At 38.1% G+C, this 500,143-nt stretch overlaps 3 protein-coding genes and 1 long non-coding RNA gene across 5 annotated transcripts; 2 read left to right on the top strand and 2 right to left on the bottom strand.

Moving 5' to 3' along the window:
• Nucleotides 1–14,299: 14,299 nt before the first annotated feature.
• On the bottom strand, nt 14,300–169,961 carry soga1 (suppressor of glucose, autophagy associated 1). 2 transcript variants are annotated; one of them, XM_022207665.2, is made up of 24 exons: nt 168,685–169,961; nt 160,841–160,942; nt 158,847–158,969; nt 133,228–133,377; nt 66,573–66,635; nt 59,456–59,623; nt 57,873–58,026; nt 56,724–57,291; nt 54,235–54,529; nt 52,383–52,610; nt 49,017–49,151; nt 44,672–44,779; nt 43,809–44,039; nt 42,507–42,623; nt 42,251–42,418; nt 30,754–30,912; nt 30,264–30,377; nt 27,128–27,192; nt 25,450–25,597; nt 24,746–25,348; nt 23,815–24,082; nt 23,515–23,730; nt 21,225–21,649; nt 14,300–20,307 (listed from the first exon to the last, which is right to left on the bottom strand). In XM_022207665.2, exons 1-24 carry the CDS (start codon nt 169,618–169,620, stop codon nt 20,173–20,175), a joined length of 5,679 nt encoding a protein of 1,892 aa, XP_022063357.2. In that variant the 5' UTR covers nt 169,621–169,961; the 3' UTR covers nt 14,300–20,172. The 2 variants fall into 2 exon arrangements, with proteins under 2 accessions (XP_022063357.2, XP_022063356.2); XM_022207664.2 differs by having other exon boundaries at nt 49,017–49,154.
• LOC127534354 (uncharacterized) lies at nt 69,455–75,660 on the top strand. Its single transcript, XR_007942460.1, has 3 exons — nt 69,455–69,579; nt 69,682–69,773; nt 74,045–75,660. It is a non-coding gene; the product is annotated as an uncharacterized LOC127534354 (long non-coding RNA).
• Nucleotides 169,962–188,738: 18,777 nt separating the features above from the next.
• Nucleotides 188,739–224,259, top strand: LOC110960428 (oxysterol-binding protein-related protein 2-like). Its single transcript, XM_022207666.2, has 14 exons — nt 188,739–188,853; nt 205,780–206,142; nt 210,129–210,255; nt 211,480–211,555; nt 212,050–212,184; nt 213,407–213,504; nt 213,595–213,777; nt 213,905–214,012; nt 215,002–215,091; nt 215,454–215,574; nt 217,200–217,325; nt 217,823–217,946; nt 218,349–218,439; nt 220,256–224,259. Exons 2-14 carry the CDS (start codon nt 206,106–206,108, stop codon nt 220,356–220,358), a joined length of 1,419 nt encoding a protein of 472 aa, XP_022063358.2. The 5' UTR covers nt 188,739–188,853; nt 205,780–206,105; the 3' UTR covers nt 220,359–224,259.
• A 6,064-nt stretch (nt 224,260–230,323) lies between these two features.
• On the bottom strand, nt 230,324–473,283 carry bsna (bassoon presynaptic cytomatrix protein a). The gene is given in 19 exon segments (XM_051949918.1): nt 230,324–237,482; nt 248,762–248,851; nt 250,739–250,885; nt 252,310–252,365; nt 254,743–254,874; nt 257,116–257,209; nt 261,250–261,590; nt 263,903–264,400; nt 265,288–267,775; nt 272,211–273,144; nt 275,161–275,417; nt 276,763–276,933; nt 277,509–277,550; nt 278,359–280,146; nt 280,149–283,727; nt 288,032–288,478; nt 361,895–363,283; nt 422,512–423,196; nt 472,835–473,283. Coding segments are annotated over 16 exon segments (13,077 nt in total). The 5' UTR covers nt 473,026–473,283; the 3' UTR covers nt 230,324–237,482; nt 248,762–248,851; nt 250,739–250,885; nt 252,310–252,324.
• Nucleotides 473,284–500,143: the final 26,860 nt, after the last annotated feature.

The following is a 500,143-nucleotide window of genomic DNA, read 5'->3' on the forward strand; positions in this document are numbered from 1 at the left end:
TGATTAAATTGTGGGGGGGTTTCTGAGTCCCATCAATTCCCGCTGCCTGCTACATATTCAGTCACATGATTGGGTAGCCGTACATAACTTTTTTTTCCCCACAATATCTTTATTTAGCTTTTACAGCAGCATAAAATGATGACAATACTGACAATCATGACATATATGGCCTAGCCATGGCTGCATGTCATTTCTCATAGATTAGCTGCCAGTTATAGCTAAAAAGAAAAAAGAAAAAAAAACAATCACAATAAAAACATATAATGAACAACATGCTTCCCTTGTTACAAAACGGATTATAAACCCAATGTAATCATAAAGGTAATAATAATGATAAGCTACAGGCCAAACATAACTTTTAAACTTTACTTTCAAATGTACACATGCATAGCACATGCCTCTACTCAGCACAATGTCAGGGAATGAACAGTCTTGGTGGAGCACTGTACTCTCTGAGTGCTTGTCTTGTTACAGTTTTTTTCAGTTGCTAACAAGCATTGGTCCAAGCTGAAGTCACATGTTCAAAACTCTTAACACAGCCTGCATTTCCATCATGCATCTCAGCTAAACAGTGAGTCTCATCCCCAAAACTGTTTCTCACCAACAAAACACTTCATACATGTTTCAAAATAAGCTCATTCAACCACAACACTAGAAAATAGTCTCACTTTGGAAACAAGCGCTGTCAGTCTTAGCACACTGAACCACAAAATACCAACAGCAGAGAGCATTACATGAAATTAATTGAGATCTTTCAAGTTTGAATGATTTCTTTTTAGATAAATCAGTATTTTATTATAAAATAAGATCTTTGCATTTTGAATGTTCTAAATTACTGTAATATATTGCAACAAGAATGAATCGGGAATGCAGCAGTTTACTTCAAGAACACTAACATATTTTCTCTGTGCCTTTGCATCGGTACTTTGGGACCTGACAAAAAATAAAAAGTTTACTGTAAACAAAAATAAAATGTAGAATCTCAGAATTCAGGGGACAGAACAGAAATCAAGAGATAAAATTCAAAAACCAACAACATGTACATGTATACTGTAACATTCACACCCTGTCGTCTGCATTTGGCCTCATGTTTCCATCCGTTACATCTGATGTCTTCTCTGGAGATGCACTGTGGCTAGAACCTTTATGAATGTCTCCTTTTTATGGTTTCCGATGAGGCCAAACACAGATCACCTGAATCGGTTTTCAGCTGACAACTGCACTCAGCTGTGTGTAATTACCTAATCTTTTCATTTATTTTAATTTTCAATATTTTGAAATGATTTTCAATAGATTTCAATGTGGCTGCAGCAGAAATTCCCTGTGTTTTTTTCCCCATCATTCTGTTCTGATAGTGGTTTTAACTGTTTTGAACACAGTGTGTTAGCATTTGAAAAATGTGCTGTAAAGGTCTAGTGTTTTGCAGGTGATGAACTAGAAACTTAGAAAAGAGTTCAGGAATTTTGGTGACTGTGGTCACTGAATGCATTTTGTGTGAAAGCAATGGAAAATGATTTACAGTTCAGTCCACATGGGCTTCTGTTTTGCAGACCGTGCTAAGAGTTTTGAACATGTGACTTCTTCGACCAATGCATGTTAGCAATCGAACAAAACTGTAACTGACATGACAACCCGTGACTGTGTGTGTGAATACCAGTGTGCTACGATATGAAATTGCCACTGACGGATATGTCCGAATGTGATTCATTCAATAGTAAATTATCATTTTGTGCCTTAAATCTACCAACCACGTCATGATAAACCAGTATCTGGCTGCTTTTAATTTCCCACCATTGTATTCCAGCTTTTGTGTAAATGTGTTGGAGCGTCTTAAAGAATTAGTTTTAGCATAAATATTGTCGCCCTGCAACAGACTGGCGACCTGTCCAGGGTGTCCCCTGCCTTCGCCCGATTCAGCTGAGTAGGCTCCAGCACCCCCCGTGACCCTAGTGAGGATAAAGCGGTGTACAGAGAATGGATGGATGGATAAATATCGTCAATTAAAATGTTGAAACGTTCTAAAAGCTGAAACCTGAAAATACATCTTTTCAGCAATTGTCACTGTCTCCTGCAATTTCATCGCAACAAATACACATAAAACATCACAACTCACATCGCAAGTTTTTAGAAAAGCTGCTGTGAATTCAGGCATTTTAGACCGAAACAATCTCCAAAAACGCCTTCAAAATCCTGGAGGGACTGAATAGAGGTGTATATCCCAGATTTGGACACACGGTTATTTTAAGGATCATTGACTGATTGTTGTTAGTTTGTCTCTCTCTCCACAGTAGATCTGGTAATAAGAAAAGTCTAGCAAACTTATTTCCAACCATCAGGGTCACCAGATGTGATACAGTTAGACGTGTAATGCATCATTGACTACTGGAGACTTTCCTGCAGCTTTTTCTTTTCTTGCACTATTGTTGCTGCTGTAACACTGAAAATTTCACCTCTGCGGGATCAATAAAGGATCTATCTATCTATCTATCTATCTATCTATCTATCTATCTATCTATCTATCTATCTATCTATCTATCTATCTATCTATCTATCTATCCATCTATCGAAGAGAAGCTGCTACAGAAAAGCACAGGACAAACAAATTTACATTAGCAAGTTAAAAATTTAATGTACTCTGAATATTATATCTATTGAATAAATTATGGAATGTGTCTTTTCTTTGCTTATCTTGAAAACCATTTCTGTCAATGCACTTGGTGGATCATCGAAAAATAATAATGTATATAACTGTAACATCCTTTAAAAAAAAGGACAACAGAAGGCCAGTTATACCAAGAAAGACTGACAAAATAAACAATTAAAAGCACCAAAAATGCCATATCAATTTAGGGAATAAGAACAAGTGAAATGAAAGAAAATAGAGGTTAAAATCATACCAACACAAGGGGAAAAATAATAATGGTAATAGTAAATAAGTAAAATAAATAAGTAATGAAAATAAGATAAATACATAAAAATCATGTTGTGTTGAAGGAGACCTGAACTCACAATTCAGACCGTGAATTAACTTACAAAATGTTTATTGTGGAAACAGGTCAGGTGAGAAATGGGGTGATTTTCAAATAAACTTCCATAAAACTAGGCTTCTTTTTGCAATCAGAAGAGTCGCCCCCTTCTGACTATTAGGCAGAATGCAGGTTTGAGGCTTCACTTCATGGAACCACAGGATATGTTCATTTTTTATATGTAGTTTTTGAGTTCCATCCATCACTGTCATAGGAACATAATGAGTGTAGTGCATCAAGATAAACATCAGGTGGTGCTAATTCTCCAACTGATACCAATAAACCACTCTGCAGAAGAAGACCGCACAGTGACATGATGCAGTTAAAGCAACATCAGTCAAATAATGGAAAACAGAAAAGAATTATAGCATTTATGGTCATTTTGCATATTAATTTGAGGAAGATTTCAGTCTTATGTGCAATATTTTTGTTTACATCACAGTATGTTGCATATAACTTGAATTTATGCACCATTTCCCACTAGCAGAGGAGTGTCTTTGGTGTTTTCCTCTCAAGAGAATGATTGAAAATGAAAATACGCTTAGGTTAACTTAATAGTTTCTACGCAACAATAAAAATCTCAACAGGCATGGTAACAGTAACTAAAGTAGGAGCTTATCATTTGATCAAGTTTGTCTTTTCCTGACTCTGCAATGCCTTCTTGTACTCGCTGACCCCCTCTGTATTGATTCTATATCATCAATACAGCCTTTAATGTCTCCCTTGTGTATTTCCCGGACCCATGGTTTGATTATCTGGGTCACAAAAATAGAGCACATCCTTGCAATAAAGAGAGGAAATGTCAAGTGGGAGTGGTAGCTTTCTCTTCTTGCTGCTCTTATTTTGATGTGTTTTCATTTATGGTTGCAGACATCCATGGTAACTGGGGCCGTCTCTGTTATGAGGTCAGGCTGGTGTTTTCATTTTAAGTAATAACGACTTGACGATGTTCGGTGAGCGTTTCATGAAAGGGAAGTCCCTCCCTTCCTCTCAGAGCTGATCTGGCCGTCACCACATTTCTTGGCAGACCTTCAACTCCGTGTTTCAGAGACATAGTGTGTTGACGTGTGTGTTTTCTGCATTCAGGCAAGAGAAGAGCTTGAGTTCCTGTCTGCGCATTCATTTTTAATTAGTGGAGCCCTGTTGACTGCATCCTGCATTTGTACCTGTGTTCCTGTGTGTGTGTTCACTTATATGAGGTTAACAGATAAGACCAGGAAGTGAAAACTCATCCTCAAACCATTACTCACACAAACAGTGTCATTGTTTCAGTTGCTGTAAAATCTAGATACCAAGTAGAGTTTGAAATAGAACAAGTTAAAGTTCTCCATTGTAAGTACCAGCAACTGTAGACAAACAGTTTTGGCATGTTTTATCAGCAAAAGTGTGTTAGAAAACAAACAAAAGTCAAGAATGAAATCTGCATAGTAAACAGTGACTTACTGTCTTGCTTGTGATCTGGAATTGACATTTATTCTTTCACTGCACCATTTGCAAATTCCTCTCAATACAAGAGACTAAATGTTGTCACTTTAAATGTATACGAAAGACAAATTACTATTTCGGACTCCTTCACCCTGTTCATCTTTCATACCTCTTCTTTAAATACCCCTATAACATGAATGAATTAATACACTCGACACCTAGATTTAACTAAGCAAATAGGTAAGACCCTTCCGTTGGATAATTACTGCAGTGATGAATATGTTTTAGCTGCAACAATTTATTTAACCCTAGCTGATGCAGTGAGGAGCTTCTCATTTCTTAAACATGGATATTAATCTGTCTCAGAAGGGTCAAATTATTGGACTGCATCAAGCAATGAAAAAAAATAAGATTTCTGAAACTACTAAAATCAGGATAAGAACCATCCAACACATTATTAAAACCTGAAGGATAGCGGTGAACCATCATCTTCGAGGAACAAATGTGGTTGGTCATGTGGTCTGATGAGTTCATATTTACCCTGTTCTAAAGTGATGGACGCATCACAGTAAGAAGAGAGGTGGATCAAGTTATGCACTCATCATGGCTAGTGCTTACAAGCCTGTGGGGGTTAGGGTTATGATCTGGGGTTGGTCAAGTTTAGCAACGTTATGTTCCCAAAGAATGAGGTCAACTGACTACCTGAATATACTGAATGACCAATGAGCTTTTCTTCCCTGATGACGATGCCAGGATTCATGGGGCTCACATTGTGAATGAGTGATTCAGGCAGCATGAGACATCATTTTCACACATGGATTGACCTCCACAGAGTCCAGACCTCAGCCCCACTGAAAATCTTTGGGATGTTCTGGAGAAGACTTAGTGCAGCGGTCCGGCTCTCCCATCATCAACATAAGATCTTGGTTAAAAATTAATTCTTCTCTGGACAGAAATAACTACTATGACATTGCAGAAGCTTATTGAAACAATGCCACGGTGAATGAGTGCCATACTCAAAGCTAAAGGCGGTCCAACAAAATATTAGTGTGCAACTTTTTTTTGGCCGGGCAGTGGGTATAACAGAATTCAGTGTCAGATATTGCCAGTCATGGGTATCACTAAAAAGATGCATCATTCCTTCGGTAGTTTAATCAAATTAAAACAAGTGAAGTCAGATGCGTCTCTACGTAATGGGTAATAACTGATGTAATAAGACTGCAGATACAATCAGCTTAGAGGGTTTCTTCTGTAGAGTTGCTGGTCTTGGCCTCAGAGATAAGGGTGAAGATCTTGGACACTGAGAAGGAAGTCAGACTAGAGTCACTGTGCATTTGCATTGAGAGGAACCAGGTGAGGTGGTTTGGAAATTTAATTAGGATACTTACTGGGTGACTGCCTTTGAAGTCCATACGGTCAATTTGCAAGAGACTCTGGGGTAGACTCAGAACTCATGGGAGTGATTACATATCTCATCTGGCCTGGGAACACTAGAAAATGCTACTGGAGAGAGGAACATCTAGAATGACCATCCTAACTTGCTGCCACCACAATCTGACCCCAAGTAAGTGGAAAAAAAATGGATGGATAGACAGTTAATGCAAATCTATCTGTAATAAAAGAAACAGACTCATGTTTACTCCTGTGATGGATGTCTCCTACATTTAGTCGTTTCTCCTGTGATGAAGCTTCACCACCACCACCACCATCCCATTTCCGTTGATAACTGCTGTGTTTTAAGTGGCTGCTTTCAGATAAGATCCTCTCAAGCTTCCTTTAATAATGACCTATTTTTGCTGGGTTTAGACTGCACATGCACACACATATACAGATCTATATCTTTAACCTCAATGCCTTTTGAATCTGATCCTTCAGTTCCCATGGGGTTCTGTGCTCCCGGGCTTTAGTTAAATCATTAATTTGACTGAAATTCCACTGCTTGGTTTTAAAGTGGGGTTAGATTTCAGGCCATGAATCAGAAAAAGATAAAAACAAGTAAAAGCTAAGAAAAATTTAGAGATATCTTTTGGAAACAAGTTTTTTTGTACACATCTTCCCATAAATGCAGCTGAAACAGGTCTTACAATACAAGGCTAGTTAGGAAAATTTGAGGTGTGTTTGCATCATGTACACCTCTTGTAATCCCACAGCTTGAATTGGCTGAATTAACAGGGAACCAAACAACCCTGGAGTTAAAGCTACACCTCGGTTTGACTCCTGCAGAGGGATTTGAGATCAGCTAAATTGCCCAGTGAAGAAAATCCATGGAATTAACCGAAGTGGTAAGTAGAGGAACAAGTAAATCCATAATAAAGTGCCCTGATTGTTTTTTCTTTGTCCAATTTGATTACTAAACGCAAGAAATGTGGTTCAGAATTTGAAATTGATTTGTTCAAAAAAGATCTCTGATACTCAGATAACCTTCACATGTAAAGAAGTCAGTGCAGAGAAAAGAAACCACAGTTTGAACTGGTGAAATTGATTTTAAAGCTTGATATTGCAAATTGCAATGAACAACACTGTGATCAAAGGTACTGAAAACATCCACGTGTTTTTTTTTTCCAAAAATAACATATCACTCATTCGTGGATGTAGGTGTATGTTTAAAGGAAATTAAAATAAAAACTGTGCAACATTACAATTCAAAAATAACTGAATAATGTGTTTAATGAGGATTTGGGGGCTGCAGTTCTAGTTAAGGAGTGTAAAATCTGTCTGTACCAAAACTCACACCCAGACAATAAACACATACGTCTGACTAATTCATTATAACTGCTGAGTGCGAACATATGTAATTGATGCAAAGGTAAATCAGTTCAGTACAACTATACCAAATATATGAGCTAAATGCACAGAGGTAAAAAAAAAAAAACACTGATTCACTGTGTTTAGTCGTGAGACAGACTAAAGTATTTTTGGAAAAAGTTACATGTGAGAAGTTCATATTAAATGATATAATCATAAGTTATTTCTACTCCTTATGTATCCAAAAGGACATAATTAAAAAAGAAATGAGCTTTCTAAATGCCAAAAAGTTGTTTTTTTTTTGTTTTGTTTTGTTAGAAAAACCCATAGAGCAACTATTAAACACTGGAACAGACAAATTATGTCAAACTATCAGTTTAAAAGAATAAGTTATATCCTGAAAGATAAACAAAGGGATATGAGAATGTTTGTAAAAGACTTGGACTTAACAGGAAATTACTTGAAAGAAAAACTGTTTGTAGTAAACCATGCAGGCTAAGTAAAGAATAAGTCTAAAAGACTTACTTAGTCTAACAAATGAAGGGTTTGGAAGCAGAGTGGTCTAACCCTTTTTATTTTATTTTTTTTTTTGAAAAATAAATTCATAGTTTTGTGTTTTCAAGAATGGTCTAACATTCGAAGTGCCACTGCCACTATATTTGGGTTGTGGGTTACACCACTAAAATCTAGACCATAAAATATTACAGAAATGACATAAAACTCAGTTTGAATCTTTTGTGCATTAGACCACTCTGCTTCTAACCTCCTCAAATATGGTTTATCGTTTGTTAAATTAAGAAAAACAGTTCATTGTTAATTTCAGCATTTTTATGCATTTTTATGTATGTAGGGTGATATCAGGTAAATTGGGCCATCAGGTAAAATGGGCCATTTAAGCTTTGGATGTCCTTGCCCCTCTGATTTTTAGAGCCAATGACAGCAAAATGGTCTCAAATGTTTGCCACAACTGTACTTAACATGAAACAACAGATTTTATTGGTCTGTGGTTGTTTTTGTGGGCGGAAATAAGATTCAAATTCACACTGCACCGGAAAACTGCGTGGTGAGTGGACTGGCATAAGAATTTCCGATAAAAATTATAAGGATGATAAGTCAATTAAAGAAATGTGTATATATAAAATTGTTGATGTATAATATCTGTCTTGATGACGCCTATCAGAAATAATGCTTAAAGTTTGGTATTTGGACATTTTTTTTTCAAAGATTGACGTTTTTGTTAGTGGCCCAATTTAGCTGAACCTATTCAGGTAAGTTGGGCCCCCTGGTTTCAGCTAAAATGGGCCACCCTTTTTGTCAGTCACACATGCACACGTGTACACATTTGAAGGGAATGCAGAACGCATTTATGTGAAAAGGATGCATCTGCCTAAAAATAATGATGATCAGTGATTTTAGTAACAATCCACTGACTTTATCTGCAGTGAGTATGGCATCTATGATGATGACGGCTTCACCTGTCAGGACTGTATTTAAATTTGTGCTTTAAGTAGCCACATACCGGGCTTTGCAAAAGTTATGTTACACGGTTTCATGATCTTTAGAGACGTTTACATGTCGGAGTGAAAAATTCCATTAAACAAACTGAAAGTTCTACCTTATAGGCAGGTGTCATTAACACAAATTTGTTCTCCGGTGAAGTTGTATCAAGATGGAAGTCAAAAGAGTTGAGATATCTGCTCTCCTTCATGCTGGCCACAACAAGTCTGACAGAGCCAAGCAGCTGAACATCAGCCGGATGACCGTCCACAGAGTAGCGGAGAGGCTCAAGAATGGTGAAGATCTTTCAGTGATCTTTCAAGAATGGTGAAGACCTGAAAGATCTTCACCATTCTTTAGCCTCTCCGCAACTCTGTGGACGGTCATCCGGCTGATGTTCAGCACAAAGGAGAGCAGATATCTCAACTCTTTTGACTTCCATCTTGATACCACTTCACCGGAGAAAAAAATTTGTATTAAGGACACCTGCCTATAAGGTAGACCTTTCAGTTTATTTAATGGAATTTTTCACTCCGACATGTAAACGTCTCTAAAGATCACGAAACACCGTGTAACAGAACTTTTGCAAAGCCCGGTATGTACCTACCCAAGCACACACACACATTTTAAAATTTTGACTATTTATATATTATTGAGGTTCAGTGTTTGCATTCATCCCATTTGTAGGCCTAGTAGGTTGCAGTTGTTTTTTTTAATCATTATTTATGTGTTTTATACCCAAGTTCACAGTGCCATGTGGATTCAATACATTTGCCATGAGCAGATCAGTTAATCATTTACAATGTAATGAATTGTCCTGATATTATTAAATTGTTCTTACACAGTATGTTGCCATATTAACAGTTTTTTTTTTTTTTTTTAACAATAAAAATTGATGACTATCCCTTTGGAGTTGGACTGGCCCAACTTACCTGATAAGCGTCCCATTTTACCTGATCAGCTGGCCCATTTTACCTGAACTTTGCTTGTGTAAAAAAATTGGCACAGCTGACGTATCAAGACCTGTAGGAACTAAACAATCCTATTTACTAGATAATTTCAATGCAAAATTAAAAGAAAACAACCATTACTAGCCATAAAACCACATTTTAATAGAATACATTGTTTTTTGTTAGTGCTACAAGCGATTTACCAAAAAGTGGCCCATATTAGCTGATATCACCCTATATGTTTGATGTTATTAAAACTAACAATATTGTAAAAAAATAAAGTTTAATAGAAGAAAACTGACAATGTAAGAAAATTTAAATAGCCAGCACTACTATTTCTACTTTTATGTGTTCAGTCAAAACAGGAAGAGGTTCCTTTGTTTTCAAATGTCGCTATAGTGAGAACATGTCCGGCCGAGATCCTTTAACAGCCTGTTTTACCGCAGTGAAACATGAGATGGAGAATGAAGTAGAATTACAAAGATCAAACAGATCAAGTAATGAAGTGCAGGAACAGCAATAATACGAAATATTAATGGATGTATTAAGAACTGGATAGTGGACTACAATGTAGCACCTGGCTGATTCCAATAAAACATGTTCAATGGTCAAAACAGAATGACTGGCTGACCTTCTGGAGGAAAGTTCTGTGGTCAGATGAAACACAAATTGAGCTATTGGGCCACAATGACCAGAAATATGCTTGGAGAACAGAAGGTGAGGACTTAACTCCAAGAATACCAAACCTACCATCAAGCATGGTGGTGGCAGTATTATACTCTGTAGAACTGAGCATAGGATTACCTTCATATTCTTCGGGAAAACCTAAAATCATCAGCCAGAAGGTTGAAGTCTTGGACACAGTTGGATGTTTCATCAAGAGAATGACCCCAAACACACATCAAAAGTGGTAAAGAAATGGTTAAATCAGTCTAGAATCGAGGCTTTAGACTGGTCTCCCCAAAGTCCAAAGACTTAAACCCTATTAAACACATGAAGATGACAACATAATAGAATCATACTACTGTTTATACTGATCATATCACTATTTTTCCCTACCTGTACATTTAGATCATCAATTTCCTATTGTCTTCACATCTATAATCATATATTAGTATGTTCAGAGTACTCCACTCATTCTCTTTATACTGTAACAGACTGCATAATGCACTTCACTGCTGCTTTTGCACTTCTGGTTTTAGTACTTGCACTTTATTGCAATGACAATAAAGCTGAATGTAACACTGTCTAATCTAATCTAATCTAATCTAATATTGTCGGACTACATGGACCGAATTATGATCATAAAAAGAGTCACATCATTGAGTTTGTTACATTGCTTTAAGAACATTGTTCGATCATTGCAAAGCTAAAGAGTCTTTTATCACTATATTCTGTATTTGTAGTATAAACAACACATACATATGACATTTTAGGATTAGTTTGCTTTTACACATTGTTGATGATTGTTCATTCTGTCTTTTAATCTATTCTGTCTTGGAACTATTTCTTCGTCCTGTTTTTCTGTCCTTCTCATCCAATTCAACTTTCACTTTCTCTCTTGTTTGCTTTCTATCCTGCAATTGAAAAACATCCCAGTGTTATTGCCACCTGGAGCCATATGGGGATTCAAGACAAACGAAGGGATGAAGTGAATGTAGCCTCACAGACAGCGATAATCAAATGCTGAGTTGCTTAGTCTGCAGTTTTGGCTGCTTTACAGGGAACAGAAAGTCAACTGCTGCCTAATTACTTTCTTTGTACAATTCAAGCATTCATATTGTGAGTGTTTTCTAAAAGCTGAGTCTAAACAAAACACCATCTGTCCACTCCACCTAATCGGATGGGACACTTCATAAGCTCTCCTGTGTTCCCAGAGATGATTAACACTTTCACAGCTTAAACATGTGAGTAACTTCATTTTAATTTATCTGTGGGGCCACATTTATGACACCAGCAGCTTTTTTGAGTAGTCCACGGCATAATTCTCATTTGTGGTGCAAGAGGTGTCGGGTTGAGATCCTGGATAAGCCCCAGATTCATGTTATGACCAAAGTCAAGGGGAAAAATGGACATAACATGGGCTGTGCCTACCCACTCTTCACACTTCTAAGAAAGGCCTTCTACACAGTACAAATCCCTGTTCAGTAAAAAGCAAAAGACATTTCTCTAACCTCGACTCCTCAAACAGTAAAAACATGAGAAAATCGATGCAAACAAAAAGGGTGTTTCACTCCTCTTTCGCTGAAGTCCTCATATTTTCCAATGATTCCTAACTTTTGATCATCTATGATGGAATCACTGAAACACATGCTTCTTTGACCCAAAAAACAATCATGCATTTTGGTTCTTTCATAGATTTGTTGCAGGTTTTCTGGGACTAGGACAAAATCTGCTGGGTCAAAAGTATACATACAGTAACTTAAGTTATCAATTTAGAGAGCTGTGTCAATACAAAGTTCTTGTGGCATGGCCTCTTCATGAGTGATCACGATTGCCTCCAGCTACTGACTTCTCTGAGCCAGTATAAGTAGGACCCATTTGATACACTCATTAGACCTAAGAAACCTAAGTTTCTTCTGCTGATCACATGGACAAAGAAAAGACCTTCTGATACTTTGCTGCAACGGGTAGCCTATCTGCTGATGTGTCACCCAATTTACAAACTTTTTATCCTCATCCTGTTACTACACGTTGTTTTGTTGTGCTAATATGTAGCTGTAAACTCATTTGTGTCTGTAGGAGATGCAACCCTGCACACATATCAGGACACTTTTCGAGAACAGCTTGAAATCGTCTTCAAAAGTGCCTTTTTCACTGATCATCTCCTCTGAAAGTAGCATCATGTATGTCAGACTCTCAGCTGAGGGACTAGATAGGCTATATGAACCGCAGCGTTTAATGATGCGACCGGACGAAGCCGTGCAGTTAGGGTAGCGCTCTCTGTATATGTTGCCAAGGGAACCAGTAGCCTGTCAGTGATCAGAATTTAACACAGAGGCGCCTTCGTGACGATTTCAAGCTGAAACTCTGAACAGAATGTGCTCCAGACCAGGTTTGGTCTGCAGCATAAGTTGCAGACCAAACCTGGTGATTTAGCCAGGTTAAAACAGAGACACCTTCGTGACACAGAAAACTCCAGTTTTATGCTCAACATACCTCACTTGGTAGTATGCCTACAACCCTCAGCTGTTCTTGAAAATTGTCCTGATATGTGTGCAGGGTTGCAGCTCCTACAGGCACAAATGAGTTTACGGCTACATATTAGCACAACAAAACAATGTGTAGTAACAGGATGAGGATAAAAAGTTTGTAAATTGGGTGACACATCAGCAGACAGGCTACCCGTTGCAACAAAATATCAAAAACATAGGCCTAAATAAATAACTTCCTAAATGCGGGATAACAAGATATGGACTAGAACAGCTACAAAAAGACACTCATTTTAGGAACATCACGTAAGTACGGCCCGTACACATATTATTGCAGGTTGTAGAGAGGGTGCGCTCAATTTGGTTACCCAGCTGTCCAGGAATGATATTAATAGTATTAGTTAGTATTTCGTGTGCACATTATACCTATTTCATGGCCACAAATTAGTATTTAGTGCGCAAGTTGTACCTACTTCGTGGGAACAAAGTAGTATTTTGTGCGAACGAATTAGTATTTCATGCCCACGTTATAGCTATGTCGTGGCCACAGTTTATTTATTTTATTTATTTTTTGTCATCAGAGGGGCTCCGTAATAAAAAGTATCTGCTCCATTGGCAGCAAAACATCCCAGAGCATAATACTGCCACCACCATGCTTGATGGTAGGTTTGGTGTTCTTGGGGATAAAGGCCTCAGTTTCACTCCTCCAAACATATTTGTGGTCATTGTGTCCAAATAGCAATTTTTTTTGTTTCATCTGATCACAGAACTTTTACCCTGAAGACTTTTCTTTGGTCTTGTGATCAGCAGCAAACTTCAGTTGAACTTTAAGCTGCTGTCTCTGGAGGAAAGGCATTTGTGGTTGACTCTAATGAGTTTATGTAATGGTTCCCATTTGCATTGGCTTGGAGTCATCTAAGGAGTGTCTTCAGTCGCAATCACTCACAAGAAGGTAAGATGTTATGCCACTGAGACTCTGTATTTAAATCATCAAAATTGATCATTTAATTGGCTGTAAGTATATTTTTGACCGATCAGATTTTCTTATACTTCCAGAAGCTCCATAATACATTCTTAATAAAGCCAAAATGCATGATTGTTTTTTGTGAGAAATACACGTGTTTCAAGGATTCCATCATAGAAAATTAAAAGTTCTAGGAATTATTGGAAACTCAAGACTGCCATGATACATACATGATCTTTACAAGTGTATGTAAACTAGAAATTGGGAGTGGAGGAGGCGAGGAAGTGGAAGAAGGATGTCAAAAAAGCTGTTGTCATGGACTGGTCCAATCCTGGTGATGCAATTCCCTCATGTGGAAATCTGGAACATGAAACCAGCGACTCAGGGTCACAACAAGGGTGTGGCGGAAAGTCAAGATGACTGTAGTTAACTCACAGGTGGAGCATCTCCAGCATTAAATGAAAAAAAAATAAACATCAATAATGCAGTATAATCAGATGGCAATAATACAAACACGTACACAATCACAGTAAACCAAAAGACTTTAAAGTCCATCAAACATTTATTTGTGAATTCTATGACAAACAGGAGGCAGTTATAATATCTTGGTTTACAAGCTACATTGCTCGGAAAAAAGAAACCCCCCAACCCCTTTTAAAAATCCACATGGATCAAATTTTTTTCATTTGATTTTGTTTGCTGTCATTCGTTTGTTTTTCCATCAGCTTCAAAATGCACCTATGTACAGAAGAAATGCTCAAGTGTGGTGTATAAAGGGAGAGAGCTACATACTTCCACAGCGGCCCGGTTCAGATCCGCTGTTGACATTCAGCTTTTCTCAGATAAACAGAAGGACACAGAGTACAGACCTTTTCCTTTTCTTTTCCAATACATGGGGGACACATTTCTTTACCGTGTACTCACTTTATTTTGCTTTCATTGCATTCTCCTTTTATTCGAGAATCAAGCCGTTATTAAAAAAAAGACAAGACTAAGGTTATAAAGCGAATATACAGGCAGTCTCTAGTTCGGCTAACATTATGAACAGCTAAGAATTCAATTCATGTACACGTTTTTTTTCCCAGCATGTAATAATCATATGAATGGTATGGAAACACGTTTAAAAAAAGTCGACATGTCGCTTTGACAGGCTTGCAGACGCACAGGGAACAGTAAGACTCATGGTTTTGTGCCATGCAACCTGTAAAATCTGTCATCGGCTGGTGAACAAACGGTTCTGTTATCGGCTGAAATGCCTCGTGCTTGTAACCTGAGGGGGAGGAGCTAATGTGACACCTGGCGGGCAGGTGGAAAGGCTGGAGAGGCGGAGACGACTGACCAGTGACATCCGAGAGAAATCTTTTAGTTATTTTTAGAAAATAGAACATAGAAAATATGTCCACGTTGCAGTAAATGACAGCAGATGTGAGATGGATTTCCAGCTCTGATTTGCCACATGTTGTTGTTTGTTATATTAAAAATCAAATATATTTTCAAAAATAGGACAGTAAAGTCGCTAGTACTGTAAATAAACACAGCAGTTGCTTCAAGTGTGCAAGTCGGTGAAAAAAAATCAGGATCTGGATTTTTCTTCCAAGTCAAAAAATACAGGCAGCTGCTTGAGTTAGCGTAAAAAACATTTAGCCAAAATGTACAACTGGTCCAAATTTTCACCCATTTGGAGGTCTGGTCACAAAAACACTAATTTCTAAGGCTGTACGCTCGACCTTGACACTGAGATCCCTTACTGGTTTGCAACCTTTGTAGCAGAGCGACTTCTGAAAATCTAATGCAAGATGACAAAATAAGACATTTAATCTGAATTCCAGACACTTTTAATCTGAAATTTTGCATGTATGTACTGAGTTAAAACCAGATATTTGCAGGAAAATAAAAGTCTTGATCAAACGGAGACATCTTTGTAGAGAAAAAGGCACTAAAGTGACCTTCTCGTGAGACTAAATGGCAGAGAGGCTTTATTATGTCAAAGATACATGACTAGTGTTCTGTGTTATCTGATGCCAGATCTCAGAGTGTAGTAAAAAGTGTAAGAGGTAGAAAAGAATCTGGTAAACTTTCTTGCACGTCAGCAGGAACTTTGTAAGAAAAAACTCAGTGTTTAAATACTTTCTGCACAGTAATCGTGAATATTTTAACTGAATGATGTCAAAATCTTCTCAAAACTGGGGATTTTGTCATTTTTAAAGTTGATTTCTTTTACGTTTGTGCCTTATTTTATTAAGAATTTTCCAATTTTAAAACAAGTATAGCAGTTGCAAATTAAGATTAATGGATTTTGTGACAGATCTTGGAGCTCTGCAGTTCATGTGAAAAGAAGAAATGGTGCCAAACCTATTATTAGTGCATGATAAAGGTTTCTTTGTGGTTTCAGAGTATTTATCTTCGTACGTAACAGGACAGACTGTGGGAGTCATTATTGGACTGTGGTCACTGTAGACATGACATCAGCCTCCCTGTGTTACTGTCTGCTGCTTCTCAGAGTCTTTTCACTGCTGACTGTGATTCTTGACAAAGGCTTCTGCAGCCATAATGACAAAAAAATATTCATTTTACCATTTGTCTGAACTATCATCAGTATAGATATTTATGAAATGTTGCTGTCAAAAAACTTACAGAGTTATATTTTGGCAAATCTAGAACTTCTGGAAACAAATGGAGAGACAGCAAAAGAGTAGATTATGCTGCTGGAGTTTCATTTGACTGTTGTTTCTGCTGTGAAATTGCTGTAAATTCAAGCAAACAACAGCTGTGTAGAAGAAACTACAGTGATATGCATGGATGATGTTTAAGTCCTGCATTTTCAGTGGAGTTTTTCTTGAAAATGTTATATTTTTCTAAGTAGTAAGTTAAGACATACAGGGCACTAAATGAACCTGTATCACTTGTTAAAAAAGCAAACTTTTCATTTAGTTAAACTGGTGTGAATCTTAAGCTCAAGAGTAAACGTTTATGTTCCTAAACCTTCTACCGACAGAACTGAAATAGTCTATTTTAGCTGTTCACCTCCTTTTTTTCTTCTTAAATTCATATTGGATACAGTTAATTCGCCAGATGTGGTTAATAGATGCAGCTACAAAACTTTAAACGATAGAAATGTCACTGAATACGAAAAGAAATGGGTGTGAACTGGGTTTCTGTGGTTTAACTCATCGGATCTTCAGGCTAAAACTACCTGTTGCGGTTCAAAAATCAGACAGCCAGTAAAAATCAAACCGGTCGCTTTAGAAGCTGGTTTCATGCAGTTGGTTTGGGGCAGAGTGGAGACAGACAGCAGCATTTTAGTCTGTGGGTTTTCCTCAGCGTGTTATTTAAACACACGCACTGTTACTGTAATGCCCTATTTTAAACTGCTGAGTCATTAAATGGAGTGCAGAGACCGAGAAACGCTGCTCGAACAGCGGCGGAGATGAAATAGATGGACGGACGCCTGGCTAAAGGGTTAGAAAAACCCACAGCAGACTTTGCACAAAAGTAGCACCATGACAACTAAATAGAAAGAATAGAAACAGGCTAATTTATCAGCAAAACATCCATAAAAATAAACCAAACTAAACAAAAATAATTTAATTTCCAGAAATACAATATAACCCTCAATATAAAAAATGTGAATATAATATATCCTCCTATACCTGGTAACCATGTTGTCCCTCCTTCAGTACATTATTCTAGCTTTAGTACTGCCTGATTGTAATTATGTGCATAAAAACAACCTTAATTATTAAAAAAAAAAGGCCTGCCGGGTTTATACGTGTTTTATATGGAGTCCAGTTTTGGTGTGAGCTGACTAACAGGCGAACTAACAGGCACTTTGATTGATTAGAAAGAGAATGACGTGGCAAACATATAGATAGGAGAATTAGAGTGCGATAAAAACCCTTCCGAATATGATTGTTTTCAATTTACAGTTTTCAAATAAGACTCTTTGTGTCTTTGCATTTGTATCAGTCCCACATTTTTCCTTTACGTGTGCACAAACACATTTTAAACGACTGGAACTGACTGTAGAAAAAAAACAGCAAGGACATACGCTTTTAATTTAGAAAGTCAATGTTACTAAAGTCTGACGTAAATCAATAATTGCATGAAATTATCTCTTGAAATAAGTAAAGACCTTTAGTGCTTTAACAGCTTTTAGCTTCAAAAACGTTACCATTATAATGCTACATCTTCAAAATAGGGATCACACAGCAGAAATGTGGTCGAAGTGTAACAGAGGAAATGAAGGCGAGGTTTTTAAACTCTCCCCTTCATCGGACCAGGAAATGATGCATCGATACACCAGAAAGCTGACAAGTGAACAATCAAATGTACGTACAAACCAAACACACATCTGGCAAACTCTGAATCTTATCTCTTGTTAAAGGAATGCAACGACTACCTTTAACACATTTTGTAGAGTTTTTGGTCGATGGGACTACTTTCTCCAGAGATCCCCTGCAGTGACTCATTGATTTTTTTGACCTACTGCTCATATCTGAGGCAGTAAGTGCAGGTATGCACCAATGAGCCAACATCAAAAGTTATCAATGACATGTCAGAACCATGTAAATCAGATTCCAAAAGCCACATGTGATGTGAAAATGAAGAACAATGGAATGAATTTTGCTGTGTTGCTTTTGCTTCTGTCACATGATCCCAACTAGTGGCTGAGGAAGCCTTAAAAACTCGTAAAAACAAAAAAGATTACTAGTGCAGCTCTATTCAATGCCACATAAACGCTGTAGAGCGGCTTTAAGGTTGCAATCAGACATTTCTGACTGCAGTCAGTGTAACTAGGTCCAATATTTCAGGCGTTTTCTGCTGCAGGAGCTTTTTAGGTGTTCTGACTGCAAAAACTTGTTGCACAACCTAGGGCTGTTTTTTTTTTTGGGGGGGGGGGGGAGAAACAAGGGTAGATACTTCTGGGGAACCTTTAAAAATGTGTATGAGGGTGGGACTGGAAGCTAATTGGTTAAATTTGGAGATGACGCCATTGATTGGTTAAACTTGGAGAGGACTCCTCGTCCATCACTGTCAAAAACCTAAAATTCAGCACATGGGTTAACATATGCTTCAATTATACGATGGAGTTACATTCAATAATCAAATTTTTGCACTCGAACATAAAGTTGTGGTCAAAACTGTTGAATTCTACACCTTAATGGAAGCAGAAAGGCTAAAAGGTTGATTACGGGTCCGTTCCTGTAAACATTCGCACCATCTTCTGCTCCTGCAGTGGAAACATCACCTCATGTCTTCATCCGATCATCACTCAAACGTGTAATATTTCAAAAACAGGTACATTCTGCCTGTTGGAACTGATTCAAACTGAAATTTCTCAATCAGACTCTGCAGGGTAACTTCTTCAAAGGAGGTTCTTCTTACATCTACAAGTTGCAGCTACAATGCCACAAAAAATGTCCCAGTCCGTGTGAACAAAGTCCCTCCGAGAACACAGTGGACTGTTAGCATCTAAACAAGCTTCAACAGCTTTTTGTTGTTCGCTAATAAATAAGAAGAGATCAGATTTTGTGGTCTCATCTGTAGAACTGTGAAGTCCAAACATCCGTCAGTCCTTGAGTTGCTCCTTTTGCGAGACGCTGTAAACTAGTCCACGACTGAGGAAGTTGTGTAATCGAGAGTTTCAGGATCCACGTCGGACACAGTCGCTGGAATGTGATTGTGCTAAATCAATCTAAGTAATTTCCCAGCGCAGCATGTGTGGGGATGACAAAGTTCAGAGAGGAAAAAACATCTATGGAGAAAGCATCTCTGGATAGATCGTCAAATTACATCTCAGATTTGGATGGTTTTGGAGTTGCAAACACGACATAAAAGGTCTTTCCAGCTGTCCCAAATGTCTCCTCTGGGGTTTTATAGCAACACATGCACTTTTAATGCACTTCCTTATCTGGAAATCCAACATGGCTGCTTGTTGAACAGCTCAGTGGTAAGTTAGATGACCATCTGAAGCTGTAGTACCTGTTACTGTGTAAGTTGGAGGGGTTTTGAGTTGATCCAGTCCTGACATCTTCGTTTTAGTTGTTAGACTTTCTGCAGTTTAAAGTTATTCTTGTTTAATCAAGTGTGTAAGAATGTGTGTGTGTCGGCGTTTTCTCTCCTGCTGGTAGTTTTGTGATGGTTGAATCCGGGTTGTGAGTCCTCCCTGTCCTTGGCATCAGAGTGGTACAGCGTAGTATTGCCTGGGTTGTGTGTTTGGTGTGTTTCATGGTTGTGTGCATGTGGCAGTAGTTTTGTGGTGTGCCATCAGTTTTGTGTGTGTGTTATATTTGGCAGTGTGCCTGTGTGGCAGGTTGTGGGTGCGTATGTACATTTGGTGTGTGTTTACATGGCAGTGGTGTTTGTGGAGAATCAGTATTGCTTTGTGTGTTTGTGTGGCAGTGGAAGTGTGGTCACTCGCTGCAGGCGTCCACCTTCTCCTCTGCTGCTGCCGGAGACTCTAGTGGACGATGTTTGCAGTGGCGAGTTGTTGCTCTCGATGGTCGGGCGAAGCAGGCGGACTGGGCAGTGCAGTCACAAGGTGCATCCTGGGAAATAAAAACATGTCTTATTTAGCCAAACATGCAGGAATGAATGTTTTACCCACCTACTTCACCCCAAAATCTGCTGGTGTATCAGAGTAACAAAAAAACTGTAGAACAGGAAGAATCATTAGAATCAAAATTTTCCAATTGTCCATAAATCATAAGATTTCATCAACATTACTTTGAATCATGTAGAAACGTGACTCATTTGTAAATTTGCAAAAAATAAACACTTTCCTCTAACCAGATTCTGTAAAAAGCAAAAGATTCTGTGCTCCTTGGCCCAAATGTGAAGCTACTAATGAATGATCTGTAACCAACAGTCATGCAACAAAAACTCAGTGTTTTTGCTGAACTGGGCTGAACTGCAGCCTGTGTTTGCACAAAGCGAATATTAGCATGGAAACACATTATACATGTAAGTAGTAAAATATCTATAGAATAGAGACAGCTTTTTTCACAATATTGGTAACACATGTGGGCACTTGAAAAAATACTGGACATGTAATGCAATGCAATGTATGTTTTAGGCGTAATTCCAGGCAGGAATTTGACCTTTTTTAGGAACTGTTTAAAACTCGCTCAGGTCAGGTGCTTTTAGGATTTTAAATTAGATTTTCTTTGCCCAAAAGTCCATTCTGAGCCAGAAAAGCCCTGGCAGTGCAGACTTTCTAATCCAATTAGCAATTAAACAGCAATTCAAGTGAAGATAATGTACTAGTAAAAGAAATATGACTTCATTTGTCATCTGGAACACGAGGAAGCATGTTAAGAATCTAAAAGTGCTTCTGTGAAACCACTGAGGGCCAGAAAGAGTTCAAAACTACTTTTGAAACCCAGAACATAGGTTTGTAAATGCTTAGCTATGATGAAAACCACTGGTATGGTTTAGAATTAAAGTGCATTTTCATGGAACTCACCTCCACCCCAGATCCTGCAGCGGTGGCATTGCTCGTCGTTTCTTTCCCTCCTCCCATGATGCTGACCATCTCCTCTCCAGCTGTTTGCCTCATGAACCTTTTATTAACAATCCTGGTCACGTTGTCGTTGCCTCCGCCCAACCCAGCCAGAGCGCCGAGTCCTCCGACTGACACGCACTCTGGTTTGGGCTCATCGACGGCACCAAAACTGCCCAAGACGGTCAAACCACCGAGGGAGTCTCTCTGCGCTCTCTCTCCAGGCAGGGCGACTCCTCCTGGGCTCCGGTTGCTGCAGACGTTCCTGAAGAACTCCTGGACCAGGCCTCCGTACCGCTGAGAGCTGGAGTCTGATGTACAAACCACCGCCCCCGAGGGTTTTCCTGCAGCAGGAGGCTGCCGAGCCGGGCTGGCAGTCTGGCTGGTTCCTAATGCAACACAAGGATCACAGATGTGGTTATTATTCAGGAATGGACACTTTCTTTGAGTGGTGTTGGAGAAAATTTAAGAATCAGTTACTTATGGTAGAAGTTTGCATTCTCCTTCTTCCTTCTGGTACTAATTAAATTTACCAGTTTAGCACCCTGATAGCTACAGTATGTTACTTAACTTCCACTGATGACCAACCAGGACACCAGCATATTCAAAACTTTACATTTTACTCTGAGGTCCTGTTGAAACCACAGCTGTCCTGCTGTGACACATCAAACTGCAGGTTGAAGCAACTGAACAACCAGCTGCCCCAAGTAGTTTATTCATTTGGTTCTGACACAAAACAAAAGTTGTGAACAGTTACTATGCTATCGTCCTGTTGTTGGACTGCATATTGATTTGCATTTTGTAATTGTTGTAGACATTTCATAGAGTCAGAGTCAATACATTCTCAAACAAATTAATGGATCAACTCTCCTTTCTTGAAATACAGTCACAGAGAGACAAAAGTGCTACTCTTTAATAACATGAAAAATGTTTATTTTCTGTTATATTCTCAAGTTTTTTTAGTTAATTCCCATTTTATTTCCAAAAAAATACTTGTTCTTGTATTTCTCTTGTTATGTTACTTCCTTCCCTTTGACTGTTCCGTCCTCTTTTGATCGCATGTGTCTTGTCTCCCTAATCAGTTGCTTATGCTAGAAAAGTTGAGTTTCTTTCTTCTTCCTTCTGGTAATGATTTAATCTGCAATTATTCCAAACAAAACCTCAACACATGCGACCTCACAGTTGTAATGTGTTACCTGAACTCCACTGCTGAACAACCAAGATGGAAGAATGTTCAAAACTTCAGATTTTACAGAAATTACAGCTGGTGGATGTTAACTTGGTTGCTTGTTTGATTAGCAAAGGTGTTTGACAAAAAAAACCAACTCTCCCCTTGTGTGCCTCTTGTTGTTTTACTTCCTCCCTTTGTCTGTTTCACTCTTCTTTTGATCGCATTAATCACTTTCACTGATGTGTTGTCTTCTGTCTTGGCCTGCTGATTACCTGCCTCACCATTTGTTTATTCATTTATTTTTTTACCTCATGAAAGCTTTCACCTTGTGAAATGAAAATTATTTTTTATTGTAAGTTTTTTGTGCTCCAGATTAGTTTTAGGTATCACATGGACTTTTAATTAGATTTTTTCTGTAGCATGGCCAGTTTTTGTTTACTCGTCTGTCCATGCTTCGGTTAGCAAATTTTTTGCCTCGACCTGCCTTCAGCCTTCATTTATGTCCACATCTGATCATCTTCTAGCATTTTTCATTTCAGACTTGAGTAAATATGCCTGTTCTGTTCTGGAGTGTGCATTGATTTTCGTTTAAAATATTTTTAGATATTTCAGAGTTGATACATTCTCAAACAAATTAATGGATTGATACATCTTTCTTATAATGTGCAAAGAGAGAAAAAAATGTTCCACTAATCACATGAAAAAGATCTACCTTCTGTCTGGTCTTGAGTTTTGTTCAGTTACGTCCTGCTTTATTTTGTAAAAACACCTTTCCTCATGTGTCTCTTGCTTCCTCCCTTTGTCTGTTTCTCTCCTCTTTTGATTACCTTCATCTCATGAATCAGTTCTGTGTACATAAATCCATGTCTAAGTGTGTCTCTTATTGTGTTTCTCTTGCCTCCTCTTTTGACAGCTCTAACTATTTAAAAAAAAAATATCATTTCAACTTTTGTTTCTCCACCTGTCAACCTTTTGCTTAGTAAGCTTTTTGCATCAACCTGCCTGCACTGACTTTCTGCGTTTGGGTCCCTACCTGGTCAACCTACAACAACTTTGACCTCTGACAAACATGCAGCATCTCACCTGCCTCACCCCTCCACAGTGACTCAGTGCTTCCAGAGTGCTCCACCACGCTGAAGAGGCTGGACAGGCCATCGGTGAGGCCGCTCAGGACTGGACTGTCCCTAGTGGTGGTGGATCGAGCCCAGGCCGAACCTCCTCCTCCGCTCATGGGTCTCTGCTGGAGACTCCACAGGCTGCGATCCCTGGAGGAACTCCCATCCAGTCTGGAGGTGGAGCCTGAAAACACAACAGCAAAGCAAAGTCTAGAGTCGGAGCAACACACATTTGGCTACCAAGAAATGCAGAGAAGAAATAAGTTACCAGAAGACACTCTGCGCTGTAGCTTCGGTGATCCATACTTGGGCGAACAGCACGGCCTCTCGATGCGGCTGTGGACTTTATCCAGTGACGTCGATATCTGCCGGGTTCGGGCCGACGCCAGCGAGGAGGTGGTGGCAGATGAAGGACGAGGTGACCAGGATTTAGAGTGTAACCCCGACCCCCTGCTGCTGGGAAGGTTCTCCGTCTGAAGCCCGATGCTGACGTACTGAGCTGCAGTCTGAGTGGATCTGGTGGAGACGCCGACCATCTGGGTGGAGAAAACAATGTGATGCTGAATGTTTTAGTGTATTTAGAGAAGAATAACATGGAATAAAAAGTGACTGTGAGAGCCACAGGAGAGATTTAAAGGAGAATATGAAAATTTCTGTTAAATTTGCACTATGGAGAATTTGGTGTGACATCAACACATTCAAAGCTGTGAATTATGAATATTTTGAGCATTTAAACATTCTGTACATTAGAAATACATTAGAAATTTTGTGCAAATACAAAAACCTGTGCATCACCAGTATTTTTCTAATTAAGGACCAATCTGTGCAATATTAAAACTTCTCTATCAGTAACTTGTGCTGTATTGCTATTTCCGTATCGAGAGGAATGTGGACAATCTGAGCTTGTACTTCTATATATTTTTACTTTATTTTTAAAAATTCTTTACTGATATTTCTTAAATGTTTGCACTGTCCTCTTTGCTGCTGCAACAATACAAATTTCCCCACTGTGGAATTAATAAAGACTTTGAAACCAGCAGCGGAGTCACAACATTTTACATGGCTTTCGGTGCAAATCAGCTTCGTTAAGGAATTTTCCTGAAAATTCTTGACACTACTTGAATAAGTTTAAGCCTTTTAGGATTCAAAACTACTCAGAAATCAATCAGTCGTAGAATCATAAGAGAAAATTGGATTACTTGACTCCCAGGTTCCTTGCTGGATTTCCTCTCCAGCGATGAAGAGCGGATGGCCTGGCGGACACAGTTGGTCATCTCCTTCATGTCGTCGCTCAGATTGGCTGAAATCTCGCCGATCTCCAGGCCATGGAAGGCGGAGGAGGACGACATCCCATCGACCAGGCTGCTGGCCGAGCCGCCGACGCCGTTGTTGATGATGCTCGGCATGGAAGTGGCCACACAGCCGGTTCTGCTCTCCAGAAGCTCCCGGTGCTGCGTGGACAAAGAGCTCAGCCACTGTTCGTAGGAAGAAGAGAAGCAGGACGAAGGCTGTTGGTGCTGAACGTCTAGAGATCCCACCGAAGCAACGCCTGCACTGGAGCCGTCCAGTCCCAGGGAGGAGCTGCCGTTCTGGGTGTGCTGCAACTCTTTGGCCTCCTGGTTCCTCCTCCGGTGTTCCATTCGCCGCACAGCAGGAGGGCTGTAGTAGATCCGGATGCCGGTTCTGTCCGGAGCAGTGAAGCTTCTCTGCACAGACTCCAGATTGAGGTGAGATTCTGCCGAGCTGCTGCAGGTACCGCTGGGACCGTCCCAGGTCTTACAAGTATCTGTGATCTCTGGAGTCTGCAACAAGAAACAACAGTTGAACAAACAGTTTTCTAAAAGGTCAAGTCAAGACACATTTGCAAACACATTTTAAACCACTAATTTTAAAAATGATCCACCTCATCGGTCAGGTCGGTCCAGTTCTTCCTCGTGATGTGACCCGGCTCTGGGCGCATAAAAAGAGGTGGGACAGCAAACTGGGTCTTCTCCTCCTGATTGGCTGCTCCGTTGACCTCTGGACCTTCCAGCTCCAGTGGGGACTTGATCCTTTTCACAAGAAAGAAAGAAGTAAATCTCTGCAGTCAAGACAACACGTTCACATTACATGCAGTGTGACTTTGCACATTAATTTATGATTTATTTGCACAATTGTGCACACTGAAAGAATTTTTCGTATCCATTTTTTTTTTACACGTGCTTCTTATTTGTCTTGCATTTGTCTTGTTTCTTTATCTACATAACTGTTTCATACATTAAAACATCAAGTCAATTATTTGTATGTGAAAACCTTTCTGATTCTGATTTACAGTCACTTTTGAGTTCTGGAAGCTCAGATATTGACTATGTACTTTATTAGTTAGCCTGTGAACTCTAACACCATCAAATATAAAAGCTCTGCAGTAAATTCTATGTTTTTAAAGCTTCCATATTTACAAAAAGACACGGATTTTACTGTTTGTTAATTCTTGATGGGTGCTAGTGGCTGCATTGCATTAAATGTACATAATGGATGCACGATATTAGGAATAAAATAAATTGTATTGTTGATGATATCAAGAAAAGCTCAACATGAAGAAACTTCGTAAAAGCAGAATGTATGACCGAGATGCTGCGTTTGATTACACTAGACTTCACAGATATACTTAATAAAGTGGCAGTGAGTGTATATTTATATAGATTTTAGATCTTTTTTGCATATTGGACTGAAGAGGGCATTATTATTGTTGTTTTTTCTATTTTTACACCAAATTTAGACTTTTTAATACTGTTTTTTACTGTAAATACCAGCAATTTTTCACTTTTATCGTAAATCAAAAAGTTTTGCACCTTATTTCTTTGACCAGCAGGATTTGCATGTTATTTGCATGTTTTTTGTACATTCATTTCATCTATCTATCTATCTATCTATCTATCTATCTATCTATCTATCTATCTATCTATCTATCTATCTATCTATCTATCTATCTATCTATCTATCTGTAATGTTATCAACCACAACTGTGTGTTTTTTGGAAATGTTTTAACTGCAGGTTCATCTACATACTGCTTTTCTATTTTTTATGCATCACATTTCTGATATCTATCTAAGAACTAAGACCATTTGTGTACCAGTTCCTTCTGGATTCATAAAATGTTATCTTAACCTGTAAGTTTGGAACTTTTTGAGACTGCATCAGGCTTTAAGTGTTCTTATAACAGGATTTTACCGATACTGTGTTTATGTTGTCGCAAATTTTACTGCGAACTGTCATTTGGGGGAATGTTTATGGTTCTTTCTTGTTTATGAGTCCTGTTATAGTATGTGGACTATGTTTGTTGGTGGAAGAGGTACAGTTGCTTCCCATTTAGGATGTTTTTCTTTCTTTTTATGAAACTATTTGCCTGATGAAGGTCTAGAAATGAGATGTCGCGCTCATAAATGAATCCTTGCAAGTTAGACAATATGCAGGAATCTGACTGAATTTTTCTCTCCTGCACGCCTGCTTCATGAAATAGATGTGCAAAGAGTTCCTTTAAGTTGAATCTGTTTCCTCTACTATTAAATCTAATGTGAATAGCAGTGTTTTTCAGAGTTACCTTGGTGATCCTGTTCCATTAGTGACTCCAGTGTCTGCAGAGGATTCGCCGCCCGACGGCTTCGACTGCGAGGACAGAAAAGAACGTCAGTGAAAAAGGAAATCAGTGGATTTTTACAGCTTATTAGCATGTAAATGACCTGCATCATCTGCACATATTGCACATGCAGCAACTCTTGACTTTGTTTTTGTCACATCCTAGAAGACATCCACACATTCCTCTCTGTGCCACAGTCTTCCCCTGCAGCGGGTTTGATTGAGGAAGTGGCGAGTTTCTGGTGGAGTTTGTGTGCAAACACACACACACAGATGGTGGCTGCTGAGTCAGTGAGTTTCACACTCGAGGGCTGATCTCACACTCATTTCCCCTCAGAGGAAAGACACAGAATGAGGGGGGAAAAGGACATCTGCAGATAATGTGCTCAGCTGTACAGATGCACTGATGGATTTTCACTTTCACCTGCAACTCTGCAGACCAGACTCCAAGCTGGATGTTCACAGTGTACTGATAGAACATAGCTTTTTTCTTTTTTTAATGACACATACGATATCTTAGAAAGAAAAAAATGTGACTTTTTAGCTCCAACTCTGATATAACAGGCTGCTAACTTTACACTAACTGGCCTGAAGGGGGCACTGTAGTCAAATGTCAGAACACAGAGGTTTAACTGCCTAACATGACTGTTGTGAAAAATACAAGAGATTTGTGGCTGACGGAGCAGAACGTAGGCTCAGACAAAGACAGAGTGAATTGGAAAACATGAAGAGCTATTTCTAAACCTCAAAACATGCTGTTTACTTTTTATTAAAAAATTGCCTAAATTACACAGCTTATCAGAGCCAGAAACCATAAAAACAGACCGAATTGTTTTTGTGATTGTAACAGCTGCAAGAGGATGATTTCTGTTGAATCTACGCAATAGAGAACTGGTGAATCCTGGATTTCTGGTTTGGTTGTCTTAAACATGTAGGTCCATCATTTCAGCTCATTTTCACTGCAAATCTGCTTTGTTTAGGAATTTTTCAGACCTCCAGAAAATCCCTGAAACTATTTTATCGTCTCTGATGTGCTGTTAAGTTGGGATATTATTCAAATGTAACTTTAAAATGGTGATTATGTTACTTTACATGTCTCACTGAAATACAGAAAGAATCATCAGATTTGGAGTTTTTTCAGAATCCAATAAAAACCATTGGAAAACGCAACCAAACCTAAGCTGCAAATGGTGATATGTCATCCAAATTTACTTTATTTTGCACAGTTTACAATAACTAGATTCTGTAAAAGTCAAAACATTCTGCACTTTCTGTTGCAACCATGAAGACATTAATAATTCAGTTGCAGCCATCAGTGATGTGACAGAAATTCAAGAACTTTTGGCTGAACTGAAGACCCTGTGTAGACCTTAAAGACTGGAGACTAATCTGAAATCTGAAGTCAAAAATGGAAAGAGTGTTTTGTTTTTATTAAGTATAGATAACAATTGTGTGTACTTGAAAAAAAACTTTACACATGACTCCATGTTTCTTCAATTTTTGTAATAAAAATTATTTAAAAAATGAACATTAATTAAATATTTTCTTAGGATTTCTGACACTATAACTTTGTTAAGCTGCACAAAAGAACTTTCTGAGTTCTCCCAATTTCTAATCATGGTTGTTCTGTTTCTATAGAGGTTCAGGACTTTATATTGCATTGAAAAATGAGTCTACAGTGAGTTAAAATGTCACAGAAGTGAAAAAAACCCCACCCTGCTTCAGGTTCAGATGGTTTCTAAAAGAAGTCAGACGGGATCACTCATCATAGAGGAGGGAGACAACAAACGAAAAGGAAGAGGAAAGGAAAGATTGAAAAGGGGAAAGTGTGAGAAGGGAAGGACAACACACCCTCAGACTGACAACCTCAAACAAAGCAAGCCAACGGAGACCTTTAACTTCATTCTGACGTGTTGCAGCAGAGTTGCAGTGACTCTGCTGGAGCGGAATCAGCAGACAGGACTGACCATGTTTTCCAGACCAGCTCAGCGTCGACCACAGTGAGGTAATAATAACACCAGCGAGGGCTCTCCTTACTCACATCATAGCATTAACAGCTGCGTGGTTACTGTCAGCATCAACAGAACTGTCCTGAGATTAAAGCACTGCCTCACCACAGCAGTTTTAGACCTCAGCATTAAATGACCTGCGCAGAATCAAAGAGTTGCTGTTTTGCACCATCAACAACCATCCATTAAGTGAAGGACTCTGAAAAAGCTTTCAGAACTGGAAAGACGTTGCTGTGTTCAGACTGTGTTAACCACCAGTGGGCGTTTGTTGCTCCTGTTTCATTTTTACTCACTGTGAGCTCATTTTCACTGCAATATAAAGTCCTGCAGCTCTATGGAGACAGAACAACCAGGACTAGGAGATGGGAGAACTCAAACATTATGAGAAAGCTATGACACCAAAAAATCATGACAAAAAGGCAAAAGCTGAATTTCCTTGTTTTTTTTTTATTTTACAAAATTCGCAAAAACCTCAACAAACCTGAAATAAAAACAGCATATTCCTACTTTCCTACAAATTTACTAATAACAGAGTAAATACATACTATAGATATTTTACTATCAAGATTTGTAATGTGTTTCCAGACTTGTCTCCTCTCTGCTCTGTGTAAACACATTAAAAATCTCGATAGCAAAATATCTATAGTATGTATTTTCTCCAGTATTAGTAAATTTGTAGGAAAGTAGAAATATGCTGTGAATTTTGTTGAATATTTAAATAAGGCATGTAGAAATAAGTGATTCCAATTAAATATCACCAATCTCACACTAACATTTGGCGGATTTTTCCCACTGAACTGCATGTCACAGATAAGCAGTTCAAAGACTGTTTGAAAGTTGAAAATCCAAAGATTTTTTTCTATTTTGTACAGTTTCTTGCTATGTTAAATAGTATCTATTTGGTGATTTTTTAAGAGAAAAACACGCCTTTCCAACCACTTTTAGGGTCCAGATGGTTAAAAAACAGACTAAACGCACTCACACACACATTGGACTGAAGGACTCGATATACTTTCATGTCCTCCTTATCTCAGACACACATCCTCATCTTCCTCCATCCCATAATAATCTGACATTTCCAGTGCGTCCTACCTTCGGCTGAGCTGTGGCCTCCCTCAGTCTCTGCTCCCACTGAGCTCTTTCCTGGCTGAACCTCTCCAGCAGCTCCAGCTTCTCTCTGCCCCAGTTTCTCTCCCCGATCTGAAGCTAATCGGAGCAGAGAAGGCGACAAGATTCAAATATGAAACACAAAAAAAACAGTCTCATGTTTTTAGCATTTTAAAGTGGACTTGTTTCTGATTCACAACTTACAAAATCTATATCTAAGAACTTAAACCAGTCATTTTATATCTAGATTTCTGTTGACTGTTACTAGTTGAACCTAATTTTGGAAATATATTTACAGGAATTAAACATGAATTTACAGTCACTTTGTGTCTCGTGATCATCTTTGCTGTTGTTTCATGTCTATTTATGGTCATGTTGCTTCTTTTCCCGGTTATATTGTGTCTTCATGTCTGTTCTTTGTGATCGTTGTGTCTCTTTCTGTTGGTTTCTTTCTGCTTAATACCTCCACATCTACCTGTTTGGTCAGGTCCATCACAGCGGCGTAGGATTCGGCCAGGAGGTGCTGATGTTCCTCACGCTCCCTCTTTAGCGCCACCTTCAGGTCCGGAGGGTCCAGCGCATCAGTGGAGGACAGAGAAGCTGCTGCTGCTGCTTTTCCTGCTTTGGTCTCGAGCTGGAAGGAGAAACACAAAGATCATAGTAAAGTCAAAGTTCAAATTCTATTTTTCTCAATAAACTAACAGCTTTCAAAACTTAATGTTGGAGAAATTAATACAGTTTGAAAAGGCAGCGGCAAAATGAACAATATTTGATGAGAAAATTCCACAGTTGGACTCGTTTCTTGTTTAAATAAAATAACATTAAAAATGGAAATATTTTAGTGTTGCTAATTGGTATTATGTATTATACTTTGTCTTTTTCGCCAAGTTTTGGACTATTTCTGAGTCAGTTTTGGACAAATTAGGAGTAATTTTGAACTATTTTGGACTCCTCAGTTTAGACAATTTTTTTCTAACTTGGGTAATTTTTTGAGTCATTTTAATAAAATTTTTAGTCACTTTGGATGAATTATGAATTTGTGAACAGTTTTTCAGGCATTCTGAATAATGTTTTAGTCATTCTGGACAAATTCTAAATTACTTTCAGACAATTTTTGAGTCAGGTTGGACAGATTAGGAGTGACTGCGGTCATTTTTGAGTCATATTGATCAATTCTTCAGCCATTTCGAACCATTTTTGAGTCATTTTGTATAATTTTTGATTCATTTTGATCAATTTTTTAAGCAAATTTGGACCGCTTATTTGATTCTGAACCATTTTGAAGGCATTTGGAACCACTTTCAATCATTTCTGTACAAGGCAAAGGTTTTGTGGTAATTTGTAAACATGGGGCTCACAAAACCTACAGCAGTCTTATTCTGGAAGAAACAAACATCCTGGATTGTTTTTCACATCTTTGGTATTTAGTTTATTTCCACACCAGCAGTTGCAGAGTTGAACAAACACGCTGTTATTAGAATTTATCCTGAATCCAGCTATGACTCATTTGGGAGCTTTGGAAAGGGAAGTCCCAGCTCTCTTTTACTTCCAGTTTCTATATTTCCTCTCCTAAATCCTCCCAGTTGTTCCTCCTCTCTGCTTTCAGGCTTATAACCCTTCATCACCCTTTTTTCCCTGCTTCCTCACCCTCTATTTTGAGCTCTCTCACCCCATTTTTCACTCTCCATGAATTTGGCCTGCTGTCACCGAACCCGTAGGTGGGATTGCTTGAAATTTTTATGAGCAGTTCTGCCTTTTTTCTGTTTTCCTCCGAGGCGAAACACTTCACACGATCGGCACCGGCGGGTCCATCGGTTTGACAAACAGGCGAAAGCAGCTGCACATCCCAGACCCATCAATCCTCTTCCAGACTACTGACCAAATATGGCCCAAATGGAAATGTTGGGCGGCCAATCACAGCATAACACATTCAGGCTCCCGTCACCAACGGCAACGCATATTTTCTCGTTCATGATGAACGCGGCCAAACGAGCTCTGCGTCTTAACGAGGTTCTGTGCTGAGGCAGTTTTACTGGATGACTGGCATTTACTGCTGGATCACAGTTGTCTCGCTTACGACTCGATGCTCACAGTTAGGAGGGTTAATTACTGCTATTTATTCGACTGAAACATCAAAAAGGAAAGCCAGCTGTAGATTTATTAATTCAGTTAGACCACAATAACCCCGTCACACCCAATGGCTGCTTTAAGAGGAAAAATCTTTGTAATAAATAACAGGAAATTGAAGTATTTGTAAATTCATGATGTATTTTTTCCACTTGTTTTCTTCAAGTTTCTAGAGAGAAGCAACTAAAGAACATATTAATAACAATACAACGCTATGAGCTATTAAGAAAATGTGGCAACAAACACCAAATAACCCCAAAGGAGGTTCATTAACCGCTGTGTTGTCCTGCGGGTCAAAATTGACGCGCTTAAAAGTTTGAAAATGTGGGCAAAAAAATATTTTCACAGTGAAATTTCTGATATCCACATTCTCAACATTTTTGAGAAAACTTTGAACATTTTTTTTTGGGGAAAAAAGAAGTGTTAAAATTGTGTCTTAAGAACATTCCACAACAAAATCAACCAAAATCCAGTGAAATTAAAAGTTTTACTGATATATATGTAATCATTTTAGATATTTTTAGGATTTTTTTGTAAGATTTTTACTCATTTTTGAAGATATTTACAAGAATTTTCTTGCCACATTTGGGTTTTTAAAAAAAACTTTTAAGGGAATTTTTTAAGGAATTATCGAAATTTTCTTTCTAAAGATTTTGCAAATTTTCAGAAATTTGGGGAATTTTTTTGCTTAATTTTTGGATTTTTTTCAGACAAGGAAGCGATATTTTTCAGTGCCCATAAATGAGGATAACAGGAGGGTTAAATCAGCTGTTTTGTTATCACACCAATGAGGAGATGTGTTAAAAATCACTATTCATTATTTAAACCACTGTCTCTAGTGTAAAAAGTTTCATTAAAACACATATTACCAACATTGTAAGTCTGACTTGCTGTTTTATTGGCTTTAGAAGTTCTGACCAGAAGCCACCATACAGTAAATATAACAAATATCTAAGCTGGGGAATCATTTTCAACATAGAACCTATACTTTTTATAGTATAGTCATTCTGATTTTTTTTTAGTCATTTGGACAAGAGATGTCATCCTGAACCAGTTTTGAGTCAGTCTGGACAAATTTGGTCATTTTTAATTCATATCGATCAATTCTTCAGTAATTTTGGAAGAATTATGAATAATTTTGGACCATTTTTGAGTGATTTTAGACCATTTATGATTCTGTTTGGGCAAATCATGAATGATTCTGGTCAGCTTTTTATTCATTTGATGCCTTTTTCAGTCATTTTGGACCATTTTTTTGTTAGTTAAAACAGATTCTGAGTATTTTCGGACCATCTGTGTGTGATTTTAGACCATTTTTCAGTCAGGTTAGAAAAACAGTGAGTAATTTTGAATTATTTTCCAGTAATTTTGAACAATTTTAAAGTCATTTTCATGTATATTTTAGTCATTTTGGACTATTTGTGAAGTAAGTTTTGACCATTTGTGAGTAATCTTGAACCATTTTTGAGTCTGTTGGAGAAATCCTGAATAATTCTGGAGAACTTTTGAGCCATTTGATGCCTTTCTGAGTCATTTTGGGCATTTCACCTGTGTGTAATTTTGGACCATTTTTGAGTAATGTTGTAATTTTACAGTCAGTTTGGACAAATTAGAAGTATTGTTTTTTTGGAATTTCTGAGGACTATTTTCAAGGTTTTCTGAACCGATTTTAGACCGATTTTGTAATTTTGAATCATTTCAAAGGAATTCTGAACCATTTTTGAACTATTTTGGACTCAGTTTGGACAAATTATGAATCATTTTGGTTATTTTTTTGAGTCATTTTAATCAAATTTTCTGTGATTGTGGATAAAGCATGATTTTTAAAAACAGTTTTTCAGGCATTCTGAATCATTTTTAGTCATTCTGGACAAATTATAAATTATTTTTGGACCATTTCTAAGTAATTCTGGATCAGTTCTTAGTCATTTTGGACCGATTATGTGATTTTAAACAATTTTAAGGCATTCTGAACCATTTTTGGAATCATTTTGAACTATTTAGGAGTCAGTTTGGACAAATTATGAATAATTTGTATCATTTTTGAGTCATTTAATTCAATTTTTTGTGATGTTGGATGAATTATTAATTTGTGAAAGGCATTCTAAGTCATTGTTAGTCATCCTGGACAAATTATGAATTGTTTTTGGACTATGGAGGAAAGTTCTGTCATCATATAAAACAAAAACTATTTATTTGGCAACAGAAAGAGAGAACCTGAAGCCTTTAGCCCCAAGAACACCAAACCTACCATCAAGCATGGAGGTGGCAGTGCTTTACAAAAGTAAATAAAATAATGATCCACATTCTTCAAGAAAACCTAGAATATTTAATCAGATGATCAGAACAGCAAGTAAAACATAGGCCTATGGTACATATTGTGCTATTTAGGACAGCATTTTATTAGCCAGCAGCAGTTTTCCCTCTTTAATAAAAGACAAAATGGATGTTTTCTGTTAAGGTTATCTGTACCAGCTGTTATTCTAGGCCAAGCAGCTACCACAACACTCCTGGGAGACCAGACATGAGCCACGGTTATAAATAAAAACAGCCCAGATTATATAATACATACGGATGACACAGATGTAAATATAGTATGTAAAGCGTTGTAGTCGCTGTTTCATATTTGTTCACTTGTCTAACATCAGAAAGAGAAACATATGTAAAGATGAGCTTTATTGGGGAATTGGTTGTAATAAAATGCAGTATGTTAATTTTGGACCTTTTTTTTTAGCTGTTTTGGACCTTTTGACAGTCAATTTGGCCATAATTTTGACAATTTTAATCAGTTTTAAGTTAATATTTAATGAACTGTGTAACTTTTAACCATTTTCTCAAGCAGTCTGAACCATTTGTCGGTAATTTTTGGACAACTTATGATTAATTTAGGACCATTTTTTAGTCGGTTTAGACAGATTCTAAGTAATTTTTGGCCATCTGTGTGTCATTTTGGATCATTCTTGAGTCATTTTGGACAAATTATGAACAATTATGAAGTATCTTTGAGTAATTTTAGATTATTTATGAGTAAGTTTTAGACAAATTATGAGGAAGTTTCAACCATTTGTGAGTAATCTTGGACCCTGTTTGAGTCATTTTAAGCAATTTTTAATATGTTTGGACAAATCATGAATAATTCTGGTCAACTTTTGAGTCCCTTGATGCTTTTTTCAGTCATTTCGGACCATTCCTGAGTCATTTTTGGACAATTTTTTAGTTAGACAGATTCTGTGTAATTTCGGATCGCCTTTGCGTCATTCTGAACCATTTTTGAGTCCTTTTCATGGATTTTTCAGTCATTTTGGACAAATTGTGAATCATTTTGGACCATGTTTGAGTAATTTTAGACCATTTATGAGTTAAGTTTACACAAAGTATAAGTAATCTTGGACAATTTTTGAGTCATTTCAGACCCCTTCTGAGTCTGTTTGGACAAATTCTGAATAATTGTGCTCAACTTTTGTGCAATTTGATGCATTTTCGAGTCATTTTGGAACCTTTCTGAGTCATTTTAGATCATTTTTAAGTTCATTTAGACATATTCTGTGTAATTTCCGACTATTTGTGTGTAATTTTGGACCATTTTTGAGTCTCCGTGGACAAATTCTAAGCAATTTGGCCAATTTCTGAGTCATTTTGATGCATTTTTCAGTCATTTTGGACAACTTATGTTTCATATTTCAGGCATTCTGAGCCATCTTATAATACTTTTTGAAGTCTGTTTTATTTTGTAAAGGTTTTGAAGCAATTTGTAACCATAGAGCTCTGAAGAATTACAGGAGTCATTTTCTGGTCATTTCAATGTCCTATTTTGTATGAAAGAAACAACCTAGTTTGTCTTTCACATATGAGAACAATGTTGACAATGTTGCACATGAATGCATCAGCTGTCATCATCCTGATGTGGTTCAAACAGATGTGATGAACGAAGGATCAGAGCTTCCAGCTGCTCAGTCTGTTATGGTGGAGGCGGCAGGTGTTCGTAACACGTCCAGCAGTCACCATGGATGACTGATGAAGACAGAAAATAAAGCAGCAGTGTTGTCGCTGCTTTCAGGGCTCTGGATCTCCCTCCTGCTTCACTGACGGTGTTTGTTATCAGAACGGCAAAGATAATTTCCTGTCGAGCTGTTTGACGAGTGGGACGGCGTTTGAAATTGAGTTGACCGGTTCATCGAAGCAACAGCTGGAGGAGCGCAACACCACACACACACACACACACACACACACACACACAACACACAAACCGTGTGTGTTTTATGAATGCATGAAGCTTTGTATAAAACACAAGACTATAAAAAAAACCTCCTTTGTTGAAATGGATGTTTTTGAAGGAGAATATTCCTAAACTTGTATTGCACTTTGTCTTTTAGCTTGCAGTAGTGAAGGACTTTAGGGGGCTGAATACACTAGGCAACTCATTTTATATGTAATAAATAGAAAAAATAAGCGTTAATGAGTCATTTTGACCATTTATGAGTAAGTTTAGACAAACTATGAGTAATTTTGCATCATTTCTGAGTAATTTTGGATCATTTCTGAGTAAGTTTAGACAAACTATGGGTAATGTTTCACCATTTGTGAGTAATCTTGGACCTTTTATTTTTAGTGATTTTAGACAATTTTTGCATATTGACTGGATGTTATCAAGTTCAAAAGTATATTATACATTTTGCAGTGACCACACAAGTCATGGGAAAATGTTATTTTGGACCAAATTTTGCATCATTTTGGTAAATTTTTGATGTGATTTTGATTTTTTAGTCATTTTGGACAAATTACAAAAAATTTTGGACCATTTATGAGTACGTTTAGACAAACAACGTGCAATTTTGGATGATTTTTGGTTGATTTTAAATAATTTTTGTACAAAATAAAACAAAAACTGTTGATTGGATGTTTTCAAGTTCAAAAGCATGTTTTACATTTTGGAGGAACCACACAAGCCATGGGAAAATGTGATTTTAGACCAAATTTTGCATCATTGTAGTAAATTCATTTCTGAGTAAGTTTAGACAAACTATGAGTAAATTTGGACCATTTGTGAGTAATTTTGGACCATTGTTGAATGAATTTTTTGTGGAATATTACAAAAAAGCTTTAATTGGATGCTTTCAAGTTGTAAAATATGTTATGCATTTTGTAGCAACCACACAAGCCATGGGAAAATGGGATTATATATCAAATTTTGCATCATTTTGGTCAATTTTTGAACAACTTTAATGGATTTTTCAGTCACTTTGGAATTTTGGATGAATTATGAATAATTTTCAACCATTTTTGAGTCATTTTGGACCATTTTTGCATATAATAACACAGAGAGTGTTGATTTGCTGTTTTCAAGTTCAAAAATATGTTAGGCATTTTGGAGTGACCACACAAGTCATGGGAAAATGTTTTTGGAGATGAAACCATTTTGGCCAATTTCTGAACCACATTTGACACATATCAGACAAATTATGTCATTTTAAATAATATTTTGGACAAATTTTGAATAATTTGTTCAATTTCTGAGCTATTTTTGAAACAAATTATGTCAATGTTAACCATTTTTAGACCAATTATGAGTTCATTTGGATCAATTTTGAATAATATTTTCATTTTGAGCTATTTCGAGAAAAATTATGTCATTTTGAACCATCTTCAAATACTGTTTTTTACTTTTTCCTTTTCATTTTCTAAAGGTTTTGATGTGTATATATAAAATACAATAACACAGTATAACAGTATTCACTAAGGGACCAGAGATGAGAACACAGTAAAAGGCTTTTTTTAAATTGCCAAACGTTAACAGGCCTCTCAGGCTTCTCTTTTTTATCTCCGTTTTTTTCTTTCCCTCTCAATTACTGGGCGGCAGCACACAGGCAGAGCTCCATCTCTGAGGCTGTTAATTAACACTATTACCGCCTCGGCTACGGTTATGAGACAGACACAGAGACAATGAGGAGGAGGAAACATTAAAACCATTAATCACCGTCTGGAAGATGAAACAGAAAGACAAGAGAGGTTCAGGGTTGGACAAATAAACCACTCGACGGATGGAAAGGTAGGAATTGACCCCATCGGATGTCAGAAACACCCCAAACGATTCACTTTTTATGTGAAACGTAAACTGACCGGATGCATGTAATAAAGTGTCCTGCAGCAAAGAGTAGCTTGTTCTAGCTACACTAATTTATTAAGAATTTAGACAACATTCCCACCACATTCATTTTTCTTCTGCTCCTGAGTTCACTTAGACTGTATTCCAATTTTCATTTTTCTTTAGGTCAATGTTTGAGTCATTTTGACAAAATTTTCAGGCATTCTGAACCATTTTAAAGTCATTTTGAACAAACTGAGTAATTTAGAAAAATATTGAGTCTTTTGTACTGTCATTTTGGACAGGTGTCTTCTTGAACCATTTTTCAGTCATTTTGGATACAGTTTGGAGTCTTTTTAATCAATTGGTTAGTAACTTTGGACAAATTATATGATTTTGAACCACTTTTCAGGTATTTTGATCCATTTTTGAGTCATTTTGAACACATTATGAGCCATTTTGATCCCTTTTTTTAAATCATTTTGGACAAATTGAGTCAGAGCCATTTTTTTGTCAATTTGAATACGTTTTGGAGTGCTGTTGATCAAACTGTTCGTAACTTTGGACAAATTATGTCATTTTGAACTATTTTCAGACATTCTTCACCACTTTTGTGTTGGTTTGGACATATAAATGATTTAGGTCTGTTTTTGAGTTAGTTTGATCCGTTTTAAAATCATTTTGTACCAATTATGTCAGTTTGAACTATTTTTGAATCAACTTGGATAAATACTGTAGTCTTTTTAATCCATTTTGGAGTCCTTTCGCTCAATTTGTCACTTTGGACAAATTATATCATTTTGAGCCATTTTTCAGGCATTTTGAACCATTTCTGTATGAGGTTGGACATATTATAATTGATTTAGGACCATTTTTTAGTCATTTTGAACAAATCATGAGTCATTTTCAACAACTTGTGAGTCATTTCAATCCAGTTTTTGACTCATTTTGGATCCATTTTGAAGTCTTTTTGATCCATTTAGAAGTCTTTTTTTAATCAATTTGTTGGTAACTTTGGACAGATTATGTCATTCTGAACCATTGTTCAGGCATTTTGAACCTTTTTTGTTTCAGCTTGGACAAATTATGTCTTTCTGGCGCCACATGTGTGGCAGTCTTCTGCAGCAGTTGTGGGGTGGCATGACTCAGTGGGTAGAGTGGCTGTCTTGTAACTGGAAGGTTGCCGGTTCGATCCTTGGCCCATCGAGCTCATATCGAGGTGTCCCTGAGTAAGACACTGAACCCCTAATGGGAATGGCTAGTGTGACGTCACGGACCACTTCTGTGTCCTACGCTGCGGCGCACCGAATGAAAACACAGTGGCAGTAGCGAAAGAACCAGTCACTGTGACATCTTATTTTGCGGATTTTCCGAAGTCGGTAAAGCGAGGTCTTAACTCTTACAACTCAAACAGAGTTGTAAATGTTAGTGTGCTGGCAGGTGGTTTTAAAGGGAAAGTGCAGGCGTCAATGAAAAAGAAAATGTACAGTGTTGAGGTGAGTGGCTAAGTAGCGTAAGCTAACAAACACAGGATGTCAGAAATAAAGCTAGCTTTATCATCTGTGTGAGGTTAAATGTCGTTTACTTGGCTTTGTTAGAGTTGTTATGTTAGATTAGAAAATTTTGAGTTAACTCAAGAAATGTCTATCATGCTCAGTTTGACAGCTCACATGGCAGCACACTCTAGCGCTAACTTGTGCGGGGAGCACATGGCTAATTTGCATATGTAAATAACTACGCATCTCTTTACACTAATCATGAATCCATAACAGTTAAAATAATCTTAGCCAAACATTTTTAGCAAGTCAGTCCAAGTATTGGACTCAGTTAAATCCAAGTCACATAGACCCATATCCTAGTCAAGTCGAGTATTTTGGGCAGATTGGTCAAGCAAGTCCAAGTCCCCAAAACTGGGACAAAAGTCTCCCTGGGCAGACTTTATTCTTATAAATTAAAAGTATAAACTTATTACCTCAGAGACTTTAATCTCGACCACTTTTAGTTTCTTTTGTAATGTGGCCCAAACACTCCTCGTAACACTAAAAGATAACATGATTCAAGCGGCTAATACTAGCTAACGCACGTTAGCTCCCGGTGCTAAATGTATTTTCTAAGATTAGAAATCCGATTTACCTTATCAGTGTCACCCATCTTCTCTTCTCCTTTTCGTGGAGAGGAAAGCGGCAGAAAGATATCGTTTTATTTACATAATTTCTATTGTTGCAACACGGGACACAACACAGCACCATTATATCGTTGGTTTGGTAGGACACGGAAGTGACGTTTTTGGACACGATGACGTAGTTACTAACCATCCCCATTACTCCTGGTGGGTTGTGGTCATAGATATATACAAACACTAGATGGCTCATGAGCGCTGTCAGCCTATGGGGAGCAACGTCGCCACATGGCGGCCATCTTGGGACAGGGCTGCTCGATCACTCATAATATTAAAGTCAATGGAGCATGGATTTTAAAATCACTGTAGATTGCTCAATCTTCAACCGATTTTACAACAGCTTGGTTTGTTATAAACGTCAGAGATGTACTTGTTTTACTGCTTACATAAGAATAATTAAAACCATTGAATTCATATAATAATGAACACAGATATCAGCTTTTTTCAGCATAAATGGATGTAAATGTAATTTTAATATTTAACATTGCACTTTTTTTTTATTACTATCAGCTTTCTAATGCACAGATAAAAACAAAGCTCAACCAAAATCAATGCACAACAAACAGAGATGTCTTTTCTTTTCATGAACCCGGTGCCTACATTACCCACAATGCATTTCGGCTGCAGGCTAACTAATCCAGGCATAGATGTATACAAACAATAAGTCTAAGGTCTCAATCAAAGTCTCTTAACAAGCAAATAAATACAACCACAACCACAAAGAATGTAATTTCGCCTAAAGTTTCGGTTCTCAAAAAACTTTGGTCTCAGGAAAACCTAATAATTGAAAATCAGATTGTGAGTAACACCATCTTCAATGTGAGTAGCCAGGCAGAAAAGACACACAACTATGCCGCATTTTTCAAAACGAAAAGCTGCGATTTCGGAATTGAGCCTGAATCATAGCCACGTTAATAAGGTTTGTAATAAACTAAACCGTTTGTAAATCAATCAAGAATTGAGCGAGTTATGAGTGTTAAAGTGAGGAAATTATCCACCTTACCATTGACTACAGTACAGTGCGCCAGAGCAGTCCCCTGTCCTAAGATGGCCGCCAAGTGACGACGTCGCCGACTCCGTCTCGAGACATCTAGCGTTTGTATATATCTATGGGTTGTGGTTAGCGCCTTGCATGGCAGCTTCCGCCATCAGTGTGTGAATGGGTGAATGTGATGTATCAAGTAAACCGCTTTGGATAAAAGCGCTATATAAATACAACCATTTACCATTTTAGCAGTTCTCATTCACCGCTGAGCATTTCTTTTTCCCTATTTAACCAACATTCTTTTTTTAAAAAGTACTTTCTGTGGTATTACGGTTGTTGGCATAGCAGTGCACCATAAACACCAAATTTTCAGAGCTTGCAAAATATTGCTATTTCCAGATCCAGACTAAGTTGGATGCTCTGAACTATTATGTATGCTTTTGTGTATTTTTATCTTTGTCCTAATATTGTTTGAACCCTCCCCTTTGCTGCTGTACAAATACACTGTCTAATTAAGACATATTGTATCGTAATAAGAATACAAAGATTATGATAACTGTGTTCATAAGATGTTTCCAGCAGTCTTTTCTCCTCCTTACCTGAGTGATGAGGCTCTTCAGTTCGGTCCGCTCCACCTCCCATGATGCTTTGGCCTTTGCAAACTGCTGAGTGAGCTCCTGGGAGCCTTGTCTCTCCTGTCGCAGCTCCCCGCTCAGGTCCTGCAGCGCCACCTTCAGGTCTGCCAGAGTGCTGCTCACAGCGCTCGACTGTAGGTAAACACAGGTAATCCCTGTCAGAGTGTGTGTGATTGTGTGTCTGTGCTAAAGTGTGTGTTTACGTGTGAGCCTCCCCTACCTCTATTCTGGGACTGAGCGGCTGCTCGTCTGCAGAGCTCCTCTTGTCAGTCTGGTGGGTTGGACTCGGCAGGTTTTCCTCCTCCAGCAGCAGGTAAAGATCTTTCAGGCTGTTCATCTAAAGAATCAAACAATATATCTTTAATAATGTACATCCATGTACAACATTTACACTTTGGAAGTCACTCCTTTTCCCCAGTTGTAGTGATTTATGTTTCCTGTGTTGTGATTTAGCTGACTTACCCTGTGAATTTTTTTTGGTTTTTTGCTCTTGTCACATTTTTGCTCATCGTGGGCTCTTTTTTTTCTAACTGCAATATAAAGTCCTGCACCTCTATGAAAACAGAACAACCATAGCTGGAAGTAGAGAGTTATAATGCCATAAATCATCAAAAAGTTGATTTTTTAAAATATTTTATTTTACAAGAATAGAAATAATCTCAAATCAACATGAGCAACATTTATTCACATGTCCATAGGTGGTAAAAATACTAGAGAGACTCTACGCATTACATTTAAATGTTAACATTTTTAATTTGTTTCCTTATTTGTGTCCGTCTGCTCCGTGTCAACGCAGCCTTTCCACTGAAAATCCCTTCATGTTTGACGCAGGACTATTGATCACAGCTGAGTCGCTAATAGCTTCTTTGTGCAGAGGAGTGCAGAATTATTTGTTTTTTTACAGAACTTGCCCAATGCAGTTTCTTCATTTTTGTTGAGTTTTTAAATACAACATAATAGTAATTTCCAAAAACGATTTTGATGAAAAAGCCCATTTGGTTACACTTTCTGAACCATGTTTGAGTAATTTTGGACAAATTATGAGTCATTTTTGAACCATTTTAAAATAATTTGCACATTTTCTTTTCATTTTGTAGAGGTTTCAAGGCAATTTGTTACTACAGAGCTCACAAAACATACAGGAATAGTATAAAATGATTTTAATGAAATATCTCAGGTTTAAGCTTAGTTTTGGTTACATTTTCTAACGTAACACCCTGTCCCTAATGAATAGTTCAAGGACTGTGTTTAAAAATGTAAGGATTCATTTTGTTGGTACAGTTTTTGGCTCTGATAAATGGTGTCATTTTGGCAGTTATTTAGAAGAAAACAAACCTTTCAACCCCACCAATGGGGTATAGAAGATTAAAAAAATCGGATGTCACATTTCAACACAAATGAAGTTGACCTTTGCTGCTTGGAAATCATCATTCACACCAAAAACAGAGTATTGACCTCTGATTTTAGTCTCGTTGCATCAAAAACAAATCAATATTTCTGGTCAAAATTAGGGCCCTCGTACCTCCAGGACGTCCTTCCACTCGGTGTCCTTCTTGCAGCCGAGCCGCCACTGTTTGAGGAAGCAGCGCAGTTTGAGGCTGAGCAGTAAAAGAGCCTGTTTGAGGTGCTGCGACTCCTGGACCAGCAGAGTTCTCTCCTGACTCCACAACTTCTGCTGAAGACGAGCCTGCAGGCTGAAACTCTGGAGCTGGAAGTCTCGCCGGAGCAGAGCCTTCTGGTGTTCCTCCTGGAGCTGAGAGAACCAGACCAACAGGACGTTAGGAGAAGAGTTAACGCAAAAACAGATCAAATGCTATATGTCTTATTTTGAAAACAAGAAAATCAGTCAAAGAGGAGTCTGTTTCCTCTTAAATATCCACATTTGAGGAAGGATTCTTTGTCGTAGAGTGGAACTAATAGTCACATCTTGAGTTGACACCCAATGAAATGCAATAACTAAATATCTGTCTTTGTGTTCTTAGTGCAATGCACTTTTTTTTTTTTTTATAATTTATAGTTTTCTACGTATGTTTACCTAATTTTTTCTTCTACTGCATACACTGGAGCAGCTGTAATGCAAGCAATGCCCCCTGGGAATCAGAAAAGTATTTCTGATTCCAAAGAAAGTGAAAAAACAATTAATCAGGATTCCATTATTTCTCTAATAAATGGAAAAATCTTACTTAGGGTTCAGTTATTCAGCATTATCCAAGCCATGTATTTAACAGCACAATATTCGAAGTAAAAGAGCATGGTTTCTACAAAAAGTATTCATCAGCATCAAATATATCACATTATCTTGACTGCAAACATCTCATCTGTACATTGTGTTGTTTCAGTGCATCTGTGAGTTTAGTGTTTTTTTAGTCAATTCTGCAAACCGACCTGTGTGAGTTTGAGAGCAGCTTCTTTTTGAGCCTCCTTCTCTTTCCCCAGCTCCTCTTGAGTCCCTGTTTCGGACAGCCGGACCTCAAGGTCATTGGACTGGACGGGCTGGAGAGAAGAACAAAAGGTAATTAATGAGTAGGGCTGGAAAATAAAGAGAGGGGGATGAAGAGAAAGGAGTAAAACAAGGGCTGTTGGAGAGGAAATGAAACCTTTGCAGGTAGAAGGCAAAGAAAGGAGGATGAATTCGTAATGAGAATGGAAGCAGTAATAGGCAGGAGAGAGTTAAAAAGGCAGAAAAAAGCTAAGTGTAAGAGGCACATAACATGGCAGTTTTGCGCTACGACACCCTTTAAATCACACTTCAGCTGTGGCACGCCACTGTAAGTCCACACACTTCATCTCATGCACCACTCACGCCTCATTTGGCTGCTGAGTGAGTGCGACCCATCGACCCACCACTGTACCACTAATGTCCTCTTTCACCCTCCACTGGGCCCAGCCTCTGCCCTCCATCAGCCTCCACCAGCAGCCACCGCAGCCTCTACTGTCGGCCAGAAAAACTACCCCGACCTCTGGTCCAAAGTGACTTCACTGCAGTGAAAAAGCAGCAAAATGTGCAGCAACGTCAGAAACTGAAAGTATATATGTAAAGAACTCCTCCCTAAGAAACCTCAACAAGAGTTCAAGAGGTTAGGGTCATTTTAAGAGGATGCAAAAAGGTTTGGAAATTTTCCGTGTTTTCTGTTTGCCAACATTGAATCATGGTCATATAATTTGGCTTTTTGGACAAGATCTTTGTAATATAGACTCTTTCATGTCCAAGTGGCAATAGATTTCTACCAAATAATGTCAATTATTAAAAATGTAAAACAATTCATTACATAACTAGTTAGCCGGTTTGTGTGGCTCACATAATTCAAAACAGGTGCTGCCAGTTAGTGCAAGAATGACATAATTAGCGAAATTTACAACATCTAAGAGCAGTGAAAGTGTCTCAAGTGACTATAGTGTAAAGACTCTTGTATCTGGAAGGTCCAGTCACAGGTAATGCATCACTCCTCGCTGTAACTACACTGTAAAAACAAAAGAACACCACAAGCAACTTTGTGAAAAGGATATTGAAAAGCTGAAGTTCAAGGATAGCAGCAAGAAAATTCTGGTTAGTTAAATCCATCATTAGTAAAAAGAAGACACTAGAAACGTATAAAATCTGCCTAGAGCAGGTCCACCTCAACAACAGACCAAGCAAGACTAGCGAGGGAAGTCACCAAGACACCTATGACTCCGCTGAAGGATTTACAAGTTTCAGCAGTTGAGTTACTCTGGTTCTTTACCAGTCAAAGCCTTGAGAGAAAGTTGCAAAAAGAAAGCCACTTTTGAAAAAAAATCTCTCCACTAGAGTTCATCACAAGGCCTGTGCGAGACTCTCAAGTCAACAGGAAGAAAGTTTTTGGCCTGATGAGACAAAAATTTTGCTTGTTGTCCGTGGTGGTGGTAGCATCATGAAGTGAAGCACGGTGGTGTTAGCATCATGATGTGAAGCATTGGTGGTGGTAGCATCATGAAGTGAAGCACGGTGGTGGTAGCATCATGAAGTGAAGCACGGTGGTGTTAGCATCATGATGAGAGTTAAATGAAAACAGAAAAGTGTAGAAAAATCCTGGAAGTGAACCTGAAGCAGTCTGCAAGAGAACTAGGACTTGGGAGAAGATGTCTAGAAAAAATAAAGGCTGAAAGCACGCTGTCAAAACTACGGAGAAATTATTTAAAGACAATGAGCTAAATGTTCTGGAGTCAATCCAACATAGAACTCGTGGTTGGACTTGAAAAGGGGTAATCATTCCTGTGCAACCTGTAAGTTTTGCAAAGAAAAATGAGGTGAAATCGCAGCTTCCAGATGTGCAAGAATGATTAAGACCTATCCACACAGGATCAATGCTTCAAACGTAGCCAAAGGTGCATGTACTGAGTACTGGTTTCAAGGAGGTGAATACTTGTGCAATCGCTTATGTCTTTTCAACAGTCATTGATATTACTTTCTAGAAATCTGTCCATCTCCAACCTCTACTGAATGAAAAGACTGTTGTTTATGCAGAAATATTAATGACAGCATGCGCTACATAACAAACTATATGATGAAGTACTCCTGCGTATGATTGACAGATTATACTGAATACTGGATTCTGACTGTATATAAACAGTGAGTGAATGTGGTACTGTGTCTCTATCTCTAATATCTGATGCTCACTTATCATTCATTCTATTTCCGTCTCTCTCTGCCATTCACCCTCTCAGGTTCCGATAAAGATGCAGACACGCACACACAGCCATGGTTACCACGGAGACACGGCAGCAAAAGGTCAGCCAAACAATGCTCTGTTTTTCCTGTCAGTCGCCGCGGCTGATGGTGAAGTCAGCGTTTGTTTGTGTTTGTTTACAGCACCGTGTTGCTAGCATGGGTTCGCCACAGCAGGAACTTCAAGCTGCAGCACACGCAACTCATCCACAGATAAATGAGAGCCTCTAAAAGATTTCTACAGGAAGCTCAGGAAAAAGCGATGTGTTAGAGGGTTGACATATTAAAAGAAAAACCTAAACCCTTAACACTACAGATGAGGCCTCTGTTAGGCTTTTGGCGCCATTTTGCTGGCTTGGTTTGGATCCAGTCGTCACCTTGAAGCAGAGGCATCAAACATACAGACAACTTTGTAAAGTGTAAAAATTATGGAGAGGACATTAGCTGCAATCTTTCAATGAAAGTTGTTGAAATTCTCCAATGCCTTACCACAACTTTTATGTATTTTTATGTATAAATTTTATAATTTTTTAAAGCAGGGGTCAACTTAGCCTTCTTCCTTAATAGTTCAGCTTGTTTGGTGCATCAGTTCAGGTGGTCAGGATTACTACACAGTTGTGGAAATGAATGTAAATTAAAAATAATCTCGAGACAAGTTGTTTTGATCATAAAGTCAATTGCTATATCGCTCAGTTCCAGATACACTGTGATCTGTAAGTTGTAATGTGTAAATGATAAACGGAAGCATACGGTAATATTGGTGAAATTTCACTCATTTTTCTTAAGAAATTTCAGGTTGTTCATAATGTTTTGTAAAAAGATAGTTCATTAAATGTGAACACTTTCAGAATTGTACTTTTTTGCACTAAAACAAAGAGAAGAATTAGTCATTTACAGGTTATTATGCTGTGATTGTACAGGTCATGTGACATCAAATTGGGCTGCATGTGACCCCAAAGTAATATGAGTGTTAAAGGAAGGAGTCATGGTGTAGTTTGACGAAAATAATGTGAATAATATGCTGTCACCAGATCTCAATCCAGCTGAACACCAAAGGGAGATTTTGTGTGTCATCATGCCATTGTCAAAATACCAAATGAGACAACAGGAATATGAGTATTTGGAATAATGGTATTCATCGACTCTAGTAGAGTTCCAGAGACTTGGAGAATCAATATCAAGGATTGGATTGGAGCTGTTCCACTGGTACAACGCCTTCCTTGGACACTTTTGTTGGGTTTTCCTTTAATTTGTCACCTGTCAGTAGATTACAGGCCTATTTTCAAGGCTGTAATTAGACTCAGTGTTAACACTTAAAGGTGAAAGTCACTAGTCGCCACAGCAGTAAGATGTTAAAATAAAATCCACTGTTACTGATTGTTAACAATAAACCTGATGCCATAAATGAATGAAGGAATGAATCTGTATCATCACTGTTTGACTTTCCACTCAACTAACGACTAAAAACATTTAAAAATACACACAATAGACCAATAAGACATCTAAAACTTTAAAAGGGTAAGAGCAGCAGCATCAGTGGCAAAATGGGAAAGCAAATGGTGAAAATAGATAAATAGCAGGAGCACTGAAGTTCTAGCAGCACTGTAGAAATGCATGTAATGCAACACTACTTGATTTCCACAGCACTGGAAAAATCTGTTTTTCACTCAATTTATTGATTAATTTATTAAATATATATTAAAGGACCCTTTACAAATGCATTTGCTCAAATAATCCCCCAAAATATCAGTTTCAGTCCTTCTAGTGTCGACTGTTCAGGCTCTAAAGGAATAAAGGAATATCGGATTTTTCTCTCTGTTCCTTGAAGGTGTTTCTAGACGAGCCAGACATTTACCTGTTGTCTGTCTGTGTTTACAAGAGCTGGGTGAGAAATTTGATATTAAAACTTTGGCTTCGGGCTGAAATCAGTTGAGAAATTGCGTTCGCTGTCATCTGTGAGACGGATCCAGGCTTAAGTTTCATCTCCGGCAGGTCTGTTTGTGTTTGTGTCACGACGTTAATGATTGTGCTTTTTGTGCGACTCACCGCTGCATCATCCATCTCCTTCTCTTCCTGTTCCGCTCGGTCGATTTCCTGCTTTTTCGTCTCGCTGCCGTCTGATTGGCTGTTCAGCTGGGTTTCATCTTTCACCTCTGCCTCTGATTGGTCCCTACAATCAGGCTGCTGCATGCATGCATGGGCAAGTTAATGAGGAAAAAAAATCAAACACATAAAAAAATAAAAAGAGAGAATCATAGAGGAGAGAGATGTGGGGAAAGAAGTTGTGGGACAAAAATGGAAGGAAATGATAGAAAACAGGACAAGAATAAGAAAAAACAACCAAAATGGCGTCCGTCCGACATCAATAATAAAAAAAAATAATGATTTATAGACCTCACAAGACAAAGAAGAGGATGTAGAGGAAGAAGAGCTTGGTCAGAGAGGAAAATGACAGGGTGGAGAAAAGAAAGAAAAGGAGGATGGAGGGTAGAATGAACGGCTGATGGAGGAGGGGGAGGATGTAGAAGAAGTGCAGAGGATGGAGAGAAGGAGGGAAAAACAGCAACGGGAGGCAGAGGAGGGAAGAAAAAGACGAATGGAAAGGGGGGAAGAGAAGGAGTAAGGCGGTTAGGATGAAAGGTCAGAGAGAAATGGAGCAACAAGGCGAGGAAGAGGAGTGAGAAACGGGTGACACGAAGGAGGAAGAGTGGCAGCCAGGGAAGGAAAAAGGATGTGAGGTGTGGAAGGATGGGAGAGGAGGAGGAAGGAAGTCGAGTGCAGAAATCGATTGATTATGGTGCCCGTGCAGAGAAAGAAGGGATGAAGGGAAGGAGAGAGGAGGAGGTGTTGGGACTCAGAATTGGCCTCTAATGGAGTCTTAATATTGTAGTTTAACAGCGTCACTTCAAATTATGTCGATTTCATCACAACTTGCTCCAAAACAGATCAGATCAGAATAGAAAACAGGTGTTTTGAGATGTTCCTCTTGTCGTAAAGGCAGTAAATCTGTTATTAAAACCCTCTAAATCTGGAAAACCTTTTGAAAGGTGAGTTGTCATTTGAAAAATCTGCAAAATTACACCAAAAACGCATTAAAAAACATCCAGAAACTGCTTTGAATTTAGAGGGTTAAGTCTTGAAAGGCTACTTTTTTAAACAAATAAATGCAAAAGAATTCATTTCCCCCCCTCAAACACTACTAAAGGAAGAAAGAAATCTCCCCAGGTTACATTTTTTAAAAGGTATTTCCCACAATTGAAAGCGAGAAAAGTATTTTTCACAAAGCCAGTCTGCTGATTCTAATGTGCTTTTATAATGTTCTGATTCTTATATCGAGTTTTTCTATCATATAGTTGAAGTGAGTCATAAGTCACCGACTGTCACCCAAGAATTTCCCAGCGGAGCTTTTCAAATGGAAAATGTGATTCATGAAGCGTGATTGGAAATCTGTTTAGAGATGCTCTCTGTCTCATCTGCCTCTGAAGGAAACCTGTTTGGACACCTCTCTCAGTCTTATATTCACAGATGATTGTATCGCTTAACATTAGATTTTGTGTTTTATTTGCAGAACCTGCAATAGAAAATCTGGAGTAACTGAAGAGCAGCTAAAATACATAGACAACAGCAACATTTTTCACTGTGAGCACTACTTTCGGTAGTTTTTATGTAAAATGGTCAATATGTATTAATTTATTTTACCACCATTTAACTGTCGAGATTTATTTCTAATGCCAAACTCAGTTCTGTAAATAAATATAAAGGTAAGGCGTGGAATTGGAACATATAAATAAATGGAAATTTGTGTTCATGCAACAAACAGGCTCCATTTGAGGCCTCAAAGCAGCATCTAAACACAGGTTAGAAGGCAGTTAAACACCATGCAGAAGATGTGGAAGTGTGGGGAAGGTTTGCACCGGTGGCTCAAATCTGGCAGGATTTTATCTCAGATTTTCATATTTATATGTATTTCTGTCCTTCACAAACAGGACTGAAATCCTGTGGAATTTTATCTTTCATTTCTCATTTACATATTTCCTAAAAGCACACTGTTTGCAGTAAAATTCTGCTCTCTATGTTGCAACCAGGAAACAATTAGTGACTCAGCTGTGGGAAAAAGTCAAGTGACAATAATTCAGGATTTTTTTTTGCTGAACTGCATGCTGTGTTTACACTGAGCAGATAGAACATCATCCGTAGGGGGAAAAAATACATTTAAAAAGATTTTACTCAGCATTACAAAATAACTTTGTGCAAAAAAATCTATGTAAAAATGCATCTTAAAAAAAGCATTTCCTATTTTAGGGACAGAAGGATTGCGCAAATATTGGCCAAATTGTCAAAAATGAATACTGTTGAAGGCGTTTATCCCTCACATTGTGATTCAATAGGCAACCCAGATTATTCCTGGGATAGGAGGTAAGTATGGAAAGAGATTAAATTCTATATAAAATATGCGTTGTATGTGCAACTTTTCCCCAGTAGTTGTACACATGTGGGTATTTGAAAAAATGTTGTAAATATTAATTCTATTTTTTTGCAATTCCTGTAAAATAAATAATAGCAATAAAAAAAATTCAACTTTTGTTTTTTCTTTTTGGTTTATGGCATTATAACTTTGTCGTATTCCACACTTCTCTCTCCTCCTAGTGTACCTAGATAAATATCTATGGTATATAGAGCCATTATTTCATTTTTTCCAGTATTGGTAACACATATGTGCTCTTGAAAAAATGTTTTAAATGCTAATTCCCTTTTTTTCCCCATTTTAAAAAAAATAAATAAATAAAAAAAAATCAACTTTTGTTAAAATAAAAATGTAAATCGTTAAATCTGTATAGTAGATAGAGCCACTAATTATTTTTTCCAGTTTTGGTAACACAGCTGGGCTCTTGGAAAAATGTACAAGTTGATTAAAGGATTTTCCAGTATTTGAAAAATAAATTAAATGCTAATTCTACTCCAAAAAAATTTTTGTAAAATAAATAATAATTATAAAAAATATTTTTGCTTTTTCTTTTTGAAGATTTATAGCATTATAACTTTCTCTTATTTTTGCACATTTCTCTCTCCTAGTCATGGTTGTGCTGTTTTCATACAGGTGCAAATAGGAAGCATTTCAGATTAAACTAGAATAATAACAGGACAGATAAAAAGGATGTTGTTGGGTATTTTTGTGGTGTTTCGTCAGATTTGTGCCAGCTGTGTAAATTCCATCCTCACTGCATGTTGAAATGGGTTCTGGAGTGTTAGTCGGCCAAAATAACGGAAACAAAACTGGAAACAACAGAGAAATAAACTCGTGACAGCAGGAAAGAAAAACTTAATAATCGCAAAAGCGTTAAAAAAAGAGACTAAATGAAAGAGAGGGAGTGACGAGGAGTGAAAAGGCGTGTGATTCTTGTTTTCTTTTACCTTCTCCGCCGCCCTGTTCTGCCCGTCTGGACTTGTGTTCTCAGAGCAGCTGATGGAGGTGCAGGCTGAAGCAGGAGGCTCCACCTGAGCTTCCCTCCCTGCTGCCGGGAGTTTATTCAGGCCGTCTACCTGCTCGACGAAGGCCTGCAGCTGTGTGTGCAGAGCCTGAAGCCTGCTGGTCAGAGCGCCGACCAGAGGACGGTCCGACAGGTCCGACAGTTCGGAGATCTGGAAGGAACAGAAACAACAGGATTTATCCCAAAGTCAGGCAGAGTGAAGCTGCAGCTGATAAATTACAGCTGCAGGGCTGCTGTTGACAAAACATCCGTCATTAAGGCCGACATGTTTCTTCCTCTTGTAGTTTCTACTGCTCGATGAATGAATAAGGTCAATTGCTGCAGTTAAATGAAGCATTTTGGACTGATAGTCGCACAAAACAAATCATTTGAAAACATAACCTCTCGAAAATCACCCAAACCCTGCTGCCAGGACTAAAATGCATTTGTATTTTTTTAATAAAATGCCCAAATTACACCATTTATCAGACAATAAGAGCTCATTCATTAGACTAATTATTAGAACTGACCTTGCCTTGTGGCAAAGGGACATTGTCTTGTTGGAAAATCCAGTCATTGGAGGCTGAAAAGAGTTTTTCAGCTGATGGAAGAAGATTGTTTTCAAGAGTAGGCATGACCTGTACATGGCTCTGTTCATTCGCCCTTCACATAACTGCATTTGTCCTATTCCACCCACACTGAAACAACCCCAGATCGTCACTGATCCACCCCCATGTTTTACTGTAGGGGCAATACAGTCTGGTTTGTTGGCTTCTCCTGGCTTAAACCTAACCAGTAAATTGGCTGGAGTGGGCATCAACTGAAAGTTGGATTCATCACTGAAGAGAGCCTTATCCCAATCATCAACAGTCCAATCCTTGTGATCCACAGCAAAAAGTAACCAGGCTTTCCTCTGCCTTTCATTGATGAAGGGCTTCTTCCTGTCCTGTGTGACTTTAGACCAGCTTCAAGAAGACAGTTTCCAACTGTCCTTGCCAAACAAGTCACATTTCTCTACAGTGCCCATTCATTTTTAAAGTCCCTGGAGGTCTGGCAAGGATTCCTGACACAGGAATGGATGAGTGCACGGTCCTCTCATGGGGTAGAAAGACATTTCCCTCCACAACCAGCTAGCAGTTTGGTAGTACCATGTTCAGCTTGTTTTTTCCTGGTGTAACGAATGGCTGTGTTGGAGATGTTCAGTTTTTTTGCTACCTGTCTCTCACTCATGCCAATTTCCAACAGTGCCAAGATGGCTGCCTTTGTGGCTTCACATAATTCTTTTGTTTCAGCATTATGTGAGACCTGACAACTTCTGAGTTGTGCTACAGCTTGAACGGAAGCAGGAAATCATTCTAGGCCTTTACATGTGCAGTGCTGCTGATGACATGAAATGGCCTCTTATATATCCGAGGAATACAATTTAGCGCAAACATGTCAAGTATAAATAATCAGCTTCATTTTCTGTCGTGTTGATTGTATTCTTCAGGTAATATACTTTTAGTGGTACCAGGCATTGAAATGAACAAGAAATTGAAGAAAACAAGCATGTTCTAACAGTTTTTTCCATGACTGTATATACAGTGCAACACATATTTGCATATTTATTATCATGTGAAGGATAAATTCCTATTACCAACACTGTTTAGTAAACTTGTTCATCCACAGGAACCTCACACACAAAACTTCATACAGTATTTATGCAAATTTAAGGCTTAAAAGGTGCTAAATATTCTTTAAGTTTGTAAAAGTGAAGGTCTGACCTGACAGAAAACGGACCAATAAGAGGTGGTTACCTGGCCGTGAGGCTGAGGCTTCTCCAGGTCACACGGCTCTGCCGCCTCGTTGCTGCACACCTTGTGATAGATGGAGGGCGAGGACGAGAGGCAGTTGGACTCTGGGGAGGTCAGGAGCTGTATCGCCGTGGAAACCAAGCGAGCCTGGTCCCTCATGGCCAGCAAGGCATCATGGTCCTTCTGCCCCAAGCGCCCGGTAAGCAAAGCGTCAGCGTTGTCCTCCACCTTCCTTCTTTGGTCCTTCATCTCGAGGGTGTCGTTCTCGCCTCCAACCGGCTCTTTACGGTGTGGCGGGCTGACACAAAAACACATAGAACTTTTTTTTAACTATTTATCATCCACAATGGCTGTAATAGGTGAGGTTTGGATGCTATGAAAACGACAAATGTGTGTAAAACTCCACTTGCAAAGGATGACGGAGTGATTATTGTTTCTCAAGTCTGTATCATTGAGTCGAGATATAAGATGCAGATAGAAGCACTAAAATCTTTCACAGCCACAAGTTCTGTTAAATATCTAAACTATTAAATTGTTAGGAAACTCAGTTCAGACATGTATCTCTTTTACATCAACGCTTCAGTTTCTTTTTTGCAGGTTTATTCCATCTCCAAACATAAAAGGTCTGTCTGCTGCACCACCGTTTTAATCATAAACTATGAATATTTGAAATGGCAACTGTAAAATTGTAGTATTATTTATTAAAAAAAACTCTCTGAGACAAAAAAAAAGCTTGTTTTGTTGCACACTGAAATTTGAGGCTGTTTAAACAACTGTAATTCAGGAAGTATTTCAGATAAAAGCCTGAAATTTTCACTGATATTCCTCATCATGTCATTCATTCAGAATCTGCAATCCTGGACAAGCAGATCAAATCATCTGAAAGCTGTCCTGAAAAGTCCCACCTTTGAGCTCACATTTAGTCAACTCGTGATATTTTCTGAAGCATATGCAGCTGCAGGTCACTATAGGGTCAATAATACAACAGAGAGAATACTTTTAATATGAAGTATTTGGTTGCAAAAGGGAAAAAGAAAAAAGTTATTTATGACGAGCTGGGCCCCCAAAAACCAGCTAATAAGTCTGATCTAAGTTCTGAAGTGTCAAAATGTTTCTCCAAAAATAAATATAAAGCAATTTATTTAATATTCTATTCTATTCTATTCTATTCTATTCCAACCCGGTCTCACGGGGATTCGTGAAACTGTCACGTAAGTTTTAGTTTCGGTTTCGTGCGCACCAACACGATTTCGTCATGTTTTTCGTGCCGCTCACCACGAAATGTTTTTCGCTGTGGTAATCACATCTGAATGTGGTTTATACCGGCGGATTCATGACGATCTAAGCTGTCCATCGGCGTATACTGCTTGTGTGATCGCGTTTGCGGCCGCCGGCCGCCGGACATTCTTGAAATTCCTATGCAAATTGGTAAGTGTACCACCGGCTTATGGTTAGGTTATGGTTAGGGTTATGGTTAGGGTTATGTTTAGGGACGATGTCATGCAAAATATAGCGTTGGATTCGCCACGGTTTTACATTAAAAATATAATATACACATTCTTTTGAAATACGTTCTGAGTGGCACGAAAAGTCCGCCGTTTAAAATACATTGGTGCGCATTTCGTGGTGAGCGGCACGAAAAACATGACGAAATCGTGTTGGTGCACACGAAACCGAAACTAAAACTTACGTGACAGTTTCACGAATCCCCGTGAGATCGGGCTGTCTATTCTATTCTATTCCACAGCTGTTTGTTTTTTTTAAACCAAATGAGGGCAAATATTAGACTGACATCAGTAAAATACCACGTCAGGTATTGATTTCATGGGATTAATCAACAACAATCATGGCTCTATATTGTATTCATAACACCATTAGCAATAATTCAGACATTTTTTACAATATCTGACAGTTCTCTTTACCTCTAACCATTTTTTTTTTTAATTTTTTGCTGTTTTGCATAGAAACAAAAATCATATTGCATTGAAAAATGAGCCGAAACACGACTGGAGCAAAATAAAATGTCCTGAAAGTGCTGGAAGCTCAGAGGAGGAAGTCTTGAAAGGTGTATTTTTTCAAAATAAATAAAAACAAATTTCTAGCACTAGAATCAAATATATTTCCCTAAACATTACTAAAGGAAAAAATATTTCAATGATTTTTTTTGTAAGCATATTCCTAACAGTTGAAGGTGAGGAAAAGATTTAAAGCACATTTTTTTAAAAAAAAGCCTCTCTGGTTCCAACGTGGTTTTATAATTGTTTTTTTGGGGGGGGATTTTATGCAACAACCCTGGGGGATGAGTCACGTCTTTTAATTCTCTCCATTAGAAATCAACAGTTTGGGCTTCACTTCATGTTTTCATTTGTGAACTATTATTGAATTATTGTTGATTTATTATTAAATCCACTTTTACTGAAGAGTCATCAGTAGAGAAACATCCACAGTTTCACCCAAAGAAGTTGCAGAAGGAAAAGAAAGCCTAAGCTGACCTGGTTGGGAGGCACTCTGCTGAGTCTCCGGCCTCGGCGTCCGTCTCCAGAGCCAGTCTGAGTGAGGATGAGGAGGAGGATGAAGGTGTGTGGTAGGAGGCCAGGTCGCAGCGCTGCAGGTTGGACAGGAGCACTCGGTTCTCGTACTGTAGCTTCTTCACCTTCCCGCTCAGCTCTCCGATCTGGAGCCTGGCCAGTCGCAGCTCCTCCTCAGGGGCCGGCGTGTCGGTGCTGATGAGCACCGCCGCTTCCTGGATGGAGTGGACCGGGCTGTCGTTCAGCAGCCCGTCCGTCAGCGACATCAGCGAGTTGGAAGTCAGAGCGGAGGCCGGTGGTGGCAGCTCGGACTTGTAGCGGTTGATCTCGTTCATCAGCAGCTTGTTCTGCTCCTCCATCTCGATCAGGGACCTCCTCAGCAGCTCCGCCTCCTCCTCCACAAACTGCAGGTGTCTCTGGAGCTCCATGACGTTTTCAGATGAGGCTCCTCCCCCGAGGACCATGGCCCCGCCTGTCAGGCCAAGCCCCACCCCTAGAGCCCCGCCCACACCGGCCAGCTCCTGAGGACCGTCTGGAGGTGAAAACACAGCAAAAGAGGATAAAGTTAGAGAGAATAACTTTTGAAATAAGAATTGATACTATATAATGAAAAATAAGAAATAAAGAAAAAGTAAGAAAATAAGTAAATATCCAGAACATGTCTGAAAAATTAGAAACCACACAAACTACACTCCAATAGTTTGAAAGCAACTTCAATTTTCTGTTCACAATGCTTTCTTAAAAACCACTATGAATTCTATGGATTTGCATTTACTCTGTGATCAGGCTTTGCTTTCATTGATATGCATCATTTACCTCAATTTACCATCAGGTATACACTGAGGATACCAGACAATTGCTGAATAAATGTCAACAAAAGGAAAGCCTGGCTCAGTTTTAGAGGTGAGAATCACTTCTTCAGTTCAAAATTATAAAAGGAGCCCACAGAGAAGTTAAAAATGTGACTGTAACCGCTCAGGGGTTTTTAGGAGGGTTAACCTCATATTTGCTGATGGTCCATTTGCTGAGGTGACCTGCTGATTCCCACCTGCACAAGACTTCATGTTTCGGAGAAATGAATCCCAGTAACAACTGATGGAGATAATAACCTACCTTGTGGCCCCTTCATGTCGTCCATCTCGGCTCGGAGTCCTCGGTTCTCCACCTCCAGCTCCACGATACGCCGACTCAGCAGGTTGGCCTCCTCCTCCACCAGCTTCAGGTGGACTCGGATCTCCGCCTCCCGGGTGTGGGGGGAGTCGGCAACCTGGGTGAGGTGAGGAAAGATGATATTTAAATGCACATTATTAAACTTTTAAATGCTCCTTGAACTTATGTGCAAGTACATCTGGAAAAAAAAAAGTTATTTTACACAGAACAGACAGAAAAAAGCATGCAAACAAATCAAAGATAGTAAGTAAGTAGTAAAATATCTAAAGTATGCAGAGTCACAGTAGTTTTTTTCCACCTGTGATGATATGAAAAACTGTTGAATGTGTTGGTTTCCTGATTTTTTTCAATTGTGGTACGATAAATAATGAAATAAATGTGACTTTTGTCTTTTATTTGTTCATGATTTTGGCACACTACTTTTTTGCTATTATTATTAGACTTCTTGGCTGAGCTGCAGGCCGTGTATGCACAGAGCAGATAGAGGCAAGAAAGCAAACAAGTTCAAATAAAAGTAGCAAATTATCTGCAGTATGTACTATCAGTCTTTTACTCAGTGTTTGTGTAACCTGTGAGGACTTGACAAAAGGTTTTAGCAATTTATATACAATAAATTATGCAACAAATTCAACTGCCATTTTTCTATTTGTAAGATTTATGGCAATGCAATTTTGTCATGCTGCATTAAATGTTAAAAATGTGCAAATTATCAGATAGAAACAGAAAGAATTGTCTGACATTCAGCTCTCTGTGTCTGATGTGCAGTTCCATTTGGAAAATTAAATCTAAACCTGAAACTGTAATAATTCATCAAAATAACTAAAATCTGAAAAAATCTAAAAATCTAAAATCTAAAATCTCATGTAAAATTCACCAAAAATAAACCGTTTCTACAAAATAATTTCTGTTAAAAAAAAAAACTTCTTAGACAAATACCAAGGCAAAATTGACTTATATATGATTAACAGTGAAGTGACAAAAATCAGGAACTGAACTGAATGTGGAAGTACTAAAATATCACATTAATGACTGTAAAACCAAAACTGTAACAACTGATTATAAGAGAAGAAATCACTGACTGCATTTTGCTTAGTTAAACGTTAGTTTTCTGCATCAGCAAAATGGCTTAAACAGTGTTTTCTCAGGTTTTTTCTTCTTATTCCCAGAGAAAACATGCGCCTTTGAGGGTTTTTTATATGGGAACAACCATTTTACAGCCCTCAGCATTAAATAATTAAAATTTAAATGGTAAGAAAACAAAGGAAAATCTGTGTTTTCCTTCTGCAGAAACTGGGCATTGTTTTGGTGTGGTGGTTAGTGATGCCAAACTGCAACTCTTGCACAATTTCAGGCCTCTAAAAGGGTAAAAGTGGCTGCACGGACTGGATGTACCAGAGCTTTAATGAAGTGAAATCAAAATGTTAGGAGTTCAGAGCTTTTAAATCTCTCATGTTCTTGTTCAGTCGTCTCTATATTGTCACATGAATCAATGTGTGACAGAGACAAAGCAAATCTGCTAAACTCACCTCCTCCACGGTGAGCGAGGCGTTGACGTCCCCGTAAAGCGAGCGGTACTTGGTCAGCTCCTCCTTCATGGCCTCGCTGTCCTTCACCAGCTTGGTCAGCTTCTTGCACATCAGCGCTGATTCCTCTTTGGCAAAGTGGAGCTGACACTTCAGGTCCGAACTGTCCTCCTGCAGAATGAAAAAAGAGTGATGAGGCGACAGCGATGCAAAAAACTCCAAAAAACACAAACTGCTGCATCACAGGAAGGCCAACCCTTTAAAAGGCATCACACAAAGCCCAAAAGGCAACGACATCACCTGAGTGTCAAATCAGCCACAGATGAATCAATTACCTGAAAAACAATCAACTATCTGAGCAACTAGATGAATGCCACTGAGGCTGTAATAAACCTGCTCCTCTGTGAATAATGCAGACCTCCAGGATTCATAATATCAACACTTTTAACCAGAAATTAAAGTACTTTTCTCTTCAAACTTGTGCACAAAATAAATCTATTCAGTTTCTCCTCTGAGCCCGCAAAACTCACCAGAGAACAGGTTTAAACGGTGTCTTATTTTAATAAAAAGACCCCAAAATGACAAACATTTTTCATAGATACAAGAATCTGTAAAAACAAGATGGATCACTGAATTTCAAACATTTCATCCATCCATCCTCTATACACCGCTTTATCCTCACTAGGGTCACAGGGGGTGCTGGAGCCTATCCCAGCTGACTCGGGTGAAGGCAGGGGACACCCTGGACAGGTCACCAGTCTGTCACAGGGCTACATATACAGACAAACAATCATACTCACATTCACACCTACGGACAATTTAGAGTAACCAATTAACCTCAGCATATTTTTGGACTGTGGGAGGAAGCCGGAGTGCCCGGAGAAAACCCACGCATGTACAGGGAGAACATGCAAACTCCATGCAGAAAGATCCCAGGCCCAGGCCGGGATTTGAACCAGGGATCTTCTTGCTGCAAGGCGAAAGTGCTAACCACTACTCCACTGAGCAGCCTAAAATATTTCAACATTTTGATTTTTAGTTTCGTTTCATTTGGAAAAATAAGAAAATCCGAGAATAAAATTTGTACATTTCATCACTTTATTGCACATTTTGTCAATTTTTTTTTGCCTGTAACTAGACAAAAAACACAAAAAACAAGCTGATCAGCTATTAGTGACTCAACTAAACCTGTAAAAAATTCAGAGATTTCTCGGCTGAACTGCAGGTAGTGTAGGATCGAGACACCACACAAACAAATTAAAAATATAAGCCGTAAAATATCTATAGTATGTAGAGCTGCACAAAATATTCCACAGTTACACCATTTATCAGGTAGAAACAGAAAGAATCGTATGATTTTGTGCAAAGAGCTACTTTAGCTTTTCTACTTTTGCAAAACAAATAAACAGGAAATTCAACCTTTTTTGATTTATGGCATAGTAGCTTTGACATTCTAAAGGTAATGTACTTTTATTTTATAGACAGATAGACAGACAGACAGACAGACAGACAGACAGACAGACAGATAGACAGATAGACAGATAGATAGATAGATAGATAGATAGATAGATAGATAGATAGATACTTTAGTAAGCCAGAGGGTAATTCAAATGTTCAGCAGCTTACATACAGCAACAAAAAACCAAAAAGACAAAACAGGCAGGTCAATTTTGACATAATGCCAGAAAAATAAAGATTCCCCTCAGGCTTTTGAGGGTAAATATGCCACGACAATACATCAAACATATAAATGTATTAAAATATGATCATCTGTGGTTGACAGAAAAGTTTAAAAAAAAAACAGGAAAAATATGTCTTAATTGTGTGATCTGAGAACATTTAAACAGAATAAGGAAGGAAAATGAAAATGCACAAATGATGAGAGACAAAGAGACATGGGCCTATTCCCTAATCATAAGAAGAGAAGCATCTGAACTGTTGTTTTCTGGTAAAACACAAACAGATGAGTTCAGTCTGTCCTGGTCCAGAGGTCATACAGAGACAGACAGACAACCTGACAGGACAGATTCACTCAGAGTTGGTCAAAGCTGCCGACACGAGGATAAATGCAGGAGAACACAGACAACAGCTGCCCGATCCCGTCTCCTCATGCAGAGATGCTCAAGTTAAACTCTGATGATGTTAGAGGTCACGGGTGAAGCATGTGATACAGTTCCAGTGTTTTCACATCATTCCTGGTCACTAAAACCACCAGCTGGTCAAAAGCCTCACTCAATCCACGACAGTACAGCGACTCAACTGGGATGAACCAGGTTTTGTATTCTATTTAAAATAATGATACAGGTCTGTTTGACTAACCAGATGGTGAGGTCGAGTCACTCTGTGGTTGTTCCTTGTTAGGTTTTTCCAAAAAGCAGAAAAAAGAAGCACAAAAAGAAACAGAGAACGGCCAGTGAACACTCATTAGTGGTTTTTCCTCAGATGTCGTCATCCCAAAAGATTATTTAAGAACTTACTGGAATAAAGAATAAATAAAGAGCTGGAAGACTAAAGTAGCTTACCAAGCACTACTGCAGTTACTGAAGGAGCAAATACAGGTACCTGCTGAAGAGTAAAGGTAAAGTATGTTTAAATATTACCAACTAAACCATCATATCTGACCAGAAAAGGCTGCAGAGGAAAATTGGTGAGTGTAGACAGTTAAAAAAAAAAGGATAATATTATCGTTTAAGTCCAGCATCCAACAGTAGAGGAATATTTAACAGAAACAAATGCTAAGTTTGTTGGACGTGGAAGAAGGTGAAAATTTTCTAGCATGTTAGCCAAAACAACAACGTGATGATGTATAATGAAGTAAAATAAACCACAGACTCTACATGTGTCATTCCACAATTGGAGGACATTTTACGTTCCACCCATCAAATTTCAAATAATCCATATAAAAAGTACCAAAACATGCAGTTGTTGTGTAAATGTACAAATCCTGAGACCAAATCTAAAGAAAACTAGGAGAAAAGAATGTTTGAAAGTATTTTTAATACCAAATAAGTCTGGGGTTCCTCCTAAAATGTCATTTTTCTCTTGTCCAACCCCCGATGACCAAATCAAATCTCAAATAAAACAGCTAAAATGAAATTCAAATGTCCTTTTTTGGTTTCATTTTCATCATTGATGTCTCTTGTAATTGTTGGAATATTTCTTTATCAACATAATATTTTAAATTATAATTATTATACATGGAACGTGTGTCCCACAACAACCCTGTTAGCATAACCTTTATAGCTGGTAGAAAAAGAAAACAGTGAATCACATGAAACGCTTCACTTGATATCATCAAACAGTTTTCCAAAAGAATGGGTCGAACAAAGCTATGTCCTCTCTTCTGTTTTTCATACTTTCAGAACATTGTCAGCCTTGATTGAATCTCTCACTCTACCTCATGCAACCCTGGCATATTATCAGGATAGGACAAATTATTTTACTTTTTCTTCCAACAGTGAGTTTGTTCTCTTGGTCAGCAGTAACAGCTAGCTAAATATCTAGCTTCTATTGATGAGAAAAAGATAACATTAGCACAGATTAGCAATCCTGTTACTGTGATTAGAACAGGATTAGCAAACAACAAATACAACATGGAATAAAAAGGGTACCATTGATGTGCAATCAAGAATTTGATAGTTTGTTACCTATTATTGATGAATATGGAGCAGAAAATTGTAAGAGAAGGTTAATTTTAAAAAATGTTGAAGCCCAAATGTCCTCTAATTTGGATGATTTTCATTGTAATATGTAACATTTCAATGTCCTTTGCAGTATTTCATTATCCTGTGTGATACTTTACAACCTAGCAGCAATATTTGATCTATTCTAGTCTTATTTCAGTTTACTGATTTTTGTTTCCAGTTGTGTATTGGGTCAGTATTTCTCATGGTATGTAATTTTCTTTTCTGGGCAACATCTGGCAAAACAATTTTGTAATTAATAAAGGTTTATCTTATCTTATTCCAGCAATTTTGCAGCCCTACAATGGGCATTTCATTTGTGCAATTGCACTTTCTCTCCTGTTTCTTGTTCATTTTGCTGTACGTGTGAAAGCAGCGTGTCAACAAACTGTATCTTGTAAATAAAAGAAAAAAAACATGAAATAAGAGTAAATTAGGTTCTGTTATACAAACGTCTCTCATAGATTACTCATTCAAAATGACACAAAATGAGAAACATGCAAGTTTTCTTTTTCATATTAAGCAGTAAAGAAAGCTGTAGCATGAGGTGTTTTCTTCCTATGCATGTGCAATTCAAAACAACTGAGGCTAAAGCACACCCTATCATCTATTCTACTATAAATGGGACTAGAATTTTTAAAAAGGAACACCATGGCTACTTTTTGGAGCCAGTGGAGTCGCCCACTAGTGGGCACTTTCTGTGATGTTTTTCTTCCCTCTAGTGGCCAAAAAACAATCAATGCAGCTTTAAACTTGAAACGCCGACTAACTGAATCTATGTATAATAATGTAAGTTCAAGTTTTCTTGGTGGGTAACTCTTCTATTTATTCCTAAACCCAGTGGTATCTGCTGCTGCCCTGAGCTGACCCAGTCGTTCCTCAGCAGCGGCTCTGTTTGTTTTACGGCCCGTGGAGCATTTCCAGCCACATTAACCAAGGCGAGGGCCGACGAATTTACAGCCATTTATGGTGTGTGGTTTGGAAGGACAGACTGAGCTCCTGTTAGCAGCCGGAGAGAGCGAAGCTTCTCGTCTTCTGACAGCTTTTTCTTCTGTATCTGTGTTCTTTGTTGTTGTACAAACACTTCTGACTCCCAGCGACTTTCTCACACAAGCCGAAAGAGCTTTTACTGCAGCGATTGAACTTTTTAGGAGCTTTGGACGACTAATGAGGAGAGTTTGGTCAGAAAAAAGCTGGAAAAAATGCTCACATGAGAGTTAAAAATGAAAAGGAGGTGGAGACTTCAAGTGTAATGTTGAGGCCGATCTGTAATCCTAAAGTAAAGAAAAACTTGGTATGCAGAGATTACAGTAAGTAGAAACACCTGCAGAAGCAGATGGAATAAAGAAGAGTAAAGATAAGAGGGAATAACCCAGTTTATGTTCAAAGCAGAAAGAATGCAACAGCTGGAAAAAGTTAGAACTAACCTTGTATGTACAGAAACAGGGTTGCCCTAGTTTTAGCTGATAAACTGATCATGTTAATGCTTTCTAATGATTGTTTTTTTGCTCTATATTTAGATTTTTTGCTGTTTTTTATTACTTTCAATTGGTTTTGATCTCCATTCTATCTCTCGATTAAACTGCTAACAAAAAAGACAGACCAAGATTTGCATTTTTGCGGTACTTTCTTATTAAACAGGCTAAATATTCTCTGAGACATCAGGATAGGAGCAGAACAATGCTCTCCTCACATGCCATAATGTATGAAATGAATCAAATACTTTTTGTTTCATCATAAAACTATTTATAAAAAAATTGTAAAACTTCCAGTTTTTTTTAATGAATTCCCTGAACAGTTTCTGCATTTATTTTTTTTTTGCTTCTGTAACATTTTTAATCTCAAATCTCACTGAAGACACTCATTCAAGCCCAAAGTGTTGACTTCTAACTGGTATAAATATAAGACATGAGTTCTCTTTCAGAGTAAATGTATATAGTTGTATTTTTATAGCTCTCTGTAGACATTTCACTTCATTAACCCTCTAAACCCCCTCGATCATCTGCATGTTTTCATGCTCCTGTCACAATTTTACTCACTTTAGGCTAATTGTTTTAACTGCAAAATAAATATATAAATTAAAAAAAAAACTGATTAGATTTCTTTCTTTCTGTCAAGAAGTGCAGAAGTTTTTGTTTTTAGCTGAAATTGGTTAATATGAATGGTTTCATTTAGGTGAATTTTTAAAAACTAGACACGCAGAATGAACTGATTTTGATGAAACGTCACAATTTTAGGGTAAGATTTGGTTCTTTTCCAACAGTAGATCACACATAAGTAGTTGAATGATCTTCAGAAAGCTAAAAATCCAACAATTATTTTGTTTTTTTGCATGATCAACCCGATAAATGGTGAACATTTTTGAGATTTTTAAAAAATGAAATTATGCATTTCAAACCTGCTGGTGGGTTTTGTGAGGGTTAACCTCTATAGTGGAATATATTTTGTAAGAGGAAGGAAATTGTAAAATCATACAAGAAGTAAATAGAAAGCTCTGGGCTGCAGATTGCTGAAAATCACAGAAGCAGAGTGGATGGAAACAAGCAAAAGCAACACATGAAACCTCCATGTGTTTATAATAGAGATGTAGCTTCACTGCTAACACCTGGGCTGCAGAAATGTTCCTCTGGCTCCATTTATTGTTAATAATATGAACCGTAGACTAAGCTCCTAAACACTATACAGCATATTTATATAAGTGTGACAATGTTCACGGGGGCTGAAATCAAAGAACATGTTTGTTATAAAAACTTAAATGTCACCCGAACGTAACAGTCCTCAACCTTTATTCTTGAAAATATGTTCCTTTTTTAGGAGGATTAAATGTGTTTGTGTGAGTTTTCTGGTTGTTGCACTGCAGATGGAGATTCTGTCTGCACATAGATGCAAACATGCACAGGTCTGTGTTCACTGGTGTCAAAATCAATAAAGATATTGCGGGTTCAAACTGAATTCTGCTCTGTTTTACCCACTGACTCCAGGGGGGAGGAAAGTCACAGTTCACCTAAATGTAACATGAGATTACATTTCCGGAGAGGTGACAACCGCCTGAGGCCAGACTGAAACTGGAAGTTACAGCAGAAATATGGTGACATCTATCATCTATATTTCATATTTTTAGCCGTTACTGTCAGCTGGATAGGAACATAGAAACACTGACAAGTCTAAATAATCCAGATGTGAGAGCTTCTGACTTGTAATAATGAGGATAATAATCAAGAAACTGTTAATATTTAGTAAACTCTTTGAAAAAAATAAGAATCTAATTTCTGCAGGTGTTTCAGCTCGACACACTATTTGCTAACATGCTGCTTTGATCTCTGCAGGTTTAAGAGTCTCTGGTTGCTGAAGCAGCATTTTGTTTCGCTTATTGATTAACTGATGCGTCTATTGGAACAAACAGCAGCACTGTGAGATTGTGTGTGTTTGTGTTTTACCTGCGGGCCGAGCTTCTTGTCAGGTTTGTTGTTGGGTCGCGCTCCTCGTTTCTTCTGGGAGTTCTGCAGCAAAAGACACAAAAAGTCTTGTTAGTTGGACGTCGACCGCGAGCAGCTTTGATGAAACAAACAATGTATTCAGTCAGAAGGAGCGAAAGATGAGCTGAGATGCAATTTAAAGTTGTGTAATGACAAATACACACGCAGGAGTGGACTCTGTTCAACAAAATGGTTTTCCAAGACATCGTTTTTCATCTTTGTCGATTTATTTAAGCCCCCAAATGGTCTTGGATTTTCATTTTTCATTATTTTCCTCATTTTACAACCTTAAATCTTGAGGAATCATCGTAAACATGCATAATTTAAATCATAGAGAAAGACAATTTGAAATGGAAAAAGCAGCTCTATTTCATAAAAAAATACTCCATTTTTTGTCTTGGTCTGTAAATCAGTGCATCAGTATAAGCTTAAATGTAATTTTTCATCCAAAAAGACACCCAAATGAGAATTTTTAGCTGCTTTTCTCTGACTCCACGGACTTCTATTACAAGTTGTTCAGAAAGCTACAACTGGCCACGCTGTGATTTCACCTTTACCTCTGAGCAGAGACACAATCTCAACCTCCAACACTAGAAAATAATAAATCGTTTCACACTTTTCCATCTAGCAAGACATCACTGCACTCAAAAAAAACAAACCAAAAAAGGCAATTTCTCTGTTTCCACGATCTCAAAGGCAACACTAAAGAAATGCAGGTTTTCCTCGATGCTTTGGATTCTTGACATTTCTCACCCATTTATACTCTTTAAGGAAAAGTTTGACACTTTGGGAGAGGTGCTGATTCACTTTCTTGATGTGGCATGAAGACTGACACCACTTTAAAGTCAGAATTTAAAGCTAGAGCTGGCAGAGAAGTTCCTAGTTTAGCTTACAGACAGGAAACAGCTGCTGCCTGTCTGTCTGAAGCTCAAAATTACCTCGCAAGATTTCCTCAGACACCGATTAAGCTGAGCATTGGACTAAAGCAGACTTCTATATAAAGATTCTCCATTAAAATTCAGTTTAACATTTTTCACCCTCTAAAGACTTGAAACGCTTGTTGTCTTTGCAAAATCTGCAAAATTATACCATTTATTAGGAAAGAACTGAGAGAACTGCTGGATTTTGATGGTCCTTGAACTACTCATCTATGCTTAAATAATCAAAACCACTTTATTGTATATGTCTCATTTAAAAATTTGCCCCAAAAATTTACAGCTTGCTTTAATCAGATTCTGTAAAAAATAAAAAAAATCTGCATTATTCAACTCAACCGTGGAGCCATTAATGACTCAGCTGCAACCAACAGTCACATTATCAAAAAATTCAGGAACTTTTTGGCTAAACTGTAGGCTGTCTTTACACTGAATAAAGAGGAGACAAATATGGAAACAAATGAAATGTATAAATAGCTACATGTGTATTTTTCTTCCAGTACTGAAAACACCTGTGAGCATTTTTTCTTTTTTTGTAAAATAAATAATCAACAATTACATGAATTTTTGTTGGAACTAGGTTGAACAGCAGGCAGTGTTTACACCGAACAGATAGGAGACTAGTATGTAAACAAATAAGAAAATGTAAATTGTAAAATGTCTATACAGTATGTCGGTGTTTTCCCACTATTGGTACTACCTAGGGGCAAAAAATGTTCCATTTTTTTCTTCATTTTTTGAAAATATATAATGAAATTCAACTTTAGTTTCTTTCTTTGTCATGTTATTTGTTATGCCATTATAACTTTGTTGCAATGCACAACATATATTTCTGAGGTTCCTCTACTTCTAGCCATGATTGTTGTTTCTATAGAGGTGCAGGACTTTATATTGTAGTGAAAAATGGGTCCACAGTGGGTTAGAAAAAAAAATAGCCAAAACTGAGAGTGTAACAAATGACAACTTGTGGTGAGGGTATGGCAATATTTATTCCTAAAGTCACTCTATGAGCTCCGATAACGTCTCTGTAATGTACGATCATAATCAACTACATGAGATTCGATTATGTTGATTCATCTCAGTCATTTAGAGGAGAGCAGATATCTCAGAAAGTCAAAATGCACCCGTGAGCACGACTCGCTCATTCGCATCCACAAATATCAAAACTACCTGACATTGTCATGATAATCACCATTTAGCAAATTTACTCCATTAATGCTAATGTTTTCCACATTTATTATCAGTAATAAGCAGAATCATGAACCGGTTCTCCTGTTCTTGTGTGTTTGATGTGCGTTTGTGGGTAATTTCACAGGAAAATTTGCCTTTTTTGCCAAAGGAGCTGCAAATTTGAGTTTCCTAATTATATTTGTGCTACCATCAATTCTAAAGACTTAAATCGCAATGAAAACAAGGAAATTCAACCTTATTTAACACACACACACACACACACACACTTACACACACACATTTAGTATTTGATATCTACACACTTCCTCTCCCTGGATGTCATCGCCATGGCGATGTTGATCATTCCCATGGTGATTCTAATCGCCACAGCGACACTGATAAGAGCGTGGAAGTACAACGGTGAGGTGGAAGTACAAGTGTAAGAGCAGACACACACACACAAAAAACACACACACACAGACACACACACACAGACAGACAGACAGACAGACACACACACACACACACACACACCATCCTCGACTCCTCCAAGTAGCTGCCCAGTGCGGTAGACTCTCATAAATCATCATCATGCTTCTTTCTCGTTACAGCTACAACCAACACACACACACACACACACACACACACACACACACACACACACACACACACACACACACACACACACACACACACACACACACACACACACACACACACACACACACACACACACACACACACACTGCAGTGCGAGTAGCTAAGCTCATTTGGCTCAGTCCGTTTCCATGGAAACAAGCCACTCTCTCCGCAACGCGACCGCTGACAACAAAGGAAACGGAGGGGACGGATGCAAGAAAAAGGTGAGAGAGGCAGATAGGAAAATTATCAATAAAAAATGATAGTTTGGTCATTTTTTATTAATATTTAAAATGTGAAAACTGTCTCTTTTTTACCCCCTAAAGTAAACAGTTAAAATGCTGCAGCATGAAGAAGCACCGCTGAATGTTCTGAATAATCCTCCTCATGTCCAGGTGTTGCAGCATCAGCATGACGGGTATTTGCTTATTTGTCAGATTTCATTCTCCTCTTTCTGTCACTTTCCCCTCCGATAACCTCCCTCCACTCTTTCCATCCCATCATCCTCTCTGCCCTCCATCACCGCTCTTTGGGACTATTTTCACCGACATTTTACTTTACATCTCCCTCCTCTAACCCACTTTAAGACCAGTTTATCGGGATGCAAACGGTCCATTAATGGCTCTAAACTCACCGATCAATAACCTGACTGATAATGGAACTATCGATTCCAGCTGGAGGCTGAACAAATGTCGGAACTGTTGGGTTTCAGCTGAACAGCACTTAGTTTCCGTGGAAAGAAAAGATGAATATAATGCATTGTTTAATTTAGGTGAGGACTTTCTGACAGCAAGAGGAAACATGCAGGAGGCAGCACTTAGAGTTGAAAATAGTGAATTTAGGTTGAAGTTTGAGTGAAATTCTGATGTTAAGAGACTTTCAAGACAAAGAAGACAAAGAAGACGTCAATTTGTCTCAATTTAAATGTTATAAGAGTCCGAATAATAAGTATTTTTCGCAGCAGACGTGGATGCATGATGCAGGAATTGAAAAAATGATGAATATCTTTAATAATATTGTTCATATATCAGTCTGGAGGTGCAAAACTTGATGCTTGCTTCAACAAAGCCATAAAAAAATTGTGAGACATTCACATTTTTTGGGACTTGTAACCCTCACAACCTTGAAAGGTTTTACAGGTAACATTTGCACAGGTCCAGTTTAGCCCAAAATGTAATATTTTCCCTAAAACTAACTGAGAAGTTTCGTAGTGCAACCAAAAGCAAGCAGCAACTGAAAAAGGCGATTCATAAAGTGGATTTGGTTGCAGTTTTAGTTTGCAAAGAAAAAGAAAATAGCAAGTCATGTGACATAAAAGCAAGCCAACAAAATGCAAAAAATCTTACAATTATACTGCTTTTAACACATTTTAAGTACCAGGATACTAAAACCGATGTAGCTAAATAGAATTCAGTCTTTTTCCGGTCTAGTCTGTTGGTGAAAAACTTGATATTTTCTCAAAAAAGCCATAAAAATTATGAGATAACTCTTTTTTGGGACTTGTAAACCTCTCAACCTTGAAAACAACCATAGTTTTTATAATTAATGTTTTTATTATTTATACCTTTAATTCTCCTCTTGTCTTTGCGTCTGCATACTTGTGACTTTATTATTTAAAACTGATGCATTTGCACCTGCTTTACTTGATTTTTTGACAGGTATCATGAAGCAGGACATGAAACAAAAAATTAGCCAACAGTTGCTCCAGCAGACGAGACTGAGCCTGAACCTCCACCGACTCGCTCCAAACTGCAAATAAAACTGCTATAATAACTGGTAATTAGATACCTGCCCGTCCTGAACCACAAAACGCTGACGCTCTTTGTCAAACGCCTGCCTAAACTCATATTCGTCAGGCTGAAACGTGTGGGAGTCGCTTCGTGTTACGAGCCGTCTGAGCTGTCTGTTTAACTGCTGAAGAGGGGAGCTGGCACCGGAAAGTGCAAAATGAAGTTTGAAGGAGGACATTTCTAGCAAAAACCCTTTAATTAGAATCAGTAAATTTCTGTGCAGATCGATGGTTGCATTGTCTTTTTCCAGTAAATTCCCTGGAAACAACCATTTTGATAGACCTGCTTTTCTATACTTCATGTGGTTCTGTTTAATTCCTATAAAACTTGATTATTTTCACACACTTTATTCTTGCTTTTGCAAAACTACGCTTGGAAATTTTCATTATTTACGCTGTGAACCGGAGCTCTGTTCTCATGTTTCTGTCCCTGCAGGTCTCCAGTTACATAGCAGATAAAATAACAGGTTGACTTTCATGTTATCTGATGACATCTTTAACAGCTCCTTACCATCTCCTCTGGCTTTCCAGCAACAGCAACGGTTCTATCAGGATTTATTTCACTGTTTGTCACCTTAACCACATTGTTAATGCAGAAAAAATGCTCATGGATGAGGATTTAGTAGAAATGACGATGAAAAGGGGATTTTCAAGGCTAAAAATGGCCGAAGCGATGGATGCAGGACGGAGAGGGAAAGTGGAAAAGATGGTCGGCAACAAAGGGAAAGATGAAAACAATGATGGCAGAGTGAGGGGGAGAATAAAAGGAGAGTGAAAGAGAGATTTGTTGTCATTCCTCTGTCACGCACGAAGAGTCAGCGGTATGAAATCTCCTCCTTCCAAAACAATCTGATCTGCAGCTCAACCAGCTGTGACGCATCGACAGACCTGATGAAAACCCCGATGGAAAGTCAGGAGAGCCCAGAGGAGGACAGAGGAAAATGCTGACGAGGTGGACAGAACAGGAAAGTCCAGGACACGTGATGAAACTGCAGAAAATTGACAATAGATGACTAAATACAGTGAAAATACTGATGAAACTTGGACTAAAAATGGGATAGTGGCAATTATTTTTGAGCAAAATGCACACAAGGAAGAAAAAACTGCTGCCTGTCAAACACCTAAAATAAAGACAACAGAAACAAATCCACTGATGGAAATCTTCCTGAGCTCCTAAGCGTGCGACAGCTTTTCTTTTTCCGATGTGCCAACACGGTTTCCAGATAGAAAGGGTTTTAACAGCCTGCTCAGGTTACAGCTCATCACACAGGTTAACTGACAATACATGAGATTGTTCCCTGAAAATGGGAGCCAGGAAAGCGAGGAAGCGGCTCGGAAATCAGATTTGCTTTCGCTGTTCAGACTCACCTGAACTGACCAACCGTGAAATCCTGAAATTGGAGGAGACCTTGAAATGGGCTCTTAAGATATGTGATGAAGCTCAGATTTAACCTTTACAAGCTGAAGTCTATTTATAGCCACAAATGTATATGTTAATGTGCTTCAAAAGCTTTCATTCATTAATCATGATTTAGGAGTTTAAACTGACTTTTCTGCAACCAGTTTGGATATTTTAGCAGGACATGTGGTTGAAAACTTGAACTAAAGACAAATAAGGAACATGGCTAGCATCATGTAACTCCTATATACATTTGTTTAATTATGTCCATCTATCATCCTGTTACCCCATTCAGCACTCGTTTTTCTTCACCCTCAGTCATTGTACAGGCACCAGTGGGACCAGATTGCCAAGATGTCCATGTAACTTTCACTAAAAGCAAATGTTGTTACATTTTTTTTCAAACTGTAAAACAGTAGTCCACAAACCAATGAGTGATGCCATTTTGAACCATTCTTATATTCACTGCAAAAAGTGCATTTGAGCTGTAGTTAAAGTACTGTTTCGATTAGAATCTCACTTATCTTTCTGCTTTGGGCATCACAGCTTATTTAAGTGGATTCTATCAACTTAAAATGACATTTTGTCTCTTTAAGCAGGTTTTGGAATTTCACAGAAAGTGATAAAATTAGGTTTACTACTTCTTTAGCACTGAGTGTCACACTTTTTTTTTCAAAATTTTCCTCTGCAACTCAATTTTGATATTCTTAGTAGCATTACAGAGTAAAGTAAACAGAAAATAAAAGAACTCTAACATGTTACATTTGATTAACCTCTTATTGTTTAAGACTTTAGTGACTCCTATAGGCAGTCGCTTGAATGATTTCTATGATGGGGTACAAAGAGGATTGTGGGCGTTTAGCTAGTAAAGTGCATCCATAAGAAAGTGTCTCATGAAGCTAAATAGCTAGCGGCAATAGCAAACATGATTTTAGCTCGCTAAAGTGTGCTGTTTCAGCTGATAGCTAATAATCTGTAGCAACTGATATCACAAGATATATGCAAATAAAATATAGTATGTCACATGACTGCAGTCAGGATGTTAAATAATGGTTTCATTTCATGCGACTAACTAATCCGTTATTGATTGATAAGGCTGCATTTGGGATAAATCAAATGATTTTAGCACATCAAACTCAAAGTAGAGTCAATGGTAGAACTTGCTAATTGAATTAGGAAAAAATGTATTCAATTGCATGTTATGAAATGAGGCCTCCAGCATAGCCTACTCACTTGCTTTGCTTTGTCTTTCCAAGACACTGCAATGTAAATAGTATCACTTTTATAAATATTAGAGTCTGCAGAAAACGCCTTGTAGTCCCTGAAACACTACAGCAAACAATATCCACAGAGGGCAGAAATTAGATCCGACTGTCAGAATACCGAGTCAGACAGTGTGTTAGTGTGTGTGCACGGGGAGAGCGTGCACATTTCTGGAGAGAAAATTGATTTATTTGAAGTGCACGATGCCGCAGACTCACACTTTCTCTCCCTTTTGCAGGCGAAGGGCCAGTCTGAGCATGAAAGAACAGGACAGTCATCATCACACAAGAGTCGCCACAATGCAGCACACAATGGGTTGCATAACCAGTGTGTGTGTAGATAATTAGACGGCACTATTCCTCCTATAGCTGCAAACAAAACACAACAAATCAGTACAGCAGAGCTTCCACGAATTCTTAAATTAGCTCATTAAGAAGACGGGAAACTAATCAATTTTGCATTTGTCTGTTTTGTTTTTTTCAATAAGCAAACTGAATTAAAACAAAGAGATTTCTCCGCTCCAATCTTGACATTTGCTCAATAAAACAATGTAAATGTGCGCTTGTAAAGTTCCACCTCATTTCGTCTTAGTCACACTTGACAACCAGCTACGTTCTGATAACCGGGATGCAGCAGCAGTTTTCAGAGTAAAGCGTCTTGAGGCAGATAAGACGAGAGCAACACCAGTGTTTTCCCAAATCCCTCGTCTGCTCAGCTCATTACGACACACTCACGCTGCTTCCACACTCGCTCACACTTTAACACATATTTTGAGAAAACATCATAAGACCCCGCCAGCAACGAATTAGGAAATAATCAGCCGGTTCGCTGTCAACACTTCCAGCGTAAAGCTCCTTTGTCTGCTGCGGCCTCACCCAAAAGCCTGGATTTAGGAACAGACATCGAATAAATCTGAGTGTTGTTCTTCCAGTTGCTTATAATTTAAACCATGCTGCTGCTGGTTTTCGTGCATTTTCATAATCGAGTATATTTTAACTTCTCTGCAAACAATGCTGCTGTGTTTCAGATATTTGACTTTCAAATGAGCCTTTGTTTGTACCAGAAATGCAGACGCTGATGGAAAACAATCGCTGCCTAAAACAGAAAGCTGCAGGTGTTTGAAAAAGCTGCACAAAGTTAAAGCAAACATGACTTGTCATTAAATAGATAAAACCTTTCACTATGGCTACCTCTCTGGCCTCAGGCAGCAATTTCAAGAAAATGGGAAGTAAAATTTGATTTTAGTCAGTTGACGTTGGAAACATCATCATTAGGAAACAAATCTGAGAGTGAAGGGGAATAGGAGCACAAGCAGAAAACCAAAACATCTCCACGTCAAGATGGATGCTTTAGTTTCAGGCTTTTACTTTTGCTTTTGACTTTTTAAAACCACTGAATGCTAAAATGAAGTGTAGCAGTCACACAAGTAGGGAAGTCATGAAGTTAACAAACGGATTCTGCAATGTTGGCTATGAAGTACTATTAGTTTAAGGTTTGTTAATTAGAATTGACTAATCAAAAAGTTATCAACTATTAAGTTATTTGTCAACTATTTAGATAACAATCAATTTGAGTATTTTTTTTATGGGAAGAAAGTTTTTACTCTCTGATTTCAGTTTAAAAAAACCTCCGAACCTCCAAACCTGCTGACAGGTTTAAAACACAGGCAAGAATCAACAAAATGATGACAAGAGGGATTGTCCTTTTGAGGTCAACAAGCTGTTCATTAAAGGCGTACAGATGACTTAAACTGTCATTTTTGCTGCATTATGTCACAATGCTTGAATCAGAAATGGCACCTTGGGAGAAATCATTAAAAGAACATCTGCAGCACTGAATCACTGCAGCTCTTGACTTTAGCAATTAGATGACGTCAGTTTGGACTTTCTGGTCAAACGTAAGACAAAAGCCTCCTTTCTTCTGCTTCCAGAGATGCACTGACTGTATATCCTCTCATCTTTTTAGACACAGTTATCTGCTGTGTTCACATTAACGTAACGACGGCGTTGTTAGATGGCGAGAAGATGGAAATGACGATGAAGAGGATGTGAACAAACGGCATCAAGGTGAAAAACTGAAAGACTGAGGTGGAAAAAGAGCAGATCTGCTGAGTGAAATATATTAATCTGAGTGTTTCTTTGTGGCACCTCAGGTCGTCTGATAAGGTCTGGATAGATGGAGAGAAACAGTGAGATACAAATCAGGAGTTTCTTTTCCCCGCTGGTGTCGACTAAATATGCAGCAGAGGAATAACAACTATATCACATAGCAACGCTCAGATTCTATGACAAGAGAAAACTCACATAGTTTGTATTGATTATATTCAGATCAATACAGTCTTGTACACAGTTATAGAATTTCTAGTTTCATTTTATATTGCTTCTTGGAGGCATGTTGGTGAAATCAAGCTAAACGTTTGGATGTACATGCAATTTGTCTTCTGTGGCCTGAAACATCCAGAGAATACAAGATTGTTGGTATTGTAGGCGGAAAGTCAGACACGTTTCTGGTGAGTGTTGGACTCCTTGCAGTCTAATCCCTCACCACACTTTTTGTTGTTTTTTTCTATGAGTTTGAGACACTGGGAATCATGATGTTTCCATGAACTGTAAATAATTTATCAAGTCTTGATGATCCTGTCCTGTACCTTCAAACTTTTTCTTAGCGAAGTACTACCATGATCCACATCAACCTATATGAAAGTAACACCATACAAGTTACCATGTAGGCTAAATTCAGAAGAAATAAAACCAGCCATGGTCTGCAGCCAAAGGTTTTGCAGCTACAGCATCCATAGATTTTATTTAACTATTTGAGTTGCGTTTCTGGTTCAGGAATCTCAGAGTTCTGTCTCTGCTTTATGTAAACACTGTATCTCTGTTGGCTTCATCAGACTTTGATCTTCAGCTCACTTGTGTTTTTTGCGAAATCTAAAGTGACCAGAGTAAGAATCAGCACCTCCAAGGCTGAGGCCATAGTTATCATGGACTGGTCCCTTCAATTGCTTGCTTCCCCAAGTGAGAGTGTTCAAGTATCTTGAGCTCTTATTCATGAATGATCGGATGATTGAACAGGAGGTGGACAGATGGTTTGGTGCAGGTTTAATGACAGTTCTGCACTGCAAAATATCAATGATGCAAGCCAGCTGTGATCAAACACGCATCGCACTCCTCCCACGTGGAGACAGTCCTGCTAAATCGATGTCGTATTTACTCCTAATAATAACATCTTTAACTGTTCCTAACCTGTCTTTTGTTGTGTTTTTTTCCGCTGTGCAAATTCATGCTGCTGTGACACAACACAACAGTGATGCAGCTCACATCGGCGCAGCCACAGCCAATGGAGTGAATGGTCAATTAGCATCACATTACCATAGCATTAGCACGACAACAAAGAGCCGCAAGACTGATGGAGGATGGATATGATGCTCCATGTACAGCTCGGGCCTTATTGATAAAAGACTAGACTCCTTCAGGTCTGTTTACTTTGGCTTCACACACAAACTGAAAATGTGCAAAGGAAGGATGAAGAATAAAGGAGGACAAGGATACAAGAAGGAGGAGAGGAGAATAAATTAACAAGGGAGAGGAGGGGCAGAGGAAGGAGGATTTGCAGCTCTTTGTTACCAGAATCACTGCTCACTTCCAGCCTCTTCCATTAGAGAGAAGCTTTATTCCTGCCAATGTTCATGTGAGCGTCTCCAGACACTCCGCTTATTAAGGCAGTGTGTTAGTAGGTGACTTCACGCAAATGAACGCTCTTCAGGAGAACCCTGCTGATCGATCTGAATTATTCATATATATATATATATATATATATATATATATATGTATGTATATATGTGTGTATGTGCATGTGTGGTGTATATATATATGTGCGCAGCTGCAACAAAGGTGTTTGTAGTGCATTTCTAGTGTGTTTTGGAGGATTTCTGTGTTTTTATGAGCATGCCCAGCAGAGTTGGAAGCTGAACAGTGTGGACTAAGAAAACGATGGGCATGTGTGTGTGTTTGTGTGTGTTATTGTGTTTGTGTGCATGCAACAGACATTAAATTTCAATGCCAAAAGCCTCCCTCACCTCCGTCCTGCCATGTTTCCATTTGTCCTCAGGGTCTTAATGCCCCAAAGTTCACAATTATCTCAAAATGAGCAAAACTACGAAACAATTTAAGAAAATTTACCCCAAAAAATGCATGAAAATATAGTATTGTGGAACAGTCAAGGGGTTATTGGGGTTTCTCAAGAGGCATATACAGTTTAAAGCAAGCAGGAAACAGGAAGACATGTTTAAAAAGTTAAACTTCATCCTACTTGTTTTCAGACATTATTTTAGATTGTAGTTGTGGTTTGTATTTTTTAGTTGTTGTTGTTGTGGTTGTGTGGTTTTATTTTCTCTTCTTTTGCATTCATGAGACTTGACATAAATCAAATAAATGAAAAAAAAAATTTCTGTCATTGAATTTTTAAAAATACTTGCTTGGTCGTCTCTGATTCGTCTGTAAATTATACAGCATTAAATATGAATATTTATAAAGATATTTGTCGAGATTTATTGATGTTGATGGAGCTCGCAGTAACAATTTCTTTTAAATAATCTCACCGTTTTCCATTTCCTTCTATGTAGGTGTGTTAGTATAACTTCCCTTCCCTTTGGAAAACTGGGATTTATTTCCACAGTGTTCTGAATTATATTTGATGAGGAAATACCTCAATGTGAAGAAAGTGCTGCATCAACAGAAAATATGAAGCAACCAGTGTTGGAAAAAACAAAAGGATGTAAGATGGAATAAATCAGGTCACAGTGACGCTTTCGTCCGCCAACAAATGACAGCAATAGGAAATATTAGATTTATTTTAATGTAGTGACACCAAACTTTATTTTTTCTGATTTCTTCCCACTGTTTATGTAAACTGTCCACAAAAATGTAAAGATAAAAAGACAGCATATGGTGATGGACACACAATGATTTTACTTTAATGCACCAAAATATAACTGCCATGAATGTCAAAAATTCAAAGTTTAGTTGCATAGACAAACCCAAGCGTGCTCCCTCTCTAAAGAACATAAATATAATTATGATAAAAAATGATGTTAATATAAAAATAAAACCGATAGAAAACATGAAAATAGAACCAATAGACCTCCATCCACATCCACATGTGCAGGTTTCCTGGGTCTGTTGCTGTCAGAAACCTGTCATACTTGTTTTTTTGTTGTTGGTTTTTTAACGTGTATTGAGGTGAAATCCTTCCTTGTTCTTCTTGAATTCTTTCGACTTTTTATGGAAACCATCCACAAAAACATAAAGACAAAAAGACAGCATATGTTCTGGTGATGGGCGCTTTTTTCATCGGCAATAAGAAAATTGTTTGTTTGATCACTTTAATGCATCAAATTGAAAGCGCCATGATGAAAATGTAAAGTTTGGTTGCATTTAAAAAAAACTTTTTCTGGCTCATAAACAAATAACTCCAATAGAAAACATGAAAATGGAGCCCCATCAGCCACCATCAACCTCCACATGTGCAGGTTTCCCAAGGCATGCTAGTCTGCAGCTGCCTGTTGTTGCCAGAAACTCGTCCTATTTGTTTTCTTTATTTAATGTGTATCAAGGTGAGATCATTCCTTTATCGTTGCTTATTTTTAATTTTAAAGAATCTGCACAATTCCATTGATATGTGCAGTATTGTCATTTCCACATGCATCGGAATCTCGACAATCTTCAGAGATATCCAGAGACCTCTTTTTGGTACAATAGCAACACATTCAGTGCTGTGAATTGTGGATATTTTGTGCACACTGCAAAATCAGTTTTCCTACATATAGAACAATCTGTGTAATATGACTGTTTTTTCTACTTACATACAAATCTGTGCAATTTTAATGTTTCTCCAGTAGTGTAATATTGTTATTTCCACATCCAGAGGATGAAGACAATCTGAACTAGTAGTTGTGTGTATTTGTTTGTTTGTTTTTATGTTTGTACTGATATTTCTTCAATGTTTGCTATACCATCTCCTTTGCTGGCTTGACAATGCAAATGTCTCCACTGTGACATGAATTAAGGCTTATCGTATCACATTTATGGTTGTAAATGTATTGGTACGTGTTTTTCATTGTTATGTTAACATTAAAATGTTACCTAAAGTGGCTAAATTCAGAGCAAAGTGGTTAAATTTAAAATGAAACCTTCTCTCACCTGATCTAAACTAATCAGTAGTTTTCGATAGTGAGTGAAATGAAACATTCAGTCATGATAAATTTACAGCTTTATAGCTTAGTCCATAGAGTGCAGTAACAGTAAAACCCATACAGATGCATCAGACTTTAATATTTGATTGTCTGACCTCCGCTACATCAGGGAGCCAGTAAAGGATGCAGCATCCATTTACACCCCCCCAACCTCCCGACAGAATGCCTCGGCAACCACAGACCATAATGTGTCGCCATGGTGACGGCTTTTGCAGCCTGTCGCCAAGGCACCCCGTTGGCAGCGCATTAATGAAAAGATAGGAGGAGGAAGAGAAGGAAGGAAAAGGGGGGCAGACCCAAATGAGAGGAGGGAAGGATGAATGATAAGAGGGTCAGAGGTGGAGGAGGAGAAAAGATGGATGAAGAAGAGGAGGAGGAGGAGGAGGAAGAGGATGAAGAGGAGGAGAGGAAGGAAGGTGTTTTCACACAAACAAAAAACAAAGACATTACAGGAGGTACAGATCCTCAAATTGCTCTCAACCTGAGGCAGCAAAACCTCTTTAAACACAAATTAGAACGAATGACTGAAGCTCAAACAGCTGCTGTTCCTCTAGTTTAGTTGTTTGTTCATACTTTTTTAATGGACAATGAAAAGCATCACGAGATTACATCATCATCATTATTATTATTATTAGTAGTAGTAGTAGTATTGAAGCTTAACTGAAATCAATATCAAATTACAGAACCAGGAACAGTTTAATCTATTTATTTATTGTATAAAAAAATAAAAATGATTTTAATGATGAATATTTATATGTGTGAAAATGATGAAAATACCTAGAAATAATAACAACAATATGCATAATAAGTTAGTGAAATACATACAGTGAAATACATACAGTTTCATCTATTTATATTGTGAAATTACAATAAATTTGTAAATTATTAGAACTATTTTAACGGCTAGTTCATGTAAACAAAAGACTGTTTTCTGTCATTTAAAAAAAGAAATTTAAATTTAATGGTTATTTAGAGTAATAGGTCAATGTTGGTACTATACACTAAAGGTGTAAAGCATAATTTTGTATTTTTTAGTAATTTTAAAAAATTGGGTATTTTGGTTGCTCAATGCAAAATAAAAAAAAAATGAAATTTTATGGTTATTTAAAGTAGCAGGTAATACTCCTGTTTTATCTTTAAGTAGTAATATATATTTAGTATTTAACCATTTGGGAATAAAAGGTAAAAACAACATCTGTAATTTTCTGAAACTTTTATGCAGTTACAGTGCCACAGTAGTTTTATCAACATATTTGGGCATTTAAAAATTTGGGGGAAAAATTTTCCTCCTCACTTCTCATTCACTTTTTTAAATACCCAAATGTAGTGATGAAATTACAAAAAATAGATACAATTTTTATTTGTGGATAATATAAACAGCATTGTTAACCTGTTACTGTGATTAACCATAACATGTTTCTTTTCTTTCTTTTACTTACAGAATACTGGCATTTTTTGACATATACTAACTGTTAAAATACATTTACAAATTTATTTTAATTTTAAAAAATTCTAAACAGATAAAACTGTATTTGTCTCTGTAATTTTATCTGTTTGTTAAATGTGACATAACTAGTGTAATTCCAGAAGTCTACACAACAAAAATATTGATTAAATGTGTTTTCAGCAGTGTCTAACATACAACCTTCTGTCAAAAATACTGAATCTATCTGTCTAGAAGCCTTTTGTTAACGAGACCAGAGAACAAAATTATTTTAATGCCTCCTCTGAGTACAATCAGCTGAACCTGGTCTATATAAATGCCTTCACCGGCTAACGGTAAGTCATCTCTGTATATAAACTTGGAGTAAAACCGTTCTGACATGATGATGGAGTGTAAACTGTAGCCCTGAGAGAAGCACAGACTTTGGGGAAATTAATAAATTGTTGCCACAGAGCGTTTTGGTGCATCCTCGTACAGAATTTAGAGGTTTAATAACAATAACATGATAGCGTTTGACATTTCTCACTAAAGTGTAGCTGTGGAGCTGCGGAGGTGGCATAAGGGAAATAACACACAGTGAAATAGTTCCCTGCAACACTTGTGTTTCTCATTTTTCTTCCTCTCTGCAGACAGAAATAAACAATATTCCTCTGCACATATTTGGATATAATTACATAGTTGTATTTCCAGTGCAAGGCAAAGTAACATAAACATGATGTATTGTTTAATATTTCTGCATCTTTGTCCCCTCTGGTGCTCCATGTTGTTGTTTTTGTAAATATGAGCTCAGCCGATAGTCTGTAAATGGGATTCATGAGGGTTTTTGACTCATGAATCTGGTCTATATGATTAACAAGAAAAATTGCAAATGGGGCTTTGCTAAAGTGTTAAAAATGTTTACAAAGTGAAAACTTTGAGTTGATTGTAAATAAATGATTGAAAGTTAAACAACAGAGGACAGAAACTGTAAATCACATCATCACAATACAATATTATATGCATTTTTTTGGAGAGCAACTACAGAAAATATTTTATTATTATTATTATTGTTTAAAAGCTTAACCCTTCTGAAAAAAATCACCCCATTCTTTTCAACATAAAGAAAAAATAGACCTTTTCATTATAAAGCACCACATCGAAGTGCAAACATTGTTCCACAGTGGACATGATGATATAAAATCGATGTTTTCACTTTGCATTGATCAAATCGATCGTTAACTCAATATTTTCACTCCAGACTGATGGACGATTAATCGCTTTATTACAAGTGCAGAAAGGCAGATATCCCATAATCCTGTTGACTTTGTCACCGCAGTAGATTCTCACTAAATCACAATTACACTGCCATCAGATCTGAACTTCTCATTGTGAGTCTACAACATCGACACCTGGTGATTTCCACAAACATCATCGATCCAAACTAAACCCTGACGACACAAATGAGACCTCAGTCAGTCAGATCTGTTACTTCCTTTTGATAAATGATTTGAGCTACCGTGGTTCTCGTTTCTTCTTCAAATCCAGTTTATTTCCTTCTTCAAACTTCCATATTTTATTTATTCTTCACTGCATTTCATGACCAGAGAAGCCAGAGAATAACAAGGGACTGACTGAAATTTAACACACTAATTAATTTTTAGTGCAATTAAGGTTCCATTTTAGACGTTTTTTGGTGACTTTTATAGATAAGACAACAGCAACATTTCATCTTGCTTTACTATGCAGCAACTGATTATATATTAATTATAGATTAGGGAGATTATTCTGGAGGACTATTCCAAGTAAAGATTGCAGCTACACACCCCACTGCTTCAGTAAAGAGATAATTTAAACTTTAAAAAGAAACTGTCCATTGTCAACAACATCAAACGCCTGAAGAAAGACAGCTTTAAAAAAATGTTTCCAGTAGAACTTAAAATAAACACACTATAAATCTGTAATTTTATGTAATTTCTTGCTTTTTATTTTTCAGATTTTTTATGTATTTTTGACACATCCAAATATACCAATCAAATTAAAATAGTAAAACAAAATTAATGTAAATATTTAATGTAAAATTGCATTAAAAACCTGAATAACTATAATATTTTAATTTTATAAGGGAAACTGGCCATTTAAAAAACATGAATAGTCTGTGAAAATATATTTACAAACATGTTATTTCACAAATTTCTTTTTGAATTAAATAGATGAAATCATTCAAGTTATTTTTTTGTTGACAACAACAACAACAACAACAATAATAATAAAAATCATAATAATCATAATAACAATTTTAGCCTTAATTTTACAGAAAATTAAGGCTAGAAAATTTCAGAGTATTTTTATGTTTAACATAGGATAATTTCTTGTGTAAAAACAATAAAAAAATACCTGCAGTAACATTAACCATATTATGATTATTATTAATGTTAAATAATAGCAATATTAAATAATAATATTAAATAATAATAACAATAATGTAGGTATTTTCATAGGTGTTTCATTGCACACATTAAAATATGCTATATTAAACATAAAAATTAAGGAGAAAATATGTATTTTAATACAGAAAATTCTATTTTATTTGTTTTTCATATTTGTTTTTTTTTTTACTATATTTTTTTCTCCAGTTGCCAGAATATTACATTTCCTTTTCTTTATTTTTTCACAGTGTGTGTAACAGCGACATGTATGTAATGTGTAAGAAAAAAAACTGTATTTGGAATTAATATGCCTGAAACTAACATTTCAATAACGGATCCATATAATTCTTGTTTAAAGTTGCTCTGGATATCAATCAGTTCTGAATTAATTTATTTGCCATCTCTGCCGGTTAAACAAGGGTTAAACATCTCACCGCCTCCCCCCTCGTTTTCTCACTTGGAGCCACCTGAGCTGCCAGCGAATGTTATCTGAGAGTCACGGAGAGAAACCATATGTGGACGCGAACACAAAAACACACAGATACGGGAGCTTTGACACCAACACAGAGCACCTCCATCTGCTGTGTTTGACAGAGGATGTCCCAGCAAACCGCAGAACGGCACCCTGTTAGATCCTATAAATAGAGAACATCATTTGCAGTTAACACCTCCCTGCTCTCCTGCAGCCGGCCTTCTGCCTCAACACACCGCTGATGTTCAGACACAAAGCAGCTTCTTAATGAGGTTAAAAACCCAAAATGAATCTTCTGTTTCTGAGCGCAGACAGTCAGAAATGTGTGAATACAGATTTTTCTGTCTTATCTTTCCTTAAACACCATTTTTCACAGTAAATACCATAAAATTTAACAGAATCAGTGCTGATGGACAGAGATGTTGAAGCCATTTTTATGCATTAATAAGCTTCAGTTTGTACATATGAGGGTAATCATCCAGACTCAAGTGGTGTAACTTCCATTTTCAGGACAAAAATGGAAACTATAAAGCTGTATATCAGCATATCACAAAGCAACAAATGGAAGCACATCGGTTCTCCAGTCACTAAAAAGTTCAAACAATTGGCACTTGTTGGGAAAGTGATGGCTTCTGTAGTTTGGGACAGTAGGGTATTGTTCATGATTGACCTCTTGCAAAAGGGTCAAATCATCATTGTGGACTATTAAGCATCAAAATGGCCATAGCTGAAAAAAGCAATCAAAGAAAAGTGGAGTGTTGTTGCTCCAGAAGTAGCCAGATGTGGTTCTGAACTGTTGCCCCATGAACCTTACGTATCCGCAAAGAGACAACGAAGCCCTGAAACATCAGTAGACCAAAAGCATTCAAGTTCAAGGAGACTATGTTGAAAAATAATGCATGAACAATCTTTCTCTTTTTGTGTTTTTTTTGTGAAGCCGAGATCTTTTTGATAGAGCGCAGATTCACGACATACACCATCTCAAAGGTCTTCACATAGTAAGGTACAGACCTTACCAATTACAAATAGAGAAAACCCAACAATTTAAAGTTGCCTTTGGATTCCCTATGAGCAACGGTGGGAAGAAACGAAAAAACCTCTGGGATAGGGAGGGGAAAATGAAAACCTTTGACAGAACCAGGCTCACGAAAGGCGGCCATCTGCCTTGACTGATTGGGTGATAGTAGGGATGGGGGTGAAATGATCGCTTTGGGTTCGGGAAGAGTTGCTGCTTCAAGCCAAGGATTGTGTGGACATGGAAAATGGAGCAAATGATGGACAGAAGAGCTAGTGCAGCTTCATTAGCAATGCAAATGTTGTACTGGACTTGGAAATTCATAAGTTGACAAAAACCCGGACCTCTCACAGAGCTCTGTATAGTGACTAATAAAATGAGATTGAGGATTTTGCTGTGTAAATCTGTATGTGCCGTAGTAAAAGCAGTTAAGACGCTTAAATCCTACCCCCCTAAACCCAAAAACATCCAGATTCCATCCCGCACAGCTTGTAGGCACCAAGGTTTTACGATCACACTTGAACTTGTTTTATGGCTATTATCAAGGTTGTTTCTTGCTTGTGTTGTATCTACTCTCAGACACACGTCGTTTTGGATAAGAGCGCCTGCTAAATGAAAATGTGGAAATGTAGAACAGTATTTGCTGTCACTAAAGCAATAAATTACATGACTGAACCAAAAACACGTGTTTTTTGTTTGCTTCCTAGCTGACCTTAGGGGTTGGAAGACTAAGCAAAAGAAAACGGATGGAGAAATCGTATATAATAATTGTTCTAGAGGGCTTTAAGGTGATCAAACTCCAACAAACTCATTCTTAAACAAACAAAAAGAAAAGGAAGGTCATTTTCCATCACCGAATTAAGCTGGACATTTTCAGCCTCCTTGACCAGGAGGTAACACACACAAACACAACCATATGACCGCCATATGGCTGGTGGCTTCTTTATCAGCGTGCTTTACATCTTTAATTAGCCAGGACGTCTTGTCATGTGCAGTTTCACACCTGACACACACATGCATGTCAGTGTTGGCAGCAGCATATCATAGCAAACTGTGTGTGTGTGTGTGTGTGTGTGTGTGTGTGTGTGTGTGTGTGTGTGTGTGTGTGTGTGTGTGTGTGTGTGTGTGTGTGACAGAGTGAAGTGGAGCGTGTATGACAGGTTGACTCGGTTGTCCAGTAATTGGCAACGTGACCTGCACCAATGCTGTATAAGTGCATGTGTTCTTACATGTGTGTATGTTTGTATTTAGTGGTGAAATAAAGTGCTCCGGACAGATTAAAGCTGCAAATATTACATTATAACTACAACAGTAACATAATAATAATTTAATAATGGCTGATATGTTCAGTGCAGTGGTGGGCCATCAGGGCCAGCACGGCCTTTCTGCTGGCCTACCCTCCATCAGAATCAATGACTTACATTTCAATATTTTCACATTAACCGTACCTTTACATTGTTCCCAATAGTCTATTCTCTTCATTTCATAGCATGTCCTAGGGTTGCAGTGCTTCCAGCAATGTCTGTTTACATTAGAGCTTTTATCCAATCATATTTCAGTCGTCATGTGTTGCCAAAGTCACAGAAACCTGCCCGTGAGAATCAAAAGTACAGGCGCATGTAGCTTAAACTACATCGTAATGAAAGATTTCGAGTTAGTGACCTCATGGCCGTCTAGCAGATGTAAGATGATGTCAGCAGTTTCACGTCCTCTGATTGGATGGCCAGAGAGCTTAGCCAAAGCTAGCGATTCCTATCTGTAGCGACCTCCACAGGCTAAAACTTGATTGTAAAAATAATACTCAGCACAAGCTAAAACTTTACCATAAAAGCATTACTGAGCACAAGCTAAATCTTTATTCTAAAAGTATTACTTAGCACAAGATAAATGTTGCTTTAGTAATGGCATTCGTTCTCACTGCATGAGATACCTGTCTGCGAAGCACCGTCCTGTTATACTGCCTTTCTGTATAATATCGATAGTTTCTATAGCTGTGGCGTCACAATGATGGTATTGAGTGGTAGTTTGATTCTGGTAGGACGCAACTGAAGGCCTAGGTGTTAAATGTACGGCTCAGCACTGGTGTCATAAGTGTCATAGTATTAAACACTGGCTGGCAGTATGTATGGTATATGTGTGACAGTCTGAATTGTATATAAAAAAATTGAATTGAATTGAACTGAACGTGTTTGAGAGAAAAATGTTAAATAATAATCCTACGAGGGGCTATTTAACTGTTGGACACTTCGTATATTATTCCACACCCCCGCAGTAGAAGCCCACAGGAAGCCATTGTGTGTTTCATAAAGGCAGACTAAGTGAAGCCCTTTGTGCTGCGAATAATAACAGGCCGTTTGATCTCTGTGAAGGCGGAACAAAGCTCGGCTCTGGTGACCTTTAGGTTTGTCTGACAGTTCAAACACCAAGACAAAAACCAAACACGGCAACCACACGCAGACTTACAGGTGATATTAGTGCGATTGGCACAAAAGACACTGCTGAGCTTACTGACAACCTTTGGTGGCCTCGGATTTTCAATGAAACAGAGCAGTTCAGATGTAGAGTTATATGAGAAGCTTGACATACAGCATACAGACATGACACTAGAAAGAAATACAGTGCAATTTAAATGTGTTTTTGAAATTGAACGATATATTCTTGGCCTTAAATGGATAGTATTTCTTGGAGACAAACCGTTAATGCTGTAACAACTTGCAACCAGCACAACAAATTAGTTCACACTTTTTCAACAAGCTTTCATAGCAGCTGAGACACATCTTTCCCAAAGTGTCAGAGAGTTCCTGTTCCTCGGCAGACATTAAACACACCACTCATCTCTCAGCATCACTGTTTATTCCCTCCATCTTCCCTCCTATCCCTCCTTCCATCTGAGTCCTGTAATCCCTGCAATCAGTCGCCGTGACAGGAAATCAAACAGGATATGACAGGCTGATAGGGGCCTTAACCTCGCTCTCCGAGGAGGAAGAGATGCTGTGACCTTGGTTGGATCTCCAGGAGGAAGTCTGCTTGTGAGGAAAACACTCAAGCACATGTGCAGCACTGTGTGATGTGAATCAGTGCATATTTTGATTTCAGTAAATCAATTTTAAAAAAAAACTATCTGACCCTGTAACAAGTCATACATTGGATATACACCCATCGGCCGCAACATTATGAAGTGAATAACAACCTTCTCGTATCAATACAACCTTGCAATCCTCGGGTCCTGGGATTTATATTAATAAATCATCAGAACGCTGCTGCAGACTACATACACCTCCGGTACTAACGACACTCCCCAGAGGACAATGAAACTCACAACACCTATAAAAAACTGCTCAGGAACTGCTCGAGGAAAATGACCAAGAGCCTTCAGGCATGGCCCAAATTCCCCAGATCCCAGTCTGATCAAACACCTGAACAATATTATTTGCCTTTTTTTCAACAAAACTGCCCACCTTTATTACTTCTGCGACTACAGTCAAGTCTTTTTGAAATGCATGCTTCTTCCTTTTTGTTGTAGCTTTGCTTTTTATTGATCCTCCAAAGTTTTTGGGCGTATTCTGCTCCTGTCACATTTTTACTCACTGTGGATTCATTTTCACTGCAACATAAAATCCTGCATCTCTATGGAAACAAAACAATCAACAATCAATGAAAAAGAAGGAGAGAGAACAGAAAAATGTCTTTTGTGTGGTATGACAGTTATTATGCCATAAATGATATAAATTAAAAGATAAAATGAAAGTTGAATTTCTTTGATTACTTTTTTCGCAAAAATTGGAAAAAAAAACTTGAAAAAACCATGTACACATTCAGAATGCACACCGATCTTGACATTTTGTTCCTTTTTTCTAAGCTTTTGTCACTCTGCTCACTCACTTAACTCATCTCCTCCCATGGTCCTGACAGAGTAACTCAGGAGTAAAATCCTAAATCATAGCCCGGAAGCCTCAATTAATCCCTGTGTGAATTATTAATTCTGCATAACATGACATTTAAAACTAAACCACAAGCAGGAGTGGCAAGCGAGGAAAACAAATGTTCTCCACATGGCACAGGTTTGACCTAATTCGACCCAGCTACAGGCTGCTGTGGCCTGATTGTTGTGGTTTAAGTCAGTCACGCAGATGCAAACACACTGCAACATACAAACCAATGCAGGCATTCAAATATCAGCTTTGAGTTGGAGATAAAGGATGAGCTTAATGTGCTTTTAACAGGCCTGCTTATCGACCCGCTGCCCGGCTGAAGCTATTACAAGGCAGTAGTGGGAGATGCTGAGAATGAACAACACTCCCAGTAGCGGATAAGCAACTCTACTGAACAAAAAAATCGGCATGTGGCGCTGATGGTTTTTATTGCTGGGCTGTTAACGTCTGCAAAGCACATTCTACTCAAGGGGCGATAAAATTTAAAGCTGCAAATAAATTACAAGCAGAGGATGTAAAGAAAGTGATGGGAAGGTAAACAGGAAGAGAAAGGATAGGCAAACAGTGTAGGGTGTGGTTTAAAATGAGACAAAATTCAAAAACGGAAGTAAACAAACTGGCAAAACAAACCGGTTGAGTGGAAAATCAGGAATCTATCAATTTCTTAAGTGAAGTCTGGGTTCTAATTTGGAATTTTGGCAAACAGCAGTGCATATTGGGTCGTTTAGTTTTTCCAATACCAATTATTCAAAATCAAGAAAGATTGATCTGTGGCTGCCTCCTTACTTAGCTGCTAGCCGTTAGCATAGCATTAGCCACTGTGAAAGTAGCTAATTTCCTGATTTGAGGCAACAGCTTGTGTTTCTGTTCAGATTTTACAGTACTCCAGGCGTAGCAAACCTCTTAGCGATAGAGTTAGCCTAGCACTGTTAGCAACATAAGCTCCAGATACCAATTATTCATAATCAGAAAAGACTGATCTGTGGCTGCCACCTTGCTTAGCTGCTAGCTGCTAGCATGGCTTTAGCTACTGTGAAAGTAGAAAATTTCCTGATTTGAGGCAACAATTTGTGTTTCAGTTTAGCTTTGTAGGTTGTGTCTCTGCTAGAGAAACATATCTGTTAGAACAGATTAGTAAGGTTAATCTCACTTTAGGAAGATGTTACAGTACTCCAGGCAAAGAAAAGCTCTTAGCGATAGCCTTAGCATAGCACGGTTAGCAACATAAGCTCCAGCTGCACTGACACAAACAAGGAAACCTTTTGGGCAACAGTGAAAATGGGGATGTTTGTGGAAGATTGTGATGTTTAGTATAATTTCAGCAACATCAAAATGTGTTCATCTGTCTCTGTGTAAATAATCGCTTTCAGTGTTGATTGGCTGTTGCTTGTGATGTGTAACCAATCAGAGAGAGCTGTGGGGGGGACATTACTGAGACCACAGAGGTGCCTGCATTAGACTGCAAGACAGCACATTTAATTCATCTATAGTGGTTAATAAATAGAACAGGACCAGTGATGACTAAAATGCCAAATATCGGCTGTGATAATCGGCATGGTCGATAATCAGTCTACCCTACCTCCATGTCTAATCTTGAAACTTAACAAGAGCCGATGAAGACGTGAAAGATCATTGTACCTTTAAATGAACAAGAAAAACACATTTAGTCTTGTACCACTAAAGGTCTCCTAACACCAGGATCTTCTGCTCACTTGTTAAATTGAAAGGCCAGTGTGTGTCTCTGTCTCTGTTACAGTAAATTACTCCGGTGAAGCCTCTCAGAGATTCAAACCCTGGAAATGAAACACACACACTCATATTCACACCGACACTAAACCACTCTGTTCTGCTCCACTGCTCCGATCAAACTGTGCAGGGAACAACCAGGAGGCAGCCATTATTTTTCTGACCTCAGTTTGACAGAATAACATGAACGTGCCTTACTGAACCATCTGAGGTCTGCAGAGGGAATCACCAGAGCTCCCAAAGATAACTCAGGGAGGGAAATTACCACCAAATGCTTGTAAATCCCAACACCAGCTGGTCTGTTCACACAAAACAGCCAATTTAACAGGCAGCCAGCTATCAGTCTGACTTCCTATTTTCTTCAATAAACCTCTAAACCCCCCAAATGACTAATAAAAATATGAATGTATGAAACGTAAATCCAGTAAAGTAAGATCTTTTACACTCACGGTGGAGAAATATACTTTGGCAACAGGTCACTAGCTCAGTCACACAAGAAAACACAGCAAAATCCATCCTGTGTGTCACTGAAATAATTGGTTTTACAGTTTTGGTTCATGTTAGCACTTGCCAGTCTTGGTAGAGGTAAGGATTTATAAAAACAGGTGTGAACAGACTTTTAAAAAAAAAAGTTTTGTTGTGATTTTTTGACTTCCTTTGTGCTATTAAAGTCCAGATAATAACTATTACAATCTCTGAAAAAAGATATGAATGTACTAATTAACTATTCAAAAAAATGGGCTAAAACTGTAAATTTGGTAATATGTTTTTCCCCTAGGGTTTGACTGCAAAATTGCACTATTTTTTACTGCATTTAAAAAAAAAAAGATTTTACAGACATTTGATGACGTTTAATAGAAAAAAATTACATGGTTAAAAAAAATAAAAAATTACTGGTTATCTGTTTCACTAAATTACAGAAATCAATTAAATTCACAGAAAAAAAGTAATACTTTATCACCATAATGTTCACATCTAAAGTCTGTATTTTTACACATGGTAATTCATTATTTTACAATGTTTGTCCATGAAATTACAAAATTTTGTACTATATTTAAATAAGCAAAACTGAACTATTTAACAGACAGTTACTGTTATTTGAAAGAAATATTGTGTATATTCAGGACTGAAAGTGGTAAATAATTTGTAACTGTTATTTGGTTAAATCCCAGATAATATCTAGCAAAATGCACAAAAACATATTTTTTTTATTCATTTACATGTTGATTGCAAAAAACTAAAAATAATTATTTTTTGTTGTTGTTTCTTTAGTGCTGCATTTTTACAGATGGTTTGCAAATGGCTTAAACTTAAAGGTCAAACAATACACAAGTAAATAAATGCATAATGCAAGCCAATCTGCAGGTTTTGAGTAGGACTGATTTCACTGCAGAAATTGAACTTTTGAAAAGGAGGACATTTACGTTTGATTTTCCTCCTTTATATTGTTAAAAAAAAAAGACTTTCCTTTAGCAAAATACATCATGAGTAGCTACTCCAAGTCACTGTTTTCATTCAGTTTGCATTTAATTTGATCTCAGGGAATACTGGGATACACTGATAACACAAAAAATTAATACTGCAAGATATATTTTAAACGATGCATCCATTTCAGTTTCAGTTATTTCAGCCTGATACACTCGCTTACTTTGACATACATTTAGATTTTCTATGTTGGATCGAGTGAATTCCCCACAGAAACGTCTCTCCCTGAGGAATCTACAGCGGCGGACCGTTAATAGTAGAGCTTTTATCTAATTATGACCACATATGGTTTAAGTCCAGGCTCGTAGTGCTGCTGTGGGCGACAGTGCAGCTAATTATTGCATGAGCGAGCCTATTTACAGGAACATCCAGGGCTTATTTTGGAAGTAGGCCATCAGGACATTTATAATCAGTCTGCGATAATTAATACGTGGGTGACTCATCAGTTTTCCAACAGGTTTTCTGCATTTTGACATCAGCATTTCATACAATAAATCCAGCAGCAGAAGTGTTTCTCTGCAGAGTGAATATTGGCCATTTAACCTGTGATGCTCCGGCCTTGTGCACATCAATGCTAACTGCTAACCCTGACATGGCAGAACATTTGGTGAAACCCCGGCTGAATCCCGGCGTCCATGAGGGACATACAGTGTGTTCTGTTCTGCAGTCGGAGAGGACAAACCTTCAGCAAACTGACCCTGACAATAGGACACTTTCAAAGGATTTTTCTTCTTCTTTTTTTTTTTTTTTTTAACATTCAAAGCTGCAGAAGAGAGTTTTCATTTACTGGCAGACTGTACAGCTTCAAGAGGAAAGTGTTTGACATGTTTTTTTTGAAGTCCAGCCCACAAATCTTACATGATGGTATCAGCAAAGTGCATCCAATGAGCTCCTGCCAACCCAAGACAACCCAGTCTCACATCAAATTGTGACATAGTCACGTTTGTCCACGATGCAAAACGTTACAATCTCACAATTTGGCCCTGAAAATTGTGAGATGCTCACGTTTTTTCCCCCAATTCTTTTGTATTGGTCTGACGAAGGGTCACGTGACTGCTTGCTGCAGGCTTCTCAAAATGAAAACATGGCGGCTATTCCTTTTATTTTCCGTGGAAAATGCATTATTTTAAGATAGTTTGGACAGAAAAAAACATTTTGATGACATTTTTAGTGAGAAATATATATAACACTTTCACATTATCCATTCAGTTATTGGAAATGATCTGTGGTTTGGTTTGTTTTTACGCTGAATTTCATTTCACGGCATTAAATTGTGACAGTGTCACATTTTGTACGTTATGCTGGTTGATTAGGACGCTGCCAAAAACGAAAACAAGCGGTGTGTTTATTTTTGTATTGTTGCATTGTGTAATTTTTTGAGTTGTTAAATCATTTATGTAACTCTTGGTGATTACTGCTAGTTACTGAGATGTCTTCCCCGGCCTTTCATCAGTTGACGCGCTTCGCTCCCTTGTTAACAAGTTGCATTTCAATGATCCACAAGTCTCTCGTTGTCAATGCAAACAACCGTATTTATTTCCATGAACGTGCTTTTACCGCAATCATTTGTTGAGCTCATCCATACACCAGTCAGCGCACAGCGATCTAAAACTTTATTCCTGCCCACAACAAGATTCCCCCTGTCTTTCTTTAGCCCGTGGAAGCGTCCATAGCAACCACCATAGCAACGGTGGGAAACGTAACAGTTCCACTCCAAGACGTGAAAGATTCATCGTAATAACAAACCAAAGATCACACACAAGAACTGAACGAATATTGTGAAATTAAAATGTATATTTTTTTGGTGTCGGTGTAATGCCTGAGGCTTTGCTGCTGTCCGCTTCCTGACCGTGGTCGGCAAAACACAGGGGAGAACGACTTGCAGAACCTGTTGCACCTTTCTTCTTCGGTGGTGTCTGTGTAAAACAATGTCCAACATGCAAACAGCACACCTAGCGCCATGAAGCACAAAATGCAGGTGTAAATCAATGACATCTTACAATTACAATGTCCTGTCTTTTAACTAATAAAGACACATATATAAAGAACTTTACATCAGTTTGTTTGTTTTATTAAGATCCCCTATTAGCTTTTACAAAGCAGCAGCTATTCTTCCTGGGGTCTTCATAATTTCATTTGTGACAACACCAAAAAGCAACATGTACACAAAATACATACAAATCAAATTACAAAATACATAAACAATGCATACAAAATACACATATACAATACAAATAACATACATATACAAAACCTGTCCTAACCAAAAGCATACAACACATAATACTCCCACCTTGAATTATAAAAATAAACTTTTCTTCTTCAAAGATACCATGACCTAACAGTAATAATTAAAGAATAATCTACCTCAGAAACCAACCATAACATGAATCACATAAACAGTGACATTACAGTCACTACATTTAAGTTTAAGATTTAATTTAATGAATTATTGTATTTTACAAATTTCTATTCCCAAGCAACCCACTAAACTAATAACTAAAATGTTGTGCTACGTAATGCTCTTTTAGTTTTATTTTAAAGTTTTCAATATTCCCCGTTTTTGAGAAAATCCGGATGTTATCGCTCGCTCCCGACAAAAGCATCAGTTTTTTAAAATATTTTGGATTTCGATTAATTAGACAATGAACAAATTGGCGTAATTTCCTGGTGGGTGTGTTTATGCAGCCTATTAAATACTTTTTTCCCTATGAAATAAAGTACAATCCATACATCATGGTTCGGTGTTCATTGTTTGTTTTGTTCACTGACATAGTGCAATAAAGTTTTGTTTTTTAAACCATCCAGTACCGTGATGAATATTGAATGAATATGGTATCTCGTTTACATCTCTAATTAAGGAGCAAGAAATTTACTGACATTGATTTATGATTCAAGACAAGCAGAGGACACACTGTGTGCCCCTTTAATGTCCAAAAGGCCAGTTAAGGTCAAAATCTCACAGATTCTTTGACCAATTTGGACCAACCTGCACAGGTTTGATATTGGGTCCTAAAGCAATACTGGTGTACGTTTTCAGACCACCAGGACCTACAACGCCAAAATAGGAGCAAAAAAGACAATGGAACAGGGGCCTTTGTTAAAATGAATGAGAAACAGTGTGAGAACATCAATCAAAGTGCACCAAAGTGCATAAAGTCATAGAACAGGGTGTGCTAATTGCTCTGGGAGCAAGTCTGCAGTGAAAACACCTTTTATGGGGTCAAGGGTCACTAAATCTGAAGACTTCAAATGAAGGAGACATTTTGTGCAACATATCAAGTATCATAAAAGTCATTCCCAGTGGAATTCAAGTCTGATATTGTGTGGGCCTGTTCAGAGCAGTCACATGAAGCACTGTATCTGTTTACAAGGGTCTAGCCCAACGGGAACCTGCTTTTTTCAGCAGTGAGGCCTGCTAGTAGTGATGAAGCCTGAGGCCTTCAAACATGTAAAATACATTCCTGCTCGGTCATTTTTGGGTCTAGTGACACCAAATCGGACACACTCCTACTAGACCACCTCCTGACCTTGCATATTTTTTTTCAGAGAGTTAGCTCAAAAGGGGCCCGAGCACGGCCCTGTTTCTGACTCTATGGTTAACCCTTTAATGTCCAAATGCTTCAAAAGGGGCTAAAAAGGTCCAAATCTCACACATTCCTTCACCAATTTGGACCAAACTGCACAGGTTCTAGATATAGAGGCTAATGTGAACGCTCATGCACGTTTCAGACCTCCAGGGGCCCTGAAGAAGGAATGAGGGCCAAAAAAACCAAAGTGCATTTTTTCAGTTCTCTATACTTCTATCCATGGTTGTGCTGTTTTCATAGAGGCACACAACTTTATATTGCAGTAAACACAATGAGCCCAGGGGGATTTAAAATACGACTGGAGCAACTAGAAACTACTTCAGGGAGTTAATGACACACCAGCATAGCAACACAACTACAGCAACAACAAATACCACAACATCTACAGAGAAAAATATCATTATTCCTCTCCTCATTATTACAAAATATACAGACTCTTTATATATAAGGAACCATAAACACGCTAAAGACACAATAAAGTAGCCAAAAAAAGGTAATGAATAAATTTTCACACAAACAGACCTAAGTTTTGTGTGTGGGGGCAAAGTGTTCTTTTCAGAGTCAGTCAGCGCAGCACAGTGAGGTGCACCAAAGAAAATGAATGATAAAATGATGACTAAATGCTGAGATGTTATGATGAATAAAACAAAGATTTTTCAGTGATGGAATATTCTTTTCCACTTGTACAATGACTGCAAGGAAATTGTGCTGCAACCAAACAGCAAACTCTTTGAATGAACAATAAAGGCAACATGGAAATGCAGAAAATTACAGTTTGTCAAACGTCTGCTTGAAGCTGCTTCAAAAACGAGTTAATCTCTATGGATCCCTGCTTTAAAATGTCCAAGTTTACAGCAGTCTTTTTTGCTCCTATTTTGCCGTTATAGGTCCTGGTGGTCTGAAACCGTACACCAGTATTTCTTTAGGACCCAATATCAAGCATGTGCAGGTTGGTCCAAATCGGTCAAAGAATCTGTGAGATTTTGACCTTAATTGGCTTTTTGGACATTAAAGGGACACATTTCCAAACTTCAACATGGTACCATCTGGCCCCCTGTTGACCTAGGAGGCTGATATTGTATATACCGACTCACAAGGGGCCCTAGTACTTGTGGTTAAGATTTCGTCCCATTTGGGTAAAAAATGAGGGTGAGGGTCTAATTCCACTGGCAGAAGGCTCTCAGGGTCAATGAGTCTAACAAGACCTGATTTTCGTAACATGAACATTTGGTCACATTTTTCTACTGGGACCCTGGGGCTGATCTTTTAGTATGTTATACTAGGCTATATTTGGAGCTGAACTGTGCTGGTTTGGTGTCTCTATGACCTTCCTGTGACCCCTGGCGCAGGGTCAAAATGTCACATTTTTGGACATTGAAGCCCCATAAATTAGTAATTTTTGCATCAAATGAGCTGAAACTTTTAGGGGTGATTTAGGTGACCTTGGTGAACAATTGATCTGAAGCACAAGTCTCTATGTCGTTCCTGGAGCTACTTCCGGTTTGGGAGGGGCTAGCAAAACAGTTCCAGTGGATTTAGATTTTAGATGTTTCAGAGGTACCAGATCCCAGGTTTCAGCTCTCTGAGTGTAACAGAAGTGAAATGAGAGCAAAAGAGGGACAACTATTGAAAAACGTGTTTTTTTGGCCCTCATTCCTTCTTCAGGGCCCCTGGAGGTCTGAAAAGGTGCATGAGCGTTCACATTAGCCTCTATATCTAGAACCTGTGCAGTTTGGTCCAAATTGGTGAAGGAATGTGTGAGATTTGGACCTTTTTAGCCCCTTTTGAAGCATTTGGACATTAAAGGGTTAACCATAGAGTCAGAAACAGGGCCGTGCTCGGGCCCCTTTTGAGCTAACTCTCTGAAAAAAAATATGCAAGGTCAGGAGGTGGTCTAGTAGGAGTGTGTCCGATTTGGTGTCACTAGACCCAAAAATGACCGAGCAGGAATGTTTTTTACATGTTTGAAGGCCTCAGGCTTCATCACTACTAGCAGGCCTCACTGCTGAAAAAAGCAGGTTCCCGTGGGCCTAGACCCTTGTAAACAGATACAGTGCTTCATGTGACTGCTCTGAATAGTCCCACACAATATCAGACTTGAATTCCACTGGGAATGACTTTTATGATACTTGATATGTTGCACAAAATGTCTCCTTCATTTGAAGTCTTCAGATTTAGTGACCCTTGACCCCATAAAAGGTGTTTTCACTGCAGACTTGCTCCCAGAGCAATTAGCACACCCTGTTCTATGACTTTATGCACTTTGGTGCACTTTGATTGATGTTCTCACACTGTTTCTCATTCATTTTAACAAAGGCCCCTGTTCCAGTGTCTTTTTTGCTCCTATTTTGGCGTTGTAGGTCCTGGTGGTCTGAAAACGTACACCAGTATTGCTTTAGGACCCAATATCAAGCATGTGCAGGTTGGTCCAAATTGGTCAAAGAATTTGTGAGATTTTGACCTTAATTGGCCTTTTGGACATTAAAGGGGCACACAGTGTGTCCTCTGCTTGTCTTGAATCATAAATCAACGTCAGTAAATTTCTTGCTCCTTAATAAGAGATGTAAACGAGATGCCATATTCATTCAATATTCATCACGGTACTGGATGGTTTAAAAAACAAAACTTTATTGCACTATGTCAGTGAACAAAACAAACAATGAACACCGAACCATGATGTATGGATTGTACTTTATTTCATAGGGAAAAAAGTATTTAATAGGCTGCATAAACACACCCACCAGGAAATTACGCCAATTTGTTCATTGTCTAATTAATCGAAATCCAAAATATTTTAAAAAACTGATGCTTTTGTCGGGAGCGAGCGATAACATCCGGATTTTCTCAAAAACGGGGAATATTGAAAACTTTAAAATAAAACTAAAAGAGCATTACGTAGCACAACATTTTAGTTATTAGTTTAGTGGGTTGCTTGGGAATAGAAATTTGTAAAATACAATAATTCATTAAATTAAATCTTAAACTTAAATGTAGTGACTGTAATGTCACTGTTTATGTGATTTATGTTATGGTTGGTTTCTGAGGTAGATTATTCTTTAATTATTACTGTTAGGTCATGGTATCTTTGAAGAAGAAAAGTTTATTTTTATAATTCAAGGTGGGAGTATTATGTGTTGTATGCTTTTGGTTAGGACAGGTTTTGTATATGTATGTTATTTGTATTGTATATGTGTATTTTTGTATGCATTGTTTATGTATTTTGTAATTTGATTTGTATGCATTTTGTGTACATGTTGCTTTTTGGTGTTGTCACAAATGAAATTATGAAGACCCCAGGAAGAATAGCTGCTGCTTTGCAAAAGCTAATAGGGGATCTTAATAAAACAAACAAACAAACAAACAAACAAACTGATGTAAAGTTCTTTATATATGTGTCTTTATTAGTTAAAGACAGGACATTGTAATTGTAAGATGTCATTGATTTACACCTGCATTTTGTGCTTCATGGCGCTAGGTGTGCTGTTTGCATGTTGGACATTGTTTTACACAGACACCACCGAAGAAGAAAGGTGCAACAGGTTCTGCAAGTCGTTCTCCCCTGTGTTTTGCCGACCACGGTCAGGAAGCGGACAGCAGCAAAGCCTCAGGCATTACAGCGACACCAAAAAATATACATTTTAATTTCACAATATTCGTTCAGTTCTTGTGTGTGATCTTTGGTTTGTTATTACGATGAATCTTTCACGTCTTGGAGTGGAACTGTTACGTTTCCCACCGTTGCTATGGTGGTTGCTATGGACGCTTCCACGGGCTAAAGAAAGACAGGGGGATCGTGTTGTGGGCAGGAATAAAGTTTTAGATCGCTGTGCGCTGACTGGTGCATGGATGAGCTCAACAAATGATTGCGGTAAAAGCACGTTCATGGAAATAAATACGGTTGTTTGCATTGACAACGAGAGACTTGTGGATCATTGAAATGCAACTTGTTAACAAGGGAGCGAAGCGCGTCAACTGATGAAAGGCCGGGGAAGACATCTCAGTAACTAGCAGTAATCACCAAGAGTTACATAAATGATTTAACAACTCAAAAAATTACACAATGCAACAATACAAAATAAACACACCGCTTGTTTTCGTTTTTGGCAGCGTCCTAATCAACCAGCATAACGTACAAAATGTGACACTGTCACAATTTAATGCCGTGAAGTGAAATTCAGCGTAAAAACAAACCAAACCACAGATCATTTCCAATAACTGAATGGATAATGTGAAAGTGTTATATATATTTCTCACTAAAAATGTCATCAAAATGTTTTTTTCTGTCCAAACTATCTTAAAATAATGCATTTTCCACGGAAAATAAAAGGAATAGCCGCCATGTTTTCATTTTGAGAAGCCTGCAGCAAGCAGTCACGTGACCCTTCGTCAGACCAATACAAAAGAATTGGGGGGAAAAAACGTGAGCATCTCACAATTTTCAGGGCCAAATTGTGAGATTGTAACGTTTTGCATCGTGGACAAACGTGACTATGTCACAATTTGATGTGAGACTGGGTTGCCCAAGACACTCCATAATTCTTTCTTCTTTACTTAAAAGAGGCAGACGGTAGAATATTGGTCCAGGTTTTTCCGCTTATGTTTCAAAAAGTCTTTATTTTACCCCTAAGAACTGGTCTATTAGTATTGGTTCTTGCAGTCTATTTTGCATTTTACTAAGATTATCTATGTTTCAGCATAACTTTCAACGGCACATATCTTTAGATATTATAATGAGTGTGTCAGCATTCACCTCTAAACTCAACATTCAGTTGCTCTGTTTTCAAGAAAAAAACTAATTCTGCATCATCAGTCTTTTGTTAAAACACACAGTAGCTAACAATCCATTAATTTTTTGTCCAAATATTTCAAATGCTTCATGGACATATTCTGAGCAAAGCATAAACTGCACCAATGATTCCTGTTCAGAGCTACAGAGGGTTGGTGGCAAATTGAAGGAAAAAGTTGACATTTTGCTGGCAAGACCAATGAGACAGATTGTGTCTTATGTTTGCATATCTTTTTTCAGCAACCACTAATATATAAATATGCTACTTTCTCAGAGGAGTTGCTCTCAAAGTGTTGCTAATGCCTTTGAGTCACCAGAGAACAACCATCCCACTTTACAGTTTTACATTTTCAGGTCACTGTTTTTGCACTGTGGCATCAAAACTTACAAAATAACATGAAAACTGCAGTGATAAATGTATTGTACAAGTAGATGACAAATTAAAGGAAAAAAATGAACTCCTCTCTACATTAAGAGAGGATTTGGGGGCATTTTGCTGGCATGGGTTGGGGTCTACTTGTCTTAAAAGTCACTGCAAATCAAATAAGAGTTGTCCTGAGGGATCACTTTCATCATATAATGAGGGTGAAAGTAAAAATCAATCATGACCTCTTAGATTATCATTTATTATTTATGTGTCCATTGTACACGCATCCTTCCTGTGGAACTATTTTTGTTAGTAATCTTCTGGTGGGTCAGCATAGCTGTTGAAGAAGTGGGTCAAAAGGTGAACAACAGAAGATATTTTTACACTTCTAACAAGGATTTGGAAGGAAGGACTCTGGTTCTTATACATTGTGGAATTAATACCAGAGGTACATTCACATCCATGTATGCTAGCCAATGAAAATGAATTTCTGAAATAAAATTTAACACTGAGGACCTATTTTTAAAAAAATCCTTATTCTCAAAGCATCTGAAGTCGAGGTGTGGAATTTTGCAAGATTGACTTAGGCTGAAGTTTTTGTCTGATTTATTTCAAGAGCTTCAGCTGGGAGGCCCTAGATGAGTTCACATGGAATGACCCTATTAAGACAGTCTGCATTGGCTTTAATTTGTCACCTTTCTAGATCTGCGCCTCTTAAATTTGTCACCTGAACACTCAGTATGTGTTCGCTAATGTGCACCTACTTTGTACTTGAGTAAGAATCCAAATCACACCGTTCACATGTTATTAATTGCTTTACATTTAAGTCCCGATATTATAAAACACCACAGCGTCTTTACCCAGATTCTTCTACCAGCTACAGTGTGCTGGTCTCCTGATGAAACGGAGCTCTGTAGCGGTCCAGCGGTGTCCTCTACCATCACACAAAAGGACAAAGATAAATCTCTCTTACTGTAGGATCACAGAGTCATCCAGTCCACTGAGCATGTCCGTCCTCCACACCTCAAGCACACCTCCCTGCTTTCTCACAGTCCGTCATCTACGATTCTATCACCACATTTCTGACCTTCAGCCTCCAGAATCCACAGATTTTTCTTTACATCCTCGTCCCATCTTCTCCTCACCTTTTGTTCTAATACTGTTTTTTTCACTTCTTTCCTTTATTCACTCACTTTTTTCTTCCTATATCACCATTCTGCTTCTTCCAGCAGCCTCTCATTGTGTTTTAATTCAGCTTGAATATTGACAAAAGTAGCAAGAAATCAATTCTGTACAAGCACTAGAATATGCTACATTAACTGGAGTTGATTAATTCTCTTAATGGGTAGTAACAGGAACAAATTAAGGATACTGCTTGTTGCATTATTGCTAAAGTGTGATAACAGCTGATGTTTGATGTTTCACCGTAAAAGCAAAAAATCATGAAAAATCTGTTTCATCTAATAAACTGCTTCTTTGGACCCTGAGCTACATAATTAACATGTTGAAACTACGTTTTTGCACTTATTTTCCACTTTAATGAAGCTCTGAGTGATTTTTGAAGACGACCAGCTTCTCTTTTTCATTAAAAACAGCCTAAAGGTTGCTCAAAATTTCCCCGTTTCTGGGTCAAACACAGATAGTAACCCAAATTTCTACTACGAAATGGATGTCACATGTCTCAGTGCACACAAAGAAGCCCCTGTATGTTTTTTACTATCACATCTTTACGGTGGAATTTCACAAAGCCACAGATGTTTGTAATGATGCTGCTGAATGTCAGAGTTGTTCACAACCTCAGATTTCTTTTTTAACATGAAAAGTTTCTATTGTATATGTGACGTTACAGTCTATAATACTCTCTCTTTCACTCTGCTAATATGTAAAATGTTTGACAAATAAAGTAAAACCATGAATTGAGGGAACCACGACAATAAAGAACCTGGCCAACCCAAAGCATTTCTTCAAAGTTGATACAGTGACTGTGAATAGCTTGAGAACTACAGTGCAGCATTTAAACTGAATTCCAGCAGTTTATGGATGTTTTTTGTTGTCACATTTTGGGCTCATTTTTCACTGCAAAAAATCCTACCTCTCTATGGAAACAACCCTGGCTAGAAGTAGAGAGTCTTTTGTGCATGATATCAAACTTATATAATAATTAGAATGTGATAAATCATAAAAAACAAAAACAAAAGTTGAGTTTTCTTGATTTTTCTTTTCTGCAAAAATCTTGAAAACTGGAATCAACGTGTTGAGCATTTTTCGAAGTAGTAACACGTTACCAATAATGGGAAAAGAGATGGTGAGTCTACATAGTTTATATATTTTACTATTTGCATTTTTAATTTGTTTCTATATGTGTCTTCTATTTACTCTGTGTAAATACATCCTGCAGTTCAGCAGAAAAAGCTCAGATTTTTTGCCACCTGACTGTTGGTTACAGATGAGTCATTCATAACTTAATGATTCTCTAGAAGAATGCAGAATTTTTAGTTTTTTACATAATCTGGTTATTGCAAACAGTCTATTTTTTTGCAAATTTTTTAAATTGAGACATGTGGAATAAATCGATTTTGATGAAACGTCACAATTTTGAGCTTAGATTTAGTGAAGTTTTCCAACAGATGAGATGTTCAAGGATCGTCAGAAAGTTCAAAATCTGATAATTCTTTTTTGTTTTTACAGCTTCTAGCTCTGATAAATGGTTTAACTTTGAAAATCCGCCTGCAAGTCTTGGGGTTCAGAGGGTTTAACCGGACCTATGTGACCCTGGCTCTGCTTCTGTACAACCAATGCAGCAGTTTGGGTTTTTAAAATTCTGCCTGTAGCACCTCATACCACTGATAAATCTAACTATCAATAGTGTGCTGCTAACTCTGCCAGGCCGGGTCACACGGGAACACATGGAGTCATGTCTTCTTTGTTTTCCTCGTCCCTCTTTCTGACCTCTCCTCCACAGTCGTCTTAACACTGGGGTCCCACTTTTCTGTCCAAGCAGTTACACAATCAGTCCCTCCGCCGCCACCCAGCCTGTCACATAATAATCCCTCTATTTCTGTCTCTTTCAGCCACTCACTCAGTGATGTGATTACATTAGAGTTGTTGCTCTCTGCTCAGGCGACTCCAGATACCCACAGCTCCATTCTGCCCCATTAACCAACCAGCGCTTGTTTCTGCTCTGGCTAACTGGGTGAAGATCCCTACCAGGCTGTCAGTGAATCATCTCAACCTCTCACTGTGAAATAAACACATGAAGACCCCTATCATGACACAGTGACACCAGCTTTTAGACAAATATGACACTAATTCTAATATTGGAACATCTATGATACACTAACTTACATTTTATAGGTTTATAAGTTTTGAATGAACATTTAAATCGGTCAAGAACAAGTCATTCTGAATGAATAGTGTGTATACTCTATATCACACAAAGTTTGGGTTTAAAATTTCATCCCAGAAATGCTTCTGTCTACTTAATCACACCATCATCAACCTAGCTCATGTATATAAGGTGTCATAAAGTTTCTATTTATTGCCTATTTACTGTATTTTAGGGCTGCAACTAACGACGTGTCGACGAGTCGGCTGAGCACGGTCGGAAGGGAATTTCTGTTGCATTGCGCGCTCACTTCCGCTTTTGATGACGTATCGTGCTCAGACGACTCGTCGACGCGTCGTTAGGTGCAGCCCTACTGTATTTGCACAAAATGTTGATTCGCTATAATTTTGTACTAAAACTCTGGTTCTGTTTTAACACATATTTGTAATTTTATAGAGTACTTTAATCCTCATTTCACTTCCATAACCTGCTGCCATTGTTTAAATACATCTACATGCTACATAGCATGGATCACAACAGTAAATGTAAATTAAAAAAAGCTTTCAATAAACATGTCCAATCACTTTGCATGTTAAAAACACACATTTCATGATATCAGGCTGAAAAAAATGTTACATCTGTGAGACAGAGCTCCTTCATATTTAATAAAGACCCAACATAAATGAGAAGTTTTAAATAAAATGTGCCATTGATGAACTAAAACAGCAACTGATCCGTCTCCATGACAACCGGGCAAACTGTTTGCTGATAAACGTCATGTGATATGACTGGAGAAGATCATGAATGAGCACAATGCTCCACTTTCATTTGATTTTTCAGAAAAATTACTGCCCTAAGGATGAAAAAATAACTTTCATATTTGATGTCACTTAATGTCTCTGTTGTCTCCAGGCACAAATTCTCATTTTTCAGTAAATGCGGTGTATTGTTTCACATTTACTAGCAGCTTTATCATTAAAAAAGGATTTGACAACAACAAACAAAGGTTAAATATACATGTTTTGCAGAGCTGAATGCTGCTAGGGGATTTTACACTACACTAAAGCACTAATATACAGAGGAACTGATGACAAAAACCTATTTCAGGCTTCGTAACTGCCTGGAGGGATCACTTTTCTATAGTCCATTGAGTCCATTTAATAACTAAAATCTATCAGTGTTTTGCTTTAACTTGTGTTGAGTGAAATGTCACAATAAGTATCAAAAAATACTTTTCTATTTCTTCACAAAACAATTGCAGCCACAGTCAGTCTGGAGGTTTTAGATGGTGGTAAATGTGTCTGAATGTAATCAGTATCGATCCTGGAAAAGCACCAAGGGACATACAAACAAATAAACAAACCCATCAGGATCAGAGCTAAACTCGTTTTTTAGGATTGAACAAAAAAAATGCTGAAATCTCTTCCTCCTGATCTGAACAGAAAAGACCGTTGCTGCATCTCAGCTTCTTTTATGTAACCTGGACGTCAGATACAGACGTCAGCAAAAGAAAAAGACAAGTTTCCACTCACATGACGAGGCTGGATTCATTGAATGCTAAACATAAGAGCATCTTCTGTATTTTATGTAGCGAGAAAGGCAAGAAAATTACTTGCGCTCATCAAATTTCAAATAATCTAGGTATAAAATACTAAAACATGCAGTTGTTGTGAAAATGTATTTGTCCTGAGACCAAATCTAAAAAAAAAGAAAATGTTTAAAATATTTTCAAAAATACCAAACAAGTCTGCAGTTCCCTCTAAAATACCATTTTCCTCTTGTTTCACCTCCTTGATGGCCAAATTAAATTGCATCTCAAGTAAAACACTTAAAATTAAATGTACATCTCTTTTTTGTTTTTTTTCATCGTCTCTTGGAATTATGGGAGCATTTTTTTTTTAAAACAGCATAATAATAAATATTATTAGTATGCATGGAACGTGTGTCCCACAACAACCCTGTTAGCATAAGCTTTTTAGCTGGTAGAAGAAGAAGAAACAGCGAATCTCAAGATATGCTGGAGTTAACATCATCAAACAGTTTTCCAAAAGAATGGGTAGAGCAAAGCTCTGTCCTCTCTTCTGTTTTTCATATTTTCTTAACATTGTCAGCCTTGATTGAATGTCTCACTCTACCTCATGCAACCCTGGCATATTATCAGGAAAAGACAAATTCTTTTTACTGTTTTTCATCAGTAAGGTTGTCCTTTGATCAGCAGTAACAGCTAGCTAAATATCTAGCTTCTACTCCTGAGAAAAGCTAACATTAGCATGGATAGCAACTCTGTTGTGATTAGAGTAGGGTTAGCAAACAACCAATAAAATATGGAATAAAAATGGTACTATTGATGTGTAAGCTGAGCCAATCATGCCTTTGATAGTTTATTACTTATTATTGATGAATATGTAGCAGAAAATTGTAAAGGAGAAGGCTACTTTTTCTAAAATTTTGAAGCCCAAATGTCCTCTAATTCTGAAATGACTCATAACATGATGCAGCTTCATAACAAAGAATTCACAGATCAATAACAGCAGTGATACGGACCATTCTGGACAGAATTCAAACTTTTAAGTTTACTCTGCACGACACGAAACTTGTTAGTTAAAAAGTTGTTTTGCGATCATCAGTATGTATCTGAATGCAATCCAAGCCTGTGATTATGAAGCAAAACGTTTAAAAATAGCTGAGACATTTTTAAGGCACAGTAACTTGTTTGAAAATGGCAGCATGCCTGGAATTCTTAATGTTTTCTGAATTAGATTTTGAGGTCAGCAGCAGTTAGTTATAAACAGATGTCTCCATGCATTTTAATGTGTTGGTAGCAAGAGTAAAAAGCCAATTTATGCTCAATTAAAGATCTTTTTTAAATCACAAATCAGATGAAAACCTTTAGACACAGAAAAATAACAAATAAAAACCTGTGAACATAACCTCAATATTATGTCTGAGGCTGTAGCGTAGGTGTTTGAGAGTGTAAATCATTTTTACTATAACATGATTTTCTCCTGCCAAATCCTTGCAGTGTAGCAGAACACAAATATCCAGCTCATCCAGTCCAAACTAAACATGGAGGCATTTAGTTATTGTGCTCCACAGAGCAGGAACAAACTTCCAGATCATTAAATGATTCCAATCCAACTGAATCTCAAGCACATGACATCTTTAAAATGTCTTATTTCTTTATGTTTGTGATTTAAAAAGTGATGTGAAACCAGGAAAAATGAGCAAAAGTGGCAAAGAAAGAGCTGTAGAAAGAGATAAGGAGTAAAAAAGTGAAATAGGAAACAGAAGAGAAACTGAGCTGTCAAAACAAGACAGAGCAGCACTGATCCAAACTAATGAGCCAACCACAATGGAAGACTGTGAATTATGCCACACAGACTCAGGGACAGTGAGATACAACATGAGGAGATGTTGGGAGTTCGTCTTTATCGTCATGTAATTCTTCCTTTTACAACAGGCACAAAGCAGCAGAGAACGTTTCTGTATTGAGAAGTTACTGCAGTGAATCTGTAATAAAGTGGAGAGAAGGAAGAGGAAGTTTAGAGCCTGAATGATGCCAGTTTTAGGGGTTGAAAAAGAATTCTGGTAATGATTTGTGGGCGAATACTCATATACTGGGACTAATGGTTGCTTTCTTGGTCAATTAATGTATTGATTACTTTCTTAATTAATCTATTAGTTATTTGGTCTATAAAATGTAAGAAAATGGTTTAAAAAAAGTAAATTTCCCAAAGCCCAAGATGACAAATGTTGTCCACAACCCAAAGATGTTCAGTTTACTATCATAGAGGTGCAAAGAAAGCAGAAAATATATTCTCCTTAAAAAAACGGCTCAAATTGAATAATAAATATCAAAATAGCTGCAGTGAAAATTAATAGTTGACAGCTACTTGATAAATCTATTCTTTGTAGATGAATATATATATATATATATATATATATATATATATATATATATATATATATAGGAAATTACAGAGTGAACTGTTTTTCATTTTCCAGGAATTTATTTCACAAACTAGTAACCATGAAAACACTGCTTGACTTCGCACTATCATCTGCTCTGCTCCGACCCATACTCTGCTACATGCGCTGCAGACTGTGGTGATAGAGTTGGTAACAATAGAGCTGAGGGGTACATTACAAAGCAAGTTTGACATAGCAGGGCTTTCTTTGTTTAGGTCAGCTCGACAAAAACTAAAACCCCAGAGTTAAGGGATATCATGGAAGTGTTTGTCAATTTTCTTTGTTAATTCAGATTTTCTGCTCCAAATTCTGCATGTTCATATACAACGGGCCATTTACATACCTGCTAACCTGCTAATCTCACTTCGTAGTTCAACCTTCTGGAGCTGTTCTGCTGGACAAACTACGAGGAAATATCATTTCGAAAATGATCCAAAGCATCTTTTTCTGGATTATATCCTGGAAAAGATCATTTTCGCACTGATGTGTATCAGCCAGTACACATGGTGATAGTGATCTATCTGTAATAGTAATAATGTAATAATAATAATATATCTGTAATTGTGCAGTATTGGTCATTTATATCAATCAATCCAGCTCTAGTTGGGTTGTATCAATAAGATTAAATACATACTAGTTTTAAACACAAAATGACAATAAAAACAGACTGAATAACATGAAAAAGAAGAACATATAAACCAGTGTTTCTTGTTCTGTTTCCTACACTATTGATCATCTCCTACTGCTGTCTTCAGCCAATCAAATGGCTGAAAGCTCCAGAGGAAGCCAATAGAATCAATGAAGCTAAGGCCAAGCTAAACTACAGTAAGATTACATAAAATAAGATCATCCCACAGTGGAAACATTGTGGCGTTATGGCAGCAAAAGAGGATAGTGCGAAATGTATATTAAACAAAGAAATATACATAAATACTGATTATTCTATGTGCTCATATTGCACGCAGAAAACATGTCTTGCTGTGTAAAATAACAATATTGCACAGTTTTGTTCCCAAGGTCAAGATAAAACTCTATGGTTAAACTAAAATGCAAAATATCGCAACCCTGCTTGTTGTATTTCATGTACTTGAGTCACATTTATCAGCCTCAAATCTTTTTCTTCATCCACTGAGTGATTCTGCAGGAAAATAAACCTGATCTGATTTCAAAACAACGCACTTTTGCCGCATTTACGACAATAAACCATCTCATTTTACAGCAGACATCTCTCCCCGCCAGGCCTACAGCTGCTATGGGACATCACGGTAGCCGCGTAACCATAGCAACACACATGACACCGGCAGCGTAGCCATGGCAACCACGCTGCAGCCAGACCAGCATCAGCAGGAGGTGCCAGCTACTCTTTCTCCACGTCTCCACTTTCCACATCACAACAAGAGTCGGCAGCGCAGTGATGATGTCATATCAGAAACCAGGAAGAAGGGAATGTAAAGAACGGAGGCAGACGGGGAGGATTTATTTATTTATTTTGAGAATAATAAAGACAGCTGGCAACCCAGCTATGAACGCGTGTCTTACAAATGACCTGCCGCATTGTTAATCTTGCCACCGTGCACCGTGCACGTCGATACCCGGCAGAGCTCACATATATCACACATCAACAATAAACTTTCACATTCATCATCCATGATTTGCATACAAAGCCCTCAGCTGCAGGCCATAAACGGCAGAGCAAGTGGAATCGCCTTCAGTCGAAGCGGCTGCCGTCAGTTCAGAAATCTGATGCTGATTTTATTCAGGTTTATTAGACATTTGTTTTGTTTCTGTCAGAGTAGAGCAGTATAATGCAGACACAACTTGCTACAACTTCTTTTTGGTGCTTGATGCAAAAAAGAAAAGTAATGATAAGTCTGTCTGACATGAGAAAATTTACTCTGATTTAAGGGTTCTTTCATGCACTAAGTTTGCGATATTAAGTTTATTGACATGCAGGCATCACATGTGCACAAAGAAACACTGAAAAGGAGGATTTGGTAGCAAACCAAAATCCTGCATCAGTTGCAAAGAAGCATTTTAGCTACAGAAAAGATAATTTTCTCTGTTTGTGTTGTCTTGCAGTTGTTTGACTATTCAAATCAGCCAGTATTAGACAATGTGAGAAAGGTTCTAAATGGCTTTTATCGAGTATTTTTTTTTGTATTGATTTTCTGTGCAGAAATACAATCATTCTTTCCAAATACAGTTATTCAAGTCATCTGGTGCAAATTCCTGTGTGTTTTCATATTGCAAAGGCATTTTTTTCCTAATACCGTGCAGATCAGGGAAGTTTTGTTCCGTGGATTTCAGAAGCAAAAGTCTGAACTTCTGTAGTTGTCCGCTAACACCAATCAAATTGAAAAGAAGATGGCAGAAGGGTAAACATGGTTTTTCGTGAGCGTAGATGGTTATTATTGAGTCCAGACATAGTAGTTTGACAACACAGTGATAGGTATGTACATGGTTCACATCCAAATTAAAAAGCAACATCTTTACACAGAAACTAGGAGACCAGCTTTACCCAATATGCGAGAAGCTGTTATTTTTACAGTAATGAGATGAAGTCCGATATATCAGCCAAAATTAGCTTATTGTACATACATCAGTTTAGATTTAGAGTTAGATGACTTTCTTTATCCACAGAGGGAAATTAAATTGTTACAGCAGCATGGATATGCAATAAAGGGGTAAACAATCAGAGACAGAGACAACAGAGAATATTGGTGTGTAAAGTGAAAGTAAAATAAAATGAAAATAAACTGAAATAAGACAAAAAATATATAAAATACAACATTAAAAATAAACTGAATATATGAGTGACAGTTTTTTTTTAAAGCGTATACAGTAATGTGCAAATGACATAAGGTGAAGGTGCAGATAAGTTTACGAAGTTTAAGAAGTTTAGAATCAGTTTATCAGTTGATGCTCAACAATTACACATTAGAAAGGCTAATTTCCTCCACTGTGTTAGGAGCTGCATAATTATAGCCAAAATAATAATCAGGATTATTTTTTGCGCAAAGTTTAAGTTGCATGACTGCTGGTTTGTTTGGTGTTATGGTCAAACACTGTCTTGTCAAGCTAGGAAGCTAACTAGTTAGGAAACATATTCAAATCTCAACAGATTTGACTTGAAACCTGCAAGTTTATAACAAAGAGCACAGTAAAATAGTTCCTTACCATATACAATATAGTCCTTTTTTAGCTGAATTCAGTGTATCCTCTAGCTAATTATGCAACTGTGCACAGAGAAGCCTCTAGTCTCCATTCAGTAACTACAAGAATATAACAGGTATGGGATCACAAATTACTCAGAAAAAGTGTGAAAAATGTGTTTTAATGTCAGATTGACAAAGTTAAAACCAAACAATTATATTTAAAGGGGCTGTTTTCAGTGTGAATAGCACAAATAAACAATAATATCACAGTCCATCTCATTTATTTAATTGCAGGAATCCAAAATTGTGATTAAAGTTTGATTATGAGTGCAGCATCGTATCATGCTCGCACTCAAAACTCCTGCAAAGAGTGCAACCATGAGCAGAAAAAGACATATTTAAAAAGTTTCTGCCACACAAACAACCAGACTGGATATCGACAAACTGTGATCTGAGCCTTTGTAGAATGCTTGGCCTGCAGCTACGATCATCTTGCAGTTTAATCAAAAGACAAATCTGCTTTATATTTAATGTGTTCTGCAGTTCACAGTTTTTCCAGCGGCTTCGTTCTCCTCATCTGAAATTAAACCATGAAACTCCTTGGTGGTATCAGAGTGGACAAAGAGGAGACATTGAGATTCAGTGCGTCGCTCGTGTACACAGCTTAATACCTCTCACCTGTAATGTAGTTAGAGCCGGCGGAGCGGTGAGGGAATACCAATGAACAAGAACGTCCAAGCAGCACCATCTATCATCCACTAAAGTCTCCGCATCACAAATCACTTCGGTATCTGTCGTTTGTCTCGTCTAATTGCGAAGACAAAGTCTACCGCGAAGCTTTTCAACGAGGGAACAGAAGTTAGACCACAAAAAAACACCACCTGCTGCACCCCTTTCCTTAAATATGAAGAGTTTCCTCTCACATTCAGTGACACTTGTTAAATAACGTAAAAATCAAACTTTGGCAGCACACTGAGGATTTAAATGAATAAAACAAAACAGCAGCTCAAGAAAGTCGCATTACGAAACAGGACAGGAAGTTATTCTGAAGCCACAGATGTTCAGAGTCTGCTGTAAACCAGAGGTGCTCATTGGAAAACACGTCCTTTTCATTTAGCAAGTGTGAAGCCATTAAATTCAAAGCCACTCTGTCCTTTTAAAACATTTAAATGCCTTTATTGATTCGGCAGTGGGCGAGCCCGGCTGCCTCGAGCTGCTTTATCTGCTGGAAAACCAGCAGCGAAAAACCACAGATGGGCTGAAGCTGAAGCTCAGTCTGGGAAAACCACACTGAAACTGGGTTTGTGCAATAATCTGGACAAATGCTCTACTTAGGATGCAGCATTTGTGGAACATTTCAATGCTCAAATATGAATAAAAACTGTCAAACTCCCAAAAGAAGCAGGTTTCTGGTTCAGTGGCAGTCTGGTAAAGCAGCTCTTGCTAACCTTTAAGCATTAGTTTCTCTTTCTCTAACTTGCTGTTTTTTAAGCACTTTCTGTGGTATTATTGCTAATTTTACCATCCATCCATCCATCCATCCTCTATACACCGCTTTATCCTCATTAGGGTCATGGGGGGTGCTGGAGCCAATCCCAGCTGACTCGGGTGAAGGCAGGGGACACCCTGGACAGGTCGCCAGTCTGTCGCAGGGCTACATATACAGACAAACAATCACACTCGCATTCACACCTACGGGAAATTTAGAGTAACCAATTAACCTCAGCATATTTTTGGACTGTGAGAGGAAGCCGGAGTACCCGGAGGAAACCCACGCATGCTCAGGGAGAACATGCAAACTCCATGCAGAAAGATCCCAGGCCCAGCCCGGGATTTGAACCAGGAATCTTCTTGCTGCAAGGCAAAAGTGCTAACCACTACTCCACTGAGCAGCCCCTAATTTTACCACTGTAGGTTTAATAAAGGTTTATCTCATCTTTTGTTATCTTAAAGCTTACACTGATTATGTTTCATATATAGCCTCAGAGTGTAGTTTTTTATTGCATCCTATCCCAAATGAATCAAAATGGGGACTTTGGCGTATATATCGAGTCACTTCTACACAAATTTGTCTTTAGATTTGTCCAAATATACAACACTAGTCAAAAAAGCTTATTTTTCACAATATTTCCAATATTGTAGTCAAAAAACTCTGACCTAAAATAATTTCTAAGCATAGTGAAGAAAGAACTCCCCATTTGTTATATATTGGACTGAAATGAAGCAATAAAACACTGTCAGCCTTGTTTTATGTATTGTCAAGATTTCTACATGCGCACAACATACAGAGAATTTAAATGCTATTTCTCCCACAACTCTATAATATTCATGATACTGCCGTCAAAAAAACTATCACCTAAAATAATTTACTAGTATGCTTTTTAACTGTTAGTTGGCGGTTTTAGTCATTTTTGTCTGAAGAACTTTCAAATGTGCTGACTGTATATAGAGGCAAAACACAGCAACAAAAATTGTGTCTTAATAAAAAGCAGGACCTTCATTAGTGGATTATTGGTAGCAAAATAACCCAGTATTCAACATTTCTTATGTATTTTTATGGAGCCAGTGAATTTTAAGTGTTTAATGATTTTTTTTAAAGCATTTCTTTAGTATTTGGGCTGTGATTGTACTAAAAGAAACTGCACTTGAAGACCTAAGAGTGATTCTTAATGCAATATTTCACAAATGCATGGGGTGTCTGAGAACATTTTTCCACCACTGTTTATCAAGATGGCGGCGCGTTTACAGCATTTTTCAAGTTTTGGCACCTTTTTAGTGCTTTACGTCAATGTTTTCGATGGAGTCGCATTCTATTACATTCTAAATAAAATAAAAATAAAATAAAGTGTAAATGTAGGAGTAAAGTGGCAGTTTGGCCTACATACAACTCCATAAAAACATTTTTTTGAGTTATTAGGGGTTCCTCCTGCAACTTACTTTTTTAACTGAGCTGCTAAAGGTTCCTCCAAGAACCTAACAACTACATAAGGTTCCCTATAGTTCCCTTGAGACTCCATTAATTCTAATAGAGCAGCTAACAGACACAAACACGAGTATACTTCCATATAAATTAAAGACTGTGGTTGAAAACACACAAAGGACATAATGTGATCTCCAGAGGAGAAGTTGGATCCATACGGTCCTAAATAATGAGATGATCAATACATCATCACACATACAGTAGAATGCAAACCCACCACCCGCTCTTTGTGTTCATGTGTTTTATCTGCAGACATCCTGGTTCCCCACAGAGACCAGAGTGGAACTTTCAGTCCATCCCACAGGTGAGATAATCTGCACTCGAGGCGGCTTTTAAAGGCTGTAAAACCCTTTTAGAAGCATCCGTCCATCACCCATCTGCTCGTTTGTTTACAGTGTGACCTTCACCAACCGTTTCTAAACTGTTCGTCTCAACATTATCCTCCCTCCACCCAGTGAAATTTTACCTCTACTGTGCAAACATACAGATGCATCAATTGCTTACATTGCGTTTTCTTAAATATCTGCATGAAATATTAAATCAAATCCATAAAAATTTTGATGCAAGATTTATTTTTAACTTTTGGGGAATTCAGGTTTTTAATTCTATCCTATTTAACATCCAGTTGCTCTTGTTGTAGTTGATTTATTATGCGTTTTTTTCAACGTAAATGCACAAATTAATCTTTTTATTTTACCAACTTTTCATATTGTACTGTTATCCAGGTGTATTTATGTGCAAACATCTTTTATTTTGCTACTCAGCTACATTATAACTGAGTTTTCCATACCTGGATGTACTCTAAGATTGAATAAATGTTGAATTAATTTAAAAAAATAAATAAAAAATTTAAGATGCCATCCTGAACTGTAGAGTGATTGTTTGTCTGTATATGTAACCCTGCGACAGACTGGTGACCTATCCAGGGTGTCCCCTGCCTTCGCCCGAGTCAGCTGGGATAGACTCCAGCTCCCCCGTGACCCTAGTGAGGATAAAGCGGTGTATAGAGAATGGATGGATGGATCCTGAACTGTTTTGCACAACCAAGCTAGTCTAAAAAGGCCAAATTCTCCTATATCAATAAAGAAACATGAAAATGTAGCTATTTTAACAGACTGTACACCTATATTTGTTTCATTAGCAAAATAAATACATTTACAGTGTTTTTTTAGCAACATATCATTGGCTAAGCACAATTAGCCTTGACCAAAGTACGTATATAATAAAACAGTATACTGATTTGTAGTCAGCTTTCTATGTATTTCTGTAGACATCAGTGATAATTCTTTGAAGCTGATTTTCACATTTTCATATTTAAAGGGCTTTTGCCTCATTTCTACGAAGTGATGGTCAAGAATCCACCTGCTTCCAGAGAAAATGTAGAGACAATTATTTCTGACATTTTCTAACATTTGCAGGGATTTGCAGGTGATAATTAAGCTTGCATACGTAGATTCTTCACTGGCAGAAATGTCAACTGTTCATCTTTTGCTTCTCAGGTGGAGAAAAGCTTCAAGTTCTACAACACAGCTTCAAAAGAAATTTAAGAAAACTTGTGATCTACAAGCGCTCTTCTTAGCGAGGCAACATTTCAGAGAGATGCGCAGTTAACAAGGTCGATGCAGCACCTCTTAGCAGTTGGGTGATACATTAGCGCTGCAATGAGGCGTCTTGGAGTCAGAGGTGAGCTTTTATCGGCTATTTGCAACAGCTTCTAACGGCGCTCGGCTGATCAGAAGCACAGGTCAGAAAATGGCTTTTTGTGACTTTGAATGCATCAGTTTTGCCTCTTTCTGAATTTCTGTCTTCAAACTATCAGCACATCCTTCCATTGATCCAACCTCAATTTCATCAATCAGAAAGCAATTTATTTTAATTTAGGTGACTTACAGACCAAATATTACACAAAGAAATCAGATTCCAGCTTCTCAGATGTAAAGATTTGCTCGTTTTCTACATTTTCAATCAGTGTAAACTAGGAGTACACCAATTATCGCGGTCGATATGTGGCATATTTCCAGTTATCTGTATTTTTAATGACCGATTATTGAATCAGAAAAAGTTTTATTGCCAAGTGAGCTCGCACACACAAGAAATTTGTGTTGGTAGCTGAAATTTAAAGTCTTCACGAAAAGTTAGATAACAGCAACATGGTAAGTAAGTAAGAAATCCATCAATCCATTCTCTATACACTGCTTTATCCTCACTAGGGTTGTGGGGGGTGCTGGAGCCTATCCCAGCTGACTCGGACGAAGGCAGGGGACACCCTGGACAGGTCGCCAGTCTGTCGCAGGGCAAGTAAGTAAGAACTATGAAATCTATGAAATGGACAGGTTTGAACATTGCATAATTATTGATAAATTAAATCTGATGCAGCCTCTTTTCTTTGTTTGTTGTCACTCTGTGGTCTCAGAAATGTCTGAACAAGAAACACAAACCACAAAATTAGCTTCTCTCACAGTGGCTAATGCAACGCTAACAGCTAGCAGCTAAGTTAGGAGGCAGCTCCAGATCAACCAGACAGAGTCTGGAAAACAATAATTAATTTAAGATGTAGACCTTAGTGGAAAATAAAAGTGATAAAATAATGAAGAACAGCAGCCACGAGGTTGATATTTGTAGTTTTAAGAAGAGATTGCTTTTTTTCTTTTTTCATAATTACTGGCTAAGCCCAGGCTAAGACTATCGCTAACAAGTTTCCTGTTCCTCTTAGCCTGTCTGGACCATCGCAACATCTTCCTAAAGTAAGATCAACTTCAACAGTCTGCTCTAACTGACAGACACGTCTCTTTAGCAGAGCCACAACCTGGAAAAACTGATCAAGAAACACAAATCAGGAAATTAGCCTTTCTTACAGTGGTAATGCTACGCTAACAGCTAGCAGCTAAGTTAGAAGACAGCCACACAGATTACCGTGAAACACTGTCTGGAAAACAATAATTATTATGCTGTAAGATATGGACCAATAAAACTGGCAAAACAGTGAAATATTAAGAAAATAGAGAAGAACAACGGGCATAAACAGAGGAAAGTGTCCTAATTGAGTCACTCCAATTTCTACTGACACATGTATACTAACTATTATAAACGAAGAATCCCCATTATGAATGACAGGTTAAACATGACATTTAATGAATATCTGCTTCAAATATCGCATATTATCTTTCTTAATCACCAAAAATCAGGATCAGTATCGACCCGGAACACCCATATCAGTCGATCTCTAGTGTACACTGAATATTTTGGGTCTGTGAACTGCATTCTTGCCAAAACTAGCTTTATGTTGGTTGCTACACCTATGTAAATCCAATTAAAGCATCAGACACAGTGACTGGACACACTGTGGTGTTTTCCTCCAACTGGATCTCCATGCAGGGTTTCCATCACTATCATCTGTCCTGCCCTCCCTTCTTGTTTCTTGCCCTCCAGGTCTCCCCTCTTTAATGGTCACAGTGTTATCGCTCCCCAGTCGTCTCCATCAGCATCTCCATCGGTTCCCTCCCCTTCAGTGGGGTCCCAGACAGACTCATGTTACAGCTACCGAGGCATGAAATTACCGCTGAATCCCCCCCCCCGGGTCCCTCAAAGAAGCTCCACTGGTGAAATACGTTACACAAATATTGGTGGAGAGGAGCAGGAACACAAATGCTAACCATCTCTTTAAAGAAATATTAGCCAACAGCAAAGGGAAGTTGTGCTAGGTCTGGGTTTTCTCTATGTTGGATAGAAATTGTTAAAAAATGATATCCAGCGACGGCTTTTCCAAACAGGCGTGTTTCATTTACGTGTATCTTTGGTTGCACATGACAGCAAGAAGTTTCTGATTTTGAAATTTTGGACTTACGCATTGTCTTTCTTCAGTCTAACAACATGCATTGCAGGTTAAATATTTATTCTATACTGGCTATTGCACGTCTGTAGATTCATTCAGACTGTCAGAAAGACTCTCTACGATGTTGTAGAATATGCTTGAAATATGTTGAAGTCAAAATCAGTAATAATAAGTTAAATGCACTAAAATTTTTAATAATGTTTACAGATCTGCAAAGAAAACATGAACAGTTTATACATATTTAGATGTTGAAGTTAATGCAACTAGCAACTGATCTGAAGTGTTCTATGCAGAGGTTTTTCTAGAACACGCCGGACTCCACATCGCAACGCATCTCAACTTTGGATAAAAACACCTAACCTGAAACAGGTATTGCGACAACATCTGTATTACCTGTTTACCAGTGGCTTAAATGTAACTAAAATGGTTTTAAATAATAATGAAAAAAAATCTGTCTTTCAGTCAGTGTGCAGGAAACAGCTGGAAAGTCTGTGGGAGTCTTTGTTTGATATAAAGGGAGTAGCTGTGATATATTGTTCATCGGTTTGTCCTTGTAGTGTGTGTGTGTGTGTGTGTGTGTGTGTGTGTGTGTGTGTGTGTGTGTGTGTGTGTGTGTGTGTGTGTGTGCATCTATAGGGTCTTTGAGGTTCCCACAGGACTCCCTGCTCTTCTACATTACAGCATTTCTGAATGTGTGCATCCCATAATGTGTGTGTATAACCATTGTAAGAACAAGAACGAGTGTGCAACTTCCTCACCCTGCACGTGTGTGTGTGTGTGTGTATGTGTGTTTTTGTGTGTGTTCATGACTTGTGTCTGTCCCAGTGGTAGCAGTGAAGCTCCCATCGACCTAGAAACCCTTCTGGCAAGTTTTCCCTCATCTTCCACTGACTTCCCTCCTCCTCTTTTTCCCCTTACCATCCATTTTGTCATATATATTGTGCTGCATTTCCTTTACCCTCTATTTTCACTGCCTCCTTTGTCTATTCATTTGGGTTTTTTTTTTTCGTTTCCAACCCCATTTCCGTTGAGGTGTCCCCCTCTTTTCATGTTTGATTTCTCCTCCGTTTCTTTACGTTTTCTTTCACTTCATCATCCTCCTTTTCCATCCATCTCTAACTTTTTCTTTTAGTTATACCATTTTGCTGCATCCTCCACTTCTGCATTGCCGTAGTTAATTTGGACGGTTTAGAAGAACTGATAACTGGACCCTAGCATGGTCTCTGAAATAAAAGTTCTTCTTCCACTGATTTTTTCACTACCACAGTTAGGTTCCAAAAGGTAAAATTTAAGATATAAGATGCAGAAATTCTCTCTATTTGAAGCAAAGATATCATGTTACAATTACTTGTTTTATCTTTTCTAATCCCCATTTTCCCTTTAGGTGTTTCTTTCATGTGTGACTTCTTCTCTTAATCCCATGTTGAAAATCAGCTTCTTTACCTTTTCTTTCAGTCTCCTCATCTCCTTTTCCATCCATCTTTACCTTCTTCTCTCAGCACTTTTAATCAGAATCAGAAATATTTTTTTGATTCCCATTATAGTTGCTCCCCTTCAAAAGTGTTCGTAGAAAATGATAAACATTAGTAAAATTACGTACATCCTAAAAATATAAACATAAGTAGAAAAGTACAAGTATAAAGTGTAAAAATGTACATTGTACTGGGAAAATAATAATAGAAGTATACAGTGTAATAAATATTAATAGAGGAATAATAGAGGAAGCAGCATTCCAACACATGGTACTCAGATTCTTTCACTGGCTAATAATTTCTTCTTCCCGTTCCATCATTCTCTTCTTGGCTCTGTTTCCCTTCAAACCACAAAAAAAAAAACTTTTTCTTTATCTGATTGTCTTCTGCCTATACATCACTCTGTGTCTGTTTTGAAGTTCTTCCACTTCTTCCAAGACTATCTCCCCTTTAATCAATCACCCTGACCCAGATAACCGGACCACTTTGATGCTCTGACCCATTTAACGGCACTTGTGTCCCTGCAGACAACACATGGCTTCCATTGTGTTCCATTGGTCCAAGCTGGAGCGTCATGGCCTGTCTGTGGCACAAAAGTAAATATGGAGGAGGAAAATAAAGAAGTAGCCAATGAAAGATGGGCACTGTACTTTTGGTTGAAGTAGATAAGTTGTGATAAGCCATGTACGAGGAGGTGAAAGTGTTTTTCTTGCTCTATTTTTAGGTTTTAACCTCAAAAAAGTTGTCAGTTTATGTCAGTATGTGCTTGAGGTTAGATTTCAAAAAGTATAATTTGAGGCACCTCAACTCTCTGCATCTTTTTCTTTGTTTACTTCAGGTCTGATTGTTGCTTTTTGAACCATACCATGTTGCTGCATCCTCCACTTCTGCATTTCCGTAATGAATTTGGATGGGTTAAAAGAACTGATAATCAAACCCGAATGTGACATTATATTCATGTTTTTTTTTCCTTCTCCTGGTTTGTCATTACCCCAATACCTGTACAGGTGAAGTTTCAAAATGTAAAATTTAGAATATTTGCGCAGATACTCTCTCTTTCTGTAGTCAAGATGTTGAACAGGAAGCATAAGAAATAAAGGGCATCAAGAGTTAATTTACACAAGTGTTAATCTCAGTTCTACACGAGTTAAAAACAACAACGATGCTGTGAATTTGGCAGAATATCCATGTAAAAATACCGTTTAGACAGAAATTTAGAAGCATAGCAAAATTCCTGGTCTCTTAGGGTGCTTTCACACCTGTTAGTCCGTTAGAGTGGTCCGTTTGGACCCAAAAGTTGTTACAATGTTGCTAATTTCAACTGGTTCGGTTCGCATTCACACCAGTGTTTTCGCAATTGAACCAACTACGATGAATGTTATATCTCCCCCCCAGTCGTTTGGCGGCGCTGTTCAGAAAAATAAGGTGTTTTAGATGACGTAGGTGAACGCTGATTGGCGCAGCATGTGAAGAGGGAAAAATCCCGGAAGAAAACATTCCATGGATCGAGGTTTATTCGTAAACAACGAACTATGCTCTCCTGTTCGTTCTTGTTGCCATATATTCGTATCACTGCACAAATAGCACAAATAATGCTGTTGTTCCAGCATGAAGCTCGCATTCGGTACGAGAACATTACACAGTCGTTTTTGGCTACGGAAGCTCCCGTAGACCAAAACGTCTGCTGCGCCATCAAGCCGGTCCGAATGGAGACAGGTTTGTGTTCTCACCAGGAGCGAACCGAACTGGAGTTCACATAGAAGTGGACCGAGACCTCCTCTCGAAGGTGGTCTCGGTCCGGTTCTTTAGTCCGCACCAAAAACATCTGGTCTGCTTTCACACCAGCCCAAACGAACCGTACTTGCTGGTGTTGCGGACTCCAGTCCGCTTTAAGCGGACCAAAAGGCGTATGTGTGAAAGCACCCTTAGGGTGCTTTCACACCTGTTAGTCCGTTAGAGTGGTTCGTTTGGACCCAAAAGTTGTTACAATGTTGCTATTTTCAACTGGTTCAGTTCGCATTCACAACAGTGTTTTCGCAGTTGAACCAACTACGATGAATGTGATATCTCCCCCCAGTCGTTTGGCGGCGCTGTTCACAAAATAAGGTGTTTTAGATGACGTAGGTGAATGCTGATTGGCGCAGCATGTGAAGAGGGAAAAATCCCGGAAGAAAACAACAGGCTGTGTTTATTCCATGGATCGAGGTTTATTCATAAACAATGAACTATGCTCTCCTGTTCGTTCTTGTTGCCATATATTCGTATCATTGCTTTATGCAGCAAGCACAAATACTGCTGTTGTTCCAGCATGAAGCTCGCATTTGGTACGAGAACATTACACAATCGTTTTTGGCACGGAGAAGATGCATTGCAAGACATTATCGGAGAAAGCGGGCGATGCTCCACAACCTGTGCAGGTTGCTACGGAAGCTCCCGTAGACCAAAACGTCTGCTGCACCATCAAGCCGGTCCGAATGGAGACAGGTTTGTGTTCTCACCAGGAGCGAACTGAACTGGAGTTCACATAGAAGCGGACCGAGACCACCTCTCGAAGGTGGTCTCGGTCCGGTTCTTTAGTCCGCACCAAAAAAATCTGGTCTGCTTTCACACCAGCCCAAACGAACCGTACTTGCAGGTGTTGCGGACTCCAGTCCGCTTTAAGCGGACCAAAAGGCGTATGTGTGAAAGCACCCTTAAACTCATTTACACCTGTGTCAACTGCCACAAGATCAACTGCAGAGATAATTTTCTTCCTGAAAGGGGCGAGGACAGCAGCTCAGCTTCATTTAAAGCTCCAGATACTAAAACAGACCCTTTAGAACAGCATTAAAACCAGAAGTAATACAGTTATGGTGAAATTAGCCATCTATGCAGTGTTTTGAGCTGAAAAACTTTCAGACACTTTGTAGGGACATGTGAAACTTTCATCAATTTGTTAAAAAGAGGCAAAATATAAGACCTTCAATGGGATAAAGTCCAGAAGACAGCAGGCAGAGAGTTTTACTGGACTGAAGTGTCACAAAGAAGCTGCATCTACCCATTTTGAGTCGGTACTTCAGTAGTTCAACCTCTAAAACATGATGTACACAAAGTTTGTAAATGAAAATCATTGGAACCGAGCAAAGACAGCAGCAGACAAGACGACTTAAATGCAATTTTAATATAAAAACACTGATTTCACCCTTAAATCATCACACCAGCTTTACAACTGAACTGATTTTCTATGAAACCTGAATCATTTTTGCTCTTTGCTTCTCTACTATACTCTCTATAACATATAAACGCTGTAAACACATACATGACTGCTGGAATAAACTCACTACACCCCACTACCAAGCACACAAAGAGTCACATACAGTCAAACATACAAAACTACCCCTACCCCACATCCCTCAACTCACTACAAACAATAGACAGTACTTCCTGAGAGTCAGAAATAACAGGGAACAGTTTCCTTCAGCAGTAAATGAGGAATAACAAAGCGAGAGAGAGAGAGAGAGAGAGAGAGAGAGAGAGAGAGAGAGAGAGAGAGAGAGAGAGAGAGGGAGAGAGAGAGGGAGGGAGGGAGAGAGAGAGAGAGAGAGAGAGAGAGAGAGAGAGAGAGAGAGAGAGAGAGAGATCGGGGCATTTAAAAGGACCCGACAGGGAAGAAACAATCAGAAAGGGAATCACAGAAACTGAGGTTTGTGTCTGAAATTGGTCCCACGTGTGCGATTCCCTAAATATTAAAAAGTTTTGTTGTGTTTTCTTATCTATCAAATGTGAAGCAACGTATCGTGGATTGCTGGGCTGCTTCCATTAAGTAATTTCGTGTTCTTTTTTCAATTAAAAGGCTGATTGGAAGTGGCAAAACAAAATGCAATTGAAGCAGATTTAAATTAATTTGAAGAGACGAATAAACATCAGGTATGTATAAACAGAAATGGCAAATTTCTCTTATTGTTGCATTTTATTTCTTTGTTTACTTCAGGTTTGACTGGTTCTCTTTTCATTAAATGACCTTGTTGCATCCTCCTCCTTTTCTAATTAATTTATTTGGACTCTTTAGAAGAACTGATAATTGAACATCCATGTTGTGCCAATTTATTTAGAGTTGTCCACAGAAACAAAAGGTTATTCTTTTCCTCAATGAATCCTTTTAAAATCACAAGTCTCCTAAATGTTTATAAAGATCAGAGCAACAACACTGGCTTGTTCAATAGGCTTCACAATGAGATTAAATTAGTCTTTGCCAACTTTAAAATGAAGTATTTCTTGTCTAACAACACTGTGCCCTAACCAGTTAACTAGCCACAACCTCTTAACCATATTTCACTGTGTGCACAGATTCATATATAACAAGGCCACGGAGTTGGGCGTGATCTTGACAGCGGCACCGTGGGAAGAGACAGAAAGCATAAAAATGTCAATTTTATATACGTATATGTGCCCAAGCAGACAGAGTGACCTTATCATCCTCAATAGACTAATTCTAAATCACCATGTTCACTTGCACACAGAGAAAGAGACTAAGAAACCTCTTCAATGACCTTCAGGGGGGAAACGTGGGATTTAAACACATGCACAGGGCTGCAGGGAGAGGCCATATATATAATCTACCTGGGAGAGAAACAAAGAGCAGAGACTGAAAAACTACTACTGGAGGAGGAAGCTGAAGGAAATGCACAGTGAAAGAAAAGGGGAGGCAGAGAATCGGTGAATTACATGCTGCATTTTTCTCCCCACCCTGCAGTCACTGAGGATTTTTTTCCAATTAAGGCTGTTATCTCCTCCTCTGCCAGCCCTCCTACCAAGACCCCACATGGTACAGTCCCCCTTCTACATTATCTCTCTTTTATCCTCTTTCAGTCTGTCTTCCACTCCATAATTTCCTTCTTTTAGTCTCTTCTCTCTTTGTTTTTCCTTTGCTTAATTTCACTCTTTCTTTCTTTTCTGTCTCAGTGGAATTGTTCAAGTTCGACCAACCAATCGCGTTGCATTGTTTCCCTCCATTTTCCCTCCCTTCATCTGTCTACCTCTCCTTCTTTTAACCTCTATAGCTCTCAGTTACTCCTTTGTGTTTAGTCACCTTGGGGCACTGTGGCCACTGCTGGAGAAAAAAAAAAAGGCTTTTTTTGGTCAACTTCCACTGCACTCCAGGAACAAAGAACCACCAGGATTCAAGCTGGGGGCACAACAGGAATGAAAAAATGGATGCTTTGCTTGCTACAATGTGGACACCTAAAATAGAGGGTGTAATGCTTTTATTGTCTGACCAAAGCACAATAGGTGAAAACTAGGCTGCATGCCATGTAATATTATACCGGATGTCAAAATATAAAATACTAATATTTCCGAGTATATCTTACAGGTACAAACCAGAGAAGATACATTGTTTTTCTGCAAAAGACTTTTTGATAAACATTTGACAGCATAAGACCAGAATTAAATATGAAGGTCCACTATGGTCCATAGAATGTAAATTATGTAATTTCCCCAAGAGTCTGTGCTTTCATTTTGCCATAAGGACAATAGTGTGCGTGATAAGTAGTAGCATGTATGCGTAGAATATGCAGATACAACCTTATCCACACATATGCGCATGAAAGTCATACCAGCAGACTTCAAGGAGACGAGAATGTCCTGAATTTAATCTGTGCCAATCTCAAGCCTTTGAAACTGATCAAAATCCTCACAAACCTATGCCCGACTTGTTGTTTACATCTGTTCTCATGCAGGTGCGGGGAAAAGTACAGATGTAACAGCCATCGGATGGTCTACTGAGACAAAGGATCACTGGTTTACTTAATCCAAACATTATTTCACATGTTTTTACTGACCTGATGTCAGTAAGTTTCATGCAAGTCTTTGTCACGATGCTCCTTTACTAGCTTTCATACCCTCTGCTTGCCAGCAGGGAACTGCCCACCTCCTCTGGTTGCTACAGTATTAAACAGTAAGAATCACATACTACAGCTAATTGATAATATTTGAAGCATGCTTTGTTTATAAAACAAAAAAATAAACTGTATCGGCAGATACTAAATATTAAATGATTTTGATTTGATCCGATACAATTGGATGGTGGACAAATACAACCTTGACTGGAACATCCTTACTAGAAAGTAGTATAAAAGCAAAGACAAAGCTTAATCAAGATAACTGTTTCATTTGATCATTTTTCAATTACTTATTTTTTATTAAAGAGCAGAAGAATGAAGGTTTATTGTTAATTTCAGCACTTTTGCTAATTTATCAAGGCACACAGGTAATGATTTTAATATTAACAACATTAAAATACACACTACCGTTCAAAAGTTTGGGGTCACTTAGCAATGTCCTTATTTTTGAAAGAAAAGCATTTTTTTTCAGTGAAAATAACATTAAATTAATCAGAAATCCAGTCTAGACATGGCTAATGTGATAAATGACTATTCTAGCTGGAAACAACTGATTTTTAATGGAATATTTACATAGTTGTACAGAGGCCCAGCACCCATCACTCCTGTGTTCTAATGCTACATTGTGTTAGCTAATGGTGTTGAAAGGCTAATGGATAAACAGAAAACCCTTGTGCAAGTGTGAGTTTTCATGGAAACCATGAAATTGTCTGGGTGACTCCAAACTTTTGAACGGCTGTGTATATTCACACATATACACTGAATAAAGTGAGTTGCATGGAGTGTATCCATGCAGGGTGAAGGTCAAGATTTAAAGTGGAGTGGACAGCCTGGGCCCTGAACAAGCCTCTGCAAACGCTCCAACATCATTTATCACCTAGACAGTGGGCAACATGGGATTGTTCGAGTTTTTAGATTGCAAAGTCGATTTTGTTACCACCAGCTGCAGCGTTCACCATAACAGATTTGTGGATATGGACAGGGGTGACAGACTAGCACACCTTGGGAGACCTGCACAGCAGTGAGTGGAAAGCGAATGGGCTGTACCGTTGAGAGCTATAATAAGTTGATATTATGGATTTTGCATTTCTGCATGCTAGTGATGAAGCATCTCTGTTGTTTTATTACCCAGGTGTAAGGATCCATCCATCAGTTGTGTCAGCGGCTGTCCATATATGCAAGAGAGTATAATCAAGGCAGAAGAACTCAATCTCTCCATCTTTCTATTCTTACAAGGTCAAAATCAGTCATCTTATCTAATGCTAATGATCACCTAATGAGCACCAGTGTCGCCAGAGCTTCATCATTGTTCTTTCCCCTTTATGAAATGAAACAGAAACACACTTAAACTTTGGGGCACAATCTGCAGTTATTATTCTCATTCTCTGACAGGGGGGAAGTGAAACAAAGACAGACTCGAAGCCAGCTTACATGTCTAAGCGCTGAAAAGAAGATGTAAACAAAGACGTCTGGTGCACTTCAGCTTTGTTTGAGTGCGAATGTTTCTGTTGTTTCTTGACTTACTGCTGACATCCTCAAGCCTCGACTCTCTGACCATCACTTTTTCCTTCCATCCCTTCAATCAAACCTTCCTCACTGTCGAGCATCTTCACCTTCAGCTGACAAAACACCTGGAAGAGACACACCCTATCCATCCTCCCTTCTGTTTCTCATAAACCACCAGCAAGATTCAGTCGCTCCCTCCTTCCCTCCATCTGTAACTCTAACCCATTCCCCTCTTTTCATCAAATCCGACCTTGCCTCCTCCAAAGGTCAAACAGCTGGAGTGGATCGATGGCTTTGAAGAGGGATGGGAAGATAGCAGCAGAAAGTGGAAAGAAGAGGAGGGAAAAGGAGACAATAACAGAAAAGTATGAGGGAGTGATGGTTATGGTATGACGGAGGAGGAGTGGGGGGGACGGAATGGAGGATGGAGGAGGAGACAGACAGAAGGGGGATTTTGAAAAAGAAATCCCAGCATCAGCATTCCTGTGCGTCTCTATGGGAGCAGCAGGAGAGGAGGGAGCAGGAATGGAAGGTGATAATAAATGGGAGTGATGGAGGAGGGGAGGTGAGCCATAAGGGAGGGACGATGGAAAAGGAGAATCAGGACGGAGGACATTACCAGGAGACAAAACATCTCCATTCTCCTTGTTCCACTTAATTGCATTGATTGTCCACAATCATGTGTGTTGGGTGTTGGCGCAAAATAGGATAAACAGCTAGTCTAGCAGGAAATGTGCAGATAATAGTGTAAAAAATACATCATAATCCACCTCCTGACCACTACAAGCAGTCAGTTTACATTTAAGGTCTTCCTTGGATGGTTTTAAATGAAAGTTAAATCCCTTTCCTGGTTTGAAGAAACCAAAAGACGCAGTTTTGACATATTTTCATGTCATATTTTGACAGAATAAAATTTTGTTTATGTTTTTTTAATAGGAATACACATATCTGCAATTTTCCTAATTATTTATATGACAGTCATATTTAAGGTTATGCATTATTGAAAAGAAAAATAAATAAATAAATAAGTTCACATTATGTGATGTGTCAGAGTAGAACCTTTGAGAGAAAATGCCCCCAATGTATATAAGCAATTTTCAATAATCTAGTCTAGATTTCTGCTAAATTATATACATCATCATCTAATACATAGCATAATAACTGTCCAGCATTAGAAAATGTATTATTTTCCCACTAAAAGACTAGCTAGCTGGTTTTATGTTAAGCTAATAATGCTACGCCGTATTAGCTTGCTGTGGCGCCATCGAGCTAGCTTGAATGCCTCGCTACTGCAGGCTAAATGTTGTTCCTAATCGGTGATTTCACAATATTTTTCTTTCTATTTTTGCAATAATCAAATCATCTAAAAAATCAAAAATGTTTTCTATAAAGGTTTAAGTCTGAGCAACATGAAATCAGAGAGAAATATGTTAGAGTAAACTATCGCTTAGCTAACTCGCAATTCATTCATAACAGTTATTTTTTACTTTTACTTTCATAAAATGTGAAGTTCTTTTCCATTGGTGTATCTTTACTATAACACATAATTTAAAATCAAGGAATTTCAGGCTAATATAAGTTAAATTATAACCTGCATTTCAGCTTGACCTTTGAGGGAGTAAAAAATGGAGGAAGCTATTATATTAGTATTGTTAGCAACTAACCTCGACGTTTTTAAGGTTTAAAATACTTCAGATAAATGACAACTGGTAGTGAAAAAGCAGAAAATGGCAGCTATAAGTGTGATTAGAACTAAAATCTGCAACTAGCTTGTAAACAATGTAGTAAACTGCCACTATGGTTAGTATAAAGATAGTAGCATATAAAAGGAAGCTGCTATTTAAAAGCTAACTGCTACTACAAGTGCATTTTATTATCTACAATACAACTGAGGTGACAATGTATGGGTAGAGAGCAGCCTATGAATCATAGTCATAGTAAATGAATATGTTATATTTTATACAGCAATTTGCAACATACAGACTCTAACAAACCCAGTGTATAAAAGCAGCTAACACAGAGCTAATAATATCATATCATAATAAGGGCTCCAGTTCATAGATGCAGCCATTTATAGTAGTAGTATTATTAGCTGCAGCTGAAAGGATGGTGTGATTACATAAAAGCTGCTTTTCAAAAAGCAAGAGCTTAAAACGTCCATTTTAGAGTGATAATGCACAAAATACACAATGTTAACAATTAGCTATCATATGGAGACAGCTAACAAAATTTTTCTCCCATGAATTGTGTAGATACAGGGTGACACTTGTACACAAAATATACTTATTTATGTTCGTTTCTTTTCATTGGGATTTTTTTTTATGGTTTCTCTTTCTGTTTCTGCAGCTAAAGCTTTAAGACTGTCGGTTTTGCAGAAACTAATCTCTCTCCAGCTCCCAGTATAATACTGAGGTCCAGCCACTACTTCGCATAAGTCTGCTTTTTAAAGAATATCAATATCAGTGCAGACTGTAGGCTGCAGCCAGCACGAAATCAATAATTCACAAGCCTCCTCTTCACCTGTGAATTATCAAAGCCTTCATTGTCTGCCCGTAGTTCTGTCTATGTGGTTAAATACCCTCTGTCCAGTCTGTTTATCTTTATTACACAGATTTTTCTATGATATTTGTGTGTGACTCTTTGTTGCTTGTCATCTCTTTATATAAAAGGCAGCTCTTCTTATCTGTCCTTCAGTTTTTCACTGTCTGGGACGTACTCAAAGCGTCGTGTTTGCACTGTATAATCAAAAGTGAGACATTCCTGTGTGGATGAGCAACAACACAGCCCTCTGAATCAAATCAGCTATGTGAAGAACTCCGTTCACCGAAGGGTTCGCATAGCTCCGCACAACAAACACAGCTTATGAAACCATGTTAGCCAGTCAGTGAGCAAACACTCAGAGAACCCCTCAGCACAGCAGTGACCTCATCAGTCAACACACTGGTATTCAAGATGGAAAATAGCTGTAGTACATTTATTTTCCTCACTTGCTAAGACTTTGTGCTTCAATGGCTGTATTTATTATACTTTCTAGTTTTGTAGCATCTAAAACCCTGCAGACTGATTTCTTGCTGTACTGAGGAAAAAAAACTTGCAAAAGGCGCCTTTGAATGTCTTGATTTTGCAGGTCTACGCAAAACAAATATAATAAACTAGTTGATGACATTTTGAGCAAGAACAATGAAAATATAATCACTCTTTTCTATTCAAATCACAGTAAAGTTGCACATAGTCAGCAGTAGCATGTATACATAGAATGTGAAGTTCTGTAGAACGTGAAGTTTTAGATTAAGATATGAGTTAAAACAACCAAAAACGAAATTGAGAATTTCACGCTTTTATAGATTTTGACATTTCTTGTGATGCTGTCTTCCAAATAATAGCCTCAAATTTCCATGTATGAAAAATAAGCTGAAGGATAGCCAACGGGTCGTTTGAAAAATAAAATCTTGAAAAATAAATATGTTAATCTAAAGCTTCACAGATGCCAATTTAATATCCATAGTTTGTATTAAAACAACGTGCTGGACATACGTGGAGCCAAATCTTGCCAGCGGACTGCAAGCAGACTACAAGGTTGGCATGTCCCAGACTTGAACTTAAGACTTTCAAAGTGATCAAAAATCTCCAAAACCTATGCCCAACATATTGTTCACGTCCTCTCTCGTGCAGGAACACAACAAAGTCTTTAATCACAGCTTTATTTTAAATTTATTTGTTGGCCTGGTGTCAGTAAGTCCATGCAAGTCTCTGTCACAGTGTGCCTTTACTAGCTAAACTCCAGTGTTTACAACAACATGCTGTAAACACTTAGCAGCATAAGCCCAGTGTTACACATGAGGGTTCACTATGGTCCACCAAACATAAATTTTGTAAATTTCTTCACAAGAGTTCATGCAGCAACTAAGCTACAAGAACAATAGTGTGCATGGTCGGCAGTAGCATGTATGCTTAGAATACACAGTAATGGCATACTGCACACATATTGAAAACAATCCTCTCAGGGACTCCAAGGAGAACAGAAGATAGGGTAGTCCTCAAACTGACCAATCGCAGCAGTCAGTTTCAGTCAGTCCAATTTTTTGTTTACATGATAAAGTACCACCACAGCAGTCTGAAGATGTTACACTGAGACGTGCTCAATACTGACCATTATCCCAGTTTTATCTCAAACTTGTTTGCTGGCCTGGTATCAGTAAGCCCATACAAGTCTCTGTCACAGTGCACCTTTACGAGCTAAACTCCCATAGCCACTGAGGGGTGACTACGGCTATTTAGAGTTTCTGTTGGCGGCTGCTAATTCAGTGAGGAGCTACATGTTTTAGTGAAGACTGTGGCTCCTGGTAGCACTCTGCCAACTTCGGTGAGAAGCTATTTGTAACTTGAGTCTTTGCATGTTGTGTGTTAAATGTGTGTGTTTAGAAGCACCTGCTATGTTTAATTAGTTCTGTGCACTCTTCACTCATTTGTATTAGTTTCTGTTACTTGTCGTGGGTGTTGCTACTGTGTTTATGTTTGGCTAGGGAGTTAGTTGCTTTGGATTTCTTAAGCTAGTTTGGGATCTCTGTTAGCCTTCGTTTGGCTATATTTGTATCTTTGACGTAGCATCGTCCATCATCCCTCTTTTCTTTGTAATGTCACTGCTCTTTTGTGTTAATTTGCCACTGAGCAATACATTGTTTTTCCTGAACCAATAACATCTGATGATTTTTGTTACACCCAGCTGACCCTTGAAGTTGGATTGTAACAGTCGTAAACAGGTGAAGGGACCCAAAATTAGTGGTAGTTTGCATGTCTGGCATTAAAACCCATGCACATAATACTGTATGTAGATGCTAATTTATTACACATATATGAGACTGAGTCCTCCAAGTGGATTAGAAAAGTATAACAACTAATTAATAATCTACAAGGGACTATAATCAAGATTTTACATTAATTAGGCAAAGAGAAAAGCTGAAAGACATCAACACACAGCAAACCAGCCATTCAATTAACACAGAGTCCAGTCAGACCGGAGCAGACAGACCTACATCTCCTGCCAGCAGCCCAACCATCCGTCAAACCCTGACCCACATCAGCAGCCTGGTCCTGGGCCAAGCCCACGACTATCACACCAATGAGGAGAAGCAAGAGGAAGTAAAAAGGTTGGAAAGACAGAGGCCACATTTTCTTCTTTTTACTTGAATTAGACTCAAAACAACAAAGAAGTCAGTAGTGCTTCTCACTGGGAAAACTCTGGATGCAACCAATTTATTTATACTTTCACAAAGAGCACAACTCGAACTCTGTTTTGTTGATTTCCACCTCCGCTGGCCCTGACAGCAATTTTCTTTTCTTTCTTTTTATTGCACGGTTTTTACCGGCTACACTTAGTAGAACAGTAAAGTCCCTGGAGTGGCAGCAGAGTGGCAGGAATGAAGTCAGTACTCGATGAGAACAAATTCTCCTGAGGCTTCGAGACAAACTCAGTGTGGTAAACACTGTTTTCTTTAAACAACCAAAAAGGCTAAATAAAGGATCTGCAGGAACCTCAGTGTTTAGATGAAAGTTCTAGGCTGGTCAAAACACCAGTAATCTCCTTCAACAGGGAGGATTTACCAAATAACACCGCAGTATTTTGGGAACAGTGCAGCTCAGCTCATCTTATTTACATAAAGACACAAAGAAAACCTTCACAAAACTGTACCAACGTTCAGATCCTGATGGATTTAAGCAGCTCTTCAACAAATAAGCTCCTCACTTAACCATTTTGCAGCCATCTAGCTCAGTTTATTTTGCTCCACAGTTTGGATATTCTCGTCTTACCTTGTCGATCTCCTGCTGCAGAACCTGTTTGGCGACTTCCAGGTCCTGCAGTCGGACCCTCAGCTCCTCGTTTTCCTGCTCAAGGTGACTCCTTTTCTTTTCCACACTGTCCAATTGGCTGTGGAGACGGATGGAGACGTCCTTCGCCACCTGAAAAGGCAAAGAAAAAGGGACAGAAGAAGAGGAAATTAGCTCAATGCATCTGTGTCAAAATGCAACATGCTTTGTGTCCTTGCATACATGTTAAACAATACTTATAACACCTTTTCTCCAAATAAGAGAACGCTTTAAAGTCCTAAAACATTCTTTATTTCAAACATTTAAGGGTTGAGGTCCAAGTAATGTGCGTGCACAAATCATATTTTTCTCTAAAACAGAGTACTAACTGTAGATTTGATCTGAGTTTGCTACTTTGACTATAATAACCTTTTAGCATCATTAGATAGCGCTGCTCTATTTTTTACATTACCAATCTGTGTTCAAGACATTAAAAGAGTGAATCTTAATGTTCACGCAGCACAAATATTCCACGAATGCTGTCAGTGTAAACAGACCTAGTAAAACTCTTGTTTTCAGTGAACTATGTTAAGTATATTATCTATCAGCACGAGCTTTTTTCATATATGAATTGATGTGCACGAAGAAGAGTGGGGCGGCAACATTTGTTTTTTTATTTAATAAAGCCAAAAAGATAATTAATTCCCGCCTGGCAGGAACTGATCTTTTATACATAATGTGATCTTATGAAAGTCTGATTGTTTCCCCCCCAAGGGCAGCTACTCATTAAAAGTTTCTAATGTCAACGAGTCAAAGTCAACTGATTCATATCTGCAGCATCAGGAGACAAAAAGCAGCAAAGGAAAAAAGTCTGATCCGATAACTGCAATGTGGTTTAATGGAACTTATCCTATTTTGATGCTCTTATAATAATAAATGACTTCATCATTGGGAAACTTTTGTACAAAATGTTTGTTATGAATTGACCCCAAAACTCACTGGCGAGTTTGAAAAGCATGTTAATATTTTAAAAATCACAAAAACAACACTATATATCAGAGGCAGAAAGTGAAAAAACTTAATAAATTGTCACATTTTCAGTCATTTGTTGAACCTCTAATTAATCATGTGTGACATGCCATTTATCAAAACAAAAAACAAAAAAAAACAAATTTAAGCTTAAAGTGGTGATATTTCACCTAAATTATTTTATTCTGTTTGCTTTAACTAGATTCTGTAAAAAACACAAAATTGTTTGTTTCTCACCTTCAATTTCTTTGGAAAAATTACCCGAATCTAAACCAAAAATAGCTACATTTCATCTAAATTACTTTATTTTACATGCCTAGTTAAAAAATAAATAAAAAAGCACCAAAAATAAAATGTTTCATCAAACCAGATTCTGTAAAAAGATTTTAAAAAATGATCTGTTCCTGCACACAACTTGAAGCCATGAATAATATAAAAGCAGTCTTGAGAAAAATTCAGGGACTTTATGGCTGAATTGGATTGAACCTCTGACTCACAGCAGATGGGAGACAAGTATGGAAATAAATTAAAAATGAGTAGTAAAATATCTTTTCCATGTAGAGCCACAGTTATTCCAGCATTTTTAACGTCAGTGGGTGCTTGGATAGTTGTGCAAGCAGATGTCATTTTTTAGAAATGTAACTAACTAAATAATCAAAGAAATCCAACTTTTTTCTTCTTTTTTTATATAATATATGACATTCTAGCTTTGTTATTCTACACAGAAGACACTTCTGAGTTCTCTCTACTTCTAGTCATGGTTATTCTGTTTCCATAGAGGTGCAGGAAAGAAAAATGAGCCCACAGTGAAATATGACAGGAGCAAAAAATACAGAGAAGCTAGGATAAGACACATGAGGAAGGCAAGTACTGTACAGAAACACATCCTGATATCAAAACGTTCACCACAGCTGCAGTCAAACCGGTTCTCTTTTGAGGAAGCAAAAAAAACACAAAGACAGTTTACAACCAAAGTGTTCATGTGGTTCTTTTACATCTTTATGTGATTTTTAGCAACAGGAAAAATAAATTCTTTAAGGTAACAGGCACCAAAAACCTGAATAAAACCTCGAAATGATGGATAATACAAACTCATGTTGATGATTTTTGCTTGAAAAACAAATATAATAATAATTTACCTAAAATAGTCAAATTATGAATTAATCAACATTTAAGCTGTACTGGAAATATTCAGAAACCCGCCACAGTTCACCACCCAAAAAGAAGAAAACACAATTCAAAAATTGTCACATCATTCAGATCGCTGTGGTTACTTCAACAGATCAAAATGTAAATTAAAAAATGAGAAGGTGAAGATAAAAGACGCCATTCATTCCAATAAATGTCCTTTTAACTTGATGACTTCAACTCAATTGAAACTAAATATGAGGGCTTTTATTTTAAAAGGCCGATGAAATGAAACTTTAATGATTCCCATTGGAAGCGGAGCAAAAGAATTTATCCAGTGTTGAAAGAAAAACGTCGGTTCAATCAATCACTCAGCAGCTCATAAACGCACTTAAACTCCATTAACCTCAATACTGATTTAATCTCTTTCTATGTGAAGATTTAAGAATCTATATTGACAGATTGTACTTTTATTACAACAATTACCCAGTGACTGATTAAATATCACAGCAGGGCTGCTGCTAAAGATTATTTTCAGCATTTTTGATGAGTTGTTTGGTCTATAAAATGGTGATAACAGTCAAAGATGATGCTCTGTTTCACCACAATCCAAACACAGTCAGGTTTTTTTGCTTTGTGTATCCGGTTACCCAGATATTAATTTATTATCACAGGGATGCAACTTGATCTTTGATTAGTTGATTGGTCCATAAAATGATAGAAATAAAATGTCCAAGATGATGTTCTGTTTTGACCACAATCCAAAGATATTCAGCTTATCATGACAAAGGAGGAAAGAAATGAAAATATTTTGATGTAAGAAACTGAAATGAGAGATTTTGGGTTTTATTTTCTTAAAAAATGACTCTAGCCTGTCACTGAACTATTTAGGTGGTGGAGAATTAATGTAAAAACTGACAAATATTTAATTAATTGCTGCAGAAACTACAATTCTCACAATGTCAGTCTACTAAATGTACCAAACCAGATAATTTTCCTATTTGACAAAGTGCTGTTTTTAAAATATATATATAGTATATTTTGTTTGCAGTATATCATGACTGTAATCAATTACAAAAAAAGTCTGTCTGTTTCATGTTTGTTTTGTCTTTTCTGTATCTGATAACCCACATATTAATTTATCACAGTAATTTGTTTTATGATTAGTTCATTGCTCTATAAAATGTTAGAAAGTTGTGATAGAAGTCCAGGAATGTATCCTCAAATGCTTTATTTTGTCGACAACCCCAAAAAAAAAATCACTTTACTGTCATAGAGGAGGAAAAAACGAAAATATTCTGATGAAATTTCCCCAAAAATATTGAAACTGCTTAAATCAATTACTGAAATAGCTGACTAATATTTAATCTAATTATTGTCAGTTTGCATGTGTTGTCTGGTTACCCAGACATTTATTTATTTATCTATCTATTGGTTTGTTTGTTTGTTTGTTTAGTGGGTCTGAGACTTGCTTTTTGATCAGCGATTTGGTCTATAAAACATCATAAAATGGTAAAAAAAAAGTTCCAGAATGTGACCTCGAATGTGTACTGTCATAAAAGATGAATAAAAAACTTTTTTTAAAAAAAAGATAACTTCGAGGCACTAATTGATTATCAGAATAGTTGGTGATCAGTTTTAAAATTGACAATCAATTGATTAATCGTTGCAGGAAAGACATATCGGGCTTTGCAAAAGTTCTGTTACACTTGCAAAATGCAAGCAAAATGAACACAAAATTTTTTTGGTGCAATAAGATAATTTTTTATTTTCCAAATATTTCAATATATGTGTTAATGATGATATTAATCAGAAATTTGGCCACCCAAAAGTTTTATCTTATTGCACCAAAAAATCTTTGTGTTCATTTTCGTGAATGTCTCAACAAGTGCAACAGAACTTTTGCAACGCCCGGTAATCACACAATCTCAGCATAATTAAGCTCATTTTAAAAGTGTCTGTCTGCATTTTGTTGTTGTGCATCTGGTGTCTGTATGATTCACACGTGTACAATTTGTGCTTCACTGCTCATCTGCAACATCCCTTTTGAACACAATTTGCAATTGTGTGTATTCACTGTGTGTTAAAGTGTGTTTGTGTGTCTGCTTGTATTTTTGAACCAGTGCCAGTGTGCAGCTGAGACCCACAATGCCCCTCTGTGCTGCCCACTCCCACTCTGACCAGCAGCTCCCTGAGCTCCACCACGCTCCAATTCATGCTCTAATGTGTTTGTAGACGGCCTCGCATTCTCTTTTATTTCTGATTGTGCTCGGATAATTTTTCCTACAAAGCCTCGTCTCTCTTCTTACTCCCAGTTGCCACACTTTGCTTCCTTCCATGTAATTCTTAACTTTGTTCAGCTACAAATGATCGTCTGATGAGTGAAGCTGCAGATTCCACTGATGATTCTCTGTAGTCTGTGAAAATACTGATTGCATCCAATTGACCCTCTGAACCCCAAAACCTGCAGAGGGTTTGAAAAGCACAAAAAAGTCACCAGTGTTATGCCATTTTTCAAAGTCAGAATTGGTAAAAGCGGAAAGAATCAGCAGATTTCCTTCTCACCTTTCCTTCTACTACTGATCTGGTGTGCTGTTCGTTCTAAATCTAAGCCTCTTCAAAATAACTTCATTCTACATGTCTCATTTGGAAAAATATACCAAAATAATCAATTTGATGCAACCAGATTCTTAAAAAAAAAAAAAGAAATTCTGCACTCCTCAGTGCAAACATGACTCCGTTGTGACCAACAGTCTTGCGGCAAAAATTCAGGGGGTTTTAGGCTGAACTACAGGCTGCATGTGTGACAGAAATTAGCCAGACTTAAACTTTAGCATCAGGATGTTATTTTATTGTACATGATGTGCAGTTTTGACTGTAGCCACATATGAAAAAGAAAACAGCCTTTCTTAATGGAATGCTTCCACCAAGTTTATAGTTTCTCCATTTTCCTCCTCTTCTGACTTTCATAATGTCCTTCTCTTTAATGCTCTTTTGTCAGGCCTTGACTCGTGATAAATGCCACATTGTTCTTCAGTGTTAAAGGGAAACGTGTTGGAATTTAAGGCCATTGAAGTCGCAGCAGCAGAGCTATAGGATGTAATTAGTATTCAGCCGAAAACACGGTGAAAAAACGTGTGAGTACATGCGTTGAAGAGAGGAAAGAAAAGTAGGAAGACAAGCATTAAATCCACAAACAGAAAAAAAAAAATCGAGGGTTTCTAGACTGTTTACTCACACGCTATAAAATACACAACACAACACACACACAGGCCACAGGGCAAACAGCTATATCGCTCTACAAGTGGCCGTTAGTCATCAGAAGGATCTTTTATATGCACACTGTGTGTGTGTTTGATTGTGTTCAACAACAACCAGAGTCTTGTTCCTTCACAAACACACACACACACACACACACACACACACACACACACACACACACACACACACACACACACACACACACACACACACACACACACACACACACACAGCTATTTGTTTCCATAATGGTCATCTCTTTAATGACTTTCCTCCCTGTAGATTTTATCAGAGGAGTTTTACATGGAGTCACTTGTGTGTGTGTGTGTGTGTGTGTGTGTGTGTGTGTGTGTGTGTGTGTGTGTGTGTGTGTGTGTGTGTGTGTGTGTGTGTGTATGTGTGTACTTGTTTCTGCTATACCGGTGGGGACTTTGACCTGACTATTTGCTATAAAGGTGGGGACTTGTCTTACGGTGGGGACCTAAAATGAGGTCCCCACGGGTGGCAACACCGTTTTCTTGGCCATATTGTTGTTAATAAAAAATGTAAAAGTGCAAAAACGTTTGTTTAGGGTTAGGCATTGATTTGGTGACGGTTAAGGTTAGGGTTAGGGTAAGGGTTAGGAGTTAGATATGAATGGGAGTCAATGGTAAGTCCCCACCGGTATAGAAAAACAAACATGTGTCTGTGTGTGTGTGTGTGTGTGTGTGTGTGTACACTTGTAATTGAAAATAAGGTGTAACATACTTCTAAAGTTAGAAACTAAAGTGGTTATGGGCTTGACCAGGCATTAGGTCAATGAAGACATCAATATAAATGATTTAATTCTAAAAATCGACAGATATTCATATTTTTTCTGATTATCATTATTATTATTAACCGATTATCGCTAAATGAAATGGTCTACCTTGACTCATTCTTTGTTGTTAGTCTTTGGCTTCAGCAATATCCCACCCATAGCTCTATCTGATTGGTTACAGATCAAAAGTAACAGCCTGTCAACACTTGTTTATACAGAGAGACAGATGAGCACATTTCCAGACTGTAGCAGCTGCAGTGAACCATCAGATAATGATAAACACCACAATCTTCCACAAGCATGCCAAGTTTCCTCGTTACAGTGAAAATACTCACAAATAATTCACTTGTTTGCGTCAGTACAGCTGGAACTTAAACTGCTAACAGTGCTAGGCTAAGGCTATCACTCAGTGGGTTTACATGGGACCTGTTATTCCTCTTCCATTAGGAATTAAAGTTAATTCCACTTTAAAATCAGATTGTAAACACTTAATTCCGAATTAAAAAGTTAATTTCGAATAAACTTCATTCTGAATGAACTACCTGGTTTATTCCGATGTTAATTCCGAATAAACTCATTCCTGTGTACGTTCTATTCATGTATACAGTTAATTCCGCTTCAGTTAATTCCGGTCATTCTGCCCATGCTTGGCTCAAGTAGCGATGACATAGCGACGTACACGTTCAGCGACCTTTGTCGAGTTGCTGTTTCAAAACAACAATAAAAAGCGAAGTCAAGAGAGCCTGTATAGCTCAATCAGTTAAGAAGGTGAGCCATGTACAGGGGCTGGTCCTTGAAGCAACAGCCCGGATTCGATTCCCCCTCGTGGCCTTTTGCTGCATGTCTTCCCCCTACTTTTCAGTCTCTTGCTTCACCTATCAAATAAAGCCAAAAAAATAAAGCGTGCTTATTAGTTGCTCCTCCGTGTTGTTGGGGAAAAGAAATACCGTGGCAAATGGAGTTTGTTTTCTTTTGGTAAACAGGGATACTCACATCCACTCTCTGTTTAATCAGAATCCTTTCAAACGCCCAAGCGTTAAAGCGGAATTAAGGAAGGGGAAAAAACGTGCGGTCCATGTAAACCGTAATTCGGAATTAATATTTCCATGTATACTCGAAGAGCAAAACTTTAATTCCGAATGAGTTGATTCCGAATGAGTTGATTCCGAATGAAAAACTCCATGTAACAATGGCAACTAAGAGCCTGTGGCTAACGCTACCTGAAGTCCTATAACATCTTTCTAAAGTAAAAATAACCAAGAATCTGTTTTAACTGACTGACATGCGTCTGTAGCAGAGACAGAACTCATAAAAAAGACCAAGAAACACAAACCGTCAGCAGAAATAGGGAAATTAGCTACTTCCACAGTGGCTACGGCTATGCTAATAGATAAATTAGAAGGCAACCACATGAACCGCAAAACACGTATCGTATGTTGCTCCAAACACTGGTTTATGTCTTTCCGGATAAACAACAACATGTAACAGTGTCATTCATCCCTAATAAAATTCTATGAAAAATAGAGTTAGAGAGTATCTGGTGGGGTCCTATGTTGTCTGCACTGCAAGAACTGTATTTGAGCTCTAGTTGAGGTAAGTAAATAAGTTTCAAAAGAATGTCACTTATCTTTCTGCTTTGGATTCTATCATCTTGAAATTATACCTTGTCCTTTTAGACTGGTATTTCAAACAAAAGGAGGAAGATTCCGTTCAATACCAAGGCATTGTGCATTTGACATCCATGTTTCTGCTGAACTTAACCAATGTTTTCTTCAGGTCTGATAACACAGGAGGGATTTGCTTGGTTAGCAACAATGTTTAGATGGGTTGTGTGTGCCGAGGTAACATCTACATGAATGCAACCATCAAGGCGTCCCAGCAGAACATTGCATTGTAAAGAGATGATCAAGAAACCTGAAGAAACCTGGTAATTCCTTTATTTTCCTTAATATTATAGAGTTTTCTTACTGTATAAATAGGGCTTTTCCAGATGCTGCTGTTGGGGTGATTTGAGGAGCGTGAATTTAAGATGTGCGTGGCCCCTAATTTCCCCAAATCTCAATCTGATCAAGCATCTATGCACTGTGCTACAACAACTTTTATGTGCAGTGGTTCTACTTCGCAGACTGCTGAACTGAAAGGAGAATCATGCTAACATGTTGGTGCTAGATACCACAGGTCAACTTCAGAGGTCTTAGAAAGTTCAATCCTGGGGCAAATGGTCGTAGGGTTTTGGTTAGATTTGAGCAGATTGGAACAGTGGGTGGCAACAGTACAGAGCTTGAGGATAGTTAATGTCACCCAGAGCCATGACAGAAGAACTTTAACATCTACTGAAACATGCATATCTTCTGGTGTGGGAGGAAACAGGAAAACCTGGGAAAGACCTCAGTCAGCTCTGCTACTTCAAATAAATGTACTGCAACAGTTTAGCTTTAACCTTTTCAAAAACAAGCTAAAGATCTTTTATATTTTAAAGTGTACTCTTGTGGCTAAAAGTATTCCAAGTGGTTCGCCATAATGCTGTTTCTTCAAAGTTCCCACTTTTCCTGCTAAACACATGTCAGAACCGCACGTTTTTATGAACGCCCTTTCACTTTGCTTTTTCCTTTTTTTGTGTGCATCTTGGAGAGTTCCAGTGCTTTAGTCGAGCCATTGTCAGACAACACAAGAACATAACCATTTATCCTGATGCAAAAATCTGACAGAAACAATAATTCAGTCTGTGGTTTTATTTACCTCAGCATTCTACAGCAGTTCAGCCTGTTGTTTAGCAGGTCACAAATCATCGTGGCTGGGGACCGATGACTCTACCGAAACTGAAAAAGCCTCTCATGTTCAGCCCTGGAGGTGAGTGTATTGTTTTTTTAATGAGCTATGAAATATGCTTACGGAGTGTGGCTCTCTGTAGAATTATTGACTGCCTGCTGTTCAGCTGAATCCATCAGTTCATCTGGGAGGAGAGTATTGCAGAATCAGCTCAGACAGATAAGGAGTGATCTTGAAAAAACATCTTTCACAATCACACCCATGGATCCTAAATGGCTCAATGTATATATCAGACACTTCATGTTGCAATGCATTTTATCATGAACTGACTAAAAATTAACAGTCATATTTTACTTCAGTTTCAAGACCATTATTGAATTAATCCATGTCAGACGGGGCTGCGTAAGGAAGGGTGATGAGAAGTAAAACAGAATAACTCAAACACATTTGCTAAAAGTTCTTTGTTGTTTGATATAACAAACCTTGCACAGTTTTCATTGGTCTGCTAGAACATCATTTACTCCAATTTAAGGATTGTTGAATACAGTGTTAGACTTTACAACCAGCTCTGCTCACGGAAAAGTTGTCTGGACTTTTAAAATATTCTGTGCAATATGCTCATTTCTTATACATTTCAAGAACATGTGTTACATGGGTATTTTTCAAATTTACAAAAAAAATTTGTGCAATATAGATAACCTGTGCAATACTACACTTTCCATTTATGTAAGAATCCGTGCAATACCACTGGCATGTCAAAGATTGTTATTCCTATGTAGTACTTATGTATATCTGGGTTTATTTTGGATATTTTACTTACTGCTGGTATTGTAAATTTCCCCATTGTGGGATTAAGAAAGGCTTATCTTATGCTATCTTATCTTATAGATTTTTTCTTGTTGACCTGCAGGTTCCATGTGCATAGCAACATGAAGAAGGAACAGGAGAAAACATTCGAAAAGGATTTGGTCTCTGAATGCTCATTTCTTATACATGTCAAGGAACAAAATGTTTTAGAAGGGGTCCTTCCACATTCAGAAATGTGATGGATATCAATGAGCAAACTGGTCAGAGGGGATAAAAGTTCAACCGCTATCATATAAAAAACATGACATGTGACATGTTTGTAACATTTCACTTAAAGGAAGTGTGATGTTGCACAAAAACAGATACTGTATCTGCTGTCTCTTATTAGCACTACACAAGGCAACATGATTATTTGTTTAACCATGTAAATCAGCATCATCGAGCTTCATGTGGCAAGTCTGTTGGCAAGAGCTGAAGGCTATCTGATGACAAACGCAAGAGAAATCACTGATGCTGTGGCAAAAGACACGATCTGGTCACTTGACAAGTTGTATGTAATATATATATATATATATATATATATATGAGGAGTTCCAACTTAATATAGTCCCTGTTTGTGAAACAATTGCAGTAGATATAAACCATCAGTTATTTTTTAAATCAAGCAAAAAGCTTCACAAAAAAACCCTCAAATTTCTAGAGAACAGTTTACTATCCATCGTTGCTCCAAAGATCCTCCTTAGATCTAAATCAAAGGATCCTAACACTCCAGAAAGCACTAGCATCTGGTTTTGCAGGTAAAAAGATATTTTTGTTAGTTCTTTTAAACTGAGTATAAAGCAACCTCAGCATGGAACACATCTGTGGTTCTCTGACAATCTAAAAAGACACTGCTGTTTATATTTTTACTTGTCTCTCAGTGTGTGCTTGTGTGTTTCATGCAGAAGCCTCATATTGCATCAGTTCATCACTGCTCGTTTTATATCGGAGCACTGGAAACCAGCCATCATAACTCATCACAATGTGTCAAAAGCATCCCAGAATTTCCACACGCCAATAACTCATGACTTTAAATGCAACAAAGGGCAAAACACGAGGACATATTTTAAGTCTGCACAGATATAGGATAGGACTGTGGAGGAGTGTGACAGCAAGTTCACCTGGTGTTGATGTTTAGTGTTGCTGCTGTTGACCTTTCTCACGTCCATCCAAAAGTGTGGCCTCTGAAAACCCACTTAGAGGTTGTTACATCACGAGTAATCTGCTTCATGTCTATATATAAAACCATTATGTGTGAAAGGGAGGCAGAGCCGGTGGCGTGGCAGCTGTTCCTGTACAGGCTGTGATCCATCTATCTTTGGAGGGAGAATCAGGGAGATGACAGCGGCTGATGGAATGTGATGAATTCCCACAATCCTCGGCACGTCGTTTGGCAGCTGGAAAAGTGTGATCTCACCTCCACTATCATCAACTATCAGTTCATCTGTCTATCTATGCATTTAGCTGTGCAGGAGTGCAGATACAGTCCCTCATATTATAGTAGTACTGAGGAGGCAGTAATACTTCAAAGAACTACAAATAATTTGTATTTTCACTCTAATTTCAACTCTTGGTTATCTTTTCATGGCTTTATATTGCTGGTGTTGACCAACAGAAAACCAAAAGATATTCAACTCTCAATGGATGACCAGTGAATGTTTTGCCTTTCTGACTTGATTGATTGACTGATTGACTGATTGACTGATTGATTGATTGATTGATTGATTGATTGACTGATTGACTGATTGACTGACTGACTGACTGACTGACTGATTGCCAATCGTTGATTAGTTTGCTGCAGACAGACCAATCAATCAATCAATCAATCAATCAATCAACTAAACCTCTTCACCACAAATAATTGCTTCCTCTGAACAGAAAATCTCCAGTAATAGCTCAGAAACCATAACTGAGCATGGCAGGTCTGTTGTGCTGTTCTAATAAGAGCAATTTGACCTCAAGAGCTCACTGCCACACATAAAAACAAACAAAAAAACAACAGTAAAACTGCAAGGGAACGACTATATGGGGTGACTGTGGCTCACGCAATAGAGCTAGTTATCTTTGTAGGGTCACTTGGTGCCCTTGGGACAGACACCTAGGATGCCAAGATGCCACTATCAAGGAGTTCAGAATTCTGCCCTCTCATTGGTTTCGGATAGTTCTTGCTAGTTCTCTAGTGTTATATCTCGTGTCCAAATGTACTACTTGAAAACATGTCCATGAAAATATCAATGTAGCCACTGATGCTGAAGTATCTTTTGCTACTGTTAGCTTTAAAGCTACCAACCAACTAATAAAACTGAGCCATTTATTTCTAATACTGTACTAGAGATACAGTGCAGGGGCCAACTGGTGGACTGACTGCAGCAGGAATTATAGTCGTTCAAAATGATTAGGGATCAGAGCTGATCAAGGCATTTTGTAACTGATCAGTATAAGCCTGATCCTTTGTTTACGTTTGTGGTCACACAGATTTTGCGAAAGGAGAGCACAATTTTTGGCTGAACCTTATAGATGCAAATTTTAAATATTTTGAAGTCCATACCCAGCAGCATTATCAATCAACATTGGATTATTTACTAACAGAAACTTACCACAGTGGACATTTGTCCTGTTATACTGTCGCTGTTTTATAGATTTTTACATTTGCCACATGTATGAGGGAACACTGTCCTAATTGGTCAAGGTTTGTCGTAATTGCATGAGCTCTGAAGGTCACTAAGCATCCCAGAAGCAGCTGTCATGGTGCCCGTTGGCAGCTATATCCCCACAATGCTCTCTGTTCGCCAACACAGAACTGCTACAGTAAAAAGGTACTACAGCTACTCCATAACACATTTTCTGATATGAACTTAGAGAATACAGGTTTTTCACCAGAGTACACCCTAATCTTACAACACGACATTTCACACAGTACTCTACCGGAGCCTTACAACAAGATTCATGACCACTTACAGAACATTAAAAACAGCTTGGAAGCAGCAATGCATATTTTTTTCTTAATGCATTGCAGAATATATACACTGGATTGATTTTAATAACTTTAATCAACTTTAAGTGTGTATAATCTTCAAAAATGGTGTCGGATTGGAACTCGGTATCAGCAGATGCTAAATATTAAAGGACAGAGAGTGGAACCTTGCAGAAATAATCAATACATCTAGCAAAATCAGCCTTATTACTGCAGTAGCTGACAGATCAGTTCCCTTTGAGCTCACATAGTAAAAGCATCGACAGCATGATCCACACATACTGTCAGCATGGATGTAAAGTGTGATACTGGCATGGAAACACTACTTCCTACAGTGAGTATGACACATGGTGGACAGCGGGGGGTTGGGAGCTGAGTGTGAAAGAGGAAGAGACTTCACTGAATCCAGTTTTAGCTCCTTCTCTTTATCTATCACACACACACACCGAACATAACATATGGAGATGAGGCCGAGAGCTGAGGCTGTCCAGATAAATGCACCGGATACCGCAGCTTTCTGCCTCTAACCTAATGACTGAGGGCTTCTATCTCTCTGAGGACCAGACCCTGGACATTTTTCTCCAGCCTCATGTCTTCAAAATGCCTTTGCCCTATTTAAATGTTAAAACTCGGGGTTGTAAATTGTGCAGACATTCATGAATTTAATCTTCAGTGCAGTATAATGAAGCGAGAAAGCCTCATTTACAGTGTGGCTTAGTAAGAATATAACACACGAAAGAACCCAAATAGGAAACTTTGATAACAATGAAATAATAACAGGCAAAGTTAGTTAAATGATCCTAGCATTAATTAGAATTTGAACTGTAAAACATATAAATCAATTAAAACAAGCAAAATAATATTAAATTAAAAACTTGATGTTTTAATTATTTATTTATTTATTCATTTATTTGATCAGGGACCATGCAATTATCATAGAACACATAGAATTGATGCATTACATGTAGAGTGTATGGCTAATTTTCAACTCCCGTGCTTGGTTGGGCTTTTAAGTATTGAAGAAAAACACTTTAAAATGTTCTGCAGACTATTTATAAAGCATTCACAATGAAAAAGAAGAAATGAAGGAAAAATAAGCTTTTTAAAACCCTGTTTAAATTCTTTTTTTTTTTTTTTTTTTACTATTTACTATAACTTTACTGATTTTTTGTTTGGTTAAACTACAGATAACAAAAAGGTTTATTTACATATATTTACATATTCATTGTAAACAAAAAAACTATTTTAAATTGTAAATAATGGTCACATCACAAAAATCTATATTTTTATTCTATTTTTATATAAATAAATGAATGGTAACTTGTTCTTTTGCAATGTTTCATTGTAAAATTGGGTAAAAAAAATCTGTATTTTACAGATATTTGACAAATATTTGCTGGTATGGTTATTTCACAGATATGCCCGGTTGTGTTAATTACAGTTAATAAAAGCCATCTATTTAATGCTAACTATAAAAAAGCCAAGTACATTCTGCAAATAATGTCCACAACAAAAATATGTATTTTTAAAATAAATCCTAACTTCTACAGTTTGATCGCAAAATTACACTTTTTAATGTAATTACATCAGATAAAAAACATCATATTTTACAGACATTTGCCATTATTTGAAAGAAAAAAATATATTCAAGATTGAAAAATGGTAAATAATTGTTTGACTCTTTTTAAAGATTTTACCTTTTTGATAAATTACAGATAATATCTATTAAAATCACTGAAAAAAGTAATAATTTATCTGTTAACTGTACAACATTTGACCTGCTAAAGTATATTTTACAGATATTTGCTGTTATTTATCAGTTTCTGAATGTCATAGTGTTCCACTATTTTCTAACATATTATTTTCTGCCTCCCTTGCTGCCAGGTTTCACCACTTTTTACAGATTTAAAGTGTATAAATAAAGCATATAAATGGTAAATGTCAAACCATTTGATTTACTGTATATGCAATGTTGACATTACCAAGAGCACAGACTGGACACAGGTGCCATATATAGCATAAATATTACACATAAGCCCATAAAGCTGTCCTGGTTTACAGTTGCTGCTGTAGAGGTCTGTGGTTGCTCCTTATTTGGAGCTAGAATGAAGAGATCAAGGTCCTCGCTGTTACCAGGCACCGTGACAAACACCACCCAAATCCCTCTCAATACTGACGGCACAAGGGATGAGATTATTTCAACATCTAATACCTCATGTAAAGGTGAAAAGCATATTTTCCAAAATATTTGAGCTTGGATCAGTAGTTTCAGTTTTGTGTCCCAGTATAATGACAAATCCTCTGCTGGGAATCCTGCCAACTCAAAATTATAATAAATGTAGAAAGGATTTTGTTCAGAAACCGAAGTTTTCTTTTGAATAGCATGCTTGTTTTAATTTTCCTGTGAGATCTACAGTGGCTAAAAAATGCCCACCCTCCTTGGAAGTTTTACCTTTTGATCTCTTTTCAACATTCAATCTTGGTCATAAATCTGGCTTACTGACAATAATTTACAAAAAAAGAGTCCTGTCATGTCAAAGTGAAAACAGATTTCAACAAGCAAATGTCAATTAATTAGAAATTTAAAAAAAATGTTAAATAAGCGATTACACCAGTATGCAAACTTTTCAAGTCGGTGGATGCACCTTTGGTATCGAGTCTGTGCAAATTGAAGCATCCCCATGTCGTGATGCTGCCACCACCATGTTTCACATCATGATGCTGCCACCACCATGCTTCACATCATGATGCTGCCATTTTTTTTTTTTATTCATTTATTTGATCAGGGACCATGTAATTATCATAGAACACATAGAACTGATGCATTGCATGTAGAGTGTATAGCTAATTTTCAACTCCCGTGCTTGGTTGGGCTTTCAAGTAAAAGTAGTCAAAGGACCAAAACCACTAATAAAAACAGCCCAGACAGCATTAAAACCATGCTTTACACCATGAAGCTGTCACCACCATGCTTCCAATTGTGATACTGCCACCACCATGCTTCACGGTAGGGATGGTTTCTTTGTGAAGATGTGCGGTTTTGTTTTGTTTTTCAACATGACTGCTTCAGGCAAAATTATGAATGTGCAACATTTTTTTCCATTTCTTAATGATGCCTCTAACTGGACTCAAAGCGGTGACCTGGAAATGTTCTTGTATCCATCCTCTGACTTATGTTTTTCAATAACTCTATCAGTGAGCTTCTGTTTGTTTTTATGGTGCATGTCTGGGTAGATTCTCAGTTATCCAGGTCATGGCAATCCTAGGAACTTCAATAGAAGGCAACTGGACTTCTCTTTTAGGTTCTTGAAGATGTGTCCCCACTCATCCAAGAGACTGTAAACTATAAACATTTGAAACTTCCCATCAGTTGGTTAGAACTGAAGAAGACTCTTGAATGAGAGGTGAAATGTCTTCAAGAACTTAAAAGAGAGCTCTAGCTGCATACTACCAAAGGTCCTAGGAGATTCATGGTGGAGATAAAACCAGGAATACTGATTCACCATCAACTGGACCCTCCAGATACAGATTAGGGATCGACTGATATGGGATCTTTAGGGCCCATGCCAATGCTGATTAATGGCCAAAGACAGTAAATGGTGGTATTTATATAGCGGTTTTATCCAAAGCGCTTTACATGATATGTCACATTTACCCATTCACACACACATCCACACACTGATGGCGGAAGCTGCCATGCAAGGCACTAACCACAACCCACCAGGAGCAATTAGGGGTTCGGTGTCTTGCTCAGGGACACCTCGACATCAGCACGACGGGCCGAGGATCGAACCGGCAACCTTCCAGTTACAAGACGGCCACTCTACCCACTGAGCCATGTCGCCCCAGTGGCTGATAGTCAATATTTGGCTCCGAACTGAACACGTAAAATAGATAAAGTGTCACTGAAATTGGTCTTGCAGTTACATCTGCTGTTTTTCTCTGTTTTCTTGTTCTTTTTCTGTTTCACTTATTGTCCACTAAGGTCCAGACATCAAAGCACTGTTAATTATAGTTTTATAGTTTTTCAGGTCAATTTAGGCCTGCCTTCTACGTTAGCTGTTAGCCGTTAGCATAGCCTTTGTCACTGTGAGAGAAACCTGGTTTGTGGCAGCGGTTTGTGTTCAGCTTTTGCTGCTTGAATAACATTTCTGAGACTATATTAGTGAAAGAGACAGAGAGAAGAGGCAGCATTATCGATTTAATTTATCAATAATCGGTCAATACTTTACCCAAAATGCCAAATATCCACCATGAAAACTCGTCAGGAGTCACATTCACCACACTCAGATGATCGCTCTTGAAGTGACTCACTTTCAGAGGGGATGAATATTTGCACAATCACATTTTTTACATTTTAGATTTTTAAATAACTGACATTATTTTCTTTAAATCTGTTTTCACTTTGACAAAATAGAGTCCATTTTCGTAAATTTTTTGTCAAAGCAGCTAGTTCAAACTGGCAATGATTCAATGTTTAAAAGCAATAAAAGGGGACACTTTTTATAGACACTGTATGTACAGTCAGTCCCTTGAGGCAAGTGAAGAACTGATTCTCAGTGGAAATATGCTGCCATGTTGACATCATGAGAATCCTAACAACTATTTCCTCTGTATATGTGTGTGTGTGTGTGTGTGTGTGTGTGTGTGTGTGTGTGTGTGTGTGTGTGTGTGTGTGTGTGTGTGTGTGTGTGTGTGTGTGTGTGTGTGTGTGTGTGTGTGTGTGTGTCCAGATGTCTGCAGCTGGTGGGAATCAGATCAGTGTGTGAGTAGGACAGGAAATGATGTCAGAAAAACTCTCATGGAGAGTCTGATGCTGTTACACCCCCATTCAAACACACAGTCACATGCAAGAACAAGATTACTAAATTGACACAAACAGGAGCATGTGATGCACAGAGTTAAAATTCACGTGGCAAACACAAAAACACAACCTTTATATTTCACAACGTCTCAGCTAAAGGCCACAACAACAGTGAAGAAGCAAGATGACGATAAACAAAGTCGGAGTGGAAGATCAAAATAGGAAAAGAGTGTGCAGAGGAGATCATGTATTTCCATTTGCATGTGAGTGACTCATCAAATCTGCAACCTTAAGCATCAACAGTAGTTAAGCCAATTAGTTTTGTAAAGCAGCTCAGGGTAGAACAGCTCAGCAATCAAGGTCAAGTAGCACCATGAAACGCAACACACTGGGCGTGTCCGACAACAACGCTGTAGCTCCAGCAAGCACTACATTTTGTTATCACCCAGAAAACATCCATATATGAAGGGCATTTGTTAGATTTTCTCTCTCAGCAATCAGCATAATCACAGACTCATTTGCATTTTCTCCCCATTTCCAACCAGACTTTGATGATTTTCTGATTTTGGATCATTTCAAAAGGAGCTGATTTATTACAAAAGTCTGCAATCATCGTTCTCGTGCATAACAAACAACAACTTCAAGGTAATGGAGGAAATTAAGTTCAAGGCAAAGTCTGTGCAAGCAAATCTGATCCTGGTATTTTCAACAAATAGCAGATGTATGTGTATTTTAACAAAACACCACTGAAAACAACAAGCATCGTATGGGTTATAAACATCCTGATTTCATGATGCATTCAGCTTTTCTGTAGCCATCATAGAAGAAGAAGAAGAAAAAGGAGATGAAGAAGAAAAAGGAGAAGAAGAAGAAGAAAGAGGAGGAAGCGGAGAAGAAGTAGAAGAAAATGTGAGAAAAAGAAGAAGACGAAAAATAAGGAGAGAAAGGAGAAGTAGGAGGAGGATAAAGAAATGAAGAAGAAAGAAAGAAAGAAAGAAAGAAAGAAAGAAAGAAAGAAAGAAAGAAAGAAAGAAAGAAAGAAAGACACAATACAGAAGGAAAAGAAGAAGAAAGAAGGACAAGAGGAGGGAGAAGGAGAAGAAGAAAAAGGAGGACAAAAGCAGGAGAAGAAAAAGAAGATGAACAAAGAGAAGAACAAGAAAAACGATAAAAAGAAGAAGAAAAAGAAGAAAGATGGGAGAAGGAGAAGATGAACACTTTACAGTCACAAATACACAGTGACATTTTCTGTTCAGACAGGGTTGATGAAGGACCATAAAGCGGCATCTTCGCAGTTCCAAAATCTCAAAGTAGACCCACTACAATAGCAACCTGACAGCTAACATTTTTTGTCTTGTGTTACCTAAAGGCAAAGAAGTATTTACTCGTAACCTCATATTACAGGATGCATGTGTATCCATAGGCTGGAAGCAGGAACATCAAGGTGTGGTATTTTTGCCTTTGATTAACTTTAAGGGTATACTTTTCCATCTAATAGTTATCTTTATGGCCATCTTGCAAAGCCCTAAAGGGGAGGTTGTAGACAACCAGCTTAGGAAGGACCGTCCAACAAACACTCCCCTTAATCTGCACTGGTGTAAATGAAACAGAAGGTCCTTGAATTAATGTTTACATTCAATTCAAACTGATAGGTTTATGTTAAATTATACTTAACAGCCTGACATCATAACTCATGACACTGTCTGCACTACTTAGAGTGTTTGTGCTGTGTAAAAGTCAATACACGGAGCTTTGAAGGTGCAATTTTGTTGCCCTTTTAAACAAATTCATGAAAGTCTCCAATATTTTTTAGAATATGTCTTTCAAATTTTAACGGTCTTCTCATTATGACTGTGTAACTAGTCCTGTTCTTAATGCCGTATTTCCGTGTCTGTAGCTTTAAATGCAGCTGAGCTAATGTGGTCCACGCCTCCTTCAGGAAGAAAACTCTCTCTGCATCTGTTATTGACAGCATGGCAGCTGAAGTCAACTTTATGTGCCAATCCAGGACTTAAAAATACTAATTTTTCTTTCTGAGGAACTATTTTACACAGAAATAACAATTTATTAGTAAAGTTGTTGTTTTGATCTCACATTTTTTGCTGAGTTTGTCAGATGAAGTTTTGACTATAAAATCAGAAGCTTAGCTACAGTTTAGAAATGCCTAAAGTTATTATCAGTTAACATGTAGCGTTAATAGTCTGCATTTCAGTCACTATTTCATATTTGTTTCATTATCTGACAACAGAAACAGAAAAAACACAGATGAAAACAGTTCTACTGGGAATTCAACTGTAGTAAAAAGCCTATATGTACACAACCATTCAAAAGTTTGGGGTCACCCAGACAATTTCATGTTTTCCATGAAAACTCGCACTTTTATTCATGTGCTAACATAATTGCACAAGACTTTTCTAATCATCAGTTAGCCTTTCAACACCATTAGCTAACACAATGTAGCATTAGAACACAGGAGTGATGGTTGCTGGAAATAGGTCTCTATACCTCTTTGTAGATATTCCATTAAAAATCTGCTGTTTCCAGCTAGAATAGTCATTTACCATGTATGTGAGCACAGAGAGCAGGAGAGAAGCAAACTTGGATAAATTTATGTTTACGTTTCATTATGTTTAGGAGAAATGGCAATAGTTAACATTTTCATATTTTCACATCTTGTATTTTACACCTTCAAAACACTGTAAAAATCATGCATACCCATGTTGTATGCTAACACTTGAACATACATCGTAATGCACTATCCAACGTGAAGGGACAAGTATTTCAGCAAGAAACTACAGAGTTTTATGTGGCCTAATCTGTTGTGCAGAATCGTAAGAAAAAATACATTATTATATTGTGTTTTGGGCGTAAATTTTTAATCATATTTTTTAATCAAGCCTACCAGAAATTATCCTTTTTGGGTCATGCTACTTACATACGTGACTTTCAGATGTGCTACAGTTCTAGCATTTAGCATCCCACCATGATGAATGATTTTTTTCAAATCAATGTTTATTGTAGTTTCACATTGTGAAAAATAGATCTCTTTGAAGTAAGAAAAATTTTATTTTATATAAGAAAATCTACATGAAACTAAATTGTAAAAATCCACTGGTGTTGTCCATTTAACACTGCCATAAAGTATGCTTTTCAATTTCTATGACAAAGACTTGAAGTAGAAATAGCTTGAATTACTGGATAAGGTATCTAACTATAGCCACACACATCATGGTAAAATGCTGCTCTTTCATCATGTTCCTCACTTTTGTTTGTTCAGATGTAAGCCGACGTAATAAAGCAATTTTTTAAAATCACTTAATAGCGAAGTTGGAGAGCCACATAAACACCTGATTTAATCTTTTAATGCAGCTTTTTTTGTTCACAAATCAAAATGTTTTATGGGTGCTACACGGTCTAGCATGACTCATCTGTTTATAGTGGCCATCTCCTTTGTTTTTACTGCTATTAAAGAGATTTTCCAGTGAGGCTGAATCACGGTGGAGTCATCGAGGCAGCGTCTACTGATGCAGCTAGCAGAACAAACAGAGGAGTGACTGTGAGGAGCTAGAGAAGAGCTTAAAGCTGCTCACTCTGAACAGGACGGTGTAACCTGACCTGAGGCTGCCGGCAGCGACACACAATCAGCCATGTGTTGTGTTGGAGAAACAGCGAGGGCAGGTTCGTCTCCCAGCATGGTGGTGTTTCAGTTCCCCAGATTCATGACATGTCTTTTTTAATGCAGACAACAGATGCTGACTTCATTCATTTTTCCTCAAGCTGTGTTTTTCTATTTCTCCATCATTCTTGACCTCACTTTCCCTCTCCTTATATCCACACAGCAACAAAATTCAAATGAGGCCTCCATAAACCCTTGGTCCTGTTGCATTTTTACTCACTGTTGGCTCATTTTTCACTGTAATGTAAAGTCTTGCACCTCGATGGAAACAGCACAACCACGACTAGGAGGGAGAACTCCATGTAGTATGACACAGTTCTAATAGGTTGTAATCTTATTAGGAAAAAAATTACTGAGTTATATATATATATATATATATATATATATATATATATATATAGACATAAGAAAGACAAAAACAAATGGAAAAACACCTAAAATCAACATGAAGATTGTTTTAAAAAGCCGTTTCTAGAGGAAAAAATTGTGAATCTACATACCATACGTACCATCATTTTGGTCCCTTTTTTATTTGCTTCCATAGTTACTCAGCCTGCAATTCAGCCCAGTAAAGCTGAAAAATGAGTCACTCAAGCTATGATGGTCGCCCAGTTGCCCAGAGTACAGAATATTTAGTGTTTTACAGAATCTGGTTGGTATAAACATTTTATTGTGACACTGTATACTGTGGATATTTTACTTCTACTCTGTGGAAACAAAGCTTGCAGTTCAGCCGAAAAGTCACAGAATTTTTGTCACATAGTTGTTGGTCAGACCTAAGTCACTAATGTCTTCTTGAGTTTGCAGAGGAAGGTAGAATTTTTTGTATTTTACAGAATCTGATTAGAGCAAATGGTTCATTTGTGGCAAATTCTTGAATGGCGCATGTAAAATAAAGTGATCATGATTTTAAGCTTAGATTTAGTTGATTTTCTCAAAAACATCAAATGTCAACAAGCTGAAAATCTGACAGTTCTTCCTGTTTTGACAGTTTCTAACTGATAAATAGCATAATTTTGGCAATTTCTTTGAAAGATAATACACCTTTCAAATCTGCCAGTGAGTTTTGGAATTCATGAGGTTAAAACACAACAACTAAGGATGAAGATACATACATCTGTGTTCGTTTACACACGAACACAGATGCACAAGTCAAATACCAACACTAAGATCAGTAGAAAATACTGCAGAGGTCACAGATAGAAAGTTTTGGCTTCATGGCTGCACCAAGGAGAACAGACTTTCTTGCTTTGGGAGGAATGTGGCTCAGAATTATAGTTTATTATCGGTGATTATTCAAATGCTGAAATTTGTATGTTCATTTTCTCAAAGAAAACAAACATACAGAGAATCACTTCATCGGACAGCTGGAAATCTGTCAATTCTTCCTGTTTAACAGGTAATTTTCTTGTTTTTATTTAAAAAAGTAGTTTATATTTATTGTTTAGTTTTTGGTGAATTTTTAAATGAGACACGAAATACTAAAATATCAAAATATAAAATTAAAATTAGTTAATTTTCCTGATGGACCCTGACTTCATAGATCAGTAGTCTGATATTTTTTCTGTTTTTACAGGTTCTGGCTGATAAATGGCGTCATTTTGGCACTTTCTGGTTTCTTCTTTGTTAATTATCATATGGCTTATGAAATAGTACGATTTTAATCTCAGATCTGGTTATTTTTCCAAATGGAAAAAAAACATCACATATGAGTAGTCTGGTCAGTTTACACTTATAAAGGATCAACAAAATTGCACCATTTAAGAGAAAAGTTGCCTTTCTAATATGGGGCTTCCCTCCATTCTCTAATTTTCTTTTTTCCATTTCTCTCTCCCAGTCCTCCCTGCTTCATCCTCCTTGTCTGATTGGCTGATTTGAATTTTCAAACAGTGACCAAACCCCCTTTTTTTCCCTCTTTCAGTCTCAGCACACAGGTTTTTCTTTTTTTTGGAGACACAGGATGTACGCTCATCCGGTCGCCTTCCTTCCCTCCTTCCTTCCTTCCAATACAACCAGATGGTGAGACAGCAGCTGAGAGACAGACAGCAGCAGCAGGACTAAAGCCTCATCGTCGTCTCACTCTCTGAGGGCATAAAGGCCTCATTGTGTTCCGCTTCACATGGAAAATGTCGGAGGAACGCTGCAAATTTGACAGGCAGCAGCTACAGTCCAGGGTCAGCCCGACAGAACAGAAGCTTTATCCTGAACTGTTTGCATTTAACTGACTGCTTTTTATCTGAGATTCCTGATGTTAGTGTCTATAAGAGATTCCGTACATTTACTGCATCTGTGTGAATGTAATCTTTTGTCATGAATGAGGCGTTCAGTGTCTCTAAATATAGTGTGACCATCAGTCCACACACATTTATAACAGGGAAATTCCTCCGGTAAATTAAACAAAGGCTGACTTCACTGCAGTCTGGTGACTTTAACAGTGTGAAGAAAATAGGTCATAAGAACCGCCTGTAAATGCAGAAACAGCATCTGAAACTAAACACAGCACAGATATATGTAGCACATCTTGAATCAGCTGCAAATTGACTTAGATACCAATAATTAGTTCTTTCTCTGACATTTTTTATTTTTCATGTCATCACCAATACATGAGATTGATTTTCTGGTTTCAATTATCTGCACTAGCTAGCTTACTAACTTGGAAAAATGCTTACTGCCTTTGTGTACAGTGGAAAATAGCATCATTAAGCTAAAAACAAGATGAGACAAACTTTATTGATCCCAATCGGGGAGGTTTACAAAAGGCTTTTACACAAGCAGGTCTTCATCTACGCTACCATTCAAAAGTTTGGGGTCACTTAGAAATATCCTTATTTTTGAAAGGAAAGCAGTTTTTTTTCCAATGAAGATAACATTGAATTAATCAGAAATAGAGTCTAGACATTGTTAATGTGGTAAATGACTGCTCTAGCTGGAAAAGGCTGATTTGTAATGGAATATCTCCATAGGGGTACAGAGGAACATTTCCAGCAACCATCACTCCGGTGTTCTGATGCTACATTGTGTTAGCTAATGGTGTTTAAACGCTAATTGATGATTTAAAAAATTATTGTGCAGTTATCTTAGCACATGAATGGAAGTGTGAGTTTTCATGGAAAACATGAAATTGTCTGGGTGACCCCAAACTTGTACATCCAACTAAACTGAAAAGAAAAAGGATGACTTCAGATTTCTAGGACAAACACTTGTAGACGCAGTTGGAGTAGCTTTTCAGCTATTTAAGTAGCTGATGGATTATTGTTGGAGTTGCTGTTTAACCATTGAAGACAAGATATCTGACTGTAGCTACACAAATCCTGCTATAATGCTGCTAAGAAGAATTATTTAGACTGAACCAAACAAGCCAGCGCTCTAGAATCAGAGACATGACAAGTAACACAACAGCACCCAGTGCAATGCAATCTTCCATGCCCATTATCACTTTCACACACATTGATTCAGTCGTTTTAAAGCCGCAACAGCAGCACCCTTGTTTCATCTTTGAATCGCGCACACAAAAAAGTGAGGCAGAATAAAGCTGGAGGACTTAAAAAGCCTGTGTGGAAACTAAAGTACTACACGGATTACGTATTCAAACATCAATAAATTAGCTTAGAGTCGCACTATAACGTGTTGTTACACATGTTGCCTCACTGCTAATTCTGCTGTGTAGTCGAGCTGCAAAATATTGTTTCAGTATCAGCACTGATGCCATCATTGTGAAGTAAAGCCAGTTAACTCACATCTACAACCTTTTATACTCCTTGCTACAAAAAGAACAAATTCATTTTAATTAATCCACAAAAGACGTCTGACAGAACATCACTTAATCTGAGTTTAGTGTTCTTGGACACACTGACCTTTATAAAAAACATAATAATTTAAAGAAACACTCCCTGCTCCCAAGCCGTCATTCGCAGTAAACAAATTAACATGACTAATTTGTTTAACCATTTAAATCAGCACCACAAAGTTCTGTATGACTGAGTGCAAAGACAGAACCGAATGGAAAAAACTATTTTGAAAAGCCTTCCTTCCAATGTTACATAATATAGAGATATAGAGGTTCCTTTTTTTTGAAAGACTGTTTTCTATTATTATATTTGATGCAGATGCCCTAACCTAAGAAATCACCCAATCTATATAGAATGATTAATTCTTTCCAAACAAAGTTACTCGAGTAATCTGGCGAAAATTCCTGTATTTTTCCACATCACAGCATACATCACGGAAAACCAAAATATCTCAGTGTAATCTTAGAAATATGCTGCATCCCTCCCGTGCATGTACAGTATTTTATCTTGCACATGCTCTCAGCTAATCTCCAGCTCACAACACTTACTTTTACGTCTTGTTCTAGCGTTCGGATCAGTTCTCCGTCCACCTGCCCCGTCTGGGCCACTCGGAGAGAGCGCCGCTCTGCCTTCCTCAGCCGGTACTGCAGGATGCGGCAGGTCTTGTTTGCCTGAAGAACAGAAATGGTGTCAGCAGATGATATGATGAGTCATCTTTGTTATTTCCTTTCACTTTATCCAGCCTGGCAGCGGCTATTAACGCGCAGCAGAAGACATGGAACACGCAAACACATAAAACAGCAGGGAGGGCACTTGTTGACGTCTTAAATGTAACGCAATGCAAGAGTCATTTCTCAGGTCTGCAATGTGGTTTTACGCAGCACCTCTTTATCACAGATGACATTCAGATGTTTGATTACCTAATGTCCTACTTGACTGTTTGAGAACATTTTGCAGCCGGTGCCTGTTTTATATGTTTAACCCTCTGAACCCAACACCTGCCACAGATTTTAAAAGCACGTTATCTTTTTTTTAATTAAAAAAAATTAACAAAATTATACCATTTATCAAAACTAGAAAGTATACAAGCAGAAATAATATTCAGATTTCTTTATTTATTATTTGGAACGGTCTTTCAAATATTCATCAGCCGTTCTTTCAGAAAAATGAACCAAACCTAAGCTGAAAATTGTGGTATTTCATCAAAATTACTTTATTCTGAATATTTTATTTTTTAAATCACAAAAAATACAACATTTGCACCAAACAGACTCTCTAAAAACTAATAATTCTGTGCTCTGCAGTGTAACTGTGAAGCCTTGACTCACTCAGGGGTGATCAACAGTCATGTCCTTAAAATTCAAGAACTTTTGAGCTGAATATTTGTATGAATCAGATTCTGTACAAGAAAACTGGGAAAAAAAGACTGAAAATTCCATTGGAGACCCAAGTACATCTCGCTTGACTTAGCTAGGCTGAACTGCAGGCTGTGTAAATAGGAAAACAGACTAAAAAGGTAAATAAATATCAGCTGGTGGTGTTAAAAGTAAACATTAGTACCAATCAGATTCTGTCAAAAACTAAAAACTATGAAACTACAAAATGCATTGGTGAGATAACTGCGACCAACTGGGTTAAACTGCAGGCTGTGTAAATATGGAAACTAAAAATGTGACTCAAATATCTATAGTATGTAGGGTCAAAATAAAATATTTGTATTAACCAGATTCTGTAGAAGAAAATGTAAAAGAAATCTGAAAATTCCATTAGTGACCCAACTACATGTAGCTGAGCTGAACTAGGCTGAACAGCAGGCTGTGCAAATATGGAAACAGACCAGAAATGTAAGTAAAATATCAGTTGGTGGTTACAAAATTAAACGTTTGGACAAACCAGACTCTGTAGAAACTAAAAATTCTGAAAAAAAAAAAAAACGCATTTGTGAGATAACTATGACCGATTGGGCTGAACTGCAGGTTGTGTAAATACGGAAACAAATTAAAGAGGTGACTAAAACATCTATAGTATGTAGGGTAAAAAAAAAAATGTTTGTATTAACCAGAATCTATACAATCTCAAAAAACCATTAGCGACTCAGCTACGACTAGCAGGGTTGAACTGGGCTGAACTGCAGGCTGTGCAAATATAGAAACAAGCAAATTCAAAAAAATGCATTGGTGAAATAATTTCGACCAACTGGGCTGAATTGCAGGCTGTGTAAATATGGAAAAGATTTAAAACATAAGTAGCAAATACAGCTATACTATGTAGTCTCCATTTTTTTTCCAGTATTGGTAACACCTGTGGTCACTTATTGTATGTGTTAGCTCCAGGTTTTTAGGTTTTTTGATCTTTCTGATTTATCACATTATTACTTTGTCAGACTGCACAGAAGTCATTGTTGAGTTCTTTGTATTTCTGCTCATGGTTGTGCCGTTTCCATAGAGGTGCAGGACTTTTTATGGCAGTCAAAAATGGAGGCTGCTTGAAGTTCAGAAATTTAAATTTCCAAATGCTGGATGTATCAGAAGATGAAACGTACCTGCTCCAGCTGTTGCCGTAGCTCCTGCAGCTGGTAAACATCCTCCTCCATGTACATGTCCCTCATCTCCAGCATCTCAGACCTCAGCTCCTCCATCTCATCCTGAAAATGGTGAAGAGCAGACAGTTAACAAGTGCGGCTGTCATTTAAACATGAAATATTACGAGCCGAGCGTTCCTCCATTAAAAACCTGAGGAGAAAGAGCCGTTACACCTCCCATTCAGTGACTGTAGAGAGCCGACAGCATTAAATGCACATAAAGGGAATCCTTTAAGGTATAATAGGAGCCATTACACCTTCTAGCGTATTTGTCATAAATGAAATGCAGTCATCGTTGTCATCAGAAAATCATCCCATTAACCTTGTTCTGATCTTAATCTAATCCTTCGCTCACTGTCATCAGTCTTCATCATCATCCTCATAATTGCATAATAATTAGTGTCTTCTTCCTGAAATGGACTGTTGGGAGATATTATCTGGTGCAGAGAGTAAGATAATATGAGAATGTCTTGCGTCTCTGTCTTCAGACTGCAGTGTTGTACCAGTGAGGATCTACAGTTGTGAACAAAAGTTTGCATCCACTTGTAAAGACCATGTATGTCATCACAGTCTTGAGTTTCCAGTGACTCATACAATTCTGAATTTCCTCTGATGGAGTCATTGAAACACATGCATCTATGTCACAAAAAAATAATGCATTTTGGATTCATTAGAAGTCTTATATACATACAGCAAAGCTAATATTTGGATAAATGTCCTTTGACCATTTCGTAGTAAGGTCTTTTTGTTTTCCGTCCATAAGTTTCGAGTCCATCTTTGACTCCTCTTGACAAATTTGGTGCAGTTCAAATAAATTTGCTGGTTTTCTAACACAGATTTGTTGCTTCATTAGTCCACAGGTTCTTGATGAGGTTTAAGCCAGGACTTTGGGGAAACCAGTTTAAAACCTTCATTCTAGCCTGATATAACAATTCATTTACCACTTTTGGTGTTTGTTGGGGGTCAATGTCTTGTTGAAACACACAAATGTGCCCAATATCAAACTTCTGCTGATGATTTTAAGTTTCCTGAAGAATGTGGAGGTAATCCTCCTCCTTCCTTACTCTTTTAACTTTGCATAAAATGCCAGTTCCACTGTTAGTACAACAGCCCCAGAGCATGATACTGCCACCACCATGATAGGTTTTGGTGTTTTTAGGGTTGAAGACCTCAACGTCTCTCAAAATGCTCCTTTTTTTCTTTCATCTGACAACAGAACTTTCCTCCAGAAGGTCTTTTCTTTGTCCATGTGATCAGCAGCAAACTTCAGTGGAGCTTTAAGGTTCTACTTCTAGAGGAAGAACTTCCTTCTTCATGGAGCCTCTCAGCTCATGTTGATGTAAAACACTGTGGACACTGACAGCTGTGTTCCAGCAGCTTCTAATTCATTCATATCTGCTTTTTGGTGATTCTTGGTTGACTCTTGACCATTCTGACCAGTTGTCTCTCAGCAGCAGATTATAGTTTGTGTTTTCTTGCTGATCATGGCAGCAACACAACTGCACCATGAACTTTATATTTACAAACAGCTGTTTGCACAGATGAGTTTGGGATCTATGGCTGCTTTGAAGTGGCTCCAAGTGACTTTCTTGACTTGGTGAAATCATTTATTTGCTTTTTCAGATCTTTGCTGAGCTTCTCAGACTTCCCCACTGTAGTGTTTGTGGCTGAGTATAATGAGTGGATCAAATGGGAATTATTTAAACTGGCTCAGAGGAGTCAGAAACTGTAGTCAATCATAAACATTAACTGGAAACTATGAGGTCACGCCACTAAGAAAATTTGATGAACACAGCTTTCGACATCACCAAAACTAATAATTCAATTGCTGTATAAATTCTTTGACCCAGCAACTTTGCCATATTTCCAGAATGAATCTGTGAAAGAACCAAAATGCATGATTGTTTTTCTATCAAAGAATCCTGAGTTTCAAAGATTCCACCACAGGGCAAAAAGAGTTGAAGGAGTCAGTGGAAGTTCAAGACTGCCATGATATACAAGGTTTCTACAAGTGGATGTAAACTTTTGTTCACAACTGTCTATCTGCTCTGCTGGTGACCCAGACTCGTGCTCTATGTACGTGTTATGTGTAATGTCATGGGATATGTGCAGTACTGTTATGTAACTGTTGTTGAGATGGCACTGTTTTTTGTCATTTATGGCACAGTTGTTGAGACCAAGACAAATTTCCCCAAGTGGGAGAATAAAGCATACTGTGTATTGTATCTTAGGAAAAACTCTAAACAGGGTCTCTGCGGCAGCAAACATTAACAGCAAATGAGAGAAAATTCCTGCAATCTACAAAATGTGAGGTACAAAATCATTACAAATGACTCGCTCAAAAAGAATCCAGTACAGATGATTAATTTACAGCGCTGTTGTTATCTGCCTCTCTTTTAGACATATAGACATGAATTATTCATTTCAGCCTAACAGCACGAATTGCATCATCCTTCTGAAGGATATTTAAGGTGCAGCTCTTGTGCAGGCGTTGATATCCGCGATGAAATCAACCCCATCAACCACACCCCTCTACAACAAGCCTGGCTCTCTCTGCTTTATGTGATGGACACACAATGCAGTTCTCCAAAAACTCAGTTAAAAAATCTCTGCATAAGGAAGCAGCTGAAGTGCGAGCGACTGTAGTAGTAGTAGTAGCTGCGCTGTCATGATTTACTACAGAGGAGAATGTGGGTCAGCTTCTGCAGAACTCCAGCAACAACAAGCTCAGGGGATGTGTGGGCTCGTGAGTGTGCGTGGAATACGAAAGCGAGACGAGGAACAGTCGTGGGCAGGGTGTGTCGGCGACAGAATAAAGCTGCATGATCATAAACACTTTCAGAATTAAGGAAAGCTGTGAGGCTTTAACATGCCGCAGCGTGTTTCTCTGCGAACAATCCTGGTGAAAAGATTTGTTGATGGGGCTAAAATCGACTGCAGCAAGAAGCAGCTAGAACGTCACTGACCACTGCTGCACATCTGCAACAGACCAGAGAGAGAAGAAGAATGGTAATGTAAGAAAAAAGAGGAAAAATGGAAAGGAAAGAAGAGAAGAGAGAGGAAAAGGAAGCAGAAACGGCCAAAGGAAAGGACCTAAAATGAAATCATAAGAAAGGAAAGAGGTGGAAAATTCAGGGATGGGAAAAACAGGGCATGAAAGGAGACATAGATGTACGGGGAGATAAAAACACGACAGCACAAAGTGAGGAAGTGAGGACACGAAACCAGGGAATCACAAGTTAATGTGGCGAGAGACTGAGGAGAAAGAAAGCTGGTCTACTGACCTGCTTTTTACAGCTAACTAAAGACGAACCGGGAACATTGTCTCTGTCATGTGAGCAAGAAGCCAGTCAGGAGAATGAAATCAGCCAATCAGCTGTCATGATACTGAGCCAGACGATGTTAACGCTGGAAATTAGAGTGCATCTGCTGAGATAACAGTCCTCCCTGCCTCAGGACGTTTCTGCATCTTTATCTTGTGTTTTTGAAGCTCTGAACCCTGCGATGTATGATTTTTGGGGGGGGGAATTCTGCAGCTGTGGACATTATGAATGTGTCCTTTGATCAATTAAAGGGAGAAGCAATGAGCAAACCGACAAATGACTCTGAGGAAGCAGAGAAACTTTCCAGATGTGGTCATTTGAATCAGCACTTTGCACTACAATAAGTTTCGATATGCAGCTTTTTTTCCAAAAAAAATCCACAACCTCATTAGCTCAACTCTGTTCACAAATTAACAATTTCTGTCTTGTTTGTTTAACCCTCTAACCCCATAATCCACCAGCTGATTCAAAAGTCATGTTATCTTTTTCAAAAACAGCCAAAATTACACAGGCGTTTACCATAAATACCAAAAGAATCAGCCGTTGAATTACTCAGCTATCACTTTAGTCTACATGTGTCATTTAAAAATTTGCAAAAAAAATAAGCATTTGTACGAAAAGTTTCTGTTAAAAAACTAAAAATTATCTTCTCATTTTCACAACCGTGAAGACATTAATGACTCTGCTACAATAAAGAGTCACCTAAGGAAAATTTGGAGACTGTTCAGCTAAACTTGGCTGAATTGCAGGCTGTGTAAGTATGTAAACAAAGAAAACAGAAAGTAGAAACCTACTTAGCATGTTTTTTTCTGTACTGGTAACTGCTTCTGTGCACACTTAGAACTGATATTGTACGTTTGATTGCAGTTTCATTTTTTTGTAAAATAAATGATCAACTTTAGTTTCTTTTTTCTTTCTTAATCATCTGTGGAATTACAACTTTGTTCTACAGCACAAAACACACTTTACAGTTCCTCTATTCTAGTCATGGTTTTTCTGTTTGCATAAAGGTGCAGTGAAAAATTAGCCCACCATGACTAAAAATGTGACTAAAAGCTGTTTCGCATTCAGCAGGTTAAAGCCAGCCACTTTAATTGTACTGCTAATGTAATTCTGCAGCACAAAATACTAGTAGTGTGTAAACTGAAACAGAAGCTCATTTATTAGCTTAACCTTCTACTAACCAGACAGACAGACATTCCTAATAATTACACCCAGAAAGTCAGATGTTTGTGTCATTTTCAGCCGTAACATGAGGCCAGCAGTCAGTGTTTACTTGTTGGTTATCATATTCAAATGTGGCATGGGGATTAGAGTGATGATTTAATTACCTGTTGAACTTTATAATGAGCGAAAGCCGTCTTAACAAGGTGTGTGGGTTCAACGATAACAACACTGTGGTGCATGTACAGTGGTGGCAGCTCTGATTGTGTCCATATATTCTGCAGCAGCCTGAACAGCTTTAACAGCAACACACGGAGGTATAAAGTCATAATTAATGAGATTCCAGCAGCTGCTCGCCGTCTTGATCTTCCACAGTAATTACCAAGTGAATGGGAAGCTGCAGCAGAAGTAGAATATTATTAACATGCAGAACGTGAAGCCGCAGTGGAAGACAGACAGACAGACAGACAGACAGACAGACAGGCAGGAGGCATTAAGGATGAAGAAGAGTGAGGGTTTCTGGGAATAAAAAAAACCAAGAGAAGGAAGCGCTGGGTGAGAATTAGACACCTCGTGTTATTTCGATCTTCCGACAGCTAACCAGGTGTTCGTCATAACCGCAACAATACCGACAGACAGACAGAGAACTCCCAGGAGGATAGTGGTCCAGAGGGAAGAGCTCTGTAGCATCGCATCCTGTATTGCGTCACATTGATGCAAATTGAGTCGATTACGCTAAAAAAGAAAAAAGGAGAGGGGCGTCTTGTAATCAGATTCAGGGCTGCAGCTATGAGTATTTCCTCTGTTGTCTGTCACCTGACAGAAACAGACTCAGGATTCCAACAGTATGTGTTGCTAATTGCCCTCGTGCAAAATTAGAAAAATTCTAAATATATAAAAATTGCAGTGATGTGAAACAGAGAAAGTCATAGCTTCACTTAAAAAAATTTGGAAACAGCAGATATTTGCCTGACAAATTCAATAAGAAGATAGATTTTCAATGAATCAGCTATTTTTCAACACTTATCAGGGTTACGTAACAATATAACTGAACTAGCCCAACAACGATTCATTGATTAATCAGTTAGCAGCCATCAATTACGTTAATCGCCGGCTATTTATGATCATTGATTCATCCTTTTGATTAACACACAAGACAAAAAACTCAAAATTTACTGATTCCAACTTCAAAAACGTGAATATTTTCTGGTTTTCTTCCTCTTTTATGACAGTAAACTGAATATCTTTGGACAAAACAAGACATTTGGGACATTTTTAACGTTAAACAACTTATCACTAACCGAGAAAATAATTAACAGTTTAACAGGCAATGAGAAAAATCACTAGTTGCAGCCTTCAAAGCAAGAATCTAAACCAAAATCCCCTCAGAAAAATAGACTAGAAGAGACAGGGTGGCTGCCCTGCTTAGCCAGGTGCTGCTGATCAATCACCATCCCTAATCGATGCCTGACAATTATTGGCTTGTCTGGTCGCTGCCGGTTAGTGCTCAGAGACGTGCTCCCTAATTGATCCTCGCCTCTAATCAATCAATCTCTCTCAGGGTAGGATGGATGTGATTGACCTGGAGGATATTACGTTTCGGCGCCTGCAGACATGTTGTGGAAGCTGAGGGGTGCCTTCAGTGAGGTCAGTGAATTGAATGTAGATGTTGTCAATGCAGGAACTTGGGATTCGGATTCAATATTTCAGGTTAAATACCTCCATAAAACTAGCCTAGCCGCGCTAGACAACCCACGGCAACAAATTTAATTCTCTGCCAGGGTGGGTCTAGTTACCCTCGGTAAGCCTCGAGGTTGGATGCTCCTAAAACTGGCCGACGAATCACCATGAAGTGTAGAGTCAGAAGGCGGGCGTAACTCAGTGACGACAGAGGCGTGACGATTCTGACAGAAACAACCGGAAACAACTAGCCTAGCCGCGCTAGACAACCCACGGCAACGAATTTAATTCTCTGCCAGGGTCGACAACAAAAACGAAAACAGTCGTTGAGCTCCATTAGCACCGACTCTGAATAATCTTTCTGTTAACATGTCTGTAATATACTTGAGCTTCACCCATTGACTGTATAAATAAGGCTTCACCGAAATACCGCATCCTCTGATTTCCGGCACTCTAGGAACTACGTCAGCCTATTCGTTGCACTGATTGGTTGTATACCTACCCAATTGCTGCAGAGTGATTTGAAAGACAACCTTTTAGCCCGCCTCCCTCCCTGTCAAGAGTTCCTAGACCCTTGTGTCGTCAGACCTGGGTCTAGCGCGGCTAGGCTACCATAAAGCCAGAATAAGGTTGATTTTACTGCAAAATCTAACATCCAACTGGCCATTTGCAGCAGTTCTCACTTTATTATTCCATATTTTCCTTCTGAAATTCTGTTCCTGCAAGGCGCAATGTTTTGCTGATGTCCTGGTGTGAGTGCTAGATTCTCTATTTATAACATCATCATCCTTGTAGTGAGCAGCCTTGGAAGGCATCCAAAGGAATCTCTGCATGCTGGGAGTGGACCGGTGAACAAGGAAAAACAGACTTTAGAGTAAAACTGCAAAACTCTGACAGATCAGAAAGAAGATGTGTGTGGGGGGGTCTTGCATCTTGAATGAAATGCAATGGAAAAGATTGCTAAATTGGCAATATTTCTGCAGAAAATCCGGCAATCAATGACTTGGTGATCACAGAAGCTTCACTAAAAAGCAACTAAAAGAGAAATTTGGTTGCTGTTTTTTGAAGCTCCAATGATTAAATTGCAAAATATGCAATACATTAGTGGATTTCATCCAGGTCCTAGTGATCCTGGAGCTTCAGTAAAAATAAACGGTTTTACCTAAAAGTGAAGAAAAGTTGCCTTTTAAAAATGAAAAATCAATTTGGAAACTTACTGTTAATGTTTGGTGGGTTAGTTAGCCAGACCATAAGAACATGTAAAAAAGACAAACCTTGCAGAAAAATGGTAAAAAAAAAAAAAAAAAAAAAAAAAATCTGGCAGTAAAGGTAGCTGAATATATATATGTATGTGTGTGTGTGTGTGTGTGTGTATATATATATATATATATATATAACAGAAGAATACTGTGACAAAAACAGTGTAAATAGCAGCAAATATCTGCAAAATAGTCTTTTGTTGTGGATTCAAATACAGCAAGACAAGTGTATTTTTTAATATTGTGTAAATTTTTAAAGATTATCATAGGAAATATGTGTTTTTTTGTGTGTTTTCCGACAACCATCAGTCCTGGGATGCAGAATCTGCTCACTGCCACATCCAAGAAAATGAAATCCACACATTTAAGCTGCACTTACTTTGAGGTAATCATTCTCGGATCTCAGCTCTTCTATTTCCCTGACAAACTCCTCCTGCATGCCGTCCATAAACTCCTCCGTGAGGTCCGAGAAAGCCAGAGATGTGCTAGCGGGCACCCTGCTGTCAAAGGAGGTAACCGAGCGCTCGTCCCCGGGGGAGATGCTCCCTTCCCCGGTCTCCATGCCCAGGGAGAGCCTCTCCTTCTCTGCGCTCCTGGAGGTGGCTGGTTGGCTCGCTCTGTCAGCTCCGTCCCTGATCGGCGGCTTCTCCACGTCCAACCCGCCGCCTCTGCTGCTTCTGGACTCGGCGTCGCTGCTCGCTGCGTCCGCGGAGAGTTTGTTCTCCTCGGAGGCGCAGTCGGACAGCTCGGAGCTGCTGTCGGTGGGGGAGAGCTTCCCCGGGGCGCATCCGGAGTCTTTGGATAAATCATCGGATCCGATGCTGGCGTCCGACACCTTCCTCCTTCCCCCAGTGCTCTTGGCCGCCTTGGAGGTTTTGGACAACAAACCACTGGAGATGGAGGATTTCCCCGCCGGTTTGCCGCCTCCACATTTCTCCGCTTTGCCGTCCTTCCCTGCCAGACTCCCCACGGGGCTGCGCCTGGAGATGCGGCTGCCCAGATGGATGGAACCCGGCTTAACGCTCAGGGTCGGGGTCCCGATCCCTCCGCGGATCTTGGTGAGCGACCACCCGGGCACATCTTTGGGTCTGGCCGGGGACGGAGCCCGGTTTATCTTCTTCTTCTCCCCGGGTGGCTGAGCGCACAGCACCGCAGGGAGCTCCGGATCGGGTCGGGAGTTCTGCTGCGGCTCCGGGCTCTCCGTCCCGCCTCCGCTTTCCATCTTGTGCCGGAGATGGAGTCTCCGTTCCTTGGGCGAGGCGAAGCAGAGGTGAGTCGGAGAGTTGTGGACATCAACCTCCTTTGTTTTTGTCATTCATTCCGTTTGGACCGCAACGAGGAAAACAGAAACCGAACCTCCTGTTTGTGTGAAACAAGGAGGCAAGAAGTTGAAGCGTGAAAGCTCAACTGCAGACAAAAGGAGGAGACGAGTCCGGATACAATGAGGGCTGGTGGCGCAACAGGACGAAGCAGGAGTCCGAGAACTGCAAATAAAAAAGATGAACAGAATCTAATTCTCCACCGAGCGGTGCGTAAATACTCAAATTAGTCCGTTTTGTTGTGCAGACCCTCTATTGCCTCGTTGAAACAAACGAGCCGGTTCCTGCTCAGATGGATTGTGGGTGAAACAGGGAGGCGATGTGCTGGTCACTCTCTCTCTCTCTCTCTCTCCGCCCAGATATCGAGATGTTTGGAGGAAACGGATCCTCGATCCTGAAGCTCTCTGTCGCCTCCACTGCAAGAAACCAGAACCACACCGAAAACAAGCAGAAGACATAAATGTGCAGAAACAGAAAGACCTGGAGGGACTGAAAATATACTGATAGTGCATCTAAAAAAAGAGAAAACCTTGAAGAAGGTTTTTTTTTAAAGACAAATGGAATTCAAAAATAGGTAAATTTTCATATATTATGTAATCATTGCACATAAACTGAAATATTGCAAACCTTTTTGTTATAATAATAAATGTATTTATTCATTTGTTTTTTGTTTTATGAAAGATTTAAATAAATAAATACCAATAAAATAACCATGCAGAAAATAAATGTCAATAATAATATGCCGCTAATAGACAATAGGGTCATTCCAGGTGAAATGACCAGATATTCCGTGGGGGTGTTGCCGCACCATTTTCAAATTAGTCCTAAATTTGCATGCCATTAGACAGTCACAAAAGTACTTTCTATGCAAAATTGTAGGCCTGTAGCTCAAATAGTTTCTGAGCTGTGGGGGTCTGAAATTTTCAGAGTTTGGGCTGTAAAAAGCCTCGCCAGCGTTTTTGCATCTTTAAGTGGTTATTTCTCAGCCTCTAGACATACCAGAGAGCTGTGAGTTGGTAAACAAGGCCTCTGCATGTAGCTAGTGCCCCACAAACATCCCCAGGTGTTTCCCTACACTCTGCAGGCCGTGGGGGCTTGCTAAAAATGCTAAAAAAAAAAATTAAGAGATACCTACTCAAGAGTGGGGTTTGGGACCTTAAAAGTACTAGAAATACTGCACAGAAGTGTTCTAACACCCCTGGGTTCCATTCTACACAAACTTGTGTGATAACTTAGCAAACTGGAGCTTTCTAGGTACCTCAGTTTGGAAAATATGAGCTCCAAAGTTGGATGAGATTTTTAATTGGCTATTTTTGGGGGGCAAAAATCTCAGTGTGGGACAGGTACCAGAGACCCCAAATTTTTCTACAAGACAGTTCCATCTGTCTTCTATCACTGTACAAAAAAGCAGCAGGGTTATATTTGTAGTTACTGAGATATTCTTACTCAAAATACTTAAAACCTGGATGACTTTTAACTTCCTACTGCTAAATTCAGACAAAACTGAAGTCATTGTATTTGGCCCCAAACATCTTAGAAACTCGCTTTCAAAGCAAATAGTTACTCTGGATGGCATCACATTGGCCTCCAGTACTACTGTGAGGAATCTTGGAGTTATTTTTGACCAGGACATGTCCTTTAACTCACACATAAAGCAAGTCTGTAGGACTTCCTTTTTTCACCTGCGTAATATTGTAAAAATCAGGAACATTCTGTCTCAGAGTGATGCAGAAAAATTAGTTCATGCTTTTGTTACTTCCAGGCTTGACTATTGCAATTCCTTATTATCGGGTTGTCCAAATAGTTCTCTCAAACATCTACAGTTGATCCAAAACGCTGCTGCGAGAGTACTGACAGGAGTTAGCAAAAGAGATCATATTTCCCCTATACTTGCCTCTCTTCACTGGCTTCCTGTTAAATCCAGAATAGAATTTAAAATCCTTCTTCTGACATATAAAGCTCTTAATAACCAATCTCCATCATATCTTAAAGATCTGATAGTACCTTATTATCCTAGTAGAACTCTTCGCTCTCAAGCTGCAGGCTTACTTGTTGTTCCTAGAATTTCTAAAAGTAGAATGGGAGGCAGAGCCTTCAGTTATCAGGCGCCTCTCCTGTGGAACCTGCTCCCAGTTTGGGTTCGGGAGGCAGACACCCTCTCTATTTTTAAGACCAGGCTTAAAACGTTCCTTTTTGACAAATCTTATAGTTGGGGCTGACTGGGTGACCCACAGGGGTTCGGCTTGTGTCTTCATTTGCACAGCTGACTCCCTCTTGGACGTCCCTTCGTTCTGCCTCTAGTCATGCTGCTATAGGCCTAGGCTGCTGGGGGACTTTTCTTGACGCACTGAGCCCTTCTCCATCTACCTTTACATTTAATATGTATACCGTTATTGCAGTACATTCACTCTGTTTCCCCCTGTGCTATTTCTCCGAGTGTCCCTGGTCCCAGAGCTGGATGCTTCAGATCTGCGGTTGATGTTCCACCAGCTGGTCCAGTCTCCACCATGTCCACTGTGGGATGCTGCTGCTGACCTTCCTCCAGCCCTCTGCTTCCAACTCCCTTTTTCCACCAGTCAACTCTGCATTGCCTTCACTATACTGTTATGCTAACTTACATACTGTTTGAATTTTTACTGCTAGCTATATATGGAGTATGTTTAATGTCAGAGCCGTACATCATAAGAGTAAATTATGAGTCAGTTTTCAATGTTAGCTTATACTTTGTCTGTGTCACATATCCTGTCATGCATGTATCCAAATGTGTGTTGTGTTTTCCTTGCTTTCCCACCCCTCCCTCTTCTCCCATCCCTCCCCCTTGCCCTCCTCTGTCCTTCTCAACCCGCCCGGCCAGCAGGCAGATGGGTCCCCCCTATATAGAGCCGGGTTCTGCTCGAGGTTTCTTCCCTGTTAAAAGGGTGTTTTTCCTTGCCACTGTCGCCTTTGGGCTTGCTCTGGGGGTCAGGCATTTGGGTTCTGTAAAGCGTCTTGAGACGAGTTGACTGTAATTGACGCTATATAAATAAAATTGAATTGAATTGAATTGAAAATGGCATGGGTAATGTCAAAATCGTTTTTTGCTTTTCAGTACTTTAAATTGGGATACAAGTATTAGTAGTCATTCCAATGGTAGTATTATGTATGTTTTGTTCTTTTTGAAATGTTAGTTGTTGAAGGTGATTACCTTCAAAAAGTGTACAGCATCATGCTGTAGTCTCACCGACTCCGTCTTCCTCTTCTCATCCCGGAACCCTTCATCTGCTGGACACCTCTCCTCCGCCTGCTACCGTTCGGCCTGCCTCAGCCCTTGCCACATCCCCACCACTGGCTCCCTCAGCTCTGCCCCCCACCTCGTCTCCTATACCCCGGACATTAAGTGAGTCACCACTCCCCGTTTGAGTTTAGTTATTCTCCACCCCTGCCCTGCGCCGTCGCCTTCAGTTAGTTTAGTTTACCTCGCTTGTTTATTCCCCGTGCCTCCCTTATGGAGTGCCTACTGTTTTGTTTAATGATGAATAAATTCCATATTCAATCACCCGCCTGCCTGTCGCCTGCTGCTTGGGTTCACACTACCTAGTTTATGACAGAGGGTGACTATTTGTCTCTCTGTGTGGCCCTGTGATAGACTGGCGACTTGTCCAGAGCGTCCCCTGCCAGCTGGGTCAGACTCTAGCCCCCCTCAACCCAAATGAGAATTAAGCGAGTGATAGATTTTATATATATAATGAATGGATGGGAAAACAGCATGTGGAATTAAAGAAAATAGAGGAAAACAGAGAATAAAACCATCCCACTGGGGAACAGAACCAACCTGCTTGATCTCTGCCTGACCACCACCTTTTTCAAATAAAACGAAGGATTCTACAAAAAGAAGCACGGCTGTACCATGGGCTCTACCATTGTGGCCGGGCTCTAAGTGGAGGAAGTGGAAAATAGAGCTCTGAGCATGTTTAAGGAAACAGTTCCTAGCCACTGGTTCAGATATGTGGACGACACCCGGGTCAAAATCAAAGCTCAAGAAATAGAAGCCTTCACATGAACTCAGTGGACAGTAACAGCAAGGGAAGACAGAACGATGGCCAGCTGCCTTTTTTGGAATGCATGGTGCATGGAGAATGGAGGCCTCAACATCTACAGAAGTCTACAGAAAACCTACACATGCAAACCAATATCTGCTGTTTGATGCCCACCATCCACTGGAATATAAACTAGGGGTCATCACAACCTTAAAGCACTGCTGAGAAGCATTCTCCCATCAGGAAAGCACTAAGGAACTGTTGCTACTCCAACTGGGCCTCCATCAAATCAACAGAAAGCTCTTGGAAACACACCACCACAACAAACAGCAAAGAAAACAGGAGGAACAACGTCATTGTACCGTTTGTAGCTGCACACTGGCTTGGTGGTTAGCACTTTTGCCGTACAGTGAGAAGATCGTCCGTTCACGTGTTGGCCTTCCCTGGATCTTTCTGCATGGATTTTGAATGTTCTCCCTGTACATGTGTCCGTTTTCTCCAGATTCTCTGCCTTCCTCCCACAAAAACAATAGCATAGCTGACGTTAATTGGTAACTCCAATTTGTCTGTAGTGTGATTGTTTGTCTCTATGGCCACGGTTACATGAAATTTTTTAATTTGGAATTGTTAATTCAGAATTAACTCATTGTCGTTTTGAAACAGCAACTCGATTATGGCATACTACTTCTGTAGCGCCATTTGATGTGCTCACGCCAGTAAGGTCGCAGAACATGTATGTCGCTACGTCATCACTATGTGAGGAGCCAAGCATGCGCAGAATGACCGGAATAAACTAAAGCAGAATTAACTGTATACATGAATAGAACGTACACAGGCATTAGTTTATTTGGAATTAACATCAGAATAAACCAGGTAGTTTATTCGGAATTAACTTTTTAATTCGGAATTAAGCTCTGCAATAGACTGATGACCTGTCCAGGATGTCCCCTGATGGCACCCTCAATCAGCTGGGGTAGACTCCAGCCCCCTGCAACCCTAATGAGGATTAAGCAGTGTATAGATAATAGATGGACCCAGCAACACTCTAAGACAAAGACTGGTTCACCCAAGGATCAAACACCAACACACAAGTGGAGCAACGTTGTATATGCAGTCCAATGCAGTGAAGAGTGCACACACTTGTACATAGGAGAGACTAAACAACAGCTTCACAAGGCTCAACACAGGAGAGCACCTCATCAGGACAAGACCCAGCAGTCCTCCTGCATCTGAAGGATGAAGGGCATTCCTTTGAGGACATCAGTGTCCACATTTTAGACAGAAGAGAGGACACGTGGTTTGAGAGAGAAGTGAGGGAAGCCATCTATGTCAGATTGGAACAGTCCTCTCTAAACAGAGGAGGGGGTTTGCGATGCCACCTATCAAACACATACACTACCATTCAAAAGTTGGGGGTCACTCAGAAATGTCCGTATTTTTGAAAGAAAAGCGTTTTTTTCTTCAAAGAAGATAACATCAAATTGATCAGAAATACAGTCTAGACATTGTTAACGTGGTTAATATGTAAATGAATAAAATGGAATTAAATCAAATTGTAAAAGAGAATAAAATTAACAATAAAATGAAATATGCAGGGATCCACAACATGTTATTAGAGTTTTAAGCAGTTCTTTGCATAAAGTTCTAATCAATAGACAGACATGGATGAAACCATCTCTACTCTGATCAATGATTAATTCTGCTCCACTGTGGGAGGTCAAAGCATCATCTGATCCATGAAGGACCTCATGTGTTCACAGCAACTCTGCACAGGAAGACTCCGGTTACCAGCTTCTCTTTAAGCCTCCTGATCAGATATCAGCTGAGGAAAAAAAACAGGATTCCTCAAAGCAACAGCACACTTTACACAAATTACATTCAACCTTGAACCCTGATGGAGCCACCTGGAGATCTGGACTGTGCCGAAAAAACTGTTGCTGTTGTTTGTTGTTGTTGTTGTTGTTGTTAAAAATAGCTTTATTTATCTCTTTATTTATTCAACAAAAGATTTCCTAAAACAGATCAATACAATAACACCAGATTCCACATCCAAGAAAGAAGAGCAAGGACATGTGGAACGACAGAAAATATAAGAAAAGAAAATTAAAAGAAAACAGCTGCAAAAGTAGATCAAATAAATATATGAATAAGTCAAGAATGACATTAATAATAAAAATAAATTATTTAAAAATCTATTTGACAGTAAAAACAATAATGATAATAAAAATACAAATATGAGTAGCAATATAATATCAGAATATACTATCATTATTAGTTTAAAAAATAAATAATAATAATAATAATAATAATAATAATACAGGACAAAAAAGAACAAAATGAACAACAAAATAAATAAAGTTAAAAATTAATTACAAAATATGAATAGATAAGACAATAGTGATAATAAAATAAAAACACAAATAATGATATAATACATTTATATTATTATTATTCATATTATAAATCAAATAAATACATAAATAGATGAAGAAAATAAAAGTATAAGATAATCAAATGAACACAATAAATAAAGTCTAAAAATGAAACAGATGATGAACAATAATTATAATGAAAAATACATTGATGAGAATGTCAGTAATAACAATAATAATACATTTTATCATCTCATATTCCTAATATCTGTAGACGTTGCTTGTTTTTTTAGATCTCTACTTCCATTTGTTCATGTTTATTTCTCTGATTGTGTTAGTTTATCTACTTATTCAGGCTGTTGCCTGCAGCTTTGCATTATTTAACTTTATGCCCTTTTTCTAATGCACATTTGTCTATCAGTAAATAATCATTTAGACTCACATCGCTATTACTATTCTTTAGTGATCACTTACATTAAAACATAATGTAAATATACAGTAATACTGAGTCTTTTATCATAAAGTCCAACTTCTTCAATGATAAAATACAATCACTTTATTAAAATGTTATATAATCACATCAAATCCTGTCATGCAGCTCGTTCCTTACAGAGCAGGGAGTTGATGGCAGAAATACGTTCCTGTTTTCCATAAATGACACTGATGTTATGTCATCTGCAGCCATTAACAGATGATTCGTTTCATTATTAAAGCTCCTCCGCTGCTCCCACATAATCTCCAATAATAACCGTCTTCTCCCTCGGCGCTGCTCTGTTTCCTCAACACACTATTACACGACATTATTTCCCCAGATTAAGCTGCAGCGTCTCTGTTTACGTCTCTCTTTTTGTCTCTCCTGTGGCTGTTTTTTGTCTGATTGATGCCTCCAAAAGAAATGATGTCGATCGAGTGTGTCAGAATCATAGTGAGTGAATAATTCACGAGCAGAAAATCCACAAAGACAGCATACAGACCGAATACGAAACACACTAGAAATAATGCAGGACTCATAAATATAAAGATGATTATGTTCTTAGTCCATGATAAGAGGTTGTTTTTTGTTTGGTTCAACATGGGAGATAAATTCAGGGTTCTACATCCATATTTATACTGTTTACATATTTAGAATAAGTTGAATAAATTAAAAATCTCATGTAAACAAGATATCAATGTGTTTTTCAAATTTCAAGCACACTGAGATGATACATCATACTTTAAAGACAAAATCAAATGTATCTAAATTGAATATATTAAAAAGTGTAATTAATATAAATAATAGACTATATGTTGATGTATTAGGTCAGAAAATCATCTTATGTTCACTTCATCTAAAGACTCCTTCCTAAATCCAGTTAGCACTGAACAAGTAAAAAAAACTAATTCTACACTGTAAAAATTATTAATTTACTTTACAAATTTACTAACTATAATCTAAAAAAAATAAATTAATGCTAAAAACTAAAAAAAATTACTGAATTTTTAAAGCTGATTTTTAAAAGAAAAATGACATCACGGAGTAACCTGCGATGCAATTAAAGGTTTGATTGTAAAAATCACACATTTGTTACTCTATTAAATCAGCAAAAAGTATTCTTACTTCACAGATATTTCCAGGCATTTAAAATAATACCTTTAAGAATTGTTATTTTACAGATGTTCCAAGTTTTGCTATTTTTTTAAATTACAGCTAACAACTAGTAAACATGCAGAAAGATTATACAAAATAATGTAAAATAAATAGAAACTATTTAGTTTCAAGATTTGACTGTAAAATTATAGATTTATACTCTATTAAATGAGAAAAAATATTATATTGTGTTATTTGAAAGAAGAAAAATATATATTGGTGATTTAGAAATAGTAATATAATATTTTTTTTAAATTCTTACTTCACACATTTTTACCTGTTTTGTGAAATTACAGATAATATGTAGTAAAACTGTAAAAAAAAAAAAAAGTAGTATTTACATGTTAACTGCATTTTACAAGTAATGTGAGATCATAAAATTACAGTTACAGCATGTTTAAATCAGTTAATAATCTTATTATTTTACATATATTTGCTCTTTGTCTCACTGTTTTAAGAACAGTTTTTGATTTTTACTGCATCATACTGTTATTTTGAATAATTTTCTTTGCCTTTTCTAAACTGATTTCTTTTACTTTTTTTGCGCTGAACCCAAATCAACATGAAGATGCAGTTAAGAGCAGTGAGGTGAAATCATGCAGGATTTAAATCCGTTATCATATCTAATAGACTTTACATCTTCACTCATAACAGCACTGAATTTATATCAGACATTATGACTTTTACAGCAGGAAACGTGTTTGCCAAGATGAATCAGTTCCATTAAATGTCTACAACAGTGAAACCAACATGTAAAGCCTCCCTCAGTGGAACTCAATGAAACATCTCAACATGTCTGCAAAATGTCTGTGTGTTGGCATGTAAATCATACAAGTATTAAGTAATAGTCCACACCCTGATCTTCTTTCATAATCCTGCTTTTTAAACAATGATTCACTGCACAAACATGACCCGTTACCAAAGTTATCTGGAAGCTCTTACCTGAGGAAAATCCTGCCAATAAGATGCATTTGTGAGGTGATTACCACACAAGTAGTAGCAGAATCCAACTGAAAAGACAGGAAATAGGAGTAAGAACCAAGAGAGACTCAGTGAAAGAAAGAAATAACAGCTGCTGTTTGACCTTTTGGCTTGGAACTAAGTATGTAAAGTTTATTTATTTTTTGGTACTTCTTACAGATTAAAGTCATAACGTGCTTTAAAAATGAACATAAGACCATAAAAACAAACAAAAAAGTCAAAACATTGAGACAAAATGACAAGAAATGAGAAGTGAAAATCAAAATAGCCAAAGCAAAATAAATAAATATTAGCTATTATTTGACATTTTGACTTTTAACTAAGGAAATAAAGGTTATATATTTGGAACTTTAAACAGTATAAAATAGCAAAATAGTTTTAAACAAGCAACACAAGACCAACAGAGAAAATGTTAAAACAAAATAACAGGTAATACACTACTGGTCAAAAGTTTTGAGACACTATCTCATTCAAATAAATGAGAACCTGTCTCAAAACTTTTGAGTGGTAGTGTAAAAGCAAAAATTAAGACGTACACCATAATAAAAAAAGAAATAACAGCTATTATTTGACATTTGACTTCTCAGTAAGTCATTAAAGTTATTTATTTGACACTTTTTCAGAATAAAGTGCTAAAATAAGTCAACATAAGACCATAAAAACGACAAAAAGAATGAAAACATGACGGCAAAGCAACAGTAGCTGACATCAATAAAAGCAAAACAGGTGGAATTTATGACATTAAAGGTGACTCAGTAGATACAAAGGGAGAACTTCCTCTAACAGAAACACAGACATCATTAGTTTCATTCACTCGGTTCTGGTCTGTATGCTGTAATTCTGCATATATCTGATTCAACAATGAAATTTGGAGCAGCAGACTGGATCTTTGAATCATTAATGAGCAAACGTTCGTTCATTCATTCATTCTTTCACTGAATATTTAAACTGCACACAAACACCAGGGTATTTAAAAAGTCGGTGGCCTCCTGCCCCACTTCCCCTGAACGCCTCATAGTAAACCCACTAAATCCACTTCTTTCTGCTATACTGCTACTAAAACCGTCCCTGCTGTAGTCATGCAGCCATAAAATGCCAAGTGACAATAATTAGCTCCGCTGTCTCTGCACATTACGAGGAAACACACATTAGGACCTGAATGTTTCACTTTAATGTCAGCAGCAGTAGAAGGTTTTAAATGTATATTCATAACACTCATTTAAATGATTGGACAGTGCAGTATGTTAGCATTTCCATGAGCTCAGCTACAATTTGTTAACCAGTAAAATAATTTCTGGTTAGTTTTTGGATGTTTGTGCAGAGATAATTCATAAAACAACAAAGAAAAAGTGCATATTTGATTCTAAATTGGAATCTTCGTCACGCCCCCTCCCTCTCCTGTGCTCTGGCTCGCCTGATTGCGAGCGGCTGTGCTCCTCCGCAGCCGCTCGTAATCAGTGATCAACGGCGGATAAAGCCTGGCGCTGCCAACAGCTCGGCGCTGGGCCATTACCTGCGATTCCCCGAAATATGCACACCTCCACCCGAGCTCCGTCTCGTTCCCCCGGCCATTGGACTTCCTCACCTGTTCTGCCTTCCTCTCATCATCCCGGAGCCCTCGTCTGCTCGTCTCGCCTCATCCGCTCCGCATTCCCCGCGTCTGCCTGGATTAGGCCTGCACAGCCATCCCCTGCCACAGCCAGGCGTAAACTAACCGTGACGTCACCCGTTGGTTTCAACGCTGAGAAAATGAAGCCCGGATTTTGCCACTTCCTGGTTGCTGTTTTGGATTTTTTGGAGCCAGTGACATAAAAAGCGTCATCAAACAGGCTGGACTGGAGAGCAACTAGGGGCAGGATTGGCTGAGGACTCTCTTATCCCGCCCACATTTTACCGCAGAGGCTTCTGTTGCTGTCTATCAAGTATAGCCACGCCCCCTGGCTCCGCCAACTTTAACAATTTATTTAAAATTCAGAATTGATTTATTTTAAGATTGGCCACCTGATCTCTCATTTTGACCATGAAAACTAACGGGAAAAAAATCCTGAGCTGTAGAAAATCAGTCTATCAAATTTTATTTTTTCCAAAAAATGAATTGGGGTCTATGGAGAAAAAGCTTTTTGGAGCCAACCCTAGCGGACGGCGTGATATTGCAAGTTTTTGACACTTCCGGGTTGGCTTCAATTCTGGAGCCAGATGCTACGTCCACTATATATACAGTCTATGGCCACAGCTCAGTCACTCGATCTCCCCGGCACTGTCCCTGCCTCGTCTCCCGATCAGATTTAAATGCAGTAAAATTGTATTTTTAAAGTCATGCATTGTACAAGAACAAAAAATACATGATTTTTATGTCAACATTGTTTACTGTTTTAGTTTTTTTTTTTTTTAATTTATTTGTTGATTTTTACAGACAATGTTTAAATTCAGTGATTTTCCCGGACATTAGGAAACATTTTTGCTAAAACAGCAAAAAAATAAAAACCAAAAAACAACAACATAAGACCACTAAAATGACCAAAACAGAGAGAAAAAGACAAAGCATTGAGACAAAAAGACAGGGCATTAAAAAAATCAAAATCAAGATAAACAAAAATAAATATCAGCTATTATTTGACATTTTGACTTTTAAGTAAACAAGGTTTATATATTTGGAACTTTTGCTTAAAAAGTCTACAGAAGACCATAAAAATAACCAAAAGAGAGAAAACATTAAGACAAAAAGACAGAAAATAGAAGTAAGAATCACGATAAACACAGTGAAACAAATAAATAACAGCTATTATTTGATATTTTCACTTTCTTCAACATAAGACCATTAAAATAACAAGAAGAAAGAAAACATTCAGACGAAATGATAGTAAATACAAGTGAAAATCAAGATAAATAAAGTGAAATAAATAAATAAAATAAACTGTTTGACATTTTGACTTGTTAGTTAGTAAATTAGGATTATTTATTTGGTGTTTTTTTTCAGCATAAAGTCACAAAGGGCTTTAATAAATCAACATTAGATCATAAAAACAACAAAAAGAGACCAAATATTGAGACGAAATGACAGGAAATAGAAGCAAGAATCAAGATAAACAAAGCAAAAATCAATAAATAGCAGCTATTATTTGACATTTTGACCTTTAATTAAGTAAAGTAAAAATATTTTAGTGCTTTTTACAGCCTGTCTCCCTCTGATCGCTTTACACAGCACCGGCCATCGGGTGGCAGCAGAAGCGAGCGGTTTGTTCATCCGCTTGCCTTTAATTAAAACTTGCATACAAAAAATAACACAGATGTAGAGGTGCTGGCTTTAATCTCTAAAATGTGAGGATTTACTTTTTTGTCATTTAATAATGTAAATAGAAATGTTAGTTGACACAAGTGGCACTTTAGACTGAAAGCCTGTTGATTTTCATATGTTCTGAGGAATTCCTTTCTTTCTTTATTTTCATTGTAAATATTTAATGTTAGTTGACAGAAGCACTTTGGGCTCAAAGCCTAAGATAAGATGTGCACATGCACAGTTATACATAGTACAATGCCTAATGGTTTCACTATTTTTTTGCAGACAAAGTGACACATTTTTATTGCTTTGATCTTAAATATGCAGATTTGCTGTTTTCTCATTGTCATGTAAGGTTGTTAATGTAAAAGTTAGCTCACAGAAGCACTGTCTGCTTTAAGCCTTATAGTTAGGTTTTTTTTAAAACAAAATGTCCAATGTTTGTTGGTTTCACAGGTATGGATTTGTTTTTGTTTATTTGAGTATGTAAATATAAACATGTTGTTCCAAAGATTTTGCTGGACAGAAGAAGCACTTGGCACTCTTTGAAGCTGGAAAAATGAGTTGTTTCTTTTTTTTTTACTTTTGAAGTAAAAAATAGATTTGCGTATTTATACATTCTTAATTTGTTTAATTATAGAAAAGGAGATTTTAAGGGTTTGTGTACCAATTACACCTTATCTGGAGCAAATCATATCAAACACTGGGGAGATCAATTCAAATTCACTAGCTGGAAACATTTACGTTCATTTAATTGTCTATTTGACTGAGCAGTAGTGCTTAGGTGTACCCTCGTAGCACATCAAATGGCTGTGAACCAACTCTGCTATTTGGTTTGGTAAATTAAGTGCGCCCCCTCAAGAGAAAAATTCACCAGCCGCCACTGAATTTAAACACCTATTTGAAATATATTTTCAAGTTCATGGAATTTAGAAAAGTAAACCAAAATCACCAAAATAGAAAAATAAATGAGATTCAGTTCAAACTTACACCGTTTTTACATCATGTTTTCTTGGTGACACCTTTAAATGAGATCATGAACACTGAAGAAGCCCAATCAGAAACACACACTGTCATCCAGATCTGAAATGAAAAGATCACAATCTGCTTTTCCAGCCACCAAACCAATAAATTCTGCTTAACAAAGAGAATATTTCACTAACTGAACCTCTCACTGGAGTCCATGATTTCAATTCTGCTTTACTGGGAGGAGAGAAAAAAAGCAGATAATAAGCAAACTTGCTGTCCTTGCAGGTTATCCTCAGTCCAGTAATTGGAAATCAGTCAGTGCATGTTGGTGACAACGAGCTGCATCAGCAAACCACCGGGATCTTCTGCTGCTGACACAATAATTCCTGTTATATATATCTGCTCTGCTTTTAGTTTCTTAAGCCCTGCATTGTTTGTGTAGTTCTTTAATTAAATACTTATCTTAGCTGCGTTGTTTTTTTGTTTTGGTTTTTTTACTTCAGCATGTTTTTGTCACATGTACTAAAGACTGAAGCCACTGTTTCTGCAGCAGAATTGTTGCATTCACTGGATTTTTTAAAAATGAGCCTATAAGAGTTAAAAGCAGAATTTGTAAAATGAGTCTCATGTGGCCTGTTTAATCTGGAAAACAGGAGTAAAGTAACAAGTAAATATTTCAAATAAGGTAAAAGTTGATGAGTTAACGATAATAAAAAGAGGAATAAACACCCCTAAACACCCATAAATAGCATCAGATCAGCTGTTCCAGGATTCAGCAGACGGTCTAAATATGATAACAAATCACAGATGCTGGTAGAAAAGCTTGAATATTATCATAAATGTTGTACTTAGAGGTGAACTAAAATCTGTTTTGTGTTGAAATTTTGTTGAGAAAAATGCTCCAACACCAGGGGGCGCTGTTTCATAAATGATGTTTTTGTTTTGATCAGAATGAGAGGAGTTTTTTGCAGCTGTGCATCACAATCACAATCACAATATATATATGAGAATAGATATGTCAGAAAAACTATAATAACAAAGTCCATAGTGAGCTAACAAAAATAAAACAGCAATTCTGCAGCTCCAGACTGTTTTGGGTCATCAGTGTTTAAGTTACACAGGAGAAAAGTTAAACTGTTTTCTAGCTCCATCTGGTGGTGAACAGGGGAACTTTAAAGTAAAGCAAAGTAAAGAGTAAAGAGGAAAGTTAGTTCTGATTTTATTTCTATTTCGGAATATTTTCAAATGATTTAAAACAATTAAAATGTTTTTCATTGTTCATTTTATTCTGTTTTACCCTTTGCTTACTTATTTTATTTATTTTTTTAGTGTTACTACTATTAATATCAATTTTAGCCTTTATTTTTCTTTTATTCCATTTGTTTTCTCCCTGACTTGGATGTGGCTTTTTATTGTTTTGTCTGATGTTGTTGTACTAATTTATTCTGAGACTCTTTTATTATGTTTGGACTCATCAAACTTGGTCTTCCTTTGCCTTTTTGTCCTGTCTGTATAGCATTTAGAGGGGTGGCATGGCTCAGTGGGTAGAGTGGCTGTTTCGTAACTGGAAGGTTGCCGGTTCAATCCTTGGCCTGTCATGCTCATGTCAAGGTGTCCCTGAGCAAGACACCTAACCCCTAATTGCTCCTGATGGGTCATGGTTAGCACCTTGCATGGCACCTCCTGCCATCAGTGTGTGAATGGGTAAATATGACATATCATGCAAAGCGCTATATAAATACTACCGTTTGTAAAGTATGTTTTTAAAAGTTCTTATTATCATCACTGAAGGTACTGTAGTGGAATGGAGGCTAACAACAACAGATGGCAAAGAAAATGGATGGATGGAATTTTCGAGATTTAAATCCAGTGAAACTGGAATTTTATAAGATAAGATAAGAGATAAGATAATCCTTTATTACTCCCCTTGTCCGGGGAAATTTCCCATGTTACAGCAGCATGTATCATACAGTAGAGTGACAATAAGCAACAATAAACAACAATACAATGATAATCATAACAACAATCAAAATATTTTCAGGAGTGTAGGATGGAAAAAAGTGACTTATGGAATGATGAGAAGTACAAGAGACTCAAATAGTGCATAGCATATGTAATGTGGACATTATTTGCTGTCGTTTTGATCTGTTTGTTTTTTGCTTGTCATAAAAAATGCAGTATGAATGGAGTTCAAATTTTAAAAAGTATAGTTTTACTGTGAAAATATTGATTTTCGTTGCAGACATTAGTTACAGTTTTGGCCTTTTTTTTTTGGTTGTTTTATTTGTTTTCAACATGTAAATTCATATCATTCTTTTTTGTGATTTAACCAGATATTTTCTGTAACTTCACAAAACAGGTAAAATCCATCAAATAAATATAATTTAAAAACTATAACATTTGTCAATCCTTAATAAACTTTTTTTTCTTTCAAATAACGGCATACACCGGTAAAATTACAATTCTTTTTGCTGAATTACTGCGGTGGGGTATAAACAGTACGATTTTAACAGTCCTGACCTGTCTTTATAGTGTTAAAGAACAACTTATTACTCTCTTTCTGTGCTTTTTTCTCTGTTATTGTAATAAATGTCATTTAGCAAAACAAGAACAATCTGTAAAGAGCTTTTCAGATGATCTAGCATTTGTCATCCTTAAAATAAAAAAAAACTGTAAATACCTCTTTTTGCTGAATTAGCTCAGTAAAAAATAAAAAGCAACAATTTTAACAGTTATAGTCTTTTTTTGGGGGGGGATTAATGAGTAAATAAAAATAACAACAGCAATATTTTCTGTGGTTTAATTATTGTTGGGAAAACAGGGAAAATCTGTAAAATAATAGTAAACGGTGTAAAAAAAAATCATTCAGTTAAAAGCTTTTTCTTGTCCAGCACAGACTTGATGTAGAGCCTAATGGATGAAGTGAACATGAGGTGATTTTCTGATCTAATAAATGCCCACATATATGCTATTAATGCCAGTTTTCCTAATATGAAGAAGAAAAAGACCCATGTGGGTTAATGTGATAAAGATCAAAGCATTTGAAGTGAATTCCATCTAAGAGTTAATTTGGCAGAACAAACATGATCACACATCTGTTACCAGACTACAGTAGTCTCTTTTCCTCAGTTATCACAACTTGACTCTCATTTAAAGCTGAAGTGTAATAATCATGTTGATTATCTGTTGCAGTGCTAGAATATTCTATGAATCTGCAGCAGTGACGTTCCTACTGTGTGTTTCTGTGTTACGTCTGTGGTGTGAGCATCTGTATGTACAGTGCATGACTGTGTCTTTGTGCACAAACAGGACTCTGTGTCCCGCTGAGAGCCTGAATAGAAAGTATTTTCTCCTCTGTTTCCACTGTTCCTCCTCCTCCTCCTCCTCCTCCTCCTCTGTGATCCTAGTCTCTGTTCTCCTTTTATTTTCTCCTCATCACACCATCAGAATTGTTATGTAAGTCACTGCTTTGTGTCTGTTTGACACTGCGACCAACATAGCAAATTATTATTGAGGGTTGAACTGTTAAGCATCCAAGTTGAGTTTTAATAGTAGAAATATTTTCTTTGTTAGTCTCTAAGTTGTTGTTGCACTCTGAGATCAACTGTGAAATAATTCGGGTTGTTGTGTAACATCTTTAACTGACATGGGTTTTATGGGGTTTATGGGATACACTACCATTAAAAGGCTTGGAGTCAGTTAGAAATGTCCTTATTTTTGAAAGAAAAGCTTTTTTTCAATAAAGTTAACATCAATTTAATCAGAAATACAGTATAGACATTTGAAGGGAATATCTCCACAGGGGTACAGAGGGACATTTTTAGCAACCATCACTCCTGTGTTCTAATGCTACATTGTGTTAGCTAATGGTGCTGAAAGGCTAACTGATGATTAGAAAACACTTGTGCAGTTATGTTACCGCATGAATAAAAATGTGAGTTTTCATGAAAACATGAAATTGTCTGGGTGACCTCAAACTTTTGAATGGTAGTGTAATGTTTAAACAGCATGTGATAGCAGAGAACCTGTCATTCATAACTGGGTTTCTTCATAAAAAAAGAGTGACTAAAATTGAAGGTATAAAATAGAAATAGGGATGACAAAAATAGGATGCTCTCCTCTGTTGAGAATGGTTAAACAATCGTCCAAAACGTCTAGAAATGTGACAAAATGACTCAAACACTTCTAAAATGATTAAACATTTTCCAGAATGACAGACTTTATCAAAATGACGCAAAAAACCTTCATAATTGTTAAAAGTCATCTAAAATCACTCAAAATGTTTCCAAAATGACTTAAAAGTAGATTAAATTGACTCAAAATTTTCCCAAAGTGATTAAAAAAAGTCCTCAAAATTGTTAAAAAGCTGTCCAAAATTACTCAAAATGTTTCCAAAGTGACTCAGAATTATGCAAAATCTGTACAATAGAAAAAAGTGATTAAATTAGTTACTCTTACAGGATAATCTGTGATTGCTTTCTTCTATTCTTTGCTTTTTGCACTATATTCTCAGTTTAGCAATTGTCGTTTTACACGACTGTGTGTGTATATATATATATATATATATATATATATATATATATTCTTTTCTGTATGTTTAAATATCTATCTATGTTTTCTTTTTCTAAAGTTCATTTATTATTCTCTCTTCTTTATTCTTAGAGTTTATTCCTAGAATGACACCAACAGTTGAAACCAACTTCCTTGTGTGTTGTGTACGTACTTCAAGCTGATTCTAGCTTAGCCGCTAGCATTAAACTTAGATATGGTGAGAGAAGCTAATTTCCTGATTTGTGTTGAGTTTTTGCTGCTTGAGAAACATTTCTGAGACCACAGAGTGATGACAGACAGACAGACGAGGCTGCTTCAAACCTGAAGTAGCGCTTTTAATTTATTGATAGCTTCATAAAAATGCAGATACCGATAATCGGAAAAATACCAAATATCGGTCATAATAATCATCCAGGTTGTTAATTGGTCTATCCCTATCTTTAACATTTGTAACTTTTGGTTCTCTGCAGATTGTGTTTTTGTCTTTGCACTGTTCAGTTTAACTGTTTGCTATAAACAAACCAGAAAAATACTGCCTCCTGTCTGGAAAAGTGTTATTAAACATACATTTAAATCTTCTCTGTGACTGGGAACACGATCAGTGTGCATCATGTGTTCAGTTCGTTCTCTGTGTTCTCTTTCTGAGCAGGCTGACGTGTTTATCAAACATATCAGTAGCTGACAAACTCCATAATTGATGAGGGAGATACAGCCTCTGGCTGAGCTGACTTCTCATAAGCAGGCTGGAATTGAACGCCAGGTATCCGAAGCTGTGATCTTATACCACCAGAGCTGAAACCCACAGCGACATAAATTCCAGTCATTCTCATCTTGTATCTTGAAAAGATAATGAGGGCCTGTCTGAAAGTTTTCAAGGTCTGGTGTTCAGCTGCAATTCACAATCAGCCTGATTTTATTTTGGCCCACGAAGATGTTTAAAATGTGTTAGAACAATTATAAAATAAAGTACATGAGATGAGTGTGTGTAATATGAATCAATGCATTATAATTCTTAATGTAATAAATATTCCATGAATAAAATGATAAATAAGAATCATGCAATTATATTAATACTGTCATCAATGACAATGATACTACTACTATTAATAATAATAATAATAATAAAAAATCATATTAAAACTGCTGATTTAAGATTAATTAAGATTAAGATAATTGTTAAGATGCATAACATAATAATAAAGAGGAAAGTTACATGTTGTTTATACTACACTATTCAATCCGCCAACCAATCTTTAATGCTATTGGCTAACAGCTTTATAGCTTACATCTGATTGGTTGCAGCTGAGGCCAGTCATTCTCTAATCACGCCCCCTTTGCCAGCGACTTCCGCTTCTGTGTACAGCCCAAGCTACACACTAAATTCTTACTCATCTCTCTGGACTTGCCAAAACATTCACTCTGAACACACCGCCGAGGTAAGACGACAGATTTTTAGTTTCATTTCCTACTGTTTTCTGCTTTGTTTTCCGACGCCACAAATCTCGCTTTTCCTTTTAATGTCCAAAAAAAGAAGGCTAACTAGCATAGTTAGCCTCCTTTTCTCCCCCTTTAGCTCTCTCGCTAACGTCAATGCTAGCTGTCAAAAAGCTCCCAGACCTGCTGTCAGAGTTGTGACTCCCAGCTTGAGGTGTGTTGTTAGGGACAAAAAGCAACTCGTATACCTATTTAAAATCCCTTTTCTCGTTAAACTAGTTTTGGTATATTTAATTTGTAAAGCTATATCAAATGCTAGACTGTGTGCGCTAATGTAGCAAGCAAACAGTTGACGGTAGCATATTTGGGATGGGTCAGCGAAGGTTTAATTGGGAATATGTTGCTTCACAGTTGGGTGATTTGTTCATTTCTAACTATTCATTTGGGTCTTTTTAATGTGTTGCTAGTGCAAGTAGAACCTGACAGCCTGTAAAAATCTGCCCAAGGTGAAATGAGAGGGGAAAGCCCAAAAAAAAAGACATGCAAATCGAAAAGGAGACTTAAGTTGCCTCCAGGGAGCAATTATCTTAACGTCATCACGTTTTAAGTGGCCCAGTAAACGGTGGGAATGTCCTCCTGCCTGTTTGACTTCTCTCTGCCTCCATCAGCATCTACATCTTACTCACCGGGAGACCAAACAAAGCTCTTGTCTTTAGAGGCTGGTGTACTGCAGGTCGTTGACACCAGGGTTCACAGTAGTGTGTTTATCTGCTCTCCATGATTCACTCATCCCTCAGAGGCAGTGTTAGTTCTGCCCTATGCTGGCATGTGGAAAATATTTTGACCACCGCTCAGGAACTTAAATTAACGAATTTACAAAAATACAGACAGCTTTTGTGTATATTTATATATAAGGAAGTGATACTGAGATATTGAGACATTTCTGTTTAACGTTATTGTGACATCTGAGGATAACAAATCAACTACTGAAGGATCCATCATTAGTATACTTTCATATATACTGCCCACCTACATTTGGTCCTTAACTGCTCAGAAAAGCACTGATCTTTACTCTCTCCATTCGCAAGACCATTTGTTGCTTTCAGTTCCATATGTATGTATTGAATTAAATAAAAAGGCTTTTGTTTACTCTGGAACTTTTGCATGAAATATGTTGCAGAAAGACTGACTGAGTTAATCTCATCGAGCGCTTTTAAATCCAAAATGCGAGTTCTTGAGGCCACAACATGCACTTCGTTTTTCCAGAATTTACTTGTAAATTTGATTTTTTTTAAATTATTTTTTTGCTCATGTTTTAACTGTGTAATTTTGTAACTGTGTTTTGTAGTTGTTGCTTTTCCACCACAAAATAAATAAATAAATAAATAAATAAATAAATAACAAAAAAAAAGTGTTATCCAAGCAGAAGATGAACTAAAACCTATTTTACAGTCTCCTGTTTCTGTAGTTATTTTGAAAGCAAAGGCGTAGTTGTTTATTGATTTCATTGCAAAAATATGAAAAACATGATCGCATGACGAGATAACATCCATGAAGTTTCACTGGAAGCGAGTTGTTCTGGAATAATAAGATGTCATAAGGCATCCACAGGATTCTGAAGTCAGACATCAACTGGTTTTATTGTTACATGAGACACCAGACTGCTCTCTCAGGGATTCCAGTTGTTGTCATTATGTTCTGTGTCTTCCTCCCTAAAGTCCCCTAATTACCCCCATCGTTAGTCGCTATGGCGATGGTCTCATTTGAAAAGCTAGCATCACTCTGCACTCTTGAACCGCCGTCCTCGCACCAGAATGGCAGCGTCGAGGCGATTATGCACAGACGAGAGACTGTGTTTGTTGACGTGGTGTTTGCCGAGTTAAGTGATTTTTGTCCAAGCACCTTGGGGGATATGTCGCTTGTGCAATACGTATTTTTGAGTTGTGTGGTTTTTAAATTTAAGGGAACAGGAAGAAGATGGTGCAAGGTTTGCACTAAAAGCCAGGTTTCAACACTGGTGAGAGGAATGTTGCAGCAGGGGCAGGACTAATACAGTCACATGAACTACTTTGTCACACAAGTTAATGGATGTGTCCGGATCTGAAATTTACTTGTTGGTTTGTTTATCTTGTTCAGGCATACATGCAAAAAATACAAGATTTTAAGGAGTACTCAGATGTGAAAAGCTATTTCTTCTGCTTCTTGAATTTAAATGTGTTCTGCTCCTTTTTTCATTTCTGTTCTGCCTGCTACTGTTTAATAAAAAGACACTACAGGTTTGCTGCTCACTTCTGCAAACACACAAATGGTCTTTTCTTTGAGTGCGTCTTATATCTGCTGTTTGTTGCCACATGGGAGATGAGACAAAGTTTGAGCTAATGTTAGTCCAGGCAACCATCCAGGCAGTACTGTATGTATATTTTATGAAAGAGCAAAGCAACCAATCAGGAGCCTCTCTCATACGCATCCATTGTATTGTTTTGCTCCTCTGTGACTGTCTCATGGTCATTATTGTCAGCATGGCCACTATAGATGCACTATTATATTAGCATACGATCACTACTTGCTGGTATTATTATAATAAGTAATTAAATATTGATTGTGATTGTGTTTTTTTCCAAGCATTTGTCAGATTGCCAGAGCAGCCTTGTTTTATTGTCTTTATTTCAACCTGTATTTTAATGTGGGTCTTAAATTATCCTCTGCAAAGGAGTACTGTGTTAATAACACAACTGATTGATGTTGGTTTTTGGACATGAACCTATACCAGTTACACAAACAGTTCATAGTTCTCGTTCCTGTCTTCACCTGTTCCCCACTAGAGGCAGATTCTGTTAGGATTATTCTACAAATAGTTTGTGCATAAGCTGTGTAGTTGAGCCACACTTGTTGCTGAACATTGATGTTTTTTTTTCTTTAACTAGATTATTTGGGCTAAGAGGGAATCATGTGACATCTGTTTTCATTTTTGTGTTTCCTATCCTTGTTTACTGATAACGAAGACAACACTGTCATAAACAGCAGTCATTTTGGCAGTATCTCTCTTTTTTTGTAACACCAGACCAGTATGTTGTCTGGCAAAGCTGCACACACTGACTGAACGAAGGTTAACACAGTTTTTTTTAATATTAGGGAATAGTGCTGTGCCATATTGGAAAAAAAGTGATGTTATGATATTTTGTTCTTCTGCGATAACAATGCAGAAATTTTCATCAGGTGACTTCAGTACCTCTATTTGTAAAGAATTAATCATTCTAGAAATGGCTGAGTAAGGAGAGCAACTGCATAGAATATAACAAAATCATGATAATAATAATATAATTGTTTTATTGCTTTGGATGCCATTTAGATCGTAGAGGGTTGTTGTGCAGTCAAACAAATTCGTTGTGTTGCCTCATGTGGTGGTACCAGCTGCAAGACAGACTACCTGTTTTTGGTCAGCAGCGTCCTTTCTGTAGCTGAAATGCTTTCATATAACAGACAAAGTCTAGACAGTCATGGCTAAAATGCTAATCAAAAATATTTTGATCAATACTGAGATCACAATTATATTTTCACAGTTAATCTTTCATATTGTGCTACATTTCTGCAACTACACAAATCTGCACTAAAAATAAAAAGATTCAAAATAAGGATCTTCTTTATCTGAGTACAGTGCATTTTATAGAGGTAAAATATAAATGAAATTGTACCTCAAATGCCTCAGTGACTGAATATCGGCTCATTAATAGACACTACATTTTAATGAGGTTCCTTAAATGCTTCACTTGCAGGTGACAGTAGATTTTAGTAGAGCGACCCTCTCGTGTTTCTGAAAAAAAAACAACTTAAAAATATGTACCCAAATTGACACCAAATAATCGTAATCTAATGTGCTGTTTTCTACAAGCAGAGCACACTTTAAATAAATCAATATTGCAGTTGATCATGATTATTGAATTGTGGGAAGCCAAAATCATCTTAATAATTATTATTATGTTAATTGTGCAGCTTCGCAACAGACCTTGTGTTTGTGTTTTTCCAACCAGATCTTCCTTTTCAGTCGTTCTCTCCTGGTCTCAAATCATTTCATATCTGAAGCCTGTATGATGACAAACTCTGCATCACCTAAAAAGAGAAAGCACAAAAAAAAAACTGTTTCCAAGAACCTTTAAACAGGACTAAATTATATTCTGTCCTCTCTTGTAGTTTAGCTGCTGTATCACGAAACAAAAACAGAGTTGTACCATGATGTGTTCTAGTTAGTTGCGCACATCTCAGAATTCAATGCTAAACGGTGTGTATATATAATGTGGCTTTAGTAGATACTACGTAAAATGATGTCCGGGTTATATGTAAGTTAAGCGTCATTCAGGTTTTCTGAGGTGAATCAGACACACACCTGCACAGTTGGGTACAATGACAATTGCAAAACTTGCTTTTCTGCATTAATTTCACCTGATCTCAGGTGTGTCGCTGTGTTTACATTGAAGGGTGGACATGTCTAAGAAAAATGCTGAGCATTTGTCTGTCAAATTTAAACTCATCCCGGCAGGTTTTATGACTGAGCAGGTATCGGTGGAACGTGCTGACTCATGCTGAGCTGAATGGCGGTTTGTGAGAGTATTAGACTTTAAGCTCAGCATCCTGCTCACAATTAGACGGTGTTTTGTTCTCATGGGGTGCACAAGGAGTTCCAGTAGGAGGAACATGAAGAAGAAGAAGCACCAAGTCGCTTTCAGTGAGCTTTACGATCTTCCTACAGTTTAAGCTAAGGTTGGATATAGAGCAAAAATAATTGGAGTTATGCGATGTCATGGGATTAGCTTTAGTCTTGAGAAAAACAGATCTTGAGCAATTTGTTTCATATATTGACAATGAGCTTGATTCGCCGTCTGTCCTGCTGTAGTTGTTTTCAGGTGATTACTGTAATTGTAAAACTTTCTTTTTGTGACGTACAGAGTCATTTCTTCTCATCGTAGTGCTGATCATTTCAGTTTTCCAGCTGTGTTTGTATGGAAAGCGATAAGTTGTCTTTCATGGCTAAGGAACTTTATGTTTAGTTCTTATGCCAGAACCCACACTAGCAGGTGTAGTATCTTTCAAAAAAATTGCCAAAATGATACTATTTATCAGAAGCAAAACCTGTAAAAAGAGGAAAAATTGGCAGGTTTTCAATTTTTCTATAACATGCTGTAGACGTCTTCTTGAGTTTTTGTCTTTTCAATTATTATAGTGAAATAATCAAAGAAAAGCAACTTTGTTTTTTATGATTTATGGCGTTATAGTTATTACACAAGACATTTTTTTAGTTCTCTGTACTTCTAGTCATTGTTGTTGTTGTGGAGGACTTTAAGTGAAAAATTAGTCCACAATTAGTAAAAATGTGACAAAAGCCTGAAATTGTTTGGGGTTCACAGGGTTAATATAATTATTAGTGAGCTTGTCAGGGTGCAGTGGCTCAAGTCCTTGAATTTATTTGTTTTTTAACCTTTGTGAACCTTGTTATTATTTTAGTTGCTCTGGTTACAAATGCCAGCTGAGGAGCTAAAATGTTATTATCTTTTTATATGTGTGTGAATTTGTCCTTAGGCGGGACACTGTTTGTCTGTTTTGTGGTTCACTTCCTCAGTTAATGTCCTCATTCAAGGCCCAGTGACTGATGTAATCTAGAGGCTGTCTCTGGTGGGACAAGCAACTACATAGCGATTGTTAGCTTTATTAATTCTCTGTCCATGTCATCATTTCATACCTGCATTTGTTTTTGCTTCAGTGAAAAGGAGAACAAAAGCTCTGATGGAAACAGACAAGAAGAGACTTTCACTTTCTTCTCATGAGGAGAGTTTTGCAGTTTTGTCATTCAGCTGCACCAGTGTGAGGTTTAAGCTGATTAGGTGGCTGTATTTTGCTGTTGCACCTTTTTTTTTTCGTCTTTGTTCTGCTGAGCAGTTGGTGCCCAGTGGTGTGAGATGTTGTTGACGTTAGCACTTACGTTTTCTGAATCGCTCCAGTCAGTGCATTGACTCGATGAGGTTGGTCTTGTGATTGAAGTCGAGTATATTTTGTACTCGCGGTCACACTCTAATAAAAAGTCGTTTGTGGGCTATTGACATTTAAACTGTCTATTGGTCTTGTGATATACACTTCCATTTATCTGCCCACTGGCAGCACTAATGTGTCCAATTATGGGCGATATACAGTAAGTGAAGGTCTACATGAGCTGCCAGATAGCGCTGGTATTTACTTTATATATTAATGTCACACATTACAAACAGTGTTATTTCGTATTCTCAAGATATTTTTCTGGGTTAGGATGAAAATAGGAAGTCTAAGCCAGAAAGTGACTTTTGAAATTTTGGTTGATTTTTAATGTTAAATTGTTTTTGTTTTTCTTTCCCCTGCAGCAGTATTTGTCTCATTATGAAACAGCGTCATCACAGCTGGTGGCACTTTTGCTCATATCATAACTCAGCCTGGAATAAAGACAGTTTCACATTTACAGACAGTAGAAGTCTGTACCAGTGTGAAATGTAAAATCTCAAGGCGATCACTGGCCAGACCGTATACAATCTTTTCTGTATACAGCCCAGTGTTAGGAACAAAAGCAGAATTTATGTTGGGTTTATTTACTTGCGCAAGCTGTTTTCAGTCACACTATTTCCTAGATAGCAGGACACTTGAAGAACAAGCCTCCAGTTGATTGGGTCACATTTGGCTTCAGTTTATCTATGGCTGTGTCTACAGTGGTGCAGAAACCCTTTAACACTCAAATCTCCATAGCAATTTTGCTCTCTAACGTAAGCCCCCTGTCCCCTTTTTACTTTCTGCAGCACAAATGAGTGCACAAGAGAGCAGTCGCGGCAGAATCCTGCTCTGTATTGAACTCTCTCTGACACAGTGGCCTGTCTGTGCTTCTTGTTCCCACCATTACCTCTAAGGCTGCATTCACATCCTGCCTCCTTCTCTCAGACTGCCAGAGCAAACGTATTCCCTTCATCCTGACCTTAATCTCTGAGCTATAACCTGAAGCCTTGTAGATTTTATCCAAATGACACAGTCTCTGCTGTTGAGATGTGAAACTAAGTGCCACTGATAATTGGTAAACAAAATGCAGTTCGGTGTTCAGAAAAAGTTGACACTTATGTAAAGTGTAGGAGGTTTTAGAAATGCAGTTTCATTGGAAAGTCTGTGCCTGTATGTGTGTTGGTATGCTCAGGAAGTCAACTGAGCTAAATCAGTAAAAATTGTGCTGCTAATTTACTGTTGTGTGAGTAGTGTTGTTACAGTAATAAAAATATGACTTTAATATGATACCATAGCCAAAACCTAAAATATGACAGAACAAGCTTTTTAAATGGATTGAAAAATCCCTGGGTGGGCGGAGGCATGCGCAGATATTCAAATCTCAAAATTAATATTCAGATACCAACGTCACGACAGAAAAGTCGGATATTTGGATATTCGGGTCCAGTTCTAGTAATCGGAGGGTGTGAAAAACCTTGTTTTTACCCAACGACTTTACAAAAGACAATGAGCTTGTTTAGGTTAGGGATGGGTATCGTTAGGTTTTTCATGAATCCGATTACGATTCTGGTTCTGCTTAACGATTCCGGTGCCAAATGATTCCTTAATACGATAATCGTATTAAGGAATCGTTTGGCTTAAAATCGTTTATCGATTATCGTATTAAGGAATCGTTTGGCACCGGAATCGATAAGCAGAACCAGAATCGTAATCGGATTCGTGAAAAACCTAACGATACCCATCCCTAGTTTAGGTCTGAGTGAACGTTGTGTGTAGCTGTTGCAGTCTTAAGGCTTGTGTTTGAAATGTCAGTGATGAACGGATCTGAAACGTAGAAGTCGACAGGATCAGTTGTCCGTTCTGAGAAACCACTGGTCTGGACAGGCAGGATTCTGTTGAGATGAGACACAAACTAGTCACCCAGCAGCACCAGTCCTTCATTTGTTTCATCCAACTTTGATTAAATAATTTTCACATTATTCTTTCCCACGCAACTCTAATTTCATTGTTGGTTCTATAAAAGATCAGTACAGTTTGTTTTATAGTTTCTTGATCGCATTGTTCATCTTATTGTGTACCTCGGTGTTTGTGTGTGTGATATTACACACGTGGACAAAATTGTTGGTACCCCTCAGTTAAAGAAGGAAAAACCCACAATTCTCACTGAAATCACTTGAAACTCACAAAAGTAACAATAAATAAAAAAATTTTGAAAATTAAATAATCAAAAACAGCCATTACTTTTGAATTGTTGATTAACATAATTATTTAAAAAAACAAACTAATGAAACAGGCCTGGACAAAAATGATGGTACCTCTATAAAAGATTGAAAACTATTTGACCAGAGTGACATGATTAACTCAGGTGTGTCATTTAATTGACATCACAGGTGTTTCCAAACTCATAATCAGTCAGTCTGCCTATTTAAAGGGAGACAAGTAGTCACCCTGCTGTTTGGTGAAAAGGTGTGTACCACACTGAACATGGACAACAGAAAGCGAAGGAGAGAATTGTCCCAGGACATCCGAAAAAAAATTATAGACAAACATCTTAAAGGTAAATGCTATAAGACCATCTCTGAACAGCTTGAAGTTCCTGTGACAACAGTGGCTCATATTATTCAGAAGTTCAAGACCCACGGGACAGTAGCCAACCTCCCTGGACGTGGCCGCAAGAGGAAAATTGATGACAAATTGAAGAGACGGATCGTTCGAATTGTATCCAAAGAGCCCAGAGCAACCTCCAAAGAAATTAAAGGTGAACTCCAAGGCCAAGGTACATCAGTGTCAGATCGCACCATTCGTCGTTGTTTGAGCCAAAGTGGACTTCATGGGAGACGACCAAGGAGGACACCACTGCTGAAAAAAACTCATAAAAAAGCCAGACTGGAATTTGCAAAAATGCATGTTGACAAGCCACAAAGCTTCTGGGAGAATGTCCTTTGGACAGATGAGACCAAACTGGAGCTTTTTGGTAAGGCACATCAACTCTATGTTCATAGACTCAAAAACCAAGCATACGAAGAAAAGAACACTGTCCCTACGGTGAAACATGGAGGAGGCTCAGTAATGTTTTTGGGGCTGCTTTGCTGCATCTGGCACAGGGTGTCTTGAAAGTGTGCAAGGTACGATGAAATCTGAAGACTATCAAGGCATTCTGGAGAGAAATGTGCTGCCTAGTGTCAGAAAGCTTGGTCTCAGTCGCAGGTCATGGGTCTTCCAACAGGACAACGATCCAAAACACACAGCCAAAAACACCCAAGAATGGCTGAGAGAAAAGCGTTGGACTATTCTAAAGTGGCCTTCTATGAGCCCAGATCTGAATCCCATTGAACATATGTGGAAGGAGCTGAAACATGCCATTTGGAGAAGACACCCATCAAACCTGAGACAACTGGAGCTGTTTGCTCATGAGGAGTGGGCCAAAATACCTGTTGACAGCTGCAGAACGCTCATTGACAAATACAGAAATCGTTTAATTGCAGTGATTGCCTCAAAAGGTTGTGCAACAAAATATTAAGTTATGGGTACCATCATTTTTGTCCAGCCCTATTTCATTAGTTTGTTTTTTTAAATAATTATGTTAATCAACAATTCAAAAGTGATGGCTGATTTTGATTATTTAATTTTCAATAAATTTTTATTTATTGTTACTTTTGTGAGTTTCAAGTGATTTCAGTGAGAATTGTGGGTTTTTCCTTCTTTAACTGAGGGGTACCAACAATTTTGTCCACGTGTGTAACTTGTGGTATGTGTTTCACAGTGTGCAGAGGTGTGTCACCTATTGAGGCAGGTGTGTGTAGAGAGGTGTGTGTGTGTGTGTGTGCGTTTGCTGTATCAGTACTGGGCTCTGTCTCGCTGGCAACAGTCATCGTCGCTTTATTTCCTTTCGCCCCAGCTCTCCCTCTTCGTCTTTTCTTGTCCCTGCGGATTTGAATGTTTTTGTCGGCCCTCGGAGGACAGACATCGGTAGGCTTATGAATGGAACATTGGTAGGTTTCTCTTAAAGCTGCAGGTTATGAAGAAAGAGGTTTGCCACTGGAAACAAGTACAGTGCAACATATTGTTAGCAAAAACTAAACGGCAGCACAACGCTCTTGTAGTATTTACTTCAGTTTGTGACCTTTCTTGTTGTCAGCTGTTTGGCATAAACTGCTCTTATATCAGTAGTTTTCCATTAAAAATAAAGTTTGGTTTATTCAGTTCATTATTATTATTATTATTATTATTATTATTATTGTTATTATATTAAAAAAAATGAATATTTCTTGATATTTTGTGTTACTGGACTGAGCTAAAGCTGTGATACTGGCTTCATTATTTGTAACAGCACTAGCGTTGAAATTCTTCTGCTCCTTTTAAGATAAGATGAACTTTATTTAGCCCTCATTTACAAAATTGACTTTATGTAAGGCAAGCAGTATGATTTTAAGCAATTTTGGAATCTTTATTTCATTCTTGGCAAGAAATCGGTTTTATAACGGCTGTTTCAGATGATGAGGCATTTTCTATATTTGCATTTCATATTTCTGACAAAGAAAAAATGTTAATAGTAGATGAGCTTAAATAACAAGGATTGTAGTTTTACATTGTACTTTACATAAATAATGTGCAGGACTCCTGAACTTAAAAGAAAAGTTAATATCATCAAAGAGAGGTTGTCATCCCTGGTCTAAAACATGCCTTCTAATCTGTGTACGTCACCTACAGTGTTTCTTTGTGTTCTGTGTAACTACTGGAATCATGTGGCCTCAGATTGGGGTTATTTGTGATAAGCTGTTTTTATCAATGCCATAATTAATCTCATTATTCAATTAGAAAATTTTGGACGGAACACTAGCTATGATACTGGTTCTATTACTTCTAACAGCAGTGATGTGAAACAAATGTGGAAAATCTTCTGCTCTTTTTAACTTTTTGTGGAACTAGCAACATGAATTTATGTAATTTTAAAGCCTTTCTTTCACTCTTGGCAAGAAAATCTGTTTTATAAATGTTTCAAATGATGAGGTATATTATGTATTTGCACTTCATATTTCTGACGTAGAAAAAAAGGTTAAAGTAATAGTGGATGGACTTCAGTAACAATCTATGGTTGTAGTTTTAGATTTTGCGGTAAATAATGATGTCTAGGACTGTCCCAGTTTAAATAAAAGTTAATATTATCAAGATGAAGCTGTCATAGCTGGTCTAAAACCTGTTTTCTACATTTGACATGTTAAATATATGGGTTTCTCTGTGTTTTGTGTAACTATTGGAATAATATGGCTTCAGGTTGGGGTTACTGGTGATAAGCTGTTGTCCAAGTATGGAGCAGAGAGGTGGTGGTGCTCATGTGGTGCCATGTCTGTCACAGTTACGTAACAGCTTACAGGCGTCGAGGATACAGCGTCTGATATGATCTGAGAGCCTCTTTCAGCCAATCAGAAAGCTGATCTCCTGTCTCTCTGTCCGTGGGTGTGTTTGGATCTACTTTCTGCACAGTTATGGAATACAGAAGTGAGTTCCTGAACAGCACAAGGTGACCAACAGAACATTTGAATATAGATCAAAACCTGCAATTATAGAAGCAAAACTGCTTTTAGCCTGTACCAATAAATATCAGTAAAACATTTACGGATTTTATTTCACTTTTATGCTTCGTTGTCGACGTAATATGCGATGCAAATAAACATTTGTCCTGTCAATCATCAACAAATTAACTCAACAATAAAAGATCCAGGCATTCATCAGAGTAATTTAGATTTAGCCAGGATTAATTCCCAGATAAATCACTCATACTCAGTTCCTGTTTCTTTTCAAGCATACAAATGTAACTACTGAAGCCTTCATGTAGAATTCCAAACTGCTCCGGGAAATCTTAAAGTAACGGAATCTGTTCAGCATCTCAGAAGGCCAACTACAGCCCGAGGGTTCAGCTGTGGCTGTCACGCTTTTTGTCAAATGTCATTGCGTAATCAGATAGAATTTTTCTTGTGAACCGGATCGCTACTTTATGCTCTTTTGCACACCAACCTTGGAAATCTGTCTACTTTTAAAGGAGTGTGACAAAGGGTGACCTAAGATGTGAGTCTGCAGTTGTCTGAGTGTCCTGACTGCAAGGACTTAGTGTTATTACAAAGTAAGAAATGTCTAGTAGCGCCCAGGCTTTGTTTTGGCTCATAGCTTGAAGCATTTTATTACAAAATTAACATTCAACTAGATTTAATGCAGTCAGATCAATTGCTGACTGAATGAAGAGGGCCTAATTGTTGAACTGTAGACTGTAAACAGAGCCTTACCATAACACCAGACTGCCATACCAGGAAATGTTAGGCAAACTCTTGTTTCAAGCAAGCAGTTGATCTGATTTTCAACATTAGGCTATAGTAATTAACTGTGATGTGTCCTGGGCAAAGTGCATCATAAATTATAGTTATGATATTGAAATGCTGATATACTCTGCCCTTCCTTTTATGACAACCTGTTAGCACTTTACAGTCAGAACTATGTCAGGTTATTGCATAAAATCAATAATGCAGTTTTATTATTGATGCCACTCTCTGTTATATTCATATCTCTCTCAATGTGTTGTTTTTACCAACCTCACCTTTATACCCTGTTTGTGACCAGCAGTGCATCTGGACAGATGTTCATGCTGCATACTTAAAATTAATATTTAAAATGAAGAAGAAGTTTCAGTCAAGCAGAATTATTCTTGGTATAAATGGATCCTGTAGTAGCAACAGTGGGGCTGCAGAAGTGATGAGAAAAATGAGTAATCTATAACAAATCATGCAAATGAAAGGCTTCGGCCGTGTTTGCTCTGTTCATAGATATGCAGGTAGGCGAGCCTTGTGTCATATCTTCAGGGCTGTTGCTATGTAGCAGGTTTCCAAGGTTCCATTTTGAAGGTCGAGTTACATTTAGTGATGAGGAGTCGGTATACTTTGACCTGCAATTTTGATTTGGAAGATGTAGTTTGAGCCACTAAAAGGAATTCCAACATTTTCAGTAATGACCTGTTGCAAATAAAATGACGTTGAGTTGACCTTTCAACATTTTATACCTTATCTTGATATGACATAACTGTTTAATTGTGAAATTATCTGCAGAACAGTAGAGTATCACTACAAAGTGAAGAAAAATGGGGCACTTCTGTTACTTTTTTTTACTCTAGAAGTGACATAAATAAACATTTCTTGCCTTGTCCTCTGGTCTGGTGTGATGCTCATAGATCATGGGTAGAACACAGAGTACTGTAGCAGTGATGCACAGAAATATGTGTGATAAGAGTTATCACAACTGTGGACCTGGCTACCAGCTCACCCTTTTGAAGCAGGTTGGGATAGCTGAGTGTCTTTTTGCACATTTTTGACACTTGGACGAGTTGTACAAGTTTAACAATCTAGTTTATTCCGACTGGGATTCAAAAATGTACTGCTGAAGTATTTGTCCTAGTTTATGTGATAAACAGGAAACTTCCTTCTGTAGTGTAGATCTCTTGGTGGATAAAATCTACTAAAAAGCAGTCAACTCCCTTTTTAAATGGAATTAGTTTTTTTGTGTAAATTTGTTCGGAATTAATGCTTGTAATGCAGGAAACAGGTTTATCTTCTGTTTCATCTAGACTTAGTAGTAATCAACATACCTTGACCTAAAAAAAGCAGGGTTGGAAATTGAATGAGCTGCTGAAACAACGGACTACCAGATTGTCATCTAATTCTGTTCAGCTTATCCGTAATGCAGAGGCCAAAGTTCATTTGTGTGCTGAAGGCGTCAGCTATCTCTGGCAAAGGTGAAATTTGTCCACTGTGGACGAAAAAAGGCAGAGTTAGACGAGAAGAAGTAGCTTCAGCAGTTAGTCAGAACTGAACAACTGTTTGAAATCAGGTGTAATTTTTCTGCTGGTATGTAAAGATTTTGTGCTGGTGTGTCGTTCAGTAAGTAAGTATTTGCAGTAAGACTACATTGCTGCATAACTCAAATTTAATTTTGTATCACGCAGTCTCATGAAATGCCTGCCTTTCCTCTAGGAATAAAGATATTTTGAAGAGAATAGCAGATGATGTTCAGCCACTAAATGATAATCACCACAGTAAATACAGCAGGAAATATTTGATGAATAACTGGTGTTGGAAATCTCCTGTAAATGATTCTGTACCGCACTGAACTGTAGGTGAACTGTAGACGAAAAGATGCTCAGCAACATTTCTTTCAAGATATAAACTTCTGTCTTGGTTTTGTCTCTGTCTTTCTGAGCTTGCAGAAATATGCACGCAAACTATGCAATGTATGTAAACAGTGGAGCAGCTGTGATGAGAACAGAATCAGTGGAAACTTCTGTTTATGCAGCAACAAACTACGTATTACAGGTTTTGTTATTTTGCGTTCATATGGTCAGAGCACTCTTTTATCAGTATGAAATTGAATCAGAAGGAAGCAATATCTATAGTTGTCATTGTTTGTTGCTTGAAAAGAATTTAAAATTAATCTAAGAATAAATAATTTCCCCCTGCTCGTGGCTGCTATTCTTAAAACAATTTTTTGGCAATACAATACCCTGTAGTTTATGGCTTGTGAGTTTGGTACTGATATATATGTTATAATCTGGATAATATTATATAAAATAATATCTGAAGCTTTCTATCAGTGAACAGAATGAGCCTAGCCACTCAATGCAACTCGGAGTATAATACAGAACTGCAGAAATGAATTAAATAATTGGCAACTATCTCCACAACATTTTTTGTTTTGCTTTTTAAAGAAAAAATGTAATATTTTCTGTGTCCAACTGCTTATTACTGCTTTTCTTTGTAACGGATGTTATTAAACTGAATATATTTGAAATGTGGTATTAACACGGTTTGGTTACATGGTAAAAGTATGTTTATCCCAATAGAAATAGTTGACTTTTGTTGACATAAGATGTGAACAGTGGTCAGGTTGATGTCAGAGACTTCTGGACAAATCATGCAAAATACAAAATTATTTTTGCTAAAACGAGCAAAATTAGTGCTTTTTCACAGAATAATGTTACATTTTATTGATATTTTTCTTGACTAAAGGAGTGAAAACCTATTATTTTCCTTGTGCTGTAGTTCAAGCATATCACCTATTTTTGCTGGCACTGTTTCAAAGATGATCACATTTTTGCTTGTTTAGATATGTCAAAAAAAATCAACATACATTTTCATAACTGTATTTGGCATCCATGATGATGTATCTTGATATTTAGAGGCCATGTGTTAAGATCAAGCATATTGTTGTGTAGCATGTAGTTGTTTTGTGTGTTAGAGAAGAGACTGCTGCTGTGTGAAGGTGTCTAACGAACTGCTGAGTTCCTGCTACAAACAGTGACTCAGCTTGCAAGTCAACATTTGTCATATTTGCCATGTGGGCCGTGTCAGGGCAATGGAAATGTTTTACAGCAGTTTGGTCTTCTGGTAGTTGTGCTAAAATCTTACATGTGATTTCTAGTCAAAGAGTACATGACAGGAATTTGATATTGACTTTATACACAACAGAAAAATGTAGTACAGTGGCAGCACAGTGAAGCAGTTTGAGTTTTATTGGTGACTAATTCACATGTATTGATCTGTTTGCATGTACTGCATAATGTGAGGGATTGAACTATAGTTACTGTCTGTTGGTTGGTTGGCTGCTTCTACCTTCACTGGGTGAGGTTTGAAAGCAGTACGACATGCATCATTTGGCCCAATCGAAGCATACATTTTTAATTTTTTATGGTTGTTTTGTTCAGTTTGTTAACTATCTCAGTTGTTAATTAAACTAAATGTTTTATTATGTGTTACTCAGTGACAGTTTCCATCTCCTAGTTCCCAGTCTGTTAAAAATTTCAGCTTGCCATGTTTGAATTTTGGGAGTTCAGACTCTATTGAGCTAATGCACCAAACAGAGGGTAACAAAGCTCCAGAATGCCTGTGACAGTGGTGTCCCGATTATGTAACTACTGGACTAGAAAATTCTCTGTTTGCACTCATTGGGCCATGATAGACAACACTGTTGCTCCTACAGACTAAGCAGATTTTCAGCTGGTAGCCTCGATAGCGGAGAACAACACTCAGCATTCTGTGTCATCTGAAATCTATGAACTGTTGGCTGTGGAGGTTCACTGTAAAGAGCATCTCTGTAGTCCATTATGCACAATGTTCTTTGCATTGTGGAAATGGAAAATGTTAAACTAAGGATTATGTAGTTGTATCTCTCAGGGCAAGGTCTCTGAATCCAAGAAACTCTGTAGAGAATAATGCAGAAAGTAGGAATTTTAGTCTCTAATTAAATATAATTTACAGTTATTGTTCATGCAAACTTAACTTACTTAACTTATGAATGGTGAGCCCAATACTAAAGAGTTCATTTAGAGAACAAGGATTAAATCGCTGCTTGGACAGTCCATTGTTTTCTGTTATTTTGATGTTGTCTCCAAGTCCTAGTCTTGACTTAACTTGATTTAACTTGACACTTCAAATATTGTAGATTACCTGTGGTTGCAACCAGATGGAGCCTCCTACAGTTTAATACAGTTGCAACCAAAGGAGACTGGCATGTCTGTCTTGACAGAAAGAGAGCATTGCAGGAGTTTTAGCTAGTAAATGGGCTCTATGATGAAGTATTCTGTGATGCTTAATGACATCTGGCCAACACAAATGTATTGAATCAAGTTGGGATCAATTAAAGCAATGTTAATATATTCCAGTAGGTTGTGTAATGGCTGCTTCTGTCTGATAGAAAGTGTGCTACATTTATATTATTGATGAATACATTTTTGATTGATTTTGTTTTGCATTTTAGAAATTATTATTGCCTTGAACAAGACATTAAGTCTTCTCATCTGTGCTGAAAAAAACCTGACCTTTTCAAGAACTTTTCATTTACATTCATTGTTTGTAAGGATGTTTTGTTTGTTTTTCTTGTCTCTACAGATTACTATTTCACGTTGTCTTAACAACGCCAAAGGTACTGAACTCTGAAGTTACATCAGCTCGCTGCCTATAAACAACAGATTTGTTCTGATTGACATCTTCCATTGTCATTCTTCTGGAATTGAACAATCTGCCAAACACTCAACGTGAACTTGAGTTTTTGACATTATCTTCATATTGAACGAACACCGTGGTGGCGATACTCCAGAGGGACTTTCACCAACAGGCCTCCCTCCAGAGGAACTCTGAGGAACCACTGCCAAAAGGAACATGTGCTAGAAGTTGAACATCTGTCCTGAACGACTGGTCAGCTTTGACTCTAGAAGATGAGCAATGAGGATGAGTTCTTCGACGCCGTCACAGGTGAGTGCTCTGGCTATTTAACTGTTGCTTTCTTACTTCTAGTAGATGAAGATGTGTAGATGGTCTCAAAAAAGGTAACCGAATGTTGTGTCGTGTCGTGTATTGTGTTATTGCAGTGCTCCATATTGCGGCACGTCACCACAAAATTTGTCACCTTTTATTTTTTCAATTTTAACAAAATAAAATGATGATTCTTTTGATGCACTGACTGATTATTTGACTCTGAAGTCAGTACAACCAGTATATTTAGTGTCCGTCTGGTTTATTAAAGCTGAACTCTCAACGCATTGTTGTCATTTCACAGACCAGCAGACTACAAGAGGCTATCAGTCCTCTTGAGATGGCCTGTTTTTGTCTGTCATAGAGGCATAATAGCATCTAATGGAATCTAATCTACGTTCGTCTGATAATTGCTTCAATAATTCAGAGGTCGGCTGTCTTGTAGTCATGAGCAGCGCTGCCACCAACACTCTGGGGAGTGTGTGGTTCATGCCTGCATGTGTGTTCTTTTGAAAAATTAAGAATTGGAAGGAAAAATCTGTTAAATTTCAATGTTTTTAAAGTAAGTACTTAATTATAATTTAAGACTTTTATTTTACTTTAGAGACAAAGAAGGGATGGAGTGTGTTAGTTGGGCTATTACAACCCAAAATCAGCTCCTATCGCTTTTTATTCCCCATCTTGAGGGAGGACGCCTTTTAAATTTTACTCATGATTTATTTTGAGGCGTGTCAGAGTTCTGCGTCTGTGGAGAGATCAGACAATAATCCTCCAAGTCAACACCCATGCGATGCCATGCTTCCTTATGTTACAGTCACCATGATATTAATGCATTAGCTAATTACTTAAATGCACTTGTCACAAGGGTTGGTTTGATTTATTATTTTGTGGAGAGCTGAACTCGTAAAGGTTTCTCATGTGGCAGAGAACATTGTGGAGGTTTTAACTAGTGAAGGGGCACCATGACAAAGTTTTCTGTGGGGCTTAATGTGCTCAGACCAGCGCACATGTATTGAATAATGTTAGGATTAATCAGGGCATTGCTACTATATTCCAGTGACCCGTGTAAGGGCTGCTTCTGTCCGATAAATCCGAACTTTGATGCGCTGAAGTTGAATTAGTGTCTCATGCCAAGGAATGCCAAATTGAGATGTAAAGTCAGGCACTGGTGTGAACAGCAGTACATGCTAGGATGTGATTCCAACAATTAAAGGAGTATAGAGACTATTGTAAACCTTTTCCTGTGGTATACAAATGTGTGTCCCTGGCCTCTTACTGTGTGTTTGTTTACCAACTTCAGCGTTCACGTTTGGTTGACAGGCAGGGTGTTGTTTTCTGTCAGTGATTATTAGCGTCATCGTTTTGCACTTTTATTACCAGTTACACACGTGGACAAAATTGTTGGTACCCCTCAGTTAAAGAAGGAAAAACCCACAATTCTCACTGAAATCACTTGAAACTCACAAAAGTAACAATAAATAAAAATTTATTGAAAATTAAATAATCAAAAACAGCCATCACTTTTGAATTGTTGATTAACATAATTATTTAAAAAAACAAACTAATGAAACAGGCCTGGACAAAAATGATGGTACCTCTATAGAAGATTGAAAACTATTTGACCAGAGTGACATGATTAACTCAGGTGTGTCATTTAATTGACATCACAGGTGTTTCCAAACTCATAATCAGTCAGTCTGCCTATTTAAAGGGAGACAAGTAGTCACCCTGCTGTTTGGTGAAAAGGTGTGTACCACACTGAACATGGACAACAGAAAGCGAAGGAGAGAATTGTCCCAGGACATCCGAAAAAAAATTATAGACAAACATCTTAAAGGTAAAGGCTATAAGACCATCTCTAAACAGTTTGAAGTTCCTGTGACAACAGTGGCTCATATTATTCAGAAGTTCAAGACCCACGGGACAGTAGCCAACCTCCCTGGACGTGGCCGCAAGAGGAAAATTGATGACAAATTGAAGAGACGGATCGTTCGAATTGTATCCAAAGAGCCCAGAGCAACCTCCAAAGAAATTAAAGGTGAACTCCAAGGCCAAGGTACATCAGTGTCAGATCGCACCATTCGTCGTTGTTTGAGCCAAAGTGGACTTCATGGGAGACGACCAAGGAGGACACCACTGCTGAAAAAACTCATAAAAAAGCCATGCAAAAATGCATGTTGACAAGCCACAAAGCTTCTGGGAGAAAGTCCTTTGGACAGATGAGACCAAACTGGAGCTTTTTGGTAAGGCACATCAACTCTATGTTCATAGATTCAAAAACCAAGCATACGAAGAAAAGAACACTGTCCCTACGGTGAAACATGGAGGAGGCTCAGTAATGTTTTGGGGCTGCTTTGCTGCATCTGGCACAGGGTGTCTTGAAAGTGTGCAAGGTACGATGAAATCTGAAGACTATCAAGGCATTCTGGAGAGAAATGTGCTGCCTAGTGTCAGAAAGCTTGGTCTCAGTCGCAGGTCATGGGTCTTCCAACAGGACAACGATCCAAAACACACAGCCAAAAACACCCAAGAATGGCTGAGAGAAAAGCGTTGGACTATTCTAAAGTGGCCTTCTATGAGCCCAGATCTGAATCCCATTGAACATATGTGGAAGGAGCTGAAACATGCCATTTGGAGAAGACACCCATCAAACCTGAGACAACTGGAGCTGTTTGCTCATGAGGAGTGGGCCAAAATACCTGTTGACAGCTGCAGAACGCTCATTGACAAATACAGAAATCGTTTAATTGCAGTGATTGCCTCAAAAGGTTGTGCAACAAAATATTAAGTTATGGGTACCATCATTTTTGTCCAGCCCTATTTCATTAGTTTGTTTTTTTTAAATAATTATGTTAATCAACAATTCAAAAGTGATGGCTGATTTTGATTATTTAATTTTCAATAAATTTTTATTTATTGTTACTTTTGTGAGTTTCAAGTGATTTCAGTGAGAATTGTGGGTTTTTCCTTCTTTAACTGAGGGGTACCAACAATTTTGTCCACGTGTGTATGTTGACGTACAGTCATTGTGGTGTCATCGTTTTGTCTTTTGGAAGTTGCTTTTTCCATGCTGATAGAAGACAAAAGATGTGTGTGCGTCTTGACCTGTCTGTGTGTCATTATTATGATCATCTTACTAATCTGAGACAGACGCAGAGCAGGACTGATGAATTATACATTAGTACGCGTGCATTAACTGTGACGGCATCAGGTGGCTTCCAGCTCAGCCTTAGCGTTAATGTTTCTTTCTTAGACTTCAACTTTTAGATAATAGGTGTTAACTACACTTTGTTAAACAGTATGAAGACTTTGCCAGGTGATATTTTTTCCTTAAATTATTATTGATCCTTAAACTGTATCAAAAATGTTGACCTTTTTTTACACAAGGATAAATTTGCATTTTTATCCCAGCTGTTCTTAGGTTGCACTGATGACCTTGTCCAAACTACTGAGTATATTATGAGTATGTGGGGTTTTTTAAACGCGTTTTTCCAGTTTCACAGAAGTCACAACAGAGTGTCAAGTTCCACCTTCAACATGAGGCTTTGACATTGTGAATAGATTATAGTCTGTTGGTATATTTTGTCCTGCTTTCTATGTTTCTCAATGAATTTGTAAAGTTTTCAAGCTACATTAAAATCAAATGTAATGAGATTTCTGTGCTGTGGAAAGAACACACAGCTAATGACTCTGACACCTGGGTAGGTGTGTTTGTTGAATGACACTTTAGTCTATTTTAAGCTGCTGTTAAAGCCCCACCTGGAGTTCTCCGTGACTCTACCCTGAAGCATTTACTCGCCGTGGGAGCAAGTAAGGTGTAGATTCACAGTAATAACATATGAATGATTAACCCAAAGTCAGCTGCCATTGCAATCATAGTGACCCATTTATGCCTTTTTAGTAGCTTCATTTTCTTCGTCTGTACTGAACATTGACCATGCGACATAATTAAATGTTTATGATGTCACATTTTTTCCTTCTCACAGGCCTGGATTCGGACGAGTCGTGTGAGGGCGTGTCAGAGGCCAGTTTCAAAGATGCACAAGTGTTTGATGGCAGCAGTCAGAAGAACAATGGATCAGTACCACAAGAGAACGGCATCAAGAAACACAGGTACTGCTGCATTCCTGCACCACATTCCACCTGCAGTGTGGGTATTCAGATAAGTGGAGATGCATTGTCACTTGTTCTCCTCTTTGAACGAGTGCAGGCACGGTCACAACTTTTACTGACTGAGGTTGAAAGTCACCCTTTTTTCCATTTACAGATTTTTATATTTTCTTTTGTTGGCATTTAGTTGAATAGTTTCATGTCGTTTTTCATTTTCTTTCATTTACTAAAAACAATATGAACTGACACTAATGCTGAAATACTTTGAGAAAAAAATAATCCAGATAAATTTCTTTTTTACTTACAGTATTAGAACGGATTTGGTATATGATTATGTTTAAAAGTCAGCCTTAACGCTCTGAAACCAGCGTTGAAAAGCATATTATCCTTTAAAAAATCACCCAAATTACACCATTCATCAGGCAGAATCATCATTGCCATTGGTCATTGAGCAAATAATGTGCTGCGTTTGGTTGGAAAATTAACCAAATTGAAGATTGATCACATTAAAATTGTGATGTTTGATCAAAATTACTTTATTCTACCAATCTTATTTAAAAACTTTTCAAAACTAAATCACATAGCCAACTAGATTCTGTAAAAAAAAATCTGCACTCCTCAAGAAACCAAGAAGTCATAAGTGACTAAAAGTTTCCAGCTAAATTTCAGGTTGTTCTTCCAGAGCAGGTGATAAAAGGAAATAAAATGTCAATCTTAAAATATCTATAATATGTAGAGCCACCCTGTTTGTCCAGATACCAGATTTCCAAAACTTGTAGCCACAAAAATGTTGATGCGTATTGACATTTTAATTTATTATGGTTTATGGCAATATAATTTTGTCATTCTGCACAGAAGACATTTTACAAGCTCACTCTACTTCTAGTCATAGTTTTGCTGTTTACAATGAGGTACAGGACTTTATACTGTAATGAAGAATGAGCCCATAGTTTGGGTTTGCTTTGGGTTCAGAGGATTAAAGAAACAGGTGAAAAAGAGGCGTCTGCTGCCAGTTTTTCTTTCATATATTTCAAGGAAGTCATGCAGAGCAAAAATCGACTGCTTTAAATCAGCATGGTCAAATATGGGGAGAGCCAATTGTTTATTTCTATTTCTTTGTCGCATTTGCCATTTCTTATCTACAAATAGCATTTCTATTCTCTGCTGCTCTGCTAACAGACTCGACAGACCAAATCATCCTCTTATCTTTTCTTCTTTTTTCCTCAGGACATCTTTACCTGCACCCATGTTTTCCAGAAACACTATTAGTGTCTGGAGTATCCTGAAGAGATGTATTGGACTGGTAGGGACACACAATTAACCTGCTGCTTTTCTGTACACACAACGAATGACAGCATCAATAAGTTCATGTCAAACACAGTGTACGGATTAATGTTGCCGTCTTAATAAAATACTATATATTAAAAAATTATATACCATAATCAGACTAGTATATCATTTTTGTCCATGTAGTGCTTTCTGGCTTTGGTTGGTACGGTTGTTCTTTTTTTTCTTAAAAGAACATTGAAAGAAGCTGCATGGTTGTTTTACTGGGTCCTATTTAGACGGTATTTTGAATTATGCCACACGTGTATGAACATAAATGTACTTTTAAACTAATACCAAATAAAATTATTTGGTTTAAACAATATTTTAAGCATTTAGTAACATTTGCCAGCAGTTGTGTCAACAATAGTCTGTAGATCAGTCTCTTTACATTTACAGTTTTTTTTCATTCATTTGTTTGACTGAAATTCAGATGATTTCACACAACATATTCGGTTTGCTTTTTCACAGGAGCTGTCCAAGATCACGATGCCCATCGTGTTCAACGAGCCTCTGAGCTTCCTGCAGAGAATCACCGAGTACATGGAACACACTTACCTCATCAACAGAGCCTGCTCACTGTCCGACTCCATAGAACGCATGCAGGTCGGACACACAAAGCACACATTTCTGTTGTCTTCACCTACATGACACGTCTTCAAGTTAGTGTATGAAATTTAAAAAAAACATCTTGTCTATTATTTTAACTTCAGAACATCCTGTTTATACTTGTCTTTTTTATTGTGCGAGCCACTGATCAATACGATTTAAATCTAATCATACAGCACATTAAAAAAAAAACAGGGCTCCAGACTTATCCCATTTCCCCTGGCAGCACACACTTGTAGTCCGAAAATACACTATTTTGTCACCAGTCTTTTCCCTGATGTCCTGTTATATCACTAATACAAACTCAGCACAGCTTAAGGTCCTCACGTGCTTCAACTTTAACTTGTGCTTGTCCATAGACACTACAATTTACTGATGTTCCTTAAATGCCTCACAGGCAGACTATGGTACATGCAGCCTTGCAGCCACAGTGTAGCAGCTCAAAGTGACTAGAAATGAGTCTGAAAATAGTGAAATTAAGCATTTTACTGTCAGACTTGCCCAAGATGAAACCAGGGGATTAGATTACCCGGTGACTTAAAGTAGTACGATACTTTTTCTTCGTCAGGTGACTCAGTTATAATCGTCTTGCTTCATCAGGTGTGTTGGACCTCTCCCTCTCCACCAGCAATTTCCTATTGTTTTTAGGGAGAGACTGATTGGCCATTTAATAAGAAAAAGTAGTACTTTTATCATCAATGTCTCACACAGTAGCTATCTGTGCCACTCAGAGTGACTCTAAATCAGGCTAATGATCAAATACGCTCATACAAATGTGACCATATAAATCTTAACTAACACATGGTTAAAGAATGGTTGTAAGCTGGAGCCCTAAATAATTTAAATAAACGTAGCCCTACAGATAAACCCCAGAAGTGTTTAGAGAAGAAATTTGCTAAATAGTGGAACAACCAGTATTTGGTAAAGAGACCTGAAATTGTTTGTCTGAATTGCATTTTGGCTGTGACATTTTGAGATAAGTGGTGAATGTAAACAGTTGCACTGGTTGGAATGAACTCAGATCAAACTGCTGAAATTAAAACAAATAGACACAAACATGCTTGTAGTTCATCGATGAACTTCATCAAGTTAATGAGAACCTCGAACACATATCAGAAATAGAACTAATAGATGTTGATGCTCACATGCGCTAAATTAATAAAGACCACTTGTTGCAGGTAAACGCATACTAACCTGGACTGTGTTTCTTTGTCTTCAGGCAGTAGCTGCTTTTGCTGTGTCAGCGGTTGCATCTCAGTGGGACCGAACTGGAAAACCCTTTAACCCTCTGCTGGGGGAGACCTACGAACTCACCAGGTACTAACGCACAAATACGTGTCATTTAGTTTAAACTCATTCTGTCTTAACAGTTAATTCATTCTTTTTGTTTGCTCCTGCTGTCTACAGAGAGGATCAGGGTTTCCGGCTGGTGTCGGAACAGGTTTCCCATCATCCTCCAATCAGTGCCTTCCACGCTGAGAGCCTGATCGGGGACTTTGTCTTCCACGGCTCCATCTACCCCAAACTCAGGTTCTGGGGCAAAAGTGTTGAGGCAGAGCCGAAAGGGACCATCACACTAGAGCTTCTCAAGTAAGCCACTAAAAATATAATTGTATAGTCCCAATTTTTCTGGATTACATATTATTTCCTCATCACATTATTTTTCTTCTACCTTCCCTCCTAACCCTGACTTTTTCCTTTCTGTTCTTTTCTCCAGGCACAGCGAGGTGTACACATGGAGTAACCCTTTCTGCTGTGTGCACAACATCATCCTGGGCAAACTGTGGATAGAGCAGTATGGCACAGTGGAAATCATCAACCACAGGTACATAAATGATGCGTGCATGGGAGATACTGTCACTAACAAACATGGTAAACCAGTACTAACACTGATCATTGATTTATAAGTAATGTTAGAACTATTAATGTATGAGAGACCCCAATAGTACAACAGGGCTACAGCGATCAGTTATTTTTATTATCAGTGAATCTATGACCTACTTAATATTTAATTATGTTGTAGCTCTGAAATGGAAAAAAAATCGAAAATCACTCATTAAACTTTACCAGAGCCTAAAGTAATCCCTGTTAAAAGCTTGTTTTGTCTGTCAATAAAGAGAGTCAATTTATGATGGTGTAATTCTGTTAACAGAAACAATTATCAAAATTCTACAGTTTTGGATTAATGTTGTTTTTGTAACTCAAGTTTCATCCAAGGGTGAGTTCGGTCCTTTATAAAGCTGTTGATTAAATTATTAGTGAATTACAACATCAGAGAATCTTGCATTAAAAACTCAATTGGCACCAATTAGTATCCAGAATTTGTGCTGTGAACCCCTGTCAAGATCAAATGTACCACCGTGACATTAACAAATGTGATGTCTGTTTCTGATAGCTGCTCGTTCTCCTGCCGTGTGCTGCTTTTATTGCCTCAGTATTTACTCTGATACTTTACAACTTGTTTACTTACTTTGTGGCTTGTTAGGCAAACAACCACTTATTTAACATTTGTATTTATCCAGTGAAGCCCTGCAAAGCTCACATTAAGCTCGCATATCCCTTATTTCTGGCACGCTCTGTTGTATTCACGCGGTTGAAGCATCTTAGTTCATTGTTGCACTGATTGAATAAGTGCCTTGCCTGGAAATGCACAGACTAGCAACACAAGGGTTTGAATATAAAACCTTTCTGTGAACTTAGGGAAGCAAACTGATGCATGTAAAATGAAAATCTTGCGGTTTCACTGCAACTGTCTAATCTCACATCTCTCACAGATATATCTGGTATAAAGGTGGTTTTTCTTCCCTCTTGCAGCACTGGAGACAAGTGTGTGTTGACCTTCAAGCCATGTGGGATGTTTGGCAAAGAGCTTCACAAAGTGGAGGGATACATCCAAGACAAGAGGTTAGAAGTTATATTCACATACAGTATGAATTTTCATTTTAAAATAACATTTTAGCTTTTAAAATCAGTCCTACTTCTGTTTTTTCTTTTCGTGCTCAATCTGCTAATACTTCAAACAATTCTCGCATTGTTCTTCTTCCTTCTCCCCACTGTTTCTCTCTTTTTCTCCTCCTTTTTGTCTATTCATTCTTTCTTCCTTTCTTCTCTTTCTTGTTTTCCCTTTTTGTCATTTTTCTTCTCCATATTGCTTCCTCTCCCTCTCTACTTTTTGTCTTGTCCTGCCTTTCTTCTCTCTCATCGCCTCATCTTTCTCCCATTTTTATCCCTCTGCTAATATTTGTTCTGTTTTTATGTCCGTCCAGTAAAAAGAAGCTCTGTGTAATTTACGGGAAGTGGACCGAGTGCATGTGGAGCGTCGACCCTCAGGCTTATGAGGCCCACAAGAAGTCGGAGAAGAAAGGAGATAACAAAAAACAAAAAAATGTAAGAGCCTGAATTTCAGTGTCTGCTGTTTTTCAAGGCAGCTTAACTGTGGCTACACTGAACAGCTGACCTATGTGGACTAATCTGAGTGGATTGTTGCATAATGTTGTTACTGGCTTTTCTGAGCACAGCACATTGTGTCCAACTGCAGTTTTTCAAGAAGTTTAAGTAATATTGGCAAGTTAACATCTCCAGACGTCAGAAAACTTGGTAAAGAATTTACAATAACTAAACAAACCATACTGGCGAATAAATGAAGACAAGCTGATCAAGACTGATGTAGAAGTCTTGTTACAAGGCTGTAATTTTATGTACGCTACCCTACAAAAGTTTGAAGTCGCACAGACAATTTCATGTTTTCCATGAAAACTCACACTTTATTCATGTGCTAACATAATTACACAAGGGTTTTCTCATCACGATTAGCTAACACAGTGTACCGTTAGAACACTAGTGATGGTTGCTGGAAATGTTCCTCTGTACCCCTATGGAGATATTCCACTAAAAATCAGCTGTTTCTAGCTGGAATAGTCATTTAGCACATTAACAATATCTAGACTGTATTTCTGATTAATTTAATGTTATCGTCAATGAAAAAAATGCTTTTCTTTTAAAAATAAGGACATTTCTAAGTGAAGACAAACCTTTTGCATGGTAGTGTATATTGGTAGTTTTAGACTCATTTCTGTGTAAAAGGACTGCACGCTATGTGTTGTAGATAATATATACACAGAAGATGGGTCTATTTTTACGTTTGCAGGGCTGCTCACATGCTTGGTGTAGCCTCTTTCATTGATTTCATTCATTCTGCGTGTTTAGTGCAGCCACATGCAAGTTTTTAATGCACTTAAAAATGCTCTAAAAACAGCATCATAATTCCTATATTTCACTCAGATTCTAAATATTGTTTTACAGTTTGGGCCAACTAGGCTTACACTCGGTAGGTAGGATTTCGTTAAGTCAACCACCAAACCTGTGCTTTCAAATTTATTTCTTTTTCGATAAATTGCCTGGTGTGAAGGTGGGGGAGTGTTAAAGGCTCCTTGCCTCTATGTGTTCACCTGCTTGACATTTTCAAACTTCCAATGCTGCTTTAGTGTCCACTTTCATTGCTCTTAATTTCATTTGTTTGCTCTTGCTCAGAGTCCCCTGTAACATTTTTTTTTTAAAAAAAGTATCAAAACCAATATTGGAAGAAATAGCTTAACATTTCCAAAATCTGAATAAGACCTATAGAATACTGGTTTGGATACATTGGATCTAAATGGTGAAACAAATAGTGAAACAACTGTAAGTTTACTTTTGGCCCACTCTGTATTTGATCTTCTATAGTCACTGTTGAATCATTTTGGGGTTAGGTTCATTTATTATTTTTTTCTCTTTCTGTTTTGATTTTTTGTTGGTGTCCACAGCACTCTGTCTTATCCAGGTAAACCGAGAGATTTGTGTAGATTGGTACTGAAGTTTTTAGGTATTCTGCTTTAGTCTGCTCATTTATTTGTAGTGACGTGCAATAGCTGCAAAATGCATGTAGATAAACTGTGAAGGTAATTGTATGTAAATAAAGTATACATGAGGTCATTTGTGCTGTAAAGTTGCCCCTGAACGAGGCGTTTGTTTTCCAGGAGGAGCCTAACGGAGCCGAGAATGATGACGCCGACGACATGCCTGAAGTCCAGGAGACGGTGTCTGTCGTACCAGGAAGCACTCTGCTGTGGAGGATAGACTCCAGACCGGCACACTCTGCTGCGGTACTAAAACTACACAAGCACACCCACAGCCTTGAACAAACACCACTGTGCAAATCACACAACCCAAACAGAGGCATAAAATCAGAGATTAGTTTGTTTTATATCAGCTCTTGACATTGACACATCTTGACCAGCCTGGGTGGTGTTGCAGGTGTTAGCAGTGGCTTTAAAACTGCTGGTCAGCTGGAGCCTTTCTGTGTTGGTTTTCTCCAGCTTTGGCCATGGATGTGATTTGTGTTTGTCTGTCCAATGTAAGCTTGATTAGGCTCCACAAAGGGTGAAATGGGTGTAGCTAATTTATAAACTGATGGATATCAAGTGCTTTCAGGTACAAAAATGCAGCCTAGCAAACAAAGCAGTCATTAAGCATCCATTGTTCTCGACAGATTTACCTCAGATAATGTTAATACTTGGTTTTAGTCAGTTATAAAGCATTAAGAAGACACTGATTTCCAAACACACACTCAGTGACCTTGTTCTTTCTCTTTCTCCTCCAGATGTACAACTTCACAAACTTTGCAATGTCTCTCAATGAGCTGGAGCCTGGGATGGAGGCCTTCTTGGCCCCCACCGACTGTCGATTCAGGCCTGATATCAGAGCCATGGAGAATGGCAACATGGGTAATTTGATTTAAGCGTTATCAGCATTTAATGAGTCTCTGTTTGCCTGTAAAGTACCTTGTTTGCCAGCAGTGACCTTTAGAATATTGTGTCAGTGATGGGGAAAAAATGCTGTACAGTGATACTACATGTCAGCTGGTGAATGAAACACCTGACAGTGACATTTTCAGTGATTTCTGATTTGATGCCAAGATTGAGCAATAATATGAAAATGCTGCCACCTGCTGGAAGCCTGTATTATTGTCTTGTGTGATCTTGAGTGCAAAATCTTTATTAAAACAATATTAACCTGTAATAAAAAATGTATTTAAGCAGAAATTACTTTTATTTGATCTTTGAACAGTGCAATTTCCAGATCATGTGAATGTTTTTTTTGTTGTTGTTGTTTGTTTTTTTGTGCAGATGAGGCCAGTAAAGAAAAAGAAAGATTGGAGGAGAAGCAGAGAGCAGCCAGAAAGGAGCGAGCCAAGAATGATGAGGAGTGGTCTACTCGGTAACGATCCTGCAGTTACACAATACAAAATATAAGATATGACAAATACCAGTACAAAACTGTAGCGCTCCCCAGCAGTGACTTACTTTCAATTATGCACAAGGATAGTTCTACAATACAATTGCTTACAGTTTTGGCAGCTTTTGCAACGAAACAATCAGCCTGATAAAAATGATAAAACATGAGGTGAAACACCTGTTATATCTCCACGTCTTTGTAATTTCGTTTTGTTTGGTCAAATCGATCGTTGAACAAATGGGACTTCTTTAAATGAAAGGTTTTTTTGGTAACATATCAACGTTGCCATCAGCACTCTATAGCAACGCTCACATGATGCTTTTCACAGTTGTGGAAACGGATAATGAAGGGGTAAAATGAAAATTGATATAAATGATAAAGCTTCGATTTATAGCCGTTTGTTGGATGTGTAGGTATAAGCAAGGAAACAAATCTACATAGAGAATTCTTATATTTATTTCTAAATGCACTTATTTGCCTTCTTTTGCAGAGAACCTCTAAAACTCACTAATTAACTCATTATATCTGGCCTGTTTACGGTGTAAAAAGAAAGTTTTTTTTAGTTTTTTTTGTGGGTTTTGTCCAAATGCATAGATGTAATGGTGGCATTAATCTCCTTATCTAAGTTTCTGCTACACTTCCAATCAGCACATTTCTCATTAAGTCCTTGAACAGTTACACAGAAAAATAATGAAAACAAGAACAAAGTCATAAACAGAAGTGAATTATACTTGTAGATCAGAGGCGAGCTGCAGGATTAATTAAAGTAGATGCTGGCAAGTAGAGGACAAAAATGGTTTTGAAGTCATAGAAAGTTTTGTGTTAGATGGTATTGCAGGGCTTTCTTTAAGACTGCTGCCCTGACAATGAAAAGAGGCAGTGAAAGCCTCCAAGAATACTTCTTTTTCTGTGCCATTATTGAAATCTTGGAAATTTTAATGAATAATATTAACACCAACATTTCCTGTGTCTACCAACTTGCTGGATACTGTAACATAAGACAATTAATAAAAATGGATATCAGCCAGGATTCACGATATAGTTTAACCCTCTGAACTGCAAGTGGTTTCTGGGAAGATTTTTGCTCCTTTCACATTTTCCTCTCTGTGGGCTGATTTTGCCACTGCAATATGAAGTCCTGCACCTCTATGGAAAAAAAACCACCATGACTATAAGTAGAGAACTTCAGACATGTCATCTCTGCAGCATAACAATTGTAAATCATGAAAAAGAAAAAAGGGAAGCTTCCATACAGCCTTCAGTTCAGTCAAAAAATCCCAAAATGTTTTGTCACATGACTGTTGGTTGCAGCTTAGCTACTTGTGGCTTCATGGATGTGTTGAGGAGCGCAGGAGTTTTCTGTTTTTTAAGGGATCTGATGAGAGCTAACTATTAGGTTTTGGTGATTTTTTTTTTTTAAAATGAGATATGTAGAATAAAAGGATTTTGATGAAATGTCATGATTTTAAGCTGAGATTTGAAGTTTTCTGATGGAACGGCAAATCACAAATGGTCATAGCAAGGACGGTTGTATAACTGTTTATTTCCCTTCTGCTTTGTTGCTTTTGCAAATTGTGACTGTTGTGTGTTGTTGCTGGTGTAGTAAATGGTAGTATGACTCCAAACTCGTTGGTGGGTTTCAGGGTTTGCCTTTTAAATTGTACAAATCACAACCAATAACAGGCTGGTGGTGGTGGTGGGGGGAAGCAATTATTAACAAAATTTAAAGAGAATAAATAACAAAAAAAACTAGAGTCATGGCAAATCCCTGCTGACATTTATTCTGTTTGTCTGTCAGGTGGTTTCAGATGGGCACTAACCCCTACACGGGCTCACAGGAGTGGATCTACAGCGGTGGCTACTTCAATAGGAACTACCAAGACCTGCCTGATATCTACTGATAGCCTGCTAGCCTTCATCCTCCTCCTCCTGAATAAAAATAAGAATCCACATACCCATGTTTACTCCCATCCCCATCTCACTGCCTTCACCCAGCGCAGATCGGAAAGACTTAAAAAGGAGCCAAATGCCCGTCACTTGGTGCCTACTGAGTCTACAGTAGAAGTGTTTCTCGTGTTTCACTTGGAAATGACAAACCATCTCCATGTCAGACTCAACATGTTGTGAAGTTTCTTCACCTGTTGACCAGCAAACGTCTCCCATCTCTCTGCCCCGACATCGTTTAGAGCACAATAACCATTTTATCCCCGACCAATCCCAGCGGCAGAGAGTTGGTAACTTTTAACAGCTGCGGTCTGAATGTGTAACATCTTTCCAGTCAAACTCTTTTCTCTGAGGAACTGCTGGTTAAGCCTGTGGAAGGGCACCATTTAAAAATGTATGAGTAAAAGCAGCATTCACTAAGCTATAATAATCACAGTGATGGATTTATGGACTTGGAGAGACACCCAGTCAGCGGGGAAATCAGGGACGTGAATGCTCCTTTGACTGAAGATGGATCATGAGGATGCTTTTATTTTGTATGTTTGGAAACTTTTAAAGTCTTAAATACTCAAAAATAAATATAGGTAACATATAAAAGAACAAAATGGGCTTACTGTTGGTTAAATTGGTCAAGACAAATCAATTTGAAGCATGAACTCAGTACTGTCCATGCGTCATATCCCTTTAAAACATTTAGTATTCGCTCTTGCTCTCCTGTTAGCCTTCTAGTCGAGGTTTATTTCTCAAAATGAATCAAGAAAACTAAAAAAAACCTGATGATTCCTTGACAGTGGAGCCAAATTTGATGCTTGAGTAGGATCAGACCTATGAAACTACTTGCAAACTAGCATGTTCTTCCTTCTTGAAAACACATGAATGACCACAGGAAACACCTGAGCCCCACAAAAGGTCACTCTGCTGTCTTTACACTCCACCTTGAGCTCCAGTTTGTGTGCAAGAACAGTTTTCGGTTTAACACACCAGGAGCAAATGTACGATGAACAATCCCTACTGCGTGCTTCTAATGTGAATTAGTTTTTGTGTGGGCTTCTAGAAGAAAAAAAATGGAGATGTCAGAGTTCTGAGAATTTGAAAACATTTCAGCTGAATGTTTGTTAGGCATGGATCACTGGCTACTAAGTCTTAGCTGAGGTTTACTGAATCCTTAAATAGGCTTCAGACGAGTGCAGAAAATCAGATTTTTTTCCACTTTCTAGTTTATTGTCTTGACAAGGAAGCAAAGTCTCTTCGTGTCCAGTGCCGATTTTAATGCACATCTGTTGTTACACCTCCACAGGCCATCAGATTTAAGTAGGAGTCACCTGTACGTACTTGCAACACGACCCGAAAAACCAGAAATACGTGAAGCCTGATGTTCTGCTCCTACTTGTGCATGTAAATCTGATCCGGTATGACTAAATTCACTCCTGAAGAGTTCTTTATCAGTCATTTTATAACAGATATTTATCCCCACCGCCATCAGTGGTAGAGTGAATAGCAGTAAATTAAAAATCATGGAATATATGAAGTACCAGTAACCATACATGCATACATTCATTTTGTCAATCAGTGTATGAATATGTACAAACACTTAAAGCCATATTACTTACAGGAGAGCGTATGAGAATGAGAAAATATGAAAGTTTGACATTATTATTAATCTCACTATCATTAGCGCATGATTAAACATTTTTTCATGTCAGTGTAATATAATGTCACAATAGATATTCTACTCTTTGATTGGATAGATGGATGATGGTTTTGTCTAAAAATGTCACTGAAACAAAAAAAAAAAACGAGAGAGAAGCAGACCTCAGAGGAAAGTAAAACAGGCCTGTTGTCTCATCCATGTGTTTAGCCATTGCTTTCAGTCATCTTCCAACACAGTGTACTAAATATAGGAGAAAAAAAAACACCTTCCTAGTGAATGCTGGCACAAGAACAGATGAAAATGACTGTTAAAAGTTCTGCAGCTGGATGCACAAGAGTATTTTTAAACTTTATGTACAGAAACCGGTAATTTGATGAGACAAACGGTGCGTTTTTTTTTCTTCACGTATAAATCTACGCCCAAATGAGCTACAACATTAGGACTCCACTCATCAAATATTCATTTATTTACATTCCAACTGAGCAGGACTCAAATCGTCATTCAGTTTTGGGGATAAAGGCGGTAGAGGAAAAAGATTTTACTTTCAGTTTATGGGATGTTTGTGCTGATGAACGCTGAATTTACATGTAAAAAAATAAAGATCCACTACTTAAAGAACAAAAAGCAAACCAGAATTACTAATCTTCTCATCCATTGCTTTGCGAGTGTCTAAGCAGATACAGCTGAAGGTTTGAATGTGGCTGGTTTAAATTAATGGCTACATGTAGATTAAAAAGGTTACAACTCTGCAGACTATCTTCACTCCATAGTACACACATTTCATACCTTCAGACCTGCTTGTGCGTGTGAAAACTGGACTTTCTGACAGCAAACCTTTATTGAAAATGTTCCTCTGGGGTAAATAAAACCATGGATAAACAGTGTAACATCTGCTGAGGTTGAATCCGATTTTCTGAAATTTTCCACAATGCTCACAATTTTACCACAATTCCTTTGTTGCCGTATAAAATCACGTTTTCACCAGTGCATTTAGGAGTTTCTAAAACCCAACTCTATGCAATGTCTGCACCTCAAAATGAAGAGCACTTGATCTGATCTGTTATTGTACAGTAGCTTTATGTTCCTCTCACCCCCGCAGCACAAACACCTTCAACTCCTCAGCTTCACTAGTCGGATGTATCTCGAAATATTTGCCTTCTTAGTTTATTTTTAATATATTCCAGATGATTGAACTTGTTAAACTACTTGGCACTACAACTAGCCATGCTGTCACATCTTCACCTAACTTACTTTTCTATTATGTCCGTTTTAAAAATTGTATTTCCGTGTCATGCTTAGTGCCTGGATTTGTCAGCTTTTCATTCCTTTTTTTAATTCATGTGTAGTATTTATGATGTTTCAGGTTTTATGAATGATTTCTGTGCTCATTTTTCTTGTTTCTTGCTAAAATGTCTCTTAATTTCTTTATTTTACCTAAACACAATTCCCAGCAGTTTAGAAGAGTAGAGTGTCTAATCAGGCCTTGAAGCAAACATCATTCAGCAGTTTGAACACTTGTACGTTTGACTGTGGTTGTTAATCTGTTTTACTAGCCAGTACAGTATGTAGGGTGGCAGACTGGGTGTTGAGTTTGCTTATTATAAATATGTTTGGCTGCACAAATAAAACTCAATCTATTTAATTTCATCCCAAAAAGAAAATCCCTATTTTGATTGGGTGTGATTAAAAAGCTGTTCTAGAAACACTACTCACGGTGAAATCAAACACTTGTCAAATGCTACAGCTGTACATTTCTGTCATTTTTTTACCGTAAAGCCATTTTAACTATAGGTAAAATGGTTAATGCGGCTTGTAAACGTAGAAAGCGGTCACTTTCATCAGTGCAGATTCAGGCTCTACCAGCTACATGACTAACTTTAACTAGTTTCTGCTTTCATGTTGCTTCGAGTGTCGACTCTTTCTGTTAAAAACGTCTTCTGTTGAATTTTTATTTCTCTTGGACTTTCACGTGGTTGACGATGTTATGTATGCGTACAAGTGTTGCACAGAGGTAATCACAAGCAAAATGGCATATTATTTTGTGCAATTGATTTATTTTTATAGTATTTAAACAGTTTTTTGGTGAGTACGTTGTACCAGATGTCTTATTTTGAGGTGGGGGACTATAAGGGGGTCGTATCCATATTGCAGACAGCTTGTTAGATTAATGAATGGGGGAAATGTCTACTAATAAAATCCTAATTTCAGTTTTCGGCCATGTGTCCATCTTTTTGAAATACTAAGGATTGACTCTGTACCTGCACTGTTCTGGGAGACACGGATTCAAGCTGATCTAAAACATAGTAGATTAATATCTGAAAAAGTAATGCTTTGAAGATTTCACTGAATGTAATTCAACATTTTGCAGTAACAAGAGGACATCAGGAGGTGCTTACCTCCTAATGTCCTCCTATTATGCACAGCTGATTTGACAAATTGAACTTCACGAAACACCTGCAGCATCACACAGTGGCAGAAACGATAAGTGGCTCTTTAAATTGAGAGTGATGTGCACATTTAGCAACTTCATTAAGATCTAACGATAAATAATACTGTGTTCCTCTACACATCCTGCTGTAGCACACAGGTTGCTAGTTTACACGGTGGAATTATTTGTATTAAAGCGTCTCTAGATAAATCCTGACCTCCATTAGAGCTGTCAGGATGGTTTTATTAGCGTAAGCTGCCACTGCACACAAAATCCTACTTCACTGTTTTGTGTTATGGAACTGACTACAAAAAGAATGATTTAGCAAGTAAATCTGCCCCACCTGTGTACATATACATTTGAATGTTCTTCACATTTATGAGCAGAGTTGCAATTTAGCAAAAGGGGGTTACAAACAATTCTGCAGCATTAATCATTATAGCTTATTCATTATATTTCCTACAAATTACTTCACAACTGAAAGATATTTCTGAGAGACGTTTTGGCATCAAATTTTGTCTAGAGACTTCCAACGTCAACACAAGTTTAATTTGCTTGACATGCATTTGCACTTAGTGATACAAGGATGAACTGACTTTATCCAATCAGAAATAAATTCCCACCTTCTTCAGAGTTTTGGAATGTTTTTATTCATTTATTTATTCATTTATTGTATTCAACCTTTTACACACGTGGACAAAATTGTTGGTACCCCTCAGTTAAAGAAGGAAAAACCCACAATTCTCACTGAAATCACTTGAAACTCACAAAAGTAACAATAAATAAAAATTTATTGAAAATTAAATAATCAAAATCAGCCATCACTTTTGAATTGTTGATTAACATAATTATTTAAAAAAACAAACTAATGAAATAGGGCTGGACAAAAATGATGGTACCCATAACTTAATATTTTGTTGCACAACCTTTTGAGGCAATTACTGCAATTAAACGATTTCTGTATTTGTCAATGAGCGTTCTGCAGCTGTCAACAGGTATTTTGGCCCACTCCTCATGAGCAAACAGCTCCAGTTGTCTCAGGTTTGATGGGTGTCTTCTCCAAATGGCATGTTTCAGCTCCTTCCACATATGTTCAATGGGATTCAGATCTGGGCTCATAGAAGGCCACTTTAGAATAGTCCAACGCTTTTCTCTCAGCCATTCTTGGGTGTTTTTGGCTGTGTGTTTTGGATCGTTGTCCTGTTGGAAGACCCATGACCTGCGACTGAGACCAAGCTTTCTGACACTAGGCAGCACATTTCTCTCCAGAATGCCTTGATAGTCTTCAGATTTCATCGTACCTTGCACACTTTCAAGACACCCTGTGCCAGATGCAGCAAAGCAGCCCCAAAACATTACTGAGCCTCCTCCATGTTTCACCGTAGGGACAGTGTTCTTTTCTTCGTATGCTTGGTTTTTGAGTCTATGAACATAGAGTTGATGTGCCTTACCAAAAAGCTCCAGTTTGGTCTCATCTGTCCAAAGGACATTCTCCCAGAAGCTTTGTGGCTTGTCAACATGCATTTTTGCAAATTCCAGTCTGGCTTTTTTATGAGTTTTTTTCAGCAGTGGTGTCCTCCTTGGTCATCTCCCATGAAGTCCACTTTGGCTCAAACAACGACGAATGGTGCGATCTGACACTGATGTACCTTGGCCTTGGAGTTCACCTTTAATTTCTTTGGAGGTTGCTCTGGGCTCTTTGGATACAATTCGAACGATCCGTCTCTTCAATTTGTCATCAATTTTCCTCTTGCGGCCACGTCCAGGGAGGTTGGCTACTGTCCCGTGGGTCTTGAACTTCTGAATAATATGAGCCACTGTTGTCACAGGAACTTCAAGCTGTTTAGAGATGGTCTTATAGCCTTTACCTTTAAGATGTTTGTCTATAATTTTTTTTCGGATGTCCTGGGACAATTCTCTCCTTCGCTTTCTGTTGTCCATGTTCAGTGTGGTACACACCTTTTCACCAAACAGCAGGGTGACTACTTGTCTCCCTTTAAATAGGCAGACTGACTGATTATGAGTTTGGAAACACCTGTGATGTCAATTAAATGACACACCTGAGTTAATCATGTCACTCTGGTCAAATAGTTTTCAATCTTTTATAGAGGTACCATCATTTTTGTCCAGGCCTGTTTCATTAGTTTGTTTTTTTAAATAATTATGTTAATCAACAATTCAAAAGTAATGGCTGTTTTTGATTATTTAATTTTCAATAAATTTTTATTTATTGTTACTTTTGTGAGTTTCAAGTGATTTCCGTGAGAATTGTGGGTTTTTCCTTCTTTAACTGAGGGGTACCAACAATTTTGTCCACGTGTGTACATATTAGAATTATAGTATGTGGATATTTTTAATAATAGTATATTTTAGTGGGAATATTTTTAATCCTCCCACTAAGGGCTTCTTGTCAAAATTAAACAGACTGAATGGAGCAAAATTCAGAGAGACATTTACTCTTACTTTATCTCCCACTGAACCCACTTCACTACTGAAGAAAAGATTCTAAGCTAGATTCTCTCTAAATGACTAACTGATCAGAATTGTAATTTGACTTTGAATATGTACTGTTAGATAATGAGCTTATGATGATACATTTTGTAAATGCATCATATATTTATGTCAGACAAATCTATGAACCTTTCAGTGGTCTGAATAACTGCTGTATATACTTTATATTAGCTGTATAAAACATACAACGGTGACTGCACTCCACTATGTACCTTTTTCTGTGTGCCACCAAAATGGTATTAACAGAGTTGATTTTCTTTTAGCATGCTATTTTTTTCCCTCTGTTTGACCTGACTGATTTATTGTTAATCATTAGTCTTTCTGAGTATCCTAATTGTATAGCTCTGTCTTTTAAAAACTCGTTAAAACTCTAAAAACTTTAAAAACTTTGTTATTATGAGGTTCTATATAAATAAATGTAGCTACTCTGGTCTGACATGAAGAAGGCCACTACCCCCCAATTTCAACTGCAAACAACACAGATCTCACCAACACTCAGAAAAGTGGAAGATCAAATAAATAACTAGAAAAGCACTCGGAGAGCGCAGACCTCCGCCAGGCCAACTGTTTGTCTGTCTGTCTGTCTGTCTGTCTGTCTGTCTGTTAACAGCATAACTCAAAAAGTTTCAAACTGGATGTTTGAAAAAAAAACAGATCTCTCTCTCTCTCTCTCTCTCTCTCTCTCACACACACACACACACACACACACACACACACACACACACACACACACACACACACACACACACACACACACACTTCTGCATTGTCAGAATTATGAGGACACCGACCCTGTCCTTATAATTCAAAATGTCCTCATAGTGTGGCGTGTATTCATGCAAAAAGTGTCCTAATAATACACAATGGCACACACACACACACACACACACACACACACACACACACACACACACACACACACACACACACACACACACACACACACACACACACACTGTGTATTCCTATCCTTGTGGGGACCTACCATTGACTCCCATTCATATCTAACCCCTAACCCTTACCCTGACCTTAACCCAGACCAAAAGAATGGCTAACCCTAAAAAAAAGTTTTTGCACTTTTACTTTTTTCAGTAACAACAACATGGCCAAGAAAACACTGTGACATTTCTTTTGGTTTTCCTATGGTTGTGAGGACATTAGGTCCCCACAACCCCTATAATTACCCGCCCACACGCACACATCTTTCTCCCATTATTAATGTTGGGGGCGGCATGGCTCAGTGGGTAGAGTGGCCGTCTTGCAACTGAAGAGTTGCCGGTTCGATCCTCGGCCGGTCGTGCTCATGTTGAGGTGTCCCTGAGCAAGACACATAACCCCTAATTGCTCCTGATGGGTCGTGGTTAGCGCCTTGCATGGCAGCTTCCGCCATCAGTGTGTGAATGTGTGTGTGAATGGGTGAATGTGACGTATCATGTAAAGCGCTTTGGGTACCTTGCTAGTAAAAGCGCTATATAAATACAGAGCATTTACCATGTTCTCCTTTCAGTTTACAAATGATCAACTTGTTCTTTTTAGTTCAAACAGTCAGCCTCAGCAGGAGTTGCCTACAACCATCAGTATGCTAGGTCACAGTCCACCATTTTCAGTGCTAGTTTGCATCTTGTCATGATCACAAAAAAACTTGTTTAATCAGCTACTATCTCTCCCCTGCTCTTTTTAGTGTCTACACTCTCAGATCAATAAAGCCCACCTCCAGTGATATCATCATCAGCAGGAGCAGCCTCCTCACCAACCCCCTCAACAGAACGTGTTCTATGTACCCCATCAGGTCAAACATAGACCGTGCCCTAACTAAGATATGAGGTGTGGACAATGATGTGCTACGTTGTGATTCCATGTTGCATTCTTTATGAATATGGGTCACTACAAGTCAACCAGTTATATTCTAAGGTATGTTTTTGTATGGAGTTTCAAATTCGTGCTCTATATGCCCCCTTTCAACCCCTTGATGCCTATTGTCGCAAATTTACAACATACCACTTTCTTTCAGCCGAGATAGCGTATCCATTCCCCCAATGCCGGTTTAAGCATTTTCAGTACGTACCTTGGAACCTTTTGCAAGCACTGGTTTCTAATAGGACCAGGTGGAGTGCAACCTAATTATTATATATCTGTTATTATGATGATATATCTGTTCTATGTATGATAGATAAATTAACAATTTCCATTTATTTTAGCATTAGCTAGAAAGCAAAAACATGCAAAAGTTTTTTCTAAATTAATTGTAAATAAATTCAGACAACAAGGGGTTAACTTTGAGCACCTGCCCCTCCAAAGGTCTCTGCATGGCCTTGCCAAGAAATTATAAATTCTTATTTCTCTGCATTATTTTACCTCTCTTGAAATCTCTGGAGGTGTCGTGGGCCTATCAGCGAAACACCGATGAAGAAGGTCACCTACTTGATAACCCAGAGAATGCCCTCACTCACTTGACCATCCCACAGGGTCTTCAGTGTCTCATGTATGCAAGAAGGGATAACAGCATCTAGTCCTATGCAACATGTCCTGCTCTGTGCCTTAAATTACAGCCAATCCATCTGTTTTTATCGTTTCAGATACCTTTAAAGGACCAGTTCAACTTATAAAATACAGCTTCCCACTTGCCAAAAGGGACTGTAGACACAGCATTGAGGAAAAATATAAATCATTCATCAAAATGACTTCATTTCATTCATGAGGGTAATATTTTAAAAGTCATAGCCTATAGTATAATTTAAAAAAAAGTTTTTTCCCCTAATTTTATATATTAAACCCATACATAAATCATGTTTGTTACAGTCTAAATAATAATAAAAAAATCAATCAGAGGATAAACATCAGAAACAATATTGTTATATTGCCTGTAATGATTTTAAATGGCATGCCTGATTATGCTACAGATGTAAAGCTCTCTTTATTTCTGTGCTGTGTTATAAAACTATTGATCTGACTGTTTAAACACTGGGTCAGACACACTGAGATGTGGTATTGCATTGTTTTAAATGGCGATCTTGATTTGAAATCTATTATCATAGTCTGAGCAAGTGTTTCGGATTCATCCTGTGTGGACTAAAACTTTAACCACTTAATTGAGTTTAATTTTTAACTCTCTACAGAAGAAATAATTCCTGTTAAAAATGCTGTTTGCCTTCTGCAGTTTGCACTAACAGAGATGCTGTATGTGGAAAATTACTTGTATCAGTAGAAAAACATAAAACATTCTGCATTTTCAGATTCTTGAGCTATGGGAAGCACAAAATGTTCTGATTAGCAAAACGTGTTTCCAACAAAAATCTATCTAAATCTAATTATCAAAATAAGGGCACACACAGTTGTTTTTTGCTTTTATTTATTTGTCTTTTATTTATTTTTCCTGATTGAAATGTATTGTAAGGTCATAATTTGTCATTCATCACATTACATGGCATGATGCACCAGGTCTACTACACCCATTTACAGGAGGATACACGGAAACATACACAAGGTTTTACAATGGGGAAACAGGAAGTTTAGCTCATTGCACTTACAACAGTGAATGGAACACTTTGTAGTCATTTTTAGGCTCTCGACCTTTTTCTGTGTTTTATTTTCACCCTTTTACTTCATTCAATTTGGGTTGTAATTTTTTTCCTTAAAAACACATCTCCATTGTCCGATTCGCCTTCTCTCTCTCTCCATCTCCCACAAAAATAAAAATAAATCACCCCCCGAAAAATTACATGGAAGCCAGAATATTTTTCCCTTTTTTTTTTAGTAGTTTTTGATGTCATCTCGTTTTACAAACACAACATGTATAGAAACTCTACACAGACCAATATGTTTTTTATGATGTTTTTTCATATCCGAATACAACTTTTTTTTATTTTTTGAATGAACAGTCCGCACGAGCCAGCCACATACGTACACAATGTCATTTATTATTCAAATTAACAACTGCTCTGGTTTGTTTGTGTGGTTTTTGTTGTGTTTTTTTTAATTATTATTATACACAAAAAGCACAAGTTTTCAGGGGCAGGGAGTTGTGGGCTTGCATACACTCCAGCTCGTGTCACCGTCTGGTGTGCAAAGGCCTTTTCTCGTGCCTCTTGTGCATGTGTGTCGTGTTTCTGTTGGCATGTTTGAGATTTACATGTTGTACAGGACCTTCATGGCATTTACATGTTTGTTTGTTCGACTCTGGTTGGTCTGGTATTTACACTGGAAAAAACATGGCAGCCCGTGAGGTGGGAGGTCGAGGAGGGTTTGGGGGAGTCGGGTCGGGGTCCAGCTCATGCACTTTTACTTTTTGATGATTCATTACAGGTGAAAGATGACTAAAGGCTCCCTGATGGTGAAACATGGACTCAGTAGCTTTTCTCTTATGGTTTTCTTCTTTTACAACCTCTCACCCATGAAAACATTGACTTCCTATATATTTATATTTATATATTTATATACTTTTGTGTTTGAAAACCTTTCTTTTTTTCTCTCGGGTCCTGCTATACATCAACTGTCTTTATTTATGACCAACAGCAAGAGCAGTGGTGACACTTTTACTACACTACGCTCTGTACAAGCACTGCATGCTACCTTTTTGATTAAGAACACACACAGACAAACACTCACGCACACACACAGTCTGGATTTCCCAAAAGCATTTTTAAGCTGCATTTAAATACAGGAGGAGCTGTTTGTCTTTACTCTTTATGGAGTGTTCTACTTCTTAATTTCATGGCTAATTCTGACCCAGTTGGTGTGACTGTGCATGAATGCAGCCTTATTGCTGATGTCAGATTCACAGACGAGTCAAACCTTCTTAAAATTTGCTTCTTTTAAAAATCTCTTGGAAGCAACCTCTTCTGGTTCTCGTCTGTGAATCCATCAGTTTTCTATTGCAAGAGTTTGTACCAAAGCATCCAAATGTTGAGAAAAATGTTGATTTTTCTGATATTAATCTCAATTTGGAACACAACTTTTGTCTGTTTTATTTGTCTACATTTTGTGCTTCAAACACCTCTGAAAAACGCAGGCTGTGAGCTGATTCTGGTGATTTTTGCCCCACTGGTAATTGCTGTGGTCTTAACAGAAGTCATCCGTTGCATTTCCAGGAAATAGACAGACATCATGCAGAGTATAGACAGAGACCACGACTGGCTGGAGGGCAGTAACAGGATGGCTTTCTTCACTGACCAGTATTGTGGTATTAAAGCCCTTGCTGCTATGCATATTTTAGTCACCTTCAGTGGCTGGATTCACGCAGGAGCAAAAAAAAAAAGAAGTTTCAGATGCAGTTCTTGTTCTTAATCTCTAGAATAATTGAAATATTTCGGACTCCCTTCCTTTTCAATATGATTTCATGCGCCTGCATAAACACACCCATCACTATTCTCTGTTGTCTTTTGAACACATCCGCTGCGATGCTGCTTTTAGTGTGTGCTTTCCTGAGGCAAAAAGTGGTTGAGGATTATTTTATTGAACATTTTATGTTTTTTACAAACTCCCAAAAACATACGAGACACAACAGAGTGGTCAGCATTAATTGTGGGCGACTTTAAACTCTCTCCCGTGTTGTTTGTTCTGGTTTGACGCCTCATTTTTAAGCTTTTCGTGTTGACACTCTGGTGGAAGTGAAGTGATGTCTGTTTGGGCCACGGCGGAATTAATAGACTGAACTCGGATCCACACAGAACCAGAATAATCAGACCCTTAATCCTGCAGCTAAATTTAATTGTGAAGAGGCCAAAAAAGGAAAAAAAACAACTGAAAAACCACTCTGACTTCAAGTTTAAAATAAGCCCAGGGGAAATAGTTTGCTGCCAATCAATTCAACGTACATTTCTTATTTAACTATACTATTCAAAAATGTTTTTCTGTTTACTTTTATTCAGTTTTTTAACAATCTGATTATTACGGTTGTGCATAAGCCCAGCAAAAGATAACTTCTGTATAATTTCTTATTCTCTGTCTATAAAAATTAAAAACGTAAATCTCTTTCTTAATGCCAGCTAACTTTCTATCCTTTCTCAGTATGATAAAAATAAATTATTACATAGATGATCTGATAAACATTTCACAAAATATATATATATCTACTAACTTCTTTTACACAGATTTAGTGACTTGGGAGGAATTATACGTTCAGGGATATTTTCCTACTTCATAAACCACTTTTTAAAATCTGAATTTCCATAAATAGCATTTTTTAATTGCTTAGCTATATAGTGTGCTGCTACCAGACTGCAAACACAAGAAAGACTGATGGTAAATTTGCAGATAATTTGCTTCTGAGGTACAGAAATTTGACGTGACACAGTGTATTTAGCTTATACATCTTGATGTTTAGCGTGCCATGGCAGTGCACCTGTAAACGCTCTCACACACATTCACACACACAAGCGTTCAAACTCTCTCTTATACCACAAATTCAATTTAGGAATGCCTTGGATAGTGCTTCACTCGTAGCAGTTTCCTTCGTCGTATATAGTCTGTAATTTTCTTGAGTATATAATAAGTATGTATTTGTATTTTAACCGTCTTCAACATTCTTGGAGCTTTGTTCAGTGCATAAACAACAACAACTGCACAATCAAGTTTCTCTAAATTAAGACACCAATTATTAGTATTGACATCTGTCTCTTATATGTGCATGTATATATATATAAATTTTTTATTTCAGTATTTTTCTATATATAAATCTCTGGACAACATTTCTGTGTCTGCTCTTAATCCCTGCTTCAAGCAAAAGAAATCAAGATGGAGCTGCTTGGGTGCGTCCATGACAACTGGGATTGTTTGCCGTCGCTGAAAATGTTTTTTTCTTCAAAATATCTCTCATATATTAACAGCAGCAATGCCAATTATTCTCAGTGGGAATTACTGCCCAGGAATCAGGGAACATTCCCACAACATTTGCTAACATTGTCTATAAGTTCTAATGATGTTTTAAAGAAAACAGGAGGATATTTATCTGTTCAAAAAAATGTTCCTAGAATGTTAAAAGTAAACTAATGTTTGGAGGATGTTGTCAGAGTAAGTTCCAAAACTAAGATGCAAAATGTGTTTTACAGATCTTATTGTTATTTTATATAAAACGTTCCCGGAATGTCACAAATTCACAAAGCTGGAACATTTTGCCTGCGATATTCTAAGGATGTTTTGGGATTGAGGTAATACATCACAGAATGTTCTTCCATAAAAAAAGGGGGAAGCTCATTCTCAGTGTACATTTTAAGAAGAACGGTTTTAGAATGACTTCAGACTTCACAATGCTTTTCAGAAGAGCATTCTGGGAATCTAAAAAAACAACAACTTCTTGCTGAAAACATTACTAGAACTTTTCAGAACCTTCTCAGAGTGTTTTTAGAACCAAAGAATTCCATCTGGTTTTCTCCTGCTCTGGAAATATAGAAGATTTTTGCAGCTTTTTTGTGTTTTAAATCTTTTCTGCTACATGAAACATCTGAGAACATAAATGCAAAGTGCAGTTTCCCAGCTGTCATGACGCATGCTTGGCTGCAGAAACTCCCTGTTTCAGTGGAGAAGGGACCCCGAACATGCAAGGTTAACACAAGTGAATCTTTCTTAGTGTTTCCTCACTTAGATTTAACCTATTTTATACACAAACAAATTCACAGAATCTCCTTATTATCATCTACGACAAATGCCGAAACAAAGCAAACATGGTACTGGAGTAACTCAGGTGTGAGAAACAATGACTGTGTGACTTTTACCCATTTGTGTGTTTCTTTTTCCTTATTTCCTCCACATATTTCTGGTTTTCCCAAATATGATTCATTGCATAGAACGACTGGAGATGAGAGGTCGCCTCTTCTGCCCACCATATTTGTTCATGGTTGAACTCGTGTTTGTCTTGTTTTTCTTTTTCCACATTGGATGATGGTTGTTTCAAATACACGCATACAGAACCCCCACACACATACAAACATTAGGAACAGAACAATATAGAGGTGACTTTGAGGTTTTTCTGCGCCGGGCGGCATGCGAAGGTTCCCAGCGAGCGTTCACACAGACAATATACAGCAGAAGTTGGTTGGTTGGTTCGTTTTCGCTGAAGGCCTTGCAACGCTCGGCCTAACAGAGTACATTTTTGAGTACTGAACCGCAGATCCCACAATGCACTGCAGGAGCAACAGCAGGGAGAACACTGACCTGAGAAGTTTCCATGACAATTGACAGTCTGAGAGAGAGAGAGAGGTTTCTTCATGGGGGGGTTGGGTTGCAGGTCTGGACGCCACCATGATAGAAAACTCAAAGTAAAAAAAAAAGGCGAGTGACTTTGTGACACAACCAAGTGTGTTATTTTTGGTTCCTCAGTCACATGTTGTTGTTTTTTTTCTCTTTTTGACACCGTTTCGAGTGTGCTTTCATGTGCACCGTGCACATTTGACATTTGAGTGAAGACACATGCTGACACACACTCGTGTAAGGAACTCCGCACAGCTTTTTTTTTTGTTGTTGTTGTTTTTAGCAGTACCCCCTCCCCCCATAAACGTCCATCTTGGAGGGTCAGAAGAATCACATTGAAACCCAAACCCCCCGCAGGTGATGAGTCCAGTTCTGCCGTGAAGTGTGACTGGTCTGCGTTTTCAGTGCCTCTCTGCTGCCCTGCAGTGCTTTCAGATCAGACTCCAACTGGCTAATGTAAAGCAGTGCATCACTCCCATCCACTTATTGGCTGATTGACGACACCAATGTCTCACGATTGGTTGGAGGAAGAGATCTGGGTGGTACCTTGTGGTTTTGTAGGTGAACTCCTGCTGTCCGGTGTATTAGCGCAGCAGCAGCAGCAGCAACACAACACTGGAGCTCATTTTTGTAGAACATTTAGGTCAGACTTGAGCGGTAGTCAGTTAGACAGACGGAGGCAACACATTTCTGTTCCACCAGCTTTGAAAATGACACAAGATTGTGCTCTTTACTTTCTTATCGCTATTGCTTTTATAATTATTGATAATAAGTAAGATGTCAGAAACTCGACAGGGGAGGCTTTGATGGAGATAACAAAACATTACAAAATAAATAAATGAAAAATAATATCACAATTGTTTTAAAAAAACATAAAAAATATAAATTAATCTCTCTGTGGCCAGTGTTCCAGCTGATACATAAAAAAGGGAGTGATGGAAAAAATATGCCACTTTTACCTCGAAAATAAAACATTTAAAAATGATTAAGGCAACCTGCAACATAAAAACCAGGCAAATAACAAAAGTAAGTTAGAAGGTAAACAAAGAGAACACAAAAAAAAATAAAATAATGACACCCACTTGTGACAACATGAGAAATATCTGAGAGCCCAATTTTGTGGAGCAGTTGGAGATACCCCATTGCCACAAGCACTGCAGGTAAATGTTGTCTTAATGGCTTGGTAATGGCTGAAAAACATCCCAACCATGTTCATTCTGCATACCATTCAAAGATTTACTCAAAAAACAAAACAAAACAAAACAGAAAAGCAAAGAAAAACCAAAAGGCTCCTTATTCCCAGATCCCTGTGTTGCTTCAGTAATCTCTCTTCTTTGTTATTATTGACGTCGTCTAGCTAAGATGTGTTTCCCAGTGTCTTTATGGCCTCTGTATAGCAATAATGAACAGTGTAAGGTCTTGGATATAAAGTTCCATGCATTCCAAATTCCTACTTTTTTTTTTTTTTTAAATCCACTATACACTTCTTTAAAGACATGGCAAGTTGTGGATTGTTGGGCGAGGGATTAGAAAGACGGAAGAATCAGCATTCAAGAAAAACGCAGAGAGGTGAGGAAGAAGGGAACAGTTCCGATCTGGAATGTAGATAGAAACAAACCGTGGAAAGAACGCCGACGTTCTGTGTCGGCTACATCGTTGTTTTATTCATTCAGTAGGACGCTTCCATTACATCCTCCTCAGTGGATGGTAACAAGAGGTCTGTAGTACCAGAAAAACCTGCTGCAGCGAGTTTTATAACATTTTCCCCACTTTGTCTTTACTTTGAGAAGAGATAGAAAAAATGAGAGAGGCTGGTTTTGTTGCTGTTATTCTCAGTTTGAGCACAGGACTGTGGAACCAAGGATTCCTTCATGCCACCACCTGTAACAGAGCTACCATTCCCTGTTAACAGAAAATAGCAGCTCTCATATAAAGGGTGGAGTCGTCGATGTATGGGAGTAGAACTGCATCTCCCCTTTATTTCCTTCCATTGAAACTGAAGTGTTTAATCCACAGCAATGGCAAATTTGGCCTCCAGGGTTTCTACTTGTCTTCACCAGCTGTGTAGATCTCTGGTATGAGTAGTGCTCCCCCTTCCGGCCTGGAAATACAGCAGCAAAAACAAAACTGTTTCTTCTGAAGCCATTTTCATCCCCCAAATGCTCTTTTGTAAAGAAGAGATGTGTCAAACTGCTGCAGACTGCTTCTTTCGGCTTTGCAATATTTTGGTTGATTGTGATTCTTTGGCTGGGGGATGACTGAGGAGAGTCCTCCTGACGATGGATGTTGGCTTGGACTTGGAATGATCTAAAAGAAAGGCAAACAAAGAAAGGAACTCAGTTGAAATTATGGAACACAGTCCAATTCTGTCTGATGTCTGGAAGTTTATAATGTGTTCATAAAGGTCTCAATAGATTACAGCACCAAACAATGAAAGTGCTACCAAAATAGCCCCCAGTGTCTATCGTTCACCTTGTTTACAATCACCAGAAATACGACTAATATTTGTCATATATGAAATACACATAAACACCATAACAAAACTTGTTTGGCACATAGCGACTGCATTTCTTCAGACATGGACAAACAACAGTTTATAGTTTGTGTGCAAAAAAAGCCTTTTATGTGATCTAAGTTAAATGCATCATCCTGGCTGTGGCTCATTTGTATTGGCTACCAGCGGAATATAGGATTTAATTTAAAATGTTATAATTTATTTTAAAAGCACTGAACAGTTTTCATAGCGCCACAATATGTTATCAATTTGGTAACTCCATGTTAACCCTTTTGGCCTTTGGTTTTCAATTTTCTTTCCACTAAGAATCCATAGATGAGGGACCCTCTCATCTATGGTGCTTGGGATTATTTGATTAAGCCTATTATTTTATGCTTTTATAGCTTTGGTAATGTGAAAAAAGACCCTAAGAGAAATGTATTTGAGGGATATTGTCACTGGCCTGGCCTAGCCCCACCCCCTTCAGGCCATCCTGCCGGTGTGTGGCCGGTCTGTGAGGCTCTCTGCAGCTGCTGATTAGTGGATTAGGTGCAGCTGCGAAAGACTCACACCTGCAGCTCATTCCATCTGCTGCCATAAAGACCAGGTTCACTGGGCAGGGGATGTTTGATTGAACTGCCTCAATGCTGGACAGACACGAGATGGACGAGTTCATTGAAGCCCTACAGCTGCTGGAGCAGCCTATGTTTTTCCCCTGCCGTCCTTAAGTGAAGGATGTGGACCCCTGTCACAACAGTCAAGAGAGGGCGTGGATCCCCCACCCCCCCGGACATGCCGTTGTGAGCCTCCAGGACAGAAGCTCCCCTGAGCCTGACCCTGTTCCATGTTTCAGCGAGTGAGTGCTGGCCTTTGTTAAGTAGCGATATTATTCTGCACAATAAAGTGTATTTTGATCTGCTTTCTGGCTCCCTTTGTGTGATCCCACTGGGGTTCCCAAAATTCGACTTATACGGCGACAGATATTCAACATATATTGAAAATATTTGCATCATCTCAACTCAGAATAATCATATAACACCTGAAATCTATTAATTTAGCTGCACATAGCACTGAACCATCGAGGCATGGCTTAGGCTACGTTCAGACTGCAGGGCTTAATGCTCAATTCCGATTTTTTTTTTTTTTTTTGCGAGTTCATTCACATTTCCAATTAAATGCAACTTGTATGTGATCTCCTGTGTGAACCTCACACGACCCAAAAGGTTCCCGCATGAAGAGGACACAACAACGAGACGCAGAGAGCGTGTTCAGTGTTTACGGAAGTAAACATGGACGCTAACAGTAGAGCATGTCTGGCCATTTTAAAGTTGCTGTCCAGCCGGAGCTAGCAAATTTATAACTTAACCCTTTAAGCTTCAGTGTACCGCCGGCGGTACACCTACTAATTTGCATAGGAATTTCAGGAATGTCCGACGGGTGCAAACGCGATTATACAAACACTATACACCGATGGAAAGCTTAGATTCTCATGAATCCGCCGGTATAAACCACTTTCAGATGCGATTACCACAGCGGGTGAGAAAAACACATTTGTCCGACAAAAACAAATATTCATCCATCCGTTCTCTATACACGGCTTCAAAGCACACAGCGCGACTCACATTTCCGGGTTTATTATTACACACAAAAAAAAGATTCCACAAAAAACGGCTATAATCCAACCTTTTACATCAGATGACACAAGCCAGGAAACTATTTTGTCCAAAACATGTCCTGAAGTCGGTATAAAATCCCCGAATCGGTCGTTTTCAAGGAAATGCACCTCCCGATGCGCGTCCAATATTCCCCGTATTTTTCGTAATTTTTTTTATTTAAAAATAGAATATTAGCGATTTTTTTGTACTGAAAACGGCTGGAATTGACTGAAGCTTAAAGGGTTAATCATTTTAAGGAGAAGGTCAAGAAGGACGAGAGCCAGGATTTTGGTCCTGGCGTTTTGTGGGGCAGTGGCAGCAATGTCTGTCCAGAGAACTGTGTGGGTGCGGAGTCGCAGCCAGGAGTGGTGGGATAGTGATGTGAGAGGCTTCACAGATGCAGAATTTATTCAGAATTTTCGAATGACAAGGGCGACCTTTACCTACATATGTGAGCGTCTCTTTTTAACACTGTCACGGCAAGACACACGTCTTCAGCAGCCCGAAGACGTGTTTTGCTTGAAAGAACGTTTGTCGTGTACCAATGACGTATAGGTCAGATAAATGTGACCTGGCCGTTCAGACTGAAATCACATGGCAAAAGATCCGATACGTATCGGAAGTAGGACCACATATCCAAGTGGCCTGGGTCGCATTTGAAAAAATCGGATCTGTGTCGTTTAGACTGTCATGAAGAGATCAGATACAGGTCGCATAGGGGCAAAAAAATCGGATTTGGGTCACTTGAGCCTGCAGTGTGAACGTAGCCTTAGTTGTGTCTCTTTGTTTGGTGCAGCATAGTATTACCTAATATTGCATGTTGATGATTAGTTGTTTTAATTTGAATACCATAGTTTACATAGATGCAAAGATTGACAATGACTTGATATATACGAAATATTTAAATTAGAACATTTACTATTGTCCCACCAATCCTTTCCTTGAGGTTGTCTGATGTCATTCCTTTAAACTGAGCACAGGCTAAACATTGTACTTCCTAAACATCTGTGTATCAATAGACAACTGTAATTTACCGCTGTTCCCCAAACACCTCACATGTAGGCTGCAGTAGATGCTGTTAGGTGGCTGTACTTCACTCAGACAGATGTGTTTCTCCAAAAATAGTGAAATACGGTGTTCTAATTTTGGATATACCTCAAATTAAATCAAGTGGTTTTATCTCCGTGGACTGTTTCTATGTGTGGAGCTCAGACCCACATTTAAGAGTCACTCTAGATCTGAAACAGACTCCTGTATCACATTAAATCCTGTCCTGTTTCTGGAATATTCAGTTAAAAATGAAAGTTCATCATTTCCCTCTTGCTTTTAGTTCTTCATGGCTGTTTCACTCTTTTATTAATCGGTTCCCTGTTTAACTTTACTCTTTCATTTGTTTGTATATCAAACCAAAATGCTTCACCGTGGCCATCCTGTTCATAGGTCTTCATCTGAATCATTGAGTTTTCTGTATAAATGTTGTACGATCTTAATTTTAATTTACAAATTAGTCAGGTAAATCTCTGTAATTAATAACAACGATGTAGGTCTTGTTTGGTTAATTTGCTTCTTGAAAACATTTTGGCTCAATGGCTGTAAATGTGCTCCATAAATAACAGTAACTTCACTTGACAATACCTAATTGTTAAAGATGCTTGTAGGCGATATACAGCAAATTAATATTGGAATCCTTTATTTCCTGAATGCCAAAGATGCACGAGGAGCCTCTACTCATATGAAAGTGGTTGATTTGCAGAGTTGTAATGATTTACAAATAAAACTGTCCACTAGATGGTGTGTAAGCCTAAGAAATGCATTATGGATCATATGTACCGTATGAAGATTAGAAACTCCTATTTAAGTGAAAAGCAAGACTTTTTCATGTATTTAACTATGTAATAAACCATTATATTTGGGTTTTCATGAAACATTGAGATGTATAATGAGTTAAAAAGAGGGATTCTAATACCTACTATCTACATTTATCTGTTGTAATCCAGTTTATTTAAGTGAAGGGTTCTAGCTGAACAAAGTCAGATATCCTGTTGCCAGAATTTATTGTAATAGATCATAAAAGTTTATGCATGCAGGTATCTTTTTTTCTTGGAAGATGAACCTTCAAATCTTCTTGACATTTGTTAACAGCAATAATCATAATAATAGAAGCAGTGGTAAGAGTTTACAGTGAAGAAAAGGGTGAAAATCCCAGTGCAGCAAACAATAAAATGGGCCAAAAAGTAAACAGAACTTGATTAAAATGAGTTTTCTTTTCCCTCGTGGCTCCCATGCTTAAGTATTTCTCGTATGAAGCAGCTGTAGTAGGCAGCAGGAGAACGAGGCCACTGATATTTTCCTAACTCAGCTTGTCAGTCGGTGCTGACGCAGCACCTGGAGGAACATAATGGGAAGGACGCACGTTACGCTGCAGCCTGAAATAACGCAGGAGTAAAGCCACTTGTGCGATGTGGCACTTCAGATTTGGCTCACAGCCTCGAGGCAGAAACCTTCATCATAAAAATCTAACAGAGCCGAGTCCTCCTTAATTGCCTTAGTATTCGCTCATCAGTCATTTATTTGTATTTGGGACCTGCACAAAGACTTTTCCTTCAGTCACACACCTCCTCTCTTCTTCTGAATCAACAGAATGACAGGCCACATCAGATAATAAAATAATTAACTTGTGCCAATTTACATTTAAAGATTCCATATTGTGCCCTTTTTTTTAGTAAAGAAAATAATACAAATCTTCATTGTTTGTGCTCAGAATACCACAGAGATGGTTAATTTCACCATGACTGTATGACCCCTGGTTTTAGTCCTGTTTGAAAAGGCCTGTTTTACTCTGAGAACCAATAAACTGCTGCTATCCACGCCTTCTTCAGGAACAAGACTCTTTCTGCATCTATGATTGACATTGCATGAATGAAATGTCAGTCTGGAACTCTATGTTGCTTTTCATTTTCTCTCTGATTTTTTTTTCCAAGGAAATTTTTTAGAAAGCATTGTTTATGTCTCGTTTCTGATATCTCCGTTCCAAAATCAGTATTTTAGATTGTATGTGGATCTGAAATGACACCGGTTAGCAAGTAGTCTTAGTGGGCTGTGTTTTAGTTGCTATTTCATACTTACACTGTTGTTTAACAACAGAAAAAATATGTAAATGAGAACGGCTTTATTGCGAATTCTGCTGTGTTAAAATGCAGTTTATGTGAGCACAGAGAACAGGAGAGAAGCTAACAGATGTAAATACTGAGCTTAAGTTGCACTGAAGCACAGCAAGCAACATGAAAACACATTAATTTGAACAATCATTGTGTACTGGTTTCAAATCTATCCCTGAAGTCTCATAGATTTACAGTTTCTATAGAAATCTGACCAGTGGATATATCATCAAAGTTAATGGTAACATTAGCCACATTAGTCGCACAACATGCTAACAGGATTTTTCTATTGTTGTGGTGACATTTCCATAAATAATAAAAAGAATCTACAAAGGGCTCGGCTCCTCAGGTGCTGGGGGTGCATGAAGACCTTTGTGTTCATTCTTGCAGCACAACATCTGGTGAGTTTAAATCTTAGGAGAGGCATCTTAGAGTTCAGCAGAAGCAGCTCCAGAAAGTAAATAAACCTGATGGACTGAGAGGCAGCTGCTCATTCTTCAAGTACAGCCCGGAAGCAATGAGGAGGCAGGAAGGTTTAAGCTCAATGACTATTGGTTAGTTAGCACTGGCTTGTAAAGGCTAACTAGTTGTGGCATGGTTTGGGGAATAGCAGAAACTTGTCTTCATATCATATCGTTTATACCAACCGCAGAACATCATAAAGACGAATTTTCACCATATAGGGACCTTAAATGAAACAAAACTCAACATTCTGCATTTGCAATAAAAAAATCAGCATGAATTGCCAATACAGGTAGACAAACCTTAAATAGTGTCAGTTACAAACAAATCCATCTTTTTTATGATGGATAGTTCCATGTGCATAAGGACTTTTCCTAAATTATCGTTTAAAAAATCTTTTTGGTACAATACCATGTGAATTATGAATATTTTGCACTTGACAAAAACTGCAATGTCTATTTTACTACACAAGAATACATACTATATCCTTTCTACTAATAGACAATCTGTGCAATAAATGTAATCTATTTATATTTTCTATTTATCAAAATATCTATGTAGAACCATTGATATGTGCAATAATGGTCATTTTTACAATTAGTATTTATGCATATTATTGTTATAATTATTGTATATTTTGTTATTTTTATTTTTATGCTACCTTCCTTAAATCTTTACTGCTGTAATAATGGAAATTTGCCCACTGTAGGATTAATAAAGTCTTATCCTGTCTTATCGTGACTTATCTTATAAAAAAATTAAATATATAGACATAGTATTCATTTATATTTTAGCCAAACAACTATTCAGGCTTTTAAGTCAGTAATGAGATTTCCTGTTTTCTCTGCACCCTTCATGAACTTTCCTGGTTGGACCAGCAGCAACATGTTTCCCAAAATGGACACAAGCGCCTTTTTTTCTTTCTTTTTCTTTTTTAGAATCACTGCCTTCCAGTTTGTGCTCCCACTGTGCCTGACCCAGATTAACTGCTCCAAACATGCTGTATATTCATATGTTGCCCAGCACCAGACTTAATCTGTTCCAGTGAGCACAGGCCCCCGAAGGGCTGCTACACAACGCAGCACACAAACACACACACACAGCGACAGTGACACATGCAAAGATGTATGAATGTGAACACACACATTAACTGACTCACTGGACACAGAAAAGAGATGGAAGGAAGGAAAAATATGGGTCCAAAAGTAAACGGATGCATCATTTTTGTGTATTTTGGTGCATTTCATCCCAAATGAAGAAAAATTTTAAAAGCTAATTGGGGTAAAATGGTCCAACATTGTGCACAAAATGAGCTCCACAAAGACTAGATTTACTATTTGCCAGGAAAGACTTGATTCTCAAACCCCATAAAATAGCTTCGGGCTGAACTGGAAGGTGAACAGTGAGTCAGGGAACTTCAGCGGCTGAGTGGGAGAAAATCCCTGAAGCTGGCTTCCTTTAGGAAAACCTCTCAGAGCAGAAGATGCTGTTGGAGCATCACATGAGGACACATGGAGAGAGATTGTGTGTCCACATAATAATTGGCGGAAAAAGAGAAGAGATTTTTCGCTCTATGTGGGGCGTGGTTGGATGAAAGCAAGAGCAGCAGAGGTGGAACAAAAAGGGGTAATCGAAGGAACAAGACATGCAGAAAGAAAACGCAAATGAGAATCTCCACGGAGCAAAAGCAAAACGTTTGACAGCAGGAGTAGAGTGTAGAAGGTGTGGGTCTATCGCTGCAGCAGTCACATGAGGCGGTTAGTCGTTGCATGGCTGCACACAGAAACACTCCCTACGTGATTCTTCATGTCACATATGCAATGCCGTGCACGCCCTGAAATAATACAGAGACATCATGGTCGGCACGTTCTCCCAGTCCTCCAGAACTCGCTGCAGAACACTGTAGTTTAAATGAAAAAATAAAGAAGCAAGGGACAGATTCTCTGGCTGCTGCGGCTCCTATTTTTACAGCCATCATCATCATATCTGTGAAATGAGCCGACACTCAAACTTGACTCCTAAAATACAAATACATGTCATATTTCCTAATGGATGTTTCATGTTAAACATGTATTTGCAAAACATTCATGGCAACAGCAATTTGCGACTACGTTGTGATGATTTGGGGAAAGTTTGTGGCTAAATAGTGAGAATGCCAGCATTGATTTGAAAGATAAAACAACCTGTGCCACCTTTTCTTTTGGCATATAAAGGGATAGTTCAGTTTCTTTGAAGTCTGAGAGGCTTTTTTGAGACTGTCAGTTTGTAACTTACAGTAGAGGACAGTTTGAAAATGCAGACAGGAGGACCTCCACAGGAGCCAAATTAAGGTTTTACCCACCTAAAAATATCAATGTCCCTTTAAACATGTGCTACATTTAGGAAATTTTCACAGCTGCAGCTTATTGTTAGTCTTCACAGGATTTTCTAAAAAGGAAACTGAAGCAGTTGAAGTCACCAAGCTTCATAGGCAAAAGCAAGAATTTTACTTCTCAGAATAAAGTTGGAATGCTGCTGTGTGACTTTGGTGTTTCAATCCTCAGAACACTACACTGTAAAAAACAAACCTGCTATTTTTGCAGTAAAATTCTGCCAGCTGTGGTTGCCAGAAAGCTACCATAAAATTACGATAAAGCATTTTCTGGATTTAAGGGAAAGAAATGCATTGATACTCTTGATTTTATGGTTAAAATGTGCTTCATCCCATATTTTACTGTTAAAAAAACAGTTTTAACCTTGAAAGATTTTTTTAACTTGAAAACTTACATAAAAATACGTAGAAAATAAAGTTTGTGTGACCTGTTATAAATACTACAGCATTTTTTCCATTATCAGCACAACAGTTAGTGTATTTAACATTTAATATGTGTATTATTAGCATGGCATATGCAAAAATTGCTTTCATATCTGTCAAAAATATTAAAGCATTATCTCCATTATTAGCACATCATAAGTACATCAATCTGACAGGTACAAACTGCAGTTTTTACATGAAGTAAATGCAAAAAATCACCATTTTACTTGTTATAAATATTATGGCATGTTTTTGTTATCAGCACAACTGTGAAAAATTGCATTCTTTTAAAAATTAAAGTAAAGAATTATAGCATTATATTATATTTGTTTGAAATATTACAGCATTTTTCCATAAAATAACTGTGTAAGAGTAGGGAAATGCATTTTTTGAAGAGAATTTTAAAAATTCTCCTGATTAACTTATTTTTTTACAGTGTACAACTTTCTTTAAATAAAACAAACAAGCAAAAAAAAAAAAAAAAACGCTTGCTGTCCTGCACCTTTACGGAAACGGCACGGTCATAGCTAGAGCTCAAAAATACATTGTTTGTTTGTTTTTCTGCATCAGCCATTAATATAACTTAGAATGCCATAAATCATAAAAACACGAAGATTAAAGTTGAATTTCTTTCATTATTTGTCTTACAAAAGTTGCAAAAAACCACGAATCAAAATGCACAGCTTTTTTCTGAGTCCACAATTTTACCAATGCCAGGAAAAAAATGGAGCCTCTGCATACTAATGATATTCTACTGCTTACAACCTCGACAAAAGATGAATATTTGACACTACTATGTCCATCTTCAGAAAGATGTATCACCATGCTGAATGTATCTTCCAGCAACTTGTAAACAACTTGCTCCTCTGTATGCCATGTTTGAGCCAGGCCACATTTACTTTATTGTTAAAATACGTTTGACTTTGCTTTCAAACCTTTCTAATTTGTCTCCATACTTGCGACATGCAACACATGAACTCTTCTTAATGCCGAGTCCATAGCAGAAGAAACTAGAAAAGCACTCAGAGAGGGCAGTAGTCAGCCAAGGCTGTTCAGTCGTATCATTTCCAACAGATGAAATATTTAATCAAAAATGACCTTGCGCTGAGCACAGACGTGTGTTATGTATGGATACCAAATCATGTGATCTAAATATGGAGTCGGCGGTGGGAATTGACGGGACTCAGAAACACCCCCACAGTTAAATCAGTTGTTCCTTGTATCATTTACGACAGATAAGTCCCAATAAGTCCGCAGCGGTTGATTTAAGGTAGGATGGCAATCATGTGATCGTCAGCAGGCAGCTGACGTAGTGTTTACTTGTTGTCATGGTGACAGTGACGCCGTGCCGCTATCTTGCAATGACAAAGAAATCTTTAATGAATCCGTAGATCCAGACTATAAGCTGCATCACTGAAAAAATCTAATCACTTGGTCCTTGTGTCTTTTCTGACCTTCCTGAAAATGTCATCCAAATCTGTTTATCCATTTCTGAGTAATGTTGCTAACAGACAGACAGACAAACAGACAAATGTATGCCGGTCGTCACATAACTCGGCCGTTCCATGGCGGAGTAATAACTGGAGCATGTTTAACATCTTTATTATTATTATTATTATTATTAACAGTACAATGGCCAATTTTCCAAAGTTAATTCACTTAAAACTACTAAAATTAAGTAAAATAAAGCAGAAATATGTTCACAATCATGACTGCAATAGTTAACTGCAATCATACAGAGATATCACATCTTTTTTATCAGTGCGATATATTGAACCTCTAAATACTGACTCCTTATGCAACTAACATCTTTAAAGAGCTGAAGCTAATTCTTGTGAGCTTTTGGTGTGAATCAAACTTTAGAAATAGTTTTTTTTTGCCTTTCAGACACGTTTCTCTTCCTTAGGTATCTTCATTCCTCTGTTACATAATAGAAAGAAAAACTTTTCCACATCTTCCTTCTAAATAGTTCATCTCACTGGTTTATATTTAGGCCTCCAGCTGCTCCTCACACCTCCAGAATAATTCTGCCTCCTGTGATGTTGTCGTCAATAAACCCCAAAATACACCTTTAACATTTTTAGACTGTAAAAAGGTCTCAAAGTACATAAAAGGCATCAGAACAAAATGAACCAATCAGGTGCTCTGAGAAAGACAAACATTAACAGCAGTTTAGTCTTTCTGGGGTTTTTTATTTTAGTTCACAAAATGAGCTTCACTATCCAAACATCACCAGACTGACTTTTGCTGCTTTGTTTGAGATCGATTTGAGTTTAGTCTTTTAAACTCACAGAACTGAGCTACCAGATTTTCAAGTGCAGGAAATGACACAGCAGCTGCAAAAACACAGAATGAGCAACAGCACGAGTGAATTCAGGCTGAGCAGACAGCAGGAAGCTTTTCTCCACATGAGAAAGGATGAGATATGGAAACGGACACCTGCAAACGCACCAAAAAAGTTAAGATAGTTAAATAAAACTGCATTATCATCATTGTTATTATCATTTGGATTTTTATGGAAATTTATCTAAAGTGTTTTTTTCTACAAAATCCAAGCTACGAAACAACTGTGTTTACACTAAAGCTAAAGGTCAGTGGCCTTTTCATGTCTACTTTTTAATTTGAAATTTAATTCTGCTTTTAAAACTAGACAGCACATTGAACTTTCAGTTTTGTGTGGAGTCATCTTGCTAAATATCACAATCCAAATAACACACAGCACCGTGGGTTTCAGTGGTGAGCTGAGTCTGCAGCCAGACAAAATTAGTGGAATTTATTATCAGCCTTAAAAGCTCAGGTTGAATTAAAAAAAAATAATGGAATCACATACATTATTGGGCTAACCCACTCCTTTGTGTCGCAAAAATCTCTTCTAAAGTTTGTTTTTGGAGAATTCAAGCATCTCTGTCACAAATGACCGGTAAAATCCTTCCTACTTGGACAGACAGTTGACAGTTTGGAAGACAGGATCTGTAGTAATGTTCTCCTCAGTGTGATCAGTTCTGCAGCTGAAGATAACTTACTGTCTGTCCTCCCAGAGAGCAGCCTGGTCTCTCTGCTGGTGAGTTCAGGTCCGAGACATGAAGCTTCCAGAGGATTCCAGTCCGTGTTGGCTGCAAGAGGAAACAGCAGCATTTTAGGAAACATGCTGGCATTTAACGGAAACTTCTTCTCTCTGAGACCTGCTGGGGCATCATCAGTCTGTGACAGTGACTGAACAATCCAAAGAGTTTGAAGGCCTCAGTGTCACATCATCCTTTGTACTCCATTTACTTGTTTAATCCCAAAATGGATCTGAAATACGATTATTTATTTATTTGAAATCACCCATGTGGCATGACTGATCAAAGCCAGAAACTGTAAAAACAGAACGACTCATCAGATTTGTAACTTTCCAATGATTCTAGAAGTACTCATCTGTGACATGTTGTTCCGTTTATAAAAACATCCAAATCTAAATTTAGAATCATTAAATTTCATTTAAAATTCACCCAAAAAATCACCAAGGTTTTTGCTTTAACCAGATTCTGAAAAAAAAAACAAATTGGTGTTCCTTGTGTGACTGTGAAGCCATGAGCCATGACACAGCTGTAACCAGCAGCCAAGGAACAAAAACTCTTTTGGCTGAACTGCAGGCTGTGTCTACACGGAGCAGATAGCAGACATGTATGGAAACTCATTTTTAATAATAATTAATGTTAATATTAATAATAACAATTTGCCTTTTTTGTCACAAATACATTACAGCACTGTGAAATGTTGCTTTTTGCATTTCCCAATCGGGGTCAGAGCTAAGGGTCAGCCGTAGCACAGCGCCCCTGGAGTAGGAAGGGTTAAGGGCCTGACAGGGGCCACAGAAGGGTTTTAGCCATATTTGTGCTGTTTCCATAGAGATGCAGGACTTTAAATTGTGGTGAAAAATGAGCCCACTGTGAGTAAAAATGAGACAGAAACATTTTCTTTTTTTAAAAAAAAAAAGCAGAGAAAAATGTTTGAGGTTCAGAGGGTTAACGGAGCATTTCCACATCAACAATATGTATATAATATACATAAATAATAATGATACACGCATAAACTCTACTATTCTTCCTTGACATGTTAATGGCCAGATAACACTGCATTTATATGTAGTACAGATATATTGATTTTAGTTGATTGTTTGCAGACTGCAGTAGTTGGTGGTTGGTGTCCCGGCTTTCCTGGGATCTTCCTGCATGGAGTTTGCATGTTCTCCTTGTGCATGTGTGGGTTTTCTCCGGGTACTCCAGTTGCCTCCCACAGTCCAAAAATATGCTGAGGTTAATTGATTTTTGTAAATTGTCCGTAGGTGTGAACACGTGTGTGATTGTGTGTCTGTATATGTAGCCCTGTGACAGACTGGCGACCTGTCCAGGGTGTCCCCTGCCTTCGCCCGAGTCAGCTGGGATAGAGTCCAGCACCCCTGCGACCCTAATGAGGATTAAGTGATGTACAGATAATGAATGCTGGATGTTTGCAAACTATCCATCATGTGTTGATGTTCAAAATTAACTTGTGCTGCACTCTTCAAGTTTCCCATTTAGTTCACTGAACATGATTTTATTATTGGTGGGAAAGTTTAAGATGATCTTTTAAACATGTTTGTGCACGTTACCAGAACACACCGTGTGATGGTTATACAGTGTGATGTTAAAGTTACAGTCTTTTTGACAAAATCCAAACTGGAAATTAGGAAAATTTGTTTTTCTGAAAAGTCTGACAAAGTAGATTTGAAGCAAAAGATAAGCAAAATATGTACTAAGATCAGTTAATGCTCATTGTTTAAGGTAAGTAAACCAAAACTGAAGGCATGTACGTTTACATAGTTCATGTGTGAAATGCTCATTCTTTAAAAGCACAAATTTTATAACAAATCAGTAAAAACAACCTGCAGACTGTTGGACTTTCAGATGTGAAACTGTGATAGAAGATAAAGCTAAGAACTAAAATGTAGGAGTTTAAACGTTAATTCAGTTACTCACCAGTGTGCTCAGCTCTCCTCTCTGCTCCGTCCTCTCTCACTGTTCTCTCTCATTCTCTTCTAGTAAAATTAAAGCAAGGGGAACTTCACAGATTTTTCTGGTACAAGGCCTCATGACTTCTTTTTTTTTTTTGACATTTTCATAGTCCTGCAAACACAAGGACGTTCGTTTTAATTTCATGTTCAAACCAACAGCACCTGAAAACTCAGCAGTGCATTAATTCACAATAAAACATAGAATAAAACAAATGAAGCCCTACTGCCTGCCATGCATTAACAGAACATCAGGCTTGAATGTTTAAAGCTGCACTAATTCAGATTCAGTGCCACAGAGATGAAATATTCAAAGGCCCCATCATGGTCTTATTTATTTTTCATTGTTCTGGGACTTTAAAATGTCAACACTTAAGACCTGTGTTTGCTTTTATGTCTGAAACCTTTACGATGTCTCGTCTCGAGTAAATAAAATCCCACAGCAAGTCTAAATCAATAATGTCAAGTCTGCAGCTCAGTGTACAGTTTACACACCTTCAACACATCCGCTGTGATGTCGTACTGAGAATAAGTTGTTGTTTTCGGTGTTAAATTCTCACCCTGCTCATGCACAGCAGCCAGAAGACCCAAAAATAATGAAAAATAATAATAAGAAAACACACAAACACACTCTCTGCTTTAGGAACACACCCGCTGTTCTGAGTAAACCCCTTTAAGCCGCCCACTCTGCAGCCTACAAGAGTCAACACACAACACGCTGTAGCGATCTGTCGACATCCCAGCAGACTTTGAACCGGCAGCATCTCACAGATTTATTTTTATACCTAATGTTTGAGATGCACTTGTTCGCCGAGGAAAAGGAGGAAATGTTTCCAGCTCTTTGTACATGAATCATTGACCAAAAACGCTGCTGATGACCTTGTACTCTGACGAGCAAATAAGCTGGACCGTTTGTTGTTGTTTTTTTTGCTTTTTCAGATGCACATTTTACTCTGTGATAATGTGATAATGTTTTTTTTTATCTGTGTAGAGTTCATAAATGATTAACATTAAAAAAATAAATTAATAAAATGGACAGGAGATTGAGTTGGATTCATTTGCAAAAACATTCAGAAGTCTCTATGCAGATGTGAATTTACACGACTTTTTGGATCATACACTACCTTTCAAAAATTTGGGGTCATCCAGGCAATTTCATGTTTTCCATGAAAACTGATGTTTTAATTCATGTGCTAGCATAACTGCACAGGGGTTTTTTAATCATCAGTTAGCCTTTCATCACCATTAGCTAACACAATGTAGCATTAGAACACAGGAGTGATGGTTGCTGGAAATGTTCCTCTGTACCCCTATGGAGATATTCCATTAAAGATCAGCTGTTTCCAGCTAGAATAGTCATTTACCACATTAACAATGTGTACACTGGATTTCTGATTCATTTAATGTTATCTTCATTTAATGAAATTGCATTTCTTTCAAAAATAAGGACATTTCTAAGTGACCCCAAACTTCTGAACAGTACAGTTTAGAAGCAAGAAAAGCAAAAAACAAACAAGAAAATAACTAAAAATGACATACCTTAATCGTAGCACCTCAGAAGAAGGAGGTGAACTTCTTGCCAAAACCGGAAATAGCTGGAAGAAAGTGAACACATTTTTTTTTTTAAAAGTGGTTCAATGGATGTTAATGAGGTTTAAATTTGAACAATTCTACCAAAAATAAAAGCATTTATTGTATTTCAACAACCGCTGCTCCTTCCCATGAGGTATAAACTTCACAGTAAAGCAAAGCATATTTATTGTACAACACATTTCATTTACAAACTGCACATTTAACATTTCAAACTAAACTAAATGATTTACAGTTAAAAATTTACAATTAAAAATATCAAAAGCGCAGATATGAGACGCATGGATCAAACAATCATCTAAAACTGAGGCGAAACTAATTTAAAGGATGGAGTACGCAGAGTAGAAAAGAAAAGTTTTCAGCTTAAACTTGAAATCAGTCAGCTTGAAGCTCGGTATTCCAGGTCTGTGCTGTAATAAAAACTGCTAGGTCATGTTTTGCACATGGAAGAGTGGAGGGTCCAATCACTCGTGCATGCAAGAGTTTATAGTGTTCATGAAAAGCCTGAGGATGCCAAAAAATGAGCTATAAAGCCAGTTAATGCCCACTATACAACTAAATAAACTTCAACTGAATGCATGTAGTGCCAAATTGTTATTGGACACTCATGTTTAACTAAATGTACTTTGAAGAGTACTGTTATCCAATATTTTATATACTTTATAATATGGCAGAGATTTAAAGTAGCAGATCAGCCTGACTTATGTCTTTTCTTAGACCACAGGTACAGTGCCTATCATAAGTATTCAGCCCCTTTGATGTTTTACCCTTTTATTGCTTTCATAAATCAATCATGGTCAATAAAATTTAGCTTTTCTAACAAAAAAAATTTATTGGAAAAAACTCTTTAATGTCAAAGTGAAAACAGATTTCTATAAAGTAATGTTAATGAAAGAAAATTATATAAATGAAAATAATTGTTTGCATAATTATTCACCCCCTTCAAGTCAGTATTTAGTAGATGCACCTTTGGCTGCAATCACAGCAGTGAGTCTGTGTGGATAGGTCTCAATCAGTCTTGCACATCTGCCCACTGCAATTTTGCTCCATTCTTCTTTGCAAAACTGCTCAAGCTCTGTCAGGTTGCGTGGGTATCGGGCATGAACAGCCCTTTTCAAGTCCAGCCACAAATTCTCTATAGGATTGAGGTCTGGGCTTTGACTCGGCCACTCCAGAACATTTACCTGGTTCTTTTTTTTAACCATTCCTGTGTAGCTTTTGCAGTATGTTTTGGATCATTGTCTTGCTGGAAAATAAATCTTCTCCCAAGACGTAGTTCTCTTGCAGACTGAAAAAGATTGTCCCCCAGGATTTCAGTGTATTTTGCACCATTCATTCTGCCCTCTATCTTTACAAGCCTTCCAGGTCCAGTTGCTGAGAAACCTCCCCACAGCATGATGCTGCCACCACCATGCTTCACAGTGGGGATGGTGTGTTTTTGGTGATGTGCAGTGTTTGGTTTCCTCCAAACATGACGTCTTGTCTGATGGCCAAAAAGCTCAATTTTGGTCTCATCAGACCAAAGAATCTTCTTCCACTTGACCATGGAGTCTTCCACGTGCTTTTTGGCAAACTCTAGTCGAGATCTAATATGACTTTTCTTCAACAGTGGCTTTCTCATTGCCACTCTCCCATAAAGCTTTGACCGGTGAAGAACCCAGGCAGCAGTTGCTACATGCACAGTCTCTCCCATCTCAGCAGCTGAAGCTTGTAACTCCTTCAGAGGAGTTGTAGGGGTCTTGGTGGCTCTCTCACTAGTCTCCTATTTGCACAGTCACTCAGTTTACGAGGGCGGCCTGATCTAGGCAGATTCACACAAGTGCCATATTCCTTCCATTTCTTGAGAATTGATTTCACTGAACTCTGGAGGATGTTCAGTGCCTTGGAAATCTTTTTGTAACCATCCCCTGAGTTGTACTTCTCAATAACCCTTTCCCTGAGTTGCTTAGAGTGTTCTTCTGTCTTCATGGTGTAATGGTAACCAGGAATACTGATCAACCACTCTCTGGACCCTTCAGACACAGGTGTTTTACAACTCAATCACTTGAAACACACCCACACCACTCAGGTGATCTTCATTTCACTAATTGTGAGACTATTGGCAACAATTTGATGGACCTCTATTGAATTAGACCATTAAATTAAAAAAGGGGGTGAATAATTATGCAAACAATTATTTTCATTTATATAATTTTCTTTCATTAACATTACTTTATAGAAATCTGTTTTCACTTTTTCCAATAATTCTTTGTGTTAAGAGAGCCAAATTTTATTGACCGTGATTGATTTATGAAAGCAATAAAATGGTAAACCATCAAAGGGGGTGAATACTTATGATAGGCACTGTAAATCCCTTTATAAAACATGCTTTCGTTCCCATACCTTCTCCCAGTTTGCCGGCCTGCTCAGCGGCTCCTCCAGGCAGGATCTTGGACAACATTCCTTCCCCCTCCATGCCAGGCTGCCCGGCCGCTGCGCTGCCGATGCCTCCAGGTCGAGGAGCTGCCTTGGAGCCTGTACAGGGAAAAAAAATCAAAGAGAGGTGTAATATTAGGAGGCATCTGCTGTGCATGTATATTTATTTTTCTGTGGTGTGATCTGATACCAGACATCTGGTGTCCGGTGTTGTATCTGTTCACTGTGTTTTCTCAATGTAGGCCAGCAGAATCAATGTCTCACCCTTCAGTTGTTCCTGTTTAAGATTTCCTGATTCATCTGCAGCTCACAAACCCTTTTCGGTCATTAAGTCTCCTTGAGTTAACTGATGTAGGTTCCTGTTGCTGGGCGTCCTCCATGATAGGTAGTTTCCTAAATAACGGACCTGTTAACTTAACCCTTGGATGCATGAGTGATTGGACCCTACACTCTTCCTTAAGTGGGTCATAAATGACCCATATAAGAGTCAGTGTGTTTTTTTATCATTTGGTTTAAGAATAATCATTTGTATTATTGTTTTTATTCTGATATGATGTTTGAAATATGTTTATTATTCACTTTATAACAAATTTTTTAACATTTTGACAACTGAAAAAGAAGAATATTACACAGAGCATCAACAGAAGAACGTCAACATCCACTTTGCTGACATTTTTCCTCACTTTTCCTCCAACTGTTGCTGCTCTTCATCCCTGTGCTCTTTATCACTTCTTGTTTGATGTTGTCAGTGATAAAGAGCTCGGGTTACTAGTACAAATATTACAATTTCTTTTAAAGCATAAAAGGTAACTTAAACATTTAAATGGAATGATACCAAAAACATGTTTTTTTGAGAAATAGCTGGAATATGAAATGATGACAACATTTCATTACAAAGATACTGTCAGAAAATGACCTCACCATGTCAGTTTGGACCCACTTGTGCATCCAAGGGTTGACTAGGCCCTCATTGTGCATCTGACTATGTATGATAAGCAAATTCTTCCCTGAACACTTTTTACCTGTTAAAATAATGCTGGAAATGTGATTTCACTATGAACACCATAAATGAATGAAAACCATCTTTATGATCACTTTCATGGCTCACTGATGTCCTGGAGTGAGATTTATCAGCATAATGTGTCAAAAATGAGAGATTCAGAAGTTCTGTTTCCACACATACACCGTAAAAAACACTTTTATAAATCTTTACATGTAATTTTTTTTACAGTTGTTTTTGTAATTTAAAAAAATTCTGCTTTGATAAATTACAAATAATAACTAGCAAAATCACAGAAAGAAATGTGGCATATAATTATTATTTGTGTAGTAATTAGTTCTTTTATTTGCTGTATTACTATATTTATTGTATTCAAAACAGCAAAAATATCACTATTTATAGATATTCACCTTTATTTGAAAGAAATGTACCTATATTTTGGGTGAAAAACACATTTTTTTCATTTTTTATATTCTGAAACTGACATTTTACCATTTTTAATATTTAAATAAATTATCACAGATTATTTTTATGCACTTGCTAATTGTATAAAAAAAAGTCCAAAATTGCAAATATTTCCTTAAAAAAATCTATACATTTTTTTTTTTTTTTACAGATAGTATTGTTCTATAATGCTTGGCTGTAAAATGAAATAGCTTAATTGTTTTTTCAAAAATAAAATAATATATTGTTCATATTAAATATTGCTGAATATTAATCATAGATGTAGTTATTTAAAATTAATAAAATAATTAAAATAATGTTGAGTAAATGCATCGATTCCAGGTCTAGTGTTGCCTGTCCTGTCCTGCCTGTAATTTTGGCTCAGTTAGTGAATGCAGGAATGTAGATTTTGAGATGTTTTGTCGTTAACACAGATTTGGTAAGTGGGTGTAAAACTTCAGAGTGTCAGATTGTTTAGATTTTCTTTTATTTGAGGAGCATCTACCACCCTCTGCTGTTCACTAGTTATCCTTATAAAATCCTGGTATTTATTCATTCTTTAAAACACATTTAACTTTGGTACAGCTCAGACCATCTATCCATTTAAATCTTTATACTTTTCAAGTTCTTTTGTTGTGTCCCTCCTGCTCACAAAGTGACTGAATCACCAAATTACCAGACTGACTGACTTATTATTTTGTGACTTGGTACATTGAAGCTGATCTGCTGCCATCAAGTCAAACCCTCCTGTCTGTTTCCACTGAAGGATTATCTGCAGATTAATCTGAGATTAGATGAAACGGCACATGGCGGTTACATAATGCCGACACCGTGAACAACAGCTGGCAAGACGGAAGGAAGTCTGAGCATGAGTGTTGGTGTTTATTGTACTGTACCGATGCCTGTCAGTGGAGGCTGTGCTGCCTTCGAGGCCGTGACCGGTGCCGCCTTTGCTCCAATAGCTGTAGCCGGAGGTGTGTCGATCTTTGTCTGCAGATAGAGAGAAGGGAAACAGCTCTAAGCTCATCATTTAGAAACACAAACATCCCAGTGTTGACCCTCTTTTCACAGTAAAACCTGCTGGAAATTGAAGAGCGGTGGGGGGAGAAAAATCTGCTGTCATCCGCTAACAATGCCGCTGACAGACAGAGAAGGGAGGATGTGGGATTCAGGCTCTGTTTACTCAAACAAAGGCTGAATGAGGCGGTGAGACAGCATGAGATAAGAGCAGAGGACGGACAGAAACACAGATAAGAGACGGACAGACAGACGGAAGGAAGCTGCAGTCTTCTTGTGTTGTGACACTTTAATGAACAGCGACTGACTGAATCATGTGTTTCTACTTTGTCAACTGTCACTCTGAGGATTCTTGCTGAAAAACATGACATATTTTCTCCTTCTGAGGCTCATTCAGCAATACACAATAAATATATGTACAGTAACTCTGATCTGGTTGGTTTTTATATTAGTTCATTGCACTATGAACTTGATATTAAAACTATTACTAAGACACAAAATTCAAACTTAACTGATTTGTCAGATGCATAATTCAAACTCAGATGCTTCGTAGAAGATCCAAAGAGAGCTGGAAATTTACTAAAATGCACATAAAAATGTAAGCACGACCTTTCAACTCAGCAGTTGCTGGCAGATTTTATATCCCAAATCAATATTTATAGTATTTGAGAATTTAAACTGTTTGCATTTGCGCTCATTGTTGCAAACATTATCCTCTGTTCTGCAATAAGATGCAGTTTAACACTTGAGATCATTGAACCCCACCAGTCTTTTTTCTTTTTTTTTACTCCTGTCAGTTTTATTCATTGTGGGGTCATTCTTCTCTGCAATATAAAGTTCTGCACCTCAGTGAAAGCAACACAACCATGACTAGAAGTAGACAGAACTAAAAAGTGCATTATGTGCAGTTCTAATGCTACAAATCCTAAAAGAACAAAATTTGAATTTTAAATTATTTATTTAAAAAAAAACAACTTGAAAATACCTGAATTTGATACGTACAATATATTGTTCACAGATTTTTACCAATACTGGAAAAAAAAGTTTACTCTGCGTACTATAGATATTTAACCATTTGTATTTTTAATTAGTTTGAATACTTGTCTCCTCTCTGCTCTCGGTAAACACAGCCTGCAGTTCAGCTGAAAACTTCATGAATTTTTATCATGTAATTGTTAGTCACAGCTGAGTCACTAGTATCTTCATAGTTGTGTCAAGGACTGCAGATTTTTTGGGGATTTTTACATAATATTTTGCATGCAAACATTTGCATGTAGAAGAAAATAATATTGGTGAAATATAATGAACTTTAGTTCAGCTTTCATTCATGGGTAGTTTTAAAATTGACTATTTGTGTTTTTAATACATTCTAGCTTCAATAATTCTTCAAATCTTCAACAACAACAAAAACATAAACAAAGAAAAAACAAAGCCATTTTGGTGAACTTTTTCAGTGGTTTTGGGGATTCAGATTATTTTAACTGCTCGGTTAAATTAGCTTCCATGAACAAATGTTTGTATTCTTCTGTTGAATTCTGCTGCATTTACTGTCGGCATTATAAACTGTTCTCTCCTGTGCAGGAGAAACTTGAAATTTTTTGTTGTAAAGTTGAATTTTTTGGTGTGTTTGAACTCCAACTAGACATTTGCAAATGTTATTAAAGATGTCCTTTATTTCCAGTTTCCACCTTTTCTCCCTGTGTGGGTGAACTGGTTTGGAAATATTACAAATGTTTATTTCTGCTGCATCATTGTGAGCTTTTGGAAACTTTTTCAGTTGCTGTGTTTCTTGCACTAAACATCTGAGGACTAAACATCTTCAGCTGTAACAGAGAACAGCTCCAGGACTGATGCAGACCAGACCTCCTCTGATATCCATCAATCTGACAGCTGCGACACTGAAAATATGGCCTAGTGTCATTTCCATGTTCCTACTTTGCCTCTTCTGTTTTCTGTAAAGCTTCTTGTGCCACTCATACTTTAAAAAGCGCTTCATAAATCAACCTGATAGACGCTGGACTGTCGCCAAATAATCACGCAATATTCGACATTTGCTTCCCACTGAGTCAAAACAGAGGTGACACACTGAGGCGCATAAAGCAGCTTTTCATTATTTACAGCCACTTAATGTGTTGAATTACACATAAGAGTCTAAGTGAATGAGTCTGCAGACTGCATAATAATAATAATCATATGACAAATTCTATTTACTGTTTATGGCTTCCTGTCGGAGCATTTCCAGAACCAATCCTTGCATAATTGCATATCAGACCATATGAATTACTTCACTTTCCTGCTGATACAGTCAAACAATGCAGCAATGTGAACATCATGAATAATTTGAGGATTGTAAGAACTGACACAGTGGCTTTGTGAACTTTTATTCATATATTTACTAAAGGCGTAGTGAAAAAATCATTAAACTGTCCCAAGTTTTCTGTTAATTGTCAGATTTTTACAAATAGATTCATATGGAAATAGATTTACGGGGTTGTCAGAGGAGATTTTTTTTCAGGCCAGCTTTCCTTGAATAGACAGTAAAGCGGCTACATTGAGTTATCAGCTGGCTGTGTGTTAATCACAGCGTTAGATAAGGCCTGCCAGCAGAGATGCAGCAGAATTTCAATAAATTATGTGAACCAGAGAGGAGACGGACCGACTTTTTTCTCAGGGAGCACGAAGGGACACAAGGGGACGAGTGTGAAGACAAGCAAGGAAAAGGTTTACAAAGTGAAAGAGTGGAAGACTAGATCTGACAAACTGTTAAAAGACAGTTTCATCACGATCATGAAATAATTGTTTTGTGCCCCCAGGAAGCAAAGAAAACAAGCTTGTTGTGTCAGGCTCAGAACGTGATGTTTTAGGGTGTATATACAGAATATATATAGTGCTTCCTTAGTTTCTAATATATTAATCACTCAACATGTAGTGATGGAAAAAATCCATTATTGTAGATACAATTTGGCCTTCTGAACCCCAAATTCTGTTTGTGGTGGGTTTGAAAGATACACCGTTTTTAAGAAATGCCTAAATTGCCCAATTTATCAACATGAGAAACTGTAAAAACAGAAAGAATAGTCAGATGTTCAACTTTCCGTGAACTACAAATTTGTGTAATGTTCAACTGGAAAATTGATTTAATCAAAATCATTTTATTCTACATGTTCCATTTAATGTTTGTCCAAAATATATATTTTACTCTTACCAGATTCTGTAAAATTCTGTCCTTGGTGCAACTGAAAAACCACAACTGACTCAGATTAGTATGCAAATAAATTTAAAAATCAACTAGCAGACTGTCTCTTTTTTTTCCAGTATTGGGGACTTGGGAAATTAGTAGATGTTGTTTCCATTTTTTTTTCTGATTGTTTCAGAATAAATAATCAAGGACATCTTTTCAGATTTGGTATTCTCTTTTTCTGTGATTTCTGCAATTATAGCTTATAATTACTGTGTTGCACAAAAGTCATTTTGGAGTTCTTCTCTTCTTGTCATAGTTGTACTGTTTCCATACAGAAAATGAGCCAACAGTGAGTAAAAATGTGACAAGAATAAAAATATGGTCCTGAACTGGTGGGGTAGTGTTCACAGCTCATGTGCAAGTTCTAAACTGCATCTCTTGGTCTCCATCAGATGATTGTTTTTGCAACAGTTGATGGAAAAGCAAACTGTTTGAATCCTCAGATCCTGAAAACACTTATTTGTGACGCAAAATCTACCAGCAAATGCCAACTTGAAAGGTCGAATTAACATTTTTATATCCATTTTAATCGATTTTCAGCTCTGAATTTGAACTATGCATCTGACAAATTAGCATAAATGTCACTCAATGTGTCTCAAATATTTTTGCATGATACATTTTTATATCAAGTTTATTGTGCAAACTTGTATATAAACCAACCAGATTGGAGCCTGTTTCCATTTATTCCAGACTGTACAAAACAACGGCTGTAAATCTTGTTGACACTCTTAGACTCTATTTCTTCTCACAGCCACCCTTTCTCAGCACTCACCATGGTGGATGGTGTGGTTCCGGCTGGACCAGTCTGCCGGGCCTGACCCATGGGCCCACCTGCAGGTCCCATCTGGCCTGGTTTGGCCTGGCCCTGTCCCATGCCCATACCCATGCCCATGCCCTGTCCTGCTGCTGGGGGCTGCTGCTGGGGGCCAGTGGTTGTTGTTGCACCGGGTTGCCCTGGTCTGGCCGCTGATGTCTGGGCTTGTTGTTGGAGTTGTGTCCTCTGTCCTGGGGGTCCGTCTGTCTGGGAACCAGGACCGCCCTGTCGTCCGGGACCTACAGGCCCACCGCCAGGGCCCTGAGCCCGGGCTGAGCTACTGCCAGACCTGGAGGAGCCTGGATGGACAAAACAAGAGGGGTTTGTTTTAAAAAGAAACAGTCCTAAATTGACTCATCTTGCACAGGACAGAAATTCAGCCGTTCTTATTTATCAGCAGACACTGAAATAAAATATCAGCAGCAATGCGAAGCCTGGAGATCTTCAGTGATTGACAGCCCACAGAAATCGTTTGTGCCAAAAGGATTCAGTCAATCCATCTGTGATCTTTGCATCATCTGTTTCTTGTCTTATATACAGTTCCTAGATAGTCATCCAGTCAGACTGTTTCCAGAGTGCATCTGCCTCCGAGAAAGTTCTGCTTTTAGAAAATCAAAACCACAACCTTCTAATGAAGTAATGTTTATTTTACAGTACAGTTTCCCCATTATTATAATGACATTTCATTTTTTAATACAGTGTATGCGACTGAAAGGAGAAGCAGGAGCAAAACAATGACACGCAACAAATGTTGTGAGCAAAGATCAGATCGGTGATTTAATGAGTACACTGCTAAGAACATAGCCACAGCGCTGCCTTCGGAGAAAACATTTCTTCCTAAAAGTCACGCTTCATATAGTTAATTAAAAACTGTTGATCCCTGAGGGGAGAGTTGATTGTAAAAGAGCATCAAACTCAGTTGGGACAACAGGGGTTATAAAATATTTCTGCCCCAGACTTAAATAACTTAAATATTCACAGGGATCTTTTTCAAGAATCACAGCATATTATTGCTGTAGCAATAATTTAACACAGTGTTGTAGTTTAGGAAATACAGTGTATTTCTTCAGTAGTTCATGGTTTATTTCATTCAGGGTGCAAAAGGTATTAAGTCACAAGACTGAGCGTGATTAGTAACAATAGACCACAAGCCAAAAAGAAAATACTTTTAAAAATGTAAGAGAAAATTCTGATGTTTCTGACAAGGCAATTTGATGTTGTTTGTTTTGTCACGTCAGCACAACTCACCCATGCACAATAAGCTAATTTGGACTAAAACATACTTAAATCCATCCATCTATCCATCCATCCATCCATCACCTATACACTGCTGAATCCTCACTACGTTCGTGGGGGATGGAGTCTATGCCAGCTGACTTAAAATGAAGGCAGGGACACCCAGGGCTACACATAGTGACAAACAATCACACTCGCCTTAACACCTATGGACAATATAGAATTACAAATTAACATCAGAATGTTTTTGCTGTGTAGGAGGAAGCCAGAGAGAACATGCAAACTGCATGCAGAAAGATCACAGGAAGGCCTGGACGCAAACCAAGGATCTTCCAGCTGCAAGGCAAAAGTGCTAACCACCAAGTCACCATGCAGCTCATACTTACATCTAAATTACAAACACATAACCATCACCTATCAGGTCACAGCCATATAATTTGATTTAAATGAACACATTTTGGCACCACTCCTCTTTTTGGACCAGTTCCAGAACTTCTTCACTGAGCAGAATCTGAAGTAGGTCTAATATGGTTCCAGTCATAAAAAGAGTAAATGGATTTTGGATGATGTATGTTTTAACTACTTCTTTAATCTATCCCGAATGCCCCAATGACATTATAATGTGTGTTATAAGTGCTGAAAGAAATGGAAAAGCCAATCAGTCAGTCTAGTAATCAATAAACTGCTAGATAACCTCTTTTCATAGATGTTTTATTTACTTTAGTGACTTATTTAGTATATTTTTTGCAGGGGCAATGCACAATTAAAAGTCACTGAACCAGAATTAGCTAGCAGCTAATTTGAATCTGTTTTTCCTGGGCTGTAAATCTACCAAAAAACAAAACAAGACAAAAAGTGAAAGTCCATCAGTGTGAGATTATAAATAAAATTAGTAAAAACAACAAATAAAAGGTAATCATTGGTGGTAACATTTTTGTGCTGACTTACAAACATTCATGCTGGTTTTAAATACTGCAAAGCTTCCTGAGTCTCAAATGTTTGTGGGGATGGTATTCCACTTCTTTACATCTTAATCTGTATTAGGTACCAAACTGTGGTACCTAATGACCTCTAGTAGATGCTCTAGTCCTGTCTGCACTGCTGCTCCCTGGGTAGGCCAGGCATCTTGTAAGGGGAGGGGTCCAAGATTACAAATATTATAAACATCAGGCATGCTTAAGAGTAAAATGGCATTTTTTCCTTTTTCCTTTTTTTTTTTAGAACATTACAGTGACAATGATCTAATACTTTTAGGATTTCTTTGTAGAGAGAGTACACAAGCTTGAGTATAGTTACATCCATTTTAAGATATTCTTGAGACGAATCTGGTTAACTTAAAACATAGTGTTCATACAGGATACTGCACTATTTGTACCTGGTGGTTGGCCCTGCATGTCCACGGGCCCCTGGGACTTGCTTCTGGAGGACCTGTGTGGGTCGCCCTGCCTGGAGGAGCGCTGGCCATGATGGTGCCCAGATGGATCCCGGGAGTAATCCGAAGAGTGGTATCCTCCTGACCTCGACTCGCCACGCCTTCCCGTAGAGGAAGATCTTCCCGAAGGGTCGTGGCGCATAGTCGGGTCTTTGGGGTGGCCCTTGGATGACCTTGATGACCTCGTCTCGTCTGCATGGCGAGATGAGGTCGAATGGCGGCTAGAACTGCCGTGGTGCCTGTGGTCTCGGGATGATGAGTGTCGCCCTCCGTGGCTATACTCATCCTGGGGCCACAGATCCTCCTCAGGAGGTTCATCGTAATCGTGGTAGGTGTGTTTGACGCTATGCCGGCTCCTCCCGGACGAATGGCTGCCATAGTGCCGAGAGCTGGAGCGTGGCTTCTCGAACCAGTCGGTCTCTTCTTGGCCCAGATGGTAGGCTTTGGAAACCGAGAGCAGATCACAGTCAATCTCCATGTCGTTCGGAGACAGCGGCATGCAGGCTGAAAGAAGGTAGAAGGCAGGAAGAAGAAGACCAACAGCATGCAAAAGAAAGGAGTAGGTGGGGGAGGACACAGAAAGAAAGGCAGAAAATAAAAATAATAGTTTTACATCCATGCAGTATAAACTTCACCTGTCGACTTCACACAATACAAGACAATATAAACAGGATTAAACACTGCAAGACAGTCTGTTGTGGCAGCTCCTTTTGTGTTCAGTTTTAAAGTCAATCACATTTTTGTTCAACAACTGCCTTGCCAATTCATTTTAATCTTCTTTTGATAGTCTTTTTGTAAGAGTTGTCGGCTTAATTGTTGCAAAGAGACAATGATGCAAGCTCTCTTCGAAAGATAAAGTTTAAATATTAGCCTATTGTGAGAGACTGTTTTGCAGTGTACAAAGATTTCATAAATCAAAACACAAAAAAACATCAATACCAGAGACATAATTAAAGATAAGACCCTGTGAAGAAACAAAATAATGCATCTGTGTCGTGCATAGACCTTCCAAGAGAATCAGTGTAGCGAGAGACGACAACGACCACGCCGAGGAACCATGCGAGTATTGAACAGACAGACGACTGGACGAACAGGCGGAAGGACGGACAGGCAGGCAGACAGACAGACAGCAGTCCACTGATAAGAGAGCTCCAAGTGACTCTCAGGAAGAAGAAAACATCAGCATGCAACAGCTATCTCTGTCTCTCTTTTTTCTTTCTCTTTCTCTTTGCTAAGCCTATCCTCTGGGTGGGTGGGGGACGTTTAGATAAACGGTGGGGGCAGTAGAAGGTAGTGAGACTGTGTGGGAATACAGCTCCCACAATTACCTTCGCTGTCTGACACAGCACAATGGTAATCGTCTATAATGTATGTATCGTCCGATTTGTAGACATGAGTCCGCGGAAGGTCCCTTATGTGGTCTTGAACATCTGGCAGCGAGTGGCTGGAACCGTATTGGCCATAATAGTAATGATATCTACTGCTGCGACTGTCGTATGGATCGGGGCCTAAGCTGGAAGATCGGCCAGAACCCATGAACCTCCCCAAGGGGCTGAGTGGGCTTTCCTCTTCAGAGTACTGCCGAGTTGGGCGACGCCCCCTGTAGCCAGATTGGTAGGAGCGGTCGTCCCTCTCATAGGATCGGCTGCGATACCCAGGGTAGTCCCTGGTGGAGATCTTGTCCATGCCATAGCCAGTGGAGCGGGAGCGGCCAGTGGAGGTGTAGTAAATCCGATCGTCCTCCTCCACCATCATACCATAGTATCGACTAGCATGAGTAGAGCCACTACCGCCCTCATAAGTAGTCCTCTTGAAGCCGTAATCCTCGATCAGCTGGCGCCCTCGAATGTTGGAGGAGGGGTATGCCCCACCCGTTGAAGAGGAATAGGAGGCCAGGTCTGCCTCAACATCTCGAGCCTCCTCAATTGGGGAAAACTTGGAGATTTTTTGCTCCATGCTGCCCAGCTTCCTGTGCTTGCTGCGCTTGGAGGACATGACAGCAGGAGCCAGAAGGCTTCTGGCGGATGATGAAGGTTTCTGTACCCCGGAGCGGATGCTGCCATGTTTGTAGTCGTAGTCATAGAAATAGGGGGATCCCCCACCCATGCTAGCGCTCACGCTGCTGCTGCTGCCCCCTAGAGGTCCGTGCCTGTAGCTGCTCTTACCCCTGCCATGGTGTTCGTATAGCTCTTCCTGCATCGCTGCTTCGTCCTCGGGTGCCCTGCCGTAAGGGGAGCTGCCAGTTCCCCCACGCGTCGTGCTGCCTGTGGTGCCGCTGTGGCCGTGGATGTCGCCCGGGTAACGCCCATGATGCATCATGTCCCCTGTCGTCGTGCCCAGCCCGTCTTTTGCCGTCAGCTCGCTCACATCATCGATCATCATGTAGTTCCTGGGAATGCTTTGTTCTAAGCCAGGAGCCCCATACATCCCATCTGCTGTACTGTAGGTGGAAGGACTGTCTACAGCATGCCCATAGGCATTGGAAACTGTGGAAGTGTACTGTCCGTAAGAGCTGGCTGTGGTGGTGGTGTAGCCATAAGTATTAGCAGTGGTTGTAGTGTACTGGCCATATGAGCTAGCTGAGGTTGAAGTATACTGGCCATAAGTGCTGGGGGGCATTGTAGAGTACCCACCGTAGCTGCTGGACACTGGTGCTGAACCATAAGGTCCATAGGAACTTGCCATGGTTGTTGTTCCAGTGTACTGACCATAGGAGGGGGCTGCACTGGAGTAGGTAGCATCCTGGGCTGTGGTGGTGACCACAACCGTGGGGTTGCTGATTGTCTCATAGTTGGTGGGCATTTTGTGCTCCAGGTCAGCCAGAGAGGTCTGCCTGGGTCTTCCTGGATGGACTGTCAGAATATCAGCTTGAGGTTGCCCAGGATATGGGGTGGTCTGGCTGGGGTAGGAGGACACAGCGCTGGGATAAGGTGAGCTGTGGGTGGGGTATGGGGGCTGACCGGGTGGTGCAGGCCCAAAACCTGTATGCCCTGGCTGAGGCTGAGGTGCAGCTGGTATCCCCATGTCTGTCTGGGGGTATGGGGGCTGAGTCTGGGGGTAGGTATGGGAAGGATAGGAAGTCTGAGACTGGTAGGAAGGTCCAGGAGGTGGGGCGTGGCTCTGAAGGGGAGTGGGCTGTGGCAGTGCCTGTGACTGGGACACTGTTGGGTAGGGAGGCTGGTTGAATGTTGAAGACTGGTATGGCACACTGGATTGAGATGGTGCTGCTGGTTGGCTCTGGGGGTACTGACAGGAGAGGAAGGATGAGGTGGGTGGGTACTGGGCTGCCGTGTTGAGGTCACTGGTGAACTGACTGAGAGGGGCAGTGCTTGGTCTAGTTGTTAGTAGCCCATTAGTCTCATGTGATGCAGCTGCAGCTGCTAAACGAAGGTTATTCAACTCACTGTCAGACATATAGTCCCTAGTGTCCCCCATACACCTCAGATAGGCAATATCCCTTCTCTCTCTCTCCTTCACCAGCGTCTCTTTCCTTTGGTGGATCCCCAGCTCTAGATATCTCAGTTTAGCATCGATCTCTTTCTCCTCCTCCTCCAGTTCGGCTTGCTGCTTTCTCAGCTTGGTTGACTCTTGCTCCACAGCCTTCAGTTCATGGGTGAGGTCTTTGAGGAGGCTGGCTTTAGCGGCCAGGCCTGACCTGGAGCTGGGCTTGAGGCTGGGCACGGAGGGCAGGTAGACCTGTTGGAGGGCGGGAGTCATCATGGGCAGGTGGGCTGACGTGGCGATCTCCTCTGGAGGTGGACTGGGCAGGGTTCGCTTGACCTTGCGGAGCAGCGAGCTCTGCTGTAGGGCAGCCAGCTGGAGAGAGATACAGAGAGGAAGGAAAGGATGGGAGAGCGGGAAGATATGGAGGGCAAAGAAGCATGGAGGAGGGGAAGAGTGAAGGGGTAAAACAACAGAATAGGGGGGTGTGGAGGGCAAATAATGGGATACAATGGTGAGGAAGTTAGATGGGATAAGAATAGAAAAGGGTTGGGCAAAGAAAGGTGTGGAGGAATAAGAGATTTGTGGCATCCGAGTGAAAACATGAGTTGGACAAGGATCATGGGAGGACAAGAAACAGACAAGAGATGAATAAGGAAGGGTTTAAAGATGGTGAAGAATGAACACAGAAAATACAGAAGTATGACGAAGATAGAGACAGTAAGGAAGAGAATAGAGTAGAGAACAGGCAAGATAAAGAAGTAGTAGAAAAGAACAGACAGATGGTTCAGGGAGATTCATGGGGAGATTTGGGAAATAATGTGCATAAGAATAGAACAGAAGGAAGAGGAGGGAGGGAAACTCAAAGAGAGAAAAAAAAGGTCAAGGAACAGAAGAAACAAGAAAAGGACGCAACAACAGGGACATACAAGGGAGACAAAGGAGACACATATAGACGACGAGACAAAGACAACAGGAAACAAGATTGGAGTTTGTGTTAGAAGACATACAAAAACATTCACGTTAGTCTTTATTGTGATGTTTATCTTTTAGCTACAAATGCTAGCAACTGAGATGTTTTTGGAAACTTTTCTGCTGAGTTGTTGCTGTAACATTTTTCCTTGCATTGAACATTTTGAGGAAAATGTTCTTTTAAACTTGGGAATAAGCATTTTAAGGTTGTGTTTATTGTTTTAGGTCAGTCACCTTCAAACTGAATGATGGAGCAACAAAAGAAGTTTGATGCATCATGTGATGATTTCACTCATTAATCTTCAGGATAGTTTAAGAGGTTAGTACATTCATTTAGACATATTTTTCCCTCTATAAACCTCAATAAATATATAAATAAGAATGGTCAGTTCTTTGAATATTATTTCGATGACTCAGTATGAAACTAATAAAACATGAAATATTATATGTGGGCTGCATTTTCCTCTTTTTCACAATGAATCATTGCTTTCCTGAAGCTAATTGATGTCCTGAATGATCGTCAGGATGAATGTGGGTTCATTTTTGTGTGCAAATAATTAATCTCCTCTTTTTTCCTATCAAACATGTTCACTCCATTTTCAATTTGTAAATAGATCGTAAGCGTGTCATGTGTTGTTTATCATGTCAATCTGTGTGGAGGTGGCAACAGAAAAAGAAATCCCTTCAGGGATTAATCACACAATCTTAGCATGTGGGTGGAGAACATACACTCCATTTATTACCTCAAAGGGTTAGAGTGAAGGATGTATATATTATGAAGGGGTATATTCATCTCAGCAGTAACATAATAACTAGTATTACTCGATATTAACGCAGGAGGTGGACTGATTCTACAGAAAACAAATAAAAAAATCCTCCTGTCATTTATCAGGCACGTTCAGAGCAGTTTGCATTGTTTCTTTTATGTTGCCGAATGCTGTAGATATTTGGGAGTGAGCTGACGCAACCACAAAAGTGGGTTAATCGTGAATAATTGAAGGATATTTTTAATTGGTGACTCAAATTCAAAGAATGTTACATCTTATTACACGGCTTGCATAAGCTTTATTAACAAAGCAGGCCAAGTATTTTTGAATATAAACCTGCCCAATATGAAACGGAGCATACTTCCATCACTCAGCATTTGGTAATACAGAATTAAATGAAAAAATCCAATAAACCTTCTGTATCCTAAAGGGCAATGGCAGGTTTATAAGGTCTAATTTCTTTTTTTTTTTAAATCAGAAATTAAAAACAGAAGGTTTTCTGAGAGTATTTAAACATTGCATGTGTAATGTGTGGTTCCAAAGGTGGCAAATCAGAGGTTAAAATTGTAATATTTCATCAAAAATCACTTTATTCTACATGTCTCATTTAGAAATTAGCCCCCAAAAATTGCACGAGCCAAGTTTGGTTAAAAAACAAACAAACAAACAAACAAACAAAACAAAAAACAAAATAAATCAAACTGACAAATTCAGAGCTTTTGAAGCCATTAGTAATTAAGCTGCAACCAACAGTCACCTGACAAAATATTTGGGACTTTTAGGTTAAACTACAGGCTGTGTTTAGATGAAGCAGATAAGACGTAATTCAAAATGCAAGCAGTAAAATATGTTGTAAATGTTAAACCCAGGTTTTTAATTTTTTGTAAAATACATAAAGAAATCAAACTTTTGCTCTGCTTTATTTATTGTTTATGGCATTATAACTGCATCATATTGCACAGAAAACAGTATTATCATTATATTAACAACTTATTTTTTCTCTAGCTCTTAATTGGATCATTTCTTTAGATGTGTTTACTGTGATAGATATCTGCCATTCAGCCGATAACAATTAAAAAGCACAGAGCTTTAATTTTGAACACGTATTTCACCTGTTTTGTGAGAAGAGGAGCCATAAATGACAATCTTTGCTCCATAATCACAGGTAATTGTTCATATTACCCAATAAATTTACAAAACCAAGTTACAGGCAGTAACATTGTTTTGTTTTTTAATTTCGTGATGGTATACTTTGTGGGCAAGCTGTCACCACCTTTCTTCACTGCATTTTTGGAATAAAAGCCCACAACAGGTGAAGAAAGCTCAATAGTTGATTTCACTTTGCAGTTCACTTTGTGAGAGTAGAAGTTTCTTGTTTCAAATTTGGAGTAGCAAAGTCTATAGAGATTTCGAAAACACAAAAATTACAGTGTCTGAAAATCCATGACAAAGGGAATTAGTCATCATTGCAATCACATAAAGCATTCAGGGTACAAATTAAAAACAGGGGCGATGTTAAATGAATGTAATGACTGTAATTAAAGTTACACAGCGGACACTAAGTATTAACGCTTTGGCAAGTTTTGACTCCAGTGAATAACATAAAAGTGAGTCACACTATTGTCTAGAGCAGAGATATTGACTGTGTGAGTCTGTGCTGGAGCTAATAAACATTTTTTTTATTGTGTTGATGATTTTTCTGCACTGATTAGTCAAAGTTCAATTTTCTGGATATTTAGTTTCACTAGTTCACTAGTTCTGAGGAGGAATTACGTCTCCAAATCCAAAGCGCACAAACAAAATGTGTTCAGAATCAGTATTTGTGCTGAGTTGTGACATTAACAGATGCGACTGTTTTACTGTTTTAGCCTTTTAGTTCACAACTCCTAATAGTACAGAATAGAATTTGGGTTTAAACTATACAAAATGCATTACTAGGTCACCTGAAATGGATGCACTTAATTTGGAGTTAAGACTTAAGAGCTTATGGCTGTTTAAACCTTTTATTGCAGTTCTAATTCACCTCAATTTCTTTCATTTTAACTACTGTTCTACTGTTTTTACACTGAAAATAGATTAGAGCTGAATTTCTTGCCCAGGAATTCAATAATATATGTGTAGAGGGCAGTTCATTTTTGATTTTTTTTTTTCCTTTGGTACATGTTTTGCTTTTACACAAAACTATAATGCAAAAATAACAATTATTTGGAGATATAAAAAAATATATTTTATAATATAAACACAAAGAATCACTGGATTTTAAAAAATGTACTGGAAACATTTTAAGACAAAATAAAATAAATCATTTGTGATCTCAAAAAAAATTTGTGTACCAGATATTGCTCAAGAAAGAACAAAACAAAACAAAACAAACAAAAATTTAATTATATAAAATGAGAATAAATGCAGTACATAGCAGAAAACTAAGTGTATTTTGTGGTTTCATCTGGAAAATGAATTCAATTTGAACCTAAAGTCATGATATTTTACCAAAATCACCTTTTATCATTTAAAAATTTGCCAAAAAATTGCACCAAACCAGATTAAGTAAAAAAAAAAAAAAAAAAAAAAAAAAAATGTGATCCTGAGTGCAGCTATGAAGCCATTAGTAACTAAGCTGCAAACAACAGTCACCATAAAAATTCAGGGATTTTTTGGCACGTAACTGGGTTGAACTGCAGGCTGTGCTTACACAAAGTAGATAGGAGATGAGTATGGAAACAGTTAGAAATGTAAGCAGTAACATATCTGTAGTGTGTATAGCAAACATTTTTTCAGGTCTGTTTACAGCTGTGGATACTTGGAAAATTCTTGTACGTGTTGATTCTAGGTTTTTAAAAATTTTGTAAAGTAAATAATTTAAAAAAAAATCAACTTTTGTTCTTTTTTGTCTTTTTAAAATTTATGGCATTGTGGCTGAACTAGAAAGCATTTTGGGTTCTGTACTCATGATGTTGCTGCTTGTCTCAACTGAAACTAGATAAGACCCTTTTTTTCCATTTTTATTGTGTCATTCTCTATAATTCTACAAGTATTTTTAACCTACATCAGCACAGTTTCAGTGACTTTACCTGGCTCTGGAGCGCTTGCTGTTGGTACAGGGTGAGCCTAGCCTTGGTGTGCTCGTCGGTGGTGGGGCTAAGGGGTTTGGGGTCAGACATGGACCTCTGGGTGCTCTTGATGGGTCGGGGTACAGACGGGTGTCGCTGGGGAGACTCGGCCGTGTAGGACTTCTGCTGAGGCGTGACATGGGCCTTGTTCAGCCTTTCGCTTGACAGTGAGGTCTCTAGCAGCCGGTGAGGGGAAACCGGCGAAACTGGAGAGTACAAGACCTGTGGAGACTTGGGCGTCTGCTGCTGCCGGATGATGCTGGAGATGGACTCGTTGTGAAGGTGGTTGTGAGGCTGGTAGTTGATGTCGAGTGGGTCGGGGCGACGTCGCTCAAACTTGGCTGCATTTGCTGCGATGTGCTGCTGCTGGCGCTGCTGGGTCAGAAGGTCGGCAGAACTGGACTGTTGTGACCCAGTGCTGGTGGAGGAAGAATATGGACTGACGGTAGTTGGCACGCTGAGCTGAGGGGCTACAACACCCTGCGACTGGGCTTCTGGGTCAGTCTGGCATGCTAGGGATTGACCTTTCTGAGTTCTTTCGGGTCCAGAGATGTAGTGTACAATCTCTACTTTATTAGGGTCTGGTACCGTCACGTGGATCGCTGGGGAGACTCGTCCGAGGTGCTCGACTTCTGTCTGGCAGGACATTTCCCTGATGGTCTGGATGGCGATACTGGATGAAACCATCTTGGAGGTGTCGGTTTTGGTGTCTGTGGCTCCGGTGGTCGTGGTGGCGCTGCTGCTGCCAGCTGCACTGGACTCAGAGTGTCGGGAGAAACGGGAACGGCGGCGGCGGACCGGATGTTCCGTCTCAGCTTTATCCTCATCGTCATCTGTCTGGACGGAGCAGTCGACGCTGCGACCACGTCTCCTGGTTCGATGACGCATCATGTACCTGAAGATGGATGGAAGAGAAGAAGAAAAAACCAAGAAAATAAACAATAATTCATGATTATGACACCTAATGAATTATTTCCTGAGTACCTGCCAGAACCACTTTGTATGTACAAACATAATTAATTCTGTAAATCATTGAGTGTAAAGGCACAATCAGTTAACTGTTGGTCTATAATGTACCAAACAAGGAGAGTGAATAAAACATGGTAACTGTAGTGAACCTTTTCTACAAATTATCTGGTTTCTTGATGCAAACATAATCACTCTGAGGTTATGAGGTCTATTCTGTAAACAGCTAAGCATTTAATCTTTGCAAAGCACCTCAAATCATGCACAAATTCTTTTACAGATTTTTTTCTCAGTGTTTGTGCTTTACACAATATAGAAAGAGGGTAATTTCCTGTAAAATCATCAGGAACACCTTCTGCTCGACCCATTCTGATTTCCTTGAAACAGTTTTATCATAAACTAAGGATAATTAAAATAGCATTGGTGACATTTTCGGCTGATATATCAAACACTTTCTAAGATAACTTTTAAAAAACAAATGAATTTTTAGCACATTTGCTTGGTACATCGAAATTTGCAACCACATCTGAACAACAATATAAAAAGAAATTTAAAACATAAAAGCCTGAAATATTCAAAGGATAAATAAAAGGAAGAAAAATAACATTGAAAATTTCAGACTTATTTAATATTTCCTGAAGTACTGTCATTCAATCTCAAATTTCGACGTCTAAAAAAAGGGCCAATAGGTGTTTCTCTTTCTTTTCTTTCTTATTATATGTGTCTTGGAAAGAATATGATATATCCAACTAAAACTTAATCCAGGCAAATCAAAGATGGTTGAGCAGAAATTCTCCTAAAACTTCAATGATTTGTTGGAATGACTCAACAAGGTAAGTGTTAAGCAGAAAATAACAAGCCACATATAGAAATAACTAACTTCTAAGGTGAAATGGGGAAAGAGAAATAGAGAAGATTGAGAAATATGACCATACTACAGTACAGCATATTATCCAGGCTGTTGTTTTTTACAGACACAAGAAAACCTTCTGAAACTGACTCTTGCACACTTTGTGGCTCGGAAGTAATAAACCATGGAGCATTTAGTGGCTCCATATCTCTTGGTTTAAAACGTCTAACTAAGAGTCTCTCCAGGTAACAGTGGTTTAAGGATGATCCTTTTTTCTTTGAAAAGCAACAAGACTCTTACAAGGCTAAGAGAAAGATGTTAAAGTATGTGGGCTTTTCAAAGAAAGTGCCCCTAGTTTGCGCTTTGCTACGAAGGCTTACTACGAACTCTTAAGGTTCATTTTAAAAACAAGAGTTGATACCCAGTACAGCGCTAAGTAATACGCGCTACTCTAACCTGGATTTCTTGTAATATTTATTTCAAAATAAAAGTCCCAATTCCATAGCCTACGAAAATTTACAGGAAGTCAAAAGGATTAGGCAACGCATGCTACACTTTCAAAGTAAAAGCTCAGATATGTTAAAAGAAACTGATCAGTGTTGGTGAAATATGATAGCATTTCAAAATAAAATGCACATAGATCTTACATACATCAGTCAACAGAAGCTGCATTGGCACACGTAAAATTTCTTCAGCAATTGTCTAGTTAATGTAGATATTTAAAGTTTTAATGATAGCCAAAGTGTTTTTTCAAGATCCAGAGAAGAAGTTTTCCATGACACGTATAAAATGTTAACACAGAAACATTCTGAATCCTCACACAATCTGTTTGAGTTGTGCTTTCTATCAGATCTTTTTGTATTGTCGTACACTGCTTTGTTTTTAAACTTTGTGACATCTTTATTCTGCTTAAAATTGTTCAGAAATTATTCACAAAGCCTGCATCCACATCTAAGCTTGTTTCTTGTTTTTTTTTTTTTTAATTATAGAAACATGTGAAGTAAGTAAGATTATTAGGATACCTTTGCCTAGTAAACACACGCTATTTCCTACATTTACATCCCTTCATATCTGTTCACAAACACTCGCTGTTACCTCTCCTCTCCGTCTTCATCATCAGTCTGCACACAGCTGTCCACGATCCTGCGGGGGGATCCGTAAAACACCACGCCATCCCCATCCAAGCTGTCCCTGCTCAGCCTGGTCATGGAGCTGTGCTTCCTCATGTTAGTCCTGGTCTCCATCACCTCCTCCTGGCTCCTCAGACACATCTCAGACGAGGAGTTGGGAAGTGACCGTGAGCCCAGCTTGGAGTCTGCATAGGGGTGTAGGGGCTGTCCGTTCATATCCAGCTGAGGGAAAACAGAGGAGTTTTAAAAACATTAGCCCCCCCCCACCATTGATTCAACTGAGCGTAAAAGGCCTCGAAGTTGCATTCCATCAATCACCCACATTTTGACAAGTTAAGAAGTCCACAAAAGGACCACTTGAATGCAGAATGAATAAATAACAAGTAAGAAAGAAAAAAATAGACACTCAAAATGGCATGTAGGTTAATACAATTGGTTACTAATTCATGTAAGTTATGTAGTGCTGTTGGAATTTTTGTCAGGAGTCAGAGTAATAAGAACCTGCCCGCTGTCTTTTAGTATCTTAAAAAATACACAAAAATACACATGCAGTTTTTTTCTTTTTCTAGAGAATATAGTAACAGGGTCATACGCTGATTTTTTTAAATCAAAAACGATGGATATTTAGAATGGTATCTGCAAAATTTAGCTTGATATATCAAAAACCTTCTGAGATCATTAAAAAAACACACACTGCCTATCAACCTGTCAGCTTACTTTAGGCATATTTTTTTCTTGCGTTGAAATCTCAGGCTATGCTTGAATGACAATATCTCAGGAACTTTTGAAGGTAAAAGTCGGAATATTTTACGGAATCGATGGCATGATGAGAAATAACAGTGAAAACGTCAGGCTTTTAGTTTTTGTAGTTCCTGTGATATTCCCTTATATAGACAAACCTTTAAATTTCAAAATTAAAAATCATCTTGGAAAGTATAGCATATATCGAGCTAGCAAATATACATAATTCATCATGCAAATTAAATATGGTCGAGCAAAAATTGTTCTAAAAATGTGACGTTTGATATTTTATTATTGTCTTTTTTTCTCCTGTTTTTATTTATTTATCTATTATTATTATTATTATTATTATTATTATAATAATAATAATAATAATAATAATAATAATAATTCTTATTAATAATAATAATAATAATAATAATAATAATTAGAATAATAACAGTAATAGTAATAATAATACATTTTATTTGTATAGCACTTTTCTGGGCACTCAAAGACACTTTACAGGTAAAAGGTGAATAATAAAAACAAACAAATAAAATAAGGGGCAGGTATAAAAGCATAAAAAATAAGGTTTATACTATACATACATACCAATATATTTTTCCATATTCCTTTTTTTGTTGACAGAAAGTTCTGTTTTGTCATTTAGTTTTTACATTTTTATGCACCAAAAAAATAGCTTGTCTTTTCCTGTATTTTGTCACTTTCTGTGCAATAAAATTTCTCAGCAACACTTCTCCAAGAGCCAAAGCTGCCAACATTCATGAAAAAGGATGTGACAGGATTTATAGATCATCTCTCAGTGTTCTCTACTCTCCTTTACCTGCACTCCCTGAGCTGCAGCTGCTGTTTTTTGTCTCTTCTGTTCTTCAAGCTGCTGCTGGAGTTGATGCTGTAAGGACTGGATCTGGTCTAACTGTGACTTCTGCTGGGCCAGCTGCTCCCGCTGGAGAACCAGTTGCTTCTCACGTTCTTGCTGCTGCTGCTGCAGAACCTGAAAAAATTGTTGGTGGTAAAAAGGAATAGATAGAAGCATATGTAGACAAAAACACACATGCAGACACACACATAAAGATGATCCGTCAGTGTGTATGGAGGTGAGAAGGAATGGGAGAAATATGGGTACAAGAACATGAAAGGTGGAGAAAAGACAAGATTAGGAAGAATTAGAAAAAGACAGAAAAAGGTTGTTGATTTTTCTACATGTAATTCTATTCAAAACGGTCGCATTTTCAAAAATGCAAACCAAATAAGATTCCTGAAACTGAATGTGGCATGGAATAATTCTTGCACTGATGGATTAGTTTTGAAAATGGTTCCAAGTTAGTCAAACTTGTATACATCGCAAAAACCAAGAATGGAGGTGCAACATAAATGAAGTGCAGCATGTGTTGGTAATTGGTGTTACCAGTAATGCTCATAAGAAAGTGTCTAATGCATTCTCTTTGTTTGCTTAAATGACAGGCTGGTGCAAATAAGGAGTTAGGGTTTTTGCTTATACTGTAAGTTATGAGATGCATATTAAACATTCCATTTCTAGTTCAATCTCATTAAGGAAGGCTTCCACACCTGTTTAACAGAGTTAACTTGAAAGATTTTCAACTGCTTGTTCTATTAAAAAAGAAGAAAATTGTCATGTTAGCCCTTCATTTATCTTTTTAAACATCGTCACAAAGTTATAGGAGCTAAGAGAAGCATGATTTTCAAATGTGCACTTGCATTTGATTGTTAAATGTTTACAACATAATTAAATTCATTTTTGTATATAAATCAGACCAACAAATGCAACATGAAACCACTTTTCAAATCTTTTTTTCTGAATATAAATCAGACCAACAAATGAAACATGGAAGAAACAATTTTACAAACACAATTTGAAGCACTATTGATTTTTAACACACATACATACTACAGGGATGTCCATGCACACATTATATACAGGAAATGTTCAATAAAAAAACATTGCATGCAAGCTGCAGAGCAGTACTACTGTAACTAAAGCTAGATGCAAACATTTCTTTAAACCAAATAAGTCATTACAGTAACAGAATGTTGACACCATCTGCTATAAGCATATTTAATGGTCTCACTTGTCCAAAGCATTCAGTAAAATTGTCAGTTTATTATATGTACTTCTTTGAAGAATTCTGGAGGCATGCATTGAAAAACATGCATATACTAATGAACAGAATTATTTTGTATCAAGATAATCACATTATTTGGAAGGAGTAATGCATCTTGCAGAGAAGAACACTGAACAAAAGCAATTCAAATAATATAGTAACTCAACAAAATACATCACTAGTGACACCACCACAAAAATCAAATAAATATCCAGCACAAAAAGCAACAACCACAACACATCAAACAAGACACTAGCCACCAAAATTTCCATTCCACCACCTGTTTGTCCCTCTACCTGTTCCTTGATGTTCTGCAGCTCCTGTAACTCTCTCTGCACCAGCATCTGCTCCTTCTCCCTGTGCAGTTTCAGCTCTATTCTTTCTCGTTCCAGCTCGTCTTGCAGGCGAAGCTGCCGGAATTTCTCCAGCTCCACGCGATCCCTCTCCATCTGCAGGAGCTGCTCCTGCTGTCGGTGCAGCCTCTCCGCCTCAGTTTCACCCTCTTTGTGTACAGCACCGGGTGGAGGGAAGGGAGGAAGACCACCTGCAATAGGTAAGCCGCTTGAGGGGGCAGACGGGCCTAAAGGAGGTTGGGTGAAGCCATGGGTGTGTGCAGGACCTAAGGGTGGGTGGGCATGAGCTGCAGGGGGAGGCTGTTGAGGCTGCTGACCAGCTGCTGCTTGACTCTGTTGCTGTTGTTGGTTCAGGTGTGCTTGGGACAGGTTTATTGGCTGCTGCTGGAGCTCAGTTGGGATGACAAGTGTTCCTTGCGCTGAGGGGACCTCCGTTGATGAGGAAGTCACTGTGGCACCTTTGCCAAGGTAAACTGGTTCATCCTGGGCTGCTGAGCTAGCAGTTGTCATGGAAACAGACACTTGAGCCCCTAATGGTACTGAAGTTGTTGCAGCAGCAGCAGTAGTGGCAGTGGTTGATGTTGTTTGGAGCAAGCCTGGTGCCGGGTAACGGACTGGAGTTTGTCCAGATAGTGGCATCCTGGGGCTCATTGGCATTCTGCTAAGACTGGATAGGGGCACTGGTGTCATGTTGGCAGAGGGGTATGGCCTGTAGACTCCTCTCAGTAGAGGACGAAGGACAGAGGCAGGCTGGGTTGTGATAGGAAGAGTAGAAGCAATAGGGGTCTGAATGGTGGAGTAGATCATCCCATCAGAGGACCTAATAGCAGCTGGGTACAAGGCTCTAAGGCTTGCCTGCCTGGCATTGATAAGGTTGGTCAGTGCTTGGCTGTGAGAGATTGGCTTCCCATCCAGTCCAAAGAGAAGGCTTTGTCGCATACCAAGACCTGCTGCAAATCTGGAAGCAGCAGGTCCAGTTCCTCTCCCTAAGCTACCAAACTGCATTAAGTCTGGGTTGCTTCCATACCGATCCATAGAATTCAGTGCTGCACACATCCGGCTGATCTCCCTTGCAGTTGTAGCACTGTACTGAGCCAAGTTAGCTTCTTGGAAGCCAGCAATATCACGAGCAGAGTAGCCATAATCTGAACTGATGTTAGACAAGGAATTATATCTTCTTATAGGCAGCGTTTGGGATGCAATATCTCCTCCATGACGCAAATCTGTATAGGAACCATACTGCATCCCCATATATCCTCCATAGCCCTGTTTCATAGCAGTTAGATCCATGGCAAGTTCTCCTGAGGGTTGAAGGTGAGGTTCTAGTTTTGAATGGTAGGAATGTAGGCCAGCCTCAGCAAGGTTTGTATCAGACATTGAAGGTTGGAGCCTACCAGGAAACGGTAATGTGTAAGCCTTACGCCCATCCATTGGGTACTCATGGTACCTTCCAGTTTGTCTTTCTTGGTCAGACTCATAGCTAAGAGGTGGGGCAGATGGAGGTCTTATGCCCTCTTTCTCAGAACCACCAACACAGCTTCCACCGAATGGAAGTCGGTAAACAACATCACAGCAAGCAGGTTGGTTGTCAGGTTTGATTTGGCCTCCTGTCAGATCCACAGCATCCTGACCTTCTTCAACCTTCACGAGTTGAGTCACTGCCCTGGCCGTCTCTGGGCCCCCATCCATCTGTACAACCATACTATGTGGTGATTTACCTCCAGGCATCATACCAGGGGGCTGGGCTTCCCTTTTAACTCAACAGGACCAGTGCCATACAACTCAGGGTTAATGACTGGTGATACAGCACTGACAACGGCTGAGGCAGTACTGGTCTGGCTCACAAGCAAGTCTTTTTTCATTAAAGGTGGGATCTGGCCAGTAATGCCATACCTGGCCAAAGCAGTTGCCTGTTGTTGCTGATGCTGCATCTGATGGTGCTGCTGTAGCTGTTGCTCAAGGAGCTCTTGTTGCTTCTGCAGCTTCTCTTGTTGTTTTTGGAGCTCTCTCTGTTGAATACTGAGGTCTTCCAGTTTGGCATCAATTTTCGGTATCGATGGGTCAGTTGGGGGTGAAATTGGTTTGTTCTGAGAAAGACACACTGCTGAGCCCATGCCCTGGCCCAGATCCACTCGGTTTTGATGAGGATCTCCATAAACTGTTGGCTGTTTAGGTTGGGTCATGAACATAGAAGCAGCCACAGTGACACTCACAGTGGTTGGTGTAGTGGTCTCCTGGGTGTTCAAGTTCATAATCAGTGGCTGTACAATCGTTGAATGTCTGCTACCTTCAGATCCACCGTGGTATTTCCTGCTTTCTGTGGCTAAGGAGGTGAGATCCATTCCCTGGTCAGTCATGATTATAGGAGCTGGTTTGGTGGCTGTTCTAAGATCCACAACACTTCCACCTTGGATCATATGGCCTTGTTCTACCCTCGACGTTCCAGGGACAGTAGATATTCTACAGAGGGAGATATTATCCATTGACATGGACCCTCTGGTGTACATGCTTCCTGTGGTGACCATACTCGTTCCCACATTTACCTTCTCCACTCTTTGTGTCCGATAAAAGCTGCGGGTAGGCGACTGCTGGTAAGGTGGAGTGTCTGGAGGGCTGTTACATGGTGAGTAGCTTTCAAATGTTGATTGGCGGCTAAATCGGGTAGGTGAAGACAAGGGAGAAGTAGCAGTGTTGACTGTCATTGGCCTTGCTGGGCTTGGAGGTGGGGAGTATGGGGCGTCCTGGGAGGACTGCTGCCGGTAGAGCCGTGGGGAAACCGATCGATGTGACGTTTGGGTTCCCTGAGCCATCACTGGGGATGTAGGCCCAGATCCAGCTGAGTCCATTCGCAAAGCTGAACTGAAAGTCTGTGTAGAGAATTCAGCTGTAGCCCTTCTGGAAGGAGAACGGGTGGGACTCTGTGGTGGTGGTGATGGAGAAAGAGGAGGGCTGGTGCTCCTGTAATAGGTAGTATACTTGGGAGAACGTGGCTCGATAATTCTCTCAGTAGAAGATGTTGAGCTGTCTCGTACTTGAACCCCTCTGGTGTCCCCAACTCTTCTGGTGATCACTTCTCTTTGACTGTAGGCCTGGGTAATCTCTGCAATCTTGCTGCACACACTTGAGACTGTAGCCGAGGATGTGGCAGGACTTCCTGAGTGTCGGCGACCTATATCAGACTGAGTAGCCGTTATAGTGTGGCTTGAGCTAGTCTGAGAAATGGTCACAGCATCCCTGGCATACACTCCATAAGCTGCAATAGTGGTGGCAGCCACTGCTGGGGTTATTCCATTCTTTCCTGCTTGGCTTTTGATCCTGTCTTTGTGTCCGTCCTTTGCAGAGAAGTGTTGGGTAACTCTGACATCAGGGATCCGCCCTCCGGTTTCAGCAAAAGAGACAGGAGCTGAGATCTGTGTTGGGCTGGTTCCTGGAGTCAGGAGAGCATTACTTTGCTCCAGTAGCTTAGCAAAGGCTGATCCTGTGTCTAAAAGCTGTTTGTCTGGATATGAGCTCTCAATCTCAATCTCCACTTGCTCATCTGTGGCTTGCTGCATCTTGGTGATGTTCTGAGATGTCTGTCGGATCTCCTCGTAAATATCCGTTTCTGTCTCTGCTGCCTCATTGTCATATCCAGTTTGATCTTGTTCATATTCATAGTCGTCATCGTAACTTTGTCCATTGATGTCTTCCTCGTAGTACTGCCCATGTCTCCCATGTTGCTGTTGCTGCTGCAGTTTCTGTTGTTTTTGGAGCATTTCTGCCTTCCTCATCATCTCCTCATAAACCTCTTCAGCACTCTTTAGTGGTTTGGAGGTTGAAGATGGTGCCGTGGTGGTTGTTGTAGTTGATTTCTCTATTGGTGAATAGAGAGACATAAAAGTAGGCAGATTGTACTCGCTACCTGACTTATAGAGTTTGGACTCATAGCCTTCAGCCTCCGAGTCTAGACTTTGAGGAGAATATTCAGAAGCAGAGGAACGATGGAGCTCTTCCATTTCTGCTGCTTGTCTGAGCTCCTCTGTTGGAGAAGCATCTTCAATCGGGGAGAGATTGCTAGGTGGCGTCTTGGACCTTTCTCTGCGCCTTTGAGCCCTCAGCTCCTCTTTATCCCTCTTGGTTTTTCGTGCTGTGCTCCTTATTCTCTGTTGTTCCACCTCCCTCATCTTCTCCTGCTCTCTGAGAAGTTCCTCCTCCTCTCTAAGTTCATCTTCTTCTGAAGAGTCTTCGATGGTGGGAAGGAGAGGACCATGAGACCGGTGGCGAGCTTTCCTTTGCTGCTTGGCCTCTTCCAATCTTTGCCTCCTGCTGGGGCTGCTGTCACTGTCCTCCTCCATAGATGAAATGGATGTTGGAGACTGGCCTGAACCATATGAAGATGAAGTAGGTGGCAGAGTCGAGGAGTAGTCACCTCGAGAACGTTCCTCAGGAGATCCTGTCAGGCTCTCCATCTCTAACTCTGGTTCCCGATCAAGGCTCAAGTCATTTTCATTGCTCAGTTCCATGTCTCGGCTGTAGCTGTTGGTGTTGTTGAGCTCAATGGTTTTGAAGCGCCTCAGGCCTCCTTGTGATGCCATCACATCTTCCTCGCCCTCCTCCACTGAGCCCTTATAAACATCCGTCGAGCTCTTGGTTTCCTCCTCAAAGCTGCTAGAGTGGTGCTGAAGGCGTCTCTTCTCTTTCCCTGAGTCAGAGATGATGTGCTTGTGGTGGCTTTTCTTGGGTTTTTGGTAGCCATACCCTTCGTCCTCCTCATCTTCATCTTCCTCCATCTCTTCCTCTTCCTCGTTGTCTTCGTCAGCACTCATCTCCATTATCTGCCTCCTCATGAACTCCTCATCAGTCATCTCTGTGGGCTCGGCCTCCTTTTCCTTCTTTTTCTTCTCCTTCTTGTCCTCCTTGGCTTCCTTCCGCTTAGCTTCCCAGTCACCTCCATCTTCTTCTTCCTCCAATATGTCCTCGAGCTCCTCGTCAGAGTCGTAAGCGTCCGGCGGTATCGACAGGGAACGAGGACGCTGCTTCCCTCTGTCATCCAAATCTCTATCTCTGTGCTTCCTCCCCCTTCTGTCTGGCTTCTCCTCAGAGAGGCTCTTTTCTAACAGAGGCCTCATGGAGCTTTCCAGCTTGGTGATTTCAGAGGGACTTGGTGGGGAGCCCCGACCGCTGATTCCTCTCTCACTCAGCTTCATCTCCTCCTCTTGGATCAGGCCTGTAATTTCACTGTGGGAGCTGGAGATGCCATCAGAGGAGTATCCAGTGTCGCTGAGGCTCTGGGGGCTTCGTGACAAGTCATGGGTACTGTTGTTTTTCGTATCCTGAAGAGAGAGGAGCAGAGAAACAAAAATGTATTAGATTTGCAGAAGATAGGGTACTGAATTTAAGTCAAATTTCATACATAATTTGAGACTGTGTTGATGTTGCAAAAGTGTATCAATCGGCATCCAATTTAAGCCCACATAACTTCTGAATCAGGTTTGAAATTCCTTTGTTTGTAACTTTTAATGTACATCTAAGAATAAAAAAAAATAACAGAAGCATGAAAAACTGTTCCAAATATAGGACTAAAATGCAGTTGTCAGTTTTCAATCCAAACATGGTAGTTGTAAACATAGCTTTGGACTCTGTTCAGATCTTAAAATTGTAGCAAAAGACAGACCAATAACCTCAAAAACTCTCTTGAACACTGCCTCTAGAAATAACTCTGTGAATACAAGTAGCAGTGGATTTTGTCTTAGTTCAGTCCAATGGCTTTTTGGGACATTCACACACATGTGGTGATTTAACAGGTTTTAATGCCGTTTGATTAATGTGACCTATCCATTATTTTTGGACCATTAACTAGCAAATAATGAAGCACTTGAGATATATATATATACACACTTCATTTTGAACAAGATTCCACTGAAGTAGGGCTCTCTTCATTGCACAAAAACAATTTTTTCTCTTACACGACCATGAAATTGTACTAAATTAATTAATTACAATGGAATTCGTAGAGTCGTAAAGTTTGAACTTTAACAAGTTGAACAGAGAACAAAACACTGTTCAGAAACATCCTATTTGATTCATATGAACTGAAAAATCTTATTACAGAAATTGTATTTGATGACACTTAAAGTTTAAAGTGGGCTAAAATTGAATGCTTATAATTGATTTCATGAAAAGTTGCTCAACTGCAAGCACATAAACTGGTAAGACTGAATTCACAGAGAACATCTAAGAGAAACACTTTGACTGCACAACAGAAATAGAATTTCAAAGGAACACTTACATGTAATTAATGAACAAAAACTAGACTTTTGCCCTCCCTATTTCCACAAACTGAGTAAACCACTACAGAATTCTAAATATATACTTTGATTTTGTTAGAATAGATTGTGTTCTAAAAAAATATAAGGCATTAAGCAAATATAGAACTTAAACTTTGCTCAAAACTTTGAAATTGATCTCAGGAAACAAAGAAACAAAAAGATAAAGAATAAATCTGAAATAATATAATAATTGACAGCATCAAGCATCAACAAATGACATTATTATGCAGTTATTACAATGAGACTTAGTTCTTTGGTTTCAGTGTTTTGAGCCATTGATGGAAAGAGGTCAGTGAAACTGTGTTTTTTAGTAGTGAACAAATGTTAGTTGTTTTTTTGATGTTGTTTTTTTTAAATAATGCAAATAAGGTCAAAGAATCAATGTGACTGGAACATAAAAACTACTAAAAGCTCATTCATCAATGGCTCAGGTGTCCGGTAGTAACATGCCAAATCATAATCTCAAAAAGACTAACCTGGTTAATGAAAGGGGGAGATGGAGGAAAGAATACAAAATAGAGAGAAATTATGGAAATCCTTCTCTAGAAAGCCCTGTTAGAATGCTTCCAACACTTCAGAGACTGAACTGTGAGCTCTCTGTAGTTAAATTCCTCAGAAGGTTCCCACAAAAAACAAGATAGTCTGCACTGCCTTAGAAAAGGCCCGAAGCAGCACTACTTTAGCTAAGGGCTCAGATGTCGACCATATTCATGGCATGCCAATCTTTATAAGGTGCTATTTCACTCATTCTCTCATCTGTCTTTCTCTTTCACTCCCCCCAAGGTTAGAGAAAAATGCCTTTCTGCCATTTGCAGCCTCAGCACACAGTGAGAAGGGAATCGATGACATGCAAACAGCCACCGATATCAAACACTTTGGTTCGACTCTGTTCTAAATAATGCCACAGCTCTGTGACAGTTCAGTTATTGTGTGATGTAAATAAACAACTTTTTCAAATTGGGTCGGGCTGTCATGACAAATCAGAATACAAATCTGATACACAAGCTCTTATAGAGAGAATGTATAAGAAATTCAATGAATAAATGAGCTTTAAATAAGGAGTTAAGGAGTACAAAAGTCAGGACTACAAAGCTCTGACAAAATAAATCACGAGAACTAACGGCATTTTTCAGAGAAAATTCTTTGTGTAGAGTGTGGCACAATGCAACATGGAAAATACAACAAACATGTTTAGAAATGGTTTCCTAAATGTATTTCATTAAGCTTCTAATTATCTCATTTCATTGGATCCCAGTATCACTACAAAACCTTGAGGTGTCTCACTTTGATCACGAATTTTTATAGATTTTTAAAAAATATTTAAATGTAGCTTCAACTTAAATATAGCTGTAAGACCTCATTATAATGCAACTGTGTTTTGACATTTACTAGAAAACGGATCAGCAACCATGTTACAGAATACTTTAGAATTCTTAAGAATGAGGAAAGATCATCAACATAGCATGCACTTACTTTTTCCTTATTTTACTAGAATAAAAAAGCAGTCTGGGAAGAACTATCTTAGAAATGTCTTTGCAATTAAAAAATGAAAATCTGGTTTTGTGCATTAATTCCCTGTTAAATAACAGTTGGTTAAATAACAGTTGGTCAAACTACTGTAATAACTGACAAATTATTATATAAACTTCAAAAGTTTGGGGTCACCCGGGCAATTTAATGTTTTCTACAAAAACTCACACTTTCATTCATGTGCTAATGTAATTGCACAAGGGTTTTCTCATCATCACTGAGCCTTTCAACACGATCAGCTCATACAATGTATCATTAGAACACAGGAGTGATGGTTGCTGGAAATGTTCCTCTGTACTCCTATGTAGATATTCCATTAAAAATCAGCTGTTTCCAGCCAGAACAGTCATTTACCACATTAACAATGTCTAGACTGTATTTCTGATTAATTTAATGTTATCTTCATGGAAAAAAAAATGCTTTTCTTTCAAGAATAAGGACATTTCTAGGTGGCCCCAAACTTTTAAATGGTAGTGTACAAGTATTTATTAGTGTACCAAAATCATCTCAAGTATGTTAAAATGTATCATATTCCTGGCAGCATGGATGGTTTCAAGATGCCACAGTAGTTCAGTAAATGAACTCTAAAGAACAGTATCTTTTAACAATTTAATATACAAAAGTGTGGAATGTCGTCTAGTTTTGAGGCGTTCTTAGTGCTTCAGAGAACTGAAGCTCCACCTTCTCTCCTGTTCTTCAATGATGGCTGTATTTAATTGCCTGAAAGATGTTTAAGCAGCTTTATTTCAGGACACCAACACTCTGCAATAGCTAGTTTGCTGCTTAAGTTGGATTAATCTCAGTCTTTGCACAGTCTAGGCAAGTGACTTCAGCAATGTCTATGTAACTGTGGTGAGTTTCTTTGTGTACTTCAGGCAATGCTGACTGAAATGTAGTGGACCATAACTACTTAACAAAAGTTACTTTTACCCAAATTATTGCAACGCAGAAAAGAAAGTAGATGTCGGAACTGACACAGATTGTTAAAGTGCAGCATTTGCAGTTACTGAAGTTTTCATTGCTGTGACCAATAGTTACATTTCTGGAGAGTGTGGACAAAGATATAGCGTATGTTATGCATAAGTCAAGCTTAAGCTACCTACATGAAAAATAGCAGCAGAAAGATGGCAACAAGCAAGGAAGCATGGATATGAAAGACATAGCTGCAAAGGTTGCAAGCCGACTAGAGTAAATAATAACTGTTAAATAACCTCCCAACATTATGTTACTTGGTCCTAGCACTTGTTACTGCACAGCTTCTGTGTCAACTACAAAGGACATGAATCGCATGAACTAGTGACTCTCACTGCTTTCTGCTGCTGCATCTCCAAATAAAAATTAGATAATGTCATTAGGCTGGATGAATGAAGTGAAATGAAATGGCACAGAAGGCTTTGACATCCACCTCTAGACTATGCCACATTTCTCTGGTGCTGCAAAAGAGAAAAAGTTTTCATTGAGCTCATTGGGCTTCATGGGAAAAGCTGTATAAATGTGAAGCAGGTCCAAGCTGAAGCAGCCATACTTAGTTGCATAATTTAACCTGCATACACAGTGCAGTTGCTGGGACACAAGCCTGTATGTTACACTATGGTTTCCACTGAATGTTCACTGAAATTAGCCTCATTTCTTTGCTCTTTATTCCACATCTGCATTATTTATCTGTTGCCTGTTTCATGAATTGTAATTATTTATATACATACTTAATTTTCCATAGTTTAACATACAGAGTAGCACACTGGACAAAAGCAGTTTATATTTGATTGAATCAGACTTACATCATAGTGCCTGGACTTCTTGATTTCCTTGATCGGTGTGATCTGCTCTCCCTTCTTCTGGGAGAGTTTGGTCTCTTTGGAAGTTTGGTTCTCCAGCTCAGTCTTGGGCTTCTCCTCTGTGGGTTTTGACTGTTTCTCTGTGGTTGGTACAGTAGCCGGCGTCATAGTCTTAATGTCGGTCGGTTGTTTAGCAGCCGTTGGCGCGAATGGTCCGCCAGTGCCTGTTATTGGCTGCTGTTTCTGAGTCTGTGGCTGGGTCTGCTTGGGACCCTGCTGGGTGGCGGGTTTGTGTAGAGGGCTCTGCTGACTGGATGGGGTCTGATGACGAGGCGAGCCCATTGGCTGGTGCTTGGGAGATGGATGAGGAACAGCAAGTGGAGGTTCGTCGAGACCGCCTCCAGACATCAGACGCTGGGTCTGGCAGTTTAGACATAACCACTCCTTTTTCTGAAAAACAGAGAGAGAACACAAACTGTTAATGGCAACTCACCAGTTGTCCACAACGGGTTGGTAATGTTTTGTATTGAAATGACTGTAAGAATAAAACATGTCTGAAGATACACTGAATGTATTGTGGCTCAAGTGCATCCAGTGCAGTGATTACGATTGACTGCTGACTTAAACAGCATGAGCCAATTTACATACAGCCCATTTCAACACTTACACAAGATGAAGCCGTAAACTCTGCAATTGTAAAGTTTAAGTTGCTCTGCAAAGATCTGAAAAGGCAAATCAATGACTAGAGCAAGTCAGTAACGTCATTTGGAGCCATTTCAAAGCAGCTATAAATCCAAAAAAATCAGTGCAATCAATTGTTAGTAAGTACAAAGTTCATGGTATAGTTGTGTCACTGCCATGATCAGCAAGAAAACACAAGCTATCATCTACTGCTGAGAGACACTTGGTCATGATGGTCAAGAGTCAAAAAAGAATCAGAAAAAGCAGATCTGCAATGAATGAGAAGCTGGTGGAACACAGCTGTCAGTGTCCACAGTATATTATATCAACATGAGCAGAAATTGCTCCATGAAGAAGGAAGTTCTTCCTCCAGAAGCAGAACCTTAAAGCTCCACTGAAGATTGCTGCTGATCACATGAACAACAAAAAGACCTTCTGGAAGAAATTAAATTGAGCTGTTGGGCCACAATGAGCAGAAGTATAACTGGAGAAGAGAAGGTGAGGCCTTTAATCTCAAGATCACCAAGCCTACTGCCAAGCATGGTGGTGGCTGGGGCTGTTTTGCTAACAGTGGAACTGGTGTTTTACACAAAGTAAATGAAATAATGAAATAGGAGGATAATTACATACACATTCTTCAGGAAAACCTAAAATCATCAGTCAGAAGGTTGATCTTGGGTGCAGTTGGATGTTTCAACAAGACAATGAACACAAACTCAGCTCAAAAGTGGTAAAGGAATGGTTGAATCAAGCTAGAATGAAGGTTGTAAGCTGTGCTCCCCAAAGTCCTGACTTAAATCCCATCAAAACCTCTGTAAAATAACCAACATGCATGACTGTTTTTTGTTTCAGAGATTCCATCATAGAAAATTCAGAGTTACAGAAGTCTTTGGAAACTGAAGACTGTAATGATTATCATGGTCTTTATAAGTGTATGTAACCTTTTGTTCACTTCTGTATATAATACATCTCAACAGCAAACAATAAAGACTGCAACACTTTGCGGCTTGCACGTCTCAATATGTTGTGAGTGTAAACTTAATGCCACTTAACCCTGCATTCTAGGGATCACATAAAAGTGATGATGTGTTCTCATTCAGCTTCTCGAGTTAAATCAGATCAACGACTTAACACAGCGATTAATATTCTCCATGTTCACTGTGTAGATTCCACTTAACCAGCAGACTGCAGTCCAACAAACAGACACACACACGTGCGTGTACCATGCACACTTTGGAAATCATATTTCCAGACAGAGCTGTCAGGGCTGCAACAGGCTAAGCTAAGCTGATTTCTAGAATTCTGTCTGACAGCTACACCCTATTTTCATCACATCACATAACTTCACACCACTGTGAGACTTAGTGACAAAAAAAAGAAGTTTGGTCTGACAAGCAGTCTGAAGATCTGCTAAAAGTTATAAAGCAACATGCAAATGCGACATAAAGAAACACTCTAGCACTTTCAGACGTATAAATAAACATGTCTTTACTGCATTTAATGACATTCTCAGTCCTTCTTGAAAAATGTGCATCACCTTCAGACATTCAAATTTATTTATACCTGCAAGAAAAGACACTTTTTTGTAATTTGGTGCCATATAAAACAAGTTGAAATACCATTAAATCAAGATTATCATTCATTTGAGGTCATGCTGGATATGTAGTAGTGCACTGTTGTGTTGCCTAAGTACTTTGTTCACCAGCTACTTGCTAACTGTCTGCCTGATGGTGCTTAGCAGGTCGGACACAAAAGGTTTTTTTTTGTTTTAGAGCTTTTACGTGAAAAAAGTGACTCAAAACAAAAACTACGGAGCCCCTCTGGTGACATGGTAAAAAAATAAACTGTGGCCACGATATAGCTATAACGTGTGCACGAAATACAAATTTGTTTGCACGAAATGCTAATTCATTCCCACAAAATACTAATTTGTTCGCACGAGAAACTAATTCGTGTGCATGAAATACTAATTTCTGGCCACAAAATACTAATTTGTGACAACAAAATAGATATAACGTGCACACGAAATACTAACTCGTTTGCATGAAATATTAACTTGTGTACAGGCTATAGCTATATCGTGGCCACAATTTTTTACCATGTCACCAGAGGGGCTCCGCAAAACCACAAGCTGAAAGTCATCACACAGCGCTGTGGAGAGCTGCAGAGTTTTGCCAAGTTATTGTCAAACTGTTCTCATAGTTCCATTTTTGATAGGTGATTTCTGAGAGTAGTTGGACAGAAATACCGAAGTGAGTGTATTTCTGCATAGTACTGAAAAGAGGGTCACTTTAGGGTCTAAAGACAGTAATAAAGTGTGTGTTGTGGTGTTTGCTCTCCACTATCTTCATCACCTGCCACCTCCACCATCTGTTAATTCTCCGTCTATGTCTAAATCCACTGACAGCTACCAGTGTTCGGGGCTGAAGAGCAGCTGCATTACTCATGTAATGAATAATTGATGAATGCAGCTCTCCTCTTATCTATCAGCCCTATTCTTTTTTTCCACTAGCTCCTCAAATGCTCTCACAAAACTCCTGAAAAATCCTCCTAATGTACTGTAGCTCTTCAGCTTCCTTTATCTCACCGCCTCTTGTCTTTCTCTGGATGTTTTTTAAGAGTTTATCACTGATTGTTGCACAAAAGACTCCTCAGGGTCCACAGTAACTAGTAGTGGACACTTTATGAATGAATACCCAAATGTATGACCAATAAAGATGCAGCATATATAAAGTATGAGGATCTAGTAGTAGAAATGTAATACAGTTTTAATAATTATATTTCCACTGCTGTAACTATATTGTTTGTGTATTTGTTAGCCAGGCCTGGTGTTCCTCCAAAGAGGCCACCATATTGCGCTGCTTCTAGTTTGGTGGCTCTTTAATGAGTTTTTATTTGCATTTTTTTCCAATGAAAATGCAGTCACCATAGGCTATATAAGCTTTTTAAAAGAGACTGCCAGGTGCCACAAATAAATTAGCATATTTATGGCCATCATGAGCAACAAATTGCAATGAATCAGCACTCCTAGTTGAAAAATCTTGCAATTATAGAGCAAAAAGAAGCTAAATAGAAAAAGAGAGTTTGATTGATTGTCTCTTCAAACTACAACTTTTCATTGCAATTTTCACTATGTATATGTAATTCGCCTCAATATTTTTGGCACTGCATTTCTTATGTAATTTTTTGGGTTAGCTTTTGTCTGTTTCTGGTACAACAATTTCTTTTGGGATTCATAAAGCTTTATCTTATCTTAAACCCAGGAAATGTCCCACATCTACATCTAAATGTTTCGTCTTGTCATTGTTCAATCATTGTTATTCGGTCTGTTCTGGTATTATCATTTTAAGTTTGAGCTGCCAAAAGCACAGGGAAAACGATTAAAATAAATTGTGTATGGAAGGCTGCAAGTGGAGAATTTTAATACTAGTGGTGTTTTAAAAAATATTTTGACTGTAATTAAATTAGACATCGATGTTTAATAGTTTAATGGAAACACTCAGGAGTGTTTTTTGCTTCTCTTTCCCTCTTAAATAATTCAAAACATCACAAGTTTCTTTGAATGTATTTCTCACAGCAAAGAGATTTCTGCATCAAAAATAAAAAAATAACATTTTTTTTTTTACTTGAGGCTTTTTAGAAAAGAGGCTTTTTAGAAAAGAGTAACAAACACTTGAGAAGCTGAAACGAGAATGTTTCTGTCGTGTCTTCCAGATAAATGGCTAGAACAATCATTTAAGAAGCTACTAAAGATTTTTTGTTGATTAATTTAGCATTATTTGATAGTGACACTGATACCTGGCTAGAATTAAGCTCTTACAGGAAAGTTCTAGTCGTGTTTTCTCTTTATTTCCCAGAATTTTCTTTTTAAAGATACATTCTAGAAATGTTTGGTGAAGCTCTAACTTTCTCAAAACATTTTTCCTGTGTTATAATTTAACACCATGGAACATTGTGGGAACGCTTTATAGATTCTTTAATTTGTTCTCTCAGAGACATCCCTGAAACATACTCAGAACATTGCAGCCAGATTGTTCCACCTTTTTCACAAGAACTTTCTTATAAAGAATGTTCTGTCCTCTTAGGTCTCCACAGCGGCTTGAAAATGTTATTTGAATGTTGATTTGGGAACCGGCTGCACAGTGGAGTAGTGGTGAGTACTTTCACCTTGCAGCAAGAAGATCCCTGGTTCACACATGAATGTTGGTGTGAGTAGCTGCACTGGAGGCAAAGTGGGTAAAGTGTCTTGCCCAAGGACACAACAGCACATGACTAGAACAGAGCAGGAATCCAACTGCCGACCCTTAAATCACTGGGCAACCCGCTCTACCACCTGAGCCACACCCGCCCCGCATTTGTTTGTTTGTTTCTGGAAGCAAAACAAAAAAATCGAACTGTTCTGTCATGTGAGATCTTGATAACATCTGGAAAACATTTTAGAAGTGTTGGCTTGAGAATGTTCTTTCTTTGTTATCACGGCACATTAAGACCCTCCAAACATCCTGAACTGTTGCATCTTAGCTCACTTGTACCTTCATAGGGACACTATTTATACAGATAAATATCCCTTAAACATTCCTTAAACATTAGATTATCACTTTATTGAACTTGTGTGTGTTTTAAAAAAATCTCTTCTGTAGTACAGAATATACTCTAGAATATGAATGTCAATGTAAAGCCCTCTGTGTGTGTGTTCATCCCCTGCAGCATCATATAGTACAGTAATATACTATCGCTGAAACATTTTTAGATTGTAAAATGTACTAGTTCCCTCATTTTTCCTGCATTCCAGCCAACAGATACCATCACATGTGCATGCTTTTGTGTTTGTATCGTCCTGCAGAGAACCCAGCGGTGCCCACTTAACCTACATAGCACAAACAATCTGGCCTTTTCTCCTGCTGTCAATAACGCTTGCTAAAATGCTCCATCAGTCCTAATTCTCTTTGCTGTTTTCTTTTCATGGTCTGCAGAATACTCTCCATTCAGACTTTCTCTCTCTTTCTCACTAAGCGTTCATCCTTTCAAAATCTGTCAAGCATTGTTGGATGTATTCCGTCTCTACCTTCCAGCTCTCCTTGTGTTTCCTTTTTTTTTTTTTTTTTTTTAGGAATGGTTTCCTTATTGCTCTTTTTTCTAGCAGTTTTCTTGCACACTGTGTATCTTGAAAAGTCCACAGCAATAAGTCACCACTGCTTTACTCAGCTGGGCTTTTCTCGTAGATACAAAAAACGTTTTATCATGACCTCAATGGCATCACATTTAAAAACACTTCCTAACACCATTTCAGTGCCATTTTTCAATGTGTAGGATGGTGCAATACGCTTCTTAAACATCATTAATAGACACTAAAACTAGAATATTCCCTGCTGGTGTCTCTATTGATTATTTTCAGGCAATGAAACGTATAGAAGAGCCATGATGATGAAAATGGAGGAAAAAGTTGATGCAAACAGGAGAAGTTTGACTTTTAGTATGTGGTTGTTTTAATGAAAAATATAACTTTTCTTAGACCTAAACAACTAATTTTGGTGGCAAATCAAAGAGCAGCTAAAAAGGAAAATAATATTGCAAAAAATATGGAAAAATAGTGATTCCACCTGATCCAATGGTGAGTTGGTCGATCTTTATGCTACCAAAGCCAACCACATATTGAAAAATACCATGAGATATTATTGCAGAAATTACATGAATACGGTATAAGAGGTGTAGCTTATCAGTGGATTACACATTATTTAAAAGACAAAAATCAGTTTGTTGAAGTCAACAACATATGATCCAAAAACTGTAGTGTAGTTTGTGGGGTACCTCAAGGATCGGTCCTTGGACCAGTACTTTCTCTTCTTCATGTAAACGATATTGTGTCCGTTTCTAATTTACTAAAATGCATGTTGTTTGAATACGATACCACCTTATTTTGTTCTGGAGAAAATATAAATGAGGTTCTACGAATTGTAGAGAATGAGTTTCAAGAAATTATGAAATGGTTCAATGCCAACAGACTATCTTTAAATATTAGTAAGACTAAATTTATGATTTTTAGTTGTAAAAGGAAGGACATTGATGCAACATTGTTCATACAAGGATCAGAGATCGAAAGGACACATGAGATCCTACATCGAGCATGTAAAAACAAAGGTATCCCAAACTATAGCTGTGTTACATAAGGTCAAAGAATCTTTGAATAAGAATGCTTTGTTTCTGTTGTGTAACTCACTGACTGTTCCATGTCTGACCTATTGTATTGAAGTGTGGGGAAGTGCTTGTAAAATCTACTTTGAACCAATTTTCCTTTTAAAGAAATGTGCCATTCGAGTCGTAAATGAAAGATACAAATCCAATATTTATACAATTACAAACATTAAAATTTAATGAATTGGTAGAATATAATCTCCTCAAAACTATGTGTAAAGCTCACCAAAACCTGTTACCAGACAACTTACTAAATAGATTCAAAAAGAGAGAAAGTAGGTACAAATTAAGAGGAACTGACGTTTTTACAACATCGGAGTTCAGAACAAAACTAAAGGAAAGATGCATCTCAATTCAAGGAGTCAGTCTGTGGAAAAATCCAGATGATAAAATTAAAACTTCCAAATCCATTTTTATTTTTAAGAAAAGTCTTTAAGCTTCATTACTAAAAAAAAAATATGACGCTGTTGTGTAGCAGGACATTTGCTTTATGTTTTGCTGAATCTCTTGAAAGATGGCTGTATTCAGCAGCGTAACTTGACAATGACTTGTCAATGATTTTATGTTGATAGGGGGCACATTTGATAAGTTTTGAACTTCCTTCTGCCACCCTTTCATTCAAATACTTTTTGTTGCATATGTATTTATGCTGTATTTGTTTTTGGTGAATGAAATAAGCGATTAATTCAATTCAATTCAATTCAAAAAATGACGCTAAAGGATGTTCCCATAACATTTGCTATAACTTCTAAAAATTAAAAGGAAAGTTTGAATCTATATATATGTGTGTGTGTGTGTGTGTGTGTGTGTCTGTGTGTGTGTGTGTATTTTATATACATATTTTTGATAGGAACACAGTATTTTCTATGATAAGAAAGGAGGAATGGTCTCAAACTTCAAAACCACAGGGACATTTTCCTTTGTTGTCGAGGGAGTACATTTTAGAAGACATTTCCACCACAATAACGAAGGAAGGACGTTCTCAATGCAACATTCAAACATTTTCAAGATGATTCTGAGACTTCAGATGACAGAATGCTCTTTATAAGATAGATAGATACATGATTTTAATGGAATATCTACATAGGAGTACAGAGGCCCATTTCCAGCCACCATGACTCCTGTGTTCTAATGCTACATTATGTTAGCTGATCATGTTGAAAGGTTAATTGATAATTAGAAAACTCTTGTGCAATTATGTTAGCAAATGAATAAAAGTGTGAGTTTTCATGGAAAACATGAAATTGTCTGGGTGACCCCAAACTTTTGACTGGTAGTGTATGTGTATTTCAAGCTAAAACTACATGTGTTATGCCTTCTCAACTGAAGTCATATTCAACACAAAACAATACATAACTGCTGAATGATGGACTCTCAGCTTCTATATAAGACGAAGAGAAAACAGCAGAACAGTGATGCTGGATTAATCTTCAGCTGCTGAGGATTCCCGTTGTACATTCAGAGGCTAAAATATCGTCCACTGTGGATCAGAAACCAGTTTTTCTAACTTTCATGTTAACTTCACTGTTACTGTTCAGATCCTCATGTGTACATTCAAAGTGGCTGATTCCCTTCCTTCCAGAGTGTTTCTCTCAGTTTCAGTCTGCAGTTAGTCTGAGTCATCCTTGTGTTTTGTTTCCTTCCTTCCTTCTAATTTATTCTTCAAACATTTGCACCTACAGTTTCTCTCTCATTTCTACAACGCTGTTAAACTTCCATCTCTTCCTTCTCTCCTCTCTCTGCCTGTCACCCTTCCTCTCCCTCCAACAGAGTCAGGGCTATTTTTACCCAGAATGCCATTGTTCTGCTCGAGCGCACGCTTTCCCTGCCGCTTTAGGCTGCACTCTGCACAAACACGCATGTAGACACGGCGCTCGCATCGATGCAATATGGAGGAGGAGGCCTAACTAGCTGAAGGCTCACCAGAAGGAGAGAGGGACCACGAGCAGAAGGAGGAAGAGGGAAGATTAGGAGGAAGAAGAACCCCAGTGGGCAGAGTAGAGGAGAAAAAAACCCAAAAGGACGGGAAGTGAGTGACACCACACGTGCACACGAGAGCGTGCACGTACAGAGTAATTCAGCTCAGCCGCCAGTTATATGGCTCCCTGCTGAGGCTGATGTAACTGGCTTCTAGTGGGGGCAGCGATGAGACAGGCAGAGAAAAGAGAAGGAGGAGGAAAGCTTTAAGACAAGAGACAGATGCTGCTGCTGATGATGACAGAGGAGGTTTATAAAAACAGCGTGATGCCATCAGTGACACTGATATACTGAATGGTTTACTTGATATGTTTTAAGGGAATCTCAGTCGCCACCTCGATTCTGTTCACCAGCAGCTGTTTTTCCACTTCTGAAAAAGAAGGTGTTTGAGGTGAACAGTGGGTGTGTGAAATGACTAAAAGACCAAAGAGGGGTACGATTAAGGGAGATTAATGTGTTAGTAGGTTTGTTGAGCCTAGAGATTCAAATGTCATGGAGGTGGCTCTCTTTTAACCCGTGAGATCACCATGGTAACAGATGCTGCACAGCTAACCTGCTCTGTTCTGATGTAAGGAACTACACTCTTTCACGTGTCCATACTTTCTCTTCAACGCAGGTTTTGAGCTGAGTAGATGCATCATATTACATACATACTAGAAAACTGAGTAGCTTCAAGATATTTGTCACAGAGAACATTCCGTCGATAATGCTTTACTTTAAATTCACCAAAAACTAAAGTGATTTCTACATTCCTTCATTATCAGACCTAAATGCACCCGCTCAGTGATTAGAGCAAACACTTTTCTTTAAATAAGGCAAGTTGAATAGAATAACTTTGATAAAATAACACAATTTTAAGCCTAGATTTGGTTATTTTCCATAACAGACCATTACGTCATATGTTGAAGTAGCATCAGAAAATTGAAAGTCTGATGACTCTGTTTTTACAGTTTCTGAATGGTGTCGATTTAAAAAAAAGGGGGAGGGTATCGCAAACTTTATGCATCATGTTGCTATAGAAGTTGATAATGCAGACAATGCATAAATGTCTTTACACTTGGTGGTGATTTGCTGCCAAGTTTGTTTTACATTGCAGCTAACAGAACACAGACTAGAAAACTGTGTAGCTTTATGGTATTTATCACAGTCGATAATATTTAACTTTTATTTCACCAAAAACTAAAGTGATTTATACGTATCCTTCATTATGAGACAGGATCTGTCAGGGCCCTCTCCTCATCCCTCCCCACCTGGCATCCCAAACAAACCTCCTCCCTCATCCTTTTCCTCCCTGTCTGTCTCCCATCCGCCCCTCTTCCTCTGCTTTCCCTCAGCGCGGCACCTGAGTGGAGTTCGGCTTCGCAGCCGTCTCCACTCAGGTAATCAATCTCCTCCACGAGTCCCGGGCAGCTGGAAGAAATCACCCTGATCACCCACCTCGCAATAAGTACCGGCTCAACACTCCACACCCTGCCAGATTGTTGAATAGACTCTCGCTGTCAGTTCTCTCTCTAGCCTCAGAAAGTTCATTGAGAAATTTTGACATTTCTAACGTGCGCCTTTCTTGCTCTTTTCCAGACCCAGCTGCCCGGAGACCTCCCCACCTGGAACCCTCATCTGACCCCCCTGAGCCATTCGGCACCGGTCCCTTTCCCACTCGGATCCCCCATCCCGCCTGGACCCCCTCCTGGAATCCCCGACCCGTTTCCCTCCCGGTCACTGAAGCTGCAGCACCCCAGCCGGCTGCTCCCTGCCTCCCGGAGCCCCCTCCCGGAACATCACCGACGAGACGCCATCTCTGCTCGGCCGACCCGACACCTCGGCCTCCCCCTGATCGTCAGAGTGCCTCTCCAAAACCCCTCTCCTCCACCGAACTCCAAGCCCCAGACGTCTGGCCGCCAGGGTTCCCCCACAGTAATCCGCGGCGCTCCGGTCCCGCCCGGACCACGGACGACCGCTGATCCCCGGCCCCCAGATCCACCCGGCCACATCCTCCCTCCACCTGCACTCCTTGTCCCAGCATTCTGGTCTCTGCACTTCAGCCATATCCATTCCTGTATAATAAATCCTTTTCCAACTTCTCCGGTTCTGGAAGCAGTGGGTCTCTGTTCGGTCTACATAAACTAAGCCGTGACAGGATCAGCGCTAAATGCACCTGTACAGTGTCATGTTTAGATATATTAAGCTTCAAGTCAACATTTTGTTGGCATAGTTTTCTTTCAAAGAACTTTTCTTTCTTGTGTCAATACAGTCAAGGAACCTTTTTAGATATTCTGACGACTCAGCAAGGCAAGGAAGATCCAGTCTGACCTCTCACACTTGGGGCAGAGTCTCTTCTACAGAAACACTGAGGAACATGTTTTGTCAGTGGGCAATTAGGCTTTTAAACTCAAACACATGACCCCCACAGATACTTCTGGACAAGGTTTCTTTTGGTCAAATAAAGTACAGTGCAACATCAGTGTGTGTACACGTGGTTTTTTATTGTTCTTTCTTTTTATTACATCATGCATGTTGCATATTTGTATTTTTTAAGTGCACTATGGGGAGATGCTCCCACCAATTTTGTTGTACAATTTACAGTGTACAATGTACAGTGACAATAAAGGCAATTCTAACATGCTAACCTGCTAGTCTTGTCCCTTCATTGTAAATTTTTGCAGCATTTAACTGCATTTTTCTCCAGGGCTGCCTCTCAAGTCCACCTCCTGCTGTCTTATCTGCCCTGCTTAGGTACATTAACTCCATCTACTGACTGATCATTGTGTTTACGTGCACATTTATACCACTTATCACATGTTGTGACCGTTCTGAGCGGGCGTAGTCTCTATTATTGCTTTGGCTTTGACTCTTTTGTTTTTTGCATTTGTGGTACTTCGGGTCACCAGAACACCTCCTGCTACATCACAACAACCCACATGGCTTCCAACAACAAGCCTCCAATTCACATCTGTTCCGGCCCCTGCCTGGCACCACCCTGTCTGCTCCTCTGCCTGTTCTTTACCTCTCCCTTCTTGCTGCACTCAGTGCTGCTGGTAATCTGTGCAGAGGGAGAGCAGCTGCTGGACCTCCACACCTTCAGATCAGATGATCATCGTCGACTGCAATAAAGACCGGCTCTGCACTGCACTCAGTGTCAGATCCTCCTGACTGTTCAGCCACTGCGTTAGACCTTCAACCATGATTTTTATCCTTTGAACAGCTGGAGCAGCCCACCTTCCCCCAGGAGGATTGCTCCTGGACCCCTAAAGAATCCACCAGAGGACTTGGGCCCTGCCGTCCTCCGGACAGAGACTTGGACCCCTAGACTGCTCTGTTTCTCTGGGTCGCTTGCCAGTCACCCTGGACCTGCCACCCAGACAAGAGCTGGCAGCACCCCCTGGGTCTCCCCTCTGGCTGCCCCTGCTCTCTGCTGATTGCTGTACACTCCGGTGTGTGCCTCCACGGCTGCTGGTCCCTGGGAGCCTGCCTTCCCCCTTCCCTCCCAGTAGTGAGTTCAAGCCTTGGATAATTGAATTAATATTATTTGTAATAAAATCTTTTGAATTTGATCTGCCTCTGTGCTCTCACTTCGGGTTCAGACTCCCCCCGTACCATGACAACATCACACAGTTCATCACCAAATGACGCTCAGCCATGCATCTTCATTGTCATCATCACCATGGCAACTTCACAGGAAATCAATCTAACGTAAAACCTTTCTGCAGCAGTGTATTTCAACCTGAGGTCAAACTCTCAGCTGAGCCAATCAGGGAGCAGACAGGTTATGATTGATGGCTGTCCGGAGCAGTTCATCTGACTCTGCTGAGCAGCGTAGTTCTGTGGAAACACAGCAGCAGACTGAATGCATGAAAGTTGTCGACTGTAAACCTATGTATCCTGTCACATCTGTGGTCAATCTCTCAGACACAGCAGTGCACAGAATTAAATGCTGACTTAATCTTGCTGTGCTGCTCACAATAGCATGTTTACCTTCTTCACTGTTGTAATTTAGCGTATTAGCATGCTAATGTTTACAGAAGTTGATGGGAATCTCAGTAGTTGTGCAGATATCGGTCATAAATTAAAAGACAAATGGATGAATTCGAATTTTAACCTGCTAACGATACTAAAGCATTCAGAAAATATTATATTCTGAGGGAACGCTGAAACTCAAACTCTATTCAAAAGCTGTTTTGTGTTGTAATAGTTGTGTGAGTTGAATCTGACTTTTCTTGAAATTCAAAAAAGCCAAGTTCAAACAAAAGTCCTTGCATAGAAAAAATGTAAAAAATCACCTTTTTTCTTCCTGCACTATAAACAATGAGGGTAAATCTAAAATAAAGTGACATAAAAATATTTTCACCAATTTGTGTTATTACACAAATCAACCACATAATATACTAAAATGTCATAGTATTTCACGAGTTAATGAATAAGATTAAAATAATTTAAAGACTGTATTGATGCAGTTGGTATTGCAGTAATTTAAACAGTTTATTTACAATTTGAAATAATGTTTATCCTACTAGACCATGTGTTTTATTGTTGAATCCGCCATGAACATAAAATGGAAAAAAGACCAGAATATTTCCTGATTTCTTATCATGTAAGAGATTAGACACCTTTAATAGGCAGTATTTTATGGAATACATAATTTAAAGTTCAATTTATGTATTATCTCATATGATACTGGCCCCTTACTTTATGGATTATTCGCATTTTTAAGCTTTTTTTTGCTGTTTGATTTTGTGACTGCTGAAAACGGGCTAGAGACATGGATTTTCTCAATAAAACGAATTCTGCAGAAATATCTATTTTAAAATGTGAAATTATTGTCATGTGGATGCAAAATTTCAATACATGCAACGTTTTTAATTACTATTCATGCATTTATTGTAATCATATACGGTATTTCTATGTAGGACATGTTTCATGCTACTGTTTGCTGTCTGCACGTTTCCTGAGTCACTAATTCTTGCTACTCCAACAGTCTCCAGCCTAAAAAGAAACCAGTTGAGTTTGGGGGCAGCTTTCACTTCTCACTGCACATGTTGCATCACTTCTACCATCATACGTGAGCAGACTCTCATTTATGTCACAACAAAAAGCAGGTTTCACAGGAGCCCTCCCACATAAACTCTCTGCCCTCCCGCTAGTTTCAGAATTCCAAGTCTTGTTCTCTGTCTCCATCTTAATTCCTCCCCATGGAGCTTCTTCTTCACTTTACAGTTTCATTTCCTCCCTGAATTTTTTATTTATTTTTGGCTATTTTCTAGCTTGTTCTTCTTTCCAGTTTATCTTTTTTACTTTCATGTCTGTTGCCCATCATTAATATTTCATGTGTTGGAAACACAAAATGGAAATAATAAAAGATTTTAAAAAAGGACCCAAAACAAAGACTGAGAAATGAACAAATAGTCTAAAAACATATTTTACTATGAGCTACGCAGTAGTGGGAAGTAACTGTACTTCATTCGTATGCATACTTGTACTGATTTTTATAGGGACACATTTCAGATTGTGCAGGTTGTGAAATATAATGTATTATTAAATATCAATAGTGGCACCCAACCTTTCGACTCCGTTAAAAACAGCTGCGCCCTCTAGACAGTCTTCATTGGATTTGTTTGATTGAATCTTGATACGTGCACCGAAACACATACTATTCACCGATCAAATGTATAGATCCGGTCGTGTGCTGGTAAAGGGAATAGGCTCAGATATAAGAAGGAGAAGAAGCAATAAAAGAGAGAAACTGGAGGGGATAAAAAAAGAGAAATGACGCTGGGGGAGGCAAGAAAGAAGGAGATGAATTAAAGGTTAAAGGAGGGAATAAAGAAGAATGAGGAAGAAAATACGAAATTCAAGAAGGTGAAGAAGTGAAGCAAGAGGGGAGGAGAGAGGAGATGAATTATAGGAGGAAAAAACAGACTCTTTTTCTGGTTATATAACCCAAACAGGTTTCATTTCCATTTCACAGATATGTTTAAAAAATCTCCATAACCATTTTATCATCACAATGGAGCCTCTTTAATTATGTAACCTTGTTGTGAGAGGCAGGGGAGTGGGCACGAGGCTGTGGATGTGTGTGCTAGCGTTAATGCGAATACATTATGTTTTATTGGCCACATTACTCTCATACCCTTCTGCGGTTTTCTACCTATTTTCTGTCCGACCAGCTATTCTTCACAGATCTGATATAAAACCCAGACTAGGCTGATCTGCCCACTTCTTTCCTCTGAACGCACGACATGTAGGAGGATCTCATTAGCATACTTTGTGAATTTATCGGTGCTGCTGACAGTTGAGCTGCTGCTGTCCATGCCTGAATTCAGAAAGAAGACTCTCTCTGCGTCTGGTCGACCGCATGGCAGGCAAAATAGACAGAAATATGTTTGTATAACATCTAGCTTTCCGTCTGAGTGATGTTTTTCACACGAAAATTCACAGGACAGCTATCATTTTAACCCATGTTTGATGAGTTAATCAGGCACTGGGTTGCATTCTAGTCACTATTTCATACTTCTTCCATTGACTGACAGTGAAATCAGAAAAATACATAAACAACCCCTTTATTTAGAATTTAGCTGCATTAAAATGCAGTTTAATGAGCTAAATTTGGGTTACACCAAAAAACAACAGGATTCTCAGCATTATAGTTTATACACAGCTGTAACCTGTGCAACACAAAGGATTTTTCTAGTGTGAGGACATTGTCCTTAATGATAAAAGTAATCCACTGAGTCTTCAGTTCCTCCATGCTGGGAGAACATGAAGACTCTTGTGTTTACTCTTGCAGTCAACATCAGAACATTTCGTGAACTTTTGCTGAGGCATTTTAACGTTAGCAGTAGCATCTCTAGCAAGTAAATAAAGCTGGTGGACTGAGAAGCAGCTGCTAATTCTTCACTTGGAAGAAGCAGGGGGTAAGTATGCAGGTTAAGCAAAGTTTTCAGGCTCAATTTCTGCTCAGAAAGTGAATAAATTTTTTTGCTTGACTGTAAAGCCAACTGGCTGTAGAAAGGGCTCCACCGCCAGCAAAAACGTGTAGCTTGTTTAAGGAGACCATCTTCACCAGAAAGTGCTGTAAAAGTTTTGCAGTTTTTGTGACTCTTTGCAGTAGTTTTGTGTGTCTTTGCAGTCCTTTTGCAACTTTTAACTGCGCTGTATAACTTCCCAACAAAAACAAATATTACAGTTTATAAAGAAGAACAAGAATACTGACCCACTGCCACCCTATCTCCACAGAATTACATTTGCATACACCTAAACTGCATTGCTTAACATGTTTTTTTGGGGAAATTTGACCATATTTCACCAAATTTTCAAGATATGTTTGCCACTTATTTTACTCCTGCTTCATTTCAACCAGCTGAACAGGTATTAGAAAATGAAAGAAAAGTCAAAACACGCAGTGAAAGAGTCGTATTTTTAACCAAACTATCATAGTTTCCTGAACCACACCAAGTAGTTTGGGTGAGTGAACCAAACCAAGCTTCTACCAAGTAGTTATTGTAATGAAGGGGTAAAAATCAACCAAAGCAGGATATTTTCATAATCCTAAACACTCAGTTTTGGTCCCTGAAACTAACCAAACAGCAAGTTAAAACAGGAAGTCAACAAGAGATGAAACTGAAGCTTAATTCTACCAATAATGGCCCCAAAAGAAAATCAACTTATGCATCTATTCTCCCCTTAAACCACTTTTTTTGTGTATTTTTCAAATTGGAAGCCTTTTTTCAGCAACATCATAGGTAAGAACATGTATTAGCTGCAATACAAAATTAGGATTTTTTCCAAACATTGAACCTTGACCAGTGATGCCACAACCACAGTTCTGCCCTTCTGAGCAACTCTGGCACATTGGACAGCAGTTTAGTGACATCCTCAACACTCTTTTGACTTTGTGTGAAGTTTTGTTGCCTGGATTTGAACCAATAACTCAACTGTGACAAGTGGGCTTAAAGACGAAGCCTTTGTGTCGGGTAGACAGACACAGAACGGAGGCGTGAGGCAGTTTGACCCACAAATCTGTCACGAGAGCTCATTTTAACAGGCTAACTGTCTCGCTGGGACACACAAACAACTGCACAATCTACGCAGCGTGTGTGTTTCCCTGCTGAAATCTATGTTCATGCATGTGTGTGTGTTCAGGCTGCAGGGATCAGAGGATTTTGACTCCTGCAGTAATGGGATGGCAGCTGGCCAGCAGTGAAACAGGGCAGAGCTGCAGACGGTCTGAATATAATATAAGACCGGTTCAACAGGGAACAGGGAGGCAGAGATGTCAACCAACTTTATCAGACATGTGTTTGTGTTTAGTTATAAACACAAACACAAAATCTATAAAAGCCTTTTATTATATGATAGATAATTTTTCTTCTAAACAAATTCAAGCTTACAGTTCTACCGATAAATTATTTCCATTAGAAAAACGTTAAATACAAAGAAAGATAATTATTTCCAGCTTTAACTTGCTTACACTGGAAGCTTTGACCTGAACTATAATATTAATATCATTTGCAGTATTACATTGCTCATTTGTTGTGCAATATCACTAGTTTCAGTATTGTGTAATATTGCACTTTCAAGTGCAAAATGTCAATTAAATGTGCAATATTTTAATAAAAGTGCAATAATTATTTCAGGTGCAATGTTTCAGATTCCGGGCTGCTCAGCGGCGTAGTGGTTAGCACTTTCACCTTGCAGCAAGAAGATCCCTGGTTCAAATCCCAGGGTGGGCCTGGGATCTTTCTGCATGGAGTTTGCATGTTCTCCCTGAGCATGCGTGGGTTTTCTCCGGGCACTCCGGCTTCCTCCCACAGTCCAAAAACATGCTGAGGTTAATTGAGTACTCTAAATTGCCCGTAGGTGTGAATGTGAGTGTGATTGTTCGTCTATGTATGTAGCCCTGCGACAGACTGGCGACCTGTCCAGGGTGTCCCCTGCCTTCGCCCGAGTCAGCTGGGATAGGCTCCAGCACCCCCCGCGACCCTAGTGAGGATAAAGCGGTGTATAGAGGATGGATGGATGTTTCAGATTCCTGTGTAATTTTTAAAAATATGTTTTAGGTACGATATTTCATTATTATATGCAAAATTCCTAGTTAGTGTGTGATATTATTTTACTACCTCGGTATCTTTACCAGTATTCCTTGTTATTTTTCTAATCCACAGCCTGATTTTAGATGAATTATTTCATTTTCAGTAACGTATCGTACTTACATATCTTACTGCTTTTGCAGTATTCTAATATTTTAAAGCTGGAGTAAGTGGAAATACATGCTACCCGATGTGAAAAATATATTTGACTCTCAATATACTTTATTGTACTTATGAACGAGTACATATGTTGATATTTATGCATGTTTACATAGATTTTTATTTTACACTGCATTTTTTAGAAAACACAAGTCATTATTTTGCACATTGGATATTTATTGAATTATATATGCCAGCTATTTTATTTCCTTATTCTAAGTTTTTATGCACATTTTGAACTTTTGTGCTGAGAGCTTATGCCTTAACATTTAGTATTAGATTCAATGTCTTGAATGTCTTGATCTATCCCGTTTAGCAACCTAGTTTCAGTGTTTTAATAATAATAATGATAATAATAATAATAATAATGGATTAGATTTATATAGCGCTTTTTTGGCCACTCAAAGCGTTTCACAATGGACCCATTATTCATTCACTCACACATTCTCACTCTGGTGGTGGTAAATTACATTTGTAGCCACAGCTGCAATAGATTCCTAATGTGGCTGTACCAACATTTTTTTAAATTTCGAAGGTACAAATCCCATTTTTCTTGTTTTGATCCTTAGAGCTGCAGTCCAAATTACCTCTGTAGGGTTTTAAACGTCTACCAAGTAGTAGTTCTTTGCCTGGCTGCATGTGCCCAGATATGAACCTCATCCTCGGTGGTGGGGGGGCTGCTGGGTGTTATTAGGATTTAATTGATCTGGCCTTGGTTTTAGGATGAGAAAGACTGCGGGCTTTGAAGTGCTAGAGTGTGTACTTTGAAGTGCAGGAGGCAGTCCTCACTTGGACAGGAGCATTATGGGTAGGGGAGATTGCTTGCTCATCCCGCAGGGTGAAGAAGGAGACATGATCAGACAGATGCTAGAAATGGAGGTGGAGGGGAAAAAATCTTCAGGAAAATTTAGCTGAGGGCTTAGAGAGAGCAGAGAGGAGAGGAGAAAGTCTTACTATGTGAGATAGATTGAAGAGGAGGGATGAGATGAAATGTAAAGTAAGTGGAGGCTGGGGGTGGACATGAAAGAAGATGGAGTGTTGCAGGGAAAGAAAAACCCAGAGAAGAGAGGAGGGAATGATGGAAGGGAGCTAAATGAGAAGGTAAACTCAGAGGGAAAGAGAAGTGAAAACCTTTCTCAGCTTTTTTGTTTGTTTCAGCACATTCTGAGTGACTCAATAGATGTGAAATCCAAACTCCAGCAGTGATGTGTTCTATCAAAACAGAATTTATCTCTGAGCCTGACTTTTGAATTCTCAGCAAAGTTTGTAATAAGACTTGAGTAGATTGCAGGAAGACTGTAGAAGAGGAAATGAATTTGGATGGTTGCATGTATAAATGCAACCATAAATGTGCCAATATTTACAATCTTGAGAAACCTGCTGCTTTATTATTCAGATTTAATTTGATACAGTTGGAATAAAGGGGTGTTTTAGCATAAAACCTGAAAATAGCATTACTGATTAGCATTGCACTTCTCTGACGTCTGCTTCTTTAGTTGACAAAAACTGTCTGTACATGTTCTACTGTATGCATTTTCAATTTGTTTCCATACTTGTTTCTTACCTGCTTCGTGTAAACAGTCTGCAATTCAGCTGAAAATTTCCTGAATTCTTTTGATGTGACTGTTAGTCACAGCTAAGTTGTACTGAAGAATGAAGATTTTGTAGTTGTTGTTTTTTTTTCTTTTTACAGAATAAGGTTAGAGCAAATATCAAATTATTGGCATAGTTTTAAATGACAGTGATTTTGCTAAATATTGTATTCAAGCTTGGATTAGGTTAAGTTTTCTGAGGGAATGACAACTTACAGATGAGCAGTTCAAGGACCGTCTGAAAGACTATTTTGAATGACTCAATACAGCTGAAATCTAAAACTAAAAACTAAAACTACAGTGGGTACAGAAAGTATTCAGACCCCTTGAAATTTTTCACTCTCATTGCAGCCATTTGCCAAAATCAAAAAAGTTCATTTTATTTCTCATTAATGTACACTCAGCACCCCATCTTGACAGAAAAAAAACACAAATGTAGAAATTTTTGCAAATTTATTAAAAAAGAAAAACTGAAATATCACATGGTCAGAAGTATTCACACCCTGTGCTCAGTATTGAGTAGAAGCACCCTTTTCAGCTAGTACAGCCATGAGTCTTCTTGGGAATGACACAACAAGTTTTTCACACCTGGATTTGGGGATCCTCTGCCATTCTTCCTTGCAGATCCTCTCCAGTTCTGTCAGGTTGGATGGTGAACGTTGGTGGACAGCCATTTTGAGGTCTCTGCAGAGATGCTCAATTGGGTTTAGGTCAGGGCTCTTGCTGGGCCAGTCAAGAACGGTCACAGAGTTGTTCTGAAGCCACTCCTTTGTTATTTTAGCTGTGTGCTTAGGGTCATTGTCCTGTTGAAAGGTGACCCTTCGGCCCAGTCTGAGGTCCTGAGCACTCTGGAAGAGGTTTTCCTCCAGGATATCTCTGTACTTGGCCGCATTCGTCCTTCCTTCAATTGCAGCCAGTCGTCCTGTCCCTGCAGCTGAAAAACACCCCCACAGCATGATGCTCCCACCACCATGTTTCACTGTAGGGATTGTATTGGGCAGGTGATGAGCAGTGCCTGGTTTTCTCCACACATACCGCTTAGAATTAACACAAAAGTTCAATCTTGGTCTCATCAGACCAGAGAATCTTATTTCTCATAGTCTGGGGGTCCTTCATATGTTTTTGGCAAACTCTATGCGGGCTTTCATGTGTCTTGCACTGAGGAGAGGCTTCCGTCGGGCCACTCTGCCATAAAGCCCCGACTGGTGGAGGGCTGCAGTGATAGTTGACTTTGTGGAACTTTCTCCTATCTCCCGACTGCATCTCTGGAGCTCAGCCACAGTGATCTTTGGGTTCTTCTTTACCTCTCTCACCAAGGCTCTTCTCCCACCATTGCTCAGTTTGGCTGGACGGCCAGATCTAGGAAGAGTTGTGGTCGTCCCAAACTTCTTCCATTTGAGGATTATGGAGGTCACTGTGCTCTCAGGAACCTTGAGTGCTGCAGAAATTCTTTTGTAACCTTGGCCAGATCTGTGCCTTGCCACAATTCTGTCTCTGAGCTCCTTGGGCAGTTCCTTCCACCTCATGATTCTCATTTGCTCTGACATGCACTGTGAGCTGTACGGTCTTATATAGACAGGTGTGTGCCTTTCCTAATCAAGTCCAATCAGTTTAATTAAACACAGCTGGACTCCAATAAAGAAGCAGAACCATCTCGAGGAGGATCAGAAGAAATGGACAGCATGTGAGTTAAATATGAATGTCGCTGCAAAGGGTCTGAATACTTCTGACCATGCGATATTTCAGTTTTTCTTTTTTAATAAATTTGCAAAAATTTCTACATTTCTGTTTTTTCTGTCAAGATGGGGTGCTGAGTGTACATTAATGAGAAACAAAATGAACTTTTTTGATTTTGGCAAATGGCTGCAATGACACACAGAGTGAAAAATTTCAAGGGGTCTGAATACTTTCCGTACCCACTGTACATCTGAGCCTGGTTTGGTGTGGCAGAATGAATGTCAATGTTTGTAATACAACAAAGTAAGATGTCACTTAAATAGTTTGTAATGAAAAGTGGAAAATGTAGTTTAATAACTGCATATATCATCAAACGGGTCAATAAATGTACCAATATTTACAATCTTGTGTAACCTGCTGCTTAAATATTCTAATTTATTTCGATACAGTTGGAATAAAATGTGTTTTAGAATAAAATATAAGTACTATGTAAACCTGAAAATAATATTCTCAGTTAACATTGCACTTCTCAATCTCACATCTCGTTCTTTATTTTACAAACTATTGAAAAATACCAAAATCAACATCTGTCCAAGAGTGCAGATGTGTTTTACTTCATACATGTTTAATTTGCTTCCATACTTGTTTCCTATCTGCTCTGTGTGAAGACAGCCTGCAGTTCAGCCAAAAACTCTCTGAATTGTTGTTCTGTCGGTCACAGCTGAGTCAGTTGTGGCTTTTTGGTTGCACTGGGGAGTGAAGATTGTTGTGTTTTTAACAGAATTTAATTCCTACAAATACATATTTTTTAAATCGGACATAGTGATTTTGATGAAAAATCTTGATCTTAAGCTTGGATTTGGTTATGTTTTCACAGATAAGTGGTTCAAGGACTATTTCAAAGTTAAAAATACTGTTTTTACAGTTTCTGGCACTGGTAATTGCATATTTATAATTTAAAAAAAGATAACACTTTGTACAATACTCAACAGCAGGATTTGAGTCATGCAAGTAAAAACAAACAAACAAAAAAACTGATGTAAGAGAACCAGAGACTTTGCCTTTTTGATTCCACATATTCTTCTTCATGATCAAAACCAAACAACTGGTGTACCCATAATGCAACTGCACCTCCAACTCAGAGATTTGGATGCTGCAGGCGGCTAACGTGGTCTCCAGCCACTAACTTAAAGCAGGGATGATGCACACAATGCAGAATGCACACCCAGATATTTTTTCCTCATTTTTCAGCGTCACTCTAGCAGCGTTCTGCCTCCACTGATGCTGACTCAATAGTCATCACTTGAGGCAGATTATTGGACTTTGCTGAGGTTTTTCTGCAGCAACAGTACACTTCATAAAATATTTCTCATACATGCAGCTGTCATCCTACAGTTGTTGCAGGAATGCAAACAAAACGCCATGCAAACCATGTCACATCTGCCTGTTCCTGTTTATAAAATCACAGCCACATTTCTAAAGCAGCAGATTTCCAAATCTGTGCAGTTTTTTGGCTGCAGTTGAATCACTGCCCGTGAAAAAAAAAATTTGCAGAAAGGAAAAGAATTAGAGTGGCACAAGGAGGGCAAAGGGAGTGATGCACAAAAACCAGGCTGGAAGGGAGGGGATGGAGTGAGCAGAGGATGAGGAGAAGGAAAAGAAAGAAGGAATCAGAGAGTGAAGCAGGCAAAAATGTCAGAGTGAGAAAGAGATGCAGTGGGAGAGGATAAGGGTATTAGTGTATTAGAATGAGAGTTGAGAGGAGGATGAGGGGCGAGAGAGGAAAGGAGAGATTCCAAAAATGTACAGTGAATTAGTTCTGCCTCATGAAACTGGCAGTTCTGGCTGAGAGACACTTCAGGGGAAGGATTTCTGAGTTGGCCTGCTTCTGTATCTGCACGAATAAGAGCGTCTATGTAGTGGTTGGATGTAAAGATTGTGTGCAAAGAACATCAACAGAACTGATGTGATGTTGACATTTAGACAAAAAACAAACACAGACAAGCTGTGTCTTTTAAAAGAGCGGTTCTGAGAGTGGAGCTGCAACAGAGCCGACGGGGTTCGACATGACTAATGCTGCTGCCGCCGAACACAAAGCAGAAAATAATGCCAAAAAAAGACTTAAACTGCACCTGTCACTTCATAGCGCCTCGTTTTATCTTCATCTAACCCACAATAACGTGCTCTGGAGAGGACCGGAAAACAGGAAACTGTGATTCAGCAGATTAAAACCAATAAAATAACAGAACACCAAGTTTCTACCAATCAGCAGTGAGTTGTTGCTTCATCCAGAGAGTCACAGCATGAGAAAAAAACAGACATTCTGGGTGGGTTTACTGATGCAATAGCACCTGACATCTGGGTAATACTGAGCTCTCAAAAAAAGTTGCTCTCAAAGAGCTCCACTTAGAGACGCAAAAGTGCTGAGAGGGGATTTCAAACGCAGTTTCAGTCCAAGTATCACAGAGTTCGGCCTAAACTTCTCCCCATCAAAGTCACTGGGAGTGAAAGGAGATAATGGACTCATAGATTCACGAAATAATCAAAAATCTATCCTGTAATTTACAATTATGATTTAGTTTCGTGACATATTTGTTATACAAACTCTACCGTTCAAAAGCTTGAGGTTGCTTGGAAATGTCCTTATTTTTGAAAGAAAAGCAATGAAGATAACATTAATCAGAAATCCAGTTATCCAGACATTGTTAATGTGCTAAATGACTATCCTAGCTGGAAATGGCTGATTTTAAATGGAATATCTCCATAGGGGTACAGAGGAACATTTCCAGCAACCATCACTCCTGTGTTCTAATGCTACATTGTGTTAGCTAATGGTGTTGAAAGGCTAATTGATGACTAGAAAACCCTTGTGCAATTATGTTAGCACATGAATAAAAGTCTGAGTTTTCATGGAAAACATGGAATAATCTGGGTGACGCCAAACTTTTCAACAGTAGTGTACATATATGTGGTTGCTCATTCACTTTTAATGTTACAATATCAGATTAATCTGAGGTAGCAGCATCCTCACATAACCAAAAGGTGACCCTGTACATGCAATCCACATGTAGTACAGTATGAACACACGTGCGCACACACACACACACACACACACACACACACACACACACACACACACACACACAAGGACACACACAGAAAGAACAGTCAGAGGAGCTGAGGATGGAGGAGGTGAGTCAGCAGTGAAAGACAGATGACACTGACCTACACACTGTGCAGTGTGTGTGTGTGTGTGTGTGTGTGTGTGTGTGTGTGTGTGTGTGTGTGTGTGTGTGTGTGTGTGTACAGCGCTGACTCAGCCTCTAAAACACACACTTCTTGGTTGCTGTTCAGCCCAACAGTATGTGGGTCATTGTGAACTGTGTCATCTGTGAGACTCAGTGTGGTTTTGAAAGAGAGAGGCTTCATCTGTGTCAAAGGAACTTCCATGTTTAGTTAAAGTACCAGTGCAGCAGGTGAGTTATAAATATCCTAACGTTAATATATTTACATTTCACTGCGCTTGTTTGTCTCTATATTTCAGTTCTGCATCAGTAGAATCATGGTATCATTTGTTGTTTGACACGAGTTTGACTCAGTTTTAAGTATAAAATTAATATATAAAAAATAAATGCTTATTGTCAATATAATATTAGTATTTGTCTGAGCCTTTTCTGTATTGACGTATTTCTCCAGAGAAATTGCTATCGGCCTGTTATTTTAGGTTTATGGCCTTTATTCAGTGATTGAAGAGAGAGCTTCCCTAAAACCAAAAGACAGGTTTCTATATGCTGTAAAAACACACACACAAACATTTAATTTTACAGATATTTTTGAAATGCATGAAAATATCAGTAAGAAATAACATGATACTCATAATGACAGTAAAAACCTGTAACTTTTGAATGACTGCAAAATTTCAGTTTTTGGAATTTATTATTATTATTATTATTATTATTATTATTTTATGTTTTTTTTACATAAAAAGAAAATTAAATACATTAACAAAATCTACTTTTACTCAGTTTTCTTTCTCATTTAAATTCTTAAATTTAGGATTAAATATATTTCTAAAAATAAATACAACTGGATGCAACAGAAACAGAACTAGATTCTCATGTGAAATACCGGATTTTTTATTCCAATAAAAATGTTATTTATCATCAGTGCATAATATCTACAACCTGTCAAAATACAGCGTTTTTTATTTTGTGTATCTATTAATATTACTACTAATACCGCTACTAATACTAATAATAATTATTATAATCATCATCATAATAACACAAAATTATAAAAGGTATTAACATTATTATAGATAATTTCTTTGCTTTTTACACATAAAATTTCTGGCTTAAGTATTAATCGTAATTCCAAAATTATATAATTAATAAATTATGTTGAAATTATTATTTTTTTAAATACTATATTTGCATGAAATGAACATTTAACAGTACTTGTTTAACAGTACTGCCAGAATGTATTTATTTAGTTTACATCATTTAAGAGGAAGCACTGACAACAGGCAGTGTGTGAATGAACTTGCTGCACTATTATCGGAGATAAACTTCAGCAAATTAAAGGAAAATGTTGTTCTACTCACAACATGTTCACACAGAACAGTCGAGCGTTATATAACTTCTGCCTCCCACTGGTTTATGTTCAGTACAGTAACAACATTCATGCTGTTTTAGAGTCAAAGGAATTTTCTGACCTCAGTCGTGCTGCATAAAGAACAAAAACAAGAAGACAATCTATGTCTCTCGGCGACGTTTCACAGCTGGGTGATGATGTGTGCATCTGTTTGTAGAAACACAACAAGATGCATGTAGATAACTTATCAAATATACTCAGATGCCAGCAAACAAACAGGCAATTTCATACAGCGAACGCCGAGACGATCCAATCAGATCTCTCTGTAGGAGCGTGCTGAGTGTGCCGCTGAATTATCCACCTGCTCTGACAGACTTCAATCTCACTGCAGCTGCTCTTTGTCTAGCTTTCCTTTCACATCGAGTCTCTCAGGCTGTTTCTCATCTCAAAGCCTGCTCTAAATGTGGATATTTTTTTGCATTTTCCTGCACACCTGGCTCTGTGTGAGAATGTGTCTTTGCAGCCTGAGTGATCTTCAGGAGCTGCAGGGGGAAACACAATCACCACACTGTGATTATTTGTCATCTCTGGCCGCTGATGACGAGCTGCCTGTTGGCCGCTGCAGCTCTGATAGGCATCGATTAGGTGTCAGTGTCAATCCTCTGAATCCATCATTTGTTCTCTCTACAGAGGAGGAGGATAAAAAGGTCCGCCTGGAAACTGAGCTGCAAAGGCAACTGAGTGTGAAGAAGGACACATTGTTTGAAATGAAACCAGTGAACTGCAGTTTGCTGCAAGTTAAATCTTACATTTTGTAGTTTTCAGTGACAAAAACAAGTCATCAGAGGAAGAAAAATGAAGGTTTGCGGCAACGTTTCACAGACAAAAACCTCCTCCGTTTGGATAAAGGTGTTTTTGCTCCACTTTACTTGCTTTGATCTAAAGAACCGAAGTGAAGACTACAAGGCTGTTCATCAGATCAATAACAAATAACCATTAATTCACACACATGGATAGGAGGAGCCCTGACAGAGCAATCAGTAGAGAGAAAATGGAGAATACAGGAGGACAGCATCTACCGAAAAACACAATAAAGGGAAAAAAATCTAAATCAAGCAAAAAATAATTAGTCTCTACATAGTTTGTGAGAGTAAAACTATGAAAGAAACTTTTTTTATCAGAAAGATGAGATATTGTACAAGTAGACAAAAAAATATTCACATGCATATGTATATGCATATGTTGGAAAAACTGTGGTATTCCTAATTTTTATTATTATTATTATTATTTTTACAAATTCCAAAAATAATTAGTTATTTTTTACTCAAACTGACTTAATTCCAACAAATGAATTTTACTTTTCCGCCACATCAGCCTTCTAACCTTCTAAACTGGAAATACGTCTTCCATGATGAGGTTTATCCAGTATGATAAATTTTAGGATGGCAAGAAAATGATTTTTTTATTGCTCAAACTAATGATTAATTCTCCATGTGACACTAAAGTGACAATAAACTCTAAAAAACTTAAGGTCATATATGAAATATGATAAAAAAAAAACACACAAAGGTGTATTTTGTACTGATATACTATCAAATCCAATCCCCTCATCTTAACTTAGTTCATCCTACTGTATATAAAGATGATTTGTTTTGGCTATAGACAATATAAATCATGTTTAAATTTGCATAAATTCAGCAAAGAAAGCATTCTTCTTGTTTTTCTGTAACTGATGATTCAAATTTTCTTTACAGAAGCCTATGCTTATGTAGCAGCCATAGAAAGCTTTAAATTTTGTCTTTAAAGTCATTAGAAGCAGCTCAGAGGCTCAATGTGAAAATAATGTTTCAATTGGAAATGCGTCTTTCATGATCTTAAAGTTCATCCAGTCAGAGGATTCGGCTGAGGCAGCAGATAAATGGAGAAGTCACCCTGAAGTTCTACAGGCTGTTTTCATGTAAGACGTAATAATTCACGAGTGGCAGCTCGGCTGTAAAACGCAGCCACAAGTCAAAGGTTGGAGGAAGTAAATAAAGCAGGAGGCCGAGGGGGCGACATGGAGGAAAGGATAGAATTAGAAAGGCAGAGGAAGTGTTTGTGTTAAAGCTTCACCTTACATCTGCAAAACACATGAAATAACTAGAAAAGCACTCGGAGAGCGCATACCTCCGCCATGCCGTTTGTCTGTGTGTGTGTGTGTGTGTGTGTGTGTGGGGGGGGGGGGGGGGGGGGGGGGGGGGTCTGTTTGTCTGTTAACAGCATAACTCAAAAAGTCATGGATGGATTTTCACCAAATTTTTACAGGACGTCCGGAAGAGCAAGAATAAGAATCGATTAGATTTTACAGACATGGTCATTATATTTCCTTTATTCGACAGATTTTTCATAATTTTTTCACACATGTTCAAGATTGTTTGAACAAAAACTGTCTTCTCTTATTTTAGAAAATGAATAAAGTGCCAAACCACTATCACTTTTAAAAAACCTGCTTATCATTCAACATAATTACATACATTTGCTTTGTACGTTGAGAATGCAACAAAAAAAAAACCTGTGCAAATAACATTTTACATTTTTTCTTAAAAAAGAAAAAAACATAATTTGACATTATTGGTTTCATACCTGGAATATATGAGGGAATGTTAATTTAAAAATAATTTCTGAGCAGCATAAAATGTGTTATCATGTATATCATGCATATAACGTTTCTCACATTAAAGCTGAAAGTCTGAAGTTAAAGCACATCTTGGTTGTTTCATTTCAAACCTATTGTGGGTTTTGTACAGACTGGAAATGCTGAAAATTGTGTCGCTGTCCAAATATTTATGAACTGCTTGTTGTTTTCCTCAAAGTTCTGATTATTATGCTAATCTTCACCTCCATCTTTCTGCACTGCTAAGAATGAACAATAAGCAGCAAACACAGTTAATGAGACATTCAGGAATTAATGTAACCACACACTGATGTCAAACACAACCACAAACACTGCCTGGACTCACTGACAAGGTGACGCACACAGACACACATCAGACTGTGACAGTGAAGCTTTACAGTTAGAATTCATCTATTTAAGGTGCAGCTGGTTAGAAAATTTAAAACAGACATTAAATCATGTGGGGGAAAAAAGAAAAAGAAAAGCACAGCAGCAGTCGGTCGACCACAAACCAAACTCTGATGTTTTATACTGTTGTTGACACACACACACACACACACACACACACACACACACACACACACACACACACACACACACACACACACACACACACACACACACACACACCAGTAGAGCAAACTGTATTGATTCGTACTGGAGGGAGCTGATTGGTCAGTCAGAGGGCAGGATCCGCTCCCATTGGCTGGAGAGGAGGTTGAACTGTCATCTGATTTGCCAGAGCGCTCCAGAGAGGGCTTGTCTAATTGTTTAACGCCTCTGTGCACAGGAGTGTGATTGTGTGTTTTTGTGTGTTTGCAGGAGAGGAAAGATCAATTTACTGTGTTTTCCCTTGAGACTCACAGAGATAGTTCACCTGTTCTCCTCCTTCTGAGCTTTATCTGAACCATGAAACTCTCCTTGACACTGTGATGTATTTATTAGTATTAGTGGATGTATTTTTATTCTTTAGCTTATGTACTATTATGTAAAGATGTTTCCTGAAACTGCAGTTTCATTTATGCCTATTTTTCTGCCACTTTTATTTTTCCAGAAAATTACATATTTTGTGTCTTTCTTTTTTATGTTCTCGGGTATGTTCACGGTGCCCAGACAGCTTTGGTATGATACATTTAAGAAAAATAATGAAAATGATGTGCAAAATAACTTGCAAACCATGTTGGCAGAAGAAATAAGGAGCAACATCATCCTGTATTTTACAATGAAAAGAAGTATTAAAAACTCCAATAAAAAACTCCAATAAACATTCTTACTAATATATTACTTTTTTCTACTTAAATAAATTATATATATAATATAATATAATATAATTATATTTAAGTAGAAAAAAGTAATATATTAGTATTAGTAATATATTATTTTCATATACATATGTATATATATATATATATATATATATATATATATATATATATATATATGTATATGAAAATAATACATTTGTCTAAATGGGACAAAGTATATTATTAATGACGTTAAACAGCAAACAACATCACAAAGAGTTAAAACAGCCTAAAATGCTGAATAGACTTACACATAACTGTTTTTATTCATCTTATCAATATAATATTTTTTTCTTCCTCTCCAGCCTCCTGATGGAAACTTTTTCCACCACTAAAGCCCTCAGTCCAGCAGAAGCAGCTATTCAACGTCCGATACGATTCATGATCAAATAAAATCTCCTGACTAGTGACAGCATTAGCATAATAAAGTGGAGGGTCTATTTGTGAAGAAGCACTTGAAGCTGCAACTAAATATAGAGAATCATAATAAACATTAGAAGTCTGACAGCTGCCCAGGAGCATCTTCTTCCTTTATCATCTCATCCCTCTAATTTCCTTGTCACTGTCACATCTTCTGCTCCACACAGAGACAACAAACACACCGTCTTCCTCCAGTATTTATCCGGCCGGCAGTCATCAAAGCTCAGCAAACATGGTTATGATTTAGCTGTGGAGAGTTTGTGACACATGATGTTGGCGATTCAACAAACCTGCAGAGCAAACCTGTTTTCAGGTGTAAATCTAATTTCAAACCCATGAAAGCAAATTGCTCATGAATAAATGCCAGAGTTGTGTTTGTCGTAGTTTTGTACTCGACTGGAGATTAAATCAGGTCCTGTATTGTGTGATAATTAAATGCTGAGTGCCCTAGAAGATCTACAATTAGTCAGGTTTTATCAGCTAAAATGAGAAGTTTCAACCTTTTAACCCAAGCATTCATAATAGCCAAAACTGGGACCTACATTACCCACAATGCAACTTGGTCAAAGATAGAGATGTGCTAGTGGTGGCGAATTTAGCAGCTATAGAGGCTGGTTAGCTCAGCTACTCCTGCATGATTTTTTCTCATTTTTAAACCCAAACTAAAGCATCAGTTGGATTTTGTTGCAGCTTAAATTATCCATTTGTGGCAGCCATCTTGGATTGTTCCATCACAGTGATGTGGACTTTTCATAGTTTTTAGTGACAGAATCTGAGGCTTTTTGTCCAAACACACATTTTGGTTGCTTCAGAAACACGTGGTTCATTTCTATGTCGGTTGTGACTTGAAATATGATAAATTCTTTCGTATTTTTATTCACTTTGTGTCTCAAAAAGGCCATCTTGTTAGGAAAAAGGCTCAGCTAGCTTGTTGTTAACACTCAGGCTAACAGATTTCACACAAGTCTGGGTTTAAAGCTTAACTTGACTTCTCAGCATTTTATATTTTTATCATTCCTCACAGGTTAAAGTTTGACAATTGTGTTGTAAACAAATCAAAAACAGTCAGACTTGATGGAGAAATTGGGATTTATTTTACATGAGCAATGGCTGAGTTTGGATTCTTTTGTTTTACTTTAAAGTGACACAGAACAAAAAATCTCCCATCATCTCTTACTAACACAAAAATTATGTGAATTTGCTTGGAAGAACAGAAATATAATGAAAGGTACAGAAATCTTCAAATGACTGTTCAGACTGAACATCCGTTGGCTCTGTTCTGTTTAAAAAAAATGTCATTTTACAGAATTTTTGCTTTTTATTTTTTCAGATTTCTTGTAAAACTGATAAATTCACAAAAGTAGAGTGTGAATTTACATGTTAAATGTAAAACTAAATAAAAATCTGTAAATATAACCATGAAAACCTATAAAATTTCTACTTTTTAAAAAAGAAAAATTTAGTTTTTGACACAAAAACACAAATGTTTACTTGTTACTTCATAGATGAAACTGTTCAAGTTTAATCAAGTTTTAAATTGTAAATGTGTGTCAAAAAATTAGAGACAGTTAGAGGCTATTAATAAAGAAAAACATAATTATTTAATTTTATGGCAATATTTTGTGTCTAAAATTAAAAGACTTGACAGAAAACAACACTGCTACAATACTGCTACGAATTCATTAGAGTTTCACAGATATTTTATTTGCTTTTATTCGATTAAACTGTTAAATCAAATGAATAATTCAAATACACATTTAAAATTAGACACAACTGGTCCAAATCAACAAAAAATAATCATTGGTTCTACAATGAGCGATATGTGGCATTATTACAAGAAAATGTTAAATGGATGCATTTTAATCATTGTTTATATCCATAAACACTGGTGATCCATTGAAATACAGTTTTTACAATTATATTTAGCCATCTATATACAGTATATCATTACACACACACACACACACACACACACACACACACACACACACACACACACACACACACATATATATATATATATATATATATATATATCAGTGACGTGCGGTCAGGGGAGGCAGGTCATGACAAAAAAAGAAAAAAGAAAGTGTACATAAATAAATACTAATATTTTACACTGATCTGTGTTAAAAATGCATTTGCAGTATGACTACACATTTCTGACATTTTATTGAGTAAAAATTGCCGAATTTGAGCCTAGGGCAGAAACCCCGGGTGAGGCAGGGGCGAACTGTGCCTCACGTCTGACTAGATGATCCAATACAAACTGGGTTGCATGACGCGTGCCCGTTTCTGTTCCTCAGCATATCGCCAATATGAGCTTTACAGAAATATTTGTTATACACCATGACTTTCTGCAGTCTGTGTAATGTCTTTTATGTATGTGTGAGAGAACTGTTCCTGCTGATCACACAATAAAGTGCAGAGAAAAGTCAGCAGGTGAGGCAGGCAGTACTCTGCCTCAGCTCAAGGGGGCGTACGCAAGCTGGCAGGTGCTTTCTCGCTGCAGTGCCGGCTTCAACAGAGGAAATCCAAAGTCAGCGTCAAGCTAAAGCCATTAGGTCTGCACACATCACTGTACTTTAATTTGTTTACAGTATATATGAATTGATTAAGGGCTGCACAGTGGGTAGTGGTTAGCACTTTCGCCTTGCAGCAAGAAGATCCTTGGTTCAAATCCCGTCCTGAGCCTGGGATCTTTCTGCATAGAGTTTGCATGTTCTCCCTGTGCATGCGTGGGTTTTCTCTGGGCACTCCGGCTTCCTCCCACAGTCAAAAAATATGCTGAGGTTAATTGATAACTCTAAATTGCCCGTAGGTGTGAATGTGAGTGTGATTGTTTGTCTGTATATGTAGCCCTGCAACAGACTGGCGACCTGTCCAGGGTGTCCCCTGCCTTCGCCCGAGTTAGCTGGGATAGGCTCCAGCACCCCTGCGACCCTAGTGAGGATAAAGTGGTTTATAGAGAATGGATGGATGGATGGATGGATGGATGGATGAATTGCTTAAAACACAAGGTGGGTGCTCTATCAATAGCTATAAAAGAAAGTTCTTTATAGGACAAATATGTTCCTGTGTACATGTTTGTGTTGGTTTGTGAGTGTAATTGAAAGAGGAATGCTGATGGGATATGAAGCATTAACAGTAGTTGCATGCTGTTGGATGAATAGTGAAATAAGATGCTTTTTTGAGTTCTTACAATCGTAAATCTGACTCTTGAGGAGTCAGTGCCTCACCAGCCATGAACCTCACCGCACACCACTGATATATATATATATATATATATATATATATATATATATATATATATATATGAAGAGTTCATTTGCAAAAACAGATAACTCCGCTTTCAGAAAACTCATTTTTTTATTGTTTACTTGAGATAGTAATAATAATAGCACTGGTAATTTATTTTTTCTCTATTTTGTCATGTATTTTTCTCCTGAGTCAAATCCACTCAACTTCAGTTTGATTGGTATTATCGCAAGTAAACGATAAAAAAAAAGTTTTCTGAAAATTTATCAAAACGGAGTTATCTGTTTTTGCAGATGAACTCTTCATATATGCATATATGTATGCATACATATATTGTTCTATATTCTTGGTAATTTTATTGCTTTCACATGTTAATTAGTGCACTTCATTAAATATTAGACAGGCAAAAATATATAAGATCTAATAAGATCTAATATATAAGAACTCTTTCTTTGTCCAGCTTTTCTGAAAAATGTAGGTCCTCACAATCTGTGAAAATGTCAGATTTGTACGATTTTCTGATCAAAATCCTATACGAACCTCTGATTTTACAATAACTAGAGAAGCTGTGTCTGTGTCTTAGTCCTGGTTTTTGATAATTACAGAATGCGTCACCATTAATTTTACACTGCAGCTTTAATGATAATTGACATAACAATTACGTTAATTCAGAACCAGATGCCAGATCTGCATGGAGGCAGCAGAATGCAAACGGCTGAGATCAGCACCATGGACAGAGACAGCTACAGTAACAACACGTGGCCAGCAGGGGCAGAAATCTACTGTAGATACTGTAGCAGAGTGTAATTTACTGTAGTCTGAATAATGGAGCCGCAGATTAATCACAAGGAAAAATTCATAGAAGTGTAGAGGAGATAACACAGAGGGATGAGCAGAGATGTTGTGGCTGTAATAAAGAGAGAAGAAGAGATAGATGGAGTAAACGGGAAGAGAGCAGCAGCAGAATACAAACCACTGCTGGCTGCAGCTGGATTTTTCTAGTTTCTGCTCACACACACTCATTTCTCCATCACCTCAGAGGACATTATAGCGACTTACATTCACTTCTCGACCACCACTGCTGCTTCAGAGGCTGCGATAATTGTTTTTTAACAGGAAATGTAAATCAAATCTATCATTTTTCGCATCATTTCCTCTCATTCTATCACTTTCCTTTTTCCTCTTTTCTTCACCCCCTCTCCATCATGGTACAGTCCAGTTCTAACCTTTGTAGCTCGTCCTCATCTCCTTTAGCCATCCATCACTACAATATGAATCATTGCACATGAAATTAAATGCTACACAAGATGCAGAAGCACAAACTATAGAAAACATCATATTGCAAATGATATTCTGTTGTTTTAGCTGTCATATCTAGAAGCCTGTTTTATAGCATCACAGGTGAAAAAAAATCTTTAAAAGCATAAATGAGAATCAGTTTAGTTGTTTGTTGTGTTTTGAAACCAGATGCAATAAATGAATGTTTTATGCTATGTAGCTCTGCTTTTTCTTCATTTTAACGAAATAGTAACAATCTAATAGTCGTCTTTAACAAGCTTCAAAGGGGAATCCTGTCACTGTGAGACAAAACAGAATATGACACTTTCCATTAATTTAATTTTAATATTGGCAGCTCTGGACTTTTATAATAACAAATTTGCTACATAAAACAGCATAAAAGTCACTATTGTGACACAAAAACACAATTCAATTTGTCTTTTTTTGCATCTTTTTCTCTAGTTTTCCTATTTTTTCTTCCTTTTCTTAGTTTCTTCATCCCCCTTCATCATGGTACAGTCCAGTCCTAACCTTTATTGCTCATTGTCATCTCTTTTAGCCATCCATCACTAAAATATAAAATGCTGCACATGAAATAAAATGATACACAAGATATACTGTCGTACACACTACTGAGAAAAGCAATGCTGCAAAGGATCCTGTCATTGTGAAATAATTAAAACTGATGGAATTTTAATATTGGCAGCCCTGGACTTCCCTATTAACCATTTTTTCTCCACAACAACACAATTCAACACATATATTCATAAACTGACACAGAAACACAATCCTGTGCGTCTCCCCCTCTATCACTCCGTCATTTTCTCACCCCCTTCTCCATCATGGTACAGTCCAGTCCTAACCTTTATTGCTTGTTCCCATCCATCACTTTCTTCCCCTCTATGTTTTCCTAACTGACTCTCTTGTGGTGTTTGTGAGAACCAGTATTGCTCAGATTTGTCACCATGAATGCAGTAATATAATGTGTATGTGTGTGTGTGTGTGTGTGTGTGTGTGTGTGTGTGTGTGTGTGTGTGTGTGTGTGTGTGTGTTCTTGTACTTGCTACATGGTGAGTACCATTTTCTGCATTTAACTATCAAAGTGAGGACATTTTTACAAAGTGAGGACATTTCGGCCGGTCCTCACTTTGAAACAGCCATGTTTGAGGGTGAAGACTTGTTTTTAGAGAACAGGTATGAATTGAGGTTTGGTTAGGGTTAGGGTAAGGATTAGGGTTAGGCAATCAGTTGTGATGGTTAAGGTTAGGGTAAGGCTCTAGGAAATGCATTACGCCTATGGATGTCCTCACTAAGATAGAAGTACAAACATGTGTGTGTGTGTGTGTGTGTGTGTGTGTGTGTGTGTGTGTGTGTGTGTGTGTGTGTGTGTGTGTGTGTGTGTGTGTTAGCTCAGAGCCACTGCGACACACATTGAAACACACAAACCCACTCAGGTCTTTCCACGGCGTCATTAGTCATCGCATCTCCCGCTGAGCCGAGCAGAAGAACAACATGCGAGTGACAGAGGTGATTCAACAAACCCACGTCTGGATTATAGGAGGACACACTTTTATCTGAACATGAGTGTTTGTTTTGAACATTTATGATCTTTTAATCCTCCGCAAAGATGCCACTAACTGTACAACCCTGCTTCCACACAAATAAACCGCATTCTGAACATGTTTTGAGGGATTTACTTTAGCTTACATCACAAATTTGTTTCTAAAAAGCACCATATGGACATTTTAATAAGGTAAAAAACTACATTTTTACCAAAGGGAGTCTTCAAGTATAAAATCTTAAAATGAGGATAGGAGTAGGCAGAAGCTAACTGGTTCCAAGAAATAACAGTATTTGATGGCTGCACTTTTTTCTTCCCTCAGTTTACACACACATTGCACCTACTTATGTGTAATAACTGATACCTCATCCTCTTGTATATACAGTCGTCTTGGTATTTAAAAAAAAAACTTCTTTATATAATGATATCTGCAATTTCTGTACTGCGCTTTGTTTCTTGTTCTTGTTCTTGTACTGCCTTTATATTTTCATACTTTTTTCTTTTAGAGCTGCTGTAACGGTGAACTTTCCCCACTGTGGGATCAATAAACTTAATCCTTATCCTTTCAACCCACCTTTTACAAAAACGCATTCCAATATAAATAAACTGCATTCTACATTTTCTGCTGGAATACATTTACTGGTATCACAAATATTTTTGTGAAAAAACACCAAATGGACATGTTAATAAGGTTTAAAAAAAAACAGCATTTTCATCAAAGGGGGCCTTTAACTAAAGATGCAAAATTTAAACTACCAAAGTAGACAGAAACCACAGTATTTGGTGGTTTTCAATTCACCTTCCACAAACACACATCTATCTATTATATAAGTAAACTATAATGACAGTCAATAGAAACTTTGAGGTAGAAATGTACGCAGAATTCTACTTGTAGGGGGGTTGTAATTATTCATTGTGGATTTACTGATGATCTAGTGCCCTGGTAGTTGAGATAATGATGAGTTGTCATTTTGTTTATTTAATGATTTTTTTCCCCCTTTCATCATGCCGCCCCCTTGAGTTTGCCGCCTAGTTGGCTTGTGCAAAAAACCGCCACTGCATTGCACATGGGTTGGTCATTTGCAAAAGTGAACCAAATACACACCAAGCTATACTCAGTGAGTATCTGCACAATTTGAGAATGGGTTTTGAAGGCCTATATAAAGGCCCAAAAAAGGCCACCATTGTTAGTCCAGTGAACAGCATCATGCCGCGTCTATCACATGAACAACGTCTCCGGGCACTGGGTATGGTGGAGGCCGGTTTGAGCTACAGTGATGTAGCCAGGTGTATGGGCTGTTCCCAACCCACAATCAGAAGCCTGGTCCAAAGCATGCGCCAACGGATTGCTACCTGCATCGAAGCAAATGGAGGCCATACTTGGTATTGACTGTTGTGACTTTGTGTTTGGCAGGTGCCGTTTTCTTTTGTGAAATTCTTTATTTTGAAATCATTCTTGAAACTTTAGATTTTTGTTTCTGTATGCCAATGTGCTAAACAAATGATTCATATGAAGAAAATCCAGTTTCAGGCTTCAAAATAAAAATTATGTTGAAAAATATGGTCTCAAAGTTTTTAATGACTGTCAGTGTACATTTTCAGTGACACTTTGAAGGATTTTCTGCCAGACTATGTTTTGCTTGTATCACAAATATGTTCTTAAAAGCACCATATGGACATGTTAATAAGGTAAAAAAAAATGTATTTATACCACAGAGGATATGTCTGTGTACTTTGCTTCCCAAATATTGTGTAAATTACTTATAATCAGAGAACAAAAGATGCATCATTTTACTACTCTGTCTGGTTTGTTTGTGTAAAACTCTCCAGAAGATGCAGGAAGTGACGCATTCAGTGCATCTGTTCGCTTGAAGTCATCTGAATTTTTAGTCCTGAAGTGTCAGCATCAGCATAATCCCTTGAATTCTAAAAACCAACGAAGCAACAGAGAGCAGAGGGAGGAGGAGAGGATGGAGGGAACGTCTGGGTGGGAAGCAGACGAGAACAGCTGGAAGGAAAGAGGGAAGGAAGGACGGATGGACGGAGGAGGTAATGGAGTAGAAAGCTTCATTCCTCAAGCTGAAGGAAGAAACACCCCCATAAACACAAGCAGAATGGCACGGTCCGCCTGGGAAGCATCCATTCAGTGAGCAGCAGAGGAGGCGATGTGGAAAGGTTTACCCTCTGTTTGGTTCTTCCTCTCCTGGAGGTTCCTCCTCTGTATGCAGACCTCTTGTTTCTCTGTCTGGTCAATTCTGGAGCTCTGTCAGATTTCTGTCTCTCTTTCATGGCTGACTCACCACTTAAGTTGTTCTTTCCATCTCTGCCTGGTGCTTTCCCCCCTTTTTCCTCTCAAACCTTTATTTTTTCACTCTTTTCTTCCTGTAAGCATTTTTATTTCTGCATTCCTTCAACTGATTTTACTCCATTGTGCTCCTTTTGTCGCCTGCATGCATCTACTGGAGCATTTCAAAAAATGAGAACATTGGGAAATGTTAAATATTTTACATTTGTAAAAACATTTGCTCCTATGATTTCCAAGGACTTACAAAGCAATATAGAGAAAAATGTTTCTTTGGTCATTTTATCTCATGATTTAGACTTTTATGGCATATTGTTAATTTTATAATTCATGTTTGAAACTTTTAAATTAATAATTTGGTGTTTTATATGAGAATTTTATATCATAATTTGAGCTTTTTAACTCACAGTTTAGATTTTTATGTCAGAATTTGGACTTTTACATGATGATTTTAACTTTTTTTGTTATAATCTTGAATTCAGATTGCTCAACTCAGAATTTGGATTTTTAAACTTATAATTTAGACATTTTATATTATAACTGGAACTTTTTAACACATAAATTGGACTTCTCTGTCAGAATTTAGCTTTGAATTTAATGTTTTCTCTCCCGATTTTTACTTTGTATTTTATAATTTGGCCTTTTTAATTCATCATTTGACAACTTTTCTGTCATATTCTGATCATTTTCATTAATATGAAAAGTTTGATATTTATAGAAGCTTACAGTGGAAAGATGGAGGACAAATTTTATCCGAATAATTAATTGAGTTTGGAACATAAATATTTAACATCGCTGAAATCCAGCTCATTATTTATACCAGTGATCAAGATTAGTCAAAAAAATAATACAAATATTTCTATTTTAACCTCAAACTGAAATATTGTAAGTATTTTTTTCAATTTTTTATTATTATTATTGTTAATCTAAACATGTCTAAGATTTTTAAATTGTATATTTGCACTTTCGTAATATATTTTTTAAAAATGCCTGATGGTGTGAATGCACTGACAGAGCAGCTGCCTAATTTTATCCATCGTTATCCTAACTTGGTGCAGCTCAGGCTGAGTTTCCACTGTGCACTTGTTTCCCTCCATAAAAAATACACTTTGCTGGAGTGATGGACTGTTTACATTTGCATGCAGGCGTATCTTCATCTGCGTTTGTGTGTCACATCTCGGTGTCTGTCAGTGTCAGCGACCGGCAGCCACACAGAAGGAATCTGACAGCTGATTGGCAGACAGACCACCAACATTCGTCATGGCAACCACAGAGGACATTGTCAGGCTGTCAGGAGGAGTTTATGCAGAATATTTAAGTTATTAAGGTTCTGAACTGTTAGTTATTAGATGGATTCATATCTGCAGAAGGGCCTGAAGCAGATTGATGAGTGAATTATTAATAAAATAAGACATTGTGTTATATTATGTAAATAAAAACAAGGATGAGGCATTCTAGTTTTATTTTGAAAGAACCAGGAGATAGAAGAACTAAAAACAGTAAAATGTCAAACTAAAGTGTTCATGAACTCTCATATGACGATATGTTTTATTTTATACACTGACCATACTTGTAATATAAACTATTTACTGCACAGAAAACATATTTTTCATGTTTCTATTGAGATTGTTAAACCTCCAACCCCGAAAAACAAGCCGATTGGTTGGAAAGGTGTATTATCTTTTTTAAAAACGCCAAAATTGTACCATTTATCGGAGCCAAAAACTGCAAAAGCATAAAGAATCATCATGTTTCCAACAGTCCTTAAACTACTCAGTCAGGAAATTAAATCACCTAGAAACTAAAAGTCCCTTTATTCTTCATGTTTCAGTTTTTAAAAAATTGCAAAAAGTAAATGGTTTTCTCTCTATGACACCATTAAAGACTGACATTCATCTCACAATATCATGAAAAACATGGTTGCAATGTAATAGAGACAAATATTTTATTATATTTTAGACTTAGTACTTGTCAAATTAATTAATTGTGTGTTTTTTTGTTTTAATTTTCATGATTGTCATTTACTAATAAATGTGAGTCTAAATGCATGCTAATTGGTACATTGGTACATGTGCACATATCAAAGGAATTTTATAAAGCAAAATAATTTCACACTAAAATACATTTCACTCTGTTAAACTCCACGTCTCATCTGTGAGCACTGAGACTGTTAAATCTCTGAACGTTGAAAGAATACTTTTCTTTAAAATTGAATAAATAAATCCCCCAAATTTCACTATTGATCTGAGCCAACAACTGCAAAAACACAAAGAATCACCAGGTTTTCACCTTTCAACAGTCCTTGAACCAGGGCCGGACTGGGAAAGAAATTCAGGCCGGGAGATTTCCAATCAGTCAGGCCACTTCCGCCACAGCAAGGGTTGTGTCACGTGGGATAATGCACCAACATTTTGTTGTTTTCTTCCTTCTAAAAATATGCCTTTTACAGTTATGTTATAGCAATTACAACACTACTAAACAGACAGTAAGTCTATTAAACACAACCATAACGACAGCTCCATACAGTAGGGTGCTCCATAATCTTCTCTCCTTCCAATCTCTGGCCTCACTCTCATATCACGCTCTGCAGTGCATGCTTCCCCGTTCTTGCTATGAAGGGGCGGGCCATAAAGCAACTAACCAATCATGGCACGTTTCTTCTAAAAAAAAATGTTACTTTGACCAATCCCTATCCTTCTGATTTAGAGCTCAGAGCACGTGCTTTGTGTGAGTGACAGGAGGGTGGGCGTGTACTCTGTAAGGCTTCTAGCGCTGCTGTCTCTGGCCTGTCTGCCAAAAAGCCGATCAACTTTTTTTCATTGGCCTACCAGTCCGTGGCTGGCCTGTCCAGGCAGGCCAATAAGGAGGCAGGCCACCAGGAAAAGTCCCGCCTCTCCCGATTGCCAGTCCGGGCCTGCCTTGAACTACTCATTCGTCAAGAAAACTCATCAAATCAAAGCTTAAAATTATGATATTTCATTAAAATCACTTTATTCTTTGTGTCTCGGTTAAAAATCTGCAAAAAAATACACCATTTGCTGAATTAAAAGGTCTATGTGCGACACTGAACATAATCTAAGGTGTAATGAGAAAATATTAAGGTTTATCTTGTTGGATTTCAACAGAAGAGCTCAGAATCCTTAAAAACTTGGCTGCAGTGTTAATATTGTTAATTTTATTTTGTGTCAAACTGAAACACTATCTTTGCTTTGTGTTGTATAAATCAAAGTTGAAGTAAGAATTACAGATCTTGTGTCATCAAGCATCTGTCTTGTGACCCTAGCTAGTTCCAAATCTTAATTCATTCCATTGGTTTAAACCCTTTAAGCTTCAGTGTACCGCCGGCGGTACACCTACTAATTTGCATAGGAATTTCAAGAATGTCCGACGGGTGCAAACGTGATTATACAAACACTATACGCCGATGGAAAGCTTAGATTCTCATGAATCCGCCGGTATAAACCACTTTCAGATGCGATTACCACAGGGGGTGAGAAAAACACATTTGTCCGACAAAAACAAATATTCATCCATCCGTTCTCTATACACGGCTTCAAAGCACACAGCGCGACTCACATTTCCGGGTTTATTATTACACACACACACAAAAAAGATTCCACAAAAAACGGCCATAATCCAACCTTTTACATCAGATGACACAAGCCAGTAAACTATTTTGTCCAAAACATGTCCTGAAGTCGGTATAAAATCCCCGAATCGGTCGTTTTCAAGGAAATGCACCTCCCGATGCGCGTCCAATATTCCCCGTATTTTTCGTAATTTTTTTTATTTAAAAATAGAATATTAGCGATTTTTTGTACTGAAAACGGCTGGAATTGACTGAAGCTTAAAGGGTTAAACATTTCCACACCGACAGCTCCTCCTTTCCTCCCAGTGAACCCACAGAGGATCCATTTAATCATTCACCACCTTCAGCTCTTTTGGATCTCGACCCGTTCTATGACAAATGGCTCCATAGCTGCTGGTTACAGGCTTCAATAGCAATTAAAGGCTGTTTAATACGTGTTCAACGGCTCTTATTTCACTGTCCCAGACGTGGAACTGTTCTCGTATCGCCTCCAGAACTGCCTCTTGTCTCGTTATTTGAATCTGGAATTGGGAAATGATTGGCGGCAGTTCTAACGGCTTCAATCTGCATCTGCTGCTGAGACGTTTACAAAAAACAAGATGAGGAGGAGAGAAAAACAAAAATACAAGCAGCACAATAAACCTGGTATCAAAACGCAGGTAAAAATTAAATCTTTAATGTATGTATATTCAATGAAAACTAAAAATCACAACATTCTGAGTCACGTAAAGGACTTAAAATTTGGAAAACTTTTAGAATATGAAGGTAAAATTCTGCATGATTTCATTAAATATAATTAAGTTTATGGACATAACAGATAAGCTGCAGATGACAGTTTTTCATGCACGCTTTGACTAGAATACACGTGCTAAATTCACCATCACGCGAGTAAAATGATGAAGAAATGACTAACAGCTACTGTGGGAGACTTTAAGCTGGTTCGGTACGGTCAGAGCAGCTTATTTATCTATAACAAATGCAAATTTTTTAAAAAAAAGGATCATTTCAAGACACACAAGGTGCAAGATTGAAGAAATACAATATAATAATTGTGACATTTCAGCTCTTTTTTCTTACACTAGCAGGCAAAAGTTTGGACTCGCCCCTAATTTTCTCATATTTTTGTCAAAACAGCCCAATTAAGAGCTAACTTTAGCAATTTGTTATTTCTAATTATTGCAAGAACATTCATGAGTATGCGTTATCAAAGCTACAGGAGGCTATTTTGATGAGTCACAAATTTAGACAGTTTATTAACAGTATTATATGCTAAATACTTCAATTTTGTTTTCAGTATTCTAGTTGTACTTTGATTAGAAATGAAACATGGCTGAATTGCGCTCATAATTTAGGTAATATGAACCAATCACAAAAAAATTAGGGGCGAGTCCAAACTTTTGCCTGGTAGTGTATGTTTTGGCGTGCAATTTGGAAATTGTTGTCGCCTCATCAATCAAAAATAAGCTCTAGTTCCATTGGTTGTTGCCTCAAACAGGTGAAACAAATCAGTAAAAATGTATAATTTCTGAATGGACCCTGGTGCAGAACAATATATTGTTTTGTTTATCCTCTTTTTTAGGAGAAAACTGAGAAGAACAAAAAATTGCTTCACTTTAGCTCCTTTTATTATCTTTTTGCATGCAAATTTGGAAATTCTCGTTGCCTTATCAACCCAAAATAAACTTTACTTTCATTAGTTGTCACCTATTTGGTTCTAACAGGTCAAAAAAGTGAAAAATGTATCATTTTTGAATGGACCCTGGTGCAGAGCAAAGGGCAACGTAAAGCCCAGCTGCCATTCACCTCTTCTGCTGCTCTCCTGAGGTTCAGATGTGGATAAAATGAATGAAAAAAGGCGTGAATCAGTGTTCTCTGTCTCTGTCACGACCCCAGAAATACACCTTTACTTCCAAATCACACTCACACACCAAGTGTAGGAGTATAAAAGGTGCAGCGGATGAACAAAAACAAGCCTTAAACGGAAAAAGGGAAACTAAAAAGAAAAAAGACAGAAGAGAAGAGAGCATCTGAGTCATTCACCCTTTTCCACTCGATAATCAATGTGAGTCATGACTGTATGTTTGTGATTTCCTTTCAAGAGCAGATGTCTCCTTTTTTTTATAATGTAAAGTATGTGTTATTGTGTGATTTTTTTATTTTTTCACACACACTCAAAAAGAAATTTTAGCTCATGAGTCATTTTCTCTTTGACAGACTTTAAAATGCTGTGTGTGAGACGGAGATAACGTGCAGAAGAAAAAGCAGATCAGGGTGTTTGTGTTTGATATGAACACATCAGAACCTCGGGGGGAAACAGAACCGAGCCGTGGGGGCAGCGAGAAGACGGAGCAGCTTTTTGACTTCAGTCCATAAACCCACGCAGCAGAACGGCTCTCTGCTGAGGCTGCCAGGCTTCCTGCTGTCAGGACAATTCATGACATGTTTGGGGATCACAGGGAAATTAGAAATTCTGCCTTTGTAAACAGGAAAAGAGGATGATGTTTGTTTTTTTTCAACCTTCAATAACTACTCAGCTTTTGATTCTAAGCTTCATTCCTACGCACAACACGATCAAGCTGCATCCACCTGCATCCAGTTTCTTTTTGCGCAACAAAATTTATACAAAATTAGTTTATTTATTAGATTAAATCAGACATGCTACTGTATTATGAAGGCAAAAGAGAAAACTAAATACAAATCAAAACAATCAAACCAAATCCAAAACCTAAAAGAATGTCTGTATAAGTTTCACTTATTAGCCCACCACACATCTGTACATCTCAGGTCTTATTGTTTCCTGTTTGCTTCCTTTTGAAACTCCAAGAACACATTTACAGAAATGACTTGATCATTTTCCCTTTTTTTGTTGCTGTCATTCATGGTTTTCAGGCTGCACTTCGTCATGTGAAATGATAAAGTTACTGGTCACTGGTTTTCAGATTTAAACATTAGGTAACATGATCAGCATTTTGACCTTTACAACTCCGTCTACATGAGATTTTTCAAATGATCGGACAAAAAGAAGAAAAATTTAGTCATAATTTTAGTTTAAATGACAAGAAAAATTCTAAATATTTCACAATAAAGTAAATAGTTCAAATAGCAAGACTTCCCATCAGTGAGAAAGCTAATGAACTAGCTGAATTAGCATCATCTTTGGCCACAAAATCGCAAACTTCAGTTTTCTGGGGTTTTAACTGTTCAGCATTTAAAATGTGACATTTGGGGAGGTCGACAAGAGTTTTAACTTGTTTTCTGTGCGTTGCTGTCAGTTTTACAGCTCCCACACAGGTCACTAAAACAAAAATTATTCACAGATGCAACAAGTATGTTCATCTACAGCCACATTTTTTGGGAATGAAAACCTGATGTTGGCAATAAAAAAAGACATTTCATTTTTTGCCTTTGTGCAAGAAGCTACAAGCAAACAGGCTGCATGTTTCTGAGTTAAATAAAGAGATTGATATAATTTAAAAATACGTTCAACAAATTTTCCAAAAATGAAAAACTTCTTCATATATATATATATATATATATATATATATATATATATATATATATATATGAAATGTCCCTATTTTTTTTCAATCTTACACAAATACAAATATCATATAATTCAATTTTTAGGAAGCTGGAAATTATCGATCACTAATTTATGGAAAAGGGGTGGGATTCAATAAGTGTTTGCTCACTTCTTCTCACTCCTTTTCAAATATGTAGATCTAGTCCAGAAGTGTGGAATAATTCTTTTTCTTTATGAAATTGTTTTGTATGCATGTGTGTGGATATGTATAGATATGTTTGTATGTGTATGCATATATATATGGATATTTATTATCCATTCTTTGTTCACTTGATACTTGTGTTTACATATTGGAAATAAATATCACAAATTAAATTAAATGAATCTTTTTTTTTGGCCTTTTTGCTTTTATTATAGTGCACAGTGGAGAGAGAGACAGGAAATGTGGGGACATTTTTTAAATTGCCAATGAATATAACATTCAGTGAATCAGAAATACAGACTAGACATTGTTAATTTGCTAAATGACTATTCTAGCTGGAAACAGCTGATTTTTAATGGAATATCTCCATAGGGGTACAGAGTAACATTTCCAGCAACCATCACTCCTGTGTTCTAATGCTACATTGTGTTAGCTAACGGTGTTGAAAGGCTCACTGATGATTAGAAAACTATAGAACTTTGTTAGTACATGAATAAAAGTGTGTGTTTTCATGGAAAACATCAAATTGTCTGGGTAACTTTTGAACGGTAGTATAGATGTTGGTCAGAATATTTGAAAATACTCTATAACATCACAATTCTACAATTCTACAATTTCATTTAGCAGACGCTTTTGTCCAAAGCGACGTACAACACAAGCAACAATTCAGACATGAGGAAAAACATGTAGTAAGTGCAAAAAGTGCAAAAAGTGCGATTGGTAAAAGGTGTTGCCATCAAGGTGGCGAAGAAGTGCCAAACACCCCCCCACCCCCCACCCACCCCTTTTTTTCAACTTTGTCAGCGCTAAATAAGTGCTGGGTTTTGGACCACCTGACTTATTCTACCCCTAAGGTGGAGTCAGATTAAGTGCCTGGGTGTTCTCTGAACAATTGAGTCTTCAGTTGTCTCTTAAAAGTAGAAAGGGACTCAGCAGAATGCACAGAGTTTGGTAGTTTGTTCCACCATTTGGGAACAACAGAGGAGAAGAGTCTGGCTAAAGATTTCGAGCCGTGCTGGGCTGGAAGCATCAGGTGTCTCTCACATGCAGAGCAAAATTGGCGTGAAGGGGAGTAGACCTGGATCAGGGAATCCGGGTAGGCTGGGGCCGTTCTTGAAAATGTTTTGTAAGCCAGGAGGAGAGTTTTGAATTTGATTCTGGCTGCAACTGGAAGCCAGTGAAGGGAGATGAACAGGGGAGTGACATGAGTTCTTTTGGGCTGGTTGAAGACTAGATGTGCTGCTGCATTCTGGATCATCTGTAGAGGTTTGACTGTACATGCAGGGAGACCTACCACCACCATCACTGCACCAGATAAAGCTCAGATAAAGCTCACCCTTTGTTAATAATAAAATAGAAAACCAACATTCATTCATTTATTTCAGCCATGCCACATTATCACAAGGACAATAAGGAAAATATGCCAAATGAAAAACAACAAAAGAACTATCTAAACCCTAAAATAGTAAAATCTAATCGGCTGTGATTTTGCTGCTCGACTCCAAAAACAAATGAAATGGAATCCAAAACCTCTGTCCTGTAAAATCAATCCTGTCCCTTGCTCTTTTGGTTTTCAACTTTTCGCTCGGAGCTGTGCTGTATTTCATGTCATCTATTTAAATTTAAACACAAAATGGACAAAAAACTTTGTGAATCCCTGTGAAGGATCTGATGCTGGCATTGATTATATAAGCAGAACAATGTTCCATAACAACACCTGACCTTTAGGGATGAAATCATACAATTCTTGATGAATATCTGTGAGAACTTGGCATTATGAAAGCTCTAACTGCAGCTATACGTCTAAGAATGAACAACATGTCAATGGGGCCTTTTTTCTGCCGTCGAGGCTTCAGAGTTTAAGGATCGCGTGTAAATCCGTGAATTTCTGCAACGCAATTACAGCTCGAGATCGGTTTTAAAGCTGACGTCTATCTGAGAAATAACAGAAATCTGCAGCCTCTGAGGATAACAAGCTCAGTCACTCCGAGACACTTTTACTCTAAGCAGCTGTAGCGACCGGAGAAGCCTCGACTCTGCAAACTGCTCAAAGAGAATCCTTCATTAAAGCTCAGCTCTGGACTCACTTCCAGTAATAGTAGTTGTTTTTTTTTTTTTTTGCTTTATCTCATCCATGCCTTCGAGCCATGATCTTGTTTTCCATCACTGGCAATTGGAAAAACTGCTACTTAGATGTGTGAAGCTGAATATGACTGTGGTTCTAAATTAGGAATCTTTTGCTAGTGGTTTTGATGTGCCCTGAGCCTTAATTTTAGAATCACAAGCTTAAACTAGTAAGAGTTTTGTGTAGAGTAGCTGTTAGGTTTGCAAATCTACATCAGTCTGCCATCGTGGCTCAAGAATGAAATGTAAAATCTGCATTTTTTACCCCTAAAATATAATGGCATGACAGTGCAATCAGAAACATATTTATTTTTTAATAATAAAAAATGTAGTCTTTACAAACAGAATAGAAGACATGTTAGTAGATTATCCACATGCAACGTGGATGGTTGGTTTTAAAAACAAAAAAGAAAGCTTAAATGACTCATCAAAACAACAAAAGTCCAAAAGGTTTGCAAAAAAAATAAAAAAAAATCCAAGAAACATTCTGCAGCAGCTTAAAGAACCGCTTTTACTTTTAGGTCAGTTTTAAGCAAGGAATTAACATTTTCTTATATTTTAGCTCTTACTGAATGAAATAAAAGACATCTGAGTCGATCTGAGAACATCTCAGGAATGTTTTTGTATTTATCCGACACTTAATTCAGAAAATACAATGATTTCCTTACAGAAAATAATCTTGTGTGATCACTTGTAGAGGATGTTTTTGCGAGAGAAGACTGGAAAAAAAGGCAACAAAATATGGAGAACAAACTAAAACACGAAGCAAAGTAAAACAAAAACTAAATGCACAAACCAAAAGAGCTTCAAGGAACAAGACTAGAACAACAAAGCAACAAAGCTACAGCTGCATTATCAATCACAAACTTTTTCTGTTTTACTTTACTGCGAGATCCAAGCAGATGCAGGGCATCTGGGTGTCTTTGGACATTTGAGATACTTGCACTGTGATATAATATCTTTCTGGCATAGTAGATAGTACTATGCTAGTATCACAAATGCTTCTTCAGTTTAAAACAAGCTGTTTCCCTGAGGTTTGGTAGAACAGCTCAGATCCCTAACCTGAGCAGAATCCTCTGGGATGAACCGAGAAGCTCCTCCAGGCCCCATTTACGCCATTTTGGTTGAAAGTGGGGCAAAGTTACAAAAAAAAGTTACAACCTGGTACTAACATCCAGTGAAAAGCTGCCCCAGATAATTAAATGTATTTCTTGGAGAGAAACTTTGATTTTCCTCTCCTTCTGGCCGTAATCATATTGAATGTTGCATTTTACATCCAGAAACTCAATTTTTTTCAACTCTGCAGAGACATAAATCCATTTGTCCATCGCAGCTCCACAACTAAAGGTCGTCAAAATAAAACACACATTTGTTCATCGTGTTGGACACAGTGAGGGGATTCCCATCCTCTGTTCAGCAGAGTCACACCTTTGGGTGTTTGGGATCACACCGTGTCTCAGCGGGAGCCTCTTAATCAGCTGAGCAGCCCAGGGGAGCAACAACTCTCCTCACTGACCCACTTAAAAGCAACATGGCGGCGAGAGAAAGTAGGACGAGAGAAATAAAGCTGAACTTGAAAGTCCTGCACCTTTTCTCCTCAAACCCCTGCAAATATGCTGCTTCTGAACCAAACACATCGATCCGTCTGTTTCCTCGAGCTCCAGAGATCACAAACTAGCCCCGTTTCTGTTCTGCACACATGATTCTGTTCCTGCTCATAGCAGGACATCCCAGGGTCTGATGCTGAGGATCTCACAAGGAGGCGACACTTTATGGTCCCCGGGAGGCTCGTTCTGCCTCTGCTGCTAAATAGCACTGACAAAACAGCACAGAAAAATACAGCAACGCACAAAAACTGCCAGGAAAAGAGACTCAGGACTCTTCAAGGATTTATCTCCTTCACATGCAGAAGAGTTTGTTAACTTTTAGAAATGTGTTTGGATCAAATTTGGCCGGTTTTAACATTTGACAGCAGTAAAAATATCCTAAACGTCATTCTTTTAGAGTGAAATCTGGTTAATTTCCCTAAAGTGACCCACAATATACTGAGGCTGTTTTGGGTCAAAATTGATCCGTTTTAACAGGCCAGATTAACCCTCTGGCCAATATCCTGCTGACACATGAAGATAAAGCATGGTAAAATTCTTAATTGTTAAGTTATTTAGGGTTGTTTTGTTTTTTTTACGAAAGTGTATGCTAAGCAAGCAAATCATTTTGAACGTAACTAGAATGTCCTAGAGCTAATTTCAGTCAGAAAAGTTCAAATCAAGGGAAAAACTGAATTAAAAACCAAGACAAATTTATGTTGCAACATGCTGAAACTTTTCATAATGATGAGCATGCCTTTTTTTATAAAGAAAACCCCAAATAACTGAACAGTTAAGAGTTTAACATGATTAATCTTTATGTGTCAACAAGTATAAACTGACATTTAAACATTTTAAATCGATCTGAACTTTAAAATTTAGTATAGACACTTCATATGAATATATTGAATATAAGGAATAAATAATATTGAATTTCCCTTCAGGGATTAATAAAGTTAAATAATAACAATAATAATAACAATAATAATAAAAATTTAAAAAAAATAAAATAAGAATAATAATAATAGGGAATTCTTGGTGTCGCTGTGAAGACAGAACATATGAACAGTATGTGAAAGTCAAGGTGAAGATAAAAAAGCTGCAGGATTAAAGTGAGTCTGGGGCTAAAACTCTGAAATGTCTGCTCTTTTAAACAAATAACACAATAAAAAAAGCTGCAGATTAGGTTTTTTGTGTTTCTTTCTAGATAACCATCTAGAATTATTTATAGAGGATGTCCTCACCTGTACTCCTGAAAAATTTAAAGAGGCACCTTTTGGAACAGAGTGTTTCTTTGCAAACATCACCACTCGTTCCTCTGTGGTTCTAAAGAGGGAATGAACTCAGTAAACTCCCTGAACTCCTGCTCAGGTTCTTCTCCTGCTGCAGTTTTTAGCTCTCACTATATGTTTAAAGTAAATCAGCACAATAAGTCTCATATGAGCTGCTATTATCGGATGATTTCAAAATATGGCTTAAAAAATACACTCCTTTTTGAGCAGTAGGTGCTGTTGTTTTCTTATGGTTTATATTTTGTCCTTTAAATCTTGCTAATTTACAGTTCATCTGCATTTGTAAAATTGTGCCATTCACTAATGATGTGAATGTTTAATCTGTGCATTTAACCCATATTACAGTCATTTGCAGCAATTTGTGCAAAAGAAATCTAGTGAAAATGTGGGAAATGTATTAGTTTCATCATGTTTTTTAAAGCATATTTTTTATCGGAGACTTTTACAAATTGATTGATTTACATACGTACATATATATGTGTATATGTGTGTGTGTGTGTATATATATATATATATATACACACACACACACACACACACACACATATATTTATATATATATATATATATATATATATATATATATATATATATATATATATATATATATATATATATATCAGAAACACTCTTTTAACCTGGGTTTTGAAAAGTGCTCTATAAATGAAGATTATTATTAATATGTTTTATTCATGTCACATGTTTCTTCACTGTGGGCTCATTTTCACTACAATATAAAGTTCCAGACCTCTATAGAAATAAAACAAATATTCCTAGAAGTAAAGAGAATAAATCTAAATCTAAAATAAAAAAATGTAAATCAATTTTGTAATACCATAAATTAATGAAAAAAATCTGTACAATTTGTAACATTGTTTAATGGTCCAACTTTGCCATTTCTGAACAGAAAGCAACAAGCTTTTTAATCCCACCATTAGCTGTTAGGACTTGGAGCTTAAACCAAATTACTACAAACTGAAGTAGAATGCAACAAACTAGTTCAGCAAATTTCAAATTCTACTTGGAATAGACTCTCTAAAGGCACCCCAGCAAGTGGCACAACAAGATTTATGTGTATTTTTGCCGAATATTTAGCTGTGAAGGTTCAGTGCCAGAGGGACTTCATTTTTGGAGTGCTAGCTGGTGAACTAACAACACGCAAGTCACCTGGGAACATGTTAATGCCAGACTAACATGTCTGTGTCGAGGTCTGAGGAACTCCTGTGTGTGTTGTTGTTTGAGTGTTGCTGTTTGTGGTTTATTGCGAGGCCTTGGTTTAGATCCAGGGAGCTTTAGATCCACCCAAACAGTTAGAGAGAATAGGACCGGGGAGACAGACAGAAAGATGATTCTTTGAGGAACAAGTGGCTGAGAGAGGAAAAGTGACAGAGCTGTAAGTCATCCGCACAAGAGCTGCCCAGAACCAAGAAGGTAGCAAGGAAAGGAGACAAATATAAGGGAAAATGAGAAGTAAACAGACAGACAAAAAGATGCAGAGTTTGGATGGAAATAAGGACGACATAGAAAAGCAGATTTAGGTGGAGCTGCTGGAGAAACTGTGAAAAACAGCTAAAAAGATGTGAGCTGGAGGCTGAAATAAGAGCAGGTGTCTGAAGGAGAGAGAAGATTCAAGAGGCTGCATAAATGAAGTAACCTCAAGAGAGCCCAAATAAGAACAGAATGTAAAAAGAATGTAGGATGTAAGGACAGAATGGAGGACGTAAAGATGTAAGGATGTAAGGATTAAAGGATGTAGAATGTAAAGATGTAGAATGTAGGATATACGGATGTAAGGATATAGGCTGTAGGATGTAAGGATGTAAGGATGCAGGATGTCAGGATGTAGAGTGTAAGGATGTAAAGATGTAAGGATGCAAGGATGTAGGACATAAGAATGTAAGGATGAAGGATGAAAGGATGTAGGGTGAAGGTGGTATAGATGTAACGATGTAAGGATATAGGATATAGGATGTAAACATGTAGAATGTAGGGTGTATGGATGTATGGATATAGGTTGTAGGATGTAAGGATGTATGGATGAAGGATGGAAGGACGTAGGGTATAGGATGGAGGATGCAAGGATGTAAGGATATAGGATGTGAGATGTAAGGATGTAGAATGTAGGATGTAAGGATGTAAGGAAGTAAGGATGTAGGATGAAAGGGTTTATGATCTAAAGATGTGACGATATAAGGATGTAGGATGTAGGAATAAGGATGTAGAATGTAAAGATGTACAGATGTAAGCATGTAAATATATAGAGATGTAAGCATGTAAGGATGTAAAGATGTAAGCATGTAAAGATGTAAAGATGTAAGGATGTCAAGATATAAAGATGTAAGCATGTAACGATATGAAGATGTAAACATGTAAGGATGTAAAGATGTAAGGATATAAAGATGTAAGCATGTAAAGATATAAAGATGTAAACATGTAAGGATGTAAAGATGTAACATACAGGATGTAGAATGTAAGGATGAAAGCTTTTTAAATGGCACTCGTCTTCTCGTCACTCCACCAAACCGACTGAGACTAACGGAGCTCTTGGCTTCTGTATACGTCATCTGCTGGTATTTAAAGAACCGACTGTGAGAAGTGAAGTTAGCACGCAATGTGAAGCAGAGACGTCACTCTGAAAGGAAAAAAAGAATACTTTGAAGTCTACATGAGAGGTAAAAAAAAAGGCTCTGGGCTGCAGTAAAAAGTATGTACAGAACATGCTGTACCTGAGAGCTGAGGCGACTCTAGGTGAGGGATTCAGGAGTGAGATACACAAACATCAAAATGCAACCAAAGATTAAAGGCCTTCATAATTTTGCAAGAATCCGTTTAATCTCCCTCATTTTCTCCATCATACAGTATTAAATGCAGCAGATCTGTTAAAAATGCAACTGGGGTTAAATTTTATAGAAAAACTGGAGAAAAACTAAGAAAACAATTAAGGAAAATGTCTTGTAAAATGCGACAATTAACTTTTTAAAAGTTTATTTCATTGACTTGTTCATTTATTTTTTTTTAGCAATGTTGTAATTATATAAATCATAAAGAAAGCAATTTTTATTGAACAAAACTGAAAAATAATAATTTCTGCAAAAGGAAAGTCCTACAATACAGGAAATTGTGCATTTATAGCTATTTTTACCTCCGCCAGGAGGTTATGTAATCATCGGAGTTTGTTTGTCTGTTTGTCTGTCTGTCTGTCTGTCTGTTTGTCTGTTAACAGCATAACTCAAAAAGTAATGGACGGATTTTCACCAAATTTTTACAGAATGTCCGGAAGAGCAAAAGTAACAATCGATTAGATTTTGGAGGTGATCCGGATCACCGTCTGGATCCAGGATTTTTTTGAAGGACTCTGTACAATTGAGAGAGATGGCCTGGCGGAGGTCTGCGCTCTCCGAGTGATTTTCTAGTGCTCTTTATGCTTTTCATTGATTTCAATATATGTCTCTGATCTACTCCGTGTAAACACTGCCTGCAGTTGAACCCAACACTCAGAATTTTTGTCTCTTGACTGTTGGTCACAATTGAGCCACTGAAGCTTTAATGTTTTATTTAAGAGATGTCGAAAGAAAAGATTTAGATTGAAATATTACAAGTTTTAGTGTGTAAGTGTGTTGAATTTGAATAATTTTCCTGATGAAATTGGATGTCAGGCATTATGTATTTAATAGCCATCAGAAACTTAAAATTTTTTAATTTTTTTTGTTGGTATAGTTTGTGGCTCAGATTAATGGTGTAATTTTGGTGATGTTTTTAAAAGCAATGTCCTTTAAAACCCCTGGGGGTGTTTTGGAGTTCACAAGGTTTAGATGTCAAAATATACTTGATCTTTCATTGTGATGTGAATTTTTTTTTTATGATTTGCTCGTTAACATCCTTATTTTGCATTTTAAGAATATATGAATGAAAAAGAGTTTGTTGGCGTGACAGAACATGCAGTGAAAGTCTGTAACCACTGAATTCTTTTACAGCTTCTATTAAAATAATGCAGAAAATCCCATTCCATATAAATCTCCCCTTAAAGGAACATTGCTTATTTTTATGTAGTATATTTAGATAGCTAGCATATGCCAGGTTCCCTCCCTGTTCCGTGCATGAGCGCGAGCGTGCATGGGACACGCTGCAGTAGAGCTGTGTAGGTCTGTCTGAGTCACTTTGTTTATTTCTTATTTACAGAGTCAGAGCCGTGTACAAACATGACTTTTTTTCAGCACAGACACAAAACCAACAGCCAGCAGACCGTAAAGAGACATTCAGCGACTCTGACAACATGTGCATCTTTAAATTACTTCATAGTTATATTCTGCATGACGATATCACCAAAGGTATATTTTTTGCAATGTTTGTGCTTTTATTTTCCTCCTGACATGCATCTTTTAAATTACTGCATCAATCAAGGTTTATTGGGCCTATTTCTTAAAAAAAAAAATCTCACTGAAATATAGAAATCTAGCAATACATGTTGCATCAGATTGTTTATCATCAAAGCTGGATTTTTGTGCAATTTTTGTGTTCCTCCATCTTTTAAATTTCTGTGGTACACATTTCTGGGAAAATTCTGTCTGAAATATAGAAATCTACCAATAAATTTTGCATCAGTTTGTTTATCACTAAACCTATATTTTCTGTAGCTTTATAATCTTTTAAGATGCTGCACTGGTCAAGGCATATTGTGCACATTCTTAGAAAGTCTGCCTAAAGATAAAGCAATTTTTTCAATCCTTGACAAGATTTCCAGTATATTTATTACAGTAATAAACAGAAAAGTGTCACCAAGCTATAAAGATTCTGTCCTTTCTCAAAAAAAAAAGCCCAAATAATAATCAATCCTCCATACATGCACAGCAAGGTGGAAGTTTCAGTGACTAAATGCACAAGTAAATGTAAATACTGCTATTATCCTTTTAAAATCCAGCACACAGATCTCATTGAAAAGAGTTCAGACAATCAGAAGGTTTTACTCCATGATTTTGATGACTACTCTGGTAAGCAGCTGGCTGACAGAATAAAAAAAGACAACACATGCAAAAAGAAAAAAAAAGCTCCTTGCACGGCCTGTTTCTGAATGCATATTGTATGAATTCTTTAAAATGCAAGTGGATTTAGGTGCACTGAATAAGTCAAGAGCTCTGTCTGAGGGAGCAGGAGAATGGAAGAGGCGGCTAAAAGTGAACAAGGTTTAGTTTTCTGCAAAGATGTGGGAATAAAGGGAGAGTTTTTCTTTTGTACAAAACAAGAGGGGAGAGAAAAATAGAACAGAAAGTATTCGAGAACAGAGAAACAGAAAAGCTGTTGGAGCTGTAGGAAGTGGGAAAGGCTATATTTACCTTCCAAAAAGGACAGTGATCAGAAAGGTGCCAGTTTGAATCCCACCTGGGAGAATGTGAGGAGACAGAGAGGAAGAGATGAAAGGAACAGATGGAGAGGAGGTGGCTGGACGGAGGAAGAGGAGAGATGAAGAGCAGAGGGATGGCAAGTCGTTGTATTATTAATTGTGGTGAGATGTCCTGAAGTGCAGCAGCGGAGCGTCCGTCCATTAGGAGCTCCGACGCTCTTATCCTCTATTTATGTTCCGACTTCTTTCTAAATACAGAAACATGACTCACTCGCTCCTCAGTTCCTGCCTTTGACTCCTCTATCGCTGTTTCCAGTCCAACTACAAGTCTTTTTAGTGCCCGGCGGCAGGTCCGACTGATGTAAACTCTTGAAGGCCAATAGTGGCACCTTTATTCGTGCATGCTCAGACCAATGCCTGAGCAACAAACTCCAGTGTGATCACTTTACTATGAGTATTCACAAGAAGTTTCTCATACTGTCCGTTTGATCAAATTCTCTTTGATTTAACCAACCAACTGCACTGTTAATGCAGAAACTCTTCATCTGGTTACCCTAATAAAACAAATTACTTGTCACAAGTTTGTACAAATTGTGCAAAGTTCCAACAGTGAAGGTGTAATTATCTCATCATGTCATCTACTCAAAAATGACCAACATTAATGTCACTATTTTGTCCAAACTTGCAAAATTAGACAAAATAAACAGCAGGAACAACAATCAAATTATTCCATACAGCATCCTTCACATAAGCGAATGCACTTTAAGGGCTTTAAAATTAATAGAATGTAACAGAATTTCATAATTGTCATTCCAAGAATTAAACAACAATCCTGTCATTGCACTCACAAAATCAGACATTTTCTAATAAAAGTACAGTGAGTAATGAGTGAGTACAAAACATGAAAAGCCATTAGAAAAACACAAGAGAAATAATAACTCACAAATGCACATAATGGTAACTAAGGATCAGCATACTAATAGGTTATTATCTCAGAATCCCTATTCTAAACTATTTAGATAAATTAATTGAATAATAAATCAATAAAAGGCAACTAAATTGTTAAAAAAAAATGTTCAAATTAAAACAAATGCAGATCACCAAACTCCATGATGTCTTGCATTGCAATGAGAAAAAATGACATCATTTGATAAAATCTAGAAACTCGTTACAGTAAAAGAATGGAAGAGGAAGAGGCATATGTATGGAGGTGGCATCATCATTGCTGTAGGCAGAAAGAACAGAACTTCCAGTTCAGTCTTTTATCAACATGCTGCTCAGAATTAAATGATAATAATATGAGGATTTATGAAGTTGATTTCACTGAACAGAAGTCTGTGGTTGTTGTTTTTTTGTCTTGCAAAGTGCAGATTTATTTTACAAAACAGCAGAGAGCAGGAAACTTCTCTGCAAAAGTGGTTCCAAAGTAAAGTCTTTTGTACACAGTGCAGTGTTTAGGTGAGGTGAAGTTTAAAATACCAAACAAATACACACATTTACTTGTATACGCACACAAAAAGACAAATAGATGAAGGGGTGGTGTGTTGTTTTAGTGTGTCTGGGAGGAGTTTTTGTGTGTTTGCACGCGTGTTGCACGATGTGACATCTGCTCCTTTCTGCCGGGCCTATTTTCAGACGCTGACCAGCGTTTCAGCCGAACGCACCATAGAAATCGTTGTGACGCACGCAAACACCCACTCGTGCATCCAAACACTTACATGCCAAGTGGATTACATACATTATGCTCACACATGCACAACACTGTGCTGCATTTACACCGTTAGTCACCTGTTATTACACACAAGTTACACGTAAGTTGACCAGAGAGACACAGCAAAGTAGATCATTGTGGAGGAAACTTTATTGTCTTGCAGCTGCAGATGTTACTTTATGGCATTCCTGTCTTGAAATGTCAGTTTACGGAACATTATCCAGCAGTTTATACCTTTATTTTGCTCTTTTCTCGCTCCATTATCTCGTTCCTCTCTGCATGCCTAATCTCTGCTTATCAAGTTACAGGTTTTGCTATTTATTGTACCCAGTGGACCATTCAAATGACAAGTAACGACAGTGGAGAGCACAGAAAAAGCAGGAAAAAGGATAAGATGTGAGATAAAACAAACACTCCAGTAGCTCTAGTGACCCCGATAGTGCAGACAGCAACCTTTCTAATGACCAATCAGCTCTGTGAGAACTCATCACGCATGCACACGCTCATAATTATAGACATACACACTGAGAAAGTCATAAAATTACCCGTTTTAACCTTTTGCCCGTTGTGGCATTTGCATGTGTCTGACTGTGAGAGTCTGAGTGAGAAGACATTAGCATAATATGGTTACTATGGCAGCAATCAGTGAGTATTATGCAGGAAAAATTACTTTGACTGTGATCTTTACTATGTGAACAGCAAAAGAACAATAAGCTCTTTTTCCACCACACTGTGCCCAATCATGATCTGAATACATGTCACGCAAATGACACAAGCAATTTCTTTTGTGATGAATACGTTGCCTTGTTAGTTGCCATTTTAAGGTGCAGTAGTGGGAAATGTTTGGTTTGCATTAGGATGAAATAGCGTAAGAGGGCCATCAGTTAAAGGGGTGATCTGAAATTATTCAGCATGGATCTTGTTTGGACGCTGAGTCACATTAAATCTACTCACAGTACCTGGGAGAGTCAGAAAAAGCAACACCAGCAACAAGAACGAAACATTTTCTAAACACATTACTTCTGAGTTGAACAGTAGGTTATTAGCTCTCAGGTAAAATTAAGAACTAACGGTTTAAATTTACCGTACTGAAAATGCCGTCCTCACAGTAGAAACAAAAGTCGGCACAACTTTCATGACTGGGATTCAAGTCTTTTTTTTTGTACATCCATCTTTACTTTTATTGACAAACTCAACCCTCCTCAGAATTAAGGAACCAGATGTGAGTTGAGGCATTCTGCCATTATTTAGAGATAACTGTTTAAAATACTCCACGTGTTTGTTCAAATAGATTCAAATCAGGCAACATATTTGTTCAGGTCAGTGGTTTTTTCTCTTTAAAAGGTCTTGTGTGATTTTGTGCTTTGGATTATGCAGAATTCTTCTTCTCTATTTCTGAAGACTGGTAGTCATAGTCAATGTTTGGGTAAATCCTCAGACATCCATTGTGTGTCTATAAAAGTCACCTGCGAAACTCCTTTTGCACAGATGTAGCCCCATATCCTCACACTTCCAGCTCTGTTCTTCACTGTTAGGACTATGCATTCACTGTGGTACTTTTTCACCTGGTAAATGCAATACATGCTGAAAAAATGGTCTAGGTATCATCTGACCACAGCTTTATTTCATGTTATTTTGTGAAGTTTAATATTCCAGATTTGTCAGAAAACAAGCTTTTCTTTTGTTGGATGCCCTTTATAAAGGTTAACATTACTTGCTATCCTTGACACTGTCTGAGTTGTCACAAAAACTCTGATTTCCACTGATAACTCCTGTGCTAAGTCTGAAAAACTTGTTTTTCTGTTTTCCAGAGATACATTGTGCAAGTTACGCACTGTTTGTGGAGTCATTTTAGGATTACGTCCTCTGCAGCCATGACTGGTGGTACTATGGCCAGTCTAATACCTTCTGATTACTGCTGCAACTTTCAACAAAATTGTAGTTGGTCACCAATCTTCCTGTATCCTATTTTATCCGTCAGATTGGAGCAACGTAAACATGCAGATAAATTCAGCTACATAGGTCCAAAATTCTGACAGCTCTGGTATTTGCAGGTCAACTAACTTTGTCTAAAAGTTTGCAGGTTATTTTAGAGCCCTGGTCATAAAGTTTTGAGCTGGAAATCACTTATTTTTGTTTCTACTTTGAGTCCATGTTATGAATAGCCTTTTAACAGTAGAATTTGTTTTTGATTGTGCATAAGAGGAGATATGCTACTTGTCAACTTAGAAATAACATATTTATTGAGAGGTGATGCAAGGATGAAGTGATTTTGCACCGGGCTCGACTCACTTCTGTTATTTGCTATAAATCCAAACTACACTACTCACAATAAGTTAGGGATATTGTGAGGCCCTCAGTGGATTTCATACTAAAGGTGTTTGTTTCACTTCAGTTATTTTGGGGAATAGGGAGGCAATTGTAATAGGGCACTACACACAGCTCATTTTATGTTTTCCATGTAATGGTCTCACTGTGTACAGTGCACCTTACATATTGGGGCTAATACCAAAAACTACAAAAAGACAACCCTTTTCAATGTGGAACCAATTTCAACATTCTGGGGGTTTAAAAAGCTGGGATTGTCAGTAAGTCATTCCCAGTTCACTATTCATGCAGCCATGAACACACAACGTCACTTAACGGATAAGCAGCACCACCTGGCCATAGTGTGTCTTCACGTAGGTAGCAGGCAGTCAGATGTTGCTCGTAAACTCGGTGTGTCTCACAGTGTCATCAACAGACTTGCAGCAAGACACAGAACTACTGGCAGTGTTGGTGACAGACCCAGGAGTGGAGCCCCACGAGTGATGGACCACAATGAAGACCAGTACCTAAGGACCTATGCACTCAGACACCATTATGCAACTGCCACGCAGCTGCAGGTCTGTTTACAAGAAGGGAGGGGTATTCGGGTTTCCAGACAAACCATTCGCAACCGACTCCACCACTTTGGCTTGACCACCGTTTCAGGTGACTCCACTGACACCAAGACACCACCGTGACTGTTTGCAGGGGACACAAGACCATGTGACCTGGACACAGCAGCAGTGGTCTACCGTCCTGGTCACAGATGAGTGTCGGGTCACCTTGCACAAAAATGATGGTCATCAGTGATGCTGGAGAAGACAAGGTGAGCAATATGCCGAGGTCAACATGGTCCCCAGGGTTGGCTTTGGTGGAGGAGGTGCAACAGTCTGGGCAGGCATCACCAGTCAGCGCAAAACAGATCTGGTGATTATACATGGCTCAGTCACTGCACGTTCTTACCTCAGAGACATCATAGAACCCATCATCATCCCCCAATTCTACCAGCACACCCCCAATTTTCTGTTCATGGATGATAATGCTCCACCACATGGTGCTACAATTGTCACAGCTTGACTTCAGGAAGTTGCAGTGCCTCAGATGGTATGGTCATATCCCCTGACCTGAACCCCGTAGAGCACGTCTGGGACCAGCTGAAGCAGTAACTGGATGCTTGTACCCCACAAGACCTGGCAGAACTGCTGTAGCACTTGTGGAGGAGTGGAACACATTGCCTCAGAACAACATCATGAGGCTAGGAGCAGAGACGTCACTGTCAAGCTGTCATTACAGCAAATGGAGGAAAAACCCGCTATTGACTTTGTCAATTTTGGTTATTTGGAGCTATCTTTGTTGTCTGCATTGTTGGGGTAATAAATATTGCACTAATAAAAATTCTTCTCATTCATTAATAATAATATCAAAGGTACACTTATTCTGGCAAAATTCAGGAATCGTAGGAAAAGCACTCATGTAAATAACAATGTCCCTAAGTTATTGTAAGTAGTGTATGTGAATAACCACATGGAGACCCAGACCCAACATACTAAGCAGACTCACCAAGAACATGCAGTTTATTGCATCAGTTCTTTCCTTCTTTCCTAATACGAAGCACAAATACACCTGAGCCAACCGAATGTCTGGATCTGAACCCTTTCCCTGCGCGTTCACAACACATGCACAAACACAGCTCAGCAGATTAAATGTCACAATCCCTAATCAGTTCTCCTCAGATGTGCAGCATCCAACAAACACCAGCAGCGAACACACACACACATTTTCAGACACACATCCAGGTGGAGCGGCTGCAGTTATCCTAATAATTGTTCCGACAGCAGCGGTGACAGCCGTGAAAGCCTGACTGACAGACTGGACAGAGAAATGGCCTCATTCACTCATTCATCAACACCTGCTTACGTGGAGTCACGTTAGTGGATATTTGCTGCCAAGATATGCTGATTCGTTTTGTTGTTGTCGTTGTTGTTGCTGTGTTGTTGAGTATTTGAAATTGGGGGAAAAAATTACACATGAAATGTAAATAAAAAAAACATGTTTGGAAAAAGACGTGGGGTGAAGAAACGAACTGTGATGCAGGAATTAAGGTAAAAAGATGCTTCTTGGCTCAGATAGATGAACATATTCATTTTGTTTTTAAAAATACACCTGCAATAACAATAGGACAGCAAGTAAAAGGAAATTTTACCTTGTTCTAAACAGTAAAGCAGTATTTGCATTTCAACTTGGACTTTCCTTTCCAAATCACGTATAACTAAGTCAACACCAAAAACTGCTACTGGGATATTAAGTTTTTACTAAAGACAGGGAATTAGGCAGAAAAGGAGGAGTTCTTTTATATATCTGAGATCAATTTAAATCTAAATAAGCAGATTCTAATTCTTTACACGACCTGGAACGCTTGTATCTGTTGCATTGGCCCCTTGTATGTGTTTTTTCTCCCCTGACAAATCTTTTTTATGTGGAGTCATGATGTAAACATGCAGATAAATCCAGCCACAGAGGTCTAACAGTCTGAAAGTTCTGGTGTTTGTATATGGATAGTTTACTGCTGCAGCTGTGTTTCAACTGATTTTTAGTTGGTCACCAAACTTCCCGTATCCTTTCCACCTATCAGATTTCCAGCTACTCTGGTAATTCTTTTTCATGTGGAGCCATGATGTAAACATGCAGATAAATACAGCCAAATAAATCCAAAATTCAGTTGCTGTATGTACCGAACCCCAAATATAGTGACATTATTTGTGACAAACTGAAAAAACTGAACTAACTGTATTAGGTGGTTTTCATATAAAATTACAAAAAGGGAAACTCTCGAAAGCATAATTCAAGGCCCAAGTAATCATTATTCAATCAGCATAGACACAGCTACATCTCAATTTTAGTAACAAACGTGAAAGAAGAATGAAATATCTTGAACTCATAAGATGCTTTCCAGTTCAAAACCTGATTGTCATGCTGCCAAGGTAAACAGATTTTTTAGTTTAGTTTAGTTTCTTTGGGTTAAGTGTTTGAAATTAGGGGGAAAAAAACACTAATCTACAGATGAGAAGGTAAAGTATATAATGTTGGGTGGAGAAAAGAGCCATGTGAGGCAGGATATTAAGTCAAACAGGACAGAGACAAACCCGGTGACTTCATACTTTGCAGCCTCCCCCTTTACATATTTCATCTCTCCCGCTATTTATGTATAAATATATATATAAAAAGAAAACCGATGCTGAATTATTGATAAATGAAGAGAACGCGACCTCAATGTTTCTCTATTACACAGCATTCCTGTCTTCCTCGAACTCTAACGCTCATCTGCACTGCCTCGTCAGACACATTCATTTTTCAGCAAAGACACGAGGTTGTATTCTGTCAATGTGCATAGTCAGGCACATGGAGAACACAAGAGTGACCAGTTCCAAAATATCACACAGAATAGACAACATTATCTTCAGAAAACTGGACTACATAAACTTGGCTCTATTTAGAGCAAAACACAAGGATGGAGCCAGCAAAGCAAGTTCAAAAAGCAACACAAAGGCAAAGCAATGGAAGTCTGACAACTGGATAAAGTTGTTACTGACAAAGAAGGGACAGAACTAGACTCTGAAATGTGTAAAGTATTAATCGTCTGTGCAGCAGGCACAAAAAGTAAACTGCCCTTCAAAGACGAAGCACTTTTTTTCTCTTCATATCAAACAAGATACTATTTAAAATGTATAAAATGTGCACTTACTGCCCAAAAATAAGGAATTATTATGGATGCAACTGTAATTTCACCATGTTATTACCATTAAGTATGCATGTCTTTGCTAACCCTCTGAACTCCAAGCAGTTTTTGGGCATTTTTTTTTGTTTAATTCCTGTCACATCTTAACTCACTGTGAACTCATTTTTTCCTGCAGTATAAAGTCCTGTACCTCTATGGAAACAGTACAACCCTGGACTGTTTGCATTTGGAAGTTTAAAATGTGGTGATGATCTATGTCGACCCTTGGGTGTGCATTCAGTGTCGGAACACTATATTTAGACTTCAGTTTTATTTATTGATTCACTATTGTGTTTTTACTCACTGTGTGGCGAGGTTTAAACAGTGAAACTACTTGGTTAGGTTGAGGGAAAATGTCGTGCTTCAGTTTCTTAATTTTTTTGGTCACGCTGCACCTAATATATGATTAAAAATAAGTGACAACTGGAATAAAATACATCTGTACACCCTTCTTCACCTCTTTTCCACACTCTCCATTGCTCTGGACTGTTGACCCTAAGTACTTAAAATCCTCCACCTTCTTGATCTCTTCTCCCTGTAACCTCACTCTTCCACTTGGGTCCCTCTCATTCACACACAGATACTCCGTCTTACTGCGGCTAACCTTCATTCCTCTCCTTTCCAGGGCAAACCTCCACGCCTCTAGCTTCTCCTCCACCTGTTCCCTGCTCTCACTACAGATCACAATGTCATCTGCAAACATCATAGTCCATGGAGACTCCTGTCTAACCTCGTCTGTCATCCTGTCCATCACCATAGCAAACAAGAAGGGGCTCAGAGCTGATCCCTGATGTAGTCCTACTAATGTAGAAGTTAATGAAGGCTGGATATTAACAGAACCTACTACAAGACTTATTAGGAACAAAACAGGAGAGAATCTGTTCTACATCCGTGATAATAGTGGTCCTGGCTGGCAGCTTCCCTCCCTTTGCTTTGCTTCACTAACTTCTTTTTCCTACTGTTCTACTTACTGTCTTCTGTGTGTGTGTGTGTGTGTGTGTGTGTGTGTGTGTGTGTGTGTGTGTGTGTGTGTGTGTGTGTGTGTGTGTGTGTGTGTGTGTGTTTGTTACTGCATGAGTGTGTTAGTGCATGAGTGTGTTTTAGTGTGTGTGTGTGTGTGTGTGTGTTAGTGCACATCCTCCCTGCGGACTAGAGGCTGCACGTGATTCAGCTCTCCATGTCTGGTCTCCTCTCGGCTTCTCTTTCCATCTCCATCTGTTTCATCGCTGCTTCCTCCTTCAGCCCACTTTAAATGTGTCTTTTAATTCTCTCTTTGTGTGTTCCTATAAAAGTGTCTTCCTCTTCTCTGAATTTCACTGAGCTCCTCTTCATTTTAGAACATTGTTTTCCTTAATTGTACACCTTGTCTTCTTCTTCTCCTTCTCTTTTTTGATACTTTTAACTTACTATTTCATTTTCCTTCTCCTGATCTTCTCCGGCCCCAATTATCGTAATTCCATCTTGAACGAGGTTCAGACATAGAATTACCTTCTGATCTTGTAATTTCAAGATAAAATATCACTTCTCCATTTCACATTCAGGTTGTGCAGTGTTTTCTCCTTAAATCTCTGCCCCTGCTTGGGTGCAAATCTGCTCAAAACCGTTTGTTTGCTCTCAGATTTACTGTTGGTGCAAATATCCCGTGCTTCAGTTTGAGTGTCTGAAAAAACTCCGTCCAAAGTCCCGAACCAGACAAAAAACAACTAAAACCGATGATAGTCACTGTTTGCTTTACTTGCTGGATCTTACTGTGTAATCGGGTTCATCCACTCCTGCTCTCCAGGGTTTATTGTATGAACCTGTAATCCTAGAAGAAAACTGCTGAGTTCTAACGTTTACAAATAATAGATGAGTTAGTTGTTTTATTTCTCTTACATTCAGGTTTAGCAGATCACTCACCAATATGAAGCACCTAATTTAATAACTTCAAGTGTTTTTGTTATAATGATTTAATGGTAAAAGCATATTTCATATTGGAATACATCCATGATAACTTGTCCTTCAAATGTTAATTATGTGTGTGAATGAGAATATTTTTGCTAAACAACAGGCAACAAAACGGATGCCAAAGACTTTCTCTTGTCTTTCTCAGTGTTTATGAATTGAAAACTACCCTAGCAATAGCAAAAATACCAAAACTAACATGAAGCAACTCTAAAGAGCTAAAACATTTTTAAAAAATGCAACTAATGTGGTCACATTCGTACAAAAATGGTCTGTTACTGATAAAGAGCTGAGGAATATTTGAAGTTGTGCAACAAATATTTTATTTTATTCCAATCTGAGCTAATGCTACAGTGGCTAATTGTGCTGCTACTGCTTAAATATACATTTAGCTGTTAATTAAAATATATACATTTTTAGATATCTGTAATGTTATCCAATGTTGCAGAAATGTTCACTTCTGACTGTGATGTTATTTAGAATCTAATGTTGACCTCACTGCATTTATTTCATCTGATTTTTACATAAATGACCCTGAACAGACAACCACCACAGCAACAGTCTTTGCATTGCTAAGTGTAATTAACACTCGTATTCCCCTGCTGCAGATATACGTTTACCTGTTAAATTACCAGGAAGTGAAAGCACCATTAAAATAAATTACATGGCTGAGGTCGCTGATTCAGTTGATCCACGCCGGTGAACGATCTGCTGGATCCGGTTACACAGTAAATACTGAAAGAGACGCTGTAAAAACCTCATTAACCTGCGGTTCTCCTCAACAAATGCAATGAGAAGCCAATGTTCGGAGGGGTGCCTGCCTTATGTAGCTGTTCTAGTAATAAGTACATGTATTAAGCCAAAAGTCCTGCAAGAGACCAGATAAAGTTCATGTAATAAGTGCTTTGGGAGCAGGAAGAAATGGACCCAGCATATTCCGTGTGCTAAAAGTAAATTTATATACTCATTGTGTTACAATATGCAGCTTTGAGCTTTAAATTAATGTTTTAAATGTTTTAATTAATGTTTTAATTAATGTTTTATATTGAAATTAATAATTTCAATATAATTAAAACTAAATATTTGGTTTGTGAGAATAGAAGAAGTGTTAGGATTGATCCTAGTTACAAAATTATTGTTATACAGTTTGGAAACATTAAAGCTTTGTTTGTTTGTTTGTTTGTTTGTTTGTTTAATTGTGCCTGACTTTACTAAAAAAGAAAGTACCTGGCAGTAATCCAGAGTACTTGATACCAGTAAAATGGAAAGTCCTTTACAGGTACAAGGAAATGAGCAGCAGCCAGTAGACCCAAAAATGGAAAGTATGACACGATTACTTCCTGTGGACATGAAGTCATCATTTAAGGGAAAAAAGTAGTGGTGGGACACGATTTAAAAAATCAATCTAATTAATTACAGTGTTCATAATTAATTAATCGCAATTAATCGCATTTGTCAAATAGCAATACTTGACACAACAAGTAATTATTTTCAGTTCAAATACATTTTGGTTGACAGTTGAATCAATGAATAGACATATACATGTTTATCATTTAAAATCTAAACAAAATTAATACAATTTAAAAATGGGACATAGAGAGAAAAAAGTGATTTTGATGATTTAAGGCCTGGAGTTAGTTTGGTTTTCCCATTGTATGGAACATAACATCAGCATAAGTAGTTCAAGGACCTTCAAAAAGCAGAAAATCCACAGATTTACTCTGCTTTCATCATTTCTGGGTCTGATAAATGGTGTCATTTTGATGGTTCTTTTTTTGGGAAAATAAATTTTTATTTATAAAAAAATACATATTTTTTCATATCCTAAAAGTTTATAATTAAGTTATTAAAAGACGAACATTATTGCGGTTTATTTTTTTACTCTGTCCAGGCTCCGCCTCTTTGGCAGTGTAATAAGTTTTTCCTCCTTGTTAGTGTTGTGATACATCGCTGAGCATCCAATAAACATATTAACACAATTATTACTTTAGATTTGAATATTTTCATGCTTTAATTCATGGATTTGTCTTGTGTCTGATGTCATTTCGACAAAATACCCATACAAAAGCTATATAAAAAATCCGTCTTGGCACTAAAACATACTTATTAACACTACAAAATATGACAGCGCTATAAAAACTTATTAATACTATGAAATGCATCTTAATTGTATAAAATATTTATAGAAATATGCCTTAAATCTTTTTAATATGTCTTAACACTATGAAGCATACCTTAAATCTATAAAATGCCTCCTACCACTACTAAAAACAGTGTATCTGAATTGACAGTGGATTTGCACAATTTTGATGGAAAAACAATGCAAAACCTTTATGCTAAATGAAAATAAAACCTCAGACTGAATGACCACGCTCTTGATGAAAGTAAAGGAACTCCGAAGTTAGCAGGAGCAGCTAAAACAAACACGCTGACTCATCATCATTTCATCCAATTTACTGAATATTATGAGGTGGTCGTTGCATTTCCAATCCCGTCTTCCCTATCTCGTTCAGCCCGAGGCCGTAACCCCCATTGTACACACACTCTCTTCATACATATCAGCCCTCTTTTGATCTGCATCACCATGACAGCTTTAATGGTGATGTCTTACGGTCTAAATAACACTTTGACTTGATTCATTCTCTTTGAACGTTTGTGTGGGAGTTTATCGCCGTCCTGTAGTAGATTTGCTATATATAACCTGGTGTATTATCTCTGTGTCTGTCTTGAGGTGGCCAGAGCATGTTTCAGTACAGTATTCTGAACAACTGTACTCCCCAAAGACCTTGAAGGCATCACGTCGCCTCAAAGTAAATATAACATGCTCAATCTGCCTGATTGACTGACTTACATGTGTCTATTTCTTCTTCCCTTTCCTTTAAAAGAACATTTTTCTTCATTCTAACTTCTTTTTGTTCTTTATGACTTCCCTTCTCGCTCTTACATCCATGCTTCCGTTTATCCATCCCTTCCTTACACAGTTCTATGTCACATTTGTTCTGAATCCGTCATTCCTGCTTCCCTTTGCCACTCCCTCACACACTCATCTTCCTTTCTTTTCTTTTCTTTTCTTTTCTTTTCTTTTCTTTTCTTTTGCTTTCTGTCCTCCTTTCAACTCAAAGCCTGAATCTGGATCGATAAAGGGGAGGTGAGAGAGTAGTCAACCTTTACACCGATCTCATTGTACCGAGAGCAGAAGCACTTAAAAGGAAATAAAGACAGTAGAACTGAAAAAGGATGTCTGTGTTTCCTTCTTTCTCCTTATTTTCCCCTTGCCGTGCTCTTTATTTTTCCATCTCTTTTTCCTCATTCTGTGTCATCTTTTCTCATCCTTCCACTCGTTACTGCTCTCTTTCCATCAGTGGCTTTCCACTGTATTTTTAATTCACCCTTCATCTTTCCTTCTTGTTTCATCTTAATCCTCTAAACCCAAAAACCCACCGGCAGATTTGGAAGGTCTGTTATCTTGTGGACATTTGGCTTTCAGAATATCACGGCATGCAGTTCTGTTGGAAAAATTGTCCAAATAGAAGTTTAAAACTGTAACACTTCTTCTAAATTGCTCTAATTTCCATGTGTCATTTGAAAAGTCATTAAAAAGCAAACAATTTACATCAGATTCTGTAAAAGCCTAAAGATTCTGTGGTCCTGGCTGCTAAAGAGCTATATTTAATCAATGGTTATGGGATACAAATTCAGGAGCTATTCGGTTGAACTGCAGACAGTGTTAACACAGTCATCAAAAAATTATCAAAAATAATTGCAATATGTAGCAGCCCCATTTTTCCTTGAGCATTCGTAACACCTGTGAGAAAAATGCTGTACATTTTGATTTTATTTTTTTTTTCATTTTCACAATAAATACTTAAAAATCCAACTTTTAGTTTTTAGTTTTTGAGCAATTAATGAGATTTTAACTTTATTGTAGTGCACAGAAGACATTTCAAAGTTCTCTCTGCTTTGAGTCATGGTTGCTCTGTTTCCATAGAGGTGCAGGACTTTAAATTACAGAGAAAAATGAATCCACAGTGAGTAAAAATGTAACTGGAGCAAAGAAAAATGCATCCAGAAACTGCTTGGAGATCAAAGGGCTAATCCACATCTTATGAATCATTTGACATAACAGCTACTGGACTGTCGTGGGTTAAATTGTTAAGGTGAGAATCTGACTTTTTTTAATGCTTGTCTGTCTTTGTGGAGACTGTGTGGAAATTATGGTGCTGATAAAATGAACAGCTTCAATATTTACTCCGCAGCAGACTTATGTGATGATTGGCGTTGGTCAGAAATGACACAAGGACCAACTGATTATATTTTGGCAGTAATGCAGCTTATAGTCTGGATCCACAGATTTGTTAAAGATTTATGTATCATTGTGAGATAGCGGCACAGTGTCACTATATGACAACAAGTGAACACTACGTCAACTGCCTGCTGACGATCACATGATTGCGATCCTACAGTGCCTATCATAAGTATTCATTCCCTTTGATGTTTTACCATTTTATTGCTTTCATAAATCAATCATGGTCAATAAAATTTAGCTTTTTTAACAAAAAAAAAATATTGGAAAAAACTCTTTAATGTCAAAGTGAAAACAGATTTCTATAAAGCAATGTTAATGAAAGAAAATTATATAAATAAAAATAATTGTTTGCATAATTATTCACCCCCTTTTTAATTTAATGGTCTAATTCAATAGAGGTCCATCAAATTGTTGCCAATAGTCTCACAATTAGTGAAATGAAGATCACCTGAGTGGTGTGGGTGTGTTTCAAGTGATTGAGTTGTAAAACACCTGTGTCTGAAGGGTCCAGAGAGTGGTTGATCAGTATTCCTGGCTACCATTACACCATGAAGACAGAAGAACACTCTAAGCAACTCAGGGAAAGGGTTATTGAGAAGTACAATTCAGGGGATGGTTACAAAAAGATTTCCAAGGCACTGAACATCCCCCGGAGTTCAGTGAAATCAATTCTCAAGAAATGGAAGGAATATGGCACTTGTGTGAATATGCCTAGATCAGGCCGCCCTCATAAACTGAGTGACTGTGCAAATAGGAGACTAGTGAGAGAAGCCACCAAGACCCCTACAACTACTCTGAAGGAGTTACAAGCTTCAGCTGCTGAGATGGGAGAGACTGTGCATGTAGCAACTGCTGCCCGGGTTCTTCACCGGTCAAAGCTTTATGGGAGAATGGCAATGAGAAAGCCACTGTTGAAGAAAAGTCATATTAGATCTCGACTAGAGTTTGCCAAAAAGCACGTGGAAGACTCCATGGTCAAGTGGAAGAAGATTCTTTGGTCTGATGAGACCAAAATTGAGCTTTTTGGCCATCAGACAAGACGTCATGTTTGGAGGAAACCAAACACTGCACATCACCAAAAACACACCATCCCCACTGTGAAGCATGGTGGTGGCAGCATCATGCTGTGGAAATGTTTCTCAGCAACTGGACCTGGAAGGTGCAAAATACACTGAAATCCTGGGGGACAATCTTTTTCAGTCTGCAAGAGAACTATGTCTTGGGAGAAGATTTATTTTCCAGCAAGACAATGATCCAAAACATACTGCAAAAGCTACACAGGAATGGTCAAAAAAGAACCAGGTAAATGTTCTGGAGTGGCCGAGTCAAAGCCCAGACCTCAATCCTATAGAGAATTTGTGGCTGGACTTGAAAAGGGCTGTTCATGCCCGATACCCACGCAACCTGACAGAGCTTGAGCAGTTTTGCAAAGAAGAATGGAGCAAAATTGCAGTGGGCAGATGTGCAAGACTGATTGAGACCTATCCACACAGACTCACTGCTGTGATTGCAGCCAAAGGTGCATCTACTAAATACTGACTTGAAGGGGGTAAACAATTATGCAAACAATTATTTTCATTTATATAATTTTCTTTCATTAACATTACTTTATAGAAATCTGTTTTCACTTTGACATTAAAGAGTTTTTTCCAATAAATTTTTTTGTTAAAAAAGCTACATTGTATTGACCATGATTGATTTATGAAAGCAATAAAAGGGTAAAACATCAAAGGGGCTGAATACTTATGATAGGCACTGTACTACAAAGCCACCACTGCATATTTATCAGGACTTATCCGGAAATTGAACAAAGAACAACTGATTGAGATGCGGTCCCATCAGTTCTCACCGCCCGCTACATATTTAAGTCATGTGATTCGGTCTCCGTACATAACGCACACATGCATAACACATGCCTATGCTCATCACAAGTTCATTTTGTTTGTGTGTACATCTATATTAAACCGCCACATTCTATAGCACTGTAATTTCTGCCACAAAAATTTTTAAGATTTCTTCGGAAATGATACAAATGAACAGCCTTGGTGGAGTACTGTGCTCTCCGAGTGCTTTTCTAGATTATGTCATGCATTTTTTCAATCAAAAGCAAAAACTCTTGAAAGTCTACAATCGCAAACTTGGTGCACGTTAGAGAATGACCTTTATCTTTCTGATTTTATGTGTTTAAATTGTTGAATATACTTGTTGTGGGATGATTTCTTTTGATCAGTACCCAACACCACAAACTCAAGCAAGTGTTTTTGGCTTCAGTTAGCAACACCTTAGCATGTAGCATGTAGCATTCTATCTGCCTGTAGATACGTGACCCAATGGGTTAGTCCACCAAATTTAGCTTCAGTTTGAATAGTTACGGTAAATTCTGCGACACATAACGTCCTGAGTGTTGTTACACTTCTTACCAGATGTTTCTGTGCTCCCATTAGTAGGAGTGTTAATCTGTTTAGTGGAAATGTGTGTCAAATACAGACTACCAGAGCTCCAGGGGAAAACAGAGGAGATGGTGATGCATTTTACACTGGTGATTAAAAAGAAAATGAGAAAATAAAATGTGTAATCAACTCGAAACATTCAATCGTGCACCTTGTTGCATGTCAGTAATTTCAGTGAAATCCACATGCTTTATAGATTTAGTGTATAAGCAGGACTTCAATTTACAATTTGGTATGAAGTTGAATGAAGTAAATTGAAGTGACGAATGGTTTCTATTATTCAGAGAACTGTGGGTTTGACTGGTAATATTGAATCACTCAAAGCTAAACAACTAATGTCAGTACTTAAGAATAGTTTGATTATAACATATTATTGCAAATTTATGGATTGTTAAACATCCAGTCAGATTCATATGTACCAAGTTCCAAATAATCCAAACTATACAACGAATGAAACGGTTTAAGAATAATTCTACCAAAACATAACTGTAAACATATGGATTTAAGGTAAACCAAACTCAGTTAGATCCATCTACTAATGTGCATAGATGTAAACGTACGTATACACACAATATCCTGGGATGAAAACAAACAGGAACTGACGAGATAAGAGTTAAAGTGAGAGATATTCTGCTCAAAGTAATGAAAAATCATGAACAGAAGCAGGATTTAATAGAGGGACAGAGAGCGACAGAGATATGGAAGGGATCATAGATGTAGTTTGAAATAAAGCTTTTAAATAAAGTTTTTAAATACTGCTGATGTTAACAGAGTCAAACCCTCAGAGGAAAGACAGATGAGAGGTCTGACTGCATCCTCACGGTGAAGAGTGGAATGAATAGCGTTTTCTATTTGTGCTGAATGGTATCGATTGTCTGGGAGAAGATGAGTTTGGATTTGTGAGTGTGTGTATGAGTGCAGGTTTGTCCTTATGCAACAGTGAAACACGTCTCTTAAATGCATGTGCTCATGGACTGTTTGTCTCTTACCTCCACCAGATGTGGCGTTGGGTTGAAGCCACACAGGTTGCACACCTGGCTGTGACACTGTGTACAGGAGTTGTAGTTGGGTGGGTCGGAGCTGCCGATGTTCAGCTCCGTTTTACAAAGAGGACAGTTAACTTTGGGCTTCGGCGGCTCTGAAGCGACCACCGGTGCTGTGGTGGGCTCCTGTTTCTGCGGGGTTTTCTGCAGATGAGTCTGTTGGTGTTGTCCTTGTGGTCCTTTTTGATGATGAGCTGGCGACTGCGGCTGCGACATTTCCTGTTGGTGAGGCTGCTGCTGCTGCTTCTGGGTTGGCACATGTGGTCCACCCATTGAAATTCCCATTGGCGCTTGAGGACCTCCCATTTGGCTGGGTGGATAGGGGCCTCCTATTTTGCTCTGCGCATGAGAACCCCCCATTTGGCTTGGAGCGTGAGGACCCCCCATTTGGCTTGAAGCATGAGGACCACCCATTTGGCTCGGCGCATGAGGGCCTCCCATGCCGAACGGTTTGCTGCCGGGAGCCCCTTGTTGTTGCTGTCGGTTGTCTGGGGCTGCATTGCTGAACACCACCTTGCCTCGTGCAGGGCTTGGTTGGGTGGAGGCAGTGGGTAGAGGGTCAACATTGATCAGGGTACTGGCCTGATTGAGTAGCGATGCCCCGAAGCCGAAGAGTTTGGTCAGGCCATCCTGGGCAGGAGGAGGTGCCTGACTCTGAGGTCTGTGTGCTGGGGAGGATCCAGCACTCCTGGTCTGGTCGTGGTGCCGTGCCATGGACTGGTGCATCGGGGAGCCGCGACCCAAATCGGGCTGGGAGGGTGCTTTAGTCAAACCGGGGAGGGGTACAGCTCCAGGGTGGGGAATGCGTGGACCGCCCGGCTGGCTGGGACCTCCGACAGCTGCAGGAGCTCCAGGACCTCTCTGGGCATACGGGTCGGACCTCATGCCCTGCTGAGAGGGTCCTGTCTGAGACTGGGGGCCGCCAGGGCCTGGATGTCTCTGTAAGCCCGGGGAGGTGTGAGGCTGGGTCTGGGCCTGAGGCGGAGGGTACGACTGGGCCTGAGGCGGAGGGTATGACTGGGGCTGCGACTGAGGATACTGCTGGGGCTGAGAGTACGGCTGGGCCTGGGAGTAGGGCTGGTTCTGGCCGTAGGGCTGAGATGGAGGCTGCTGCTGCTGCTGCTGCCGCTGGGTGGGCTGATTCTGAGTCAACGGTTTGGGCTGTGCTGCTGCTGCCGGCTGTGTTGGCTGAGGTGTTGGCTGCTGAGGCTGGACAATGGGTTTGGCTTGGTGGGATGGAGAGTGAATCTGCTGTTGGCTCTTGGAGCGAGGTGTGGTCATATCAATGCCAAGAGCTCTCTGCATTTGACAGTTCAGACACAGCCATTCCTGGACCTGCAGACAGGAAACAGACAGATGTGATGTTACTTTAACCTTTAAAATTCCAGCTTTAGTTTGTCTGGGTCACGTTGTACATTCATTATCAGGCACTGGAGCTACATATTTAGGCTAGCTGAAAACCCAGGACTGTTTTGAGTCTCTTTATTCACAAAAATTCGACCTCACGTATTTGGTATCTTTTGGATCGCCACTCGAATTCAAATCAGGTCTCTGTGGGTTTCAGCAATGACCAGCAGAACCACACATCCATACCAAGTAGGTCACCTAGGTTAAAGGAGTTTTCTCCACTGATACAGTCACTATTGCGACACCATACATTAATTTTGCCTTCCAAAGCCGACTGCTATGGATTACTTTAAATATAACTGCTGACTCAGACAGGATGCACCAGTCGCCTCACATCATCCGATCCACATGGACCCCATTCATTCATTCATTCATTCATTCATTCATTCATTCATTCATTCATTCAGTTTCGAAGCTGCAGACGAGTGGATGACACACAGAGCATGAGTCGTCTTTCTTTTCTGTGGAAAAACAGGAGTGCAGAGAGAGAATAGTGGTAATCAAGCAGAAATGGAGGCAGAGAGAAGGTAAATCAAGCACAGATTGACTGCAACACTGAGTGATTGCCTAGCTAAAGCTGCAAAACCTGAGTGCAAAAAGCATCACATCTTCATGAAATCCACACAGGTAACGCACACAAACAGGCAAATGAAACAAATACGCAACATGCCTCAGCGTCTAAAAATAAAAATAAAACATCACCCCTCCTCCTTCCTCCTTCCTTCTCTTCTTCCTCCAGATGAGAGCTGATACTCCCTCGTGTCCAGACCTTGCTCTGCTCTCTAATTTCTCCCGACTGCAAAAATAAAAAATAAAAACAGGAACAACCAGCACACAGCTCCTCTCTCAGCTGTGTGTCAACCTGCTCTACTGTAGCTTTGCATCCACCACCGTGACCCAGCTGCCATAAATAGTGCTGTTTTAGCTCCTCTGCAGCTACAGCAAAGCCAGTAAATCTCTGCACGTTTCAAGCGTTTTTTCCTCTCCCATCTCCCATCCCCTTTTCCTACCCACAATGCATTGCACAGATGTACTGTATCACCCCGCCCGCCATCCTCTAAAACTCCCTATTTTTTTTAATTTTTTTTTGCAAGGTATTATAGGATGGCGTGAATTTGAAGGGAAGATGTGGAGTGAAAGGAAAAAAAAAGCATGCATCAGTCACGTCTACTAACTAAGCAGTTCCTCCCACTGTGCTGTCCCAGCCTGCTTTGCTGTCTGGCATTTTCTAGCTTGACAGCATCACTGATCCCATGTTCTGTTAACTCAGCGGCTACATCCATCGCTACAGCCTGACATCCTCCTTTTCTTCCTCAACATATTCCTTGCTTCTCTCTTTTCCACCCAGTATGTTCTGCTTTTTCTTTTCCTGCTCTCTCTCCGTCCCCGATCAGGTTGAAAATTTAGGTCTCGTTCCTTGAATAGCTGAAGGGGGGATTTGAAAGTATAATTTTGCCGTGCAGGCTCCTCCTACATGGTGCTGCCATAATTACATCTGATGAAGATGGCGAGAGGGAGATGAAGAGAAGGAGATAGGGAGGAAAAGGGAAAGGGAAAGAAAGGGGGGAGAGAGCTGGTTTTAATGAGTCCCTGTCTACTCCTTTTGCTTTATAAGCCTCATCACAAGAGACACTTGGAGGAATGAGGGATGCAGCGAGGGATGGAGGGATGTGGGGAAAAGAGCAGCAAGGAAGATACAGAGCGAGCAAACAGTGGAGGAGAAAGGAGTCAGCAGTTTTTTAATCCGGGCAGCTCTTCGGCTCTCATCATGTCAAGCTTAATCAACGGCATGGCAGCACAGAAAACCAGCCTCAGTGTGGTCACAGTCAGTTTACCCAAATAGCACTGTAACAGGTGGAGGAGGAAGGAGAAGGAATCAAATGGCTGATTCTAGGCTTTTATGACCTAGTTAAGCTAGTTAGCCATATGTTGCTTTTTATGTGCTCGAAGCCATATTATGAGTGAAATAAGTGCCACTTTCAGCATTTCTAGTCTGAAAAACACAGTCCTAGTGACAAACTCAAGGACAAAATCCTTTCAACTTGCAGAGTTGGGATTTCTGCAACATTATTCTTCATAAGAATCCGTTTCAAGTTCAAATGTGTGGCTGACTGACTTCAATATTACAACCTGCCATTATATATTGCCATTTTACATTATTTTCTTTTAAATCATTGCTTAAAACACATTTTTACAGGCTTGCTTTTATGTGATGTTGTTTGTTTTTATTTTTATCTTTTTATTAATGGAATAGTCTAAATTTATTGTCTGCTTTTTTAAACTTTCAATCTCTTTTACCATTCGTTAATTTCTGTACTTACGTATTTTATCATTATTATTATTATTATTATTATTATTATTAACCATGCCTGACGTACGTCAGCGGGGTTACTGCATTCGCTTCGGTGTCTGGCTGGGTAAGTATGTATGTGGGTATGTATGTGTGTGTGTGTGTGTGTGTGTGTGTATGTATGTCCGGTCAGATATCTCTGCAAGTGCTAAAGTCAGGATAATCAAACTTGGCACTGAAGATCAGTCTAAGGTCCCCTGCTCGGTTGTGGAGTTAGAGGTCAGCAGATCAAGTAGGAAGGGATATACGTAGGATGATCAAAATTGAAAGCTACATGTGTGATGGTAGGGGCTGCACAGTGGCAGCAAGTAGATGGCGTGGTTCTGCCATCTACTGAGGGCTTGTCTAGTTATTATTACCTCCGCCAAGGAGGTTATGTGACACCCGACATTTGTGTGTCTGTCTGTCTGTCTGTCTGTCTGTCTGTCTGTTAGCAAGATAACTCAAAAACGCCTGGGCAGATTCACATGAAATTTTGAGGGGATGTAGACTATGGTAAGAGGAAGAGCTGATTTAATTTTGGTGGCAATCCGAAAAGGATCCTGGATCACTTTGAATTTTTTAGTATGTTTTAGTATGTGGTCCAAAATATGACAAAAACATCATAGGTTAGCATGTCGTCCAACAAATTGGAACACGGTGTCCAGAGAGCTCAACTGGTTAAGAAGGTGATTCGTAAACAGAACTGTGTCAGAGACGCAGGTTTGATTTCAGCTCATGATCCTTTACTGCATGGGTTTCCTGTTTTCCTCTCTATCCTTGGTGGAGGTCTGCACTCTCTGAGTGCTTTTCTAGTCATTATTATTATTATCTTTTTGCCATTACAGTTTGCCATTATGAAACCAGTCCACCTATGTATTCTGTGGCAGAAAACAGTTAACAAAACGCAAGTTAAACTAAAAATTCTAAACATAAATAAAAACTTTTTTGTCATTAGGGAGAGCAAACCCTTTTATGCATCTGCAAGCAACCTCTTGTTTGCATCCAGTGCAGGTTTCTCTACTAGATGTGTTTGCAGTATTTATTACGGTGTCTCTTGTTTTTGAACTGAAGTAAGAACTTAAAAAATAGGTGACACACATCATGGCTCATATTATATATGGCAACACATTTACACTACCTAGTTAACTGGAGAGACTTTCAAGTTGGCTGCAGCCATATGAAGTGGAAGAATGGAGGGCTTAAATGTGGATTTTATATTTTAATTGTTCATTTACAGTTTGCTTAATTGTTTTCTAAGCCATGAGAAGTTTATTTTTTTAGGAAGGAACTCAGAATAATGGCTAATGTATTACATAAATGTATATTTTAGGTCAGTGAACGTTACATAATGAGCCCTATTTTAGTCATGCAAGGGCAACAACAAGTGCAAACAACAACAGGTTTCACAGAATGTGTGGGCGTCTCCACAGCCTCACCTGCTATTCCGGTTCATATAGGGACATTCATGCAAACTGGAGGAATTTAAATGTGATGGTGATTAAGAAGCACACTGTAAGCCAATCACATCACTGGTCCCATCACTCTGAAACAGCTGCAGCAGTCACGGAAAAGCACAACGAAAGTAGTTCAACAAATGGGAAAACAATTAATTTAGTTGTGCGGTGCATAAAACAGATGAAATCTGCATCCAGAGACAGATGGTGTGGATATTTTTATGGGCAATTAGTGTAATGATGATTAATATCAAGAAAAAAGTTAATATAATTTCACATGGTAGCAAAGTGCAACACAAAATGACAAAATACAATCCGGTGGTATTACATGAGCACAAAGACAGACCAACAGCAGGAAGCAAAACTTTGATTTAGAGTTTTTTTCCAGCCATTTCTCACTTAACCTTTAACTGAAGAAGTCCAATTGAGGTGAAAAATACCTTTTTCAGCAGAACACTGCAGGAGACGGCAGGTAGCAACGGAAAACGCAACAACTGACAGGTATTGCAATAACTAACGAAGAATAGTCCAGGTGAGATGTAGAACAATTATTACTTTTTGATGAAAGCACAACATTTTGATACAGTTTGGGGTCTTAAATATCACAAAAAGGGCTAGTGTTGGCCATGGTGTCCAACATACTGTCCATATTAACCAAATTATATAATTTAGCACCAGATCTCCTGAAAACAGAAAAAAAAAACTAGAAAAGCACTCAGAGAGTGCAGACCTCCGCCAAGGATAGAGAGGAAAACAGGAAACCCATGCAGTAAAGGATCATGAGCTGGAATCAAACCTGCGTCTCTGACACAGTTCTTTTTACGAATCACCTTCTTAAGCAGTTGAGCTCTCTGGACACCTTGCTCCAATTTGTTGGACGACATGCTAACCTATGATGTTTTTGTCATATTTTGGACCACATACTAAAACATACTAAAAAATTCAAAGTGATCCAGGATCCTTTCCGGATTGCCACCAAAATGAAATCAGCTCTTCCTCTTACCATAGTCTACATCCCCTCAAAATTTCATGTGAATCTGCCCAGGCGTTTTTGAGTTATCTTGCTAACAGACAGACAGACAGACAGACAGACAGACAGACACACAAACGCTGGGTGTCACATAACCTCCTTGGCGGAGGTAACTAGATCCATGTACATGTTTTGATTGTTTTGACTGTATTTTTTTAAAACAATTTCTGCTCAGCTATCTCTCATTTGCCTTTTATAGCATGCATTTTGGATAGTTAAAAGATGTATGTAAAATTTTAGAGTGATATATCAATTACCTTCAGAAATATGTATTTTTTAAAAAACTGCCCACTGACCCACTTTCAGCTGTTTTACTTACACTTTGAAATTTCAGGCTATTTTTGAATGGCATCTCAACAACTATTAAAACAAAATTATTTATTATTTCTCATCACTTCATTGATTCTTAATTTGTGATATTATTGGTGGTATTTTTCTAGTGGGAAATTTCCATGCCTTGACATATGTACCATATGATGTACACTGTTGTTCAAAAGTGTGGGGTCACATCACTTAGAAATGTCCTTTTTCTAAATAAAATCATTTATGCTGTATATATATATATATATATATACATGTGTGTGTGTGTGTGTGTGTGTGTTGTCAAACGATTAAAATTTGTAATCGCGTTAATCACAGGGTTGCTGTGGATTAATTTCGATTATCACGATAAAATATAATCTCAATTAATCGCATTTCATTTTGCACACGTGAACAGACTCAAGAAAGAAGAGAACATACTTCAAACTTCACACTTATGGTGTTTAATAAACACCTTTAAAGGTTCATGTTAGAATCCCAGACTAACACATACTCGAGTTAATGTGGGGCTTTCAGCTGGAAGTGCTTCGGTGAAAGATGGAAATTAGCTTAGAGCTAACTCTGGTGCAATACATCAAATGGACACATTTATGTTTAATATTGTTCATGGTCCCTTTGTAAATAAACTGACAACAATAATAATAATAAAAAGAAAACCTCTTCCTGCAGAGTGTGCATATTACTGTGTGTTGGTCAATTGTTCCGTCTTGGGGTCTTTTTGTATTCAAATGTCCCACTGAGAGGGCCAACGTGCGATTTAGTAGGGCCCAACCGACATGGATTTTGTTTGGAGGCCAATGTCGATTCCAATATTCAGCAGAAAAAAATTTTGAGAACTGATTAACCAACTGATGAACTTTGAAAGTATATAATGAATAAAATAACTTCTTTTTAGTCCCTTAACGCTTACAAAGACAAAGATATTAATTATAGGCAGAGCATTTTACTGTTTATACCAGTTTGTCCTTTAGTATTTGTTGAACTTTACAACAGCGAGGAATTTTCAAGTAAGCCAACAAAGACATGCAACAAAGCATCAAACTTCAGGGAAATTATATATATACAGTAAATGGTCTGTATTTATATAGCGCTTTATTATGCATAAAAGATACCCAAAGCGCTTTACATTATACGTCACATTCACCCATTCACACATACGACAGAAGCTGCCATGCAAGGCGCTAACCATGACCCATCAGGAGCAATTAGGGTTTGGTGTCTTGCTCAGGGACACCTCGACATGAGCTCTCCAGGCCAAGGATCGAAGATGGCCACCCTACCCACTGAGCCATCCCGCCCCATATATATCATTTAAATCATGTATATACAGTGGGTACGGAAAGTATTCAGCCCCCTCGAATTTTTTCACTCTGTCATTGCAGCCATTTGCCAAAATCAAAAAAGTTCATTTTATTTCTCATTAATGTACACTCAGCACCCCATCTTGACAGAGAAATGTAGAAACAAACACAGAAATGTAGAATTTTTTTCCAATTTTATTAAAAAAGAAAAACTGAAATATCACTTGGTCAGAAGTATTCAGGCCCTTTGCAGCGACATTCATATTTAACTCACATGCTGTCCATTTCTTCTGATCCTCCTCGAGATGGTTCTGCTTTTTTATTGGAGTGCAGCTGTGTTTAATTAAACTGATTGGAATTGATTAGGAAAGGCACACACCTGTCTATATAAGACCTTACAGCTCACAGTGCATGTCAGAGCAAATGAGAATCATGAGGTGGAAGGAACTGCCCAAGGAGCTCAGAGACAGAATTGTGGCAAGGCACAGATCTGGTCAAGGTTACAAAAGAATTTCTGTAGCACTCAAGGTTCCTGAGAGCCCAGTGGCCTCCATAATCCTCAAATGGAAGAAGTTTGAGACGACCACAACTCTTCCTAGATCTGGCCGTCCAGCCAAACTGAGCAATGGTGGGAGAAGAGCCTTGGTGAGAGAAGTAAAGAAGAACCCAAAGATCACTGTGGCTGAGCTCCAGAGATGCAGTCAGGAGATAGGAGAAAGTTCCACAAAGTCAACTATCACTGCAGCCCTCCACCAGTCGGGGCTTTATGGCAGAGTGACCCGACGGAAGCCTCTCCTCAGTGCAAGACACATGAAAGCCCACATAGTTTCCCAAAAAACACATGAAGGACTCCCAGACTATGAGAAATAAGATTCTCTGGTCTGATGAGACCTTTCTGGTGTTAGGTTTCTGGGAACTTTCTGGTGTTAATTCTAAGCCATATGTGTGGAGAAAACCAGGCACTGCTCATCACCTGCCCAATACAATCCCTACAGTGAAACATGGTGGTGGGAGCATCATGTTGTGGGGGTGTTTTTCAGCTGCAGGGACAGGACGACTGGTTGCAATTGAAGGAAGGATGAATGAGGCCAAGTACAGAGATATCCTGGAGGAAAACCTCTTCCAGAGTGCTCAGGACCTCAGACTGGGCCGAAGGTTCACCTTTCAACAGGACAATGACCCTAAGCACACAGCTAAAATAACAAAGGAGTGGCTTCAGAACAACTCTGTGACCGTTCTTGACTGGCCCAGCCAGAGCCCTGACCTAAACCCAATTGAGCATCTCTGGAGAGACCTCAAAATGGCTGTCCACCAACGTTCACCATCCAACCTGACAGAACTGGAGAGGATCTGCAAGGAAGAATGGCAGAGGATCCCCAAATCCAGGTGTGAAAAACTTGTTGTGTCATTCCCAAGAAGACTCATGGCTGTACTAGCTGAAAAGGGTGCTTCTACTCAATACATGACCATGTGATATTTCAGTTTTTCTTTTTTAATAAATTTGCAAACATTTCTGCATTTCTGTTTTTTTCTGTCAAGATGGGGTGCTGAGTGTACATTAATGAGAAATAAAATGAACTTTTTTGATTTTGGCAAATGGCTGCAATGACACAGAGAGTGAAAAATCTCAAGGGGTCTGAACACTTTCCGTACCCACTGTATATATGTGTGTATATATATATATATATATGTGTGTGTATATATATATATATATATATATATATATATATATATATATACACATATATAATACATGGCCCATGTACCATCACATACCACACTAGACTACATATCAATCACAGCAAAAGGATTTTCTATACTAAACTATTAAAAATTGCAAAAGTATTAGTTGTTCTTGAATGGACAGAATTGCACATTCAAGGTTTATATGTGTTTTACATTTTGTTGTTCTTTTTTATATCCTGTAGGTGCTTCTTTTCTACAACCAGCTAACAGAAAAAAAACTTTAAATTTTTTTTCAAGAAAAGCATTTTCACTCCATCAACCATCACTCCTGTGTTCTAATGCTACATTGTGCTAGCTAATCGTGCTGAAAGGTTAACTGATGATTAAAAAACCCTTGTGCAATTATGTTAACACATGAATAAAAGTGTGAGTTTCCACGGAAAACATGAAAGTGTCCAGGTGACCCCAAATTGTTGAACGGTAGTGTATACATATTTGTTGCTTATTTGTTGATTTTCTCCTGGTATTTCTTAAATGTTTGCACTATCCTCTTTGCAATGCAATGAGATTAATAAAGGTTTATTGCATTGTATTGTGTAAAATTTGTCTAAAATGCCAATTTTGTTGTGTTTTTCCAACTGAAAACCTCTCTGTGCTGTTGACAAACATGTGAGAAACTATGCATGAAATAGAAAATAAATTCATTTTAAGCATATTTTCAGCACATGAAGAAATCATAACTTAAAATGAAAGGTTTCTTTTTAAAGTGGCTCATATTAGCGTCAGAAATATGAATAACGAGCATGATGGGACCACCTATGGATACGCTCGGGTTGTTTCAAGGTAAGGACACATAAGGTCACAAACACACACTTGAAATGATGCCACACAGGCACAGGATACTGCTTTGTCAACACACACATATACACACAATCTGGTCTGCCATTCTCGTTGGGACTTACCATTGACTACCATTCATATCTAACTCCTAACCCTTACCCTTACCCTAACCTTAACCCAGACCAAAACGATGCCTAACCCTAAAGAAACGTTTTTGCACTTTTACTTTTTCCAGTAACAACAACATGGCCAAGAAAACACTGTTTAAACTTGTGGGGACCGAAATGAGGTCCCCACAAGTGATATTGTTTTCGGTTTTCCTACAGTTGTGGGGACATTTGGTCCCCACAAGTATAGCCAGCACCTGAGCACACACACGGCCATCATTGCAGCCTCTCATCTCCAGAAGCTCGGCACTTCTCAAACCCGCAGGACTTTTAATTTCCTCGATCACATTTGTGGTTCCTTTTTCTTTCTTGCTGTCGCTCTTATTTCTCTGCAGCGCACTCACACGGAGGTCTGAGTTCCTCTTGTAACAATCATTAACCTGGAGGTCAGGTCTATCTATTCAAGAGGCTGAACTCTGTCAGTATTGTGTCTCACTGCACACACACACACACACACACCCACTCAGTCAGTGGACACAACTGGACTCATTTCAGCAGAGCTCGAGGTGTTAAACAGCATTTGATGACGAGAAAAATTCAAAGACATATTGCAGCAGGTGATAAATGACAACAATCACATTACATTGAAACAGGCGTTTGGATGCATTTTCAGGAGAGCAATGAATAAAAAGGGCACTTGATTTAAGGAAAACACTACTGCAATTGCATCCTTTAATGCTGAAATCATAGTAGGTGGTCGTGCTAAGTAAAATCACTTAGAAATGCATGCAGAAAGCCAAAAGAATTAACAGTATTGGTGGTGAATTTGTTGCTTGTTTACTGTATTTTGCATTTGCACATGTGTAAGGTTCTGCGATTGTCGGTGCACCGCTGCAAATGCTATATTCTGCACTTTGTAGAGCAGGGTTGTCAAATTCAGATTAATTCAGGGGTCACATACAGCCCAATTTGATGTCAATTGATCAGTAAAATCAGAGCATCATAACCAATAAGTCACTATAACCACAATTTTTTTTATTTGTTCTTGTGCCAAAAAAGCACATTCTGAAATTGTTCATATTTAAAGAACTATCGTTTTACAAAACATTAGAAATGACCTGGAATCTCTTCAGAAAAATAAGTGCAATTTCAATAACACAACACCTCATATTATCATCCACACTGTACAATTTACAGATCACAGAGTATCTACAATAGGAATAAAACATTTAGTCACAGATATCTGGAACTGAGCAATATAGTATTTTAATTCACGATCAAAACAATTTTTAAGATCTAGAGATGATTTTAAATTTCCAGTTTTACTAATTTACAATTTGCAGTTAATGTCTTCTGTGTAACTTCTACACAGGTCATCCCCAGGGCCAAATTGGACCCTCTGGCGGGCCGGTTTTGGCCCACAAGTCGTATGTTTGACATCCTTATTCTAGAGGGTCTGTCTACTTTTTTTAACAACTTTGTCAAGAAAAAGTGAACAGAACTCTTGAAGGGCAGCAGATTTTTTGTTAAATGTAAAACTGAATTAGAAGTGGGTGGTTTATTTACTATGAAATGGCATCAATTTGTCTAAAATCAGGGTTTTTGCCATAACTCAACATTACATACACTATGAGAGAGGATTTTCTCACCCACATATCAAATTCTAATCTATAAATACTGAATCTTTTGTATTTGAAACTACAATTGCGTGACATTTTCCTCCCAAACAAAATTTCACCTTTGCGATGAAGAAGTTGTTTTTTTGTGGAGCTTTGTGGCGACAGCGCTAACACGACATTATGAGGATAAACCACGCCGCTTAGTCTGTCCTGGAGGCAGCAGCAGCAGAAAAACAACAAAAAGCAAATTTGAAAGATTAAATAACCTGCTAATTGCTTGATTCACTGCACTGTTAAATCGACTGGCTTTACAGATTAGCAGAGCGGAGAGTCGCACAGTTAAACGGATGTAATTGTATGCCGACTGCAGTAACCGTCCGAACAGTTGGAACATGATGCAAGCAAGCTCTAGAGTTCGTTGCAACTTTAATTTGTTATTAAGGAGCTCGGAGACACATGAAGAGGAGAGTGGGAATAGGTGGGAGGATGGAGATCCAATCCAAGAGCTAAAACAGCAGCAAGGAGGAAATCTCGGCTGTCACAACTTCCCCGCCTCCCTCATTATCTCACCTCTCTGTTGGTTTTCTGCTAATATTCTACAATTCAAAAACAGCTCATGAGAAGTTGACTGACTTTTACTTAACGTATCAGAGTGTTTTCATGTTCAGTACCTAAATTACAGTGCTCTATATGTGGAACCCAACATAATAACATAAATAATGTGAAACAAAAGAAGAAATATGGCCGCTGTGGCTGTGCAAGTGGATAAAACCTTCATCTTCACATTATCTTAAGTAAACCCTTTCAGTCCCAAACAAACATACACTAACCTTTGCTAAGAAGTAACCGTTTAGCCATCAAAAGAGAGAGAATAAAATAAACTTAAGGCCTTGACCAGGGGAGCAGCTTCTTCCTGTGGCTTTTTGGGGCGATATCAACACATTTTGTACTTTCAAAAATATTGTGCAATATAATTTTTTTCTATGTATTCCAGAATCTGTGGAATATTGACAAATTCTGTGCAATATTAGCACTTCTTTATGAGTATTTCTTCTCATAAAGTAATCTGTACAATACAAATGACATTTGCAATATTGTTATTTTCACATCCAGATCAATTTGGACAATCTGAACTACTACTTACGTGTATTTTTGGTTTATCTTTTGCTTTTTTGGAAGATGGAGATCCAATCAAAGAGCTAAAGCAGCAGAGAGAAGGAAACTTAGGAGGTCGTAACTTCCCCTGCCTCCCTCATTACAACATGTTTCTGCTAATATTTTACAATTCAAAAACAGTTCATGAGAAATTGACTGACCTTGAATTGAACATATGAGTGTGTTTTTCTGTTCCGTGGTCTAAATGACACAGAATACAGTACTCTATATATGGAAACCAACATAATAACATATAAATAGTGTGGAATAAAAGAAGAAAAATGGCCGCTGTGGCTGTGCAGGTGGATAATAACTTCATCTTCACATATTATCTCATGTAAACCCCAAACAAACACACACTAACCTTTGCAAAGAAGCCACCATTTAGGCATCAGGAGAGAGAAAATAAAAGAAGCTTAAGGACTTGATGAGCGAAGAAACTACTTCCTGTGGCTGCCGCATGTAAAGTGGATATAAACCCAGTTGTATGCAGTAACACACACACACATGTACACAGCAACCAGCTGTCATCATAAAATATTCATACGACAGACCTCCAAACACTACGAGCACAGAACAGGTGTCTCACAGAGAAAGCCTGAAGTAAGATCCAGAACGTCGTCTGCAACAGACATTTCGAGTTTTGCATTTTACTCAAACAGCTACAAACTATATCCCCGATAAAAGTTGTTTGATGCAGCGCTGGTGTTAGCCTCACCATCCTGCAACACACTCACATATAACCTGGAGTCTTTCCAGTGCAACCAGTCACAGTTGCTTTACTGCTGGCAGCTGTTGGAGCGTTTAGATGACAAGTGCCTTCTTCAAGGGCAGCTCAGCGGATTTAATGGAGCCTCATGTGCAGAAGCTCGACCACCTTGCAATCCTCCTACAGTTATAGGACTTCTTCCTTCTTTGAAAGTTTTGAAGTCGCATTTTTACTGCTACAAAGGTATATTTTCAAAAGCTTATTGCATCTTTAGCATCACTGAATCACATGCGTCGTTTTCTACAATAAGACAATCATGCATTTTTTTTTTTTTTAGAGATTTATCCTGGGTCTTCTGGAAATCTGCTGGGTCAAAAACATACATACAGAAATGCTAATATTTGGTACACTTATATTAGAATGATTATACTTATGTTGATTTGAGGTTATCATTGAGTGACTATGAAGAAATGAGGACTACCATCAGCATTCTAAGTTGTGACCTGCATGTTCTCTGAAGTAACAACGTAAAGAACAAAGCTGACTTGTTCCTATAGTGAGCTGACTCGCTCTTATGATAAGATCATGCAAGTAACACATGTTCTGTCTTTGTACTGCTCTGATATCTTATGACTGACGTATGATGACTCCTCTGTATCGTATGACTGTGTGAGAAGGAAATAAAGAGACAAGGGGAGAGGCAGGCTCTCCAGAGCTTGTGAGTCTGTAGCGATGCATACTGCAGAGCTGTGGTCTCTATCTCTCTCCTTGTGCGCAAGTAAAAGACCGGAGCTCGTGAGTGCTGTCCTTTCTTCCTGTGCTGTTTGTGTATTCTTCAGGTTTGAACCTAACAATTACAGTTCACAATTTCTTGATAGGTTTAAGTCAGAACTTTGGGGAGACCAGTCTAAAACTTTAATTCGAGCCTGATTTAACCATTTCTTTACCACTTTTGATGTGTATTTGAAATCATTTTCTTGCTGAAACATCCAAATGTGTTCAAGATCAACCTTGACCTTAGGTTTTCCTGAAGAATGTGGAGGTAATGCTCCTTTAATATTACATTTACTTTGTGTAAGGTTCCAATTCCACAGAGCATGATACTTCCACCACCATGCTTGATGGTAGGTTTGCTGTTCTTGGGCTTAAAGTCCTTAACTTGTCTCCTCCAAACATATTTCTGCTCAGTTTTTGTTTCATCTGAACACAGAATTTTCCTCCAGAAGGTCTTTTCTTTGTCCATGTGATCAGCAGCAAACTTCAGTGGAGCTTTAAAGTTCTGCTTCCTGAGAAAGAACTTCTTTCTTCATGGTCCCTCTCAGCTCATGTTGATGTAAAGCACTGTGGACACTGACACCTGTGTTCCAGAAGCTTTTAAATAGTTGCAGACCAACATTTTGGTTCTTGGATGACTTTTGACCATCCTGACCAATTGAGTATCAGCAGCAGGTGATCGTTTGTGTTTTCTTACTGATCATGGCAGCAACACAATTGTATCATCAACTTTGTATGAAATGAAATACAATGTGAAATATACATGTGTAGAAGCAAGAAAGATTCTGCTGCAGTGGAGCATCTTCTGATTTGTCATGCCTGCCTGAAGGACGGCAGAATATTTAGTTGGAGGAGGACTGAACATGAAGATAGATTAGTGGTGGGTGATTTGTACTGTGAGACAGCATAAATTTGTTCACCATTAGGGTTTTTTTCCTTAATTTAACATTACATACACCGTGGGAGACTTACACCCTCCACTTCTGGCGCTGCATAGCAGCAGGCTCTCTCTCCCTCTTTTCCTCTCTCCCTGTTGGTGGGTGTGAACATGGTGTGTGGCGGCACTAGGCAGGTGCTGTCTATTGATAATCCAGGACTGATTACTGCCAGGTGGGGATGATCTGCAGCAACTACTCTTCTTCTACATAAAAGCCAGATGCAGTCACCACTCTTCGTTGGACCGTTAAACAGTCAAGTTTAGTGTTGACTCTTCTTACAGCTGGCTCCTGGGAAAACCATTGCTCTAGTCGTGTTTTTGTGTCACTGTTCTGGATCCCTGCATTGTCTGCAAAAGTCTGCCCCTGGAAATTCCTCGCCTGCCCCGTTCATCGTCTGGACCACCGGAAAGACCCACACCAAGCTTCCTCCAGCCACAGCATCTGTCTCGTCTCCTCCATCACGCCAGCCACATTCCACCTCGGCCCACCTCGCCTTCCCTCATTACTACCAGAACTCTCCACCAGTTAAGTTCCCCATTCTGTCGCCTAGTGTTGATGTTAGTGTCGTGAACTTTCTGTGTCATTCTGTTTCGCCGTATCGGTGTACTGATTCTATTGTATTGTTGTTAGCATCACCTTCTGCTGCCGCAGTCAGCACGCGTTTAGTTTCGGTTTCATATCGGAGTCAGTGTTTCCTCCAGGATTTTTTCAGCAGCAGCGGCATGCTCTCCAGGAGTAGCCTATCCGCGGTAGACCCATGTTCTGAAGGCACAAGGGTCTAGGGCCGCTCGACAGGGAGGGAGGCGGGCTTAAAGGTTGTCTTTCAAATCACTCTGCAGCAATTGGGTAGGTATACACCAATCAGCGCAACGAATAGGCTGACAGAGTTCCTAGAGCCCCAGCGGATTGTGGCTAAGTCCCATTAGCTTCCCAACCAGCGGAGCCAGCTGGTATATTAAGGATTTGCCATATCCCGTCGGCATAAGTCCAAATACGTCTTTCTTCTCAATGAAACATTTCAGTGCCGTCCTTTGTTTATCTTTCAAGTTGAATTTTAGCTTCAAATCCTTAAGGGCCATGGCCAAAGCCGAGTCGAAAGATAACTGTTTATTGTGCGCCGGTTGTTTCTGTCAGAATCGTCGCGCCTCTGTCGCCACTTAGTTACGCCCGCCTTCTGATTCTACACTTCATGGTGATTCGTCCAGCCAGTTTTAGGAGAATCCAGCCTCGAGCCTTATGGAGGGTAACTCGACCCACCCTGGCAGAGAATTAAATTCGTTGTCGTGGGTTGTCTAGCGCGGCTAGGCTACTCCAGGAGCAGTGGCGATGTAAACAAATGACACTTGACTGCAGATTTTACTTCTACAACCTATTTATTGAATAGTCAATCACTTTTTAAAGGCTGAATTTAAAAGAAAATATGTGAACAAGCTCATCTAAAAATGCATTCAGCAGTTACATCATGGAGTGCAGATATTAGCTTAATGCTATCACGTAGTTTACTCACGTTAGCAACACTGAGTTGGCACCAGGCCCAATTAGCTGGAGCTACCGATATGTAATGTAACGTTAGCTGGCCATTAATATTTTTTGTGAATTTCTGTTGGACTTGTAAAATCTATTATGAGTTATCTAAAGGTCATCATTTTTCTCCGGTAAGTCACTGACCTATTGACACTCCTCTGACTCTCTAACCTGCTGCCTGGTGATGTGATGTCACTTTCAAGGCCGTGCTCTCACGATATTACCGTCATTTTAACCCAACGTATCAAAGAGTAGGCAGTGAATAAGAGCGTCATCTGTAGTTTATCTTAGTACTGGTACAGTGCAGAACTCTGCTGTCAAGTTGGAGACATGCGGCAGTGGTGTATTTGCGACAACTGCAAAAAAAAGAAATTTGAAGGAGCGGCAGCTAGGATTCAGCAGCGGCGGGCCACTGCTCCTAAATGAATGTAGAGGAAACACTGAGAGTAGTGCCCACCGTTCTGGCATGTAGATTCCTGTTTTTTTTCCTCTGTTAGCTCTCCTGTCCTGGTCGTACTAGGTAGAGGTTAGCCCTGTCTGGATAGTTTTGTGATTCAGTTGGTTATAGTATTCTGCAACCACTCCTAGCAGCTCTTCTGTTCCTGTTTGGCTGTGCTTCATGGTATTAGCATTCTGAATTTATTCTTGGGTTCACTGTGAATTAAAATAAAACTCATTACCTGCTCTCTAGCTGTCCTGTTCTTACTGTCCTGCATGTGAGTCTCTGTACCGGCATAACTAGGGTGACAAAGTGTCCCGCTTTGTGCAGAACTGCACAGCATTTTCATCCCTTTTTTCACGTCCCACCGATTGAGACGCTGTCTGCATTTTGATTGGTAGCTATAATTTTCAAAAGTTAAAACTCTAAAGGACAGATGCTGGGAGTTTTTTTTATGTGGCTTTTTCTATGTTAGTCAAACAGCGCAGATGTGCGGTCACGACCATATTAACCAGTCAGTGTCTTGCTGCCGCACCTTGTTGTCAATTGCCATAAATTATGCCAGTCGCGACTGGTCGTGACACACCACAAAGCAGACACAAACACTAAACTATGGATTTTGGCGGAGATAATGGAAAGTACTGCAAAGAAGAGGTGATGCAGATTCAACAAAGACTGGGAAGCTACATATCACTGGGTGAAGTCAGTGCAAGGTGATTCTCAGAGAGTTTTCTGTGAAGTTTGCCAGAGTTCGTTTTCCATTTCACACGGTGGGTAATATGACGTGAAGCGACACAGTACATGCAAGACCCACAAGAAACGTGCAGCCCAAAAGGAGATGTGCCGATCAATGGACGTATTTTTTTCTGAAACCCAAAGATGACTGCCAGACAGACAAGGTAATGGCAGCTGAAATAACCAGCGTTTATCACACTGTGCAGCACTCTCAGTCATATCGCTCAGCAGACTGTGGAAGTAAACTAGCGCCTGTTACCTCGTCTATGGTTCTACCAGAGTCTGTGGTTTAGTATGGTGTTTGGAAAGCACAGTTATACCATGGGTTCTCATCTTTTGCTGGTGAAAATGGTTTTTTAAATGTTATATGAATAAAAAAGTAATTTATTCTCCATCAAAGTTTATTTTTTAAAGTTAGATAGACATTTTATATATATATATATATATGACCCCCTTCTCAGCTTTGGTAAGGTGTCCCACACAAACATGCTCTTTGTGCCACAATGGGTTTATTGAGATCTGGTCACCCTAGGCATAACGGGGAGAGGATTTGCCCACCCACATGGTGAATTATAATCTAAAAATACTGATTTTTAATTTAAAACTACAATTACATGACACTTACTTCCCAAACAATAATTTCGTCCTTTTTGTTCAGAATACTGAGGCATCGCAAGAACTAATGGGCCTCTACGTCGAAGCTGTTGTCTTTGCAGAAGTATCAGCAAAACTGTACCAGCTCTAGAAAACAGTGGGGGATGAAACAGCACAGCACGAGCTCGAGCAGAATACGGTGGTTGCTTCCAAGAAGACAGCAGCTGAGATTTTTCATTGCTCAATTTCACTCTGCAGAGAAAACAGTGGAAGGTCTATTATGGAAGTGCAGCATTGTTGGGCTTCAGGTTGAATTTATTACATAAAATGAGCTAGAATTAATTTGCAATGAGGCGGAATTGCGCTCTGGAAATGTCACATGTAATGTCAAAGTAAATAAGGTCTACCTCCGGCATTGAAGGCCATTTGTGGTTTGGCCTAGGCTGCTCACTTTCCTTGTCGTGGGGATTCATTACAGCAAACACACACATTAAGGCTTACACACAAACCCAATACACACACACCCTAAACACCCACATGAGGGACATTATATATATATATATATACACACACAGCTTTTTAATAGATCTGTCAATCAGCGAGGTGTGCAGCCTTTCAGGTCAAGGTGGAAGAAGGAAAGGAAGGAAATAAACCAGAGCAGAAATGCAACGTAAGACTGGATACGACTTTTTGTTAGGATATTTTGCCATTTTTAACTTGACTAAAACAGCATACCCCAACTGCACCTATGTGGTATACTCCCTAACCGTTTGGCTTTCGGGTCGCCCTCAAGATTGATTTAACTTAATATCCTGAATACTAGTATTAAATATGGGAGTAATACTATAATTATCTCTTAGAAAAAATACTATTAAGTGGTGCCCTATTTGTTGTAATTTTAATTAACTTTGCTTAATGTTTCAACCATTTATTGGCAGAAACTGTGAAGCCTGATAAACTCTCATTTTAGTCAATTGTTTTGTTGTGCCATAATAAATTAACGCCAAGAGACATGTCTGTGTCCTGCTGACGATATTTGTGAGCTGCTTGCTAGGAGCAGTTAATTAGAAATATGTGATTTTAATAGTTGTTATCCATGTAGATTGACTAATTTATCAAGCACTTTTCAGAATTCAAATTACAAAGTGTTTCCCAAATTAGACATTTTGGTACGAGTGCCTTCAACGGACACAGCTACTGACCACAACATGAGTAGTTTTCTTTCCATTGTGGGAATTTATATTGGAGAAAATCTTTGATTTCTGTGAGGAAACTAATATAAGTGCAGGAGTTTGTTTTTTTTGAATAGCACACATGAGACCAGATCTGAAATCAAGCAAATAATTCAGGATCACACACAGTACAGTATATTAACATCATGATAAAGTTGCATTGGAAGCTGATACAAAAAAGCGAATAAAAATTATAAAACTACCCAAAAAATTGGAAAATTTAGAACCCAATTGTTATATTGTCAATGAAATGCATAATATTTTATTATCATCTCATTCACGGGTGCAATATTGCATTTTTATGTGGTACATTCCTTTTTACGATGGTATAATTGTCAGCAGTATTTCTTCCTGTTCCATCTAGTCTTATTTTCTTATTTCATTTTGGAAATGAATCTTATCTCTATCTTAATGTGTCTATTTAGGCACTTTATTTTTAATGTAAAGTCATTTTTTGTTGTTTTTGTTCCTGAGCAATGGAATTTTCTTCAGGATTAATAAAGCCTAAATCTTATATACTGGTTGGCTGATATTATTTACCATTACTGACAAATGTATCAGTATCACATATATATCATATGTTTTAAGAATATAATGCAGAATAGATGCCTTAGGGTTTTAAGAAAACCTTAAAAAAAATTGTCCTCATGTATAGTTTGTCCAGCAGACCAGCTATGACTCCATAGTTACTCTGCCAAGGAGGCGGAGAATCAGCAGAGTTATGTGATGATCGGCATTGGTTTGTCTGTCTGTCTGTTAGCAACATTATTCAAAAACAGACTAACAGATTTAGATGAAATTTTCAGGGAAGGTCAGAAATGACACAAGGACAAAGTGATTAGATTTCAGCATTGATGCAGCTTACAGTCTAGATCCACAGCACAGCGTCACTGTAACTTTGACTACAAATGAACACTGCGTCAGCTGCCTGTTGACGATTACATGATCACTATTTGACTACAAATCGACTGCTGCAGACTTATCAGGACTTATCCATCGGAAATGATAAAAGGAACAATTGATAGAATTGTGGGAGTGTTTCCGAGTCCCATCAATTTCACTGCCGGCTACATATTTAGGTTACGCAATTCGGTATCTGTACATAACGTACATAACGCATGCAGCAGAGTATGTATCAGAGTCAAGCGGTGTCATTGCTGCAAAATGAATTAACCGTGACCCCATCATTTTTCCTTTACGCTAAAAGAATATTGGCTAATATATAAATAGTTTTTTAATCAATAAAAATCGATAACATCATTGAAATTCAAGTATCATTCGAGCTCTAGAACAAATGTCACATTAAATGTATTTCAAACAATCGTGACCACAGTACATAAGAAGGTCAGCATCTGAAATGTAGTCTTATATGGTCTCAACGGACAGGCTGCACCTCATTATTATTCTGCTTTATGGGAAAAACACCCTAGTTTGTATGTATTTCTTTAAACACATTTATCTTGGCTGGTGCTACGCCCATATTCGCTACTGCAAAATACTGCTGGTGAGGAGCAATTGCACACAAAATTGCTAATTCACGATCCAAATCTGCTGCAAAACTTGACTTTTCCATTCTGCAGGTTGCTGTTAGAGGTTGTTTCCTGTAGTGATGAAGATTTTCAAGCGGTAACACAAATGTAACACTAACAACACATGGACACACCGTACGTTCTATGTTTATCTTGAACTGGTCTTTGAATGGAGTCTCTTATGCAGAGTCTGACTGGTGCTTACAGTCATGGCAGCAGACTAATGTTCTAATCAATATTCCATACTGAGAGAGGACATTCCAGGAAGTATTCCCAAGATGGAGCACTGAGATTCTACAGCTAATTAAACACTGACACACACACACACACACACACACGCACACACTGGTATTTCTACTACATACACACGTGGACAAAATTGTTGGTACCCCTCAGTTAAAGAAGGAAAAACCCACAATTCTCACTGAAATCACTTGAAACTCAAAAGTAACAATAAATAAAAATTTATTGAAAATTAAATAATCAAAATCAGCCATCACTTTTGAATTGTTGATTAACATAATTATTTAAAAAAAAAAAACTAATGAAATAGGGCTGGACAAAAATGATGGTATCCATAACTTAATATTTTGTTGCACAACTTTTTGAGGCAATCACTGCAATTAAACGATTTCTGTATTTGTCAATGAACGTTCTGCAGCTGTCAACAGGTATTTTGGCCCACTCCTCATGAGCAAACAGCTCCAGTTGTCTCAGGTTTGATGGGTGTCTTCTCCAAATGGCATGTTTCAGCTCCTTCCACATATGTTCAATGGGATTCAGATCTGGGCTCATAGAAGGCCACTTTAGAATAGTCCAACGCTTTTCTCTCAGCCATTCTTGGGTGTTTTTGGCTGTGTGTTTTGAATCGTTGTCCTGTTGGAAGACCCATGACCTGCGACTGAGACCAAGCTTTCTGACACTAGGCAGCACATTTCTCTCCAGAATGCCTTGATAGTCTTCAGATTTCATCGTACCTTGCACACTTTCAAGACACCCTGTGCCAGATGCAGCAAAGCAGCCCCAAAACATTACTGAGCCTCCTCCATGTTTCACCGTAGGGACAGTGTTCTTTTCTTCGTATGCTTGGTTTTTGAGTCTATGAACATAGAGTTGATGTGCCTTACCAAAAAGCTCCAGTTTGGTCTCATCTGTCCAAAGGACATTCTCCCAGAAGCTTTGTGGCTTGTCAACATGCATTTTTGCAAATTCCAGTCTCGCTTTTTTATGAGTTTTTTTCAGCAGTGGTGTCCTCCTTGGTCGTCTCCCATGAAGTCCACTTTGGCTCAAACAACGACGAATGGTGCGATCTGACACTGATGTACCTTGGCCTTGGAGTTCACCTTTAATTTCTTTGGAGGTTGCTCTGGGCTCTTTGGATACAATTCCAACGATCCGTCTCTTCAATTTGTCATCAATTTTCCTCTTGCGGCCACGTCCAGGGAGGTTGGCTACTGTCCCGTGGGTCTTGAACTTCTGAATAATATGAGCTACTGTTGTCACAGGAACTTCAAGCTGTTTAGAGATGGTCTTATAGCCTTTACCTTTAAGATGTTTGTCTATAATTTTTTTCGGATGTCCTGGGACAATTCTCTCCTTCGCTTTCTGTTGTCCATGTTCAGTGTGGTACACACCTTTTCACCAAACAGCAGGGTGACTACTTGTCTCCCTTTAAATAGGCAGACTGACTGATTATGAGTTTGGAAACACCTGTGATGTCAATTAAATGACACACCTGAGTTAATCATGTCACTCTGGTCAAATAGTTTTCAATCTTTTATAGAGGTACCATCATTTTTGTCCAGGCCTGTTTCATTAGTTTGTTTTTTTAAATAATTATGTTAATTAACAATTCAAAAGTAATGGCTGTTTTTGATTATTGAATTTTCAATAAATTTTTATTTATTGTTACTTTTGTGAGTTTCAAGTGATTTCAGTGAGAATTGTGGGTTTTTCCTTCTTTAACTGAAGGGTACCAACAATTTTGTCCACATGTGTACATATCAGCACACTCACTGACATAATGCTGGACTAACTATAACCTTGACATCCACAGCTACATCTATGTTTTAATGTTAACATCCACCAAAATACCCTGTTTTTACTAAATAGGTCCAGACTCTAAAGGTCTAAAACTCACACACAAATGCAAACGCACACATCCATTGTGTTCCCTCAAGTGTGCAGACAATTTTACACAAATTTAATCTAGTTAAACAAGATTAGTTAAAGTCAAAAACAACAGAAGAAGAAGAAGATGGATTGTCAGTAGACATGTTAAGCACCCTGCATATTTATTCAATAAGATGCAGTTAATAAAAAAACAAAGAAAAGATTACTGTATTATTATTGCATGATTATTGAAATAGAAATAACAAAAGGCTCTCTTTAACCATACAGAAATAAAGAGTACTGTGAAGCTCAACTAAATTGGCAAGAATGAGATTAAGGACATTATATACAGTTATATTACAAGAAATAAGTGTCTTATGTAGATATTAAATATTACTAAATTAGGTCATGCCTATTTGCATTTTTTAGGCACAACATGGAGAGATGGTGCTGATTTTGTTGTACATTTTTCTGTGTACAGTGACAGTAAAGGCTATTCTATTCTAACTGACTTTTGCATTAGTATTATTCTTTTTTTTTAATATGAGCTAAAAAAAATGGGACTTTTGATGACAGCTTCCATTTTTTCATATTTCAATTTATCAATAATCAGATTTCTCGATCTACTTGTCCAGCATTGTCTGAGTCTGACACTCTGAATTTATCACATAATGAGAAGTAACAGTGACAATTTAAAGCTTTTAATTTTAATAGTTCCTCATATACTGTGGCCAGGGACGGCTGGTATAAATGTGCTAACAGGGCTAAGCCCTCCCAGGCCAACACAAAAAAGATGAGAAAATTATTTTTTAAATAACTTACAACAGATTGTTTTAAGTTTAGGTGAAACCAAAGGTAGCAACAGCACCAATCAGTCAAAAGAAAAACATAGAATATCTCTAAATGGGCTTATTTTTTACAGCCCCAGCAGATACAGTCCGCTTTCATTCATTTCGTTCTTGTAAGTGATTGACAGGTGTCATGTCCCGCCCCCGTGATTTACTGATCATTTGGGCTAACTTCAGCCAGCCCACAGGCCTTGACTTTGCGGGCGTTAGCATGTACGAGGTGGGACACTGAAATTAACACAAATAGCCATCACAACTTCGATGACATCGGCAGAGTCAGAGAGATGTTTCAGTACGCTCAAGAGGATTAAATCGTTTCTCCGAAGTACGATGGGGCAGGACAGATTGAACGCACTTGCGATGCTGTCTATCGAGAAGGACTTCATCCAAAAATTACCAGACTTCAATGACATGGTGATTAACCTGTTTGCATCCCAGAAAGGCCGTCGATGTAAGCTTCTTTTCCAATAAGGTAGGCCCACGTTGACCTGTTAAAGGACTGTGACACCTTGTTTTTGCTGAGGTCATCTGTTGTGCTGAAGGCGTGTTTTGCACTACATGTCGCCAAACAGTTGTAATAAGACAGTTGCAGCAGGCTATCTGTGGGCAGTCGTTGCAGTTGGAACACGTTTCGTAGTGGTGTGTGTGTGTTTGTGTGTGTGTGAGTGAGAGAGTGAGTGAGTGAGAGAGAGTGTTGATGTAGAGCACTAAAAAAGTATAGTGTACCTGTAATTGATGTAACTGTGTGTATCATAGCTGATGTTGCTTTTGCAGCTGTGTTAACCATTTAATCGGTACTATGCATTTGTTAGCCCACCCAACAAATTTCACCACCAGCCGACACTGACTGTGGCTCAAACGGCCTTAAATTTGCATGAATCGCATGAAAAAAACTCGCTGAAAGTGAGTCGACAATCAATTTAAAAACTATGTGCTTTGGAAAGCATTTGCTTTATCAAGCTATAATTTCACAGATATCTTAATTAACATTCATATTTTATGCTGTAATAATTCCAGGCAAATCAGAGATGGTCGAGCAGAAATGTGAAAGATTTAAGATGGAATGACGAACCTGGAAAAGAAGCTACGAGAACACAGAGGCACAGTTTGAAATGTAACATCTGAAGACACAGAGAGAGAAAGAGAGAGACTACTCCTTCATTCAAGACCTAATAGCACTGCAGGTGACAGTTCATTCTCTGCTTTGTCCTGATGAATGGATGACACACACACACACACAGGTCTATCTCAGCATGATTACCATCGCTGAGCTTCTGGCCAAGAGAAAGTCATGAAACACTCACATTTTCCCTTCTGAGGTATAAACACACACATGCACACACAAACACGCACACAGAGTAATGTCCTTTCGAAATTCATAACTCACGTTCTCATCATGCCATCTCAGTGCACACCACCTCACTATCCTCTGCACAAACACACAGAAACACACACACAGGCTAACACACAGAAACACACTGACACACACACACACCTCCTGTACCATTCATCCATCACCTCCCCTCCCTGAATAACCTCAAGTGGTCGATACTATTGACCACTATCACACCATAATGCATGTTTCGTAATTAAAACCTGCCTCAGCACTTTGATTCAATATGATCTCAGCCACTGTGAACTCTAACTGACGGTTGATGCACAAAGATGGTCGTTCTTAAAGTCAGAATCAGTTTAAGGTAGATTTTAACATGTATTTGCATCTATACAGTATGTGTGCATATAAACGCACAACTTTGTGATTAAAAACTGGAGCCTCTGCTGTTAGATCAATACCCGATTTGAGTCCGAGAGGAAAAACAACGCCATGAGGCAGAGCGATGGACGGGCACAAGAACTCATAAAGCATTTGGGAGCTTTAGAAAATAGGAATACAAATGGTTGGAGTGAGTGAGGGAAGGTATTGAATTAGAGGAGGATTAGAGAGAAGAAGACAACAACAGGAAGAAAGAGGAAAACAACACAGAGAGAAACAAGAAAGCAGATAAAATAGAAGCTGCATGAAAGATTTCAATGCATTTATAATGAAACCTAAACAAAGTTATGTCTCCTGTTTGTTAGCAGTGCAGATATTACACAAACGTGATCATTTCATGTCTGCTTTCATTGTCACATGTATGCTGTTTTTTGTTCTGCAGGCTGAAAAAACTACAAACTGCTCACATCTGTACTCACAAGAAGCTATTTTGCTGATTTCACTTAATGTGTAGATGGGAATATAGATAGATATTGCAACAGAGGCATTATTTCACAAAAATTACGTGTCAGAAAAATGCAATTTATAGCATATTTACAGAACTTTTCAGTCGATAGTTCTGCCTTCTGTTTTATAGAAAAAAAAAAACAATAACGATTTTAGGCCTGTTGTTGTTATGGTCATACTTGTGAGCCATTTTTATTCCACAAAATTTCGATGTATGCTTTTCTTGTTAGAGAAAGACTTTAAAACAGACTTTAGGTCATGGTTGTAAAAAAAAAAAAAAAGAGAATATTTAAAATGCTTTTACATTGAATAAATAACTCTTTGAGTTTTGAAAATAGTATCAAGTTTGAAAATATTGAAATACTCAAAATATTTTATCTTTTTATTTAAATCTATTTTTATACTATAGTAATACTTGCTTGCTTTGTGTATACCCTTAAATTAACATTTATTGTGCTATTTTTACATTAGGAAAAGACTTTGATACAAAGTTTTGATCACATGGTGCAAATAAAAAAATAAAAGTTTTTATGTACAAAATTGCTATTTATTAATTTTGTAAACACAGAAATATTAAAGCTGGATTTAAAGATAGTATATGATATTTAAATATATTGTTTACTGTTTGTTATATGGATGTCTTTAAATTCCCATTAATTTTCCATAAAATCACAATTTATTATTTTATTCTTGTCTGACTTTGAACATATTAAATTTAGTTTTGGAGCTTGTATAATAATAATAATAATTATTATTATTATTATTTTTAATATAAATCACAATTTATTATGCTATTCTTCTTAGGGAAAGACTTAAATGGCACAAATAATAAAACAAAAATTAAATATTTACATTGAAAAGAGCTTTTGCACAGAATAAAAGAAAACATTATACTGTATAAAGAAAATTCTCGATAACAGTATTATTATATGAAAAATAGCAATATTCATATAAAAGTTAGAGATAGTTTTAAAGTTAGTATGGAAAATCTAAATGTATTATGTTTTTAAAACTGGAAATGAATTCACTCAGTTACTATGGCCCTTCCAAGCATCTAAGTAAGACTAGCAAACAGTAGCAGTAAGTGATGTTACACAACAAGGCATATATTTTTATTTTAGCATGGCCTGATACAACCTAACTGACATCTTCAAACACCAAGTACTAAATAAATGTGTCATTCACAAAGAAACCTCCTAAAAAAATGTTTTATTCTTTGTCTCCACGGACAATTATCCACAAACTGAGTCACAGCAGAAGAGATGTGTCTCGACCAAAAGCAGCACGAAGAGGAATGTTTTATTTAAGATGTTCGCAAAATCTGCCCAAAGCAGCAGATGGTCAGAGCACAGCTGTAGCCTTTCTCCCTTCAAGAAGATGTAAAATATACTTTTAGACTAATGAGTACGAAAAAAAAAAACCTAGAGGAGGAGGAGAGCGAGATGAGTCAGGGCTAACTTTGACTTGGCAATTATTCATTACAGAGAACTGGAAAAGTTAAAGAGGTTCAAAGTTGATTTTAGAGTCTGGAGAAAAGTCGTCCTGCAGCGATTCATATTCAGAGATGATCTAGATTTTACAGGAAAGGCCTCTGAAAGGCAACATTAAGACTAGCATTTACTGTGTTACATTATGATAAACCTTAATTAATCCCACAGTGGGCAAATTAGCATTAAAACAGCAGCAAAGGGTATTGTGCAAATACTAAAGAAACATTTGCAGAAAAATAAAAAATAAACCAGAAATATGCAAAAGTACCAATTCAGATTGTCCAAATTCCACCAGATGTGAAAATAACAGTATTGCACACAGCAATAGTATTGCACAAGTGGAAATACTGATAGAGAAGTATTAATATTGATAACTGGAAATATAATTGACATAATATAACCGTTATACTTGAAATATCAGTAGGAATATAAAAAAATACATCAAAAATATACATGAAAAGTAGTTCAGATTGTCCAAATTCACCTCGATAAATAAATACTAAATTCAAATAGAACAAAATAATACTTTATTCATCCTTTTCAGGAAGTTGCTTGTAACAGCAGGATGTAAATACGCAGACAGCCCACAAACCCGTCAGAACACCAAGACTTATATTTCATTACATTGCATTATATTATATTTATTGGTGTAATGCGATTAAAAAAAGAACTTACCAAATAGCAATATTTGACACAGTAAGAAATGATTTTCAATTCAAATAAATTTTGGTTGATGACTCGATCGGTTGATGATGAATCGATGAATAGACTTATACGTAAACTTAAACTACAAAAATGTTTGTTTCATTTATATTTATCTGTGCATTTTTCGCCATCTACTATATTCACAGATTACTGCAAACTCAGCATGGAATTATAGCAATCATATTCAACATTTTCAGAGTTTTTGTAAACTCAAGCACTTTCAGTGTCTGAAAAATGGTCTATTGTGGGTTACACCATCTGCAGACACCAGGACTGTCGTAGCTAATCCTATGCAGTGCGTCCACGTAAAACTCACCGCATTGCATGCTGGTTAAGTTGCAGTGTGTTTCGAGCTGTGTTTCGATGTGTCTCCCCGTAGCTTATTTGCATAAAGTAGACTTGATTTCTACTTTATGCAAATTTGGTGTGAACAGTGGAGGTCCGACACATCGCAAAATATTTGTTGAACATCTAAACTAGCCATTGCTGAACTAAAACGAGGTCAGATTCAACAACTGCACAGCTTGTTTCTCAGCTCAAAAGCTTTCAGAAATACTTTTTGCTGAAGTGTTTGTGTAATAAAAGAGAAAGTTTGTGGCCAAGCTACCCTATTGGTCTGACATTTCTACCGGATTGAAGCTAAAGCGCTGTCATGTGACCAGCCAGTGGTCCACTGCAGTGCGTCGTTTGCATCTTCTTCATGGCTGGCAAACAGACGTTAGGTTCATTACCGCCATCTACCGGGCTGGAGGGTGCATCAGTGTTATCGGTGTGCAAGAAATTAGGGAACTGAGAAAGGTGCAATTAATGCACTATTATTTTGAAACACATTATTTTTTTGTAATCAATTAATTGAAATTAACATGTTAATGTCCTAACCCTAATGATATGATATGATATGATATGACATGACATGACATTGCACATATCATTGGTTTTGCACAGATTTGTCTGCAAGCAGAAAATAACAAAACTGCACAATTTCTAGTATATAAAGAAAACAAATGATATTGCACAGATTTTCTTTAAAAACTTGGGGATGTGGAGTTCTTCATCTTGTTTCACAGAGATGTCATGTATCAGTGTTTCATCGCTGTTCAGTTCTAACTTATGACTTTCTTTTTCAGTTTCCTAAATCTTAACCACAGCAGTAAGAGCCGATTAAAAATGCTGCCATTGTGGAATATGTATTGTTGTTTAAGGAGTTGTTGGATGTAAAGACTAAAAGAAACATCGGACAGACTTCTCAGATTCTTCTCCGAGGGGACGAGTGACCAGCTAACGAAGTTTGATTAATTGGTTTAACATTTTAATCTTCTGCTTTGATTAGATTCCTTTGATGACTCCGCAGCCCCATGAGGCAGACATAATAATATTGAGGACATAGCACCTCAGAATGTCTGCAGTCTATGAGGGGAAAAAAAAGAAGGGAACCGATAAGACATCTGTCCTCACAGGAAGCCGTCCAGACAGTGCAGACCTGTTTGCAGGGGAATGAGAATGTGAACGAGTCGCATCACCTCCACCTCAAACAGCCTTATCATGCAGGGACAGCATCTAACCAGCCTTTTAAAAATCTCCTACGGCCCCAAACTCTCCCTCTCCATCAACCACTGCTCAGCCTCCTCCTGTCCTTTCATCCATGACCTACCTTCCGGTGTGTGCATGCGTGATAGGAGTTGACATCAACAACGTCTGCATGTGTTTGTTCTGGAGAATGAGGACGATCAGAAGTGTGCAGACAGATATATTTGTGTGACATCAGTGACACAGAGTGAAACAGAAGATTATAACTGTGTCCTCAGATAACCTCATCTCAGGCAGCAATGAAGAGACCGGCCTCCCAAAAGAGAAAAACAACAAACCAAAATGGAAAAATGGAAAATCTCCAGAGGGAGGACGCTGGGGTGGATGGATGGGATATTAACTTGTTAGATTTTAAGAAATTCTCCATCACCAGAGAAAATAACAACTTCCAAGCAGCAAACTACTGCAGTCTGTCAACTGTCATTTTGACGTATTTATCCTAAATTACAACATGGATGTGGTAAAAACATCCAAATTCAAAATCGTGTTTTGTTTTCTGATTTTATTTATTTGTCTCTCAGTGACACAACATGGAGCAGACGTTTCAGAAGATTCCAACTGTGTCCTCGTAAAAACGTCATCTCAGGCAGCAATGAAGAGACTGGCTTTCCAAAAAAAGAAAAACAACAAACCGACATGAAAAAATGGAAAATCTGCAGAGGGAGGACGCTGGGGTGGATGGATGGACCATTAACAAGCTGGACTTTAACTAATTCTCCATCACCAAAGGAAACATCTTCCAAGCAGAAAAAAGTGACATTCTAGAGGACATATTTTGTAATTTAACATTGTCAGCTGCCATTTTAACTTACTCATTCTGAACCACAATATCTCTGTGGTAAAGATTAATAGCATCCAACTTCAAAATCGTGTTTTGTTTTCTGATTTTCTTTTCTTTTTCAGGAACACAAAATGGAGCTGAAGTTTCAGAAGATTGCAACTGTGTCCTCATAACAACCTCATCTCAGGCAGCTCTGAAGCAACTGGCCTCCCAAAAGAGAAAAACGGCAAACTGAAATGAAAAACAGAAAATCTGCAGAGGGAGGAGGTTGTGGTGGGTGGATAGGTAATTAACATGTTGGACTTTAACACAGTTTCCGTCACCAGAGGAAACAACAACAACGTCCAAGCAGCAAACTACCACAGAAGAGAAAAATGAAACGAAAAAATTAAAAGTCTGCAAAGGGAGAAGGTTGGGGTGGATGGATGGGTCAACAACATGACATTACCACAGATAGTCTGACTCACTGGATGGAGATTTTGTGTATAAGTCACACATTTTATGCAGGTTGTTTCCTTCCCCTTTTGATAATTGCAACAATTCAAAATCTACCAAAAACTGCCACATTCGAAATCAAATTCTAATGAACATATTTTGTCATATAATTTGGTAGACTTGTTTATCATCTCATGGTCAAATTGTTCTTTATTATGAACATATACCTTCATCATAAAGAACATAAAGAAGATAACATCCAGTGGATATATTTTTTCATTTAATTTGGTGTACTTGTTAATTGTCTTAAGGTGAAATTTGGTGTACTACTTTATTTCTTGTGTCGTGACAGATTTCAGTATAATTTGTCTTATGAACTCTGATGTTGACTTAATCTGAGCTGTAATATCTCTGTTGTTCAGACTGATCACACCTAACCAGTGACTGGGTTTTTTTTGTTTTTGTGTTTTAGTGACACAAACCTAGCAGTGCTTCAGAGGATTACAACTCAGACAACTCCATCTCAGGCAGTTCTGAAAAGACTGACCTCTCAAAACAGAAAAATATCAGAACAAAATGAAATGAAAAACAAAGTCTGCAGCGGTAGGAAGCTGGGGCAGTGTCATTAACATGGTTTTAACGCTGATAGTTTGACGTATTGGATGCATATTTCTTTTCCCACCTCTGCTGTCTGTTTTCAAAATCCCCTTCACTGCAGTAAACAACAAGCAGCAACCTAGTGAACTTCATCAAATTTGAAAATGGCAAGTTTGCTAAAGATTTCAAATCATGCAATAACACAACCCTGCTCGGACCTTTCAGGGAATTAGCCTTTTTAATGACAGCCCTTGCCTCCTTATATGTGAATGCTCAACCAAAACAATCCTCCTTTGGACTATTTTGCAGGGGCACCATTGTTGCGTCCTGGGTTTAGCACCAACCAAGACAAACATATCTCTTTGCACCAATGACAAACAAGCAAGAGAGTTTTTTTCCACTATAGCAAAACAATAATGTGGTGCAGTCAGACCATTCTACAGTTCTGACACATTACTGTGGAGACACAGTAGCCTGTGCTTTTCAAAACTACAGCATTAAAGACCCAACAGACTAGTGGTCAATGCTTTTTTCACCATGAATACAAAGGTCCCCCTAACTTTTAGTTTTACCCAAATCACAAAGTTTTTCTGAACCTAATCAAGATCAAACCTGGTTTTGAAGAGCAAAGACAAATAATATCATACAATTTTTCTTTGAAGTCTGTTGCCGGAAAGCCTTTTACAGCTGGATGGCTTATTCCAATTCTTCCACTATACAGACACAACCATAGTGCACTTCACTGCACTGCAATTTCAGACTATAAAGAAAGCAAAGTGTTCACTGCAAAATAAATAAATGCATAAATAAACAAGATCTTCTCAGATGAATATTATCCTCAATGACACCAGAGAAATTAAAGCCTATGAAGTAAAGGGGCGAAGAGAAACAAAACAATGGAGCAACTATAGGCAACCAATGTCAAATCAATTGATAATAAAATAATTAAATAAATAATTAAATAAATAAATAATTAATTACAATAATTAAAGCAGCAATTAAAGATACATTGATAAAACAGAATCAGTTCTTTGTGCCAAGTGAGTTTTCATATACAAGGAATCTGACTTGGTGTTTTAGTGCAAAACAGCAAACACTAACTTATAGATTAACAAAATAAGAGTTAAAAACAAATAGTAAGCAAATGCTACAAGTCAAATTAACAACAAGTGTAATCAAGGAAATATAAGTCCTAAAATGTACTTAAAGCATTCAGAAATGTGCAAATATATTATCTGACAATGTGCAAGGTCACATAATATATAAACAACTTTAAATGCGCAAAAGGATAATAATGAGACTATTTAAAAGCTGTGCGAATTTAACACACATAGTCAGTGTCTATGGTGGAATATTACATTGATTTTGAATCTTAAGTCTCAAATTCAGAAATAAAAAATGACCACATCTGCCTTATTTCTATTTTTTTCCATTCTCAGAGTTTTTTTCTGTCTGCAGGCATTTGTGAGTGCCAGCAAAAGGTATTAATCATTTAAAGCAGCTCATTTCAAATTCTTGCTAACTCCTCGGCTTGCAGCAGGTTTACATGTGCGTGAGTCCGTGTGTTTGTAGCGTTAGCAGTCCGGAGGTTGCAGGTGTCTGGATGCTGACATGTTTGTTTTTCTGACCGCTGTGCTAAAGCAGCTCGTATGTCCAGCTTTATGCTGTTGTCCTGAGGCTTCCCTTTCCTCTGATGCTGCGTTCTCATGGTTAATGCATGTGGAGAGAGAACCTTCGTCCCTCCAGCTTCTCCCCCAAGAATAGATCCGCAGATGCTCACCATACATGAAGAACTCGCGGTTCTTCTCTTTATATCTCCCAGTGCACGCCTCAGAGGAAGAGTTTGGAAAGCATGCAGAGAAGGAGATAAGGTGAGAGAGAAAGGGCAAGAAGATAAGAAATGGGAGAAACAGGGAGGACGGGGTGATAAGGAGAGATGAGGGCATATATTAAAAGTAAGATGAGGAGTACAAAAAGGTACAACAAAGAGGAGAAAAGCCATATATATATATATATATATATATATATATATATATACAGATAGATAGATAGATAGACAGACAGATTAAGTGGGAAGAGAAACTCCCTCATCCATTCTTCTGTCTAGATCCCGACAGTTCGCATATATACAAACCTTCTTCAATTATCTCTCTACAGCAAAACTGTATGAAGAACTGGACGTTCTGCAGAGGGAGGAGGTTGGGGTAGATGAATAGGACATCAACATGTTTCCAACTCAATTTTGTCATGTAATTTGGTGGACTTTTTTTATCATCACTCAGACAAATTAGGATTTTGCTCTTTTCGCCAATATAATTTATTCAATGTATATATTATTATTATTATTCTTTATATATTATTAACTGTAAGGTTAACTTACTGATTCTGAGTCACATTATCTTTATTCTTTATTCTTTATTCGGATCCCCATTAGCGACCACTAATCATACAAATAAAAACTGATGTCGTCAGGATAAAAACTACATTACATTAATATACCTATCTCTGTTAGAATTCAAAAACAAACAAACAAACAACAAAATACAAACATACAAAGATTGATTATTCTAATTGTACTAATTGTGTGGTCTCACTCATAAATATTTTTTTAATAGATTGTTTAAATAAGTATTGGCTTTTAATTCTTTTCATATTTTCAGGTAGTAAATTCCATTGCTGGATAGCTCTATAAAAAACTTTTTTTTTTTTAAGCAATTCTGAATTTGGTTTTGGAAGTTTCAAATACCCCAAACTTATTTGTCTAGTTTTATGACTATGTTTAAGACCTGCATTTAATAATCGATCATTAAAAAAATTGGCATCCCTTCCATAATTGTATTTCAAGAAAACTTTATGATACTTGATGTTAACTTGGCCTCTACAGGTACCCATGCCAAACTGTGATGCATCCTTGCCACACTGGTTTTAAATGAGCAATTGAGTACTAATCTAGCGGCTCTATTTTGAACTAATTGTAGTTTTTTTACGTTCATTTTAGCAGCAGAGGACCACACAACCATACAGTACTCCAAATGTGAGAGAACTAATGCCTGCATTACCTGCTTTCTAATTAATGGTGTAATATAAGGAGAACATCTGCGCGTGACTGCAATGCCCTGCCCCATTTTTACAACAATAGCATCAATATGATCTGACCATGTCAAGCGCTCATCAACTGTGACTCCTAGTAACTTAATTTTGTTAACTTGCTGTATTGAGGTGCCTGCCATAGACAGACTCAATCTGGAATCTCTGGCCAGCATATCTCTAGTACCCAAGACAATGCACTTTGACTTGGACACATTCAAGATTAATTTATTTTCTTTGACCCAATTTGACACTAATTGTAATTCACTAGATAGTACTTCATTTAGTGTGTTACACGGAGTAGCAGCATAGAACATGGCTGAGTCATCAGCATACATTATCATATTGGCTTTCTCCAGAACATAAGGCAAATCATTAATAAAAATGGAAAATAAAAGAGGGCCTAAACAGCTTCCCTGAGGGACACCACATATAATATCCTTACTTGTGGATAGACTACCATTAAAAAACACTCTTTGCCTCCTCCCAGAGAGATAACTGTCCATCCAAAAGAGAGCCTTCAGTTTGGACCTTATCAGTTCATGATGAATGACATCAAACGCCGCACTAAAAATCAAGCATGACTGTTCCAACCATTTTCTTGTTGTCCAATTCCTCCAGCCATTTGTCAGTCATATAAACAATAGCACAGTTAGTTGAGTGACCAGCCCTGTATGCATGTTGAAATTGTGTAATTAACTGATTACTTAAAAAATATTGCTGAATTTGATTAAAAACTATCCTCTCCAATATTTTGCTGAGTACTGGTAGTAGACTTATAGGCCTACTGTTAGCCCCACAAAATGACGCTTTTTTGTCTTTGAGCAGTGGTATTAGTTTTGCTTCTTTCCACAATGAAGGACACAAGGAACTGGCCAGACATCTGTTAAAGATATGACATATAGGAATAGCTAATTCTTTAGCTGACACTTTGAGAAATTTACTATCCAAATTGTCAATACCTGGAGATGTATCATCAGAAAGTTGCAACATTTTCTCAACCATAAAGACATCAACCAGCCTAAACTCAAAAGCGCAATCTTTCTCTTTCATAATTTCTTTTTTTATTATATTATCTGACATAAGACTAGTTGATGAAGGCATGTTCTCTTTTAATTTTACTATTTTGTTGGTGAAAAAATTATTAAAATAATCAACAATTTCAGGAGGTTTTGTAATATAAATACCGTCACAGTCAATATAATTGGAACTTAACTTAAATTTCCTACCCATAATTTCATTTAATGTTTTCCACATTTTCTTGCTATCATTCTTAGCATTACTGATTTTCTGTTGATAATATTATGTTGATAATAATATCTCTGTAGTAAAGGAAAAATAACACAATGCTTCAAGATCAAGTTCAGTTTTTCTGTTTCTATTTATTTCTCTTCCTCTGGTAGCTGTCTCTGCCAGGCCGGCTCGGTTTAATCCAGTGCCAGGTTAAAGAGGCAGAACAGGCCACACAAACATGACCATCACTGTGATACTTCCGCTGGGCTATATTAGGAGATAATCCTGAGCTGGCCTTACAGTGACACACACCAACACTGTTTCCCACAACCCCTATATGCTATGTCGAGGAAAATGTATTCAACTACAATGAAAAGGACAGTCGGTATGTACAGTGGTGGTTGCTGTAATGATTTCCCTCTTGGGCACTTAATGCTTGGGAAACATAAAGAGAAAAAAAGCCATTTGGCTGATTCTTTCCTCCCACTCTGCCTTGACATGGCCCAGTAGACAACAAACCAAGTGTGTCTGAGTGTAGGTTTTTTATATATAAAATAAATAAACACATTTTTCCAAAAACCGGTTGCAATGTAGTTTTCATTTCTATCATCAAAATATCTTCCTGCTGAATGGATGTAGTGCAGTGTGGGGGTTTGGCTCAGAACTGCCTTACGAATGCCCTGGCCCTCATACGGCTGCAGGGTTTGGCTTGATTTTTGTGAATGCAGATTGCTGTGTATTTGGACAATTGGAACCTATGAAACAGAAATCAGGCAAGCTTTGGAGCCAGTAATCAACCCAAGAGATTTGGACCAAACCCTTCTGATTAACAACACAGATAATTCACAACACAGTAATCAGAGTCGACATGTTGATCTGTAAAGACAATGAGTAAAATGATACCAGATTCAACGCAAAGCATTGACTGGCACAACAAAACATATCAATTTTGTAGCATGAGGCGGCAAAAAGTTTGCCTCTGACTGACACCATGCTCTACACTTTAAAGCTTCAACTGGTGGCAATCACAGGATAAATATCAGCATCTTAGGATAATAAATAAAGGTTCAATGTTGATGGAATGTCAGAGTAGAAAAAAAATGCAAATTTTTTGGCCAAATTTGCACCATCCTATAACAGGTTCCTATTATTCAATCAAAACAGAATTGTACCATTGAATACTATATCTGCATATCAATGAAACTGTAAAATTTCAGGACTTTTGCTGTATTATTTCTCAAGTTAAAGCTCTTCAAATACTGATCCACAAATTGGCACAAAGACAACAATGTTATAATTGACACTCAAACGTTGTGACCAAAAATTTTCCATGTTTTACTTGATACCTGATGTATGCTCAGAAAAGATTTAGATGAACATGAAATGTTCAGGTGTTACCTTTAAAAAATAAATAAAAAATAAGGAATTGAGTTGGTGATGGATTGACCCACAATACTTTTTGACTTTAAAAGATTAAGTTCCCAAAACATAAACAGTTTTTCATTGCAGGTATGGTAATAGATGGATTAGTGGTAGTAACTAGGTATTAGATCCTCCAAAATGAATTTATGCATTTAGTTCATACATATCTATAATTAAGATTTTAAAAGTCCAAAAGCCTCACTTAACATCCAGACTTGAACTGGTAGTAAAAACAAAAATGTTGAGCAGAAGTGAACCCAGTAAGAGGTACTGCTTTATTGCTAAACACATGTATTACCTTATATTTCACAAGTTAGTAGCTTTTTGCTAACGACACAGAGGGAAAACCAAAGGAAAATTTGGATTTCTCGGTTTATCTGGTTGTAGTGTCGGTCCTGATGTGACGCTAACTATTAGTCAACCACTTCTGATTTTTACACTGCAAATGGAATTCAGTTGGTTTGTTGACAGCAGCAAAAGTTAGATTATTTGTTTATGATATTGTCTAGTTATATGCAGTAAATATAAATAGTTTGATCAAGAAACAGTGAAATCTAAAGCACCTGTCTGCATTCTATATTCTCAGCTACAAACGATACTGCTAATTTACAGAGGCCTAAAACTACAGCCTTAATAAACAGAATTTGAATATAACTGAAACAACTCACTAATGACGCTCAAAAAGAACAGAGAGCTTTGTCAGCCTGCTCTTGTTTCTTTTGGATTTTACAGTTTGTTGTGTCTGCAGCTTTTGAGGTATTCCTGGAAACAGCAACAGAAAGCAATCATTTCTAGGAACTGCCATTTGTATGCACAGCGCCTTAAAACAACAGACTCGATGACTAGACAGAAGTAAACAACATAGAGAGCAAGCTTTGAGACAGAAAACTAAGAGATCAAAGACAATAGAAAGAAAAGCTCTTGTTGTTCATGCTAGTTGTGTTTACCTGGAGTTGTGTTACTGTACATGCCTGCTTGTATCTGTGTGTGCACGTACAGTGTTTACCCTCCGGTGGATCAGATCATGCTGTTGCCATCACAGTCGCTCCCAGCAGATTTCTCTGTCATAATGTCCCAACATGCCCTCATAGTGTCCCATATGGAAACACAACAGCATCACCTGCCATCTCAGCACACACACTCGCACACACACACACTCCAACATGCATCATAGATACAGTGACCTTCACCACGGGCGACCTGGTTTCCATGGAGAGACTCATGTTCACCTGTCAAGTTGTGCACGAAATGCGAGACCTTGGAGTGAAGCTATGGAAGACAAAGGGGAGCAGAAAGAGGACAGTATGTTTCTTGAGTGAAAAGAACAGAGCAGAACTGGCTGGGTTAGAGGTGTTATTCCCACCGGGGGACACTTACGGTCACAAAGAGGCTGGTAAATATTAGCATGCCCTACAAAACCGCATAAAGAATACTTAATATTCCTCTGCATCAGGGGTTTGTGATCCTTTCAGTTACTAGTATGGGGCGCCTAATCAATTATAAAAACGAGTAGGGGAGAGTGAGGTAAGATGAGCCTGTGGGTTCATTATATTGAGCCATCCCTTGTTTCGGCAAAACCATGGTAGAAATTGGCCATGTGAGCAAATATTTCTGAAGAGGCATCCGTTCTACTTTCCTGGTGAAGAGAAGAACCACAAGGAGTCAGAGACCAGCACATTTTAGTTAACAAAACAGTCAGTTTTTTGCTGTTCAAAGTACATTTTTCATGTTTATGGCTTAATGATTGTTGTGTGTGAACAGCTATTGAGACGTCCAGAGACTATTTCACAAGTGTTAGTGTATTAGTAAACTATAATGTGCAGGATGTAATCCTGAAAGTAGTCACTCACTTCAGGAGGCTTTCTGGGACTTTTAAAATCCACTTTGCGTTGAGGAACAACAACAACCTGGTGATGGCTGGAAACCCAGACCAACAAGAAGACAATCTGGATGACCAGTACCAGAAGGAAGACGAGGCCCAGGAAGACATAGCTGGTGTGCAGAAGAGAGAGGAGGTGGAAGAGGAAGGACAGGCCCATATAAGAGAACAGGATGAAGCAAAACACCAGGAAGGACCAAAAAAGGAGGGAGGTCACAGAAATGACATGAACAATAATGAGGGAGAGAATTGTGAGGATGAAGAAGAAGAGGTAGAGGAGGATACAGCTGGTTGAGACAAGGGAACCAAACGGATGGCAAAAATGTTGGACGGCCACGAACACTGGCTGGCTGCAGTGTCTTTTTTGGCTGCCTGTAGAGCCAGAAAGGTCTTGGTTTCTCTGGATTCACAAGGGCATTAAAAACCAGCCATTCATTCAGAATTCAAGTTCGGAAAATTGGAGTCTCATGCTTGGAAAACGGGAATGCTATTCCAGGCACTGTGGGGTTGGAATGGATCAGTTTATACTGTGGAAAGGACACAACTTGAAAGGCCCTACAGGTACAGCAAAATGAATCAGGTTTTGTGGGGGATTTAGAACTGGTAGTCAGGCAGCCCTATCCATCAGTTCTTGCCTCTCTGCATGCAAATGTTTCACCACAACATCCCCAATTGTCACTATTTTGAGGGAATACCGAAGCCACATCCTTGGCTTAGCTCCACCCACAACAACTGTAATTGGGTTAAAGAAAAGCAAACAAGCATCATTTTTAACCCTACCAGAACAAAGTGACCTGTCTGACTGGTTAAACTGTTTCTCAAACGGCAAAAACACCAGAATTTTTGTAAATAGCTTAGCAAAATGTGAGCTATGTGAGAACAACAGGAAGGCAAAAGGCTGATTCCCAGTGATTTTTCCATTGTTAGCTTAAAAAAGCAAGTCAGGTGCACTGAACATAATTATCTTTATACCCTTTTTCTGCTCACTCAACGGAATGGACCAAAGAGATAAATTCTCAAGATGGAAACCAGGAGAGGGATTGCTTTTGGGGTGACTCCAGAGTTTTTGCTTGAATGGTAAACAAACCAACTTACTTTACTAATTAACCAAATTAATCACCAAACTAATCTTCTTATTGAGTTGTTGGGGCTGTGACTGCAGCGAGGAAGAATCCTTTGGGGGAAAATCTGGTACATTCATTCTGGTTTGTGCTGATATCACATGCAGGCGAAAATGTGTTGCAGTGCCCACATCCAATATGGGTAAATGTATACAGTACAGACATTTCTCAACTCAAGTAGGAGCATTCATTTGCATAACGTGTACAGTTTGTGCCTCCATATAAATGTGTGTGTGCATCTCCACCGAGCTGTCAGTGCAACTGGAGGCTTTCAAATAGGATTTCTGCTGCTTGGCGGAGGTTTATGCCCGACGCTGGGGCTTTTGATTCGCTGCTCACTCATGGACAGCCATGCATGACAGACTGCTTCCGTTGGAAAGAAAGAAAGAAGGAAGGAAAGGAGAGAGGAAAAAGAGTGGAGAGACGCTGAAGGTGTGCAGTGTGAGAAAGTGAGAGGCAGACGACAAGCTGGAGTGGTGGATAAAAAAGGTGGAAGGCGCATTAGAAGCAAAGAGTAAGGATGAAATAAGGAGCTAATATCCCAAAATGATGGGAAAAGAGAAACACTGACACAGTGAAAGAATAAGTCCTCCTCTTTTCTACTTTGGAGAAAAGAGGAAAAGGATATTTCCAGCTTTACCTACTTTTCAGCAAAGTTGAAAGATGGTGTTTAGAGAACTGCTTACTTTCACCATTTCAAATAAACCTTAATTGCATGTCTGGATTCAGGCAATCACTTTAAATTCTCACTGGCAGCATCAATGTGCAAATGACAATCAGAGATTATTTGTGACCGCCTTTTTTCGCCATGGCGTGTGCTTTCACCTAAGCCATGTTCCTGCAACTCAATTAGGATTACTGTCACTGGTAGGAAGCTTTCAGACAGTTCAAACCGAGTGAAAGAGTTTGCCAGTAACAATTTCCTTTGGAAACAACAAGCTCCTTTTACGGCAGAAATACATTTGGCGCGATTTCAGCTGGAGGAGATCTTCTGGAACTGATATAAGGACTTTCACAGGAGCCATTTAGTCAGGAGCTTGTAGCATGATCATTAGAATTTTGAGGAAAATAATGTCAAAATAAATAGTAACAAACAGTTAAGTAAAAGTGTGAGCAAAAGTTTTCATAAAATTGTAAAGATCATGTATATCATGACAGTCTTGAGATTCCAATGACTCTTACTTTTCTATGATTAAATGATTAAAACACATGAATCTTTGTCACACACACACACACACACACACACACACACACACACACACACACACACACACACACACACACACACACACACACACACATGCAAATTTTCATTGTGGTATGACCTCATAATTCCTTACAAGCCTTTACAACTGATGACTGCTGACTCCTCCGAACCGATTTAAATGGGGCCTGTTTGATCCACTCATTAGACTCAGTCAGAAACACTGCAGTGGGGATGACTAAACAGCAGTTTTAAATACAAATCTGAAGAAGCAAATCATTGACATGAACAAGTCAGACACAATGACCATACATATGTTTGGTTTGGAAAAGGAGAGGCCTTTAACTCCAAAACACCAAACCTACCATCAGCATGGTGGTGGCAGTATCATGCTCTGTGGAACTGGTGCTTTACATAAAATAAATCTAATAATGAAGTAGAAGGATTACCTCCACATTCTTCAACAGAAGGTTGAGTTGATCTTGGACACAGTTGGAAATTTCAACTAGGCATTGACCCCAAAAGCACAACAAAAATGGCAAAGAAATGACTTAACCATTCTAGAATGAAAGTTTTAGAGTGGTCTCCCCAAAGTCCAGACTTAAATCCATCAGGAACTTGTGGACTGATAATGAAGCAAGTCTGTGTCAGAAAGACAAGAAATTTAGTTGAACTGTGCCAGATCTGTCAAGAGGAGTCAAAGATAAACCAGAAGCTTGTGAATGGAAACCAAAAGTGCCTGATTGAGGTTTAAAAATGTCCAAAGGACATTTGACCGAATATTAGCATTTCTGCATGTATATTTTTGAAGCAGCAGATTTCGACATATTTACAGATAAACTGTTAAATCTACGGCAGAACCAACATGCAAGATTGTTGACACTTGTGTTTCAATCATTTTATCAAAAACGATTCAGAGTTACAGGAGTCACTGGAAACTCAAGGCTGCTATGATACACATGGTCTCTACGAGTGTATCTAACTTCTTGTTCACAACTGTAAATACTGTAAAAATAAACATACACCAACTTGTTTTTCAGCATCCAATATCAACAGATGATGTGTCGAGTTTTTTTACATAGTGATAACTTTGTTCTGAAACATTACCTAAAGTCTTGAGCAGTAGTTGGTGCTCAAACAATACAAGAAGCGAGACACAGTTGTGAAGTGACAAGCTGTCACCGGCAGCTATATTTATTCCAGTTTCTAGGTGTTGTCACAATTACAATCATTATCTTTTCCGGTGATGAAAATACATTGCTTGATTCAGGTCACCACGGTCATGTCTGTCATTAAAGAGAAAAGCGTCGTTGTTTTTGGTCCTCGTGAGCGACCCAATCCATTCCTCCAGAGTGAAACTGCCATTAGGGTGATAAATATATTATGTCATTAGGGAGAAATGTAAGAGGTAATTACCAAAGTGTCATTCCTGTAACCTGTGTCATTAGCTTTATTATTATTATTACCATCAGCTGCTATCGGTGCAGGAACTCTACTGAGATGAAGTGCTGCTCACAGTTTGTCTCGTAGCTTCAGCTGGCATTTCATCTATTTACGCTGCACTATTGATTCAGATTTCGACAGTAAATTATGGTTGGATTACAGAATTACTTCCCCAAACAGTGAAAGATTATTGTTAGACTTGCTCCGAAGAAGTAAAGAACTTCTCCACTGTGTGTCCCTGAAACTTTACCCAGTAATGTCTTTCTAGTTCATTTGCATGATTTATTTGGAGGCTGTTTTTAACTTTGATGGGGATTTTATGTGACTTAAGCAGATTCATCTTGAGACTGGAAGTGTTTGCATAGTTCTGACCTCAGTACAAAGCCAGCAGATTATTTATTGCAGAATAAAATTGGTTCAGAATGTTTATCCCTAGATAAATAATCAGCTGTATGCACTGACTTAAAACTATGCTCCTATGCAACTACAGTGCATTTTCAGTTACATTTTTAGGGAAAAGCATTATCTGTTTGTGACAAATATATTTCAAATCAACATATTTGTGCCATTTAACTTCAGCCACCTTATCACATATTAAACAGAACTGGATTCAAGCGCCATACATGTTGGGAAAAGATTGCATTTTAACCCAAACCGAGACATTTTCGTAAACTTAACTACATAATTTTGGTGCCTAAACTCAACTAATGCTCCAAAATGTTCTGATTAATGTGTAAGTGTCAACTTCTACTGTATCAGCAATTTTAGCACCTTATTTTTTCAGCCAGCATGATTTGCATGTTAATTTGCACATTGTTTTCCTTATTTTTTCTTAAATGTAACGTGTGTGAGCTACTAGATACCTTGAATTTCCCAAAGACGATGAAATAAGTATCCATCCATCCATCCATCCATCCATCCAGTTTTGGTGTCAAACAATGAGTGAAAACCAAAGGTAAATGAGTGAAAATTAACTTAAGGCCAGTTGTTCCACATGTACGACCTCCTGGATAAAGGTCTGATCACTGATCTACACTTTAATCTTTCTTTCCTTAGTTTATATGTGGACTTTGAGGCTTAGCACAAAATGACAGTGTTACTTAGATTATCCACTGTATTTGTTTTTGTGAAAGCATCAACCAAAGCAGCATTTTTTGTGACTTATTTCTTCAACCATCATGATTTGCACATGCATTTCCACATCAGTTTTCTTATTTTTGCTTAAATGTACTTACATGTGGGAGGTGCTGCATACCTTGAATCTCCCCAAGAGTATGAATCCATCCATCCATCCAGCCAGTCTCCATCCCTTCATCCTCATCCCTCCATCCATTCCTCCATCGTCCATCCATCTCCCCATCCTCCATACCTTCCATCATCCAGCCTTCATCCTTTCATCCTTCCATCCCTCAATCCATCTTCCTCCATCCTCCATCCATCCATCCATCTCTCTATTTTCCGTCCATCCATCAATCCATCATCCATCCTCTATCCTGCATCTTTTGTCCCTCCATTTATCATCCCTCTATCCTCCATCTATTATCCTCAATCTCTCCATGTTTTTTCTTCCATCCTTCAATTCCTTCATCCTCCATCTCGCTATCCTCCATCCAGCCCTCTATTTATCCATCCATCCATCCATCCATCCATCCATCCATCCATCCATCCATCCATCCATCCATCCATCCAACATAACAATGTAGTTTTGGTGTCAAACGGCAAGTGAAAATTAAACTTCAGGACAGTGGTTCCACATGCGATGCAAATCTTGATCACCTGGATAAAGGTCTGCTCACTTATCTACATTTTAGTCCTTCTTTTCTAAGTTCATATGTGGCTCTGTTAAAGTCTGTGTTACTTTAATCTCCACAATGATTATATTTTCCTTTTTATCATAAAAACACAACCTGAATGTTATTATGATAATGTTTGGTAATTATTTCCACTTTTTGCCCATCATTTGTCAGAAATGTTATCTTTAAATGCTCCCAAGTGAAGGTTCTGGTAATGATGGTAATGTTGTCCTTGTGCTTTGGGGTTTAATTAACTATGATGGGTCGCTAAAACAAGTCAGAGTAAAATGAATCCATATAATCAGTTTGGTTTGGTTGGTTATAACTTGTACAGATATCTTCAGTTGTAATGATTCATGCATCACACTGCTGTATTGTTAACCTCTTCTGTCACACCTTCTCTTTTTTTCTCCATTTTCTCTTCAGTTGTCATCTCACCTCCTCTCTCTTGCTGTGGCTGTCAGTATTTCTGCTTTTTTCTCTCTCAGACTTTACCTTTTATCTCCTCCTTTCACACTCGTTCACACGAAAAAGGGAGAAAATCGTGCTCAAGCAAGATTCAATAATGTGCGGCTGCAGCGGTGCAACCAGAGGCGTTTATTCTCATGAGACAAACAGCAGCATTGGTCTGGAAAACCTTTAAATCTCTTTTAGCGGAAAGCATGTTGACTGTGTTCTCTGAAGCGAAATGAAAATAGAAAAACTGAGAAATAAACGAACATCAGTTGTACATGGTGAGACCTGACCCACAGCACCATTATTTGTACTCCCTTCAGCTTGAATTAAGAGCAATTTGCATCTCCACCATGTCAGTTTTGCTTTTTTCCCTTTATTTTTAGGTAATTTACTGTGATCCATTTGCCTAAAAAAAGGCACTCGTGGATCCCGAGTGTCTGCCTCATTTCATCAGATGATTGCACCAGAAGCCGACGAAGATGAATGAACAGAGAGATGGTGGGAAGGAGGAGATAGAAGATAGATGGGCAGGTTTTTACTGCAGTCGCCCATCAATTTGTTGTTCTCTCTCTACTTCAATATGGAGTCAAGATCAAGAGACAAAGTCCTGACTGTGAAGAAATCCATCCTCAAGCAGGTTTGGCTCCTGGAACATGTCAGATATAAACTAATATTTCCATTTCTTTTACATTTTTACTTGACTAATCATAATTTTCTCATTTAAGTATCTCTATATTGTGTCTTAATGCCTCCCCTTTAGAAAACATTGTTACTGCAGTACTGATAAACATCTAAGCTGCGACAGCATAAAAATTAAGGATGTCCTGATCTGATCTCGGTGCAATTTTCAAACTAAACCCGATCTTTTGTTCACATCTACTGACACACAGTTGGGAAAGTGCAATTTTTCTTCTTCTTCTGGTTTATTAGTGGGTTGACAACCGGCTTAAATGTGCATTATCGCCCCCTACAGAACTGGAGTATGGAAGGAGACCACAGTTTGTATTCGGGGGAGGGCAAACATCTGCAGTGTGGAGTGGGAAACAAAAGCAATCCTAATGCCAAAATGTTAGTAACAGAGCTGCACTCAGTACTACCAAAATTCATCAGAATACATGAATTCAGTCAGGAAACACTACGGCATATTTTAAAAGGACAGAGAAATTTTCTCAAGACATCAACAAGCCATAAAACTTACAAAAAAGGTGAATCAGTTCATTGCTGTGCAGCTTTTGGGGCTTTACAACAAGGTTAATGAGCAAATACATAATATTTAAGACCAGCTTGGAAGCAGAAATGCATTTTTTTTTTTGCCTATTGCATTGATTTTAATCATTTTAATGTACTTGAAATAGGTATTATCGAGGAAACTGGCATCATATTAGAGACTAGCTTTGAAGTGGAAATGCAATTTTTGCTTATTGCATGACAAAATATTGATTTTAAAAACATACATGGATTAAATGGGTATTTTTGAGTAAACTGGTATCAGATTTGTATCTAAATGTTAAATGACTTTGACAGGATCGAGGGTGAAAACCCAGATAGCAAACTATGGGTGAATCAATGTTGAATCTATGTTGAGACCTAACGTCGAAATTATACAGAAAGTGCAAGGTTGATAAAATGTTGAGTCAACGTTTGCTTTTCAACCATAAATCACACTTTACCCAGATAGCAAAAGATGTTAAATCAATGTTGAATTAGGGTTAAGAAGGTTGAATTTTGGTTACGGTTGAAGACTGATGGTTGGATCAACGTTGATTCAACAACATTTTGTCAACATTGAAGTTTGTGTTTAAAAGATACCATTGAATCTACATTGTATTTTGGTTTCATTAAAATGTTTGACAGGTCAATGTTTAATTAATGTTGAATCTGTGTTTGCAAACATGTAATCTATGTAAGCAAACATTGACTCAACATTTTATCAACCTTGCGCTTTCTGTATAATTTCGACGTTAGGTCTCAGCATAGATTCAACATTGATTCACCCATAGTTTGCTATCTGGGAAACCTGATCAGGAAATCCTTAATATTAGATTGGTAACAGTTCCAATGATACTGGAGCTTTACAACAAGATTTGTGATCACCTATGTACTATTAAGGACCAGCATAGATGCAGAAATGCAACTTCTTTTGCTTATTGCATGGCAGAACATTGATTGTAATCACTTTAAAGTACTTGAAGTGTGTGTTATTGAGGAAACTGGTATCAAATTGGGCCTCAGTATTGGCAAATACAAAATATTTCAAGACATAAAGACGACTGGAACAAAGAAAACTTGATTGTGTCATCCCTCATATTAAATTACAATAGTTCCAATGAAGCTGGAGCTTTACAACAAGTTCTGTGATCACCTATGAAACAATCAAGCTCAGAAGCAGAAATGCAATGATCTGTCTAATGCAGAACATTGATTCTAATCAGTTAAAGTGGATTTATCAAGGAACCTGGCATCATATTGGGCCCTACCACTAAATATTAAATGATATGGATAAGATCAGGAGCGAAAGACTTGATCAGAACATTTCTAATATGATGGTAAATTGTTCCAATAAAGATTAAAAATATGATTTTTTTTGTTACACATTTATGGTTGTTAATCATTAAGCTTTGTAGTATTTAAAACCAGTTTTGTCGCCACGACATTGCCATCACCAATGATTACTTCTTTTTATATATATATATATATGTTTTTACTGATTATATTTATTATCTCACACTGATGGAATTTTAAGCTTTGCATAGTTTTTAACAGCATTTATTGCTCCGTGGTTCTTCTCTTTTTCTGTACCTGCTCAGGGATGACAGACATAGTTACAATTGCTGCTGCAATTACTGTTAATTGTGCGCTGTCCCTGCAAACAAATGAACAAACTTAACTAATCGGCGATCACAGAAAAAAACACAAAAAAGAGAAATTATTGTCTTTGTCCACAGTAGAGTCACTCACATAAACAGAGAGTGTGACAAGCAGGTGCTCTGATTGGAGGGGAGGGAAGAGAATCTGCAGATTTTACTGAAAACAAATTACCGGTAATCCAAAGCGCACACACACACATTTCTATTAGCATCTCTACGTGCATGCTGGGTCTAGAATTAGGGCGCAGTCTGTTGAACAACAAAAAGGCTATGGGGAGGAAGAGCTGCTGCCAACAGGCTTCACTGGGAGACAAGAGAGGAAACATGCAGGTAGACAAGTTGGTGGTAAGAACAGAAATATCATCAAGGCTTTGCAAACTTTTTAGTGACACCTAGTTACATATTTAGATCAATTAAGCTGCTGTAGAATTCTTAATTCAGTGTGACATTCTGGCATATTTCTTATTGGCTTAGTTGCTTCCCTATAGAGGAAAAACATGGATGAGAACATGTAAGCAGTTTTTTGTTGTGTTCTTTGTTGTTGTATGATTTCTGCTGTTGTTTTCTATGTTTTGACCCAACGTGGGAGTTGAACAGGTGCAATATGATCTTGATCTATTATTTGTGATCTATTCTATTTTATTTTATTGTCACATTTTTCTAAAGCTTATTTGTTTGTTTTATTGTGTATTTTACTGCTGTCTCTGATTTAAGTTACTGTATTGTATTTAAGTGATTCTCTTGTTTTTACTGTAAAGTACTTTGGTCACCCTTTGGGCTGATGTAAACGACTATATAAATAAAGCATCAGCACAACTTAATATCTCACAAAGCTCAATATTTACATATAAAATGTATATTTATTCATTTTCATGTATTTTGACTGCATTTCTATTTAACTGCTTTGATGCGATTCCAGAACTTTACTGTAAAAGCATTTTTAGTTTGGGATTTTTAAAACTTTTTTTTATTCTTCTTTGTGTTTTCTATGAGGATGTAATGCAAAGATATTATATAAATGGGCAATTTAAAAAGTAGAATCATTATTGTAATGCTAGACTCCTTCTCAAAGTACTTTGGATACAACCCTAAAAAGAAGCACCAGCGTTAAATTCCTTTCATTATCCGAATTAAATTAATTTTATCAACATATTTGCTGCAAAAAAAGCAAAAATAATGTGACTTTTGCATCAGATTGCATGCCCACGGGACAAATCGAAAATGTTATTAATAAAATAACATCATAATATTAGGCGCTCAATGGGAATTTTCACTTTTTCTGCTTTATCTTGGTTTCTGTCGAAAGTATGTGTGCCTTAAAAGAGATGGTGCTAATAATAGAAGGTTTGCAGTAAATGTCGGGGTGTTTTTCCTCCATTGACTGATGTTTGAGGCAAAAATTTTCAGTTGTTTGTCTCCTGTTTCCACCAAACTCAGCTCAACTTCAGCTCTAAGTTTTTACTCTTAGGTAAAACAGAAATGTTGAATAAAATACTTCAATATTGTTTGATTGACTGTAAAATTTGACCACAGCAGTGATTTTCAAAACGGTCAAGAACCAAACGGTATCTTCTCAGATTCATAAGCTTCTTTAGTTATTTTGCTCAAAAAGTTCCTGATTTAAACTTTCTAAACTTTTGGTAATATTTTACAGCTGCTTGTGATCAGACAATATTTTACAAAGTTTGGCTGCTTTTGAGAAAAACTTGTCTATGTGTTTTGGGTATGCAGCTTTGTAAATACCACAGGTTTTATTTCTTGAATGATCTCTTCTTTTTTCACAGCTGCTCAGGTCTGAAACCAGGTAGTGAAATCAGTGGAGCTATAGTTTATCTGTAACATTAGTTTGATTATAAATCTTAAACTTTGTGATGCATCAGTGCAGCATTGTAGAATAGAAAGGTGGCCTGCTGAGGTTCTAGTAATTTTTAACAACAGAAACCGTCACATGTCCTGAAACCAACCAATGAGATTATTCCTCCTTCTGCAGCAGGTTATAAATCTTTAACACCCCTGGATCAAGAATCCTCTGCTAACGAAGGACAGCAGGTAAACATCTAAAGGCTACGCTCGATTGTTTTTTCAGTCTAATTTCAGCATATGTGGAACAAGTGACAACCTGCGATCCATCTGCAAACACTGTCCTGTATTCAGCTGAGAACCAGCAGTTCTCCCAGGTGTACTCTATAAAGAGGAACTTGCAGAAACGAGTTGCAGATACGTGTTGTGTGGGTGTTTCAATATCCTTCATCCATATTCATGAGAGCTGCAACACTCTGGGTTTATCCTTTTAAGGTGCCAAAGTGACAATTCCTGCACAACTTCACATCTCGCAAACATCAAACGGGTTCATGTGGTTCATTCCCAGATGTGAAATATCAAGTTTAAAAAGGAAAATGCTACCTGTGATTCTGCAGTAGACATTACGGAAACAGACAGATTTTATTCTTAACAGTGACTCATATCTGTAGAAGTTGTGTCTGTGATTCTGGAAACTGTTGATATTTAGCTCCTTAGCATGAGCAGGTTTAAAATCCCAACGTACACAGAAAAAGCTGAAATGATGTTGTTTGTTTCACATTTTTTTGACAACAAACACACACACACACACACACACACACACACACACAACCAACCTTACATTTGTGTTTCTATACAGCTAAACTGCATGCTTTGAGGGAACGTTTTTCTGTCGGATTATGTCAAACATACAACATATTTCAAATCAGCATGTCTTTGTCATGGGCTGCACAGTGGAGTGGTGGTTAGCACTGTCACCTTGTAGCCAGAAGATCCCCGGGTTGTGTTCCATCCTGGGCCTGGGATCTTTCTGTATGGAGTTTGCATGTTCCTCCTGTGCATGTGTGGGTTTTCTCTGGATCCCTCCCACAGTCCAAAAATGTACTCAGGTTAATTGGTAACTTTAAAATGTCTGTAAGTGTGAATGCAAGCGTGACTGATTGTATGTGTAGGCCTGTGGTGTGGAGATGACAACTCCCATCCACCAGGTCTTCAGGTGGTGGATAGAGGAACAGTCCTCAGATATGAGGGTCAGCTATGAATAGCAGTCTCAGACCAAATTGCAATCTTGGACCAAAGGCATAGCGCTTGCCTGCCACCCGTTGCAGGGTTAAGTGAAGATATATTCGGGAAGCAGGAATGGTGACAGCATTGGTAGGTGAACATCGATAGACAGCTGTTTCTGTCACTGATACCTGTTTGTTAAGCGCATGAACTGTAAGAGTCAACAGTTAGGACTATTCATGTCACCGATTCTGCCGGATGCACTTGACTGACTGATATGTAGCCCTGTGATAGACTGCTGACCTATCCAGGGTGTCCCCTGCCTTTTCACTAAGTCAGCTGGGATAGACTCCAGCCCCCCCCCATGACCCTAATGAGAATTAAGTGGTGTATAGATAATGGATGGATGGTTTCATGGGCGCTGTGCCTGAACATTTATGGAGACGTCTGAAACTATCCCACACATGTATTAGTGCGTTTGTAACATAAAATGTAATGCTAAGGTGTTAGCAGGAAGTTAGCTGTAAACTGTGTGGATGATGCACTAGTGTTAAAATGGTGGCAGTGGGATTAAGGTGAGCTAGAAGGCCACCTATGATTATTGGGAAATAATGACATTCCTGTAATTCTACAGGAATCTGTTGAATAATGGCCCACTGACAGTAAAATGTGAACAGTTAGACATGATTTTGTTGCAAATTTGTCATCTGTGCTTCTTATTGAAGGAAACTGGGCTTTAAAGTTGTACATTTTACATCAGCATAATTGATGGCACAATTTACCCTGACATATGTTTTTCAAAGGCTGAATTTACCCCTCATTAGGGGTAAGTTGTTTTCCAAAACTACCTTTTAAAATCTGTCTATTTCAGATTTGCCTTCAGTCAGCTGGGATTGGCCCCATGACCCTAATGAGGATTAAGCAGTTTATAGGTAGTGGATGAATCTCTTCATCACTGATTTTGCAGCATTACTGTCATTCCAACCAGGTATAAAATCCTACGTGCACAAGCACCAACATGCATAGAAAACACTGGAACATTGTTGTGTGGATCAAACAGAGACATTTTGTTTCATTAGAAATACACACACAGAACCAACCAAGTACAAACAAATCTTAATTTTTATACAACTAAACTGCATTTTCAATTATGTTTTGAGAGAATATTTTCTGTCAGATCAAACATACAAAATACTCCAAATTAACATGCCTTTGTCATTTATTTTGCTGCCTTATTGTCACTTTAACCAATAATATATTAGACAGTGTGGGTTGTTTTATTGGTTTAAACACAGGAAATGCCTTATAAGCTTCAAAAATGTTATTTAAAGCTTCTATTTTAATCAAAACTCTTTATTTTCTAAATATTTTCATGTATTTCAATACACAAAACCTCATATTAAGAGACTCATCATTGGACAAAAAGGCCAATTAATGTCATGAAAGCAAACATCTCCTAAATGCCACCTTTCCTGAATTAGCTATATGGACCATTGCCTCCCTCTGGTCTTCCTTGTTAGCTGGATAATTGGTGTCACTCTCCTGGTTCTAACTGATATCTGAGGCAAAACGTGTTGAAGTGGAACAATATGTAGATGTTTGCAGTGCTTATGAGATTACCAGGATGTTGACAAATCCAATAATGGACAGTCAAATTCGTTCAGTTGTGAAATCTAGTTTTTTTCATTTAAAGCGGTTGGCCAAGGTGAAATGTTTCCTCTCCAGGCAGCACCTTGAGACAGTAGTATATGCTTTTATTTCGCCCCGACTGGACTACTGTAACACACTTTATGTTGGAGTCATCCAGTCTTCTCTGTCACGTCTCCAGCTGGTCCAAAATGCTGCTACACGCCTTCTAACTGAAGCACGGACAACAGAACACATCACACCTCTTCTGGCCTCTCTCCACTGGCTGCCTGTGCACTTTAGAGTTCATTTTAAAATTCTTTTATTTGTTTTTAAATCTTGCCCCGCCACATCTCTCTGAGCTGCTTCACCGTTACACTCCTGCCCGGTCTCTGAGGTCAGCTGATCAGCTGCTCCTATGTACACCAAAGTCAAAGCGGAAGCTCAGAGGGGACAGAGCCTTCTCTATGGTTGCACCAATTTTATGGAACAAATTGCCCTTGCACCTCAGACAGACCCCTTCCCTGTCCATTTTTAAGACCCATCTTAAAACGCACTTTTATTCCCTGGTTTTCAATCCAGCATGAGACACTGATATTATTTATGTTTTAGTGCCTATATTGTGTTTTTCGGCTTTTATTTGTTTTTAGTGCTTTTATTATGTATCTCTGATTTATTTGTTTTAGTACATCGATTGTCCATCCATCCATTCTCTATACACCGCTTTATCCTCACTAGGGTCGCAGGGGGTGCTGGAGCCTGTCCCAGCTGACTCGGGCGAAGGCAGGGGACACCCTGGACAGGTCGCCAGTCTGTCACAGGGCTGCATATACAGACAAACAATCACACTCACATTCACACCTACAGGCAATTTAGAGTAACCAATTAACCTCAGCATAGCCCTGTGACAGACTGGCGACCTGTCCAGGGTGTCCCCTGCCTTCGCCCGAGTCAGCTGGGACAGGCTCCAGCACCCCCTGCGACCCTAGTGAGGATAAAGTGGTGTATAGAGAATGGATGGATGAATTAACCTCACCATATTTTTGGACTGTGGGAGGAAGCCAGAGTGCAAACTCACGCATGCACAGGGAGAACATGCAAACTTCATGCAGAAAGATCCCAGGCCCAACCCAGGATTTGAACCGGGGATCTTCTTGCTGCAAGGCAAAAGTGCTAACCACTGTACCACTGTGCAGCCCACATCGATTGTGTATTTTTATATTGTATTTGCTTTTAGTACTGATTTTATTTGCCTTGCTCTGTGTACATGTATGTACAGCACTTTGGGCCAGTCGGTGGTTGGTAAAAGTGCTGTATAAATAAAGCTGGATTGGACTGGATAATAAGTAATGTGTAATTGTAGGCATAAGGTGATAAACCATCAATATACAAAAAATGTAACTGTTTTATGGGTTTTTTTTTTGTAAGATAAACACTCGGATAGCCCCATCAAAAGCATGAAAATCAAACATCCTGATTGGATTCTACATATGTTGCTTGTTAAACAGCCATAATGAAACATACCTGATTGTTAATATAAACTAATCTCCCCGGTTGGCTGTGCTAAGTCTGCTAAATGTTATCTGATGCAAATTGAATCAGAGCGTAGTACGACGGATATGGAGCCCGGCGCTGCTTATTAGATTACCAGGACACACATAGTACATTGATTAGCTGTGATAATAATGGATAATGTTCAGTTTAAGTATTAATCCATAGCTGCAGACACAACAAGGCTGGAAATCTGCTGCACGAAGCTGAAGGAAGAAGTTAGTTCGTGTTTGGAGATATTTAGGGGGGAAAAGTAAGTTTTTTTGTCATGAAGAGGACGACACATCACTTAGAAAGCATATTTTAAATGCTGATTTGCTTGTTGTTGTGACCAAACAAGACTTCTATCAATGTATCTTTTGCCACTGATTCAGAATCTGCAATACTGGACAAGTTGATTAAATAATCTGGACCACTGGGAATATGCTTAACACAGTTTACCTACAAAATGGGATCAGAAAATTGAAAATATGTCCATATTTTTGAAGTAATGTCCAAAAATGTGTTCTACTAATCTAACAATAGTTTAGTTTTTGTGTTACAACTGGTCATATCTGCTTAGTCGGTTATAAAATTTGAACAAAAATTACTTTTTTGTCTTTGTGATCAAGTGTTTCTTATAATCTACATGTGGTTCAGAAAATATCATGTTTGGGTAGAAATCAATAAAGCAAAATAATCAAAAGTAGAGTCAGAGATACTTTGCAGTGTTTCCATTGTGCAACATCATCTTTTATTTAACCACGCCTGACGTACGTCAGCGGGGTTACTGCATTCGCTTCGGTATCTGGCTGGCTGGGTAAGTATGTATGTTTGTGTGTGTGTGGGTGGGTATGTCTGGTCAGATATCTCTGCAAGTGCTGAAGTCAGGATAATCAAACTTGGCACTGAAGATCAGTCTAAGGTCCCCTGCTCAGTTGTGGAGTTAGAGGTCAGCAGATCAAGTAGGAAGGGATATACGTAGGATGATCAAAATTGATACAGAGTATCATGGATGGGTGTGGTTCTGCCCCCTACTGGGGGCTCGTCTAGTTAGTGCCTGCAAACGGGTGTTGTTTATCATATTATTGCAAACCCTGTGGAGTAAATATGTGACATGGTAATGTGCATTAATGTCATACAGCCGCCAGGCGAATTCACCTTAATGCTGCACAACCGCATTAGAGTAACGAGGTGTGCAGGGTGGCGCTGTTCATTGGATTAGCAGCAGCGAGGGAGCATTGATCAGCAGGACGGTGACAGAGAAGACAGTGGAAGTTAATCGGACCAGAGAGCTGATCTATAATTTATAGGAAACCAAATGATATCAGGAGCAGCAAAGCCCTGCATGCACTGAGCATTAGTATTTCTAATTGATTCATTTCAGTTTTACAGAAGTATTTAAATCTATTTTAAACATTTATCTACCTGTGTAAACAGGGGCAAGCAACCTAGTAAAGACAAGTGCAGTAAATCACAGTGGGGTGCAAAAAGAGTGGGAAAAAATGAAGACTTAATATCTCACATTGCTCTATATTTATATGCAAAAATCTGTATTTATTCGTTTTTACTACTAATACTTTAAACTGTGTGTTTATTTCATGTCTTTGATGCATGACAGTTTTTAATGTAAAAAATGTGAAAGTGTTATTAGTTTGCGTTGATTTTAAATCTTTTCTTAAATTCTTTTATTTTAAATAATTCTGTGGGCAAAGTAAAACCATTATAGTAATGCCAGATATGTTAACAGAGGGATTTATTTCCATGATTGAAAGTGTTTATTTTCCCCAAGTTTTATCCAAGTACCTTAAAAAAAATCTTGCTTTTAATGTGTGTTTTTGTAGTATGTCATTAGAAAAAATGCTTTAAGTGGGAAAACTAAAACCATTATTGTAATGCCAGACATCTTCTCAAGGTATTTTTTGATAAAGCCCTGAAAAAACTCCCTTTAAATAATGAAACTGAGTGAATTTAGTCAGATATTTGTAGCATAAAAGCAAAAACAATGTGACTGATGCAACGGTTTGCACAAACACAAGCCAAAACAAAACAAACATCTACTTTGTGTTCGTAGTTTGTTTTGTTATGTAAATATATTCTTCTTCTAAGCATTTTTAATGAGGATGTAAAGAGAAAAATTGCTTAAAGTGAACCTTAAAAAGATCTATTTTAATAACAGAAATAAGTCAATTTATTAACATATTTGCTATGTTACTGACGCATCATTTTGAATGACACAATGATGTTATTAATATAATATTATTATTATAATACTGCATTATTTTTATATGTAAAGTTTATATATAAACATCCCATCCTCATGTGTCTATATATGTGTATGACAGGAAGAGAAAAGTTTTCCACTGAGGTACTGACTGGGTTTTATGTTGTGTTTTCCATTCGGCCCTGCAGGAAATCCCCTGAGGGTCCCTTCAATTAATTAACATCACAATTTAATGCAGAGGCTTCATGCATGAATTATGTTGAGCCACATGGGAGTGACTGTGTGTTGTGTTTTGCTCCACAAATTTTAGCAAAAAACTGCCACAATGGAAGCATTTACCCAGAGATCAGACTCAGTTCTTGGGTTCAGCGGATGTCAGTGAGGGTCCACATGAGGACAGAAAGCTGCTGTCTGTTTGTGTGCATGTGTGTGTGATTTTGTGTGTTTCAATCTGACACAAGTGCAGCACAAATCCCTAAATCACAGGCTTATCACCTCCTCTCTCCCCCCGCTTCATTAGCATTATCCGATGTAGTTAACCTGCACTCTGGACTGCATGTTCCAGCGGGAACACATGAGCGCAGATCAAAGTTCGGCCTTAAAGATGATCACACTTAAACCAGACACAAACTGACACATGGTAAATACAACAGGAAAATTTAAAAAACACAACTACCTGTGCAGAGAAAGACTTAAAGGGGAACTTCGGTTTTATTCAACATGGGGTCTGTTTTCATATGTCATTTCATACATGTGAGTGATGGAGAAATGAATTTTCAACATAGCTCCAGTATTTAGCCAGGCAGGCAGCTTAGCAGCTCAGCTAGCAGCTCAGCTAGCTAAAAGTATGGGGCAAGAGGGCCCCCCGCATCAAAGTCCGCCCTAACGTGCTTTTTTCCTCACACTGACCGGCTCGGATAGTCTCAATGAGTGTCCCACAACATACTAGAGATGAGAAGTGAACGAAAACCTCCACATTACCTGGCGATCGCGATAGCTCGCGCCAGAGCTATCGCGCGATTTCGGAACGAGATTTGCTTTCTAGCGTCCTGAGCTTTGGATACAGACCACAACAAAGAGCGATAGCCAGGTAATGTGGAGGTTTTCGTTCACTTCTCATCTCTAGTATGTTGTGGGACACTCATTGAGACTATCTGAGCCGGTCAGTGTGGGGAAAAAGCACGTTAGGGTGGACTTTGACGCGGGGGGGCAAGTTGCCCCATACTTTTCGCTAGCTCAGCTGCTAAGCTGCCTGCCTGGCTAAATACTGGAACTATGTTGAAAATTCATTTCTCCATCACTCACATGTATGAAATGACATATGAAAACAGACCCCAGGTTGAAAAAAAACGAAGTTCCCCTTTAAGTCAAAACTGACTGTTAACAGTTTTGAAACTCACATCCTGCACCAACATCCTCCATGTTCTGTCCCTAGATTATTTTAGCTCTGGAGATAAGAGATTTGCTATGTCAAACCTTCTGCTCAGCCAACTCTGATTTATGTGATTTTTTAAAAAACAAAATCATAAACTGTGGATTTTCATAAAAGTATCTGTGGGATTTAAGATTGATATACACTATCATTCAAAAGTTTGGGGTCACTTAGAAATATTTTTGTTTTTTGAAGAAAAACATTTTTTTTTCAATGAAGGTAACTTTAAATTAATCAGAAATCCAGTCTAGACATTGTTAATCTGCAAATTGACTATTCTAGTTGGAAATATTGTGATTTTTAATGGAATATCTCCATAGGGGTACAGAGGAACATTTCCAGCAACCATCACTCCTGTGTTCTAATGCTACATTGTGTTAGCTAATGGTGTAGAAAGGCTAACTGATGATTAGAAAACCCTTGTGCAGTTATGTTAGCACATGAATAAAAGGTGTGAGTTTTCATGGAAAACATGAAATTGTCTGGGTGACCCCAAACTTTTGAACGGTAGTGTACACTATGAAGAATCAAACACACCTGTCTGCCTCTTACAGATCAGCTGTAGATTCAGTTGGATTGCTGTGTTGGGAGGGAGCATTTTTGTGTCGCTGATTCCAATATTTAGTTTTATTTTCCATAAGTCAAATCTGTGTTACATTATAAGATAATTGATCATAGTAATTATCACTGATATGAAGTCCAACTGTAAAGGCAAATCAGTTATTTATAATTCTCATAATGTACAGTAGGAACTTCAAAAACATCATAAATAAGAAAATGCAGTGTGTCAGTGTCCAACGTTGACTGCTGTTTACACCGCTAATTGGTCAGCGTGCAGCATCAGGGTGAATGATGTGCCCATGGATGATGCTGGAGCCAAAGCAAATAAAGAACGAGACACAACAACACAACCGACGTTGTTTGTTTAATCCTGCAGAGTGTTTGCAGCTCTGTCTGCCAGTGAAAAGCTCCTGGATCCGACACCAGTGGGAGTCGACGGGGCGTCAGATATATCAGACTTCTGCTTTCTGTCTGACCAGGATGCTCAGATTTGATGTTTGTCACCACCAGACTGATGGTTTGAACCTGTCGCTAAAGGTGAGCGTCATCCTCTCAATCAAAACTCGACTCTTAACCTCCTGATTTGTCCTTTCTGTCTCTACCTCTACATTTATCTCTTTTCGAATGCAAATCAGTGACTGCAGTGTTTTCAGCTTCCTGTCTTCACATCACATCCGACTGCAATGAACACAAACTCACTTATACACACTGTTGTGACCAGTGTGTCTTGCCTCAGAACATTAATGGACATTCTGTCAGCGAGGAATTACTGCCACTCACCGAGTCCTTACACTCACTGTCCATCACAAACACACCCAAAGACCTTCAGTAGTCGCTCACACTCTCCCTTGCTGACCTCATTTATCTCCCTCGCTTCAAACCATTTCTCACTTCTATCGCTTTCACTGCACTGCTCCATTCACTCACTGCAGCTCGGACTCACTGAGGTCAAACGTGCATTAATGGCACAAAAAAACGCACGATAAAAGCACCTTTTCCTGTTGTTTCACATTAAAAATTGGAAATACTGACATCTAGCTGCTTGTGTTGAACTATAGTCACACACGCATTACTATAAAAACCTTGAGTATATTTTTTAAGACAGAAATCTTCCACACATTTATACAAGTACACCTCTACACACAGCTCCTTGACCTACCTCGGTGAGGTGTGGGTTGGGGTTGAATCCACACTGGTTGCACACGGTGGCTTTACACTGGGTGCAGGTGTTGTAGTTGGGTACAGTCGGTGGGTTGGACAGCTCTGTGGTGGTGCACACTGGGCACAGTTTGCTGCTCGGCATCGGCGCGATCTGGGGCACCGAGTAGGGCGAGGTGGGCGTCACGCTTCGGTCAGGAGACACCGATGGAGATCGGCCGGTTCTGGAGCCACCCGAACTGCTGAAGTCGACCTGGAGGTTTCTGCGGGAAGCATGCTGACCGGGGCTTTGGCCTCCGTGGACGCCCATGCCGGGCCCAGTCTGACCGTGACCAGTTGGACCATGACCGGTTGGACCGTGACCCATCCCGTGGCCAGAGCCCGGGCCTTGGCTGGACTGCATGTGTCTGGGGGAGGTCGGGCTCTCGTGGGTGGCCAGGCGGTAAGGCTCACCAGCTCTGGATCCGATTCCTCCACCAGTGCCCATTCCAGCTCCTATTCCTCCTCCTCCCATTCCTCCTCCCATACTTCCCATTCCTCCTCCCATTCCCATTCCTCCCATCCCTCCTACTCCCATTCCTCCACCCATTCCTCCCATTCCACCTCCCATTCCTCCCATTCCTCCTCCTCCAATGCCTCCTTGTTGCATGCCAGGTTTGGGACTCCCCATTGGACCCATCGGACCCCTGGAAAATATGGAAAAAGCAAAAGAAAAGACAAATTTTTGAATCGGATAACAACTTAACAATTTGTAATTCTTAAAAATCACATCTGAATTTACAACCCATCCATTTACTATGCATCATTTTATCCTGTAAAGGTTTGCAGGGAGCAGCTGGAGCCGATTTTAGATGACTTAAGGCAGAAGTGCACCAAGACATACCGTCAAACCATCACAGGAAGACAGATAGGCTGACTCACGATTGCACATACAGCAGATGGTCAGTTCAGAATCACAAATTAACCCAAATATGTCATGCAAAAACCCCCAGCTGAGGTTTTGATACAGGACCTTCGACCTGTCCACTTCCCCACTGTGCCAACCAAAAACTATAAACAAAGCATCGCAAAGAACCACAGAAGGTGTTGATGCAATGTGTTATCTATTTTTGATTTCTGACTAACAAAATGTGCAGTTTATGGGCTAAAACGAGCTAAAGCCAAACCTAAAGGATTTGGATTTTGTTGCTTACCTTTTTTTAAAACCAAGGGAACACTTCGCACATCTAATGCACGTGTGTAGAGGGAAGAGCACATCCAACAGGCACAAAAAGTGAACTCCCGCACAATGTCTCACTTGCAAACATAAATTTATTGTTGCAATGTTTTGGTACTACAACTTCATCAGACAAACAGTTTATTGGTCTATTTGCATCGGGAGTCCATTTTTGTACCTTTTCTAAACAAAAAATACCGGAGTCAAACTATAAGACATGAAAAAACGATATAAATAGGGTTCTTTCCACATGTTAAAGCAAAATGCAAGTGAAGCAAACAAGCACACTGCTGAATTTTTAACCCTTTAAGCTTCAGTCAATTCCAGCCGTTTTCAGTACAAAAAATCGCTAATATTCTATTTTTAAATAAAAAAAATTATGAAAAATACGGGGAATATTGGACGCGCATCGGGAGGTGCATTTCCTTGAAAACGACCGATTCGGGGATTTTATACCGACTTCAGGACATGTTTTGGACAAAATAGTTTACTGGCTTGTGTCATCTGATGTAAAAGGTTGGATTATGGCCGTTTTTTGTGGAATCTTTTTTTTTGTGTGTGTAATAATAAACCCGGAAATGTGAGTCGCGCTGTGTGCTTTGAAGCCGTGTATAGAGAACGGATGGATGAATATTTGTTTTTGTCGGACAAATGTGTTTTTCTCACCCGCTGTGGTAATCGCATCTGAAAGTGGTTTATACCGGCGGATTCATGAGAATCTAAGCTTTCCATCGGTGTATAGTGTTTGTATAATCGCGTTTGCACCCGTCGGACATTCTTGAAATTCCTATGCAAATTAGTAGGTGTACCGCCGGCGAGACACTGACCTTCTATTGCAAACAGACCATTCAACACTGCTCTGGCTTCATCGGAGTCCAAATAGACACAAATATTCAACCTGCACAAGCGTCATCAGTGAAGTGGTTGAACAGGAATTTCAAATCTATCCGACGATAAACCCACATGTGGGAGTTGCCTTAATCTGTGTCCAAGTGCCACAGCTATATATATATATCAGAGGGGAAACATCATGTAAGAAATAAAACAAATCTTTCCTAAATTTACAAAGATAAATGGACTACAGCTGCACACGTCTGTCACATGTCGAATTTAGTTCCTCATTAATCACAAAGGGCTGCATTGTGTTTAAGATAAAGATCAAATATGCTGAGTTTAGAAATTGTGAGAATTGTTCCAAATTTAGTCTTAGCGTTCAGAAATTTCAAACTTCTTTTAAAAACTTTAAAAGTTTTAGTTCACACTTGCAGGTCTTTGATGTTATCTTACATGTGACATGCAAATTCAGACTCTAGTTTTCTCATTTTAATAACACTTCAGTGTATTTTGAAAATATGAAAAACAAGAAAGAATAACTAACTTTTTTTCACAGTGCAACTCAGTGAACAATGTTAGCTTCATGGGCTAGCTAGGTCTAGATACCATCTACAAAACTCATGATCAGCATGTGGTAAATGAGAAGCCTTCCTTTGTTCACTTTTCTCTCAGATAAGGAAAAGACATTTTCCAAGGTGATCCTGACATTATGTTTTCCACTATTACATTTACATTTTAACATGGCTGTTTTTATGCTGGGCTGCACAGTGGAGTACTGGTTAGCACTTTTGCCTTGCAGCAAGAAGATCCCTGGTTCAAATCCCGGGGTGGGCCTGGGATCTTTCTGCATGGAGTTTGCATGTTCTCCCTGTGCATATGTGGGTTTTCTCCGGGTACTCCAGCTTCCTCCCACAGTCCAAAAATATGCTGAGGTTAATTGGTTACTCTAAATTTCCCGTAGGTGTGAATGTGAGTGTGATTGTTTGTCTGTATATGTAGGCCTGCCACAGACTGGTGACCTGTCCAGGGTGTCCCCTGCCTTCGCCCAAGTCAGCTGGGATAGGCTCCAGCACCCCCCGCGACCCTAGTGAGGATAAAGTGGTGTATAGAGAATGGATGGATGAATGGATGTTTTTATGCTGCTAAATTCCAATGATTTTTTTTTTTTTTTTTTTTTTGCCTGCATGCTTTATTTTGCAGTTTTGGGACGCACATTTTGAAAAGCGCTCTATTGATAGAGTAAAAAAAAAAGCATTAGCAGCAGAATATGTGTACTGACAGAATGGAAATCATGACAGACACAATAATGTTAATCCAAATGGGAAAATGTTGCACATTTTTCTGTCTGTTTAGATCAAAGATTCTATCCAGCCATAATATTTTAGCAACTCACCACAAAAACAGACTATCCATTCACCAAGTCATCAAATTATTATCAATACTTCCAACCTAACAACTGCATTTAAAAAAGCGTTCATTTTAATTTCTACAACTTCATTGCTGAATACAGTTATAGTTGATTTTTTTCTGCTCTGGAAGAGAAAATGTAATAATAAGCCGGACTGGTTGATGCTGTGGCCCAAGTATTTAATGAAAGAAATTCAATTTTTTAAACGCATTATTAAATAAACGAGCTCTACTGAAGAATTCTGCCTGGTCATCGTCACTACATCTGAACAAATTCAATTATCTCCTCAGTGCAGCTAATAAAAAAACATTAAAAACCAGCGACAATAATTACAGATTCATTCACTGGTAGCTGCTGAAAGCTGTGCACATGGAAGGAGCTCCGAATTTCCACCGGCATCAACAAATTCAAACGTAACAGGCCGCACACACACACCTTCACATTTCCACTGTGTCAGAGGCGTCGTGCACACGTTCACCTGAGGCAACACAGCACGTTCACTGAGTGCAGCCAGGAGACACAAACACACACCTGAGGGAAGCAAAATAGTACAAAACTCTGCCTGAGGACACTTTTACATTATTACAAGATATTAATGTTAACAATGCAATATCTCTGGAGTTACTTTATCCTTTTTGAGTGTGACAAGCCCAAGCTTCCTGTGTTGTAAGAATTCTATTTTTTTTTAATCAATTTTAGTACAGTTTTTTCAGAAGACAAATCAATGTTCATACTCTATTATATTTAAATGTTTTTTGTTGGAAAAACAAGATGCATCTCATTTAGTTAACACTTCAACACAGAAACACTGCCTCTTTGTTTTACGTGTCACGACGTGTGTCTAATTTTAGAAATATGTTTGTGTTGTGTAATTGTTGAAGCTGAATTTTAGTATTTTTTTACATTCCATAAAAAGGAAATATTTGTGAAAATATACAAATGCCAATTTTAATTTTCTATTTAAAACTTGGAATTTTAAGGTAATTTACAGTCACAATTCAAAACTTTATCTTGCCTTTGACAGGTGCATTTAGTCTGTTTTTGTAATTTTAGGATTATTTTGATTTTCTTTTTCTTTTTTTTAAAGATAAAGGGTTTTTTTTATTTAGAAAACTTAGGCTCAAATAAAACCAGCTCTCTACTACACACATCCTTTACCGTGATTGAGAATTAACGTTTCTATTTCTAGACAGGAAATATTTTTGACTAAACAGCACCTTAAAAATAGCTATAAAAAACCGCTTGGAGATTAAAAAAGGATGACATGAAATTCTGTTCTTTTTGTGCAGGATTTTATCTTTGGATGGGAAAGAACCCCCCCACCCCACCCCACCCCGTCAGCATTCTGACACCCCACTTGAATTTCAAATATCTTTTGAAGAAGCTTTCCAAACAAAAATCCCAGTGAAGTGTTTCAGCTCATAACATTGAATTTTGCAAACTTGATGTTGGTTGCAGTGCTGAGTTTCCCTGTTTGGCTTTAAATGCAACTGTCCAGATGTTGTGGACTTTACTAAAGCAACTTATCTAATGTACAGACCAATATGTTGACATCTGTATGAGGAAGATTTTTCAGTTCCTTTTTTAATATTCTGTTCTATGACAATAGAGGTCATTTGTCTGCTTTAAATGGGTCATACAACTGATCTATCATCTCTGTGGTTTGATTTTACTAAATGCAGGAAACTGAAACAACCTGGTTAAGATCAGAGAAAAATGGGGTTGACTACAGCTGCTTCTCTTGAACGTTTGACCTTCACCGTAGAACAAGGCTGTTTGCAAATTTATCTGTCAAAAGTGGAAAGAATCTCCAGTTAAACAAAATTAAAATTTGTTAGATAATGAGCTCCTCTCTGTCCACTGGAAAACTTCTGTCTGAAATAAACTTTGGCAATGAGAGAAGAGGGATAGCAAACCAAATGACTGAAGTTCTTTTTTATAGGAAAACTATATCAGACCAAAAAAGGGAGTAGATGGCAAAGGTCTGCACTGATGTAGTACCTTTCTACCTTATTAGCACTCAAAGCGCTTCACAGTGTTTCACATTCACCTATTCATTCACCAATGGCGACAGCATGGAAGCTCTGTTTTGCATGGAACTCCTGCACTGGAAGCTTCCATGAAAGAAGGCTGCCTGCCATCAGGAACAACCTGGCGTAGGCCAGGGACTGGGGATCGAACCACCAACCTTGTGATTGGTAGACTATCCACTCACTCACAGGAGTCACAGCTCCCCAAAGTAGTATTATTAAAAGAATGCTATTTTTACATCTCTGAATATGTCTAGAGAGGATCTTTTAGAAGTAAACTGCAATCAGTGCATTCTAGGCCAACTGAAGCATTTGAACCAACAACCAGTGATGTCATTTTTCACAGTTTTAAACACAGAGTTAGCAGGAATGGACCCAAATTAAGACACCACAGAAAGAAGGCAGGAAATAACAAAAGAAACTTTAAAGTTTTGACGTAACACAGATGAGAGGGAAGCAAACAAAAGAAAATACTAACTTAAAGTCCAAGAGATATATCTATGTATAAAGAAAGTAATGCAGAGAAACCCAAAAACTCAAAAAAGCACAAATACAATCCACCAGGAGGGCAGGAATACAAACAAAGTACAAAAACTAAACATAGAAACAATCAGCTGAACTTAGGCATGTCAACTTCAGGTAGACAAACAGGGACAAACTGGCAACAGACTAATACTAATACTATACACTAAAAACTGATTTGGGAGGCAAGATACAAGTGAAAATAATGAGAGTAATCAAAAGAGGGGGGAAAAGCAGACAAAGGGAGGAAGTAAAACGGTGAAGAAGGAACTAACACAGGGAGAAGCACAAGGAATGAGTCAAGCAAAAGAAAACTAGGAACTAAAACTTATAAACCGTGGTCTTTCATAACTTCTCTTTTCTTGGAATGTTTGGATATGCTGTTTAATGGTCCTGCTTTTGCAGTATTATAAAATGAGGTATTTCACATGTCACATCTTTGTATTTTGAGCATTTTGCATGAGGTTAGGGTTAAGCACTAACACAGTGACTACACCATTTTATGCTACCAACTCGACTTTTGACAAGTTCTGCACTTTTGTCCATGTTCCTTTATTTATTACCATCTATATTTTCTGTGAAGTATTTTGCAGCTTTGCTAAAAAATAAAAAAAAAGCTGCTAAATACAGATTATTACGATTATGCACATTATATATTCCATTCTATTTCCTGCGCTGGCAGTGATTGAAGGAGTCCTGGCTGCTGTATTACCAGTTTTAAATGGTTAGTGCACACAGAAATTGGAAATGTTGATTTACTGAGCTCCGGTGTCAGAGTGGAGACTGAAAAATGTTCCAGTCTGCTTCTCCTTTCACTGAAAACTTTTCTTCTAGCGGACAGTCTGTCTGTCTGTGAGAAAAACCTCCCCTGATTGTTTTCTCCTTTTCTGGTTTCATTCATTTTCCATCTATTCTCCTTTTGTTATCTCTCAATGAACTTTTTCCCTCTCTTACTTCTCTTCTCAGTGTCGATTATTTTTTTCAGTTTGCACTAACCATGGCCTTTGCAGAGTTTTTTCTTTTTTCTGTTGAATCTCCTCAGTTTCTCTCTCGACATTTTCATTTCGGTTCTTGAAAGAGAATTGAACCTTCACTGACCCTGTTTGTCTTTTTTTTTTTAACCAAGTCTACCAGCCAAAGAAGCAACTGTGCAAATCCTGAAGTTAAAATAAACAAAAGAAAAAACCCCTGCCACATTACTGTTCACACATTACAACTTGTGCATGCAGTAAAAATTCAAGATTTTGAATATTTTTTCAATATATTTTTAATTTCATTGAAAAAGTTCGACTGTGGGGATCATTCAAAGTGAGTTTGACTTTGTAGAGCGACTGCGACGTCTTTGAAACAAACAGAAAGTACAGGTTCTGCTGACTGTAAAGACACACAGAGGCAAACAAATGAAAAACAAACAGCCACTGTGCACACAACCTAAAACACACACAGCTTTATGGGAGATGCAAAGCTGTGCAGTGTGCTTTACAATGTGTGTGTTGGAACAAAAACCTAAAACCTTCAGATTCACTCTGAAGAAGATGCGATCAGAAGCTTAAGCTAACAGAGAACCTGTCGATGTTAAAGTGCAGAACTTTATTGTAGAACTGTACTTAATCAGGAAAAATCTGTACAAGACAACTCAACTAAACATTTAATAAAAAACGTCTGTAAATGTATTGTTTCTGCACTTTATTTTAATGAGAATATTTTATTTTAACGAATTTTCTTTGGCAGCTGTTGTTGCCAGTCATTTGACCATTTTTAAATGATTTTTTACAGTGTAGTGAAAGAAAGAAGGAGGGGATGATTTCAGAAACAATTTCAGGTTTCCATTTCAATTCATATTTTTTCTTATAGCAAAAATTCTTCATCTTTGCAGTCATCTATTCATGTCACCACAGCTGCAAAACTGTGACAGATTTTACCAGTTTAAGCTGTGGAATTGGTTTTCAGTTTTCTCAACACCATAATTTTAGCTCTGATTTACCATTAGCAGCTTGTGTGTAAGAGTTTTGGATGCCTGATTGGACACTTCTTGTTGAAAAGCACTTTGGGAGAGATGGAAAACTTTACCCTATGTAAACAAGTCCAAACTTGTATCAAAGAACCTGAATTTTGTGATGCAATAGTTCTTAATTGAACTTATTAGTCAGTTTTGTAACCAAGCAAACAACAAAGCATCTTCCATCTACTCTATAAAGTTTCTATCTTTAAGCAATCATTTGTGATTTATTTATGTTTTGTTTCTACTATCAGGTCAGTGATAATTAAGCTGTCCATTATACTGTCTGTGGGTAATTTGTTGCTGATATAACACCTGTAAACACTTGTTCCTGCTGAGGCAGCTGTTATAGAGGGTGTTTTTTGTTCTTTAAATTAGCGTGGATGATACTATGGCTATGTACAGCTATTTAAAATTACATAAACAATGCAAAGACAAAAAGGAGTTAAGAAGAAAAACAACATTGTTTCATTTTCCTGAAGACACCATCACTAATTGTTGTAACTCCGTCGACGTAAAGGTGACAGCCCAAATAATAGGAACAGTCCTTTTCTCTGCCTGTTTACACACTTCGGCTCCGCGTTGCACGTGGGACATTTATCACTGTCGCACCCAGCATTTAACGACCCAATACACATGCTCGCTCAGTCAAAGCGATTTCACCCACTCCCATTAGAACCCTCAATTTAGCCTCTAATTGTGGCAGAGAGGGATAAAGCTTGTCTGCCAATCACACGCAAGAGACACTGACAGGACGCAATGAGAACAGAAGAAGAAGAACAGAGTGAAGATGTCGCAGAAAGACCTCAGTGGGGCCTTTTCATAAACTGAAGCTTTAATATATATTTAATATTTAAAAAAGGCATCGCTATGGTGTCGAGTTCTGCAGTTTTCAGTCTGTCAGGTTTCTCAGCAGGCAGGAAACGTTCCCAAAACATTGGATAACACTACCTGCAAGTTATGAAAATGCTTTCATGAAATGTTCAAAGAAAGTTTTTAGACTACTTTTATTTCTAGTAATGTTCCTATAAAGTTAATCTAGTGTTTTCATGTCAACGTTCAGCGGATGCTGTCAGGAAAACAGATAATGTTCTAATAAAAAACCAACATTTAAAGGATGTTTTCCAGATGTTATCAAGGCCTCAGCTGATTTTTTATGATGCGTTCATGTGATGTAATATATAAACAAAAGTGGAACATTCTGAGGATGTTTTAGGGGTGTTGTGGATTGTAGAGCATTCTTCTGTAAAACATTCTCACAACGTTCCATATTAATGAAGGAAGAATGTTTTCAAAAAATGTTTTCAAGATGTTACTGGGTCTTGGATTACAGATTTTCTTTTTTTTTTACAGAAGATTTTGTAACCCTCCTGTAATGCCATACAATGAAGGTAGAACATTTTGCCCTTTTATTGAGGGCACACTTTGCAAAAGGTTCTTCAGTAGAATACTTCCACATTGATAGCAAAGGAAGAATGTTCTCAAAGCAACACTAAAAGAATGTTTTCCAGATATTTTATCAAGGTGTCAAATGACAGAATGTTTTATATAAAACAATTAATGCAATACAATAATGAAAGATTAAACATCCTGTACTGAGATATATGAACAAAGTTGGAACATTTTGCCTTGAAAAGTTCTAAGGGAGTTTTGGGGATGTTGTTGATGGAACCCATTATGGAATCTATAAAACATTCCAACAATATTGACCATTATTGTAATAAGGGAAGAATGTTCTCAATGCAACATTTAGTCTTGACAGCACAACGGTCTAGAAAATTTTTTAGAATATCTTTTAGTGATCCTGCCTTTAAAAAGAACATTCTGGGAACTAAAATAAAACTTTCTGATGAAAACATTAATGCAACTTTGCAGCATTTTCTCAGAACATTTGTGGAACATTGTAACATTGAATTGTTATGCTCAGCTTTTATCAGTCTAAACTAAACTTTGTCATGATTTATTTGGCATTGAGAAGAGGATTTTGATTAGATTTTTACTTGTTTTTAAACCAACATTTATGAAATATTTTTGTGGGATGCAGCAGGTAGATTTGAGTTCAAAATGAAACATCAGGATAAACGTACATCTGATCAAGACAGGTTCATTTTTGTCCAAGTACAATAAAGACAATGGGTCTATGTTACCTGATTTGACAGATGTATGTATATTTATGACCATGTCATTAACGGAAATTTCCACTTGAATAAACAAAACTACCTATATGAATAGCTTCAGCTCTTATCATTTTAAAGTCAGCCAATCTTGTAGTTTTGTGATTTTTCTTATGCACAAGCTAAAACCTCAAATACACCTCTATGCAGACGACACCCATCTCTGCTTTTAGTGTTAATATGTGTATTTTTGGGTAGCTTTGCCATATTTTTGCAAAAATGTGACCTTTTTAGCTTCAACTTATCATTAAAGTGATTACATTTTGAGATAGTGCTTCTATATTGTGCATTAAATACTACGAAGAGCAGTGAATCAATTCTGAACACGCGGCTGATGAGATCAATTCTTAGGGAGGAGGATGGGTTACATTGCACTCTCGCTGCCTGACTGCAGTTTTTCATTTGCAATCCCAGAAAACCCCCCAGAGGAGGTGCTTTCACTTTTTATCGATCCAAGCTCTTAGTATCCTTCTCTTCCAGTTGATATGCAGAGATAACAGAGGTTTGGGTGGGATTCTCCTCAACTTATTCCCCTTGGATGGCTACAATCCTTATCCCACCTCCAGACCTGAAGCAAAACAAGCCTATTTAGGTTACTGGTGGACCCAAACTAAACATCTATTTCCTCCTTCTCCTCCTCCTTCGTTCCTCATCTGCCTCAATTTCTTCCCACTCAGGGCTGTTGACAGAATTGCTTTTGTACGGCCCATTTATTTCCATCTGCCTCCTCTTCTCTCTCCACATCACCTCACATTATTTTTCTGTCCTTTCCCTGTTCTCCTCTGTTCCTTCCTTTCCTCTATCCTCCTGTCCTTCAGCAGTTTCTCTCAGTCCATATAAATTCTGCATATTTAAATTTGTTTTGTTTTTCGTGCATTCCTGCACATGACATCTGGAATCTTGAAGGGACAACATACCAGATAGTGTCCTAAAAACAGAGTCACCTTAGCTTTAAAACAGGTATTGCAGCAGTTTGATGAGTATGTTTTTAGGCTAGTTTGGTCAAATGAGCTAAAATCCATGTTTTTCCATTTATTTCATATTTCCTCATGCTCTTCCTCATACTGTTGTAACACTCACACACACATTCTTCCCTCCCTGCTAACCTTCAGTAACCTTGCCAATCGCCTCCGAGCAGCAGTCAGTCCCCAGCTCAACTCATCCTCTGTAGAACTACATCAGCAGGTCACTTCCTCGAATCGCATCTCTGCACACTCACACTGCTCTTACCTTCGTCCTGAGCTCTTCAGAGGCATTTTCAAAGATTTTTGTGCTTTCTTCTGTTGATTATTTGCCATGTGACGTTGCTATCACTGGATATTTTACTTTAAAAAACAGTAATTATCACATACATCTAAATTAAAACTTGAAACCAGCCCATCGTCAGCCCTGTTTACTGGTTTCACCTGGACCACAGTGCTGACAGACTTGGCAGCCGATGCTCTTCTTTGCTCCTCTAACAGATGATTCAACACAACACAACCTGCTAATAGCTGTTACTATGGGCACCGGGTCTACTGGGTATATGCAAACACACTGAGCGCATGCAGAAGTGGAGGACAAGAGTTGAACGAATGCACATAAATTTAAGCCAAGCATGCACATACAGTGGTTTGAATGTAATTTGCATGAAAAATAAAGCTTTATTGAATCCCATGTGGGGCCTCGCAGCAGCGAAGTGTAACATCAAAACAATTTATGTAAGTGGACAACAGGAACTTGATACAAAATAATATCCACCCATGCCCACTCACACACATTCTTACAAGCACCTGTCACTGTTTGAAGGAGTGAGTGGGCAGCACAGAGGGCTATTTTCTGTGTGATAAGATGGAGTGAATGTGTGCTGCATTAAACCACACTACATGTTTTCAGCTGTGCAGCTGCAGGGCTTTCTCATTCAAACCAAAGACTGCTCCGGGTGATTTTACTGATTTAGGGGGAATAATCAATGAAATCTGGCTTCTGTCGGTGTGAAAATTTGCTTCGTCTCAGCTCCCTGTGGCAGATTTTGACACTTTGTCCATGAAGTGGGAGGTGATTAATCCCACTACCTCTTCTGTTATAGCAAAATCTCTTGCTTAGATCTGATGTCAAATAACAGCACAAAAATTACACACTTGTTTAACAAAGTTACTTTAAAAGTAAGGATTCAAACCATACCTCACAAACATAATGTGACCTTGTGTATATAAGTCCTATTGAAAAAGAGAAACACCGGAAATAGCAATACAATATCAACTAGAAAAGCACCCAGAGAGCGCAGTACTCCGCCAAGGCTGCTCAGTTGACATATCATTTCCGACGGATGAAATCTTAAATAAAAAATTATCTCGCGCTGAGCACAGGCATGCAGTTTGCATGTGCATGTTGTGTGTGGATGCTGAATTGCTTGTAAATTACTCTTACAAAGGTCTGTTGATCAGTTCATCACTGTTGATAAGCCTTTGTTTTACTAGTGTTTGTTCCCTCCATGCTTTTATTTTGAAGGCGTATTTTTAATGTTACAGGCTTTCATTTTGTCACCATTTCAGCAACACAGGAAGTGTTTACCTAAGAAGCGGTTTCTTGACATGACGAAGACGCTGGCGTAAAGTCCGAAAATTGAAAATGAATGTTTGGCTGAGATTTGCTACATACATAACCGAAATATGTAGCGGGTGGCAGGAATTGATGGGACTCAGAAACACTGCACAGTTTAATAATTTGTTCACTGTATGATTTACAACTAATAAATCACAGTCAATTGTAGTATGACTGCAATCATGTGATCGTCAGCGGATAACTGACACGGTGTTCAAGTCATGCTGACAGCGACGCCGTGCCGGCAGCTATATCTCCCACTGGGAAATCCTTAACAAAGCCGTGGCTCCAGACTATAAGCCACATCACTGCCAAAATCTAATCACTTGGTCCTGTTGTCATTTCTGACCTTCCCTGAAAATTTCATCTAAATCTGTTGGTCCATTTTTAAGTAATGTTTCACACAGACAGACAGACAGATTCACAGACAAACGTCTGATCGTCACATAACTCCGACAAGGATTGGCGGAGTTATAATCTTACGATGATCATAAATTCACTGAAGCTAACATTGTGCTTTTTACAGTGTCTCTTCTACACATTCAAGCTAAAAAATAAAAATGACTTGTTTTGTATATGATGGGGTGGTGACAATGCTTTGTTGTGGCAGGTATTTGCAATAAATGATACAGAAGAGCAAGGAAAATCGTCTTTTTTTTGTATATGAGAGGCAATTGTTCTGTTCCTATCCAATGACAAGCATGCACACAGCCAAGACAAATGCACAGTTACTGATTTAATGTTTCAAATGTTAAATTCTGCAAAACATAGTCGAACCTTATGGACTTTTAAAGCCCACCTGTGGGTTCAAAAGGTTATTATATTTTCTTTTTTAATGCCAATATTTAACATATATAACATTTAACACAGCAAGAACTTGTAAAAACTGAAAGAATCATAAGAATCCTTGAACTATTTATCTGTGATGTGTCATTTTGTCGGAAAACTTAATCTAAGCAGAGCGTTGTAATATTTCATCAAAATCAATAAGTTCTACATGTCTCCATTAAAATTTTGCAAGAAATAAATCATTTGTGCTAACCAGATACTGTAAAAAAAAAAAATTATGTACTCTTTAGTGCACCTGGAAAGTTGATTCAGCTCAACGAAACAATAACATGACAAAAAATGTGGTATTTTTTTTTAGCCAAAACTGGGCAGAACTGCAGGCAGTGTTTGCACGGAGCAGATAGGTGACACGTATGGAAGCAACTTAAAAATAAAAGTATTGAAGTATCTGTAGGTTGTTGAGTCACCTGCACATGTTGATTCCTTTTTTCAATTTTTGTCAAATTAAAAAAAATCAAAAAACTCAACTTTTATTTTTTCATGCTTTTATATTGAACTGCATTAAAACTATATTATTCTGCACAAAATGCATTTTGAAATTTTATCTCCTACTATTTAGGTTTTTCTGTTTCTGTAGATTGCAGGACTTGATGCTGCGGTGAAAAATTTACCCACAGTGAGGAGCACATAAAAAATGCCAGAGTTCAGAGGGGAAAATGTACTTTATCATAATATAGAAGGGCTTGGTTAAAGACAAAGCCTTGTTATGTAATCAGGGAGTGGCAGCACTTCACAGCAGCTGGGCTATTCTCTGCAATGCTCACACCAATACACACCAGTAAACACATACACACGCATCTTAAACTCCATTGTACATTGTTCACATTTATGCACACATGATCAGTGTCCACACACACACACACACACACACACACACACACACACACACACACACACACACACACACACACACACACACACACACACACACAGTAGTGGCAGCACGTGTCCTGCTGGCAGTTAGTGGAAGGCCATGCTCAGTAAGAGGCTTTGCTGCAAATGACTTTGTAATGATCCCACATGGTGCAGAGTAAAGGCTGTAAACACTGACCTGGATTTAAACACAGCAACATCCTGCAAGCCTTTCAAGTGGAACTGACCAAACCATATTGGCAAGAATCAATAATCCATAAATAGATGTGGTGTTTTCCAGTCATAGAGTGATGCAGCAATTAATTACTCAGACATCACACTGTAAAACATTATGAAGGAGTTCAGTCAAATCAACTCGTCTTTTCTAGTTTGTTTAATGTCAATGAATGAGTTTTTCTCATTTCTTGTTAACTGAACATATTTTCAGATCACTTTAGCACTTCTAAGTATTTTTGTATGACTTAATATTAAAAAAAAGAATTGAATGAACAAACAACTGCGAGTTCATTCAACTCATTAAACTGAGGTTATAAGAATCAAAATGAGCACATAAGCAGTGTTCCAGGACACACTCTTAGAAAATTAAAACTCCACTTCATTTTTGTTTTTTAGAAAACCAACTCTGTTTGTTAATTTGAATTATGGTTGTTTCTTTTAAAAATTATCAAAATGATGTCATCTGTACCCAAGTTTTCTCCTGAATTCAGTCCTTATGTCTGTCAATTTTTTTCAATAATTTGCAAACCTATGAAGAAAAACTTTCAAATTGAGAAAATGTGAAAGGAAGGCAATTCTCTATTATCTTTGTAACTAGTTGATTCAATTTACTATCTTAAGTTGAATCAACTTGTCTTTTCAAGTTTAGTTAATTAAACTCAGCTAGTTTTACACTTGGCTGCACAGTGGCGTAAGTGGTTAGTACTTTGCCTTGCAGCAAGAAAATCCCTGGTTCAAATCCTGGGGTGGGCCTGGGATCTTTCTGCACACAATCCAAAAGTATGCTGAGGTTAATTGATAACTCTAAATTGCCTGTAGGTGTGAGTGTGACTATTTGTCTGTGTATGTAGCCCTGTGACGGACTGGCGATCTGTCCAGGGTGTCCCCTGCTTTCGCCCGAGTCAGTTGAGATAGACTCCAGCAACCCTAGTGAGGATAAAGCGGTGTATAGAGAATGGATAGTTTTACACTTTCACAACTTCATTTTTTAACTGAATGAACTTGAAATGGTTTATAGTGCAGCTCTACAGTGGCAGGTTTTGGACTTTCAGAAAGTCCAAAACCTTCAAAAGGCAAATACTGCCACCGATTCTTTATTTAAAATATAAAAGACAGCAATATAATGGAAGCAGGGTTGTATAACGGCATGAAAATCTCTTCTGCAGCACCACAGGTACAATAAAATTTCTCATTTAAATTGCATCCACTGTGGTGCAGTCGAGGCGCCTCACACCAGGTGCCTGATGGTTGCAGTTTGATTTATAGCCAGAAAGGCTGGAGAGCAGGACTTGAAGGACTAATGTATTCTACAACACCCAGGTGCCTTTCCGTGCACGTGTACATATGCACACACACGCATTTTGCTCTATTTTGCAGCAGCGATACTCCATCAACCAGCAAGCATGTATTTCTCCACCTATTTATACCTTTAACCCATTTGTTTAAAACCTTATCGCAGATGCTATAAATAACAGTTTCATTTAAAAATGAGGCTGAAAACATGATAATTTATCATGCGCCACAGAGGCAGTGTTTGCTGTATTGCTTTAATGTGCATGTGAAGCGTGTTCGCTGTTTTGTGCATGTACGTTCCTGCCCAAGCTAAATGCGTCCGTGTCCGATGCATTCATCCGTGTAAACAGCGTGATGAAATGACGGCACAGACCTGTCTACGTTTACCTCTCTGTATGAGAACGGCATTTTCAGCAGTCAGAGATGCCATCGGCTCTGCAGCGCATAATAGAGTGTTCATTATAAGCTATACAAACACACACACTGACACAGCTGCCTGCACTTACACCTGAGGCTAGCAATCACTTACATCAGGCCTGTATACAAACATATAGGCCACATCTTTTTCTTTCTGCCTCACAGAAACTTGTCTCCTATGTCTGTCAGAAAGAAAAAGCCAGAACATAAATTGGAAAATTATGTCTGTGTGGCTCAGTTGAAAGTTGAAAGACTTGCTGGATTACTGTCTCGCTGACATGCCGACTGACCGGCTGCATGAATCAGTAACCTGCTGTTTGCCAGGTTTAGTAAGTACTTCTTAACCGGTCTAATGCTGGCTGTCTGCTGTCTGGATGCCTGGAGTGTTGAGTGGATGATTGACCAGCAGCATGACTGATGGTGAGTGATTATCTTGCCAGCACATTGATTGACAAAGTGGTCAAATAGCTGAGTTAGGATTACCAGACCAGATGACAGCTAAACTGTCTGACTGGTTTCTTGGTATTTTATCTGAGAGGAGGTCCAGCAGGTGAGATAGATGACTGCCACAGCTGGATCGGTCAGTGATTAACAGTTCTGAATTCAGTATGGGAGAACAGTGGTTCAAATCTGGGTCAGGGTGCAGTTGTCCAGTGAAGACTCTAATGGTACATGTCCACAGAATGTTTTGTCTGTTTTTTCGCATGTAAACATGCCGTATCTGAAAATTGCCCGCTTGGTGGGCGGGTCACTTTGCGGGTCAGTAGGTTGGCCCATTGACAGCGCTAGAGCTTCAGTCCAGTAGATGCATTGGACCAACATGGCAGCTCGGCCGCAAACTTTTTCTTTTATTACAAAAACAGTTCAGCGAAAAGCATTTAAAGTGAGAAACTACCTGTGCAGTTGCTGAATCTGTCATTTTATTTCAGTGACAGCTACTTTAGACATTTGAGAAAAGTTTTGCGATGCGTCAGACCTTCACTCAAGTAGAAGTCAAGTCTACTTTATGTAAATGAGCCGCGGGCAGCTCTGGGGAGAAGCACCAGATAGCAGCTTGAAATGCACCACAACAGAACCAGTATGCAACACAGTGCATTTCACATAGACAACGAATGGGATGCAAGAAATTGACGGATCCTGTTTCCACAGGATCTGGTTCCATTATGCCACAATTTAGATCCACATTTCAGTTCGTCTCCCTGGATTTCATTTGCATGAAGTAGATCTGACTTCTACTTTGTGCAAATTCAGTGTGACAAAATGAGGCCTGGTGCCTCGCAAAACTTTTGTCAAACGTTTAAAGCAGTCATCTTTGAACTAAAATGAGGGCAGATTCAGCAGCTTATTTCACCCCTCAAATGCTTTCAGAAATACTTTTTGCTGAACTGCTCTCGTAACAAAAGAGAAAGTTTGCAGTCAAGCCGCCATGTTAGTCCGACACATCTACCGGACTGAAGCTCTAGTGCTGTCATGTCACCACACAGTAGCCTGCTAGTGACCTGCCCACCAGGTGGGCGATTTTCAGAAGCGGTACATTTACATGGGAGAGAAACTTTCCTGTGGACACATGCCATTAGGCAATGTCCATAATGCTGCCCCATCTACCTACCTTGTGTATCTACTCTCAGATGTATGTCACTTGGAAAAGTGTCTGCTAAATGAAATTGTAAATGACTGACCTGTTTTTCAAAGAAGACCCACTAGCCAACATTTGCCACCTTTTGGTTAACTTTCCATTTTTGTTGTGTTTTGTAGTTGTTATCGACTTCCAGGTGTACAGTAACACCTGTTAGGATGAGTAGATGTTTACTTCTGCCGTTCTTCAAACCACCACATAAAGATAAAAACGCAGCTGTGCAAGTCAATGAGAATTGTACTCATTTCCAGTGGTCAACATTCTAACACACCAACAGTCACAATGTATTCAGAAAGAGCAGCTTCGTAGTCTCGTATTCCTCGTAATTATTTAGTTTCTAGAGTCAATTCTGCTAACTTTAAAATGTTTCACACACAACCAAACCACAACAAATGATCTGCTGTTGGCTGCGAAAGTGAACACAAAAGTCTTTATGCACTCCCAGCATCTAAGGAACTGAATACCTCTCAAATATTGCTCAGAGAGAAAGTTAGAAAGTCCTGGTCTGCTGTTTTGCTCTACACTGCCAATCACAGAGTGAGTCTTCTTCCTGAAAGGGGTAGCTCAGCTGCATTTAAAGCAACAGACACTGAGACAGCCTGTTGAGAACAGGGCTAAGACCAGCTACAGTTATACAGTCATGGAGAAATGAACCACAATTGTAGTTTTTTGATGTAAAAAAACTTGAAAGACCCATTGTGGGGACATGCAAGACTTTTATTAATATGCTAGAAAAGGGGGTGAGGAGCTTTTAAATAGAGACAAATGAGAAGAGTGGTATTAATTTGACATATCTGAAGCAAACTATAAAAAATTCAGTTTGCAAAATCCACACAGAAAGTGCTGTACAGTTAGAGGATATAGTCATCGATTTTGGACAATACACAACATTACCCTCTAGAAATTATACGAACAATTACATGACAAGCTCCCTACGACCATGCAGCATTTTTAACATAACAAAAATGGCTGTGAGGGAAACATTAATCTGGATAACAATTACATTTCCTTTCAAAACACAGTCAGAACAAAAACATAAATGTCATTTCTAGAGGACATGGCAAATGTGTTGCTTCACATTATAGTGAGTTGTACAAGTCACATTTCTAAACAGACAAAATATTAAGAAGAGGTGTGTTTATTTTTTTCATTTAACGTCGATTCATGAAGTGTTTGTGTTGTGTTTTATTGAAAACACGACCAAAATGTGGATACACATGGCTAACAGGTAGGTACAATAGACCAAAAGAAGGACGTACGGAGATCCAACTAAATCCACAAATGACAATCCAAAGGAAACAAAGTCCATCCAAATTGGCACTAAAGGTTGAAGAGCAAAAATACTGTGAACAACACAGAAACACGAGGAGGTGTATGTGCAAAAAAACAGCGAGCTGACGCAAGTAAACAAACAACCTGGCAACTAACGTGAAGACATAAGATTTTCTATACACAGCAAACTAATGAGGACACAGGTTAAAGCAATGAGGGTGGAGCAGACAATCACAAAAGGAGGGAAAACGGGCAAAAGGAAGAACCACCAGAAACTAAACTGAACTTTACTGAAGTATGCTGCAAATAAATAACCAATACTCATGTAGCTCAAATTTGATGTAATCCTGCCCCTGAATGGTTGCTGCCTGATAAATGTTCAGCTACTGACTGCAAGAGTGAACACAAGAGTCTTTGTGCACTCCCAAATCTACGAAATTGATGATCTAGTGAACCAGTTTTATTATTGATGGCATTGCAACTAACAACAATAGGAAAATTCTTAACATGTTGTGTGGCTAATGTGGCTAATATTAGCTTTGGTTGTACTTCTACAGGTCAAAGCTCTCTGGAAACTGTAAAGCTGAGATTTAATCAGAGATTGTAGAAATTTAAACACTAATTTAAAATCAGTAAAGCTAAGAAAACTGAAGCAGAGTCGGTGCTATCATGTGTTCACTTCTGTCCTGCTCCCTGTGCTCAATTATAAAGAATTTTAGTACAGCAGAATTCAAAATAAAGCTGGTTTCAATTACAGGTACATGTCTTCCTGCTTCTGGTCTCTGACATGATTAATTTGTCAATATTTCCATGTAGAAATGACATAAAATCCCGTTCTCACACACTTTCAGCTGTTTTGCTCTGTGCTGTCAATCACAGAGGCAGAGAGAGTTTTCTTCCTGAAGTGGGCGGGGCCAGCAGCTCAACTGCATTTCAAGCTGCAAACACCGAACTTTTTTAGAACCAGACTAAATAGCAGAAATTAAACAGTCATGGGGAAGATGAACCATATTTGCCGCACTTTGAGCTGGAAATTAAAAACACAAAACAAATTTTACCAAAAAGAAGCACAATATGGAAGTTTTAGCGATTGACCTCCTGACTGTCTGAACGGCTACCTCGCTGGTTGACTGGCGGCGCTTAGGTGAGCTCTGGGGGCTAAATTGAAAGCAGCCAAATCCTGACAAATAGAGGCTGATGTGAAAATGATCAAAGGGAGAGGCAGTGAGATGCAGGAGAGGAGAGAGGAGAGGTCACAGAGAAGAATTAAACTGCTTAGCATGCTGCGCCACACTTTGGAAAAACCCATCCTTCAGACTCCCTTTTTGCCTCGTAACATTTACACATTTATATGTGTTTTTGCACACTTGTGGAAATCTATTTCAAGGTGTTTCCCCTGTTCACTGAATCCAGTGTGATGCAGATATACTTATTTGAATATAGCAAGTCTATATAGTGTTTGATTTTATTCTTTATTAAGTTGAATCAGTCTCTAAAATATGACTAAAACATGTTTTGAAGAGATAAACACACACACAAAAAAACAAATCTCAATGTCAGGACAGAGAAGGTATATTGTTTGTCACAAGGAACTTTAAAGCATCTGAGAAACTTTTTAACAAGCTACTTTTTGTCTTGTTTCGTAGAATAAAAAGATTCTACAGCACCAGAGGGGATTTCAAAGGAGCTTCTCCATCAATGCAGAGTGAACTTTGAAAACACCCTCTGACCATTTCCTCTGCACTTTAATTGAAATTCTCATCAGCAGAGCGTTGCCTTCGGAGGAGAGAGCGAATAAATGCATAAAACAGAGTAGTCTGATGGACAGGATGGATGCAGCAGGTGTAAATAGAGAGGAGAAAGAAAGTGCAAAGGGGGCATAAAATAAGGAATAAACAGGTGATGCTGTCAGTTTGAAGTGAAAAGATGATGTGGGGTTAAAGCAGAGGTGAGAGAACCTTTATTTTCAGTGATGTGGCATATTTCTGTGGAGAGCTGCAGCAGCTTCACTTGTGTTTTTAGACTTAAAAGGTTTTTTTTCTAAATGTCATCTAAACACACACGTACACCTACTTACTACTTACTATATCAGGTTAGCACAAATGACACAGAAAGGTGCAAAAATGTGACTAAAAGTTGCGAAATGACCCAAAAATACGCAAAAGACACAAAAAACATGAAAAAATGAAAATAAAAATGCAAAAAAAAAATACAGATACAAACATGACACTAAAAGATGCAAAAATGTCACTAAAAGGTGAAAAAATGTTACTAAAAGATACAAAAAATGAGATTAACAGATGCAAGCATGACAATAAAAGATGCTAGAATGACACGAAAAGATGCAAAAATGACAGAAGGATGCGAACGTGACACTAAGATACCAACATGACACTAAAGACGCAAAACGGCAAAAATTTGTAAGAGTGACAATAACAGATGCAAATATGACACAAAAAAAGTGCAAAAATGACAAAAAGATTAAAAAAAATGACACCCCCGAAATGACTGGTTTTGTCGAACTAGTTGATGAGCAGAGTGGATGAATACGTCATCATGCTGTGCTATGAAAGGAAAAAAGTTGGATTGTTCTATACAGAGTGTGAGTTCCTTCTTAAGTCAAAAATCGACTTGCATCGTTCCGGGGGGAATAGAAGTCTGATGTATGCTGAGGACCGCTTCTATTCAGTATTTTTCCTAATTTCTTCTATTTCCTGCAAATCAAACACACCCAGCGGTGCCTCTTCCTTCTTTTCATTTCACAGTTTTTTTCCTCACCAATAAAACCAAAGCTCATTCAGTGTTTATGTGTGTTTCAAACTGAACATGTGTCTTATCTTCTCTCCTGCTCTCTGTGCTCACTTAAACTGCATTTTAATACAGCAGAATTCAAAGTAAAGCTGGTTTCCATTACCCAACGAGACTAATTTTCTGTTCAGCTCATATATTTCATCAGTAGGAAGCAGGAAACTGACGAAAACATAATCAGTGAGGCACAAGCTCACATATTTGCGCATAAATTCATCATTTTTTCCTCATTTTCTCTATTCTCTGCATAATTAACACTCGCTCCTCTGCTTCCTCCTTCTTTTGTTTTTACAGTTTTTGCCCTCTCGCTCTCCTTTCCCTCTCTCCCTCCATGATCCTTGTTTACAGAGCGGCTTGTTTAGCCTTAATAAGAGTCATTTCATAATTACTCTCATTAAGTCGACCAACAGGCCCCACAAGGGGATCAACAAAAAAAACAAAAAAAAACAAAGAAAGCACTGTGTTGTGGTTAAGTGAGCAAATAAGCAGGAACAACATACAAATCTGAGACACACCTAAGTGGAGCTGCATTCAAGGGTTTGATCAAAGAGCCATATGGGAGTGGAAATGTACTGGCGATTTTGGCTAAGACAGGGCAGGAGAACCGCATCAAACACAATTTAAGCCTTGTTTGTATTGAGATTAGCGGTATTAGCTCTAATATTGGCATCACTAATGAGAAACTTTATGCTAAATATACATTCAGAGTCCTCTAGAAGCTTAACGGCTGCATGAGTTCTTGAAAATTGGAGGACGACTTAAAAAAATAGAGAAAAAACAACATCCAGAGGAAAAAAATAGACGAAGATGACTAAAATTAAAGTGAGGGAATAAAATTGCTGAGTAATTTTGCTATTTCAAATCATCAAATCTGAGATGTTGCAATCATCTCCAAAAAAAATACAAGATCAATGGGCAAACTACAAATGTAAAGTTGATTTTTTTCCTTCTGACCTAAATACAGAGTCTCACGGAGGATGTGTTTGTTGTAGAAGGAGGTAAATCCTCCAATGTAGCTCTCAGAGAACACTGTTCCCCCGAGGCCAGGACTGACCACCGATCACTGCCTCTGTGGGTTTGTGACGTGACTGAGTACAACCAGCACTTCAACATCAGGGGTTAATTGTGTCCCTTGTGACATTTATAGACCACCCTGTGGCTTTCTATTTAGCACAGAATCTGCTCTGAGCCAATGTGTTGAAATGTGCATTAATTGGTGTAAGAATAAGAAATAATGTAGTGAAAACCAAGCTTTTAGCTAGCCAGCATATCCTTGTGGTGTTGGTTTCAATGTTAAGACAAATAAATCCTGTGCACAATAAGCAGTCATTGCAATCCCAGCAAGAATTTTTGCTGTAAAAATCTTCGTTCAATCCGTGTTTTTAGCTTTTTTTCTTTATTTTAAAGAAGGTTCTTCTCAAACAGTATTACCTTTAACATTGGTGTTTTTTATGCTGAGTGTTTTTTTAAGATAAGATCAATCATGAGCAAAACAAGTAGTCAATGCAATCCCAGCTAGATTTTTTAGATATATTAATGTGTCAGTGTTCTTCTCAAGTAGTATTACCTCTAATATTGGTTTATGGTGTTTTTATATGCTAAGGATGATTAGATTTTTATATGCTAGAAGATAAATCATGAGCAAAATAAGCTGTCAAAGCCATCTTAGCTAGAATATTTTGTTCTAAACATGTTTGGATGAAGTTAAAGCAATGTTTTTAGCAGGAAGTTTTCTTTTAGTTCAGGGAATGCTCTTCTTAACCCTTAGATGCACGAGTGATTGGACTCTGCACTCGTCCATAAGTGGATCAAAAATGACCCGTATAAGATAATAACATTTTGATAACTTAAAAAGAGGAATATTACACAGAACAGCAATAGAAGAATGTTAACATCCATTTTGTTGATACTTTTCCACTCTTTCCCTCCAGCTGTTGCTGCTTTCCAACCCTCCAAGTTTGTGTACTGCATCACCTTCAGTCTGATTTTTATCAGTGAGGGGTAGTAACACAAATTTTGCAATTTCCTTAAAAGCATAAAAGGTAACTTAAAAATTTTATTGGAATGATATAAAAACTTGTTTTTTGAGCAAAAAAAACCCTCATTTTCCTTACAAAGATATTGCAAGAAAGCAACCTCATGTGTGTTTTCTGCACGAATGTGAGGAGCAGAAATGAGACGCTCAGAATCTGTACGAGAGAAGGCCTGTGGCTTTTCTGCTCCATGTGGCGTCTGCTCCCACTGCAGGGCACAGTGAATCATAAACACACATCTACCGCGCTACCAAAGTAGAGTAGAACAAGTTTGCCACGTTGTTTACACCTCTTACAACATGGCATTTTACCAAATAGCTGTATTTCAGCAGTTAGTTTTAATTTCACGCCATGAATTGTTCATAACCCAGTAATCACGCTGATCTCTGTGTGATGAATCATATACCTCTATTTATACTGCTAATCTCATTGAGACACTGGGTCTCATTCTTAACAGAGACCTTTCCTCAAATAACATAACAAAATAGCATTGAGTCACTGACAAACAACACTGAGCAACCTGTACTAGACAATATAACACTGAGCTCCAGACAGGTTCATGACAAAACAGAACAGGCATCAAAATGGGGGTTTAAAAGCACCAAGCAATGAAACTGAAGCCTAAAAACACTAAGAATAAGAACAAGTGATAAAAGACGAAGTTTCCATAGTATTTAAGAGACGTTTGAAGTCCACCAGAGGAATCAATTTGGGCAGCTTCCTAGTTGGCTGTAGTGAGTTCCAGGTTGAGCCAAGTTGAGCTTTATGTTGGTTTTCATACTTGAGGAAGCTTATAGGTGGAGCCCAAGGAGGAAGGCTTAAGAACCAGCGGCCACAGCATCTGGGCATGGCTAAGGAAGACTGGGACCTAGGCCTTCTTAAAGACTCTTTAGATTTGATTGCAATGCAATAAATGATCACTGGAAATGACTGAATCCCTTTCTACTCCTCAGCCTTCACCTGCATGTATCAAGACTAAATCCAACTCCATCAGCAGTGATCAGGCAGCAGACTAAAGGCTGTTAAATTGCTACTACAGTGATGCAATTGAGTTGTCTGGGAATGTAGTAACAAAACTTCATAAGTAACAAAACTGATAAACAAATTCTGTCTACTTGCAGGACAGGGCTTTCTGCATCATTATCACGCATTCCAGTATCACAACTTGCTATCGTGCAGCATAGACTAGTTGTAGAGTGTTTGAGGTGAGCTGCTGTGGTCAGGACGCTGTCATTTTCAGTAAGGAGAGTGGAGAAAAGAGCGGAAACTTTATAAATCTGCACTTTTGCAAGGACGCAACAGTGTGGAGTCATCTATGGCAGGAAGAAATGATTTTATAAGGGAAACATTCTACATACACACGTGGACAAAATTGTTGGTACCCCTCAGTTAAAGAAGGAAAAACCCACAATTCTCACTGAAATCACTTGAAACTCACAAAAGTAACAATAAATAAAAATTTATTGAAAATTAAATAATCAAAATCAGCCATCACTTTTGAATTGTTGATTAACATAATTATTTAAAAAAAAACAAACTAATGAAATAGGGCTGGACAAAAATGATGGTACCCATAACTTAATATTTTGTTGCACAACCTTTTGAGGCAATCACTGCAATTAAACGATTTCTGTATTTGTCAATGAGCGTTCTGCAGCTGTCAACAGGTATTTTGGCCCACTCCTCATGAGCAAACAGCTCCAGTTGTCTCAGGTTTGATGGGTGTCTTCTCCAAATGGCATGTTTCAGCTCCTTCCACATATGTTCAATGGGATTCAGATCTGGGCTCATAGAAGGCCACTTTAGAATAGTCCAACGCTTTTCTCTCAGCCATTCTTGGGTGTTTTTGGCTGTGTGTTTTGGATCGTTGTCCTGTTGGAAGACCCATGACCTGCGACTGAGACCAAGCTTTCTGACACGAGGCAGCACATTTCTCTCCAGAATGCCTTGATAGTCTTCAGATTTCATCGTACCTTGCACACTTTCAAGACACCCTGTGCCAGATGCAGCAAAGCAGCCCCAAAACATTACTGAGCCTCCTCCATGTTTCACCGTAGGGACAGTGTTCTTTTCTTCGTATGCTTGGTTTTTGAGTCTATGAACATAGAGTTGATGTGCCTTACCAAAAAGCTCCAGTTTGGTCTCATCTGTCCAAAGGACATTCTCCCAGAAGCTTTGTGGCTTGTCAACATGCATTTTTGCAAAATTCCAGTCTGGCTTTTTTATGAGTTTTTTTCAGCAGTGGTGTCCTCCTTGGTCGTCTCCCATGAAGTCCACTTTGGCTCAAACAACGACGAATGGTGCGATCTGACACTGATGTACCTTGGCCTTGGAGTTCACCTTTAATTTCTTTGGAGGTTGCTCTGGGCTCTTTGGATACAATTCCAACGATCCGTCTCTTCAATTTGTCATCAATTTTCCTCTTGCGGCCACGTCCAGGGAGGTTGGCTACTGTCCCGTGGGTCTTGAACTTCTGAATAATATGAGCCACTGTTGTCACAGGAACTTCAAGCTGTTTAGAGATGGTCTTATAGCCTTTACCTTTAAGATGTTTGTCTATCATTTTTTTCGGATGTCCTGGGACAATTCTCTCCTTCGCTTTCTGTTGTCCATGTTCAGTGTGGTACACACCTTTTCACCAAACAGCAGGGTGACTACTTGTCTCCCTTTAAATAGGCAGACTGACTGATTATGAGTTTGGAAACACCTGTGATGTCAATTAAATGACACACCTGAGTTAATCATGTCACTCTGGTCAAATAGTTTTCAATCTTTTATAGAGGTACCATCATTTTTGTCCAGGCCTGTTTCATTAGTTTGTTTTTTTAAATAATTATGTTAATCAACAATTCAAAAGTGATGGCTGTTTTTGATTATTTAATTTTCAATAAATTTTTATTTATTGTTACTTTTGTGAGTTTCAAGTGATTTCAGTGAGAATTGTGGGTTTTTCCTTCTTTAACTGAGGGGTACCAACAATTTTGTCCACGTGTGTATGTAACTTTGACACAGAAATTAGTGTTGAGGGGTTTAAACAATGACTGGAGAGGGAATTTAAATGTTAAACACATCATGTAGCTACTGTATGTAATATGAGTCCAAACCCACTCTGGGGTCGCACGCTCTCCTTTCAATTTTTAACCAAGAACACCATCTCTACCCGACCAAATCAAGCATGTTTAAGGATAACCATAAAATATGAATAATTCTCTGCACGTAACTATTGTGTTAGGAGAGTGGATACTGCAGGAAAACAGATTAAATATGTAGTCAGTGAATGTTTTTGATGAAATATTCAAAAGCAAGACTTTGAAACTTGGCAAATATCTCAATCAGCAATGTTCCTTCATTACGTTCTGTTGCATTTCCTACAGAACTGTCCTTAAAATTAATAATATATGACAGAAACAGGCAGTAATGTGTGTTTTCTGATTCACCGGTTGCGGTATTTAGGAGATCGGCGTGTTCTTGACAAGGCTCGTAAAAAAAACAACAACAACAAAAACAACAAAAAAAAATATTTGGCTTAATTAATCAAAGTTCAGCAATTTTTCAAAAATTACAAAAGTTCAAAAGACTTTTGACATTTTCTCTGGATTAATAATCAATAAACAGCTTTTAGGCGCATTGTTTATCCTAAAAGCAAATTTAGAGGTTGATGCTCAGCTCGTCGGCCGTTTCTATGGCAACCCACTCGTATTTTGGATAATATTTGTCAATATGATGTGTAAAAAAAGCATTCTGCTTTTCGCTACATTTAACAAAAGCATTTTCCTCTGTAATTCTCTCCTCCCATCTCACTTGCAAATATTATTTCCCCAGACCAGCCATCTTTTAGCCCCGCTAGCAGCATCAGCAGCTATTTCATGCTGCATGTCTAATAAAAGGATTAATTTGTGCTGCTCACATTCAGAATGGCCAGGAAATGGGACAGAGAGATATAAATAGAGCACCTCTCTCCAACTATTTCCTGACACAGATTGCTGCAAAAAAAAAAAAAAAAAAAAAAAAAAGTCTTCACAATCATCAATATTATCAATATTTCTAATTGTGCATCTTTGTTGTGATTTGGCCTTTTAGTCTCTTCCTGTTTGTTAGTTGCTTCATTTCAGGCTTTAAATTCAATTAAAACTGTAAATCTGAATGCAGCATGATAACAATAGGAGTTCAGGAAAGTAATGCTGACTAATCACTGAATCAGCATCAAGCAAGGACAGAAGTTCAGGAGGAAAGTGAGCGATTCATAACATAAAACAGGTGGAGCGACTCCACAAAGTTCAAGCTTTTATTAAGTCAAAAGTGATAAATTCTCACTCAAAAGCTGCGTCTGAAAGTGTTGAATCAACTAATGAATGTGATATTATAAAAACCGGATGACTGACAGATGTTTTCTCTCAATTTCTTTTTCAAATTTGAGAGTAATCCTTTTTTTCAATGATTAATCCACATTCTAGCTTTTTTATGGACATTTATCAAATTACATCCAACATAATATGTAGATGATTTTATTTTAAGAATACAAGGATGCACTGATATGGAGGTTGAAGCTGTTGATTTGCTGAATAAAACTCTTAAATACAATTCTTTTTTGTAAAGTCTGGTGTTGTCTTGACGATCTTTAAACCCAACTGGGTCATAACACACAGAAAGGGTACTTTTAGTTTTTCAATTACTGCTGGAGGTTTTTTAGCAAAAACAAAAAACAAAACAAAACAAAACTGGATTTTTCATTTGAATGAATTCATGATAATTCTAATAACTGCAGGTCTGTCAAAATAAAGCTGTTTCACTGCAGAACTTAGGTCTGTCAGTTTATTGAAAGTTAGTGTTAATATAGGAAAAAAAATCTATGAAACACAAAATCATTTCACTAGAAAACATGCAATGAACAAAATCTGTGAATTTATTGTTTTTGCACTTTATTTGATTTATAATATTTGACTTAAATCTTATGCATTTTGTTTAACAGGCATTGCTGCCAGTCCTTCTTTCAAATATTAAACAGAACACGACTTATAATATTCTATAACTGTCTCATTTTTTCTCCTTAAAGTCTAAAGAATTTCTGCAGTTACATAGTTTTCAGAGGACATTTCTAAATGTCTAATTGGCACAAAGATTATCATTATTAATGCCAATATTACAGTTTATACTGCTCATCTTAATCCAAATGACTTTTTTTTTTTTGCTATAATGCACCAAGGCTAACTGTTGTATGTACTTCAGTAAATGCAACATTCAGTGAGTGTCAGTGATTCTTCAGTTCAACATTTTGCAGCTTATTTTGCTGCTATTTTAAATTTAATTTGTGGCTTATGAGCAAGCTGAGACATTATTCTCTTTCCGCTGCTGTTCTTTTTAATGCACCTGCCTTTAGATGATGTGGATACAATCACATTTGTTCTTTAAAGCGGCCGTCAAGCTTTTTCCTGCATTAGAACGACATCAAACTACTTTTAACGGTGACAGTGAAGGCGACGCGTCATTGTAAATTAATGTCAGAGCAAAGAGAGGACAGATTTTTTTGGTTTAACTGCTGCTGTGCTGCAATATCTAGCTTTTGGAGTTGTTGTTTTTTTTTTTAACTTTTTTGGTTCATGTTCTTGCAGTTATTTCATCACTTTGAATCATTTCGTTCTTTGTTTTGGTTATGTAACGTTTAACGCTCATCACAGTGATCCAGCTCATTTCCAGCTTGAACACTGTTGTTTCAATGGTTTATAATGAAAATCTAGTATTTTGTTGGGTTTTTTCTTGGAATTAGTTGCCTGGTTGTGTTCAGTACATCCAAACAGGCTGGTGGATGCTTTTTTTTAAAGTTGCTCTACAAATACCGATGGACAGAAAGCGGTGCCAGACTAAAAACGCTGCCTTCAGGCTTCAGTCTGCAGTGGTGAAGTTGACTCCAACACATTGTTAAAGAATTTAGAGAATTTAACTCATCTAAAACTGATCATGTTTTTGTTTAATGCATTAGACTGGTTTGGAGCCGAGGTTTTAATCATGCTGCAGAGGCCTGAAGGTCACGAAAATCGGCAGCTCACCGAGTGGCTTCTCAATACAGGCCGGATAAAATCAATAAGGGCAGGACTGGAGTTATGAGGCTGCTGCAGGACGGCGAGGATATGCAGCCTGTCCTTGGCAGAGTCGGACCTGAACAGAACTGCTGTGCCACAATATGTCCTGTTGGATTTATCTCCAACTCTCCGGTCCCTTTATTCTGCTCATTAACTGTCATGCAGGATTGTCAAACAGAATCAGGGACAAACATGGAGGTGTCGCAGGAAAAGTGGAGCAGAGCTGCAGAGCCTCAACAGACGGCCGCTCACTTCACAGCACAAACAGCCTCACGTTGTTTTGTCTCATTTCTGACCTGTTAAAAATTTTAACCCGTAGATGAACATATGATTGGACCCCACACTCCCATAAGTGAGTCAAAAATGACTCATCTAAGAATCAATGTGTTTTTATGGATTTTTTTTGGTGATTTTGGCTAAGAATGATAATTACATTATTGTTTCTATCATATTTTTGTTCACACAAGAATGAGTTCATGTTTGAAATGTTTCTTTTTGACTTCATAACAGATTAACATAACATTTTGAAAACTGAAAAAGAAGACTATTATACAGAACAACAATAGAAGAATGTCAACATCCATTTTATGACATTTTTCCACTCTTTTCCTCCAGCTGGTGCTGCTCTCCGTCCCTCCAGGTTTGTGTACTTCATCACCGCTTGTATGATATTATCAGTCATAAGAGCTTGGGGTAGTGACACAAATATTACAAGGTCTTAAAAGTATGAAAATGAGCTTAAAAAATCAAACAGAATGATATAAAAATCATGTTCTTTTGAGGAAAGAAACTTTTCATTACAAAGATATTGTCATTTTTGACCCACTCATACATCTAAGGATTAATTACATCCCTACAGCTGAAGACTGAAAGAGCCTGGAGTCTAAATTTTATTCTCTAATTTAAAACCTGAAGAATAACTTTAAATCTTTGTTTTGGTGAAGACTTTACCATTTTTCCTGTATGTTCAAACTTCCACTTTTTTGTGGATTTTAACTACATTTAGTGCTTGAACAGAGTTTCAGTTGCTGTCAAAAGTATTTTCCACAACAACTCAGCAGTTTACTGCTCCTCTCAATTTCTAGGAGTTTATTTTTTGTGCATATTGCTGTTAAAGATAATAAAAACGTAGTAATTTAGATGTATACACTTTTTTTACAAGTCAGAACTGTAAATAAGATTTAAAAAAACGATATTTTTACAAATAATAATTTGTTGTTACATTTGACCATAAAATGACATTATTCTTACACTATTTAAATTAGCAAAATTTCATTATTTTACAAATATCTGCCTTATTTGAAAGAAAATTTAAATCTATTATAACATGAAAAATGATAAATTGTTATTGTAGTTACAGTTGCAACCAAAATGATCCAACCCCCAGTGCCAATTTGGGTTTTAAGCACTATCTACAACTTTTAAGTTGTTTGGAATAAATTCAACATACAAGTGGATTTTAAACAGCTGAATGTAACCAATAATACAAGGGTTTTCTCTAAATTCCACACAAAATGTTAATTTTAATAACTAGTGCAGTTTCAAAATTATTCAACCCCCCAAGGAGCATTCCTTATAAAGACACACAATTGCAAATCAAGTGTGGTTAATAATGCCCCAAGCTTTTATAACGTGCGTGAAAGCTAACATTAGTACTACAGTTGCAAATTCTCTTTTCTACATGCTTGGATTTGCATGTCATAGTTTAATATTGTATCAAAGTCAAGAACACTACCCTAAAAAATTAAGGAAAATGGCAATATTTGGTGCAAAACTCACTGTTTTGTACATTTTTGAACTTTACAGTTTTCTACCATTTTTAAATGAGATTTTCTGTTTCCTTTGCTGTCATGTCTTCACCATTTTTTAATATACATTTTTTCACAGTGCTGTTAATCACACATGCATAAAATACATTTCATATTTTTTCTTTTACCGTGTTTGACCACAAAATGACACCATTTTACTGTATTTAAATCAGCTAAAATGTCAAACTATTTTACAGTTATAGAACGTTTTGTTTTTGGATGGTTTTTAACATTTTATTTAACAAATGTTTTCACAGTTTTTGAAACAGAAGTTGTTCTCACATTGCCGTTCATCATGCAGCATAAATGCATTACAAGTTGTGTTAACTGAGATTTTGAGACCATATAACGTATTTCACAGCTTCTGGAAACTCTAAAATGTTTGTGATTGAAGCTGCTTTAGCTCAGAAAGTCAAAACTGCTTTTTGTTACTGACAGTATTTGATGCAATATGTCTATCCGACATTCATTCTTTTCTGTTTTTTTCTTTTTTCTCTCTTTGTTCAGCTCGTTCTGTAAATTCCTTTTACTGTAGCTCCGTCATTACACATCAGAATCAATCATGCCAAACAAGTTTTAAAATGTAAAAACCAGCTGGTGACTCTTCATGGTCGGCTATATGTTTTACAGACACATTTAGAACATTTGTAAAAATTGCAGACTTTGAGCATCTCCGTGTTTTTGTTTGTTTGCACTGGAACAGGATTCGCTCATTACTGGATTCATGTAAAGAAATCAGACACGTCGGCCTGAGAGCAGAAGCTACAGATCCTTTTGAAGCTGCTGAAAAACCGGTCGCAAACCTTTGAACACATCATCCAAAGTGACCTAAATTCAAAATCTCATTTTTTCCCTAATTTCACGCTGATAACAATAACATCCCATTTCAGTGTCTTCCGCTGTACCAAACCCCCACCGAGGCCAAATGACTGCAGGAGAAGAGCTGCTCTGGAAACCACACTCGGACATTTGGAGGGAAACTCGGCTCGGTTGTCACAGAACAAACACTAAGTATGTAATAACTGCTCATTTTGAAATGCAGAAATTCGGGATTTTTTAGCTAAAATGTGATGTAAACTCTGCATGTCAGCACTGATCTTGTGTCAAGAGAAACTGCTTTTTTGCTCTTTTTTCACACTCCATTTTTGAATTGACCACAGTAAATGATAAACAAATATGCAGCAAATATCCATCCATCAACACACTTTGCAATACAGAAGGAAAACCTCAGATGAAACACACACTAATACCACATGCACACACAGTCTGCTGATACAGGTAACATTTACTGTCAGGTGGCAACGACATAATGAAGAAACACGGCGTGACCTTCACTGCTGCAGAGGAAGAAAACAGCAGAGACAGCAAAATATTCTCTGACAAACAAATGAAAGTCAGAGGAAAAGAGTTGTCGAGTGCTTTTTAACCGCAGACATGAAGCAGTAGAACTCAGCAAACCTGCCGTGTCTTTGTAAACGATGGTCGAATTCGTAGCAACTTAAATTAAGACACCTTTGCCTTCCGTTTAGTTTCTTACTGAGCCTTCACACTGGAATAATGACAGCATGGCAATGGTAGCATTCAGGATAACATAATAGCATTTACTTGTATTTATTTATATTATACTCAAATAATACAGTATATACATTTAAAATTAAGTACTATTATATTAAAATTGGAGTGCTATTTTATGTTATGCAGTGGACAGGCTGGTGTAACAGCTCTGACAGAAAAGTGAAAATTTTTAAGTTTTTATGTCTACTGTTTAGTTTATTATATTAAATTGAAGTTTTAATTTGGCTTTTAACATTTCTTTCTTTACTTGACAACATTTATTTTCCTTTTGGTTACTCCGTAATAACAAGTTGTGAATAAAACATTATTCTTGTGACTTAATTTCTACTTAAACAATAAAGAAAATTTATTACATTTAAATTTATTACATTTAAATATGTTTGATAAAGTAATAATTATTGTAATAAGACTGCAATAAGACTATCATAATAATGCACAGGTAAAGTTTAAAAAGTGATTATTACTGACATTATTTGTATTTAATCTAAGCAGTATATTTAAAACAATTAGTAGAATTATAAAAATAAATATTATCCTTATTATTATCATATTATTTTCAGTAAAATACTTTTTTAATTATTAAAGCTGAACAAATTTTTTTTAAATTAATCGTACTAACAACAACAACAATAATAATAAGAATACATATTAATAATTATGTAATAAAAACATCAAAACATAACTATTATTGTTGTTATTGTTATATTATCACTGTTATTATTGTTATTATAATCTGTATTATCTGTATTAATATTATCCTATTAATATTAGTAGTAGCAGCAGCAGCAGTAGTGTTATTACCATTATTATTAATTAATCGTATTTTCCTGAAGCTTCATTTAATTATAGCATTTTTATGTGCTATAATTACTGGGTTCTCCTAACGCATTCATGTCAGGCCAAAATCTTTTGAACCTGCATATAGAAAAAACCCATAAAAAGACAAATGAAAGTATTCAGAAGTAATTTTCTCCATCGTGATGAAAACCGGACTCTTACATTAAAAGGTAAACAGCAACAAAAGGATGTTAAAAAAAAAAGTAAAGCATGTGAAAGAAAGTAATTTTAATTCCAGCGAATGCGCACAAAGAGAAGATTGCGTCGTAAATAACAGCTGATTAATTAAAAGATCAGGCAGTGACTTTAGAGAACACTTTGGATTCCAATTAAAACATAAATATGATTTTAACTCCTACTGTACTGTGTTTCTGATGTGTTTTGTTGAAATAGGTATGATTTTTTGTGAATGCTAAAAAGCTTTTAAAGGCCAGAGTTGCCGTTTCAGATACAGATGTTGCTCATCAGGAATATTAGCAGCATACTGAGGCCAGATTATCTCATTTCTACCCAACACTGGATGTATTTTACAAAGCACACTCTCTTATTTCTGCTGGTTGCTCAGTCTCAGTGCTCAGACCAGTTATTACTAGAAGAAGTGTCTTATTCATGAACTGTCCTCCAGGCCAGATTTATATGGATTAGTCCGTTCCTGTTCAGTCTGCTGTGTTTGATTGGAAAAACGCTCGGCAGTAACCAAAGCCAAAGGGAGACAGTACACCTGCATCCAGGTAATTGTCAGGACAGGATGGTGGTGCCAGTTTGTGCCTCGGCATCAGTGGAGTTTCACCAGCTCTGGCTTATTAATCGTCTCCTGATGTTTGGTTTTTCTGGCAGGAGCTGAGCAGTTTGCTCGTTGACCCCGCAGATGTTTGCCTCCGAGTTCAGTTTGTTAACACCAAAGCATCACCCAGAGAGGGTTTGTTGGCCGGGTTAGAAGGCCTCTCACCCCACAGTTAGATCACCTGATGCTGAAACACTCTCAGACAAAGAGAGAGAAATTAATCAGCGTTTATTCTGTCATTCTTCCAAAAACAGCTCTATAAAATAAAAAATCCTCCACTCTTTCTCTCACTGGCAGCACATCTGTCTATTTGGTGCTATATGGGTGGGCAGGGATGATGAAAATAAATTTCATTGCCTTTGTCAACTCATGTATTTATAGTAACTGCCTGCCAAAAATGTCCCTTTGTGCATTTATTCTGTAGTTTGACTTTCCGCTTGAAATGCGAGACAACTCTTGATTCTCGTCCCTTCAGACCAAAATTAGCATACAGTGGGAAACTATCTGATTAATCTCAAACACCTACTTAGTTTTTATTCTTAGTACTCGCCTCTTATTGCTGAAAGCTGAAGTATTTCCTGTCTGAACTCAGCAGAAATGACAGCAGAAGCTTTTTGTTAACAGATGAAACACTCACTCTGCTGAGTTTTTGCATTCTGAAAGACGTCTGAGTCAAAAATAAAGCTTTCACTGTATACAAAGATGGACAAACCCTGTGTGATGCCACCTTTAAGTTTCCTGAAAAACAGTTTTGATGCTAAGTTGGACTGTACCCGCCATCTTGGCCCCGTCTAACTCCTGGCTAATCCAAAAGTGAGCAAAGAGGTGGAGGTCGATGTCACTCATACCTGTATTTATGCATAATGTTTAATCTCAATGCAATTTAAATGTGTACGTTATTTTAAAATTCACACTTATACAGTTGTCATGAAGGGAAAAAATAGCCATAGAGGCCAAAACTGGTTTTGTTCCAGGTTGTAAACATGTTTATTTCAGGTGTAAAGTTGCACATTTAACAAGGTAGTCTATGCGGGGGGTTGATTTTCCTTTGGAGCCTCAAGTGGACATTTACAGTAATGCAGTTCTTGGCATTTCCACATTAACTTTTCAGCTCCTGAAATTGACAAGATTAAAGATTGTTTGTAAAGTTAAGGAGTTCTTAAGACTTTCAGGTTTAGTCTAAAACATTTTAATGGCCTTAATTGAACATCCATATTGCAAAAAGCGGATTTAATCAACGCTTACTGGAAGGATGTCGAGTATATTCGGGTTTTCCTGTCTGAATTTATTCTTTCAAACATGTAAAATAGGTAAATGCAAATTATTCTGTGTGATCTGCGATAGATCTATCATCTTAAAAGCCCGGCTCAGAGTATTTCAAAGACTTCAGAAAGTAGTTTTTGGACTATTTTAGCCCAAAGTGCAGCAAACAAATGATCTGTGATGAAGTGATAGACTCCTAATGATGTTCTTTGAAGGGGTATTAAGGAACATGAGCGATGATTAAGATGTGAATGGGTCCTTTTTTTGGCCTTGAAGGGCTAATCAGTGAGCTCTGGATGGCAGTGATTTCCTCTGCGGTGTTAAAAAAAATAAAATAAAAAGGCAGATGTTTGCACTGAAAAGACTTTCTAGGTCTTGAAACAGATGATGTAAGTAAATTATAATCATATAAGATGTTTTTAAGCTACATTTGAGGCTCTAGTTGTCCTGATCGACCCTTTGGTCGACGGTTGGATGGATGGAGTTACTGAGCAGACCTGTGGTGTTCATTTAGCAGCGATGCTACATGAGGTCAGGCTGTACTGGTGTCTGTTACAAATCCCTGCTGAGCTCTGGATGGATGCAGCACTCTGTGACTCACAGCCAAAACCAGAAAGCCTCCAAAATCTGGACTTTTGATCCTCGATTCATGGAAGCTCAAAGGGTGTGGCCGGGTCCAACGCATCTGTGACATGAGCTAAAAATAAACTGCAAAAATGCAATTAATGCTTAGGTTATCACTTGTCAGACTGCAAATTAATGTCAATAAAAATTAAATACAACAAATGTAAGATAACTAGTTTTACTACTTGGTTATCAGCTTCACAGTACAGAATAACTAGCAAGATATTTCTGATCATGCTCTTCTCTGTGTTGGATAGTCATCTCCTTCCATGCTACACTTTCCACTTGTTACTGACAAAGACGTGAAATAACTGAACTTTGTTGCAACAAATGTGCAAAATATTGATATAAAACCAGCACAGGTTCTTTGTCTTTGCAAAGTTCTAGTAACGCTTTTATTGGGAAGTTTTATTATAGTTTCCAGGATGTTCACTTTAAAAAGAATGTTGCAAGAGAATGTATTTCTTTTGTTGTCATGTAACATTATTTAACGTTTCAGAGTAAACTTTCTCAACCGCAACATCCCCAAAACATCTTCAGACAAAATGTTCCACCTTTGTTGATATAAAGGTTTTTATAAAAACACATTCTGTCATCAGAGGCCTAGAGAACATTTTCCACACATTTCTTGAAGATTTTTTGAGAACATTCTTGTTGTTAAATGTTAAAATTCTTTGCAATGATGAATATCATTAATTTTTTTTTTTTTTACATTGATTAGAAACATATTTGTAATCAAGGAGAAATTACTTCAAAAGATGAATTGAGGATGCAGTTTTGTTGGAGAGGAAAGTGATTTTTAAGAGACAGAACTAAAAATGAATACCTAAACTTGACTTGAGTGACATTTGAAAAAAAACACCTCATTTCATAAACCGAGTAAAAACCTTGACGAGAGCTGAATTCATATTTTCTCAGTGCAGTTGTGTTTCCTGCAGAGTGTGTAATTTAGCAGCATTTCTGGCCTGTGTTCTGATGCAATTAAGCTTTTTTACTTTCCAGCCTGTCTGTTGGCTAAACTGCTGGAAGTTCAGTCACCGGTGAGTAACTTCCAGCAGTTTTAAACGCCTTTAGGACAAAAATCCTGCACTTTCTCTTTAAAACTGAGGAAGTTTTGAGCCTATGCATGTTAAAAATGCAACAGATAATCCATTTATCCATCAGTTTCTTCCCTGTGATTCTGCAGATGTCACCCTTCGTCCCCCCCAGATCGCTGCGTCGCTCCTCTTCCAGTTATTTCTGGGTTTCACTCATAAGCTCTAGCGACAGCATCTATGTGCTGAGAAACTAATACTGTCTTGGGCTGAGATATTGCGCTTATTGCCATCTTATCTTCAGATGCAGCCACCAAAACACATTTAGTATTTGGAGGCTCCCGCAAACATGGCCTCCCGATAACAGGGTGCGTAAATATATAGAGAGTCTGATTGTCGGTCCCTCACACCTTCATAACACTCCCACACACTGAATCACACACTTGCTTTCCTTCACACCTGCTCTCTAACACATTAACTTTTGGAGAATTATTTGGAGAATGACTGAGGCGAGGCCAGGCTGCAGTTTGAGCTACTTTTGGTGAAGATGATAGCAAAGAACCTGCTTCCAAGAGCTACGGACTCAAAAAAATAAAGATTTATTTAATCTCTGTGTGCGTTTTCATCAACATTGGATTTTATCTATAATTTTATTAAACATTTTTTTTTCATCTCATTTTATTTCTTTCCCTCCTCTCTGCTCTAGTACTGAAATGAGGAATGATTGTGAAACCCAACGGTGCATTCATGCACGGACTACAATATCAAATTTGGCCTGAAAACAGAATGAAAGAACTGAACAAATTCAAATTAGTTCATGTTTGCATGTCATTCTTTTTCCAGGGTTTGGTTTTCCAACAGAAAAGTTCGTACAAGTGATGCCTTCAAGCAGCTGAACCTCGGAACTCACATGTCGGCGTGTCCCTGAATGCACCATAAAGGACGTATACAAACAACAAACACGAAATTTACACAGAAGGTAACTTATCAAAGACGCAATAAGGTGATTTCTACAATACCTGATCCAAAGCAAATATTTATTGATAATGTGAAGAAATTAGAAGCTATTTTAAGTACAAAATGAAACCACCTGTGGAAACCAAAGCAACCAGAATTCTGAGATCTGTATTTTGTTGTTATGTTGCGATAAGACTGTAACTCCAGTTTTGATGAGTTTCTGATGGTCTTGTTGGTTAACTTTGCTCAGTTACATCTAAAAAGTCATGCATTCTTCACAATAAAAGAAAAATCTGAAAAAAAAAAACGTCAAGCTTGACCTTGACAATTAGGAGATCTGTTGAGTTGTTTGGGGCATTTTGCTGCTTGGGGGTGGGTGTGTTTGTGCCCTTAGATGGAATGCTTATTGGAGATTAATACAAACAAATGAAAACTGATGGAAGTAGTCTTTTCCAGTCTTTTCATCCACAGAAGCACAAGAGTTCACGAATGATTTGAGTAAAATGATGTGAATCCTGTTATAGCTTTTAAAGTCTCCAGATCTCCACCCAAAGATTACGGACCAACATACACATATTATACATTTATTCTCCACCACCATCATTAAAACATCAAATCAGGGAATATCGTTAGGAAAAATGGTGCCCATCCCTCCAGTAGAGTTCCAGACACTTTGAAATTCAATGCAATTATGTAGTAACACCATTCTGTGGTGGTCCAACACTTTAATAAGATCGTTTTTCCTTTAATTTGTCACCCATCTATATTATATATCTATATTTGTTAGTGCTCTTTCTTCGTCTGGCTCTTTGTCCAGATTACACAAAAACTCCCAGGTCAAATTTTATAAAACTTGGTAGAAAGGTGGGAAATGGACAAAGTAAACTTCTTTAAATTTTAGTACAAATCTTGATCACCTTCTTTAAGAAAGTGCATCAACAATGGGTGGGAGCGTTTGCTCTTTTTGGTAAGAATGAATCAATCTGTGTTTAATATGAAAGGCTTTGTCTTGGAGAGAATTATTAGATGAACAATTATTAGAATTATTTTGAAGCATATCCAATATACAGTTTAGTTTAATTTCAGCATTTCAACCTCTTTACTCAGCAGCTGGGGCCAAGTTCGCTAACAGCCAGCTGATAAACGTAGCCAAACGTTTAAATTTTGTAGTCAAAGACCTAAAAAAAGTAATCGGTTCAATTTTACACTAATTAGCAGTAAATGGGGTCAACAGAGGTCATGTGGATGAAAAAAAATACTAATGTCAGAGTTGTCATCTTTCAGCTTGTTATGGAGTTTATAATGCCCAAATAGTCTTATGTGTCTTTAGCATTTATATTTTTGCTGTATTATATTAAAGTGATCCAGATTCATGTCAAAATTTAGTGGGCTATTCTTTCGGCCATCCTTCACATCTTTGCCGAGTTTTAGGAAATTTGGCCTTTTAGTTTTGTGTAATCTGGTAAAGCAAACAAAAAATACAGATGGGTGACAAATTAAAGGAAATACCATCTTATTCAAGATGTTGGACCATTATGTGTCGCCATAATAGCTTCACTGCATATCGGCATGAAATATTTTGGAACTGTACTGGAGGGATACTAAACACCATTTTTCAAAAAGATATTCCCTTATTTGGTGTTCTAAAAATGGTGGTGGGTAGCAAAATGTAACATCTTGGTTCAAAATCCTCAAATCTTAAGGAAATTCATATAAATTCACATATTTTTGATAAGTATCTCCATTTAAATAAACCTGTTAATAAGTTTAGGATTGATGGCAAATTCCAGTTTGGCCCTATTGTGACTCTGCATCCTTTTCTGTTGAATTAATGCTATTTATGAGAAAATAAGAGCATCAATGGAACAACTAGTGAGACCCGTTGGCCCACTGAGTGGATCACAAGCTGAATGGTATCAGTGTTTGGTATTTTGCTGATGTGAGAAAATTATGGTGTCACTCTAAGCAGGACTGTCAGCAAAGAAAAAAAAACATCTCAAAGAAACACATTCGGTTGTACTTTACATTCACACCGAACGTGACAACGATGGGCTGCTGCTTTTTTTGGTGAGAAGTGACAAAACAAAGTCACACTTCTGCGTTCGAACACATTCACACGCGCACAAACGTCCTACATGCAAACCTCTCTGGAAAGTGAAAATTGGTCCCGAGTGTGCAGAGAAACACAACAGCCTACTCAATCTTCACATGCTTTTCTTCTTCTTCGTTTCTCCCGCACAGATTCGCTGGATAACTGTGCAAAAGGGGAATAAATTGTGACGACCGCTAGCGTTTGCAGCTCTTCACAGTTACTGGTTGCAAAACACTGAAGCGCTCATGCGTAACACACACATGCACACACTCGCAGCCTTTTCATGACAAACAGACCTGCAAACATGAGTCGAGTCAGACGCAACACGTGATGGGATGGTCGAATGTGCTGCAAATCTGAGCTTCTCTCTTATTTTCAATCATTTTTCCTTTTGCCATCTGGACAGAAACTCTGTCCCATTTTGTCGCCTCATATCTTCACTACATTCCTGCTTTTTCACTCTCTCATCTGTGTTCTTTCTATTCATCAAATGCCCTCACTGAGTAATTTCTCTATGAATTCATGCCTTTATTTTCCACTTATCACTTGCAAACCATTTGCCGTATTTTAAATCCAGTATTGACAATTCTTTTCAAGCTCTCCTGTGATGAAAATTTGTATATTTTTTCTGGGATTTGCTCTTGAAACTGAATGAAAAATGTTCCCTCTTTTGACTTCCTGTTCATTTTGATGGCAGTTTTTTCTTTATGCAGACATTATTTGAAATTATTTTCAGTCCTTCTCTATTTTGACTTCTTCGATTTTGATTGTGTAGTCAAATCCAACGTGACTGCTAAACTCTCCTGTGATGTTGATTTGTGTTTTCTATGATTCAAAACTAAATGAAAAATGTTCTCTCTTTTGACTAACTGGTCATTTTTGTGTTTTTTTTTTAAATATGGAAATTTTTTGTATTTTTTCAGCTCTTTATAGTGACATTTCAGTCTTGATTGTTCTATTTGCAACAACTCTTCCAGTTCAAAATTCTGTAGTTTTTGTCACATGCTCAAACAGGAAATGCAATAACAAATAGATTTTAGATAAAGGCCAATTCTTTTAAAAAGCCACTGAAGAATTAGAAAAATGTCATACATAAGGAAGTAGAGATCTTAACCTTAAAGTTAATATAAATGCCAGCAAGGTGGCTGATCATGTCATATTTCAAAAAAGCAACAAAAAATAGAAATAAATGAATTAAGTATTTGAGGCTGTTCCTCCATAATATACAACATCTTTCAATTTATTTCAAACTCTCCAGTGACCCAGATTTGATATTCTAGGATTGGATCATGAAACTGAGTGAAAAATGTCCCCTTTTTTACTGAAGACAGTTTTCAAGTCATTTTCAGAACTTCTTTATATTGACTTCTTGTTTTTGGTTGTTGTTATCTGCAACAATTCTTAAAGATTCAAGAATTTTCATTTGTCACCTGCAGTGAAATGCAAAGTGACTGTTCTCAGTGACAAAAGGATTTGATATACATTAAAGGGCAATTCTTTAAAGACACAATAAAAAATGTCAATGTCATAGATAATGAGGTAACGATCTTAAACTACTTGTTGGTATAAATGCCAGGAAGGTGCTGATATCAGAAAAAAATGTATTTAAAAAAGTTTTTATGACTGTTACATAAAAAAAATGCAATAGCATCTCTGATTTTACTAAACTCCTAAAGATAACATGGAACTGGCAAAGCTGGAACAGCTGGAGTGAACTGAGAAAACTGCACACAGGTCTGCTTTCATTAAAAGAAAAAACCCCGCATTTCCTGTTTGCAACTTAAACATTGTCGTGCATTCACTCTGAATGAATCAAATTATGAGGTGTAGATTTGTCCAATGCAAATGTAAGTCCTTTAGCTATCTTTTAAATAAAATTGAGCCACAACTAATGCACCAAAACATTAAATTAGGTGTAGACCAATCATTAGCCTGGCTGGATTTTGTGGCCGATATTTGGCATTTTTCCAATTAACGGCGTCAGTATTTTAATTAACTGATCATTGATTAATTTAATGCTTTACTTCAGGTCTGATGCAGCCTCCTCTCTTCTTCTGTCATCAGTCTGTGGTCTCAGAACCAAAACTGAACAAGAAACACAAACCAGGAAATCAGCCTCTTTCATAGTGGCCAAGGCTATGCTAATGGCTAGCAGCTAAGTTCAAAGGCAGCAACGGAGTCTGGAAAAGTACAATTCATTTAAGATCTGGACCTTAGTGGACAATAAAAGTGACAGAACAAAGAAAGATTAAGAAAATACATGAGACAAACTGCTCAGTTGATCCCACATAACAGAGGAGAGTGTCCTAATTTAATCATTCCTGTTTCTATTTTACATATTCAGTTACAGTCACCCTTATTAATGAAGAACTCCATTACGAATGGCAGGTTCTCTGCTGTCACATGCAGTTAAAACATTACACTTATTGTGTATAGGTTCCAAATATCAATCATCAATCGTTCTTGATTACCTATAATTGGCATCAGTATTATAGCATAATAGCACTATATGCAGGTGTCGGATGTTTCCTTTCAAACTGTTGTGGGGACATTATTCCATGAATGGCTTTTACTTATGATATCTAAACATCCTCACTTTGAAAAAGGTGAGCTGCTCAAGAATTATACAGTGAGACCACGCCTATCGGAAATAACATATAGTGCTATTATGCTATTTATCTTATCAATAACCAAGAACAATTATACTAGAATCAAGTGGACGCAAACCAGAAATTCCATTAAATATTGATATTTTTGGTTTCAAACTGAAGTGTGACTTTAGTTCAGAGCTGCACCAGTAGGCAATGCAACTTGAACTGAATTGGAGTTTCTACTGGTAGAGATTACAATCGCAATCTCTACTGGTAGAGACTCCAACTCTACCAAATCGCAGTCTCTACCCTGACATATATATGTATATGTCAGGGTAGAGACTGCATATATATATATATATATATATATATATATATATATATATACAGATCATATACAGATCATATACAGATCATTGAAGCAGTTAGTTTCCCTTCTGATTCGGTCTCTCTGTCAATTTTAAAGTTGGATCAAGCTGGTATTTTATATTTCAACATGTGTCCAATATAATTTAAGCATCCACTGTTTTGCTAAATAACATATTCCATCTGTTCTTGATCCTTAACTGGACCAAACTGTGTCATTCACCTCCTGATTTATCGCCTCCCCAACACTTCCCTTCCTCCTTCCTGTATCCCTGAAGGTTTTATCCTCTTGTTCATCCAGGTTTGCCTGATCTATTTCTGCCAGCTTCTATTCCCTCCTTCTCTCTCTCCTCCCTTCAACCTCAGTATCTGCCTCCCTCCTTATCTGAGCTCACATAGAACCTGCACAGCACCCAGGTTCATCCCGTTGTAGAGTAGATCCATTTACAGGCTGCTGATTATTGGCTGAGAAGGGAGGCAGGGAGATGAAGAGAGGGATGGAGGGGGAGGGATCTTCAATTAAAGAGAGCTACTTGTACATATATTTACAGGTTCATGATGGCATGAGCGTAGTAAAAATAGAAGTACACCTGGTCCATAGAGCATGAAGCATATTATTGGTTTTTTTTCACACTAATTCAGCAACAAACTGAACCAGCAATCAAATCCTGGTTCTTCACCACCAAAGCTATTACAAACCTCAGCAGCCAACAGTATAATATGTCCACGTGTAGTTTATTCTGAATCAGTCCAACTTCTACTGGCTTTAAATAGTGCTAAAAAATGCCCCTGTTTGATTTTTTTTGTTTATTTGTTGTTGTTCTAAAAATGTTCTGAAAAAATTCTGCAAATTCTGATATTGTTTTCAGCAGTGAGTTGTTGGTTTTTGTTGGAGGATGGAGGATGGAGAATGGAGGGATAGATGAAGGATGTAATGATGGAAGGATGGAGAATGGAGGGATGTAGGATAGAAGAAGGATGAAGGGAAGTTGGCTAGATGTGGGGATGGATGGATGGATGGATGGATGGATGGATTGATGGATGGATGGATGGATGGATGGATGGATGGATGGATGGATGGATGGATGGATAAATAGCGGGATGAATGGAGGATAGAGAAATGGAAGATGAAGGAAGTGAGGGATAGAAGAAAAAGGATGGAAAGATAGAGGATAATAGATGAATGATGGAGGGATGGATGGATGAAGGCACAAAAGATGGAGGATAGAGGATGGGGGATGAAGGGATGGATGAACGATGGACCGGTGGAAGAATGGAGAATGGAGGGAGAATGAAGGGAAGTTGGGTGGATGGAGGGATGGAGGATGGAGGAAGATGAATTGAGGGATGGAAGGATGAAAGGATGAAGACTGGAGAGATGGATGAAGGGAAGTTGAGTAGATGTGGGGATGGATGATGGCTGAATGGACAGAGAATAGAGAGATGGATGGATGGATGGATGGATGGATGGATGGATGGATGGATGGATGGACGGACGGATGATGAATGGATGGATGGATGGATGGATGGATGGATGGATGGATGGATGGATGGATGGATGGATGGCGACAGAAGGGATGGAAGAATGGATGGAGGGATGAGGATGAAGGGATGGAGGATGGATGGATAGATGGATGGAGGATGAATGGATGGATGAAGGATAAGGACAGAAGGGATGGAGGAATGGATGGATGGATGGATGGATAGATGGATGGAGGATGAATGGATGAGCAAAGGATGGAAGTTGTATCAGCCAGTGAGGCAGAGTGGTGAGGAAGGGAGGCAGCGATCGCTCTGCACGAGCTCCAATCTGGTCACATGTCCTTGTATCACGTCGTCATAAATACTTAATGTGAGCTACAGAAAAAGGCTTTTATTGTGGAGAGAATCTGGAATGTGGACGGGAAACACTGAAACAAGGAGGAGTGCGAATCCCTCCAAACTACACTAATGCGCCAATAATGCATCAGAGCGGCGAGCTGAAGCTGTCATCTGTTCTCAGCGTTACATAATGATGGAGAGGCCTCTCCTCTCGCCTATAGAGGCAGGAATCCAAGCTAGGATGTGTCCTAAATAGAACATGATCACAGCTGTAGGCCTACTTCATCTCCACTGATGAAGATGTGCAGAAGGCTGTAATGATGAGGGGCTACAGTACGGAGGATCCCTGAACTGAGACATGTCAGGTCACGTTAAGCTACAGTGGGTACAGAAAGTATTCAGACCCCTTGAAATTTTTCACTCTCTGTGTCATTGCAGCCATTTGCCAAAATCAAAAAAGTTCATTTTATTTCTCATTAATGTACACTCAGCACCCCATCTTGATAGAAAAAACAGAAATGTGGAAATTTTTGCAAATTTATGAAAAAAGAAAAACTGAACTATCACATGGTCAGAAGTATTCAGACCCTTTGCAGCGACATTCATATTTAACTGACATGCTGTCCATTTCTTCTGATCCTCCTCGAGATGGTTCTGCTTCTTTATTGGAGTCCAGCTGTATTTAATTTAACTGATTGGACTTGATTAGGAAAGGCACACACCTGTCTATAGAAGACCTTACAGCTCACAGTGCATGTCAGAGCAAATGAGAATCATGAGGTGGAAGGAACTGCCCAAGGAGCTCAGAGACAGAATTGTGGCAAGGCACAGATCTGGCCAAGGTTACAAAAGAATTTCTGCAGCACTCAAGGTTCCTAAGAGCACAGTGGCCTCCATAATCCTCAAATGGAAGAAGTTTGGGACGACCACAACTCTTCCTAGACCTGGCCGTCCAGTCAAACTGAGCAATGGTGGGAGAAGAGCCTTGGTGAGAGAGGTAAAGAAGAATCCAAAGATCACTATGGCTGAGCTCCAGAGATGCAGTCGGGAGATAGGAGAAAGTTCCACAAAGTCAACTATCACTGCAGCCCTCCACCAGTCGGGACTTTATGGCAGAGTGGCCCAACGGAAGCCTCTCCTCAGTGCAAGACACATGAAAGCCCACATAGAGTTTACCAAAAAACACAGGAAGGACTCCCAGACTGTGACAAATAAGATTCTCTGGTCTGATGAGACCAAGATTGAACTTTCTGGTGTCAATTCTAAGCGGTATGTGTGGAGAAATCCAGGCACTGCTCATCACCTGCCCAATACAATCCCTACAGTGAAACATGGTGGTGGGAGCATCATGTTGTGGGGGTGTTTTTCAGCTGCAGGGACAGGACGACTGGTTGCAATTGAAGGAAGGATGAATGCGGCCAAGTACAGAGATATCCTGGAGGAAAACCTCTTCCAGAGTGCTCAGGACCTCAGACTGGGCCGAAGGTTCACCTTTCAACAGGACAATGACCCTAAGCACACAGCTAAAATAACAAAGGAGTGGCTTCAGAACAACTCTGTGACCGTTCTTGACTGGCCCAGCCAGAGCCCTGACCTAAACCCAATTGAGCATCTCTGGAGAGACCTCAAAATGGCTGTCCACCAACGTTCACCATCCAACCTGACAGAACTGGAGAGGATCTGCAAGGAAGAATGTCAGAGGATCCCCAAATCCAGGTGTGAAAAACTTGTTGTGTCATTCCCAAGAAGACTCATGGCTGTACTAGCTGAAAAGGGTGCTTCTACTCAATACTGAGCACAGGGTCTGAATACTTCTGACCATGTGATATTTCAGTTTTTCTTTTTTAATAAATTTGCAAAAAAAATTCAACATTTCTGTTTTTCTCTGCCAAGATGGGGTGCTGAGTGTACATTAACGAGAAATAAAATGAACTTTTTTGATTTTGGCAAATGGCTGCAATGAGAGTGAAAAATTTCAAGGGGTCTGAATACTTTCCGTACCCACTGTATGTCAGGACAGCACATGGTTTTGGTTCTCGTTCTAGTTCTGGTGTGTTACATATGTGTAAAGCACTGATTTAGTGACATGATGTGTGTTATGGGGCTGCTGATTTTAATCTGGCAGACTAAATACTGTTGATGTCAGTGGAGTGGGATGACATTAGAAATAGATGTTGCCTCATGGAATGTAATTTAAAAACAACAGACTTGTTCAGACATTTCCATAATATGTCACAGTTCAGACAAGTGCCACAAAAACCCATCAGAAATGCATCAATCAAGCATGGTATTCACACGCATCCACAGCTTTGCATTAGTAGAATCGGGTTGTTATTTATTGTGACCTTGACTCAATTTCTGGTAAAAAATGAATATCAAAAGGAATGTTTGTCATCACTATAATATTGTGATTTGACTGAGTCTTCTTTATATTCAAAGGTACATTTTTGGAAAACTTGTAATGCAAAAAAGGAAAGTAATTAACTGTGTGAGTTTTGTGGTGACAGATTAAAATTCTTACTGATAAACAGTGTTTTCCAATGAAGATGTATGGAATTTTACATTATTCCCATTTTCTCTAAAGTTTTGTCTACTACTCTGAAGTGTAAATCTTCACTTTAGTGGCATTTGCATACTTCAAACTGTCCAATTGTATTTCCATATTCTGAAGATATTTTTTACAGAGGTGTTTGTTCATATGTCATTTGTTAATATCATGCAGTGACATAAAAATTCAACTTCTAATGCAAAAAATAAATAAAAATAGTTGTTTTGATGTAAATCATCAATCAGGGAAGTTTTTGGTGACATCTATGAAAATATTTACTCATAAATATGGTTTCCCACTAACAGTTCATTGAATTATACATGATTATCATTTTTTTTCTAATACTCTGAGCTGGAAATATTCACTTTAGCAGCATTTACATGCATCAAGCTGTCCATTTTTTAATAATCTATATTCTGAAGGTCTTTTTTAAACTACTGGTTGTTCATATCATTCATAGCTTTGTTTATATCACAGGCTTTTCCTAAATATATGGAGAAGACTTAGTTCTTTACTGATTAATGGATTAAGAAAAAAAAATTGAAAATTCATTTTGTAAAAAACAACGGCAAAAAAAACATACAAACACAGACACAAAAAATAAACATGAATGAATGTAAATTAGTTTATATGTTGATGGGTCATGATTCATATGCACATTTAAACATAAAAATTCAACTCATAATGCAAAAGAATAATGTTCTTATTATCTTTAACCAACTGTGGATGTTATATAATGACATATACTATTGTAGTTGGGTTGTTCTATGTTTATGTTTTTTTGTCGATCAATGTGCAGGAGCTCATCTATTTTACCAAAAAATCTAGGCGGGTTTACGGTTTTCTCACATGGCGTCCTACCTAAAGACATCTGACTGCTGTCACTGGCTTAAATGAATGTTTTATATGTTGGATTTCTGTGTCACACCCAGAATATCTGCAAATGATCCATTCCGAGTCGCCGAATAGAAAATAGAACGCATATTTATGCGCATGTTTGTAGATTGTGTCGGTAAAGCAGATGTTTCCACGTCAGTACGGGGAAACGGTGGCGTCGCTGATAGTACCAGTACTACACATCATCAAACATACGCCTACATATCCAGGCAAGCCCCTCAACGTACCAATACACACACTCACTCACTCACACACGCACGCACGAAAAACACACACATCCAGCAGCTCCCCCTCGCCCATGCGGAAACAAGCATCCTGCTGCATCTCGTCTCCAACATCACGCACAAAAACGCGTCAATGCTGCAATTTTACGCAAAAATCACAGATAAAAGCAGAACAGAAAAGAATGTTTAAAAAAGCTGCGGTTGTGTTTATTCTGTCAGAGACATGCCACACAAACGCGCGCACATGCACACGCACACTACGCCAAAGCACAAGCCAAGGAAGGAGGAAATACTATTAGAGCAGCACATGACACCGTGGAATAAAAGGACTCCAGCAGCCGTTACGCACAGCGCCGGGCTCGGTGTTTGGAAGACACATCAACATGCAGTGTCAGAGCGGGTTTTATGGGAAGGAAAGGCATGTGGAGACGTGCTCCAGCACCGCGGACAGATCTCTGACTTTTTTTATCCCAGCCTCCACAGACCGAGGTGGGCTGTCACTTCTCTCCGGGTCGTAATTACGCACCAGGGAAACACTCGGAAATACCCCTTAATCCCGCAAAATCTCAAATCAGACGACATCTGTTCGGCTGCCTTTCGGAGTGGACTTCACCCGAAACCTCCAAAATAAAATAAATAAACATCAACCACCGCTGCTCCTACCTCGTCATTCCCATCCCGGGGCCTCCGACTCCCATTCCTCCCCCGGCAGCGGCTCCGTTCACCGGCTTCATGTGCTGTCCTGCACCCGGTCCCCCCGCTGGTCCTCCGGGCATCATCGAGCCCATCATCCCCGGCTGGGCTCCCGGCTCCCCGGGCTGCCCGCCGCCCTCCATGCTCGCTTCGTTCCCCATCTCTCGGCTCCGGAGTCGGGCGGGAGGTGGAGAAAAGGTGTCAAGTCAGATCGGCGGCGTCGCCTTCAAGTCGCTATGGTTTCTGATTTTATTTCTCCGTTTTTATGCGATTAAAAATAATGAATAAAAAGGAGGAAAGAGAGAGGAGCTAGAGCGCGAAACTCAGCGTTGCTCCTCCATCACCGCCATCATTATCATCCTCGTCAGCTTCAGCACCAGCAGCCTGCCTCCTCCTGACGTGGTGGCGGGAGCGCGCGGCTCGGGCACGGCGGCAGAGAGGGAATGAGGGAGGGAGGGAGGGGTGGGGGAGGAAAAAAAGGTGCGAGAAGAGCGAGATTAGATTAGATTAGATCAAAGTTAAATGAGTCCCTGTGGAGCAGCAGATTAGGAAACAAGTAGCAGAGCGGAGATAAACGAAGAAGGAAGGAACTTCTGACCCAGAGGTGTTTCTGGTCGGTAGAAAAACAGCAGAGATGAAGAAAATAATGTTATTTTAATCTCTGGGTCCATTCAGGTCGTGTTGTCCCAGAACACTGCATCTTCTCTGCACATAAACGAGCTCTGCAATGTTAACAGAATATCTACACTGCCAGAAGTGAGCTTAACTGAAATTTACTGTAATTTACCACGTTTCCTTTTGATAAATTTCATGAAGAATTTAGTACAATCACAGAAAAAAAAATATGCCTGTGATTTGTTTTAAAGTTCAGTTGAAGGAAATACTAGTAAAATCCCGAGATGTTAATTCACACGAAAAGTTTAAATGAGAAAAAAACGCAGATATGTTCTGTCATTTGGATGAATTGTATGTGTTAGAGACTGAAAATTGGTTTACATCATTTTCAATGCATAGTACAGTCTGTAGTATAGTCCATAGTACAATCACGTACGAAATTGTAAAAAACAACTTGAAAATTTGCACTTTTAGAAACAGGAATTTGTTCTTCTACAACATTTGACTGTAAAATTAGTCATATACATCTTTAATGTCCTTTTACTGTATTTAAAAGTGCAAATTATTTTACAGATAGCTGTTGTTATTTGAAAGAATTATGTATGAGAGCTGATTTTTTTTTTTAATTGCACATCAGAAAAAAATACTAAAACCACAAGTAATATCCAATTAAATGTTTACATTTTTTTGCAAGGGTTAAAAATTACATTTATATCAGCAAAAAAAACCAAACATGTATTTTAAAGAATGAAAAATGATAAATCTTTTTAAAACCATTTTTTTTACATATTTGCCTGTATTTTTTTTAAATCTGTATTTTTACATATTTTATATATATATTTTACAATATGTGACCATAAAAATCAGTTTTACTACATTTACATCCACAAAAATATAATTTATTCACGGATAATTTTAATTATTTTCATTTTATTTGTATTTATTTATTTATTTATTTATATTACAATTATTTTTACAGTTCTTGAACAGTACAGTTCGCTGCTGTTTCTTAACTTCTTTTTTTCTGCCACTCTTGCTGACACATTTTCACTTGTTTTTTTTAAATGCACTTTTAATCAGGAAGTTATTATTACTATTGTTATTATTAGTAGTAGTAGTAGTAGTAGTACTAGTAGTAGTAGTAGTAGTGTACTTACTTGTGTATGTGCAGGATGATGTAAATATATGTGAAAATGCAAATGTTCAGTTGCTAAAAAGTCACTGTCTGATCAGACTGTGGAATAATAAACACCAGAGGTCCTGCTGTGATCAATGTGATAGAATTTATCAAAAATATGGAATCAGAAACTCGAAAACTTGTGGACATGTTTCTGACTGCCGAGAAAGAGAGAGAGAGAGAGAGAGAGAGAGAGAGAGAGAGAGAGAGAGAGAGAGAGAGAGAGAGAGAGCTCCAGCGTGAGCGCGTGCTCACATGACGCTTTTTTCACTGGAAGGAGGGCACGAAGAGGCACGTGAACGCGCAGAGGCTCTAGGATGGACTGCACTGAAGCATCACGTGACCAGAATCTCTCTCACCTGCAGGAGACTCACAACTTCCGGATTTTACACACAGAGAAGGTTTGTTCAGTTTGACGTTGGTTTTATCTGGACAAGACAGCATAATGAAGAGTAAAATGGAAGTTCAAAGAGAAGTTTAAAAATGAATTGGATTAAAGAGTTTTCTGTCTTTTTAATAATATAGCAAAATATTAGTTTTCTATAATATACAATAAAAAGATGGCTAGCAGTGTAAACAGGGTTATGTTTTTAGACCCATTTGTATGTCTGTTATTTAGCAGCATCTCTTAATAAAATCATAATAAAATCATCCATCTATATACATTTACACCTTATTCAACATTATTTGAAAGCATATTTTCCTGTTTTGTTGTTTCTGTTGTTGTTTGTGTGTTGTTACTTCAAAAAATGAAATGTTAAGTAGGTTGATTAAGTAACTGCACAATGAAAAATGAAACAAAAATGTAAAATTATGCTAATATCAAGGCAGCCGGAGTGTTGTTTTTTAAAATACTGTAAAATAAACATTTGACAAAAATTTTTCACTTTCCATAATTAACAAAAATCTGTTTTCTAGCCATGATTTTACATTAGATCATGTGTGTTTTATTTATTTATTTTTTGGCTTTTTAATGCTTAATGAAGGTGCTTTTTTACAATTTACATTTAATTAGCAAGTAATTCTGGAATTTTGACAGTATTATTTAAAAGTTTAAAAAATAGTTTAAAAAAGGGGGATTTTATGCATTTTTACAGTCAAAGGGTTTAAATTTAAATCACTATGTTTTGTAATTTTATTGAAAATTTAATGCATTTGAAAAATGCAGGAAAAAAATCAGTCAAGTACAAATAATTTTCCATAAAATTACAATATTAAACAGAGTGAAGTGGTGGGGAATAAAGGGTCAGTAATAGAGATTTTTTTTTTAACTTTTTGCTGTTTGTTTTTTTTAGTTCTCTAAATTCAAACATCGGTCTTTGCGTCTTTAAAGAGAAGCTATCCTGGTGTATTTGAATTGGATCAACACCAACATTATATACGTCATTAGCTGTACATTTTCAATAGAAAGGGAGAATTTGAGAAAAACAAAACTAAAACAAAGTATTAAATCCAACAACAATAAAGCCTGCGAGATAACAGCCTCCAAACAGCGAGTCAAACCCTGAGCGAATGGAAAAAAGGTCCAGACTCTGTTTAAAAGCCAAGTATCTCCTCTGAGGCTGGACTTTATGGAGATGAATAAACCCTGCCGGCTAACTTCAGCCCTCATGTATTCTCAGCTGTATCTCTCTCAGCACAGAGGAAAGAGACAAAGTGCTGCTGCAGCTGCAAAAGATAAAGAAAAAAACCTCTAAGCTTATTTCTGCAGCTTTCACCAATAATACTGTTAGACTTTAGTTTTCTCTCTTTGGGTCAAACTTCTTTTTGTTATTCTGAGGCTCAAGGGGCAACAAACTCCTCTCCAGTTATTCTGTTTTCAACATTTGCAATATTTAACAGGTCTGCACAGAGTGAATGATGGCATTGTTAAAATGTAAATTGTTCCTTTTCTTCTATGATTTTACCGGTTCTAATTTGTAACAGGAAACATCTGTCAAATAAAATGCATTTTTTTTACATTTTTCACTCTTTAGTTTACATCGCTTCATTCAAATAACTGCAAATATCTGTAATGGAATTGTATTTTTCTTCATTTAAATAATAATTACAGAAAAACCGTGTAAATTTTCAGTCAAACATTATAAAATATTGATTTAGGTTTTTTTTTGGCCTGTGTTTTTTTCTAATAGTTAACATGTAAATTTGGATTTTTTTTATGTTACTCTGTAATTTAACAAACAGGGAAAATCTGTAAATAACAGCTAAACAATGTATTTACCATGTTTCACTGCTCAAAATACATGAAGTTTCTTTCAAATAGAAGCAAATATCTGTAATATAATTGTATTTTTGTTGATTTAAATGAAGAAAAATGATGTGAATTTAAAGTCAAACGCTGTAAAATAATGATTTAAATTTTGTTGGCCTGTTTTTTCTAATGGTTCACATGTAAATGAATATTTATTATTTTCACTTTAACAGTTATTCTCCACAATTTAACAAACAGGGAAAATATGTAAAAATATAAAGCTATAAAAACAGAAAATAAATCCTAAAAGCATTTATTTATCTTTTTTCAGTGCTCAATATACATGAAATTTCTTTTAAGTAGCAACAAATAACTGTCAAATAACATTTTGATCATTTGAATATAGTTTTTAAAACCATTTCACTATAGTGCATTGCATCAAAGCAAAAAGATCATGACTTCTTTGTAGAAATACACATGAATGCTATTAAGAGTCTTTATTTGATTTCTGTAATTTAGCAAAGCATGGGATGTTCCTTTCAAAGAAAATGTAAATTATTTTTAAAAATATATATTGTGTTAACTGTTGAAAAACTGTTTTACAATGTTATGGTTCGCAAGCACAACCTAAAAAAGTAAAGCAGCATTTAAACAGCAGAAAGACACAAGCAGAGGCGAAAGTGTCTGTACATCGAGTTAATCGAGCCGAGAAGAGCAAAATGAAATAATGTATATTAATGTAATAATAGATATTATATCGTACACAGTATGTGTATTTGATTGGACATTTCACAGCCTTCTGCATATGATGCAGCCTCATAAACACTGAAAGGCTTGAAAAGAGCAAAAAAAAAACTGACAGAAAACTTTTTCTGAAGACCTTGAAAAATGAGGTTCCTCTTTCAGAGCTAAGCAGCCAAACTGTGCCACTAAAGCCGCTCTGCTGAAGCCTTTGAAAGAAGAAAACAGGAAGAACTCTGCAGGGAAAATCCAGCAGTGATAGTTAAGGTTCAAGGCTGAATTTGGTGAGGGAGAATGTAGATGTGCAGCTCTGATGACCGCTGGAAGCTGCAGCCGAACATCCCTGAACCCGGCTGACTCCACTCCACTGCTCTCCAGAGACACTCAGAGGATATTTGACTTCAACAGCAAGTTAATCTGTTCTCAAACTCTGACTTGTGGCTCGTAATTAAGTGTGTCGGTCGTCATTTTAAAAATGACTGGTTTGTTCAGTGAGTGCAGTGTGTAGTTAATTCAGATAGCTGAAAAAAACAATTATGCCATTAAAACACTCAAAAACAGGACAAAAATACATCAAATGGTAGAATCCTGTTATGTTAAAAATCGTTTTTAGAAAATAGTGAAACTATCAGTAAATATATGTGAAATATTTATCATCACAGCTCATATAAATAAAATAAATTTATAATTTTAAGGTCACTGACTGTAAAAATAAAATACAATTTGTGAGCACACTATATATATATATATATATATATATATATATATATATATACATATATGTTTAAAAATGTAATTTTGTGGTCAAATGGAACACATTAGCATTCATAGAACAATACTGATTTTTTTGTGGATATTTACAATTTCCACCTGGTAACATGTTTCTTTCTGTGATTTTACTGGTTACTATGTCAAACTGGAAAAAAATTATGTAAGTAATGCAGTTATTTGTCATTTTGCAATATTTACCATATTTACTATCACAGTTTTTTTTGTTTTTTTTAAAAAAGTAAAACTAAAAGGTTTAAAAAATGGAAAATATCACAAACACAGTTATGCATAGTATAATGTGCAGTTATAATGTGCAGAGCATCCTGTAGTGGAAAACTATTATTTTTACTATTATTATCCATCCATTCTCTATACACCGCTTTATCCTCACTAGGGTCATGGGGGTGCTGGAGTCTATCCCAGCTGACTCGGGTGAAGGCAGGGGACACCCTGGACAGGTCGCCAGTCTGTCACAGGGCTACATGTACAGACATACAATCATACTCACATTCACACCTACGGGCAATTTATAGTCATCAATTAACCTCAGCATATTTTTGGACTGTGGGAGGAAGCCGGAGAACCCGGAGAAAACCCACGTATGCACAGGAAGAACATGCAAACTCCATGCAGAAAGATCCCAGGCCCAGGCCGGGACTCGAACCAGGGATCTTCTTGCTGCAAGGCAAAAGTGCTAACCACTACACCACTGTGCAGCCCACTATTGTCATTATTATTATTATTATTATTATTATTATTATTATTATTACCATTATTATTATTATTATTATTATTATTATTATTATTATTATTATTATTACCATTATTATTATTATTATTATTATTATTATTAATCAGTGTTTTTCTTGCTTTGAAGTGTAAAAATCTAAATCCACAGACTCTGAGGTCTGTTGAGTTGTGGTTAACCAAAGGAAGCAAAGAAAACTTGCAAACTGGCTTTTTAAAACAAAACAAAACAAAACAAAACAAAAAAACAGCAACATTTGTCATTCCTACAGACTCCAGTGGCAGAAATCCAGATTGTCTCTTTTTAATCTGCGATCATGAAGTTCCTGATGAATTGTTGAAACCTGACATCCATTTTCTCGGCCAGCTTACAGTTTCCTGGTCACTCAGGGAAAAAAAAAACCTGCAGAGGCAGAATCGATCACCGTGACAGACGGGCGTATTGACACCATACTTAAGGAGATTAAAATGAGCAGCGTGCCAGAAGTCCACTCCACTCTGAGCAGCTGTGAAAGGGTGATGGAGGGACCGACGGGCGGAGCAGACCTCCATCAGCACTTTCAGCACAGCTTCACCGAGATTCACATCATTTATCTCCTTCCTAGGATGTCTGCAGCTTCTATGACTGAACCTTTCCACCTTAAAGATGCCAAACATTCACCTGTCTGTCATCTTGTTAAAGATTTATGTATTTGTCAGATGCAGGTTTTAACACACAGTCAGCTATGCAATGAAATGTACCGGACAAGAAGAGCAAGTCACTAGAAATGACTACAAAAACTGGAGAAATGGTAAATGCAAAATATTGCTAGAAGTATCAGAAATAGGACAAATAGAAACATTTACATTGGAATTTGTCTATACCTGAGCAGGGTCCAGAGCTTTCAGGTTATTTGATTTTCTTGGATTGGATTTGTTTGTTGGAAGCTTGAAAGACAAGCAGCAAATGCATCAGTAATGCATGCATTTCTATATTTATGTTTGGAAAATAAAGGTCCCTGAGGCATATTATGCTTCGTTTAAAACTATACCATTTATCAAAGCCAGAAACTGTAAATACAGAAAATTGGATTTGCTGGATTTTCAACTTTCTTAAGACAGTGAACTGATCATGTGTGATGCCTAGGAAAACAACTCAGCTCAAAATCATGATATTAATCATAAATCAATTTATTACATGTCCCAAGACAGATATGGAAACCAATTAGAAATGTTAATAGTAAAATATCTACAGTAGGTAGAGCTGTCATTTGTTTCCAGTATTCATAAACACGTATGGGAAGTTGGAAAAATGATGTTCCTGAAAAAAAAATCGCCTTGAAGCAGAAAAAAGAGAAATAAATCTTACGATTGAACATTTGTCTGCTATTGTTTTGAAGTATGCTGCTTTCACAGTCTGCAACAAATGCATCATTACTATATGTCTTACTATATTTATCTGAAAAAATAAGCCTTTGAAAGGCGTGTTATTATTTCATTTATCAAAGCTAGAAACAATAAAAACTGAAAAATCTGTTGATTTTTAAACTTTCCAAAGTAACTGAACTAATCGTGTGTGACTGTGCAGTTAAGTCAAGGAAAATAACCAAAGTGAAGCTTAAAATCAAGATATTTCATCTAAATCACTTTATTGTACATGCTTCATTTAATTTTGAATTCTTTGCACAACCAGGAAGCCGTAACCAACAGTCATGTGACAAAGATTCAGGGACTTCTTGGCTCAACTGCAGGCTGTGTAGCAATTTTATTTTTTCTTTTATTCCCCCCCCAGTATTGGCAACACATGGGGGCACTTGCAAAAAAACATGTTGTTGATGAAAATCATCTTTTAGGAATGAAAAGCTGAAAAAAAAAAAGATTGGGGGCCCCGGTAGCTCAACAGGTTGAGTGGGCAGCCCAGAAACAGCGGCCATGCTCCAGGTCATTCTTCCCCCGTTCTTCTCCTCACTTCCCTGTCGCTCTCTCACTACTATCCTATAAATAAAGCTGAAAATTTTTTTACTCTCAATAAAGCTGAAAAAGGCCAAAAATGCAACTTTAAAAAAAAATGTAAAATTCATAAGCGGCAGCACCCATCTGCTATTATTTTGAAATAAGTCACTCTCATAATTTGTAATAAATGCTTCAGTAATGTCTATCTTGCTGCACTTCCTTGTAAAAATAAGAGTTTACAAGAAGAAGTTTTCATTCTATTCCAGAAGAATACAAAATTAAAACCATGCATTTGAAAACATGTTAGTCATAAATTTTAGACTCCAGATTTGCAGTTCAATTCCTGAGAAGCAGCAAATGCAGATGTTGATGCAGGATCGTCCCCCGGCAGACAGGTGGATTCAGCTGCTGTTTGACTTTCACACAACACATTCTGGGGTTTAAAGTGAAGCTTTTAAAGGGAAAAAGGCTTCCTGGTTTGTTTGTTCTTTGTGATGCCTCACAGCGAGTCTGAATGAGTTCAAGGGAATAACAGAGAAAGACTCCTGGTTGTTTTCCTTCGTTTCCTCCCCCCATCTTTGATTAAAGCGTTTATATTCCAAATCACATCAACAGAGAAATGTGTGCACGGTTAAATATTTCTCAAAACCTCAGGCGATTCCACTCCCCCGCCCCCCGACTCTCTCTCACTCTCTAATGTGACTGCTTTATAAATGCAAAAGCACAGTGCAGTTGTGTTAAATAACAATAACAACGCTCTGCAGGAAGGATAAGGAGAGAGCTTGTTCTCCTTTTCTGCCTTTATTCATTCTCTTTCTTCTCGGTTGCTTTTGTTTCCCTGCTGAAGTCATGACAGAGCGACTCCAGCGGCCTCTTTGAACTCCTTAAAATGTAAAGTTGAACAGTAAATTTATAATTTATTAAACGCAGAACTGAAGAATTAAGCTTATGCATCAGATCCCTGCAAAAATTGGAGCTTTATGCTAAACAAAAAAAAGGCTGAGTGCAACAGTCATCTTCACCCCCCCAAAATTATCTTACACCTGACTGAGAAAGGAGCTGCAGCACCTTTTTCATCCTCTGAATGCACAGTTAATTACTGTAATGTGTGTGATGGGAAACGTTCGGTCCCTGTCAGCATTCTGTTTGGGCAGCGTCCCAGAGAATCCTGCAGCAGAGCAGGCAGGGAAAGATTGGACTTCAGATAGTTTATTTTTAACCTGATCACTGAATATTCAATTGAAACTGCACTGTAATCATGTTTTGGCAACTTTAGATTCTCAGACGTTATTAAACTGGATCCTTTTGTCACTTGTAGTAGCTGTATTTGGTGCTTTTTTACTCTAAAGTCAAGCGTTAATTCAATTTCTGAGACTACAGGGGGCAAAATAAAGGGCAGTGCTGATGTATTACCAGATGAAGCTTCACAAATTAGCGTGTTAGTAACCTCTCTTCTGTTTAGTGGCACAACAGTTTACTGTTTGGACCACAACAGACTCCAGAGCAGCATTATCCATCTGCAGCTTGTTGCTCTCTGTAGATGTGATGCTGAGTTAACAAGATGCTCAGAGAAAGAGGAATAAAACGTCATAAGAGTTAACCCTCCTGTTAGAGTCATTTCTCAGGAACACCAGTGATTTTGCTGACCAAGTTTAACTATCCTTAAAGGAACCAAAAAAATATATATATATCACAATAAACATTTTTTATATCTCATTATTAACTCCTTTACTCACCATTTCTATCAATATTTAGAGCAGCAGTGATCTTTAACTCTCACAGATCACGGTTCAGTGAGGATAATTCACTTGTTTTTCCTAAAAAATACACTTAAAACTTTTTTTATGCAAATTGGATGGATTTACATATAAAATACAATAGATTCACATGATATTGATTTTTTAAAATTCTATTTTAATTTTTGATTTCTTTTTCTTTCTGTGGAGTTTATAAATAAACATAAGACCAGGCGTAAACTAACCGTGACGTCACCCGTTGGTTTCAACGCCGAGAAAATGAAGCCCGGATTTTGCTACTTCCTGGTCGCCGTTTTGGATTTTTTGGAGCCAGTGACGTAAAAAGCGTCATCAAACAGGCTGGACCGGAGAGCAACTAGGGGCAGGATTGGCTGAAGACTCTCTTATCCCGCCCACATTTTACCGCAGAGGCTTCTGTTGCTGTCTACCAAGTATAGCCACGCCCCCTGGCTCCGCCAACTTTAACAATTTATTTAAAATTCAGTATTGATTTATTTTAAGATCGGCCACCTGATCTCTCATTTTGACCATGAAAACTAACAGGAAAAAATCCTGAGCTGTAGAAAATCAGTCTATCAAATTTTATTTTTTCCAAAAATGAATTGGGGTCTATGGAGAAAAAGCTTTTTGGAGCTAACCCTAGCGGACGGCGTGATATTGCAAGTTTTTGACACTTCCGGGTTGGCTTCAATTCTGGAGCCAGATGCTACGTCCACTATATATACAGTCTATGCATAAGACACCTCTTCTGTTCAGGGGGGGTTTGCAAATATGTGAAATGAGCCATTTTAATTTTATATGCTGATATTAAGCCAAGCAGAAGAAGCTTCATTCTGAAAAAAATACTTTGAAATATTGTTTTTATATATTTTTTTAACTTTAAAATGGGTCAGTTTGACGTGACTCACAACATAACACAAAGGTTAAGTGAATTATATTTGCAAGCAGATGCAATGCAATCAATGCTTTTATGGGGAAACTGTTTCATAACAGTTTTATCAGTTTATTGTTTATTTCTGATTCAGCATAAGGCAGCTCAACAATGAAAACAGTCGATATCTCATGACTCACTCCAGTACTAATCCTTTCTATCAATATTTAGTGCAGTGGTGCTCTTAACCTCTCACAAGTCATGGTTCAATGAGGATAATTAGCTTGTTTTTCATTTTAAAAAAAGCATGTTAAAACTTTTTTAATGTACATTGGAAATGCCTAAACATAAAACACAATACACACACATTTTTTTTCTTTAAGTCTAATTTACATTTTTAATTTTTTTGTTTTTATGCAGTTGATAAATTAACACAAGACACCTCCTCTGTTCAGGGTGGGTTTGCAAATATGTGAAATGAACCAGTTACATAAGCCAAACTGAAGGAATTTCATTCCGAAAAAATACTTTAAATATTTTTTCTACTTACAAATGGGTCAGTTTGACCCGCAACATTACAGGAGGGTTTAGTTCATTACATGTGCAAGCAGATGAGTAAATAAGTGCTATAATGGGGTATTCATGTAGTTCTATCAGTTGATTGTTTGTTTCTGATTCAGCAGAATGCAACAACAAAAAATAGTTTATGTCTCATTATTCACTGTATTACTGACCATTTCAATCAATATTTACTGCAGTGATGATCTTTACCGCTTACAGATCATGGTTCAGTGAAAATTCACTTGTTTTTCAAATGCATGTTATTTTTTTGCACATTGGAAAGACCTAAATATAAAATACAATAATTTTACATGATATAGATTTTTTATAATTATTTTAAATTTAGATTTTTTTTTCTTTTTGTGAATTGATAAATGAACATGAGACGCCTCTTCTATTCAGGGTGGGTTTGCAAATATGTAAAAAGAACCATTTTCCTTCTAAAAAATATTTAAACTATTTTTTTATTTGATTTTTTACTGTAAAAAGGGTTCATTTGAAATAATTTCATTTTTTTTCAATTACTCTATTTTTTTTTTACTGTTAAAAGGGTTCATTTGACCTGCAACACAACAGGAGGGTTATGTTAATTATATATGCAAGCAGGTGAGTAAATAAATGGTTTTACGCAGACTTCATAGTAGTTCTATCCGTTTATTGTTTATTTCCGATTCAACATAAGGCGGCTCAACAAGACTCTGTTTTTACATAAAGCAACATATGGCAAGCAGACAAATGGAGGTGACACGTGATTTCCTCCCTGCTGCAGCTACACACACACACACACACACACACTCACTCACACACACACACACACACACACACACACACACACACACACGCTCATGCGCACATGGCAGAACAGAGGTAGGAAGACGAGCAGAGACCTTTGATACTGATAGAGAATTCAGACATTTGGAGCTATTGCAGGTCTGCAGAGAAAGTTTAGGTGCACCTGCTGATGAGCCTCTCGTGAGCCAAACCCCTGAGGCAGCAAATACAGAAACACTAAAATAACAAGCAACCTTAGTTTGGTTTTACCTCCACCTTTCTCATTTTGTCAAATCAAAATGTACCACTGTGCAGTCCTGCCATTATACTCAGACACTGATGCATTAGTAAATGTTTTCCATGAGCTACTGTACATCTTTAAGGTAACTGTGAGGAAATAAGTCACAAGCTTCTGTTAGTATAGTAACAGAAAACTTTCTGTTCTGTCAGTTCCAGTGTTCACCACCAAACTCCAGTTTCTGTGCGTTTTTTGCTCCCGTCACATTTTTCCTCACTGTGGGCTCGTTTTTTGCTGCACCACTACAAAAACAGCTCCACGAATAGAAGTGGAGAACAAAACACCTCTCTGCAGTAAGCTCAAATCAAGGCGTAGAATATTAAGTGTCCACAGGCGTAACAAATAACAAAGATGGTTCTTTAAATTACAGATACTGTAAATTATTTTTGCACTAAGAACAGCATTCTCCGCTTTATGCACTATATTTTAGTTATCATTTTGCACTACTGATGTTTAAACATCTGTAGATATATTTATAAAAAAAATTTACAGCTCTTTTTTCTCTTCTTCTTTCTGCAGTTATTTTATTATTCACTTTCTTTATTAGGGTGACACAGCTGAAACGGATTCTGATCTTTTAGGTTGCTTCTGAAAACATAATATATCAGAGCGCTTTCTTCTGATTTTATTTGCACTTTTTGACTTGCCTTTTTTTAAAAAAAAAATAGTTTATCTTTTAATATTTTTGTTTGCCATACTGGGTTTTTCTTTATCTGTCTCTTAAATCCTGATAATATCCCGTCTGTAGTTGCAGTATTTTTTTGCTGTTGCTGCCTTGAGAAACACTTTGTAACTTGGATTTTTAAAAGTACTTCAATCAGTAAAGACTATTACTATCATTATTACAGTTTTTTTGAATTGCTAACATGCATTGGTTGAAACTGAAGTCACACGTTCAAAACTCTTAGTCTGCAAAACAGAAGTCCATGTGGACTGAACTGTGAATCACTTTCCATTGCTTTCACACAAAATGCATTCAGTGACCACAGTCACCAACATTCATGAACTCTTTTCTGAGTTTCTAGTTCATCACCTGCAAAACACTAGACCTTTACAGCACATTTTTCAAATGCTAGCATACTTTGTTCAAAACAGTTAAAACCACTATCAGAACAGAATGATGGGGAACAAAACACAGGGAATTTCTGCTGCAGCCACATTAAAATCTATTGAAAATCATTTCAAAATATTGAAAATTAAAATAAATGATAAGATTAGGTAATTACACACAGCTGAGTGTAGTTGTCAGCTGAAAACCGATTCAGGTGATCTGTGTTTGGCCTCATCAGAAATTATATAAAAGGAGACACTCAAAAAGGTTGTAGCCACAGTGCATCTCCAGAGAAGACATCAGATGTAACGGATGGAAACATGAGGCCAAATGCAGACGACAGGGTGTGAATGTTACAGTATACATGTGTTGTTGGTTTTTGAACTTTAGCTCTTGATTTCTATTCTGCCCCCTGAATTCTGAGATTCTACATTTTTTTTGTTTACAGTAAACTTTTTATTTTTTCTAAGGTCCCAAAGTACCGATGCAAAGGCACAAAGAAAATACATAAATGTCCTTGAAGTAAACTGCTGCATTCTCGATTCATTCTTGTTGCAATATATTACAATAATTTAGAACATTCAAAATGCAAAGATCTTATTTTATAATAAAATACTGATTTATCTAAAAAGAAATCATTCAAACTTGAAAGATCACAATTAATTTCATGTAATGCTCTCTGTTGTTAGTATTTTGTGGTTCAGTGTGCTAAGAATGACAGCGCTTGTTTCCAAAGTGAGACTATTTTCTAGTGTTGTGGTTGGATGAGCTTATTTTGAGACATGAATGAAGTATTTTGTTGGTGAGAAACAGTTTTGGGGATGAGATTCACTGTTTAGCTGAGATGCATGATGGAAATGCAGGGTGTTAAGAGTTTTGAACATGTGACTTCAGTTTGGACCAATGTTGTTAGCAATTGAAAAAAACTGTATTATCATTTCCATACTTGCCCCATCATCACTGCATAACGTATGCTATTCATGTTATAACCTCCGATGGATACTCCCGGTAAACTTTGTATTTCCTCATGATGTTTTCACTGTACAAGGAGAACAGGTCAGGTGATAGCACACATCCCTGTCTGAGTCCTCATTTTCTTGGTTGTTCTTCACTGATCTCATTGTTTAATCTCACTCTACGTTATGCAGATGACACGGTGCTGATAGCGAACAGTGAAGAAACCTTACAAACCATTGTATCTATAATTAATACAGAGAGCCAAAAACTTGGTCTGTCTTTAAACAAAAAGAAAACAGAAGTAATGGTAATTTCAAAGAAAAACATCATCCTGACCTGTAACATAGAATTAGACAAAGAACTACTGAAGCAGGTTCATCATTTTAAATATCTCGGTTCAAATATGCTGAAACAGACATCAGATGTAGAGTAGCAATGGCAAGAAAAGCATTTATAAAATGAAAAATATACTGACAAATAAGAAAATAGCAGTTGGGATCCGTATGAGGTCTCTCAGCTGTTACATTCTATGGATGTGAATCTTGGAACATAAACAATAAAATGTCAAACAAAATCACTGCAGCAGAGATGTGGCTGTACAGACGCATGCTAACTTTATCTTGTACAGCCAGAATAAGCAATGAAGAAGTTTTAGAATTACTAAACACAAATTATATGTGACTTAACAAAATTAGGAAATGGCAAGCTACAGTTTTTGGACACCTCATAAGGAAAGAGACTGTAGAATATATCGTCACAACTGGAAAAATGAATGGGAAGAGAGGATGAGGCAGACAGAGAAGGAAAAGGACAGACGGACTGACATCATGGCTACACATGGAACGGGCAACAGTCACAATTCAGGAAGCAAAAGATTAGATCAGATGGAGAGAAGTGATCGTCTAGGCTGAATGGCTTTGGACCTGACTGATTGATTGACTTGCCTCATACCTGCTCTGAGCAAACAGCCTGTGAGCTTAGCCAAGACGCTCATAAACATTAGTCACATGATGGATGGTCGCAGCAGAGAAACTTATGGCTTCCTGATTGTGCCACAAAATGCAGTTTGTTTGATTTTTTTTGTTATTTACAGAATCTGGCTTGAGAAAACTTCTTTTTTCAGCAAAATGTTAAATGAGACTTGTGTGCTAAAGTGATTTAGATGACATATCTTGATTTTAAGTTTAGATTTGGTTATCTTCTCTGATTCAACTACAAATCATGCAATATTTCACTGACTTTGGAAAGCTAAAAAAAAAAATCCAACAGTTCTGTTTTTACAGGTCCAGGCTCTGATAACTATTTTTGGCACTTTTTGAAATCTGTAAACAGATTTTGTGTCTGAACTAAAACATTTCATCATATTTTTTTAGGTAGTTAAACAAGTGGAGCTCAAAGTGTTAAATCAACATATTGTAATGTATTGTGCTACTATTACACAATGTTTGTTTCTGCCGTTATACACGTGAAAAAAAATGGAAAAACAATCTTTTTGTTAATGCCCTCTGTTACTTTCAGCTTCTTTTTAATTCATTTATTGTTTTACACTTCCTGAAGTCAGCTCTTTTCATTGGAGGCTTTCCCCCCTTGAACAGAATGTCAGAATGTGTAAACTTGCAGACTGAATGAAAGTACACATAAGGAGCTAAACCCATCAACCAGGGAACTCATACCAGATGTGCACGTTTAGCACAAGTTCCTTTATAACCATGTGCGTCCTGCGTGAATTCTGGCATCTCTGAGTCTGAGAATGAATCACCTTCACAGAGTAAACGTACTTTAACTACTGCTGTGTGAATGAATACAGTTAAAGCAGTGCAGTATTTGATGGTGAGTGGCTCCATCTAGTGTAAAAATGAGGTCAACACAAGGTAAAGACTCAAATCCTCCGAGCCTTACTATCAATATCTTCAATATCTTCAGCATTAAGAAGCTGTAATGTTTCCTCTTGTGCACACCCTCTTTTGATGAGATTTGAGTAATGTTTTCTTGTTTTAATGCACAGAAAGGAAGTTTCAGTCTTCAGGCCTTATTTTCTGTACTTCTTCCACAGTAGATATTTTACATTTTGGTAAATCTGGGCTATTTGAACATCTCTGGACTCTAAATTTAATAACTTTTGTCTTTTGAAACTGAAAGGAGTCTATTTTTTCTTGCTGCTTGATCATCAGTCTCCAATAAATGCACTAACTGATTAAACAAACTCAAAGTACTTGATGTGTTTAATTAACTTCCACTGAACAAAGCTTCATTATCCATTCAATTATTTAAAATAAATGATTTTACTAACAGAATGTAAAAGCAGGCAATCTGCACAGATTAATGCATTTTGAATTTCAAATGTGATTCCTTTAAAATAATCATAAATTTCTGTCTGAGCAGAAACAGTTGTGCAAAACATTGCAGTCGTGTGCTGCTGTTTGTTCCGTTTGTCTTATTGGATGTTTCCTCACCAAGAGAAGTGGATATGAATTCAATTATCAAGGTCTCAGAGACATCACGGGTGAAGAAGGATCGACTGAACCTGACTGGAGATCGTGATAGAGAGAGAAAATGGGGACAAACAGGAAGATGACTGAGCCTCGGAGCTTGTTCCAATTTCCTGAGCATCCCACAGTGTCTGTCTCTGCTCAGACATCTGACATCAGCTACACAAACGCCTTGACTCCAGCTGTCCTGATTGGATTCTTTAAAAACTATTTTCTGCTCTTGAGCTCCAGGAGATGAGAAATAGACAGAAAATGGATCAATGGAGGAGAAGATGGATTGAATCATACAGAAATGAGAAGACTAGCTGTGCAAAAAAGTGAAAAAATATCATAAGAAACCGGTGGTTTAGTGTGGGTTAGACCGTGTTTGGCATCTCAGAGTAAGGTGATCAATGTTTCTTAATAAAAAAACTTAAAAAAGAAAAAAAAGCTGCCATTATGAACAAATATCACTTTCCTGACTGTTTGTAAAAGTGGACCTCAATAACTCTTGTATTTGTCCTGTTATCCCACAAATCAGAACTTTTGTCACTCCCAATGGTTTTATTACCTCTGATCTTTACTTCAACATGTATCAGCTAGATCAGGGGTGTCAAACATGTGGACCATGTGCCAAAACCAGCCTGCCAGAGGGTCCAATCCGGACGGTGGGACGACTTTGTGAAGTTTAATAATTACAGAGAGGACATCAACTGCAATTTGTAAATGTAAAAATTTAAAATAATTCCTACTCCTTGACAAGTTGTTTTGGTCATTAAGTAAATTACTATATGCCTCTTTGCTGTTTTGTCATTTTGTGTCTCATTTATGTAATATTTTGTCGGGTTAATTGGTCTTTCTTTGGTCTGACTTTTACCATTTGTCTGATGCTTTTGTCATTTTGTTTCTCGTTTTTGTCATTTTGTTTCTCGTTTTTGTCATTGTGTTTTGCTTTATTCATTGTTGTATGTACTGTTTTTGTGGTTTTGTTTCATGTTTTTGCCATTTTTTGTCTCGTTTGTCCATTTTTGTTGTCTCTGTAATTTTTTGTCAATTTTTTTTCCTCTTTTGCTTTGTTTTGTTTTGTGTCGTTTGTCTCATTTTTTGTCATTTTGTTTCTTGCTTTTGTTGTTTTGTGTCTTGTTATTTTTTTTTTTGTCTTTTTGAAAGTAAAATACCATATCTTTCAGTTCCAGAAACCTGTGACTAAATGTTTTGTTCCTTTGTAGACACTCTGATCTGTAAGTCGGAATGTGTAAATGATAAACTGAGGCATAATGTTACTTAAGAAATTAAGAAATTTCAGTTTGTTTAAAATGTTTTGTAAAAAGATTTGTGACTTATACGTGAATATTTTCAGAATGTACCTTTTCACACTAAAACAAAGGAAAAAATTGGAGTTGTCATAATTTATAGGCTGATATGCTCTGATTTTACTGCTCCGGCCCACTGGAGATCAAACTGGACTGAATGGCCTCTGAACTATTAGTCTGACATCTCTGAGCTAGTCGAAGTCATATTTAAAATTTTAAAAAGACTTGATTGGGTTTTCTTGTGTTTCTTCACAAATCAAAAGTTCATGTTTGATTTAGTCTTTTGTCTTTGCATATTTTTTCCTAAATAAGTCAGCATTTTGTTATTGGAAAGTTATAGCGGATTCAAATGACATAGAATTTGAATCAGGCAGCTCTGCTTTAATGCATCTGGGAACATCTGCAGTCCAACCACCTGGAAACTGGGTCACTAAAAGCAGGTCAGAGTTGTTTCTAAAAAAAAAATTTAAAAAAATTAAAAAATAAATCAGTGTTAGGCTGCCCCTTCAGATTGCACTCTTGCTCTACACTCTTGGATTTTGCTTTCAGAATTTCGATTTTTGGTTTCCAAGAGCCAAAATTACACTCTGGGAAATTTGAGAATTTGATCCTTTTTCAGACTTTGACATTTTTGCATTTTTCAACTTAAAAAAAAACATCTTACTTGGGGAGGCATATTTAGAGTTCAGTATCTCCAGAATTATTGGTTCCAAAGCCATGAATTCTGCGAGGAAAATTGCTTCCAGCCGATCAAAATGATCGAAAGGCTCCAGCAAAGGCCCCTCAAAACGGAAAAAAAGTGCAAAATTTTAAAACAAGGATGGCATTGTGTCCCCAGAAAGTTCCTCCAAGTGTATATATGTGCATGTAGCCATATTTTCTACTAAAGATACAATCTTTGGTCAACATTTCACTAACTTTTAAGGCCTCTGACATTATTTGATGTACTGCAAGTTTGGCAAGCTAAAGTTCCATTTTGTGACTTTTTGAAGAAACAATGATGTAACATCATTCATAGGACCACAAAAACTGATGTGGAAAGAGGGCTTCATATTGTCATTATACACTATATTGCCAAAAGTATTCGCTCACCCATCCAAATAATCAGAATCAGGTGTTCCAGTCACTTCCATGGCCACAGGTGCATAAAATCAAGCACCTAGGCATGCAGACTGCTTTTACAAACATTTGTGAAAGAATGGCTCGCTCTCAGGAGCTCAGTGAATTCCAGCGTGGAACTGTGATAAGATGCCATCTGTGCAACAAATCCAGTGGTGACATTTCCTCACTCCTAAATATTCCACAGTCAGCTGTCAGCTGTATTATAAGAAAGTGGAAGTGTGTGGGAACGACAGCAACTCAGCCACCAAGTGGTAGGCCACGTAAACTGACAGAGCGGGGTCAGCGGATGCTGAGGCACATAGTACCAAGAGGTGGCCAACTTTCTGCAGTCAATCGCTACAGACCATCAAACTTCATGTGGCCTTCAGATTAGCTCAAGAACAGTGCTTCAGCAGAGAGCTTCATGGAATGGGTTTCCATGGCCGAGCAGCTGCATCCAAGACATACATCACCAAGTGCAATGCAAAGCGTGGGATGCAGTGGTGTAAAGCATGCAGCCACTGGACTCTAGAGCAGTGGAGACGTGTTCTCTGGAGTGACCAATCTCGCTTCAGACTGCATTGTACCAAGTGTAAAGTTTTGTGGAGGGGGGATTATGGTGTGGGGTTGTTTTTCAGGAGCTGGGCTTGGCCCCTTATTTCCAGTGAGAGGAACTCTGAATTCTTCAGCATACCAAGACATTTTGGACAATTCCATGTTCCCAACTTTGTGGGAACAGTTTGGAGCTGGCCCCTTCCTCTTCCAATATGACTGTGCACCAGTGCACAAAGCAAGGTCCATAAAGACATGGATGACAGAGTCTGGTGTGGATGAACTTGACTGGCCTGCACAGAGTCCTGACCTCAACCCGATAGAACACCTTTGGGATGAATTAGAACGGAGACTGAGAGCCAGGCCTCCTGGTCCAACATCAGTGTGTGACCTCACAAATGCGCTTGTGGAAGAATGGTCAAAATTTCCCTTAAACACACTCCTAAACCTTGTGGACAGCCTTCCTAGAATAGTTGAAGCTGTTAAAGCTGCAAAGAGTGGACCGATGTCATATTGAACCCCATGCATTAGGAATGGGATGTCACTTACGTTCTGCCGGTCAGTATAGCCTTCTTTAACCCTTGCCTCAGGTTAAATCAGGACCAGCTCTCCGTTTAAAGGGTTAGATTCTATCTGCCTATTAGTATTCCACCTAACAGGTTTCAGCAGAATAATTAAGCTGGTGTCGAGGAATACTCGCCTAGGTCCTAACTGTCTTCTTCCAAACGTCTTACCCCTCTTACTCCAATAAATACTCTCTTACTAAGCAGCCCTCCTAAGTAGTAGAATTGATTTATTGACCACGTTTGTTAACGACAGCTTTCCTCTTAAAACTGTGGCACTTGTTGATATTCCTCGGTTCGTTTTAGAGGTTTGGAAAACTAACCCCAGGGGTAATGTTTAAATAACTAGTTGGATTAAAGTAACCTTTAAGAACCATTAGATTTAATGCACACAATCAACTTATCTTTTTACCACTATGCAGAGGTGAATCATAATCATTTCATTAGACTTCTCTTTAAATGCAATATAGAGTTTTATTAAGCAATTATTAGCAGGGGAACAGCATTAATTCATGATTAAACAATTTAATTATTTCTGATTATTTCTAACTTAACTAAATTAAACTAAGCTGAGCGTACCTAAGAATCTTCTCTAATTAGTAAATTTAGGAGAGAGAGCGGACAGCACGGCCAAGCTGTCACGCCCGGTCTTGGCCTGCATCTGGGAGAGCCACTCGATCGACCAGTAGACTCGGTACGAAGTCTTCTTTGTGGATGGAGGGTGTTCTTCCTAGGCAGGGGGAGTGGAAAGGTCCCGATAGCCAATCGTTGGTCTGGCAGTTATCTTTAGTAGCAGCTGGAACACAAGTGCGGGCGTCTCAGCTGTCTTCTCAGTCGGATGGTGGTGGTGGAAAGCCCCCGTCTCATCAGGCTGTGGTGGGTCACTGGGTCCTCCAGCCCCTGGAGTGGAGCAGCCCTCTGCTGCTGCCTCCTGTGCCTCTCTGGATGTCGTAGGTGCTTGCCTCTCTTCATCTCTTTGGAAAACTGCAGACCTCTCAGGACTCTCCTTTCAGCAGAGTGTGGTCCTCGCTTGTTGAACAAAGTCAGAAAAAGACTTTGCCTCCAACGATGTTCTCAGCAAACTCTGGAGCCTAAGTCCCACGTTGTCTTCACGTCTCTTGGGCAAAAGGTCCAGTGAAGATTCTTCAGAACTCTGGCGATGCTCCCAGGCAGCTCCGGCGAGCAGCATCTCTTGCAGCTCCGGCGAGCAGCATCTCTCCCCTCCGGGGGAGAACTCCGAATTCAGTGTCTTTGACTCTGGGTTTTATACCCTAGCTCGACTTCAGCTTAGCACATACACATTTTCACACACAATTCTAACTAGTAGGTACGCCCAATTAATTAATTCATAGGTTTAAGACACAACCTTCTTCCTATTACACATACATCAGTTACACAGAAATCATGTTTTTCCAGCAAGTACACAGCATCCACCTTCCGTTGTTAACACACACACACATTGTTTGAGACATGTTGCCATGACCATATTTGGCCACAGAACTTCCTCAATGTCCTCCTTTCTGCAGTGTCATGGTGACTTCTGCTTTTTGCCCTGCACACAGCTCAGAACAGCACAGATTACTTCAAGTCAAAACTCACTTAGTTACACTGAATCACTTGTTTAAATCATTTTTCTTAGCATGATCAAATAACTTATTTTAAATCATTCTCTTCTATAGCAATCATCATTTCCAGAATATATATCAGCCTATTAAAATCCTTCTTGCATCAAGCATAAGCATAATCATGTGGTTAACTTATATAGTTTCTCATTTTAACTTTTCATTGGTTTGCTTAAAGGTTTTATTTAGGTGGTGGTTGCTCCTGGGATCTCAAATAACTAGGCCCCACTTGACAGTTCATATGCGAGTCAAGGCAGGTGAGTGAATACTTTTGGCAATATAGTGTATGTGCAGTGCAAAGTTACAAGCTGCTTCCATGTTGTGTTCATGTTAAAATGTAGCACAATTTTGTCCTCTGAAATGTTCCCAAACTGCAGCACATCTGCATGAAGGCAAGTAGTGGCTGGATTCACCACTGACATGGAAGAAGAGGAGATAAAGGTAAAGTTTAATTAAGTAGCCTCCATTTAAGAATAACTGGTGGTGCCAGCAGATTGTGTCACCATGCAGGTCCAGCTATTATGAGGGAAAACACAGTATTAACTTGACGTCAAGACCAACAGAGACACTGGAACTGCTTTTAAAATTTCCTTTCTGCAAATCCATTAAGGAGTTGCATTGTTTCCTCTTGTTGCTTTGATTTCCTGTTTCAAACAATAAACATGAGATTTGTTGTAATTTCTGTTGAACTATCATCAGTTTCTCTGTTCAGCGTTTGTTTCAAGTATCTGTACAGGAACATTCTGCAAAATAAGCCTCATATGTTGTTAGATTTCAGAATGAAGACAAAGTGGAAGCAAATTGTAGCTTTGCATATATGTTGTCAAATAAAATGTAAAGTTTAATGGTTCATCAGAGAGAGACAGCCGGTAATTGTGGTAAAGAACAACCTTAAATAAAGAAACTTCCTGGGGCGAACAAATGGGAGACAACAGGTGATCAAGACAAAAATACATCCAAAAAGTGACGAAGGTAATCCAAGAAAAGGTGAAATCCCCAGAAATCCAAAGAATTAAAAACACAAACTGTAGGATCCAGGAGAGGAAACTGACAGGAGTACATGAGTAACAGATGACAGGTGAACTTAATCAGGGTAATCAACAGGAGAGAAAACGGGGAATTTTAAAACATAAGTGACTAGCACGGAGAAGGCATTTTGAAAATAAAACCGGAAGGGAGTAAAAAGGGATATGAAAGCAACAAAAATGCAAACAGACACACAGAAAACAAAAAATAAAAATATGTGAATGAATCACAAAAACGCAACAAAATTAAAAACGAAAATCCAAGACCAGCATTTGCGGTGCTACAAATGAGTCAAAATCCCCATTTTGTCAAAATGGCAAAAAAACTGGAGCCCTATCTTGCCGTATTTGCTACATATTAAGTTAAATTGATGTCTAGGTTTTTAAAAGTTGGTACAATATCAATGAAACACTATATTTTCAGTATAAATATGGATCCATCCATGTACAAACACTTAGAGGAACTTTTTGGGGCAACAATACCAAGCTTGTTGGAAAAAAAAATTGCACTTTTGTTACCATTTGCAGAGGCCAGTAATTCAAAATTTGTCAAAGTAGCAAAGAATTACACCTTATCCTACCAAACTTTCTGCCCATCAACTTCTGCTGATGTTAGAACCTCAAAAGTTGGTGTAATGTCAATAAAACACTATACTTTTAGTATGAATATGGATAAATCCATCTACACTACTGTTCAGAAGTTTGGCATCACCCAGACAATTTCATGTTTTCCATGAAAATTCACGCTTTTATTCATGTGCTAGCATAATTGCACAAGGGTTTTCTAATCAGCTGGCCTTTCAACACCATTAGCTAACACAATGTAGCATTAGAACACAGGAGTGATGGTTGCTGGAAATGTTCCTCTGTACACCTATGGAGATATTCCATTCAAAATCAGCTGTTTCCAGTCAGAATAGTCTTTTACCACATTAACAATGTCTAGACTATATTTCTGATTAATTTAATGTCATCTTCATTGAAAACAACAGTTTTTCTTTCAACAATAAGGACATTTCTAAGTGACCTCAAAACTTTTGAACGGTAGTGTACATGTACTTACAGGAACTTTCTGAGGCAACAATCCACCCTTGTTTGAAAATCTTGTACCTGTTTCCCCCATGTTCAAGGGCCAGCCATTAGGTTATTTGGATCCACTTATTCTGTGTCCTCACCAAATTTTATAGGTGTGGGAGTTACATTTCTGGAGATACTGAGCCTTTAAAATGTCCTCCCAGATAAGACTTTTTTTCTTGAAGGTGAAAATACGAACAATCTTAAGTCTGCAAATAAATGAAATTCTCACAATCCTGCCAAAACGTTGTCATAGAAGTTTAATTTGGCCCCAATTAACTCATTTATAAAGATGAAGCTAAATCTGAGACAGTGCCCTAACATGTTTTCTGAATTATGTCTGAATTGACAATGTACAAAACCTTTTAAAAGTGACTGAGAGTAGATGGGAATGTGTCACTGTCTCCATGTGCTTCAATTAACAGTTATCTTCTCCTAAAATTAATTAAATAACTCATCTAATGTGCAGTCTCAACACTTGTCCACGATGTCCTCAGCTGAAGTTGTATAATCTGGTGTCTTGTAGAATACTGACCAGTAGGGGGCGCCATAAGAATGATTTCAAGAGAAAGTACAATGAAATCCTATTCATTCATCAGTCTAGAAATGCTAGCTGGAGTCCACATGCTGATCAGCTTCAGAACACAGTTTATTATGTGGCTTTATGAATGTAAAACTTTTAAGAAAGGGTTATGGTTGGAGTTAGAATGTACAAGACTGCTTTCTAATTAGAGCAGTTATTATATTTACGTGTATTCCAGCTTCATTTTCAGTCTTGCAGAGAGCATTGGTCACATTTCAAAAATCTTCTTTAGTCCCCAATAAACAAAAAATGTCCAAAAATAACACACACACGCACGCACGCACACACACACACACACACACACACACACACACACACACACACACACACACACACACACACACACACACACACACACACACACACACACACAAAACAAAACTAGACATCCTACAACAAAACTTATTGAAAGTGAAAAGCGGTATTCATTATGTAACATATGACTTTTTTTTTAAATGACATGTTTGTTTTGTCTTAATGTGTGAGTTGTTTTTGTTTCTTTATCTGACACTGCAAAAAATAATAAGGGGCCATAAATCAATGTGGGCGTTAATCAATAAAAAGTCCACTTAACACTTATTGTATGTAAAATAATTCTTTATTTGTGGGCATATTTCATAAAAAACAACAACAATGGTATCATATAAACAAACTGGCATTAAAAATGAATAAATAATTGATTAAATAATATTAACCCTTACATGAAGGAGTGATTGGATCCCACACTCTTCCATTGGAGAGTTAGAAATGACTCGTATAAGAATCAATGTGTATTTATGCCATTTTTGTCATTTTGGTTGAGAGTAATGATTTGCATTATTGTTGGCATTATATTTTTATCATCACAAGAATGATTTTATGCTTGAAATATGTTTATTTTTGACTTCATAACAGATTAACATAACATTTTGATAAATGAAAAACAAAAATATTACACAGAACAGTAATAGAGGAATGTCAATATCCGTTCTATTAACATTTTCCCACTCTTTTCCTCTAGCTGTTGCTAGTCTACATTCTTCTCAGTTTGTGCACTTCATCACGTCTTGTGAGATATTATCTGCAATAAAAAGCTTGGGGTAGTACTATAAATATTACAATTTCTTTAAAATTATAAAAGGTAACTTAAAAATTTTATTGGAATGGTATCAAAAACATGTTTTTTAAGGAATAGTTGGAAAATGAAATAATAAAAACTCTTCGTTACAAAGATATTGCAAGAAATGACCTAAACGGGTCATTTTTGACCCACTTTTGAATCTAATGGTTCATTAATAACATATTTATGGCGGTTGTTTTTTAACAAGGTCATTTTATTTTAACAACTAGCATTAAAATTGATTTAATATACACATATATATAAATTCATATATATATATATATATATATATATATATATATATATGGCATGCCGTTTAGGAAATTATATATATAATGAAACTTGATATATATATAATGAAACTCGATATATATATAATGAAACTTGATATATATATAATGAAAATTGATATATATATAATGAAACTTGATATATATATATAATGAAACTTGATATATATATAATGAAACTTGATATATATATATATAATGAAACTTGATATATATATAATGAAAGTTGATATATATATATAATGAAAGTCGATATATATATAATGAAACTTGATATATATATAATGAAAATTGATATATATATAATGAAAGTTGATATATATATATATAATGAAAATTGATATATATATAATGAAAGTTGATATATATATATAATGAAAGTTGATATATATATAATGAAACTTGATATATATATAATGAAAGTCGGAATATAGAATGTTCAGATTTTCATTCCATCTATTCAAAGTTTCATTCCATATATTCAGACTTTTTCCTACTGAGCCCTGGAAGGACATGGCAAACAAAAACAGGAACCTTATTGGACATTTGCTCTTCAGATGAGCTCTTCTGTGATTATCTATCTGTCTTCATGGTTGTCACAGGGAACGGCGACTACGTTTGAGAAAACAGGTAATTTTTAGAGATGTTTTGATTCTGAACACTGAACGTGTTAGCATTAGCTTAGCTACTTAGCTTCGACTACATTTGCATCCCTACATAGCTTAAAGGTTAAACACATGCACCATATGTTGATGATAATGATAATATCTATGTTTATCTTTATAGCTGGTCTTAAGGCTAATTACGAGGCAGAGGTCAGCTGCTGCCTGGACACATCCATGATCACGCCACTGGTGGGACACAATTGTACTGGATTTCAGCTGAAGGCTGCTGTTCTGTCCAAACTGAGACATTTTTATTGTGACATACCCTCCACTGTTGTTAGCTTTTGATTCAATAATTTTTTTTGAGATGAGGAAATCACTATTGCATGTTTCTAGTTAAATACCCTACTTTTATGATATATCACTACAGCGTGCACTTTTTATATTTTCCATCAATTTCACCCAAAAGTTGAATAACTACTTGTGAGCAGTGTATGTAGACACATAATAGAAGCACATTTCAATAATATGTCTGCTGCAGTAG

The sequence above is a fragment of the Acanthochromis polyacanthus genome, chromosome 6 (assembly GCF_021347895.1).
Source record: "Acanthochromis polyacanthus isolate Apoly-LR-REF ecotype Palm Island chromosome 6, KAUST_Apoly_ChrSc, whole genome shotgun sequence".
Classification (NCBI taxonomy): Eukaryota; Metazoa; Chordata; class Actinopteri; family Pomacentridae; genus Acanthochromis; species Acanthochromis polyacanthus.

What these genes read in the sequence shown, in the direction of transcription:
- soga1 (XM_022207664.2), bottom strand. Translation starts at nt 169,620, where the DNA reads ATGACAAAAACAAAGGAGGTTGATGTCCACAACTCTCCGACTCACCTC. An exon ending in CCTCGCTCACCGTGGAGGAG is followed by an intron (nt 58,027 to 59,455) that starts GTGAGTTTAGCA and finishes CACCTCACCCAG; the next exon opens with GTTGCCGACTCCCCCCACAC. An exon ending in AGCCTCAGCCTCACGGCCAG is followed by an intron (nt 52,611 to 54,234) that starts GTAACCACCTCT and finishes TGTTCCTTCCAG; the next exon opens with ATCTCCGAACTGTCGGACCT.
- LOC110960428 (XM_022207666.2), top strand. Translation starts at nt 206,106, where the DNA reads ATGAGCAATGAGGATGAGTTCTTCGACGCCGTCACAG. An exon ending in GTTCTTCGACGCCGTCACAG is followed by an intron (nt 206,143 to 210,128) that starts GTGAGTGCTCTG and finishes TCCTTCTCACAG; the next exon opens with GCCTGGATTCGGACGAGTCG. An exon ending in CATGGAGAATGGCAACATGG is followed by an intron (nt 217,947 to 218,348) that starts GTAATTTGATTT and finishes TTTTTTGTGCAG; the next exon opens with ATGAGGCCAGTAAAGAAAAA.